Source organism: Bos taurus, chromosome 17, assembly GCF_002263795.3.
Source record: "Bos taurus isolate L1 Dominette 01449 registration number 42190680 breed Hereford chromosome 17, ARS-UCD2.0, whole genome shotgun sequence".
Taxonomy (NCBI): Eukaryota; Metazoa; Chordata; class Mammalia; order Artiodactyla; family Bovidae; genus Bos; species Bos taurus.
This window is the reverse complement of record NC_037344.1, coordinates 58,608,562-59,185,277: the sequence shown is the minus strand read 5'-3', so window position 1 is coordinate 59,185,277 and position 576,716 is coordinate 58,608,562. Positions and strand designations below refer to the sequence as shown.

General features: G+C 41.1%; 1 protein-coding gene, 3 long non-coding RNA genes and 1 other non-coding gene across 7 annotated transcripts; 3 read left to right on the top strand and 2 right to left on the bottom strand.

The window, feature by feature from the left end:
* The first annotated feature begins 82,247 nt into the window (after positions 1 to 82,247).
* On the top strand, positions 82,248 to 96,052 carry LOC132342626 (uncharacterized). The gene is made up of 2 exons (XR_009491083.1): positions 82,248 to 82,625; positions 94,101 to 96,052. It is a non-coding gene; the product is annotated as an uncharacterized lncRNA (long non-coding RNA).
* Positions 96,053 to 210,440: 114,388 nt separating this feature from the next.
* Positions 210,441 to 217,685, bottom strand: LOC104974661 (uncharacterized). Its single transcript, XR_003030037.2, has 3 exons — positions 217,326 to 217,685; positions 213,251 to 213,457; positions 210,441 to 212,700 (listed from the first exon to the last, which is right to left on the bottom strand). It is a non-coding gene; the product is annotated as an uncharacterized lncRNA (long non-coding RNA).
* A 73,587-nt stretch (positions 217,686 to 291,272) lies between these two features.
* Positions 291,273 to 574,250, bottom strand: MED13L (mediator complex subunit 13L). Of its 3 annotated transcripts, none has more exons than NM_001192468.2 (31): positions 574,073 to 574,250; positions 542,128 to 542,365; positions 430,809 to 430,893; positions 417,775 to 417,858; positions 357,777 to 357,922; positions 355,087 to 355,281; positions 354,511 to 354,699; positions 350,174 to 350,339; positions 347,952 to 348,056; positions 343,864 to 344,592; positions 342,845 to 343,070; positions 341,780 to 341,882; positions 341,352 to 341,476; positions 334,708 to 334,807; positions 329,747 to 329,967; positions 329,045 to 329,250; positions 324,296 to 325,233; positions 320,385 to 320,564; positions 319,558 to 319,781; positions 317,561 to 317,753; positions 316,417 to 316,843; positions 315,444 to 315,663; positions 314,199 to 314,387; positions 308,852 to 309,075; positions 308,521 to 308,663; positions 305,542 to 305,700; positions 304,576 to 304,752; positions 303,276 to 303,433; positions 300,462 to 300,623; positions 298,703 to 298,815; positions 294,905 to 297,736 (listed from the first exon to the last, which is right to left on the bottom strand). In NM_001192468.2, the coding sequence occupies exons 1-31, from the start codon at positions 574,142 to 574,144 to the stop codon at positions 297,604 to 297,606; spliced, it is 6,630 nt and encodes a 2,209-aa protein (NP_001179397.1). In that variant the 5' UTR covers positions 574,145 to 574,250; the 3' UTR covers positions 294,905 to 297,603. The 3 variants fall into 3 exon arrangements, with proteins under 3 accessions (XP_059731986.1, NP_001179397.1, NP_001356847.1); NM_001369918.1 differs by having other exon boundaries at positions 329,747 to 329,964; XM_059876003.1 differs by lacking the exons at positions 430,809 to 430,893; positions 574,073 to 574,250 and having other exon boundaries at positions 291,273 to 297,736; positions 542,128 to 542,217.
* Positions 392,802 to 392,873, top strand: TRNAV-UAC (transfer RNA valine (anticodon UAC)). Its single transcript has one exon. It is a non-coding gene; the product is annotated as a tRNA-Val (tRNA).
* LOC132342625 (uncharacterized) lies at positions 452,306 to 469,210 on the top strand. The gene is made up of 3 exons (XR_009491082.1): positions 452,306 to 452,476; positions 458,505 to 458,579; positions 468,900 to 469,210. It is a non-coding gene; the product is annotated as an uncharacterized lncRNA (long non-coding RNA).
* Positions 574,251 to 576,716: the final 2,466 nt, after the last annotated feature.

Genomic DNA, 576,716 nt, shown 5'->3' with positions numbered 1-576,716 from the left:
CCCTTGGTGTCCATACATTTGTTCTCTATACCAGTGTCTCTATTTCTGCTTTGCAAATAGATCCATCTGTACCATTTTCTAGATTCCACATAGGTGCGTTCATATACGATATTTGTTTTCCTCTTTCTGACTTCACTCTGACTGTAAGCTTATCCACAGCAGATGCTATTGATGCCTGGCCTCTAGTCCTTCACCCCTCAAGCTTTCCATGTTTGCCAAAGACCTCTTCCTGCAAGCCGGGGTCAGGCCAGGGAGGAGAATAAGGCTGACCTTCCACTCCCATAACCTAAGAGTACACACCTCCCTAAACTTTGTAGCCTAAATGCCTCGCTCCCCTTGCCTTAGTCCCAGAGTTTCAAGCACCTGTGTCCTCTGGCCTGGAGCTTTTTCTACCTGAAGGAGCAGGTTCAGCCTTGAGCCAGGCAGGCTAGCACCACCAGGGAGTTGATCAGCCTGGCAGGAGCTCCAACCAGTGATAAATATGAGCTAGAGGATAGATGTTCCTGCTTCCTCATTCCTCAGGTGGGACAGCGCTAAAGCCCTAACACCAGTGCTCCGCAACCTCTGGCATCTAATGCCTGATGATCTGAGGCAGAGCTGATGTTAATACCAAAAGGAATAAAGGCCACAATAAATGTAATGCTCTTGAATCATCCCCAAACCATCCCCCACCCCAGGGGGGTCAAAAAGTTATCTTTTTGTTCCTGGGGCCAAAAAGCTTGGGATTGCTGCTCCACGCCATTTTTCAGAAATCCCAAGTGTAGGGCTGCCAGATTAAGCAAATACAACAAGCCCAGTTAACTTTGAGGTGAATGATGAAAAAGAGCATAGATAGGGCCCATATACTATTTGGGACATAAATGTAAAAATTACCACCCTGAGAAAACCACAACTGGAAAAGACACATACCCCGCGGTGTTCACTACAGCACAATTTACAACAGCCAGGACCTGGAAGCAACCTAGATGTCTGTCAACAGATGAATGGATAAAGAAGTTGTGGCACACATGTACAATGGAACATTATTCAGCCATAAGAAGGAACGAATTTGAGTCGGTTCTGGTGAGGTGGATGAACCTAGAGCCTGTTACACAGAGTGATATAAGTCAGAAAGAGAACAATATCACATATTAACACACCCATATGGAATCTAGAAAGGTGGTGCTGATGAACCTATTTGCAGGGCAGAAATAGAGACTCAGACATAGAGAACAGACTTACGGACACAGCGAGGGAAAGAAAGGGTGGGATGAATTGAGACAGTAGTACTGAAACATACACATTACCATATGTAAAACAGACAGCTAATGGGAAGTTGCTATGAAACACAGGGAGCTCAGCCTTGCACTCTGTGACAACTTAGAGGGGAAGAATGGGGGGGGGGAGGTGGGAGGGGGGTTCAAGAGTGAGGGAACATATGTATACCTATGACTGATTTATGTTGATGTATGGAAGAAACCAACACAACAGTGCAAAGCAATCATCCTCCAAGTAAAAATAAATTTTTTAAATAATAAAAATTACCTGTTATTCACCTGAAATTCAGATTTAACTGGGTGTCTTTTATCTGGCAACCCTCTCTCATGATTGTAACTTGCTTACTAATACATTCTTTTCACTTCCTTACTTCTTTCCACGTGCTCCCTAGAATCACTTCTCAATTAAATGATCTGTCCTCAAATCCTAGTTAATTCTGGAAAAACCCAACCAAAGACAGAGACTTTAAGCCACTAAGGATAGAAGTGTGGAAGTTTCTCCATCAAAAGCCCTCTGCAGCTTATCTGGGCAAGAGCTAAACACATCACAGATCCCTAAAGTGGATGTCACTCCAACTTCACCCTTTCAACCAACATTGAAATTCTGCTCTCTGAAAAGTGAGAAAAAAAAAAGACTCCGTGAGAAAAAAAAAAGACTCCTATCAGTCTCCCCAGTGGACCGCGGATGTAGAAAATGAGCTTGCAATGGAGGCTGAGGTATGTAATAAGCGGAAACCCTAGAATTCCACTGCAGTCTCTGAATGATGTTTCGTGACGGCCAAGACTATAAGCTTGGGCTCTGGGCTATAAGATGGGGTGTGAGGCTTCATGGGCCACTTCCTGTGTGTAGTCACATATGTGACCTGAACAAGGGGGCTCCGCCTGGCTGAGCCTCTGTTTCCCCATCTGTCCAACAAGGATAATAATAGCTGCCACACTGGGTACCCAGGGGCATCCAGTGACATGATATAAACAAGATCTCTATGATGATGATGTTACTGTCTTGTTGGATTTGTTCAGCACAACCCTAGGGTGTCACAGCTTAAAGGTTTTGCTTCCAAGACAGAAATTGGAGCAGTGCCCATAGGACGTCCATGGGGTTTAAGTCTCTTCTGGTATGAGGCCCTGGCTCTGAACAGTTGGCATAGAATGAGTCCCACAGCCAAGAGAAAGAGTGGACACCTTCTGGCAAGTCAACTCACAGTATGTACTGAGACTGTGTATGAGCAGTGGGTATCTTTTCAAATAGGGCTTCCCTGGTGGCTCAGAGGGTAAAAAAAAAAAAATCTGCCTGCAATGCAGAAGATGCAAGAGTCATGGGTTCAGTCCCTGGGTTGTAAAGATCCCCAGAGAAGGAAATGGCAACCCACTCCAGTATTCTTGCCTGGGAAATCCCATGGACAGAGGAGCCTGGTGGGCTACAATCCATGGGGTCACAAAGAGTCAGACATGACTGAGTGACTAATCATATATATATATATATATATATATATATATATATATATTATATATACTGAACTGAGGTGTTAGAGAAGACTCTTGAGAGTCCTTGGACTGCAAGGAAATCAAACCAGTCAATCCTAAAGGAAATCAGCCCTGAATATTCATTGGAAGGACTGATGCTAGTGGGTATCTTTTCAAATAGGGCTTCCCTGGTGGCTCAGAGGGTAAAAAAAAAAAATCTGCCTGCAATGCAGAAGATGCAAGAGTCATGGGTTCAGTCCCTGGGTTGTAAAGATCCCCAGAGGAGGAAATGGCAACCCACTCCAGTATTCTTGCCTGGGAAATCCCATGGACAGAGGAGCCTGGTGGGCTACAATCCATGGGGTCACAACGAGTCAGACATGACTGAGTGACTAATCATATATATATATATATATATATATATATATATATATTATATATACTGAACTGAGGTGTTAAGAGAAGACTCTTGAGAGTCCTTGGACTGCAAGGAAATCAAACCAGTCAATCCTAAAGGAAATCAGCCCTGAATATTCATTGGAAGGACTGATGCTGAAGCTGAAGCTCCAATACTTAGGCCACCTGATGTGAAGAACTGACTCATGGGAAAATGAGTTGCCACCCTGATGCTGGGAAAGAGTGAAGGCAGGAGGAGAAGGGGACGACAGAGAATGAGATGGTTGGAGGGCATCACCGACTTGATGGACTTGAGTTTGAGCAAGCTCCGGGAGTTCGTGGTGGACAGGGAAGCCTGGCATGATGCAGTCCATGGGGTCACAAAGAGTCAGACATGACTAAGCCTCTGAACTGAACTGATGTATCTTTTTAGAAGGAACTTAAGTTCTTTACCAATTAGTGCTAGACCCGACTAATTCACCCATTCTCACACCTGCCTGTCCTCTGTGGGCATTTGACTTTGTGACTTCTGATCTAATGTTGTTGTTGTTCAGTCGCTAATTCGTGTCCAGCTCTTTTGCAACCCCATGTACTGTAGCCCATGTCCGCAGGATTTCTCAGGCAGGAATACTGGAGTGGGTTGCCATTTCCTTCTCCGGGGATCTTTCTGACCCAGGGATTGAACCTGTGTCTCCTGCATCGGCAGGTAGATTCTTTACTGACTGAACCACCAGGGAAGCCCCTCTGATTTAATACTGTTCTGTTGTGTTTTTTTTTCCCCCACATCTTTTAAGTGTGTGCTTTCTCCCTAAATCCTTGAATAATGTACATGGATAATGTTTCATGGTCTCATCAGGCCCTGGCATCTTATATGTACCCAATGGGGTCCATGTACTGTAGTTTGAAGGCGCAAAGGAGATTTCTGTGTGCATGTTTGGTCCTGATAAGGGATAAATTGCACTCCTCCTTCTAGCAAATAAAAGAGAATTCAAATTTTTGAACAACAGAAAAGAATTCTAGGATCTGTCTTTTCCCAGGTCTCTGCAAGAAAAGAGTTTTAAAACTGTGAAGATAATCCTTACATGAATAATCTCCAATCAGGTGTTTTCTTTTAAACTTGCTCTAAAATTGTATCAACTCGTTAGTATCAGGCCACTCTTGAATGATGACAAAGTAAGACTTTCAACTCCTAATGGCTTTTTGTTTTCAATTTTTGTTTTGTTTTTTTGTTTTTACCCAAATCACATCTTGCATGACAAAGACTTTTTTTATTTTTTTATTTTCTTGATTCATAGGTCCTTAATGAAAGCAAAATTCAACCTTACACTAGTCTTGTATGAATTAGGGACCGTGTAAACAGTACTTAACAGTTCTAATTGAAGGTCAGTAAATCCCCAAGAGATTAAACGAATCCTGCAGGGAGCCGTGTAAATCTCCTTTCCTTCTATAGCAGACCAGCCAAGCCCCCAGCCTGCTTTGTGCAAGGCTTAATAAGCATGGCATGCATCTAATCAAAACCATTTTGCACCCAAAGAGGTTAGGGGCGTAAATCACAATTACTCTTGGCACTAAACCCTTGGCCTGAAGAGGCCCAGTGTTGCCAAAACTCATCAGGAGCTGACTTCTAGAACTTAGCTGTCTGGTACAGGTTTCCACGTCTGAGTGTCCAGCCTGCTTCTCAGCAGGAGAATCTAGATGAGGGTATAAAATCTGAAAAGAAGAGCAATTTCTAATGACCCCCTGGCGCCCTCTGCTTTCTACATTCCTTGCCAGCTATTGCCTGATACAAAACAAACAAACAAAATTATCTTCATCTTGATCTTCAGATGCAGCCCAAACACCATCCTTGACATTCCTGAGTTAAATTTCACTCTTTGCTTCAGGGTTACTTATAGTGTCAATGCCTAGATCTGTCCTGGAAGTGCCATGAATTCATTTATTGTGTCCAAATATGCACCATCTTAAAAGAAAATGGTGTAACGTCCCAAGAATTTGGCAGAAAGGAATCCAAGCCAGGAATGTTCAGGAAGGTGCCTTTGGACCTGCCTCTGAATGTCAAGATGAAGACCGTATTATTACCCCTGATGCCTGCGTGCTCAGTCATGTCCGACTTTGCAACCCCATGGACTGTAGCCCACCAGGCTCGTCTGTCCATGGGATTTCCCGGGCAAGAACACTGGAGTGGGTTGCCATTCCCTTCTTTGGGGGATCTTCCCCATCCAGGGATGGAACCCTAGTCTCTTGGATCTCCTGCATTGGCAAGGTGGATTCTTTACCACTGGCGACACCTGGACTCCCCTGCTACTCCCCCTGTAGCACTGTAAGCTGTAGTTGTGAACAAGCAAATGAACAAATAAAATGAGAAGAATGAAAGGTGGTCTGTGATCTTCAGGACCAGAGTAATCTGAGTGAAAACCTTTTCAAGATTTCAAAATGCAAAGTGAGCAGCAGCCTAGATCTGTTGTATCTATTAAATCTGGTCCTTGGATCATGCATTTCAAGTAAATATTATTCTCTTTATTTCACACATGGGGAAATTGAGGCTCAGAGACTGGAATCCGTATCTTGGGGTCACCTCGTTGGCTGAGTGAGGAACCTGGGGTTCAAATCCCAGCTTCAGATACAATCCTCTGTCTTTTGACATACCACTTCTTAGAGGAACAGGACAAGGAAGATACTCAGACCCCCTCCAGAAAGATTCACACAAAAGGGAAGTGACACCCAAACTGCTAAGGAATAGTTCTTCAAAGACAGCCAGTAAAACTAAGAAAGAACATCCTGAAATAGGACTCAGTAGCCCAGGGATCTCAACTCATTGGGATTCTGAATGCTTCTCAAGGTTTGCTCCATGGACCACTACATATCACAGTGCCCTTGGAAGGACACCTACACACCATCCCAGATATTGCCATCAACTGGATGCTCTTTTCCAATATGGCGAATGGTTGCCCCATTCATGGTCTTCCTGGCCATGCAGAGTAGGAGTTCTCTGCACTCCCTCTTGATGTCTAGCCTGCAAGCTTTGTAAGATGTTCTAGGATGACCCTGATTTTCCTCTGAAGTGGCTGCTGACAAGTTAAAGCCATGTCTTCTTTCCATCACACAAATTGTCCTGAATGATCTCGGAAGTCACTGGCAATAGCGTCTTCTCTCAATATTCTGGAGACTCACTATGGCCACATCTCTGCTTTTTCACTCTTTATTTTCTTCCTCCTTCAGCTCTTTTGGAGCATCTGGCCTTAAGTCTCTGGACACCTTAAGGCAAAGGGAGCTTATTGTGAGTACGTAGAATTTTTAGGATTGTCAATGGAAACCTATCAGAACTCTAATTTTATTCAGGTATCCACTCCTTCCCCATCTGTACATGTGGGAGCAGCTAAGTCTAAATCAGCAAGCATCTTTTATTAGTCTGGTGGGGAGTGCATGTTATCTAAACTACTCCAATGTAACGAATTAGAAGGACCTTTTTTTGCATGTGAGTGTAAAATGCCTTCTTCTCTCTCAGTTTCCACTGGCAGGTATGACCAGGGAAGCCATGGTTGGTCATGGCTGGTCACCATGTTGTGACAATGAGTGGAACCAGCCAGCCTGAGGATAAAGCCACAAATGGAGATGTTAAGAGTGAAAAACCAGTAAGGTAGGGATGGACTGGGAGTTTGGGACTGATGCACGTATGCTGCTACTGCGTAAAGTAGAAAATATTGTTTAATTCCACTTACACAAGGTACCTAGAACAGTCAAATCAAATTCATAGAGTCAGAAAGTACATCAGTAGATGCCAGGGACTGTAGGATGAGAGGGGTCAGGAGGAGGAACAGGTATCATAGTTAGTGTTTGATGGTGACAGTTTCAGTTTATCAGGAGATGGATAATGGTGAGAGTTATACAACAATGTGAATGTACTTAGTGCTACCAAACTGCAGAGTTAAATATGATTAAAATAGTATGTTTTATATTATATGACTTTTACCAAAATAAAAACTTTCTTTAGAGAGGAAGACATAAGTGTAACAAAGGTAGGAGGGAGACTTCATTTTATGCCTTTTGTACCATCTGAAATTTTCGATGTTAACCATTCAAAAATAAATGCATGTAAAATGGTCTAAAAAATTTGTCAAGTTGCAGAAACAAAAAAAAAAGTGAAGAATAACTGAGTCATTGAATCATTAGAGACACTGCTGAGCTCCTCACCCATCCCTGCCTGAGTCCACCCTCACTCTGGATTTCCATGAAATGATGATGCAGATTTAATCACTGTCTAAGTCTGGGTTTTGTTACTCCCAGCCCAAAGCAGCGTGACGTGTAACAATACTTACATTCAGAACTGAGAACCGAAAGTGATCACGCAGCTTGAGAGCCGACATCCTCTCTGCCTTTTCCTCCCTCAGAACCTCCCTACTCCATTCTCTTCCCTTCCTCAACTACCCACATCCTCCCCCACCCACAATCACCATCCATAGTTAGTCTGTGATGGGTCGCGGTTGCTGCCGGTCACTTCATCAGTCCCAGTCAGCCTCGGGTCAGATGACCATCAGATGAGCATCTGAGAAAGACAGTCAGTTACGCCTCCAGAGCCACTTTTCCACCCCTTCTTTAGTAATAGAACCCATAAAGTTTGGTCACGTGTAGTGATGTGGATGAACCTACAGTCCGTCACACTGAGTGAAGTAAATCAGAAAGAGAAAAACATCCTGTATTCACACATATAGGCTTCCCAGGCGGCGCTAGTGGTAAAGAACCCACCTGCCACTGAAGGAGACATGAAGAGATGTGAGTTCAACCCCTGGGTCAGGAAGATCCCCTGGAGGAGGGCATGGCAACCCCCTCCACCATTCTTGCCTGGAAAATCCCATGGACAGAGGAGCCTGGCGGGCTACAGTCCATGGGGTCACAGAGTCAGACGTGACTGAAGCGACTTAGCACACGCACCCAATGTATATATGTGGAGTCTAGAAAAATGGTTCTGATGAACCTATTTGCAGAAGTAGAGATGCAGATGTAGCGAAAAGACTTGCGGACACATTGGGGCAAAAAGAAGGTGGGACGAACTGAGAAAGTAGCATATGGACATATGCACACCGCTGTGTGTAAAACAGACAGCTAGCAGGAAGCCTCTGTGCAGCACAGGCTCAGCTCGGTGCTCTCTGATGACCTAGAGAGGTGGGGTGGGGTGGGGAGGGAGGGAGGTGCAAGAGGAAGGGGATACATGTATACATATAGCTGATTCATTTCATTGTACAACAGAAGTTAACACAACATTGCAAAGCATTTATCCTCCAATTAAAAATGAATAAATAAATAAATAATTTTTTTTAAAGTTTAACTGGACACATGGCTGCCTTAGATAAAGACTATTTTTCAACTTCCTTTCAATCTCAGTCATGGCCATGTGACTAAGTTCTGGCCAATAGGAAGTCTACAGAAGTGGTGGATCATAGCCTTAAAAGGAAGATGATGTCTTTTGTGTCCCCTTCTTCCCATCCCACTAAACAGAATACAGACTTTATGGCAGAAACTGGAGCAATCACCTTCGATCCCAAATGCTAACACAGAGAAATGAGATAGAAGGAGTCAGAGACAGGGATTCCATCCCTGTGGGATAACCATGCCAAACGCACTGCTTATGCTTGGACTATTGCAAAAGAAATACGGCAGTTTTCTTGGATTATTATTATTTTGCTCTTTGTTATAGCTGGAAGGATCTTAACCTAATTAACACACACCCCTGAGCTAGTAAGTGCCAATGTCTGTGCAAAGAGCAGCCTCTCTATACTCACCCCACAGGGAGTGGCAGACAAGGCAGTTTTAATGATGGAAGAATATCGGGCATGTTGGCAATCTGGCTGAAATGTCCAACACTATGACAAGTATGTCTTTTCACTCTAATTTCGTCCTTTTCCTCCTAAATTCCATTTGACTCTTCTCCAAGTCACAGGGATATATCTTCTTTTTTTCTACACCTCTTTTTCATTCATAGTTATCTTTTCTTCCTTCACTTTTATTTACCCCCTTTCCATTAAGTAATACTTGTAACCCAGTCTCCCATACAGTCCAGTCTCTAAAGTTAGAAAACAAAGTATTCTTGGGAACTTCCCTGGTGGTCCAGAGGCCAAGGCTCCACGCTCCCAATGCTTGGGGCCTGAGTTCGATCCCTGGTCAGGGAAGCCAGATCCCACAGGTCAGAACTAAGAGCTTGCATGCCACAACTAAGCCCTGGTGCAGCCAAATAAATTAATTTTTTAAATTTATTCTCAGTCCTGTCTCCATCAGCATCCTCCATTTAGATGTCAGTTGTACCTGGAAATATCACCTCTTCCTCTCCCCCTTTAAAATATCCATCTCTGAAACTCCATCGTCACAGATTTTCTAGCTTTCTCCCCTCTCCCTTAACTCTGGGAATTTTTATATGCAGATACAAAATCCTCTGTGATTTCTTTCCTTTTTTCTTTTTTTTTTGCTCTGTTTCACCCATTACCCAGATTCTCCACGACAAAGGAGGGCCCAGGGTTTAATCTAGTAAGACTCCTTCCCTTGTAGAACTTGGAAGGTGGGATGGACACTATAAATGGCCATATACTAACAATTTTTGTCACTGTAAGGCATTTGTCTGAGACGGGGTTTTCTGAGACAGAGATCTATAGTCAGGGGCTTCACTGGGGATTGCTCACAGGAACAATACCTTTCAGGAAGCAAAAGAAGCAGGACTGGGGCTTCCCTGGTGCCTCAGTGATAAAGAATCTGCCTGCCCATGCAGGAGGCTTGGGTCTGATCACTGGTCCAGGAAGATCCCACTTGCCATGGAGCAACTAAGCCTGCACGCCACAACTATAGAGCCTGTACCCTAGAGCCCGGGAGCCTCAACTGCAGAGCCCAGACGCCACAGCTACTGAAGCCTGAGTGCCCTAGAGTCCGTGCTCCGTAACAAGAGAAGCCACTGCAATGAGAAGCCAGCACACCACAACTAGAGAGTAACCCTCACCTGCTGCAACCAGAGAAAAGCCCTTGAAGCAATGAAGACCCAGCACAGCCAGAAATAAATAGATAAGTAAAAAGAAGCAGCAGCAGCAGGACTGGGCAGAGGAAGAACATGGGCTGTGATGCGGGTGATTCAGTCAGTTCTACAGGGAACTCAGCAGACAAGATGGTTTATCAGAGCTGGTTTAAGTCAACACAAGGGTGCTGGACCTTTCTACAGCAGATCCATGAGTCACTGGGTGTAGGCTTCCCCCGGAGAGTCCTGCAGGTCCTGCAGAGGGACTCAGCTGTGAGCCAGAAACATCTAACATCTCTGGAGCTAGAGGAATGAGTCCCTTGGTTCTGAAGATGGGGGCATCTAGATGGCACACCACAGCATCCACTGCAGTTTCATGGTCAACACAGACCTACTGCAGACCTACTCTGTGGCAGAAAATGGGCACCTTTTCCCAACTCACCCTCTGCTCGTCAACCCTCTTTTGGCTGTTCTTCCTCCGTCCATCTCCCTCTCCAACCCCCACAGTTCGCCTGGAGCCAGAGCTTCAAGAATTGGCTGGCGCCTTAATTGCTTCTCTCTCCTCCATGACATCGATTGGAGGTGACATTTCCCGGGCACGGAGCTGCATCCCTGTGGCTGCATATTCCCCCTGTCACAGGAGATCATCGGAGCTGTCACCAGTGGAAAGCTAGAAGCCATCGGAGGAGCAGGGGTGGGCGGGGGCACAGAGATCCCGGGCAGCATTCAAAGGGTTGGTGAGACACACTTCCCAGAGCGGGTTCCAGAGGCACTTTCTGCCCCGCTGGTCTCTGCCTCCAGAGAGCTGACAGGATCTGACATTTCAGGGGGTTACCCGACTGAGCTCCACCGACCTGGTCTCTCACCCAAAGCGAGAGGGAAAAGGCTGGATCCTGGGTGGCAAGCCAGTCCCTGAGGATGGAATGGAGCCATGTGAACAAGGAGAGAAAGAAATTCATGAACAGAGAGGATTCCGAATGGCCTCTAGGGGAGAACAGACTTGGTTGAAATTCCAGCTCTGACCTTTGGAGATGGCTCAGTGGGCCCAGTCATAGAATGGGGATAATAATACCCACCTTTCCAAGGGTGGTTGTGAGGATTAAATATGAAAATCCATTGGACCAAACAAGGCAAAAACACAGGGGTGCTTCTGATTCCTCTCTTTTGATTCCTCCAGCTTCCCTGTTCGCCTGTAGCCAATCCATCACAAATTTCCAAAAGGTGCCCTAAAGATGACCCCTTGCTCCGTCTCCTCTGCTAGCAAGCCATTATCATCTCCGGCCTGGACAACTTCAACGGGCTCCTGCCTGGTCCCTCTGCTCCCACACTTGCTGCTCCAAGGAACGGTCAAGGTTGTCTTTGTCAAACATATATCAGATCACCTCATCCCCCTGCTTAACACCTTTCAGGAGGCTCTCACTGTGCTCAGAAAGAAAAGACCCTCCAGGCTCCAACCCTGACACCTGCCCAATTTCTCCCTTGCCCACTAGGCTTCAGCCCTCCACTGCCCCTCTTCCGAGAACATGTCAACTTAATTCCTACCTTGTTGTCTTTGAACTTGCTGCTCCCTGTACCTGGAATGCCCTTCCCCTTACCTCCCCTGATTGATGTCTTGGCCACTTTAGATCTCTGCTCGGAAGTCATCTTCTCAAGGTGGTCACCTGGGACTGCCTAACGTCAAGTATAACCTTTAGTTTGCATGCTCTCTTGCTCTGTGTGTGTGTATGTGTGTGTGTGTGTCCCTCTCCCTCTCTCTCTCACACACATACACACCCACACACTTAGTTTCATCATTTCACTCTGCAAGCATTCTCTAGTTCATTGTGGTACCCATCTGAGCTCCGTGTCAGCCTCAAATCTTCCCACTTTATTCACCACCATCTCCCAACCCTCTAGCATGGTGTCTGAGACTTGATACATACTTGCTATGTGATGAAGGATGCACATACTGAGCCCCTGGTAAATAGACTCTAACCATCGCAAAGAGCCAACTCATTAGAAAAGACCCTAATGCTGGGAAAGATGGAGGGCAGAAGGAGAAGGGGTCAACAGAGGACGAGACGGTTGGATGGCATCACTGACTCAATGGACATGAGCAAACTCCAGGAGATACTGAAGGACAGGGAAGCCTGGCACGCTGCAGTCCACGGGGTTGCAAAGAGTCAGGCATGACTGAGAGACTGAACAACAACAAATTCATGACTATCCCTACTAATAAGGGAAGCCTTCTAACCCGATACCAAAGCTAAAGGCACATTCAGTGGGTGGTGCTGGCACCACCCACAATCACAGTGGTGAAACCTGCAGCTGGAAAAGGTCTCGCTCCACCCTCACCAGCTTCTAGAGCTGTAATTTCAATTATTATTCTGGCCAACAAAGGCTAAACAGGTACGGCAAAATGTTGCCAATCCATCTCAATTTCAGTTTGTCACCCAAGATTCATGGGCTAGCCGAGCTTAAAGGACCCCAGAGACTGTCCAGAACAGCCCTCTCATTTTTCAGGTGGGAATATTGACGCCCTGAGAAGTTAATCGCATCACTGGTTCTTTGACACAGGCGCTCCTGTCCTGGATGTGTCGTCCTCGGCAGGGCTCTGGTTCTTGTGTACATGCTCTTTGCCTAACTGGCTTCTGCACGTCCTTCTGCTGAGAGCTTAAGTGGCATTCCCACTGGGACTGATGCTTTGACCCCTCCCATACATCTTCCACAAACCCTGTTCTATTGCATCTTTTTCACACATTGAGGAATCACTCATCTAATTATCCGCCCTCCCCTCCCGGGGACTCAAGTCCATGATGGCAGGAAGGCATCTCCCATATGTGCTCCTGTATCCTCAGTCCCCTGGCGGTGATGGGCACATCATGTATGTGTGTGTGCCAAGTCACTTCAGTCTGACTCTTTGCCACCCCATGGACTGTAGCCTGCCAGGCTCCTCTGTCCATGAGGATTCTCCAGGCAACAATACTGGAGTGGGTTGCCATGCCATCTTCCAGGGGATCTTCCCAACACAAGGATCAAACCTGAGTCTCCTGCATCACATCATAAATGCTCCCTTAAGCACAGGCATGGGTGAAAACAAACAGAAACCTGCCTTTCTGATGGAAAATGTTGAATTCTCAAACCGTCTGCTTATGGGTGCAAGGCCAGTCTTCATCCATTTTCCAGCCTTTCCTTCTCCCATGCCACATTTCCTTAGCACTTCTAGTATCAGCTGGATTTTATTAATAATAATAAAAACAGCCTATGATTTATGGGGCACCATGGGGCCCAGGCTGACTAGGGGGCTTAAGCTTTGCACATAAAAATCAAGCCTGCTACCTGAAACCCAGCAGCTCGGTAAGGAGGGGGGAAATGAATGATCAGGCCCTTCTGGACCAAAGCACTTGGGTTTCTTCTTCCAGGGTTCCCGCCCAGGTCTAAATGGATGAGCCCACATTCTCCCACCACACTGCTCCCATCCTCCCTGGCCTACTCTCCTGAGTTTGTCAAGGTCAGGGCTCTGGAAGCCACGGGTATTCCTGTAAGTCAGAGAATCAGAGCATCAGAGGCTGGAAGGAGACCTTGAAGATCAACTAGATTAGAGGTCATTTTTGGCTTGCAGAATTGCTTTACTTGGCCCGTGTCATGCTTGTAAGAAACGTAAATAAACTACAAACATTCAAAAATCAGATTTTACATAAAAAGCTGGATATCTCTCTTCTCTTGAAAAATAAGAAGTTCTGGCGACATTACGCCGGCATTCCTGTCTGGCAACAATTAGCAGGAGCTGAATGATGGGTGCATCCTTCAAAGGGTTAAGGGCCCCCAAGTTGACCCAGTCACCCTTTCTCCCTAGTACGCTGCTACCCAGGCTCGCTTCACCTACGTTCATAAACTGTCTGGCCCCTGGAGTAGGAAACGGCAACCCACTGCAGTATTCTTGCCTGAAAGATTCCATGGATGGAGGAGCCTGGCGGACTACAGTCCAGGGGTCGCAAAGCGTCAGACATGACTGAGCAAGGGAGCGCACATACAAGAAGACTTTCCCACCCAAGAATCAGCCGACTCTCCATTTTACAGATGAAGACACTAAAGTCCAGGGAGGAAAACTGCGTTCTCTAAGGTCACCCAGAAGTGAAAACAGACCCAAGCCTAGACACCAGTCGCCTGGCTTTCAATCCAGGCTCCTTTTCCCAGTTCGCATTTTTAGCACTGTTGCTGGTGAGGCTGCTGTGCTAATTTTCTGGGGCTGATGTAACAAATGGCCACAAACTTGGAGGCTTAAAACAATAGGGCTGGGACTTCCCTGGTGGTCCCGTGGCTGAGACAAGGCACTCCCAATGCGGGGGGCCCTGGTTTAAATCCCTGGTCAGAGAACTAGGTTCGTCATGCCACAACCAAGCGTTTGCATGCTGCAATTTAAAAAGATCCCGCATGCCACAACTAAAACCTTGCACTGCCAAATAAATAAATAAATATTAAAAAAAAAAAAAAACAACTCAGGACTTTAATGCTCTTAGCTCTGGAGGCCAGAAGTCCAAAATCAAGGCGGTGGCAGGGACAGGCTCTCCCTCTGAAGGTTCTTAGAGAGAATCACTGCCCACCTGTTTCAGCTTCTGGAGTTCCCAGCATTCCTTGGCTTGTGAGAGCATCACCCCATCTCTCCCTCTGTCTTCACATGGCCTCCTCCTCTGTGTCTCTGTATCTTCCCCATTCATCTGTCTAATCTCCGTCTGCCTCATTTTTATAAGGATTCCTTTTGTCAAATTTAGGTCCCACCCAGGTAATCCAGAATGATCTCACGTAGAGACATTCTTTTTGGAGATAGCCATTCAACCCACCGTAGCCACTAAGCCACAGGAGTTCCCTATAATACTCCAGCTCCTTAGTTATCTATTTATAACTATAGCTGATTCACTTTGCTGTAGAGTAGAAACCAATATTTCATCGTAAAGCAACTCTACTCTGATAAACATTAATTAAAAAAATACCCCAGCCCCATGGCCAAGGCATCAGCCTAGAATGAGTATTAAATGCTGGCAGTGCCAGTGCAGGCTGGCCCGAGACCCTAGGATGCATCGGAAGCTGCAGGAAAAATGCAGATTTTTCCAGAATGTTCCTCACAGGTGACCCCCACAAAGACAACACAATAACTGTAATCATTTATATTACCAATAAAAATTATGGTCATCATGACAATAATAACAACAACAACAAGAATAGCCAAGCATAGACATTGCTTCATGTAAGCCTCCATAAGAAAAATGGTATCATTATACTCAGTATAATGATGAGAAAATTGGATCCACAGAGGAATTAAAGTCACTTCACCAAAGTCACACAGAAAGCAAGTGGTAGAGCCAGGATCTGTCTCAGGTCTGTCTGGCTCTAAACCCAAGAGCACCTGACTTAAGTTTGGGCATCTGTGGGGAGTGGAGAAAGATGCCCAACTGTGCACAAGCAGACTCAAATAGTCTGTTGCTTTTTCATGCAAAAGAAGGAAAAGAAAGAAAAGAAAAACTCCAACCAGGAAAAAACCAGGCCTGTGCTGATCTTCAAGATACTTTAAAATCCAGAAAGATGTGAATGTTGTCATTACAAAGGAAATAATGTCTCTTATCACAGACCGACTCTTCATAAACGCTCATCCACATGAAGCCTAGTGAGGCTGGTATAGAGATGGTGCAGCAGCCCCTGGCATCAGAGTGAGACCGGTTCTGGATTCAAATCCTGCCTCAGTCATTTACAAACGGTGCAACCTTGAGCCAACAATGTCTTCTCTCTAGGTCTTAGCTCTTCACAGGCATCCGTGAGGATAATACCTGTCCCTTATCTTTGAGTGTTGGTAAGAAGATCAAATGAGATACACAGCGGGTGACTACATAGTTAATACTGTCTAAACCAGGGCATGTTGAAGAATGAATGCTATTATTGATCTGGGACAACAGATGTAAATGGTGAATGTCTTGGGAAAACCTGGATATAAAGTCACCCCAGACCTCAAGTTCTCTAGCTCAGCTGTACTTGGAATCACTTGGGTAGTTCTAGTAATGCTGTTGCCTGGATCCCACCTCCAGACTGGGCATTGTGAAATTTAAAACTCTCTGGGTATTTCTGATCTGTAGCCCTGGTTGAGAACCACATGCCCCTAATCTATTTTGAGGGACCATCACTGCTAAGTATCATTACTCTCACTATTACATCATTATTGTTATTATTAGAGAGAGCGACACATATAATGCTGAGTCCACTGTAATGATACTGGTGAGTAGCATTATAATTAATAATCATTATTGACAAAGAGAACATTCCAAAGAGTAACATCTCGCTAATTACCACGAGCCTGACTTAAAACAGTGGGTCTCAACAGGGGACCATTTTGCACCCCGCCCCAAATTTATATGGTAACATCCAAAGACATTTTTGGTTGCCACAACCCAGAGGCAGAGGGGGAGGGCAGAATGCTACTGACATCAAAAGGGTACAGACCAAGGATGCTGCTAACAGCCCACAATGCATGGGACGGACTCCCACAGTGAAGAATTATCTGGTTCAAAATATCAGTCACGCCAAGGATAACAAACACATTTAGAAGCTGGGATGGGGAGAGACTCTTGAAGTGGAAAGTCACGTCAGGAACTCAGGAGCAGCCTTTGTAGTCCGGCCTTCACACTGCAGCTGTGAAAGGAGAGGAGAGCCCTGGGGCTGGCCCTGGATTGCACAGTCGGAACCTCACTTAACCCTCCCTCTGGATTCAGATCAGCACACACCAGGTATGCACTCGAGATTGCCTTTCGACTTGGAGGAGCCGTTCAAAAGTCTTGGCGTCTGCCAGTGCTGGAAGTGTTTATAAGAGACTTCCTTGGGAAAGAAAGGTCATCAGGGAAAACCAGAAACAGATTCCTTTTCTTTCTCTGGCTCACTTCTGTCAGGCACCTCCAAGAAGTTTACTAACACCTAAATCGTGGACATGGAACTTTTAGAAGAAGAGATGGGAGAAGCCGTTGATGGCATTGCAAGTAGGCCTGTGCCGAGGGTCAGTCCAGGCTGTGGTCTGGAGCAGAAGGCACAACTGAGGAAGGAAGGAAAGAAGGGAGAAAGGATAGAAGGGAGGGGGAGGGGAAATGAAAGAAGAGAGGGAGAAATGGGTGGATAGACAGATGTGTGAAAGGATAAAATAGCGGCAGGGTAGATGGACAAAAGAATAGGGTTGAGGGGTAAGTGGACATATGGATGGGTTTGTAAACAGGCAGATAAATGAATGGATGACTACAGGGTTGGATGGATGGATAGATAAATGGGTGGGTAGATGGATGAATGGTGGGTTGATGGATGAGTGGATGGATGAATGAGTGGGTGGATGGATGGATACATGAATGGGTGGGTGGATGGACGGATGGATGGGTGGATGGACAGATGAGCGGGTGGATGAATGGATGAGCGGGTGGATGGATGGATGGGTGGGTAGGTGAAAAGAAAGAAGGAAGGATAGAAGAATGGAAGAATAGATGTTTGGGAGGGTGAATGGTGGGGGGATGTGTGGGCAGGCAGATGGCAGATGGGTGAGAGTGGATGGATAGATTGATCCATCTCAAAGATTTATCTTTATGTAAGGTTGTAAATGGGTGGTTCCCTTGCTGAGTATGGCAGCCAGCATGTCTTATTTGCTCACTCCATGCCCTTAAAGAGTGGCTCTCAATCTTAGCGATGCACTAGAATCAACTGTAGAACAGATTAAAATCTGTTGTTAGGGTACCATCACCCACACCAACTATGTCACAGTCTCTGGGCATGAAACCTGACGTCACTACTTTTTTGAATCCTCACATGATTCAAATGGCAGTCACACTAGAGAACCAACATAAATTCAAAAGGCAAAGCAACAGGCTAATGTTATGCTTGATCAAAATGCATGCAATTCTTTACCTCTTGTCTTATGCCAGTTCCAGTAGAGTTACTTGCCTGGCCTTGGTAAATACCTGAATGTGTAGCCAAACTTTGGTGCAAAACTCAAGTTAATATCCTCCCCTATATCAAGAGACTGTGTGACTTCAGTCCAATGGCTTAGATGCTCTGTGCCTCTGGTTTGCCATCTGCAAAGTTGGAGCCCATGAAAAATAAACATCCTGTAGTGTTTTGCAAGGAGCAAAGGACATAATGTCTTGCATATTGTAAGCACTTGATCAATGATGACTATTATGATTACTATTGTGAATATAATGTGAATACAATATCTCCTAATTCATAGATATGGATAATTGTCATGGACAACATGTATGAGTCATGTCCTTTATGCCAGGTGTTGTCCTAAGACCTTTACATCTGATATGTATTTTTTTTAGATTTTTTTTTAATGTGGACCATTTTTAAAGTCTTTATTGAATTTGTTACAATATTGTTTCTGTTTTATGCTTTGGTTTTTGGCCGCAAGGTATGTGGGTTCTTAGCTCCCTGACCAGGGATCGAACCTGCACCCCCTGCATTGGAAGGTGAAGTCTTAACCACGGGACTGCCAGGCAAGTCCCTAGATTTGATATGTGTTAACTAACTGAATCCTTGTAAAATATCCTTGAGTCATGTACTACAATTATGCTCATTTTCCAGATGGGGAAACGGAAGCACAGAAAGGCTGAGTCACTTGCACATGAGACACGCAGCTCACCCTGGTGAAGTTGTGACCTGAGCCCAGGAAATGTGTTCCATCCTTCATGGCACCAATCTGCCTAACTTAGAACCCATACAGTCCACCCCTTGTTTCTCTAGATGGGACAGAAGCTTATAGAGAAGAAATGACTTCCCAAATTCTCACAGCTCATTATTGAGGAAGACGGCCATTGGAATAGCACCAAATCCTCCTCTCTTGCCTGCCTGTGCTCTGTCAATACCCCTTAAAGTGGGACCTGGGGCCCTTAAGTCATTAGGGACTTTTTTGAGTCTCAGAGCTTTCATTAAAATACAAATACTTCTAAGGGGTGGTCCCTGGTAGAAGGACATTTATGTGCTCGTTCATTAATGCAATGAACATTTATTAAGCGCCTACTCTTGTGCCAGAAATGGTGCTGGGTACCAAGGACACAGTGGGAGTGAAAACATACACATCTCTGACCTTAAAGGAGGTCGCTGGTGGCTTAGCATTTCTCAGCAGCCATCGAAAGGGCTGAGGCCTGGGTTGGGGGGTAGGAGGTGGAAGGAGGGGGTGCACTCAGAGCAGAGAAGTAGTCCCTTAGAACACCTGTCTTTTGAGGCTCCTCTGTGGTCCAGTGGCTAAGGCGCCCAGGTTCCATCCCTGGTGAGGGAACTAGACCCCACGTGCCGCAACTAAAGATTCCGCATGCTGCAACCCCGATAGCAGATCCTTCGTGCTGCAATTAAGACCTGCTGCAGCCAAACAGATAAAATATTTTTTAAAATAAAATGAATCAGAGCTCAAAAAAATTTTTTTAATAAATAAAACACCAGACTAATGATCTTGATCAAAGTAGCTTCCCCCTTTCAGAGTTTCACCAGCCCCCACCTCGGCCTCAGGTCCAACTCACTAGCAGAGGGAAAGAAAGCGTTCTCTTGAATCTCTATTTTTCTTTTGTAAAATGTATAGTATTTTCTTGATGACTTTGTCAAAACAGCATAAAAGAAAATAATGAGGGAAATCAGCCCCTTAATTGCACCACCAAACTGCACTGGGGGGTTGCTCCCTGCCAACCTGTGTAGTCATGCCGCTGGGGAAGTATCAGACCCACCAGATCTCCGATTTTGACTTGTGATGTATTTTCTGTATTGATTTAGCAACATTACCTTCCTCTTGTTTCTCACCTGCAGAATGGGGCCAATTTTCTCTTCCTAACCCTGCAGGATTGTTTGCTAGAGGGTATGAAGTAAATATGTATCTGTCCAGTGCCTGGGACGTGGCCAACATACTCCACATTATTCCAATTACTCCTACTTTCAGAGGTTTAGAGCAGGGGTCCCCAACTTCTACAATCTAATGCCTGATGATCCGAGGTGGAGCTGATTAACAATAATAGAAATATACTGCACAATAAACATAATGCACTCGAATCATCCCCAAACCATTCCCCAGCCCTGGTCTGTGGAAAAAATTGTCTTCCATGAAACTAGTCCCTCATGCCAAAAAGGTTGGGGACCGCTGGTTTAGAGGAAAGCAGAACCATACCCTGGGTCCTGGTCCTAAGGTCCCCTACTTACTAACCATGAGACATTAGACGCTTAACTTCCCTGAGCCCCAAATTCCTGGGGGTGAGGATGCTTGTCTCAAGATCATTAAAGAATAAAATGAGGAAAACCTGGTAAGCAGCGAAAGTGTGAAAGTGATAGAGCTAGTCACTCAGTCATGTCTGACTCTTTGTGACCCCATGGACCGTAGCCTGCCAGGCTCTTCAGTTCAAGGAATTCTCTAGACAAGAAAACTTAGCCATTCCCTTCTCCAGGGATCCTGGCCCAGGGATCGAACCCAGGTCTCTTGCATTTCAGGCAGATTCTTGATCATCTGAGCCATCAGGGAAGCTGGTAAGCAGTAGGTACTCTAACAGTAATAGTACCTATTATGATGGTTGTTAATGTTACTATTATCATGATTTTATTCAATATTTAAATCTTTCCCTTTACTTCCAGCCAAAGAATCATATGTAAGTCAAATCGCCACCAGTAGGGACAGATCCAGGTCCGGGGGTGGCGAGCTGGGGGTGGCGCCTGTAGTTCACTAAGTGAGGGAATTTCTAAGAGAAAGCATGCAAAAATATCTGGCTTTGCCAATTTTATAAGAATCCCTGACCCGGGAAAATTTTGCCAGGCCACACTCAAGGTCAGAAAAGAGGTTCTTACAAAAGGTAGGATCCGGATACATCAGCTTTGTGAGTTTCACTGAAGCCTACTTCTGACCCAGATTTGGGGGGCTGTGGGCAGTGTTGCAGGGTTCAGGGAGAAAAGAGCCCCCCCACCCCCATGACCACCCCCTGACACGCACAGTCTTTCCTTTAGAACTTGGCCAGCCTGTTATTAAACAGCCGGTCAAGAGCTCCTCACATCCTCACCACTAGAGTTCTCACTGATGTCCGGCAAGCGGTACCCACCCTGCCTCCTCCTGCTTCTCACCTCCCCTCCGCCCCCCTCTTCCATTCCCAGAGACTCGGCTGGCTCCGAAAGGTTCCAGACAGAGGGGCTAAACACATTAGCCGACAGACTCGCAAGACACAAAAGGCGGCAGGAATCAAATAAAAGGAAAACGCAGCAGTCACAGGTCAGTCCTGTATAAATATTTATGCTGGAGGAAAAGTTGGTGCCTGAGTAATGGCCTTGTGGCTGGTATTAATAGAGATAATGTGTATGTCTAGAACATGCCGCCAGAAAGAGAAAGGGGGCGAGGATGGGGAAGGGGGGCGAGACCAAGAGCGGGGAGGTTATAAATCTTCGTGCCAAGATGAAGCCCCCCGCTGACCTTTATACCTTTCTCTCTCGTCCCCTCCAGCGACCCCCCTCCCCCGTCTGCATCTTCAAATCTATTTTCTCTCCTCTTGGCCATCTTGTCTCCACATAAGCGCTCACTCGTGCATTAGGCATCTCGAGGCTGATGTCTGTTATCCCAGCTGGTACACAGTTGGTGTTTAATAAAGGTTCAGGGCAGTGAGTTGACTGAGTCATGCATGGAGCCCAGCCTCTGCTGCTGATTACCGGCCCCCAGTATGGGGCCGATTTTCTCTTTTGATGGTTTCCCTGTCCTGATCTCCCTTCTCCAATCTGCTGCAGCTCAGGGGAAGTTTCCAAATGTGAATCTGACACACTCTCTCATCTGCCCAAGTTCTCTCAGTAGCTCCTGTGTCTTAACGTCAAATCCAAACTCCTTAACCAGCTCCTTACAGACCTTTCCAGCTTCATTTCTTAAATTCCCCATCCCTTGAGGGCTCCCCTCCCTAGCAATACTAAACTGCTTACCAAACACTAAACAGGCATCCCTCCTTTTATTGTGCTTCGCTTTACTGTTTCTCAGATATTTCAATTTTTAAAAAATTTTGGTCACATCGCACGGATCTTAGCTCCAACCAGGGATGAAACCTGCACCCCTTGCATTGAAAGGCAGAGTCTTAACCACTGGACCACAGGGGAAGCCATCCTTTTTAAATTTATATTGTTTTTTTTTTTTTTTAAACAGACTGAAGGTTTGTGACAACCCCACATGGAGCAAATCTATCGTTGCCATTTTTCTAACGGCACATCCTCACTTTGAGTCCTCATGTCACGTTTTAGTAAGCCTCACGATCCTTCCAACCCTCCACCAGTAAAAAGATTACCACTCACAGGCTCAGAGGACGTTAGCACAATTAAACAATAAGTCATTTTTAATTAAGAACGTATGTTGTTGTTCGGTCACTAAGTCATGTCCAACTCTTCGTGACCCCATGGACTGCAGCATGCCAGGCTTCCCTGTCCTTCACTATCTCCCAGAGCTTGCTCAAACGCATGTCCACTGAGTTGGTGGTGCCACCCAACCATCTCATTCTCTGTTGCCCTCTTTTCCTCCTGCCCTCAACCCTTCCCTGTTTTTTTAAGACATAATGCTATTGCACACTTCATAGAATATACATGCTGGAGAAGACTCCTGAGAGTCCCTTGGAGTGCAAGGAGATCAAACCAGTCAATCTTAAGTGAAATCAACCCTGAATATTCACTGGAAGGACTGATGCTGAAGCTGAAACTCCAGTATTTTGGACATGTAAACAGCTGACTCATTGGAAAAGTCCCTGATGCTGGGAAAGATTGAGGGCAGAAGGAGAAGAGGGCATCAGAGGATGAGATGGCTGGATCGCATCACCAATGCAATGGACGTGAACTTGGGCAAACTTCAGGAGATGGTGAGGGACAGGGAGGTCTGGCATGCTGCAGTCCATGGGATTGCAAAGAATCAGACGTGACTGGGAGACTGACCAACAATATATGTATATAGTGGGCTGACAACAGCAAATTTTGCCTAGTTTATAAACAAAGTTATCACTGAAAATATTCTCTGTGGCAACTTTGGATGAGCAGCCAAGCTGAAGACCTGTGTGTTTTTTCCATCATCATTGTTATCCAAGCCATTATAGTACATATCTATACCGAGTATTTCTACCTTTGTTGTTGTTTAAAAATAATCACTTTCAATGAATATAGTATAGCATAAACATAACTTTATGTGCACTGGGACACAGAATTCACAGGACTTTCTCTATTGTGATACTCACTTTACGGAGGTGGTCTGGAACCCAATCCACGATACCTCCCAGGTTGCCTATAATTTCCGAGAAGCGGTGATCCTTTTTTCATCCAGGTCTTTACACATTCTGTCCCTTCCACCTGCATGTCTTCCCTGCACTTCTTTTTTGTTTTTTAATTGTTATTTAATTTCTATTTTTGACTGCACCAGTCAGCATGGGGGACATTAGTTCTCCGAGCAGGAATCCAACACATGGCCCCTGCATTGGGAGCACATATTGCCAACCCCTGGAGTGCCAGGGAAGTCCTCCCGCCCTTCTTAATTTGGCTACTTCATCCTCATCCTGTACACTTCTCCCAGATCATATGGCCTCTTCCAGGAAGCCTTCCCTGCATTCGATGACTCTTTTATCTGGTGCCATTGCCTGTCACTGTTACATCACTTATCCCATTGAAGAGTCATTGTCACGGTTAACTCATCTCCCTCATTTCTACAAGACCCTGAGTGCCATGAGGGCAACCGACATCACTACATGCACACACACAGCAATGTAAAGCCTGGCACATAGTAGGTGCTCAGGACATGTTTGTCTCATGAACCACAGGGACAGGGCCACACCTTATTCTCTGCTTGAAAAATGAAGCAGGCTCAGACTCCCCCAACAGGAATGCAGGAAAGTAGAGGAAAAACCACCCACTTCATCGAGGGCACGGAAACTCAAGACTCTCTCCCTCCTTATCTGCTGGAGGGAGATTATAATAACGTTGAGTAGGAGAGAACCCCCTCTTTCTGTGCGCCAAATAAAGGAAAGAGAGCAAAACAGAGAAAGATCAGCTCTGCTCAAAAGGCAGCATTCCAACCCAAATATGCCGACACCAAGATCTGAACATCGAGATCAAGAAGAAGGTTGTTCAAGCCACAGATTTTTGGAAGCCCACAGGCTCGCCTGAGCCAGGAGCCACAGAGCAAGCCATTCCTGGAGAAAACAGGAGGTCTGAAGGCACCGCACACTCTGCCCCTGTTTGAAGCAAACCCCACTTTCAGACTTTAATACTTCTGTACCTGAAATGTAACAAAGGAACCATTTGAACTCTTGGGTCTTCATGGTCCTGGGCTGTTTAAGGTCTGTGCTACATAAGGAAAGAAGGAGCTAAGAATCCTCCAATGCCCCTGGGTACCTAACCCTTAGCATGGGCTGTTTTCTTTCATCTGCAACATGGCCCTGGAGCATAGGAAGCATCATCCTCATTTTCCAGATGGGATGACTGAGGCTGGTAACGGCCTCAATTTGACCTCAGATTGTGTAATGCCAAGTCTAAGCTCTTTCTGCTACAGACTCCTTCTCTGATGCCTAGAATTCACCTGCCCTGTTGGGGACCACCTCTGACTTACCTGACTGGTAGAAAAGACCATGTTTTTTCCTTATTCTGTCTCCCCTGTCTCACCCACCTTAGAATCAGTTACTAAGGTGATGGGCAATTCTTGTTGTTCCCTTAGATATGACTGAGCCAACTTTATCACAGGCTAAAAGGACAAAGCCAGAGGCAGCTGAGTGAATCCGAGACAAAGGATGCTCGCCCATCCTGGGAGCTTTGAAATATTTCACTGGAGAAGACAACAAAGGCAGGAAGAGATACTTAAACAAAAATGTTCACAGCAGCATTACTCACAATAGCCAAGCAACCCAAATGTCCATCAACAGATGGATGGATAAACAGATAATGGTGTATTCACACAATGGAATATTATTCAACCTTCAAAAGGGTGACATTCTGTCACATGAGACAATATAGATGAACTCTGAAAACCTTATGACCCAAAGAGAAAAAAAGTGGAGAATTCACTCTCTCTCTTTCAGACTGTTTAAACTGAGACATTCTTCTTCTCCTGCTCTCAGACCAGAACATACCCCATCAGCTCTACTGGCTTTCCTGTTGGCCAAGTGCAGCTTACAAGACTTCTTAGTCTTCTTAACTGCATGAGCCAACTCCTTATACTAAATTATATATATATATATATATATATATATATATATGTATGTATGTATGCATGCATGCATACTGTCACTCGTTATGGATAACTTTTTGCAACCCCAGGACTGTAGCCTGCCAGGATCCTCTGTCCATGGAATTTTCCAGGCAAGAATACTGGAGAGGGTTGCCATTTTCTACCCAGGGGATCTTTGAAACCCAGGGATTGAACCTGCATCTCTCATGTCTCCCACATTGGCATGAGGGGCTCTTTACCACTAGTGCCACCTGGGAAGTCCAAGCCCATATGTATGGATGTATGTGTGCTGCTGCTGCTAAGTCGCTTCAGTCGTGTCCGACTCTGTGCGACCCCATGGACTGCAGCCTACCAGGCTTCTCTGTCCATGGGATTCTCCAGGCAAGAACACTGGAGTTGGTTGCCATTTCCTTATCCAATGCATGAAAGTGGAAAGTGAAAGTGAAGTCGCTCAGTCATGTCTGACTCTTAGCGACCCCATGGACTGCAGCCTACCAGGCTCCTCCATCCATGGGATTTTCTGCACAACAGTACTGGAGTGGGGTGCCATTGCCTTCTCCCATGGATGTATGTATACATGTATATATATGTATATAGACACATAAATCTTAGTGACTAAACAACAATCATATATACAATTAAGCCTTATAAATAACTGTATATATAATATTAATATACACTAATATATAATGTATGGGACTTCCCTGGTGGCTCAGATGGTAAAGAGTCTGCTGCAATACAGGAGACCAGGTTCGATCCCTGGGTCGGGAAGATCTCCTAGAGAAGGGAATAGCCACCCACTCCAGCATTCTTGCCTGGAGAATTCCATGGACAGAGGAGGCTGGCGAGGTAGTCCATGGGGTCACAAAGAGTCATACACAACTGAGCGACTAACATATAATGTATATATAATACACAATACGAGGGACAGGGAGGCCTGGCATGCTGCAGTCCATGGGGTTGCAAAGAGTCGGACACGACTTGGCAACTGAACAATATATATAATAATTTATATAATTTATACATATATGTATATATGTATGTGTGTGTGTGTGTATATATATATATATATATATATATATATATATATATATATATATATATATATAGGTGGGGGGCTTCCCAGGTGGCACCAGTGGTAAAGAACCCACCTGCCAATGCAGGAGATGTGGGTTCAATCCCTGGGTCAGGAGATCCCCTGGAGGAGGGCATGGCAACATACTCCAGTACTTTTGCCTGGAGAATCCCCATGGACAGAGGAGCCTGGTGGGCTACAGTCCACAGGGTCACACCGAGTCAGACATGACTGATGTGACTTAGCACACAGCACACACCTATGTATGTGTGTATATATATATGTGATATTTTATATATACTATTGGTTCTGTATCTCTGGAAAATCCTGACTACAAAAGCCAGTCACAAAAAGACAAATATGACATGATATCGTTTATAGGCAGTTCCTAGAGGAGTCAAATCCATAGAGACAGAAAGCACGATGGTGGTTGCCAGGGACTGGGGGGAGGGAAGGGTGGGGAGTTAGTGTGTTTACTGGATACCAAGCTCTAGTTTCGCTGATGACAAGTTCTAGGGATGAATGGTAGCAATAATTGCACAATGATGTGAATGTACTTAATGCCATTGAAGCATCATTTAAAAATGGTTACAATGATCAATCTTATGTGGGTCTTTATCATTTTTTTAAAAGGCGGAGAGACTGGGAGGGAAAAGAATAAAGCAAACTAGAAGAAAAGAAAAAGAGAAGCAGGTGGGAAATGGAGTTTGGAAGAAGGAAGGCTGCTGCTGCTGCTAAGTCGCTTCAGTCGTGTCCGACTCTGTGCGACCCCATAGACAGCAGCCCATCAGGCTCCCTCGTCCCTGGGAGTCTCCAGGCAAGAACACTGGAGTGGGTTGCCATTTCCTTCTCCAGTGCATGAAAGTGAAAAGTGAAAGTGAAGTCGCTCAGTCGTGTCCGACTCTTAGCGACCCCATGCACTGCAGCCTACCAGGCTCCTCCGTTCATGGGATTTTCCAGGCAAGAGTACTGGAGTGGGGTGCCATTGTCTTCTCCAAGAACGAAGGCTAGTCGGGAGAATACTGGGGGAGACCCGAGAGCTGGGCAACCTTGAGTGACTAGATCTTTTTGTCATCTCTAGAAGGGTGCAGAAGACAGGAGATCTTCCCTTCTCTCACATAACTGAAGTGGGAATTGCCTCACCACAAACACTCAAGAACACCTGCTCAATGACTGCTTCAAAAACCTCTACCATTTAGAGTTCAAAAAAAGGAAGAGATAAAAGGGGTCATTTGGTGGTTGCAAATGTGCTTTTTCTCCAAAAGAGCCTTTAAAAAGAACAAAAACCACAACAAACTTTTGCAAATTAAAAATTACCCACTTGTCCCTCATGTAAATTTATTTTCAGTGTTAATAAAATTCAAAGTGTCCAAGCATGCATTATTGAGATGTCACAGTTTCAACTCTCAGGATGTAAGGTTTTGGTGCCCCAAAGAGTTTGCAGTAGAAATCCTGACTCATGACCCTACCGTCAATTGCATGGAGCAGAATGAAGCCGACTCTCCCCGGTTACAGATTCACACAGAGTCTACCTAAGAACCACATTCCACCTGGCATCTCTCACAGTACCATCGTCTCAATTAGGGCTTTGCTGCCTCATGTAGATTTCGGGCACTGGCCTGGGGAGGTGTCTGATTCCAGGCATATGGTGGGTAACATGATCAGCAGTGACTCAGCTCCCAAGAAACATCCTCTGCACTGGTGTCATAGACAGGGGCCTCTGTAGACTTTTTTTTTTTTTTTTAATGCAACAAGAAGCTTTTCTTATTCTGAGATTTTTTTTTTTTTAAATCATGAACCAATATTTTTTAAAACTTTCTATTCTAAATTGGGGTATAGCCAATTAACACTGTTGCGATAGTTTCAGATGAAGAGTGAAGGGACTGAACCACAAATATACATATATCCATTCTCCCTCAAACTCCCCTCCCATCTGCTGCTGCTGCTGCTAAGTCACTTCAGTCGTGTCCGACCCTGTGCGACCCCACAGACGGCAGCCCACCAGGCTCCTCTGTCTCTGGGATTCTCCAGGCAAGAATACTGGAGTGGGTTGCCAAGTCCTTCTCCAATGCATGCATGCATGCTAAGTCGATTCAGTCGTGTCTGACTCAGTGTGACCCTATGGACAGCAACCCACCAGGCTCCTCTGTCCAAAGGATTCTCCAGGCAAGAATACCAGAGTGGGTTGCCATTTCCTTCTCCCCCCTCCCATCTAGGCTGTCACATAATATTGATCAGAGTTCCCTGTTCTCTGTGTTCCCAGATGGAGACAGAGAACAAAGGTATAGATCCCAAAGAAACAGGAGGTGGGGTGGGACTGGGAGATTAGGATCAACACATATACACTATTGCTACTATGTATAAAATAGATAACTTATGGGAACCTAGTGTATAGCAACTGCTACTACTACTGCTAAGTCACTTCAGTCGTGTCCAACTCTTAGTCGGCACGGGAACTCTATTTAATGCTCTGTGGTGACTTAAATGTGAGATAATTTCAAAAGGGAGGGGGTATATGTAAATGCATAGCTGATTCATTTTGCTATGCTGTAGAACCTAACACAACATCGTAAAGCAACTCTACTGCAGTAGGAAATTAATTTAAAAACATGTCATCTCCTCATTCCAGCTCCTCATCCAGCTGGGCTATCATGTGTGTGCCTCACTCATGCTCAGGGTGCTCACTTGAGCCTTCCAGGAGTTAAGTAGTTTATGGGGGGAGACCCACTAATCTTTAATCCTGGGATTCAAAAGACAAATTTTCCAAAAGGAAGAGAAAAGAAAGGATATTTTTCAAGGATCGAGTCCACGGCAGGTCCTTATGATATGGTGTCTCATTTCCTTTTTTGAATTTTTTTGTTTATTGTGGTAAAAGTCACATAATATAAAACATACTATTTTAACCGAGTTTAACTGTACAGTCTCATGGCAGTAACCACATTCATACTGTTTAGCATCTCTCACCATCATCCGTCTCCAGAACTGTTCACCTTCCTTAACTGAAACTTTGTCCCCATTAAACACCAAGTCCCCATTCCTCCTCCCCACGAACCCCACCCTCAGCCCCTGGTGCCTACCAGTGTGCTCTCTGACTCTATGAATGCGACTATTCTAGGTACCTCCCATAAGTGGAATCGAAGAGTATTTGTCTGCACCTACTGTATATCAGAATGTATTTTTAAGGTTAACTTAAAATATGTCCTACAAACAGATTTTGCCTTCTTTTTTTTTCCCCTGTGCTATACAATAAGTTCTCATCAGTCATCTCTTTTGTACACAGTAGTGTATATATGTCTATCCCAATCTCCCGATGCATCCCACCCCCCTTTCCCCACCTTGGGGTCCTTACATGGAGTCTCACTTGCTCTTCACGGCTTCATGAGAGAGTCGTTATGATTCCTGATTTTATGAGATGACACTAAGTGGAGACACTTAGGGTTCCGTCCACAGGCAGCCTGAGTCCATCCCTCTGATTTCCCCTCTGACCAGCGGGCTTAAAAGGATGCATCTTCGCTCCTCCTCCCACCCCCACTGGATGCTGCCTCTCCCCCTCCACCCTCTCGGCACTTCCTGGGACCATCAATACTTAATGTTTGTGCTGTCACATTTGTAGCTGTGAAGGATCCAATTGTGCGGTTGATCTATAATGTAAGGTTAATGCCTAATTAGCTCGTTTAACATTTCTTTCCCGGATAATTCACGATAGGTCATTAACAAAAGCCAGGGCAAACGGAGGGCCATGTGCGTGGCCATAAATCAGAGGCCTGAAAACATCATAGAAACAGGAAAATGCATGTATTATTCAGGTCAAACAAAGAGTGGGATCTCCATAAGTCTCCTCAATGCTCTTCTGACCCTGAGGTCAAGGGACCAAGTCCAGGCTGGAGAGATATTTGCTAAGAGCTGAAATGTGCTGCCCAGGACCTGGCAGGGATGCACCTTCTCCTGGTCATATGACAGCACATTTCACTGTTAAACTTTTCACTTTTCAGATGGAAAAGGCCCCTTTGACTACCAAATAATGCATGCCCACCATGTCAGTAAATAACCACCATTTATAGAGCATCTACAATGTGCCAAAGTACGTGTGTTTGTGTGTGTGTATGTGCGGGAATTCAACATATCAGTTAGCTACTGCTGTATAACAAACTATCCCAAAACTCAGTGGCGTTTTATGAGTCTGTGTCTCAGCTGGTGGACACTGCTGACCTAGGCCAAGCTCATCTGATCTCAGCTGGGTCCTCTCACATCTATGTTCAGCTGGTGGGGGCTGCCAGTGTCACATGAGTTCACTTATATGTCTGGCTATTGACATGCTGCTAGTTACAATGCCAGGGGTGTCTAGGATATGTGTCTTTCATAGTAATGTCAGGGTTTCAAGAGATAGGTTGGAAGCATGCAAGATCTCTTGAGACCCAGACTCAGAGCTGACGTGCAGTCATGTCTGCAGCATTTTACTGGCCCTAAATCACAATTCCAGCTTAGACTGATGAATATGGCCAGCAACACTACCTTCGGATGGAAGGAGCAGCAAAGGCTCTGCGAATGTACAGAAGGGTCGGAGAATTGTGGTCATTTTTGCAATTATTCTATCACAACCCATTTGTTCCTTATCACAAACCTTTTATCCATTCTCCTAACAAATATTTATTGACCCCTTTGTTATGTGCCAGACTCTGATCTAGGTGCTGAGGACACAAGTCATGAACAAAAGAAAATCTTATTCGCATGAACTGTAATTTCCATGGAAGTTGACGCAAACAGTAAGCAAGTGAATCAATACATATATAAGATACTTTTATATGGTGTTAAATGCTGTAAGGTAAATACAACAGAGGCAATTTTTGATAAGACAGTTAAGGAAGACCCCTCTGAGGAGGTGACATTTGACCCAAGACTTGAATGATGAGAGGAAACCAATCCATCCGGGACTAGGAGCAGAATGTTCTAGCAGGAGGAAGAGCAGATACAAAGTTCCCAAGTCATGTCTGGAGGACTATAAAGAAGGCCAGTGTGAGATACCTTACACAGATAAATATATAATTTTTAAAAAAAAAAAGATGCCAGATGAAGACCAAGAGGTAAGTCAATTCTTGGAGAGGGGTACAATTACTCTTAAGGAAAACAAAACTCAAAAATATCATGAAATAGCTAGAGAGTGGTAGAACCAGGATTTGGACCTGCAATCATCTGAATTCAAAGTCCACACTCTCTCTAATGTCCATTTCTGTCCACTGAGCCAAGTGCCAAGTGGGGACTTTTTCATGTAGGTGAACAAGACCTTAACCATCAGAAAGTCTAATGCAAGACACGATAGCCAGGGACTTCTCTGGTGGTCCAGTGGTTAAGATGCTTCTCTTCCTCTTCATGGGGTGCAAGTTCAATTCCTGGTCAGAGAACTAAGATCCCACATGACACACAGCATGGCCAAAGACACAATGACCACGGCTGGACCTTAACTGATTCTGCTTCATGCTATTCCTTCAGTACCTACCAGATAAGCCCCCACAGCCCAGATCCTCATGACAAGTTGACCAGCAGCAGCAGCAGCATCCCCAGCCCTCCATCTAGGGGTAACCACTTCTCCCTGCCTCCTTTTCCCCAAGTGGTTCCATTCTTCCGCCTATCTTGGGTCTTTCTTGAGGAGTATGTCCCTGCCTTCTACATCCTTACCAGGGATCTGTAAAGCCTTTGTGTAGAAGCACCACCCACAGCTGGGAAGGAAAGACAAGATGCACAGATATCTGCTGATAAACCCCGTACAAGATCAAAGACGTCAAGAATTTGATTGTCTTACTTGTTGGTCAAATCCAGGCAAGAGCCTGCATCGTTTAAAATAGGACATTCGTTTATGCCAAATATTTTAATGGAGCCCCTCCCACATGTCAGGGACTGGTCCAGATGCTGGGGGTTGAACAATAGGCTTGGCCCACATACTTTGCAGGGATAACCGATGATGAACTAATAAAAGGCACAACATGTGGTGATAGACGCTATGCAGAAAATGAAGCCAGGCAAAGAGGAAAGGATGGCGGGAGGGGTGAACAGGTGATGGGGAACACTGCGCAGATAATATGCTATTTGAGTAGAAACTTGCCAGTGAGGAAGAGATCCCGGCAGTTAATTAATCCCAGCTAAGAGGAGTGTTCTTCGAAACTTCTAGAGCCCTATGGAGACCAGTGTGGCTGAAACAGAGTGAGAGAGTGGGGCAGTGGCCAGAAATGAGTCTGGAGAGGTCATGGGGGCCAGATCTCAAGGAGCCTGGCAGGGCACTGAAAGAGCTTTGGCTTTCACTCGGGCTTAAATGGGAGCTCCTGGAAGGTTCTGAGCAGAAGAGGGACATAATAGAACTCATGTTTTCAAATAAAACATGATAAAATAGACAATTAATAAGAACCCACTGTATAGCACAGGGATCCCTACTCAGTACCCTGTAATGACCTATATGGAAATAGAATCTTACAAAAGAGAGTATGTATGTATATGTAAAATTGATTCACTTTGCTATCAGCAGAAACTAACACAACATTGTAAACCAACTACACTCCAATAGAAATTAATTAAAAAAAAAAAAAGAATCTCACTGGCTGCTGCACCAAGCAGAGACTACGAAGGTAGAGATGGGAGAAGCAGACAGACTTTCGAGAAACCTGCTGCATTTGCTCAGGTGAGAGGCAATGGCGGCTCTGATTTGGGGGTACAGGTGAGAAGTGATATTTGAGCGAGCAAGACAGGTTAATCAATACATAATTGCCCACTGAATAATCTAATTAAAATACAAAGAAGTATAGGATGCTGTAAGAATGTATAACAGGAGACTTCCCGCCAGTGGTTAAGACTCCACATTCCAAAGCAGAGGCCACTGGTTCCATTCCTGGTTGGAGAACTAAGGTCCCAGGTGCCATGTAACACTGCCAAAACATTTCTTTCTTTTTTTTTTTTATTGGTGGAAAATTGCTTTACAATGTTGTGTTGATTTCTGCTGCACAAAAACACGAATCAGTCATTAAGAAAAGAAATAAAAATCAAATAAGGAAATAAAACATTAAAAAAAATGTATTACAAGGAGATTGGTAGTCTGTTTCTTTGCAGGTGGAAGGGAGCTGATATCAGGCAGAGAAGGCTTCTCTGAAGGTGTGGCAGATGGGCTTCAAACTGATGGGCTCAGGTTAGCTCGATGAGGAGGAGAAGGTGGGCATCCAAGCAGAAAACGAGCATGAGCAAAGGTCCGGGGGCAGGAATGTGACGGACAAGTGTGGCACTGGATGCTCAGAAGAACACATTCTCCCTTTGTGATGTTGGCCCTGTTTAGTGGCCTCTGAAATAATTAATGACTCAGACACTTCACAGTAAGAGGCCCACACTGGCTCCACAGGCTATTACCACTACTTTTTTTCACTTCTATGAAGGCAGTTTAGGAAGACCTAGATCTTCCCACCTAGTAAGTGAATAATGAGGCTGGAGGAAACTGGCTAGGTTTGAGCAAGATGAATAATGATGGTATGACTCTGACCTGTCCAGAGTTGAGTGCCCCTTGTGGGGAAGGACCTAGGAAACGCTTCTTTGTCCCAAATCCCTGCCCCAGGAGGCAACTGTGCTGTTTTCCTGAACTAAGCAGGTGTGGGGGAGATGGCAGGATGGCCCCTCCAAGGGGCGGGGGTGGGGACTCAAGATTAAGCACATAAGCTGGCCTTTTAAAAGCTTAGCGAGCCTTTCCAATTGGATCTCAAATGGACCACACTTGAGAAATTAAATAAACAGCATTTGTCAAGGGCTTTTGTGGGCTCCCAGCTGTATTTATTTATAGGTTAGTCTGTTATTTATGGGCGCTCGCGTTCCGTATAAAAGCTTTGTCGGAGAGAAGTGGTAGGGAGGAGACCGAGTGCTTTAATGCTTACTGGGACACTTAAGTATTCGCTCCAAGGAGCTCAAACAATGAACAGTTGCTGCTTTTGCCCCACGGAAGCTGGGTGTTAGAACACAGCGGGACGGCATTCTTGGAAATGCTGGAATATTGGGTACCCCACTCTCAAGAGTCAGGGGTCCCCTCGGAGACCTTGGAGGGCCCAGTTCCCAGCAAAAAGCTGAAAACCTGAGATCAGCCATGTCTTTGATTCATTGCAACTTTGGGCTCATAGCTGAGAAGGCCCACTAGTTATGCCCTGAGAAAAATACCAGCAACTCCCTGAACTGTCTATTGAGTGAGGGCTCAATAGATGCTGAATGAATAATGAATGACTGTCTGCTGTCCCCATAGTTAGGGAACTGAAAGATTAGAGGGACCTCAACATGTCATGGGTTATGCAGTATCTTGGGGGGAAAAAATGGCCATTTATATCTGGAAACTTGAAATGTCCATAACTTGAACTCAGTAGGTTTCTTCTAAATATTCATCCAAAGAAGAATTCCAGGCGGTAAGAAAAGGGGGCAGGGCAGGGGAGGAGAGAAGGGGGAAAAAAAACTTCATGCAAAAAAACATGTTCATGGACACAGAGGGGGAAAGGGATGGTGGGACGAACTGGGAGCGTAGCACTGACATATATACTCTACCATGTGTAAAACGGACAGCTAGTGGAAAGCTGCTGTGAAACACAGGGAGCTCAGCTCAGTGCACTGTGATGACTTAGAAGGGCGGGATGGCAGGGGAGTTCAAGAGGGAGGGGATACATGTATACAATAGTCGATTCGCTTTGTAGTACAGCAGAAACTAACACAAGTATGCAAAGCAATTATACTCCAGTGGAAAAAGAAATGATGCTCATTGCCACGTTCTTTGTAATAGTGAAGTATTTCACTATTTATATTGATGTTATTTAGTTGATAAGCCATGTCCAACTCTTTTGTGACCCCAGGGACTGTAACCTGCCAGGCTCCTCTGTCCATGGAATCCTCCAGGCAAGAATACTGGAATGGGTTGCATTTCCTTCTCCAGGGGATCTTCCCGACCCAGGGATGGAACATACTTCTCCTGCACTGGCAAGAGGGTTCTTTACCATTGATCCACCAGGGAAGCCTCATTTATATTGATACTGATATAGAAACATAGAATAGCAACACTACAGGAGAGATTAACTCTAGTGCATCCCTACTTTGACCAGTTACTAAAAACTTGCTCATAGAAACATTTACTTGCTCATTTACAGTAATATAGAAATGTTTATGACAAAATAGGAAAGCCACAATTTTACCATTACAGTGTTATTAAAATTAGGTGATTCTTTTAAGTATTAGACAAAAAGCCTAAAATGAAAATACTAAAATTTAAGCACAGTTATGTTTGAATAGGAGAACTTTGAGCCATTTTTTAAATGTCTTCTATTTTTCTCAATTCCCAATGTTTTAAAAAAATATGAATCCATTTGATGAATAAAAATAATAGTCAATGCATCATTTAATAAATAAAAAGTATTCTCTTACTGCCAGGAAACTTTTGAAGGCATCCAAGGAAAGATACAGAGAAGGCAATGGCACCCCACTCCAGCACTCTTTCCCGGTAAATCCCGTGGACGGAGGAGCCTGGTGGGCTGCCGTCTATGGGGTTGCACAGAGTCGGACATGACTGAAGCAACTTAGCAGCAGCAGCAAGGAAAGATAACCCACCGGTACTGAGTGGCGTATCAGTACTATTTTAAAAAGTATTAAAATATTGCATATGTTTATAATCGTTTTATCATCATGGAAGTGAAATAAATGCCCTCCCAAAGGTAAAACAGCAGGATCACTAATTCACCATATTGGCTTCTTTTCAACACAACAGATACAAATATCTGCTGTCTTTCCAAGTGTTTCTTTTCTCCTTGCTCTTGTATACGTCACCCTCCCGGCCACACAGAATCTTCACACCCACACCCGCTACTTCATTTCTTCCGGAAATCGCGGTCTGTCTTTGTGCATCTGCCTCTTTCCTTGTGACCATGTCCCTATAACCTTTCCTTGTGACCATCAACCACCCACACCCTTAGTCCTTTCTGTATGAACTCAGATAAAATAACCGGGGGATGTAGGCACCACTAACTCAGAAGCACATGGGCCTGGATTCAAAACCCATCTCTGCCACTTCCTAGATGTGCAACCTTGGGCAAGTCCCTTAATTCCTCTGTGCTGACAGTTTCCAAGCTTAATAACAGACAAAAGATGATAAATCATAATAACAAAATAGGGACTTTCCTGGTGGTCCAGTGGTTAAGGATCTGCCTGCCAATGCAGGGGACGCAGGTTCGAACGCTAATCCAGGAAGATTCCACACACCGCAGAGCCACTAAGCCTGTGCCCCACAAGTACTGAGCCTGTGCTCTAGAACCTCACAGCTACTGAAGCCCACGTGCCCGAGAGCCCGTGCTTCACAACCAGAGGGGCCACGGCGACAAGAAGCCCACACACCACAACCAGAGAGCAGCCCGGGCTTCCCGCAGCTAGAGGAAGTGCACGCGCAGCCAAGAAGACCAGTGCAGCCAAAATAGACAAACAAACAAATAAACGTAAAATAATAACAACAAAGGAAGAGTGTTCAAGGTAATGATTAATGTATAATGAGCCCCTCGAGCGTGCCGGGCATTGTGCTGAGTGCATTACACTCATGAAGTCATTGAAACCTCAAGACAATCCAACAGAGCAGGTGCTATTCTCCCCAAATCTAGTGCATTTCACAGATGAGAAGGAACACCTGTATGTCACAGTACCCTTGGGTGGGATGCTGACTTTGCAGCTGGAACCTGGTCTTATTTCATCCAACTCCCCCAACTGGTCCGTTACTATACCCTTTTTCTGATAAGAAAACTGATGCTCAGAAGAGTAAAGAGTTGGATCAAGCTCACAGGGAGAGGCAAGACTCTCACTTAGCCCTCTCTCCCCACCACCCAAACTCAAAGTTATATAGGCACTTAGTAGACCCCTGATAAAGGGTGACATCTCTCCTTACAACCAGGGAGCACTGTCTGATACATCACCTGGCCGCGTATTACTGTCACATACAGGCATTCTCAACTGCCTCCAAGGAAGAGAAAGTCCCTTTAAGGGTACAGAGAATGACCTAGAGAAAGAACCAAAGTGTCTGCAGCTTGCATCATGATGACCCAGCCCTTCCCAGACCTGGGTGACCCCAGCTCTTGAAAATCACCCGACCACCAAGCCAGGGGTCTGGTGATAGGGAAAAGCTTTGAAGCAGAGCAAGCTCAAGGGATGGGGACACTGCTTTTTTTTCTGCCAGATCTCTAAAATAAAGGCTATTGTCTGACCTGATGTAGTCAACACAGTTCTGTCCTTCCCACATGGGTGGGAGAGCATAAAATAGAATCCCCAAGGTAGCAGAGAAAAGTTGGTACCCCAAATAGTAAGTGAGATGAAAAGGGTGCTTTTTTAATCTAGAACAAATAAAACATCATTCTTGTCCTTCCAGGCTTCAGTGAAGAAGAAAGTGTTGGGTATGAGGGGTGTGAGGTATGAGGGGTGTGAGGTGTGATCCTGGAAAATGGATTCCCCTGGGCTTCTGCCTGTCTCACCTAGACTCTGCAGCTGATAAAGGACAGAAGATGTTCTTATAGTCAGGGCAGAATCCTAGCAACCCAGTCCATTTCAGGAGAAAAGGAAAGTGGGGAGCCGGAGACACATCTGTGAGTCATTTGAGCTGAAATGAACACATTCTGCTGGGCATGGAAAGGGGAGGAGGGGCTGGGGCAGTTGGTTCCCATTAAGCTTGGTAGCTTGAGAATTCCTGGCGTGTGGATAGACGCTGGCCCCAGCTCCGTCCAGGAGGCCAGAGCTCTGGAGCCCCTGACGCAGCCTGAGAACTTTCCTCCTCCTCCGGCCACTGACACAGGGGACCCCTGTGTCTCCGGAGAGAGAAGTAGCCAGGAGGCCTCTGGAAGCCAAGCCCTCCATCCGCCCCATTCTCCAAGGCCCCTAATTAGGTATTTACATGACAGACCAATTATGGTCCTGAAAGAGTGGTTACAGGCCAGCGGGTAATTAGTGACATTTTTAAAATACATTTTCAACCACACAAAACCATGTTTACATAATGTTAAGGAACTGGCTGGAGACCACAGAAGCGAAAAGAACTTTGCAAAGGCAGAAAAAGTCTCCCCTGGAACACAAAGGGCAGTTGTGTGCTCTCTGATGCCCAGCCATGAGTGCGGGTTGATGGTCAGCTTTTCTGACTCCTGAAATCAGATCTCCTACTACGTACCAGCCACTGTCACCAGAGTTGGGGATATGAGATGGACCTCAAGTCAGTCTCCTGACCTGAGGAACTCACCATTTTCCACCCCACCATGGCAGTTTTTGCCTGGCTGTCTTCATTCATGCTTCCCAGGTGGCGCGGTGGTAAAGAATCCGCCTGCCAAAGCTGGAGACGCGGATTTGATCCCTGGGTTGGGAAGATCCCCTGGAGGAGGGCATGGCAACCCACTCCAGTATTCTTGCCTGGAGAATTCCATGGACAGAGGAGAATAGCGGGCTATAGTCTATGGGGTCACAACAGAGTCAGACACAACTTAGCAAGTAAACAACAACCGTGTGACCATGTGAAGTCGCTCAGTCGTGTCCGACTCTTTGCGACCCCCTGCATTGTAACCTACCAGGCTCCTCTGTCCATGGGATTTTACAGGCAAGAGTACTGGAGTGGGTTGCCATTTCCTTCTCCAGGGGATCTTCCTGACCCAGGGATCGAACCCGGGTCTCCCGCATTGCAGGTAGATGCTTTACTGTCTGCGCCACCAGGGAAGCCAAATAACAGCAATAAACTTCAATCATGCAGACACTTAGTCATTCGTCTGACACACCGGAAGGGCACCTCCTATGTGAAAACAAAGACACCTTCTGGGAAGTTTGAAGTTCTCGATTATCCTGGGGTTCTTTTTGTTGTGAGCATCACCCTGTAGTCATGTGTACATTCAGGGAATGTACTGTTACTGGAGGCTGAGGAGACTAGATCCAGATCTTGAGCTTTCCCCAAGTTCACAGTTTTTGGGTGGCTTTGGGGGTCTTATGATCTTCAGTGCATTCAGGCATTCATTCATTCATTTGTTCGTAAACATGCTGAGCTGCTACGCTGTACCAGATGGAGGGTGAAGTACTGCAGACTCAGAAATAAACACATAAGGGGCGGTCTCTGCCCTGAGCCCAGAGAAAGATGTGTGCATCTGTGATGTCTGCAGAGTTGGTGAGTTCCATGTTTGGGGAGCCCCCCACCCCAGAAGGAATTCAGCTCTGCCTGGGAGGCAGCCCTGAGTAGGGCTAGGTCTCAAAGAGCGACTAGTAAGTGGCCAAGTATACAGCAAGGAAGGGTGACAGAGGCCCTGGGTAAAGAATGAGCAAGGGCACAGAGGCAAGAAAGGGCAAGGTGCGTGGAGAGACTGGGAAGTTTAGCAAGAAATGATTTATTTGGATTTATTTCTACATCTGTGACTCTATTTCTACTTTATAGATAAGATCAGTTGTACCATTTTTTATGATTCCACATATAAGTGATATCATGTGATGTTTGTCTTTCTTTGTCTGACAGACTGGGAGAATGGGGTTGACAAATACACACCACCATACATACAATAGATAACTCAAAGAACCTACTGTATAGCAAAGGGAACTCTTCTCAGTATTCTGTGATGGCTTATATAGTAGCATTAGTCGCTCAGCCATGTCTGACTCTTTGCGACACCATGGACTGTAGCCCGCCAGGCTCCTTTGTCCATGGGATTCTCCAGGCAAGAACACTGGAGCGGGTTGCCATTCTCTTCTCCAGGGGATCTTCCTGACCCAAGGATCAAACCGTGGTCTCCTGCATTGCAAGCAGATTCTTTGCCGTCTGATCTACAGGGAAGCCCTATATGGGAAAAGAATCTTTAAAAAGAGTGGATATATGTACATGTAAAATGGACACACTTTGCTATACTGCAGAAACTAATGCGACATTGTAAATCAACTATACTCTAATAAAATTTTTTTTTAAAAAATAGAAATGAGCTGGAAAGGTGAGCAGAGGTCAAATCATCAAGCGGTGACTACACACCATCTGTGTCCTCCTAGGGGTGGGAAGGGCTCGAGTTCTAGGTCATGACGTGACACAAAATGAGAGCAAAGTCAACTCAAACCCTCCGAATGGGATGAGGGTGGCACAGGGCATCACCAGCAAAGATGAAAAAGTCACTGGTCACAACTCAGACAAGAGAGGGTCTGGGCAAGATGGTCTGGGCAAATGTTGACCAGAGATGGTCGTACAGTGAGTTTAAACAAAACTCCATGAGGGGCAAGATCTGGAGCTGGGGGCAAAAATCTCTGCTCTGCCATTTAATAAACCCCAGGGCCTTGAGCAAACCACTGATTGCTTTAGCCCTAGATTTTCTCATCTGTAAAATGGAGGGGGGCTCATGCCCTACTCCCTAGACCTGTAATTATGATAGTGATAATGATACTACTCTATTCATGTGTGTAATTTTGTTAATATTAGCTATGATCAATAATACTTTTCAACTCTGTTTGTCTAGGTACTAGTCTGAGTTTTTACATATATTATTACTCATTTAATCAACTTTGCTGACAAAGGTCCATATAGTCAAAGCTATGGTTTTTACAGTAGTCACGTACAAATGTGAGAGCTGGACCATAAAGAAGGCTGAGTGCCAAAGAATTAATGCTTTCTGATTGTGGTGCTGGAGAAGACTCTTGGGCGTCCCTTGGACAGCAAGGAGATGAAACCAGTTTCATCCTAAAGGAAATCAACCCTGAATATTCACTGGAAGGACTGATGCTGAAGCTGCAATAATTCAGCTACCTGATGCAAAGAGTCAACTCATTGGAAAAAACTCTAATTCTGGGAAAGATTGAGGGCAGGAGAAAGGAGTGACAAAGGATGAGATGGTTGGATGGCATCACCGACTCAATGGGCATAAGTTTGAGCAAATTCTGGGAGATAGTGAAGGACAGGGAAGCCTGGTGTACTGCAGTTAGGAGCTCGCAAAGAGTCGGTCTTGACTTAGCATTTGAACAACAGCAATCTTTATATAACCTCTATAAGGTGTTATTCAGTCCTTAACCTCATTTTATAGATGGGAAAAGTGAGGCCCAGAGAAGGTAAGTAACTTGCCTATGATATAGATTTTTTATCATTTCATTTAATCTTCTTTTTAAACTGAAATATAGTTGATTTACAATGTTGTGTTAGTTTCAGGGGTACAGAAAAATTACTGTTGTGTGTGTGTGTGTGTGTGTGTGTGTGTGTGTGTGTGTGTTAGTCACTCAGTCTTGTCTGACTCTTTGCAACCCCATGGACTGTAGCTCGCCAGGTTCATCTGTACATCAAATTCTCCAGGCAAGAATACTGGAGTGGTTTGCCAGTCCCTTCTCCAGAGAATCTTGAAGTTCTAGTTCAAATATAGGTCCAGTTTTCCTACAGGAAAGCTCCCAGCACCCCCAGGTCCCTCCTCAGAACAGCAACAGCACTTAGTCTGTAAACCACACCTCGAATATTCCACACCACCTACGTCTGCTTTCTGGTGGTTATCTTATGTGCTCATATTTTACTTCCTTGCTTTGATTATATCTTCCCAAATCTTACAGGGAGTAAACCCTCCTTACTTATTGCACTCAGTTAATGAGTAGTTCCTGTATGTCCCATATCTTTTGGGTCACTATAAATCAGCTTTGTGAACAAGATATGCAAAGTGCTGGCTCTCAGTAAAGGGACCACATCATAAGCAAGTGAACAAATAAGAAAAGTTCACATAGTGAACAGGCCTAAAAAGGAGATGAGAGACTTCCCTGGTGGTCCAGTGGTTAAGACTTTGCCTTCCAAAGCAGGGGCTGCAGGTACAATCCTTGATCAGGGAGTTAAGATCCCACACGCTTTACAGCCAATAACACCAAAACATTTTTTCAAAAAAGAAGATGCTTTATTGTAACAAATTCAATAAAGTCTTTAAAATTGGTCCATATCAAAAAATCTTTTTAAAAAATTAAAAAGAAAGATGAATTGATTAACATAGTAGAGTGAATGGGATGAGGGGGAATCCTTAAATAAGGTGCTCAAGGAAGCCTCTCTGAGGAGGTGGAATAGGGGCTGAAGCCTTAAGCAATGAAAGGAATCAGCCATGAAAGGAACTTGAGAAAGGGAGTCCCAGGCAGAGGGAACCGCAGAGGCAAAGGCCCTGAGGTAGGAACAGATACAGCTCTTTAAGAAAAAGGAGGAGAGCAGATACGACTGCAGCATGGTAAGCCCAAGGAGGTAAAGTGGGAGACAGTCAGAGAGCTAGATGCAGACCACAGCACGAAGGCCCTGAACTGACCCTAAATTGTTCTGGGCCAACAGATCATTCCCCTGTGAGGAGCCCATGAACTGAGCTGCAGACAATTAACTGCAGGAGCAAGTTGGTCCTATCTCTGTGAGCATCACCCGCTCCTTCCCATCCTGTATCAATTAGACCATTGGTTCCATCGCTCCCGACTTCAAAGGGGGGAAAATGGTGGAGAATTTACAAAGACAATAAACCGAGTCCGCGGCAGGCTGCAAGCCCATAAAATTTTACCGACCCCTCAACTGCCTAGAAGACATCACTCCCTGCCTCAACACCAAAGCACTGCCTTTATCCACAGCCAGCACAAAAAAAAAAAAAAAAAAAGTTATAGAATCACATGCCATCTGGGGAATAAGATTTACTTCGATGAACCAATCTAATTTGGAATGAACAAGGCTATTACCGGGGATGCCTGGTTACAATGACAAGTTGCAAATTCAGCAGCACTCAAGCAGAACTTGATCACTGCTTCACTGTGTGACCCGGGGTAAGTCACTGTCCTCTCCAGTCTCAGCTTTCCCCCGTGTGAAAGGATGGGTTTGGGTCATCTAGAAGGACCTCTCTGTTCTACTTATCTAGAAGTAGGTAAGTACTTCTCAGGGCTTTCCTAGTGGCTCAGTGGTAAAGAACCCACCTGCCAATGCAGGAGACATGGGTTTGATACCTGGCTTGGGAAGATCCCCTGGAGAAGGAAATGGCAACCCACTCCAGTCTTTGCCTGGGAAATCCCATGGACAGAAGAGCCTGGCGGGCTACAGTCCCTGGGGTCTCAAAAGAGTCAGACGTGATTTAGCGACTAAACAGCAACAGCAACCAAGTACTTCTCAAGAATTCCGTAAGACCTCACTGTGTAAAATTGGTCCTTGGCAAATAAGCATATGGAGGAACAACATGGTCACACACTGCAGGGGGTCATGAATTAACACAGTTGGGCACCAATGCATCAAGAACCCTTACAAAGTACACACACTTGGATTCCAGAAATGATCACATCAGATTACAGAGATGTACGCCAATGGTCCTCAACTGGGAGTGCTTTTGTTCCTCCTACCCAAGGGATACTTGGCAATGTGGAGATATGTTTGGTTGTCACAACTGCGGGTGGGGATGCTACTGGCATCCAGTGTGCAGAAGCCATGGATGCTGATGAATATGCTACAATGCTCAGGCCCATACCCCCACCCCTGAGCCCCCACGACAAAGAATTATCCAGCCCCAAATGCTAAGACTGCTGATGTTGAGAAACTCTGATTTAGATAAAAGGATATCCATTCCGTTTTGTTTCTGGAGATGTAAAATCAAATCAAAACCAATGAAAACTACTTTAATGCCAAAAAAGGGAATGAGTTAAGTAAGGTGGGTTAAACCCACACCAAAGGATTCAGTGTAGTCATTCAAAGGTGAGTATTATTAGGGTCAAGAGGCTGGAGATAGACAGCTGCCTGTGTTCTAATCTCACCTCTACCACTTATTATATGAGTGACCTTGGGTGAGTCTCTTTACCTTCTTTTTTGGCCATACCGTATAGCCTTGACTGCTGGACCTCGAAGGAATTCAAATTCCCTTCCTTTACCTTCTTGAGTCTCAGCTTACTTGTCTGAAAATGGCAATGATATTCATTACTCCTAAACATCACATGGGGAGGGTCTGAGCACCCCACATTCAGTGAATTCCTGGCTCTCATATGCATTTGAGTTTGCAACCCCAGAAAAATAAACAGAAAAGAGCATTCCTGGTAAGATCAGCTGGCAGCCAGCCGAGCATCCCTTTAGACTCTGTCCTTGACATTTAACTACATTCCATGGGCAGGATTGCATTTAGGAATTTGATTTCACATTTCTTTCTCTTTTTTTGGCCACACCAGGAAGCATGTGGGATCTTAGTTCCCCAACAAGGGATCTAATTCACGCCCTCTGTCGTGGAAGCTCGGAGTCTTAACCACTGGATCACAGGTAAGTTCCAATTTCACATTTTCTTAGAGATGCTCTGTGTTGAGTGTCTTCTATGCATTACCTCATTTCAGCATCACAGCAATAGCTTCAAACATGATCCCTATTTGACAGAAAAAAAATTGAGGCCCATGAGACCAGGAACTTACCCAAGACCACTTGATGAGGAAGTAGTACAGATTCAGCACATTAAACAGAGACACCACTTTGCCGACAAAGGTCCATCTAGTCAAAGCTATGGTATTTCCAGTAGTCATGTATGGATGTGAGAGTTGGACCATAAAGAAAGCTGAACACTGAAGAATTGATGCTTTTGAACTGTGGTGTTGGAGAAGACTCTTGAGAGTCCCATGGTGCTGGAGAATACTCCTGAGAGTCCCTTGGACAGCAAGGAGATCAAACCAGCTAATCCTAGAGGAAATCAACCCTGAATATTCATTGGAAGGACTGATGCTGAAGCTGAAGCTCCAATACCATGGCCACTTGATTCAAAGAGTCAACTCATTGGAAAAGACCCCAATGCTGGGAAAGATTGAAGGCAGGAGGGGAAGATGATGACAGAGGATGAGACAGACAGAATCACCGACTCAATGGACACGAGTTTGAGCAAACTCCGGGAGTTAGTAAAGGACAGGAAGCCTGGCATGCTGCTATCCATGGGGTCACAAAGAGTCAGACATGACTAAAGGATTGAACAACAACACAGATGATGACATCTGCCTGATGCCAAAGCCCAGGTTCTCAGTCTGACTTTGGATGGCATTCTTGAAAGGCCTTCAATTCAGTTCAGACTCTTTCAAAGAGTCGGACATGGCTGAGCAACTGAACTGAACTGAATTGAAGGCCTTTCAAGAATGCCATCCAAAGTCAGACTGAGAACCTGGGCTTCCCTGTCCATCAACAACTCCTGGAGCTTGCTCAAACTCATGTCCATCAAGTCAGTGATACCATCCAATCATCTCGTCCTCTGTAGCCCCCTTAGCCTCCTGCCTTCAATCTTGCCCAGCATCAGGGTCTTTTCAAATGAGTCAGTTCTTCGCATCAGGTGTTAAAGGTATTGGAGTTTCAGCTTCACCATCAGTCCTTCCAGTGGATACTCAGGACTGATTTCCTTTAGGGTGGATTGGTTTGATCTCCTTGCAGTCCAAGGGACTCTCAAGAGTCTTCTCGAACACCACAGTTCAAAAGCGTCAATTCTTCAGTGCCCAGTTTTCTTTATGGCCCAACGTTCACATCTATACATGACTACTGGAAAAACCATAGCTTTAACTAGACGGACCTTTTTTGGTGAAGTAATGTCTCTGCTTTTTAATATGCTGTCTAGATTGGTCATAGCTTTTCTTCCAAGGAGCAGGCATCTTTTAATTTCCTGGCTGCAGTCACTCTCATCATCATGAAAGGCTTTAGATGACACAAACTTAAATAGATGTTATTTATGAGAGTTTACCAAGTCACATGGACACAGGGGCCCGGCCTGTCTCAGTCTTCTTGGAATTCCCCCAGTTTGTGCACTGGGAGTCACGCATTCTGGAAAGCTGCTCAGTCCTAGGCAAACCAGGATGGTTGTGCACCCTCCTTGGGGTCAAGGCTGTGTCTCTGCTTCCCTCCAGGCAGCCATGCCAGGGAGGGAGAGCCAAAGCCTGTGAAAATTCATTGCTCTGAAATAATGCCATTTGCAAAAATGGATGGACCTAGAGAGTGACACAGTGACTGAAGTCAGAGAGAGAAGGAGAAATATCATATGACAACCCTTACATGTGGAATCAGAAAGAAATGATACAAATGAACTTGCAAACAGAAAAAGACTCACAGACTTAGAGAATGAGCTTATGGATGCTGGGGGAAAGGGATAGTTAGGGAGTTTAGGATGGATATGTACACACTGCTATATTTAAAATGATAACCAACAAGGACCTACTGCACAGCACAGGGAACTCTGCTCAATGTTATAAGGCAGCCTGGATGGGAGGGGAGTTTGGCAGAGAATGGATACACGTGTATGTATGGCTGACTCCCTTCTCTGTTCACCTGAAAGTATCACAACATTGTTAATCAGCTATATGCCAATGTAAAGTAAAAAGATAAAAAATAATGAGTGTGAAAATTCAGTCTTCAAGGGCTTAGAAACTTCTCTAAAGCAACAGGGAGAGATGCAGGAACTCTGGCCAGTAAGTCAGAAGACCTGATTCTGCCACGAATTCATTGCTTAAAACTGGACCTTATGGATGCTTCCTCAATCACTGAAAATAGATGGGATTGGGTTAAACATCCCCCAAAGTCACCCATCCATCATCCCAGCGTCAAGTCTCCCCCGCACCCTTAGGACATCCTGGTTGGCTGGCCAGGCCTGAATACATACTTCAACACACTTATTGTGTTGTTGCTGTTGTTGTTCAGCCATTCAGTCGTGTCTGCCTCTTTGTAACCCCATGCCCTGCAGCACACCAGGCTTCCCTGGCCTTCACTATCTCCCGGAGTTTGCTTAAACTCATGTCCATTGAGTCAGTGATGCCATCCAACCACCTCATCTTCTGTCCCTCTCTTCTCCTCCTGCCCTACGTCTTTCCCAGCACCAGGGTCCTTCCCAGTGAGTCAGCACTTCAAATCAGGTGGCCAAAGTACTGAAGCTTCAGCCTCAGCATCAGTCCTTCTAGTGAATATTCAGGGTTGATTTCTTTTAGGATTGACTGGTTTGATCTCCTTGCTGTCCAAGGGACCCTCGGGAGTCTTCTCCAACACCACACTTACTGTGTGACCTTGGGTAAATCACCCACCTCTCTGAGCCTCAGTAAATCTCCTCATGTGTAAAATGTAGGAATGCATTGCACAATACATGGAAAGTATGTATCATGAGGCTTTGGCATCCCAGAAATTATTCTGTAAATATTATATAATATTCATTATGGATGCATTCATGTCATTCAGTAAATATTAACTGAACACAGTACACTCGACACAGAATCCTCACAGCTTTTTCCTCTCTCACATGAAAAAGCCCAGATTCTAAATCCAAATGAATTAATGACCAGCTCCTTCCCTTCTGAAGTCTAGATTAAAGAGAGGCAGAGAGGCAAAGAGAGGGAAAGAAGCTGTGCTCTCGCAAACACACAAGCCAAAACATACATCCCGCTTTGCGCAGCCAGCCATAAATCCATCAGTAGATGACGGTCCTTCCCAGCTGGCGTGAGGAGCGTTTGGGGCTCGGTACAGTATTCCTGTACAACTGGCTGTAATTACCAGCTGGATAATTATCAGGCCAACCCATTTCCCTCAAATAACTCTCAGCTCAGCAAGCAGGGAACAGCATAAGCAAAACAAACAAACAAACAAAAAAAAAACCTTTCTTCCTCCAACCCTATGAGCCTCCCAGGCTCCTCCCTGAGCCAACCTCAGGATGGTCCCTGCCAAAAACACTCCCTGAGGAATAAACTGCCTCGCCAGGCTGAGTGTGCCAATGCCTTAAATTGTTTTATGTTTTTTGTCTCTATGAATTAGAAGCCGTTAAGAGAAGGGCCACACAAGGAAACCAAGCACAAAATATATTTGGTTACAGATGGATGGGAGAGGTTTCTTCTCGCTTTTTTTTTTTTTGCCCCCCTAAGAAAGTAAGCATGAGCTTTCTTTTCCTTTTTTGAATCGCTGGTGCATTGGGAGCCAGGTTCTTGGAGCCTAAAGGGTGTAGGAAGCACACCCTCCTGGGTGTGGAAGAGATGTCCCCTCTATAAGCACCCCTGCCCAGACAGCAGGATTTGGCCCAGAATCTCCCTCACATACAGCTGGTCAAGGACAACCTCTGTAAGCATGCATGTGTGGGCCGGGCAGATCCTGATGCAGAAAGCTGACGCACCGGTCCATCTCCCTACATGACCACGGCTCTTCTCCCCAGCCCGCATATCATCCCAATTACTGACTGAGATAAGCATTCTGAAGTTCGTAACTTGAATACATATCCTGCATTACCCCCTCTCCACATGGGCAAACCCAGTGTTCCTCAGTTTTCTCACCTGTAAAATGGGAAGAATATGCGTACAAGCCCATGTGGTTGCTGTGATTAAATGAGATAATGCTCAGCACAGTTTTTGTTCAGTCTCTAAGTCATGTCTGGCTCTTTGTGACTCCCTGGACGGCAGCATGCTGCTAGGCCTCCCTGCCCCTCACTCCCAGAGTTTGCCCACGTATATGTCCATTGATCAGCACAGTACTTGGCACCCGCACGTGTCCAGTAAATGGTACCTATTTTACAGGTTGTGCTTTCTCTGGTGCTGCAGATGGTAAGGAATCTGCCTGCAATGTGAGAGACCTGGATTCGGTTCCTGGGTCAGGAAGATCCCCTGGAGGAGGAAATAGCAACCCACTCCAGTGTTCTTGCCTGGAGAATTCCACAGACAGAGGAGCCTGGTGAGCAACAGTCCATGAGGTCACAAAGAGTCAGACACGACTGAGCAGCTAAAACACATACATGCTATTACAAGTTACTTAGCTCCTCTTGTGCCTTAGGTTGTACAGCTGTAAAATGAGGCTCTTTAGGGGGAATTGTGATGATTAATTTAGTTACATTTTCTTTCTCAGAGAGTCATTGTTAAGTGTCTATTCTTTGCCTCAAAGTGTGCTGAACAGTTCACATACATTATCCTATTACTTACAATAATTCGGGAAACTCAAGATTTTTTTGAAAAATTAGTAAACTGAGGCTCAAAGAAGATAAAGCATTCGTTCAAATTCTGATCCTAAATCTGTCTCATGAGAAGATTGTCCTTTAAAGTGTGCCTCCCTCTAGGATGAGAATGTACAAGAGCTTATCGGGGGTTCAACTTGCTCTCCTTCCATGTTGCCTGACCAACTTTGAGTCTATCTTGGTTTCCCTCTTAGGAATCAGGAAGTCCATTACAGTAGAGCCTGAGTATGTGTCAAGAAAGAATAAATACACACCATCAATCACCCCAGTAGAGTCCAGTGTCTACCTTAGTCTTATGGAAATTTGGTGAAGATGTGTGACTTTCCTAGATTCTCATCACTTATGTTACACTGGTCAAGTCAATTCTCTGGAGTGTACTGACCTTACAGAACTGAAAGAGGAGAGTGAAAAAGTTGGCTTAAAGCTCAACATTCAGAAAACTAAAACCATGGCATCCGGTTCTGTCACTTCATAGCAGATAGATGGGGGAACAGTGGAAACAGTGGCTGACTTTATTTTTGAGGCTCCAAAATCACTGCAGATGGTGATTGCAGCCATGAAATTATAAGACACTTACTCCTTGGAAGGAAAGTTATGACCAACCTAGACAGCATATTAAAATGCAGAGACATTACTTTGCCAACAAAGGTCCGTCTAGTCAAGGCTATGGTTTTTCCAGTGGTCACGTATGGATGTGAGAATAAAGAAAGCTGAGAGCCGAAGAATTGATGCTTTTGAACTGTGGTGTTGGAGAAAACTCTTGAGAATCCCTTGGGCAGCAAGGAGATCCAACCAGTCCATCCTAAAGGAGATCAGTCCTAGGTGTTCATTAGAAGGACTGATGTTGAAGCTGAAACTCCAATACTTTGGCCACCTGATGCGAAGAGCTGACTCATTTGAAAAGACCCTGATGCTGGGAGGGATTGAGGGCAGGAGGAGAAGGGGATGACAGAGAATGAGATGGCTGGATGGCATCACCGACTCGATGGACGTGAGTCTGAGTGAACTCCGGGAGTTGGTGATGGACAGGGAGGCCTGGTGTGTTGCAGTTCATAGAGTCGCAAAGAGTTGGACACAACTGAGCAACTGAACTGAACTGCTACCACCATCACTATGAGCAGCAGCATGACCACCACCACCTCGGCTGCCATTGCCACCCCACCATCCCAACCACCATTGTCCCGATATCACCAGCACCATCACCACCATCAGCATCTTCTCCACCGTCACCACCATCAGCGTCACCATCCCACCAGCATCTCCACCGTCAGCGTCACCATCCCCACCGTCAGCTCTGGTGCCGTCCCCACCAGCATCTCCACTATCGGCATCCCAGGACCATGTCCACCACCAATCCACCATCACCGAGCCCAGCCCCATTAGCGCCACCACCACCATGACCTCCTTCCCTGCCCCCCCGACCCCTACTCCAGAAGACCTTATCTAAGCAAAATCCAAATTTTGGAGACAAGGAAGAATTGACTTAAGAAGTAAATCAATATATTGGGTACATTAGCAAAAGTCATGAAGATGAAACTGAAAATGTGACCCCATATATAATCCCCTGAAGAAGTAAGCTTCCCACCATACTCAATGCCAGTTCCCTTTATATCATCCGAGTCAGAGTTTCAGCCAAACCAGATATAAGTTGAAGACAAGAAGAGGGAACAGAGAGAGGCTCAGGAAGATGGCTGCAGCATGATGTCTGCAGGAAGCAGATGAGTCTTAGAATCAGGCCAGCATGGATATGGATCTGACTCTACCACCAGTCAAGCACCTACACCTGTCTGAACCTCAGTTTCCCCATCTGTAGGATGTGGGTAATGCTGCCTGTCTTACAGCTTTGTGGTTAGGGTGAATTGCAGTCACAAGAGGACAACAGCCAACACTGCTGGGCTCTCGGTAAATGCATTACCACATTACTAAACCCAAGACCAGTCTTCCCAGGGAGCTCAGTGGTCACGACTCCACCGGCAGTGCAGGAGATGTGGGTGCAATCCCAGGGTCAGGAAGATTCCCTGGAGAAGGAAATGGCAACCCACTCCCACTCCAGTATTCTTGGGCTTTCCTTGTGGCTCAGCTGGTAAAGAATCCGCCTGCAATGTGGGAGACCTGGGTTCGATCCCTGGGTTGGGAAGATCCCCAGGAGAAGGGAAAGGCTACCCACTCCAGTGTTCTGGCCTGGAGAATTCCATGGACTGTATAGTCCTTGGGGTCGCAAAGAGTCAGACACAACTGAGCAATTTTTGCCAGTATTCTTGCCTGGAGAATCCCATGGACAGAGAAGCCTGGTGGATTATAGTCCATGGGGTCATAAAAGAGTCAGACATGACTTAGTGACTGAACAAAAACCCAAGACCATTACAGAGGCATATTCTCTATACATTCACACCCAAAACAGTTTTGTCAGATGCAGAGTAGCAGCTCACTATCCCTGAGCCAGCACCGGAGACATTAATTCTGAACTTCAGACACTGGGGAAGTTTAAAATGAAGATCTTTAGGTTTCGTGTGGGGGGAAATGCTGTAAGTTCTGATGTGATCAGCTGTACAAAGCAGATGCCATCTCCCGCGAATACATTCTGTGTGGGGCACAGGATAACTGCATTCACAATGTAATTCAGATGAGTTGGCAACTCTGAGCAGGTACAAGTAAAAACTGTCTTAAATCTTCAGTCTTGAGTCTCGCTATGTTTCTTTTCAGTTTGTTTTTTCTTCTAGGGGTCACAAAGGAAGCCCCTGGTCAGAAAGGTGGACTTCTCATTTCCTTCAACAGTTCCCATGCAACACAGAGTTTATTTTCCCATCATCAGAGGGCTCAGCGCAGAGCTCCCAATGCGGGTGGATGAGGCAGGAAGAAGCTGGAGATAGAGGACTTCTCTGCTAGTCCAGTGCTAAGATTCCATGCTCCCAATGCAGGGGGCCCAAGTTTGATCCCTGGTCAGGGAACCAGATCCCACATACCGCAACTAAGAGTTCGCATGCTGCAACTGAAGACCCCGCAACCAACAGGGACCTACTGCACAGCACAGGGAACTCTGCACAATATTATGTGGCGACCTGGATGGGAGCAGAGTTTGAAGGAGAATGGATACATGTATATGTATGCCTGAGTCCTTTCACTGTCCACCTGAAACCATCACAGCACTGTTAATCGGCTCCACTCCAATATAAAATAAAAGGTTAAATAAATAGAATAAAGATTACACAGATATGTGCTGGGTCTTTTTTGTGGCATGTGTTCTATATATATATATATATATATATATATATATATATATATATATATATATATTTAAAAATAAGTTGGAGACAGAGTTTAAGGTCTGACTCCTTCTTCTCCATCCCCCTCAAAGGAGAAGATCATTTATTTGCTTGGAAAGGGCTTCGCTCACTGGGGATTCCGTGTACCTGGAAAGAGAGAGGCAACAACCACCCAGGGAAGATAAACAAGAGGGCCCCTAAGTGTCCATCCATCAGTGGCAAACTGAAAAGGAAGGAAAATATCACAAGTTGTTCCTACAAGTTAATGCATTCAATATCAGGGGCTGCCCTTTATTCTAAAATTCTGTTCTCTCCATATTTATTATGAAAAGATTCTCTCTTTTGCAATGGAACACAGGTGATTAGTGCCCACCAGCTAAAAGCATTCAGGTTATTACTGCTCAATGTCCTCCACTTCTGTGCCTCTAAAGGACTGGTCTGCATTTGAGGGACAATCAGAAAGGGTTAGGAGAGGGGTTTTCTGATGCTGGATCAGGGAAAGAAGAATGGAAAATGGAAAGGATGGTGGGAAGTCAGCCAGTCTGCATGGCACAGAGCTGGAGTGGGTGGGGAAGGAAAGGCGAGACCAGAGATGGGGAGAAAGTAAAAACTTTGCAGAAGGGGCTGAGAGTTTGGACTTGGACATCTTTAAAAGCAGATTCACTTCAGAACTGAAACTTTTTGAGGCCAGGGTTTTCACTGACTTATACATGTACAAACTGCTGGTAATTGTAGAGGGCAATTTTTAAAAATCTTACTCAGCAAAAGAAAAATAAGGGCACCCCTACGTCATTCTCCAAAGAGTTTCAGAATCACCTTGCTTGTGACTTTCCCAAGTTTGTGCCTCTTTGGCACACCACACTGATTTTTCTCCAAGGGCTGTCTCTTTTACTCTGGAAACAGTGAGGTCTCTTCCTAAGAAGAAAGTAGGAGGATAAGCTGCCTTCTGAATTTAATGAAAATCAACAATCTCAAAACTTTTTTTAAAAGCTGATTATTGACTTATGAAAGCCTATATGATCCCATGTTTGGGAGGTAATAGAAATGGAAACGAACATTTCATGTTTGGGAGTAACTTCCACAGGGCAGGCACAGGCTAATAATGTATATTGTGTGCCTTACTTAGGGGGTGGGGAACAAGGTAATAAGCCCTTTCATAAGGGAGAAATGGTGATTGATGGGGTGGAGAGGGATCAAAAATGACTCCCAGATTTTTTTCCTAAAACTACTGAATTGACTGTGGGGCATTTTGTAGCCTAAGAAACATCCAAGAACGAGAAAATGAAAGGAATAAGGGGAAAAAGGAAAAGTTGCATTTTAGACCTGAAAAATTCCCAGTGCCTAAGAGACAGTCAAGTGCCATCATGCAGGAAGTTTTAGGATAGATGGACTTGAAGTCCAAGAGATATATGCAACAAGAGACTTGGGTTTCAACACCACCCATGTAGATTGTCCCACAGGATATCTTTTAATTAATTTTTATTGGAATATAGTTGCTTTACAATGTTGCAGAACACTCAGTCTAGTCCTGTGCCACACAGTCTGTTCTCATAGCTATCTCTTTTACACATAGTATCGATATTTAACTGTACCCACCATCTCACAACCTTCATGTCTTGTCCAAGTTTGGAAGACATCCACCTTCAAAGATTTCCAGTGAAAGTGTAACACACCCCTGCACCCTGCCCACCCAGGGGAGCTACTTTTGATCTCTTGTTATTTAACTCCCAGCAGACAATCATGACAAAAATCATAATGAAAACCAATAGCCCTATAGGACCTATGGTTTTCAAAGCAGCTTTACATACTAGATCCCTCTTCTGTAATAGGATTCTTTGGGTTGCAAATGACAAGAGAGTCCATTCAAAGTAGCTTCAGCAACAAGGGAATGTTGTTGGTTGGTGTACTGATTCAACCCGTACAGGAAGCCAAAGCCAAAATAGATCTAGACAGTCATGAGATGCATTGGGGGCGATGCCAGCTAAGGATACAGGAAGGGGAGGCAAGAATTGACAAGGAGAGGCTTCAGATGGTGACACCTGGGAAAGGAAGAGGGAAGGATGGAGGAAAGGGTAGAAAGAGCCTCAAACCATAGTTCAGCCCAATCCAGCCTTAGTGAGGCCAATGGGAAGCCATGAAGTAAGGAGAAAAGGCCCTGCTCTGGCTCCCTCACCTTGCTCAGTCAAGGCAGGCAGCCCAGGGAGAGGGTAGCCCCAGAGTAAATGCGGCAGCAGAGCCAAAGTTACAGGTGCTGGAGGCTTCCATTTATGCCGCCCCCAGTGGCATGTCTCACTACACCTCACTGGTAACCCAGGTGGCCAAGAGAGAAGCTTCAGGCACAGCCAGATCCAAATTTCTATAAGACATCATTAGATTCCCCCTCCCCTCCTCCCCATCCTCCTTCTCTCTTTCTCTCTCATACACACACACACACACACACACACACACACACACACACCTCTCATCTCCCACCTCTTCTTTCCTATCTATTGGCTTCATGACTTTCTATTTCTTCTGGGATCAGCTGACACCAAACCAAAGATGGCTCTCAACATCAGGCTTAGATTAGTCCTAGAGAAGCTCAGAATGTCTAAGGGAGGGAAACCCACTCTATCCCAGGATCCACCCTGATCTCAACAACAGACTCACGTGTTTACCCGGAACTGATCTGCTACATCCACGGGGATGGCAGTGCCCTAGACAGCCAGGCTGATGAGTAGTAGGGGAGTTGAGAAAGGGACCCCTGATGTGAAGTCACAGCAGAACGACATGGAACAAAGAAGGGCAGTCCGAAAACAGGACAACGGATAAAAGTAACATGGGACTTCTATCACCACGAAAGCTGGTGGGAAATGCAAGGGAAAGTTGATCCTTTAGCTGGGAAGTGCATACACGGAGCAAACTGAGTGAGCACCATTTTATCTACTTATTTTTTTAAATTATTCTTTAATCTTTTATTTCCAGTATAAGCACCATAATATTTTTTAAATTTTTATTTATTTCTAATTGGAATATAATTTCTTTACAATGGTGTGTTAGTTTCTGCTGTACAGTGAAGTGAATCAGCTGTATGTTTGTATATATCCCCTACCTGGGTGGGATGGGAGGTGGCGGGAGGGAGATCTATTGATTTTATAGATCATTAGTTGAAGGTTAGTTTGGCCAGAATTACTACAGTTGGATTATGTCAGGCATTGGCTTAGGTATAAGGAGAACAATAAGATTCTCAAAATAAAACTAATTCTGTTTTCTTGTTAGAAAAATTAATAGATGTCAGTGCTAGGAATCTAAAAATTAAACTACAATGGTGGTAATTAACCACTTCCCAATGACATATATTTTCCACATTAAAGGCATATATTTTCCACATTAAAGGCTATGAAATGCTCATCTCAGCTCTAACTGCGTGGTCTTGGGTAATAACCTCCTGGATTCTCTATCTCAAAATGGGAGAGAGAGAAAAGGAAGCCTCTATTCTTATAATAAGGTCATTGCAAGAATGAGGGCTTCCCCAGTGGCTCAGTGGTAAAGAATCCACCTGCCAACGCAGAAGACACGGGTTTGAGCTCTGGTCCAGGAGGACACCATGTCCTGCGGAGCAACCAAACCTGTGTGCCACCACTACAGAGCCCGGACACCACAGCTACTGAGCCCACATGCTGCAAGGACTGAAGCCTGCACACTCTAGAGCCCCTGCTCCGCAGCAAGAGAAGCCGCCACAATGAGGAGCCCGTGTAGCGAGCCTAGAGAGTAGCCTTCGCTCTTAGCAACCAGAGAAAAGCCCACGCTGCAAGGAAAACTCGGCACAGCCATAAATAAGTAAATTTTTTATATATATATAAAGAATGAGTTATGATCATGAAACACCCTGGAGCTTAGTCAGTACTCAATACATTGGTATCTAATATTATTAAACCTGCGAGATGCCATGCACTTCAACTAGCATTGGCTTCCTGCCCTCTAATACCAGTCAGCCATGCCAGCAGGCCTGAAAAAGCCCTTTGCCTCATAATCCAATAATCCCATGGAGCCCTAAGAAGGGAAGGAAAAATGTTCCAAGCCCAACGGGCTATTTTTGGAGATGAAACATCATCCCATTATTTGCAGAAGAAAAAAGGGATGGGGCAGAGAGAAACTCTTCAAGCTATCCTGTGCCTACAGTTAATAGCGCCTTGGGGAAGGTTCCATTAGATGGAGAGAGAGGTTTCAACATCCTAGAACACAAAGCACCTTTACAATTGTCCTTGATTTATTACATCTCTGAGGCTGTCTTCTAGCTCTGACCACAATCCGTTTGGATCCGCCCAGGTTCCTGCTTCTGCAGATTCAAGGGCATGGCCGCAAGCCCGGAGTGGAAGAAGGGTCCTGGGGATTCTCCCATGCCCTGCTCGGAGCCTGGCCCCCCTCTGGAAGCCAGGGGAACCTCCACGTTCCTCCAGAGTCCTTCACAGCAGATTTTGTATCCCACATGTTTCAGAAGCTCATCTGGCTAACCGAGAAAGCATTTTAGGACAACAATTTCAGAAAAATAAAAAGCAATTATACGAAAATGCATTTCCTTGGAGGTCATGGTCTATGATACTCCAATTTGCAGGAGGTGATGAAGCATTGGTGCTCGCTGCAGTCTGATGAAATAAAGCAAATGGCAAAGAAGTGTTCCCTGAATAAATAATGGTGGAAGGAATCCACTGTTAACTTCGGTAGGTGGGCATTGAGTGCTATGCTTCAACTTTCCATGCAGAATCTATATGCAAAGATTCCTGGTGTACTCAACCCAAGTTCACCATGGCTGTACTAGGCACCAGAATGGTGAGGGTGGCTCTCCTCATGAGGAGAGGTTAGGGCAAGACAGCATTAAACATACAGAATGACAAAACGAGTGGGTGGTTATCATGTGTTAGACTGTCAACCTCATTAAATCCAAGTAGTTGAAACAGGGAAACTGAGACTGCTCCCAAAACAGAAGCAACATGGCCATCACTCCCAGCTATTTACCCAACCAAAGTGATGGCCCAGGTCGCAGGAACACAAGCACAGAATGTTCTCAGTGCCTTTATGTACAAGAGCCAAACACTCAGAATGGTATAAACACCTCCCAAGAAAGGAAGAGATGACCACCTGGGGCTGCAGCAGACACTGGAATACTATGTCGAAAATAAGAAATAAACCATTGCTACGCAACATGGATGAGTCTCACAGACACTATGCTGAGTGAAAGAAGCCACACCCACAAAAGAGGATGTTCTGTCTGATTCTGTTTATGTGAATTTCAAGGGCAAAATTTATCTGGGGAAGACAGAGTGGTGGTTGCCTCTCGATGGGCATGTAGATTGGGAAGCAGCATGAACGAATATTAAAGGGTGCTTTATCCCCATCTGAGCCGTGGTTACACACACACACACACACACACACACACAATGGATGATAGATAGATAGACAGGAAAATAAACAGAGTCAGAGACAGAGAGATGATAAATAGATCAATACAAGGGTAGATAGACGGATGGATGGATGGATGGATATCAATAATCACTTGGCATTTGTGTTTTTTGCACTTCACATTTTTGTGTTATACCTAAATAAATCTGGAAAGAAGAGAGGGAGGGGAGGAAGGAAGCAGAAGGACTTCAATTTCCTCAGCAAGTCAATAGCAAAAACTGGAATTTGACCCCAGAACTGCCTGGATTCTGAGTACACTTTACCTACTGGGCTATCCTGTCTCATAGCTGGGCTCATGCTGACTACTGAGTAAGCCTTTGTTGATGGATGGGTGTCTGTTTATGGAAACTTAGCTGCATTAGCTCACCGGCATTCAAGATTTAGATCCCAGTGAATTCCCTCTGACCTTTCCTATCACCCTTTTCAATATCTCTAGTGGTTCAACCAGGAAAATTTAGCTCCAGCAAGGCTATAATGAGCTTCCCCTGCAGGCTGAAGTTTCGTGGTGAATCTGGCCTCCTGTTCTTAGGCCATCATCAGGGGAATGTGGACAAGAAGAACAGAGATAGGTATTGATCCTTGTTCATTATTTAAATGCATATGGCGGCAGGCAGCTGTGCTCAATAAAGCTCTGACAGAGACGCCTCGGGCCTGAGTGATGGGCTCCTCAAGGGACCTGGGACTCAGTTTCCCCAACTAAAAAGAGGTGAGTGTTTTCAGACTCATCCATTCAAACTAGACGCTGGGGCGGCTGTTGTGGTTAACACTTGTGTGCAACGCATTCTTAGATGTTTCTGTATTCATAGAGCAGGGGCAGCATCCTGTAATTTTTCCCCTGCTAAGTTTAATATTCAAACAGAGTATCTAAGGGACTTCCCTCGTGGTCCAGTGGTTAAGACTTCACCCTCCAAGGTACAGGGTATAGGTTTGATCCCTGGTCGGGGAGCTAAGATCCTACATGCCTTGTGGCCAACAATACCAAAACATAAAACAGAAGCAATAGTATAATAAATTCAATAAAGACTTTAAAAATGGTCCACATCAAAAAAAAATAGTAAGGATATGGGAAGCAGCCAGAGAGACAGGACACACTGGAAGATAAATGGGAGATTAAGAAATTATTCAAACCAAGTGAAGAGGCTGTGTCAAGAAGAGAGACTGTTTCACTATACATATAAAAGAGATAACTAATGAGGACCTACTGTGAGCACAGGGTACTCAGTACTCTGTAATGGTCTACATGGGAAAAGAATCTGTAAGAGTGGGTATATGTATCATAGATTCACTTTGCTGGATACCCAAAACTAATACAACATTGTAAAGCAAGTATGCATGCGTGCATGTGAAGTCTCTTCAGTCGTGTCTGGCTCTTTCTGACCCCTTGGACTACAGCCCACCAGGCTCCCTTGTCCGTGGGATTCTCCAGGCAAGAATACTGGAGTGGATAGCCATTGTCTCCTCCTGGGGATCTTCCTGATCCAGTGTCTTAGTCTCCTGCATTGGGAGGCAGGTTCTTTACCATTAGCGCCACCTGAGAATCTCAAATCAACTACACCCAAATTTAAATTTTTAAAAAAAAATGTATTTAAAGGAAAAAGAGAAAAAGAAAAGGAGGGGAGAGTGTTTGATTGTGTCAAATGCTTTTGAGAAGTCACATACTATGAGGGAAAAAAAAAAATCCATTGGATGGTCAAGTAAAATAAGCACATCCTTTGGATTTAACAACATTATGGAGAACCTCAAGGTTCCCCCGTATGGATTCAGGTGTGGGCGGGGAGGCGGGGGTATAAACCAGACTGGAGAGGGTTAAGGGAGGAAACAGAAATAATGGGGAAATAGGCACAGTGCACATAGAGTATGCTTCCAACAGTTGCCGCTGAGAGTGACATCTACACCCTAGATTATACGGGTCTGAGGGAGTAGGCATAATGCTTCTATTATCCCACATGCAGTTCCCAAGAAGGAAAGAAATCAAGTCTCTCAATAGATCTTTCTATCTAACTCTGAGGCCTGAACTTCACCTTCTGATGAGTTCAAACTTAATGAAACGCAGAGCCTTGAAGGGGTAAATCTCAAGTGCTAACATCCACAGACACATTCACTCACACACACATGCACGAGCACACACACATTTTAAGAGGCTTATATACAAGCTCATAATTCTTCCTGGACATCAAATGGCTCTTTACAGGCTCCATTTTGATGACCTAAGTATCCTACAAATTAAATAGAAACATAAGGATTACATTTCCCTCGAAGTACCCCGGGCTTTGAGGAAAAATAAGAGGAAAGAAATGCCTGGATGATCACATTGTGGTTTCTTCCCTTTCCTTCATGACTCCAGACCTTTGCAAATTCACAGTCTTGGAGAGCATGCCAAACCCATGTGACATCAGCCACACATCCCACTAACACCCTACCCTGAAGCATCTTCTCGTGCTGTCCTCTGTGGTCGAGAAGGAAGTGGGCTGACAGATCCACGTTCTCATGTATAAACGAGAAGACGCAGAGCCTCACAGACCAGCCGGATTCTCAGAGGAAGAAACTCAGACACAACACTGTTTTCCTGTGAGAGTCCTGTATTCATGGTGAATGGGACGTGACCAAGATTGGATAAAAACAGGATCATCTCGTACTTTTCTAGCTCATTTGCATTACACCACGGTAACTGACCGCTGTTGTTCTAGCCTGGGGAGGACCCGTTTCCCCTTCGGTGGGGTGGACCGAGCTCTGCCCCATGGGGTTGTCCATACAGTTAAGACCCCTTGGTGCCGTGGAACATGTAGACACTGGCAATCAGAGCAAAGCATCCCAATGGACAGCAATCAGCTCACACAAGTGACAAGTAATAGACAATCAGAGAAGTAATCCCAGATCTTCTGCTGGAGTTATTGGGAAAAGAGGAGCTCCCCTTCTGGTGTACTTCAAGCTGTGTGTGCACGTATGTGCCAAGTTGCTTTAGTCGTGTCTGACTCTTTGCGATCCTAAGGAAGGTAAGCCCACCAGGCTCCTCTGTCCATGGGATTCTCCAGGCAAGAATATTGGAGTGGGTTGCCATGCCCTCCTTAAGCTGGGTGAACAGTATATAAATCTGGACCTGCCGCTGCCATCGTGTTGTGTTATCATGAAGGGTAAACCTGCCGGAGATTGGAGCTCACACAGAGGAAAGCAGGGATGAAGAGACAACAAAACTGTCCTTAATATGTCACTGGAGCCCTTGGGTGCAGCCACGCCTGAATTCAAATCTGCCTTTCACTTATCCCACGGAGTTGGGATTCTGTTGCTCTCAGCTGAGAATCCTGACTGAGTCAGCCTTATTTGAGGTTCCTGCGATATTATGAGCTATCATTATTTGTGAAAACTCTTTCCATCCTCACTTTGCCTGGGGATTAATGACAACAGGGATTCCACACAGCTGCGTAGTGCTCCGTGCTTTCCAGAATGCCTTCAGCAAGGGTGGACGGTCAGAGTGTCTGTCCTACTTGTTACAGCTAGCATCTGTCCAGTAGCTGCTCCAACTAGTCCATCCCCACGGTACACAGACTGATAAATATTTTGGATATCACCTTTGCTCGTACCCTTTGTTGTTGTTGTTGAGTCGCTATGTCTGACTCTCTGCACCTCCATGGACTGCAGTACGCCAGGCCTCCCTGACCTCCACTATCTTCTGAAGTTTACTCCAGTTCATGTCTATTAAGTCAGTGATGCTATCTAACCGTCTCACATTCTCTGTCTCCCTATTCTCCTTTTGCCTTCAATCTTTCCCAGCATCAGGGTCTTTCCCAATGAGCCAGCTCTTCGTATCAGGTGGCCAAAGTATTGGAGCTTCAGCTTTAGCATTCAGTCTTCCAGTGAATATTCAGGACTGATTTCCTTTCGGATTGACTGGTTTGATCTCCCCGCAGTCCAAGGAACTCTCAAGAGTCTTCTCCAGCACCACAATTCAAAAGTATCGATTCTTCAGCGCTCAGCCTTCTTTATGGTCCAACTTTCACATTTGTACATGACCACTGGAAAAATCATAGTTTTGACTATTCAGACCTACAGCATCCCGTTTATACCACAAACCAAAGTGGGAGGAGAACGTTCCCTGACGGTCCAGTGGTTCACATTTCCCTTCTAATGCAGGGGGGATAGGTTCTATCTCTACTTGGGGAGCTAAGATCCCACATGCCTTGTGGTGGAAAAACCAAACAAAAAACAGAAGCAATATTGTAACAAATTCAACAAAGACTTTAAAAATGGTCCACATCGAAAAGAAACTTTTTAAAGTGGGAGCAGAGACTAGGTGCATCTAGTCAAAGCTATGCTTTTTCCAGTAGTCATGTACAGATGTGAGCTGGACTATAAAGAAAGCTGAGCACTGAAGAATTGATGCTTTTGAACTGTGGTGTTGGAGAAGACTCTTAAGAGTCCCTTGGAGAACAAGGAGATCCAACCAGTCCATCCTAAAGGAAATCAGTCCTGAATATTCATTGGAAGGACTGATGCTGAAGCTGAAACTCCAATAGTTTGGCCACCTGATGAGAAGAACTGACTCACTGGAAAAGACCCTGATGCTGGGAAAGATTGAAGGCAGGAGGAGAAGGGAATGACAGAGGATGAAATCGTTGGATGGCATCGCCGACTCAACAGACATGAGTTAGAGTAAACTCCGGGAGTTGGTGATGGACAGGGAAGCCCGGCGTGCTGCAGTCCATGTGGTCACAAAGAGTTGGACATGACTTAGTGACTGAACTGAGACCAAAGAATGGACCTCACAGGTCATTTTATAAATGAACAAGATAAGACTCTGAAGTGACTTCTCCAAGCTAATCAGTAGCCAAACTTGGGGTGGAAATTGGAACTTACCTTTCAGGGTTCTTTGCATCTCACTGAGGTTTATAAAGAATATAAAGATACACTATATTTTCCCCTCACTATTTCTCAGAAACTAGACTAAGGGATTTATATGCATTGAATACTTAAAACAACCCTCAGGAAGTAGGTTTTATTACACTGTTCACTTTTCATTCAAGGAATCTGACATTCAGTGAGGTGAAGTTCATTTTAGGAAATGGCAAAGCCAGGATTTGAACTCAGATCTGGCTACTCTAAAAATCCATGTGGCTCCCACTCTCAAGAACCTAGATGTAAAGTCCAAATATATGAAAAGTTATTCATCATAGGCTTAAAAATACAGTTGATGTGATTATACTCAGATATAACATGGTTTGTAAGATCAGAACAAGGAAAGGTCAGTTGAGTTTGCATCATCAGAAAAAAACTATCATGTAGGATTTCGAATCAACTCAAGACTAGACTCAACTCAAGACTATAAAATCATTTCTGATTTTATAATACTACTGAGACTGCCTGTAGAAATTTGGTAAAAATGCATTCAATCCTGAATGATGAATGGCGCTTGGCTGGGCAGAGACAAAGGAATTCTGGGTCAAAGGGTCAGCACTTAAAAGCATATAAGTGTGGAACTTCCCTGAAGGTTCAGTGGTTAAGAATTCACCTGCCAAGGCAGGAGACACAGGTTGGATCCCTGATCCAGGAAGATTCTACAAACTGTGGAACAACTAAGCCCAAGAGCCACAACTATGGGGCTTGTTACCCTAGAGCCCGTGCTCCACAAGAGAAGCTGCTGCAGAGAAGCCCGTGCACCACAACCAGAGAGCAGCCCCCACTCTCTGCAACTAGAGAAGAGCCCACATGCAGCAACAAAGACCCAGCACAGCCAAAAATAATCAATAAAATTGAAAAAATAATAAGAGAAAGAGTGAAATGATTTTTTAAATAAAAAGAATGTAAGTATGGGGAAGTAAAGCCCCAGACAACCACGATGGTGGATCACTCACCTTAAGCCAGACATCCTGGAATGTGAAGTCAAGTGGGCCTTCGGAAGCATCACAATGAACAAAGCTAGTGGAGGTGATGGAATTCCAGTTGAGCTATTTCAAATCCTAAAAGATGATGCTGTGAAAGTGCTGCACTCAATATGCCAGCAAATTTGGAAAACTCAGCAGTGGCCACAGGACTGGAAAAGCTCAGTTTTTATTTCAATTCCAAAGAAAGGCAATGCCAAAGGATGTTCAAACTGCCTGCACAATTGCACTCACCTCACACACTAGTAAAGTAATGCTCAAAATTCTGCAAGCCAGGCTTCAGCAGTACGTGAACCGTGAACTTCCAGATGTTCAAGCTGGTTTTAGAAAAGGCAGAGGAACAAGAGATCAAGTTGCCAACATCCGTTGGATCATTGAAAAAGCAAGAGAGTTCCAGAAAAACATCTACTTCTCCTTTATTGACTATGCCAAAGCCTTTGACTGTGTGGATCACAACAAACTGTGGGAAATTCTTCAAGAGATGGGAATACCAGACCACCTGACCTGCCTCCTGAGAAGTCTGTATTCAGGTCAAGAAGCAACAGTTAAAACTGGACATGGAGCAACAGACTGGTTCCACATTGGGAAAGGAGTACGTCAAGGCTGTATATTGTCACCATGCTTATTTAACTTATATGCAGAGTACATCATGCAAAATGCCAGCTGGATGAAGTACAAGCTGGAATCAAGATTGAAAGGAGAAATATCAATAACCTCAGATACGCAGATGACACCATCTTTATGGCAGAAAGTAAAGAAGAACTAAAGAGCCGCTTGATGAAAGTGAAAGAAGAGAGTGAAAAAAGCTGGCTTAAAACTCAATGTTCAAAAAACAAAGATCATGGCATCTGGTCCCATCACTTCATGGCAAATAGATGGGGAAACAATGGAAACAGTGAGAGACTTTATTTTGGGGGGCTCAAAAATCACTGCAGATGGTGACTGCAGCCATGAAATTAAAGGACGAGGGCTCCTTGGAAGAAAAGCTATGACCAACCTAGGCAGCATATTAAAAAGTAGAGACATCATGGACCGACAAAGGTCCATCTAGTCAAAGCTACAGTTTTCCCAGTAGTCACGTATGGATGTGAGAGTTGGACTATAAAGAAAGCTGAACGCTGAAGAATTGATGCTTTTGAACTGTGATGTTGGAGAGGACTCTTGAGAGTCCCATGGACTGCAAGGAGATCAAACCAGTCAATCCTAAAAGAAATCAGTCCTGTATGTTCATTGGAAGGACTGATACTGAGGCTGAAACTCCAATACTTTGGTCACCAAAAAGAACTGACTCATTGGAAAAGACCCTGATGCTGGGAAAGACTGAAGGCAGAAGGTGAGGGGGACAACAGAGGATGAGATGGTTGGATGTCATCACTGACTCAATGGACATGAGTTGGAGCAAGCTACAGGAGGTGGTGATGGACAAGGAAGCCTGGCCTGCTGAAGTCCATGGGGTTGCAAAGAGTTGGACATGATTGAGCAACTGAACTGAACTGATAAGTATGGAGAAACTCTAGAATGTTCAAAATAAAAAGCCAGACTGCCTACATCAGGGGTGGTAAATCACACCATGCTTCATCAATTGAGAGTGGCTGCCTGCAGTACTGTTTTGAGAACAATGATGAAACTGGATATGAAGTCAAAGCAAAGATCACTTAGTGATGTCTGCCATGGAGACTAGATTAGATTAGAACTGGTAGCACAAGTACCACGTATCTGCCCTTATCAGACGCAGAATACAAAGTATATTGAAGAATGTGCAAGCAAGGACACTGAAGAGCTATCTTAGGGTGTATCACAGAGAGTTATTTTCTGTAATAATGGAGTTTGGGGTTTCACTTAATGGCTGTTAGTCACTCAAATTGTGTCTGACTCTTTGCAGCCCCATGGACTGTAGCCCACCAGGCTCCCCTGTCCATGGAATTCTCCAGATAAGAGTACTGGAGTGGGCTGTCATGCCCTTCTCCAGAGGATCTTTCCAACCCAGGGATCAAACCCAGGTCTCCTGCATTGCAGGCAGATTCTTTACCACCTGAGCTACCAGAGAAGCCCTGATTTAATGGCGAGAAGGAGCAATTTTGAGCTCCTGAAGTAAAAAGACTCCAAATAAAAATAGGATCCTGGTATATAGAATAACTAGATGACAGTTATATGAAAATTTGTTCCTGACCAGCCACAACAGCTTCTGAGCCTGATCTTCTTCTCATAGAGCTAGTTGTTAGGTATCAAAATGATGCTCTAAAAAGAAGAAATACATTATTTAGAAATTCACTCTTGGGTAAAAACTCACTTGGAAGTGAGCAAGCACCTGGCTTTCATTACACCTTAGAGACTGGCTAATAAAATCCCAAATATCACTTCCACAGCCCTGGCATCTCAGTGGTCACTGGGTCGTCCCAATTGCACTCTTGAATATGGTATTTCACTGAGGAAAAGTATAATACCAAAGACCAACGTCTGACTTGCTGTCATCATGAGTCACCATGAGACAGTTGATCTCATCACTAAGACTTATTGAGCATATACTACATGCTAGGATAAGCCTCACTTTACATTTTTGTCTCAGTTGATCCTCATGACAACCCTAAAAAGCACCAGTGTGCCCATTCTGCAAATGAACACACTGAGGCTTAGAGAGGGAATACAAACTCCCCAAGGTGGAACTGATACAGAAATTGAGGTCCATCCACTGCCAAGGCTGTGCCCTTCACTACTGTTGTCACTGGGGCCATGGCTCTGCACACAAGGACTCCATCAAGTCATATTCCCACTGCCATCACAGCATGCAAACCACAGACAAGCCTGGGGGACTGTGGATTCTGTCCTACTCTTCCCAGGAGACATCAACAACCAAGCCACAGGGACTTGGAAATTAATTTCTATGTTAACCACACCCCCAAAGTTCCTACTGTCAAGAAAGAGAAATAGGAGTGTCTCACCCCAAGCAGCATCATTTCCAGGACCAAGAGTGAATATGTCTGAAGCATTAGATACATTTCTGAAATTGGGAAAAATAAACTCATAGATCATGAAAGTGAAAGTGAACTCGCTCAGTCATGTCCAACTCATTGCGACCCCATGGACTGTAGCCTACTAGGCTCTTCCATCCATGGGATTGTCTACCAAGAGTACTAGAGTGGGTTGCCATTTCCTTCTCCAGGGAGAAGAAAGTCATAAATCATGACTGAGGTTAAACTCTTAGTGTCCCAAGATCTACACACCCTCCTGAAAGCCTAGGTCTTATTTCAATTTTCTGATATGTCTAACACCTCCAGTTTCTAAGTCTAGTTCTCTGCTCTTATGTGATCAGTTTAGAATGGTAACAAAAAAAAAAACAAAAACAAGACTCCACACAAACCTAATGCCATATTTTAAATACATCTTTGAAAGGTTGAATGGTTACTAGAAAACCTCCCATTTCTGGTCCCAAAAGCCCTTGTTTATTTAACTGATACATAATAAGCCCATTTGCTTTTACCTTTAACCTGCTAAAACGCTCTGTGGTTTTCATAGATTTCCTTTTCACATGTGCAGTGATACCCACTTCCATTTTCATTACATAGAAAAGCTTATACTTTTCATCAACCTTGCTTTTTTTTCCCAATAAGAATCCATTTCAGGGTATTTCAGAGCAATGTAGACTCTCTCTTTGAAAGTTAAAGAAGTTTTTTTCCCCTCTCTACATTTGGATCTGTACAATGGGATTACTGCACAATGCCATGGAAGTGTAAGGGCTTCCTAGGTGGCTCAGTGGGTAAAGAATCTGCCTGCAATGCAGAAGACCTGGGTTTGATCCCTGGGTCAGGAAGATCTCCTGGAGGAGGGCATGGCAACCCATTCCAGTATTCTTGCCTGGAGAATCCTATGGACAGAGGCGCCTAGAGGATTATAGTCCATAGAGTCGAAAAGAGTCAGACACGACTGAAGCAACTGAACATGCAGGCACGTCATGGAGGTGTGAACCTTTGAAATATTTATTTAAAGAACAAAAATTTCTGTGGTCCAGTTTCTAGTGCCCATCACTGTATCAGTCAGATAGGATGCCTTTTGTTGCAGTAACAACAATCCCCACTTTCAGGGTCTTGTAACAGTGAAGATCTATTTCTCATTCATGCTACACTGCTCTTGTAGGTCACCTGAGGGCTCGGCCCTATATCCTCACTCTGATACCAGGCTGACAGAGCATCCAACATCCAGATCCTTGCTGGTCACCATGGCAGAGAGAAAGATAGATGTGGTCAATTGCACACCAGCTCTTAAAACATCTACTCAAAAGTGACATATCACTTCCACTTAAATTTTTGGCCAAAGTAAATCATTTGGTCATGGCCATTCCTAACCCCAACCTTCAGAAAAGAGCAAACCCTCCAAAACAAGGTTAGTACTGGAGTGAGCAGCCATTTCCTTCTCCAGGGGATCTTCCCAACTCAGGGATCGAACCCATGTCTCCTGCACTGCAGGTGAATTCTTTATCACTGAGCCACCTGGGAAGCCCAATAATGATGAGCCTCATCTTTATTGACTGCCTCCTGTACACAGGGGTGAGTTTAAACACTCTACACATATTGTCTCATTAAACCTTTAGGACAGCTCTATGAGATCAACAGCCTTATCCCATTTTAAAGACATTGAAACTGAGGAATAGGAAGTGGAGTGGCTTGCCCAAGGCTAACTAGCTGGTAAAATGTTGGGCTGAGACTTGAACCCAAGTAGGTAGCCTGGCTCTAGATTTTGCTAAGAGAGTAGAATTGAAGTGCTCACACACACACACACACAAAAGACAAATGTATGAGGTGATAGGTGTGTTAATTAATTCAGTGGTGGGAATCCTTTCACAATATATACATATGTCATATCATCACATTATATACTTACACTCACAGTTTTGTCAATTACAGCTACATAATGCTGGGGGCAGGGGGAAAGACCATCATTCTTAAGTCAAAGTGTTTATACCCATCTTCTTGGTTAAGTGAAGTGAAAGTCACTTAATCATGTCTGACTCTTTTGCAACCCCATGGGCCCTGGAGAAGTACATGGAATTCTCCAGGCCAGAATACTGGAGTGGGTACCCATTTTTTTCTCCAGGGGATCTCCCCAACCCAGGGATTGAACCCAGGTCTCCCACATTGCAGGTGGATTCCTTACCAGCAGAGCCACCGGGGAAGCCCCTCTTCTTTATTAAAGTTCTACTTCTTAGTCTGTATTGGAATATAGATGATTAACAATGTTGTGATGGTTTCAGGTGGACAGCAAAGGGACTCAGCCATACATACACATGTATCCATTCTCCCCCAAACTCCCCTCCCATCCAGGCTGCCTCATAACACTAAGCAGAGTTCCCTGTGCTGTACAGTAGGTCCTTGTTGGTTTTCCATTTTAAATACAGCAGTGTGTACATGTCCAACCCAAATTCCCTAACTATCCCTTCCCCTCATCCTTCCCCCACCCGCAGCAACCATAAGTTCGTTCTCTGAGTCTGCAAGTCTGTTTTATAAATAAGTTCATTTATATCATGTCTTTTTAAGATTCTTTATATAAGGGATGCCATACAAAGTTTCTGCCTCTCTGTTTGACTTACTTCACTCAGTATGACAATCTCGAGGTTTAGGAATTCTTTTCGATACCTCCCTCTTCCTTATGCTCTACCCGCTCCATCACCAAATCTTTGCAACTTAAGCCTCATTTCTCATTCACTTCTTCCCAGCTTCGTATCTGCTTAGTCATAAGCCACCATGCTCTTCGGCCTGGACTATCACAATGTTCCCTTCCCCAAACTAACTTCCCAGCTCCCACTCTTGTCCAAGTCTTTTCTCCACCCTGCAGCCCAAGTGACCACAGCTGACCATGTCACACCATTAGTGTGATTATGTGACAACTGTTGTCTGAGCCGCTGGATCCAGAAATGCCTGAAGCCAGCTACCCTTAAAATGTTTCTGTTTCTTTTCTGTCCTTTGCACTGAATTCACCCCAGGCTATACTTACCTCTTTCCTCTACCATTCTGGATACCCTTTAGTTATCTGTGTACCCCCAAGTGGCTTATCCAATGCCCAACATCTATTGGACATTCTGTACATGTTTGCCAAACTGAGTCAATCTGGATGGTATTTAGTGTCCTGTTTTGGAAATGGGGCCTCAAAGGGAAAAGCCTTGGCTTTGTCCTTGAAAAACCCACAGAATGTCACTGCACCAAGACACAAAAGACAGATCTAATGGTTGACAAGCAAGTTGTGTCACCAGTCCTCTTCTCCATCCAGCGGTTTTAAGAATACTTTAGGGAGTTTTTCTCACTCCCTTAAATGTGGTTTTGCTTACTGACTCCCCAACCCCCAGGAAAGTCTCTCATCTCCAGGGCCTCTTTCGTTTTCCAAACTGGAAAAAAAAAAAATGTGTGTGTAGCAAATCCTATAATTACTGGATCTGATTTTCATTTGAACTTTTCCTCTCTGACATGACTGCAAGGTTCTTTGGTAGATGGCAGGCACCAAGGCTTCAAAGTGTGTGTGCAATAAAGAATATGCTGCTGGGGTGTGTGTGTGTGTGTGTGCGCGTGCGTGCGCAGGGCAGGAGAGTGTTTGTGTATGTACGTGTGTGTATGCACTAGTTGACTAGTGTTAGTCGTTCAGTCTTGTCTGGCTCTTTGCAATCCCATGGACTGTAGCCTGCCAGGCTCCTCTCTCCATGGGATTCTCCAGGAAAAATTACTGGAGTAGGTAGCCATTCCCTTATCCAGGGGATTTTCCCAACCCAGGGATCAAACCCAGGCCTCTTGCATTGCAGGCAGATTCTTTACTATCTGAGCTACAGGGAAGCACTTTGAATGAGTGTCTGAAGGAAAGTGGCAGATATGTTTGTACACGTTTGAGTGAGTATGTGAATAGCACATATGTGAGTGAATGTCCTTAGGATATATGTATGTATGTGTTGTGTGTGTAAGTGTGAGTGTATGCATGTCTACGGGCTTCCCCGGCGGCTCAGAGGTAAAGAATCTGCCTATGATGCAGGAGATGCGGGTTCAATCCCTGTGTTGGGAAGATCCCCTGGAGGAGGAAATGGCAATGCATCGCAGGCAGATTCTGACCCTTGTCTTACTTAGAATGTAACGATGAAGACTGGGAAGTTCCAAGCCGGGCTTCCCCAGCTTGAATTTGGTCTCTGCTGAATCATTGTGGGTAAAGTTAACTAACCTTTTCCTGCCTCAGTTTCACCTGCTCTGTAAAATGGAGAATATCCTAGAAGCTGTCTCATAGCGCTATTAAAGATGATGGTTGGGTGAGTTAATATATATAAAGAGCCTGGAATAATGTATGGCTATTTAAGTGTTCATTATTGTTATCATCTCAATCACCAGCAGCAGCACCTCCCCAGCATTAAGCAAATGCTGGCTATAAATGTAACAGGTATTGTATCTAAGTCTGCTGAGTGAATGAACGAGTTAATGAATGAATGAGGAAGTTCTACACTGATAAGCTAGACTTTCCTGCCTGAGGTCTTGACATGTATCACACCCTCTGCCAGGCACTAGCATTCATTTCCTGACTCCTTGCAGCCCTCCCTCAGCCTAACTACATTGTATCCATCCTCCTAGTCTCCCATGAAACTTCATTTGCTCCAGGGAGCTTGCCCCGACCTCCCCCATCCTCCTAGACATGTATGTCCAGAGGGATCCATGCACCCTTTCTTCCTCGGTAAGTATTTACTCAGTGCCTATCTTCATTATTTGGCTGGACGTCCATGAGGTTAGGAACTTCGTCTGTTTTGTTCCCTGCCGTAAAGCCAGTACCTGGTAAACAGAAAATGCTCCATGCGTCTCTGATGAATGGGTGAATGAGAGGTAGAGCAGTGGTCCTTGGGCTTTACTACGCACCTGAGTCAACTAGGAATTGTATGACATTGCAGAGTCAGGGAATCACGTTCAAATGCTGGACTCTGCGTTAGTAACTAGCTCCAGGTGATGCTGATGCTGCTGGTCCACAGGCTACACTTGAACAACACGGCCCCAGAGGATCTACTTGTTTGAGGGTTTAGAAAATGTAACTGCTTTTATGCCAAATAAACATGGATACATAGGGAATAAAACGCAAACTTCACATGAATTTATAAAATAAATCCCATGGTTCTGAGGGCTTCCCACGTGGCTCAGTGGTAAAGAATCTGCCTGACAATGCAGGAGACTTGGGTTTGATCCCTGGGTCAGGAAGATCCCTTTGAGAAGGGAAGGGCTACCCACTCCAGTATTCTTACCTGGAGAATCCCAAGGACAGAGGGGGCTGGCGGGCTACAGTCCAGGGGGTCGAAAAAGAATCAGACATGACTTAGTGACTAAAACAACAAGAAGGTTTTGAAGATGAACAGAAGTGCATCCCCAGGACTGATATGCATGGAGTTCCTTGAAAATAAGCATTTGAGAATTCCTGCACTTCTCAGTATCTCAGTCCTAGAACAAGCCACAGAGAGACAACCCAGGGCCAGTCTTAGAAATAGGTATGCCAGTCCACACCAGTGTTTCCTGGTTACCAAGAAGAGCCTACTTTCCCCAAAACATCTCCTTCAAGCCCAAATTCCTGCAGGGCTGACAGGTCCACATAAAAGGACACTGGCTCTTCCTGGTGGTCCAGTGGCTAAGACCCCACGTTCCCAATGCAGGGACTCGGGTTTGATCCCTGGTCAGGGAACTGGACCCCGTAGGCCACAACTAAGCGTTCACAAGCCACGACTAAAGATGTTGCATGAGGCCGCTAATAGATTCTGTGTGCCACAATGAAAACTGCAGATCCACGTGCCGCAACTAAGACCCAGCACAGCCAAATAAATAAACAGATAGGTAAATAAGTAGATAAATATTTTTTTAAAAATTGGATTTTGCTGCCCAGCCTCTGCCCTTGTTTCCCTTCCATGAACTGTCCCTGTGTATGTCCAGATAATACTCCTCTGCCCGTGGCTTCTCCTGGCTTGTTCCCTTTGTCCTCCCTCCAATCCTGTGAGCCTCTCTTTTGAACTCTCTTGGCCTGAGCAAGCCAGGGTTGGTTCTGTTGCTTCCAAGCAGTAAAGTCTAACCAATACTCTATCCTTGCTCTGGGCAAATACATCCATTCCAGTAAACAAAGCAAAACTGAAAAGAAAATCAACAAGCCTAAGTTACAAGCAACCTAATCATTTAGAATAATATAAGATCAGTGAAGTGAATTATGCAATATTTGTCAAATGGAGTATCATGTGCCCATTAAAATGAGTGGGGAAATCTCACCAACGTAATGCTAAGCAAAAGACTCTGGGTGACCCTGTATACAGGAGAACCCAGAAAAAACTAATCTATGGTGTCAAAATCAAGATGCAGCATTTTGTCAGGGTGACTGAGACTGGGAAATAGGCTGACATCTCCTGGTTCTTGATCTGGGTATGGTTTCCAAGGACGTGTTTACTTTTTGAAAATTCACTGAACTCAGCTTTTATGATATGTGCATTTCTTCTGTATGTATACTATAGACCAATGGAAAAAAAATGTTACTGATGAAAAAGAGTAGATTTAAAATTTTGTTTCATAGAGAGTCACATGGAATTCCTCAAAGACCACCACGTTAGAGAGAGGGGCTCCCAAAGCAAGAGAGTAGAGAGCAGAGGCCTGAACAAGACTCCGGGTTTCCAAGCACAGTGACGCCAGAGCGGTTCTATTCGTATGTCTTTTGATGCAGTAGGGAAGGAGGGAGGGGCCATTCAACTGTATGTGTAATGCTATGTTAAAAATAAGCATGTGTGAGAGAGAACAGATACCAAGATGCATTGGAGTTTTCTGCTTTAAACCATCACTCTCTCCCCATGCTCCTGGGAGTTGAAACCTCCATGACTGGGGCCAGAGTTGATCCCTATCCAGAATCTAGCACAGTGCTGGATCAGTAATTAATGCTAATGTGCTCACAGAGTAGCTAAGAGAACTAACATGGCAAAATCAGGTTCTTTGAAACATTGAGCTCCTGGATCAAGACTTGCCTGAAACTGTTCCTATCACTAAATTTTCAATTACATTAAATCCCCTTTTGTGTGAAACCCAGTCCCAGCTGGATCTACGGACACCTGAAAGATGACAGAGAGCTGCAGCCCCTTCATCTCCTTGTGCTTCAGTTTCCTCATCTGTCATCCTTGTAAGAGCACATAAGGAAGATGAGAGAATTGTTAAAAGCACAGACTTTGGAGTTGAGAGACTTAGATCCAAATTTGGACTCCATTACTAAGTAGCTGCAAGGGCTTGAGTGAGTTACTTTACTGCCCTGAGCCTCAGTTTCTTCATCTGTAAAGTGGGGACTGTGCCTACTTGCTGAAACTGGGAGACGTATTCAATGCATGTAGCATCAACACTCATTCCATGTTAACCGGACAAGAAGCTCATTGCCCCAGCCCACCTCATAAAGATTTCATACGTGTCAGATGAGTTAAGGCTCTAGGAAAGCACTTCCCCAACATTATAGATCATTATTATTATTAGCAAGGTAAATGGATTTACAGAAGCAGAGCAGAACAAAGGCCAAAGGGAAGCAAGACTGTTCTGGAAAACAAACCAGGGAAAGGAGGCAAACATAAGTGTTATTGGTCAGGGCAAAGAAAGGCTGGTGCAAAATGGATGAGAAGATGGGTATTTTCAAGCTTTAAATGAACTTGTTTGTCCCCAACTCCATTCAGAGAGGAAAGTGCAGGCGGATATAATCAAAGGCTGACAAACAGCAAGATGTTTGTTCTGGTAAACACACTCATCTCTCCAAACTCACCTGAAACATTTTCTGCTTTCGTAAAGAAGCTCTTATGAACTCAGAGCTGTAAAGAATCACCTGGTGAGGGGCTATGCCAAGCCAAGAAAAGGCCGCCCAGCCCTGGACAGTAGGAGCCCGAGGCACCTGGCTGGATGTCGTGAGGGTGAACTTCGATGGGCTTTGAATCAACTGCCACTTACTGTGCCATCAGGGTGGCACCACGCACGTCGTGAGCTACAGATGAGAATCCTCTGACCAAGAAAGGTGCAGCAAGGTGGCAGAGGGTGAACTGAGGCTTCTCTCCAAAAAGAGGAGGGACAGATGTTTGCTGCTGGTTTTTTCCATCGTTTTATGCCCAAGGGACCTGGAGCGTGTGAGGGTCTCTGTCAGCACCACTCAAAAGAAAAACAACACAAGACCCATTTGTAAGTTTCAATATTCTAGTAGCCACATTCAAAGGGAGGGAGCCCAGGAATGATCATTCTATCAAGCATCTCTTCCCAGGCGATTAAGATGCAAGTGGAGAACTGATGCTGTGTTGTTTGCTTTTTTTAACAGTGGTCTAAGGCAGCCCTTGCCCAATAGGAAGCCCATAGATTCCTCATCCATGCTAAAGACAGGCAGAGTCGTCTGTGACTTTCAATTTTCATGAATGCGTAAGTGGCCTTGGCCACTAAGGTAAGAGGACGACCTCCACTTTTAACTCCAGGAGCTTCTGTTTTTGTTTGATTTCTTTTGCAATGAGTATGAATTTACTTTTTAATAATTCCTTGATGTCCTTGGCCTTGATCGTAAGCAAAACTCACCCGCGTCAAGCTCTTTCCGTGGCTCAAACACTAAACGAAGCACTTGTCATGCGTTAGCTCACCTAATATTCACTCTCACCCTATAAGGTGGTCACTATTGTGATGACCATTATATGGATTGGGAGGCTGAGGCTGGCAAAGGCTAATAAGCAGTTGTTCAAGGTCACAGAGCTAAAAAAGAGAGGAGACTGGACCGGGGCTCATATTGGTCGGTCTCTAAAGACCCAGTTTTACCCTTTCTTTATTCATGTTTAGCAGTAAGAACATGTGACACAAAAGGTTCTCAATAAAGATCTGTCTCACACGTCAGCATACAAGCACCCATGGATACAAGAGCGGGAGGGGAGGGTGGGACGAACTGGGAGAGCAGGATTGGTATACAAACACCGCTATGTGCAGAACAGATGGCTGGTGGGGAGCTTCTGTATAACACTGGGGGCTCAGCTCAGGGTGGGGTGGTAGGAAAAGCGCGTAGGTGCAAAAGGGAGGGGAGATATGTGTATGTGAAAGATATATTCACTTTATTGTAGAGCAGAAACTAACATAACATTTAGTAAAACAATTATACTTCAATTTTAAAAATAAAAAAAAATATATAAGCTCCCATAGGAGCCTGGTTCATTACTGAAGATCCAATACCCACCACAGTGCCTAGCACAGAGGAATCCATCAAGCGTTTGTTAAATGAGCGAATGAATGAATGAATGAATGAAGTGTGCTCTCTGAGACTTGAGAGAGCCCAGGTATATAAAACACCCACTTGAGGCCAACATCTAAAGCATTCCTCCCAACTTCATCGGGGATGTATCTGAACAGCTCAGACATGCTTTCCAGTTGAAAACATTCATTTAATTAGCAGGCATTTTCCAAAACGGATGTGCCTTTCTCAATCACTGTGTCTGCGGCGGACATTTGCTGCAAAGGTGCCCCCTTCTCCCAGACATCAAAGCTTCTGCTCGCAGACCTTTCTTCCCCAATTACTTCCATCGGAGAAGGACAGCCAGGCGGACAAGAAATCGGCCACAACGTGCAAGATGTTTTGCCTTTGTAGAAAAGATGCTTGTGGGGTAAGGTCCTTTTTGGGGGGAGGGGAAAAATCTATACCTTGGTTTAATATGTGTCTTTAGAAACGTTTCATTGGCCAGCACGGGCTGCTCACTGTGACTGGCCCCAAATCATTTCTCTTTGAGATCTAGCTTCTCCTCCCCAAAATAATATCAAGAACAATCTATATTCCCTGGTGGCTCAGACGGTCAAAAGAATCTGCCTGCAATGCAGGAGACCTAGGTTTGATCCCTGGGTCGGAAAGATCCCCCAGAAAAGGGAATGGCAACCCCCTCTAGTATTCTTTCCTGGAGAATCCCATGGACATGGGAGTCTGGCGGGCTATCGTCTGTGGGGTTGCAAAGAGTCAACACTAACACTTTCATTGGATTTATTTCTTCCTAATTTTTGCAGCTACTTGGATATGCATTCTGACTCTTATATCAGCCTTGGTTTGACTGTTATAACTCAGCTTGAATAGGAACACTATACCTTCTTCGCTCTGGAGTCCCTGAATTCTAGAGCCTGTGGCACCGGGGGCTATGGCGTGGAGATGGCAACCATATTTGGGAAAGATGATGCTCCTTAAGAAAACACGACTCTCCAACCCACTGAGCTATTGCTGGAGTTGGTTGAATCAACCCCTTGCCCTAAACTTGTCCATAACTCCCCACTGCCACCTGGATAATGATCAGATGCCTCAGCATGACTCACAGACCTAGATTCAGACCTCAGTTCTGCCTACTCTTGAACCTCAACCCTGCCCCCCACCCCCCGGACCCCAGCCAGATAAGTTATTTGCAGTTTCCAGCATCCTGCTTCCCCACTTCCGCACCAGCCCTTTGGCCTACACTCTTCCTGCTCCCCAAAACATCCTCTCTGTCCCCCCTTAATCATGCTACTCAGAATCAGTCTTCAAATTTGATGTCACTTCCTCCAGGAAGTCTTCCTGATTATTCCTTCTACCCACCACTGGAAGAATTGAATCAAGCATGCTCCCCAGCAGTATCACATCTCACCCCTTCCAGCACTGATGGCTGTATTTAAATGCCTATTTATTTCCCTATCACGCTCACCGGACCTGAATTCCCTAAGTGCAAGTCTCAGAATCTGGAATATATTAAGCCCTCAATGAACAGCTATGTATAAATACATAAATGGGGGCAGGGCAAGGGAAGATGCATAGCATCCAGATAGAAAGAGGTTGAATCTTCCTCACTAAAATGGTGGAGTTACAGAGCACTGTGGGCGATCATGACGTTGGTCATCGTCCAATCCTCTCCCCCAACCCCGAGGGGCACAAACACTAAATCTCGCCTACCACAGACCCTAAGAGGAAACCAACTTGGACCTACAAGATCATTCCAGCCAAACAGGTCTGCTTATGGTTGTTCTCTGAGCAAGCTAACTTTGCCCCACAGCCTGACCCAGAGAATCTGGCTTCCCAGACAAGCCACTCGGAATGCACCTTCAAGGTCACAGGGAAGGTTGGTTGAGAAGAAAAGGCAAGGATGGGAAGACAGAGATACTTGAATAGGAATGCTGTCTCTGTTTGGCTTTGAAGTTCTGGATAATTTCCTGTCCAGCAATTGCCAAAAAGCCAGGGCTCAATAATAAAGCTACGGTAGCGACTTCCCTGACGGTCCCGTGATTAAGCCTTCACCTTCCAATGCAGGGGGTGCGGGTGTGATCCCGGATCGGGGAGCTAAGATTCTACATGCCTTGGAGCCAAAAATCCAAAACATAAAACAGAAGCAAGATTGTAACAAATTCAATAAAGACGTTTAAAAACATGGTCTACCTCAGAAAAGGTCTTTAAAATATATATAAAAAGTAAAAAAATACATAAAACTACAGTGGGAAATGGGTGTCAAAAAAAAAGATCTTAAAAACTGAAAGAGTCTTTTGCCTCCAAATTTTGGAGTCTTGTGAAAAACTCTGTTTTACCATTCGCTTGCTCTGTCCCTCACAGTGCCTTAGGAGGTGAGTGGACCCTAGTATTCTTCTGCTCTAACAGAATGGTGGTGCAAAGCTCACTGCTAAACAAGAATGACTGGTCTCTCTCAGCCTCCACTGACAACAGTCAGTTCACACTTCTGTTTCTCTGCACCTCCAATCTCTCTCTTCCCCAGGTCATCCCACTAAGGAAAGTACGAGAGGACTCCAGGTGCGGTGGGTTTTCCTCTTGAACAGAAGAAACCTTTCCTACTGCAAACTGTACGCTTGAGGATAACATGTGGCTATCCACTACCTTGTGGCTCAGATGGTAAAGCGTCTGTCTGCAATGCGGGAGACCTGGGTTCGATCCCTGGGTTGGGAAGATCGCCTGGAGAAGGCAATGGCACCCCACTCCAGGACTCCTGCCTGGAAAATCCCATGGATGGAGGATCCTGATAGGCTACAGTCCCTGTGGTCGCAAAGAGTCGGGCAAGACTGAGCGACTGCAGTTTCACTTTCATCCTAATCTGATGCTCGCTGGCTCGTGGGTGTTTGCACCCCATCTTTGCGCCTTTCAGGCTGTGTGATCTTCGGCAAGTGACCTAACCCCTCTGAGACTTGCCTGTAAAGTGGGATGAGAACAGAGCTCTCTCACAAATGTTTGTGAAGATGTAATGTGGCAGTAGAAAGACAGCACCAAGCGTGGCTCCTGGCTTCCACATAGCTCCTGCCACCAGCAGCTATTATTGCTGCATGGGGGTGCCCTCCTTTATTGAATGACAACATGCCTTAGACCACTGTTTTTTTCCAACTGCAATTCTGTAATCCTAACAAAGTACATCGAAGAAACAAAAATACATGTAGAACCTTGGAGGGCTTCCCTGGTGGCTCAGTGGTAAAGAATCTGCCTGCCAATGCAGGAGATGCATATTAGATCCCTGGTCTGGGAAGATTCCCCAGGACAAAATAGCAACCCACTCTAGTATTCTTGCCTGGGAAATCCCACAGACAGAGGAGCCTGGCGGGCTACAGTCCGTGGGGTCAGAGTCGGACACAACTTAGTGACTAAACAAGAGCCTCAGAAAATCCACACAAGACAAAGAGCTGGTGTGCTTTGACTCCAGGATGTATCATGAAGAAGTTTTGTTATTTCTGTTGTTAATACATTCCTAATAGCCACTTGTTTCCTGGATACTTGCCTCTTCGGCTCTGATTGGCCGAGTTCCAGTTTCTTGAGGTTTTTACTGCATTTGGAAGCTATGTTATGAAAACCTTGAAGCCTCCATGAAAATGAAAACTTCCTTTTCTTCTTCTTTCTCCCCAGAGTGTGGTGGCCAAACACCCCTCAGAGTTGGAGGATGGTCCAACTTCCAATGCTCTGTAGCAGTGATTCCATAACTATCAGTTGTACCAGAAATTACAGCATTTTGGCATCTAAAATGTAATTCCCTGCCTTGCCTCTCACACTGAGAAGTGGTCAAGAAAAATTCTTTGTTGGTTTTGAACATTCCCCATTTTAATTCAGATCATTTGATTCCATATCCATGATGTATCTTATTTTTTCCTTCATCCAACCATCCTTCCTCATCATCCAATCATTATATTCATCTGTCAATCGCCTTCCCCATTCTTAACAATGTCACACACACATACACAAATGTACATACACACAGACCCAAACTCCACGCATGGTCAGCTCCCTTCTCTTCCTCTACCACGGCCATTCCTATCACTGTAATTTATGGTCAACGAACATTTTGGTTAAAGGGTTTGAAAAAAAAACAAAAATGCCTTTCATTACCCGAGGGTATGTGAAGGTGTTGTAATTACACCGCCAACCAAAGAATCCATTTTTTCCTGAATACCTAAAGGGATTTGGATAATCCTACAAAGTCAGAGTCTTATTTTCTATTCAGTAGTGCCAGACCAAAATCCACCCACACCAAGACAAATGGGTCTTTTTTAGCTCCAGCAAGCTTCTCCGAACAAGATATCCCCACCATGTGCAAGTAGAACTCCTTGGCTTGGTCACTTTTCTCCTTCTCTTCATCTTTTGATGCCATTGTTGACTACCCAGAATCAGCCCCAAAGTGCCTGTCCACACTCTTGTCCCAAAAACCAAGAATAGCACCAAAATCAGGTCCAGGAGTAGTAACCAGGGGTGCAGTGCCATCTGCTGGCCATTTTTATAAGATAGCCTCTCAGCCCACACTAGGAAATGTTCCCCCGTTTCAAAGCTACTGAAAGAATCTGAAGGTCTGGTATGGGAACAAATGATTTTTACTGTATTAATATCCTATTATTGAGAATAGTCATTTAGAAATAAATGTCTTCTCTTTCACTACTTTTTTAGGTATGCAAAGGAAAAAATCAAAAATCTGGGAGAGATCGACTCGGCTTATAATTCCCTTTTTTATTGTTGTTGTTGTTAGTGTTATATTGGGGAATAATAATAATAAACTCTCAGAAAACTAAGTTTTACACACTCGTAATAAGGACCCTCTAAATCAGCATATCACGGTTTGCAAAGAGATTTATGGTCCACAGCAAGTTTACGAGACTTTAACACAACAAAGGCAAGAAAATAAAGGAGAAGAAGAAAAACAAAGCTGAAATGAATGATCCCGTTTCCAAAGGAGCAAGGCTACAGCTAATGAACATATATTTTTGTGATGAGGCTGATTTGTCTCAGATGTGGATAAGCATTTTTATTTAAAATCTGATGAGTTTATATCTTCCTTTCAGGCTACTATATTTGTGTAGTCTCCTAAAATTCAGAGAAAACACTTTTAAATAAGGTGCCTGTTCCAAGAGAGAAAACAGAAAATGCGTCAGTGTGCTTCTTTAGAGCTTACTGTGCTTCCAGTCTTTCTGCTTTCAAATTAGACAGTGAATTGACAAAATCGACCAAAGAGAAAGGAAGGGACGCCTTTCCTTAAAAGAACTTCTGACATGTTCTTATCTGTAATATTCACCAGGAAGAGTGTCAATAACATACAAAAGTCAGGCATTCTCTTTCCAGTTGCTCTCTATGGAAGTTTTCCTAAGCGATCATCTACATAAGTGTAGACAAAATATATGGAAAATAGTGCAAATTGCACACATGCACACACACATACAGGTCTGCCACGCTTGGAAATGCCCACTCTGAAGAAAGCTTGTCCTCTGGTTGAGTGCTTGTAAGTTTTCTACACCGAACAAGTCTTTGGGATCCTAAGCGTTCCTTTTGTTTGTTCTCTGCTCAGGCTTCCAGAGGCATCAACAAGCTACAGTCCTTACTGCGAGGGGAGGATTTGGTTAATAGTTCCTAGTATTTTCAGCCCTTTCGTTGATTTCCTTCCCTTCTAGTATTTTTAGTTCCTGAGATAAAACTCTCATTTATAATAAACTCAGAATCCCTGGAAAACATTTCGTCAATGAAACATTTGGCTTTGCTGTCCATTATTTTATTGAATGAAGGGGTTTCCCCCCCTCTCTTAAAACCTGGCAACCCAGTTCTGATTATTTAAAGGCAGACACAAAGGCAGAACTGGGTGGAGTTTTTAAATATTTAAGAAGTAAAAATCTTATTAAAAATGTTTACTCTTTGCCGTAAAATTGCCTTTCCAAAAGCACAGGTTTGCTAGGACCAAATCATTCACTTTAGGAACTAGGGTATGTCGGCACCAGATTCAGTTCTGGCAAATTCTAATTAAATGTATGTCTCAGCCTAAACTTGTTTTCGTGTGTTTGTTTTTTTTTTTCATTGTTATTCGCAGTCCCTGGCCTAAAATATTGAAATTTTGAGACACGACCAAATATTTTTAACTGAAACTAGTCCAATAAGAAGTTCTCTTTCTTTTCCTTTTTAAAGAAGTGTTATTTCTTTACAGGGTCCTTTCATTATTCCCCCAGAAATTTGGGGAGGTTTTTGCAATCATCATACATTTGAAATACCAGCTGCTAACTTCAACCCAATTTTCTGCCCTGTTTGAAAAGGATTTTTTGTTTGGATTTAGTGGGGTTAGGATTGAGAGTGTGTGCGCACGCACGTGTGTGCCCAGAAAGATAGAGGAAAAAAGACAGAAAAGCACACAAACAGTTTTGCTTTGAAGTTGCTACATAATTACTGTTAAGATCTACCAAAATGTACTGAGAGACAGCCCTGCTTACTCAAATCTGGTGATTGAGCAGGCAAGCAGCGTCTGGGAAGACTTAAGGATGGATGAAATGGAAGCATCGGAAGAATGCAACCAAGGTAGACGGAAAGATGTTTTCTGTTGTGTTCTTGTAGAGACGTATTAGGGAAAGAGAGGGCAAGGGGAGGAAGGGATACTGGGGAAAAATAGAAAAGAAAACATTTATGGAGAAAAGGCCAGAAAGATATAAGAATTGAGGGGGGGGCGGGGAGAGGGAAGGATGGAAAGAGGGAGGGAGGGGAGAGAGAGAAAGAAAGGTACTGAGCTGTTTTATCTTCCTGTGCTTCCCTATTCAAAGCCCTATGTCCTTGGTGGAGACATTAAACCTTACATATGGAATGCAGCAACAAAAAAGGGGGGGGGGGGCAATATAGTGAGTTTCCCTTGTTGATTTCCTTTGTTGGAATACTGACTTGGAACATCTGAAGAGAAAACGGTCGCAAAGTTGGAGAATTTCTTCTTTCAGCAGGCTCTTTCCGCAAAAGTTGTTTATGTCACAGTGCCCCCTGGAGTATGGTGGGGAAGGGACCCCTAATGTCCCCCCTCTAACTCCCTACTCTTGACTTGTTTTTCTTACCATGGGGAGGGGAGGAAGGGGGAGGAAGGATTGGAAATTTTTGAAACAATCTCAGAAGCTTTTGAAGAGCTGCCACTGGCCAGGGGAGAGGAGGATTTCGAGAAATGACTTCCGATTTATTTCGGATAGTTAGGGGAAAGGGGAAGGAGGGAATAAAACCCTTCCTTCTCTCTCTTTTTTTTTTTTTTTTTCCTTCCCCCTTACCCCCTTAATCCTATTTTAGTTGAGGTCTGACCTTGGAAATTTCCAAAAGACTTTAATCTCCTGTACTCCAAATTGCTAAAAGGAGCTCAAAGAGAGCGTGTGTGCGTGCGGGTGAAAGGCGGTTTTAAATTGTTTATTTATGAATGGGTTAGACTTTCCTGATAGTAAGAATGTTAACTAGTTCATTAGGTACTCTCGGTACATTTAAGTCTTTTTTAGTTTTTCTTTTTATTCCCTTCTCTCCCTCTTTCTCTCTCTCCTTTTTCAGACAAATACATTTAATCACCAAAACACAGCAGAGAAAAAAATGATCTTCAGTTCTGCCTTCTGCCTCTGGGCAGACCTGACCCACTTGAATGTTAATATTCTCAGATAACTAGGAAATGCCATTTAGTATTTTCTATAACTACATGGCTGTCCTCCACCCTCCAACTCTCCCAGAGAAAACAAATTACCTTCCTGTAGCAAGAGGGGTGGGGGTGGGGGGAGATGGGGGGGCTGGAGGTGGAAAACCCAAGAGAAGAATCATTTCCATACATAGCTCCCAGATATAAAGGAAATCCAGGCTCTATGCTGATCTCAAATTTGGGGAGGTACGAACTCATTGAAATCATTAAGCATTTCATTTTTCAGATGAAAGGCTCTCCTTTTGCATTACTGGGGAGAGTTCTGATGTAATCTGAAGTGTCACATTGGAGGGGTCTTGGTGATTAAGTCTTTTCCATTTCTTTCATTAAAGGGCCGATTTTCCTGAGGTGGGTTATAACTTCATTCCAATCTGAAATTTCACCCACCCACCCCGCAAAAAGGTCTATATGTTCGACCGATTTTTAGAAAGAATAACAAATCCAGTTGTATACTTATTTTTTAACTGCTTTTGATTTTATTGAACTACGAAACCACTTTGCTGTCATTCTCAAAGGTCCATTCTAAATCACGAGCTACGTCAAGGTATAATTACTCACATTTAAAACATTCCGTAATTATAGGAGGAAAGAATAGAAAAATGGCTTTAAAGAAAGGAATTGTTGGAAGCAATTGACTCTCAAGAAATGTCTGTCTTTCATAAAGTTCATAATTTCCCAGTAAATTCTTTTAAGTTAATAAACATATTAAACATAAAGAACCTTAAAAGCACTCCCCCCTCTACCATCTGCCACCACACATACACACACAGGGGAAAAAAAAAAAAACAAACCCTAAATTCTTTTAAAATGTGCATTTTTTTTAAAGACCTCAGAGACGGAAATATTTCTCAGGAAATGTCAAACATGAGCGTCTACATAATATCTACATGAAATAATAAATCAAACTCAGCTTTTTTTTATCTGACAAAACACAATAAAATGGGTTTGGAACATTATTTTTGCGCATGCTTTTTAGCTCTCAAAAAAAAAAAAAAAAAACTCCAATAATAGATAATGCCTTATTGGGAAAGATAACATGTTTTCTTATAACTTGGTGGGAAAAACTTTTTTTTATTTGCCCTTTGTAAAGGAAATTAGATATATATTTGGCGGGGGTGGGGGGTGCAGGCAGAATATAATGTTTCACTGTGATACAAGCCAACAAAAACCCAGGAAATTCAAAGTCCAACTGATGTTCAGCTAAAAATTCACACCATTGTACCCCTTTACTGACAACAGATTTAAGAGTCCAGAATGTCTGGGGGAACATTTCCTGACTTTCAGCCTCTCATGTCTAAACAGTAAATTGTTATTTAAACTTCAGTCAGTCTTAGAAGAACTGCTCCCTCCCACCTTTTTTTTTTTTTTTTGCTTCTTATATTTCTCCATGTATATTTTATATCTTTGCCGGTCCTTGTTTCACATCACCTGAAATGTATACATTATATTGCATTTTAATCCCAGTGATGGATAGGCTTTCTGGGGAAACTGAAATCTTTTTTCAATGAGAAGAGTATTTAACAAGAGAGGAGAAGAATCATAGCAGTGGGATTTCCAAGCTGAGAGAAACCAAGGATATAGAGCAAATAGAAAGGGAAGATAAATCAAAGGAAAAGGTTGGCGAATTGGGGGGTAGGGGGACCCCAGACTGTGTCCATGGCCTTGTTTGGGGCTATGCCTAGAAAAACGTTAACCATCAGGGACTCATGCCTTCGTGTAGGTTTGTTACAAAATCAAATTATAGAACTTAACACGCTGTCAGGAGCCCTTGCTAAATATTTAAACCCTCAAGTTCCACACCATTTGTGAATTCCAGATCATTAATTTACTACTGGATTGTTAATTACAACGGAGTAATGGAAAACCGGGCTTGTCGATTTTATGGACACCGCTCCCGTACAAGTGCCTGTGGTACTTTCAGAGGCTAAAAGCTTAAACTTTAACTACATTCTAAGTATTTGGGACTGGGGTGAAAGGGGGACCTGTGAGTAAATGCTTTGAGCAGGTAAGTAGTTAGTTATTAAAATGGGCTTTGAAGCCCTCTCTTGGTGTATGTCTGCATATTTTAAGGGTCCCAGCAAAAAAACAACTTTTTTTTAAATGCACCTAATTTAGATTTCATTGAATTTTCTGCACGCACTGATGTTAGGATATTTTGGTGAGTTTAATTCCCCCAACCCTTCTGTAAGAAAAGAAAAGAAACTCTTTCTCGAAGAGATTTAGCAAGGGAAGAGAAATCCTTTTTAAAAAGCTTAGAGAACAGGGAAGGGGTCGGGGAGTAAGTGGTAAGAAGGCTTTAATTTCTAAAGCTTTAATCCCAAAGGAGAAGGACTATCTACGGAAGAACTGAAACTAATTTACCTGAATTCCTTTGTCACTGCCTGACTCTCCACTATTAAATGATTCTTTTCACTAGCCAATAAAACCGAATCCAAAGCCTGTTTGGGATGGAGGGCTGGTACCAGACCTACCCACTCCCGCAAAATGGAAAGCCAGTTTTCTATGCTATTTGCTTTAGTTTCCCCAAAAGGATTTTCAGAGAGAGCTGGGAGTTCAGGCCACCCTACTTGGGTCTCACTTAGATAGGGAAACATGGGGGAACGCGTTGGCTCTTGTTCCCGGAACTGAACGCTTCCTAAGTGTATCCCAGAAAAGAAAGAGAAAGTACCTGCATCTTAGGTTGACAAACCGGTAGCTGTTTTGTCTTTGTTTCCCTCTCATGGGCTGTTTTAGGATCTCTGCCAAGGCAAAGGGTTGTGGAAGTGATTGCTGCTCTTCAGAAAACAGTGCAGACTTTTTGCAACTTCATATCTCCACCTTTGTAACAGATAGAGCTACTGCGACCATCTGGAAGATGTCACAGAAGATGTTTACAAAAGATTGGGGCGGGGGGGTCCTTAAAAGCAAGTAGCTGTATAAAAATACTGAGTTGTTTTTTTTTTAACATCACGACAGCGACTTTCATTCTATTCCTGACATCCCATCGGTCAGGATGGCAAAGAATATACGAGAGAAAGCATTAAAAGTGCCTAATCACGGCTACTAACAAGGAAAAGTACCCAGCACGGAGTAAACATTCAATAGTTGTTATTTAATTTTAATAGAAGTAATAGCCTTTCAAACTCTTTTGTCCCACCTTGAAACTAGAAAGGGCCCCTCCGCCTTTTATTACAGGAAATCAAGCCGAGGAAGAAATGAAGATAAGATAAAACGGCTCAGTAATCACCGTTCCTGGGTTTTCCAACCTCGAGTGAGGCCTTGATTCCAAGTCTCTTTGCCCAGACAATGACAAGCACCCAATTGAAAAATGGATGAACTAAAGCTTTTCGCTGTTCTCCTGTCCAAATTGGATTGGTTACCCAATTTGACTGAGTGCTTAGAAATTAGTCAATAAGGCAACTAATTAATAATTTGACTGGGTGGGGGGAATGGTGGAGGAGAAGTCAATTTCTCAGCTGTACACAGATGTAAGTCAGAGGAAACCTTGAGGCCCCTTACTACATAATTCTAGCAAAAGCCTGTTTTGAAAATCTTGTAAGCTGATTTAAAACAGGAATTCTGGGTTTAGTTTACTTTGTATTAAGCCTTTTCGTCTCAATGAAATAATATAGTGGAGAGAGATATCAATGAAATAATATAGTGGAGAGAGATGATATACAGAGGAAAAAAACAAAGCTGTGAGAGTTAATACAAGATACAGTAAACATATATTCTCTATAATATATATTTATAAACTATATTGTGTAATAATATAGTCATTATAATCATAGTGCAGAAAGTATTCATGTAGAAGGTATGTCCTAGGTATGTGCTGAGTAAGTACTTTGAAAATGTTATCTTATTTAATCCTATGAGGGAGGTGCTATGATACTATGACCCCCAATTTACAGGTAAGGTGACTGAAGCCCAGAGAGGTCAGCCATTTAAAAACCAGGATCATATAACAATAAAAAGAAACAGCAAGATTTTGAACCCAGAGCCACAGATTTCAAACGCCGCTTTCCTATTCCTCTCCTCTAAGACCATGGAGAAAATTAACCAGTGATCTTGTTGCCAACTTTCTTCCTGCTTAAGGGAAAACTAAATGACTTCAAAAACTGGCCCTAATTTGATGTTTGTCCATGAACAAGGCATGTTCCGCTGGACCTCAGTTTTCCCTGGACAAAGTCAGAGAGCTCCTCTAACAGCAGCTTCACAAAATCACCTTATCATTCCACACTCCAGGCTCTATCAAGAAACATGTTTTTATGTGCGTGGATTTAAATGCAAACTAGTACAGCCACTATGGAGAATAGTGTGGAGATTCCTTAAAAAACTGGAAATAGAACTGCCTTATGATCCAGCAATCCCACTGTTGGGCATACACACTGAGAAAACCAGAAGGGAAAGAGACACGTGTACCCCAATGTTCATCGCAGCACTGTTTATAATAGCCAGGACATGGAAGCAACCTAGATGTCCATCAGCAGATGAATGGATAAGCAAGCTGTGGTACATATACACAATGGAGTATTACTTAGCCATTAAAAAGAATTCATTTGAATCAGTTCTAATGAGGTGGATGAAACTGGAGCCTATTATACAGAGTGAAGTAAGCCAGAAGGAAAAACACCAATACAGTATACTAATGCATATATATGGAATTTAGAAAGATGAGAACAATAACCCTGTGTACGAGAGAGCAAAAGAGACACTGATGTATGGAACAGACTTATGGATTCTGTGGGAGAGGGAGAGGGTGGGAAAATTTGGGAGAATGGCATTGAAACATGTAAAATATCATGTATGAAACGAGATGCCAGTCCCGGTTCAATTCATGATACTGGATGCTTGGGGCTAGTGCACTGGGATAACCCAGAGGGATGGTATGGGGAGGGAGGAGGGAGGAGGGTTCAGGATGGGGAGCACATGTATACCTGTGAGGGATTCATTTTGATATTTGGCAAAACTAATACAATTATGTAAAGTTTAAAAATAAAATAAAATTTAAAAAAAGAAAAAAAAAAAGAAACATGTTTTCAAAAACTTATCAGATCTTCTGTCTGTACCCACAGATGGCAAAACTTGAAAAGATACTAGGAATTTTTGTTTGCTTGTCTCATTTAAAAAATTTTTATTTTATATTGGAGTATGGATGATTTACAATGATGTACAGTGAAGTAATTTAGTTATACATACATAAACATATATCTATTGTTTTCAGATTCTTTTCCATGTAGGTTATTAGAGAGTATTAAGTAGAGTTCCCCATGCTATACAACAGGTCCTTGTTGATTTTTTTTTTTTAATTTTTATATGGAACATAATTGATTTACAATGTTAGGTTCAAGTATACAGCAAAGTGATTCAGTTATACATATACATGGATCTATTCTTTTGACACTAGGGTTTTTCAATCTGGACTAGACCTTAAGAGATTGTTTAGAGACGCTTCATTAAGTTGTTAAGAACAAGAGTAGTCTGGGTTTAATTCATACTCTACCACCCACTAGGAAAGTGGGCCTCAGTGGTCTCACCTGTAAAACTAGAATAATGGGATTAATAACACAGACATAAATATATATCCCATAGGGTTGTGAGGGTTAGATAAGAAAATGCTTTATATAGTGAAGGACACAGAGCTAGGAACATTGGGGATGCTCGGTAGGCATTTTCTACAGTAAGGATGATGGCGGTGTTGGAGATGATGAAGACAGTGATGATGATGGTGGGTGACAATGGTGATGATGATGATGGTGGTGGTGGTGATGATGATAGTGGTGATGATGGTGATGTTGATAGTGGTGATGATGGTGGCGGTGATGATGGTGGTGGTGGTGATGATGGTGATGATGGTGGTGGTGGTGGTGATGATGATGATGCTGGTGGTGATGATGATGGTGGTGGTTATGATGGTGGCAGTGGTGATGATGGTGGTGGTGATGTTGGTGATTGATTATGGTGGTGGTGATGATGGTGATGATGATGGTGGTGGTGATGATGGTCATGATGATGGTGATGATGATGATGGTAATGATGATGGTGGTGGTGGTGGTGGTGGTGATGATGGGGATGGTGATGATGGTGGTGATGATGATGGTGGTGATGGTGGTGATGATGATAATGGTGATGGTGGTGATGATGATGATGGTGATGGCGATGGTGGTGGTGATGATGGTGATTGATTATGGTGATGGTGGTGGTGATGATGGTGGTGATGGTGATGATGGGGATGGTGATGATGATGGTGGTGGTGGTGATGATGGCGATAATGATGATGGTGATGGTGATGATGATGGTGGTGATGGTGGTGATGATGATGGTGGTGATGGTGGTGGTGGCGGTGATGGTGGTGATGGTGGTGATGATGGTGATGATGATGATGGTGATGGTAGTGATGATGATGGTGGTGATGGTGGTGATGATGGTGGTAGTGGTGGTGATGATGGTGGTGGTGATGATGGTGGTGATGATGATGGTGGTGGCAGTGATGATGGTGGTGACGATGGTGGTGGTATGGTAAAAACGGTGATGGAAATGATGATGTTGGTGACAGTTGTCATGCTGATGGTGATGATGGTGATATTAAGTCATTCAGTTAACAGCTGAGGAACCTGAGACCCTCCCCCCACCAAAATTATATGCTAATAACCAGCCTAGCCAAAACTAGAAATCCATCTCCCTGGAGCTGGCCCACTGCCTCATGCTAAAAATAAGTGGAGTAGGATTTGGCTGAAGGAAGCTGGGAATAGCAGGTCAGGTCGTGGCTGAGAATCAGCATGGTTTTGGCTTCTCCTCCACCCTGAGCTCATTTTACAATGTCAGAGAAATCACTCTGTCCTCACCAGACCTCGTTCATTGCCTTTTATGGATGATGACACCTCCTGATGTTTAACTGAGAGGTAGGGGAAGAAAGTGAGGTCTAGCAAGCTGCTTTTTAAACAGTAGCTCCCAGTGATCCTACTGCAGCTGGTCTCACACTGTATTCTGAGAAATTCTCCCACAGAATTGACTTACTTTCTGGTTTCAGCCCAAGAGACAAAATAACCTACTGAATTTGTCTATTTAATTTTCCAGATGGGGCTAAGTGGTCCCTCAAGGAGCTTGAGATCAAGTCAGTAAGAAATCAGATTTGAAAGAAAACAGGAGCATGAGAGAGGGGAGAAGTACATATATTTCATGCCAAGTAATAACAGAATTGATATTTTGGGTCAGCACACATCCCCAAAGAGCACTGAGTCTTCCCAATAAGGAGAGTAAAATTAGTTGTAAGATTTAAAGGAGCTCTATCTCAAGGAACAGACGCCCCAGGAATTCAAAGCTAATACACAGGAAGAATAGGTGATAATATTTCCCTTAAGGTACCCATGGCAGACATTACTAACAGATACTGGCATCTTCCACTAAGCCCAAAGCCGCCTCCCAAAGCTTCTCACAGAGCTCTAGGCAGCCATGAGCAATCGATCAGAGTGGACACGCAGATGAAAATGATTTTCCATTTAGCACATGGGAGCAAGACCCCGTAAATGATTCATAAGGTCTTGTGCTGCTGAAGAAACAATTAAGTGACTAGGTCAGGGGAGAGGTTACAGCCTTATTTAGACCTCCCAGTATAATCACATTCCAAACACTGTGGGTGATATTTCATTCATTCATTCACTCGTCCATTCATCCATTCACTCATCCACACATTCATCCATTCACTCATCCACACATTCATTCATTCATTCACTCACTCATTTATTCATTATTCATTCACTTTCTTATTTATTCCTTCACTCATTTTCCCAATCATTCATTCCCTCTGTCATTCATTCTTTAACCAATATTTACTTATTCTGCATTCTAAGTGCCAAACTGTCCCACATGCTGAAGGCTTAAAAGTGAACAAGACAGACTCAACCCTGTCTACAGAGAGATTATAGAAAGGCCGGCATGGGGTGAGGTGGAGAGGTGAGCAGGGGAAAAAAGTGTTGTTTTTTTTGGTCACAGAAAAAAAAAAAGTTACATGTAACAATTACATAATTCATTATTTCTTTTTAATTGTGGTCACTGAAACAAAGAGTAATACTGCATGCTCTGAGAGCAGAGAGCAGGGACTCAGCTTAGCCTGGTGGGGAAAGGTGAGGATGGGAATCCTTACCTCAAAAGTGTCCCAGAGGAATAAACATTTGAGGTGAACACTGAAGGATGAGGAGATAACTAGACATAGAGGGGAAAGGGTTTCCAGGCAGAAGGAATGGCTTCTGTAGAAGCCTGGAAGGATGGAAGCATTTTCATCACTGAAAATGAGAGAAGATCAGAGGGACCAGAGCCCAGGGAAGGCCGGAAGGCGTGATGCTAGATGACACTACGAAGGTGAGCAAGGGGCAGTGTTCCCTCCCAAACACGAGTCCCAGTGTGACCCTCACCTGCTAAGAACCCTTCAGTGACTGGCCCCTGCCCTCACAACAAACTCCAAACCCCTCACCACGTTATGGCTCCAATCACCTCTCCACCTCGCCCCATGCCAGCCTTTTCACTGAAGACACTGAACCCAGATTAAACATCCAGTTTCCAGGATGGGAAACACTGCACTGTAAGCCCCATAGGAGCAGAGACAACGTGTGTGTTGTTTCCTGCTGTATCCCCAGTGCCCAGGGTCCTGGCACCATGCCAGACATAGAGATGAACTTGAGAAATACTGTAAATGTACGAATGAGTGATCCTTTGACCTCACCCTTGGCATAGTGCCACGCACAACGCACTGAAGGTTTAAACGTTAGACAAGAGCAGAGAAAGGGGAACAGAGGGAGGGTGGGGAGGGAAGGAAGGAAGAAGGAAAGGAGGGAATGAAGACAGGATGGAGGGAGGAGGGGGGAAAAGGAAGGAAGGAGAAGGAAGGAGGCAAGAAGGAATGGGGGGTGGAAGGAAGGAGGAAGCGAAACATCTTATGTGAGTATTGGGAAAAGGTCATGCCATAACCAAGCTTTTCAAAGCTCTAATTCTCATCCTAAAAGACAGTGAATCTAAATATTTCAGAACAAATGATTGTTTAAAAAAAAAAAGATTCAGACTCACCAACCTGGCAACACAGGGTCCAGTAGGGAGAAGGAGGACCGACTGTAAGCAAGATGGGTGGGGCCCATTTGGAAGCTTCCAGCCAAAAAGCATTTTTGTGGCCTCGTAATTTCTGAAAGCTCTTGGCGAGGCTAACTGACTCCAGGCTCAGTCTCCTGCAGAGATCTCATCCCTGCCATCCCCTCAGTTCACCAACACGTAACCTAACCCAGGCCAGGCTGTTGGCTGGGCCTCAGTTTCCCTGCCTGTAAAAAGAAATCCTTGGGTTAGATCATCTCTAATCCAGCCCTAACACTGTGAGTCTCTCAGGTTCTCTTCCTGGAATCCCTTCCTATCCATCCACCTCAGCTCTGAAAATACTAACAATCCTAATTACTATAATAATAGTGATTACACTAGCTACCACTTACTGAAGCACTTTGTTTTTCATCTTTGCAACTGTCACATGAGGTTGATCTATGATCTCATTTTACACAGGAGGAAACAAATTCAGAGAGGTTATGTGCCTTGCCCAAAGTAACACAGCCAGGTAAGGGAAATGCAGGAATCTGATCTCAGACATGTTTAAACCCAAAGCCCATCCACCCCTTCCTTTATCCACAAATCTAACAGGTCCCAGCAGGACAGATGTTTACTGAACACAGACATAGAGTCCCTAGTTAGCTTGTGAGGCAGGGGGAAAAACAGGCAAAGGAATATGTATGGTAATGGCACCCCACTTCAGTACTCTTGCCTGGAAAATCCCATGGATGGAGGAGCCTGGTAGGCTGTAGTTCATGGGGTCGCTAAGAGTCGGACCAGACTGAGCGACTTTACTTTCATTTTTCACTTTCCTGCATTGGAGAAGGAAATGGCAACCCACTCCAGTGTTCTTGCCTGGAGAATCCCAGGGACGCGGGAGCCTGGTGGGCTGCCGTCTATGGGATCGCACAGAGTCAGACACAACTGAAGTGACTTAGCTTAGCAATGTTATTATTGTTTGCCCAGCCTCTCTTTTTCCTTTCTTTCTGGGGCAAGGGATAAAATTGTCTTTCATATATATACAGATTATGGAGTTTTAGGGGCTATCACCTCTGCCATCCTTTTAGTTCTAATGGAACCACCAAGCACACACAACCCTCCCAATGGCAGCAGTCACGTGGGGCCTAGGTCACATGACCCATCCTGCGCAATTATAGTACAATATTAACCATCACCCGGTCATGATGATTGGTGATTGGTTCAATACTGAACATGTGACTCAAAACAGCCAGTAACAGCCCTCCCCTGCTCCTAAGTTCTGAAGGAAGGCTTTCTCTTTTCTCTAGAACCGCTATGCTGATGCGGAGAAGGCAATGGAAACCCACTCCAGTACTCTTGCCTGGAAAATCCCATTGATGGAGGAGCCTGGTAGGCTGCAGTCCATGGGATCACGAAGAGTCGGACATGACTGACGCGACGTAGCAGCAGCCATGCTGATGTGATAGAAGCTTCAAGTTTCCTGTGACCTTGCCCCCATGGCCACCCCACGCACAAATGCCATGAAAGGGAAGCCCCACCCCGTTATAGAGAAGAATGCGGCCAACAGAGAAGCTGAAATGAGAGTCAAGGAGAAAGGAACCCTCACGCCATAAATGGGCTGCTGAAACCAACTCCACACTTGTCCTTCCCAGTTACTGAGCCAGTAAGGGCCTGAGATGTGATTCAGCCACTTGCAATCAGTAGAGTCTTAAGAGAATTTTTGACCAGCATTGCATAGTTGTGGTGATATCCCACCACATACACGAACACAGTATGTCTGCTACCTAGAATTGTGCAGAAAGACTTGGTAAAGGGCATTGAGGAGAAAAAGAGGCAAGGAAGAAATATAGACAGAAAAGAAAAATTGCCAAACCGCCATTTCCTTCCCATCTAGTCTTGGCTCAATCTCTGACCCATGCTCATGCATTCATATCATCTGGGCTTCAGTTTCCCCAGAAAATCATGTCTTCTCTTTACCAAACAGCTTTTTTTCTGTTACCTCATTTATTCCTCACTAAAACCTGCAAAATAGAAAAGTTATATCCATTCTGCAGAGGAGAAACTTAGCCATAGAACAATTAAATTACCACATAATTAAGTGGCAGAGCCTAGACTTTTGAACCAAGATCGTGTAACTTAAAATCCATCCCTTTAAAACAAAACGACAAAACTACTTCCAACAGTCTCCCCCATCAATGACACATTGGTTTGGATGCCAGCACTTTCAATGGAGTTCTCCTTCTCTTTCTGCTCTGATATGTCAAGGGTTGCCTGTGCCTGAAGATCTGAAATTAACCAGGCACATCCTGACACAAGAGGATGTTTCTTTTCAGCAGTACAAGAGCTTACAGGTAGTTTGATCCTAAGAGGAAATATCCCCAGGACAGTGGCTGACAGCAAGCAGTAGGCTCCCTCCACTTCCAGAAATCAGTGCCTGTGTGTGTGGAAGGCAATTAGGACAGCCCACTTGTTAATACAGAGGTGAAGATATGAACATGAGGATGTCTAGTGGGTATTGAATAAAGCCGGACAGAGGCCTTTGGAAGCAGACAAGAGGAGGAACGTGATGTATAATATTGTCACTTACACTGCTTTGAACCCCCAAGCCAGAAGACCTTTTACATCTATACTCAGTGTTACTTTTCATCCTAGGGAAGAAAGAAAGGGTCTGATGACCCATAGCAATCTGTACCTAGACTCTCTACTCAACCAGAACTTATTGAGCACCTACTATATGCCAGCTACTGTTCTAGTTACTGAGGACACAGGGATGAACAAGACAGCTTTCCAGCTGTCCTCAAACCCGCTTTCTGAATCATAGATCTGATCGTGGCATACTCCCTGCCTAAAACCATCGATGGCTCCCCATTGCCCACAGAATCAAGTTCAAAGCCGTCAATATGGTGTACAAAGCATTTCATTGTCCAGCCTCTTCAATTTCATCTCTTTCACATGCTCACCATCCCCAATCCTCCCGATTCATGCTGTGGCTATACTAAAATATTTTCAGTGCCCCCTGACTCCCAGGTTTTCAGACTTTCCTGTCCATCTCCCTTGGGGCACTGTTCTAACGCCACCAGGTCCTCTTGCCCACTCCATGGTTGTCCCACTCTTACTTATCCCTCAGTATACAGGTCACCTCTTCAGGAAGTTTTCTTGATCCCTTTTCCACACCAATGTTAAGCATCATTTTTTTTTAATTTAACTTTACATACATTATTGGTTTTATACATAAAACAAATAAAAAAGCAAAACTCCAGTGCTTTGTCACAACTTAAATTTTTTTACTACTATTACATTTTGCTAGAGTAGAACTTATATTTTACTGGTGGTAGAATGTATTCATTAAAAACTCCAAACTCCATATATATCAAAATGTAAAGCCCTTAGCTATCTTTCTGTTATTTTTTATCAATTATTTTCACTATTAAATTTTATCATATAAAATCTTCCCTTAAGTTTGTTGCACTTTCTATATCAGCAGAATAATTTTATTTCATATGCTATTCAACAAATGAATAAATGCTAACATCAGTCATCAGATTTCTGGACCTTAAGGTCAAAAATGAGATTATGTTCTCTGGTATGAATCTTTCTTCTGTAAAGTTTTTTTAACTTTTTATTTTATAGTGGAGTATAGCTCATGAGGGCTTCCCTGGTGGCTCAGCAGTAAAGAATCTGCCTGCAGTGCAGGAGACACAGAAGATCGGGTTCAATTCCTGGCTCAGAAAGTTCCCCTGGAGAAAGTCATGGCAACCCACTCCAGTATTCTTGCCTGGAGAATCCCATGGACAGAGGAGCCTGGTGAGCTACAGTCCATGGGGTCACAAAGAGGTGGGCACAGCTGAAACTACTTAGCACTCATGCACACATAGGCAATTAACAATGCAGTGATACCTCCAGGTGGACAGCAAGGGGCTCAGCCGTATGTATATATGTGTCCATTCTCCCCCAAACTTCCCTCCAGCCAGGAGTGTTAAGCATCTTTAAATGATAGTGTTGTTTTGTTAGCCTCCCAACTCTCTCTTCCTTCTCTAGTAACAGAAAATCCTTCCTCCTATGGAGAATGCGTTCGAAGGCATTCAGTGGGCTATCCCATGCTCTTATCTTAGCCACAGATGACTTGAGCCAGGAATATCACCAAGCTATCACTGAGACCCCACTAAACACTAAATGCCACAACAGAAGGACAGACCTATATATGTGTAATTATGGCTCTTTTGCTTCCCAGGTGGCGCTAGTGGTAAAGAACCCACCTGCCAATGCAGGACAGTAAGAGACACAGGTTCAGTCCCTGGGTTGGGAAGATCCCCTGGAGGAGGGCATGGCAACCCACTCCAGAATTCTTGCCTAGAGAATCCCATGGACAGAGGAGCCTGGTGGGCTACAGTCCATGGGGTCACAAAGAGTGAGACACAACTGAAGCAACTCAGCACGCACAGGAGAAAACAACACAATATTGTAAAGCAATTTTCCTCCAATTAAAAAGCAAATTAAAGAGAGAGAAAAGGACAGATTTGTTTGCTTTGCTGTCCTGACCTCAGCACCTAACATGGGTGGAGAATCCACAGGTAGGTTATCAATAAATATATTTGAATAGACAAAGGGAGAAAACTTAATTTGCTTTTACATTTGATCAAGCTAAAAACAACTGAGGTTTTCTACCACCAAAACTTCATATTTTAGGTCACGGAGAACCAAATTTCAGTTTAAAAGACCTGGGTTCAAATCCTAAATTTGCCATCTAAGAACTCAGTGGCATTGGGCAGGTGGTTTACCCTCTTCAAGATTCAGTTTTCTTGCTTATAAAATGGGGCTTTAAATGAACTTGCTGGGACTTCCCTGCTGCTCCAGTGGCTAAGACTCCGTGCTTCAATGAAGGGGACCTGGGTGCAATCCCTCGTCAGGGAACTAGATCCCACGTCCCACAAATAAAGATCCCGTGTGCCACAAGGAAGATCAAAGATCTCTCACCCTGCAACTAAGACCTCATACACCCAAATAAGTAAATAAAAATATTTTAAATAAAAATTTTAAAAAATAAAATGAGCCTGCTTCATTGGGATATGATGAGAGATAAACAAGACTGTATTTGCAAAATTCTTAGGGCAGGCGTTGGTACTCGGTAGGAATCAGTGAACAGTAGTAGTCTCTGAGATTGTATTTAAACTAAGGACTCTAAGCTGTATATAAACTAAGCTCCAAGCATTCGCACTTCCTGTTCAGAAGAGTTGTCATCTGTTGACATCAGAAAGATCCATCCACACTGTCCCCTGACCAAGCAGATCTGCATTGGGAACTACATAGTCAACAAAAGGCACATTTTGCAGCCTCAACTAGTCAGGAGTTTCCCATGATGCCTTAAGGAGCATCAATTTGCCACATTCTCTACCCTTGTCTGCACCTCGCATCAACCTGGATTGAAACGGCTACAATAAAAGACAGAGAAATGCCTGCTAATTATTTCCATTTCATGGGCTTTGGAATGCTTATCTTTGCCATATTTTTCTCACGGGATTTGATTTAGTGATGTGTTTTAATTACCTAGAAACTCTGAAACGTTGATGGCGTTTCATTGGGTAAGCATGGTTGTTCCTGAAAGGGATGACTAAAACTAAGGCTATTTTTAGGAGAGAAAACGGGCTCATTTCCTCTCTGTCAAATCCAATTAGCTTCTTTCACCTACCAAAACGTAGCACTGAATGTACCAGAACACCGTTGCTTGGTGCCCAACTGTGGTCTGAAGCCCTGTTGGTAGCACTGCCTTGTGGGTGAAAGCACGAACTCTAGAAGCAGAAGGACAAGTGGAGTGACCTTGGGGAAGTTAGCTGAATTCACAGAGTTAGTTTTCAAATAGGGGAAACGGAGAGCCATAGTTGTGCTGGTTGGATGTCCCAGTTTCAGCTGCCATTCTCCCAAGAGCAGACCCTACATCATGTACTTGTGTGGCGGTAACTTATTCAGAACATGATCTCAAAAAGTAGGAGTGAACTAATGAGGAAGGAAAAGGGATCTTTTTTAAAGTACATTATCAAGGTCTGTGATATAGACAACAGAGTCTTGATTTTGCACAGAGTATTTATTCAACAGTCCATGGTTGGGTCCCTGCACTTCTAGACAGAACTTGGGTGCCACCTAGCAGGCTCTTGGAGCACCAGAGAAGGTACTGGAACAGAAATACAGAAATCCAGAGAATAGGTCCTTCAGACTGCCAACTGAGGTATGTCTGAGTTCCCAGGGAACTGTCTACCACTGCTGAGGCTGAAATCAGAATTGATTGGAGGAGATGCAGAACAGGGGAGCCACAGCACCTGGGACCTCTACCTAGAACTCTTCAACAAAAAATAAAATAGATGAACATGGATTCTGGCAGATAATAAGCAACTCAGTGCACTCAATAAGAGCTGCAAGTAGGTGTATTGAGTAACTTGGTAACTCCACAGGTACTACGTGGTCAACTCAAAATCACAGGTGAGTTTCCTCTTATGTGCCAACTCTGATCAAGTGGGAGTGGCTGCCTTAAGCCATGTTGAGGCAAGGCTCCTGAGATACCATCTGAGCTCAGTGGGAAGGAATGTGGTGATGGATTATTGATATCTGCCGTGAAAATGGGGTACGTATACTGCTAATCTTGTACGGCCAATACTTAAGGTATATTGATTGTTTCTGTCTTCAGGCGTTCCATTTCACACTTAGAGGTTAAGTGTCCAACCCATGTAAAATAAGGACAATACCTGTGCTTGACCTTCTTGACTCACAGGAAGACTTCGAAGTGGTATATTTGAAAGTGCTTCAGAAACACACAGGATGCACATAAACGTGAGAACTTCCCAGCCAGCTCTCTCCTCCCCACTTCATGGGAAGGAACCCTTGGAAATAAGGAGGCTCTCTGAGAAGATATTATTGACTATGCCAAAGCCTTTGACTGTGTGGATCACAATAAACTGTGGAAAATTCTTCAAGAGATGGGAATACCAGACCACCTGACCTGTCTCTTGAGAAACCTATATGCAGGTCAGGAAGCAACAGTTCAAACTTGACATGAAACAACAGACTGGTTCCAAATAGGAAAAGGAGTATGTCGAGGCTGTATATTGTCCCCCTGCTTATTTAACTTCTATGCAGAGTACATCATGAGAAACTCTGGACTGGAAGAAGCACAAGCTGGAATCAAGATTGCTGGGAGAAATATCAATAACCTCAGATATGCAGATGACACCACCCTTATGGCAGAAAGTGAAGAGGAACTAAAAAGCCTCTTGATGAAAGTGAAAGTGGAGAGTGAAAAAGTTGGGCTTAAAGCTCAACATTCAGAAAACTAAGATTATGGCATCTGGTCCCATCACTTCATGGGAAATAGATGGGGAAACAGTGGAAATAGTGTCAGACTTTATTTTTGGGGGCTCCAAAATCACTGCAGATGGTGATTGCAGCCATGAAATTAAAAGATGCTCACTCCTTGGAAGGAAAGTTTTGAGCAACCTAAATAGCATATTCAAAAGCAGAAATATTACTTTGCCAACAAAGGTCCATCTAGTCAAGGCTATGGTTTTTCCAGTAGTCATGTATGGATGTGAGAGTTGGACTGTGAAGAAAGCTGAGCGCCGAAGAATTGATGTTTTTGAACTGTGGTGTTGGAGAAGACTCTTGAGAGTCCCTTGGACTGCAAGGAGGTCCAACCAGTCCATTCTAAAGGAGATCAGTCCTGGGTGTTCATTGGAAGGACTGATGCTAAAGCTGAAACTCCAATACTTTGGCCACCTCATGCGAAGAGTTGACTCATTGGAAAAGATTCTGATGCTGGGAGGGATTGGGGGCAGGAGGAGAAGGGGACAACAGAGGATGAGATGGCTGGATGGCATCACCGACTCAATGGACGTGAGTCTGAGTGAACTCCAGGAGTTGGTGATGGACAGGGAGGCCTGGTGTGCTGCGATTCACGGGGTCGCAAAGAGTTGGACACGACTGAGAGACTGAACTGAACTGAGAAGATAAACCTGGTTCTCTTCTTACTACTTAAACACACTACATGGGAGTGACTGATGGTTAGGAAACACTTGTTTGCACCCCAGTGTTCACAGCAGCACTGTTCACAACAGCCAAGTTATGGAAGCAACCTAAATGTCCATCAGCAGATGAATGGATAAAGAAGATTCATATTTTATTACTCAGAGAAAAGAATGAAGCAATACCATTTACAGCCCCACAGATGGACATGGAGAGTGTCATAATCAGGTGAAGTAGGTCAGACTGAGAAAAACAAGTAGCGTATGATAACACATATATGTGGACTCTTAAAAATGCTACAAAAGAACTTACTTACAAAACAGAAATAAACTCACAGGCATAGGAAACAAGCTTATGGTTACCAAAGGGGAAAGGTGGGGAGGAATAAATTAGAAGTTTGGGGTAAACAGATACATACCACTATATATATAAAATAGATAACCAACAATGACCTACTGTTTAACACAGGAAACTATCAGTATCTTTTTCTAAAACTTTATTTTATATTTGAGTACAGCCAGTTAACAATACTGTAATAGTTTCAGGTGGGCAGCAAAGGGACTCAGTTGTACATATACATGTATCCATTCTCACCCAGTACTCAGTATCTTTTAATAACCTATAATGGAAAAGAATCAGAAAAAGAATATATATGTGTGTGTGTGTGTGTGTGTGTGTGTGTGTGTGTGTATACATATATATACATATGTACATACACACACATTTTAAATTAATAAAACATTGTAAATCAACTATACTTCAGTAAAAAAAATTTTTTTAATTATATTACTTGCCTCATACCTCAAAGAAGGGCTAAGCTCCACAGCTATTTCTCAGTACTTTCTCTGTTGCTCTAGCTGTAAGTAGGTGCTAACCCTTGCTACCTAATTACCCTTCGGTCCGATCATCTTTCCCCCAGAATTCCTATTCACCATCTCCCAGTGAAGAGTGAAATACGGTGGCCCTGTCTCTGGAATTTAGACTTATGAATTCTCCCATTTCCTCCCTGATCCTCTAAAATTCCCACCTCCTTCCCTATTCTGGGTCTTCAGTCCCTATAGAGGGCTCTGCCAGGGATTCCCAAGGGAGCAGTGGTCCCCTACATTCAGGAGCCCAACCCAAGCAGACCAGAACACTTCCTGCCAGGAGATTACCCAGAGAGACCCAGCCCTTCATCTTTGCTCTGAGTTCACAGTCAGCAGAAAGCACCTGCAATTCTTCAGCTTCTCTTACACGTATATTCCTTCGCATTGGCTGGGCTCACAGCTCCAGCTGATGGAAGCAAATCAGGGACTTGATAAGTTAGGAGACACAGGTGGAAACCCCCACTGCCAGGGGAAGCAGAGGGGAGGGCTGACTTCACTTATTCCTAGCAGTCTCATGCCTGTTGTTCAAAAAAAAGGTGGGGCACATCTTTATTTTCCCCCATAATATATCTGATGGATGTTCAAATTCCGATATAGGCAAAGTAAAAACGTTTCTTTGATCTCCTTCCCACAGGTATCTATAGTTAGCAGTTTAATGTGTCCTTCCAGACTTTAAAGACTTTTTCTTAGATAAAAAGATTATACTACATATATCATCTTATAATTTATGTTTTTCACTTAAATGTAAGACATTAAGATTGTTTCCCATTTTTAATTGGTAATCTGTCCAAAAATGTAATTAATACTGAAAATTACCAGATGAATGTTCATTTCGAATAATGGTAACACACACTGTAGTCAAGGTTTCCTTTTTTTCCTGCATTTTTTTCTCTCAATATAAAAACCATTTTATTGTCTCAAAAAAATAAAATTAAGAATATTTTAAAAGTTTCCAAATTTTCAATATTATAAACAACATAGCAATGGATATCTTCATTCATACATCTTCCACACTATTCCTGTTTGTTTGTTTGTTTTTAAGTCATTTCCTGGAAATGTGATTTCTTGGTCAAAGGGACTCATTTGTTTAACACTCTTGATTCACATTTCTCAGTCCTCTAAGTCTATTTCTCAATTTGTCAACCCACCAGCAGGATGTGAAAATGCCAGGTTTTCTACATCCTTGGCTTACAAATAAAGATACAGCATCAGGATTATTTTTAACTTTTTATTTTTAAATAACTGCAGCCTTACAGAAAAGCTGTAAAATTGGCAGAGAGTTCTCATAGGCCCTTCACCCAACTTTAAATGTTAACATCTTATATAACCAAAGTACGATGAGCCAAGCCAGGAAATAATACTGTTGCAATGCCATCAACTAATGCACAAACTTTATTTAGATTTTTACCAGTTTTTCACCAATGTCTTTTCTCTGTTCCAGAGTCCCATCTGGGAATCGCACATTACATTTAGTTGTCATAGCTCTTCAGTCCTGTCCAATATGTACGAATTCCACTGTCTTTCTTTGCTTTTCATCACACTTTTAAAGCAGTCTGGTCACTTACTGGGTAGAAAGTCCTTTGGTTGGGATTTGTTGATTTCTCCCGTGATCGCATGGAGGTTCTGCATTAGAGGTAAGAAGGCTACAGAGACAATAGTGCGTCCTTCTCAGGACATTGTGTCAAGTGATTTAAGATGCTGTGATGTCTAACTTACTGGTAATATGAAAGAAAGTGAAGTCGCTCAGTCACGTCTGACTCTTTGCGACCCCATGGACTATAGCCTACCAGGCTCCTCTGTCCATGGGATTTTCCAGGCAACAGTACTGGAGTAGGTTGCCATTTCCTTCTCCAGGGGATCTTCCCAACCCAAGGGTCGAACCCATGTCTCCCACATTGCAGGCAGACGCTTTACTGTCTGAGCCACCGAACCTGGTTCATTTGGTTAATATGGGTGTCTGCCAGCTTTCTCTGCTGTAAAGTTACTATTCATCCCTTTGTGATTAATAATGTCTTGGAGGAGATAATGTCGTTGAGATTAGGCAAATATCCTCCTCAAACTTTGGCCCACTTGTCTTAGTACCCATCTGTGTGTCTTGTCAGATGCAGCATCTTTTAAAATAAAACTTAAAAGTAGACAAAGCATTCCTGATTAAATAAGCAGTAGCTAGTGAGATTGGTAAATTAACTTGGAATCTATACCAGAGGGGTGGGTATAAGCATGTGTACCCACCCTAGAGGATGTTTTCTTTATGATGAGCACTGCAGCATGACCTACCACAGGTGGACCAGTAATCTGCCAGTCTCATGCATGTGGGACTTCCTTGGTGACTCAGTGGTAAAGAATCTGCCTGCCAATGCAGCAGACAAGGGTTCAACCCCTGGGTCAGGAAGATCCCCTAGAGAAGGAAATTGCAACCCACGCCAGTATTCTCACCTGGGAAATCCCATGGACAGAGGAGCTCAGCAGGCTACAATACATGGGGTCACAGAGTCAGACATGACTGAGCAACTAAACAACCCATGCACGTGGAAAATGGCTTGGAAGACAAAGCATTCCACAGTCTCTCTCTCTCTCTTTTACTCACTCTCTTTTGCTCTCTCTTTCCCTTTCTTCCATTTGTTAGCAGGGTCACCCTAGGCAAATTACTTTCGCCTGCTCAGTGCCTCAGTCTCACTATCTGTAAAATAGGAATGGTAGCAGTACCTACCTCATAGGGCTGTTGGTAGGATTCAATGAGCTAATGACTGTATCATCTGGCACAGAATTAGTACTGAATGCACAATAGCGACCATTAGTATTGTGTAGCTTATCTGGTTGTTCCTGGCTGCTCTTAAGGAATTTCTCCTCTGCCTTCTGGGTGTCTCTGTCATATTAGCGACCATCCAGCAAAACCCTCTTGTATCACAGAAGCAGAAACTGCTATTCCAAGAAGGTGAGTGATCGTGGGGAGATGATTAAAGGTGTAGGTTTCCTGGTTCACATGTCATTACCTTTTCCAGTGATGAATACCAAATAGCAACACAATTCAAACGAGACACTTCACAGACCCCCACCTTCCATCTGCCCTAGTTAGGACTGTTTTTGTGGGATTGACAGAGGCCCAACTCAACAAGCTTAAGCAAAAAGGGAGAAGGCTCAATTTACTGAAACAATCTATAGGCATGCAAGCTTCAGGCATGGTTAGATCCAGAGGCTAAAGTGAAATAATTAGAGCTTGAGATCTTTCTTTTATATAGGATCTCTAACCTTACTTCTTCCCAGATACAACTTCAGCAGACAGAGAGAACATCTTTGCCACAGCCCAATAAGTCCAGGAATGAAATCTGGGTAACCTGGCATGATAAGCTATGACCAGACCTGCCTGCTGACAAGTCCCAAATGAAAATCTCCTAGGTCTACAGCAAAGATGCAGATAAGAGGATATTGCCCCAGGCTGAGTTCAAGGCCTAGAACCTCAGAGCTTGACCATGTGGTTTCTGAGTCAGAGAAGCTGCCTCATATATAATCAATATTGTGCCTAGGTGCTGACATGATGGAATATAAAAGACACAATTCAAACAAGATACTTCAAAAAGACAATGACTCTCTATTCTTCCCACCTTTGACATAGCAGACATCCGACTGTGCTGAGACAACCAAAGGTCACAGAGACCTCAATGAGATAATGACTCACATTCACCACCTACAGGCCTCTAGCCTTTATATCCTTCATATTGTTTATCCACTGCTTTAGTAGTAAAACATAAAAAGTAAAAGCCACCAAGTCCAAAGGACTTGCCCATCTTCAAACCTGGACTAAACTTTGTGGTCCAGTCTAACACACCTAGGTCATTTGCTGTCTGCTGAACCAGCTAGTGAGGCCAGAGGGATGGAGTGCTCTGCTAATCCCCTGGACTAGGGAGATGGTGTCCATCCTATTTGAACCACTAGAACTAAGAGTGGGGTTTTCCCAAAGAAAACAAGGATGATGGATGCTGGAACAACAAAAAATGACAGATTACAGCATTCCATTTGTGCTAAAAGAACCAATTTGGGGGGCTCATTCCTGTCTCCAATTCCACACTCAAGGAGGTTGTCTCTCTCAAAAGATCCTAATTATCATCCTCATTACCATTTCCAATACTTACCTTGTAGGGGCATTCAGCTGGGTTGCTCAGAAACACATCTGCCAGACAGATCCTCTGGCACTCAGGAGATCTGGACTGAGGCCAACTGTGCTGATGCAGACCAAACTAATTCTGATCAGTTGTTGATGATCTCTAGTGCTGTGTATCCAGATCTGAGCTCAGAGTGGAAGAGTGTCATAGTTGATTAGTGATGTCTGTCCTGGACATGAGCAAGAAGGATAGGAACATGTTTGCAATGTGTATCTTATCATAAAATATCTCAATGATACTGTCCTGCTTGCATATGCTAAAATCCAGGTCAAGGCAATAAACTTTGGAGCACACATTGTACATACAAAATAAAGCTTTGAATACAAGCTTTGTCCTATCGAGATTACTTCTAACTGGGAAGACTGGACATTTAGGAAAGCATTTGGACGTCATAGACTCTCAGCCTCAGATATTCCCAGTGACTCCTGCCCACTTCTCCCAGGTCTTCAGTTGCAAGGAACATCTACAGCCCCGATTGAGAAGATATCTCTGCTCTTGTCTATGGACTCGGGATCCCTTTATTGAGTGGCCCCCAACCTTTTTGGTACCAGGGACCAGTTTCATGGAAGACAGTTTTTCCACATACTGGGTGGGGAGGGGTATGGGATGTTTCAAGTGCATTACATTTATCGTGCACTTTGTTTCTCTTATTATTACACCAGCTTTCCCTCAGATCATCAGGTAGTAAATCCCGGAAGCTGGGGACCCCACTTTATAAGGCATGCTGTGTGTGTGCTAAATCGCTTCAGTAGTGTCTGACTCTTTGCGAACCTATGGACTGTAGCCCGTGAGGCATTAAGCCTTACAAAGCCTCAGATAGACTCCCTTCTTGATGTAATCAGAAGACAGAAGAGCACTGACAAAGAGAGAACACTGCGCATCCAGAACACAGGCCCCTTTGTGAATAAACCTTTAGGACGGGCACATTGAGTGCCTCCGTTGTTCATGCCAATGCCCAGAACAGGAGCTACTCATGGAGAAAGCCTCCTGAATGGTACCAACACATGCACACCAGTGGAGAAGAGCTTGTTGGGTACCACTGATGATCCCATGATGCACAGGAGTCATCTGGGGATCTTGTTCAACTGCTGAGCCTCATTCAAGAGATAGGCAGCGGGGCCAGAGATGCTGCAGGTCTAAGAGGTTTCCAGTGGTCTTGGCTCCAGAGGTTTCCAGAGGATGCCAATGGTCTTGGCTCACTTTGGAGAGCAAGGGTCTGGGTAGTGGGAATGCTATGGGAAGACAGAGAAGAGGGCTAGGGAGACGAGAAAGCACACTGTGTAGAACAAGAGTAGGAAAGGAAATGAGTGATGTTCTAAACATCTGCATGAAAGCACCAGCCTAAAGCCTGATACGTGGTTAAAAATTAAATTAAAAGTTCCCATCTTCCTTCTCCCTTTAATCCTTCTACTTTAGAAGTAAGGTAGAATTTTTGTTTCCACCCACTCCAGTATTCCTGCCAGGAGAGTTCCATGGACAGAAGAGCCTGGTGGGCTACAGTCCATAGGGGCGCAAAGAATCAAACACGACTGAGCGACTGACACTTTCACTTTTCACCTCCCACCCAACCCAACCCACACACACAGACACTTTCAAATGGGGAAACTGAAAGATAAGTAACTGGTCACAAGTTACACTCTGGGTAAAGATTCAAGCCAGAAACCCAGACACCAGCCCCTGCCTGCCTATACCCACTCCTCCGCATTGCAACATGGAACCCAGAAAGGGACCTCGAGAAGACTTGGGGGTGTGTGCAGAACCAGCTTAAGGGCCCTCGTCCAAAGGCCTCCAGTTTCTCAAATAATAAGGCCAGTTGGAAGCTGTTAACACAGACGGGAACCAGCCAACAGCAGGTGAAAGGCCGCCCAACCCAGCAGTGCTGTTCTAAGCCACAGCGCACTGCTGGCTTCCTCTCTCCAATTTCCAGGCCCGATCCCCAGATGCACCTGCCAGCAAACAAGCAGCAGCCACAGGGGAGACCCAGGTCTGCCCCACTCTGCTCCGGCTTCCATGTTCTCCCGTTTCCTGGAGCCTCTTGGGAGCACAGTTTCTCCAGGTTAATATATGGTGCTAACGAGGGGGAGCCGGCGGGGAAAGGCAAGGTCTATTTGATCCGGGGCTTGGAATGAAGCCAGGGTCCCTCTGGCCATAGAGTCTCTCTCCTTCCAGGTTAGTGGGAGATTAAGATGTATAGTCTGCAAATGGACTAACCTTTTCCAGGCCTCTTTAATGAGGCTTCCCATAATAGGGCCATTCCTCTTTCTTGCGTATGTGTACACATTCACACACACATACACATACACATTCCTTAACATAACCCATATGGAAATAAAAAATCTCTCCCTGGCTCTAGTTTTTAAGTGGATGCTATAATGGGCAACACTTTTTTTTTTCTTCAAATGAAAACTCATGGTTCAACAACACGCCTTTCCAGTGACTTAAGACGGTAGTTTCAGCCAACTGGCTAGGCCCCTCTTAGAGCTCAGCTTTATGGATAGTGCGCAATTGACTAGTCCAACAGTTGCAATACTTTGGATACCTGATGTGAAAGAGCCGATCATTGGAAAAGACCCTGATGCTGGGAAAGAGTGAAGGCGGGAGGAGAAGGGGGTGACAGAGGATTAGATGGTTGGATGGCATCATTGACTCAATGGACACGAGTTTGAGCAAACTCCAGGAGGTAGCGGAGGACAGGGAAGCCTGGAGTGCTGCAGTCCATGGGGTCACAAAGAGTCGGACAATACTGAGCAACCGAACAACAACGACAGTTCCCCTGGGGCTAGGGGGAACCCAGCACAAAGTATGGTAAAGTTCCTGAGAAACATACTCAGTCCTGGGACTCTTTCTGGATGAAACACCATGAGCAGCTTCTAACCCTAGGTCCCTACAGTAAAGGAACATTATTATGTTCTCTATCATTCATTGAAGTTCCCCGATGGCTCTGGCAGTAAAGAATCCACCTGCAATGTGGGAGACCTGGGTTCAATCCCTGGGTTGGGAAGATCCCCCAGGGAAGGAATGGCAACCCACTCCAGTATTCTTGTCTGCAGAATCCCAAAGACGCTTGGCAGGCTAGAGTCCATGGGGTTGCAAAAGAGTCAGACATAACTTAGTGACTAAATAACACCAACTATTATCCACATCAGGGCTGCGGGCAGGAACTCTCTGGAGAGTTTCAATTCCATCTCAGATCAGAGGATCTTCTAACCTTAAACTTCTCAGCGAGCAGGGGCATTCTCAGGCCTGTCTCAGACACGTGAGCTTCTGAACTCAGATGTCAAAGTGAGCAGTGTCTCAAAGTTAAATTGTCTGACCACAGAGTAATAAAACTAGATATTACTTTATTTTTTAAAACTCTGGCCACTTAGAAATTTAAAGGCACATCCCAAACAGCTTGAGACAAAGAGGAAATCAAACCCAACAATTACAGCAAAGGAAATAACAATAATGAGAATACTGTGTATTTTAAAAATCACACGGGAAATACCCAAGGCTGTAATCAGAAGTGCAAGTCATAGTATTAAATGCTACTGTTATTGTATTTTAAAGGATACAAATAAATGAGCTGAGCATCAACTCAGGAAGTTAGAAAAGACAAAAGAACAATAGGGAAAAAATACAAATAATTATTAACAAAGAGAAAAGGAGAAATATGTGAGTTTAGATTTTTTTTAATCCAGAGCAAAGATACAAAACTCTGAGGGGCTAATCAAGAAAAATAAATAAGCAAGATACATATAATTAGGAGGAAGAGAGTTGGTGGAATAACCACAGTGATGGCAAAGATTAAAAATAGCAAAGCCTCTTAGTCATGTGCAAAAATGTTTGCAGCATGTGCAAGGTTCATGTTTTATTTATTAAAATAGTTATTAATATTCCTATATAAAGCATACTTGAAAATGAATTTTAAAGCTGTATGATAGAAAAATGAGCAAAGGGCATGAATAAGCAACTCAGAACAGAATGAATACATATAGGCAACGGACATACCAGAAAATGCCCAGCCACACTGTAAATCAAAGAAGGAAACATGCAAATGACTGTGATGCCATCTTTCCCGCTATCAAATTAGCAAAGTTTTGTTTCTGAGGTGGTTCCTACTGTAAACGGCTACATCAGTGAGAACAGAGATGAGCTGAGCCAGGTGGTCTCCCATCCAGGTAAGAGTAATGTAAATTACTGAAAGACTCCTCGGAAACATTCCAGGTAAGTGTTTGGCAATCTCCTTTAGATGGAAAGGTTTCAATCATAACTCTCCTTTACAACTGCTTACAAAACAAGACCTGATTCCTGCACATTTGGAGTTTCCAAGATACCAAAAGAGTCAAATTTATGGTGCCCAAGGATGAGATCAACAGTAAAGAACTCACCTGCCAATGCAGGAGACCTAAGAGATGCAAGTTTAAAGCCTGGGTCAGGAAGATCCCCTGAAGAAGAAAATGGTAACCCACTCCAGTATTCTTGTCTGGAGAATCCCATGGACAGAGGAGCCTGGCGGGCTATAGTCCCTGGGGTCGAGAAGAGTCAGACACAACTGAAGCGACTTAGCACGTGTGCACGAAAAAATGAGATCAAGCCAAGAGGAGAATGCCTGGCTCCGGGATCCTGTTCTGCCACCAGCAACCTAGATGACCTTGACAATTCTTTTAATTTCTCCCAAACTCTACTTTATCACCTGAGTAATGCAGGAGCTAAATTTGACCTCTAAAAGCTTTCCCTCCCCCAGTCAATGCTGACATATTGTTTCATTTTCTTCTCAGCACCAGGATCTTCTTGGTATGTTTAAGATGGGCATTTCTGCATAAGAGGCAAAAGAAAGAAAAATGGAATGAAAGTCAAGAAAAATGGACATAAGTAAATTTTGTTTAAAAATTAATATAATATCTATAAGGGAACTATTTTATTATCAGAGTAAATGATTGTTCAGAATCATAAAACACATTTAATCAATAAAACTTTAGTTCTATATGCATTTATAGAAAAAAGTTAAAAAAAATTGGAATTTTAAAATATTTCCTATATCAAATGTTTATAAAAGATTTGGTTACAAAGCTTAAATCTTTTAAATTTATGGGAGATGTAACTTACAGGCAAACAGAAATACAAAGTTGTCAAGCAGAAAAAAAAAAGAAAAATGGACTAACCATCCACAAAAGACAGTTTCTAACCTTTCCTCTGCTTCACTTCCTGCATTTCTTTTTTTTTTTTTTTTTCTTCCCATTTTATTTTATTTTTAAACTTTACATAATTGTATTAGTTTTGCCAAATATCAAAATGAATCCTCCACAGGTATACATGCGCTCCCCATCCCGAACCCTCCTCCCTCCTCCCTCCCCATACCATCCCTCTGGGCCGTCCCAGTGCACCAGCCCCAAGCATCCAGCATCATGCATCGAACCTGGACTGGCAACTCGTTTCCTACATGATATTTTATATGTTTCATTGCCATTCTCCCAAATCTTCCCACCCTCTCCCTCTCCCACAGAGTCCATAAGACTGTTCTATACATCAGTGTCTCTTTAGCTGTCTCGTACACCAGGTTATTGTTACCATCTTTCTAAATTCCATATATATGCGTTAGTATACTGTATTTATGTTTTTCCTTCTGGCTTACTTCACTCTGTACAATAGGCTCCAGTTTCATCCACCTCATTAGAACTGATTCAAATGTATTCTTTTTAATGGCTGAGTAATACTCCATTGTGTATATGTACCACAGCTTTCCTATCCATTCATCCGCTGATGGACATCTAGGTTGCTTCCATGTCTTGGCTATTATAAACAGTGCTGCGATGAACATTGGGGTACACGTGTCTCTTTCCCTTCTGGTTTCCTCAGTGTGTATGCCCAGCAGTGGGATTGCTGGATCATAAGGCAGACTTCAGGCTCTACTACAAAGCCACAGTTATCAAGACAGTATGGTACTGGCACAAAGACAGAAATATTGATCAATGGAATAAAATAGAAAGCCCAGAGATAAATCCACGCACATATGGACACCTCATCTTCGACAAAGGAGGCAAGAATATACAATGGATTAAAGACAATCTCTTTAACAAGTGGTGCTGGGAAATCTGGTCAACCACTTGTAAAAGAATGAAACTGGACCACTTTCTAACACCATACACAAAAATAAACTCAAAATGGATTAAAGATCTAAACGTAAGACCAGAAACTATAAAACTCCTAGAGGAGAACATAGGCAAAACACTCTCCGACACACTTCCTGCATTTCTTAAATGGGCTATAATGCTTTTGTATGTTAAAGCTCTCAATAAATATTTGCTGAATCCAAAGAATCAATAAATGATATAGAAAGCCTATTTCTGTAAGTTTTTTTTCTTACTGATCTCCAAATCACTGGAAGAATATAATAAAATTTATATTTTGTTGTTGTTTTTCAGTTGCTAAGTCGTCTCCAACTCTTCGCGACCCCATGGACTGCAGCACACCAGGCTTACCTGTCCTTTACTACTTCCTAGAGTTTGCTCCAACTCACGTCCATTGAGTCAGTGATGCTATCTAACCATCTCATCCTCTGCCGACCCCTTCGCCTTTTGCCTTCACTCTTTCCCAGCACCAGGGTTTTTTCCAATGAGCTGGCTCTTCGCATCAGGTGGCCAAAAAGTACTGGAGCTTCAGCTTCAGCATCAGTCCTTCCAATGAATATTCAGAGTTGATTTCCTTTAGGACTGACTGGTTTGATCTCCTTGCAGTCCAAGGGACTCTCAAGAGTCTTCTCCAACACCACAGATCAAAAACATCAATTCTTTGGCACTCAGCCTTCTTTACGTACATACTGATAAGTTGATGAGGGTCCCTCAGAAAGAAATTGTGAGTCAAGGAAGGATACACATGGACTCTATATCTTTGCTCTGTTACTTATCAGCGGCAAAAGCAGAAAAAAACACCAGTCAACGTGACCAGATAATCCAGAGCACCTAGTCATTCCAGAGGGGAGAAAATCTAGTCAAGCCAGTTGCAGGTGATTCTTCAAAGGTGAGAGTTACATGGCCAGTGCAGTCAGCCACGTGGACTCAACCGTGTCCATACACTCGTCCACTGTCGTTCTCGGCCCCTTGGTCAGGATGGGAGGAACTGGCGTGGGTAGAGCCACATTCTGGGTATAGCCACCACACCACGTGACTCTGTGAGAATATAGACTAAAGCCAAGTCACAAAGCAGGCCAGCTCAAGTTGGATTCAGCCGTCAGGACAACCCATCACATGCGTATCACAACTCTCCACGCTTCACCAACAACAGACATCATCAATCTTCCCTCCTGTGCCCAGAGGGGACCTCAGAATCCTTCACGGCACTGAAACTTCCAGCCCACCAGAACTACCTGAGGAGAGTCATCACACAGGAAAAAGTGTATCTGTGGTTTCCGGTTCAGCAAATACCTCATGTTTCAATAATGGGTACTATGAGCTGGGTTGTGTCCTCCAAAAATTCATACAGTGTTTTCTAAAGCCCCAGTGTGTCACCCCAGAATGCGACAGCATTTGAAGACAGAATCTTTGCACAGGTGGTTAGGGTAAAATGAGGTCACCTGGATGAGTCCTAATCTCATATGACTGAATCATCTTAAGAATAAATTAGGACACAGACATACACAGAAGGAAGACCATGTCCTCACACAGGGAGAAGACAGCCATCTACAAGCCAAGGAGAGAGGCCTCATAAGAAACCAACCCTGTTGTCATCTTGATCTTGGATTTTTGGCCTCCAGCACCATAAGAAATGAGATGGTTGGATGGCATCACCAATTCAATGGACATGAATTTGAGTAAACTCCGGGAGTTGATGGACAGGGAGGCCTGGCGTGCTGCAGTCCGTGGGGTCGCAAAGAGTCGTCGGACATGACTGAGGGATGGAAATGAACTGAACTGAACCATAAGAAAATTAATTTCTGTTGTTTAAGCCACCCAGTGGGTGGTATTTCGTCATGGCAGCCTCAACAAACTAATACAGTGGATGTGCTGATAATTTGTTAGGTGAAAAATTACGTTACAAAAGAGTACATAAAATATCAGTTTTATGTAATTAAAGGTACATCTGTGTGTATGCAAAAGAGAAAGTGTACACTCCAAAAGGAAAATGGAATGTTATAGACCAAAGAGTTCACAGTGATTCTTTCTAGATGGTGGTACTACAGGGGATTTGAGGGAGCAAAGATGTGATTTCTTGCTCCTGCTAACCAGTGCTGCCTTTTCAGTGGCCATGTATTAACTGTAGCTTCCCTGGCAGCTCAGCAGTAAAGAATCCGCCTGCAACGCAGGAGATGTGGGTTCAATCCCTGGGTTGGGAAGATCCCCAGGAGAAGGAAATGACAACTCACTCCAGTATTCTTGCCTGGGAAATCCCATGGACAGAGGAGACTGGCAGGCTACAGTCCATGGGGTCACAAAAGAGTCGGACACTACTTATTGACTAAACGACAACAATGAAATATTTATACCAGTGTACACATATCCAGCAGCAGCAGCAGCAACACATATCCAATAGTTATAAAAGCTAACCCAGAGGTGATACTGTGCATCAGGCACTTGCTGTTTTATTTGTTTGAATTCATTTATCCTCACAATCACCCCGACCAGGTAGGGACATTTTTTATCTCCATTTTCCAGATGAGGAAACTGAGGCACAGAGATTAAGTGACTGCCCAAGATGATAAAGTTGACACATGGCAGAGTTAGCCTTCAAACCAGGTGGTCTTGTTTCACATCTGAGCACCCCAGCCTCCCCATCACTGGCCAACTCACTGCTTTCCTGAGAGTTTATCTGAACACAGTTTTGTTTAGTACAGCATGATATGATACAAGCGTACATGAACACACACACACACACACACACACCAGTCAAGCACATTTAGCTGTGCTTCATGGCTCAGCAAATTACCTAAGTCCTTTCCATTTAAGGCACGCAATTCAGTTGGGTTCAAGACCCCACACCTGAGAGGGTACACCCTTCTTGTAAACCTCAGGAGGAAGACCGGAGAAGCCCCCTAAGTTCCAGGGTGGGGCGGTGACCCTTATGCTCTTGGACGGAAGGTAGGGTAAGCAACCTATTCATATTTTATAAGTTTGTTTAATGGAGCCTTATTTTGGAGGTTTATGTATTTTTAAAGACCATACAGCTTAGACTGATGGAGATGCGATGCTGATTCTCCTCTGAAAGCCAGAAAGCTAGAGAAAGCTTAGCTCTTCTGGGCCCAAGGAAGGACAGGGAATAGTCGCAAATGGATAAATGCCCATCAGAAGGAAACTGGTTAAATAAATTATGTTCATCCCCATAATGGAATGTATGCAGCTGTTAAAAAGAAAGAGCTCAGGCTATAGGTCCTGTCAAGGAAGGGTGTTCGTGATATACAGCTAAGGAAAAAGACAAGCCGCAAACCACTGGGGATAATATGACGCTATCTGGTGATAGGAAATTGTGATGGGTGTGTTGTGCTTGCGTAATAATCGCTAAGGATATGGACCCTGGTCGAATCAACTGGAATTTACATCCCAATTCTATTACTTCCTAGCTGTGTGACCCTCGATTTTCTTAACCTCTCTGAGCACCAGATCCTTCACCTGTAAAATAGAGAAATCGTACTACCCATCCAATCCATGATGTGGTGTGAGGGTGAAATGAGAGATGGATGGAAGGGATTTACATTGGCTTGGCACACGAAGCACTGAAAAAGTGCTTCTAAGATTATGATGATGATATTTAGAAGGTCCATAAGGAAACCTAGCAAATTTTTCATAGTGTTCACCCCTGGAAAACAGTATCGAATAGAGCAAGGCTCTTTCTTACTGTTTACATCGCACATTGTAATTCTATCATATTTGAATTTCTATCATGTATATATTTGACTTTCCTCATTAAAATACAATAAAGTGGAGTTTTGTTTATTAATGAATAAAGCTGATTGCTCTCCTGAAAGAAATCATAGGACTCCTGAAGTTTCCAATAGGCTCATTCCTGGTTAGCTGCTCATGTTACAGCTGCAGTCCTGGGACAAGTCTTCTCTGTGAGGTAGAGAATAAGAGTGAGTCTTCCTGAATTGCTTAGGTGGGAATCAACAAAGTCATTTGCAAACTCCCAAGACATACACGTTGGCAATAAAATCTGCCCTAACTTGATTGCTACAGTCCCCTTATTTCAGTTCAATTCAAGCGCTCTAAACAGATAAAGCTGAGCCAAGTGAGCAAACCTACCAAAGTGCAGGGGCTTTGAGAAGAAATCAAATAGCAGCAATAATTTCTCAAATCCTTAAAAGTGTCAGGCATGATGCTAGATACTTCTGTACCATCTCATGTCATCTCTCATAGAAACCCTTTATGGTAAGTACTGACTGATCCCCTGTTTTACAAATGACACAGTAAAGGCTCAGAGAGTTGAAGACACTTGCTCAAGGACACACATCTGAGAACATCAAAGCCAGAATTTAATTTGATGCCAACCTGGACACAAAAAGAAATGGCCTTCCCTGGTGGCTCAGACAGTAAAGCGTCTGTCTACAATGCGGGAAACCTGGGTTCAAGTCCTGGGTTGGGAAGATCCCCTGGAGAAGGAAATGGCAATCCACTCCAGTACTCTTGCCTGGAAAATCCCATGGACAGAGGCGCCTGGTAGGCTACAGTCTATGCGGTCGCAAAGAGTCAGACACGAACGACTGAGCAACTTCATTTTCACTTTTGGCCACAAAATCTAAGCCTTCCATGGTCCACAACCTGTGTACTCTGTCAGAGGGAAAATGGATGGACTCTTACATGGGCAGTTAAGACCTAGACACCCTCTACTATATAAATAATACCAAAGATGAGTATAAAATATTTCATGTTCACAAACTCTCTTGAAACTTTATGCCGGCTCAAATTCATTGATTCTGGGATCCCGTTCTGTTTTGTTTTGTGTCATGGTGATAAGTGTTTTGCAAGCAAAGAGTTTGAAGTTCTAGTGATTTTAGAAAGTTCTATTGGTTTTGTTGAGCACGTTTCCTTATTGCAAGACTTGTCGAAATCGTTGCTGTGCCAAGTATGTTTGATTACTTAAGAAGGCACGACTGAGTACAGTGCTACCCAGACTTACTGGTCACAGAACACTTGAAACCCTTTTCCTTACGAAGCATCTCCCAGAGCAGAATTCACTTTGGAAAATGCTATCCCAAACCAGACATGCCTTCTTTTTTTCTTGCTTGCTTTTCCAAGCATGTTAAAAACACAGAAAAGTTTTAAAACATTTAAATCTAAACCCCAAAGAAAAATGATACATGTCTCTCCTCATATCATCCCTGTGCCTTCAAAGATCCTGTGCCCAAGATCCTTAGACATACATCTGAATATAAGAGAACTCCAAATGTAATGTAACCCCACCTGTAAGATGAGCCTATGCTTCTCCCAACAGGAAAATCTAAAACTAATTTTTAATTATATTAAAATTTAATTATTAAATTTTTAATAATTAAAATTTAATTATACCTTTAACTTAATTGTATGTATTTGGGCTTATATATATACACACATAGGCTTCTCAGGTGGCTCATTGGTAAAGAATCCATGTACCAATGTAGGAGATGCAAGAGATGTGGGTTCAATCCCTGGGTCAGGAAGATCCCCTGAAGTAGGACATGGCAACCCACTCTAGTATTCTTGCCTATAAAGTCCCATCAACAGAGGAACCTGGCGGGCCATAATTCATGGAGTCGCAGAGTTGGACATGACTGAGAGATTGAGCATGCATACATGCACATTTATATATATATATATATAATTATATATAATATATATATATATAATTATATATAATATATATTATATATATAACATATATTATAGATTATATATGTTATATAATATATATATATATATATATATATATATATATGCTGCTTAGTTGCTTCAGTCGTGTCCAACTCTGTGTGACCCTATGGACTGTAGCCCACCAGGCTCCTCTGTCCATGGAATTCTCTAAGCAAGAATACTGGAGTGGGTTGCCTTGCCCTCCTCCAGGAGATCTTCCTGACCCAGGGATCAAAGCCAGGTATCCTGCATTGGCAGGCAGATTCTTTACCACTGAGCCACCAGGGAGGCCTATATATATATATATATATATATATATATACATACACACACACACAGACATAAACATATGTATATAACTTGACTTTACAACTTTTAAGGATTAGATGGAGTCAAACGTTCATACTTATCATATGTAATTATTGAGTTTGAGATATACTTTTTAATAACACGTAATGTCAAATAATGTTGATGTAGACAAGCTACTTTCTCCCACTCTCTCATACCATGAAACATTTTCATTCAAGCTCTTTGCCTGCATCTTTGTCTTAAGAAAGTCCCTTTTAGTGCTTCCCTGGTGGCCCAGTGGTAAAGAATCTGCCTGCCAATGCAGGAGACACAGGTTCGATCCCTGGTCTGGAGAGATCCCCCATGCAGCAGAGCAATTAAGCCCAGGCGCCACGCCTCCTGAGCCTGTGCTCTGGAGCCTGGGAGCCACAGCTACTGAGCCCGTGAGCCACGACTCCTGGAGCCCGCATGCCCTAGAGCCTGTGCTCTGCCACAAGAGAAGCCAAAGCCCCAAGAAGCCTAAACACCATGACTAGAGCCGCTTGCCGCAACCAGAGAAAAGCCTGTGCAGCAACAAAGACCCAGCACAGTAAAAAATAAACTTTTTTTTTTAAGTAACCATTCTCTTTTTAAAAAAATAAAAAAAAGCCCCTTCGTGTACCATCTCACACAGTGTTCAGCTAAATCACATTCACTTCAGCCCAAGTCATTTAGAATCGCAGCCACTTTAAACCTGTGCCACGTGCAATCCCTGGAAATGTTACTCCAGACCATAAGTACTGGTACAGATAACATGGCGACAGTCAGGACAGTTGTGTTTCACCCTCATTCATCTTGTAGGTGTCTCGACACGACCTCTATGATACCACTGCTTCCAGGGTTGTTTGTAAAGTCAGCTTTGGAATGCTGGTTTACACGGACATCAAACACTGGCATCCCTGAGTCATAGCTCCTGGAATTGCTGTTACATCTCTTTGGTTCTGACAGGTGAATGCTGGAATCTTCCAAAGACCCAGCTTTGGTGTCCAAGTCATTCGTAAACAGGGCTTTGCTAGTCTAAATAAAATCGCTGCAGGAGTGTCCCGTCATGTGACACACTTCGCAAGGACCTAAGTGTCTGCGGCATTTTCTCTGCTACAGTGTCGATATGGGAAGAACCTCTCATGTTATAGTTGGGCAGGTGCCGTGGATACAGAGGAAGTTGTTGTTTTAGTCACTAAGTTGTGTCTGACCCTTTGCAACTCCACGGACTTCGCCCGCCAGGCTCCTCTGTCCATTCTTGCCTCTGGGATTCCCCAGGCAAGAATACTGGAATGGGTTGCCATACCCTCCCCCAGGGGATCTTCCCAACCCAGGGACTGAACTTTCATCTGTTGCACTGGCAGGCAGATTCTTTACTGCTGAGGCACATGGGAAGCCCTGTATACAGGAAAGACCTCCCCTCTAAATGGAAGGCTATGCTGTGTCAGCAATGAGCGGCTTAAGCACAAGCTATGCACCCCAGCTTGAGAAGGAGTCAGGCCAGATCTGGCATGGGCCTCTTTCTGCCCAGGACCAGGAAGAGTGAGGGCAACAGAGGAAAAATTATTGACCTAGGGAGAGCATTCAATTGCAACCTCATGAGTAAATGGGCCATTTATCCCCCAGTCCGGAGCTCCTTGAAAAGGTGACCGTCCATCACTCCCTTGTCCGAGCTGCCCCTTGATGAGCTGTTCTATCAATGGGCTAATTTAGCTGATTACAGAGGAATTTGAGAGGAACGGGCCGCCAGAGCCTGGGTCTGGGCCAGCAGTGCATTAAGTCTGCCAGTGTCTCCATCAGCCCCCACTGGGGACCGATATGGGCGTCTTATTCCTGAAAACATGTCCCATCTGATGGGCTTTCTTTAAATTCAGCTCCAGCTTATCAGGTGCTAGGTGGAAACCCTGCTGCTACAGGGCATGGATTGTTCTGTCCTCCAAGTCCTTGATGGGGTAGGACAGCCTCTGGGACCAATGCCAGGCTATTCTCGGCTGCTGGTCAGCAGCGTGTCAACGCCCAGCTCCATAGGATGGGAGTGCAGGGAGAGATGCAGAGGCCCAGGCTGGACTGTCCTTGCTCCTTTATCCCTCTGACTTTTTACAGCACACAAGGTTTAGAAAATGCCCCCACCATCCTCCAACACAGGAGAAACTAAACTCACATACAGGAGGAACAGGGGCACAACCACACTGGGAATCTCTCCACTCCTTCCAAAAGGGATCACCTGCAATCGCCTCTAAAATTTCCTACCATTCCCATCTTTGAATTAAAGTATTGCCCCATCCAAATATTCCACTTAAAATATGGAGTTATTAGCCATTTACACTTTAGTATGATGTAGTCCCTTATAGTTTCCCTAATGGCTCAGTTGGTAAAGAATCTACCTGCAATGCAGGAGACCCCAGTTCGATTCCTGGGTTGGGAAGATCCGCTGGAGAAGGGATAGGCTACCCACTCCAGTATTCTTGGGCTTCCCTTATGGCTAAGCTGGTAAAGAATCTGCTTGCAATGTGGGAGACCTGGGTTTGACCCCTGGGTTGGGAAGATCCCCTGGAAAAGGGAAAGGCTGCCCACTCCAGTATTCTGACCTGGAGAATTCCATGGACTCTATAGTCCTTGGGGTCTCAAAGAGTCAGACACGACTGAGTGACTCACTACACTATGATTTAATCTGACCACTCTTATTTAAGGTTCAGAGAACAGGACATACAAGGATATATCCAGAAGATAGAAATCTTAGATAGTTGGAAATCTAGAAAGGAGGGCTGAGGGATGCTATATGGAAGAATATTAAGGCATTTAATTCTCTGCACAGTTGGGTCACAACAGGTTTCGATGGAGGGGGAAGTTCAGTCAGTTCTGTTCAGTCGCTCAGTTGTGCCTGACTCTTTGAGACCCCATGAATCGCAGCACGCCAGGCCTCCCTGTCCATCACCAACTCCCGGAGTTCACTCAAACTCACATCCATTGAGTCGGTGATGCCATCCAACCATCTCATCCTCTGTCGTCCCCTTCTCCTCCTGCCCCTAATCCCTCTCAGCATCAGGGTCTTTTCCATTGAGTCAACTCTTCGCATGAGGTGGCCAAAGTACTGGAGTTTCAGCTTTAGCATCATTCCTTCCAAAGAAATCCCAGGGCTGATCTCCTTCAGAATGGACTGGTTGGATCTCCTTGCAGTCCAAGGGACTCTCAAGAGTCTTCTCCAACACCACAGTTGAAAAGCATCAATTCTTCAGCACTCAGCTTTCTTCACAGTCCAACTCTCACATCCATACATGACCACTGGAAAAACAATAGCCTTGACTAGACGGACCTTTGTTGGCAAAGGGAGATACTAAAAGAGGAGGGAAAAAACACCCTAGCTCTTTGACTGAGAGGGATCCCAAATTCAGAACATCATGAACCTTCCTGCTCAAACTTCTATTTAAAGGAATAAGAGCACAGGCTCACAGAGGTAGCTATAACATGACTTGAGTATCATTCATTTCTATTAAGGAGGGTCTGAAATGACCCTCTCCCTTTTAATGGACCTTCCTATTAGGACTGTGTTGTTACACAAGTAATCACCCTTGTTTATTTCTCCAACTCAAAACCCAAGCCCTTTTGTATTATGCAGAAATCATTTGTGGCAAGTGACAGAAATATAATTGAAAAGTTCCAGTGTTAAGTAAGATGGTCAGGGTGAGTCTCACTGAGAAGGTGATACCTGAGCAAAGACTTGAAGAAGGTGGGTGAGGGGGTGAGGAGGTGGGGAGAATGGTGTTCCAGATGGGAGAAAGCAGCCAGCATCAACGTCCTGAGCAGGGAATGTGTCTGGTATAGTCAGACACGCCAAGGAATGCAGTGTGGCTGAAGAAGAGTAAGCAAGAAGCTGGACAGAGAAGAAACAAGGAATCAGATCCCATAGGAGCTTGTGACCATTCTAAGGACATAAGTGCGTGAAATGACTACCACAGCTTAGCCCAGAGAAGATTCCAAGAAGTGGAAGAGTGGGGACAAAGACAGCAATCAAGACGCTGGTGCTGATGGCAAAGATGCTAATGCTAATGGTGAAGATGCCGAGGTGGTGATGACGGCCGTGACGACCGTGACGTGATGTGATGTGGCACCCAGCCGCCCAGCGACAGCATCCTGGCTTCACACAGACATACTCTCACCTTTCTGAGCTGTGCTGAGGATTTCCAAATTAACACAGGCAATTTGCACTTTGAACCCATGCTGAGAAAACTGCTGTGTCAACACAGGGTGTTTTCTGCCACCACAAGTCTTTATCAAGTACCTGACACCATTATCACCGAGAGGTCACCAGGTGGCACCCATTAGCAGGGCTCACACTTGTTCTGCTCGCACCTCTCTGTTCTTCATTTCCTCCTGATATCGGCAGAAATTCCCTGAATCCAACTAACCGCCCCAGTGGATATCGTGTGTTCCTCACGCATGGCCTTTTGCCCAGACCAAGTGGATCATATCACTGGGTAATAATATGTGGTGTGTGGGTCCAAATTATCTGGATGTTATTAACAATCACTGACAAGGCTCCAGGCTATCGGTATTGACATCAACTAACTGAGCGCCTGCCTCACCCTGACTCTTGACTCCTGGAAGCCATTCCAAAGTGTAACTAATCCTTCTCAGACGCCCAGCGCCCCAGCAGAGTGGTACCACAGCACTGCTTGTTCAGAAAGGAGTTTTCCCAACATTTCCAGCGCGTGGACACACACGTGGGAGGTTGTTGAGCTATCCTTTGAGAACGTCTCCTCCCCTTACCTCTGACCTGGCTAAGGGTGCTCCTCCCTTCACCTACACTCGTTTCCCGGGGACTTCCCTGGCAGTCCAGTGGTTAAGCGTTCACCTCCCAAGGCAGAGGGTGTGGGTTCGACTCCTGGTCTGGGAGCTAAGAACCCACATGCCTCACAGCCAAATAAACCAAGTTATAAAGCAGAAACTATATAACAAATTCTAGAAAGACGTTAAAAATGGTCCACTTTTGGGGGGTGGTGGGAAGAACATATCTTAAAAAAAATTTTTTTAAGAAATTCATTTCCCAAATCCATTGTGGCAGAAAGTCCCTTTTTGAAATTTAAACATGGAATTATCAAACTATTCGGCTTCCCAGATGGCGCAAGTGGTAAAAAATCAGCCTGTCAATGCAGGAGATGCAGGAGACGTGAGTTGGATCCCTGGGTTGGGAAGATCCCCTGGAGGAGGAAATGGCAAACCACTCCAGTATTCTTGCCTAGGAAATCCCATGGCCAGAAGAGCCTGGCGGGCTACAGTCCATAGGGCTGCAAAGAGTCAGACATGACTGAGCACATACCTACATATCAAATTATTCAGCATGTTCCAAACGCCTTTAGGAAGGTCCAGACTCTTTAGAACACTGGCAAGGCTCCCCATGACTTGGCCTCTGCCTTCCTCTCCGGCTTCATCTCCCACCAGGCTGAGAATGCAAGAGCTTCGGTACATACACTTCCCCATTGTCCAGGCCATTCAGGTCTCACGAGTCCTCCTCCTCCACAAATCCTCTGCAGAACTCCTCAGCCTGGCAGAAGCCCCTGCCCTGTGCACCTGGGTAACCAGTCCAGAATCCCACTTCGGCTCTTCCCACCTGTCCTCCTGTGTTTGGAAGACACTTTCCCATCTGCCAGGCGTCCTGTCTCATTCACCCGTGGGTCTCCATCTCTGGGGAAGGGGTCTACTCGCAGCAGATGCTCTATAACTGCCTGTTGCTTGAACAGCAGAACCAGTCGTGTGTTTAGTCAATTCCATCCTCACCTTGCCTTCTGAAGCACATGCAGATGTACGGTCCACAGGACACAGTACCAGGCTGGTTCGGCAGACCTGGGTCCAGATCTCCACTCCATAACTTATCAGCCGTGACTTCGGGTAAGTCAACCTTTCTAGTCCCAGTTTTCCTGTCTCTAAAAGGGAAGGGTAACACTTCTTACAGCTACACAGAGGATTTTTTTTTAATTTATGAGTTTTATTTCTTTCTTTCTTTTTCGCGGTGCTTGGGTCTTCGTTACTGCATAGGCTTTTCTCTAGTTGCGGCAAGTAGGGAGTACTCTTCCTAGCGGTGCACAAGCTTCTCATTGCGGGGCCTTCTCTTGTGGCAGAGCACAAGCTCTAGGTTGCATGGGCTTCAGTAGTTGCAGTTCCCAGGCTCTAGAGCACAGGCTCAACCGTTGTGGTGTGTGGACTTAGTTGCTCCTCAGCATGTGGGATCTTCCCAGAACAGGGATCAAACCTGTGTCTCCTGCATTGGCAGGCAGATTCTTTACCACTGAGCCACCAGGGAAGCCCTACTGCTACTGCTACTGCTACTGCTAAGTCACTTCAGTTGTGTCCGACTCTGGGTGACCCCATAGATGGCAGCCCACCAGGCTCTGCCACCCCTGGGATCCTCCAGGCAAGAACACTGGAGTGGGTTGCCATTTCCTCCTCCAATGCATGAAAGTGAAAAGTGAAAGTGAAGTCGCTCAGTCGTGTCCGACTCTTAGCGACCCTTGGACTGCAGCCTACCAGGCTCTTCCGTCCATGGGATTTTCCAGGCAAGAGTACTGGAGTGGGGTGCCATTGCCTTCTCCGGGGAAGCCCTACACTGAGGATTAAGTAGGATATTCTACTGAGTATTCAAGAAGTGCTAATAATCACTATTATTATATTCTCCATAATCGATGAAGGGGGTCATCATATCCTCAAAGCTAGAGATTCTTGTCTATTTGTTCACTGATATACCCGAGGCACCTACCATGGTACCTGACACATAGTAGGTATTCAACAAAGATTAGTTGAATGAATAAACAAGCTAGTCTTGCTAGACTGAAGGAGAAATTCCCTGTATCCCTGTAATCTTTAGATTCACACATAGGATTCTCAGGGCTTCCCAAGTAGCTCAGTGGGTAAAGAAGCTGCCCGCAGTGCAGGAGATGCATTCGATCCCTGGGTTGGGAAAATCCCCTGGAGGAGGGCATGGCAACCCACTCCAATGTTCTTGCCTGGAGAATCCCAGGGACAGAGGAGCCTGTCAGGCTATGGTCCGTGGGGTCACAAAGAGTCAGACACAACTGAAATGACCGACAGGTACAATTAGGTGTAGAATTCTCAAGATGTCTTTTTCCTATTCCCAGAGGTTCTAGTTTGGCAGGGCATGGATGAAACCCGGAAACCCAAATTTGAATGGGTTCCTCATGATCACCCCATTCTTTATCAGTTCAGGAACCTCAGAGCTACATGATTTAAGTCTCCATCACCTCCCCCTCTTTCTCAGCTCATCCCCTGTTCCTTTCCAATTGCAGTCATCTGACAGTCCACTCTTAGTCGCAGTCATGATCATTGCGCTGGGGCTGATATTACTTGCGTCGGACACAGAGACCCAGCAGAGGCTTTTAAGTGAATACTTGGTAACAGAACAATCAAGTTAAAAGAGCAGTGTGACGCAGAGCATGAAATAGGAAAGTCTCGTGGCCAATTGATTTGGACCACACTTATGGGTTTGTGAAATGAATTTCATTTTCTGGACCAAATGGAAGCCCATCTTATAAATCACTGCCGCTCTTAGAGATTAATAAAGGAAACAGGCTTGATTAAGAATTCAGAGCATTGGTCCCATTACAGATTTATAGACCCAGAGGTCTTGCCACAGGGATTTCCCACCTGTTGTCATTTAGGAAGATTAACCCTAGGGCTTCAAGCTAAAACCTTCAGGCCCAAGCCCTCCTGGGACAGTAAAGGTCGATTCTAGGAAACGCATTTCTCCATGTACTTCCAACCCTTCCCAGAAATGAACTAGTTATGTGGCCTCTGACATAACGTTCTCTGGGATTTTTCCTAGATTCTGGACAGGTGGGGAATTTGATTTAAATGTCTTTCTGCATATCTGCTCAAACTTGGCAGAACAAGGTTGAGTCGAGATTTTAAAATAAAAGCAACAAGAGTAAAAGGTGTTTAGGGGAATCAACTAAATGCAAAATAATCTCCATTAGCCCCAGTGTTTGCACACCCTTCGTGTAGGAAGGTTTACAATGAGTGCTGAGGCATTTAGCATCCAAGATCATCTTTGGTATTCCTTATCTGTCAAAGCCTGTCTGTGCTGTGTGCTCAAGTCATGTCTGACACTCTGCGACCCCACGGACTGTAGCCTGCCAGGCTCCTCTGTCCATGGGGTTCTCCAGGGTTGCCATTTCCTTCTCCAGGGGATCTTCCCAACCCAGGGATCGAACCCATGTCCCCTGCATCGGCAGGCGAATTCTTTACCACTAGACCAAAAAGAGATGAACTCATGAAACTTGAGATGAACTCAAGACCAAAAAGAGATGAACTCATGAAACATGTAGGGGAGGGCACGGGACCACACTAACAAGCTTTTGGGGACAAAATCAACTCCTGTTATTCTAGCGAAATGTCCTGGTTTGGGAACCAGTACTTGTAATAAGTGTGCTCTGCACATAGGAAATCACGCTAGTTTGACATACATTTTACTCTTTAATATTTGGAGCCCTGGTGGTTTACCTTGCAGCAAAAGTTAGAAACCAGGAAGATGTCCATACCAGTGAAAAGGGAACACAAGAGAGGCTTTTGAGGTGCTGAGAGTGTTTCATTTCTTGATCTAGGTGTGTTCAGCTTGTGACTTTTTCTCAAGCTGTACACTTAAGATGTTCACTTTTCTGATATTTTTTATATTCAATAAAAAGCTAAACATTTAAAAAGTAGCACAAGGCTGTTGGAACCAAACGAGTATGTCTGATGCTCCTGCAGGGTTCTGACCGGTTTCTTAAGTCAAAACAGCAGTGAAGAAGCCTTCTGTATAATTTGTTTCATTCATTCACACATACTTGCACTCATTCATTCAATAGATGCTATATGCCTATTCTGTTTATTCAACATGATTCTGTTTTACCTTCTTCAGGAAATTTGTCATTATCAAAAATTATCTTATCATTTATTTGTTTCATTTACCGGTATACCATCTGTCTCTGCTCCAATAGAATGCAATCTTATGAGAGCAGGAACCCCAGAGCCTAGGAAGTGCCTGGCACATAGTAAACACTCAATGAATATTGGTCAGTTTCCCAAATGAGAGAATCAAAGTAGTGCCTTTAGCTCTGGAGTATCCAACTCAAATCTCTGTGGTAGCACTAAATCACATGGTTATTTTAAGCCAGTGAAAATCACTGCTCAGACCTCTCTGGCGGTCCCGAGGCCGGGAAGATCCCACAAGCCTCAGGGCAACTAAGCCCGTGCACCACAACTACTCAGCCCAATGCAGCCAAAATAACTTAATTGTTTTCCAAAAAGGAATATGTGTGTGTGTTAATTTTTAATAATTTTTTCTCGCTAAGTCGTGTTCAACTCTTTGGGACCTCATGAACTATAACCCACCAGGATCCTCTGTCCATGGAATTTTCCAGGCAAGAATACTGAAGTGGGTAGCCATTTCCTTCTCCAGGGGATCTTCCTGAACCAGGGATCGAACCCAAGTCTCCTGTGACTCCTGCATTGTAGGCAGATTCTTTACCACTAGCACCACCTGGGAAACCCCGTGTGTGTGTGTGTATGTGTGTGTGTGTGTTTCTTTAACAATTAAAAAAAAAAAAAAGACCACAACAAGATCTCACTTCATGGATGATAGGGTGAGTATTAACAAAAAGACAAGACTAGACAAATGCTAGTAAGGATGTGGAGAAAAAGGAATCCTTTTGCACAGTTGGTGGGAATGTAAACTGATGTAGACACTATAGAAGACAGTACAGAATTTCCTTAAAAAAATTAAAAATAGAACTACCAAATTCTGGGTATATATCCAAAGGAATTGAAATCAGGATCTCAAATAGATACCTGCATTCCTGTGTTGATTGCAGCATTATCCACAACAGCCAAGACACAGAAGAAATTAAATGTCCATCAGCAGATGACTGGATACAGAAAATATGACATAAACATGTTGTTGTGTGGTCACTAACTTGTGTCTGACTCTTGTGACCCCCATGGACTGTAGCCTGCCAGGCTCCTCTGTCGATGGGATTTTCCAGGCAAGAATACTGGAGTGGGTTGCCATTTCCTTCTCCAGGGGATCTTCCCAACCCAGGGATCAAACCTGCATCTCCTGCATTGACAGATGGATTCTTTACCACTGAGCCACCAGGGAAGTCCCAGCTTATTTAGACAATAGAATACTATCCAGCCTTTGAAAAGAAAGACATCCATTCTGCCATTTTCAACAACGTGGATGAACCCAGAGGACATTATGGAAAGTGAATTAAGCCAGACACAGAAGAACAAATACTGCCTGATCTCACTTATATGTAGAATCTGAAGTAGTCAGACTCAGAGAAACAATGATGCTGACCAAGGCTGGGGGAGGGGAAACAGAGAGGTGATGCTCAAATGGTACAAAGCTTCAGTGATTACAGTTAATGACACTGTATTGTATAATTCAAATTTTGCTAAGAGGATAGATCCTATGCTGAGTGTTTGAAACTTCTGAAGATGATGGATACGATTATAGCATTGATTATGGGGATGGCTCCATGGGTACCTAGTTATCTCCAGACTCATCAAGTTGTACAACAAAAATGTACAGCTTCATGTATGTTGATCAAACCTGAATACAGTGGTGGGGTTTCTTTGTTATTATTTTTTTATACTGTGCCTCTTGCCACGTGGGATCCTATCACCCCAACCCATGTCCCCTTCAGTGCAAGTGCAGAGTCTTACCCATTGGACTGCCAGGGAAGTCTCAAAGTAGTTTTAATAAAAGAAGTGAGATGGGAAAAAGTGGATGCTCACTGCATACGCTAGCTGTTACTTGGAAATTCCCAGCATGCCGCTTAAGTCTGGATGTTTGCTGGCCCAATTTGGGGATGTTTGTGCTGTTACTCTTCTCTATTATTTCTATTTCTCTTTTCTTCTAATGATTGTATATTGAAATTAAGTTAAATATTAAAATAAGATGAAATCATTGTTAACGCTTTGAAAAGAAAAACAGACAACTGACCTTCAGGGTAGAAGCTAGAATATAAAATCACAGACTAGCTTCTGAGGACCCTAGAGCCTCTTCCACCAAGAAGTCCTCCTGAATTCTCCTTATATTCCCAGAATAAGTCCTTTTATCTCACATTAGCCTAAGTCAGAATCTGTTCAAGCCAAGCGTTATTATCAACTGAATTTTGTCTCCCTGTCCCTCCCCCATTTCCTACTCAAAGCCTTAACCCTCAACTAAGGGAATTAGAAAGTGAAAGTGTTAGTCACTCAGTTGTGTCTGACTTTTTGTGACCCCATGGACTGTACCTCACCCCTGTCCATGGAATTCTCCAGGCAAGAATACTGGAATGGTATCCATTCCCTTTTCTGGTAGATCTACCCAACCCAGGGATCGAACCCAGGTCTCCTGCATTGCAGGCAGATTCTTTACTGTTTGAGCCACGAACTTTTAAGGAAGGAATTAAGACTAAATGAGATCATAAGTGTGGGGCCTTCACCCCATAGAGCTGCTGTCTTTACAAGAAAAGGAAGAGACTGCAGTGCTCTCTCTCTGGGTGCACACACAGGGAAAAGGCCCCGGGAGGACATAGCAGGCAGGTGCCACCTGCAAGCCAAGGAGAAGAGTCTCACTAGGAACCCACCCTGCTGCTCTGGGCTTTGATCGCAGGCTCAAGCCTCCAGAACTGTTTGAAAATAAATTTCTGTTTTGTAAGCCACCATATCCAGAGTATCTCGTTACAGCAGTCCAAGCAGGCTTACACACCAAGTGACTCTGGTTTTGTGGTTTTCAATTATGCATATTAGTTGAGACTCCACTAATACCGATGTACCACAAAAGGTCTTCATGGGAGCAGACTTTATTGGCCCTTTAAGAGTAATTCAGGGACCTCCCTGGTGGTCCCTCAGTTAAGAATCTGCCTGCCAGTTCAGGGGACATAGGTCCATCCCTGGTCCAAGAACTAAGGTCCCACATGCCATGGGGCAACTAAAGCCCACGCGCTACAATGACTAAGCCCATGAGCTCGGGAGCCCTTGTGCTGCAACTGCTGGTGCCCATGCTACAGCTAGAGAGTCCGTGAGCCTCAGCCAAAGATCTCACCCAACTTGACACAACTAAGATCTAATGCAGCAAATAAATATTTCTCAAAAAAAGAGTAATTCACCATCAGTATATTAGCAGATGTCCCATAATCCTGCTACGTGTGATCAGAGGGGGTTGCTAAAAGCAGCATAAGCATCATCCATATTTACTTTCCTCTGGATCATTCATTCATCCAACAAACATTTACTGAGCACCAACTGCATACCCAGGGGTTCCCTGATGGCTCAATGGTAAAGAAGGCGCCTGCAATGCAAGAGACATGGGTTCCATCCCTGGGTAGGGAAGATCCCCTGGACGAGGAAATGGCAAACCACTCCAGTATTCTTGCCTGAGAAATCCCATGGACAGAGGAGTCTGGTGGGCTACCATCCACGGGGTCACAAAGAGTCAGACGTGACTTAACAACTAAATAACACAACGTGACACAAAACTGCGTATCTAGCAGTGTGCTAGGCCTGGAGACGCAACAGTAAATGAGGCGTAGCAAATCCTGCTGCTGAGGGGCTGATGGTCCGGTGAACAGAGATAGAAAACAAACAAGTGAGTGAGACCATGTCCAGGAGTGATAAGGGCTCTGAAGGAAATAAAATAGCGTGGCTCACAATGAGCCTGAAAGAACTGTAGGGGCCAGTCAACAGGAAGACCTGAAGACAGAACGTTTCAAGAAGGCGGTACAGGGACTTACTGGAGGGTCCAGTGGCTAAGACTTCACACTCCCAACGCAGGGGACCTGAGTTCAATCCCTGGTCAGAGAACTAGATTCCAACCTCCTACTTCACATGCCGCAACTAAAGAAAGATCACACATGCCACAGCTAAGACCTAGTGCAGTCAAATAAATAAATATTAAAAAAAAAAAAAAAACAACAGTCTCCTTACTTTAAAAAAATGGGTGGGGGGTGAGTATAACTTCAAACACCCTGAGACAGAAATAAGGACATGTGAAACCTCTCGAGCCAAAACTTAAAATCATCACCGGGCTTGAAAAAAGAACTCAGTGCTCAGTACCTATTTGTTGCTTGAACAGAAGAACCATTCATCTGTTTAGTCCCATGCCATCCTTACTTTCCCCACCCAAGCCATTGAAAATATACCAGAAGTCCCTAGAGCACTGTAGCAGGCTGGTCCAGCAGACTTGGGTTTGAGATCCTACCCTTTCTTGAGTTTGCCTGGTGGCTCAGTGGTAAAGAATTTGCCTGCAATGCAGGAGACTCGGGTTTGATCCCTGGATCAGAAGATCCCCTGGAGAAGGGAATGACTACCCATTCCAGTATTCATGCCTGGAGAATCCCATGGACAGAGGAGCCTGGCAGGCTACAGTCCATGGGGTTGCAAAGAATTGGACACAACTGAGCAACTAACACTTTTGCTTTCACTTTTCCATTTCTTAGGGTCTAGTATACTTGCAAGAGTGGGGAGAACAATGTTTATCTAGATGGATGCTCTTTATTCAAAGCTTACCCAACCTTGATATTCAAAGTCCTCAGACCAGCAGCACCGGCATCATGTGGGAGTTTATTAAAAGTGTAGCCTCCCTGGTCCCACTCAGATGTACAGAGTCAGAACCTGCTTTTTTAAAACATCTGCGTGACCATTATAGGTTGAGACTCATTGCTCTATGAAACACTCTGTACCCATCATTTAATTCCATCCTTGGAAGAAAGACATTAAAAGATATGGACCCATAGGCAAAATATGACTACGTCATCCTCCCCCTCATCTTTGACTCATGGTAATTCTTTTAATAGCCCAGAGAAATATTAAATGACCATGTGGACTGCAGAAGCACAACTCAGGAGAAAGACATGGATCTGAAAAGGGCTTGGAAGGAAGGAAACTCAGAAATATTTGACCTTTGTTTTCTGTTCAGTTTATTCCTGAAATCAGAGTCAAAAGGGGACAATCAAAGGAAATTAGAGTCAAATTCCCCTGAGAACAGCCCAAACCAAACAGCCACACTGAGTCACGACTAGCATGGGTTACACACAGCTTCAGCATCTCCAGGCCTTCAGGAACAGAGGCCTGTCTTCCCCGAGGAATCAGGTTGGGATACCTGTGAGTCAGTGTTATCTTTGGTGGGGAGGAAGCCCTGGAATTTGATTAGATGCAGCTGGTGCAGCCAGGGGTCATTTACCTGGAAAATTAGGGCTGTCTTGCTTACACAGCCCTAAGTGGGGAAAGTGCAGGGTTGGTTGAAATGGCTTCAGCATCCATGGGACAAATTAAAAGGCAAAGAGAAGAATATAATCTATAATTCACGAGGCCAACCAGAGCAGGAGAACTATAACAGAAGGAAAAGTACCCGCACATGCAGGATGGGCTCCATCGCCCAAACATCTTTGGGGAAATGATTATGATTGTTCTGTACGGGAAGGAAAAATGTTTCCAAGAATCAGTGAAGATTCTTATTCAGAAATGTCCATAAGCTGGCATAAGAGATGGGACAGGAAGGATCTGAGTATTTATTTTACAGAGCATTTAAAGGTGGTGATGGCATGATCAATTACTCAGGCCATTTTCTAATTTGAAGAGCATCATGCACAAGGCAGATACTTCCATGCCCACCCCTCGATTCCCTCCTCCCAGGTCAATTGATTCTGCTCACCCTCCAGCAGCAGATCAGGAGACAAAGGGGGTGAACCCTGCCTTAGAGTTGCTCACAGAAGTTCAAAGGCCACCCTTGCCCACCCTCCCTCCCTGTCACTGCATTGAGATGGGAAGCCGTGAGGGAGGAACATACATACCCTACCCCCAAGGTCACAGGAGTGGAAAACCAAACCCTAAACAGTACAGATTCCCATACAGATTTAATTGAGAGTCCTCTAGACCAAGAGTCAGCAAACATTTTCTGTAAAGGCCCAGATAGTAAATATTTAAGACTGCAAATCATAAGGTCTCTGTAGCAACCACCCAACTCTGCTAAGGGTGGCATGAAAGCAGCTGTAAATGATGTTTTGAGAAATGAGTGTGGGTTATTCCAATAAAACTTTATTGACAAAAACAAGTAGTGGGCCAGACTGGACCCATGGGCCAGAGTTTACCAACCCATGATCTAGAACAATTTGGTCCTGTCTTCTCATTTTACAGATAGAAAAACCAAGGCTCAAGGGGGAAATGACTTACCCAAAGCCACACACCTAGATCAAGACAGAGCATAAGCTGAAAGCTTAAAATGTTGACTGCACCTTTTAAAACTCTCTCCACTGTACTAGATGGTCCCTTCCTCCCTTCCCTCCTGACTTCTTCCTTTTATTATGTGCAAAACAACTAGGGATACGGTATACAAACACACAGTACATGCATTCATGCCTCCAGCCTAGTGTTATACTGAGAAACCAGTTTAAAAATAAGCTTACTTTCAAAAGTAGCCTTAAGTGCATGCTGATTTGTAAATATTAATATTCTAAAGCCACTGCAATTAAAGTATTAGAATAGTGCTGACCTGGAGCATGCAAAGCGTCAAAGATGCTTGCACCTCAGAAGAAAAACTATGACCAACCTAGACAACATACTAAAAAGCAGAGACATTACTTCGCCAACAAAGGTCCATCTAGTCAAAGCTATGGTTTTTCCAGTAGTCATGTATGAATGTGAAAGCTGGACTATAAAGAAAGCTGAGCACCGAAGAATTGCAATGCTTTTGAACTGCGGTGTTGGAGAAGATGCTTGAGAGTCCCTTGGATGCAAGGAGATCAAACCAGTCCACCCTAAAGGAAATCAGTCCTGAATATTCATTGGAAGGACTGATGCTGAAGCTGAAACTCCAATAGTTTGGCCACCTGATGGGAAGATCTGACTCATTTGAAAAGACCCTGATGCTGGGAAAGATTGAAGGCAGGAGGGAAAGGGGACGACAGAGGATGAGATGGTTGGAGGGCATCACCAACTCGATGGACATGAGTTTGAGCAAGCTCCGGGAGTTGGTGATGGACAGGGAAGCCTGGAGGGCTGCAGTCCATGGGGTTACAAAGAGTTGGACACACTGAGAGACTGAACTGAACTGGAGTGTGCAATACTCTTAGAAATGTATTTTCTCTTTTCACAGGTATGTTTGCTGCTTAGAAACTAATCATGCTCATTGAAGGGGGAAAAAAAGCTCTTTAATGTAAATAACAGATGGAAGGAGAAATTGCCCATTATCTTGTTATTCACAGATAGCTACATTAGCAATTTGAGGTATATTTTACTTTTCTATATAGACATGGATATATATGTGTGTATATATGTATGAGGAGCTTCCCAGGTTTCACTAGTGAATCTGCCTGCGAAATGCAGGAGACATAAGCAACACAGGTTCAATCCCTGAGTTGGGAAGATCCTCTGGAGAAGGACGTGGCAATCCACTGTAGTATTCTTGCCTGGAGAATCCCATGGACAGAGGAGCCTGGCAGGCTACAATCCATAGGGTCACAAAGAGTCAGACACTACTGAAGTGACTTAGCACACAGGCACACACGCACACACACACACATATGTATACACACACACATATATATGTATATATACATATATATATGTATATATATATAAGTATATATATATGTCTCCTTCCATCTTATATATATACTTATATATATACGTATATATATAAGTCACTCAATCGTGTCCGACTCTTTGCCACCCCGTGGACTGTAGCCCACCAGGCTCCTCTGTCCATGGGATTCTCCAGGCAAGAATACTGGACTGAGTTGCCATTTCCTTCTCCAGGGGATCTTCCCAACCCAGGGATCTAACCCGGGTCTCCTGCATTGCAGGCAGACACTTTATCCTCTGAGCCACCAGGGAAGCCATATATATGTATACACACACACACATATATATATATACATACACACACATACCCACATATATATATGACGGGGGTTAGGAGGGTGGTAACAGAAATGAGATCTTTCTAAGGGTACCACTCTGCACAGGTATAATATTGCTTCTATGGTAAAATGCCTATTCATTTTCATCCACTGAGTTACCATAAATTTTTGAAACACAGCCCATTCGTGAGTTGGCATTTATCTGGATCTCTCAAGAGCTTCTGGGGCCTCAGATGGAATGGTGGTGATGGTGGTGGGTGGAAAGAAACAGGAAGACCCACGGAGATGCTCACCATCTTAGGAAAGGTGAAAGGTGAAGGTAGTCAGCTAATCCTTGAGTGTTTAATTTTTTAACAAGTTGCCTAATGACCTCACTGTTTAGGACGACTTTGATGGTCGAGAAATAAGCGTGCCACCATTACTAGAGGGTAAATTTTACAAAGATCCAGACCAAAGAGCATCTAAAGATAAACAATCCATGGCAGGGAAATATTTGGAATGGGCCTCCAGGGAATGTACCGAGGGTTTTTTGTTCTTTTTTTAACCTTCTCCATCTCAGATTTATGAATCTGACAAGCAAGTAAAACATGAGACCCTCTTAGTCTAGGGGACTCAGGGTTGTGACATATAAAACCCCATGAGCTCAGAGGTTCCCTCCTCTTTGAATGGTGCCTCAGGTCAACATAAATCATCCATGTCCTGACCCAATTCAAACACAACCATTTTCTGAAGCTGGTGAGGGGAGGGCTTCATGATCCACATTGATTAATTCCATTTATCTGTTTTGGAGCCCTGGCTCTACACAAGTAGAGTCATTTAGGGTTTTCTCAGTTGTAAATGTGCCTGCATGTTCAGTCATTAAGTCGTGTCTGACTCTTTGTGACCCCATGGACTGTAGCCCACCAAGCTCCTCTGTCTATGAGATTTCCCAGGGAAGAATACTAGAGTGGGTTGTCATTTACTTCTCCAGGGGATCTTCCTGACCCAGGAACTGAACCTGCATCTCCTGCATTGGCAGGCAGATTCTTTACCACTGAGCCACCAGGGAAGCCCTCAGCTGTAAGGAGCAGATGCCAACTCTGGATTCTGTAACCAAAGCAGTACCTTCTTAGAAGATTACTGGATATATCACAAAGCTTAAAGATAGGACTCAGCAAAGACAAGAAGCAGAGACTGTGTCCCAAAGCAGGAACTAATGATGACACTCTTCAAGGCATCACAGTTTGGATGAATCAGCTCCAACCATTTCTACTCCTTGCATCAATCTATTCAAGACTTCAATTTTCCAGACATCACAGCTGATCCTTCTTTCTGGTTCTCATGCTAACCCTGTGACTCAGGGAAGATGGAACTTTGATTGACATGCCCACCCATGGGAGAGGTGTAGCTTCCGCAAAGCAAAATCAGACAGATATTACTGGAGAGAAAGGTGAATGGATGCCAAGTCAATGGAATTCACAGATGTCTGCCCCTGTAGGGGATATGCCAGGGTTCACAGCTGAAATGGACAGCGTCAGAGGAGCTCACAGTGCACATGGTTGATTGTCCTTTCATATCCTAGTCTATGATAATGTGATCACTCACCTAGAGCCAGACATCCTGGAATGCAAAGTCAGATGGGCCTTAGGAAGCATCACTATGAACAAAGCTAGTGGAGGTGATGGAATCCCAGTGGAGCTATTTCAAATCCTAAAAGACGATGTTGTAAAAGTGCTGCACTCAATGTGCCAGCAAATTTGGAAAACTCAGCAGTGGCCACAGGACTGGAAAAGGTCAGTTTTCATTCCAATCCCAAAGAAAGGCAATGCCAAAGAATGTTCAAACTACTACACAATTGCCCTCATCTCACACGCTAGCAAAGTAATGCTCAAAATTCTCCAAGCCAGGCTTGAACAGTATGTGAACCGAGAACTTCCAGATGGTCAAGCTGGATTTAGAAAAGGCAGAGGAACCAGAGATCAAACTGCCAACATCTGTTGGATCATCAAAAAAGCAAGAACGTTCCAGAAAAATATCTATTTCTGCTTTATAGACTATGCCAAAGCCTTTGACTGTGTGGATCACAAACTGTGGAAAATTCTTGAAGAGATGGAAATACCAGACCACCTGACCTGCCTCCTGAGAAATCTGTATACAGGTCAAGAAGCAACAGTTAGAACTGGACATGGAACAATAGACTGGTTACAAATTGGGAAAGGAGTACATCAAGGCTGTATATTGTCACCCTACTTATTTAACTTATATGCAGAGTACACCATGTGAAATGCCAGGCTGGATGAAGCACAAGCTGGAATCAAGATTGCCAAGAGAAATATCAATAACCTCAGATACGCAGATGACATCACCCTTATGGCAAAAAGTGAAGAAGAACTAAAGAGCCTCTTGATGAAAGTGAAAGAGGAGAGTGAAAAAGCTGGCTTAAAACTCAACATTCAGAAAGCTAAGCTCATGGCATCTGGTCCCATCACTTCATGGCAAATAGATGGGGGAACAATGAAAACAGTGAGAGACTTTGTTTTGGGGGGCTCCAGAATCACTACAGATGGTGACTGCAGCCATGAAATTAAAAGATGCTTGCTCCTTGGAAGAAAAAGCTTCCAAACTAGACAGCATATTAAAAAGCAGAGACATTACTTTGCCAACAAAGGTCTGTCTAGTCAAAGCTATGGTTTTTCCAGGAGTCATGTAGGGATGCGAGAGTTGAACTATAAAGAAAGCTGAGTGCCGAAGAATTGATGCTTTTAAACTGTGGCGTTACTGAGAAGACCCTTGAGAGTCCCTTGGACTGCAAGGAGATCCAACCAGTCAATCCTAAAGGAAATCAGTCCTGATTATTCACTGGAAGGACTGATGCTAAAGCTGAAACTCCAATACCTTGGTCACCTGATGTGAAAAACTGACTCATTGGAAAAGACCCTGATGCTGGGAAAGATTGAGGGTGGGAGGAGAAAGGGACGACAGAGGATGAGATGGTTGGATGGCATCACCAACTCAATGGACATGAGTTTGAGTAGGCTCTGGGAGTTGGTGATGGACAGGGAAGCCTGGCGTGCTGCAGTCCATGGGGTCACAAAGAGCCAGACACGACTGAATGACTGAACCGAACGGAACTGAATCCTAGTCTACCCTTCTTCCTCAGGCACATGTTGCCTAGGGGTAGGAGGGGAGGGAATGACTTGAAAGTGGCCTTTTAAGTCCCAAGAGCAATTAAGGGACTTAATGGAGATCCAGTGGTTAAGAATCCATCTTCCAATGCAGGGGACATGGGTTCGATCCCTGGTCAGGGCACTAGATCCTGCATACTGCAACTAAGACCTGGCTGGGCCACATAAATGGATAAATAAAATATTTTTTTAAATGTCACTTAGAGACATTTTAAGACAGAAGACAGTCAGTCTTCTCTGATTACCCAGGCTAATTAGCTCCCCTACCTCTACCCTTATACTCATTGTACCCCCTGTTCAATGTAAAATGTACATTTTAAGACATTTAGGAGGTAGTCAGTCTTCTCTGATTCCCCAAACTATGTAGCCCCTCCACCCCCATACTCATTGTACATGTGCCTTCCCTCTGTAGCACTTCAAAGCTCAAATCGATGATTTGTTTTATATTTATCTCCCACCACCAGGTTAAGTCCCATGGTGTAGGGACTGTACCACCACCTTTATATATCATTTCTGGTGATCAGCACATATTACGACCTCCACCCATATTTGTCCAATGAATGAACCAGTCACAAACTAGTCACAAACAGTGTTGTATGAGGTTTACAGGCTCAGGTTTCAGAGGCAGACCCACGAGGTGTGAATCCCACCTCTACTCCTTCCCAGAGGAATGCTCTCAGTCTACGACTCAGTCTTCCCCTCTGTAAAATGGGAATAATAACATTACCTCCTTCCTCAGGGTGTCCAGCAAGTTAATGCACATGGAAAATGTACAACTTGCCCAGGGCAGGGCAATAACACAATAACATTAGTCCTTCGGCAGGAAACACCAAAATAAGCATAGGAATGATTTTTCAGAGACAAAAACCATGTTGCTTTTACTAAGTTTCAAGGCAGTGCTCTCTCACATCTCACAAGGTCTTGGGCCCCGGTCTCCTTTCATCCCTGCGTTTTGTATTTCTGGTTGGTTTGGCCAGGCTTCTCCCTGGAATGCAATTTCACACGGTGTGGGAAGAGATGATGTTCCTTGAAACTTCCGCCCTGTGGCTGTCCCGAGAGGACTCAGAGATACAAAGACAGATATGGCTCTGTTCAAAACCTGTTTTGAACATTCGTTGCACATACTTCAAAAACCCTGGTCCCTTGGACTTCTCACCCATTTACTCTTGGCAGAAAGCAGTTTCCTGCTTCTGCGACATTAAGGCTTTCAAGCTTAGGGCGAAAAGCTTTTTGGACAACAAACAGCCCTTTAAAAAACAATATTTTGATGAGTTAAGTGTAAATGAATCAGAAACACATGGATTAAGCTTCTCTTGATGTACACATGGGTTTAATAATTATCGGAGGTGGGGGAGAAGGGAAATGGGGCTGGAAAAGCCGTGTCTTGGGTTTTATCAAATCTAAAATGTTTGAGAAGTAATTCAAGACATTCTGCACACCCCCAAATGTAGCCAGATTTTCCGATTCCACTTCCAAGGAGCCACACCGGATCTTTCTAGTAATGATCTGAGTGTTCCAAAGCGCCAGGGTTTTGTGGCTCTGATTGGCCGGGCATGAAGCTATGATTTATGAGACCATGCAAAGATTTATATATTGCCATTATAAAAAAATCCCTTCCAAACTGAACGGTACCCAAATGCAGCTTTATAAATATCTTTCCTGTTAGACGCCTCCTTTCTATTCACAAAACTCTCCTTCTCTGCTTTTTTCCCCCTCCCCAGCCCCCCTTAAGCCACAGATTCCCCCATGAGGTCTCAGGCCAATGAAGAGAGAGGGAATTAATTTTACCACGGCTGAAACGTGTTTCGCTTTGGATTGAGTTTTAAATGACTTGGGTCCATATAAGCTGCGGGTCATAAGAAGGTTATAGCTAAAGGGCTCATAAGTTAGGTGAAGGGTGGAAGGGCTGGAATTTTATAAATGCTTATTGCTTTCATAAAAAGAAAAGCGAAGTTGTGTTCGTGACGAACACAGCCAAACACTCAATACATCAGGGCTCACCGTTTCCTAGAGGAAATGTCCTTCGCCGGTTTGGCCGGCTTCTGTCATCCTCCACTTCAATGACGTCATTAGCATTGGGTGAGTAACTTCTTCCACATGGCACCCTCCATGGGTCCTTCCCCCAAATAAATTTTGAGTTACTCATAGCTCGGAGGTACTCTGAATTGCATGGCTTAATGGGCAGCAGGGAGGTGGGTGAAAAGTGGTGGAGGGGAGGACTTTCTGGTTTTCTAATTCAGTATCCCATAGGTCTTGTTTCCAATGATGGGTTCACAAGCCCCCTCCACCATGGAGTACAGAAGTTATCAGGAAAAGAAGTAACAGAGTCAAATCAGCATGGGTTTCAGAGCCAGGTACGTGATTGCAAAGTTGGCAGAGTTGGCTGATTTATCAAATACAATTTCTAGGGGCCACTGACCCAATAGTGCTGCGTAGGAGAGCCGTAGCTCAAGAAACCTAAGTCATCTGTGTTAGTCAGCCATGCCACAGCAGTGCCGCATAACAAAATATCCCAAAATTCAGTAGATGGTAAGGACAATCAGGTATTCCTATGTTTTCAGATCAGTGAGTTGAAGACAATCAGCACAGATAATATAGACTTCAGCCTCCAGATTCTGACCATGGGCTCCAGGCAGTGAGGCCCTATATGCTTGGTCATGTCTGTCTCTTTGTGACCCCATGGACTGTAGGCCACCAGGCGCCTCTGTCCATGGGGTTCTCCAGGCAAGAATACTGAAGTGGATTGCCATTTCCTTCTCCAGGGGATCTTCCCAACCCAGGGATCAAACCTACATCTCCTGCATTGGCAGGTGGATTCTTTACCACTGAGCCATGAGCCTGTGAACTGAGGTCAAATCTGTTTCAAGTGTCTTTCATCTTCCTTGTACCAGTGGTCACTCAGATCATGTGGCTTTCACCACATGTCATATTCCAGAGCTCAGATCTGCAATTCATTCTCAGATATAATATTTTTCAGATATTCTTGTGTCTATAATTCATGGTTTTCCTCTTCTGTAAGACAGGGTAATTTGATCTCCCCTGCACACCTCAGATGGTTGTCACCTGAAGTCCAACTGACCAAACAGTTGGGAAAGCATGTATACTTCATGAAGGCAGATTTTTATTCTTTATTTATGCTGTATCTGCAATCCCTAGAACACAGCCTAACACATAGTAGATGTTAATACATATTTGTATAATAATAATGAAGTTGAAACCCAAGCCATGGCTTCTAGAATCCCACTGGAGTGGATTGATAGCCCCATCTACCTAATAATGGGGTGGATTGTACAAACTAAAATTTCCCTGAGGCTATAGTCATTAGATCTGCCTTATTAATAGACTATGCATTCAGGATAGGTCATTTCATAAATTGAGTCATGATGGTGATGGTGAGTGACAGTAATAGAATCATATCATCCTCTAGAAAGAATAGACACCCAACTCTAACTCCACCAAAAAGGGGTGGGGAAGATTGGGATTGACATACTTGCACTATTGATACTATGTATAAAATAGGTAACTAATGAGAACCTACTGGATAGCACAGGGAACTCTACTCAGTGCTCTGTGGTGACATAAATAGTAAGGAAACCCCAAAACGAGGTGATACTTGTATACGTATAGCTGATGCACTTTGCTGTACAGTAGAAACTAACACAACATTGCAAAGCAACTGTACTCCAATAAATGCTTTTGAATAAATGACTTTTTTTAATGAGATGAGGGATGTATTGTTCCACCTAACCAAAAATTCCACGTCAGGTCAGGCAAATTAAAACAAGGACCCAGGAATTAAAACAAGCACCCAGCTGCTCTCCATCTTTCCATTCTGTCTTGGAAAGTGACAGCTTAAGATGGTGTTAGTTCACTGCTGGACTTCTGAGCAAGACCCTGTGATGCTCAAAAAGCATGGTTGCCAATGGCTCATTCTGAGGAAGTAAGAGCGTCTCCACTGGGCACCCCTGCAGAAGGGGAAGAACCCTAATCTTCAGAAACCAATCAGATGACTTCCCGCACTTCACATGCTCTGATTGGTTAGATATTCAACCCTGAGTCAATGACTACAGTCTGGATAGAGATCTGCTCATTGCGCAAGTTGGACCTGGGAGCTGGGTGTCAGGGACATCCCACCTGTGCTCAGTCGCACAGTCATATCTGACTCTTTGTAACCCCACAGACTGTAGCCCACCAAGCTCCTCTGTCCATGGGATTTCCCAGGCAAGAATACTGGAGTGGGTTGCCATTTCCCTTTCCAGGGGATCTTCCTGACCCAGGGATCGAACTTGTGCCTCCTGCATCTCTGTATTGCAGGCAGATTCTTTACCATTTGAGCCATCAGAGAACCCCTCCCACCAAAGCCTTGTGGCTGAAAGGAATAAATACCTGCAGAGAGAAACTCTAGGTAGTGTTAGTGGGGAAAGAGTGGCCTGAGTCCTGGTATATTCCATAGATGTCACCACTTCACACTCAGGTTACCTTTTCACAATTTCAAAAGCTCTTTCCCACACATCGTCCCTATGGAACCCTACAGAGGCTCTATAAGGGACATAATAAAGTTATTTGGCTCTGGCATTTCCCACAACGCTCCCCAAGAGGGCATCCATCTCTTCTCAACTCTGCATTTGTCAACATAACATTGGGCGTCAGAATTAGCCATGGTGGGATATTTACCTGGAATGGGTAAAAGCTACAAATCATGACCTTTTTATTTTTTCATACCCACCAAGAGGATCAGAGAAGGATCTGTTTAGCATCCCCAGTCAATCCTCCACTCCACCTCCATAATAGACTTCAGAAGACACAAATCTGATTAAGGCATTCCATATCAATCCTTAGCTAATTTGCCTTCAAATAATCTTTCCAGATTCATTCCCTTATTTATCCTTTGAGCTCCAACCATAACAAGTCATTCCCTATTCCTTAAAATACCAGGTGCTCTCTCAGCTCTATGATTTTGCACGTTGCTCCCTCTGTCAGAACACCTTTGTCACCATTCTTCACCTGGTGGACTCCTACTCCCCCATCAAGACCCAACTCAAATACTCCCATACTTTGCAAGCTCCAAGCAGAGCTGGTGAATTATTCTCTGGAGTCCCATTTCACCTCTACTCCAAGACTTGTCATTGCAAACTTAATTACTCATTTACACATTTGTCACCCTCCTAAAAGACTATTTTGGTTCACTGTTGTCTTCCAAAGTCTTGCACAGAGCCTCACATACAGTAGGTCATTCCAAAATAATCCTCAAATTAACAATAGATAAATGGCAAAACCAATACAATATTGTAAAGTAAAATTAATTAATTAATTACACATACGTATTTATCAGCCATTATGTGTCAGACTCTAGACTTTGTGACGGTGACCAAACATGGTCCCTGACCTCAAAAAGCTCAGATGAGGCAAATAAGCAAAGATAGAGACCTAGCCTAATCATCATGACATCCCTCCCACCTAGCCTCTATTATGTGCTGAACATCTGTTTGTGGTAAGAATGACAAGTCAAACTCTTTTTTTTGGCTGATTGGAGCCAGTGGGAGAGCATTCTTGACTCAGCTGTCATTTGTAATACACCAGCGTCGCCCAACACTATTAAGCATCCTTGCAGTATAAATACAAAACAGGTTACAGACACACAGACCTTGATGTCTGGGAGCCAGCATGAAATGAATGACATCAACCCTCAGCAAATAGGAAAGAACAAACAAGCAGAGAAAGAGCTGCATGCTTCTTGGGGAGAACAGAATGGGTGGCACCGACTCGTCATGGGATCAGAGTACAGGGACACAGAGTACCAGGAACTCCGGCCAGCTGCCCTATTGGGGTGGGAGGAACAGCATGAGTCACCACCTCAGTCACACTCGAAACTCTAAGGAGTGTCTGGGGTAAGAGGTGTGTAAGGCACAGAGATGATAATTAGCCACAGCCAACATTTTTCTTCTGGAGCACCGTTGTATGCACCAGGCATTGTTCTGAGCATTCTCTCTACCAGGTCACTGAATACCCACAGTTAGCTTAATGTGAACATTCACTTGATACAGATTAAAAAGTTGAGCCTCAGAAGAGTTAAGTCACATGCCTAAGATTGCCCAGCCAGTAAACTAGAGGACTGGGTTTCCAACTCAGATTCTGTTGATTACTGAACCTGATTTTTCGCCATAGCTTCACACTAATTCAGAGAAGTTAGCCAAGAATATGGAGAAGGCAATGGCACCCCCTCTAGTACTCTTGTTTGGAAAATCCCATGGATGGAGGTGCCTGGTAGGCTGTAGTCCATGGGGTCGTGAAGAGTCGGACATGACTGAGAGGCTTCACTTTCACTTTTCACCTTCATGCATCGGAGAAGGAAATGGCAACCCCCTCCAGTGTTCTTGCCTGGAGAATCCCAGGGACGGGGGAGCCTGGTGGGTTGCCGTCTTTGGGGTCGCACAGCGTCAGACACGACTGAAGCGACATAGTAGCAGTAGCAGCAGCCAAAAATACAAGACAAGAGTTGACCCTCTTCTTCCAACAGTGATCAAGTCTGGGCCAAGTGTGTGTAAAAGTTTGTGAATTAGTCAACCTTCAGTTTATTCTTGACTCTGAAGACCCTTTGCTTGGTCTTTCACATGCTCCTGTTCCTCGTCCTCACTGATGTTTTTTTCTCCTTTATTTCTGGGCTCTTAAGGGGGTAGATACAAGAAAAGATTCTAAGATCCTAAAGGAAGAAAAATCTACAATATAAATCCATAGCCTGAACAGATGGCCGGGGTAGACTATCTTGTCTGCCTCTTTGTTCAGGATCGTTTGGGGAGTGACCTTTATTGTATGGCAGAGTCCTGGAAAGACAGAAATGACCCCCTCCATCTGAGTTGCTGAGAGGGTTATTTACAAAGGTTTAGCAGATCAGGGAGAATCTATGAGGGACAATGTAGTACCCAGGAGCTGAGCACAGCTGGGAAGCATTCCTACCCTGGTTCTCAAGAGGGAAGGGGGAAAATGGTTACTAGAACCTGAAAGAAAACTGTAGATGAGGCAGCCTTGATTAAGAACAGAGCGTTGGTGGAGGGCCATGATCAACCTGGCAGGAGGAACCTGGATTATAAACACTCTGAGCTCCACCTCTCCAAAACCAACACACACCTCATGCTGGTTACTCCCAACAGCTGAATTCAGTCCAGAATGCAGATAACCGTACTGACCCAGTCCAGTTGGAATAGCTTCCCAGAAAGAGAATGTGGATCTGGAAGGACTAACGGGGAAAAAAAAAAAAAGGCACACCCGATTTATGAAATCAGTCTCCCAGAGGTGGAGCCCAAAACTCACTTCCCCAGCTTCCCTTGCAGCTAGAACCTGATCATGTGGCCCAGCCTTTCAATCAGATGTGTTCAGGTGTGATTTCCATGGGGCTGAAAGGGGATGGCCTGGAATGCGTTCTGACATTGTGGCCTCCAGAGGGACCAGTGACAACTGTCTTTGTGGTGGTGTTCTCAGTATTGTTAGTGGGGCACGTTGCCCAGGTCTAGTGTAGCAACCCAGGAGTACGATACAAATGGTACAGGTTTTAAGCTTTATTTTCTGTCCTGGAAATTCAGTGAAATTTCTGATATGCTCAACACAATCCTTTTCTGCCTAAACTAACTAAAGTGGATGCTGTTGCTGACAACCATGAGCTCAGACTGATGCACTTCTCTTCTCCAGAATATTCTATGGCTCCCTCTTGCCCTTGAAGTGCTAAACCCCTTCACAGGATTCTCCAGAACTCAGATCAAATCCAACTTATGTTACAAGCCTGAATAAAATCTTCTCTACAATCCCACCTTCCCCTCAAGTGCCTCTCCTATCACAAGCTCTTTATCACCTTGGTGCCTCCATAAAGGGTCACTCCCTCCCTGCCTGCCTAAATCACCATTTTCCCTCCTCCTTATTTAAAAAATTCAGTCTTTGAGAATGCAGCACAGTCACCTCCTCCATGAAGCCTTCCCATCCAGCCTCTAGGAAGATTTTGTGATCCTTTCTCTGTGCTCCTTCAGGGCTGGACTGACATGTCTACTGACATTCTTATTAAACTTTCATGTGTCAATCTGCTCCCAGTGAGGATGGGAAAAGGGTCTGTGTCTTAGAGTCTGTCATAATTTCCCAGGGCTGTCAAAACAGATTACCACAAACTGGGTGACGTAACAGAAACCAGATAGTCTCTCACAGTTCTAGAGGCCAGAAGGCAGAAATCAAGGTGTCTACAGGGTCTGTTCCTTCCAGAGGCTCAGTAAATGCTTCTCTCTCTCTTTAGTCTCTAAGTCGTGTCCAACTCTTGTGACCCCATGGACTGTAGCCTGCCAGGATCCTCTGTCCATGGGATTCTCCAGGCAAGAATACTGGAGTGGGTTGCCATGTCCTTCCTCAGGGGATGGGGTGGCGGCAAGAACATTGGAGTGGGTTCCATTCCCTTCTCCAGGAGATCTTCCCGACCCAGGGATTGAACCCAGGTCTCCCGCATTGTAGGCAGACGCTTTACCATCTGAGCCACCAGGGAAGTTCAGTAAATGCTTAGACAGGGTAAATGAGGGAATGGAGTAGATGGAAATTTTCCTTGTGGATCAAAACTCAGTGTCTCCTACCAACATTCCCTTTCCTTCATCCATGCCCTTGTCCCACTTCTCCACCAGGGGCCAGTCAAGTGTATAGAGCATCTGTCAGGAGAGAAGGCAGCTGCATGTCTATTTCTCCTGACCCCACCTCCAAGAGCCCCCACCAACTTTTTTTATATTGTTACTATTGTTCAGTAGCTCAGTCATGTCCAACTCTTTGCAACTCCATGGACTGCAGCAGGCCAGGCTTCCTTGTCCTTCACCATCTCCTGGAGCTTGCTCAAACTCACATCCATTGAGTCGATGATGCCATCCAGCCATCTCATCCTCTGTCATCCCCTTCTCCTCCTGCCTTCAGTCTTTCCCAGCATCAGGGTCTCTTCCAATGAATCGGTTCTTCACATCAAGTGGCCAAAGTATTGGAGCTTCAGCATCAGTCCTTCCAACGAATATTCAGGGTTGATTTCCTTTAGCCTTGACTGGTTTGATCTCCTTGCTGTCCAAGGGACTCTCAAGGGTTAACTTTATTTCTTTTTTAATTTATTTTTGACAGCACTGGGTCCTCGTTGCTGCGCATGGGCGTTCTCTAGTGGCGACGAGTAGGGGCTACTCTCTAGTTGGTGCATGGACTTCTTACTACAGTGGCTTCTCTTGCTGCGGAGCACAGGCTCTAGGGTGTGCCGGCTTCTGTAGCTGAGGCTCCCAGGCTCTAGAGTGCAGTCTCAGTAGCTGTGGTACTCTGGCTTAGTCACCCCTTGGCATGTGGGATCTTACTGGACCAGGGATCAAACTAGTGTCCTCGGCATTGGCAGAAAGATTCTTAACCATTGAACCACCAGGGAAGTCCCCCTTCACCAGCTCTTGAAGTCGAATGTTTTTATCATTGATGAATCCAGCCAGGCAAACAGGGTTGGCAGAAATTTCCCTTTCATTCCTAGACTATCTAATTTCCATGTTTCCCAGGTTTACTGAGGCATAATTGACACATAAAAATTGTATATATTTAAGGTGTAAAATATGATGTTTAGATACATGATATGTTATGAAATAATCACCATAGATACATGTGTATGTTATGAAATAATCACCACAATTAAGATATCCATCACTTTACTCACCTAGTTACTAATTTCTTTCACTTCTGTGTTGTGTGATGAGCACACTCAGGATCTACAGATTTATTCTCTTAGCAAATTTCAAGTATACAGTACAGTCCTGTCAATTCTAATCATCAGGTGGTACATTAGGTCTTCAGAACATATTCATCTTGCATAACTGAAATTTTGGAGTGGGAGAAAGGATTTGCAAACCATCTATCTGATAAGGGGTTAGTATCCAAAATGTATATAAGAAATACATACAACCCCAAAACAAACACACACACACACACACACAAATCATCATTACCTGATTAAAGAAACAGGCAAAGAGATGGAATAGATGTTTCCCCAAACAAGAAGTGCACATGGCCAACAAGTACATGGTAAGGTGCTCAACATCACTTACCATCAGGAAAATGCAAATCAAACCACATTATTATGTGAGACATTATCTCACATCTGTTAGGATGGCTACTATCAAAAAGACAGGAGATAAGAGTTGGTGAGGGCGTGGAGAAAGGGAACCCTTGTGCACCGCTGGCGGGAATGTGAAGTGGTGCAACTCCATGGAGAGCAGTATGGCAGTTCCTCTGATTTCTTTCGCACTTCTGGGCAAGCGATTGCCTTGGTATAAATAGAACGTTCTCACGAGAGGTAACCTCAGCACTTCCCTTCACCACCCTTCTGTTCCAGCCGAAAATGCCCCCCTGGTGTCCATCTGGGAGAGGAAGTAAGAAAGAAGGAGGCAGCTGGGGATGTGAAGGAAGTTAGAGTGTGGAGACAGCAGCAGCTCAGACACGCACCTAGTGAATGACTGGACCAGGGTGTAAGGTAAGGACCAGAGAAAGAATGAATCTAAATGCAAAGTCAAGTTTCTTCTCTCTCGCTCAAAAATTAAGAATCTATGCTTGACACAGACAACTTCATGCAAAAAAGAGAAGTCAAAAGCAAGCCAGAGGCCCCAGGTCTCTGGTAAAGGAAGCTCACTACCACTCTGAGCTTTCTAAGGAACAATCCTTGTAGCACGTGTCAGTTAAATGCATGGGCTTTGGAGTTAGTCCCATCTGGTGGTGATTCTCTGCTCCAGCACTTGGCAGAGATGTTGTATTGGGTTAAATACCAGTGTCTCCAAATCTATGTCTACTTGGAACCCCAGAATGTAATTTTGTTTGCAATAAGGATCATTGTAGAGGTAATTAAGGTAAGGATAGCAAGATAAAACCATCCTGAATCTGGGTGAACCATCTATCCAATGAAGGGTGCCCTTATACAGGAAAGAAAAGAGAAGACACACAGAGGAACCCAGAGGAGAAGGCCGGCTGAAGACAGAGGTGGAAGTGGGTGTGATGAGTCTTCAGCTCAGAGAATGCCAGGCATCACTAGAAACCAGAGAGACAAGGAAGGATCTTCCCCACAGCCCACAGAGGGAACTGCAACTCTGCTGACCCCTTGACTTTGAACTTTTCACCTTCAGAATTTAAACAATTTCTGCTGTGGTAAGCCACCAAGTTTGGTGATCCGAAAATCCAATAACAGATGTGATGCCAGGCAAGCCATTTTATTTCTCCTCCCTAAGCATCTGTTTTCTCATCTTTAAAATGGGTACAACAGAAGACCTCCCTCGTGGTCCAGTGTTTAAGGCTTGGCCTTCCAATGCAGAGGGTGCAGGTTCAATCTCTGCTTGGGAAACTAAGGTCCCACATGCCTCCCGGCCAAAAAACCAAAACATAAAACAGAAGCAATCTTGTAACAAATTCAGTAAAGACTTTAAAATGGTCCATGTCAAAAAAAAAAAAAAAAATCTATAACAAAAAGGAAAAAATAGAAACCAAGAACAGTGTTTAAAAAAATAAAATGGATACAATAGTAACATGAGGCTGTCTTCAGGGACAAGGTCTTTAAAATTCTTACAAGCTCATCAACTACAGAGGGGAAACCCATGAACAGAGTATCCCCACACCTTGAGACAATTGTCTAGCACAGATATAGAGAAGAAGAGAGAGCAATGTATGTATCATTTTTGTGGATCAGTTCCAGACATCAGAGGGGAGAGCTGGAAAGGGCAGAATAAAAGCAGAGAAGACCTCAGATGATGTGGAGAGAAAAGGGACCCCAGAGATAGGCAGGAGAAAAAAAAAAAGATCATGCTCCTTCTGGTGCTTCTAAGAGGGCCTAAGATACAGTACTTCATCTCTCTGAGCCTGTTTGTTTTTCCATAAAATGGGGATAATAATAGAATCCCTCTTGCAATATTTTTCTGAGGATAAAATGACAGTTGGTATAGCAAGTCCTTAAGACAATGCCTGGTATTCATTCATTCATTCATTCCACGCATAACTGTTGGACCCAGGTTTGGGCCAGGCACCAGGCAAGTAAGAAGCACCCAGTAAATTCTATCTGTTGTTGTTATTATTGTTATTGGGTGAACTGGGAACATCTGTGTTGGTCAAGGGCTTCCCTGACTGTGGAAGAAGGATGCGAAGGGACTAGCCATTTTCCTCTGCCTCAATCCCAATCAGCCTCCAAATGTTCTCCTCGGCACCCTGCTGAAGTACCATCCATCAGCAAAGATTTTTCAGGACCACAGAGGACTGGGGGTAAAATCGTCCCACCCCTGCACATGGACATCTGCCCTGAGGACACAGCCCTCACCTCCCAGAAATGCAACGGGAGTGATGGAACAGCCATAAATCTCACGCGTGACTTCAAGTTAATCAGTCACGCCACTCAGCTGAGAAACAGGACGCAGGGACTTCACAAGTTCCCTTGTGCCCTCAGACCCATGAAGAAAAGATCACTTCATTTGTTCATTCATTCATTCCTTCTTTCGATAAATAGTTATTGAGCATCTCTATGTGTTGGGAACTGTTCCAGATTCTGAGATGATAAAAGGGAAAAAATAAACAATGTCCCTCCCATCATGGAATTACCAGCTCTGTGTACTATACAGATAAGTATGTTATTTCAAACCATAGACAAGAAGTTATCCATTGTGATGAGAACATTTATAGAGGGATCTGACCATGGGGTCAGGAGAGGGGACTGATGAAGGCCAAGAGCTGAAGAATAATATGTAGGAGTTAAGCAGGCCAGGAGGGAAGTGGGAAAGTGTTCCAGGCAGTGGGAATAGCTGGTGCAAAGCCCTGTGGTTACAGGGAGGATTGCTGGAGGGTAGAGAAGGAGGAGGGCTATAGAGAGGAATAAGATAGGACTGGAAGGAGGCAGCAGGCTTGTAAAGTTAATGCTATATCTCAGCTCCATTTCACAGGTAAGAATCCAGATGTCCTTGACCTGTATTAACTTAGGACTTTTGGTTTTTTCTTTGCTTGCTTCCATAATCAAAGGGAAGATAAGGAGAGATCTTGGAAAGGAGATTGGAATAAGGTAGGGGTAAGGGATGGACATGCATGGCTTAAGCACATCTCCCCTCCTCCATCCCAGACAAGCTGATAGGCCAGAATATTATTATCACTTTGCCTTTACACAGCACTTCTGCTTTTCTTTTTTGTTTATTTTGTTTTAGGGTGTTTTGGGTTTTTGGTTTTTTTTGGTGGTGGGCAGGGAGGGTTTTCTGCTCCGCCCAGCATGTGAGATCTTAGGTCCCCTACCAGGGATCAAACAGAGCCTTAACCCTCTGGAGCACCGGGGAAGTGCCACACTTATGCTTTTCTATCTGTGATTTCCTTCAATTGTCAAAGTAAGAATTATTATCCCCATTTTCCTGGAAGGGAAACTGAAGCAATGAAAAGTGAAATGTCTTGCTCTGAAGCAGAGGGCCCCTGGGGCTGAAGCCAGGGTTGAACTCCACTTTTCTGACTCCTAATCCAGCGGCCTCCAGCTGCTCCTCTGGGGCAGCCATCTGTCTTTTCCCCACTTGTCTCATGCCAGACACCATCCCGTGCTAAGACTGTTCTCACAAACACATGGGTGACCCTGGAAGAGAACATCTTCATTCGGAGCCTAATTAACTCTAATCTGATTCCTTTTCAAGTGGCAAAGGTTAAAAAATGAATACATAATTGGCAGGAATTTCATTTTCAAGTACCTCTCTGTGGATCACGATGCGTATTTTCATCCTCATTCCCATACTTTTCACACCTGTAATGTTAGCCAAGTTTAGCCTTATGTCGCTGAGCCTCCTTTTGTAAAAAGACCACTCGTCTGAGAATCACATGAAAAACAAGTGGAGACCTGGATGCAACCCCTGGTGAATAGACTATGGTCTGCAGAGTTAGACTTTACTGTTGCTCTGAGGATGATTAGAACCATAAATGAGATTTCCTGAAGAATGTCCCTCATAAAGAGTCAAGGGCAAAGATTTCGCTGGTAGTCCAGCAGTTGAGAATCTGCCTTGCAATGCAAGGGCCATGGGTATGATTCCCAATCCAGTAACTGAGATTCCACATGCTGATGGGATCTGTAGAGAGATCAGCTAAGCCCAGTTGCCTCATAGGTTCCAAATGAAGATGTTCTTTTCCAGGGTCACCCATGTGTTCGTGAGAACAGTCTTAGCACGGGATGGTGTCTGGCATGAGACAAGTGGGGAAAAGACAGATGGCTGCCCCAAAGGAGCAATTGGAGGCCACTCTGGATTAGGAGTCAGAAAAGTGGAGTTCAACCCTGGCTTCAGCCCCAGGAGCCCTCTGCTTCAGAGCAAGACATTTCACTTTTCATTGCTTCAGTTTCCCTTCCAGGAAAATGGGGAGGCAAGTGAGCCTGCGAGCTCTGGAACCCATGAGCCACAACTGGAGAGTGTGCAAGCCAAAATGAAAGATCTCATGTGCTGCAAGCAACAAAGACCTGACACAGCCAAATAAATAAACAATTAAAAAAAATAATCAAGTGTCAAAAAGACTCAAGTCACAAGGCAAGGCACCGGGCCATTTTGGAAAGACCCTTAGCAAACAAGCTTTGGGAAAACAACCACAGAAAATCAATTATCTGCTTTGGAAAAACAACCACAGAAAATCAATTATCTGATGAACCATTGATTAATCACGGGGGAAGATATATACGAACTTAAATTATCTGGGAGTGTTCTGCTCAAACGGCTTCTAAGTGAGCAGACAGACAGATGTCTGCTGAAATATTCCATGTGGCCACATCTTCCCTGTGATCATACTTCAAGGATGCTGTGTTTCCATCAGACACCTCAGCTCTCCTGGCTATGAAAAGAAAAATGGAGTTAACAACTCCCTTTTATTGAGCACTTATTCTTCCCAGATACCATGCTGGCGGTTACACGTTGCATTGGCAAAAAAGTTCATTCGAGATCCATACCATCTTGCAGAAAAACTCAAACGAACTTTTCAGTCAACCCAACACTTTAACATGTTACATCTCACATAAGCATCGTGTCAATCCTCTGTAGCATATATTCCTACTACCCGCACTTTACAGATAAGAACACTGAGGTTGGTTAAGCCATTCGCCCAAGTGGCAGAGGCAGGTTTGGAACCTTGGGCTATTTGGTCCTATATTCTTAGAACATTTTGCTCAATAGCCCCACGGATTGACATCCAAGCCCTTTCCAGATCTCAGAATTTCTGAGTTCTCAGGTGTAACCCCACCCTTATCCTTGCTTCCTGGAAACCCTCTCATACACATTATTCTTTCATAGGTCAGTCTTGGCAGCCCCAGGCAGGGTCAGGGGACAGGCAGGTCAGGAAAGTTGAGTTACTCGGCTATAAATTCTCATCTCTGACACACCCCTTAACAGCTTATCTTTGGAAAACATGACCTGGGATAAGCCTAGGGGATGGCAACCCAAGTCATAAAGCAGATGGCCGGGGACACTGGGTGTCTGGGCGATGCTCCTGAAATTCTAGCCAGGTGATAGCAGCAGAGCAGCCCACTCTCCCCTCCCCCTGCCAAATGACCTGACCCAGAGAGATGCCACAGGGAAGTCACCAGAGATCTTCTCTCATCTGTCCCCATTCTTGCCAGATCCCCTCTGAGCCCTTACCTCGTTGTGTCTGTCCTTCACCCTCTGATGTGTTTCAGATGTGTGAATATGATATGAGAGCTCCGATTTCAAAGCCTGTGTGTACTGAGGCTCCAGCCTCTTGGGCCCCAGGCTCTTCATTAAGATCCTTTCCCATGGATGGATGGATGGATGGAACCATCACATATCATGGCAGTTGGGCCATCTTCCCAAAGGTCTCCATCATTCTGACAGAAAGGGCACCAGAAACCCCTCTCTTCAGAGTAAGGCTGGTGGAAGAAAGCTGGGGAAAAGATTAACCTCCAGCTAAACCCAGGAATGGGGCTTCCCTGGTGACTCGGTAGGAAAGAATCCACCTGCCAAGGCAGGAGATGCAGGTTCGATCCCTGAGTCAGGAAAATCCCCTGAAGAAGGAAATGGCAACCCACTCCAGTATTGCTGCCTGAAAAAAATCCCGTGGACAGAGGAGCCTGGCGGGCTACAGTCCATCAGGTCACGAAAGAGTCGGACACGGCTTGGCGACTAAACAACAGCAACCACCCAGGGATGAGCAACCAGAAAGCTCAGATGGCCACACACTGGGGTGAGGTGTGGGAAGAGTGCCCAGGGAGCCTATAATCACTGGAGACTGCTTTCCAACAGCAGTATCTTGGGAAGGACTCCTCAGACTCAGTTGTGCACCATCAACATGTGGGAAGAGCTTCTTAAATATCGTTGCTTGGATCAACCCTGGTGACTCTGGTTCAACTGGCCAAAAGTTGGACTTGGATGTTAGCAGTTGTAATTGTGTTTTTTCTCTAAGTTACTTAGGAGACTGTGTTAATTCTCTGTTGCTGTATAACAAATTATCACAAATGTAGGGACTCAAGAAATACACATGCGTTGTCTCTTAGTTTCTGTGGGTCAGGAATCTGAGCATGACTCAGCTGGAGCCTCTGCTTCAGTATCTCTCAGGAGGCAACCAGGAGTGTGGTCTCATCTGAAGGCTCGACTGGGGAAGGATCCATTCTCAAGCTCCTGTGCCATGGGCAGGATCCAATTTCTGGCAGGTTGTAGGACTGATAATCTCAGTTCCTTACTGGCAGGTGGGACCAGTCAAACCTGTATTTCTCATGCTTTAAAAAAGCATATAAATCTCCCAGAGACCTTGCGAAAATTTAGATACTAGCTGGTGCCTGGAACTCTGCATTTCTTTCAAAGTCCCATGTGATAGGCATGCTGCTGGTCCTCAGATATTTAGAAGCAGCAAGGATTCAAGGAGTGCCATAGGCCCAAGCAGATGTTTTTAAGGTCCAATTCCTACCTCATCTTTGGCATCATTAGAGTTAAGGTGCCATACCCAGATATTGTAAAGCTTAAAGCTGAATCCCCTAGCACATTGGATTAACCAGAATCTCATATTCAGTAATGCATCATTGAACACATCTCCTATTTCCAGTCAACTGAGGTAGTCCCCAGACCCTAATGGTTTGGCTTTTGAGATTTCACTTTATAGATTAAAAGAGTTAATACATATAAATACATACACAGAATGTATTACACAGTGGAACTCCAATGATGTTACAGAAACATAACTTTTACTCTCAACCACCTAGAAGTGAAAAAAGACAAAACTTGGAAATAAAGAGAACAAACGTTGAGTTCCCACTACAGATTCTTTCAATTAAAAACACCCAGTGCATGTGTGCATGCTAAGTCGCATCAGTCGTGCACAGTGTGATGGACAGGAGCCCCCCAGGCTCCTCTGTCCATGGGATTCTCCAGGCAAGAATACTGGAGTGGTTGCCATGCCCTCCTCCAGGGGATCTTCCCAACCCGGGAACTGAATCTGGGTCTCTTACATCTCCTGCATTGGCAGGCAGGTTGTTTACCACTAGTGCCACCTGGGAAGCTCTAAAAACCATCCAGTACCCTTAAATTGAAAAAAGAAATTAAACTTGTTTTTTTTTTTTAATTAAAAAAAGAAAGAGACTTCCCTGGTGGTCCAGTGGTTGAGACTCTAAGCTTCCAATGCGGTGTCATGGGTTCAGTTCCTGGTTGGGGAAGTAAGATCTCACATGCCATAAAGTATGGCCAAAAAAATTTTTTTTAATTAAAAAAAAATAGATAAAAACATTCAGTGCCCTATTTCCTTGATTCTGAAAAAAAAAATTCTGAAATCCAAATATGCATTAAAACTGATGTGTACAGTTGATACAGTGATGTTTTTGTTTCCCTAAAACATGGCTAAAACTTGATTATATTATGATTGCAATCATCTCAGAAGTCTCCCTGCCTCCACATTTGCACCCTTCCATCCATCCACTCAGTGCTTTCTTGGTGGCTCAGTGGTAGAGAATCTGCTTCAATGCAGGGGACCCAGGTTCAATCCTGGGTTGGGAAGAGCTCCTGGAGGAGGGCATGACAACCCACTCCAGTGTTCTTACCTGGAGAATCCCATGGACAGAGGAGCCTGGCGGGCTACAGTCCATAGAGTTGCACAGACTCAGACATGACTGAAGTGACTTAGCAGCAGCAACAGCAGTCTATCCATTCAGCAAAGCCACCAGAGTGGGCCTCATCCTTTATAAGGATGAGGTAAGTCGGATCAGGCCCCTCCTCTAAGCAAATCCCTGCCATAGGCCCTGTCTCACTCAGAGTAGAATGCAGAGTCCTTACTGCTGTCTACTATGTAACCAGGTCCCTCGACCTCTGACTTTGTCTTCCTGCCCGCCTCCCGTCACTCACTCTGCTCCAGCCTTGCGGATCTCCTGGCTGTTCCCTGAATATGCCGAGCACAGCCCACCCCAGTGCCTTTGCACTTTTTGCATTTGCACTTCCTTCTGCCTGGAACACCCTAGTCCAATATTTGCATGTCTCACTTTCCTCACTTCCTCCACATCTCCACCCAAATGGCACCTTATCAGAGAGGTCTTCTGGGACTACCCTGCTTATGAAGACCCAGTATCCTACCTTAATTGACTAGATAGTATTGGGTTGGTCAGAAAGTTTCTTCAGGTTTTACCACGAGATGTTACAGAGAAACCCAAACAAACTTTTTGGAAAATCAGATACTATCCTTTGTTTCTCATCTGACTCCCCAAAGCAGAAGGTAGATCCCCCAAGATGAGGGCCTTTGCTTACTGCTGTGTCCTCTCCATCTAAATCCTGCCTGGACAATATTTGGAAGTCAAATACTTTTAGAAGAAATGATATGATAAATATGATCTTTAAAAAAAAAAAAAAACTTCTCTATGACATAGTTAAGCAAAAATTGCTAACAGTGACAGATTTTATTTTCTTGGGCTCCAAAATCACTGTGGACAGTGACTGCAGCCACGAAATTAAAAGACACTTGCTCCTCAGAAGAAAAGCTATGACAAACCTAATAGGTATATTAAAAAGCAGACATCACTTTGCCAACAAAGGTCTGTCTAGTCAAAGCCATGGTTTTTCCAGTAGTCATGTACGGATGAGAGAGTTGGACCATAAAGAAGGCTAAGCACCAAAGAATTGATGCTTTCAAATTGTGGTGCTGGAGAAGACTCTTGAGAGTCCCTTGGACCACAAGGAGATCAAACCAGTCAATCCTAAAGAAAATCAACCCTGAATATTCATTGGAAGGAATGATGCTGAAGCTGAAGCTCCAATACTTTGGCCACCCAATGGGAAGTGCCAACTCATTGGAAAAGACCCTGATACTGGGCAAGATTGAGGGCAGGAGGAGAAGAGGGCAACAGAGGATGAGATGGTTGGATGGAGTTTCTGACTCAATGGACATGAGTTTGAGCAAACCCCAGGAGATGGTGAAGGACAGGGAAGCCTGGCGTGCTACAGTTCATGAGGTCACAAAGAGTCAGACACAACTAAGTGACTGAACAACAAATGAATAAAAGCTATTTATGACTACAAAGAGGAGAAATAGTATCATTTCAACATGCAATCAAGTGAAAAATAATAGAGATTTTACACGTTATATCATTCATGAGTCACATGCATTGCACTTAGCCCACCTCAGTTCAGACCACCCACACATTATGTGCTTGATGGCCACGTATGGCTGGTGGATGCTGTATTGGACAACACAGGTTGTCCTGGATGCAAATTCTCCTGCACGACTGTCATCTGAGATCAAGATAATTCTCAACCCGGCAATCCCTTCCCTCTCCCCACGGAAAGCTCCCATGTGTCCAGCTCCCTGTAGCTTTGTAGAACCACAGAAGAGTCTCTCCTGGCATTCCACCTGGGATAGGACAAGCTGAGCCCAGCCCAAGCATGCAGAAGGAGACAATGAGAGCATGGGTACCATGAGGTCAGCACCCTCTGCCAGCTCTGCTCCCAGGAAGCCTGCCCTGCCCTGCATTCTGTGCCCTTCCTTATGTCTGTCTTCTTCCTCTGGGTCAACATGAAGTGAGGAACACAGACCAGCAAAGAAAGCGTTGAGTATAAATATATAGGTGTGTACAGCGGAGTGGTGGGGACTGTGGCTAACTAGAGCCGCATGCCCCGTCTGAAAGGGCTGCCTCTGCTCACCTTCCACCAATCTTGCTGGCAATCAGGACATGAGCCCAGAGTGCCTAGATTGCCCATCTTTTTAGGCTGAGAGGTTAAGATTATTAAATGTGATCTGATATTTAGTGTTGGATCAATAGATCTTTTTTGAGCAGACTTCATTTTTTAGAACAGCTTTTTAAATAATTTTTTTTTAATATTTCTGTACTGGCTGTGCTGGGTCTTCGTTGCTGCGTGGGCTTTTCTCTCGTTGCGGTGCACGGGTTTCTCATTGTGCTGGTGTTTCCTTGCGCTGGCTTCTCTCGCTGCTGAGCACAGGCTCCAGGGCAGGCAGACTCCAGCAGCAGTCGTGGCACACGGGCTGAGTTGTCCTGCTGCATTTGGGAACTTGCTGGACCAGGGATCAAACCCGTGTCTCCTGCATTGACAGGCGGATTCTTTACCACTGAGCCACCAGGAAAGCCCTTTCAGAGCAGTTTTAACAACTTGTTCACCGGAGACATATTAATACATCTTTTGTTACTGAATGTTATTAACCAGAGACGTTTCGATATTCACTTACTTAACAAATCACTAAGGCCACAGGCGTTAGTTTCTGCAGAAATCCCCTGGCCAATAATGTGTTATGTTCACAGCAAAGGTAAGCAGAAGGCACAGAGGCTTCCTATATAACCCCCCTAACTCCCTCACACACACAGCCTCACGCATTCCCAACATCCCCACCAGAGGGGGACATTTGTTACAAGCCATGAAATACACTGACTCACCATCATCACCCAAGTCCACAGTAGACACACTGTGGGTTTGGACAAATGTATAATGACAGGTATCCACTATGATAGGATCATACAGAGTAGTTTTGCTGCCCTAAAAATCCTCCTTGCTCCACCTGCTCATCCCTGATCAAAAGACTTAACACACCAAATTTAACTATGTCATCTCTAAAATCTGTCAACTGTGCCCTTGACTGTTGCTGGACCTCTTTTGAGTCATTCATGTACCAAGTATTTATGGAGTGTCTACTCTGAGCTTGGTCTGTATGCAGGCGATCTGGGTAATATTTCAGCTCCTGCCTTCCAGCAACTTATAGGTTGTCAGAAGAGCCAGGCTAGAAAAACCATAATGACAATTGTGAAACAATCTTGGGATCTTGATGACAGGCTGAACAAGACTTGGGGGTCAGGAAGGCTGCCTGAAGGAAGTGACATCTAAGGTTAGAACTGAGGATGCATGGAAAGAAGGGGATTGCAGGGGGAGGAAACAGATGTGAAAAGTCCTGGAGCAGAAGGGGAGAGGGATTAAGTAAACATAGGGCTGAACGAGACAGAGAAATTAGTGGGACCGTCCTGCTGGTCCAGGGGTGAAGAATCCTCCTGCCAATGCAGGGGACACGGGTTCGATTCCCGGTCCACATGCCACACAGGGCGGCTAAGCCCGTGAGCCGCACATACTGAGCCCACACTCTACCGCCCATGCTCGGCAACAAGAGAAGCCACTGCAACGAGAAGCCTGCATGCTGCAACGAGAGGAGCCCTCACTTGCCGCAACTAGAGAAAAGTCAGCATGCAGCAACGAAAAACCCAGCACAGCCAAAAATAAACAAATAAATCAATAAATAAAATAAAAAAGAAACTGATGGCATAGAGCATCATTTCTAGCACGTATCCTGCTAGGAAGCCCCCACTGCTGCCTGCTGTGATGAGGAAAGCCATAGACATTCTGCCGGTGCCTAAACTGTCCCTGACACTTCCAAATGCAGGGGGCTCTTTCTGCTTTAATCCACAGAATTAGCTTCTGGCCCCACCAGTGCCATTCCCTGAATTGCTGGAGGGCAAAGGTCAATGCATTAAGCAGGGCCGATTAATACCCAGCCGTAAATCCCACGAGCACCATTTAAGCAACAGTAATATTTCACATGGGATTGCTCCAGACATCGATCAGCCCATCTTCGGGAGGGTGCGTGTTGTGTCCTGGGCTGGCCGTGTTTACGAGGCTCGCCAAGCCCTCCTGGGCAGCGCCCCCCACACATCACCCTTTGATCAGAGAAATCCAATAGCTGAGGTCTGGGCTTTATGGGCAAGCAAGTCTAGATTAAGGGAATTAACCACAGTTGATCACAATTAATAAAACGGTGCCTGGGCCCCACCACAGCGTGGCCCTGGGGGACAGGTTGGGGGGGGGGGGGCGAGTGCAATAACCACCTGGGATCCCACCCAAAGGCCACCACTTCTAGCCTCCTCCCAGAGCTGCCCATACAAGGACACTGAGAGAGAGAGTGTGTGTATGCACGTATGTGTGTATTTCACCCAAACACTTCCGTATATTTTATTTTCCTATTCTCAACTTCCTCGCACCAACTTCAGTCTGAAATTTCCTGGAGAAACGGACCCCAAGACAATCAATTCATTCATTTCTCCATACAGTCATTCCTTCATCAAGTATTTAGGATGAATAGATGTAGCTGGCACTGTTGTGAGCTGAATTATGTCCCCCAAAGGATATGTCTAAATCCTAACCCCATTTACCTGTGAATGTGAGTTAATTTAGAAATAGGGGGAGCTCTGTTCCCTGGAGGTCCAGTGTGTAAGACTCTGCACTCCCAATTCAGGAGGCATGGGTTCAATCCCTGATCAAGGAACTAAGATCCCACATGCCACACAGTGGCAAAAAAAAAAAAAAATAGAAATGGGTTCTTTGCAGATGTCATCAGGTTAAGATGAAGGAATACTGGATCAGGGTGAGCCCTAAATCCGATGACTGCTGCCCTTCGAGGAAGACGGACACCCAGGGGTGAGGCCACGGGACAACGGAGGCAGAGACTGGAGTGATGCAGCCACAAACCAAGAAAGGCGAAGCATCACTGGTGACACTGGCTGCTGGGTCAGAAGCAATGGACTGATTCTTCCTCGGAGGTCACCAGAGGGAACCAGCCTTGATGACACCCTGGTTTAGATGCCTGACTTGCTGCGTCATGAGAGAATACATCTCTGCGTTTCAGTTTGTGGTGACTTGTTACAGCGGCCCCAGGACACAAGAACAGGCATCATGGTCTTAGCGATGAGTCAACCAGACCCAGCCTCTGCCCACAGGAGCCTCCAGTGTCCCTGGGAGACAGATAAAGATGAGGCCATTAAAACGCAATGTGGTGAGTTCTGGGAAAGAGAAAGCCCAGAGCTATCTGGTGGGCAGAGGAGGGGCACTGAGCATGGAGGAACCTGGGCACCCTCTCACATGTGCACTGTGTTCAGCCTCTAGGTTGTGTCCAACTCCTGGCAACCCCATGGACTGGAGCCCACTGGGCTCCTCTGTCCATGGGATTCCCGAGGCAAGACTACTAGAGTGGGTGGTCATTTCCTTCTCCAGGGGATTCTCCTGACCCACGGATCAAACCAGCGTCTCCTGAATTGGCAGGCAGATTCTTTACCACTGAGCTATCTGTGAAGCCCTTAAAGTGCACGAAGACAAGTCAAACACATCATCCAGTCTGCAATCACGGAGCACAGACCTCCCTGGAATAACACAGAGTATGGTCATGTCCAGAACAGGGTAGGGACACCCAGAAGGAAGTCCCGATTGAGGAGGTAAATTTTGAGCTGGGGCGTGAAGCAGGTAATTTCAAAAACACAAAAGCAGTAATCGCAAGACTGAACATTTACTGAGTGCCCACTGTATGCAGCAATCACCATGCAGAGGGCTTTCAAATGGCTCGCTCTTTTTTCCCTAACTTTTTATTTTATATTGGAATATAGCCGATTAAGAATGTTGTGATGGTTTCAGGTGGACAGCAAAGGGACTCAGCCATACATACACATGTGTCCATTCTCCCCCAAACTCCCCTCCCATCCAGGCTGCCACATAACATTGAGCAGAGTTCCCTGTGCTATACAGTAGGTCCTTATTGGTTATCCATTTTAACTATAACAGTGTCTGCATGCTGATTCCACACTCCCTATCTCATCACCCTTTTTCCTCCCTCCAACCCCCACCATTTGACCATAAGTCAAATGGCTACCTCTTTTAATCCACCCGACAGGCTGTGGGTGGTCCTGCCACACCCAATGGCCAGATGAGGAGTCTGGGCTGAAGGTAGGTGACCTCATAAGGTCACACAGCTCTTCAGTGGCACAGCTGGGCTAAAAGCTCAGTTATGTCTTAACCTGAAGTCCATGCATTTAATCACCCACGCCATGCCCTGCATCCTCTTCTTTTTCCTGAGTTTTGAACCAGAGGGTGAGGGAGGGAGAATCTAGGAAAAGAAATGCAAATCAGGCAGCAGTTAAGCCTCTGTTTAATTAAGGAGGATAGTGGGGAGAAGGGAACCCTGACCTCACACCACCGTGATATGATAGCATCCCAGTATCTCCCATGAAAGAGGTACCAAGCTCATCTATCAGCACCAGGTAGACCAGGTGGGAAAATAAACCCCAGCCATCAATTCATATGGGCTTCCCTGGTGGCTCAGACAATAAAGAATCTGCCTGCAGTGCAGGAGAACTGGGTTCAATCTTTGGGTCCGGAAGATCTCCTGAAGAAGGGCATGGCAACTTACTCCAGTATTCTCACCTGAAGAATCCCCATGGACAGAGGAGCCTGGTGTGGTTCATGGGGGTCAGAAAGAGCCGGGCATGACGGAATGACTAACACCACCCATCAATTCATGTGTCCCATCCTCTTTAAAGGAGATCCATTCTGGGGTCTGAGAAGCAGGAGAGACATCAACTCTTCAAGACCAGTCTGATGCTTTGGAAACAACCCCAATATTCTAGAATGATCAATGGAGGAGGGTCTGCCCACCATGGGCCCTTGCCCCTCCCCTCCTTCTCTGTTCCTACTGCACACATCATGACTGCAGGTTTATTTGAAAGTGAAAGTGTTAGTTGCTCAGTCGTGTCCAACTCATTGCGACCCCATGGACTGTAGCCCACCAGGCTCCTCTGTCCATGGAATTTTATAGACAAAAATACTGGAGTGGTTTGCCATTCACTTCTCCAGGAGATCTTCCGGACCCAGGGATCGAACCTGGGTCTCCTACATTGCAGGCAGTTTCTTTACTGTCTGAGCCACCAGGGAAGCCATAAGGAAGTTAGTGAGGTGTAGTAAGCATCCCTAAAGATGGCCACATCTTAATTCCTTGGACCTGTGACTCTGCTATGCTTCCGTGGCAAGGGGGGATTCGGGTACTGGGTAGAATTATGGCTGTTGCCCAACTGATGGTAACATACCCTGGCTTATCCAGGTGGACCCAGTGTAATCAGGGGATGTAAAGGGAGGTGAGCAGGAGGAAGAAGAGTCAGTTTCAGAGTGATATGATATAAAAGGCTCAACCAGCCAGTGTTGCTTTGAACATGGAAGGGGCCACGAGATAAGGAATGAGGGCAGCCTCAGGCAACTAGAGAAGGCAAACAAATGAATCCTTTCCTAGAGCTTCCAGAAGGACCACAGCCCTGTTGACACCTTGATTTTATTTATTTTAAAATCTACTTATTTTTATTTATTTATTTGGCTGCACCAGGTCTTCATTGCAGCATGCGGGGTCTTTAGTTGCAGCATTCAGACTCTTAGTTGCAGCATGTGGGGTCCAGTTCCCTGACCAGGGATTGAACCCAGGTCCCCCACATTGGGAGCTCAGAGTCTTAGCCACTAGACCACCAGGGAAGTCCCTGATACCTTGATTTCAGCTCAGAGAGACCACGTCTGACCTCCAGAGCCGCACATCCTGAGAACCCGGAGCAGTGCTTCGGGCATAGAAGCTGCTCAGTAATGACCTGTGAGTCACTTAGACCCCTCTTTCTTCCCATCTTGCTAAATATTACCACTTTCTGCACCAGCACTTATGCTAGAAACCAGGTCTTCACGAGCGTCCCCTGCTCAGTGCTGTCAAGGTCCCCACCTCAGCAGTGCTTCTGTTCATCCCCTCCTCTACATTTTCCCTGCCCGTATGCTAGCTAAGACTCTCAGCACATCTTGTCTGGAGTACTGCAATGGCCTCATGGTTAATTTCATGTGTCAACACGGCTAGACTATGATACCCAGATATTTGGTCAAACGTATGTCAGTTCATATGTCACCATAAAGGCATCTTAAAAAAAATGAGATTACCATTTAAATCTAGATGTAGAGAATGGATTTGTGAACATACCAGGGGAAAGAGAGGGTGGAATGAACTGAGAGAGTAGCAATGATATACATATAAACACTACCACGTGTAAAATAGCTAGCTAGTGAAGACTTGCTATATAGCACATAGAGCTCAGCTCGGTGCTCTGTGACAAGCTAGAGAGGTGGAATGGGGGGTGATAGGAGAGAGCTGTATGCGTATATACATATGGCTGATTCACATCGTTGTACAGCAGAAACTAATACAACATTGTAAAGCAAGTATCTGCCAATTAAAAAAGTAAAAGAAGAATTTAAATATGAAATTACCATATGATCCAGCAACTCCACCTCTAGATATAGACCCAAAAGAATTGAAAACAGGAACTCGAACAGATATTTGTACATCCTCGTTTCTACAGGCATTATTCATAATAGCCACAAGGTGGAAACAACCCAAATGCTCATCAGATGATGAAAAAACATGAACAAAATGTGGTATCTATTAATACATACCATGCAGCATTATTCAACCTTTCAAAGGAAGGAAATCCCACCGCATGCTGCCACATGGATGTACCTTGAAGACATTATGCTGAATGAAACGAGCCAGACACCAAAGGACAAGCATTGCACAATCCCACTCATATGACCCCAAATAGTCAAATTTATGGAGACTAGTGGTGGCTGCCAGGGACTGGGGGAGAGGGGAATGGGGAGTTACTGTTTTCAGAGTATGGAGTTACAGTTTGAGATGACAGACGGTGATGATGGTTGGACAACATTGTGAATGCACTCCATGTTACTTAACTACATATTGAAACTCGTTAAAGTGTTCAATTTTATGGTACGTATATTTTAGCAGAAAAATTAAAAAAAAAAAAAAGAAATACAGTTGTATCTAATTTCCTTACCATTTCAGCCACTGGAAAGGCCCTAGTCTCCATGTCAAGGCAGAAGAATAAGTTTGCCAGAGGACACATAAAGAAGAAATCGTTCCAGGCAGAAGTGAGGCAAGGAAGAAAAACCACTCTGCCCAAGTCATGGAGCAATTTTCATTTTCTTCTTTTGTTGCCACTCATGTTTTCAATTTTCTTAAATTGCTACATCTCTGGATTTTCAAATGTCAGAGGCAGAAGTTTTCTCCCCATGCAGAATCTCCCAGAACCCTGTCGTCAAATTATACACTGGACAATAATGCCGCTAACATTCATCTATGTCACCGATGAACAACATGTTTTATAGCAACTAGTCTTTTTTCAAAAATGCAACTTTAGGCCAAAGGACATAGACTTGGCCAAGGGACTGGAAAAAGAAGCAAGCAGAAAGGGAAATGTTTTTCAAGAGCTTTAAAGATGGGGAGAAAGAGATATTGGTGAGAAAACGTGAATTCTGTGGGAGGAAAACAGTGTAGTTTAAAGAACAGTATGGATTTATCCACTGTCGTAGGCAAAGGGGAGAAGGGCTGGGGATACACTTTGCAGGATTTAGCACAGTCATACAAGTGAAAAACTGACTACCATTACATAGACTTAGGGCTTCCCCTGGAGCTTAGCGGTAAAATATCTGCCTGCAATGCAGGAGACACAGGAGACTCAGGTTCGATCCCTGGGTTGGGAAGATCCCCTGGAGGAGGGCATGGCAACCCACTTCAGTGTTCTTGCCTGGAGAATCCCACAGGCAGAGGAGCCTGGTGGACGGGATCTGGTCCATGGGATCCCAAAGAGTCGAACACGACTGAAGCAACTGAGTACACACAGACTTAGGTAGTACGTAGTTTTTTGACTCTTCCTCTTTATGCTTCCAAATCAAGGAGCCAATGTGATCCAAGTTGTGATACGAAACAGCAGGAATCTCATCAATGAGGGCTCCACCCTCTTGACCTCATCACCTCCCAAGGGCCTCATTTCATCATACCATCACCTATGGGTGGAGGCAATAAGTTCCAATATGGGAATTTGGAGAGGGACACAAACATTCAGACCATAGCAGAGGGAAAGACAGCCAATACATAGAAGAACTTCCCTGGTGGTTCAGTGACTGAGACTCCACACTCCCAGTGCAGGGGACCAGGGTTCCATCCCTGGTCAGGGAACTAGATCCCACATGCCACAACCAAGAGTAAAACAGGCTACAACAAAAGATCCCAAATGCTGCAACTAAGATCCAGGGCAGCAATAATAAAATTTGAAAAGCACATTATATGGGATGCAACATCTTAATAGACAGGAATTTTGTTTGGAGATAATGAGAATGTTTTGGAACTAAAAAGAGGTTGGGCCACCGAATCATTCAGTTTAAAATGGGTAATTTATGTTATACGAATTTTGTCTCATTTTTGAAGCAAATGATCAAACCAACCACACTGTGGATAATTTAATCTCTTAATTATTTAAACTCAGTGCAGAACTTAATCTTGCTAGAGAAACTTGAGCTCCACATACATCAGTTATCTCCCCCATGCAGTGAGGGACCTGGGGCATTAATTTTCAGTCCAGGGTTGAGAACACTCCCTCTCGGGGATGTTATTTCCTTTTTTATTTTTCTTAATTAAATTTTTTTTAAATTTTATATTGGCATATAGCCAATTAACAATGTGATAGTTTCGGCGACAGCACAGGGACTCAACCATACATGTATCCATTCTCCCCCAAACTCCCCTCCCACCCAGGCTGCCACATAACATGGAACAGAGTTCCCTGTGCTGTACAGTGGGTCCTCGTTGGTTATCCACTTTAAATATAGCAGTTCTAGCCGGCAATGGGAATAGCAAAATAAGAGGGCTCCAGCTGGTGGCGCTGAAGATAACAAAGCGCAGGGTCATGGGTGGAACAGGTGCCCACAGTGTCACCTGGGCCAAAGGTGTTCCCATCAACATCCTTGATTTTTTTTTTTTTTTCCCTCTGTATTACATTTCATTGTTTGCAAACACCTCACGCCTTTCAGCCACTCTATCACCCACGGGCACTTAGTTTGTTTCTAGCCATTATTGTAAACAGTAGCTGAGAACATTCTTATTGCTCCTGGACATCCCTGCAGGAGAAAAATTACTAGGTCAGGGGATTATGAATTTTCAATGTGAGATGATGACATGAAGCTGTTTTTCAAAGCACTTGCACTGATTTGCATTCCCTCTGCACCTCACATCCTTTCTAACCCTGACTTGTCAGATTTTTTCAAATATTTTACCAAACAGATGAATGTAAAATACTATCTCATTCTGGTCTTGATGTGCCTGACAATTAATTGTTGTACAATCTCTCTTCATGTATTTATTAGCCACATATATCCTTCATTTGAAATATCTGTGTATTTTGCCCATTTTTCTATTGGGTTGTTGAGCTATACTCATTGATTTCTAAAAAATTCTTTACATATGCTTGATAATACTCTGCTTTGTGAGTTGTGTGTATTGCATTTTCTCCCAGTTGGTAATGTATCTTTCACCTTTTAACCTTTTAAAGTGTCTGTTGAGAGCAAAATTCTTGATTTTAACAGTGAAATTTATTAATCTTTTTAAAAAAAAAAAAAAAACTAAATATCTGACAACAGGGAACTGATAAGTAAAATATGGTATGCCCATGCAACGGGATATTGTATAGCTAGGAAAAATTATTTTGTTGAAAAATATTTTTTGAAACAGAAAGATGTTTGCAATTTAATATTAAATCAAAAAGCAGTATGTATAACAAGATCTCACAGTATGTTTTTGTTAAGTTTGATAATTTACCATGTTGACAAACTTGTGAGCTGATAAGCTGTCTCATTCATTACTGATGCATGGTGTACATTGATACAATATCTAGGAAATGCAACTTGGCAATGTCTATCTAAAATTTTAATGTATGTATAATTTTTAATATTCATTTTCATTAATTTATTTGGCTGTGCTGGTCTTAGTTGTGACTTGTGGAATCTTCAGTTGCAGCATGTGGGATCTAGTTCCAGGGATTGAACCCAGACCTCCTGTACTGGGAGCCCAGAGTCTTAGCCACTGGACCACCAGGGAAGTCCCAAAGATGGTATCTATCATACCCAATTTAGAGAAAACTGAGGCTCAGATAAGGTTAAGTCCATCAGGGCTCCTCACCCAGCTTTGCAGAGCATACATGGGGGCTTCCTGGAGGCAGCAGTGCCTGACCACAGGTTCTGTCACCAAATGAAATGAGATCAAATCCTGGCTCTGCATCGTTCTCTGTAGGAGCAAGTTGCTCAGGCTCTCTGTGCCTCAGTGTCTGCGTCTATAAAATAGGAGCAATGAAAGTACTGCCTCCTAGAATTATGAAGATGAGATACGCTCAGATGTGTTCATTGCTGCAGCCAGTGAGCCTTTTAAAAACATATATCAGATCACATCACTCTTCCACTCAAAGCCTTTCATAGGCTCCTATCTCATTTGGAATAAAAGCCAAAATCCTTACAATGAAGGGCCAGTTATCTCCCTCTGTGGTCTCATCCTTTAACTCACTCATCACTTTAACTCAGTCAACCAGCTTCCTGGTGGTGCCTCTGACACATCCAACTCCTCCCTGCCTGCAGGCCCTTGGACACTTTTTTCCCTCTGCCAGAAGGACTCTTCCCATAATACCCACTTCGGATCTTACTCAAGTGTCCCTTTTCGAGCCCATCCTTCCTGACCCTCTACCTCTTTATCCTGCTGGGTTCTCTCTCCCTGGCACTTGTCACCACCACATATCTGTTCATTGGTGTCTCGTCCTTAAAGATAAACCTGATGGAGGCAGGTATGTCCTCTGTTTCATTCATCACTGCATCTCGGACACTTAGAACAGGATCTCTCATCCTTGGGGCGCCTGGTAAAGAATAGTTCTCGCAAAAGGTGGGAGGGAAGGGTGTTTCAGGCAAAGGGGCAAAGCTTGCACAAAAGCAAGACCATGGGGGACAGTGCATGACCTCAGCAGGGAGACATGGACGGTTCCTTTAACGTGGCTCCACCACCTTGAAATGGAAAACGGCCTCTGAGCACCAGCAGCAGCTCAGATGTGTTGATCTCTTAGAATGCAAATCCTTCTTTCGTTCTTTCCTGGGGCTGCTGCTGCCTTAGTCTCCAGCCCCCAAGGCTAGAGGTATAGCCGGTACTCCCAACCAGCAGCATAGGGGATCTTGGGAGGACCTGTAGCTAACAGAATGAGAGGGAGACATTGGGGGATGAGGGAGGCCTCCCTGGAGCAAAGCCTCCTGGTGGAATATTGTCAGCTCATAGCAAGTACACAGAAAAAAAAAAAAATATATATATATATAGGATGGCCAAGTTCATTCGGGTTTGTCAGTACAATGTTGCACAAAATCCAGATGACCTTTTTGGCCAACCTATTATATATATATATATAATATATATATATATATATATATGGAAAAGACCTGCATCTCTTCTACCCCTTTAAGAAAGACACCTCTGGACTCAGGCTGGAGGTCTCAGCAGGAAGCCAACACACACAGAAGGGCGGTCCAGCCAGATAAATAGACATTTATTAAGGTACTTGTCTCTGCAGCAGGAAACCAGCATGGGGGTCGGAGCCTTCCCTCCCTAAAAGAGCAGGCATCTTGAAGAGAGAGCTGGGAAGAAAGCTTGATTTGAAACACTTGTCTCCAGATGGGACCAGTAAAAACAGCGGCCCTCAACCTGGATTCAAACCTCGCAGGAAAAGGAAGTGCAATGAATGGTTTCCTAGAACCTCCCAGGGCAGAAAAGGCCTTCTCCAGGCCACCAGGCTGGGTACACAGCCTGAGCCTCCACCAGACGTGTCCCCACACAGCTTCCTCTGACTTTCTGGCTGGGCTAAAATGATAGCCCTGCAGCACACTTTGTTTCTGCAAAGGGAGGTTGTCTGTGGAATGGAGCCAAGACGAGGTCTGAACAGGGAATTCCTGGCCCCAGTACATCCAGGAGGGGACCTCTCCAAGAGCCAGGTTGCCTCGCGCACTGGTGCTTACCTATCTTGAAAGCTGCATGCTCTCTCCTTCCACAGAGCCAGGCAGACTTATCTCATTTCGTCTGGAACATTCTCAATATTCTCTCCTGACCACCCCCACTACCTCCACCACCACGACCTCATCTTTTAGACCTCAGTCCACCAGGGAAGCCTCCTCTGATCACTGTGACAATTCAGATACTGTGTAATGGGCTCTACTGTACATGCCCTGTCTCCACAATGTACACTGTCCATGCTTATCACAGCGGGCATTTCACACCTGATTCAGGTGTGACCGTTAATTGCCATGCTCACCATGAGGGCCATAGTGCCTGACACATAGTAGGCCCTCAACTAATATCTGTTTGATGAATAAATAAATGGACCCTGGAGGGAAAAAAATGTGAGTATACCTTAGGTAAGTGTCCAAACCCTTGATTGTATGCCTCAATGAGCAAATGAAAGAATGAATGAATGAGAAATGACTAAGAGAATGAATGAGTGAATGAGTGGATGGATGAGAGAATGAATGAGCCAAAGAATGCATGACAGATGAATGAATGAGTGAATGAGAATGAATGGGTGTATGAATGAATGAATGAGTGACTAAATGAGTGAATGAGTACATAAAAGACTGAGAAGGAATAGTGATGGTTCCCTCAGGGATCGCCCAAGGGTTCCCATGTTTTTTTCTGTCTTTCCTTTAGGTAGTAGAGTTTGGGATGAATATGACTCTAACCAAAACCTCTAAGAGAAGGAGGTCATTTCCCCAAGGGGCACCTGGTTGGGGGGCTTCCAGGCAGAAGCTGATCCCCAAGGGGCAGCTCTGTCCCTGACCCTTTTCACCTTCCCTTGTTCTGATCTTTATGGGGCCGTCTGCCTTTTAGCATCAAAGGAGACAGCAGGCCCCGTGATTTGTCCCACAACCGCTCTATAAAAATGTAATTACCCAATAACCCGCTGTCTGCAAAACAAACCATCTTCCTGTTTCTTCTCCCATAAAAAGCATTTGACAGCCCTGTTCTATCAGCTTATAAAACCTGGAGAGAGTTGACTTAGCCCTCTCTGGAATGAAAACCCTCAAGGCGGGGGAGTGTCCAAAGTGGGGAGAAACAACACCTCTGATCTCCTAGGCAGTCGGCTGCAAAGTCTCTTGGAGGCTTCTAGGGAAGGCAAGGGAAGGAAGTCATTGTGACCTGATCTGGGACTGGACAGTGCCAGACTCACCTAGAAAGGATGGGGGGTGGGGCTCGGAAATGCTAAGAACCCAGGCCTGCCACAAGCAGCACCCTCAGAGCTTTCTGGAAGGTCATGCTTCCATTCAATCACTCCACAAACACGGCTCAGGAGCCTACTACACACTGAGCAATAGGTGGGACCCTGAGGGTTCAGTACACCATGTCATTCAAGAAACTCATATCTATAAATATGTATTTATCTATGGAGCACTTTGATCTGAATGGATTGACATGCAAAAGGTGGGTAGAGTCCAGCATTACATGGATGAGGCAGGTTATAAAACAGTAAGGAGGGGACTTCCCTGGTGGTCCAGTAGTTAAGAATCCGCCTTGCAATACAGGAGACATGGGTTTGATCCTCGGTCAGGGAACTAAGATCCCACATGCCGTGGGGCAACTAGAGAGACTGCATGTCGCAAAAGAGCCCAATGCTCAGCAACTAGAGAAAGCCTGCGTGCCAAAACAAATACCAAGTGCAGTGTGGCTCCATCTGGATTATCTGTGTGTTAGTCACTCAGTTGTGTCCAGTCTTTTGCAACCTATGGACTAGAGTCTGCCAGGCTCGTCTGTCCATGGGATGTCCGAGGCAAGAATACTGGAGTGGGTGCCCATTCCCTTCTCCAGGAAAGCTTCTCTACCCAGGGATCAAACCTGGGTCTCCTGCATTGCAGACAGATCCTTTACCATCTGAGCCATCAGGGGAAATAATGGAATCTGAGGAAAGGGTTGATAGAATTGTTCTTTATCTTGATTGGGGGAGCTATGCCACAGATTGAATTGCATCCCCTGAAAGACATGTCCAAGTCCTAGCCCACAGTACCTGTGACTATGATCTTATTTGGAAATAGAGTCTTTACAGATGTAATTAAGACAAGGATCAAGAAAGATCATCCTGGATTAGGGATGGTCCTAAATCCAATAAGCATGTCCTCAGAAGAGGACGGGAAAGGAGATTTGACACAGACAAAAGAGGCCATGGGAAGACAGAGGCAGATATTGGAGGGATGCAGCCACAAACCAAGAAACACCCAGAGCTGGAAGAGGAAGGAAGGATCCTCCCTGGAGCTTCAGAGAGCACTCATGCTTGTTTGCATGCTCCCATGTGCTCAATTGTTTCCAACTCTTTGCGACCTCATGAACCGCATCACACCAGGCTTTCCCATCCTTCACTATTCTATCTCCTGAAGCTTGCTCAAACTCATGTCCATTGAGTCAGTGATGCCATCCCACCATCTTATCCTCTGTCGCCCTTTTCTCCTCCTGACCTCAGTCTTTCCCAGCATCAGGTCTTTTCCGTAGTCAAGGGAAATGCAAATCAAAATCACAGTGAGATACCACTTCACACCTACTAGGATGGCTATTACCAAAAGGAAAACAAAATAACAAGTAAAAATGGTAAAAATGCAGAGAAATCAGAGCCCCCATGCATTAATAGTGAGAATATTAAATGGTGCAGCCATTGTGAAAAAATAGTTTGGTTGTTCCTCCAAGAGTTAAACATAGAATTACTATATAATCAAGCAGCTCCACTCCTAAATATATGCATGATAGAACTGAAAACAGAGGCCCAAACAGATACTTGTACATCAACGTTTACAGTAGCATTGTTCACAATAGTCAAAAGGTGGAAACAACCCAAGTGTCCATCAACAGATGAATGGATAAACTCACCTACAATGAAATATTATCCAGCCTTAAAAACAAGTGACGTTTTGACACCTTACTCCTTGGAAGGAAAGTTGTGACCAACCTAGACAGCATATTCAAAAGCAGAGACATTACTTTGCCAACAAAGGTCCATCTAGTCAAGGCTATGGTTTTTCCTGTGGTCATGTATGGATGTGAGAGCTGGACTGTGAAGAAGGCTGAGCACCGAAGAATTGATGCTTTTGAACTGTGGTGTTGGAGAAGACTCTTGAGAGTCCCTTGGACTGCAAGGAGATCCAACCAGTCCATTCTGAAGGAGATCAGCCCTGGGATTTCTTTGGAGGGAATGATGCTGAAGCTGAAACTCCAGTACTTTGGCCACCTCATGCGAAGAGTTGACTCATTGGAAAAGACTCTGATGCTGAGAGGGATTGGGGGCAAGAGGAGAAGGGGACGACAGAGGATGAGATGGCTGGATGGGATCACGGACTCAATGGACGTGAGTCTGAGTGAACTCCGGGAGTTGGTGATGGACAGGGAGGCCTGGCATGCTGTGATTCATGGGGTCACAAAGAGTCGGACACGACTGAGCGACTGATCTGATTTAACCACATAGAGGAACTTGAAAATATGATGACTAATAAAAGAGGTGAAACACAAAAGGACAAATATTATATGATTCGGCTTATACAAATTATCCAGAACAGAAAAATTCATAAAGATAGAGGTTGCCAGGAGTTGGGGGGAATAAGAGTTAGTGCTTAATAGGTATAGAGTTTCTGTTTGGGATGATGAAAAAGTTCTGAAAACTGATAGTGGTAATGGTTGTACAATATTTTAAATGTACTTAATGTCACTGAATTGTATACTTAAAATGATAAATTTTATGTTATCTATCTTATATATGTATATATAATATTTCTTTTAAAAAAATAGGAGAGATGCCTAGATGCTACTGAGGACTGGAGTGGTTTTTCTTTTCTTTCTTTTTTTTTTGCTTTCTTCTTTATACTTTATGGTATTTTCAATACTTGGTTTACATGAATATATATTATATGAAGAATTCACAGTCTGGTTGGGAAATAGATTAGGAAATCAGCTATTATGGTACATGGTCATATACACACAGAGTTGGGGCATATGAATCAGATTGTGGGAATGCCATGGAAGAGTCTCCAGAGAGAGGGCAATAAGCAGGAATGAGCCAGGCAAAGAAGGGTAGTGGAGAAGAGAGGGTGTTCCAGTGGAAAACTGATATTGGAAATGCAAAAGACTGCCTAGTTTGATTCTTGGCCTGGCTACCTACTTGCTGTGTGTCATTGGGTCAGTTAATTAATGTCTCTGTGCTTCAGTTTCCTCTTCTGTAAAACAAGGCTCAATCATTGTACTTACCTCATATGGTGTGGTGAGAATTGAATTAATACATGTAAAGCAATTATAACAGAATCCAGCATATGGTAAAGACAATGTAAGCATTAGACTTTTTTTTTAATGACTGTAAAGGACAGGAAATTTCTGAAAATAGTATAAAAGAGAAATGGAATGGCTAAAGGAGCCTGGGAAAAATGCAATGTAAGAATTATCTTCAGTGAAATGTAAAGCAAATAAAGCCTTGGGGGAAAAGAAACAAAGGGAAATCACAAATCTGAAAATAAAGTATCTCATGATGATGGGATTACATTTTGGACCAAGATATTTATAGCTAAGAAAATTGAGTTAAAATGGGTTTGGGCTACGTGAAAAGATGCTGAAAATGTATAAAGGAGTCAGGCTTGAAAGGCTGAATATAAGTCAGCCTCTTTGTTAGAGAAAGCTCCACTGTATTCAACATTTGGAATTGATGACTTGGTGGTTTCCTTTGGGGGAGAAAACATCTAGACATTTCCTGGTAAGTCTTCCTTCCTACCCTCCCTTGCTCTCAACGACCTTCTCTGTCAGCATAATGTCCCAGCTTGAGCATTGATGGGTGTGCGTATGTTGATGATATACAGGATATTAACAGTTTGGAGGCTCAGATCAGTGTCTGCCATCTTCATGAAGAGGCAAGCAATTCTACTGCCTAAGGACCCCTTACAGTCACAAATCACCATTCAATGAATTCCAGGATTTCAAAGCTGTGGCATAAATTTCCAAGCCAGAAGAGCAGTGTGGAAGCTTTAAGTGCTGGGTTTCAACCCTCCAGACTCCCTGGAACCACTGTCTGGGGTTCTGGCAGCATCAATGTGGCCCTTTCATCCTTCCAGGGGATATGGATAGTGTGTTAAGCCAATGAGAGACAGACAGCACGTGGTCGGTGAGTGGAAGCCACATCATGTACTTCAAGGCTCTTGGACTCTCTTTGAAATTCTGAATGGCAAATCTCTGCCCCTCACTCCTCTGCATGATCATCTTTTAGATGGGTACAGCAGTGTTTTATTCTGGCACAGAATGAAAGGTCTTAAAGTCTTTGAGGGAAGGAGGACTGGGTCAGTTTAAGTTCATAAATATTGGGACTTCATTTCACATTTAAGGGAAAGGGTTGGGAACATCCCTTTATCCATTAGCAATACATTCAGCTTCAAGTCATAGAATATTTCACCACAGTGCCTTAAATTAATAGGCATTCATTTTTCTTACACAACAAGAATTCGGGGGAAATCGGTGACATACTCTGATTCAGCAGCTCAATCAATGTTTTGACAGAAGAGCTGCCACAGCTCCAGCCACCACATCTAAATTTAAGACAGAAAAAAAAGAAGAAGAAGAGAGGGAAGGCACCACATGTGCCCCCTTTTTCTAGGAGAATAAGGTTTTCCCCAGACTCTCTTGCAACAGACCTTTTGGGCAAAACTGGGCCACATTCCCTCCAGCTATAAAGAAAACTGGGAAAGAAGGAACAGAACTTAGAATGATTATGATCCAGAGCCTGGGTCTGAACTCACTAGTCATCATTGTACTGCCTTCACAGGCTGGTAGAGAGAATGAAATGAAACAATCTATAATAATAATATACAATGATCTACTGGCGCTGTGCTTGGCACACAGTGTATTAAACAACTGATAACTAGTACTCAAATTCTGAATTTCTGAGGTTCATTTCATGTCTTCTTTAAGTCTTCTTGGCCCAGGCTGTCTTTGGACCCAGCCATGCCAACTAAACAATCTCTAATAGGCGCTTTGAGATGTCCAAGATCAAAGTATGCCAGAGGTCTGTTCCTTCTTCTTTTTCCTTTCTACACAAATCAGGGAGTACCTAGACTAACATCTAACAACCTGTACATGAAGAAATACATAAAAGAGTGATGAGAAGTTTAATTCAAAATAGAGAAAGACAATGCACCCCCCAGATCTCTTAAAAACCATGGCTGTCGGGGACACCTTGAAATTAGACTCCGAGACTTTCTGCCTGGTTTGAACTATACATTTCTCAGGTGATGGAATTGGGAACATGTGTCTTGGTTCATCATCTGGGGCTTTGCAACCTCCTTGAGCCAAGTCTGGCATGCTGCAGTCCATGGGGTGGCAAAGCGATGGACACAACTGAGCAACTGAACTGAACTGGGCCAAGTCGATAAGAGGAGTTATTTAAGTGACTTTGTATTCCATACCTAGGAGAGAGACAGAGGAACAGAGGAGGAGGAGAAGAAAAAGGAGGAGAAGGAGAAGAAGGAGGAGAAGGAAGATAAGGAGAAGAAAAAGGAGGAGGAACAGGAGGAGAAAGAGAGATTGAGCACATGTGTGGGGGAGGGGGGATGAGCAAGCAGAAATGGACCTTTGCCTAGAACCCGTGGTAGGCGTGGGGGTGTGTCTGGTATCTAATTTCTGTTGACATGTGCAGGAGAAGCACATGTGTGACCTGTCCTAGGAGGAGGTCAGAATGACCCACAAACAGCTGAACATTCCTGATCATTCCATTTCCAATCCAGGGGTTGTTTCCAGGAGCTCAGTAACTTCTGCCCTGCTCCACAGTGCCCCCCCACCCCCAACAGTCATGACCTCCTATGCACCCACCCCCAGTACCTCTCCCTGCCCATGGAAGAGCTCACTCAGACGTCAAGAGGTGGTCCAAAGGACCAGGAGGTGGGGGCGGGGGTGTAACACTGCAGGACTCAGAAGGTGACACTAGATGGCTTACTCAGAAGAAATGGAATCTGTCCTCCCAGGGACAGGCACCACTCACTCAGAGGCCATGAGCCACCGGGTATAATTAGACTAAAGCCCCAGCAACAGGCTGCGTGCCCTGTTCATGTCAGGACCCTGTTCCTGGCATGTGCTTCTGGTGCATATGTATTTCTGGCGTTATCTGGTCACTGATCCAGGGCACCCTCCCAGCAGAGAAGGGGTTGGCAGTGTGCTTTTTGGCAGTTTTTTTCTTGGCCATGGGCATGGCCATAACCATAATTCTAGGAAACCTAATAACAACAAATAGTTCATAATAACAATTGATGAGGAGAATAGAAATAATGATATTATAATCATAATGATCACCTTTGGAGGAGAGATTTTGTGACAGGTACTTGGCAAGGTATAGGTACTCAGTCGCTCGGTGGTGTCTGACTTTTTGCAACCCCATGGACTGTTGACTGCCAGTCTCCTCTGTCCATGGGATTCTCCAGGCAAGAATACTAGAGTGGGTTGCCATTTCCTCTTCCAGGGGATCTTCCCAACACAGGGATCGAACCTGTGTCTCTTGTGTCTCCTGTACTGGCAAGTGGATTCTTTACCATTGAGTCACCTGGGAAGCTCTGGCAAGGTATCAGGTTGGCCAAGAAGTTCGTTTGAGTTTTTCCATACAAACATACATAAAAATCCAAACGAATTTTGGCCAACCCAATATTTAATGCATGTCGTCTCATTGAACCCACCCAAAAAACCCCCTGAGGAAGGTAATATCCTCATTTTCCAGATGATGATAGAGAGGCAGGAATTGAACTCAGATTTTCTGGACTTACAAGCACAGATTCTTTTTTTTTTTTTAATTAATTTTTATTGGAGTATAGCTGTTGATTTACAATGCTGTCCTAGTTTCTGCTATACAGCAAAGTGACTCAGTTACACATAACATATATCCATTCTTTTTAAAATTCTTTTCCCATATAGATCATTACAGAATATTGAGTAGAGTACCCGTGCTGTGTAGTAGGTTATTTATTTTTAATTGTAGGCTAAATACTTTACAATGTTGTGGTGGTTTTTGCCATCAGTCAGTTCAGTTCAGTTGCCCAGTCATGTCCGACTCTTTGCAAACCCATGAACAGCAGCAGCACAACAGGCCTCCCTGTCCATCACTAATTCCTGGAGTCCACCCAAACCCATGTCCATCGAGTCGATGATGCCATCCAACCATCTCATCCTCTGTCGTCCTCTTCTCCTCCTGCCCTCAATCTTTGCCAGCATCAGGGTCTTTTCCAATGAGTCAGCTCTTCGCATCAGGTGGCCAAAGTATTGGAGTTTCAGCCTCAACATCGGACCTTCCAATGAACACCCAGGACTGATCTCCTTTAGGATGGACTGGTTGGATTTCCTTGCAGTCCAAGGGACTCTCAAGAGTCTTCTCCAACACCATGAATCAGCCATAGGTGTACATGTGTTCCCCATCCTGACCCTCCCTCCCACCTCCCTCCCCATCCTATCCCTCAGGGTCATCCCAGTGCACCAGCCCTGAGCACCCTGTCTCATGCATCGAACCTGAACTGGCAATCTATTTCACATATGATAATGGACATGGTTCAAAGCTATTCTCTCAAATCATACCACCCTTGCCTTCTCCCACAGAGTCCAACAGTCTGTTCTTTACATCTGTGTCTCTTTTGCTATCTTGCATATAGGGTCATCATTACCATCTTTCTAAATTCCATATATATGCATTAATACACTGTATTGGTGTTTTTCTTTCTGACTTACTTCACTCTGTATAATAGGCTCCAGTTTCATCCACCTCATTAGAACTGATTCAAATGCATTCTTTTTAATAGCTGAGTAATATTGCATTGTGTAAATGTACCACAAGTTTCTTATCCACTCGTCTGCTGATGGACATCTAGGTTGCTTCCACGTCCTGGCTATTATAAACAGCAAGCACAGATTCTTAACTGCTATGTTCTATTGACAGATGACGGCTTTCAAAATATGCTGCTATTCTTCCAGCTTGAGAGTGTGTTCCAAATTCCAACCTAGGATTCTGAGAACTGGCTTTGCTGGATTCTAACCGAAAATTACTAGCCTTTTATCCTCTGCTTGGAGGCAGCCTTGCATACATGGTGGTAAGTAGTAGGAGAAAGTTTAAAAGGAAAATTGGGCCCTTTGGGGGCCAAAATTGGGGCAAAAATTGGAAGGCATTAAATAAGGTGCGTGGTAAAGACCCTCAAACAAACTGAGCTGGTTTCTCTTTTTATGTATGTATTCTGAACATCCTTCTCCGAGTCCAATTTTTGTAACAAGCCTCATATGCAAGTACTGGGACCCACGGAGTATTTACTAAGTCCTTGTTGGACACGGTGGACTTCTCGGGTGGCCCAATGGTGAAGAATTCACCTGCCAATGCAGGAGACGCAAGAGACGCAGGTTCAATCCCTAGGTCAGGAGGATCCTCATGGAGCAAGAAATGGCGACCCAGTCCAGTATTCTTGCCCAGAAAGTCCCATGGACAGAGGAGCCTGGCAGGCTACAATCCATTGGGTTGCAAAAAGTCAGACTCGACTGAGCACACGCTGGACACGCCAGGTGCTATAAGCACTCTATAAAATGCAGGCAGAGTCCAAGGAATGACTGTCTAGGATGGTCGAATCATCGTGACGGTGCAAAGATGCTCATCACTGCCTGCACTCCTTTTTTAATTTTTTTGGCCACACTGCATAGCACATGGTAACCTAGTTGCCCTACCAGGGATCAAACCCCTGTCCCCTGCAGTAGAAGCAAGGCGTCCCAACCACTGGACCACCAAGGAAGCCCCTGCACTTCTAATAGCTACAAATCGCTGTTTCGTAGTGCCTGAAGCAAGGCAGGTGAGTGGAAAAAGCAGATAATCTCATCTCTCAGGGTTTAGCATCCACAACCTTCCCACCTGTTCACGAAACAAACTTTCTCTGCATCTTCTTCCTGCTCTGAATGCATATTCTTAAGGTGAGAATGAACTGCCCTCCCCCATAACTTCAGAACCATCAGTGTCACTGGGGGCAGAGGTGCGCATGGAGCCTGACAGTCTTCTCCGATGGGACCCAGCCCAATCCCTCTTATGTCAGAATGCCTTGTTTACCCATTAGTGGAGCATTGGACACCAGCAGCAGACAGGCTGGCTCCAGGGCATTTAAAAGGTCACGGATTGAGAGCCCAGGAAGGCAATCAGCTGGGATTCTGATCAACAGAGCTTCCAGAGATGAGCATCATTTCCTAAATGCACCAATGATGTGCTTTGTCCTAGAGCAGAAGGGGACCCATCAGTCAGAGGTGAGCCTCTCTAGGAAATTATCTTTCTTGCCAGCCCTCCTTGGCTAATAACCCAGGGGCGCCTGAATCACTTTGACCTTGGGGAAACTGAGATAATGGCCTTGGGGGAATTTTCTTGGTAAAACCACTGCCTTGGAGAAACTGAGGCAGTAAAACTAAGTGGGACTCGTAATCCTCATACAGCTAGCAAGAACCTGCTATAGAGCACATGGAGCTCAGCTCAACACTCTGTGATGACCAAGAGGGGAGGAAAGGGCAGGGGTGGGAGGGAGGCTCAAGAGGGAGGGGATATGTACACTTGTGCCTGATTCATGGTGTTGTACAGCACAAACTAACACAACATTGTAAAGCAATTATATTCCAATTTTTAAAAAAGAATAATCTCTAATCCCAAACAGTTGAAATAATAAGGACTTAGACATAACAAGCACAGCTCTTATAAATCACTTGCAAGCATGGACCTAGTGGTAAAGAACCCACCTGCCAATGCCGTAGACATAAGAGTTTGATCCCTGGGTTGGGAAGATCCCCTGGAGGGGGTCATGGCAACCCACTCCAGTATTCTTGCCTGGAGAATCCCACAGACAAAGGAGCCTGGCAGGCTACAGTCCATAGAGTTGCAGAGTCAGACACAACTGAAGTGACTTAGCATGCATGCACCAAACGTTCTTGCTGAGCTCTCTGGGTATATTCTCTCATTTAATATAAAAGCCCTAAGAGGCACTTACTTTTATTGCTATGTTATAGGTAATGCTAGAGAGGTTAAGTGACTCACCCAAAGTTAGCCAGCTAGTTAGCTGGTGGAGCTGGAATTTGAACCCAGGTCTCTAAATCTAGGTTGGCCTCATCCAACCTAGAAGGGAGAAAATGGATGGAATCTAGCAGATAGGAATTATAAAGTGTTAGGACAGAGAGCTTTGTTGTTTTAGACGCTAAGTCATCTCCGACTCTTTCGTGACCCCAGGGACTATAGTCCACCAGGCTTCTCTGTCCATAGGATTTTCCAAGCAAGAATACTGAAGAGAGTTGCCATGTCCTTCTCCAGGGGATCTTCCCCACCCAGGGATCAAACCTGTGTCTCCTGCACTGGCAGGCGGATTCTTTACCGCTGAGCCACCTGGGGAGCCCAGCACAGAGAGCTTGGTGAGGCCCAAATTGGAAAGAAATAGTATTTTTGTTCATTGTTTGTTTTTCCCAGCACAGTTCAGGTCAGAAAGTGCCCTGACAGGCTGAACTGGTCAGACTGAGGGTAATGGTATGATGGACATAGAAGATAAATGCTGATTCACCACTTGAATGTTTTATAGCTGGTAGAAAACACAAGGTGGGAAACTTGCTGGCTAGTATCTTAGAAGAAACTCTTCTTATTTCATATGAATAGATGTGGAAACTGAGACACAGGTGGAAATTGTCCTGACTTAGACGGAGCCTGGGATTATTGACTTTCTGGTTGCTAGAACACTCCTATTTCAAATAACAACAGTAATAGCCATAATAACAATAAAAACAGCCCACAATTTTCTGTGTGCTTCGCATGTGTCGGGCTCTGTGCTAAGCATTTTATATGCCTATAAATACAGCATTGTGCAAACTTCATCACAGCCTCACAAGTAAGTTCTAAGGCTCAGAGAGGTTGAGTCAACTGCCCAAATCACACAGTTAGTAAATGGCAGAAATAAGATTTTAAAATGTAGACAGCCTGACTCCAGAATCTGAGGTGTTTTCTGTCTTGTTTTGTTTTGTTTTTTAATTGTTTGGTCACACCATGCAAAATGTAGGATCTTAGTTCCCCAACTAGGGATCAAACCTGTTCCCCCTGCATTGGAAGCACAGAGTCTTAACTACTGAACCACCAAGAAAGTCCCCAGAATCTGAATTTGTTTAAACTCTTTGACTCTGTTTCTTTATAAAATAGCATTCATCAACAAATATTGATGGAGCCCCCATAGGATTCTGGATGAGTGACAGGTTCTGTCTCTCCTCCATGAACTCATCACTTCATCAGAGAAACAGATTCATATGTAGAGAATTGAATACAGTATAAAATGCTTCAGTGAGGGGACTTCCCGGGAAGTCCAGTGGTTACGGCTCCACACTACAATGCAGGAAGCACGTTTGAGCACCGGTCAGGGAACTAAGCACATGCACAGGGGTCTAAGGCCCCACATGCCGCGTAGTACTGTCAAGAAAAAGAAAAAAGAAACAGAAACGGTGGGCAGGTATAGGAGTTACCCTTGAGAGCACACTTCCCGCATGCATGACATCTTGTTACTAAGGCCAGGCTCGCTCTGCTCATCACACAAGAGACCAGTGAATCCGAGAGATGAGGGGTTGAGGCAAGGAATATGCAGAAAGCTTAGCATAAGAAGCTTGGACTAAGAAGATGGCAGACTAATGTCTCAAAATAACCGTCTTGTTGGGGTCTTGACACCAGGTTCTTTTATGGATCAGAGATGGGGGTTATGTGAAAAAACAAAGTAAAAAGGCCATTTAATCTTGCAAATATCTCCTAGAACGGCAAGCTTCAGGCAGGGGGATGTGTTAATTTCTTCATTCCTGCCATCTACAGGTGGAAAGGCTTCTCAACAAAGCCTCTTTAGTTAACAGTCAGGCAGAGGGGCAAGATTCTCTGAGGCAGGCCATTATGTATGATTATAATAACAAAAGCAGTTTTAAAAAAGGGGGGGTTAAAATCAAAGAAACAGATCTAGCATGGAAGAGTCAAAATTGACTCTTCCCTGTTACAATCTCTTGATCCTCACAACACATCCTGAGGAAGCTATCTCCATAGAAGGACATATGATTTGCTCAAAGTCACCCAACTGGTAATGCAAGGAGCCAAGATTCAAACTTGGGATAACTGACCCCAGTGCTAAGGAAAGTTCCTGACCACCATGCCATAAGAGTGCACAGGATCCCTCCAGGAAAGCATTCATCAAGGTAAGGCAGACTTTCCACTGGCCCATAGCTTTGTTGTCCAAAAGTTATGGTCAACTCGGAGAAGGCAATGGCAACCCGCTCCAGTACTCTTGCCTGGAAAATTCCATGGACGGAGGAGCCTAGTAGGCTGCAGTCCATGGGGTCGCTAGGAGTCAGGCACGACAGAGTGACTTCACTTTCAATTTTCACTTTCATGCATTGGAGAAGGAAATGGCAACCCACTCCAGTGTTCTTGCCTGGAGAATCCCAGGGATGGGGGAGCCTGGTGGGCTGCCGTCTATGGGGTTGCACAGAGTCAGACACGACTGAAGCGACTTAGCAGAGAGCAGCATGGTCAACTACTTCCTCTCAGAATGCAGTTCAAATCAACAAAACCCTAGGCTTCAGGAAACACTCCGTTTTATAGGACAGACCCTGTCCTTTAAAGGACAACTTCCCTTCCAGGTGTTTATAAATTCAAGGCCATTTTTGGACTCATGCATTTGAGGAAACCCTGGTGGCTCAGATGGTAAAGAGTACCTTCAATGCAGAAGATGCAGGAGACACAGATTTAATCCCTGGGTCAGGAAGATCCCCTGGAGGAGGGGATGGCAACCCACTCCAATATTCTTGCCTGGAGAATCTCATGGACAGAGGAGCCTGGTGGGCTACAGCGCATAGAGTTGTAAAAAGTTGGACATGACTGAAGTGACTTAGCCCAGCACAGCACATATCATGAAGGGGTTTCACAAGACCAAGTTTAAACTTGGTTCTCAAAATAGATTCACCTCTCCAATAAACCAATTCAGAATTATAACCAGTCTTGTTTAGGTAGCAGCAACCTGCATTTGTCCTGAAGACACAGTTTTTCCATATATTTTCCATATATTCACTCAAACGTTTTATTAATTGCTGGCAATGTGCTAGGCATTGTGATAGGCACTGGTGAACACAAGTTTTTAAAAGATAGAACTTAAAGTATCAGCAAAACAAGGGTTTCAAAAAATTAAGAGGAAAAATTTTTGAGTATTTCATATTTTATATCCCCCCCAAAAAACCATACAAGTAATCATAATAGCAAAAATTGAATTTAAGGCAATCATAATGTTTTCAGTACTCTAGGTCTCCAACTGCTTCCAAGAAAAAGACATTAGTCCCTAGTCTTTATGGAGCTGGATGAAATATATGTAGAAAATGTTTGAGCATGGTCATTTTTGAGTCAGACAGGACTTGGTTCAAATCCCATTTCTGCTACTTTCCAACTATATGATTTTGGACACGATCCTTAAATCATGAGTCTTGTTTTCTTCATCTATAAAATGTGAATAGTAACAACTTGCTCTTAGAGTTGTTATATGGATTTCATAAAGTGATGTCAATAAAGTGTATAGTCTAAATCAATATAAATGGAACCTCTTTTATGAGACCTTTCTTATCCATGGTTCTATTAGGTATCTATTTGTGCATAACAAATCATCATAAATTTAGTGTCTTAAAACAATGCACACTTATTACCTCACAGTGTCTGCACATCAGGAATTCAGGCATAATTTACCTAGGTTCCCTCTTTTCCAATCTCTCACAAGCTTGAAATCTAAGTACTGGCCAAGGTTGGAGTCCCATCTGAAAGCTCAACTGGAGAAGGTTTTTCTTCCAAGCTCACTTATGTTGCTGTTGTCAGGATTTAGTTCCTTCTGGGCTATTGGGCTGAGAGCGTCAGTTCCCAGCTGGCTGTTAACCAGAAGACACCCTCAGTTCCTTGTTACACGGATCTCCCCAACATCAAAGCCAGCCAGGGAGAGAGTCTGAGCAGGACAGAATTTACAATCTTAAATAATACAATCATGGAAGTTACATCCCATCATGTTTCCTATTTTACCTTGGTTAGAAGCAAGTCATAGGTCTTGCCCATCCTCCAGGGGAGGGAATTACACAAGAGGTGAGAGTTCAGGCCGGGGGAGGGGTGGAGGGCAGAAGCGGGGTGGGGAGGGGGTGGGTGGGGCAGTGGGAACCTTTTAGAAACTGTCTGCCACACCAGCTGACATTTCTCTCACCTTCAGCAGAGGTTTCTACTACTGGTGTCCTGCTTGAAATTAGGTGGTGTCAAATGGAACTCAGGACACCTTTGAACCCAAGTTATATTTATTCACCTAGCAAATATTTACTGAATATCTACTTATTCAACTCTACTGGTCTAGACATTGGATATACTGTTTAAAAAAACTGTTTAAAAAATAAAAAACAGGTAAAATCTCTGTCTTCATGAAACATACCATATTGGCAGAACAGGGAGGAGGGTTACAGAACACTCTCTGCACTATCAATAATTTATCATATGTGACTCAAGTGTAAAGTTTAAACATAAAATTTGAAATCCATGGTTTATTTCCAGAGAATTGCTTAAAATGTTTATTGACAATTGCAGTAACCACTGCCTCAGTGGAACAAGGTCTCTCCAAAAAGAAATTAATTTTTAAATAACTGGAAGTCTTAACTCATGCTAATTACATGAGTACATACATTTGTTACAGCTCATTGAAATGCCACAGCTAGAATGTGCGCATGTTATTGCATGTAAATTATAGCCCATTAAATAAATAAATAAAAATTCGTTTCAGAAAAAACTACCTAAGAAGTGCCTTGCCTGATGAAAGATTTTTCTAAATTGGCAGGATCATCAATAGACCACAAATTATCAGAAAATATTGATTATAACCTATAATTCATCATTTTCCTGAAATGAAAGTAAGAAAATACATTTTTTACATTACAAATATAGAGCAATTTGTAATTATATATATCTTTATTTTACAGCTCATTCAACATCATCTACCCATTAATAGAGGACCAAGTCTTCCATGATTGTAATTAAATTCAGTCATCTTTGCTATTTTGCTGACTTTTCAGTTATTAAAAAACATATCACATACAAAATTTTTTATTTTGTTGTTATGAGTTGTATATGTCAAGATGGGACCCCATGGTGGGGGGGCGGATAAATTGAAAGACTGGGAATCACATATAAAATATACAACTAATAAGGGCATACTGTATAGCACTCTACTCAATATTCTGTAATGGCCTATCTGGGAAAGAATCTTAAAACAAGTTGGCTATATGTGTACATATAACTGATTCAATTTGCTGAACACCTGAAACTAACACAACATTGTATTGGGTTGGCCAAAAAGTTCGTTTGGTTAGTGAATATGTTGTTCAATAAAGTTCTTGGTGAATATGAAAAATATGTCTTTTATTTTTACTTAAAACCAAACAAACGTTTTGATCAACCCAATAAATAAACTATACTCCAATAAAAAAAAAATTTTTTTTTAAGAAGGGACCCCAGAACATATTTTATTTTAACAGTTTTTTAAAGTACATTACAACATGTAAATTTTAGCCTTTTGGGTATGTGGGTCTCCCCATGTCCTCTTGCCCTGGGTCTCAGAAATGTCCAGGGCAAGCCTGCCAAGGGGCTCAGCTTCCAACTCTGAAGGTCACACCAGAGCGATGGTTGAAAGTGAAACCAGAAGAATCACTACACGAAATCCAGCCATGCCCCTACACAGCTGTGTGACCTGGGCAAGGCCCCCACCACTCAGAGCCTCAGTTTCTTTACCTGTACAATGGGGCTAACAACAAAACAATCTAGTAGAGATGGTGGGAGAGGTAAATGAGATAATGGTTTGTAAACCAGTTCAGCACTGGACCTGGTGAAAATGAGAAAGCCCTTGGCCTTTCCTTAAAAAAAAAAAAAAATCCTTTTGGGGGTTTGTGGTAGGGCAAATCTGGGAGGCAAAGAGTTTAGAGAAGTGGGAATGATTATGGGATAATATTCCCAGATGGTGCAGTGGTAAAAAGTCCACTTTTTCGATCCCTGGGTTCGATCCCTGGGTCGGAAAGATCCCCTGGAGAAGGAAATGGCAACCTGCTTCAGTGTTCTTGCTTGGAGAATTCCATGGACAGAGGAGCCTGGCAGGTGATAGTCCATGCGGTTGCAAAGGATCGAACATGACATTCAAGGCAGAGGTAAGAAGTCTTTAGTGAGAACTAAGAAATAATTGGGGCTTAGCTCTACCCATGGTTCAGAGAATGACTCAACATGAGTGTGATTCCCATGGGGCCCAGGCCCACCTGGGGACTCAGGAAAACTGCATCACACACACTGGTGGCCACTAGCCCCTCCTAGGAAGCTTACCAAAATGCTGATTCCCAGGGCCCACCCCCCAAAAGTCTGATTTAGTAGGTCCTTGGGATGGGGTCCCAAGACTGATTTTTTTTTTTTTTTTTACAAGCATCTGCTTGTAAAATTACAAGCATTGTTTTCAGGGCAATTGCAAGAATCCCTGCCCTTCTCAGGTTCTAAGTGAGCCTTATTCATGTCACCCTTTAAAAATATGCATACTTGGTAATCAGAACGCCCGCACCCCTCAGACTCCTGCATCTACCCAAGAGGGGCAGGAAGCCACAGGAGATAGCTTCTCCACCTCTGCTAAGATCAAGCTGCATATCAGACCAGTGCATTGGAACCACCAGCCTTGGCAATCATGGTACATAGAAGAGCAAGAGATGAAAGCAAGCTGAGAACACAGGGCCTGGAGTAGGGGGAGCAAACTTCTGTAAAGAACCAAACAGTATACAAGTTCCCTGGTGGTCCAGAGGTTAGAGCTCCATGCTTCCAATGCAGGAGTCATAGGTTTGATCCCTGGTTGGGGAACTAAGATCCCACCTGTGGCATGGTGCAGTCAAAAGGGGGGAAAAAACGACCAAACAGTATGTATTTCAGCTCCACAGGCCGGACAGTCACAAAGGCGATGCACAAGCAGCCACAGGCCACACACATACAAATGGGTGTGGCCAGTTTCCAATAAAACTTTATTTACAAAAACAGGCAGTGGGCCAGATTTGGCCCATGGGCCATAAGCTTACCAACCCAGGATCCAGATTCAAATGGAATATCTGTGAAATCCCAGCTGCGCTGTGCTGTGTGTTCTTGTATAAGTTACCTAACTTCTCTGAGCCTCGGTCTCCCCATATGAAATTCAGCAGAATAAGAATACCAGATCCACAGTGTTGGTGTGAGAATCCTCACATTTTAAATACAAAGTATTTCACATCATTCTGGGAACTCAGTATACCAGGATAAAAGTCAGCTGTTAACTACTGTCTGGTCTAGAATGAGTGAGGCTCCATCCCTTCCCAGCTGGGTGACCTCACGCAGGTGATATAACCTCTCTGTGCCTGAGTTTCCTGGATATAAAATATGAATAAAAGCAGTTGTGAGAATTAAATGAGACAATTAATGCAAAATGCTTAGAAGAATGCCTGTAAAAAAAAAGCACACTGGAAAGTTAGCTTATTATTGTGTTATGATAAATTATAAATTATTATTTTGTTATTATGTTTCTTACAGAGAAGAGATTGAATCAACAGAGTAAGGGGAAAAGTTCCTTTATAGCAAAGAAAAGAGCACCAAGATTCTTGCCTTTCCCAAAAGCTATTAAGACTTGAGCCTTTAGCCAAAGACACTGAGTGTAAAAATGTCTTTCTTTGCACCCACAGGTCAGCCAGGAGACAGCCACACTGAAACCAGCAGATTGGAAGCTGAATTGTATCCACCACACTTAGCTTTGCCTCTAAATTCCTACTAAAGATGAAACACAATATCTAGAACCTTCGTGGGAGCTTTGAGACAAAGCTATGGGATGAGATGGGAGGGGTATTTTAATGAATACCCCCCAGATTGTTTTTACCTGGTTTTAATCTTAGTTTCACATTTCTTCTATCCTTTATTTAGTCTCTAGAATTTGCCATCAGCTTGTCAAAGACCAGTGACGCCTCTTCAAATATATTCTCTTTTGTAATTTATATATCGAATATATGAAGGTCTCTTTGGCTGGGGGTTTTCCCAACACACACAGAAGCCAACTCAATTAACTTTCCTTAAGGAAATTCCATCGCCTTTGAGAAAAACAGTTCTTGATCCTCTCCTCTGGGCTGCTGCTCCAACACACACACACACACACACACACACACACACAAACACACAAACGCAAGTCCAAACAGCACTAAAGTAATTAAAGCAGCTGGGATTGATTGGGGTTCTGAGTGACCTTTTGGTAACTTACCTACGCCTGCCATTTAGAGAAAGAATAATTTATGATGCAAGTCGAAGTGCAGAAAACCAAGGCAGACAGAAAGAGAATTCTGATTAGCCAAGAGGGGTGAACTGTCAGGAAGGGGCCCCAGAGCCCCTTGTCAAAACAGGGAACAAAAGCAGTAAATGTCCAGGTTCGCCCAGACACAGACGCCTGCGGTTCCCAGGGTGAGTCTGCTCCTCTGGTTTGGAGAATCCAAGAAGTTCAGGGTTGGGAAGGTCTTAAAGGTCTCACTCAGCCCACTCATTTGACAAATGAGGAAACTGAGGCTCAGGGTAGAGGCTGACTCACTCCAGATTTGACTGTAGGTCATCTGCCTGTCGGATGCTACAAGTTTCCCACTTTATCTGGACCAGTGTATTCAAACCAGAGGGATCTTCAAATTCCAAAATGCCCTTTACTTGTAAATTATAAATAAGTTCGCGATTCAGATTACAAATTAAAATCGCAGAAAGCAAGCTCGACAACACATGGATTATTTTCTGCTTTGTTCTCTACTGTACCCAGAACCTAGATTAACAGCTGCCATGAGGTAAATAATGCATTTCTCTAGAATGAGCTTTCAGGAGCCACCTTTCCTGGATTCAACAGATGAACATAGGGCTGGGGCAGCTCTGTATCCAAAGTGCTACCCATTTGAGGGTCAGGAAAACAGAAGATCTAGATGCCACAGTATTGCAGCTGCATTAAGACTATTCCATTGCCTCTCCACCAGCAGTCCCACAGGCAGGAATGGCCACTGATGAAATCTGTGCCGCTACAAGAATAGATCAAACGGCTGAGACTCTCCTTAATGAATTCCCACCAGTGCCCCGCCTTGGCTTCGGCTGTTACTGTTACCTGGGAAATGCTTCACTGGCCTCTGAGTCTTCACATCTCACCCACACTTTAAAATCTAGCTTGTAGGACTTCCCTGGTGGTCCAGTGGGTAAGACTTCGTGCTTTCAATCCAGGGGGTGTGGGTTTGATCCCTGGTCCAGGACATAAGAGCCTCCATGCCATGCAGCATGGTCAAAAAGTAAAAAAGTAAAATTAAACCCAGCTCACGTGCTACCTCCTCCAGGAAGCTTTCTTTTCTTTTTCCTACACAGAAGCAATCCTTCCCTCTTTTGAGCTAACTTCCACACATCTTTTGGGACTTTGTTTAAATGTTACTTTGTCAGGGGAACCTTCTCTGACTTTCTGGATAAGGTTAGATTTTCCTACTTCTTATACTTTTACTATCACAGCACTGATTGTGCTTTCTTTATTATCTGTCTTTCCCCTTTGGATAGTAAGTGTCTTGAGAAGAGAGATCATTTCTGCTCTCTTCCACCATGTGAATTCCTAGAACCTAGCACAGTGCCTTAACCACAGGAGGCATGAACAAACTGAAGGACGGATGGATGGATCGATGAATGGTTGAATGAATCAATTAATGAATTAACCAATGAATGAATCAATATATGAATCACTTACATATTATTATCCAACCTCTAGCATGCTGTTGAATTTACTTCTCAAAGACAGAAGAATGCAGTGGTTAAAAGCGTGGTTTCCAACAGGCTCATAAACACAGAGAACAGACCTGTGGTGGCCAAGGGGACGAGGGTAGGAGAGGAATGGAGCAGGAGTGTGGATTAGCAGAGGCCAACTATTATTACAGAATGGATTAACAAGGTCCTATGGTATAGCACAGGGAACCACATTCAATATCCGGTGATCAACCATAATGGAAATGAATATGAAAAAGAATGTAAATATGCATAGCTGAATCACTTGGCTGTACAGTAGAAATTAGCACAGCACTGTAAGTCAACTGGAGAAGGCAATGGCACCCCACTCCAGTACTCTTGCCTGGAAAATCCCATGGACGGAGGAGCCTGGTGGGCAGCAGTCCATGGGGTCGCTAAGAGTCGGACATGACTGAGCGACTTCACTTTCACTTTTCACTTCCATGCATTGGAGAAGGAAATGGCAACCCAGTCCAGTGTTCTTGCCTGGAGAATCCCAGGAACGGGGGAGCCTGGTGGGCTGCCGTCTATGGGGTCGCACAGAGTCGGACACGACTGAAGTGACTTAGCAGCAGCAGTAAGTCAACTATACTTCAATAAAATTTTAAAAATTGTGCTTTCTAGAGTGAGGCTGCCTGAGACAAAATTTTAACTCCATTTACCACCTGCATGGTGTGGAAGAAGCTCCTTCACACTTCTGAGCCTCAGTTTCCCCATCTCTAAAGGAGAACCATCGTACTGCCCACACATCACAGGACTGTTGTGGGTTTAAATGAGATCATGCATGTGAAGTGCTTGGCACATCACAAGTACTCAGGAAACGTTAGCTTTATTGTTCTGATAACTCTTTTGGCAAGAGTTGTCAAATTCATCTTTGTAAGGCCCAGTACCTGGCAGATACACACGTTTGGGTCTCAAAAAGACTGAACACTTACATGGATATTGTAAACCTCTCTGCCAGGACACTTCAAAACTCTGAGAATGTCAAATATGTCAGCTACATGGAAGGAAGCTAAAGGGAAATGACAGCTAAATGTAATCCCTGACCCTGGACTGGGTCCTAAAAGAATGCTGTAAAGAACATCCTTGGATCCACTGACAGAGCTGATCTACAGATGAAGACGAGCTGAAGGTGCTGTGTAAATGCTAAAGTCTCTGAAGTCGCCAACTGTAATATGCTTACATGAGGCTATCCACATATTACACGCTGAAATATTTAGGGGTAAAAGACCTTCATATATGCACCTTACTCTTACATGGTTCAGAAAAATGATACTCATAGAGAGAAAAGGAAAAAGCAGAGTAAAATACAAGTGACTCCAGCTCAAGGAAGGATATACTTCATGCTACTTTTGTTCTTGAAATTTTTCAACAAGTTTGAAATTATTTCCAGATGGAAAGAGTTTTGCAAATTATGGAATGAATCTGGAACCACCAGATTACAGTTCTGGATTTTCAAATAATATTATAGTTACATCTGAAAAACAATCTAGTAAATTAATAATCTCCAGGCTTCCCAGGTAGTACTAATGGTAAAGAATCTGCCTGCCATTGCAGGGGGAGATATGAGAGATCTGGATTTTCGATCCCTGGGTCGGGAAGATCCCCTGGAGGAGGGGATGGCAACCCACTCCAGTATTCTTGCCTGGAGAATCCCATGGACAGAGGAGCCTCATGGGCTACAGTCCACAGAGTTGCAAAGAGTCGGACATGACTGAAGTGACTTAGCACGCGACTCAAACTAATCTCAGCAGATAAGCCTGCAGAGGAGGCAAACACTCGACTCCCCAACCCTTTCTCAGGGCAGACATTACTAATCAAGATGGCATCCTTAATTAGGAAATCCAGACACAACCTCTGAATCCTCAACACAGCTACTACCAAGCAAATAAAACAACTCCCTGGATGGAATAACCATGGACTTGACCTCCTTCCTCGAGCTTTCTGTTCTAATCAGGGACTCATCAGACTTCAAAGCCTTTCTAGTGGGGGCACCATAGCCCCTGGAACATCTAGATGGATGATCTACAAAGTACCACTCAAAGTCTTCTATACATTATTCCCATTGAAACTTAGGACTGATTTTACTTTGGTAAATTTACTAAGGTTCTATGTGGTCGGAAGATTCTAGCAGTCAGATTTCTTTGTCTGAATAGCATCTCTTCAAGGCCTTCCCAGGTGGCACTACCAGTGGTAAAGAACCCACCTGCCAATTCAGGAGACATAAGAGATGTGGGTTTGATCCTCGGGTTGGGAAGATCCCCTAGAGGAGGGCATGACAACCCACTCCAGCATTCTTGCCTGAAGAATCCCATGGACAGAGGAGCCTGGTGGGCTACAGTCAAAGGGTCACAAAGAGTCAGATATGACTGAAACGACTTAGCACACATGCACACCATCTCTTCAAACACACCTTCCAACTTGACAAGTCACTTTAACCTTCATGAACCTCAGTCTCCCCATCTACAAAAAGGAACATACAATAACCCTCCAGACTGTTATGAGGACTGGCCAAGGTAATGATCGTGAACATCTTATACCCTTTACAGCTAAATTATATGATTATAGTGATGGTGATTAACCACATCATCATCCTTCCATCTTTTTCTGCTCTCCAATCACCGCCCCCCTCCCCCCCCCCCGCCCCGCCCAGTTAATGGAGTCCTATTTCTCTTTAGAAGGTAGGAAACAGCCTCTTCCCCAAACATCTCCAGCCTGGGTTCTTCAACAACCCATGGAGCTCTCCTGCCTTGAACCTGAACCATGCCTGAGTTTCAAGAGAGCAGTTATGTGTCCATTTTCTTCGATTATCAGTGAAAGGTTAAGTGCCCCCGGCCTCAGCTCCCAGATATCCATCTAGGCTTTCCATTATGAGCGGAGGTAGATCAACCGGGTCTGTGAGTTTCATTCTCTGGCCCTGGGCTCTCCAGCTAATAGAACCTCAGCCACTCTCTTGAAGGTAAAGCTTTATCTCCGGGCAAAGCCAACCAATTTAAATGGCACTCACAGCTCAGGCCCGCATGTTCATGGGCTCTGAGTACTCCAAGGAGCCAGAGCAATAAAATCTATTAGGTCTCCTTTGTCCCATCTTGTTGTGAACTTATAAGAAAAAGCCACTAAGAGGATCAGTACCCAGAAAAACCTTCATAATTGTGGCTTCTATGCAGCGAATGAGGACAATTACCAAGGCAACCGGCCAATCATTCTGGTTAAGGGCAGAGGGAGTTTATTCCAGAAGAGGCTGTTTCGAACCTCTATGGCACTGTAATCAGAGAGTAACCAACATTTTAAAAGGCCCTTGTGTAAAAACAGGAGGAACAGCAGGGGAGGAAAAGAGGAGAGGGGGGGAAGAAATTAATTTCCTCTTATTTCCTGCCTGCCTCATTGATTGCAGTCCAAAGGCAAAATGATGCACTCGCCCTGGTGCACCTGGGGCCATGGGGGCTGACAGCCAAGCCGGCGATGTTGTCTGATTTTATGCATGCATTTGTTTACTTCTTTTCCCCTCTGGATCTGGCACTTGCAGTATTGATCTCAAGACAGGTGCAGCCAGGGCGTCAGTAAGAATCACCAAAAAAGGTATGGAGCTTCTTTCAGTACCTTCTGGTCCCGTGAAAATAAAAACAGTAGCCCATCCTTCCTGACCCTGCCTCCATCACCTCAGTTGCTGATTTTGGCAGATCATTTTGTGATGAAAGTTGTTTTGCTCAGCAGAGTGTCTCCTATGAGTTTATGTTGGAAATCAGGGGAAACTGGGAAAACTCTAGATGCTTTTCCATCTTGGGGACTCTGGAGATTTTAGCTGATACTGAATTGGGGACTGACTTTTCCTGCTGGGCCATGAGAGGCTCCTGGGATGGTTGAGGACATGGGTGAGAATATATCTTTGGTCTACAGTCTCTGTGTTCTCAGCTCTGTGTCCCCATGATTCCTCCCTGCCTCCAACCCTCCCAGCCATGGGCAGTGACACACTAGATAACCTGCCCCGTGTTTGCTCATCTTCCTGGTAGGACTAGCAAAGCCATCCAGGGAAACAAGAGGCTGTCTTTTCCATTAGTGAGCCCCCATGATGTGAGGTGTGAAAGAGAGGTGTGCCCCATTGAAAAAAGTCCCTGATTCACTCGATAAACACAGGCCAGGCACTATTCTCTTAGCACCGTGTAGGAAATCATTTCCTTGTTTCTCCCCAACTAGCAGAGTCTATCATTCTAGTTAAACTGAGATAACAGTAATGAAAACAACAGGAGTATAATAATATGACCCCAGCAACAGGTGAATTGAACATTTGCCCTTATGTCACGATCTCCCTTAAGCCTCTAGGATATTATGGCATCAGTCAGGGTCCCAGCAGGAAATAAGTGGCACATTCAAAGGGTTTAACTGATGAGGGTTTAATAAAGGGTCTCTCTTTTTTGTAGATGGACAGCCATGTTTTTCCCCCCAGCTTTATTGAGATGCAATTGACGTGTGCGTGTGTGTGTATGCTCAGTCGCTGAGTGTGACTCTTTGTGATCCTATGCACTGTAGCCCTCCAGGCTCCTCCGTCCGTGGGATTCTCCAGGCAAGAATACTGGAGTGGGTGGCCATGCCCTCCTCCAGGAGATCTTCCTGACCCAGGGATTGAGCCTGTGTCACCTGCATTGCAGGCACATTCTTCACCCACTGAGCCACCTGGGAGCCCAAATGACATGTAACATTGAATAAATTTAAGGTGTACAAAGTGTTGATTTGAGACATTTATATATGGCAGTAGGATCACCACCACTACCGGCTTCCCCAACAGCTCCTTCACGTCACATACTAACCATTTCCTTTCTGTGGTGAGAACACGTAAGATCTCCTCTCTTAGCAAATTACAAGTACATAATACAGTGTTGATAAGTTATGGTACTCTAATAAAGAGGTCTATTTTCACAGGTGTGAACAGGGTTCAAGGAGTCAGCAAAGGATATTTAAATTCCTGGGGTCAGCCTTGGGTGGGGAGATGTTACCACCTGCAGCCAAATGAAGGGGCATAGGGCTCCCAGGCGAAGGACATGGAAGAGAGGCCACCCAAGAGGAGCTGGAGAAACAGAACAGCCCAGTCATTCCCTCCCTCCTGACCTCCAGCCTTTCTCCAGTGATTCTCACTGGCCAATCAATTGAGGTTGAATCAATCACCAATGGCCAGTAAGTTAATCAATCATGACTATTTAGTGAAGCCTTCATAAAAGTCCAAAAAGGAAGGGGTTGAGAGCTTCCTCGATGGGGAACCAAAACACATCCACGTGCCGTTTGTGCTCAGCTCCAAGTCCCAGGAGGCCAGAAGCCTCTTTTTCAGTATCTTGCCCTATGAATCTTTTCCATTAGGCTGTTCCTGAGTTGTTTTATAATAAACTAGAATCATAAACTGTACAGTCAAAGCTATGGTTTTTCCAGTAGTCATGTACGGATATGAGAGCTGGACCATTAAGAAGGCTGAGCGATGAAGAATTGATGCTTTTAAACTGTGGTGCTGGAGAAGACTCTTGAGAGTCCCTTGGACTGCAAGATCAAACCAGTCAATTCTAAAAGAAATCAACCCTGAATAGGGTTGAAATCAAGTCCTTCATTGGAAGGACTGGTGCTGAAGCTGAAGCCCCAATACTTTGGCCACCTGATGTGAAGAACCAACTCATTGCAAAAGACCCTGCTGCTAGAGAAGACTGAAGGCAAGAGGAGAAGTGGGGGGTGACAGAGGATGAGATGGTTAGATGGCATCACCAACTCAATGGACATGAGTTTGAGCCAACTCTGGAAGATAGAGAAGGAAAGGGAAACCTGGCTTGCTGCGGTCCATGGGGTCACAAAGAGTTGGACATGACTTAGTGATTAAACAACATTAATAAACTGGTAATCTAGTGAATTCATGGATTTCTTGAGTTCTGTAAGCTATTCTAGCAAATTAATTGAACCCAAGAAATGGGTCACTGGAACCTTCCATTTGTAGCCAGTGGGTCAGAAGGACTTCTGAACCTGGGCTTGCAATTGGATTGGTGTATGAAGTCTTGCATGACTGAGCCTTTGTTTCTTTTTTAATATTTATGTATTGATTTAGCTGTGCCGGGACTTAGTTTCAGTTGCAGCATGTGGGATCTAGTTCCCTGACCAGAGATCGAACCCTGGCCTCCTGCACTGGGAACACGGAGTCTTAGCCACTGGACCACCAGGGAAATCCTAGGACTGAGCTCTTTACCTGTGAAATCTGATTCTATCTCCACAAAGTTAGTGTCAGGATTGAGCTGACACCCTGCTGGTGTCTGAGAATTGCTTATTGGTGCAGGAAAGCTGAATTTGGGTCCAGAAACCTAATCTAGTTGGGATACTATTAGATGATGCTATGGCCAGAGGATTCAGGAATATTGGAACCCTGTCCCAGACCATATGAGGTCCCGAGGCAATTCCATGCGAGGGATGGACACATGGAAGGTGAATTTGGAGACTGACACTAAATTCTCATGCATAACTCAAATTATCCCAGGGGGTCATGGAAAGACCCATTGGTAACAACAGCCCTGGAGCTTCCCTAGTGGCTCAGTGGTAAAGAAACCACCTGCCAATGTAGGAGACACAGGTTTAATCCCTGGGTTGGGAAGATCCCCTGGAGAAGGAAAGGGCAACCCACTCCAATATTCTTGCATGGGAAATCCCATAGAGGAGCCTGGAGGGCTGCAGTCCATGGGGTTGCAAAAAAGTTGGACATGACTTAGTGACTAAACAACCACCACAATAGCCTTAGAACAAAAGCAGACCAGAGCTTTTTTTCATTTATTTCATTCCCTACATTTAAACTTACATTTCAGCATCACCAGTTTTTTTAACTGAAGGATGATTGCTTTACAATGTTGTGTTAATTTTTGCTGAACAACGTGAATCAGCTACATGTATATATTTCTCCCCTCCCTCTTGAGCCTCCCTCCCACCCACCCCCCGCCCCAATCAGTCATCACAGAGCACCGAGCTGAGCTCCCTAAGCACCTCCACTTTTTATGCAGGAATTCACCTTTTATTTCCCACCTGGATGATCACAACAGTCTTCTAATTGGGCTTCCTGTGCATTTTCCCTGAACTTTCTCTAATGTTGTTTACTAATGCTTTCTTGACATCTTCATTGAGGTACTGACAAATAAAGATGGTATATGGTATATGATTTGATGTCTGATATATGAATAATTATGAAAATAACTGCCACAATCAAGCTAATTAACATACTTCTGGTTGTGTGTGTGTGTTGAGAACATTTAAAGATCTACCACTTGGCAAATTTTAAGCATACTATACATTTTTATAATTGGAGGATAATTGCTGTACATCATGGCATTCTTTCTTTTGTACAACAACATGAATCAGCTATAAATATACGTATGTCCCTTCCTTCTTGAGCTTTCTACCACCCCCATCCCATCCCTCTAGGTCATCAGAGAAAACTGGGCTGAGCTCCCTGTGTTATATAGCACCTTCCCACTAGCTGTCTATTTTACACATGGTCGTGTATGTACATCAATGCTACTCTCTCAATTCATCCCCCCCTCTCCTTCCCCCACTGTGTCTATAAGTCCATTCTCTACCTCTGCATCTCTATTCCTGCCCTACAAATAGGTTAATCAGTACCATTTTTCTTGATTCCAAGTGCACGGATTAATACATGGTATCAATATTATTAACCGAAGTCATCCTGCTGTACATTAGATCTCTAGAACTTACTCATCTTGCATAATTGGAACTTTGTACCCCTAGACCATTGACCACATTTTTTCCTCCCCCACCCCTGGTAACTACCATCTTTTACTATTTCCATGAGTTTGACTATTTTAGGTTCCACATGTGAGTTCATGGCTTATTACCCTTAGCATAATGTCCTCATGACCTGCTTTGCCTAATAGAAAATGGTTAGGAGTGACATTTGGGGGTCCAGCTTCCACATTCATCCCCTGGGGACCCAGCACCATGCGGCAAAGATGCTGGTCCAGAATGCTGGAGGGAGAGAACACACAGAGAACCGAGACCCCCGTCTAAGAGCTACACCAATGGCCAGTTGTGTAAATGAAGTCCCCTCGGACATTCCGGCCCCAGCCGCATTCTCAGCAGATTGCAGCCGTATGAATGACCCTAGCCCACAACCCCACAGAGAAGAGGTGTGCAGTCCTAGCACAGCCCTGGGAAAATCACAAAATTGTGAGCTAATAAACAGTTGCTGTTTAAGCCACTATCTCTTGTTTACAGCGAGAGATAACTGAAATAGTGCCTTTTAAACATCCATCCCCCAAGAAAGAGTTCTCCAGTCCAGTGGACTGGAACCTGAATTATGCAAATCAGTGATGCCCATTCCTGAGGTGGAGTAAAGGGGATGGCAGGGTGGGTGGGAGAACCCTTCTTATAGAAAGGAACAGAAGGACCAAACCTTTCATCCTTCAAAGTCCTGATATGTGTGTGCGGTTGTCCTGCAAGCCAGTAAAAGCAGTTCACATGAGCTGTTGAGTTTTTTATTGTATCAAAATACACATAACATAAAATTTACCCTTCTAACCATTTCAAGGTGTACATTTCAGCAACGTTAGGCACATTCACCATGCTGTGTGACCATCACCACTACTCACTGCCCCAACAGAAACCCCACAGTTATTAAGCAATCACTCCTCATTCTCTCTTCCCCTCAACCCAAGATAACTACTTACCTACTTTCTGTCTGTATGGATTTGCCCATTTGGGACATTTCATATAAATGGAAATATGCAATATAATGATCTTTTTTGTGTCTGGCTTCTGTCACTTAGAATGATGTTTTCAAGATTCAGCCATGTTGTAGCATGTATCATTACATCATTCCTTTTTATGGCTGTATAATACTCCTTTGCATGGATAGGCCACATTTTATTTATCTTTTCATCCGTTGATGGACATTTGGGTTGTTTCCACCTTTTAGCTTTATCATACAAATTTTGAACTAATTCAGTAGCTGTCAACCAAGGGTCCTTGTGATCCACCCTCAAGGGGACATTTGGTCCCGTGTGGAGACACTCCTGATTGTCAAAAATGAGGCAAGGTGCTACTAACATCTACTGAACAGAAGCCAGAGATACTGGTCAATGTCCCACGATTCACAGGAGAGCCCCACAAGAATGCTGCTGCTGTGACTATTCAGTTGCTCATTCCTGTCTGACTCTCCATGATCCTAAGGACTGTAGCCCACCAGGCTTTTCTGTCCATGAGATTTTCCAGGCAAGAATACCAGAGTGGGTTGCCAATTTCCTCCTCAAGGGGATCTTCCCAGTCCAGGGACTGAACCCACATCAACTGCATTGCAGGTGGATTCTTTACTGCTGAGCCATCAGGGAAGCCCTCACCACAAGAATACTCAAGACACAAATGTCCCCAGTGCTGTGGTAGAGAGACCCTGCTCTAATCCAACCTCTCCCAGCCACCATGGAGGTATGGGGACTATGCCACACTTTCCATTTAGTGTGGATTCTTTCAAAGCCCCCCTCCAATAAATGATCAACCTTCTCTCCTTCCCATCCCAGAATTCACAGCCTGGTGACCAGTTTAGAAATGTGAGATTCTTTTTTAACACCCACTATTTCCAAGAGGGAAATCAAAACAGAACCCTTGAAATCAATTTGCAGGAAAAAAAAAAATAAAAGGATATTTCTGATGTTTTTCTAAGCTTTTCATCCTTTTTAAAAACAGGGGGGTCAAGTGGCAAGTGAAGAATAAAAGCAAGTGTTCAAAAGCACGAGCGACCAAAAGTCCACAGAAAATCAAAACAAACCCAGCTCTCAGTGTGCGTAATTACGGGTACAACCCAGTAATGAAAGCTTTATTGGTTTAATGTGATTCCATCAAGTACCAAAAAGCGGGAAGGAGTGGGAGAAAGAAAGAAAATGGATATGAAAGAGCAGAGGGAGGGAGGAGACATGAAAGAGGAATACGAGAGAGCAGAGAGGGTGAAACCAGGAGACACTGGTAATTAAGCTGCACGTTCCGGGTGTTGGACCAGTGTTTATTCAAAGGAGCAGCAGGAACAGACCTGAACACCTTCTCCAAAATGTGCACCTCTTCATTCAACCAACAGATCACCTGCCAGTGCTGTGTGCTTGACCCTGGTTTTGGTAGGGGGGATCCAGCAATGAATAAATTAGACAAAAATCCTGCTGCTTCCCCCTGGAGCTGACATTCAAGCAGGGAAAACAGCCATTCAATGAAATAGTAGGTGTGGGCCTCCCTGGCAGTTCAGTGGTTAGGACTGTGCTCTTCCACTGCTGGGGGCCCAGGTTTGATCCCTGATCAGGGAACTAAGATCCTAAAAGCCACATGGTATGGTCAAAAAAAAAAAAAAAAACACAAAGAAAAGTAAAATACATTGTACCTTTGCAGAAAAAAAAAAAAAAAAGCAGGGGGAGGGGACAGGAAGCACCAGGGATGGGGGAGATGCTAGAATTTTAGAGCAGGTGGCCAAGGAGGGGGTGATAATCTTTTTTTGACCATGCCACATGGCATGTGGAATCTAGTTGTCTGATTAGGGATCAAACTCATAACCCCTGCAGTGGAAGCACAGGGTCTTAACCCCTGGACCACCAGGGAAGTCCCAGGAAGGGGTGATAGATCGCAAAGATCTGAAGGAAGTGAAGGAGTAAGCCAAGGACAGATTTAGGGAAAGATCATTCCAGGTGGGGGGAAAGGATGTGCAAATGTCCTGGAGTGGGATGTGCCTGTGGAGGAAGAGTGAAGGGGTTAGTGTTGGGACAGAGCAGCGGGGAGGCCTGTGGGAGATGGGTCAGAGCCCAGGAGACCTCACTGGGCACAGGAAGGTCTTTGTTTTTCCCCTGAGTGAGAAGTGGGCCCTGGGTGGGGGCAGGGGGTTAGACATAAGATTACTCTCATAGGAATTAGTGTGAGGCACCAAGGGAGGCACCAAGGGAGTGGCTGGTCCTGGGAGGGTCAGTTCCTCCAGGGTCAGTAAGAGCCCAGATATCATAGCATCAGGAAATAAAAACATGCTTAATACAGGGTGACCCACATCCAAGGACTGATCCACGCAGGAGTGTGGAGGTCTGGGTCTCCCATTTTCATTGCTGTATAGTATTCCTTAGCACAAATGTACCCAAATTCCCATTCTTCTTTAATGGATTTTGAGTCAATAGGCTTGTAGCAAAAATAATTTCTCCAAATGGCTAATAAACACATGAAATATTCTCAATATCATTAGTTTCCAGGGAAATTCTAGTTAAAACCAAAATGGGATACTGCTGCTGCTGCTAAGTCGCTTCAGTCACGTCCAACTCTATGCGACCCCACAGATGGCAGCCCACCAGGCTCCCCCATCCCTGGGATCCTCCAGGCAAGAATACTGGAGTGGGTTGCCATTTCCTTCTCCAACCCATGAAAGTTAAAAGTGAAAGTGAAGTCACTCAGTCGTGTCCACCTTCTAGCAACCTCATAGACTGCAGCCTTCCAGGCTCCTCCGTCCATGGGATTTTCCAGGCAAGAGTACTAGAGTGGGTTGCCATTGCCTTCTCCGAAAATGAGATACTAATATATACCAACCAGAATGGCTAATAGTAAAAGTTGGAAAATACCAAGTGTTGGTGAGGATGTGGTCCCACAGTATTCCTCTTTCATCAAACCAAGCTGTGTGGTAACTGGGTTCCTGGATGAGAAAGTAACTGTGTTCCCCAAAACCAGAGGAAACCAAGAACCACAGCAATTGAGTACAGATTTTAAATCAACCAATTAGCTCTTCAGTATAAACACAGACAGCAGGCAAATTCACCAGCCCTCCCTCCTAAGCCCCTCATCCAGCCTGCTGTTCCCTGTTAAGGCTATAAACCCAACCATAGTTGAATGTTGTTGTTGTTGTTAAGTTGCTAAGTTGTGTCGGACTCTCTGTGACCCCATGGACTCCAGCACACCCATCTCCCATAGTTCACTAAATTCATGTGCATTGCGTCAGTGGTGCTCTCTAACCATCTCATCCTCTGTTGCCTCCTTCTCCTCCTGCTCTCAATCTTTCCCAACATCAGGGTCTTTTGCACTGAGTCATCAGCTCTTTGCATCAGGTGGCCAAAGTCTTGGAGCTTCAGCTTCACCATCAGTCCTTTCAATGAATATTCAGGATTGGTTTCCTTTAGGATCGACTGGTTTGATCTCCTTGCAGGCCAAGGGACTCTGAAGTGTTTTCTCCAGCACAATTCAAAACCATTAATTCTTCAGCACTCAGCCTTCTTCATGATCCAACTCTCACATCCATACATGACTACTGGGAAAACTATAACTTTGACTAGACAGACCTTTTTGGCAAAGTGATGCCTCTGTGTTTGAATGTGCTGTCTAGGTTTGTCATAGCTTTCCTTTCAAGGAGCAAGTGTCTTTTAATTTCGTGGCTGCAGTCACCATCTGCAGTGATTTGGGAGCCCAAGAAAATAAAATATGTCACTTCTCCTTTTTCCCTTCTATTTGCCATGAAGTGATAGAACCAGATGCCATGATCTTAGTGTTCTTCATGTTGAGTTTTAAGCCAGCTTTTTCATTCTCCTCTTCCACCCTCATCAAGAGGCTCTCAACACCAAACCAAAGGGGCAAAGATGGATATGCCATCTCTGACATAACTGTATGCTTGAACCTTGAGGCTGGAGAGCCAGCGGGCATGTGGATAGTCATCTCTCTTTGACATATTGCCTGAATGCAGGTCTGGTTGTTTTGATAGGCTTTCAAAAAATAAAAATTATAATCTAAAAGGTTACAGTGATGGATATTGAAATCCAAACCCTAAAAGCCTTCTGACTATGGTGTTCCAGGTGGCTCCAAGATATTTTTTTTTTCCTTCTTTTTAATCTAAATCATGTTCTCAGACAGCACAGAGCCTGGTATAAATTCTCTTCTGCACTAATCTTTTATATACTTTTATGCTTGTCTGAGATGATTGAACATGACTCATTCATGGTTCTGTTTTCCACCACCGCTGGTCTCTTCCAGTCGGCAACATCTGGTTTTTTGCAGTAAAAGTTTCCCTTAGTCTGTCACATAACTCTGCGGTGTTCTGAGGAGAAGAGGAGTCTACACCAGGGGCTGGTCAAGTGCCAGGAACTGCCATGGACGATAGCAGGGCCGGGATCATCTCTACTATTTATCGATGGTGATATGAAACTGAAAGTCGGCTGAATAAAAACTGTCAGCTCTACAGTGTAGACTGATAGATTTCAACCTTTTATGTATATATATAGAGAGAGTTTTTGCTGCAAATCCTTTTTTTCAAACAAAATTTCAATAAAATTGTGAAGAGTTCCTGTTCTAGGGGAGACACACCCTCCCCTTCACTCTCAAGACAAGTCATGAAGCCCCTTCTCTGAGACGCCAGTGCTCCCAAGAGATTCTCAAAAGCCACTGTGCAAAGCAGGTTCATACCATAGTTCTGGTTACCATAGGTTATCGCCAGGTGATCTTGATTTTTCCCCCCTGCTTTTTCTATATTTTAAATGCTCTACAATGAACATTTATAACTCCATCATCATAAAATAAATTGGAACATCTTAAAGAAAACTGGTATCGTTTGATACTCCTTAAACATACCCCATAAAGCATCAAGTCAGTCTCTGGCAATCAGTCTTTAAGTATAATAACCAAGTGGTAAATACATGCCAGGTACTGTTCTTGGCATAGAAGATACAGTGGTGAATACTGAGAGAGCAGCTGACTTCAAAGGTCTGACAGTTTAACAGCAGGAAGACAGATGCAGGAGGCTTCTGCCCAGCATCACTCCCCAGCAACTCACTTGAAGAATTCCCTGTGAGTTGGAATCCTCTGGGTCTAGAGACCCTAGTACTCAGAGAGAGGCTCAGTAATAATCCCAGGACTCAACAGTAATCCCACTCAACTCAAATCTATGGCTGCTTCCTGGTCACTTTGTGGAATTCACACCAGTCCTCCAGAAGGCAGAGCAATCAGCATGCTGGCATGGGTCACTGACCTTGATCATCATCAGGAGACTGGGCTGTAGCACAATGGAATTTTTATGTTTTTTGTTTTTGTTTTTTATTCACTAAGTTGTATCCAATTCTTGTGACCCCATGGACAGTATAACCCGTCAGGCTCTTCTGTCAATGTGATTCTCCAGGCCAACAATACTGGAGGAGGTTGCCACTTCCTCCTCCAAGGGATCTTCTAGACACAGGGATTGAACCCATGCCTCCTGCATTGGCAGGTGGATTCTTTTATCTCTGAGCCACTGGGGAAGCCCAACACAATGGAGATAGGGAGGTAATTGCTTGTGTTTGGCAGTTTGCTAGGGCATCTCCTGTTGTCCCCATGCCTAGGAGTAACTGAACATGGATAATACAGCCACCCCGGCCTGATAAGGATGGGGTCACCGTGGGCTCAGACTCCTCCAGGATGAGGATCTGAGTCACCCCACCAGGCCAGTTGCTCAGACCAGAAGAGGGAGAGGGGAACCCGGAATGAATAGTGAGTGGGAGGAAGATGATGAGTGTTTGACATGGAAATACTCATGCATGTGATGGTTGATGACATAGAAACACTTGTCCATGGGATGGTTGATAACATGAAACCATCTGCAACAGTGGGGGCTCTCATCCAGCCCACTTCCCCTCCTCTTAGAAATGTCTTCAGGAATTGGTGACCAGAGTCCTGGAGATACTCCACCTAGATGAAATGAATGTATGTGAGAAGCAAATGGCTCTAAAGGGTGGATTGTAGCAGACAATGTTGGTGTCCTATCTGAACCCTCCTAGCTGGACTGTGCACCCATTCCCCCAGCTGCACTGCTGTTGGCTGAATATAACTCAGAGCTGACTCATTCTCCATATAATTGGCCAAAATGGAACCGCCTCTTCCAGGAGGCTAAGCTATCCTTCTGTAGGGGAGGCTGGCATGGTGGTACAAAAGCCCATAATGGGGTACCAATTCCATAGAGCAACTTACGTTCCAGATCATGAACTCCTTATTGCAAAATTCAGAGTTAAATTGAAGAAAGTAGGGAAAACCACTAGGCCATCCAGGTATGACCTAAATCAAAACCCTGATGATTATACAGTGAAAGTGACAAATAGATTCAAGGGATTAGATCCGATAGAGTGCCTGAAGAACTATGGACAGAGGTTCGTAACATTGTACAGGACAGTGATCAAGATCATCCCCAAGAAGAAGAAATGCAAAAAAGCAAAATGGTTTTCTGAGAAGACCTTACAAATAGCTGAGAAAAGAAGAGAAGCTAAAGGCAAAGGAACAAAGGAAAGATATACCCATCTGAATGCAGAGCTCCAAAGAATAGCAAGGAGAGATAAGAAAGGCTTCCTCAGTGATCAATGTAAAGAAGTAGAGGAAAACAATAGAATGAAAAAGACTAGAGATCTCTGCAAGAAAATGAGAGATAACAAGGGAGCATTTCATGCAAAGATGGACACAATAAAGAATACAATACACAACAAAGAAGAGAAACAGAACGGACCTAACAAAAGCAGAAGCAATTAAGAAGAGGTCCAAGAACACACAGAAAAACTACACAGAACAGATCTTATTGACCCAGGTAACCACAATAGTGTGATCACTCACCTAGAGTCACACATCCTGGAGTGCGCAGTGAAGTGGGCCTCAGGAACTATCACTACAAGCAAAGCTAGTGGAAGTGATGGAACTTCAGCTGAGCTATTCAAATCCTAAAAGATGATGCTGTGAAAGTGCTGCACTCAAAATGCCAGCAAATATGGAAAACTCAGCAGTGGCCACAGGACTGGAAAAGGTCAGTTTTCATTCTAATCTCAAAGAAGGGCAATGCCAAAGAATGTTCAAACTACCGCACAATTACACTCATTTTACATGCTAGCAAAGTAATGCTCAAAATTCTCCAAGCTAGGCTTCAACAGTACTTGAACTGAGAACTTCCAGATGTTCAAGTTGGATTTAGAAAAGGGAGATGAACCAGAGATCAAATATCCAATATCTGTTGGATCATAGAAAAAGCAAGAGAATTCCAGAAAAACATCTATTTCTGCTTCATTGACTATGTTAAAGCCTTTGATTGTGTGAATCTCAACAAACTGTGAAAAATTCTTAAAGAAATGGGAATATCAGACCACCTTACCTGCCTTCTGAGAAACCTGTATGCAGGTCAAGAAGCAACAGTTAGAACTGGACATGGAACAATGAAATGGTCCAAAATTGGGAAAGGATTACATCAAGGCTGTATATTGTAACCCTGCTTATTTAATTTATATGAAGAGTACATCATGCGAAATGCCAGGCTGGATGAAGCTGAAATCAAGATTGCCAGGAGAAATATCAATAACCTCAGATATGCAGATGACACCACCCTTACGGTAGAAAGCGAAGAGGAACTAAAGAGCCTTGTGATAAAAGTAAAAGAGGAGAGTGAAAAAGATGGCTTAAAACTCAACATTCAAAAAGCTAAGATCAAAGCATCCAGTCCTATCACTTCATGACAAGTAGATGGGGGAAAAATGGAAACAGTGACAAGAGTTTATTTTCTTGGGCTCCAAAATCACTGCAGATGGGTGACTGCAGCCATGAAACTAAAAGACGCTTGCTCCTTGGAAGAAAAGCTATGACAAACCTAGACTGCATATTAAAAAGCAGAGACGTTACTTTGCCAACAAAGATTCATCTAGTCAAAGCTATGGTTTTTCCAGTAGTCATCTATGGATGTGAGAGTTGAACCATCAAGAAGAATGATTGCCAAAGAACTGATGCTTTTGAACTGTGCTGCTAGAGAAGACTCGAGAGTCCCTTGGAATGCAAGGAGATCAAACCAGTCAATCCTAAAGGAAATCAGTCCTGAATATTCATTGGAAGGATTGATCTGAAGCTCCAATATTTTCGCCACTTGATGTGAAGAACCGACTCATTGAAAAAGACCCTGATGATGAGAAAGATTGAAGGCAGGAGGAGAAGGGAATGACAGAGGACAAGATGGTTTTAGACAGAGGACAAGATGGTTTTATGGCATCACCAACTCAATGGACATGAGTTGAGCAAGCTCCAGGAGATGATGAAGGACAGGGAGCCTGGTGTGCTGCAGTCCATGGGGTTGCAAAGAGTCGGATACGACTGAGTGACTGAACAACAATTGAGGTTTCTTTTTTCAAACATTTAACCAGTTGAAAAGACTTTCCTTTCCTAATGGAATTGGGGCATTTGCTAAAAATTGTGTCTGTGTGAACTTGGCTTCTGTTGCATTGATCTATTTGTCTATCCCTGAGGTCATACTCTTGCTTAGATTTTTTTTCCCCTGACTTACCATCTTTCCCTCATGCCTCATCTCCTAAGAGAACTCTCTTAATAAATTGGTTGGCTAACATTCCCATCACAGGCTCCATTTTCAGGGAACTAGATTTAAGATTGCAACAGACATGCAGGTTAATTGTTAAATGAGATACTTCCAGGTGCTAATCAGTACTAGGAATAAGTTAAATATGGTAATACTGCAGTAAAGGACTGGCTTGCCTGTGGAAAGCTAGTTTAGCAAAGGTGTCTCTGAGAAAGTGACATTTAAGTCAAGTCCTGAGTCATGACAACATAAGTAGATGGTTGAAAGGCAAGGAAAATAATCACTAGAGCCAAGATGGTCTAGGAACTGAGAGGGAAGAGTGTTGAATGTTGATCTTCAATGTCATGACTGAAGCCAGAAGCATGATGGTCAGAGAAATGGTAGAAACTGGGGCAGAGAAGAAGTTGCCAAGCCAGGAAAGAGTTTATTGAAAATCCCTTCATATTAGCTGGGAGTTTTGATGAGGGAAGGAGTAGAGATCATTTCAAAGTGTCAGTTGTGTGGGAGGGAGGCTCAAGAGGGAGGAGATTTATGTATACATATAGCTAATTCACATTGTACAACAGACAACACAACATTGTAAAGCAATTATCCTCCAACTAAAAAAAAACTTTTTTTAATGTTTTTAAGTGTCAGTGGAAAGCAAAGAGTACACCCACCACATCTGCAGGTACTGAGTTCTTCAGGAGCTGGGAGAAACCCACAATCTCCCTGAAGAGGGCTGTAGGGGAAGGTGTCCTTAGGGACAAGATATACAGCCAAGATGCATATGGAGAAAGAATATGATCAGAATTTGAACTTGAACATGTAGCAAAATCAAATGGAGGACTTGTTAAAACACAGATTTCTAGGTCCCACCCCAGGGTTTCTGATTCAGAAGGCTTGAGGTAGGGACCCAAGAATGTGTATTTCTAATAAGTTCCCAGGTGACACTGATGATGGGAGACCAGGGACCACTCTTTGAGACCCACTGGCTCAGACAATACCACGTCAGGAGACAGACAGTGGCTCAGCATTGGCAAGACCATGGACTGCTTTTGTTAATAAAGTTTTATTGGCACACAGCCATGCCCATTTGCTCACATGTCATCTGCAGCTGCTTTCCGGGTTCAGGGGCCGAGATGAGTAGTTGCAACAGAGGCTGTGTGACCTGCAGAGCCAAATATATTTATTAATACAACTCTGGCTCTTCATAGAAAAAGTTGGCTGATCTCCATTCTGTTTTATCACTAGACTTCTGGAGTTTCTTGATGGTGTGCCTAGGGGAGTTCAAGGCGACAAAGTACCCCAGATAAGGGTCATGATCTTTCGTAACCTAGTCTTTCCTGTTCTCTTCGAAACGGTAGGTCTGTGCTCTTAAAGATTATTTAACTATCTTTTTTAGCGACCTTCCAGTTAGAACTGGGGGCTTCTCTGGTTGGCTCAGTTGGTAAAGAATCTGCCTGCAATGCAGGAGACCAGGGCTCAATCCCTGGGTCATGAAGATCCCCTGGAGCAGGAAATGGCAGCCCACTCTAGTATGCTTGCCTGAGAGATCCCATAGATAAAGGAGCCTGGCAGGCTCCAGTCCATGGAGTCGCAAGAGTTGAACAAAACTGAGCGACTAACACTCACTCACTCAGTTGGAACTGAGATATTTGTTTTCGATCCACCAAGGTAATGATGTGGATTTTTAATAGAAGTATCTATGGGCCCATCAGACATGAGTCTTTACAAAACTCTAAGATGTAAAGAAATGCCTCTACAGAGAGAGTTGAACACATCGAGGTGGGGGGCTTCCCTCTTGACCCACTCTGGACCACCATCTGAACTGCTATCAATTCATAATGAAGACTTTAGGTGCCTGGAGCAAAATGAGAAGAGAAAGAAAATTTTTCTTTTTAAAATGAAGCTAACCATGCTTATTGTCCTTTCTTCTGAAAGCTTTTTCCAAATTTTTTGGTGTTAAAAATGTACTTTCTTAAAAAAAAAAAAATGAACAAATGGTGATTTTTAAACAGCAGCTATTTTTAAATTTTTCTAGTACCTGCCAAACAGAGAAGGCAATGGCACCCCACTCCAGTACTCTTTCCTGGAAAATCCCATGGACAGAGGAGCCTGGAAGGCTGCAGTCCATGGGGTCGCTGAGGGTCGGACATGACTGAGCGATTTCACTTTCACTTTTCACTTTCATGCATTGGAGAAGGAAATGGCAACCCACTCCAGTGTTCTTGCCTGGAGAATCCCAGGGACGGGGGAGCCTGGCGGGCTGCCGTCTATGGGGTTACACAGAGTCGGACACAACTGAAGTGACTTAGCAGCAGCAGTACCTGCCAAAACAAAGAGTGGACACCTAACACTAGTCCAGGGCTCAGATGGCAAAGAATCTGCATGCAAGGCAGGAGACCCAGGTTCAATTCCTAGGTTAGGAAGAGCCCCTGGAGAAAGGAATGGCTACCCACTCCAGTATTCTTGCCTGGAGAACCCAAGGATAGCGGAGCCTGGTGTGCTACAGTCCATGGGGTCACAAAGAGTCAGACACTATTGAGTAAGGGACACTTTCACATTAGTGCATCTGATTTTTCAGAAATTCCACTGATCTGTAAAATACCAAAGCGTGGGAAACAGTGTACTAAGATACTATAGCAGAACTGCAGTGCGTGTCACCTCCTTTGCCCACACCCTAGAACATTACATTGAGTGGGATTCTACGGTCTGTCTGATCTCACAGGAAAGTGTGCAATGATCGATTGATTAGTGCTGTCTGCACAGGTGCAGGAAGTCAGCGTGAAGCCTGGGCTGCCTTCACCTGCCACCTTTAAACGAACACCATTATCAGCAAAAACACATTTCTAGATCTGATCTTGAGACCCAAGAGGTTCCATGAGCACAAAGCGTACAGCTTGCTGCTCATAAATATGCCCTAAGACAGTAAGAGGGAAATTGGGTGTAGGCACTAATACCCCCCACAGCTCATTTAAAGACCCCAGAGATGGCCTCAAAAAATAGAAGCAATTGAGTTATCATAAAGTAGATCCCACTTCCCCAGAGGAACAATGTTATACTTGGTGCACCCAGCCAATGACTGGGTCCCAAGCAAACCAGAACAGGACACAAAGTGGAACCATACATACACGATGATAACGGAAATAACATCTAAGATCTTTTTAACTCCCACCCTCACTGCTCTGCCAAAGAACCAAGTTTTGCCCCATTAGGAATGATGTTGCCCTCTTTCCATGAGCATGCACAGACTAGACTAGGTCACGAGCAATTTATAAGAATCTGCCTCCTTCAGGGAGAGACACGGATGACTGAGAGTCAGGGAAGGGAGGGAGATTCACTTTATTTATCTTTGGAGCCCTTTAAACACTCTACATATATTGTCTATTCACTAATAAGTTTCCAAAACTTAAAACCATCACCACTGTCATTTCATAAGAGAAAGAATGTTTTCTAACCATGAAAAATAAAAGGACACCATCACAGAATATAAGATCATCTTTTTCCACAAAGAAGGGGTGGCAACTTAACACGGACTAAGAAATAAAACATGCAGTACAGTTTCATGTTTTGTCCAAATACAAAAATAGAAACTTTCATTTTGCAATATACATTACATATAATTGTCTTAATAGAAGGTTGTTTTATGGGGGGAACACTTTGGTGATATATTTTGAAGTTAAACTCACCTAATTTCTTCCAGCCAATTATTTTCATATTGTTGACTGAAAAGCTGCTTTCCCCTATGAATGTAGAAAACACCCACAGCACCTTCACTGATCTTTCAGATCTTAACTATTTTGGGCAAAGCCAGAAAAATTCAGGAACCAGGCCTATAGGTTTCTGGCTATTTCTCCTGACTTCTCACTGCAGTCATTTAGAAAAAACAGCGGCTACAGGTGTGAGTCGGAGAAGGCAATGGCACCCCACTCCAGTACTCTTGCCTGGAAAATCCCATGGATGGAGGAGCCTGGTAGGCTATAGTCCATGGGGTTGCTAAGAGCTGGGCACAACTGAAGCGACTTAGCAGCAGCAGCACAGGTGTGAGTTCCAACCAGCAAGTGTTACAAATGAATACACAATTTTTCAACTAAATAGTCTATTAAAAAAAAAAAACAAAACTAACCTACTAGCAGGCACTTTAAAGCCTATGAAAGTCTAAAAAGAGCCACATGAAGTACATCCTATTGGACCCACTTCCCAAAGGAGACAATGAAAGCTCAGAGCAGTTAAGTGACTTGCCCAGGAACACACAGCATGAAAGCAATAAAGAAAAATTCAAACCCCGCTCAGCCAGACAGCCAGGCTTACTCACTCAGAATGCATGTAGCTGGTGTTCACTCATGGCTGGCTCCCTTCTTGAACTTCTACTCCCAGTGGGTTCTGCCAGGAGTCTGCCAACTGAGGGAGAGAGCAGTCAAGACACACAGGCCTGGAACTGTTGGGGCTGGGAGTAGGGTTGGACACTGGCCCTCGGACTTGGCACTGCTTCCAGCACATGGCCGGAGTCCAGTTGGGCTTCTCCATAAATACAATCCCCAGTCAGGCCCCGTGGTCCAGGTACAAGTGAACTTCAACCTAAAGGAACGACTTGGGAGACACCAGGCCCCACGGGCTTGAAGAGCAGAAAAGGCCTCTGAGGATACATGCCTTCAAAACCCACTAGGCCAGGCCCCGTGTACCACTCCCTCCTCCCAGCCCCAAGCCTGGAAACCATTTCTTAAATATTCAAACATGGCCTCTAAGCTGGGAGATTAACCGAGACGCAGCCTTCTTATCGCAGGTAGGACTTTCAGAGGCCCTCCTGGTAGAACCGTAACAGGATCCCTCCAGGAGGGGAACTAATCACCCTGAAAGCTTCTGAGAGTGGAGGGGAGGCAGGAGCAGAGAGTCTGCCCAACCCGGGCCAGCCTCATCCCCGCGGTGACCCACATACAGGGAAGAAACCTACCTGCTGCAAGACTGGGCCCCAGCCTCCCCGAACGTGCAGAACCCAGAGCTGTGGACATGAGACACAAGCGATAGCCAGACCCATTTCATAGATGGGGTTCGTCGAGTCACACTCAGAAAGCCCTCCAGGGCCCAGGACACCCAGGGTCCTCTTGCAGTTGTCCTAACCAGCATAGCCGGCCCATCTGAAGGATGCTCCAGGTGCATGCTGGAAGCAGAAGGTTACAGTCAGGAGTTCTGTGAGTCAGTAGCTTGAATTCAGCCTCAGCAATTGTTCTCCTGGTGGTTTTTTGTTGTTTTTTTTTTTTTTAACAGCCCAGATTGTGGGCATTCTTTGAAAGCCCACATGCTTGGGATATCATGCAATGCAGGTAACTGAAAGAATTTGAACTTTAGAACCCCAAAGACCTGGGGCAGGGTCTCAGCGCCTTAGGAACTGACTAGCTTCAGGTGCTTGATTAAGTCACGTGACTGCTTGGCCCCTATCCTCATCTCCTGAGTTAAAGTGAGAAAGGACCCCTACCAACGAGGCTGCTCCAAGGATTAAAAGAAACAAACAATTGTAAATCAAATGCATGGCCTTGCTGAAGGGCAGGGTGGCTGATGAAACTGACACAGGGGTCATTTTCAGGCAGGTCCCCTCTACCGGATTGTGAGTCCTGCTAAGGCAAGGTCTGGTGCTCAGTGAATTCTAATTGAAGGAAATCAACACAGAGGTATTTACAACTGCCTTTCTCATCTTCTGTTGCCAACAGCAGAATAAACATTCTCTTCAGGGGAGCCAGGAGAATAGATACTCACCCGGGCGTTGCCCTTCAGAAGCCAGTGGCATCATGGAACCTAAGCTGCTATTCTAATCAATACCTCTTTTTTTTTTTTTTAACTCAAAAGATCTAAAGCCTGTATTTTTCCTATGTCCGTCTTCTTTAAAAGTTCTTTTTAGTTGCAGGATAATTACAATATTGTGTTGGTCTCTGCCATACATCAACAAGGATCAGCCATAGGTATACATATGTCCCCTCCCTCCCACCTCATCCCACCCCTCTAAGTTGTCACAGAGCCCTGGTTTGAATTCCTTGAGTCATACAGCAAATTCCCGCTGGCCATCTATTTTACAAATGCTAGTGTATATGTTCGGAGAAGGCAATGGCACCCCACTCCAGTACTTTTGCCTAGAAAATCCCATGGACAGAGGAGCCTGGTAGGCTGCAGTCCATGGGGTCGCTAGAGTCGGACACGACTGAGCGACTTCACTTTCAATTTTCACTTTCATGCACTGGAGAAGGAAATGGCAACCCACTCCAGTGTTCTTGCCTGGAGAATCCCAGGGACGGGGAAGCCTAGTGGGCTGCCATCTATGAGGTCGCACAGAGTCGGACACGACTGAAGCGACCTAGCAGCAGCAGCAGCAGCAGCAGTGTATATGTTTCCATGCTACTCTCTCCATTTGTACCACCCTCTCCTTCCTTGGGCTTCCCTGGTGGCTCAGCTGGTAAAGAATCCACCTGCAATGAGGGAGACGTGGGTTTGATCCCTGGGTTGGGAAGATCCCCTGGAGAAGGGAAAGGTACCCACTCCAGCATTCTGGCCTGGAGAATTCCACGGACTGTATAGTCCACGGGGTCGCAAAGAGTCAGACACGACTGAGCGACTTTCACTTTTTCCTTCCTAAGCAACCCCCGCTGTGTCCGTAAGTCTGTTCTCTATGTCTGCGTCTCCATTGCATCTTTTTTTAACTTTTTATTTTGTATTGGGGTATAGCCAATTTAAAATGTGATTGTCTCAATTAAACAGCAAAGGGACTCAGCCATACATACACATATATGCATTCTGCCCCAAACTCCCCTCCCATAATCAATACCTTCTATCACAAGAGGTACACAGGGGCCATGTGGCCTGGTTTTTTCCATAATAATCCCCAATTTCCCAATGAAACAGACACTGTGTCATCTCCACGAGTTTGCCCAAGCCCTCTCCTGCTCTGGGAGTCTAGCCCATCCTTCCAGACTCAGTTCAGGTGCTTCCTGTCCAGTGAAGCCTCCCTACAGAGGAGGGAACCTCCCTCTGGCTCCGGACATGCTGACCTTCTCTGCTCTGGGCTGAGACACAAGTTCCAGACACACAGACCTGGTTCCCATCTGCTCTGGGTGACTGGGCAAACCACTTGATGTCCCAGAGGCTTGAGATTCCTGAAAAAATTCCCTAGAGCTACTGTAGACCTTAAACAAAAATATGTAAAGCACAAGACCTGGTACCTTAGGTACTCCTTCGATTAATGGGAGTTGTTCTTTTTACTGTGGACAAGGCCCATTTTCTCCAACTAAACACCCACCCCCCAACAGACACACACAGGTGCACCCCTCTAAACACAGGGGGTGCTCTGCTTGCCCTGGTTGGTAAATGGCTGGTGATGTAAGACAGCAGACAATGAATATCACATGCTCTCTCTCTCAAGAACCTACTATGTGCAAGAATCACACAAGGAGAAAAACAGGAATAAAGGAATGGGTTGGGGTCTGGACATGAGGGAGGCCGATTTGCAGGGAGAACAGGATTTGTCAGCTTCAGGGAACAGGACCAAGCTCTGAATCACCAATCTACAGAACTTCCTTGAGTCCCAGGCTTCCTCATTTGTAAGCATGTTCTAGGATCCACACCGTGTGAGCATTAAACATCCCGCATAAAGATCTAACACAGAGAAAATGTAAAAAATGTTAGTATTTATAAATGTGCTTGTTATTAGTGGTAATAAACCCCGGGAGGTATTATCACTGTGTACCTTTAAGTCAAGGGAGGAAAAAAGTGATGAAAGGAACCCGGGGCTTTGGGCTGTCCTTCTGTCTTCAAACAGAGCAAGGACCTGGGCTGGGAAGAGTTGTGTGTGCTCAGTTAGGGTGTGCTCAACTGCAGGTCACAGACTAGATCGCCTTAAACAACCAAGTACAGTTTCCCACCTAACAAGCCCAGAGCAGACTGCCGGGGTTCGCGAGCTCAGGGAGGCCAAAGTTCTGGATCAATATCACTGCAACTCTCTAGTCCTCCATTCCTAGACTCAGCTCCATGGTAGCCCTCGTCTGCCAGCCTCCAAAGCATTGGGCGGTGGGGGGGGGGGGGGGGAGGAAGGGACATTTCCCGGAACCCCTCACAGTCCCAGAGCTGCCATCAGGTCCCGCTGACCAGAGGTGGGTCACGTCGGTACCCAGAAGCCAAGGATACCTAGGCAACGGGACTGGGTTTACCGTGACTACGCAGAGTCTCGAGATGTTTCATCCCTGGGGCTGGGCCCAGCTTCCCTGCAAACTTGACACGCCCCTTTTTTTCCCGCAAGTGATGAGGTTCTGTTAGCAGGAGCATCAAGGAAGAGGCTGGCAGTGCCCAACACCTGGATGTACACATGGAAAGAGCAAAAGGCGGGGGCAGAGAGGATCCTGTCCCCAGTGCCCCCAGGAACTAAAGGTCAGTCAGAGCCTCAGGTGAGACTTATAAGATGCTTACTGTGTTCCAGGTCCACATGCCTGACACAGTCGAGGGTACAGGAAACCTGACTCCTGCCCGTAAAAGGACAATAAGGTCAAGTCACAGCTACAAGACACACACACAGCTGTCTAAAGAGTGGACGCTTCGATGGCTCCAGGCTGGTTGATTCTGTAGGCCTCAGTGTCCCGGGTCTGCAGAGTAAGGCCAGGGTGCCAGAAGAGGCAAGGGGGTCAGCCAGTGCCAGTGCAGAGAGGGTCAGTGAGCCCAGCCAAGAACCTGTTCCCTACACTTAGAACACTTACTTCTATGAAATGTCAGGGTTTGCCCCGAATGCTGGGCACAGAGGGAGGAGCCCTCGGCCCTGTCCTTCATGAGCTCACAGCCTTCCTGCACCTCACTCATTTCTGTACCCCAAGTACATAAAACAGCAACAGTAAATGTGTATCATTTGCTGTAAACCAAGCCCCACTTTGAGCACTTCACAGTGCTCAAATCTCAGTTGGTATAATCTCAGTTGGTCAGACAACCACCCTATGAGGAGGCACAGTTAAGGTCCACATGTAATAAATGAGGAAACTGAGGCAGAAGACATTACATACCTAGAAAAGCAGTGGGATGAGAGCGGTGTGAGTGAGAAGCAGGAATGCTAGTTCCAGTCTTGGCTCAGCCACAGACGTTCTGTGTGAGCCAGGAAAGCTCTCTCTGGACCTCAGCTTTCCTGCCTGTAAAAGGAATGATGCTCCATGAGCCAGAAGGTTCTGAGCAGGGGTTCTTGAACTTTGCTGCCCAGTAGAAACACCTGGGATCTTCCAAAACTCTGATACCCTCATCAGATCACAGGTCAATTAAGTCAGGAAGTCTGGGCATGAGAGCCAGGAATCTGCGATTTCTTGTTTTGCTTCATTTTTAAGTCATCAGGTGATTCCTACTTGCAGCCAAGTCTGGGGACAAGGATGATGATTTCCTGGCATCCTGTGAGAGTGCACAAGGATGGCCTGGTACAGAATGAAGACTGAGCCACAATTAAATATCCAGAATGGTCAAATCCATAGAGACAGAAAGCAGATTAGTTGCTGCTGGGGGCTGGGAGGAGGGGGAATAGACTGTTCACTGGGTCCGAGTTTCTAAAAGGAAATGGAAATGTTCCGGCCCTAGATCCAGGTGGTGGTTGCACAGCATTGTGAAGGTACTAAATGCCACTGAATTGCACACTTCAAAATGCTAAATTTTGTAATGTATATTTTACCACACACACACACAAAAAGGTTGAAAATGAATACAAATTCAATTGAAAATATGGTGTGTCTCTCAGAAGGTCAGAACTTTGTGCGCAAGCAAGGGAAGGAACAAGGTCAGAGCTGTCTCTGCAGGCAGACCTGAGTTCAAATCCCTAGTCTGCGACTTGCTAAGTGGATGCTGTGTGACCCTGAACAAGTGACCTCACCTCTCTGATGCTCTTTCTGGCCTCCTCTATAAAATGGAGGTAAGAAAACTACTGACCTCAGAGAGCTATGCTGAGGCTGGAATGGGACATGTACACAACATATTGCTTAATGAATGAAAATTATTATTACTCAGAATCACAGGAAAGCACTTCAGGGATTTGGCAAAGACAGAGAATGCTGGGGCCCAGAGAGGGAAGGGACTTGAGCAGAGTCACCCAGTGGGGATGAGAGCCAAGGAGCACGAACATCCGGGTGCCAGCCTGGCCACCTCCCTCCACCCGCGGGGCCAGGGAGCCTGACTCACCTGGTCCCCAGGCGCTGGGCGGGGCTGCCAGCTCTCACCTGGCGCTGCAGGCGGCCCCCACCCGCCACCCGCCTTTCATCTCCCCTCCTCGTGGCTCCGGGCGCCGCTTTCCCAATTGCCCAGGTGACGCCAGAGCCCGGGCTCTTGGCTTCCGCGGGGGGCGGGGCGGGCAGGTGAGGCCGCCACCAGGTGAGGCCGCCCCGCGGGAGGCCCTCCCACCGCACCGCCTCGCCTCCTCCCGGTCTGTGGCGACATCTGCTGGCCGTCTCCGGAGGGACACAACCTCTGCTCTGATTTCTGCTTCAATTCAGACTCAGTTCAGTTCAGTCTCTCAGTCTTGTCCGACTCCTCGCGACCCCATGAATGGCAGCACTCCAGGCCTCCCTGTCCATCACCAACTCCCGAAGTTCACCCAAACTCCTGCATCGAGTCGGTGATGCCATCCAGCCATCTCATCCTCTGTTGTCCCCTTCTCCTCCTGCCCACAATCCCTCCAAGCATCAGGGTCTTTTCCAATGAATCAGCTCTTCACATGAGGTGGCCAAAGTATTGGAGTTTCAGCCTCAGCATCAGTCCTTCCAATTAACACCCAGGACTGATCTCCTTTAGAATGGACTGGTTGAATCTCCTTACCATCCAAGGGACTCTCAAGAGTCTTCTCCAACACCATAGTTCAAAAGCATCGATTCTTCAGTGCTCAGCTTTCTTCACAGTAATCCCCATTAATCCCTGAGCACCTCCTAGGGGCCCCGTACCGTGTTAGGTGTCTGGGATTCGCACCATCCCATGTCTCCAGGAATCTCAGACTACCTGAAAGCTCAGATGCAGAGAAGACAAAGAAAAACTTGCAAGTTGCAATCATTCTTTGCTCAGATACAGAATAACATTAGTTGGGGAGGTACCAGCCCATCCTCTCTGAGGAGATGTCCGTGGAAAGACTTAAAAGAAACCCAGAAAATCTCAGGGAAAGGAAGTCAAAGTAGTCCAGGCATAGGAAGACACCTGGCCTTTTACAGGTGAAAAGCCCAGAGGCTGGAACACCATGGCTGTGGTATGAAGTAGGCAGAGATCAGATGAGACCTTCTATCTATACTCTGTGTTCCCATGGGAAAACTAGGACCCGGGAAAAGGACTTTCCCTCTTAACAGAGTGAGGCAGTGACAGCCAAGCCTGGAGGACTCTTAGGCTCCACCACCCTCTCCAGCCTAGACTGCTATTGGTATCCAAGGATCCATTCAAACATTTCTTGAGCAGTTATTTGTGTGCCAAAGACTGTGCTAAGCATTAAGAACAAAGTAGTAAATGAGACATATTCCTTGAGATCCTCCTAATCTAGTGAGGGCATCAAATCTGTCTAGGATGGTTAGACAAGGTTCTCCGTCCCCCACAACATACAAACCCAAAGGAATGAATCTCTAATGGTAGAAATCTGGGACAAGTAGAGGCCAGTAGAGGAGGTATCTCGGCACTCTCTAAAGCATACCATAGGAACAAATCATTTTAATCAGTCCCTAGCCCCAGGTTTTTTGTTTGACTGTTTTTGGCTGAAGGGATAGGTCAGAGGGATGGAGTCAGGATACACAGCTGGACCTCTTCTGAGATCAAAATCCTTGTGGTAGATTCAGCTCAGGGAATGTGTTAGTAATAGGAGTTCACCCCCAGGTTCCCAGAGGAGAGAACTTGTGCTCAGAATTCTGTGAGAGGGTCCTTATTATATACCGGGTGGTCAGGCTGATGGGCTAGGGTGATCCACGCCCTCCTCCTCTTCATTGTCATCGTCTGGAATGATCATCATTGGCACTGTTGAGAATTTACTCCCAACCAGCTTCCAGTCCTTGGTTTATTAAACCAAAGAAGGTTTATTAATCACCATTGCTGTCCCAGCATTCATTTGGGGTTGGGACAGACTCAGAAAGGTGAAAGCCACCTTTCAACAGCTCACAGAAGAGGCAGGTTGGTGTTTAAGCAAATTATTTCAACCTGGTGTGATAAAGTGATTACAACAGTGGTAATTTCCACTTGGGAGGAAGGACGGAAGGCCGTGGATTCACTCTGCCTGGAGAGGTTTTAAGAGGGAAGTCCTACTGAACCTTGAAAACCTTTATCTGAATCTCTAGTCCCGTGGTTCTCAGACTGTGGTCCTGAAGCAGCAGCATTTTCACCACTCAGGCACTTTGTTAAAACTTCAGATTCTGAATCTGGAACTCTGGGGTGGGTCCCAGTGATCTGTGTTTTAGCAGCCCTGAAGCTGATTTTGATGCTCCCTGAAGACAGAACCTCTTCGTGAGGCAGAAGGACACAGCATGCCTGCGTACTCAGTTGCTTCAGTTATGTCCGACTCTTTGCAACCCTATGGACTGTAGCCTACCAGGCTCCTCTGTCCATGGGATTCTCCAAGCAAGAAAGAATACTGGAGTTGGTTGCCATGCCCTCCTCCAGGCACTCTTCCCGACCCGGGGATCAAACTCACATCTTCCTGTGTCTTCTGCATTGCAGACAAATTCTTTACCCACTGAGCCACCTGGGAAGCCCAAAAAGAGGCAGAGGAGCCTATAAATTGGTGTCTTCAACAGGGAACACTACTAAAGTTGAAATTACTAATTATTTTCACCCAGCTTTTACATTCCTTTTTATTTCTTTTGTCTCAGAATATTGTCTCATCTTAATTCTACATGTGTATCTGTTCTCATAGACTGTCAGGACCACACCAAAAAAGAACAAGTGTGGTCAAATAGGGGACTGAATGACCAGTCATTAACTTGGGACACTCCTGTTACAGCACTGAAATTATCACATCCCATAAGACCTTTAAGTCATGGGCAAACCAGGACAGTTGGTCATCTTAAGTAGGAATTTATAGTTGTGCCTTACTGTGACTAAATATCAAACAACCCAAACACTGAGAGTATTGAATTATAATGTTGGCAACCTTTTTACGCCAGTCCTAATCCCAAGTTCAATTTGGTAATCTTCATCATAATCATCTTCATGGCTTCTGATCCACTTTAATAAAACTCATAGGCAAAATGTTACACACTTCATTTTTATGACTCAGGAGTATCCTTAAAACTTGACCGTAAGGTCAAAAATGTACATTCTACGGTAGAGCGATCCTGCTTTTAGGAGAAACTTCTAGAGAAATTAGGTGGAAGAAAAGTTAATTGGTATATTGGTAGTTAATGTCTTGAGAGATCCTTTTGCACTGAGATATGGAAACAATGTAAGTTATCATCAGAAGAATGGACCATCACATGGTACCAAAAAAACAAATAAATCAAAGCTATAAGTATTTTGATTCAGCAGAACCCTAGGGGGCAATCCCGGGACAGACCCCTCCCCCAAATCCTCTGCTTTCAGCTCCTCTCTTAAGTACCTACATAACAGTACCTGATGCATATTTCCTGGGTAGTTTTTCATCTAAAACCCGCCACCAAATGGAAGAAATTAAGGACTTGAAGATCACGAGCACGGAGCCCTAGACCTTCTGGCCCTTCAGGATTGGTCACCATCAACCAATCAGAGAATTGTCGGGAGCTGATCAGGTACCCTGGGACGCCCCCCCTCACCTGGTCTTTTTTAAATGATTTGCTGGAAGCCTGGAGCTCAAGGAGCTCGAGGAGCTCGGGGGCGGGGGTGGGGTGGGGGCGGGTTTAGCACGAGCCACCTGTCCTCCTTGCATAAAGCTATACTTTCCTTCACTACAACGAGATGTCAACAGCTTGGCTTTTACTGCGCATGAGCGAGGAATCCGTGGAGGCCTGTCTCGCGTGGATTCCTCGCGCGTGGACGCCTTGCCTGTGGCATGTCAGAACCCGCAGCGGCGGCGGCATCTCCCGGGACCTAGCCAGCGGCTGCCTGAGAACCTTTGCCTCCAAGTCACCCCCAGAACTGGCCGGCGGGCGTCCCTGGCCCTTGACACTTCGGAGTTTAGAGGTGATGCAGATGAGGCTCTCATAGTGGCCGACCGAGACGTCTTTGGTGAGTAATGGCGCTCGAGTGTGATGACGCCTGGGTACCCAGCTCCATAACGTTGGTCTTGCCTGAGGTAGAACTTTACTTGGGTCTTTCCCCCCTTGAACCCACCTTGGGCTTTCCTTCAGCCTCATCTCTGATGGGACTGAGGTTCTACCTCTCTGGGGCTAGGAAACTTTGACCCTGAGAGACAGACCTTTTGGCATTGCGGTAGATTTCACAACACCTGCGGTGAAGAGTTAATTATGGGTATTCAGATCTCTGTTTTCCATCTTAAAATCCCCCTACGGGTGAATTTTGCGAAACTGGGAGAACTTCAGCTATGCTATCAGAAATGAAAGAAAGTGATGTTTTTGTTGTCAGCACTGTGGGTCTCAGTTCTCCTTGAGATCTGGAGAACAGAGGCTTCAGCGGTTCTGCTACCATATCAAAGTGAGCATTTTCCATAGCTTTGGCTTTTATTAATATCTCGGGGGGAGAGGGGGTGTGTGTTTCCATACCTAAGTCCAAATCCTGTTCTCTCTTCCTGGTTTTGCTGAAATTGAGGCATGTGATTCTGAGCAAATGATAGATATATTCTTTTCTATAACTGTTGTTTGTTTCAACTGAATTTGGTGTTTGGAAACTGGGGGAACGTTTCTGAAAATGGTCAAGGTGGCCGGACAGTTTGCAAGGAGGAAGCTGCATTTCTCTTGTGTCTTTCAGATGAATATATCGGCCTGGAACCTCAGGAACTTACCTAGTAATCTGTGTTCCTGAGGCTGAGGAAAAATATATATTTTAAACTCAAGCAGAAAAATTGAAATCCCTGGTTCTGTCTTTATGTATTTGTAAAAATTAACTTGTAAAAATGCTCTATTTGAGTTAAAAGTAAGTGCTTACAAAATACTTCTAAGTATAAAAGATGCTAGCCAGAAAAATTGCAGTTTCACTTGGTCTAGGAAATATGTAATATCTAATTAGTATCTGGTATTGTCACTTCTTGGCCTTTTGGCTAAGATCTAGTGTAATATCTGGTATTGAAGCCAGTATAAGTTTGGTAGAATCAATACAGACATATATTTTGTTCTACCAAAATCCCATGGACGGAGGAGCCTGGTGGGAGGCCTTCTCTGGGGTCGCACAGAGTCGGACACAACTGAATTGACTTAGCAGTAGCAGCAGGTTACTGAAGATAGATAAATTTGTTACTTTTGTTGCAATTTGTCAGCGGAAAGAAACATTTAATTACCTTGTATGATGAAATTCTTATATGTAAATTACATGCAAATAAAACAACAGCTTTTGGGTGAACTTTTTACAAATAATTGTTTTAGGAATGTCTACTTAAAAATGATTTCTCTAGATAATGTGGTAACTTGAAATTTCAGAGTTGTGCTAAATTAAGTTAAATAATGGAAGTTTATTTTATAGTTAAGTCATTAGCAAGCAAAATTAATGAAACATTAATAACTGGATGGCTTCCCTTTACAGAGAAACTAAATGTGTTTAGGACTATTACTAAATGGTGCCACTGAGATGTTTTCTATTAAAAGCACATGTTTTTAGAAATTATTATTGGTATTTGTTTGACAAACTACAGAATGCTAATGTAAACGTTTATAAATACTTCTTGGTTTTCACTAGAGATTAAGGCTCTTAAGAGTTGAAGATTCCAATTTAAATATGTAATTAAAGCAGTTAGACTAATAAAGGAAACACTTCAGTATACAGTAGGAAAATAGGATATATGTTTTAAGTAAAAGAAGGTATGAGGAAAGGAATTGCATCTTGTTAAGAAAAAGAAAGGGATTTGGTTCTGGAGCTGTTTGTTTCTAGATCGGGAAAAAAATAAAGGACAAAGCTAAGATGGATACAGAAAGCTGTGGAAGGTTTGTGGAAAGGGAGTCCTGAAAAAGGAGTTTTATGAATGGTCAGGCTGAGATTATATTAAACTAAGTAAATGGATTTTATTAAAAGTAGGCTGGTACAGGACTAGATTTTGTTCCTCTCTTGAGAGAATATGTTTACTTAGAATGCTAATTTTGATAACAGATTGTGTGAATTTCCTTGCCTTTAAGTGATCTGTATTTGCTTTTTTTAAATTGAAGAATAGTTGATTTACAATGTTGTGTTAGTTTCTGGTGTACAGCAAAGTAATTGTTTTGTGTATATATATACACACACACACATATACACATATATCTTTTTCATAGTCTTTTCCAACGGTTTGTTACAGGATATTGAATTTAATTCCTTGGGCTATACAGTAGGACCTTATTGTTTATATACTAGTATCTGTTTATATGTAGTTTGTATTTGCTAATCTCAAACTCCTAATTTATCCCTCCCCTCACCCCCTTCCCCCTTTGGTATCCATAAATTTGTTTTCTATGTCTGAGTCTGTTTTGGTGGTAAATAAGTGCATTTGTATCATATTTTAGATTCCACATATAAGTGATATGGTATTTGTCTTTTTCTGACTTCAGTCGCTCAGTCATGTCCGACTCTTTGCAACCCCATGAATTGCAGCACGTCAGGCCTCCCTGTCTATCACCAACTCCCGGAGTTCACTCAGACTCACATCCATCAAGTCAGTGATGCCATCCAGCCATCTCATCCTCTGTCGTCCCCTTCTCCTCCTGCCCCTAATCCCTCCCAGCATCAGAGTCTTTTCCAATGAGTCAACTCTTTGCATGAGGTGGCCAAAGTACTGGAGTTTCAGCTTTAGCATCAGTCCTTCCAATGAACACCCAGGACTGCTCTCCTTTAGGATGGACTGGTTGGATCTCCTTGCAGTCCAAGGGACTCTCGAGTCTTCTCCAACACCACAGTTCAAAAGCATCAATTCTTCAGCACTCAGCTTTCTTCACAGTCCAACTCTCACATCCATACATGACCACTGGAAAAACCATAGCCTGGACTAGACGGACCTTTGCTGGCAAAGTAATGTTTCTGCTTTTGAATATGCTATCTAGGTTGGTCATAACTTTCCTTCCAAGGAGTAAGCATCTTTTAATTTCAGGGCTGCAGTCACCATCTGCAGTGACTTCACTTAGGTCCATTCATGTTGCTACAAATGGCATTATTTCATTTTTAGGGCTGAGCAGTACCCTTATATATATATAATATATATTATATATATACACACATCACAGCCCCTTTATCCATTAAATTGTTAATGGACTTTTAGATGTCTTCCTTGCCTTGGCTATTGTAAATAGTGCTGCTGTGAACATTGCAGTACCTGTATTTTTTTGAATTAGAGTTTTCTCTGGGTATCTACACAGGCATGGGATTGCAGGATCATATGGTATTTCTATTTTTAGTTTTTAAAGGAACCTCTATACTGTTTTCCATAATGAATCAATTTTTCACTCCCAACAATGTATGAGGATTCCTTTTGCTATATATACCCTCTCCAGCATTTGTTATTTGTAAACTTTTTAATGATGGCCATTCTGACCAGTGTGACATAATAACCTCATGATAGTTTCAATTTGCATTTCTCTCAGTGATGTTGAGCGTCTTTGCATGTTCCTATTGGCTATGTCTTCTTTGAAGAAATATCTATTCAGTTTTATGCCCATTTTTTATTGGGTTGTTTGCTTCTTGTTATGGAGTTATATGAGCTATTTCTGTATTTTAGAAGTTAAGCCCTTGTCAGTTGCATTATTTGCAAATATTTTCTCCCGTCCCATAGACTATTTCATTTTGTTTAGGGTTTCCTTTGCTGTTCAAAACCTTAAAAGTTCGATCAGGTCCCATTTGTTTTTGTTTGCTTCTCTTTCTGTTGCCTTAGAGACTGACATAAGGAAACATTGCTGCAGTTTCTGTCACTGTTTTGCCTGTGTTCTCTCCTAGGAGTTCCGTGGTGTCATGTCTTTCAAGCCATTTGGAGTTTATTTTTGGGCTCGGTGTGAGGTTGTGTTCTAACTTCATTGATTTACATGTGACTGTCCAGCTTTCCCATCACCACTTGCTGAAGAGACTGTCTTTTCTCTGTTGTATATTGTTGCCCTTTATTGAAGATTAATTGACCATAGATGTGCTGACTTATTTCTGGGCTCTCTATTCCATTCTATTGAGCTACATGTCTGTTTTTGTGCCCAAAATACCATGTTGTTTTGATTACTGTTGCTCTGTAGTATTGTCTGAAGTCTGGGAGAGTTATGCCTACAACTTTGTTCTTTTTCCTGAGTATTGGTTTGGCACTTCTGGGTCTTTTACAGTTCCATATAAATTTTAGGATTATTCTACCTAGAGCCAGACATCCTGGAATGTGAAGTCAAGTGGGCCTTAGAAAGCATCACTACGAACAAAGCTAGTGGAGGTGATAGAATTCCAGTTGAGCTATTCCAAATCCTGAAAGATGATGCTGTGAAAGTGCTGCACTCAATATGCTGGCAAATTTGGAAAACTCAGCAGTGGCCACAGGACTGGAAAAGGTCAGTTTTCATTCCAATCCCAAAGAAAGGCAATGCCAAAGAATGCTCAAACTACCACACAATTGCACCCATCTCACACGCTAGTAAAGTGATGCTCAAAATTCTCCAAGCCAGGCTTCAGCAATATGTGAACCATGAACTTCCTGATGTCCAAGCTGGTTTTAGAAAAGGCAGAGGAACCAGAGATCAAATTGCCAACATCCACTGGATCATGGAAAAAGAAAGAGAGTTTCAGAAAAGCATCTATTTCTGCTTTATTGACTATGCCAAAGCCTTTGACTGTGTGGATCACAATAAACTGTGGAAAATTCTGAAAGAGATGGGAATACCAGACCACCTGACCTGCCTCTTGAGAAATTTGTATGCAGGTCAGGAAGCAACAGTTAGAACTGGACATGGAACAACAGACTGCTTCCAAATAGGAAAAGGAGTTCGTCAAGGCTGTATATTGTCACCCTGTTTGTTTAACTTATATGCAGAGTACATCATGAGAAACGCTGGACTGGAAGAAGCACAAGCTGGAATCAAGATTGCCGGGAGAAATATCAATAACCTCAGACATGCAGATGACACCACCCTTATGGCAGAAAGTGAAGAGGAACTAAAGAGCCTCTTGATAAAAGTGAAAGAGGAGAGTGAAAAAGTTGGCTTAAAGCTCAGCATTCAGAAAACGAAGATCATGGCATCCGGTCCCATCACTTCATGGGAAATAGATGGGAAAACAGTGGAAACAGTGTCAGACTTTATTTTTCTGGGCTCCAAAATCGCTGCAGATGGTGATTGCAGCCATGAAATTAAAAGACGCTTACTCCTTGGAAGGAAAGTTATGACCAACCTAGATAGCATATTCAAAAGCAGAGACATTACTTTGCCAACAAAGGTCCATCTAGTCAAGGGTATGGTTTTTCCTGTGGTCATGTATGGATGTGAGAGTTGGACTGTGAAGAAGGCAGAGCGCTGAAGAATTGATGCTTTTGAACTGTGGTATTGGAGAAGACTCTTGAGAGTCCCTTGGACTGCAAGGAGATCCAACCAGTCCATTCTGAAGGAGATCAGCCCTGGGATTTCTTGGGAAGGAATGATGCTGAAGCTGAAACTCCAGTACTTTGGCCACCTCATGCGAAGAGTTGACTCATTGGAAAAGACTCTGATGCTGGAGGGGATTGGGAGCAAGAGGAGAAGGGGACAACAGAGGATGAGATGGCTGGATGGCATCACTGACTAGATGGACATGAGTCTCAGTGAACTCCGGGAGTTGGTGATGGACAGGGAGGCCTGACGTGCTGCAATTCATGGGGTCACAAAGAGTCGGACATGACTGAACGACTGATCTGATCTGATTTCTGTGAAAAATCTCATGGGGAATTTAATAGGGATTGCATTAAGTCTGTAGTTTTATTTGGGTTGTGTGGCCATTTCAGTAACGTTAATTTTTCTAGTCCAAGAGCACGGGATACCTTTCCATTTCTTTGCATCATCTTCAGTTTCCTTTATCAGTGTTTTTCTTCTAATTATCGGCATGTAAGTCTTTCACCTCCTTGGTCAGGTTTATTCCTAAGTATTTTTATGCAATTTTAAAAAGAATTTTTTTTAATTGGCTTATGGTTGCTTTACAATGTTGTGTTAGTTTCTGCTGTACAGCAAAGTGAATCGGCTATATATATATATCCCCCTTTCTTGACTTCCTTCCCATTTAGGTCGTGACAGTGCATTTAAAGGTCCCTGTGCTATACAGTAGGTTCTTACTTGTTATCTATTTTATACATGGTTGTGTATATATGTCAGTCCCAATCTCCCAATTCATCCCACCTGCCTTTCCCCCTTGAGAGCCATACATTTGCTTTATACATCTGTTTCTACTCTGCTTTGTAAATAAGATCGTCTATACCAATTTTTTTCAGATTCCACATATATGCAGTAATACGATACTTGTTTTTCTCTTTCTGACTTCACCCTGTATGACAGTCTGTCTATATCTCTACAAATGACCCAATTTCATTCCTTTTTATGGCTGAGTAATAATATCCCATTTTATATATATATATATATATATACGCACCACATCTTCTTTCTCCGTTCCTCTGTTGATGGACATTTAGGCTGTTTCCATGTTCTAGTTATTGTAAATAGTGTTGCAGTGAACATTGGGGTGCATATCTTTTTGAATTAATGGTTTTCTGTCAGTATATGCCTAGTAATGGGATTGCTGGGTCAGATGATAGTTCTATTTTTAGTTTTTTAAGGAACCTCCATATTCTTCTCCATGATGGCTGTATCAAATTACATTCCCACCAACAGTGCGAGAGGGCTCCCTTTTCTCCAGGCCCTCTCCAGCATTTATTGTCTGTAGATTTTGTGATTATGGCCAATCTGACCAGTGTGAGGTGATACCTCACTGTAGTTTTGTTTTGCATTTCTCTAGTAATTAGTAATGTTGAGCTTCTTTTCATGTGTTTTTTGGCCATCTGTATGTCTTCTTTGGGAAAATGTCTATTTGGGTCTTCCACCCAGTTTTTGATTGAGTTGTGTTTTTTTTATATTGAGCTGTTTGTATATTTTGGAGATTAACCCTGTTTCAGTTGCTTCGTTTTCAAGTATTTTCTCCCATTCTGCATGTTCTCTTTTTGTTGATGATTTCCCTTGCTGTTCAAAAAGCTTTTAATTTTAGTTAGGTCCCATTTGTTTGTTTTTATTTTTATTCTCATTACTCTAGGATTGCAGTCCCCAGCCTTTTGGCACCAGGGACTGGTGTCATGGAAGACAATTTTTCCGTGGACTGGGGAGGAGGGTTCTAGTTTCACCTGCCATTCAACTCCTGCAGCCCAGGTCCCCTAACACCCGGTGTTGGGTACCCCTCCTGTAGGAGATGAGCCAAAGAAGAGCTTGCTGAAATTTATGTCAAAGTGTGTTCTGCCTGTTTTCCTCTAAGACTTTTATAGGGTCTGGCCTTACATTTAGGTCTTTAATCCATTTTGAGTTTACTTTTGTGTATGGTGTGAGTGTTTTAATTTCATTCTTTTACATGTAGCTATCTAATTTCCCAGCACCACTTATTGAAGAGACTGTCTTTTCTCCATTGTGTATTCCGGCCTCCTTTGTCATAGATTAGGTGATCGTAGGCTTGTGGGTTTATTTCTGGATTTTGTTTCCTGTTCCATTGATCCATATTTCTGTTTTTATACAGAAATATAGTACAGGCTGAAGTCAGGGAATATAGTCTGAGGTCAGGGAGCCTGATTCCTGCAGCTCCATTTTTTTGTTTTTTTTTTCTCAAGATTGCTTTTGCTATTTGAGGTTTTTTTGTGTTCCATACAAATAGTAAAATTTTTTGTTCTAGTACTGTGAAAAAATGCCATTAGTAATTTGACAAGGGGGCTTCCTAGGTGGCTCGGTGGTAAAGAATCCGCCTTCCAATGCAGTAGACTTGGATTCAATCCCTGGGTCAGAAAGATCCCCTGGAAAAGGAAACGGTAACTCACTCCAGCATTCTCGCCTGGGAAAGCCCATGGACAGAGGAGCCTGATGGGCTACAATCCATAGGGTCGCAAAGAGTCGGACACAACTTTTTAGCGACTAGATGACAATAACAATTTGATATGGATTGCATTGAATCTGTAAATTGCTTTTGGTAGTATAGTCATTTTCACAATATTGATATCTATTTGTATTGTCTTTGATTTCTCTCGTCATATCTTAGTTTTCTGTGTACAGGTCTTTTGCCTCTTTAGGTTTATTCCTAGGTATTTTATTCCAATGGTAAATGGGATGGTTTTCTTAATTTCTCTTTCTGATCTTTCATTATTAGTGTATAGGAATGCAAGAGATTTCTGTGTATTAATTTTGTATCCTGAGACTTTACTAAATTCATTGATTATCTCTAGTAGTTTTCTGATGGCATCTTTAGGATTTTCTATTAGGTTGATATAAAAGTAATTGCAGTTTCAGACCATAAATTTTAAGTCATTGTAACTAGGCCCAAACACATCTTTATTAATCAAGATAGGAACCATTACAATCAACACATTTTTGCCAACAAGAAATAAGACTTCTCATTCCTGTAGCATAAAAGTCCATGCTTCGGGATTCGATGAACTCTTGGTTGGTTGTGGAAGCATTTTCCCTGAAAAAAGTTGTCAAGATTCTTGTAGAAGTGGTAATCGGTTGGTGAGAGGTCAGGTGATAGATGATATGATAGATGAGGGAAAACGTCATAGCCTAATTTGTTCAACTTTTGAAAAGTTGTTGCGTGACGTGTGGTCAGGTGTGGTGGTGGAGAAGAACTGAGCCCTTTCTGTTGACCAGTGTTGCCTGCAGGCCTTGCGGGGTTTCAGTGCCTATCATTGATTTGCTGAGTATACTGCTATCAGATGTAATGGTTTCACTGGGATTTAGAAAACTGTAGGATCAGACTGCCGGTGACCATGACCTTTTTTTGGTGCAAGCTTGGCTTTGGGAAGTGCTTTGGAGCTTACTGTCAGTCCAGCTACTGAGCTGGTCATTGCTGGTTGTGATATAAAACCCACTTTTCATCACAGTCCAATCAAGAAATGGTTCGTTGTTGCATAGAATAAGAGAAGATGATATTTCAAAATGATGATTTTTTTTTGAATAGCATTTGGCTCCTGAGATACTCACTTATCAAGCTTTTTCAACTTTCCAGTTTGCTTCAGATGCTGAACAATCATAGAATGGTCGATGTTGATTTCTTTGGCAACTTCTCGTGTAGTTGTAGGAGAATCAGCTTCCATGATTGCTTTCAGTTGGTCATTGTCACCTTCCATGGCCAGCCACTATGCTGCTCACCTTCAAGGCTCTTGTCTCCCTTGCAGAACTTCTTGAACCACCACTGCGCTGTATGTTCATTAGCAGTTCTGGGCCAAATGCCTTGTTGATGTTGCGAGTTGTCTCTGCTGCTTTACAACCCATTATGAACTAAATAAGAAAATTGATTTTTATCTAACATCATTTCCATAGTCTAAAATAAATATGAAATAAACAGCAAGTAGTAAGTCTTTAGCAAAAAAACATAAAGCAAGAAATGTGCATTAAAATCATATGTAACATAACCATATTTATTGAGAATGTGTCCCAACATCAAGAGCAAATTTCAACAAAAACCATAGTTATGTTTGCACCAACCTACTATGTGTAGTATCATGTTATCTGCACTTCTTCAGGGCGAGTTTGGATTCCTTTTATTTCTGTTTCTTCTCAGATCGCCATGGCAAGGACTTCCAAAACTACGGTGAATAATAGTGGCTAGAGTGGGCATCTTTGTCTTTTTTCTGATTTTACAGGAAATGCTTTCAATTTTTCACCATTGAGAATAATGTGTGTTGTGGGTTTGTCATATATGGCCTTTATTATGTTGAGGTAATTTCCCTCTATGCCCACTTTCTAGACTTTTTTTTTTTATCATAAATCAGTGAATTTTGTTGAAAAGCTTTTTATGCATCTATTGAGGTGATCATATGGTTTTTATTCTCCAGTTTGTTAATAGGGTGTATGACATTGCTATTGTGTATACTGAAGAATCCTTGCATCCCTGGGATAAATCCCACTTGATATATGATTCTTTTACTGTGTTGGTGGATTCTGTTTGCTAGTATTTTCATGAGGATTTTTGCATCTCTTTCCGTCAGTGGTACTGACCTGAAATTTTCTTTGTAATATCTTTGTCTGGTTTTGGTATCAGGGTAATGGTGGCTTCGTATGAGTTTGAGAGTGTTCCTCCCTCTGCAATTCTTTGGAAGAGTTTGAGAAGGACAGGTGTTAGCTCTTCTCTAAATGTTTGATAGAATTTTCCTGTGAAACCATCTGGTCCTGGACTTTTGTTTGTTGGAAGATTTTTAATCACAATTTCCATTTCATTACTTGTGATTGATCTGTTCATGTTTTCTGTTTCTTTCTGATTCAGTCTTAGAAGGTTGTACCTTTCTAAGAGTTTGTCCATTTCTTCCAGGTTGTCCATTTTATTGGCATACAGTTGCTTCTGGTAGTCTCTTATCCTGTGTAAAGTGGATTTTTTTTAACTTTTATTTTCTGATATTTTATTGTTAGTGTAAAGGAATGCAAAAGATTTCTTTATGTTAATCTTGTGTCCTGCTGCTTTGCTGAATTCATTTATTCTAGAAGTTTTGTGTGGAGTCTTTAGGGTTTTCTGTATATAGTATTGCCTTATCTGCATATGATGACAGTTTTACCTCTTCCATTCCAATTTGCAGTCCTTTTTGTTTCTTCTTGTCTGATTACTGTGCCTAGGACTTCCAATACTATGTTGAATAGAAGTGGTGAGAGTGTGCATACTAGTCTTTTTCCAGATTTTATCAGGAAGGCTTTAAGCTTTTCACTGTTGAGCATGTGGGTTTGTCATAAAAATTGATCATGTTGAGATATGTTCCCTCATTACTCATTTTTGGTAAGAGTTTTTATCATGAATGGATGTTGAATTTTGTCAAATGCTTTTTCTGCTTTTTCTGCATCTGAGATGATCAAGTGGTTTTTGTCTTTTCCTTTGTTCGTGTGGTTTATCACATTGATTTGCACATGTTGAACAATCCTTGTGACCTTGGGATGAATCTAACTTGATTGTATGACTTTTAATTTTATGTATTGTTGGATGTGGTTTGCTAATACTTGAGATTTTTGCATCTATATTCATCAAAGATATTGGCCTGTAATTTTCTATTTGGGTAATATCTTTGGCATTAGTATCAGGATGATGGTGGCTTCATACAATGACTTGCGGAGTGTTCCCTCCTCTTTAATCTTTTGGAAAAGTTTGAAAGGATCAGTATAAATTTTTATATGTTTGGTAGAATTCCCCAGTAAAGCCATCTGGTCCTGGACGTTTCTTTAACAGATCCTCTTTCACTTCTAGTAATTGGTCTGTTCAAATTATCTGTTTTCCTTCTTTCAGTTTTTGGTTGTATGTTTCTAAGAAATATTTCCATTTCTTCTAGGTTGTCCAGTTTGTCCTCATATACTTGCTCACAGTGTGGTACTTGTTATTTCTCATCTTTCATTTCTTATTTTGCTTCTTAGGCTCCTCTTGCCTCTCTTCTTGGTGAGTCTGGGCAAGGATTGTTGATTTTGTTTATCCTTTCAAAGAACTAGCTGTTGGGTTTATTTCCTTTTTTTTTTTTTTTTTTTCAGTCTTGATTTTATTTCTTCTCTGATATTTAGTATTTCCTTCCTTCTGCTGACTTTGGGTTTTGTTTATTCTTTTTCCAGTTCTTTTAAGTGGTAGTTTAGGTTTTTTGAGATTTTTCTTGTTTGCTGAGAAAGGCCCATATGGGTATGAATATCCTCTAAGGACTGCTGCTGCCAATAAATTTTGTATGGTAGTGTTTTCATTGTCAAATTTATCTCAAGGTATTTTTAAATTTTCATCTTTTACTCCCTCATTGACCCATAAAACTCTTCATTTTATAGATGAGAAAGCTGTGTCTCAGGGTGAAAGGCTTTAGCTCAGACCAGGTGCTAATACTACACTGGGAACATCATGCTGATTGATTCTGCTAAAATCTCTTGCCTAAGGTGAGAGACAACTTACTGCACCTCCCACCTGCTGCCACCCAAAGCCAGATGCCGTGTATTGCGGGTCCCTCTGAGATTCTGGAGGCAACAAGAACACGTCTGAGTGAGCTCCTTATCCACCTACAGAGCCACTCAGAAGGCTTCCAGCTTCAGTGGGAACCAGAGCAGAGAAAGGCTCTGCAGAGCATCTGGGCTACAGCATGAGCTGCTGACAACCCAGGTCCATGGTCTGGTGGACACACCAGTGCAGCAGAGGTTGCACAGAAGAGGGAAAGGAGAACACTCCCTGGATATTGTGGACTCCTTATACCACTGAACTGGCAAAGGAAACAAGTTAATTTACTGACAGAGGTTGATCCCTATTAGCAAGTGAAAATTAATAGGGATCAGTTTGAAGTGGGTGGCTTCAGTTCAGTGAGAGTAAGGAAGATGGTGTAACAAGGGTTTGGGTCACAACCACCAAATAAAGAACCCCCAGCAGCTGGCTAAGAGTGGAGGAAACACAGAATGAGGGGTGGGAGGATGGCAGCCTCACGACCACAATTCAGAAACAAGGATATAAGGACTTCGTATATTTTCTTTAGCTATGTTATAGGGATGTGTTTATTTTTATATACTAACAATTATATTTTCCTCCTTCCCATTATTTTACACATGACTGTTGGAAATTTATGATTTAGCCATTAGGGATTAGAATATTCAGCAGCACTGTGACTGAATTTCAGGGGTAATTTGTATATTATTAATCAGCATAGATTCAGTGACTCTTGAAACTGTGCATCCTGTCAATTTGGAGAAAAGAGTGAGAATTTATTTGTAAGAAGCATGGCTGTATCTTTTTTCAGATAAGAACATGAAGTTAATCAATTGTATATAAAATTGTATATATGGAAGCTGAATCGTGGAAGGAAGAGACTATGTTTTCAATTTATTGCCTCTAGTTCTAAATGCACCCTTTTTTGCCTGCTCTGTGGAGAGGAATCTGAGCTTCTAAACCTTGTTTTCCTTTCCCACATGGCACAATGTTACATGTTGCCAGCAGAGGGCGCTAGAGAGACACTGCAGGAGGAAGGTGGTTCTAGTGCTGATGGGTTGTTTACCAGGTTTCTCCTGCGCGCCCTCCAGTGGCCGACTGCTGCCGTGCGCAGCAGTCAGCAGCATCTAGGCTCCCTTCACCTCCAACCTGATCGCAGGGCACTTTCTGAATGGAGTGCCTCCAGGGAGACCCCACCCTATAATCGCTTTCCGTGACACCCTGGGAGGGGCGTCCACTGTGTCCCACCAGCATGGCACCCCAGCACTTCTGCCAGCTGGTGAACCACAGCCGTGTCCTCCCAACAAAGCCTGGATCTCAGCCCTGTTGGGGGATCTGGGTGTGGGAGTCTCTTGGGCGGTCTACCTCCGCCCTAGGGGGAGGAACTGCTCCTTAGGGCTGCTCTTCCTGGAACTTTAGATGTCTGTACTTCTTATTCAGTTCACGCTAAGAACTTAGGACAAATTCAGACTGCCTGTGAGGAAGGGGGACTACCCAGCGCCTCTCGGGACTGTCCCCCCTCCCCTTCCCCCTCCTGTTTTCTTTGCCTCTGACTATCCCCCCACCACCGTTTCTCATCTGTTCCTCTCTGTCCCCTTCTCCTTCCTCCTCTTCCTTGTCTTATCACCACCCACCCTCCCTCTTTGAAAAGTAAGCAGCTCAGATTTTTGTGCACTTGAGATGCCTATTGCTTCAGAGCCTGGCAGAGGGCTCCTCTCTTTCCCTGTGATGACCCACCAAGAAGGGGTGGGCAGAGGCACAGGGCAGTCACAAAGGGCTGCATGGTCACTGCCCCAGCCAAGAGGCCCACACAGCACTGGCCTCCCTTCAGGCGCTTCCTGACACCTGCCTCTGCAGAACTCCTTCAGTGAATGTGGATTGAAAAATCTACACAGAAAAATCTGAGATCTCCAACCTGAAACCTGAAAGTATGAAATGCACAACCAGACTTAAGACTGGCTAAATCCCCTCTCCAGGCCTCAGTTTTCACATATGTAAAATGGGGAGGACTTTCTTTTCTTCACATAATTTTATCTTTATATTAAATATTTATTTATTTGGCTGTGCCAGGTCTTAGTTGCAGCATGTGGGATCTAGTTCCTCACCAGGGACCAAACCCAGGTCCTCTGATTGGGAGCGCGGTGTCTTAGCCACTGGACCACCAGGGAAGTCACCTTCAGATAGTTTTACCTATTTGAAAGGTTTGTAGAAACAGTTTCTCTGTTCCAGATACCATTCTAAGCACTGTATATTGATGCTGCTGCTGCTGCTAAGTTGCTTCAGTCGTGTCCGACTCTGTGCAACCCCAGAGACGGCAGCCCATCAGGCTCCCCTGTCCCTGGGATTCTCCAGGCAAGAACACTGGAGTGGTTTGCCATTCCTTCTCCAATGCATGAAAGTGAAAGTGAAGTCGCTCAATCGTGCCCGACCCTCAGCGACCCCATGGACTGCAGCCTTCCAGGCTCCTCCATCCATGGGATTTTCCAGGCAAGAGTACTGGAGTGGGGTGCCATTTCCTTCTCCACTGTATATTGATACATATTAATTGAATCAATATAACAAGCCAACACAGACAAGGCAATGGCACCCCACTGCAGTACTGTTGCCCGGAAAATCCCATGGATGGAGGAGCCTGGTGGGCTGCAGTCCATGGGGTCGCTAAGAGTCAGACATGACTGAGCGACTTCACTTTCCCTTTCCACTTTCATGCATTGGAGAAGGAAATGGCAACCCACTCCAGTGTTCTTGCCTGGAGAATCCCAGGGACGGGGGAGCCTAGTGGGCTGCCGTCTATGGGGTCGCACAGAGTCTGACATGACTAAAGCGACTTAGCAGCAGCAACAAGCCAACAAGGGAGGGACTATTCTTCCCATTTTATAAGCATGTCTATGACACATTAATGAAACAAAACCAGTGTTTAAAAGTGTATGTGAACATGACATTTACTATTAAACCTGAAAGGGTTAAGCCCCACCTTGTTAAAAATCATAATCTCAAGGATGAAGGTGTTGAGGAATGCAAACACCGTCACTTTCAACCTAGGCTCTGGTGATGTTTGACTATAATGTGCATACAAGCATTTTGCAATAAAACAGATATTTCCAATCTGAATAATGAATGCATGAAATGCACAAACAGACTTAAGGCTGGCCAGGTCCTCTCTCCAGGCCTCAGTATTCCCATCTGTAAAATGGAAATGGCCTCTTCTTCGTGTTTTATGTATTTAACAAAGATTTGTAGAAACAGTGTCTTTGTGCCAGGTGCCATTCTAAACACTTTGATTCAGTTAATATGTATAATCCTTACAACAAGCTAATGAAAGAGGGGCAATTATTCTTCCCATTTTATAGATGGAGGAACTGAGGCACAGAGAGATTGAGTGACTTGGCCAAGCTTACCTAGCTAATAAATGCCAGAGCTAGGATTTGAACTCAAGCAGTCAGGCTCCAGAGCCTTGCTGTCATACAGTGTAGCAAAGAGTCAGTGAGAATGTATGTGAAATGCTTTTCATGTAATGTGTCACCCAATATTTGTGGAAGGTAAGAGGTGCTTCTCAGACTCTGCCTGCAGCGTGTGCTCCCCACAGCCCCCTAGAGTAGTCCCTGGCCCATAAAAGCCTCAGAACCCAACTGCTGGGTTAATGAATGTGCAAATGAACAAATCCACAGATGCCTGGACCATCACCTTACTTCTCTAAGCATATTTTGCATGGCAGCATCTAGCCCAGGAGCTAGCACATATTAAGGCTAAGGGATAAAGGGGTGGAGAGAGCATTTGGGACACAAGTAGGGCATCAGGAAATGACTGGCTTACAGCAAGATGGTTATTCTTCTGTTTCCTTAAAGCCACACTCTGACTCTTCTGGGAGCTCCAAGCAGGCAGGGACCTTAGCCCAGGGCGTGGCACACAGTAGGTGCTCAGGAATGGGTGAAGAACAAATGGCTGAGAGTGGGGCCTGAGGGAACAGAGGGAATCGGAGCTGGGTTGAGCCTCTGTCCTGAGAGCTCAGGCAGGATGACCCCAAGGTGCCAGCCTGCAGCCTCTGTGGGCAGCTCAGCATGGTGCCTGGCCATGCGTGACCTGGGAGAGAGGAGGCAGGATCTGCTCTGTGGGGGGAGGAATGTGAAGAGGAAGGAGCCGAGGGGGTGGCGAGAGCCCAAGCCCAGGCAGGGCTGGGAGGAAGCCTGCTGGCTGTCAGCTGTGGGTCTGCGGCCAAGAAGAACTTCCCTCACATTGTCTTCATGGGGCCCCTCCTAGGCTCCTGAAAGAACATACATGCAGCACCCCCAGAATCCTCCTTCCACACCCATAGCCCCAACATCCACCCTGTAAGGTCAGTGCACCCTAGGAAGAATCTCTCCCTTCCTGAAGCCCCCAGAGACAGAATTAAAATCAAGCCTTCCTTCTCCCTGTTCACCAGAACCTGTCCACTTCCCCTCCCCTCATGGAACCAGGTCCCTTTCAGCCTCCCTCCACCTCCTGCCCTCCTGGAGAGCAGGCTCCCATTACTCATTCTCACTAACATCCCCATGCTGCCAAGAACATGAGTCTCTAATTGTGCGGTTCTAGGCATGTCCATTAGAGCTGGGCTGTTAATTGTGCTGTTCCAATGTCTTCTGTGTTCTTACTTATTACCCAGCTGTCAACTGCTGAGAGGCCTGTGAAAATCTTCCACTGTTACTGTGCACTGGGGCCGTGTGACGTGCACCCAAGTTGGAAATGATGATAGCTTCCAGTGAATTGAGTCTTAACATTACATTGTAAGCCTCTTCTTTTCTGACAGTGCTCTTTGCCATAAAGGCTATTTGGCTGGATATGAATATAGTCATATAAGATTGCTAGTATTTGCCAGGCGTGTGTGTATTATGTACATTATCCTTGAACTTTGACGTGCCTTGTAGGTTTAGCTGCATCTTCTATCAACAGTTTATAGCTGACTTTTATTTTTGTTTTTCATCCAATAAGCTATGGCTTCTTATTGTTATTCCTAATATACTTAGATTTATTGTAACTGCTGGTATATTTTAATCTATATCTACCATCTTCTGTTTGCACTTTTTTCTGTTTTTCCTATGCACTTCTTTTTTTATTTTTCTGTCTTCAACTTGATTGACAGTTTTCTGTTTCTTTTACTTTTCATGTTGGAGGCTGTACATTCTGGCCCTTTACTGTTGATTTTTAATTTTTCTCCATGGCTTCTAGCTAATTGTGGGTAGCTGAGTTAATATGTATATCTTCCTCTCTAGCAATACAAAGATTTAGATCACTTTTATTCAGATTATCCTGGGGTAGGTTTTATTTCCAAATGGTTTTATAACCTCAAAATACTCTGTTGTTGTTTTTTTTATAACTTGTACATTTTGATTTACCCATATGTATGGATTTCTCTTCACCTCTTCTTGCTATGGTCCATGCTTCCTCCTGCATTTGTTTTCCTTCTTCCTAAAGGATGTGCCTCAGTATTTCTATGTCTCAGGTAATGTTTAAAGCTGTTCTTTTGTCTGTTTGAAAATATCTACTTCAGCTCTCATTCTTCACTTGATAGTTTCCCTGGGTATAGAGTTCTGGGTTGTCAGTTACTACGTTCTCAGCAGTTTGCAAACGACTTTTATCCTCTGTTGTTGCTATTGAGACATGTGATGTCAGGACTTCCTTGCCAATCTTTTGTTTCAATTAAGGTTGTTTCTTTTGCTCTGTGTTCTGCAGTTGTATTATGATGTGGATTTATTTTTATGTATCCTTCTTGGTTTTTATATATGATCGAAAATTTCTAGGTATTTTGTAAACAGGGGGTTTTGGGGTTTGGTAGTTCAGAGTCTAGTGGGGGTGGATCCAGAATCACTCTTGGGGGAGCCCGTGTGTCCCCAGCACTGCCTGGCTCAGAGCACACAGGCAGCTTGGGCAGGACAGGGTGCAGTCAGAAAGATCCCAGCCTCAGCTTTCAAGGGAGCCAGGCCTTCAGTTAACGCCTTGGGAGCAGGACATCAGGGTGGGAATAACTGACACAAGTAAGTAAGATCACTTGATAGACACTCAGTGATGCTCCCTCTGGAAGGGGATTCTCCTGACTGAGAGCAGAGAGGGGGAAGAACTCCTGCCTGAGGTGCTGAGAGAACAGGGATGGATTAGGGGAGGACCCCCTTGGGGAGCACACAGTCCAACAAGGCAGGGCTGCTCTATGTAACCGGGAAGACAAGGCTCCCAAGTGCCTGCCCCCTGCGGTTTTAGCAAACATGCACCCTAGTGGTAGGTGGTGCCTAGGCTGGTTCTCAGCAGCAGCAACACACTGATGAAACACTCTTCATAGCTACAAATTGATTTCATCCTCACAACAGGCTACTGAGCCCCCCATTTAAACATGGAGAAACTGAGGCTCAGAGGGCAAATAGTGTAACTTCTTGTGCCTTAGTTTCTTCTTCTGTCATGTGGGATAATGGTAACAACCTCTATGGGCTGGTGTGAGAATGAAATGAGTTGAAGTCTATGAAGTGTGTTCTGTAGAGCAGGAGAAGATAATAGGTGTTAGTGATGAATATTATCCACCTCACCCCAGAATCCAGCCTTCTCTTGGCCCCTCCCCACCCTCCACACAATGTCCTGCATCACTGTCTTCATAACATTTATCCCTGTATGAAATTACACATTCACTTGTGTGCCTGTTTACTGTGTCTTCCCCATAGATTCCTTGTGCCATGGGGACAGAGCCTCATGTTCGTTCACTCTGTCCCTGACAAGGTGGCACTCCATAGATGTTTCTGAGTCTGAGAGTAACTAAGCAACTGCTGGAGTCTGGATTTCAAGGAATCCCCAGTTAACCTAGATCCATGGGCCAGCCACTCACTCTGACCCATAGAAAGTAGCCTCTGAAATGCACATCCCTGGTCAGCCACAGCCACACTGAGAGTCACTGTTAACCCATGCAGCTCTCTCTCCTCCAAGGGCATCCTCATCCCTGGGCTACATTTATTTTCCGCTCCTGGTACTCTCTGTTTGGAGCTCTTTATAATACCTGTTGGCAATTATTGATTCCCTGCACAGCTGGGGAAGGTTCTCATAGGCAGAAACCAAATCAGTCATCTCTGAGTCTCTAGCACGTGCCAGGTATCTAGAAGGTATTGGAATGAAGGACAGAATATTGGATGACACCAGGAAAGGGTCACCAGATATAAGACACCAAGTTAAAACTGACTTCCCTGGGGGCTCAGTGGTTAGGACTCCATGCTTCTGCTCCAGGGGGCGTAGAAGGGAACTAAGATCGTGGGTGTCATGTGTCACAGTTTAAAAAAGCAAAGCGAATTCTGATGGATATTTTTAGTATTAGTATGGCCCAAGTATGGCATGGGATATACTTAAATGGAAAACCATTTTTTTGGTTCTCTGAAATTCAAATTTAACTTGATAGCCTGTACTTCCATTTGCAAATTGTAGCAATCTTATAGGAGAGGTACATGCAAGGGACAGGAAGGGGAGACAAGTCAAACGTGGCTGTGGGGCTGGGCTTGCTGGGGAGGTGGGCAGAGCTGGCAATGCAGCTGCAAGATCAGTGGATTCTAAAGTGTGACCTCCAAGTATCTGATCAAGAAAGGTGGCAAGGGCTTCCTTTCAACCCCTCTGCCTCTGGCCTTGTGAAGGGACAGTCAGGGCTACTCAGGGAGTGTGGCTGGGGAAGAGAAGTGGGATGTCAGGAGGATCACTCTGGAGAAGGGGGATGCTCTCGTTTCGTCGTCTGGACCTCTCAGCGGGCCATATCCCAGGTCCTCAGGAAAGGCGTGTCAGCTGAAAATACACACCCCCTAAGGCCAGCTCCACCCTGCCTTCCCCAAAGTAACCACACGCTTCAGTCATCAGCAGGGGTGTGACACATTGCATTCATAATGAGGAAACCTCCACACCTTACACAATTCAAAAACAAATACTCTCATACATTTCTACATATTTGGACAGATTTTCAAATTTAACTTCATTAGGTACTTTTCAAACATGCATGAAAGTAGACAGAAGAATGTAACAGTCACCCATGTATTTGTCACATGATTTCACAATTATCAAAATTTTGCCACCCTCCTTATACTGATATTTATACCCTCACCCTTCCCCCACAAGCACACACTTACTTCCTTTGTGAGTTTTCTTAAAGCAGGTCTCAGACATCATATCATTTTATCCAGTTTACAATTCTAAGGGGTTTACAAAAACACCACAGTTTATCATGAGTGTTGTAATCCCATTTTACACATGTGCAAACTGAGGCCTAGAAAGCTGAAGTTCTTGTCCAAAGTGACAAGGAAATGGTGGGGTTGGCACCAAGCCATCAAGACCCCCGAACCTGAGACTCCCCTTCCTCCATGAGGCCCCTCAACCAGCCCTCCTCCTTTCCCCCATGGCAGGGCTCCCAAGTCAGACTTTGATCTCTGCCAGGGCCAAATTCCAGGCAGAGGTCTGGCCAGCCAGCTCAGGCAAGGCGATTGATGGGGTGCTGATGATGTCAGGGTTTACAGACAAGAGCCGGGCTGGCCCAGGACAGGCTGCTGAGGGCCAATTGTCAACCGTGATGGGAACCAGACACCTCAGCCCCCTGGGGCCTGGAGGAGAAGGTGCGGGGCCAGGAGGGGGCCTGGGGGTTTCTCACCCTGCAGCAGCCACAGACTAAAGAGTACACGTCAGGTGGGATCAGATGGTCTCAGTTCCTCAAGGAGCCTGAGGGTGTCAGGGGTGTCCTGAACCTCCTCCACGTGGGATCTAGCAGGAAGGGCTCTCGACTGAGTCCAGTGTTGGTGGACTGGTGTTTTCGCCCAGCCTTGGACACATACAGGCTAATGGAAAAGTAAGAAATACTGATACGAAAAGAACCCTGGCCCAGTCACGGGCCTTCATCCCTTGGGGCCTGGACCAGAGAATCTCCTGGGGAAGCAGCTCTGCTGCTGACCTAGAACCAGTCATCTGCAAGGCTCTCCGTCTGAGATGGGGGAGCACCGAGGTTTTTCCTCTTGGCGGGAAGCAGGCAAGGCTGTCACCCCAGCCACTTGCCCTGATGTCCCCGATGGCCACCGGCTCAGCCTTGGAGGCGTGTCCCTCTGCACCGGCTCTCCAGGAAGGCCCACATTGCTCTGGTCCATCATCGTTTTCCTGGCTGGCACAGAAGGGGCCATGTTGCCAGCCTATGGGTGTTTCATTGCCAACTGTCTGAAAGGCAACATCTAGCCAAGATGTGCAACTCTAGAAGAGCTGTGAGAGGCAGAAGACCATGGGCAGAGACTTGGGGCTAGGCTGGGATGGGGGTGTTTAGCTTGAGGCCTATTGGTCTGGGAGCCATAAAAAATGCTAATTAATCTTCCCGCTGGTCTCAGGGGATAAAGTTAGAGCCAGAAATGAGTCTGGCACTGTGAAGACTTCAGAAAGATACACAGAAGCTCTGCCCGTGTGAACTGAGGAGAAAACAAGACACCTGCCATCTCCCTCCAGAGCCATCCAGTGGGGTCTGTCTTCTCAGCCACCTTTGAAAATCAGGCTTACTGAGGTATCATTAATTTTTAAAAATACACCCACTTTGGTGCAGCTGCTGTAGAAAACAGAAGGGAGCTTCCCTAAAAAACTATAAACAAAATGACCATGCCAGTTAGAAATCTCACTTCTGGGTATGAACCCCCAAAACTGAAAGCAGGGTGTCAAAGGGACACTCATGGCCATGTTCAAAGCCACATTATTCACAGTAGCCAAAGGTGGAAGCACCCCACCTGCCCATGAATGGACCAGCAGAGTATGGTCTATTCCAACAATGGAATGTTCAGATCAGTCAGTTCAGTGGCTCAGTTGTGTCCGACTCTTTGCAACCCCATGGACCACAGCACGTCAGACCTCCCTGGCCATCACCAACTTCCAGAGTTTACTCAAACTCATGTCCATCGAGTCAGTGATGCCATCCAACCCTCTCATCCTCTGTCTTCCCCCTCTCCTCCTACCTTCAATCTTTTCCAGCATCAGAGTCTTTTCCAATGAGTCAACTCTTTGCATGAGGTGGCCAAAGTACTGGAGTTTCAGCTTCAGCATCAGTCCTTCCCATGAATATTCAGGACTGATCTCCTTTAGGATGGACTGGTTGGATCTCCTTGCAGTCCAAGGGACTCTCAAGAGTCTTCTCCAACACCACAGTTGAAAAGCATCGATTCTTTGGCGCTCAGCTTTCTTTGTAGTCCAAGTCTCACATCCATACATGACTATGGAAAAACCATAGCTTTGACTAGTCGGACCTCTGTTGGCAAAGTAATATCTCTGTTTTTTAATATGCTGTCTAAAATAGAGTGTTACCCAACCTTAAAAAGGTTTTAAGGTTACTCAAACCTTAAAAGGAAGGAGATCCTGACATATGTACCACCTGGACAGACTTTGAGGACATCGTGCTCAGTGACTTAAGCCAGACAGACAAATACTGTACAACTCCACGTGTATGAGGTTCCTAGAGGAGTTGGATTCATAGAGACAGAAAGTCAATGGTGGTGACCAGAGGCAGGAGGGGGAGGGAGAGTGGGGAAGTGTTGGTTCATGGGGGCAGAGTTTCCACTTGCAAAATAGAAAAGGTCTGGAGATCAGTTGTTAGCAAACTGTGAATGTAATGCTGCTGCTGCTGCTAAGTCGCTTCAGTCGTGTCCGACTCTGTGTGACCCCATAGACGGCAGCCCACCAGGCTCCCTCGTCCCTGGGATTCTCCAGGCAAGAACACTGGAATGGGTTGCCATTTCCTTCTCCAATGCATGAAAGTGAAAAGTGAAAGTGAAGTCGCTCAGTCGTGTCCGACTCCTAGCGACCCCATGGACCGCAGCCTACCTGGCTCCTCTGTCCATGGGATTTGCCAGGCAAGAGTGCTGGAATGGGGTGCCATTGTCTTCTCCGTGAATACACTGAGCCCTACTTAAAAGTGGTAAGGTGATAAGTTTTATGTTGTGCCTTTTTTTCCCTACAATTAAACTTTAGCATTTTAAATGACGCACCCATTTCATGTGTACGGTTCCTTGGGCCTCACTGTAGTCTAAGGTGGTTTTAAACTTTTTGCTGAATGAAAGTCTAATTTAAAGGAAATGATTCCCCCCATCCCCTAGATCTGGGCCAAGTCTAACCCTCTGTGGCTACAAGGAGCTGCTCCTACCTAGACTTCTAATCTGTCTGTGGGAGGGGACAGGAGGGAGCCAGGGAAAGACATTTACTTTGGCTTCTTGATTTCTAATCAGCTGCCCAGGGATTGAAAGTAGCAGTATGAACCATTGGGTCGACAGGCACACCCAGACAAACACAGCTCCCAAATACACCCACACCCAGACACACACCCCCCCAGACACACACCCACACACCCCCCAGACACATACCCACACACCCCAGACACACATGCCCCCCAGACACAGCAACCCCCCTTGGCAGCTGCCCAGCCTGAGCACACTCCCCCATGTGCTGTAAATTTGCCAGATAGGAGCCAGGCTGCTCTTGAAAACCACCCCACACTTGTCCTTGGGTGTTGCCGGGAGTTTGTCCCCTGGGGCTGTTCACCCCAGTGAGAACTTCCCTGGAGAGTGAACTCAGATCAGCCTCCTTGACTTCTCCCTTCATACCCTCCTCCCACCTAGCCTTGAAGACCTTTGACTTTTGCCAGTAAAGAGTGGTCTATAAATGTCGCCCCCTAGTGGCACATCTGGGACATCACAAAAATATGTTGGTGCTTTTGTGTTTCATTGAATTCATTTAATTCCAAATATTTGAGGGGGGGAAATCATGACAGTGGAGAAAGCCAGAAGACACCTTAACCAAGTGATCAGATTCACGTCACCTTCCAGTGGACAGGGGGACAGCATGTACCCCCGACTATGGCTGTCTCAAGTATCCTTACCCCTCAAATCCCATTACTTTTGCAACTTCTTCATGATCCTAAATTATTTAAAATTTATTTCAAAATTTCAAAGTTATTTCAACATAAAATAACACCAGCTTCCCTGGTGGCTCAGTGGTTAAGAAATCCACCTACTGTTGCAGGAGACACGGGTTTGATCACTGGTCCCGGAAGATCCCACATGATGCAGAGCAACGAAGCCTGTGCCCCACAATTATTTTTTTTTAATTGAAGGATAACTGCTTTATAGTGTTGCGTTGGTTTCTGCCATACATCAACATCAATCAGCCGTAGGTACAGAACTACTGAGCCTGTGCTCCAGAGCCTGGGAACTGCAGCTGCTGAGCTCATGCACCACAACGGCTGAGGCTCACACACCCTAGAGCCCTGCTCTAGAGCGAGAGAAGCCACCAGCACGAGAAGCCGCACAGGGCAACGCGGGGCGGTCCTTGCTTGCTGCACCGAGAGACCGAAGACCCAGCACAGCCAAAATAAATGAGATACAATTATCTTTTAAAAATAGCGTGTTTGTGGGCCTTCTTGCTTATGTGGAAGGCACTGATCTTTAAACTGGGGATATCTGCCTTCGTGGAACTTATGTTTTCATAGGAGAGAAAACACACACACAAACCCAGCAGTTGCCTCTGTGTCAAATGAAAGGGCTGGAAAGCAAAGTAAGGAAAGACAAAAGGTTGGGGGGAGCTGGTGGCTGGGGGTCAGGGGTGAGCTTTCCGTGGAGATACTCAGTTTCAGGGCCCCAAGTGGCTTAGGCGAGGCCCCATAAACTCCTTCACTAGTGGGCACTGTCGTGTGTTAGATCGCATGAGGGCCGTGGATGAGAAGGGGGTGCGTGTGTTTTTTAAGGGCTTCCCTGGAAGCTCAGCTGGTAAAGAATTCGCCTGCAATGCAGGAGACCCTGGTTTGATTCCTGGGTCGGGAAGATCCCCTGGAGAAGGAATAGGCTACCCACTCAGGTATTCTTGGGCTTCCCTGGTGGTCAGATGGTAAAGAATCTACCTGTAATATGGGAGACCTGGGTTTGAGCCCTGGTTTGGGAAGATCCCCTGGAGGAGGGCATGGCAACTCACTCCAGTATTCTTGCCTGGAGAATCCCCGGCGGGCTGCAGCCCACGGGGTCGCAAAGAGTCAGACACGACTGAGCAACTAAGCACAGGGCTCTTTAAACAGCTGGTGTGTGACACAGGCCTTACTAGGCAAGTGGTGGGTGAGCAGAGGCCTGCAGGGAAAGGTCTGAGTTTCTGGTGCCAGGAACAGGATGCGCAAAGGTCCAGCAGTGGGCTTCTCACTCACAACACTGAGCACAACGGGACACTCAGTGTTACCCACGGACTTAACTTCTTTCTCTGCCCTCCTACAAGGGACACAAAAGTCGGCTTACTGCTGTGTCCTCAGCTGCCTGGCACATAGTGAGCTCGGGGATGATAATCTGCTGAATTAATGAATGTGTTTATGGGAGAGCTCACCCCGACCCTTCACCCCTAACCCTTGTCCTTGCTGTTTTTGCTTTCCGGTTCTTACTGTTGACATAGATGCGACTACTGGGCGGGTATGTGTGTGTGCTCTCCTTTAAGAACGTAAGTTCCATGAAGGCAGGTATCTCCAGTTTAAAGATCAGTGCCTTCCACACATGGAGAAGGTCTCACAAACACTGTAATATTTATTTTGAAATACTTTTGTATCTTGGAAAATTTTTTGAAATAATTTAGGGTCACAGAAAAGTTGCAAAAAGTAGGGATTCAAGCATTAAGGATACCTGAGAAAGGAGGTACTCTACTCAGTGTATCACGTCGGAGATACATGACGTCCCCCTGTCCTCTGGAAGGTGATGTGGACCTGATCACTTGGTTAAGGTGTCTTCCAGCTTTCTCCACTGTCATGATTTCCCCCCTCAGATACTTGGAATTAAATGAATTCAATGAAATACGAAGGCACCAACATATTTTTGTTATGTCCCAAATATTCCACCAGGGGGCGAAGTTCAGCTACCAAAGTTCACAAGCAGAAGGCAGGGAGTTTGAGAACTAAAGGTCAAGGCTGGGGGCGGGGGCCAGGGCGGTTGGTGAGTGGAGGGTTAGTTAGCTCACCGAGGCTAGCCTGAGTTTGCTTTCCCAGGGGAGCCCTCACGGGTGAACAGCCCCAAGGGACACACTACCGGCTACACGCTAGGGCCAGTTGGAATAGTTGGGGTGGCTTTCAAGAACAGGCTGGCTCCTACTTGGCAAATTTATAGCACACAGAGGAGTGAGCCCAGGCTGGACAGCTGCCCTGGGGGTTGATGTGTCTGGATGTTGTGTGTGGGGGTGTATGTGTGTGTGCCTGGGTGGGTATGCGTGTGTCTGTCGAGCCAGTGGTTCATGCTGCGACTTTCAATCCCTTTGCAGCTGATTAGAAGTTAAGAAGCCGAAGTAAACGTCTCTCCCTGGCTCCCTCCTATTCCCTCCCACAGACAGAAGTCCAGGTAGGAGCAGCTCCTTGCAGCCACAGAGTTAGACTTGGCGAAGATCCTGGGCAGGGGTGGGGAGAAGATAATTTCCTTTAAATTAGACTTTCATTCGGCAAAAAGTTTAAAACCACCTTAGACTGCAGTGAGTAAGGCACAAGGGGCTTTATGAATGAGGGCGTGCCCAAGGAGCTGCACACATGAAATGAGTGCATCGTTTAAAATGTTGAAGTTTAACTGTAGGGAAAAAGGCACAACGTAGAACTCACCACCTTACCACTGTCACGTAGTGCTCAGTGTCTTCACGGTTTGCTAACAGCACATCTCCGGAACTTTTCCATTTTGCAAGTGGAAACTCTGCCCCCATGAAACAACACCTCCCCACCCTCCCTCCCCCTCCTGCCCCTGGTCCCCACCATCTTACTTTCTGTCTCTATGAATCCACCTCGTCTAGGAACCTCGTATATGTGGACTCATACAGTATTTGTCTTTCTGTGTCTGGCTTAAGTCACTGCGCATAATGTCCTCAAGGTCTGTCCGGGTGGTGTGTTTGTCAGGATCTCCTCCTTTTTTAAGGCTGAGCAACATTCCGTTGTTAGAACGGACAGTACTCTGTTAATCCATTCATGGGCACGTGGGGCGCTTCCACCTTTGGCCACTGTGCATAAATGCGGCTTTGAACTTGGCCATGAGTGTCTCTTGACTCTGCTTTCAGTTCTTGAGGGTCAATACCCAGATATGGGATTACTTGTCATTCTCCTCATAGTTTTTTAGGGAAGCTCCCTCCTGTTTTCCACAGCAGCCACACCAAAATGGGTGTATTTTTTAAAATAAATGATACCTCAGTAAACCTGATTTTCAAAGGCAGCTGAGAAGACAGACCCCACTGGATGACTCTGGAGGGGAGATGGCAGGTGTCTTGTTTTCTCCTCAGGTCACACAGGCAGAGCTTCTGTGTATCTTTCCCAGGTCTGCATAGCTCCAGACTCATTTCTGGCTCTTATTTTATTCCCTGAGACCAGTGGGAAGAATAATCAGCATTTTTTATGGCTCCTAGGCCTGTAGGCTCCACTCCCCACTCCAAAAAATAAACATCTCCATCCCGGCCAAGCTCCAAGTCTCTGCCCATGGTCCCCTGCCTCTCACAGCTCTTCTAGAGTTGCATGTCTTGGCTGGATGTTGCCTTTGAGACAGTTGGCAACGAGACACCAATAGGCTGGCAACATGGCCCCTTTTGTGCCAGCCAGGAAAATGGCAATGGACCAGAGCAATGTGGGCCTTCTTGGGGAGCCAGCACAGAGAGACACACCTCCAAGGCTGAGCTGGTGGCCATCAGGGATGTCAGGGCAAGTGGCCGGGGGTGACAGCCTTGCCTGCTTCCCGCCAAGAGAAACCTCGGTGCTCCCCCGTCTCAGACAGAGAGCCTCGCAGATGACTGGTTCTAGGCCAGCAGCAGAGCTGCTTCCCAGGGAGATTCTCTGGTCCAGGCCCCAAGGGATGAAGGCCCATGACTGAGGCCAGGTTCTTCTTTATCAGCGTTCCTAACTTTCCCTTTGGCCTGTTGATGTCCAAGGTGGGCAAAAACACCAGTCCACCAAAGTGAGCCCCCAAAACGGTCTCTGTGCTTCTGCAAACACTAACCCGGTGTCTGCAGTAGGTGGGGAGGTGGGGGGAGGATCTGAAAGAAGGGCAGAGTTTGCAGAGGGTGGCCCTTTGGCCAAAGACAGCACGTGGCCAGTGTGATGGGATTATGGCCACCCTATGTTCCTTACAAGTTTGAGTTTGTAACCAACCTTTCAAACTGGGGCAACTCACATTTTTTAACAAGCAGATTTCCAGCGTGTTTTGAATAATCACTTATATTTGGTATCCACTTGGTATAAATTGGCCGAAGCAGGGAGTACCCAGGCCATCTCTTCTAGTCAGGGCACAGCCTGACTAGTTTCCCTGCAGTCCTCACCACTCCCTAATGCCTTCTACTGGCTTTGCTTCATCCACAGGATCTGCGCTGTGAGCCCCATTCTGACTTGCACATTTTGCAGAGTTCAAATCACCTTTAGTGATTGGCTACTCCACAGGTTAACCAACTACAGCTGGAGAGCAAATGTGGCCCTTTACCTCTTTTTGTAAATAAAGCTTTATTGGAACACAGCCATGCCCACTCCAGTAGATCTCATCTCTGGCAGTTTTCAGGCTATAGTGGCAGAACCTGGTAGCTACAGTAAAGGCTGTGTGGCTCCTAAAGCTGAAGTATTTGGCCCTTTATGGGAAACGTGTGCTGACCCCTGATCTAGTCTCAGCTTCTTTTGTTATTGGTGAGCAGACTGAGGCCCAGAGAGGGAAAGAGGGTCTGAGGTCATTTTCAGAGGCCAACACTGGACTCTGAGTCAAGAGCCCTTCCCGCTAGATCCCACATGGAGGAGGTTCACGACACCCCTGACACCCCCAGGGCCTCCCTGAGCTCCTTGAGGAACCGAGACCATCTGATCCCACCTGACATGTACTCTTCAGTCTGTGGCTGCTGCAGGGTGAGAAACCCCCAGGCCCCCTCCTGGCCCCGCACCTTCTCCTCCAGGCCCCAGGGGGCTGAGGTGTCTGGTTCCCATCACGGTTGACAATCGGCCTTCAGCAGCCTGTCCTGGGCCAGCCCGGCTCTTGTCTGTAAACCCTGACATCATCAGCACCCCATCAATCGCCTTGCCTGAGCTGGCTGGCCAGACCTCTGCCTGGAATTTGGCCCTGGCAGAGATCAAAGTCTGACTTGGGAGCCCTGCCATGGAGGAAAGGAGGAGGGCTAGCGGGGGCCTCATGGAGGAAGGGGAGTCTCAGGTTCGGGGGTCTTGATGGCTTGGTGCCAGCCTACTGTGCCCCTCTCACTTTGGACAAGAACTTCAGCTCTCTAGGCCTCAGTTTGCACATGTGTAAATAGGAATTACAGCACCCATGAAACTGGGGGGTCTGTAAACCCCTTAGAATGTAAAGCTGGATAAGACAATGTCTCAGATTTAAGAATACTCAAAGGGGAATTAAATGTGTGCTGTGGGGAAGTGGAGAGGGCATAAATAAAATGAGGTTGGCAAAACAATAATCACTAAATCTAAGTGAAGACTATGTGAGTGATCATTACACTTTTCTGTTTTGTGGATGTTTGAAAATTTCCTAAAGAGTTCAATTTAAAAATTCTGTATAGGGCTTCCCTGGTGACTCAGTGATAAAGAATCCACCTGCCAGTGCAGGAGTCAAGGGTTCGATCCCTGGGTCGGGAAGATCCTGCGTGATGCAGAGCAGCTAAGCCTCTGTGCACCACAGCTATTGAGTCTGTGCTCTAGAGCCCAGGAGCCGCAACTACTGAAGGCTGCATGGACCCTAGAATCTGTGCTCTGCAACAGGAGAAGCCACCACACCGCAACTAGAGAGGAGCCCCAACTTCGCCACAACCAGAGGAAAGTCCATGCATAACAGTGAAGACCCAGCACAGCCATAAATAAATAAAATTATTTTTAAAAATCTGTATAAATCTGTAGAAATGTATGAGATAGTTTTTTGTTTGTTTTTGAGTTGGGGGAAGTAGCAGGGTTCCCTGATGATAAAATGTCTTACACCCCTGCTGATGTCTGAAGCCCGTGGTTAGCGTGGGGAAGGCAGAGTGGAGCCGGCCTTGGAGGTGTGTGTTTTCCCCTGATGCACGTTTGTTAAGGACCTGGTATATACTAGAGGCTGAGAGTGCCAGGTGATGAGATGAGAGCACCCACCTTCTCCAGAGTGATCTGCCCAACACTCCCTGAGCCACCCTTCCTAAACATGCCCTGACTGTCCCTCATGAGACCAGAGGCGGGGGGTCAGCCCAGGCCCGTGGCCACCTTCCATGGGCCGATATTACGAGGCCACACTTTAGAACCATCTTGCTGCCGCACTGCCAGCTGTGCCCACCTCCCCAGCAAGCCCAGCCCTGCAGGCACGTTTGACCTCTGTCACCCCTTCCTGTCCTTTGCAGGTGATTCTGCTATAAAATTGCTAGCTTTAGCAAATGGAAACACAGGATGTCCAATTAAATTTGAATTTCAGAGAACCAATAGATGATTTTTAGTGTAAGCATATCCCATACCATATTTTATTGTTGTTCAGTCTCTCAGTCGTGTCTGATTCTTTGTGACCCCATGGACTGCAGCACACCAGAGACTTCACCATCCTGCCCTTCACCATCTCCTGGAGTTTGCTCCAAACTCATGTCCATTGAGTCGGTGATGCCATACAACCATCTCATCCTCTGTTGCCCCCTTCTCCTCCTGCTCTCAATCTTTCCTAGCATCAGGGTCTTTTTCCAATGAGTTGACTCTTCACATCAGGTGGCCAAAGAATTGGAGCTTCAGCTTGAGCATTAGTCCTTCCAATGAATATTCAGGACTGATTTCCTTTAGGATTGACTGGTTTGATCTCCTTGCTGTCCAAGGGACTCTCAAGAGTCTTCTCCAGCACCACAGTTTGAAAGCATCAATTCTTCGGTGCTCAGCCTTCTTTATGGCCCAAATCTCACATCCATATGTGACTATTGGAAAAACCATAGCTTTGAATATACGGACTTTTGTCAACAGAGTGATGTCTCTGTTTTTTAACATGCTACCTAGATTTGTCATAACTTTTCTTCCAAGGAGCAAGCATCTTTTAATTTCATGTCTGCAGTCACCGTCCACAGTGATTTTGGAGCTAAGAAAATAAAGTCTATCACTGTTTCCATTTTCCACATCTATTTGCCATGAAGTGATGGAACCAGACGCCATGATCTTCATTTTTGTAATGTTGAGTTTTAAGCCACCTTTTTCACTGTTCTCTTTCAGTTTCATCAAGAGGCTCTCTAGTTCCTCTTTACTTTTGGCTATTAGGATTGTTATCACATGCATATCTGAGGTTATTGATCTTTCTCCCAGCAATCTTGATTCCAGCTTGTGATTCATCCAGCCTGGCCTTTTACATGATGTGCTTTGCATATAAGTTAAATAAGCAGGGTGACAATATACAGCCTTGACGTACTCCTTTCCCAATTTTGAACCGGTTTGTTGTTTCCAAACAACCGGTTTGCTGTTTGTCCAATTCTGTTTCTTCTTGACCTGCATACAGGTTTCTCAGGAGACAGGTAAGGTAGTCTGGTATTCCCATCTCTTTAAGAATTTTCCACAGTTGTTGTGATCCACATAGTCAAAGGCTTTAACATAGTCAGTGAAGCAGAAGTAGATGTTTTTCTTGAAGTCTCTTCCTTTTTCTATGATCTCACAGATGTTGGCAATTTGATCTCTGGTTCCTCTGCCTTTTCTGAATCCAGCTTGTATATCTGGAAGTTCTCTGTTCACACACTTGAAGCCTAGCTTAAAGGAGTTTGAGCATTACTCTGCTAGCATGTGAAATGACTGCAATTGTACAATGGTTTGAATATTCTTTGGCATTGTCTTTCTTTGAGATTAGAATGCAAACTGACTTTTCCAGTCCTGTGGCCACTGCTGAGTTTTCCAAACTTGCTGGCATATTGAGTGCAGGACTTGAACAGCATGATCTTTCAGGATTTTAAAAAGTCCAATTGGAATTCCATTACCTCCATTAGCTTTGTTCATAATAATGCTTCCTAAGGCCCATTTGATTTCACACTCTGGGATGTCCAGCTTTAGGTGAGTGGCCACACCGCTATGGTTACCTAAGTCATTAAGACCTTTTTTCTGTACAGTTTTTCTGTATATTCTTGCCACCTCTTCTTAATCTCTTCTTCTGTTAGTTGCTTATAATTTCTGTCCTTTATTGTTCCCATCCTTGCATGAAATATTTTCTTGATATCTCCAGTTTTCTTGAAGAGATCTCTAGTCTTTCCCATTCCATTGTTTTGCTCTATTTCTTTGCATTGTTCACTTAAGAAGGCTTTCTTATCTCCCCTTGCTATTCTTTGGAATTCAGCATTCAGTTGGGTATATCTTATCCTTTCTCCTTTGCCTTTCACTTCTCTTCTTTTCTCAACTATTTGTAAGGCTGCTTCAGACAACCATTTTGCCTTCTTGCATTTCTTTTTCTTTGGGATGATATTATTCACCACCTCCTGTACGATGTTACGAACCTCTGTCCATAGTTCTTCAGCCACTCTATTATATCTAATCCCTTGAATCTATTTGTCACTTCCACTGTATGATCATAAGGGTTTTGACTTATGGCCTAGTGCTTTTCCCTACTTTTTTCAGTTGAAGTCTGAATTTTGCAATAAGGAGCTCATGATATGAGACACAGTTAACTCCAGGTCTTGTTTTTGCTGACTGTTTAGAGCTTTTCCATCTTCATCTGCAAAGAATATAATCAATCTGATTTCGGACATGCTTATACTAAAAAATATCCATCATTTATCTGAAATTCAATTTTTTTCCATACCACGTGACATATGGGATCATAGTTCCCTTTCATGTCCCCTGCAGTGGAAGCATGGAGTCTCAAGCACTGAGCGCCCAGGGAAGTCAGTTTTAACTAGGGGTATTATATCTGGTGTCCCTTTCCTGGTGTCATCCAATAATCTGTCCTTCCTTCCAACACCATCCAGATACCTGACATGTGCCAGAGACTCAGAGATTACTGACTTAGTTCCTGCCTATGAGAACCTTCTCTGGCTGTACAGGGAATCAATAATTGCCAACAAGTGTTTAAAATAGAGGTCTAAGCAGAGAGTATTAGAAGCAAAAAATGAAAGTAGCCCGGGGATGAGGATGCCCTTGGAGGAGACAGAGCTGCATGGGGTGACATTGACTCTAGATGGAGCTGTAGTTGACCAGGGATATGCATTTCACAGGCTGCTTTCTGTGGGTCAGAGTGAGTGGCTGGCCTGTGGATGTAGGTTAATCAGCAGTTCCTTGAAATCCAGGCTCCATCAATTGCTTAGTTACTCTGAGCCTCAGAAACAACTATGGAGTGCCATCTTGTCAGGGACACTGAGTGAATGAACAGGTGAGGTCTTGTCCCCATGGCACAAGGGATCAAGGGGAAAGACACAGAACACAGGCATATAGGTAAATGAATGTGGGATTTCACGCAAGATAAGTGCTATGAAGAAAATGATACAGGACACTGTGGTGGAAGGTGTTGAGGGTCTGAGGGGAGGGCTGGATTCTGGGGTGAAGTGGATAATATTCATCACTAACATTTTAACATTCCTTTTACTATTTCCTCCTGTATTCCTGCCTGGAAAATCCCATGGATGGAGGAGCCTGGTAGACTATGGTCCATGGGGTCACAAAGAGTCGGACACAACTGAGTGACTTCACTTTCACTTTTCCTACTCCTCCGAATGCTCTTCATAGATGAACTCATTTCATTCTTACACCAGCCCAAAGAGGTTGTAACCATTATTATCCCATATGGCAGATGAAGAAACGGAGGCACAGAGAAATTACACTATTTGCCCTCTGAACCTCAGCTTCCCCATCTTTAATGGGAGGCTCAGTAGACTGCTGTGAGGATGAAATCAATTTGTAACTATGAAGAGTGCTTCATGGGTGCATCAGTGTTGCTGAGAACCAGCCTATGCACCAAGCATCTATCACGTGGATACATATTTGCTAACAATTGGGGGAAAAGTGAAAGTGAAGTCACTCAGTCGTGTCCCACTCTTTGTGACCCCATGGACTATAGCCTACCAGGCTCCTCCATCCATGGGATTTTCCAGGCAAGAGTACAGGAGGAAATAGTAAAAGGAATGTTTAAAATGTTAGTGATGAATATTATCCACTTCACCCCAGAACCAGCCCTCCCCTCAGACCCTCAGCACCTTCCACCAACAGGCTTCCACTTGGGAGCCTCCTTGGCTTCCCTGTTACATTAGAGCAGCCTGCCTTGTTGGACTGTGAACTCCCAAAAGGGTGTCCTCACTTCATCTATCCCTGTTCCCTCAGCATCTGGACCAGCACAGGCATGTTGCAGGAATTCTTCCCTCTCTCTGGTTTCAGTCATGGAGAATCCCCTTCCAAGAAGCATCACTGAGTGTCTATCAAGTGATCTTACTTATTTGTGTCAGTTATTCCCACCCTGATGTCCTGCTCCCAGGGCACTAACTGAACATAAGGCTCCCTTGAGAGCTGAGGCTGGGATCTTTCTGATTCCACCCTGTCCTGACCAAGCTGCCTGCGGGCTCTGAGCCAGGCAGTGCTGGGGACACACAGGCTCCTCCAAGAGAGATTCTGGCTTCCCCTCCCTCTGCTATCCCAGAGAAGGGAATGTCAACCCACTCCAGTATTCTTGCCTGGAGAATGACAGAGGAGCCTTGTGAGTTATAGTCCATGGGGTTGCAAAGAGTTGGACATGACTGAGTCACTCACACACACACCACACTGTACTGTGGACTATCAAACCAAAACCCCCTGTATTTACAAAATACCTAAAAATTTTGCATCATATATAAAAACCAAGCAGGATAAATAAAAATAAATCCACATCGTAATACAACTGTAGAACACAGAGCCAAAGAAACAACCTTAATCAATGGAAAGATCACCAAGAAAGGACTGACATCACACATCTCAGCAGCAACAACAGAGAATAAAAGTCACCATCTGCAAAATGCTGAGAACACAGTAACTGACAGCCCCAAATTCTATACCCAGTGAGACTATCATGTGAAGACGGAGAACTGAAGTACATGTTTTTGTTTTCAAATAGACAAAAGAGATGCTTTAATCATCACCTGAAATGCTGAAATAACTGCTGGGGCATATCCTTTAGGAAGAAGGACAACAAATGCAGGAGGAAACATGGACCATAGGAAGAAGAGGTGACGAGAAAGCAGTAAATATACGGGCAAATCAAAATGCACAAATTAGAGAAAATAGCGACAGTGTGCTGAGGTTGTAAAACCATGCAGAAGTAAACCCTTCATGGGATTATCTGAATTAAAGTGTTCTAAATCTTTGTATTGCTGGACATATGTATTGATATTGACGAACTTAGTTACCCATAGTTATCTTGAAGCCAGGGGGAAAAATTCTTAATTTCAGTGTCAACATTAAAATAATTGAGCAAAATACACAGCTTCAGTACTCTTGCCTGGAAAACCCCATGGACGGAGGAGCCTGGTAGGCTGCAGTCCATGGGATCGCTAGAGTCGGACACAACTGAGTGACTTCCCTTTCACTTTTCACTTTCATGCATTGGAGAAGTAAATGGCAACCCACTCCAGCGTTCTTGCCTGGAGAATCCCAGGGATGGGGATTCCGTCTCTGGGATCACACAGAGTCGGACACGACTGAAGTGACTTAGCAGCAGCAGCAGCAAAGGAAAGAAAGAGGACATAGAGAAAACTCAGTCAATCCAGTAGAGGGAAGAAAAAAGAAATATATAGAAAAGACATAAAAGCACAAAAAGATGGTAGATATAGATTCAGTTATATCAGCAGTCACAGTACATCTAAGTTTATCAGTAACAGCAATAAGAAACCATGTCTTATTGGGTGAAGAACAAAAATAATAGTCAACTGTTCATTGTTTATAGAAGATGCAGCTACAACTATAAGGGCACAAAAAGATTAGAAATGCAAGGACTAATCTGGCAAACACTAAGAGCAAACTTGCATGACTATATTCATATCCAGCCAAAAAGACTTTATCTCAAAGAGCACTGTCAGAAATGAGGCTTACAATGTAATGTTAAGACTTAATTCACTGGAAGCTATAATTATTTCAAACTTGAGTGCACTTAACATCCCCAATCCACAATGACAGTGGAAGATTTTCACAGGCCTCTCAGCAGTTGACAGCTGTGTAATAAGGAAGTAAGAAAACAGAAGACATTGGAACAACACAGTTAACAGCCCAGCTCTAATGGACGTGTCTCAAGCCACACAATTACAGACTCAAGTTCTTGGCAGCACAGGGACATTTGTGAAAATGAATGATGAAACTCTGCTCTCCAGGTGGGCAGAAGGTGGAAGGAGGCTGAAAGGGATCCAGTTCCAGGAGAGGAGGGGAGGTGGGCAGAGCCTGGGCAAACAGGGAGAAGGAAGGCTGGATTGTTTTTCTTAAAATATATATTTTATTGAAGTACAGTTGATTACAGTGTTTCACGTGCACAGCAAGGTGATTCAGTTTTTATATACATACATATATTATTTCTGAAATTATTTTCCATTATAGGTTATTACAAGATATTGACTGTATTTCCTTGTGCTATACAGTAAACCTTTGTTGCTTGATGCATACCTATTTTTTTTAATTAGAAATCGAGCATTCTATTTATATCAAGTCAACAAGTGGCATCAAAATGTCATACATTTTTTAGTTTGGCAAAAATTCATAGTTTTTCTAAAATATATATTATACATATTACTTAGTTCAGTTCAGTTGAGTCACTCAGTCATGTCTGACTCTTTGCGACCCCATGAATCACAGCACGCCAGACCTCCCTGTCCATCACCAACTCTTGGAGTTCACTCAAACTCATGTTCATCGAGTCGGTGATGCCATCCAGCCATCTCATCCTCTGTCGTCCCCTTCTCCTCCTGCCCCCAATCCCTCCCAGCATCAGGGTCTTTTCCAATGAGTCAACTCTTTGCATGAGGTGGCCAATGTATTGGAGTTTCAGCTTCAGCATCAGTCCTTCCAATGAACACCCAGGACTGGTCGCCTTTAGGATGGACTGGTTGGATCTCCTTGCAGTCCAAGGGACCCACAAGAGTCTTCTCCAACACCACAGTTCAAAAGCATCAATTCTTCAGTGCTCAGCCTTCTTCACAGTCCAACTCTCACATCCATACATGACCACTAAAAAAACCATAGCTTTGACTAGATGGACCTTTGTTGGCAAAGTAATATCTCTGCTTTTCAATTACTACCTAGGTTGGTCATAACTGTCCTTCCAAGGAGTAAGCGTCTTTTAATTTCATGGCTTCAATCACCATCTGCAGTGATTCTGGAACTCAAAAAAATAAAGTCTGACACTTTCCACCGTTTCCCCATCTATTTGCCATGAAGTGATGGGACCAGATGCCATGATCTTTGTTTTCTGAATGTTGAGCTTTAAGCCAACTTTTTCACTCTCCCCTTTCACTTTCATCAAGAGGCTTTTTAGTTCCTCTTCACTTTCTGCCATAAGAGTGGTGTCATCTGCATATCTGAGGTTATTGATATTTCTCCCAGCAATCTTGATCCCAGCTTGTGCTTCTTCCAGCCCAGCGTTTCTCATGATGTACTCTGCATATACGTTAAATAAGCAGGGTGACAATATACAGCCTTGACGTACTCCTTTTCCTTTTTGGAACCAGGCTGTTGTTCCATGTCCAGTTTGAACCGTTGCTTCCTGACCTGCATATAGGTTTCTCAAGAGGCAGGTCAGGTGGTCTGGTATTCTCATCTCTTTCAGAATTTTCCACAGTTTATTGTGATCCACATAGTCAAAGGCTTTGGCATAGTCAATGAAGCAGAAATAGATGTTTTTCTAGGACTCTCTTGCTTTTTCAGTGATCCAGCGGATGTTGGAAATTTGATCTCTGGTTCCTCTGCCTTTTTAAAACCATTGTGAACATCTGGAATTTCACGGTTCACATACTGCTGAAGCCTGGCTTGGAGAATTTTGAGCATCACTTTACTAGCATGTGAGATGAGTGCAATTGTGCGGTAGTTTGAGCATTCTTTGGCATTGCCTTTCTTTGGGATTGGAATGAAAACTGACCTTTTCCAGTCCTGTGGCCACTGCTGAGTTTTCAAAATGTGCTGGCATATTGAGTGCAGCACTTTCACAGCATCATCTTTCAGGATTTGCAATAGCTCAACTGGAATTCCATCACCTCCACTAGCTTTGTTCGTAGTGATGCTTTCTAAGGTCCACTTGACTTTACATTCCAGGATGTTTAGCTCTAGGTGAGTGATCACACCATTGTGATTATCTGGGTTGTGAAGCTCTTTTCTGTACAGTTCCTCTGTGTATTCTTGCCACCTCTTCTTAATATCTTCTGCTTCTGTTAGGTCCATACCACTTCTGTCCTTTATCGAGCCCATCTTTGCATGAAATGTTCCCTTGGTATCTCTAATTTTCTTGAAGAGATCTCTAGTCTTTCCCATTCTATTGTTTTCCTCTGTTTCTTTGCACTGATCACTGAGGAAGGCTTTCTTATCAGTACTTGGATGCAATCTCAAAAACAACAGAATGATCTCTGTTCCTTTCTAAGGCAAACCATTCAATATCACAGTAATCCAAGCCTATACCCCAACCAGTAACGCTGAAGAAGCTGAAGTTGAACGGTTCTATGAAGACCTACAAGACGTTTTAGAACTAACACCCAAAAAAGATGTCCTTTTCATTATAGGGGACTGGAATGCAAAAGTAGGAAGTCAAGAAACACCTGGAGTAAGAGGCAAATTTGGCCTTGGAGTATGGAATGAAGCAGGGCAAAGGCTAATAGAGTTTTGCCAAGAGAACGCACTGGTCATAATAAACACTCTCTTCCAACAACACAAGAGAAGACTCTACACATGGACATCACCAGATGGTCAACACCAAAATAAGATCGATTATATTCTTTACAGCCAAAGATGGAGAAGCTCTATACAGTCAGCAAAAACAAGACCGGGAGCTGACTATGGCTCAGATCATGAAATCCTTATTGCCAAATTCAGACTTAAATTGAAGAAAGTGGGGAAAACGACTAGATCATTCAGGTATGACCTAAATCAAATCCCTTATGATTATACAGTGGAAGTGAGAAATAGATTTAAGGGACTAGATCTGATAGACGGAGTGTCTGATGAACTATGGATGGAGGTTCATGACATTGTACAGGAGACAGGGATCAGGACCATCCCCAAGGAAAAGAGATGCAAACAAGCAAAATGGCTGTCTGAGGAGGCCTTACAAATAGCTGTGAAAAGAAGAGAAGCAAAAAGCAAAGGAGAAAAGAAAAGATATAAGTATTACTTATATATATGTATGCAAAAATTTTCTATGTTTGATAAAGGCTTGAGAGAGAACATAATAAGAAGAGATGTAGAAATTGGAAAACATAAACTAAATGAAATGGGAGCACCGAATATGAAATAGAAAAAGTGAAACAAACTAGATAAAAGTAAAAGATCATCATGTAGTGCAGTTGTTTTTAAACATGACTTGCTCATTAGAAACATATCTGGAGCTCTGGAGGAAAAAAGGCAATGCCTGGGCATTTGAATATTTCAAAAAAAATTCAAGATAATTCTGATATGCATCTGGATTTTAAAAAGTGATTACAGGTTTTTCTATTAAATCCTAGTTTTGACAATACAGAGTTCTATTTTTCTGTTGACTTATCATGATACAATGGTATTAAATGAGTAATAGTTAATCACAATAGTAAAAGATGTTATCAGTTTTCACAGTCAATAGCCAGACAAAAAATAAAAGATAATTACTATTGTAAGCCATAATGGGAACATGATTAACTTAACAATATAAAATAATTACATACAATTTGGGGGATCAAGCAGAGTGATGTGGTAAGTGGAAGTGTATACAAGAACATGTTTTGATCAGACTGCTCAGCTAGTCTCTGTCTTTTGGTTGGTGCATTTAATCCACTTACATTTAAGGTAATTATCAATATGTATGATCCTATTACCATTTTAATTGTTTTGGATTTATTTTTTGTAGGTCTTTTCCTTCTCTTATGTTTCCTGTCTAGAAAAGTTCCTTTAGCACTTGTAAAGCTGGTTTGGTGGTGCTGAATTCTTTTGCTTGTCTGGAAAGCTTTTGATTTCTCCATCAAATCTGAATCAGAGTTTTGCTATGTAGTGTTCTTGGTTATAGGGCTTCTCTGATAGCTCAGTTGGTAAGGGATCTGCCTGCAATGTGGGAGACCTGGGTTTGATCCCTGGGTTGGGAAGATCCCCTGAAGAAGGGAAAGGCTACCCACTCCAGTATTCTGGGCCTGGGGAGTTCCATGGGATCGCAGAGAGTCAGACATGACTCAGCGACTTTCACTTCACTTCATTCTTGGCTGTAGATTCTTCCTTTTCATCATTTTAAATATAGTATGCCATTCCCTTCTGGCTTATAGAGTTTCTGTTGAGAAATCAGCTGATAGCCGGACAGAATTTTCCTTATATGTTATTTATCATTTCCCCCTTGTTGCTTTTAATATTTTTCTTTGTCTTCAATTTTTGTCAGTTTGATGTGTTCCTCCTTGGGTTTACCCCATCTGGGACTCTGTGCTTTCTGGATGTGGTTGACTATTTCCTTTCCCATATTAGGGAAGTTTTCATCTTTTATCTCTTCAAATATTTTCTCAGGTCCTTTCTCTCTCTCCTCCTTCTGGGACTCCTGTAATGCAAATGTTGGTGCACTTAATGTTGTCCCAGAGGTCTCTTAGGCTGTCTTCATTTCTTTTCATTCTTTTTTCTGTATTCTGTCCTGCAGTGATTTCTAACATTCTGTCCTGCGGGTCATTTATCTATTCTTGTTGTTGTTCAGTTGCTCAGTTGTGTCTGACTCTCTGCAACCCCATGGACTGTAGCATGTCAGGCTTTTCTGTCCTTCACCATCCCCCAAAGTTTGCTCAAACTCCTGTCCACTGAGTAGGTGATGCCATCTAACCATCTCATCCTGTCATCCCCTTCTCCTCCTCCTCTCAGTCTTTCCCAGCGTGAGGGTCTTTTCCAGTCAGTCAGCTCTTCACATCAGGTGGCCAAAGTATTGGAGCTTCAGCAGCAATCCTTCCATTGACTATTCAGGGTTGATTTCCTTTAGGATTGACTGGTTTGATCTCCTTGCTGTCCAGGGGACTGTCAAGAGTCTTCTCTAGCACCATAGTTCGAAGGCACCAATTCTTCAGTGCTCAGCTTTTTTTATGGTCCAACTCTCACATCCATACATGACTATTGGAAAAACCATAGCTTTGACTATGTGGACCTTTGTTGCCAAAGTAATGTCTCTGCTTTTTAATACACTGTCTAGGTTTGTCATTGCTTTTCTTCCAAGGAGCAAGCATCCTTTAATTTCATGGCTGCAGTCACCATCTGCAGTGATTTTGGAGCCCAAGAAAATAAAGTCTGTCACTGTTTTCACTGTTCCTCCATCTATTTGCCATGAGGTGATGGGACCAGATGCCATGATTTTCATTTTTTGAATGTTGAGTTTTAAGCCAGCTTTTTCACTCTCCTCTTTTACTTTCACAAGAGGCTCTTTAGTTCCTCTTTGCTTTCTGCCATAAGGGTGGTGTCATCTGCATATCTGAGGTTATTGATATTTCTCCTGGCAGTCTTGATTCCAGCTTGTGATTTATCCAGCCCGTATGTACTCTGTATGTTAGTTATATAAGCAGAGTGACAATATACAGCCTTGATGTACTCCTTCCCCAGTTTTGAACCAGTTTGTTGTTCTGTGTCCAGTTCTAACTGTTGCTTCTTGGTCTACTTACAGATCTCTCAGGAGACCGGTAAGAAAGTAAGGTGGTCTGGTATTCCCATGTCTTTAGGAACTTTCCATACTTTGTTGTGATATGCACAGTCAAAGGCTTTAGCATAGTCAATGAAGCAGAAGTAGATGTTTTTCTGGAATTCTCTTGCTTTTTCTATGATCCAGCAGATGTTGGCAATTTGATCTTTGGTTCCTCTGCCTGTTCTTCTGCCTCACTAGTCTCACTTATGCTGTTGATTCCTTCTCGTGTATTATTCATCTCTGTTTGCTTGTTCTTTAGTTCTTATAGCTCTTTGGTAAACATTTCTTTCATCTTCTCCACTGTTTTGTCTAGATCCCAGATCATCTTCACTGAAGAAGTGAAGTGAAGTTGCTCAGTTGTGTCCGACTCTTTGCAACCCCATGGACTGTAGCCTACCAGGCTCCTCTGTTCACAGAATTCTCCAGGCAAGAATACTGGAGTGGGTTGCCATTTCCTTCCCCAAAAAATATTTCTTTGAGCCCCCTTTTTTTTTGCGGGGGTGGGGGGGGGGCAAGAATACTGGAGTGGGTTGCTATTCCCTTCTCCAGGAGCGCTTCCTGACCCAATAATTGAACCCGGGTCTCCCCCACTGTAGGCAGACGCTTTACCGTCTGAGCCACCAAGGAAGTCGAAAGTTGCTTATCTCCACTTCATTTAGTTGTTTTTCTGGGGTTTTATCTTGTCCCTTCATCTGGAACATAACTGTGCTTTTTCATAGTGAGTAACTTTCTGTAATATGGTTATTGTTTTAGCTGTTGTGGGATAGTGGTTCTTTCTTATTCTGTCTGCCCTCTGATCAGTGAGGCTAAAAGGCTTGTGTAAGCTTCCTGATGGAGGTGACTGGCTATGGGAGAAACTGGATCTTGCTCTGGTGGGTAGGGCCTTGCTCAGTAAAGCTTTAATCCAGTTATCTGCTGATGGGTAGGGTTGCACTCCCTCCCCTGAGGCAATCTGCTTTATGGTAGGTGGTGAACTCCAAAGGGGACCTTCCCAGCCTGCTGCTGCCAGTGCCCCTGCCGACCCAGGAGGCCCTCCAGCATCAGCAGGTAGTTTTGGTTCAGTCTCCTGTGGGGTCACGGCTCCTTTCCTCTGGATCTTGGTGCATGCAAGATTTTGTTTGTGCCCCCCCAAGGGTAGGATCTCTGTTTCTCCCAGTCCTGTGGAAGTCCTGTCATCAAATCCCACTGGCCTGTGTCGACTGAAACAAAGATGTACAACTTGAGAGTTGTGAGTTAAGTTTTATTTGGGGCAAAATGAGAACTGCAGCCGGGAGGCAGCATCTCAGATAGCTTGGAGAGACTGCTCCAGAGCCGCAGTGGGGGAAAGTCAATATATAAGGTTTTGATGAAAGGGGAATTCAATACCATGAAGCACTCATTTTACAAAAGGTTTCTGTTAGTCATGAGACTCTGATGTCACCATGAAGGGATTTAGTGCTTCTCTAGATATGAGGAGATGCAAGGATTGAGATCATAAAATCTGTTCCTAAAAACATCCAACTATCTAAAACCAGTCCCACCAGATTCCCTGGAGCACAGAGTGCCTCACTCCACCCTGAACCCTCAGGGGTTGTTGGAGGTCAGCAGCTATAATAGCAGCATGGGGTTCAGTCTCCATAGAGGTGGATGGCAAATGCCTTTGTTGTTCAATTGTTGGCAATGCTCTTGTAAGTGCCCATTTGTAGTTGACACCTGCAAGGCCAGATTGCCTGGGGATTCCTGTCCCTGTGTTGGATCCGCAGGCTGAGAAGCCCAACACGGGGTTCAGAACCTTCACAACGATGGGAGAACTTATTTGGTATTATTGTTCTCAGTTTGTTACCATACCACCCAGTGGGTATGGAATTTCAGTTTATTATGATTGTGCCCCTCCTACCCTCTCACTGTGGCTGCTGCTTTGTGTTTGGACATGGATATCTATTTTTTTGGTGGGTTCCAGCATCCAGCATCCTCCATGGAAAAGAAATGCAAAAAAGCAAAATGGCTGTCTGAGGAGGCCTTACAAATAGCTGTGAAAAGAAGAGAAGCAAAAAGCAAAGGAGAAAAGGAAAGAGAGAAGCATCTGAATGCAGAGTTCCAAAGAATAGCAAGGAGAAATAAGAAAGCCTTCCTCAACAGTCAATGCAAAGAAAGAGGAAAACAACAGAATGGGAAAGACTAGAGATCTCTTCAAGAAAATTAGAGATACCAAGGGAACATTTCATGCAAAGATGGGCTCGATAAAGGACAGAAATGGTATGGACCTAACAGAAGCAGAAATTAAGAAGAGGTGGCAAGAATACACAGAGGAACTGTACAGAAAAGAGCTTCACAACCCAGATAATCACAATGGTGTGATTACTCACCTAGAGCTAGACATCCTGGAATGTAAAGTCAAGTGGGCCTTAGAAAACATCACTATGAACAAAGCTAGTGGAGGTGATAGAATTCCAGTTGAACTATTTCAAATCCTGAAAGATGATGCTGTGAAAGTGCTGCACTCAATATGCCAGCACATTTTGAAAACTCAGCAGTGGCCACAGGACTGGAAAAGGTCAGTTTTCATTCCAATCCCAAAGAAAGGCAATGCCAAAGAATGCTCAAACTACTGCACAATTGCATTCATCTCACATGCTAGTAAAGTGATACTCAAAATTCTCTAAGCCAGGCTTCAGCAGTATGTGAACCGTGAAATTCCAGATGTTCATGCTGGTTTTAAAAAGGCAGAGGAACCAAAGATCAAATTTCCAACATCCGCTGAATCATCGAAAAAGCAAGAGAATTCCAGAAAAACATCTATTTCTGCTTTATTGACTATGCCAAAGCCTTTGACTGTGTGGATCACAATAAACTGTGGAAAATTCTGAAAGAGATGGGAATACCAGCCCACCTGACCTGCCTCTTGAGAAACCTATATGCAGGTCAGGAAGCAATGGTTCGAACTGGACATGAAACAACAGACTGGTTCCAAATAGGAAACAGAGTATGTCAAGGCTGTATATTGTTACCCTGCTTATTTAACGTACATGCAGAGTACATCATGAGAAACGCTGGGCTGGAAGAAGCGCAAGCTGGGATCAAGATTGCCGGGAGAAATATCAGATATGCAGATGACACCACTCTTATGGCAGAAAGTGAAGAGGAACTAAAAAGCCTCTTGATGAAAGTGAAAGGGGAGAGTGAAAAAGTTGGCTTAAAGCTCAACATTCAGAAAACAAAGATCATGGCATCCGGTCCCATCACTTCATGGCAAATAGATGGGGAAACGGTGGAGACAGTGTCAGACTTTATTTTTCTGGGCTCCAAAATCACTACAGATGGTGATTGCAGCCATGAAATTAAAAGACGCTTACTCCTTGGAAGGAAAGTTATGACCAACCTAGATAGTATATTGAAAAGCAGAGATATTACTTTGCCAACAAAGGTCCGTCTAGTCAAGGCTATGGTTTTTTCCAGTGGTCATGTATGGATGTGAGAGTTGGACTGTGAAGAAAGCTGAGCACCGAAGAATTGATGCTTTTGAACTGTGGTGTTGGAGAAGACTCTTGTGGGTCCCTTGGACTGCAAGGAGATCCAACCAGTCCATCCTAAAGGCGACCAGTCCTGGGTGTTCATTGGAAGGACTGATGCTGAAGCTGAAACTCCAATACTTTAGCCACCTTATGCAAAGAGTTGACTCATTGGAAAAGACCCTGATGCTGGGAGGGGTTGGGGGCAGGAGGAGAAGGGGACGACAGAGGATGAGATGGCTGGATGGCATCACTGACTCAATGGACATGAGTTTGAGTGAACTCCGAGAGTTGGTGATGGACAGGGAGCCCTGGTGCGTTGATTCATGGGGTCGCAAAGAGTTGGACATGACTGAGCAACTGAACTGAGCATCCTCCTATTGATGGTTGTTCAACAGCTAGTTGCAGTTTTGGTGCTCTCATACGAGGAGATGAGTGCACGTCCTTCTACTGTTCCATCTTGGAAGGCTGGGTTTTTAATTCTGCCTCTGGGGGCTTCAGGCAGGGAGAGACTCTCTCTGGGGTGCAGATACTTGTAGGGTGGGTGTTGGAGTTTTCTTGGGGAAGGAGGACTTTGGGTGGGAGCCTGCATGTATTTTCCTCCAGAAACCTTTTCCTTGAGGTCAGGAATCTGTTTTCTGGAGGAAACTGGGAGGAGGTCCCCCCAAAAGACATGGTGGGGGAAGTTCTTGGCCTCAGTCCCACAGGTGACAGCCAGCAGGCTTCTTCTCCAGCCACCCCCTCAGCTCCTTCCCCTAGGGCTGAGGTAGACCCCCACACACCCAGGCCCCCCAACAGGGCTGAGGTCCAGACTTTGTTTTCTGAAGGGCATGGTCATAGTTCACCAGATGGCAGAGAAGTGCTAGGGTGCCATGCTGGTGAAACATGCCAGAAACCTGCCCCTCCCAGGGTGCCAGGGGTCTTCCTGGAGGCGCTCTGTAAGCGGAAGCTGCCCTGCGGAGAGGGCTGTTGGTGGAGGGAGCCTCTGGGTGCTGCTGACTGCCCTGCACTGCAGCAGCCGGCCACTGGAGGGCGCACGGGGGAAGCCTGGTGAGCAACCCATCGGCCCCAGGAAGAGCCCTGTCCTCCTGCAGTGTCTCCAGCGCCCTCTGCTGGCAACATTGAACATTGTGCCATGTGGGTGGCTCACTGGGTAAACAGTTTGCCTGCAGTGTAGGAGACATGGGTTCAATCCCTGTGTCAGGAAGATCCCCTGGAGAAGGAAATGGCAACCCACTCTGGTATTCTTGCCTGGAAGATTCCATGGACAGAGGAGCGTGGTGGGCTACAGTCCACAGGGTCACAGAGAGTCAGACCCAACTGAAGTGCCTAACACTTTCACTTCATGTGGGAAAGGAAAATAATTAAGAAGCTCAGATTCCTCTCCATAGTGCAGGCAAAATTGGGTGCATTTAGAACTAGAAGAAATAAATTGAAAACAGCACAGTCTCTTCCTTCCATGATTCAGCTTCCACAGGTACCCTGCCTCCACATTGTAATTTTATATACAACAAACAACTTTATGTTCCTGTCTGACAAGATACAGCCATGCTTCTTACAAATAAATTCTTGCTCTTCAAAATGAGGAGATGCACAGTTTCAAAGGTCAGTGAATCTATACAGACTAATCACATACACATCACCCTGAAATTCAGCCACAGTGTCACTGAATATTCTAGTCCCTAAAGGCTAAAGTTTAAACTTATCGGCCAACAATCATGTGTAAAATAATAGGAAGAAAGAAAAAGATGACGGTTAGCACATAAAAACACACACATCCCTATAACACAGCAATAGAAAACATACCAAGTCCTTACAGCCTTGTTTCTGCAGTCGTGGTTGTGAGGCTCAGTGATCCATACAGCTTCACCCTTCCTCCTCTCATTTTCTCTTTCCCCCACTCTCAGCCAGAACTCCAGCTGTTGGAGGTTCTTTACTTGGTGGTTGTGACCCAAACCTTCGTTTCTGAGTTTTTTGAGTCCTCAACCACCCTGACATTGTCGGCTGCCGTGTTTCTCCACCCACCTTCACTGTCTGGCATGGAAATGCTGGGGTCCACAGTACCCAGGGGGTGGCCTCCTTTCCCACTTCTGTGCAACCACCGCTGCACTGGTGTGTCCACCAGATCATGGACCCTGGTTGTCAGCAGCTTGTGCTGTAGCCTGGACGCTCTGCAGAGCCTTCCCATGCTCTGGTCCCCACTGAAGCTGGCAGCCCTCGGGTGGCTCTGGACGTGGGTAAGGAGCTCACTCAGACATTGCCTGCAGAATCTAACAGGGCCCGCCACACATGGCATCTAGCTTTGGGTGGTAGAGGGTGGGAGGTGCAGTAACTCAACTTTGACCTTGGGGGAGGGGTCTCCACACATTCCAGATCACTGTGCCCCAGACTCCTTACCGAGTAGGGGTCCCCGAATGTTTGTGGTGGTTGTCTTCTCTCTCTCCTGTTTGTATGACTTTTGAAAGCATCTCAGACCTTGCTACTTCCTGCTCAGTAGAGCCGATCAGCGTGATGTTCTCAATGTCGTGAACCAGGAGTATCAAGGTCTCTGTATTAGGGCAGAGAACTGGAGAATTGGGGCATAAAAGGTTGAAGACATTGCAACTGGAAAATTTTTCTCAGCATTTTGTGTTGTTATTTAATCACAATTCAGTTGCTCAGTCGTGTCTGACTCTCTGTGACCCCATGGACTGAAGCATGCCAGGCTTCCCTGTCCATCACCAACTCCTGGAGCTTACTCAAACTCATGTCCATAGTGTCAGTGATGCCATCCAACCATCTTATCCTCTGTCGTCCCCTTCTCCTCCTGCCTTCAATCTTTCCCAGCATCAGGGTCTTTTATAGGGAGTCAGTTCTTTGTATCAGGTGGCCAAAGTATTGGAGTTTCATCTTCAGCATTGGTCCTTCCAATGAATATTCAGGACTGATCTCCTTTAGGATGGACCAGTTGGATCTCCTTCTAGTCCAAGGGACTCTCAAGAGTCTTCTTCAATGCCACAGTTCAAAAGCATCAGTTCTTCAGTGCTCAGCTTTCTTTATAGTCCAACTCTCACATCCATACATGACTACTGGAAAAACCATAGCTTTGACTAGACAGACCTTTGTTGGCAAAGTAATGTCTCTGCTTTTCAATATGCTGTCTAGGTTTGTCATAGCTTTTCTTCCAAAGACCAAGTCACAGTAAAGCACATATATAAATGCCTGCTAATGATGACTATCCTGGTTTGCCCAAAACTTAAAGGTGTTCTAGAACATGGGCCTTTTACTGTTAAAACAGGACTGTCCCAGGCAACTCAATGGTTAGTCACTTTATCCCCTGTTTGACTACTCTTGTTCTTTTTGGTGTGGTCCTGACAGTCTGTGAGAACAAATGCACTCGTAGAAGTAAAAGGGAATGTAAAAGCTGGGTGAAAAGAAAAATCAGGAGTTTCAACTTCAGTACTGTTCCCAGACCCTGGGGTCATGGGAAATTGTCTTGATGCTTAATGAAAACACCTATTTAGAGACTTCTTTGGTCTTTCTGCCTCACGCAGAGGTTCTGTCTTCAGGGCACATCAGAATCACCTGCAGGGCTGTTAAAACGCAGATCACTGGGACCCACCCCAGAGTTGCAGGTTCAGAATCTGCAGTTGTAACAAAGTCCCTGAGTGGTGGAAATGCTGCTGCTTCGGACCACACTCTGAGAACCGCGGGACTGGAGATTCAGATGAAGGTTTTCAAGGTTCGGTAGGACTTCCCTCTTAAGACCTCTCCAGGCAGAGTGAATCCATGGCCTTCTGTGTCCTCCCAAGTGGAAATTACCGCCTTTGCAACACTTTTGTGACACTGCGTTAAAATGATTTGCTTCAGTATTAACATGCGTCTTCTGTGAGCTGTTCAAGGGTGGCTTTCACCCTTCTGAGCCTGTCCCAACCTCAAATGAATGCTGGGACAGCTGGAAGCTGGTTGGGAGTAAATTCTCAATAGTGCCAATGATGATCATTCCAGACGATGACGATGAAGAGGTGGCGGCCGTGGGTCACACTAGCCCATCAGCCTGACTGCCCTGTATGTAATAAGGACCCTCTCGCAGAATTCTGAGCACAAGTTCTCTCCTCTGGGAACCTGGGGGTGAACTTCTATAACTAACACATTCCCTGAGCTGAATCGACCACAGTGATTTTGGTATCTCAGAGGAGATTCAGCTGTGTAACCTGACTCCATCCCTCTCTGATCTAATGTTTCAATTCTGTGAAAACCTGGGACTAAGGATTGATTAAAATGATTTGTTCCTATGGTATGCTTTCAAGAGTGCTGAGATACCTCCTCTACTGGCCTCTCCTTGTCCCAGATTTCTACTATTAGAGATTCATTCCTTTGGATTTGTCTCTTGTGGGGGAGGGAGAACCTTGTCTAACCATCCTAGACAGGTTTGATGCCCACACTAGATTAGGAGGATCTCAAGGAATGTGTCTCATTTACCACTATGTTCTTAATGCTTAGCACAGTCTTTGACACATAAATAACTGCTCAAGAAGTGTTTGTTGAATGAATGAATGGATCCTTGGATACCAATAGCAATGGAGACTGGAGAGAGTGGTGGAGCCTGGAGAGAGCTCTGGGCTGAGTCCTCCAGGCTTGGCTGTCACTGCCTCACTCTGTTAAGAGGGAAAGTCCTTTTCCTGGGTCCTAGTTTTCCCGTGGGAACACTGAGAGTATAGATAGAAGGTCTCATCTGATCTCTGCCTACTTCATACCACAGCCATGGTGTTCCAGCCTCTGGGCTTTTCACCTGTAAAAGGCCAGGTGTCTTCCTATGCCTGGACTACTTTCACTTCCCTTCCCTGAGATTTTCTGGGTTTCTTTTAAGTCTTTCCACGGACATCTCCTCAGAGAGGATGGGCTGGTACCTCCCCAACTAATATTATTCTGTATCTGAGCAAAGAATGATTGCAACTTGCATCTTTTTCTTTGTCTTCTCTGCATCTGAGCTTTCAGGTAGTCTGAGATTCCTGGAGACATGGGATGGTGCGAATCCCAGACACCTAACACCGTGCGGGGCCCCTAGGAGGTGCTCAGGGATTAATGGGGATTAATCTGAACTGAAGCAGAAATCAGAGCAGAGGTTGTGTCCCTCCGGGGATGGCCAGCAGATGTCGCCACAGACCGGGAGGAGGCGAGGCGGTGCGGTGGGCGGGCCTCCCGCAGGGCGGCCTCACCTGGTGGCGGCCTCACCTGCCCGCCCCACCCCCCGCGGAAGCCAAGAGCCTGGGCTCTGGCGTCACCTGGGCAATTGGGAAAGCGGTGCCCGGAGCCACGAGGAGGGGAGATGAAAGGCGGGTGGCGGGTGGGGGCCGCCTGCAGCGCCAGGTGAGAGCCGGCAGCCCCGCCCAGCGCCTGGGGACCAGGTGGGTCAGGCTCCCTGGCCCCTCGGGTGGAGGGAGGTGGCCAGGCTGGCACCCGGATGCCAGTGCTCCTTGGCTCTCTTCCCCATTGGGTGACTCTGCTCAAGTCCCTTCCCTGTCTGGGCACCCCGTTCTTGGTCTTGTCAGGTCCCTGAGGTGCGTTCCTGTGGTTCCGCGTAATAATGACTTTGACTCATTAAGCAGTGTGTGGCGTGCATTTCCCATTTGAGCTTCAACACAACTCTCTCCACCTGGGTTCCATCCCTGGGTTGGGAAGATCCCCTGGAGAAGGGAACGACCACCCACTCCAGTGTTCTGGCCTGGAGAATTTCATGGACTATACAGTCCATGGGGTTGCAAGGAGTAGGACAGGACTGAGCAACTTTCACTTTCCGTAACTCTCTGAGCTTGGTAGTTTTCTTATGTCCATTTTACAGAGGCCAGAGAGAGGATCAGAGGTGAGGTCGCTTGCTCAGGGTCGCACAGCATCCACTTAGCAAGTTGCAGACTAGAAATTTGAGCCCAGAGTCTGAGTTCTGGTGCTGTTCCTCCCCTTGCTTGCTCACCCTGTGAGAGAGACACCCTATTTTATTTTCACAATTCTATATCAATGTATCTCAAGAAAAAAATTTTTTTTACATATCCACTCTTTTAAAAATTCTTTTCTGGGACTTCCCTGGTGATCCAGTTGTTAAGAATCCACATGTCCATGCAGGGGACACAGGTTCAGTCCTTGGTCAGGGAATTAAGATCTCACAAGCTTCGGGGCAACTAAGCCTGAGTGCTCTTGAGCTCATGCTTTGCAACAAGAGAAGCTACCACAGCGAGAAGCCTGAGCACCACCACTAGAGGGCAGCCCTGCTCGCTACCACTGGAGAAGGACTGCGCCGCGCAAACACCCGGCACAGCCGAAACAAGCAAACGGGAGAAAATGCTTTTCCATGCGGGTCATTACAGAGTATGGAGAAGAGTTCCCTGTGCTCTACATTTTCCCTGGTGGCTCAGACAATAAAGAATCAGCCTGCAATGCAGGACATCTGGGTTAGATCCCTGGGCTAGGAAGATGCCCTGGAAAGGGGAATGCCTTCCCACTCCAGTATTCTTGCCTCGAGAGTTCCACGGACAGAGGAGCCTGGCAGGCTACAGTCCATGGGGTCGCAAAGAGTCAGACTTAACTGAGCAATGAATACTTTAAACTTTTTCACCTTCAGTGTGTATATGTCGATCCTAATCTCCAAATGTTTACCTCCCCTTCCATTCCCCTTTCCCCCGGAACCATAAGATTTTTTCCCTACATCTGTGACACTATTTCTGTTTCGTAAATAATTTCATTTGTACCGTTTTTTTTAAGATTCCGCATAACACCCTATTTTGGTTGAATTACTTTTTATTTACTCTCAATGCCCTCGCCTCTCCCACCCCCTCACTGCTTTTGGGGGCTGGCAGGCAAGGGCCACCTCGGAGCTGAGTCCAGGAATTGAAGTCTAGAGAGATGCAGTGATATTGATCCAGAACCTTGGCCTCCCTGAGCTCACAAACAACCCTGGACTGGACTTGTGAGGTGGGAAATTACTACTGACTTGGTTGTTTAAGGCCGGCTAGTCTATGACCTGCCGCTGGGCACATCCTAACTGAGAGAACTCTTCCCGGAAGGAGAGCACAAGGGCCAGCGTTCCCTTCATCCCTTTTCTCACCCTTCACGTCACAGCACCCAGTGCTGCGCCTTCTGGGGCTGAGAGCCACTATTTAGAGCCTGTTGAGGGTGTTCATTGGAGGGACTGATGCTAAGGCTGAAACTCCAGTACTTTGGCCACCTCATGTGAAGAGTTGACTTGGAAAAAACTCTGATGCTGGGAGGGATTGGGGGCAGGAGGAGAAGGGGACGACAGAGGATGAGATGGCTGGATGGCATCACTGACTTGATGGACGTGAGTTTGAGTGAACTCCGGGAGTTGGTGATGGACAGGGAGGCCTGGCGTGCTGCGATTCATGGGGTTGCAAGGAGTCGGACACGACTGAGCAACTGAACTGAACATTTTTTTAACACTTTCTCTGTGTTAATACTTTATGTGGAAAAAAAAAATACTTTATGTGGGTTGGGTTTTTTATTGGACAATTATTGCTGTACAGTATTATGTTGGTTTCTGCTGTACATCAGCATGAATCAGCCACAGGTATACACAGCGATTGTTTCATCTATTGATCACAGAATCCCACGACGTGAATCCTGGAACTTGTTTACAGATGAGGAAGCCTGGGACTCGGGAAAGACCTGCAGCTTGATAGTTGAGAGCTTGGTCCCGTTTCCCTTGCAAATCCTCAGTCTCCCTCACGTCCAGACACCCCAGCTCATCCCTCTATCCCCATGTTTCTCATTGTGCAATTCTTGCTCAGAGTATATGCTTGATAGAGGCAACGTGGGGTTCTAAAGTTCAAATTCTTTGTTATCTCATTCTGCCTTTAGGGTGATAACCCAGGCATGTGGGCTTCCAAAGGATGCCTGTGCTCTGAGCAAAAAATGCCAGGAGGATTGCCCTGGTTGAGTTCAAGCTACCGACAGTTCAACTACTGACTCACAAAACCCCTGACTCTCTAACCATCCTTGTCCAGCACGCACCTGGAGCATCCTTCAGATGGGACGGTAGGCCAGCCATGCTGGATTGGACAACTGCAAGAGGACCCTGGGCATCCCAGGCTTTGGAGGGCTTACTGAGCATGATTTGATGAACCCCATCTATGAAATGGGTCTGGCTATCGCTTGTGTCTCATGTCTTCAGCTCTGGGTTCTGCACGTTCGGGGAGGCTGGGGCCCAGTCTTGCAGCAGGTAGGTTTCTTCCCTGTACGTGGGTCACTGCGGGAATGAGGCTGGCCCGGGTGGGGCAGACTCTCTGCTCCTGCCTCCCCTCCACGCTCAGAAGCTTTCAGGGTGATTAGTTCCCCTCCTGGAGGGATCCTGTTACGGTTCTACCAGGAGGGCCTCTGAAAGTCCTACCTGCAATAAGAATGCTGCGTCTTGGTTAATCTCCCAGCTTAGAGGCCATGTTTGAATATTTAAGAAATGGTTTCCAGGCTTGGGGCTGGGAGGAGGGAGTGGTACATGAGGCCTAGCGTAGTGGGTTTTGAAGGCATGTATCCTCAGAGGCCTTTTCTGCTCTTCAAGCTCGTGGGGCCTGGTGTCTCCCGAGTTGTTTCTTTAGATTGACATTCACTTGTAGCTGGACTAGGGGGCCTGACAGGGGCTATATTTACGAGAAGCTCAGCTGGACGCGGGCCATGTGCTGGAAGCAGCGCCAAGTCTGAGTACGGGCCAGTGTCCGATCCTGTTCCCAGCCTGAACGCGCCCAGGCCTGTGTATCTTGACTGTCTCTTCTCTCCCTCAGCTGGCAGACTCCTGGCAGGACCCACTGGGAGTAGAAATTTGAAGGGAGTCAGCCCTGAGTGAGCTGACCATATGCATGCATTCTGAGTATGCCTGGCCATCTGGCTGACCGGGGTTTGAGTTTGTTTTTACTCCTGTCCTGCTATGTGATCCTGGTCAAGTCACTTAATTGCTCTGAGTTTTAATTGTCTCCTTTGTGAAGTGGATTCTGTATTATGTACTTCACATGGCAGTTTTCAAACCTTAGGTTGTTTAAGTGCCTGGAATATGTTAGTTTCGTTTTTTTAATAAATTAGTTGAAGAAATATATATTCACCATCTTGCTGATGGGAACTCACACCTGTAGCCACTCTTTTTCTTTTTCTTTTCAAGTCCCCAAAGTGATACGGCATAATAGCCAGAGACTGGATGAGAACAGGCTGAGTTTCTGAATTTTTCTAGCTTTGTCCTGAATAGTTAAATTTATGAAAGATCAGTGAAGACACTGTGGGTGTTTCCCACATTCATAGGGGAAAGCAGATTTTCAGTCAATGATATCAAAATAATTGGCGAGAGTAAATTACATGAGTTTTACTTCTGTACCTAACCACTCTTGGATCTGCTCACCCGTGAGCAGTAAATCCCATCTACTGACACCTGGTGGTCGTGACGGCAAGTGCAGCTTTAGTGTAAAGGTGCCGATAGAAGGCAGGCAGGTGGCCCTCTAAACCCTGAGCTCCCTGAAGGCTTTCAGCAAAGCCCTTTAGGAGGTGAGGTGAGGTGAGGGAGGGGCTTCCCGGGTCTGTGATCAAGTCGTGCACAATTCTGTTACTGGTTGAGGTGAACAGTCCTTAGACACCAGAAGGTCAAGGACTATATGCTCATGATCATAAAGTCGTTAAATTCTTCCATTTGGTGGTTTTAAGAGCTGAAAAATAACTCAGGAGATATGCATCAGATACTGTTATCCAGGCACTTCACAGAGGAGCTAAAGCAGAAGATATGGGGGAGGGGTCTGTCCCCAGGAAGGCCCCATAGGGTCCTTCTGAGTTAAAATACGTATAGCTTTGGTTCATTTAGTTTTGGGTACCACGTGATGATCCCGTCTCCTGTTGACAACTTACGTGTTTTCCTAATTTACCTCCCCACTCGCGCTATCCGCTTTGGTAACCATCAGTTTGTTTTCTGTGTCTGTGAGTCTGTTTCTGTTTGATAAATAAGTGCACTTGTATCATTTTTTTCAGACTCCACATATGAGTGATATCGTGTGATATTTGTCTTCCTCTCTGTGACTTCCTTTGCTTAGTATGACAGTCTCCAGGTCCATCCATGTTGTTGCAAATGGCATTATTTCATTCTTTTTTATGGCTGGGTAATATTTTATTGTTTATTGTGATCCACACAGTCAAAGGCTTTGGCATAGTCAAAGCAGAAATAGATGTTTTTCTGGAACTCTCTTGCTTTTTCCATGATCCAGCAGATGTTGGCAATGTGATCTCTGGTTCCTCTGCTTTTTCTAAAACCAGCTTGAACACGTGGAAGTACGTGGTTCACATATTGCTGAAGCCTGGCTTGGAGAATTTTGAGCATTACTTTGCTAGCATGTGAGATGAGTGCAATTGTGCGGTAGTTTGAGCATTTTTTGGCATTGCCTTTCTTTGGGATTGGAATGAAAACTGACCTTTTCCAGTCCTGTGGCTACTGCTGAGTTTTCCAAATGTGCTGGCATATTGAGTGCAACACTTTCACAGCATCATCTTTCAGGATTTGAAATAGCTCAACTGGAATTCCATCACTTCCACTAGCTTTGTTCGTAGTGATGCTTTCTAAGGCCCACTTGACTTCACATTCCAGGATGACCTGGCCTCTTGAGAAATCTGTATGCAGGTCAGGAAGCAACAGTTAGAACTGGACATGGAACAACAGACTGGTTCCAAATAGGAAACGGAGTATGTCAAGGCTGTATATTGTCACCCTGCTTATTTAACTTATATGCAGAGTACATCATGAGAAACGCTGGGCTGGAAGAAGCACAAGCTGGGATCAAGACTGCCGGGAGAAATATCAATAACCTCAGATATGCAGATGACACCACCCTTATGGCAGAAAGTGAAGAGGAACTAAAGAGCCTCTTGATGAAAGTGAAAGAGGAGAGTGAAAAAGTTGGCTTAAAGCTCAACATTCAGAAAACAAAGATCATGGCATCCGGTCCCATCACTTCATAGGAAATAGATGGGAAAACAGTGGAAACAGTGTCAGACTTTATTTTTCTGGGCTCCAAAATCACTGCAGATGGTGACTTCAGCCATGAAATTAAAAGATGCTTACTCTTTGGAAGGAAAGTTATGACCAACCTAGATAGCATATTCAAAAGCAGAGATATTACTTTGCCAACAAAGGTCCGTCTAGTCAAGGCTATGGTTTTTCCTGTGGTCATGTATGGATGTGAGAGTTGGACTGTGAAGAAGGCTGAGCGCTGAAGAATTGATGCTTTTGAACTGTGGTGTTGGAGAAGACTCTTGTGGGTCCCTTGGACTGCAAGGAGATCCAACCAGTCCATTCTGAAGGAGGTCAGCCCTGGGATTTCTTTGGAAGGAATGATGCTAAAGCTGAAACTCCAATACTTTGGCCACCTCATGCGAAGAGTTGACTCATTGGGAAAGACTCTGATGCTGGGAGGGATTGGGGGCAGGAGGAGAAGGGGACGACAGAGGATGAGATGGCTGGATGGCATCACTGACTCGATGGACGTGAGTCTCAGTGAACTCCTGGAGTTGGTGATGGACAGGGAGGCCTGGCGTGCTGCGATTCACGGGGTCCCAAAGAGTCGGACACAACTGAGCGACTGAACTGAACTGAACTGGAGTATTGTATCCATGCTGCTGCTGCTGCTAAGTTGCTTCAGTCGTGTTCAACTCTGTGAGACCCCATAGACAGCAGCCCACCAGGCTCCCCCGTCCCTGGGATTCTCCAGGCAAGAATACTGGAGTGGGTTGCCATTTCCTCCTCCAATGCATGAACGTGAAAAGTGAAAGTGAAGTCGCTCAGTCGTTTCCGACTCTTCGCGACCCCATGGACTGCAGCCTACCAGGCTCCTCCGCCTAGGGGATTTTCCAGGCAAGAGGACTGGAGTGGGGTGCCATTGCCTTCTCCATTGTACCCATACCACATCTTATTGATCCATTCATCTCCTGATGGACATTCAGGTTGCTTCCATGTCTTGGCTAGTGTAAATAGTGCTGTGATGAATATCGAGGTGCGTGTATCTTTTCAAATTACAGTTTTATTCAGATATATGCCCAGGAGTGTGATTGCTGGATCATGTGTCAACTCTTATTTTTAGTGTTTTAAAGAACCTCCACATATTTTCCATAGTGCTGCACCAATTTGTATTACCACCAGCTGTATAGGAGGGTTCCCTTTTCTGCACACCCTCTTCAGCATGTATGATTTGGAGACATTTTGAAGACGGCCATTCTGGCTGGTCTGAGGTGATGCCTCATTGTGGTTTTGATTTGCGTTTCTCTAATAATCAGCAGTGGTGAGTGTCTTTTCACGTGCTTGTTGTCCATCTGTATGTCTTCTTTGGAGAGATATCTACCTAGGTCTTCTGCTCAATTTTATTAGGTTCTTTGTTTCTGCTTTTTTTTTTATTAGGCTGTATGAGCTGTTTGTATATTTTGGAAATTAATGCCTTGTCAGTAGCATCATTTTCCAACGATGCTTGGTCTGTAGGTTGTCATTTCATTTTGTTAATGGTTCCTTTGCTGTGCAAAAGTTTTTAAGTTTAATTAGGTCCCATTTGTTTATTTTTTGTCTTTGCTTCCATTACTGTAGGAGATGGGTCCCCCAAAATATTGCTGTGTTCTATGTCAGTGTTCTGCTTACGTTTTCCTCTAGGAGTTTGATCGTATCCGGTCTTACCTTTGGGTCTTTAATCCACGTGAGCTTATCTTGTGTATGGCGCTAGAGGCCGTCCTGGTTTTATTATTTCACAGGCAGCTGCCCAGTGTTCCCAGCACCAGTTATTGAGGAGACTGTCTTTCCTCCACGTGTATCTGTGCCTGCTTTGTTGTGGATTAATCGATCACAGTGTGTGAGCTTATTTCTGGGCTTTCTGTCATTCCATTGATCTATGTCTGTTTTTGTGCCAGAACCACACTCCTTTGATTACTGTAGATTTGTAGTATGCTCGAAGTCAGGGAGAGTGATTCCTCCAGCTCTGTTCTTCTTTCTCAAATTTGTTTTTGGTTTTCAGGGTCTTTTCTGTTTCCATACAGATTAAAATTTTGTTTTAGTCCTGTGAAAAATGCGATTGGTTATCTGGTAGGGATTGCCTTGAATCTGTGGATTGTTTTGGGTAGTATGAACATTTTTACAACATTGAGTCTTCCAATCCAAGAAATTAAGGGATTCTCCAGTCCCTTTATTTTCTGATATTCTGTTGATAGTGTATAGAAATGTAACAGATTTCTGAACATGAAGTTTGTATGCAGCAACTTTACTGCATTTATTGATGAGCTCTATTAGTTTTCGGTTGTATCTTGAGGATGTCCTACGTATAGCATCATTTCATCTGCGAACAGTGACAGTTTCACTTCTTTTCCAGTTTAGATCCCCTTTCTTTTCTTCTGATTGCTGTGAGTAGGACTTCCAAATCTGTGTTGAATAAAAGTGGTGAGGGCAGGTATCTTTGATTTGTTTATGATCTTAGAGGAAAACCTTTCAGCTTTTCACCATTAAGAATGATGTTAGCTGTGGGTTTGTCATATATGGCTTTTATTCTGTTGAGGTTGATTCCCTTTATGCCCAATTCCTGAAGAAATTTTATCATAAATGGATGTTGAATTTTGCTTTTTCTGCATCTATTGAGATGACCTTACAGCTTTTATTCTTCAGGTTGTTGATGTGGTATAACACATAGATTTTAAGAATATTGAAAAATCTTTGCATCTCTGGGATAAATCCCACTTGATCATGGTGTATGATCTTTTTAATGTATTGCTAGAGTAAGTTTGTTAGTATCTTGTTGAGAATTTTTGCATCTATCTTCATCAGTGATATTGCCTGTAATTTGCTTTTTTGTGTGATATATCTTTGTCTGGTTTTGGTATCAGGGTGGCCTCATAAAATGAATTCAGAAATATTTCTTCCTCTGTAATTTTTTTGGAATAGTTTCAGAAGCAGAAGTATTAACTTTTTCTGTAAATGTTGGGTAGAATTCAACTGTCAAGACCACTGGTCCTGGACTTTGGCTTGTTGGGAGTTTTTAAATTACTAATTCCATTTCAGTACTGGTAATTGGTCTGCTCGTATTTTCTACTTCTTCCTGGGTCAGTCTTGGGAGATTATACCCGCCTGTGAGCTTGTCCATTTCTTCCGGGTCGTGCACTTATCGGCGCACGGTTGCCTGTGGTCGTCTCTTACCCTTTGTTTCTGCGGTGTCAGTCGTTACTTCTACTTGCTCATCTCTGGTTTTATTGGTTTGGGCCCTCTCCCTTTTCCCCCTGATGAGTCTGGCTAAAGGTTTATCAATTTTCTTTATCTTTTCAAAGAACCATCCCTTAGTTCCATTGATTCCTTTTTTTTTTAAATCTCTATTTCTCTTATTTCTGCTCTGATATTTATGATTTCTTCCTTCTATTAACTCTGGATTCTGTTTGTTCTTTCTGTAGCTGCTTTCGGTGTAAGATTAGGTGCTAAGTTGAGATTCACCTTGTTTCCTGAGGAAAACATGTCGCTATGAACTTTGCTCTTACAACTGCTTTTGCTGTAGCCTAGAGGTTTTAGACCGCCAGGTTTTCGTTTGTGTTTGTCTCTAGATACTTTCCGATTTGCTCTTTGCTTCCTTCAGTGATCCCTGGTTGTGTAGTAGCCTGTGGTTTAGCAGCCTTGGTGTGTGTGTGTGTTTTTTCTTGCTGTTGTTTTCTTTGTAGACGTCTAGCCTCATAGAGTTGTGGTTGTAAGAGGTGCTTGATGTGATTTCAGTTTTCTTAAATGTACCAAGGCTTGCTTTGTGGCCCAGAGTTTGATCTGTCATAGAGAGTGTTCCGTGTGCATTTTAAAAGAATATATATTCTGTTGCTTTTAGATGGAATGCTCTATAAATATCAGTTCAACTGTTCTGATATCATTTAATGCCTGTGTTTCCTTTTTGCTTTTCTGTCTGGCTGAACTGCCCATTGATAGAAGTGTGTTGTTAAAGTCCCCACTATTATTGTTACTGTCATTTTCTCCTTTTATGTCTGTTAACATTCACCTTATATATTGAGATGATCCTATGTTGGGTACATATATATTTATAATTGTTATATTTTCTTCTTGGGTTGATTCTTTAATCATTGTGTAATGATTCTTTAACCACTGCCTCTTGTAATAGTCTTTATTTTAAAGTCTATTTTGTCTGATTAAATATTACATCTCTGGCTTTCTTTTGATTTCCATTTGCACAGACTATCTTTTTCCATCCCCTCACTTGCAGTCTATATGTGTCTCTAGATCTAAAGGGAGTCTCTTGTAGGCAGCAAATATGACTCTTATTTTTGTATCCATTCAGCTAGTCTGTCTTTTGGTTGGAGCATTTAGACTATTTACATTTAAGGTAATTGTTGATATGTGTGTTCCTATTGCCATTTTGTTAATTGTTTTGGATTTTTTGATGTGGACCATTTTAAAAGTCTTTATAGAATTTGTTACAATATTGTTTGTTTTCTGTTTTGGTTTTTGGCTGCAAGATACATGGGATCTTACTCTCTGAACAGGGATTGAACCCATACCCCCTGCATCAGAAGGTAGAGTCTTAACCACTGGACCACCAGGGAGGCCCCTGGATTTGCTTTCATAGGTCTTTCCCCCCACTTCCTTTGTTCTCTTCTCATTTGATGACAATTTTTAGTGTTATCTGTGGATTCCTTTTGCTTTTGTCTGTGTTTTTTGTTTTGTAGTTACCATGTGCTTTTTGTATAGGAGACTTTATTTAGATGTGCTTGTTTTAAGTTGATAATCTCTTAATTTCAGGCACATTTTAGATACACTGCATTTGTAATCTCCTCTCATGATTACTGTTTTTGTTTTTGTATTTTACATCTAATCATTTTCTGTATCCCTTAACTGCTTGTTTGTGGACACAAATGACTTTACCCCTTGTGTCTTTTAACCTCCCCACTAGCTTTGTGCCCGGATGACCTCCTACCTTTATTGTAAGTTTGCCTTTCCTGGTGAGCCTTTCTATTTTGCAATTTTCTTGTTTCTAGTTCTGGCCTTTTCTTTTCTGCCTAGAAAATTCCTTTGGCATTTGCTGTAAAGCTGGTTTAGTGATGCTGACTGTTTTTGGCTTTGCTCATCTGTAAAGCTTTTGATTTCTCCATCAAGTATGACTAGATCCTTGCTGAGTGGAGTATTCTTAGTTGTATGTGGTTTTTTTCTCTTTCATCACTCTAAAAGCCTTATGGGAATTCCCTCACCCAGAAGTGTTCCAGGCACCTCCTTCACCCCGCAGCTCAGAGACAGATCTGAGGGCTTCAACTCCAACGACTGACGAGCAGACCCTGCCCCCGACAAGGGCTGTGACAACCCCAAAACAAAGAGGAGGCCTTGCCGACACCCGGTGCAGGCTCTGGTCCCCACACCACCAGCCACACCCCCTTCAAGGGGATAATGCCCAGCACACACTGAGGACGCACACGGACACTAAAAACAGCCTTTGCACCAAAACTATTAGACTCCCACAGCTGCACGGGGATGACCCACAGGAAGAGCAGCCCTTCAAGACCACTGTAGATGGCTGTCTCTTCTAAACCCAAAGAAATATAAGGAAAATGAAGAAATAAACCCATACACATATGATCAACTCATCTTTGACAAAAGTGGCAGTATATACAAGGGCTTCCCTGGTGGCTCTGATGGTAGAGAATCTGCCTGCAATGCAGGAGACCCAGGTTCCATCCCTGGGTTGGGAAGATCCCTGGAGAAGAGAATGGCAACCCACTCCAGTATTCTTGCCTGGAGAATCCTATGGACAGAGGAGCCTGGTGGGCTACAGTCCACGGGGTCACAAAGAGTCAGACACGACTGAGTGACTAACACTTGCATGTTCGTACACAATGGAGAAAAGATAATCCCTTCAGCGAGTGATGTTGGGAAAGCTAGATCTACAGTGATACTCATTTCTCTAGTTCAGCCATTTTACCTGTGGTTTAATTATTCCAAATGTAGCCAGTACTTTGAAATAGCACAGCATTTGGGAGGTCACTTAGATTTTTTTGCTTTAATGTGGACCAATTTTTTTGTCTTTATTGAATTTTTTCAGTATGGCTTTTGTCCTATGTTTTGGTTCTCTGGCCACAAGTCATGTGGAATCTTAGTTCGCTGACCAGGGATTGAACCCCCACCCCCTTTGCTGGAAGGTGAAGTCTTAACCACTGGACCACTGGCAAAGTCCCTGGGAGGTCACTTTAAAACAGTTTTATTTTTGTTTTCCCCTGACCCCTTATTCTACAGTTACAGTTATTCCCTCGCTCCTAGATAGAATTTAGGGGAGGCCTCATAACTTCTCTGGTCACTCTTACGTAATGGTAAGTGTTCTGGTCCCTTTAAGTTACAAAACATAGGGACTTCCCTGGCAGTCCAGGGGTTACAACTCCACGCTGTCAGTATAGGGGGTGCAGGTTTGATCCCTGGTCAGGGAATTGAGATCCCACTTGCCTCATGGCATGGCCAAAAAAAAAAAACCAGTAACAAAACACACTCTCAGCAGGCATTTGAATCTCACTGTCATGGAATGCTTCTGTGAGTTCTTTGGAGACTTGCCAGCCCATAATGGAGGTCCCTCCCTGGGTTTCTCTGATATGGCAAAAGTATCGTTCACAAAGCTGGATAGCTGCATGCCCACAAATGAAGTTAGAACCCACCCTAGCACCATACACAAAAACAGTTTCAAAAGGGCTTAAAGACATAAATATAAGACATGACACCATAAAACTCCTGACACCATGACACCATAAAACAGAGAACATAGGCAAAAATTCTCTGACTGGTACCATAAATCATACCACTGTTTTCGTAGGTCAGTCTCTTAAGGCAATAGAAAAAAAAGCAAAAATAAATGGGATCTAATTAAACTTCTAGGCTTTTGCACAGCAAAGGAAACCATACCCAAAATGAAAAGACAGATGACCGAAAGGGAGAAAATATTTGCAAATGATGCAACTGACAAGAGCTTAACTTCCAAACGATACATACAGTTGATGTAACTCAGTAACAGAAACCCAAAGGATTCAGTCAAAAAAGAAGGCAGAAGACCTAAATAGATATTTCTCCAAAGCAGACAGATAGATGGCCAACAGCACATGAAAAGATGTTCAACATCACTAATTATGAGAAATGCAAATCAAAACTACAGTCAGGTATCACAGCACCGACTCAATGGACATGAGTTTGAGCAAGCTCCAGGAGCTGCTGATGGACAGGGAAGCCTGGCGTGCCGCAGTCTACGGGGTTGCAGAACTGGACATGACTGAGTGACTGAACTGAACTGATCACCTCATACCAGTTAGTGCCCATCGTTAAAAAGTCTACAAATGACAAATGCTGGGGAGGACGTGGAGGAACGAGAAGCCCTCCTACACTGTTGGTAGGAATGTAAATGGGTATAGCCACCATGGAAAACAGTACGGAGGTGCTTTAAGAACTAAAAATAGAATTATCATATGATCTTGCAATCCCAGTCCTGGGTATATATCTAGAGAACACTGTAGTTTGAAAATGTACATGTACCTCCATGTTCATGGGCTTCCCTGGTAGCTCAGATGGTAAAGAATCTGCCTGCATTGCACAGACCTGGGTTCAATCCTTGGGTTGGGAAGATCCCCTTGAGGAGGGCTTGGCAACTCCCATATTCTTGCCTGGAGAATCCCCATGGGCAGAGGAGCCTGGTGGGCTACAGTTCATGGGCTTGCACAGTCGGACACAACTGAGTGACTAGGCACACCATGTCATAGCAGCACGGTTTACATTAGCCAAGACATGTTGTTCAGTCAGTCAGTTACGGCCTACTCTTTGGGACCCCGTGGACTATAGCACGCCAGGCTTTCCTGACCTTCACTATCTCCTGGAGTTCTCTCAAACTCGTGTCTGTTGTGTTGATGATGCCATCCAGCCGTCTCATCCTCTGTCGCCCCCTTCTCCTCCTGCCTTTAATCTTTCCCAGCGTCAGGGTCTTTTCCAGTGAGTCAGCTCTGGACATCAGGTGGCCAGAGTATTGGAGCTTCAGCATCAGTCCTTCCAATGAACAGTCAGGGTTGATCTCCTTTAGGGTAGACTGGTTTGATCTTGCAGTCCAAGGGACTCTCAAGAGTTTTCTCCAGCACCAGTTTGAAATCATCAGTTCTTCAGTGCTCAGCTTTCTTTATGGTCCAACTCTCACATCTGTATGTGACCACTGGAAAAACCATAGCTTTGACTAAATGGACCTTTGTTGGCAAAGTGACGTCTCTGCTTTTGAATACACTGTGCAGTTTGTCCTGACTTTTATTCTAAGGAGCAGGTGCCTTTTAATTTCATGGCTGCAGTCATCGTCTGCAGTGATTTTGGAGCCCAAGAAAATAAAGTCTCTCATTGTTTCAATTGTTTCCCCATCTATTTTCCATGAAGTGATGGAACCAGATGCCACGATCTTAGTTTTTTGAAGGTTGAGTTTTAAGCCAGCTTTTTCATTCTCTTCTTTCACCGTCATCAACAGGTTCTTTAGTTCTTCTTCACTTTCTGCCCGTAAGGTTGGTGTCATTTGCCTATCTGTGGTTACTGACATTTTCCCCAGCAATCTTGATTCCAGCTTGAGCTTCATCTATCCCAGCATTCTGCATGATGTACCCTGCATATAAATTAATAAGCAGGGTGACAATATACAGCCTTGACATACTCTTTCCCAATTTGGAACCAGTCTGTTGTTCTATGTCCAGTTCTAACTGTTGTTTCTTGACCTGCATACAGATTTCTCAGGAGGCAGGTCAGGTGGTTTGGTATTCCCATCTCTTTAAAAATTTCCCACAGTTTGTTGTGATCCACACAGTCAAGGCCTAGTCAATGAAGCAAAAGTAGATGTTTTTCTGGAGTTCCCTTGCTTTTCCTATGATCCAAGAAATGTTGGCAATTTGATCTCTGGTTCCTCTGCCTTTTTAAAATTCAGCTTGTACATCTGTAATTTCTTAGTTCACATACTGTTGAAGCCTAGCTTGAAGGATTTTGAGCATTAACTTACTGGCATGTTTTGAAATGAGTGCAATTGTGTGGTAGTATGAACATTCTGTGGCATTGTCTGTCTTTGGGATTGGAATGAAAACTGACTTTTCCAGTCCTGTGGCCACTACTGAGTTTTCCAAATTTGCTGGCATATTGAGTGCAGCATTTTAACAGCATCTTCTTTCAGGATTTTAAAAAGTCCAGTTGGAATTCCATCACCTTCACTAGCTTTGTTCATAGTAATGCTTCCTAAGGCCCACTTCACTTTGCATTCCAGGATGTCTGGCTCTAGGTGAGTGGCCACACCACTGTGGTTTCCTAAGTCATTAAGTCCTTTTTCTGTACTATTTTTCTGTGTATTCTTGCCATTATTTCTTAGTATCTTCTCCTTCTGTTGGGTCCTTACCATTTCTGTCCTTTATTGTGCCCATCCTTGCATGAAATGTTCCCTTGGTGTCTCTAGTTTTCTTGGGGAGATCTGTAATCTTTCTCTTTCTATTGTTTTCCTCTAATATTTTTGCATTGTTCACTTAGGAAGGCTTTCTTATCTCTCCTTGATATTCTTTGGAACTGTGCATTCATATGGGTGTGTTTTTCCTTTTCTCCTTTGCCTTTCGCTTCTCTTCTTTTCTCAACTGGTTGTAAGCCCTCCTCAGACAACCATTTTGGAAGAAACCTAAATATCCATCAACACAATTAAGTAATACTCAGCTATTAAAAAGAACAAAATAATGCCATTTGCAGCAACATGGATGGACCTAGAGATTATCACACTAAGTGAAGTTAGAGAAAGACACATATCATGTGGTATCACTTAATCACTTACATGTGAAATCTAAAATACGATACAAGTGAACCATTTACGAAACAGACTCACAGACTTAGAAAAGAAACTCTGGTTGTCAAAGGGGAAAGTGGAAGGAAGAGAGATAAATTAGGGGTTTGGGATTAACATATACACATTACAAGATATAAAATAAACAATAAGGACTTACTGTGTGGAACAGGGAACTATGTTCAATATCCAGTAATAAACCATAATGGAAAGAACATACACACACACACACGTGTATGTATACACATATATGGAGCTTCCTAGGTAGCGCTGGTGGTAAAGAATCCACCTGCCAATGCAGGAGACACGAGAGACACGGGTTCAGTGGCTGGGTCAGGAAGATCCCAGAGGAGGAAATGGCAACCTGCTCCAGTATTCTTGCCTGGAAAATTCTATGGACATATAATATGTAACTGAATCACTCTGCTATATACCAGAAACTGAACATTGTAAATTACATATCCTTTGTTTAAAGAAGATTCCAAACTGGAGACAGGAATGGGTTTGCCCATTGCCCGGGCTGGTTTGGGGAGTGCATTTCTCTGCGGGGCTCTTTTAGAGGCTGGTTCACTCTGTGTCACAGATGCTGGCCTCCTCGGTCCTTAGGATATGGGAGCGCGGGGGTTATCTCTTCACCCCCTAGCACAGGGCCTGGCACCTGAGAGGCACAGAGTATCTGTTGACAGAATCCTCAAATTCCTTCTGCAGATGTGTTACCGTTCTGTGAAGTGGCTTCTGCCTTTGCTATGGAGAGAAGCGTGTAACTAAGGGAGCTGCTCAAACCTGCAGGGCAGTATCCAGGGGAAAGGGGGACAAAGACGGACAAAAATTCTGCTCTGATTCACAGGTCTCCACAGGGCCTGGGAGATGCATACAGCTGCGTGAGTCTTGAGAGAACAGGATGGAGGTGGAGTTAGGACTCGTGGTTAAGGAAGGATTTTTTTTTAGATGTGTACATGTAGATAAGTGCATTGTGAATGTTTGTGGATTGTTGTAAGGCAGTCACTAACTGAAAACTAAGGTTTCTCTTCAGAAAGAGAAGGTTTCTCTTCTCTTTTATCTTTGAAAGATAAAAACAATTGAGTTCATACACAAAAAGGTTAAACAGAAAAGAGAAAGGAAGCAAACAAATCATATGTGCATTTTTAAGAACTGGTTGACAGGTCAAAGGGCAACACAGAACAGGAAACGCAAATGGTAGAAATGGCGCTGTCGAAAGAGATTGTAATTCTATGAAGCAATGAGACGCCATGACTTGTATGAAGAGCAACTAACACAGAAAGACAAAGGTTGGAAATAAATGGTCGGTCAAAGATAGAACCAGAATTCCAACTAAAGGAAATAGGGTTGGTAATATTCATATCAAAGGATAATTTAAAGCGAAAAATCTATGCAGAATTCATTATAAATTATATAACAGATACATCATAAACCTTTATGCAGCAATAATGTAGGGTAGAGGGAAAAAAGGACAGCCAAATTGCAGTGGGACATTTAACTCCTACTATCTGGATGTCAGCTGAGGTCCAGACAGAAGATATAGAAAATATATTGATACTTGAGACAATTAATCCATCTCAAATCTTATATTCTGGCACTGTACTGTCCAGTGGGATAGTTAAGTGTGTGACTTGGAAATGTGAACATGGCTGAGGGGACTAATTTTTAAATTTTATTTTATTTTCATTAAAATTTAAAACCTGAAGCAGCATACAATTTTTTGGTTAAATTCAGCCTGTTTTGATACAATTGTATTTTACTTTAACCACTGAAAATTTAGCATCCAAATTAGATACACTGTAAACAAAATATTGAATTTTGAAGACTTAACTGCAAAAATAAGAATGCTAAATATCTGATAACTTTTATTTCACATTGAAATATAAAAATTTAGCTATATGGAGTTAAAGAAAAATATTATTCAAAGTAATATCCCCTGTTGTCTTCACTTTGTAAATGTGGCTACTAGAAATTATAAAACTACATTTATGTGGCTCACGTTATATTTCTGTTGTGTTAGTTACTCAGTCTTTTCCAACTCTTTGTAATCCCGTGGATTGTAGCCCACCAGACTTCTCTGTCCATGGAATTCTTTTTTTTAATTACTTAAATTGGAGGACAATTACAATGTTGTGATGATTTCTGCTGTACATCAGTGTGTATCGGCCACAGGTATACACTTGTCCCTGCATCCTGAACCCCCTCCCACCCTATCCCTCCAGGCTGTCATGGAGCATCGGCCTTGGGTGCCCTGCGCCATACATTAAACTCCCACAGGCTATCTGCTTTACATATAGTAACATATGTGTGTGTGTTAGTCACTCAGTCGTGTCCGACTCTTTGCGACCCCATGGACTGTAGCCGGCCAGGCTCCTCTGTCCCTGGGATTCTCCAGGCAAGAACACTGGAGTGGCTTGCCATTCCCTTCTCCAGGGGATCTTCCCAACCCAGGGATCAAACCTGGGTCTCCCAGATTGCAGGCAGAGTCTTTACGATCTGAGCCAACAGGGAAGCCCAGTAATGTGTATGTTTCATTGCTATTCTCTCAAGTCATCTCACCCTCTCCTCCTTCCACTGAGTCTAAAAATCTGTTCTTTGTCCATGTAATTCTCCAGGCAAGAATACTGGCATGGGCAGCCATTCCTTCTCCAGGGGCTCTGAGGGACAGAGCTGAATAGGACACACCTTGTTTTGAAGGTTTTGGAGACTGTTTGCAAAACCCAGTCATTATTAGATTATGTGTAGTAAGAGAAAATTACAGTCCAAGAGACTTGAAATCCAAAGAGAACTTTCCTTTATTTAAAAAAAAGCAGATCCAAAAAGAAAGAAAACACCCGAGTCTAAAAATAAAAATGAAAACATTAAACATCAAAACCTGTAGGATGCAGTCAGCTTTAACATAGTCCCAGAGCAGTCATTTTTATCCCTTTAAGGATCAGATACCACTGAGAATCTGATACAATAGATCCCCGCCCTAGAAAAAATGCAAACACAAAGAATTTTGCTTGTAACTCCAGGAGGCCCACACACATCCAGAAGCCCCTAGGCTATAAGTGCCTGTATCATCAAAACGGAAAATAAATTAACTAAGCAGGCAATTAAGATTCAAGGAAAATAAAACCCTCAAGGAAACTAGGAAAGGGAACAAGATTAAAAGCCAGGATAAATAACAGCAGAATTGTTAAATCCATGAGCTATTTCTTTGGAAAAAATCAAAACTAAAAAACAGCAACTGCTAGAATAATCCATCAAGAAAGGAAAAAGAAAAAAATGCATAAACAGAAATGAGAAGGACCATACATTACCAAAAACAGCAGGTTCAAAATTAAGGGAATACTGTGCACAATTGCATAGTAGTAATATGTTGGAAAACTCAATTTTTTCCCTGTAAAAATTCAAATTTCCAAAATTGGCATAAGAAATAGAAAACCTAAATCAATAACAGAAAAATAAAAGGAGTTCTTCTATTTTCTAGTATATAAAATATATATTTTCTGCTCCTCCAAAAAGCAGCAGCAGGTGGTGAATTTGCTGGTAAATTTCAGTTTTGATGTGTATTCATTCCACCCTTTCAACAAACGTTTCCCGTGTGCCTACTCACAGCATTAGTATATAGTCAGCCCAATCTGAGGTCGTTTTTGTCATTTTAAGTAAACTCTCCTGTTCACAGAAATGACTGGAAAGTCATTAGTTCATCCCATGAGAAAAAAAATGACCTTGATTCCTAGACCTGATAGGGAGATAAATTCCTAAGTTTTGTAGTGATAAGAGGTCAACAGGAAAAAAAAAACAAAACCTGGTGTGTGCACATAGATAGAACTACATAAACATTCTCTTCTACAATTAAAAATCACACACTTAAAGGAGGCAGATAGTAAATAATTTTATATATTAAATAACATAAATTAGTAAGAGCTCCATCAAGCCTCTAAGTAAACAAAGTAAGATTTAAATAAGAGAAGCTAACTTGTAAATGCTTTCTGAAAAGTGTTGGGAGCTCAAATTAATTAAGACAAGGACCATCTTACATGTTAAATGGATGACCCTTCCACAGCAAACATTTCCAAGTCAGCCCTCTCACTTTAGCTCTGGCAGGGCCAGTTCTCCTGAATATCATGTGGTTTTATGAAACAGGTAAATTGAAACCTGCTTAATTTGCAAGCAAGGAGACAAAGACATAAAATAGGGAGCACTGGCCAGAGAGATGCTGAAAGGGGCTGTTATAATTTCAGCGTGTCTGCCTGTTCTGAGGTGTGGGTGATTTTAAACGCACCGCGACACACCTGCTTAGACTCCAACCTGAGCAGAGCACCAAGTTGCAGCCCGGACAAACGCTGTTTCTAGATAACTAAAACATTCTTTCCACACCTCCCTGCTTGCCTTAAAAAGAAAAAAGTGAGACTGACCCAGTGTCTGTCTGCATCTGCATCTTCCTTGGTAACTAATGTTCACTGAGGAAAATAACCTTAACAGAGAAAAATCAGGACTTCAGTCTTGCCAAGCTTTCTTCCTCAACTTTTATTCTTACCTGCTTTATTACTTTGTTCTGACTAGAAGCAGTTAAGTGCCAAAAAAAAAATCTTTTTTAAAGTTGACCTGAGAATTTCAAGTGAAGTGGTGGGACTTGGTAAATCTGGTTCCAAGCAGAGTAAGATGCCCAGGGCAACTGTTGCAACCCTGTAATTACCAGACAAAACAGAATTTTATGATGGTGTCTCATTAGGTATTAATGACATGAACTAATTCCTGGTAGAGTGACCTTTCCTTTTTGTCAAGGGGATATAAACAAACTAATCATAATCATGTATTACAAGATAATGTAATACATGAAAATCGCATCTTGTTAGGACTGTAGCAAGTGATACATTCAAAAGGGAAAGAAATCTTTATAGAACGGTTGGTGGTGTGTAGATGACAAGGAACAAAATCTGTTTCCAGTATGTCTCACACACACAGACACCAAGTCTTATGACAAATCTGTCCTTAAGAACTATTGACAAACTGCACTTTTTTATAAAGATTTTTCATGAGCTCTTTGATACCAGTTGGGAACAAATTCCTGGCCCCAGAACAGGGGCCAGGACATAAAACTATTGGATGGCATGGTTTGGGGGGAATGAACTGGTTTAAGCAGAATCTGAGCAGAGCAAATGCCTGGAGGCCGATGGCTGGAATGACAGGTCAGACTTACCTACACGGAATCTGCAAAATGAATGAATTTGATAGTTTTTTCTGTCTTAGAGATTTCGCTACTGTTGATGTTGGTATGACTAATAATGTTATGAAAACAGAGTTCATAGTATAAATAAAGTCAACATTCATTGGTTGTTGGATTAAGTGCCATCAGATGTATGAGCACAGAACCCAAGAAAATGAATTGGTTGGAAAAATACCACCTAGTTCTGATTTTTACAGGGACACAGGAACAGTTGGACTGACCCGAATTCACAGAATCTACGAAGTGCGCAGTTGTCGGTGCTTTTTGGCCAGGGGCGTGTCCAAGAGGGCTGGGAACTAGGTATAAAGCAGTGGTAACTGGATAAGACAGAGATGAACATTATCTGTTAACCGAAATGGTCTCACTTTTCTCAGCCTTCTTCAATAGTACAACTATAGTAACATGGACACAGCTTTTGTGCTGGCGTGGAACTGCCCTCAACTCAACTGCAGAGGAAATAACTGAGGCTGAACAGTGGCAACAGTTTTATCTGTAGGTTCAGAGTTAGAACAGTGTATATTGCCCATGAGCTGGAGGAAGATTAAAGGCAAGGTCTTTCAGCTTACTCAGATTTTGACAGTAGGCTCTGCCAAGTCCTGGTGTTAAAACTACTTTAGCGAGTGCTTCTGCCCCGATGGTGGTTTCTCCTACGGAAAGGATCCAAGGAGAGCATGAGGCAGTGGGGCCATGCAGTCAGTGAGTGTCTTGTTTGTATGTGTGCTGGGTGGCACACAACTGTCATCAGCCCGTGTGCTGGGAAAACAGTAGAGTTGCAACTGTTGTTTCTAAGGAACAACAAAAGGGAACTGGCTGAGCCCATGAAGAGACAGGAGCAGAAAACAGACTTGTAGTCTAGGACTGACTGCAGCCTTAAGAGCTGGAAGACAGTAGATCATTGTTGGAGCGATCCACTCAAAACAGTGAAGGAAAAACACCAGAGCTCCAATTCCAAAGCTGTGTATGTGTGCTCATTCTAAACCTTGATCCATGAATGCACTTGTATCTTGGAGTATGTGAAACCTATAACAGCTATCAGATGTAGTGATCAGGGGAGTAAAACTTTACTCTGGAAGGCAGAGCCTGGCTCCCGGTCAAGGGCTGTTCAATCCATAGTGCATAACACCTTTTGAATAGGCGTAATCATTTTTACTACAAAAGCAGGATGGAAGGGGGAAAAAAAGCCACTCAATGTTTCAGTAATTCAATAATTTATTCCTCTAAAAAAGTGTGTAAAAGTATATAGCTCTCATTCACAAGGTATATATGAATGACATTTAAAATGGAGGCTTTTTAGTATTGTTTCTTTTATCAAAGTCTTTTAGTGTACTGTACCAGCGCTATACTGTAGTTTTTTTAAATGAACTTCACATATTTTTGTATTCTTTCAAATTGTTTGCTATATATAAAAGAAGCTCACTGCAAAATGCTTGAAGGAAAAAGGAAACAAAAGAAATTCAGAACTTCCCAGAAATGTACAGCTTTTACATTTAAAAAAGGTTCTGAAATATACATACAAGCATGCTGGACAAACCCACCCCTCCCCTCCCCATGTCCCCTCTTTAGTTCAAACCAAGGTAAGAGTTTTGATTTCTGCAGAATTTCCAAAATTAAAAATAAAAAAAAAATAAAATAAGTTCTCACTCTGTAGCAAATCCAGGGCTTGTACATTTCAGATTAATTCAGTAAAAAACTCACAAGTAAAATAATGCATATTTAAGGGAAATATTATACAGACTTTTTCACACAGAAGTACATAATAAGATTTTTTTAAAATCTATTGCCATTCATTTATTTTTGCACAAAAACGTATAAATATGTCACCAGCTTTTTCTTAACTTAAAAAACTTAAATAAAAGACACCAGATGAAAACTACCCTTTGCTGCCTTTTTTTTTTTTTTAAAGTTTTTGTAGGGGTTTTTTAGTTTTTTGTGTTTTTTTCTTTTTTTGCTGAGAATTGGGTTTCTAGAGAAGAAAAGCCCCTGCATTAAAAACAGCCCATTAAAAAAAAAATTCAAAGTTCTGATGAATTCTGGGAAAAAAAGCAACCCCAAAGTGGTAAAAGATTACAAATATCTACTTTACAATTTGTCTTCTCACCAAGATAATTTTATACAAGTTTACAATCTTCATCATCTTATGCTCTTCAAAAGGCCTTGAGAATTTTTCCTTTCTGATTAAGAAAAAATAGCACTGCAATATTTTTAAAGTCAATTTTACACTGTACACATTAGATACAAATGGTTCGATATATCAGATTTTTTAACCTATACATTGCGAAAGTCAACCCCTCCCCCTCAATTGGTGGTACAGAGAACAAAATTATCCATTTACAAGTGATTTCTCTGCTTTCACATTCCCACCACACATTTTTTTTTAATGTTTTAAACGTTAGATTATTTCAAGAAAAATACTTTTACAAAATCATCAGTTATTACATTTTTTCTTTTTTTTTTTTTTTTGTTAATAACCAGAATATGGAAGTTTCTTGGAAGAACTTTTAAAATCTGCATGATTCTCTCTACAGATGACTAGAACTCTACAGCCTGACCAGAGTGGCTCACGGGAGGCAAGCCCACACCCACTGCCCTCAGATAGAAACGCACAGCAAGGTAGGGGGTAGAGACGGGGTCTTCAGGACAAGCCGCTCAGGCCTGGGGTGAGGAGTCATAAAATACTTCAGTTAGCCTTAATGCTTTAAAAAGGCATGTTTGTTTGTTTTTAAAAAGTTCCACCACAAAGGCTCAACTTCAAGTACTAATTTAATGGTTAAGTTGTAATATTTCTTTGAAATAATATTCCTATGGTCCAGAAAAAATTCACCATATTTATAACTGATGTTATGAACGAACACTTTTGATTGTGATATGTACATGAGTCCCTTTTGATCTAATGAGAGGAGAGACCTGGCTTTCAGTAAGAATTCACTAGAAAATATGTTTCCACTGTGACTATATAAAACTAACGAAGGTACTTGCCTCCATGGCTCTGGGGGGAGCCTGACTGCCTTCTGTGTAAAAATGTCCTTCATGAAACGCTGGCCACTTCTAATAAGGAACATGGCAGAGCGTTTACTCAGTTTGTTCTCGACAAAACCTACTGCTGGGTGGTTTGAATATATTATTACTTTGTAGGCATGATCCTCCCCAATTTGTATTCACTCCTTTTCCGGCTTCTAGGACAGAGGTATGTAGTCAAAGAATCCTATGGTGGATCTGAGTTGGGTTTTAGCTACTGTACCTGGTCCTCGCGAATTAAAAAAATAAAAATAAAAGAAGTCACATGACAGACAACCTAAAATAAATAAACAAAACGAAGACGTCTCCAGACCGCTTGTATCCACACACAGGTATAAAGTCAACCAAAGCACTCACGCCAGTCTAGATGGGAGCACGAGAGAGACAGAAACCCTATGATGAAATCATGTCCTTGAGCTGGTTCTTATTTTTCAAAAGTCCCAGATTATGGAGTTCAGGTAACCCACAGGCCATACACCAGGAACTGGAGGGTTTCCTCGAGGGCTACACTGCCCATGTTAAACACAGACTGAAAACACAGACTCTTGTGCAAAAGGACAAGTCTCTTCTATTTCCCTCTTAAAAACCAACAGAAAAACTTCCTGTGGCCCAGTGGTTGGGGCCGCACACACTGTAACACTGGCTGAAAGTCACTGCTCGTGGAAGCTTCCAGGTCCATGAGAGGAGTGTCAGCGAGTCACTCTGGTACTGAACACCGCAGAAATGACATGTGCCTGTTGAGAAGGAATCACAGTGCGGGACTGTGCAGAGTGGTCTCCAAAGGAGGAAGTGGGGTATTTCAGAGTGTCGCAGGTTTCTTGGACTGAGGTTGCAGGGAGAAGGAACTGAGCCAGAGAGAACAAGTGCTTTTCCAATTAGAGTATATTCATGATGGCATTGTACAACTGAGTGAGCACCACAAAGTGGACGGGAAGGCAGGAGGTACGGTCCTGGGTGGCCGGATTGCACGTGAGCCACGACAGAGCGTTGTACTGCTCCAAAACAAACCTGCCGGAGAGAACACACAGGTCAGGGTGCCTGGCGGCCGCAGGACAAAGGCATGACCTCATTCTGTAAGTGGTCCCGCGCCCTAGCCCGGAGCCTGTCCTGACTCCCCTTCCTTCCAGACCTGCACTGTCGGATACGGCAGCCACTGCCCCTCATCAACTCAGACATGGTATATGTAGAGAACGGGCTCAGGGGTTTCAGGGACTGAGTATTTCAAAAAAGAGAAAATAGCTCATGACTATTTGTACATTGATTACCATTCAAATGATACTATTTATATGATCACTATCATATATTTTTATATATTACTAAAATTTCAAAATTTTTCTAGTAGCCATATTAAGATGGTAATTATGTGACTCACTTCTACTGGATGGTGTTGCTCTAGAGGCTCTGGAAGCCAAAATCATGTAGATTAGGTTCTTGCTTTAATTATAATTTTCAAATCATTTAAGAGTTAGGAAACATTAGAAAAAGCTTACATATCTTCTCAAGGTATATGAAGCATGTTTATAGCTTGCTAAAGTGCAAGAGAATTCTGAGAGGTATTTCCCAACCATGGAATTTGTTTTACTTTATTTATATAATCTATTTCAGGGAGGGTAGAAAATGTGTTCAAAGTCAAGTGCTTTAAGCTTCAGACGTGGTTTTCTACCTATCCACGCCTAATCTGATCTACTTTCATCACCATGACTGCCGCTTGGGAACAGGAAGTGACAGCAGCGGTGCTCATGCCCAACTACCGGTGTGACGACGTCTGCTGCCCTGTCTGTCTGTCTGTCCGTCCGTCCAAGGCATGCGTTGGAGGGATGTGGTTTCTCACTGGCTAATTCGACAGTGCTCCACTGCACAAAAGGTAACATCTCTTCCACAAACACCACATTTTACTCTTGTTTTTCCAAGGTGTTTTTCATTAAAACATATAATTTCAAACTGTACTGCTATGTTGTCTAGGTCTGAATCTACCTTAAAACATCAGACGTGGTTTTGGAGTCAAGAGGATGTGGAACCCGCTGAGAATTCCTGGCAGGGAGAAGTTCGTCCGTCTGTGCTACAGAAATGTGGTGATGCAGCGAAGCCTGGTAAAAGAACAGAGAATGTTACTGTTCGGGCCTAGTCAACTTGGGAAGGAAGCCCACGTCTGCCAGCAGCAGATACTATCTAAAGTCCCTTAGGAGTCAGGGCTTCTGTAAGTCCCTGGATTCAAGCTGCTCAGTAACCCCAAGGTGATTCCAAATAACTCCATATCCTAGAATAGAGAGAGGGAAAAAGCTATTTTTGCAAATGCCCTACAAATAATTAGTGTCCCTCCACAGGTTTTAATCTGCAGAGGCCCACAGTCTGGGTGTGGCTGACGGTGTCACCGTGATCCTCTCTCCTGACCTCCGTGCTCCGTCACTGGCGTACTGCCCTTCCAGCGTCAGTCCAGAGGCACGCGCTATCCCACCTGAAGCACCATGCCAGAGCCCTGGGTTCAGCAGGTACCAGCATGTTCTATCAACTATGAAGTTCCCCATCAATCTTTAACATAAGGGTTTTAGCATAGTTTTACTTTATTAATTTTGAAATATTTAAAGCAGAGGCCACATAAATGTTTGATTCTCCTTCAAAAGGTGACTTATTTTAAATGTTTTCTTTTCCAGCACAACTATGAACCCATAGACTTAGCATTAGCAGTCTGTTGCCACCACTGATCACTTAAATGACCAAATGACTGATCCCATCCCTGGGCAATGGGAACCCCTCCAAGTTGGCTGTTGGTTCTTAGAAAAGACTCTAATAATCTTTGGTAACTTCCATGCTTTTAGGCATGAAAAGATGTCTCAGGACATCATGAATTTCTTACTTTGGTCCTGGAATCAGTCATTCCTTAGAGAACTCTTATTCTTTGAATGGTAAGTGGTGTTGAGAAATCATACATGTGTCAAGAAAGGTGTTTATTGCTACTAAGCTATCATCTGTAAGTCTTTTCAGTAAACAGAGCTTAAAAATGTATATTTTTTTAAGAGAGGAGAAGATAATAATTCTGACGGTAAAGATTATGGATTTTTAATATAAATTCTTTGATTTCATAATACTGTGTTAAAGTCATCAGGAAAAGAAAACTGTTTTGGTTTTAACCATCCAGGTGTATGTGTGTGTATCACGTGGATTCCTCTGTGGTGGGACTTCTGCATCAGAAGGGGTATGCCACAGTCCTGCCGAAAGAGTATGATACTCAACATCTGCATTTTTGCCAATCTATGGATTTCTTCTAGGTTCTTTCACCCAAAGTGAAGTGAGAGATCTTTTGCTTTTAACTTTAATTTGGAGTAAAAGAAATATACAGGAAAGGCATGCATAAACATAGGGTTTTTAGCTCACTCCTGCCCTACTTCTAAAAAGAACACTGGCCCCCATGAAGGGGAGGAGGAGGACAAGCAGTCATTACTGACCTCTCCCTCCCCAGGCGTAACTTCCCTGACGGCAGTAATCCTACACAGAACCACAGGGTGACCTGAGGTCTCCTCCCTGGGGAAATGTCATTCCTCTGTGACATGGTTTTGGGTTCCTCTCCTAAATTCTGCTCTCTGCCTCTAGCTGTAAGTAAAACAGCCTCAGATTTCAAGTAGACACGAGAGAATCAGGGAACAAATTCTCACCAAATTTTGAGTTTTAAGTCATTCATTCCGCCGTGCCTCCCCCCACCCCCCCGCCAAAACTTCAAACATGACACCAAACCAACCTTTAGGAAGAGGGGACACTGGTTCTGAGCCTGGGGACATGATGACCAAAACCACTGGGGGAGATTCTCGGCTTTGGCGGTTGACACAAAATACCCAAGGGCTAGAGGCTGCTGTTTCAGCTCCTCGGGTGCTTCCCTAGAAAGAAGACGCTCACCCTGGCTCTGAAAGACAAAGTCCCAAAGCATGATCAGCATTTATCACCAAAGAAAGCTTTCTGTAAAATCTTTTCAAAAGAAATCCATATAACTGCCATGCACACATGACGGCTCTAATTGTGGGAAATCATCACGTAAGTGTAGTGAACATCCCCATACACAGAGCTGAATGGTTTTTATTTTGATGAGAACTTTAAAAAAAAATCTACGCGTAGCAACTATCAAATATACAATATGGTGTTTTTAAATGATTTCTTTCTGGCTGTGCTGGGTCTCTGTTGCGGCGCGTGGGCTGTGGAGCACAGGCCGAGCTGTCCCGCGGCACGTCCTCCTGGACCAGGGATGGACTCTGTGCCCTGTATTGGCAAGCGGATTCTTAACCACTGGACCACCAGGGAAGTCCCTACAATATGGTATTAACTATGCATTATTACATCTGCAGACACTTCTTGTGTAACTGGAAGTTCGTCCTCTCTGACACCGTCACCCAGGTTTCATCAGTTCACCGTGCACACTGTAGTGACCAGGCTGGTAGCACCTCACACAGATGAACTGATGGAGAAAGGGCGGCAGGGGAGGCAGTGTCTGCCACATCAGCCGAGTAAACAGACTTATTTTCTCTGCTTCCTTTTCTGCAGAACATAAAATCTGCTCCATGGCATTATTAGATAACAAACTAAAAATGGAAGGAGTGGACTCTGACAGCTGAAGGCGCCGCACCACCACACCCATCTGCTCTTTCCCCTGCAGTCACCCAAAAACACACGCCTGACTGTCCACTGTCAACAGGTCGTAACAACTCAAGGGTCTCTAACCTGCCAGCAGTGGGAAGTCTTGTTTCAATTTACAGCAATCCCAGGAGTAAGAGATTTTTGTGAGAGCCTTACTGGGCGTTTTTTTTTTTTTTAATTGACATTTTCCTCATCTTTGACTCTCTTAGCTAGCCTCAAGAGTTGAAAATGTACCTTTTATGCAAGCAATAATAAGTAATTCATTTGTTCTCAAAAGCCTTCTGTTTCAAAGAAAAAAAAAAACCCTCAACTACTACACCAAGTTGTAGCAATTCTGAGTTGCTTAAGAAAAACTAACTGCAACTTTGAATGCTTTCTCCTGTTGTAGCCTCTTAACTGAATATCAAAGAAGGGTTAATGGTTCAGAAGGAGGAAATGCTGAAAGCCCGTCAGAGTTACCCGGCTGCAGGCGTTCAGGAGTGGAAAAGGCCACCTGACCAGCTTCAGCACAGAACTGTTTCAAGTGTGACATTCAATGGCTTGAGGCGCCAACCAAGGGAGAAAAGACAGCACACCTCTGCTTCTCACAAAACTAACATACTTCAGTTACCAATTCTTTGTTAGTGGACAGGCTGAATTACAACCACCAGTACTGGTAGATAGTTGCTAGTATTTCCATTTCACAGTTAAGGTAACTATGGCTGAGAAAAGTAGAGTAAACTTGTCCAAGATCGCACAAGCTAGTGAGCTGTAACTCAGAGCTGTGTTTACCAACCTCCAGGGCACACATTCCTCGCTGCAGCGCTACTGGCCTCCAGAATCACGGTAATCCTAAATTCAACCACTCAATGCAAAAGTTGTGTTCTTGGTCCCCATCACAATCTCCAGTGAGCCAATAAATTGTCATTAACGGGCAAATGCTTGAGGAGGAAGTCAAGACACGTACAATCTCTTCCTCCAGAAGGGAAAATTAGGGGGCAGGCAGTAACATGAAGGCAGACTACTGAGTTGCCGTTCCTTGGTCTCATCTGCTCTGTAACTCAAGTTTTCCATCTTCTCTTCTCTTGATTGTCCTTCAGTGAACTCAGGGCTGGCAATAAAAGTCCCACCTGACAGAAACCTAAGTCCTTTAAGAACATCTTTGTGTCTAAACGAGGGTAAACAGATTGCTTTTACTTGTCCAGTTTAAGATATTGGACAGCTATTTTTCTGTGTCCAAGCCCTCAGTCTCTTAGTATTTTAAGTATAAGACCAGGATAAGGCATGCATCACCTAGCTTTATGGCAGAACCTTTAATGCTTCAATCTTCTGCTAGTTCACCTCTAATATCCCTAGGATATTTAAAGATGAAACTAGTTGTAAGCTCTGTTTTGTCCCTTAATACTCTGGCATTAACATGGACACGTCTCCAAAATCAGCCACCTGTGGGCTCTTCCATTCCTGCAGGCTGGCTACACAGGAGGTCGGACTGCCTAAAAAGGTGGAAAACACAGACCAAGACAAGGGAGGCCTCTTTCCGAATAACCATCAACAGTGTGTTCTTCAGTTAACACAGTTATTCTGCATGTTGAATAAGCAGGATTATTGAACTAGTCTCTGAAAAGCTGCTGTTTTGGCAAAAATATTACAATTAACTGGGAAACGGCAAGCAACCAAAATTAATTTTTGCTCAGAAAACAATTGCAAAAAACTCTGACAGCTGTAATGGACTATTCTTCTGATTAAACACAGTCATCAGGAATGGTAATACATTTCTTTAGAATTCCTGCCTTTGCTCAAAATGAAACAACAGAGCCACACTGACTTCACTTGTATCAGGACCACCGGGAGGAAAGGCGGATGTGGTAACGGAGGTCAGCACCTCTAGGGGCCTTCCCTCAAGGCTGCGGTGGGTTTAAACGTGCCAAGTTTCCCAAGTCATGCTTACCCGACTGTGCTGAAAGTGAGAGCCCACGCCGATTCCAGACGGAGAGCCTGGGGAGGGGACTGGGGAGGAGTTAGGAGAGGAATGGAGATTCCCAGTCATTAATATGCCAATATCATTGTCCATATCATCTGGGAATGGAAGGTCAACAAACATGTCATCTAGAGGGGAGAGAGAAAAACACAAAAATTAAAAAGCTCATCCACAGCCCCGACTTAAAGCAAAACACAGTCTGCTGGCCTAGGGCTGTTCTAGGTATGCATCATTAACCACTTAGACTTAACGTGTGCCCTTTGGGTTCAAGGTGCTGCAAATAAGCCTTTCATTGTGTCCTGTCTCTAGTGATCTCCTAGTGTGAAGTATGCACAGAATGGAGAAGTAACATAAAACTCCAGCCTCCAAAGGCACATAAAACATGGCAAAACAGCTAAAGAAGCAATTTAATTATTAAACAAAATTAAAACTGACGCCATCCAAGAAAACAGCACACTCCATCTACATATCCAATTAGCATCTAAAAACACTTAAGGCTGAATTAATGCATGCTAATAGGTGTGAACTTGGCCTGAAACTGGAGGCCTCTTACACCAGCAGATCAAAGCACAGTGATTTCCCTAGGAAATTCTCTCCTGTATCATAGAAGTAAGGCACACACACAGCAGAGAACCTGGAAGGTATAAAATGGGAAGCCTCGTCACCAAGAACAGTCCCGCTGGTTCTGGTTCTGTATTATGACCCCACGATCATGCTACACATCTAACCTGTGTGCACACACGCAGGGTGATGGCCTTTCACCCTCCCCCTTTAACGGGAGCAAATGCTGCTAAAAACCCCTCAAAAAACACTGTAAATGGCTGCATAATATTGAGCATTTTACAGTTTATATTCAGTTAACAAATGCTTTAAGATATTCAAACCAAGAATATCTATTAAGAATCATCAACTAAGGAGTTGTTTCAGAGCGAATTAGATGCTGTCTGACTACTGCCCAGTAGTCTTCACCCATTTCAAACCAGCTAAGAAATATTCATTGAAAGAGTGACATCACAGCACACAGACACTTTCTGCCTTTCATTTCATGAAAAACAGGAGAACGTTAATTACCCAAGAGAGGACAGTGTTTATATGGCCTTGGCAATGGTATAAATGAAATCCTCAAGACCGAAAAGATGCTTAGCCCTCCAGTTCCCTCATGCTCTATAAGCTGTTCATTACAACACAGAAGAACCTGCCGCAGCGCAGTGACTCCTTGCTGTAGCACGGCATTTTGGTGAAGGAGTCGAGCTGCACTGTGCCCACTCACCATTGTTGGGGCTAAACCCATCTTCATTGGGATAGTTGGCTGGAGCCACCTGGATGGTTGACGACGTCGGGAACACCAAGATGTGTGTACAGGAAGCATCTTGAGGGGTGTTAAGCTGAGATGACTGCATGTTCAGTGCAGTACTTCGACCAAAAACAGAGCCCATTGTGACAGCATCTTAAAAGGCAGGGAAAAGGTATTCACTCCTTTTGTGTAGCAGTGAACAACTCCAGAAATACATTTTAAGAGGACCTGAGCTGGACTGATATGAGTCTGACACAAGTGCCATGATGGACACACATTTAAAGTTGAGCCCATTTGTTTAAATATTTTCAAGAAACTGACTCAGAGCATTTACCTATGATAGCCCAAGCCAGATTTCACATTAGGAAAGTTAAGATAAAATTGGACTGAGCCAACCAAGTATGATTTAATTAAGTATTTCTAAAAATAAAACCTTCTGTTCTCCTGTGATTGCTAATAATTTATAAAGGACTGTTCTCCCAACAGTGCAATTCTGTAGAAATGATACCATTCAACTAAAAATTGTTAAAATGCATATTCATTGAATGCATACTATATGCTAGATTCTATACTAAATCTTTACTCATCTCATTCAATCATCAAAGCCAACATCATGAGGTAAGAACTACTACCCCATGTCATAAGGAGGACAGAGCACAAAGAAATGATGTAACCCGCCCCACAGGCCGGGGTCAGGCAAATAATTCGCCATGACTCCAAGAGCTCTCGATCACACTCAGGACTCAGGCTCTCTCCCAAGTGATGGTTAACAGATAATAAAGTCACAAACCACTCCCTTGGAAGAGACCAAACGGTTTCCACTTTTGAGCCTTGAGTACAACTGTTTTTCATAAGGATACAATCTATATTTGTGTGTGAACTTCAGAATAAATGGACTGAAGTACTCTGATACCTAATTAAGAAAACTGACAAGAGAGTTACCTGGCATCACTACAAAGGAGCCCTGGGGCTCCATGGCAACCAGGCAGGCACTGAGGATAGAAGGCGAGTCTGCGGCAGAGATTCCACACATCCGGCACACGTCCTTGAGCCGTTTACTGATTGTCTGTAGTGAACATTCTCCGAGGAGGATACTCCAATCTGGAATCAAATACCACAGTCTCACACAGTCTTTGAAATGCATACTGATGTGAGCTTTGAGTGTTTTACCAGTTCTGCCTGATAATTGAATTTCCAGGATTGGGCCCTAAAGGGAATATGTCTTTATACAGGTTCCCCTCCTTGCTACAAAGAAAATGTCACTTGACCTCGATTACACTTCATTAACAAGGGAACAAAGGCCCACCATTATGGAGACTGAGGTTACGTGGGGGCCCAGCACAGACGCAGGCACATGTGCGCATACTTTCTGTTGGGGATGCCAGTCTATTCTGCCCTTTCTCCTTCTCCAGGCCTGGTTCTTTCACACCCTCATGGATACTTTTCCTCAGAAGAGAGCACAGCTGGGGGCGAACCTCAGTTTGGTTTACTGCTCTAGGTTGGTGGTTTCATCAAAGGCGAGCAGCAGAAGGAACCAAGGGGACCCTTTCCTGGCATGCCCCGAACAGCTGGTAAGCAATGGGTCCAAGTAACATGCTCCAGATAACGCTACATTAGCTGTTCAGATTAAAAAGGTGGCACAAATTTTCTATTGTTTGTTTCTTGCCCCCAAACAAAGGCAGGATATCTCATCACAGAACCGCAGAGGGTAATGTTACTCTGGGAATTGAAGAGCACTCGGCCCTCCCTTTATTCTGACCCTGGACACACAGGAGCCCATCAGTGTGACATGGGTGCAGCTGTGCACTGTCACACCTGAGGCAACACCACGCCACCTGTCCACCGCCACATGCTGCTCTCCCTTAAAAAGTTTAAAAAACCCCAAAACTTTCACGAAAATTTCATATTCCCAATGAACAGTGAACAGAAGTGGCTGAAATAAAAAGGGTCAAGGAACACGGAGGAGGGTGTATGTTGAAAAAACCACAGAAAAACCCGAGAGATGTGAATTCAGTATTTAAGAACCAAATAAGAAAGAAAAGCCAGTATGATTCTTTTTATCACAAACACTGTGGTGATAAAGAACAGAGATTCACAAAACCGAAATCTGTGGACCCGTATCTGCTACTGCCCCACAGAAATGCAAGGTGGTGCAGAGCTCGGTTCCCCAAAGGAAGAAGCTCGTGTCCTGGACACTAGGCTGTTTCCTGTGTTTACTCCTTGAAGGCACGTTTTCTCTCAGTCTTCTGATGGAGCCCTTGGTCACACTTGTGTCCCTTCTAAAAAATCATACAAGGGAGGGCAACAGCTCTAATAATTTTCCAAAACACCAAATAACTAGACTACTAGGCTATATTTTCATCTCCTCTACTTCTTTTCTATCATATTCTAACTTTTCCCAAGGGTTAAGAGTAGCTTAAAGCCTTTAAGAAATAAGATTGACTAAAAGGTATACTATGAGAGAAGATAGGAATTCTGACAGAAATGAAATGATGAATCCCCTAATGAATTAGACCTCCAGGCTACTGATACAGACTCATTATAAGTATAATATTCTTTTAAAAATGAAAAGGGTGATATTTTTCTCTTGGCCTAGAGTATGATTTAATAATAAAAAAAACTCTGTGTATAAGAAGATTCCTAAACAAACACTTAATACATATTATATATTTGTATAAACTGCTGTTAAACCCTAATAATTAACCCCTCTGGGCACTTGATACAAGACGAGTTATCTCCATATCAGGGGGTTTATTTCAGGGTTTCCCCAAATACCTGATATAAATTTCACGTAAGAAATACTATGCACACTCCAATACAAGGGTCCACAAGGCCAGGTCGTGCCCACCACCTGATGTCAGCAAGGTCTCTGAGAACACAGCCATGCCCACTCAAGGGGGTACTGTCTGTGGCTATTGTGACATACAATAGAACAGCTGGGTTGCTCAACATGACCAGCTAGCCTGCACAGTCCAAAATATTTACTATCTGGCCCTTTACAAAGAAAGTTTGCCAACTCTGCCCTAATATACACATGAAACATGAAAACTACCAGGCTAATTTGTGACACATGCTTGCTTTTGCACACACCTTAGAAAAAATTCACATCTATATGCGTATACTGGACTTCTTATAGATACGCCATTGACAGGCCTTAAAAAAAGATAATCTAGGCCTGTTCAAATAAAACTGTACAAGTAGCTCCACGAGGATAATGAATGAGCTGGGCTCAACATCAGCCAAGGCGGCTGCCAGTGGTCAGTGGTGTTACACGGCACTTATTTTTATTCCTTTGTTGTATTTCTTATAAGGAATATAAGTTGGGGGATTCAACTTTAAAAAAAAAAACAAAACACCTGTTCTCTTAAATTTCCAGACCACAGACTATCAGACAGTGGTGATGTTTTATAAAGATGGTTCAAATTTGCAACTACTTGTCCTTGTCAACAAGGACTATCTTGTTATCACGCCACTGAAACAATACAGTCTCCTCACCATCAACCATCAAAAACAAACAAGCAAATGCAAGTAAAGGCTGTATATGACGTTTACGATCATCCATAATCTGATATAAAATTTTCCAGGTAAAACTGACTTGTTTAAAAAAAAACAACAAAAACCACTTGTTCTTCTCACTGACTCAATACACAAATGTTAGAAATTCTAATTTAGTGTCCCTTTTATAGATTAATATAAAGAATTATTTTTCTGCTAGGTTCAATATTTAAAATTTTCTTTGTAAATGATTCTGTTGCTAATAGAAAGTCTAAAAATCACAAGTTTACCCCGTACATTTAGAAGAATCAGAAAATATAACGTGCTCTATCTACTCTTACTCCCAACTTTACTGTTTTCTCCCTCAGCTTAGTTAATGACGTTAGCTCAGCCCTCTTCCTTTCCTTTGCTTCAGGAATTTCTCACCTTTGAGTTCCCCGTGGCCTAGACGCCCGAGTCGCCCGATCACAACTCTCCAGGGCAGAGATGTCATCTGGACAATACCGACGCACCATTCCCACAACTTCTGCAGTCCGATCTTACGTGCAGATACTTTACTCCTCCGTGACCTCAAATAAATGGAAAAGGGTCCCCAAATGAGTCAGAGCTATTACTCAGTACGACAAAACCAAGAAAATTCCAAAGAACCCACCCACATGGTACCCAGTGCATTTAGGTGGGAGAGTTAGAAATATCCATGAGCTGAGAAAAGGCACAGTGTCAGTCTCCATGCACCACGAACACCAAGGCTCCTCACCTGTTTGGTAAAGCAATATTTACAATACAAGTTTCTAATAATTCTCCATGGAGATCAGTGCAGGAAGCCAAAAGCCAGCGCTGGTCGTGAGACAGACAATAGCCCACAAAGAGCACGTTGTATTTCTGGCTCGCTTCACCGAGCGTCTCTCCCGGCTCTGTCTGCTTGTCTTTGATTGGGGCCAATATAAAAGGAGGGGAGTAAAGCTGGATCGGGCTGGGCCGCTGAAATAAGAATCAAAATCAGAATCAGTAACAACACAGAGCAACTCAATTTGGTGTTCACAACAAACCCCATATAGCACTGAGGGAAACCAACAGGGAGAAATGACAACAGACTGCACCCCGACTAGTCCTATAAATAAATAATGATACAAAAAGACTGTATAAGTCACATGAGCTGGGGAACTCAAGCCAGTATTTCTTTATGAAAATAAATAATTGGCCCAACTTAGTCATTAGGAAAGTCATTAGGATTAAAACCACTATATACCCACCAGAATGTCTGAAATACAAAAGACAGACAACATCAAGTACTCATGAGAACAGGGTGACTAGAACTCTCTCTCACTGCTGGTATATGATGTGCTTTGGGAAAGTATTGACAACAGCCTTAAAAGCTGAACAAACATGTACCCTCTGATCCCCACCCCACAAACGCACATATATGCTGACAAAGGACAGGTATAAGCATGTTCCTAACAGTATCCATTTTAATAGCTCAGAAAAAAGCACACAAAACTAACAAGCCATGTGGGATGTGTTACTTCTACCTTCTGATCAGCAAGATGTTTGTGGAAGCAGGAAAAAAGAATTCCAAAAAGAAATGGAGCAACCAGAAAAAAGATGAGTTAATGTTTGCAAATGCAGAAGAAGAATTTTTCTACAAGAAGACAATCCTGAAATTCAACTACTCGGTGCAGGAGGAGAGTGACACATGTCTGGGAGGCCGATGGTCCTTTGATGATGTACCAATGAAGCCCCTGCAAACTGTGATGTTAATTCCAAGCAACAAAATGAATTAAATTATGGAAAAACTGAAAGAACATCTGTCTGTCTAACCCATCTCCCATGGACCATGGTGGGCTTGCTTCTGTTCAATTACCAGAAGACTTGGTGGAGGCTTACTTAAAAACTCATGATTTTATTCAGATGAATGTCCTCTTAGAAAAAGTAGGGTTCTGTCACCCGTGTGTGCGACACATTTACAAAATATCTTTGCTTTTTAAAATTTTGGTCAAGTTAAGAATGGCTGCTTAAAAACTTTTCTAGTAATAAGAAAAATATGGAGTAGCAATTTAAAGAACTCAATAAAAACTTCTACTTTTAGTTTTTAAATTAAAAAAAAAAAAAGCTCAGAAGAGAAAACAACCTAAATAACCATCAACAGTAACATGGATGCTAAGCTGTGATAAAATTACACAAGCAGGGCATCAAATGGCCAAGAGAATGAAAAAACCATCACAGGCGACAAAATGGGTAATTCTCAGCACTGAATCAAAGTCACACAAAAGACTGTAAACCATTTACATAAAAGCCAAAAAATGGGCAAAATTACACTGTTACAAGTCAAAATAGTGATTACCACTGGAGTGACTAGAAGGGATGTTGGAGATGGATGCTTGTTATGCTTTATTTCTGGCTCTTAGTTACTTAATATTTTTACTTATAGAAATTCAGCAAGCAGTACACTTATTGACTATGCCAAAGCCTTTGACTGTGTGGATTACAATAAACTGTGGAAAATTCTGAAAGAGATGGGAATACCAGACCACCTGACCTGCCTCTTGAGAAACCTGTATGCAGGTCAGGAAGCAACAGTTAGAACTGGACATGGAACAACAGACTGGTTCCAAATAGGAAAAGGAGTACATCAAGGCTGTATATTGTCACCCTGCTTATTTAACTTACATGCAGAGTACATCATGAGAAACGCTGGGCTGGAGGAAGCACAAGCTGGAATCAAGATTGCCGGGAGAAATATCAATAACCTCAGATATGCAGATGACACCACCCTAATGGCAGAAGGTGAAGAGGAACTAAAGAGCCTCTTGATGAAAGTGAAAGAGGAGAGTGAAAAAGTGGGCTTAAAGCTCAACATTCAGAAAACGAGATCATGGCATCCGGTCCCATCACTTCATGGCAAATGGATGGGGAAACAGTGACTGACTTTATTTTCCTGGGCTCCAATATCACTGCGGATGGTGATTACAGTGATGAAATTAAAAGATGCTTACTCCTTGGCAGGAAAGTTATGACCAACCTAGATAGCATATTAAAAAGCAGAGACATTACTTTGTCCAGAAAGGTTGTCAAGGCTATGGTTTTTCCAGTGGTCATGTATGGATGTGAGAGTTGGACTGTGAAGAAAGCTGAGCGCCTAAGAATTGATGCTTTTGAATTGTGGTGTTGGAGAAGACTCTTCAGAGTCCCTTGCACTGCAAGGAGATCCAACCAGTCCATTCTGAAGGAGAGCAGTCCTGGGTGTTCATTGGAAGGACTGATGTTAAAGCTGAAACTCCAATACTTTGGCCACCTCATGCGAAGAGTTGGCTCATTGGAAAAGACTCTGATGCTGGGAGGGATTGGGGGCAGGAGGAGAAGGGGACGGCAGAGGATGAGATGGCTGGATGGCATCACTGACTCGATGGATGTGGGTCTGGGTGAACTCCGGAAGTCTGTGATGGATGGAGGCCTGGCGTGCTGCGGTTCATGGGGTCGCAAAGAGTCAGACACAACTGAGCAACTGAACTGAACACTTAAGACTGGGCACTTTTCAGTATGTATATTATACCTTACTATGTGTATGTGTGTGCAATTTAAGAAATCAAAGCATTAGCTGTTACCGAAGACAAATATTTTAGATAAACTGTGATGAAATTTAACCTTTTTGTTTACAGCTATTACATACATATCGGTATTTAGTAGACTACAGCAGGGGTCAGCAAACTTCTATAAAGGACCGGACAGCAAACACTTTAGGCCTTGAGAGTCTCTTTCACATAATCCTCTCTTTGTAAAACTGTAACTATCACTCCCATCTGACTGCTAATACACATGCAGGCTGCAGGCTGGGTTTAGCCCACAGTCAGAGTTGCCAGCCCATGAACTACAGCATAAGAAACAGTAATAATGCAATTACAGAATTTTGAAGTTAAAGGAGACTTTAGAGATAATTTAACCGAATTCCTTTATTTCAGGGATACAAAGATATTCAACAATTTGTTCAAGTTTTAAACCTAACCTTATCACTGATCCACTCTCCACAGACCTGGAAATTTCACACCAGAAAAACCAAAAACACATAGCCACATAAAAACTCATACACGACTATTTAGAGCAGCATTAGTCAAGGAAATGGCAACCCACTCCAGTGTTCTTGCCTGGAGAATCCCAGGGACGGGGGAGCCTGGTGGGCTGCCGTCTATGGGGTCCCACAGAGAAGGACACGACTGAATCGACTTAGCAGTAGCAGTCACAACAGTCAGAAAGTGGAAAAGTCCACACGTCCATCCACTAATGGGATAAACAAGTTGTGGTCCATCCATATAATGGAGCATTATTTAGCCACGGAAGAAGTGCCATATGTGCTATGACATGGAGGTACCTTGAAAACATGATGTTAAGTGCAAGAAGCCACACATAAAAGCTTACATGTGGGATGATTTCATTTACATAAAACACCCAGAACAGGCAACCCTACAGAGACAGCAAGTGGGATCGTGGCTCCAGGAGCTTGCATGAGGCTGTGCCACTGCAGAAACTGCGAATCCCTGGAAGCAGAGGACTTGCATCTCGCTCACCGCTGCATAGTCGACACCTAACACAGAGTCTGGGAGCAGACACTCAGCTCCAGCCACTGAGTGAAAGTGAAATTCTACCCGCAGACTGAGGGAGAGGCCGCGCCTAGAGGTGAGCCAGGACCCTCACGCAAGGGAAGACTCAAGAGACCTCAGCAAGTATTCATGATGTTTGGTTCTTAGGTTTTTAATTAAGTCAAACAATTGATTTCTCTCTTCCTGTTCCAAAGCAAAAGGAAAAAAAGCATATTTTTGCAATTTATTTTCATCTGAGCCTCACTTTGTCTCATGAACTCTCACGGTGTTCTGCCAGTACGTTATATAATCTTTTAAAACATTACATAATGCCTTGGGATATCTTAATATAGGCAGTCAGCCTTTACCTACTCCTATGCAAATGCAGACTGCTATTAGCTGTCACTTGAAATTGTGATAGCTTCTTATGAAAGCATAAGGAATGACTGCATCTGAATTGTACAATAACCACAAGAGGTAAAGAACTAAAAGATTTAAAACGCATACAGAAAGGACAAACTCATGATTTCCAGACACAAGTAAGAAGCAGAAACGGATTTATTACAATTCTAGAAAAAGCTAGTAGAGAAAATAGATGACTTGCTCACCAAAGTAAAAAAAACACAAACTCAACAAACTAACCTAGAATTGCCAAAGACAGAACTTTTCTATAACCCCAGGGTGGATGTGAGCTGTCAGCTAAGCAGTTCCTTTCCCTGGGACCAAGCTGACTTGAACCAGGTTACAACAAATGCGGTATAAGTAGTACGTCATTTTTTTTTTTTTTTTTTTAGTTTTCCAGAAAAACATTACCGACTAAAATTAGCTATTTGGGTATTAAGTTCTCTAACAGTAAAGCACTGTTTGCTGGCTCTTATTAATGGGTAATTTTTCATGCAAAAGTTGTGGAATTGATTTTTGAAGGCTTTGAAAGTCCTCAACACTGCCCTGTACATCTATCTTCAGGAAAAGATGATTTAGTAAAACAACAGCAGTATACAACTCTTGTTTAAGGCATGTTTGCCTTGGTGTTTTGGAGGTACACATCTGTAGAAGATAGGGTTAGGAAGACGGAGAGAAAACACATCCATCCACACACACAAGCACAGAGACCAGGGGAGGAGAAAGCATCAGAAGGTGAGGGGTCCGTGCGGAGTGAACACATACAACAGCTGCTCCAGGAGGAAAGAGCTGGGGGAGGTGGAGGTAGAGAGTGATTCGAGACACAGATCAGCTTCCAAAACTAATGAGCAAAATAAACATAGGAAAGCTGAACATTAGTAAGTAAAGTAAAAAGGGTAAGTGTATTGTTGCCTTAGATGTTACATCAAGAAAAAAGCAGGAGTTTGCTTGCCTCCTTTCTCAAAAAATTATACAAGTTCAGAGAAGTTATCTCCTCTATTTCAACTTAAGGATTAGAGAAATCTACCACTCTTATATAAAGGCAGAAGACAGAACAAGCAAGTAACTCTCCTGGCTTGCATCTTTAGTATAAAAGCAGTCTTTGCCAATTTCTGCCCTGCTGCTGCCTACCTCCGGGTTCTTGAGAGTCATCTCAATGCTGGCGGCAGGCCCGAATCCTGTGAGGGATTTAATGTGGATCTGTGTAGGCAGAGGTCGCCTGCACTGGCAGTACACTGAAAATGCCATGGACTTCAAGTACTGGATGTAGAAAACTTGCTCATCCTTCATTGTCTGCAGCATGTACTGGCAAGGCACAATCTACAGACACAAATACAAACAAGACTGGAAACAGATCTAACATGCTAACAGGCAGCTGGAAAATGAAACGGCATGCATTCTTTATTTGAATGGGGGAGGCAACTTTAGTCTTAAAATACAGAAATGCCAAACAATATAATTCAATCTTAATTCCTTTCAGTGACACAAAGTCTTACATTACAACTAACAGCAGTTTAAGAAGGGGTGTCACTCTGCTAGGCAAGTTACACTGTCACTTAGAAATTACCCTGTTCCCATTTTAAGGATAAATTCTCAATTTATTGTTGCTATGCCCTCAAATTTTAAAACTTGCTTTAAAATATACTTCTCAGTTCTTACACTTAATATGCACGGCATCACTGGAATTATTGTCTAATCATGTGAGATACAAACTTCGATGAAAAACTATCAACAGACTACACCAGGAGCTTTAAATTAATTCTATAGAAATGACTTGAGTTAAAAGGGACAGTAATACAAAAATCTAAACACCCATCAATTTTCACCTATTAAATTATAAACTTAAAAAATTATTACACTATGAAGTTGGCAAAGGTGCAGTGAAAATGAGCATGCTCATCCACTCCTGAGAGAACTGTAAGTAACTGTAACCTTTTGGGAAAGGAATCTGGCATTATTTATCAGTATCTTTATCTAAGAATCCACTTTAAGAAATACTTGAAATATAAAAGAGAGATTACACATAAAGATGTTTATTCTGGCAGTATTCATTTATTTACTGGTCACACTATGCAGTTTTCGGGACCCTAGTTCCCCAACCAGGGGCTGAACCTGGCCCCGGCATTGGAAGCACAGAATCCCAACCACTAGCCTGCCAAAACAGTGAAATGGTAGAAAAAATTACATGAAAATATGATCTCAATTGTGTAAATAAACACAGAAAAGAGGTTAGAGAAACAGCAAAATACTAATAATGTCTGAATCTAAAAGGTTGAATTAAGAATATTTTTTTTTCTGTTTTCATATACATACAGTTAAAAAAAATGTATTCACATTCATAAAAACAACAAAGTAAATAAACTTGCAGTTAGTTACCTGGAGAATGAAAGAATTTCTCATATGCTCAGGTAAATTATCCAGCATTTCTGTGTAGCAGCGCATCAAACTCAACAGCCAAAAGTTTCCGGAAGTGGAGTCTTCCTCCGCAGTGTACGTGAAGGGGTCCACCATGTAGATGACGACAGCCGGAGGGTAGGCTTGGCTGTCTGCAGAGTCAGGCTCCGTGGGAATGCCTATTCTCTCCCTTTCTGTAACACTGCACACAGAGCCACTTATGAGATGTGCAACATAAATTATAAAAAATACATCAACTCCAGAGCAGACCGACTCCCTGGACAGAGATTACAGAGTAAATGCAACATCAACAGGGAACAAAATGAAGGCAAACCCAGTCAGTCAGCACCAAGATAGATGGAAAATGACAACGTGCTTCTCTAAAATGGGAGATCTCTTTTCACCGCCATGGTTTCCTTCTACAAAGATGTTTTATAATGCTGTTATGTTAATACGAAGAGGTTGAAAGTCAAAATGTTAGTCACTCAGTCGTGTCGGACTCTTTGTCCAACTGTAGCCCACCAGGCTCCTCTGTCCATGGGATTCTCCAGGCAAGAATACTGGAGGGGTTGCCATTCCCTTCTCCAGGGCATCATCCCAACCCAGGGATCGAACCTGGGTCTCCTGCGTTGCAGGCAGATTCTGTACCATTTGAGCCACCAGAGAAATATTATTCATATAGTATTAATAGTAATATTAATTACACTAAGTATATTAATTAGTAAGTACATACTATTATACTAGTAATACAATAATTACTAGTAAGTTTGTAAGAAGTTCTCAAATTTCTTAACACTGAACTATAGACTGACAGGTGTTACCTTCTTTGGGGAAGAACAGAAATACAGTGCTTCACTAGGTTTAGAGACGCATGAAGTTGAGGGGGCTGGGGCACAGAGGAAGGGTAGCCCAGGGGTCCAAGCCGAGGCCACTCGGCTCGGTCAGAGCACTGTACCTTTCCTGTCCATCCTGGGAGGGCTGCGAGGAGCTCTGCCCAGGCTCGGTGTCTCCAGCGCAGCCCAGGCTCCCTTGCGTTCTCTCTGCAGTGCTGGCCCCAGTGCTGGGGTTCTGCCCCCCGACACTACCGCTGAATCCTGAGGAAGAGGTAGTGCTGATCTGGTTGATGATGGGAGCAGAGGCCGATGTGGAGACTGGGGGACCGGTGGAGCCAGAGGCCGAACTGCTTGCAGCCGGGTTCAGAGAACTGCCGTTGGAGGTGGGATTAAACGCACTGCCCGCCGAGGGCGCGGCCGAGCCTGGATTTGAAGCTAAAGGCCCAGCGCTCCCAGGTGGCACTTGCGCCTGTGCTGCTGCTGGTGGGGTCTGGTACTTAGGTGGTATCAACAGGCTGCTGTCGAGCTGCAGAGTGGCCAGATAAGGTGCTGAAAGAGGACACACAGAGAAGTGACTTCAGGGACGTCCTGCAGGTCTGGCTGATGCAGACACTCAGAACAGTCACTTTCTAAAGAGCTATGCTTCCAGGCTGCAATACTCTGGTTCTGACACCCAAAATGCTATCTCCACACTGAAACACAAGCTTGTAGATAAACAGGGAATAAACATGGGGCCACTTGTTATAAATTCTGGAAGAGCCTTCTTTGGAGAACAGAAGAAAAAGGACAAAACCAATCATTTCGTTTTCAAGAAAACCAATCATTTTCCTTTCAGACCAATTCCACACACCTTCACTAAAAACTGAGAGGCCATGTATTCTCAGACATCATGGTATATTATGCTCCTATGTGTTTAACGCCTTGTAAGCTAGGTCTAAGATTCTCTTGATAATCTGGGTTAAAATTAACCAGTTAATACCAAATCATGCTGCTACATTTTTGAAACGTGGAGTAAATTAGATATGACTTCTTTAGGCTACTTTAAATAGCTTTTCAAGAATATACATGCACATGAAAACTAACATTTAACTACTTAGAACAAAAAGATTGTGCACTCAGCCGCGAACGATTCTTTGCGACCCTATGGACGGTAGCCCGTCAGGCTCCTCTGTCCATGGGATTTTTTCAGGTAAGAATGGGGGAGGGGGGAAACAATCTGATAGTCTACATCTCAAATTTGACTTTGTCACGTAAATCTCCATTTACCTAGGTGATGGCGGCAAACTTGCGCATAAAGTTTGAGTCTGGAATGATTGTCACTCTCCTCGCTGCCCCACGGCTGGCTGAACCACTCGCTCACGAGCTCTTCCGTCAGCTTCTGCGCCACAGTCCTCCCCACACGCATGATTCCGTCGCGCAGCACTTTGCAGATGGGCTTGTGCTGCCCGAGTCGGCACATCTGACAGAACACAGTAGACCCCACTCAGAACAGGGACCCTCCCTCCTCAGAGTGCACCGTCAGCCGCTGAGATGCCTGACACACACATGGAGGCATCTTCCTTCTTCACTCAGCGTTTCCACGTGCAACCAGACCAGTAAGGTATTTGAATCTGCTCTCCTGTCTTTCCAAACCCTGGACCAGCCTCTCTAAGGAAAAATGTTCTTTCTGAAGAAAAAAATAAATGCTTGTTCACCCCAAGCACCTCCTCCCCAGCAAGGGAACACTGCTGAGCGCTACCTGACTGCTAATGGTCAAATAAAGAGCCGGATTCCTGCCTACGAAGGCTGACGGAGACATATGTCCACTGAAATCTCTTAAGTAATCCCTACTCTGGATGTTCTCCCATAGGATAACACTAACATTTTATGGGCCATCTGCTACACTGCTACATTTGGAGATCCCCAAGAGCAGAGGCCACTAAAGCAGTGGACATGCTGACTACTTTTTAAAAGTAAATAGTTGTTTTAGCACAATGAGATCCTATTATTAACCTCCAGAACATTAAAGGGGTGCTTATGGTAAAGAATGAATACAATATGTCTGCAAAAAGTAAGCTACTTAACTACATGCTCACTGGCAGGAGAGCCCATATAACTAGCCCATATTAGAGCTGATGAACAGAAGGCTTACCAAACCCCTAAAAAATCCTCTAGTGTACACTCCTCTGAAGCAGGTATACATTACTGCCAAAAGAGCAATTCTGAAGTGATCGGGTAATCCTTTTATGTTCTGTAACTTACGCTGAGAGCTTCATTTAAAAGAATGACTGGGCTTTAAAATTGCTTAGACAAGTTTTCTGCATTAGGGTAATTGTGATTCAGTATTATTATGCATCATGGACCAGGCACAGTTTAGAAATTACTGTTTCCAAGGATTTCCTTTGGTGGCTTAATTGATGCCATTATTTCAGACATAAGCGCCTTCTCTTTTCTCTGAAGCAACATGTAAATTTACTATTTCATGTGTACTCATACATTTATAGATGGTCAATTTCTGTTATGGAATACTTTTGAAATTCAACTTGGCATCTTATTTAATAAACATTTTGGTAATGCTTATGTCACAGCTCCAAACACTTTATAAACATTAATTTCATTTACTCTCATCAAATATGAAGATTAATTAGGAGGATAAGGTACAGAAACTTTAGTGTATATGTACTTTAGCAGAAGAAATACACACTAACTCTTTAAAGACAGGTATGATTCTAATTTTTCAAAAGTAACAGGACTTTATACACTAAATATACAAAATTATCTAACATTACTAGGGTTATTACATTATTAATCTGTACCAAAACTGAGTTTAAGATGTTTAAATAAAACATAACAGGGACATGAGTCACTAAACTTCTATGTGATTCAGGAATTTTCCAGCTAAACACTTTTATACTGTTTTCAGGAACTCCCCCCACCCCCAAGAGTAGATGTATTTTCTTTTTGTGAAGTTCTTCTTCTGAACAACCACTAACCCCCGGTGAGTAGTCCTTTTAAACTCAAGCACATAAACGGGGGGAAAAAACAGCTAGTAAGACTGGTAGAGGAAAATCTTTTCAATCTAATAAAATATAAAGCTATGATGGGAAAACAATGTACTTCCTGAAAAACTTGCCAACTTATCCTTTTCTTCGTCCTCCAACTATGTGCAAATTTTCCTGGAGATCTATTTTGAAGCTATTTATCCTTTAAAATTTAGCCACAACTAGAAACAGTCCGAGGCCCTGCATCATACAGACGACTTTCACCTCTCGTGTCTCTCTCACCTCATATACAGCGCTCAAGTCCCTGAAGAAAGTTTTGGCTCCTTCGAGCAAGGCCTCGTTTTCTGGACACACCACAATATAGGCAACATCACGGTGGCCCCCGTATGGGTCCAACAACAGCCTCTCCCAAAACGGCAAGGAGAACGGCGAGATGGTGAGGAAGTCCTTGTCGTAGCCTACCAGCAGGGTGGGGATGGGCAGCGGCTCAGGAGACTCTTCAGAACCTAAAACAAGACTGCAGCTTAGGAAAGCTCTTGCGAGTCCGTTTCCCGCTACCTCCACCACTGCGCATTCTCTAGCGATTTGTCTTAATTCTGGCATCGGACATTTTATTGTAGGCTGACATGATACTCTTAGTCTTCAAATCCTCTAATTAAATGGCCCCTGATGAAGGACTTTAATTAAATGAGTCCGAACATGCTTATAAAGGTTCAGTGAGTGCAGAGCAGAGCAGGTTAGTGTTAGTTCTCTGAACAAAACGATCTACCTGCCTCTAAGACAGGCACTCTGGTCCTGACTACAAAGAAGCTGTCAGAACTAGTTCAGAGGTTCACCCAGATGAAACGGCAGTGAGCACTGGGAAGACGAGATTCTAACAAATAGTCTAGTTAGGCATTGTTTGCCCCATTGACCTTGATTATGCCAAAGACATTAAGAAATAAGTTATCTCCGAAACTGACTATTGGAAAACAAGGAGATTATAACTGTAGTAGTCAGGAGGGAAAAGATTCTATTTTGTCAGCAAAGGAAGACTTGACAGTAACTAAAGCTGCTCTTTTCACAGAAGAAAAAAATCTGAAAGAACGTCAACAGGGAGAAAGGTCTACCGTAGGTTCCCCGTCCTGCCATCTTGTGGAACTGCTGCCAGGTGAGTGGTCCCTGCACGTGCTGGATGTTCTCCCAGGTCCTGCCCGTGCGCTTCTTCTGGATGGCGTCCTGGAGAAAGGGCTGCAGGGACAGCAGCGTACGGACCACGTCCTGGGAGGACAGCATGCTGATGTCTAGCACTGCAAAGGAAAACGACAGAACAGGACCCGTCAAGGCGGGCTGGCGCAGCCTCAGCAACAGGCCCTGACAGAGACGTCACTAGCAGTAGAGACTCTAAAATACTTAGTAATAAATTTTATTATTATTGGAAATAATAAAAGGGGAAATAAAGTTATTCTATATAATCAAGGCTAACTATAGAACTGCCTAAAAGTGGAAAGGTAAATAAGTCTGACTTTTTAAAACCATACAGACCTGTTTCCAAGGGTATTCACAAGAAAAGAGAGCTGCAAAAATTTCTTAATGATTGCTTCATAATTACTTTTAGTTTCTTAATTACTTTTCAAAAAATTATCTATTTCTGTATGGCTATGCTGGGTCTCTGTCGCTGTGTGCAGGCTTCTGGTTGCAGTGAACAGGAGGCTGCTCTCCAGTTGCAGTGGGGGCTTCTCACTGCAGTGGCTTCTCCTGTGGCGGCGTGCAGGCTCCGAGTACAGGCTCAGCAGCTGTGGCGCACCGGCCTAGTGGCCCCATGGCAGGTAGGATCTTCCTGGACTAGGGTCAAACCCGAGTCCCTGCACTGGTAGGTGGATTCTTAATCACTAGATCACCAGGGAAGTCCAGTTAATTACTTTTGTTTACAAGTATCAATGTTTATCTGATTATATGATGAGTGGGAAAAGGAATTTAAAAAGAAGCTTAGAACAGCTGGAGAGTCACGGTTTCAGAACACACATTCTTCCTGCTAGCAGGAGGACTCCTTAACCTCGAACATGAAAACCTCTGAAACTCTCCCCAAACTGCACGTGCATGCGTGAACACAGGTGTATTTTTTTCCCAGGGGGGAGAGGGTCCATACTGCTCACCAAATTCCCTAAAAGATCTGAAGGAAGAAGCACTGAAGTTGGAGGTGGTCAGCTATGCGCCTGCAGAGCGGGGGCCTCGAGACCTTTCCTTGCTCTCACTTCCCCGGCTGGCGAGGACGGCGGCACAGACGGAAACCTGTGACCTATTTACCAACCGAGCCCGGGACACACGGTGTGAAGAGTCTGGAGACATTCTCAGGTGCGCCCTCAAATCAAACACAGGCTGCAAACCCAGGGCACAGAGGTTTTGTTTTCATTTCTCAATCTGAAACGGACTTCTCAGGAAATTTCATATACAAATCTGGATTTCCAGCTTCTCTTGAAAAACTGGAAAACGATCTGACAACCCTGGGGCTGAGACCACCACACTGCTAGAGGACCACCATCTAGAGTCGAGGAGCTGCCTCTTTCAGGCAGTTTTTGACACCCCTGCTCTGCTGCCTGCCTGAGACTGAAGCAGAATTAACCTCCTTTATCTTCAAGCCTGTGCTTCTTTTCTTCTTACAGTAAAGAAAAAAGTAAAGTACTTCTTGTACTCATGGTTCTATCCAATGTAGGAAAATGACAGACTAAGAGAGTTACAGGTTAAAGAAAAATAAAAGCAGAGGCAATTCTTTGTGAACTCTATTCCTATGCATGCAAAATAGGATATTGTGGAAGGACACTGCTGTTTTGCAAAGCTGGCTCTCCACATCATTTGTTTACACAATCTGTCTGGTACTTTCAGCATCTGAATTTAGAACCCACATCTCATCTGCAATAAAACATGCTATTCTTCATATCCAAAGATGACACTACTCATCCACCCACCCAGACTGCTTTTCTATCTGAAGGCCACTATCTAATAAAAGAAACCACGTAAGATAATCACCCATAATTCTTTAGGGCAAAGACTAATTCATAAATTCATGCAGCAGCCATTAATCCAAGGCTTGCCAAGTATAAGGCATTGTACTTAAACCTTAAGGAGTTATAAAAATGAGTATAACCCTTGAAATATTTTCTCAGGCGTCTCTACCTCCCAGAAGTCTCCTTGCTTATATAACCTTCTCCTCTGCAAGACTGAGGATGATTCCAAAAGTAGGGTCCATGTTTCTTCCATTCATAGAATCCCTCCAGCTTGGCCTCTGCTCCCACAAACAGCTCTCACTGTGGTCAAAAGACCTGTTTAATACTTATCTTAGAAGCCTGACTTACTGAATGCCTGCTGACCACTCTCTTTGTGGAGCTTGGTTACACAGCAGAATGCAGTAAAGCTCTAAGTCAGGCCCTCCTCTGGCTCCACACCTGCTTCCTCCTCAGTGAGGCCTCCTCCTTCACCACGCCCTGACCTGGGCTACCATCCCTGTGCCGTCCACTCCCCTTCCCCTGAGCTCCACGCCATCAAGTCCCAAGTGTCCACCTGGACATCTCAAAGGAGATCTTTAAAACTTACTTCCCAAACTCAATTATGACCTTTAGACCCAGTCTTTCCCCAGAACACTCATTTTTGACCAACATGCCACCATCTGTCCAGGTGTACAAGTCACAAACCTGGGTGTTTTCCTTAATCTCTCTCTCTCTCTCTGATCCCCAAAACCCAACGCATTACCAAGTCCTGCCATAATACCTCCCAAACGGCCCCTGACTGTTCCCACTTCTTGTCCATCTCCTGTGCTGGGACACTAAGCCAAGCTACTGGTTCTTCATCTGCGGCAGGAACTTCTCAGTGTCCTTCAACCCCCTCTTGCCGTTTTCTAATCCTCAGTCCGCATTCCAGTCAGAGTCCACTGTTTCTGAGTACACAAATCTGATGGCAGTGTCTCTTCATAACCCATCAAGGACTTGTTAAAACTGAAGACCCAGGGCCCAGCGTGTTCCCAAAGGCTCTTGATAATCTAGCCCTGCTGGCCTCTGGGCTCGTCTGAAGGCCCCGCACCCTACTTAACTGTGGCCCTCCACACTCGCCACTCCTGCCCTCAGTTAACCTGTACCCAGCGTTGCAATCTCAAATATCACTGCTTCTTCAAGAAGTGTCCTCTGACACCCCATGCTTTCATCACTTATAATGGTTTGCAGTTATATGCTTATTTGTTAGTTGTGTGATTCATGTCATTTTCCAAAATAGATTAGAAAGTCCCTGAGGGCAGGTACCTTGTCTCTTTCATTCACCACTTTCTCCCCCAGGACACATCACAGCACAGATAGAGAGTGAATAAAGAAAAGGAACAGTCAGGTGCTCAGCACTCTTAGAGCCAAACTCCAAAAACGTTTATCACCTGGAGTTTTTAAGACAGTGACATCCCCAGGAGCCCCAACATAAAGTAAAACGTGATTACTGTTACCAGAGACATAAAATACTGGAAAATCAGAGGAAAGAGAAAGTACTCTGTAAATGGACAGAAGGCTTCCTGGAAGAAGTATCATGGAAACTTGACCCAGAAGGGTGTGCAGATTATCAGTCTGTATAATCTAGATCAGGGCTCCCCAATCCCTGGGCCACAGACAAGTACCAGTCCGCGGCCTGTTAGGAACTGGGCTGCACAGCAGGTGAGCTGGGCAAGCGAGTGAAGCTTCATCTGTATTTAGTCACTCCCCATCACTTATATCCTCCTGGTCGGTGGAAAAATTGTCTCCCATGAAACCGGTCCCAGGTGTCAAAAAGGATAGGGACCGTTGATCCCGATGACTTTTATCCCACAACGTAATTACTCTTCTCCAAATGTGTTTCACATGAAACATTTCCCCATCCTTAAATTTCGAATTTCAAGATAGCTCTCACTTCAGTTGTGTCTATTTTTTAAGAAATAAAACTTAAAATTTTGTCACATAAAGTAAGGCAAGTGTGGGAGTTATCGTCATGCCGAGACAGTTCTCAAAGTAAATCTGTACTCCGGGAAACCTACCATTGCTGTGAGGCCAGGAGTGCACAGTGGCGCTTCTCACCAGGGCTTCATCCACTTTGCCACCCGTGGGATTATCCACATACTGCCGACCCTGCTCCAAGGCATTAAAGCATTCCGTCCAGTAATCATTATTATCTGCCTGCACCCGGTCGTAACTCCAGCTCACGCAGGGAAGGGTCTGGCGGCTGCTGGAGGAAATGTAGTCTAGGAAACTCAGTGAAGCAAAAGGCTGTGTGTGTTGGTTCTGCAAGAGGAGGAGAAGGCTTATCGGTGGCTCCTGGGGTTTTCTGGCTCCTTCCATCTGAGGAAGGAAGGTGGTCTGACACATCATTAGGCGCCTTTCAGCAGCCTGACCAATGTCAGAATTCTTCCCAAAAATATCCAACTCATCTTCCAGGAAGAGTCCTGAATTGTAACCAAGTTTGCGATTCATGATCGCACTAAACCCACAGGTGCAGCGGTACTGGTCCTCGTTGGAAGAATCAGGGATGTAGAGCCCGACATCTGCCCCTTTGATGTTCATGTTGCAGGCACAGATGCAACAGCTGTCAAAGTTTCTGTCTTTAAAGATATTCATCACAGAATCCGAAAGAATCAGGGTGACATAGAGACTGTGGGCTTCGGGGATTGGCTGCATGGTGGCAGGCTCCACAGAATTGAGAGGCCGAGTGGTAGAGGGGGTAGAGGCTGGTGAGCCCTGGTCGGTGCTGTCATACTTCACAGAGCCCTGACCACTGGCAGTGCCCCCTCCTCTGGGAGTTCTTGGTGTCCTGGGGGTTCGTGGTGTGGGGACAGAGAAGCGAGGGGTTGCTGGGGATGGTAAAACTCCTGCTCCACTGTTGCTGGCTGGGGCAGCGCTGTTGAGCGTCACCGGCGTGTTCATCTGTGGCGTGTTCAGATAATCTGGATCTGCCAGGCTCCCGACACTAGGCACATTGCTGCAAGAGAGATGGCACCTCGTGAGAACAGGGGGCAGGACACGGGTGCCAGACACACGCCTCAGCACCCCAGCCCGGCTGGGCCATTTCTTATTTACACGTGCTATTGCTTGGTTTATTTGGTTTTCTTTTCTTTTTTTTTTTTAAGGATTCAAAGGAGTCAGTGCAGTGTGTGGAAAACCAAGCAGCAAGGTATGAAGAGTAATTCAATACAGCAGTGCCCGTCCACTTAGTCCACACTTCAGCAAGCCTCCTCTTCATCTTTTGAGGAAACTTTGGCTATTTTTAACAAGAAAACATGATACTGCGTTTGGACAAAGTAGTTCTGAAAAACTCTAACTACTAAATAGAACTTTAACACATGAGTTCAGATGCCAAATTAGCTAGAAGACCATAGATGAAATTCCCATCTAATTTGCAATTACAATTTTGTCCTTTTTTGAGACTGAAAGTCTGCCAGTGTACTTGTTCTCTGAGGCTATAATCTACATGTGATTCTATAGTAGTTATAATCAAACGCACATGAAAATTTAACATTTTTTTAGTTTCCAAAAAATGCAGTCCTATCTAGCTTGCATTTTTATTGTAATGAGTGACCATGAGGGAATTCTATTTGAGGAACCCATTGGCCAGTCATATATTACAATTAATACAAATGTTACACATGCTGCCAAGAGGACTTGGTCTTAATTAGGTCTGTGCACGTAAGTATACATGCCACATCAAAGTGTCCCAACTGCTAACAGGCTTCTGCGGTAGGCAACTGCAGTTCATTTTCTATTTTCCATACGCCATGCAAAACAGCACCATGATTTTGAATTCCCAGAGACAATCACACTGTGCTGTTTTCTCATAAGCAGTGACTTCTGTCTGGAACAGCCACAAAGAAAACAAAACAGTGTCCATGATTTTGTAATAAAAGTTCTTATTGTAATAAAATGTTCTTGATATACATTATTAGAGGTACCCGTAAAACAGATTGGGATCACTCTTTCCAATTGGAAGGTATCAAAAGAAATAATATTTTTTAAATGCTTAAAATTCTTCTATTAATACTGTGCTTAAACTAATGTTCCTCCAATAAAGTACATATTCATTCACTTATAATTTGAAAGAAGAATGTCATAAAGTAATGGCTCTTTGAATCATTTTCTTTTGATTTTTAATTAGCTATGCCTAACCTACCAACCTGAAAATCCAAATCAGGCTCTGCAAAGAAATGTTCAATCTGAGGCACAGCGGTGTCTTTGAGTGCAGATAACGAGTGACCCAGAAACCCTGATCAGCAATCACTGCTATCTCAGAGAGCAAAATAGTAAGTGTGTAATAATGATCTTTACTCTAATTGGACTCCTTTCAAATTTTCCTGTTCAACAAAACTCTAAAATGATTATGCAGTTCAGATAAGAAAAGGAACTACAACGATTAACTGAAAACCTAAATAATTAAATTGCTCCCGAGGCAGTAAAATGGTTTATTGTGTATAGGAACCTGACTTTTCCCATTCAAGAAAAATGAACTGAGGACCAACCAACCCCATGCTAGTTGCTGGGTATGCAACAGTGAAAAAAAAAAAAAAAAGAGGAAGGAAAGTCAGTGCATGGCAAGTATGAGAGGCATCAAGAGAGTGTTGGTGTGTTCTGTAATAAAGCGGGAGGACTTCCCTGCAGCTCAAACAGTAAAGAATCCGCCTGTGATGCAGGAGACCAGGGCTCAATCCCTGGGTCAGGAAGAGGCTCTGGAGAAGGGAATGGCAACCCACTCCAGTATTCTTGCTTGGAGAAGTCCATGGACAGAGAAGCCTGGCAGGCTACAGTTCGTGGGGTTGCAAAGAGACATGACTGGGCAACTAATACACACACACACACACAGACACAATGACACACCCACACACACACAGAGTGAAGGAGACCACAGCAGGACGACTTCCCACAGTCCACAACTGTGCAGTCCAGGAAGTAAGGGAACCACCAGCCCCATGTGCTGCACTTAAATGCAGTCTCGGTCTCAACGAGCCACACGCACAGCTACAACACGAGGGTGGTGGGCGCCACAGTGGAAGGTGCAGGGACGCTTATTTCATTCCAGAGGGTTCTGTTAACAGCGCCAGTTTTGAATACCAAGAATCTCTGGGGTGGCAGACAACAGATTTAATAGATCTAAACAATTATCTAAATTATCTGTTACAGAAACTATCATGCAGCAAAGGGTTGTGTGTTGCTGTTTTGAGGAGCTTGTGTGTATAAGAGGCTAGGTGGTGGAATGGCTTCTGAAGCAGCTGCGCTGCTTGTGCTCAGCACGCTAACCCCTGGGGTGCTAGTTGCTGCAGCCGTGCGGGCCAGTCTGAGGTGAAACAAGCTGGGACACAACTGGAGAACGGCAGCCGAAAATAAGCCAGGCCCTGCCCTACAGCGTGCTTCTGGGCACACACTTTCATACTGCTGGTGGCATGTTGCTTCCACAACCATTAGTTCTCAGAGCGTTTCAAAAATCTTGTGCCTGAAACTCCATTTTAAACAGGAGAAGACCTAGATAGAAGGATCCCTTAAGGTCATACAGAGACTAAACAAAAAAGGCAGGAATTCGAGTCCTGTGACTCCATGTACTTCTCCAAGTCTAAGGTTCTTTTAAAGTACTTCGCTGTCACAGTTTCTCGTTCCAATACAGACTTTACACAAACATAGGCTTTATAAAGCCTGCTTATAAAATTAAAGTTGATTTCATTAAGATGATTTCTATACAAGGTCACAAAAGTAGCCCACAAACTGGACTACAGCATAAATTTGTCTTGGCTTTTAGAATGTAACTCTGAATTAACTGTCAACAACTTTTTCTTTGGCGGGGGGAGGTGGGCCACATGTCTTGCAGGATTTTAGTTCCCTGACCAGGGATTGAACCCAGGCCATTCACAGTGAAAGTGCCGGTTCCTAACCACTGGACTGCCAGGGAATTCCCAACTATCAACATTTCAAAAAGGAAATGTACATTAAAATCTCTCACATTCCTGCCTGAACAACTCCCTAAGGTTGAATAGCAAAAAGAAAAGCAAAAAGAAAAAAATAAAAGTCCCTTTAAAGGGGGCAATACATACTCTCAAACAGTTTACTGTTGGCCCCACTGGCCCCACTGCCCTCCCAGTGACACTGGGTGTCAGGAGTGGCTAGTATTTTGCTCTGCCCAGTCCACTCCATCCACATACTGCTTACTTGGTCCTGACAGACATTTGAGTTTGTGGCCTTTTACTTTAAAGCATTTACATTATGTCATTAAGAAATTATCAATCAAAGGGAAAACTAATTCTGCAGTGTTGAAGTCAGAATGACAGGATGAACTACGTACAAGCTATGATAAATACTTCCTTTTCCCTCCCCCGTGTCATGGCACTGTTCTATTGCTGCTTTCTTGTATGACAAAGGGTCAGCAACAGAAATTAGCATATGAATACTTAACCTTAAAGTGCCTTAAGTAAACACATCTGAAATCATCAAAGTGCGTATTAAGGAGTACTTACCACCGTCACCCTAAAAATATTACCCACTCCAATCTACTGCTTGGTTCTGTGACAGACACTGATTTGACACTGAATGACCATAAACACCATGGTTCTCTATACAAATAACCTCAATTTTCCCATATATATGAAATTTAGTTTAGAAAATAATATTTTCAACACAAAAGAATATGCACAAAAACATGAATGGCCGATAAAGTTTCAAATGAAATGTTGTCATCATGTAAACTAAATACTTAGGTTAAATGATAGAAATCCTATTAAATATGGCAGCCGACTTGACAGAATCCCAGCACATACTTGTAGCCATCTCTAATGAAAGTGGCCGCAGGTGGCATGGGCAGTTGTTCAATTTTAGGAGGGATTGCCCATGAAGGCCGAAACAGACAGGCATCAGGAATCTTCAGAGGTAGCAGGCACTGGCTCGGCAACATCTTCAGTGGAGCAAACATGGAGGATCCCACAAAAGGCTGAAAAGTTGGAACTTTGTGCACGTACGAAAAGTCCTGTGACAACAAAGTGGGGCTGGTGATCAAGCTGGTAAACAACTCGAGGACATACCGTAATAGCAACAAAAATGACTGAATTCACTATTTCTCTTATCTGATCAATGGAAAAATGTGAATGCCAACATTTAAATTAATCAAAAGACACTAATTAATACGCCAAGTGATATACCACATGATCTAATCCAGAGAACCCTTAGGAACGTATGTATATATTGCATACAGACAGTACTATTTTAAAGAAGTTGTAGAAAAATGTGCTTTAAAATCACCGTCTTTGTATGGGCTTCCCAGGTGGCGTGAGTGGTAAAGAGTCCGTCTGCTAATGCAGGAGATGTGAGGGATGTGGGTTCGATCCCTGGGTATTCCTGCCTGGAGAATCTCATGGACAGAGGAGCCTGATGGGCTGTGGTTTATGGGGCTGCACAGAGTTGGACACGACTGAAGAGTCTGAGCATGCATGCCTGTCTGTGTACAGTAATATCCCGGCAATTACCTTTATTTCCTCTGGCTTGGGACTTCCTAATCCATCTTCCACTTCCATCTTGAATTCAGTGAGCTGTGTTGAAACCATACTGACCATGGGGCTTTCCATCATGCCTAATGCTGTCACTGTCTCTGAGCTGATCCCATCTTTATAATTCATCACAGGAGAAAATGCAGGGTGCTGTTCCAAAGAAGGAGGGGTGGGGAACATCCTCTGCAGGTCTGCAACTGCTAAAAATAAATAAATAAATAAGTAAAATTTTTAACGGGCCTGACTTCTTTAAAAAAAAAAATCCCAGTTCATAATCAGGCCCCCTAGTTGGCATCAGAAATAATGTTAACTGAATGGGCATATCTGTTACATAATAGAATACTAATAACGGAAGTTCCTAAGAAGGCCATCAGCAGAAAATTAGCCTTTGCTGAATCTTTACCACTGTCCTCTTGACGCTTTATAATTTGGCTTCACGTTAATTATGTGAACAAAGTCTACATAAACATAATTTTTCCCCCCTTCTAACAACTGATACCCTGAAAAATCTAAGGAAACGAAACTTCATAGTCAGGATTAATAATCATACCTAGAACAAAAGACAATTTATTGAAAATCAACTGGGGAAAAAATTGTCTTTTAAGTAATATTTAGAACAGTGATTCTCAACCTTTTAAAAAAAAATCATTGTTATATACCTGAGGTTAACCATCATTTCCAGTGTCTCTTTAAGGCACTGATTCTTAGAGTAGTAGTGTATGGAATGAAACGCAAGTTGTGGTTATGAAATCTGGCCACTAGGGGGTGTCACGTACAGCAAATGTATTTGCATATTTGGAGGCACAAGTTTAAACCAGTGATCTGGAAACATATCTAACTCCCCAGTTCTCAACCACACTGCTCTTTCTAGCAACTTCAACATTTAAACAGTAACTACTGTCTATAGTAGTGTAATTTACTATAACTACTGAACAGATGTTAACACGACTTACAGCACTGAATCAGAACTTAATAAAGAATAGCTGCCCTGTGCTCGCGCCTGAGGCAGAGCTGTACAGAGGAGCGGCAGTGGGCTGGCCCCCCACTCAGGTGGTCCCACCACAGCGCTGCTGTGTCCTGGGCACTTCCTCCCTCCGGGCCTAGCTCCTTCATCTAGAAGGAAAGGCTTGACTAGGAGTGTGGTTCTTATTAGGCTTGCTTTCTTCCCTTTGTTTATGGAGGGAGGGGAAAGCCTCCACCCAATGGAGCAGAGAAGGGTAAGAAGCTCTGGATTAAATGATTTTTACCATGTTTCCTAGTTAATTATATAATCCTGAATAATTTACCCTCTCTTGGCCTCAGGGACCAACAAGGGGAGAAAAAGGCCAATAGGCAGGGTTTCAGACCTCAACTTTTACTTCCATTAGAGAAGCTCCACTTCTATTTAACTTTTATAATAGAATTCTGTATAAGATTTCATTTGACAAAACAGTACCTGCTGCTGCTATGGCAAAAAAGTTAAAAAGAGAGAAAAGAAGAAGAAAACCTATTGTAAAACTCCCAAGATGATCTTCAAGTTACTTTCTTGCTGTAATAGTATTTGACCCGAAGATCATATAACAATTCACAGTATTAGGGATACAAGCCAAGCCAGAAACTATCATAGAACCACCGGAGAGATTATATAGTTGATAAGTCCTGCAGCTGAAAAACAGGTCTTCAGATGCAGCAGCAACCAAATCAATACACTTTTTAAAAATAAGACTAAATACTTTAATACAGAAAAATAGGTTATTCTTGAAATATATACATCACCTTTAATTTTTGGTCCCTATTCCTTTTCCCAAGCCAAGGAGCAGCTACTGTTCAATGTAAATATAAAATTAATTTGTAAGCAGAGTGTTTTAAAACACGTGTCTGCTTCATCAAATCTTCAAACTCCTATTATATTACAGAACTTAATTAACAAAGCAGATATTTGGAAAATAATGAGACTATATAAATTCACTTTGAGTTAAAATGACAATGAACTTAAACACAGCCCTTTCCTAACTTATTAAATATTCAAGCTATGGTACAAAATGTTATCCCAAAATTATTCAATTTGTTTTCAAATTTTCTCTGAGAAATGTGAAAAAGGCATTTGCCATTTAGGGCTCCTCAATTTTTTCGATGCTACCGAACAGTTATATATCTCAGTTTTCAAAGCCTCAGCCACCTTGATCGTTTTTGTCAAAGGTTAAGAGAGAACACAGACCAAAAGTATGGATAAAATGATTTTTCATTTGCCAGAGATTTATGTTAGAAAGCAGTCTTCACCATTCTCATTATGAGCTATTCATCAGGAAGGCTCATAACCTCTCTATAGCTTTAATTTCCTCATCTACAAAATGGGAATAGTATCTCCCTCATATTTTCTGTGCACGTTAAATGAGATAAGGTATGCACAGAAATGAACAGTTTGCCAGGTCCATCTAAATACTCAGAAAGTAGTGAGAGTCAGTAATAATTAGTCCTCCCTGCTAATTTTGGTTTGATTAGAAAAAGATGGAAAAGGCTATTCAATCACAGGAAATTCCTGAAATGACCCTAGAAAGTTTTGAGATGAAAAACAGGGAACTGGACTCAAAGTAGGTAAGGCAGAAAGAAAACAGAAACCTACAGAAACATTCTGGTCCTCTAAAATAGAAAAATATTGCCTGTAGTAGAACTGCCTGTTCAATTTTCTTCCCATAAAATGACTAGAGTGAGTGTGAGAACAGCTACCAGGGCGGACTGGAGTTTACGAGTCTTGCCCACAAAGCTCCACTTACTCATCCCTGCCTGTCCTCAAGACCTGCTGCACCTCAGCAAGAACTCACCAGTCAGGGCACTCTCCATTTCCTACCCTGTATATCAAGTATTTATGCAGAAGACCGAAGCCTTCCGACAGAAGCATCATCACTAAGATTAATTTCTCAGTATTTGTCCCTTACAAATAGTAAGCACTCTTGTGGAATAAAAAGCCAATTCAAAAGTCTGACTCTTTCATTCTGCCTCCTCAAAGTCTCATACTTCAAACTGACATGCTTTCCAAGATAATTCATAACTGACTGGTTTATAATAAAACCTAAGAGAAATGTTTCATTTTAATTAATGTAACAATACTTACTTAACACAGACTTGATGCTAAATTAACTCTCACTGTTACTATAAGTTGATTTCTTCATTATTACATATGCAAATGAGTAATTATGGACCTATGCTGTGCAAGGCAGGACCCACTAGCCACATGGCCATGGAGCATTCAAAAGGGGGCCCCATCCATCCTGAGATACGCTTGTGTGTAAAAGGTACCTTGGATTCCACAGAGTTAATACAAAAATGGAATGTAAAAATCTCAGTATTTTTATGCTGATGACATAAAAATGACATATTGGATACACTGAGTTAAATAAAATATACTATTAAAATTAACTTCACAGTAAAAAAAACTTCTTTTTACTCTTGAATGCAACTAACAGAAAATTTAAAATCACCTTGTGTGGCTCTCATTTGTGGCTTCCCTCGTACTTGTGTTGGATGGCGCTGCTATTCTAGACATTAAGTGCTATGTCTTTCCACTTCAATGTACAATAAGCTACTGTAGAAATTAAGAGCTTTTTGCCATGCTATTTTCATTGTCTCATCTTTGAAGGAAATACTATGTATATGTCCCCCCCACACATGCACACATACTCTGACATGTTCATCAGGTCCTCTGACTCTTATTTATCTATGTTTTCCTGATGCCAATATTTTTGCAATATTTCAAATTTATTAATTCTTATATCCTGTACTTTATCATAAAATTCTGAGTAGCTTCTTATTGAAGCAATTCCTTTTGGAACAGAAATGAGAGAAAAAAGAGAGAGCACACCATATTCTTTACTGGCAATGACACTAACCAGCAGGTTGGTTTGTGAGTGAATGATCTTGGACAAGTTTTCAGACATTTTAACATCTAACATGATTACATATTAGAGTGTCAAAAAAAGCACAGCAACTGGTTAAATGCAAGCGAAGAATTCATTCATCTGCCTTACTCCAGATGAATCTACTTTAATAATGTTTCTTTTAATCTGTGAGTTTCATGTTTGTAAAATTCTGCAGTGCAGAGTAATAAAAAAAGAAAAATGTTTAATTAAAAAAACTACAGCAACTGGCTGGCTATCATTATTCATTTTCATACATGTCATGCTTGAGAAAGCTTTGCATATTTTAAAAAGCTATGGATCCACTAAAGCTGTCAAAATCCAATCTCTGTATACTTCACACTTCTACATTTGAGTAAATCAGCAGTACATTTATAGGTTCATAAAACTTTTTGACTCATCCCTATGACATGGTGGTTTTTCCCCTCAATTTGTTCTCATTACCAGCTGAAGTTAATGAGAAGGTATTAAAGAATGATTTGCAATGGAATTGTGTTTCGGTTCCAGAGTACCCATATAAGCAACCTTGACTTTCTTCTCTCTTGTAGAATAATGTTTCTTAGGAAAAAAAGGAAGTTTCTTGTCCGCATACATAATAAAACTAGTTGATATCTTTAACGAAACACAAAATCTTCAATATCAATCAGAAAAAGGACCATAGAAAACAAATATTCATTACCCTTGTATGAATTAAATTTATGAACATGGAAACATTCTACACAAGCCCTTACGCCAGAATGTTGCTCTGAAAACCACTGAGCAGCATCTACCCTGCTGGGAGAGGACCAGGAGAAAAACAAACCGAAACACGTGTTTCATAGTTTAAACCATGAAAGTTAATTTGAAAACAAAAGAATTTAAATTTAAATGGGTCTCTTAGCTACCTGCCACCCTAGGAATACCAATATATACAAGTTTTAATTTATTTTCAGTATTCTGTTAGAATGAGAAAAAAAAAGGAGGGGACTCAGATGAGGCACCACTGAGGATGAGAACATTATGTATGTATCACGAGCAGTGAGCTGAAGCTACATCTCCTTTCCTTACTCGGTGGATAAGGAACAGCAGCTCTTCCGTCCTTCCCAAGAGGTCGGTCTTCTGTCCCAACTGCAGGCATTTTTGATGAGCGCAGTGCAGGTGACACAGCCTAAGAAGAGATTAGTAATTATTAAAACCGAGCAGCACATTTGTATATAAGCAGGGCGGTAGTTAGCTATTGCTTAGAGTGTATGGCTATTGATATTTTAAAAACACACTTCCTTACAAATTTTCACCAGGTGAACGTCTAGAAATACTAGCAGACAGTGACACAGAAGAGATGACGACAACCTTATCAAGTATGAGAAACGAACTGACTGGGTCTTCTTGTCACGGGTCAGGGGAGGGCAGACTGCCAGCTCAGCAGAGGTCCCAGACCTTGGGCCAATTCCCTCTCCATGAGGGAAGCAGTTTCAGGGACACAATAATCACATCAAGCGGGTGCCTCCAAGCAGTAACTGGTCATCAGTCTGGTTTTCCTTCTGTTTGGAAGCAGGCAGCTAAAAGAGATGACCTCAAGCCCTCCCAAGCTATTACTCTTATTTTTCACCACACACACACATACACATGAAAGATACTTCCTATTCCTATTTCTTGGGCTTCCAAGGTGGCTCAAGTGGTAAAGAATCCACCTGCCAGGTAAAGAATCCACCTGCCATTGTGGGAGATGCAAGAGATGCGGGTTCAACCTCTCGGTTGGGAAGATTCCCCTGGAGAAGGAAATGGCAACCCATTCCAGCATTCTTGCCTGGGAAATTCCATGAACAGAGGAGCCTGGTGGGCTAGACTCTGTGGGGTCACAAAGAGTGACAAAACTTAGTGCTCAGTCACAAAACTTAGTGACTGAGCACACACATTCCTACTTCTACAATTACTATTCACCTTCAGGGAAAAAAACCCCTTACCTCATAAAATTATTGAAATGTATATTCAATACATTTGAAGAAGGTTTTTCCTTGATTTGCTAAGTTCAGTTCAGTCGCTCAGTCATGTCCGACTCTTTCTGACCCCATGAACCACAGGACACCAGGCCTCCCTGTCCATCACCAATACCTGGAGTTTACTCAAACTCATGTCCATTGAGTCGCTGATGCCATCCAACTATCTCATCCTCTGTCGTTCCTTTCTCCTCCTGCCCTCAATCTTTCCCAGCATCAGGGTCTTTTCAAATGAGTCAGCTCTTCGCATCAGGTGGCCAAAGGATTGGAGTTTCAGCTTCAATATCAGTCCTTCCAATGAACACTCAGGACTGATTTTCTTTAGGATGGACCGGTTGGATCTTTCTGCAGTCCAAGGGCCTTTCAAAAGTCTTCTCCAACACCACAGTTCAAAAGCAACAATTCTTCGGCACTCAGCTTTCTTTATAGTCCAACTCTCATATCCATACATAACTACTGGAAAAACCATAGCCTTAGCTAGATGGACCTTTGTTGGCAAAATAATGTCTCTGCTTTTTAATATGCTATTTAACTTTTAGTCATAACTTTCCTTCCAAGGAGTAAGCATCTTTTAATTTCATGGTTGCAGTCATCATCTGCAGTGATGTTGGAGCCCCCAAAAATAGTCTGCCACTGTTTTCTCGTCTACGTGCCGTGAAGTGATGGGAACCGGATGCCATGATCTTAGTTTTCTGAATGTTGAGCTTTAAGCCAACTTTTTCACTCTCCTCTTTCACCTTCATCAGGAGGCTCTTTAGTTCTTCACTTTCTGCCATAAGGGTGTGTCATCTGAGTATTTGAGGTTATTGATATTTCTCCCAGCAATCCTGATTCCAGTTTGTGCTTCATCCAGTCCAGCATTTCTCATGATGTACGCTGCACAGAAGTTAAATAAGCAGGGTGACAATATACAGCCTTGACGTACTCTGTTTCCTATTTGGAACCAGTCTGTTGTTCCATGTCCAGTTCGAACTGTTGCTTCCTGACCTGCATACAGATTTCTCAGTGGGCAGGTCAGGTGGTCTGGTATTTCCATCTCTTTCAGAATTTTCCACAGTTTATTGTGAGGCACACAGTCAAAGGCTTTGGCATGGTCAATAAAGCAAAAATAGATGTCTTTCTGGAACTCTCTTGCTTTTTTGATGATCCAGCGGATGTTGGAAATTTGATCTCTGGTTCCCCTGCCTTTTCTAAAACCAGCTTGAACGTCTGGAAGTTCACGGTTCACGCATTGCTGAAGCCTGGCTTGGAGAATTTTGAGCATTACTTTACTAGACTGTGAGATGAGTGCAATTGTGCAGTAGTTTGAGCATTCTTTGGCATCGTCTTTCTTTGCGATTAGAACAAAAACGGACCTTTTCCAGTCCTGTGGCCACTGCTGAGTTTTCCAAATGTGCTGGCATATTGAGCACAGCACTTTCACAGCATTATCTTTTAGGATTTGAAATAGCTCAACTGGAATTCGATCACCTCCACTAGCTTTGTTCGTAGTGATGCTTCCTAAGGCCCACTTGACTTCATATTCCAGGATGTCTGGCTCTAGGTGAGTGATCACATCATCATGATTATCTGGGTTGTGAAGATCTCTTTTGTACAGTTCTGTGTATTCTTGCCGCCTTTCCTTAATATCTTGTGCTTCTGTTAGGTCCATACCATTTCTGTCCTTTATCGAGCCCATCTTTGCATGAAACATTCCCTTGGTATCTCTAATTTTCTGGAAGAGACCTCGAGTCGTTCCCATTCAATTGTTTTCCTCTATTTCTTTGCACTGATCACTGAGGAAGGCTTTCTTAGCTCTCCTTGCTATTCTTTGGAACTCTGCATTCAAATGGGTATATCTTTCCTTTTCTCCTTTGCTTTTTGCTTCTCTTCTTTTCATAGCTATTTGTAAGGCCTCCTCAGACAGCCATTTTGCTTTTTTGCATTTCTTTTTCTTGGGGATGGTCTTGATTCCTGTCTCCTGTACAATGTCACAAACCTCTGTCATAGTTCATCAGGCACTCTGTCTATCAGATCTGGTCCCTTAAATCTATTTCTCACTTTCACTGTATAACTGTAAGCGATTTGATTTAGGTCATACCTGAATGGTCTAGTGGTTTTCCCTACTTTCTTCAATTTAAGTCTGAATTTGGCAATAAGGAGTTCATGATCTGAGCCACAGTCAGCTCCCAAATCAAGTCCCTTAATAGGCAAAATTATCTTTAAGAATGCAAATGAACTGAATGCAAGATAAAGCAAAAAAAAAAAATCTCACAAATAGAAGGCCTTTTATTTATGTTCACTTACTCAATGGAGAATCCCCATGGACAGAGGAGCTTGGAAGGCTACAGTCCATGAGGTCTCAAAGAGTTGGACATGACTGAGCCACTAAACACACATTCAATGTTATAGAGTTGAAATGTGAAACTGAAGTCTGTGAGGTGAAAACCCAGACAACAGTTTATCAATTCCAGTTACTAATAAGATGAATTAGCAAAATGATCCTAAGGTAAACTGTTCCTTTGATTAAATGTCAGGCCAGAAGTCAGAGTAGAAACAACTGTTCCAGAGAAATGAAAATCAGATTAAAAACTGTCCAATTCTCCTTTGTATATTAACACTACTAAAATATATTCAAAAAAACAGAGTACACATCTCTTCATTTAGTCAGTAATTCATAATTTATACAGAGAGTAAGGATGATGGTTCAGAGCAGAGACGAAATTCACTAGGGATGCTGGCTATGAACAGAAACTGGGCAACTGTACAAAGCTTAGTTTTTTCTTTCCTTCTATCTCTCTTTCTACTTCTTTTTAATTCCTTTACTTTTCACACTTTCTTCTCACCACCACCAAACCAAAGCATCTGAACTAACCCTCAATGAAACCACTCCTAGATAATATATGGCTTTACAGACACAATTAGGAACAAAATGGATCTCCAATGCCTGGGTCAAAGAATAAGGACGCGTCATTTCTTCTAACAGTGTTTTTCACATTGCCACGTCCTTTTCTTCATGCAGCTACTCCCTGAATTTAGGTCCTCGTTTTTCAATCCAACAAGTTACCACATAGTACTCTTGCTTTCCATGTATCAGACTGATGTAAAACAGTACCCACTTCTACCAGGTCAGCTCCCCACTCAGCAGCCTTCAGAAGAGCACATTACCGTAAAGTCTGAGGTCCAAAGCTCGAAGTGTGGCCAAGTACCTCCCCAGCCCCAGCAATCTTTACCCCCAACTCAGGAAACAGATCAATGTGCTCACTATCCCACAAGGCCCCAGCTAGTTCATTCTCTTTGCTGAACCAAGACTCCTTCCAGGCTCAAACACACATCCCTCCCCTGCCTCTCACTAACCAAGTCTTTCCACATTCCAAGTCAATTTCATTTTTTGAGGTCACGACTATTCCATCTTCTAAGTACTTGGGTTTCTCAGGTGGCACTAATGGTAAAGAACCAACCTGCCAATGCAGGATCAAGACGAGGGTTCAATCCCTGGTCACAAAGATCCTCTGGAGGAGGGCATGGCAACCCACTCCAGTATTCTTGCATGGAGAATCCCACGGACAGAGGAGCCTCACGGGTTACAGTCCATGGAGTCAGAAAGAAGTACTTAGAATACTACTGGTGTACAGTGTCTGTTAACCAGATATATTTTATTTTAAAGTAAGAATGGGCTTTAGAAACCTGATTCCTATTTAACCTCCAAGCCTTTACTTAAACACTGCTTGCCTGTTGCTTCATACGTGAACAGGTAGCAACTTTAGATTCAGATAAATTACTGCACTCACAAGGCTAAGTATATTTTAAACTTTATTTATATGCTATTTCTCCTAAAGTCTGTGAGCACCTCAAGCTTAAGACTGGTAATTTAATTTTATCTATAAACCTAGAGAACCTGCCACAAAGGAACTGATCATTAAATAATTAACAAATATCACGTCAACTGGATGGATGGGAAAGTAAATATATAAATGAAAGAAAGTGGACTAATACTTTGACTTCATTGAAGAGCAGACCTATCTTACTCATCTCTAGGTCCCCCAGAGATAACAGGGGCACTTCTGTTTACACAAAGATACAGGCTTAGTTAGGATGATGACAGCACACGTTTCCTGACTCAGCTCAGCTGTTCTCCAGAGAATTATAAATTCTTATCTGTCACTTTAATCATATGATGTGCTGTGCTGTGCTTAGTCGCTCAGTCATGTCTGACTCTTTGCAACCCCATGGATTGTAGACCACCAGGCTCCTCTGTCCAATGGGCACTCTGCAGGCAAGAATACTGGAGTGGGTTGCCATGCCCTCCTCCAGGGGATCTTCCCAACCCAGGGATCAAACCTAGGTCTCCTGCACTGCAGGCGGATTCTTCACCATCTGAGCTACCAGGAAAGCCCAAGAATACTACAGTGGGTATCCTATCCCTTCTCCAGGGGGTCTTCCTGAGCCAGGAATCAAACCAGGGTCTCCCACATCATAGGTGGATTCTTTACCAGCTGAGCTATCAGGGAAGTCCAATCACATGATACCTTGTATTATTTAATGTCTACGTGTATAAATTCTATTTCCTGACTATGATGTCATAATCCTAGAAAGTATAAATCATATTTGTAATTATCTCTCTAAATGCTGACTATTCTATGACATAAAGTTCAATATCGTAAAATTCAAAAAGTTCAGTATGCCCCACTCAGTTCAGTCGCTCAGTCGTGTCCGACTCCTTGAGACCCCATGAATCGCAGCATGCCAGGCCTCCCTGTCCATCACCAACTCCCGGAGTTCACTCAGACTCACGTCCATCGAGTCGGTGATGCCATCCAGCCATCTCATCCTCTGTCGTCCCCTTCTCCTCCTGCCCCCAATCCCTCCCAGCATCAGAGTCTTTTCCAATGAGTCAACTCTTTGCATGAGGTGGCCAAAGTACTGGAGTTTCAGCTTTAGCATCATTCCTTCCAAAGAAATCCCAGGGCTGATCTCCTTCAGAATGGACTAGTTGGATCTCTGTAGTCCAAGGGACGCTTAAGAGTCTTCTCCAACACCACAGTTCAAAAGCATCAATTCTTCAGCGCTCAGCCTTCTTCACAATCCAACTCTCACATCCATACATGACCACAGGAAAAACCATAGCCTTGACTAGACAGACCTTTGTTGGCAAAGTAATGTCTCTGTTTTTCAATATGCTATCTAGGTTGGTCATAACTTTTCTTCCAAGGAGTAAGTGTCTTTTAATTTCATGGCTGTAGTGACCATCTGCAGTGATTTTGGAGCCCCCCAAAATAAAGTCTGACACTGTTTCCACTGTTTCCCCATCCATTTCCCATTAAGTGATGGGACCAGATACCATGATCTTCGTTTTGTGAATGTTGAGCTTTTAGCCAACTTTCATGCCCCACTACATGGCTATTATTTTTAAAACCTAAGCTAAAGGGACTACATAATACATTCCTGTTAGTCTCATATTGAGGAGTATAAAAAAAAAAAAAGAAAGATTTTAATATTTACAACAGTAATAACACTAATGGAAAAAAGCCATCAACAAACAAAACCCAAGGGTTATTATTAGAGAGTATACTAACAAGTTCAGAATCCTTTCAAGGTACACAAACATTTTTGAAGAATATTTAGAACCTGAAATATGAGCTCCCAATTCAGTAGACCAAACTATAAAGAAATACTGAAACACTAAGTCCAGCCACTGAAGTGCATTTTTTGTGTGTGTAGCTACTGCAGACTCACCCCAAGTTCGTCGTCATCAGAATTATCAAAGATGTTGTCTAAGTCATGAAGGGAAGGTGCCAAATCTGTCACCTGTGTGAGGCTACTGGAGCCTGCCCTGCCAGCAGCGTTGTCCTGCCGGACATCTGTGGGAAGGAGGCAAAAGGCACCGAATGAGCAGCTTCCTCAAAGGAGAAGGGGTGAGGAGAGGGCAGTGAGCAAGCCCTGCCTGCCAAATGCTTCCTTACGCTGTCAGTCAAATCGAGATACAACTAGTGCCAAATACACTTATCAGTTTTGAAAGAACTGAAAAACAAACTATGAAAATATATTACAGATGAGGTCAAATCACTGCTATTACAATCAGCACATAATGTTAAATAGAGAAGCATCTTCCTCGCATTTATTTTAGCAACAGTCCAAGTGAGGCAAATAATCAGTGTACACACCTGTTTTAGTAGAACTGAAAAGGGACATGGCATTTTTCCCTTCAGGCACCGGCGTGGAATGACCTGGTGTAGTGACATCCTTGGTACCAAATCCATCCTCTGACTGTGTAATAAATTCAGCCAAACAAAACACATGAACAGCAACCCAAAGTGTGGAATATGAGGGAGAACACAAAGAATTAGAGGGCAGAATGGAACTTGTTATGAGCACAAGTGTGATAAACCATGGTCTATGCAACCAAAGGAAATAAAAGATATGTCCTCGTCCCTGATTTTAAACTGAAACCAAAAACTCCCACACTTGCCCCTCAATCTGAGTCAATCAGGATTTTATGCCTCAACAGTACTGGTGGGGTTTGATCACAGACCTGCCATGGTGTTAAAAGCTGCCTTTAACATATTTTGAAGGCTGAATTATGCTTCAAGCTTTCTGGATCTAGATAGGTGTAAGAAGTATTCTCTTGAACTATACTGGTCTCCTTTCATTCTCTTATTTACTCTGTTCTTAAGAATATTTCTTTAAATGGCCCAGTATTTTAGAATGTTTTAAAATTTAAGGCTAAAGACAGCAGACACCCCCAGTACTCATTTTTGAGATAATGAAACCAGTAAAATTATACTGACACAGTCTTGGAGTAGTGATGATATTAATTCAGAGAAATTAGAGGTAAAGCGCTTAACACAGTAAACAGTGAGCGCCTGATAAATGGTAGATACTGTCACCAATATTCTTCCTTACATTTTGGAATAATAATTAAAAAGAAATAAGCAGGGAGCATAGGCCAACAAGAATTAGCATATGAGAGGAAACATGCACTGTACAAGCTATAGCCTGGAAGCTGTGAGGCTTCATTTATGTTCGGCTGACTTTTGAACAAAGGTGAGCCATGACATAAAGAGGAACAATACGCTGTTCGATACAGTAGTACCAAGAGCATGAATATGGGGACAGAGCAATCAGGCAAGACTATCTCAAACATTCTGCCTCGAAGTCTTCCCACACGTGTTGTACTGACATAGACTGAAAACCACTCCTGGCTGGCCTCTCTCTCTCTTATGCGGTACCTTATTCTTTTTCAGGGAGTCTTTTTCTGTCCCTTGTTTGCATTTCTTGTTCGCAGTAAAGATGTATTTTATGTCGCCATCCTCGAAAGTATACGGGTCGTTGACTTCTCCCAAACTGTCTCCAGGTTGTTGTGACAGAGGCAATGGGTCAAGAAAGTGGAGGGGCTGCATCTGGGGCTGCTTGTCTTGCCAGACTTTAAACCGTTTGTTAGGTTGTGCTAAGAGTCTGGAAGGGGAAATGAATAACGATTTAAGCAAGAAATTGTAAAAAGACCAGACTTTTTTTTAAAGCAACATTTGTGATTTAAAAGCATTTGGAAGCTTAAACTTTAACAACAACAAAACTAAAAAATTCACCTTCAAGTGACTCTGAGAGACTATATTCACAGTTAAATAAATCTTAGTAACCTTTGTCACGGCCATATACTTTTGTCTCTGATTTCACTGATTTCACTTAACAGCAGAGATGGGCTCTGGGGACAGACTGTCTGGGCACAAATTCCATCCATGTCATTTACTAACTGCATGACCCCAGTTTCTTTCTCAGCTATGACATTAAAGGTGGCAATATGGCTGTGGTGAAGATGACATGAGATAATCTGTATAAACTGTTTAGAGTAACAGGTTGCTCAATAACACTCTGAAGTATTACTACTAGATGCATGATATACACATGAAAGCATGCAAAGCCTTCTAAGTGTCAACACACAAAGAAGGCACTGACTGCAATATGGAAAGTCCCATAAAGCTATATTCTTTGATTAACAAACACCAGACCAAAAATGAATTAATTCTAGTTAAGGAAATCTTACAACGAAACCTTTACAGGCCAGCATTTAAATAATGACACATATGATAAATATCACGTTGGATAAAGCATTTGACTTTTAAACCCTTTCCAGATGCAGAGTCTAGAATGGTGAAGAAAGAGCTCTTCAATTTTGGATCTGAAGGCCCTGATTCCTGGGAACCTTGGCCTTCTGTGGGTGGTCAGGGGGTGGGGTGGAGGATCGCCTTACCTTTGCAATGCAGTGCTCTCTGAGGTTACCTCCGTTTTGGCATCGCACCTCTCACCCTGGAGCTCTGGAGGCCGGAACTCAGCATCATCAACAGATGGTAGATGGTAACTGTGCCACCACTTATCTGATGACTCTGGGTTCGAGGGCCTGATCCCACAATATAAGGCGGTCTCACTGACCTCTGCCGTGAGAGGCACTCTTTGGCCTACGAGGACGGTCCGGTCATCCAGAGCAGACAACTGCTGGAGTTCGAGCCCATTTCCATAGAGGGCTGGATTCACAGGGACAGAGGGTGGGTCCAAACTCTCTGCTTCCTGACCTCGAGGCTGAGGGCTGAGTGTTGGCGGCAGAGGGGAAATAGGGGAGTGAGGTGAATCCATAGGATTCAGATTCATTTGCTTGCTTGTATTTCTGGAAGGCACGGCCATTTGCTTATCATACTTCCTACTGCTAGCCACCTCTAAGGAGGAGTCTATCCCTGCCAAGCCTAGCTTCTGTCCCGGTGGATCTTGTTCCATGCATAACTCTTCGGCCACAGACGGCCTGTGATGAAATGGTATCAAGGGTCTCTTTTGTAGCTTGTCTCCCTTGTCCTGTCTTTCTGTTGTTTTGTGCTTAGAAGAAGCAGGAGGTGGTAAAGATGAAGATGATGATGGTCCTGCACTGAACCCTGGTTGTGATATTGTGGGAGGTCGACTGGGGCCTACTGTACGTTTTAAAAGTTTATGCCTGAAATGAGAATGAAAATGAAGTAAGTAAATACACAGGTGAATATAACTATACCATTCTAATACTACAGAAGAGATGCCTCTGACCAGGTTACACCTTTTCAAGAACATGTTATACACACTAATACATCCAAATGGACTCTAGGTGTTAAATATATTAATAATGACTAAAAACTGCAACACACTCTGATAAGAAATAATGAACCAATTGCATGCAAGTAGATAAGAGTTGAACCTTAAGAAATATTCGTTAAAATGCCTCTAACCACTACAAAAATACTAATTTGAAAATTCCCAAATCTTCCAAATTTGGTGAGGGCCTCAGACAATCTATTCACATGGTAGTTTAAAACTGAGACCATTTGTCAAGAAAGGCAGCAAAATAAAGCTTCCAATCTCTATTTTACAACACCCAACTAACTCCAACAGAGAATGGTTTATAAAAGCTTAGAGTGCTGTAAATCAGGAACAAGATAACTACGCAATTCTCCCACAAAGTGTGAAACTAAGGGTCAGTTTTAAGAATATTTAATAGGATAAATATACTAAGAGCCTTATATGCTACTATTATTCAAGAAAGAAGGGATAAAAGACAACTTTAGATCTTACAGAAATGTGCTAAAATGAGACAGAAGTAAAAAGGTTGTGAGTGAATATGAAAACAAGACACACATATACAAATGCATCTGTCCCATCTAAGTAGGAGCAGCAAGTCTGCTCACAACCTAACACACTTCTTGGCAGGCATGGGTGTGAGAAACTGCTCAGTAAGGGCCTACTAGATAATGCTAAGGTTTAATCTGCACAAAAAAGTTATACAGCAGGTCAGCCAGTTCCTCCCAATATATAAATCATTCCCAGGAAAAACGTAAGCTCTCCTGCCAGTGTATCAGTAACTCTCTGAGGCCACTAGGGTGGCATTAAATTACTGTTGCATTGCACTAAACGATGCCCTAGTGGGCAGTAAAATGGATTTGTGTGGCATAATGGGATGGTTTAGTGGGACAGCAGGATGGCCACCCTGCCCCATAAGACCATTAAATAGTGTGAGGAGTGGACCATCCCATAATGGGTTCGGTAATCCTGCAGTAGATAATCTGAAAACACTCTTAGAGCCCAAGTCTTAGCTACTCTTAAAAAAAATCCTGACTTTGAAGAAGTCAGTAGCTTAAAGCTACTGTCAAAACGGCAAAAACTGGACTTTAAATCTCCAGTACCACACTGAGAGATGAATGTCTCACCTGAAAATATCTCAATTATATCTTCCAAGGGTGCTTATTTTAAGACCTAAGCTCTGAAAGTCTTTTACATAAAACTTTTTGATGTGGATTTTCTCCAAGACCATTTAACCACACTGATCTTTTGAGATAGATATTTTATAGTAGCCTTTTCAAAGTAAGGACTTTGTGCAAAGTGGATAATCTTATAAAGTCATTTTCTTCTACTACATTTAGCAACTTAGCTACGTTGTGGAACCTTCAGAATAAGGGATACACCAGTAAGGAACAGACCATTACTGCACATCTGTGAGTGGGTATGGGACCTCCCTGAAGCCGGCAGCAGGACCATCAGGCTCACAAGGCTAACTATGTGGCAGAAGCTGGGCCAAGAGTGTAGAAACATATGGTGACTAAATGAATAAGGAAAGCAGAATGACTGTAACAGACATTTCAAAGGAAGTCAGTGTGAAACGCAATGATAAAACTGATCTAGAAAACTAAGGAAAATAAATGATAGTTCTAGGCCGAGGAGGAGAAAACTGACAGAAATGACTGCAACAGGGTACCTGGTTTGACGTCAATATTAAGGGTATATCTTAAAAGCACTTTGCAAAATACAAGACTTGAGTACATGTGAGAAGTCAGGTGTAGAGATAAATATTTAGAAGTCAATGGAATGGAATGCATTTTTACAAATAAGATCTGAAGGGTATAAGAATTTGGTGAGGAGACAGAACAGTACCTCCAGAGGACAAAAGAAAAAGAGTTATTTATTTACACTTTAGGTAAAAATAATTCAAAGTACTGAATAAAAATGTGATAGAAATCAGTAAAAGGGTTATTTTAAAAAGTGAATAAATCTAGATTAAGAAAAAAGGCAGGAAAATATAAGAGGAATGCACAAGTGAAGTTAAATACACTAAAATTTTTATCCTATGTACTTTCTAAAGGTGGACCATAACCTGGCTGTAAGCTGTTCAGAAGTCAATGTTATTAGGAAAATACCTTTTTTCCCGAATAATCACATGATTAACAATGGCCTAGAGATGAAAGCAGACCAGGCATTCAGCTGGTATACCATTCCTATCCTGGGACTAAAGAGATTCTCATCAGCTCAGAGAAAGCACCCTTAATGAGCAAAGAATATCACCGAAAACATCCTCCTTGAAAAATCAATCAAGGGTTTCAGTAGGTAATTAAAACAGCATCTCTCAACAAAAAGCTGACTACCAAGGCAGGGCTTGATAAAAGAGAATCAACTTATAGGAAAGAGGAGCGGGGACAGGAAGAACCTGTTAAAACTTTTGCCAATGTGTATAAACAAACATGTGCACTCACATGTATATGCTCGCAGAGATTCCTGGGCATCGTGACCTCCCCCCCACCCGGAAGCCAATTCATATATGCCACATTAAGAACCCCGTGGTCTCAACTAGAGAAATAGATAGCCAACTTCCAAGTACACTTATCTCAACTGACCTTTGTATAAGCATTGAGCAGTATCAAATGGAAGCAAAGCCACTCTAAGTTGCTAAGAGAATATTCAGAAAATAATTTGGGTTTCTACTCAAATATCTAAACGAATGAGCAACAATTCTTTCCTCAGAATATCTGAGGAAATATTATTTCCTCAATAATATCTGAGGCTTTCCTCAGGTATTATTACCACATATCTACTTCAGTCATCAAAAAACACCAGCACCAACAAGAAAAATTTTCTCTGGAAGGTCTATTTAATCCAAGTTCTATTAATTCAAGCCAACTTGCTTGATATTTATCTCAACTTTATAATTAAGAGTAACTAAATAAACTCATTTAAATGGCAAAAGATTGTCTTGTTAAACTGATGCCTTTAGTTCTAAAGAAGTTATCCTGAAGAAATCTGTGGGAGCTATTTGTTAACAGAGTCAATTGTCTAAAAAGGCCCAATAATAAAACTGTATCCTTTACATAGAAACAAAACAAAAAAAAAAAACAACAGCAAGCTTTTTTTCTAGCACTGGAAGTAGAAGGTTTATAAAGAAAACAAAGCAAAATGACGTGGAAGAAGTGGTCTGAGAGACCAGGAGACAACGAACAAAATGTACTATGATTCTGTCCAATTCTATCCGATTACTGCTCTGCCTCGGCCCCTACCTACCTAGAGCAAGAACAGCTGACTCTTTGGGTTGGATCCACAAAATCCCAAGTAGCAGGATTGTTAGCAGGCTCTTCTTCAAGAGTTGGAGTGGACATTTGGCTCCTCCTAAAAAAAGGTTAAAATATGTGGTTTGTATAAACATGAGATAATATTCATACCCCTGGGGAGGAAAAGGATGTTAGAAAGACATGAATACATCTTACACAGTAACAGTATCCTGCCGATAGACAGTTAAGAGCAACCCAAGGTGTAGGGTTGGGCGGCAGAGGGGAAGTCAACTACTCTGTCTGTGCACCAGAAGGAAAATCAGATTCAAAATATTTTTATTTAAGATTAATATACATTTTAACATGGGTGGCACAGATAGCAATGAAAACACTATCTGGCACTATTAGCAGCTATTTTTTAAAAAGTCACCTAAATTCTGGAGAGACAACCTAAATCTTTAAAAATTATCTTTTCATAGCATCTATGAATCATATACCCTCAGACAGATTATTTTTTGGTTCTGTTTGTTTTGCTTTATTTCTTTGTTAGACTGTTTAAATCACTCTGAAAACATCTACATTTACTAGCATTTAAGGGCAGCACTCCATGTATATAATGTGAACCAAAATACAAGAATCAAAGATGTCTCCTACATAATAACTGGCAGCTAAAAGACATCTATTGCTGCATAAATAGGAACGCTGGGCAGTCCCCCTGCACTGTGGATCCTACTACAGCTGATGCTGCAGCTCACTGATGGCTCTGCAGGGACTTTGCTTGCTCTCCACCCTCCCCTGCCTTTCTGGGCATCTCACTTCCCCGTGCAGTGCTGCTGATAGAAGGGCTCTGATCTGTTAAGAGTGGAAAGGTTAGTGGTGATAAAAATCAAAGATGCTAAATGAAAGAAAAAGAAAATGTTAACGTGGAAATTGTTGAGGCATTGCAGACAGAAATGAAAATATCTGTACCAATAATTTTAAAAGAAAGGACCATTTTTAAGCAAACAAAGCTACCTTTTAAATTCTAGAACATGACATGATTTCCAACTGCAATTATTTTAGATTCTTTTCTACTAAATCTTTAGTAGCCTATTCTATATGTGTTAGTTGCTCAGTCGTGTCTGACTCTTTGCAACTCCATGGACTGCAGCCCGCCAGACTCCTCTGTCCATGGAATTCTCCAGGCAAGAATACTGGAGTGGGTTGCCATTCCCTTCTCCAGGGATCTTCCCAACTCAGGGATCGAGCCTTGGTCTCCTACATGACAGGCAGATTCTTTACCGTCTGAGCTACCATTCTAGAGCCACTAACTGGGAGATAAATATATAGTGTGAATTTGTTAAAAACTAGGTCCGAGGTCAGAAGGACAGCTCTTAAATGTGTATATATAAAGCTTTGAAGAGTAGTCACTTAAGAAACACTGACTTAACTTCTAAATGAGTCCTTTGGAATTACTGACAAAAATGTCCATATTTGTTCTGCTCCAGAGAATCAAGACTCATTGTTTACTTGTATCAGTCAAAAAGGTGGACATCTCAGTCATATCAAAACATGTGAAAATATGCTGAATACGTTTACAAATTCTTGATAGGTGAAAAAGTGTTTACTGACTACTGTTTGACATTATCATCCATACAATTAAAATAATATCTCGTCTTAGAATCAATTCCTACTCTTTTCCAAAAATATGTTAAGGAAGGAGGGAAGGAGGTCAGAAGGGATAGACAGGAGGGAGGTGGACAAGAAAGGGAAGCTGGGTAGAGGAAGAAGAGAATTTCCCTGAATCAAGAAACAGAAGCACAGCAGCTACTAAACACTTCTCTAACTCTCATCCGTTTAGTTGAGAAATACACTGTCAATTAAAACATGGCAATGAAGGTCATTTTCCTTTGTAAATAGTGAACACTCATTAGTAGGTATACAGGGAAAAACCATACCCACAACTATTCTCCTGATATTCAGGGTGAATCTCCAAGTCAGCTGTGCTAAAAAATGTCAGATGAATACCATGACAATCTTAAGATGATAAAGAACTTCACAATTTTCCTGGACCAGCAAATTATTCTAACATCTTTGCTTTGAATTTTACCCTATTATGATCAGAAAGATGAGCTAACAATGCAACGACCCCCTCAGGGTCTGGTCACGCAACGGAGCCGTATGACTGATCTTCTTCATGTAGTAATAAAAGGCATGTCAGGTAAACCACCACCCAGACAGAAGGGAAGCACATACTTGGACTGGGTTCTGTTGAGGATGCATTCCTTCCAGACTCGATGGACCATGTGATTGTGGAGTTTTGGAGGAATCTTCCCCGATCTCTTTGGACTGTGCATAGTTAGCATCCCCCCGTCCTGGGCGCCCAGGTGGCTGACAGCACTCTGTGCACCTCCACTCTCACCTGGGAAGGAAAAGACAGTTTGGAAGGTCAGAAGTTTCTGAAAAGGCCTCCTTGTGCACAGACTGCTCAGGGGATCTTCCCGACCCAGGGATCAAACCTGGGTCTCTGGCATTGTAGCCAGGTTCTTTACCGTCTGAGCCACCAGGGCAGCCCCTCATTCATTTAACATAGACATCTGACTGCTGAAACTGATCACGGCAGCTTTGCTGCTATCCCTGACAATAACGCTGTCCACAGCTATGAGTAGATCTGCGTCAGTATAGCTTTCAGTCACGTCAATACCCACACTCACATACCCGCAATGGCATATCCATCAGAAGGCATTCCTACTCAGAGGTTTTGGAGATGACTTACACAGGAGGACTCAAACATGACACCGTTAAAGATATAAACATGCATGGATTGTCTGAGTTTTTAAATCTCAATGCAGTAAATGAGTTTCAAGACAGAAGAAAACAGTAGAGGGAGCTTTATGCTCAAGCAGCTAAAAGGCTGCAAAGCAACTGCACACAGTGCCTGGGTAGGAGAGAAAAATCCTTAACAAGGTCAAATTTCAAATCTGCATGTGGAACTGTTCATCCTTGTGCCTGACACCACCTATGCAAGCTAATACTAAAAAAAAGAGAGACTGACTCAACATTTTATATCAGAGGATTAGAAATTCACTGGTTTCTAATATTTCCACTTAGAGTTTCCAACTGTACTTGGTATGCGATACATTTTCAGTGCCATGCATGCTAAGTCGCTGTCACGTCCCACTCTTGGCGATCCGATGGACTGCAGCCCACCAGGCTCCCTTGTCCACGGGATTCTCCAGGCAAGAACACTGGAGTGGGCTGCCACTTCCTCCTTCAGGGCCATTTTCTATGATGCCTACTCTAACTGTTGATAAGATTAGTTATTGGTTGTAAATATTTTACTACTTTCATCTCATACAAGACAAATAATGAAGTCAATTTTCAGTATTAAATTCTGATTCGATTACTTTTATCTATTTGATTTCATAAACATATTGAGGGTTTTATTCCTGATAGAATTATGATGCAAAATATCTCAAATGAAATAATTTTAAAGTGCTCTGAAATCCTTCACTTTCATGTGAAAAAGAAAGAAGCAACCTAATATTACAAACTAATATTTCTTGGTATCAATGCAAAACCACCATTGTATGGAATTAACTGGTTAGTCTCAGTTCCACTTTTTTAATAAAGCAAACCCCAATGCTTACATTCTTAGGAACTGAAGCTTTCTTGTTCCCCAGAAAAGTACTGTTATAATATAAATGAGATAAATTAACAGAGACAAGAAATTTGATCTTTCACTGCTATCTTTTAATCTTAAAAGTTCTCTAACTTGGCTCACAGGACAAAATATTTCATTCTGACTTTACAATGGATTTTCAAATGCCTATTATAAAACTAGGCAAAGTAGCACAACAAACAGAAGTAGAGAGCATAGCCCTTTGACCCCAAACACTCAACAGTATAGCCAAACAGACCATCAGTCCATGGTATCATAAGGGAATTATTTATGACCAAAACAGGAGAGGTTGTGGGGAAAGCCAGCCAGACTCTTTTCTGATTGAAGGTAGGTTAATAGTTTTTCAGTAGCTTTTAATGATTTAACTAAAATGTGGGTGGTATCTTACATGGAATTAAATGAGACTTGTATTACATGTTGTTAAATGCATATTCAATGCTTCTCAAATTATCTCCATAAACAGAAGAGGCAAGCTGATCTATCTATTCACACAAGTCAGAACTCTGGCCCTCCCAGGTCCCGTGCCAATCTAGGAGACTCTTGGCCATTTTAAGAGGCAAAGTAACCCTCTTTGTCCTATGCCCAGGAAAGCATGGCAGTGTTCAACATCATTCAAGTGCAGAGTGACGAGGCTGAGCAGGATTCTCACAGATGGAGCATTAGGGGTCCTAAGCTGTAATTCGATGTTATGATGTATAAAGCTGGACAAATTAATTTTATGACAAATACATCAGTCACTCTCATTCAGTGTTTCTGTTTTAGGAAATAAGGAGACATCAAGAGATTTATTTACCCAGGGTGTAGCACAATGATATACACAGAGTAGAAATCTAAAGATCTATAGTTGTAAAAGTACACACCTGAAATCCACCAGAATAAAACATTTTTTTCTGAATTATGAATTTAAGAGTTCTGAACTAATCAAAGGTCAAGGCATCATGCCCAGAGCAGGCCTTCAATTTTAAGCTGAACACAAATTTTACTAAATACCAGGCAAAACAGTAACAAATGTAAACAAAAACTGATGACTTCTGTAGTTTGTTAAAAATCCAAACTTCCATATGAAATATGGTTAACATTTTTCAAAATACTGACAATTCTAGACTTATTAATATGTCTTCTCTATGGTGTTATTATAATTATAAAAAGACTATACAAGCGTTTTTCTGCTTTTTCAGTTTAAAAGTAGTTTTAATAAAAATCAACTGATGGCAAATCCTTTCACAAGGGATCGTCCAAATTCTCTGCTCTACTGTATTCAGAGCTGGATGTAGTACATTTTTTCACCATCTTAGCAACTACAAGGCTCTTAAAAACAAAGGCTAGGAATTTCCTGGCAGTCCAATGGTTAGGACTCTGTGCTTCCACTGCAAGGGGCACAGGTTCAATCCCTGGTGGCAGAACTAAGATTCTGTAAGCCGTGTAGGCCAGCCTAAACAACCCACCAAAACCCTAAACCCCTAAGGTTACAAGTTCATTTCTATGTCCCTCACACAATATCTGAGTTATTCCTTCCAGATAACTTAATGTGTGTGCTATGTTGCTTCAGCTGTGTCGGACTCTTTGTGACCCTACGGACTTAGCCCACCAGGCTCCCCTGTCCGCGGGATTCTCCAGGCAAAAACACTGGAGTGGGTTGCCATGCCCTCCTTCAGGGGATCTTCCCAACCCAGAGATCGAACCCACGTCTCTTACATCCCCCGGCATTGGCAGGCGGATTCTTTGCTACTAGCACCGCCTGGGAAGCTGATAACAATACTGTGTGTTAAAACTGGAGTTCTGAGCACTTCTTTGAATTCTTGTACTACTGTTTGTATATTGCTTTACTGTTTATCAAACACTGTCAGGTACATGATCTAACATGTATAACAGTCCTGGAAACTATATAGAACTTAACAGAGAAGGAAACTGGTGTTCAAAACAAGTAAGAGAATTAAATAAGGTCACTCACGTAGTAAAAACTAAAGCTAGGTTTTAAAAGGTGTGTTCAATCACAAAGTCTATACTTTCCCCCAATATGTCATTTAACCATGCACATTTACTGAATGTCACTACATGTCAAGCACTATGGCAGCAATTTTTAAATACTGCCTTATTTCATTCTCATGAAAATTACCACATGATGAACATGTATCATGCTTGATAGTATGTTTTCAAAGTTTAGAGGACAAGACTTCGTTTACTGATGTTCCTGCCAATATGGCCCACATTAAATACCTATAAATAATCTTACTTCAGCTCAAGTGTGATGATTATCCTTTTCTTAGTGACCATATTTTCAATTAAAACGAAGTCAACTATAACAACAACAAAGTTAATATAGAATATATACTACTCGACAAAGGAAACATCTTCCCAATTTAAATAATTTCTGAATTTTCTCAAGAAGGAAGAATCTTGAAATGGGCAAATTTTTCAAGTTAATTAATATCTGTCATTAGTGTAGACAGATTATTGAAAGGACAAAGTATTTATTCAGAGCTCTTGGATGTCAGACTATCTTTATAACAAGAAAAGAGAATTCACCCAAGACTTGTCCCTGTCTAGCAACAGCCAAGTGGACAAGCACATCAACTATTCTCTGATTTAGTATTTTTCGCCACATCTCGTCTCCTGATTGCATGTGTGTGCACGCATGCACATCAGTGTAAAAGGGTAGATGCATGTGTAGAACTGAAGAGAAACAACGAAGGTGTTTAATTGGAGTAAAGACGAATAGACACAATTAAAATTCTGAAGCACATCAATTGTTTACAATTTTCCTTCTCTATTTTGTAAAATCCCACATTAGTCTATTTCCATCTCTTCCACCAGGAATTTCTCCGTGTGTTTTCTCATCTGTTCCGTGGCAGGGGTGCTACATGACTTTCTGGGATCTCTTCCCCCCAGGATGTTCCTGGATCGTACTCACCCATGATAGCCTGTTCTGGAGAAGTGGGAGGGGTGAGAGGCATCCCGCAGTTACTTGGGTCCTTCACGCTCCCAAGCCCCTGCTGCCCAACAGTAATATGGCCCCCGGTACTGGCCACACTCTGAGGAACTGGGATGTCATTCTGAGAGATCAGCACAAAAGCTGAAGGATAAACCATCCGAACACCACCTGTGAGGAGAGCGAGCGAGAGAACAGGCCTGAGGAAAAAGGTCATGCCAGACTGCCAAATTTATTATTCCAGTGGTCAGAGTCAAAGCTCACTGGTGAAAATGAGACTCTCATTAGGTACTGTCAAAAGTGATAGGTTCCATCCTTTCATAAGTTAATAGCTATTTAAACATGTGTTCCAACATTATCATAATAGCATTTGGAATACAGGGACCATTGGTGCTTCAGGCAAGATAACTACTCAGCAAATACCACTGTGTCAAGAGAATTCAAAAAGATGGGGAAATTATGGAGATTATTTTTGATGAATCTGAATGATTATCTTTTTAAATTAAGCAAGATGAAGAAGATAGAATTAAGTTCTTCAGGCAAAACATTTTCTCTTACCAACAATTACTTCTACTGCCACAGGGAAATCATCATCATATCCCAACTCTTCCTCTTCTTTCATTTCTTCTTTCTTTTTCAGCACCATTGGGTAGAAATACTGCCATTCCTCTATCAACTTACGGGTGGCTGGGTCTGACATCTTGTATGCTTGGCCTGTTAGCGTGCCGTTTAAGCCATAAGGACTTACCAGTACTGAAGCAGACAGGAGAAACATGTGTTACACATCAGAGTAATAATTCCTACTTAAGTGTAATGCTACATACACGGTAGTTTTAGGGTGAGGCATATTATCATTTGATGTATACTGCTCTTTATTTCCTAACTCCTTTTTAAGTGTAATTTTAAAAAATTTCTAATTTTAGTACTTTTTATATGCCTCTCAACTCAAATCAATTTTTGAAGGAAATCAAATGGGAGGAGATATAATTAACACCATCAGACAAGTACATCAACACACAATATATAAGCTATCTATACATAAGCTATCTACATATTACCTATCTATACATTAAAGCATATAAACATCAATTTGGTAATAGCTCATACAGTGTGAATACTGAATCTTCCATGACAGAAGACCATTCAATACATATATCCTGAAACCAGCCTGGGACTTGAATGCTCTCCCTATGATTTCCTGAGACTTCCTAATATTTGAGGTAATTTAAAAATAATACATAAATAAAACGTCTATTGGCAGAAAAGTCTTAATGTACCAAATCTGAAACATAATGTTATGTATAATTTCGGTTACAACTATTTTAGAGGTCTGCTGATTAAACAACTCTAAAATAAAATTTATTTTACGTAAAGTAAAGGACTTAAAAAGTCCTTTTCTCTTACTCTTTCACCGTTTGACCTTGATGTCATTTTCACTGAGCTAGACACAAAAATGCAGTTAACATAACACTGTATAACTCAGTTCTTATTCTCACAGTGAGTATTTCGACATTTCAAATAACACTTTTCTAGGGATAAAAGTCACTTTTCCTTAATTCTGATTTATAAAAACAAATCTCAGCATAAGCATTAACTGGGAGGTCCTTTTGGGAGACAGTTTTTTTGTTAACTGCTGGATGATATGTCACATCAATCAAGACAGAGATGGTTAAAGACATCACATATTTCGTGTTGCCTTCTGCTACTCTGTATGGATACAAATGGAGAAATACTGATCTAAGCAACACAGCTAATCAAGGGCAATTTTCCTGTTTTAACACTTCTAAGAAATCCCCACATCAATATGATTAATTATGTTCACTATAATTGTCTATATACCAACACCTGCCCTAAGAATGTAACTTCTCTACACCAATAATGGGAAATAAGCAGGATAATGCCCCACAAAGTCTTCCATGATTCGAGATATTAGTAACAAACCAGTAATATTTAAAGTAAGTAGTCTACAGGGACCAAGTATGGCCAATATTATCTTTCCCAACTTAGAAGCTTAGTCATCTTTTCTCATGACTAGTAATTCCTTTTGTTACTTAAAGTAAATGCTTTTATTTTGCTCCACAAAATCTAAAGTCAGATGATCCTCAGCACTTTCAGAGTCAAGGAAACATAGTGTTTAAATAATCCTGACAATCCACAAAATGAGCATATTGTACAACTCAAGTGTACAGTTTGAGAACTAGGCTGTTTTGAATAATATAGCAGTTCATACATAAAACATCCAAAAAACTACAGAATAATAAAGTACACAGTTTAAAATGTGTTGCTAGATGGAGGAAAATGCAGCCAATAATCAGGACAAAATTACATGAGGTTCAATGTTCTTTTTTACCTTAAAAAAAAAAAAAAGGCTTAACAATCTTTAGGGCAAGAAAAAGCTGATTTCATCGAATTAACTTACAATCATTTGTATAAGACCAAAAACCAATATACATAATATGGAGGCTAAACACTCATTTGACTATTATATAAATACTTTAGTCAATTTTATTAAAAATATTTTTTAAATTACATTTTGTGATATACTAAGGCTATTTCAACCAGGCATCTCTAGAATTGATAAGATTAAACTAAAAAAAAAGTTTCTATATGGTTCAATTTAATATTATAACATTTAAAAACAGTTATTTATAGAAAATTATGAATTCCAAAGACAAAACCAAAGCTTTAGAATATATAGCTAGAAAAAAAGAAACATGTTATTTTGGTGATATCTAGGTAATTAGTTGAGCATTCATGAATACATGAATGTAAGTTAAATGACAACCAAATATCTACAACCAACGCAGTCTAAAATTAAAAGAAAATAAGGTATTAATAAAGAAACTACAGACTATACAACTCCAGGAATTTGATTTTGGTTAGAATTTCAAAGAGTACAAAGCTTAATAGTAACTCTCTGTTAGTCATTACAGTCCTAAAACCATAGGACAAAGAAAACAAGGAAAACCTTTAACTTATAAGATTTTTGATCTTCAGGAAATCCTCCACACTTTATTCTTCAACACACTTAAGACCATGTTGTAGCTGAGGGAAGCTTTCAGTAAAAAAATGAGCAAGCTATCATCACTTACTTGTGGTCTTCCCTTTCTTCTTCAGAAACTAACCCTTCCTGCTTAGCTCAACACGTCCATTTGAGATACTACCTCATTCCATGAAACTTCACTGGGCAAGGTGGCTATCCACCAGGTAGGGAGTGGTGGAGAGGAGGAACATCATTGTTTACTTACCTTGAAATGGTGCAGGTGAAGACTGAGCCATGTGGATATGCTCCTCATTGATCAAATAAATTGGCTGGTGTTGGGCAATCTCCACACTTGTGCATACATTACTTTCCCCGTGAAGAAAGAATGTGAACGCACAGGACAAATGCTCACTAGAAAAAGACAAAATGAGAAACTCAGCTCTACATTTTGGTGGGAAATAAATAGGTGCTAGACACAGAAACACAGATGGGACACAGCTTTACTTTATCGAGCCTGCCCTAGATGGTATTAACAAGCACAAACTTTCCATTGCTGTCGACAAATAACAACGGTAATTAAAGATGCCAGATAAATAGAAAGTTAGGTCTCACTGCAAAACTGGAAATGACTGTGTAGAACGCTTTCTGCTTCCTTTGCACAGATTCTCCAACTATAAGCTCCCAAGGACAGGAAAAGAACACGTTTTTCTACCTTCTTGTGTGTTACTATCTGAACTGGCTTTTAAGTGACTAGGAACGATGACAAAGTAGTTTTGCTTGTGTTTGGTATGACATAACAGTAAGATCAAGTTTACAATCTTATACCATTACAATAAGGTTATTAAACTTATTGATCTAAAGATAGCAATTAAGAACACTACTATATGTAAATTTCCAATATACAACTGCTAAGATAATATGTTTCTAAATGGACTGGTGATTGATTATATTTAATTTTCACAATTTACCTCTGATCACAAAATTTTATTAAAGCATTCCACTTCTCCATTTTCCACACAATTTGCTAAAAATTGAAAAAAATGATGTGTCTTGGAGAAAAATAATTTCAAAATTACTATAGTGGCACATTCTTTCAAAGTCGTTAATTTTGGCCTTAAGTCACCCATAACATCTCCATTTCTCAAGACAGCTTATAAGAACATTTGCCTGATGAACCAAAATCACTATATTCTAAGCAACCACCATTTGAAAACTCATCTTCCAAGATTTCCTTTTTTTCAAAAGTTCTCTAAAATATTATAAAGTATATTTTGAGTACCACTCATAAAATTAAAATTTAAGTATAAAATTATAAAATTTAAGTATACAATTATAATGATTTTGGAAAACTGAAATAAAAATGACAACACTTTCACTCTATTCCTACAGGGAAGCATATATTAATATAGTCTTCCTTGACAAGTACGTTGCAATGATCTGAGAAAATTTTGTGTTTTACTCAAATGTGCAGCTTCCTCAATAGGACAGACACACCTAGACTTGATATTTGGGTATTTAGCACAACAGAGTAATCGTAAGATAATAAACTGAAACTTCTCCTTGGCACCTTATGTCTAAGTTTCAAGTTCACAAAGAGGAAACAATGCATGTAATTTAAATGTATACAAATATACAGGAGTGTCAACATGTGCTGTCCTTCATTTATGGAAACGACACTGAACACATAGCATCCCCCAAGCACAACATTATTCCAGGCATGTAAAACACTAACATACGCATCAACTGACTGTGGACTGGTCGTTTTCGTTTGTAAAATCCAGTAGAGAAGGAGGATCTGACATATCCCTCTCATGCTTATTAACCCAAGCAGTCATCCGAATAGTAATAAGGCCACTGGTGAGAGTTACAGATTCTGAGTACAGCCCAGAGCGCACTTGCTCTTCTACCAAATCCCAACTGTGCATGAACACAAACACAACCTACCTTTGTCTATCAATCAGGAAGTCAGAATGGTACAAGAAGTCTGAATAGTGACAATGAATAAAATATGGTTCATGTCCTCAAGGGGTGTATAAACTAAGGCTGACATAAATGCTTATCAGTACAATAAAGTCAAGTACAGAAACAGAAAACCAAAATGCCATGGGAAGGCTAAAGTGTACTGATTTTTTCAATTTCGAAGTCCAAATGCTTCAAAGAAGATGAAATCAGATGAAAGTTTGATTTCAGTATAGAGAAAAGAAAAAGTAAGAGAGGCAAGGAATAGATGTAGTTAAGAACAGGATATAGCTTAGAAATTCTAAAAGGAGGAGAGACAGGACGTGATGGGAAAGGAAAAAGAAGTCTGAAAAAAGAAGTCAGAGGTTACCCTTGAGACAACCAAAAGTCTTCCCATGTGAAAAATAGCGGGGAGCCAATTTAAGGTTTGGTTTTTAAAAGTTGGCTCAATCTAAAGAATCGAGATAAAAACCTCAAAATAGAATTCAATTTGAATTTGATATGTTCCAAAAGAGGCTCAGAGGTTAAAGAGTCTGCCTGCAATGCAGGAGACCTGGGTTCGATCCCTGGGCCAGGAAGATCCCCTGGAGAAGGAAATAGCAACCCACTCCAGTGTTCTTGCCTGGAGAATCCCATGGATGGGGGAGCCTTGTGGGCTACAGTCCACGGGGTCACAAAGAGTCAGACATGACTGAGTGACTTCACTTCATTTCACAAAAGACACAGAGAAACACAAATGAAAACAGTAGGAAGTCAATCAGTGACCTATTTTCTATATTGATAACTTTTAAAAACAAAACTTTTTTTTTTCTAAACAGACAAAACTACACAAGAAAAACAACAAGTTATGGGGGAAATAGAACAGAAGCCACCAGTAACTACATAATGTTTGGTAAGTTACTTTACTGTTCTGATGACAGCTTCCTCATATGTCAAATCAGATGCTGGCACAAATCGCTGCCCCTTCACCCCGAGAAATTCTCATTCAGAAGGTCTAGAATGAGCCCCAAGAATCTGCATTTCCATCCTATTCTCAGTGCTGCTGCTGCTACTCCTAGCTCAAGGTTCATGCTTCAAGAATCACTGAACTTTATGGCAAATAAATCCTTTTCAGCTATAAAATTCTTTTTTTTCCCCTAAGATTACAAGAAACAAGAGGGCAAGGAGGACAATACTGATGACCTAAGGAGGCTTTTGCCACTTCTAAGACTACACAGATAACACTTACAGCATTGCCTGTAATAGTTAACAACTACAGACAGACAAAATGCCCATTTGTAAAGGACTGGTTAACCAAACTATGATACATCCCTACAAAATAATACTGTGTAACCACTTAAAAGAAAATACTGATACATAAAAACCTACCACATAAACCCATAAAAGATGAGGAAAAAAACAAGGTACAAAATTGCTGTGAATCATATACACCCATCTGTATAAAAATGCGAGAGTGGGGAGAAAAATATATGCACACACAATCTGCTTACCCTGGCATAAAATTTCTCTGGAAGGATTCACTTTAAAAACCTAATAATTTTGGCTGCCTTTGGGGAATGCAGTGGTATGACTAGGGAATAAAGAAAGGATTCTCAATACTCTTTTCTACTTTTTGAATGTGGGGCCAGGGGTCACACAGAAGGTAATGGAGGCAGGATCTGAAGGAAGCCCCCGCCTCCCGTCCTGTGCAGTGCCTGCTGGCCCAACTAGAGGAACCCAGTCTTTCATCTCACCACATTTGGCTCTTAGTTGAAGCCTGCTGAGATCATCTTTGATTCTGACTCTGTTATCTAACATGCTGGATATTTAATCAGCAAGCATCAATATCTTTATCCATGTCAGTGCTAAAAATGGTGAATGAGACTATACTGAGGAAAGAATCCTGAGTCACTTTATCAGGTAATTTTCCAGTTACAAATGCTCCCAAGTGCTGCCATTCATGTACAGTTTCTTGTCTACAAAGGACACTCTGAAAGATTACTATGTCAAATGTCTTTATACAATACAGACACATAACAACTACCATATTGCCCTGATCTACAAACCTGCCTAAAAGCCAAATTCAGGTTGTCTGATATAAAAGTCAACTCTCCTCATTTTACAGATGAGAAGATAAGGATAAAAAGTATGGCCTGCAAATGCCATTCTTAGAAGCATAGCTGGAATTAGACTTGAAATTTAGGGATCCTTCCTCTCCTTTTCACCATACACCTGTCTGCTGCTGCACTCACCTCACTCTCCCCCAGAACGCTAGAGGACTACAGCTTTCCTTTTCTCTGTGAAGGGACTCCCATACTCTCTGCCACTCAGGAGTAGTCTTGATTTCCACAGCTTTACCTGCTCTTCACTACAGCACGCTACTCTGTTAGGGCTCCCTTATCTTTCTCCCTCTATTGACTAAGGTCAAATAATCAACATGTAAATAAAATGATTAGTATAATAGTAGCATTACTACTGATATCACTAAATAACCAATCTATAAATAACTCTGGTGTTATGAAGACGACAACTGTAAGGTGAATTTGGAAATACAGGTATAATTTATTCACTATCAAAAAGATAAAGATCATCTGAATGGCTGAAAAATACTAAATCCATCTACGTAATACTTACACCAGACATGCAAAATTAAACCACACCCATGGACCTCACCAGATGGTCAACACCAAAATCAGACTGATTATAGTCTTTGCAGCCAAAGATGGAGAAGCTCTATATAGTCAGCAAAAACAAGACCGGGAGCTGACTGTGGCTCAGATCATGAACTCCTTATTGCCAAATTCAGACTTAAATTGAAGAAAGTGGGGAAAACCACTAGACCATTCAGGTATGACCTAAATCAAATCCCTTCTGATTATACAGTGGAAGTGAGAAATAGATTTAAGGGACTAGATCTGATGATAGAGAGAGTGCCTGATGAACTATGGACAGAGGTTCGTGACACTGTACAGGAGACAGAGATCAAGACCATCCCTAAGAAAAAGAAACGCAAAAAAGCAAAATGGCTGTCTGAGGAGGCCTTACAAATAGCTGTGAAAAGAAGAGAAGCAAAAAGCAAAGGAGAAAAGGAAAGATATACCTGTTTGAATGCAGAGTTCCAAAGAATAGCAAGGAGAGATAAGAAAGCCTTCCTCAGTGATCAATGCAAAGAATACAGGAAAACAATAGAATGGGAAAGACTAGAGATTTCTTCCAGAAAATGAGATACCAAGGGAACATTTCATGAAAAGATGGGCTCGCTCAATAAAGGACAGAAATGGTACGGACCTAACAGAAGCAGAAGATAGTAAGGAGGGGTGGCAAGAATACACAGAAGAACTGTACAAAAAAGATCTTCACGACCCAGATAATCACGATGGTGTGATCACTCACCTAGAGCCAGACATCCTGGAATACGAAGTCAAGTGGGCCTTAGGATGCATCACTATGAACAAAGTTAGTGGAAGTGGTGGAATTCCAGTTGAGCTATTTCAAATCCTAAAAGATGATGCTGTGAAAGTGTTGCACTCAATATGCCAGCAAAGTTGGAAAACTCAGCAGTGGCCACAGGACTGGAAAAGGTCAGTTTTCACTCCAATCTCAAAGAAAGGCAACGCCAAAGAATGCTCAAACTACCACACAATTGCACTCATCTCACAGTCTAGTAAAGTAATGCTCAAAATTCTCCAAGCCAGGCTTCAGCAATGCGTGAACCGTGAACTTCCAGACGTTCAAGCTGGTTTTAGAAAAGGCAGAGGAACCAGAGATCAAACTGCCAACATCTGCTGGATCATCGAAAAAGCCAGAGAGTTCCAGAAAAACATCTATTTCTGCTTTATTGACTATGCCAAAGCCTTGGACTGTGTGGATCACAATAAACTGTGGAAAATTCTGAAAGAGATGGGAATACCAGACCACCTGATCTGCCTCTTGAGAAACCTGTATGCAGGTCAGGAAGCAACAGTTAGAACTGGACATGGAACAACAGACTGGTTCCAAAAAGGAAAAGGAGTACATCAAGGCTGTATATTGTCACCCTGCTTATTTAACTTCTATGCAGAGTACATCAAGAGAAACGCTGGGCTGGAAGAAGCACAAGCTGGAATCAAGATTGCTGGGAGAAATATCAATAACCTCAGATATTCAGATGACACCACCCTTATGGCAGAAAGTGAAGAAGATCTAAAGAGCCTCCTGATGAAAGTGAAAGAGGAGAGTGAAAAGCTGGCTTAAAGCTCAACATTCAAAAAACGAAGATTATGGCATCCAGTCCTGTCACTTCATGGCAAATAGATGGGGAAACAGTGGAAACAGTGGCTGACTTTATGTTTTTGGGCTCCAAAATCACTGCAGATGGTGATTACAGCCATGAAATTAAAAGACACTTACTCCTTGGAAGGAAAGTCATGACTACCCTAGACAGCATGTTAAAAAGCAGAGACATTACTTTGCCAAAAAAGGTCTGTCTAATCAAGGCTATCGTTTTTCCAGTAGTCATGTATGGATGTGAGAATAAAGAAAGCTGAGAGCCGAAGAATTGATGCTTTTGAACTGTGGTGTTGGAGAAGACTCTTGAGAGTCCCTCGGACTGCAAGGAGATCCAACCAGTCCATCCTAAAGGAGATCAGTCCTGGGTGTTCACCGGAAGGACTGATGCTGAAGCTGATACTCCAATACTTTGGCCACCTGATGCAAAGAGCTGACTCATTTGAAAAGACCCTGATGCTGGGAAAGATTGAGGGCAGGAGGAGAAGGGGACAACAGAGGATGAGATGCTTGGATGGCATCACTGACTCAATGGAGCTGAGTTTGGGTAAACTCCAGGAGTTGGTGATGGACAGGGAAGCCTGGTGTGCTGTGGTTCATGGGGTCGCAAAGAGTTGGACACAACTGAGCAACTGAACTGAACAAAAAAAAGTAGAAAATGATATTGCAGGTGAATACAAATAAAAACAAAGCTGGTATAGAGATAGTAATAAACAGTACATTTTAAAAACTTAGGTTCATCATTACAGAATAATGAACAGAGAAATTCACTAAGAAATTTAAACAATCTTGAGTGTGCATGTACACAGCCATATGGTACACAATATAACTTAGAAATATATAAAGAAAAAATGGCAGAATTACAAGGAGAAACTGACATATCTTTAATTGATAAGTATTTCAATATACTTTTTTTCAGTATTTAATAAGCAAATTACTTAGAATACCAAAAAAAAGACAAAAATATATAAACAAGTATGTATGTTGGCTTTTAAGAAATAAATAATCTGTTCTTTTCCAGGGACACACAGAAGATGTACAAAAAAGGACTGGGAAGTAGGACATAAGACAAATCCAAAGTTTCAAAGAATTTATATCACACAGACTATACATTCTTTAATCATAGTGCAATTTAGTTAGAAATCAACAGTTTTTGCTTTTTTTTTTTTTAAGGTTAAAATAAAATCCCTTTGTTTGGAAACTTGAATACGCACTCCCTAAATAAATCATGGGTTACAGAGGAAATCACAATGGAAATCACAAAATGTTTAAAACTGAATGACAGCAAAAGTAATACATGTCAAAATCAGAGAGATACAGTGCTTAGAGAGTAATTTATATCCTCAGATGCCTAAAAGAGGGTCTTAAAATAAATGAGATAAGCCTTCAAATCAAGAAGTTGAAAGGGGCAACAACAAAAAACAAGTCAACTCAATGAAACCAGAAGGCTGAAAATAATGACAAAAACACAAAAACTAGAGGTGGGGGGAGAAGAGAGGTAACAGAAATGATTAACAAAATGAAACTTGTTCTGTGAGCACATTAAAAGAAGACAAACCACTAAGCCAACTGATTTGAGGAAGGGAAGTGGACAGATGCCTATGCAGCAAAGAGGGAGGGGTACCATCACACAGTCCTGAAAACCACAAGGAGGAAGCACCACTGAGGCATTGACCACGCGGCGTCAAGACTAGACGCTTACTGCAAAGGCTCTGCTGCTTCCTACACCTCTGCTGCTGTGCATGCTTTTCTTTCGTCTAGAATAAACTTCTCCCATCCTTCATCACCTAATTCCTTCTCATCTTTTCCAAGAAATCATCTTTAAAAGTTCCAGAATTGGCAAAATGCACCCAAACTACTCTGTATATATCTTGGCCAAAGCTTCTCAATGCTCGTTAAGTTTTACGTCTAGTGCACCTGACTAACTTTTGTGAGGACAAAAGTCAAGTTCTATCAATCATTTTGTATTCCCACGCTTAACATGGTGCTTAGAATGGGAAGATGCTGCATTAATCACTTGCGTTTGTGATACTTTGTACCTTTCCTCTAAAATTTTCTGGCATTTTATTTGGCGAGTCTGAAATAACCATGGAATTCTGAGTCATGAGACAGAGAAGAACAAGAGGGAAAGGGGGAAAGGGAAAAAAAAAACACAAAAAATCTGTGATTTTCCAGTCAAGAATACATTACGGGAAACCTACCCCTGGTCTTGAGAATCTCTGACAATCTCTCCATCTGGTCTTCTAAAGGGAACCTGCTTGGGGGTATCACCGACAGCTGTGGAGTATAACATGGTATGACTCTCACTGGGACCCAAGACTGTATATTTTGCACACCTCACCTACATTTCTGTAATTCCACATTATTTCCTACTCTGTCACTCTCCTTAAATCCCATCTTTCAGAGTCCAATATCACTTCTACTTTTTCCATATAAGTTCTTTTACATGGCCTTCTACAAAGGCCTACCCACTCCAGTGTTCTTGCCTGGAGAATCCCAGGGACGGGGGAGCCTGGTGGCTGCCGTCTGTGGGATCACACAGAGTCGGACACGACTGAAGTGACTTAGCAGCAGCAGCATACAAAGGCCTTCTCATATAAGCTCTTTTCACAGAGACCTCTTTATTCTCTGCCACTAAGAGTATTTACCTCTTGTTTGGCACCCATATTATCAAAAGAACTCACTTAATTAACAAGGATTTACTAAGCACATCTATCTATCTTGTATCAAACACTATGCTGGACTTAGCCATGTAGAAATAAGACCTGAATCAGCCCTTGGGTTATTTTATGTTCTTTTATGCAAAGCACCAAAAAACTTTAAAAGGGAATAGAAATTTGAAGACTAAGAAATTCTGGTAGGATGCCCTCAGTTAAAATTGTGTACTTGAATGTTAGAGTTCTCAAGAAAGGGCCAGCATCATTACATGATGCTTCAGGCAAGAATTCTGGAGTGAGATGCCATTCCCTCCTTCAGAGGATCTTCTAGACCCAGGGATCAAGCCCATGTCTCCTGCACTACAGGCGATTCTTTACTGCTAAGCCACTGGGGAAACCCATCCAATGATTCCATCATCCACCTTATTTCTTTCACAAGACTTTGTCGTAATTTGCAATTGGTTATTTTGATGGTCTCCCTCATCATAAAATAAGGTCCCCAAAAGGAGGAACCATGTCTTTCCCACTGTCCTCTGAATCCTCAGCACCTAGACATATAAGACTTAGTAGTCACTGCACGGCTAAATGCAGTTTTAGTCATAACCAAAGAGTACTTTTCTTTTAGCAAGTTCCATCATGAGGAGAACAAGAAAAACTGATGTGCACAATGAATATTTTTTAAGTGGGAAGATTAATTATTATTAATAGGAGGGGAATGTAATTTCCAATGACAGGAAAACAAGTAACTTTAAAAACTGTTTACTTGGCAAATATAAGGGATTGGTGTAGGTTGCATCTGTGTTGTTGAGAAAAGACTTGCAAAAATGCAAAAAAGGAAGAACTATTTTCCAGATCATTTTACTCTTAGAATATTCTAAATCTTAAGAACAATTTTTTTTTTTCACTTCTTACACTGAGTTTTCAGAATGCAAGTATTACATGTGCTTTCAAAATGCATTATGAATATTAATAAACTCCTGTTCTTTTCAGGGTGTAAAAGTGTTTTGATAACAGATTCACAATGCAGAATGCATTTAGATAATTTCACCTAAATGCTTTTTGTGTTATGAACTTATTATCTTAAAATTTTCCAAGTTGTCATTAACCAAATCTCTTGCAAGAGGTAATTTGCCTCACTCTATAGATCCTCATTTGGGAATAGTTTGCTAATGTTACTTTATCATTTTCTTTTCTTAAAAATATACCATTTACTTTGTCAGCCTTCACAAAGACTATGGTGAATCCTTTGCTCATTGGCATACTGACCTTTCTCTTATTGAACAGTTTTTAACTTTCATCTCCTTTTTACAAGATGGTGACACTATAATATTCAAATAAGAGTTGATCAAATTATTTTATAAAATCCTGAGATCCTTTCACCATTTCATGTATCTTCCCTTCAAATTAGAAGTTAAACCTGATTACAAAGGCAATGAAAATGTCCTGAAAAGTTAATGGCACATAATTTAAATAACAAAAAACAGGAGTACTTGCATTATAACTGTTAAATTATCAAGTACAACATTATGAATAATCACCCTGCTAAAAAAGTTAATCAATTAAATTGTTTGAATACAAAATTGCCCTCAATGAACAATTTTTCTTCACAAAGGTATATACATTTGTGATGCACAGGTATATATATGCATGTAATACATACACATGTGCATAAATTTATAAACATACACACATGCACATGAGAAATTAAATCAGTGAGCTCTATGACCATTCCCTTCTACCCTGCCAAACCTCAAAGCCCAGTTGGTCCTTGGCAGTAAATTCAGCACGGGAGTGGTGCAGTAATTCTTCCCCATCACAAGGTACTGCTCCTGGTCTTGCAGTGGTAACAGAGCAGCAGCACCTCTTGCACTGATGCAAAAACAGTGGCCCAGTGGTCTACAAGACTGAATGTTCCTCCCTGGGTGCCTCACTAGGAGCAAATGACAGTGTGCAGGCTCTGACTCAGTATGTCTTTGATCCAAAGGCAGGAAGAGTGTGACAGGTTCTCATCCTGATGGTACAAACTAGATAAGGTAATTTTCAAGATGCCAAAATTGACATAACAGTTACTCTAGTCAGTGAAGTGTGCTTGAAGAAGCTGGTATACACCATATTTGAGGAGACTTACGAAAGCTGTCTTATTTAAACTCTCTCTTGAGGTTACTAAACTAAGCCAGATTATCTAGTCTCAATCGCTGGACAACCCTTGGAAAATTCAATGGGAGTGTGCCTGGCAGAGAATACAGATGAAAGTGACATTTATACTAGGGAACTCATAACTACTACAGCACTTTTACTGCTCACTTTAAGACACGCTTGGATTCTTTTCTGTTTTATTAAGTATAAAACAAAACCTTTAATCCATTTTTTCATTACTTTAAAAGACAGTAACAAAGTGGGGGAAGGGGGGAAGGTAGAGTAATGGAAAGGTATAGGGAACCATAGAGATTTTCTACCATTTTTCTCATTAAATATTGATACCAATTAGGCATTATATATTGCTAAGAAAAAGGCTGAACTGACACTAAAATAGCTAAGACATACATATATATATATATATATCTGAGATCATAAACCAGCCTTTCTCTGTTGCTCCTTACTGCTAAACTGAAATGCTATTTCTTCCCAAAGTACAAAATACATGTGAATGGTACCTCTTAAAATCAGTGACTGTTTGCTTATATTTTACACAAACGTCCAACCACTATGACAGATTCTGCTGCTGGAGGAGAAGCCTGAGTGGCAGACATGGTGGAGTTCTTGCCAGCTTGAAAGAAACATAGGGACAGACCTCTGACATCTGTCTAGATTCCCACAAGCAGCTCACAGTGGGAGAAACGACCTGCCAGAAAGCATAAAGCAGATGGGAATTCCACTATGCCATTCATCAGGTGAACAACAGCAAGTACGACTTTACCTATGTGATCAAACAAAAAAACCAAAAAAAAAGAGAGAGAGAGGATAAAAATAGAAAGAAAATTATTAATGAATAAGTGCTAGGCAAACAGGGCTTCCCAGGTGGCTCAGTGGTAAAGAATCTGCCTGCCAAGCAGGAGACTCGGATTTGGCCCCTGGGTCAGGAAGATCCCCTGGAGAAGGAAATGACAAGCCTCTCCAGTATTCTTGCCTGGGAAAGTCAATGGACAGAGGAGCCTGGTGGGCTACAGTCCCTGGGGTCACAAAAAGTCTGACATGACTTAGCGACTCAACAGCAACAGCAGCAGCCAGGTATACAGCCTTTCTGCTGTCACAGAGTGTCATTTTTCCATACTCCATTACTACACTTTTCATCACTTACGAGTATCAACCCTCACTAGTTTTTCCTGCCTCATTACAATGATCATATGCAAACTACCTTAAATACTTCCAGAACAAGATGAGGCAGGTAAAAGAGACAAGGATCCACGTTGAGATTTTGCTTCTCTCTCATACCCCAATTCTATTTAAGGAACTGATAGTACTACAGAGTTAAGTTATAGTATGTATGCAACAGGAGCTAATACATAAAGAAACAGTATGATGAAATTATTTTATGTCTCTACTTACAATGACAGTTTTAGTCATATTTTAAAGACATTGTCTACGATAAATAAAACAAGAGAAACATCTAACTTCTTATATCGCTCTAATTCACGTCTAGCAGCTGACACTCAGTGTGGCTTGGCAAGTTCTTTAAAGGCTTTCCAACATTTGGCATTAACCAACCAGAGAGCAGAGTCTTTTATAATCAGCACTGCTGCAAAATGTCTCACTCACCAGTACTCAAAGGAGGTCACAGATTTCCCAGCTAAAGGAAAATAAAATTGGAGCTGACACTTACTTGGTAGAATGCTGTTATCAGCAAGAATTTATCCTCCATACTCTTCCCATGCCACAGGCCTACACCAGAAGCTACGTTTTCCTTTTCTTTAATCAAAACATAGTGCAGCCTTTAATCACCAGCACTGCTTGCCATCCCAACTCCCCTATCCCTAACACAAGAAAAATAAATCTGCTGGCTAGAACCAACAAAAATAAACATAAGATGCTTCTACATTTTTCTTTCAATCTAGTTAAGACTATGAAGTCAAAGAGAGCTACAAGTTGTGTGATATGTTTAACAAATTCCAAACAGAATTAACCTTGATTCTTAACAGTTGAAAACAATTTCTCCTAAAAATTCAGCAGTGATGATATACAAAGAAAAGTCGTTAGTTGCTGTAAATAAGGATGACATTAGCATCTCACTTAAGAGCAACAGAAAACACAAGATCCTTCAGGTGATGGATGGAGCACCTAAAAAGTTAGTGTATACTCCAGACACCCAGTAGTATTCATTCTTCAAACTAGTCTACTATATACAGTAGCTACATAAGCAGTTATTTAATGACAGTGATATACATTCAGTATCTGGTCATCATCAAAAATCTGAATGCTTAAAATTATGGATGTTTCTTCCTTTTTTTTTTTAGAGTACCAATTTGCAAAAGGTTTAGGGGAAAAAAAAATTCTGATACAGAATCACCTTTCATTATCAAGAATCATTTGCTCAGGCAACTTTTGGTTTATTTGTTAATTCTACAAATACACAAGCATTGCTCAAAAATGCCAGGTGTACCACAGTGAAGAAGGCCTATAGTCCTGACTCCCACAGAGCTGAAATCCTAGAAGCTAGGGCAATCAGAGAGTTTACAAGTTTTTTTAAAAGATAATTTTGAGACAAAAAGCCACAAAGAAAACAAAATAAGATGGCTGTGTTTAACAGTGGCAGTGGACTGAGGAAGGGGAGAAGCGACGACGCGTTAGATGGGAGGCAGCAGTGGGTAAGGGAGGGGTCTCCTTTGAAGAAAGGCAAATGAGAAGTCAGCCCTGGTGAGACAAGAGAGAGAGAACTTTAAGTAGATGGTCATACAAAAGCCAGAAGTACAGAAACAAGCTTACTGTATTCGGGGAACAGAATGGCTTGCTGTGTGCTAAGTCACTTCAGTCGGGTCCGACACTCTTTGTGACCCTACGGACTGTAGCCTGTCAGGCTCCTCTGTCCATGGAATCCTCCAGGCAAGAATACTGGAGTGGGTTGCTATGCTCTCCTCCAGGGGATCTTCCCAACTCAGGGATCAAACCTGCATTTCTTACATCTCCTGCATTGGCAGGGTTCTTTACCACCACCTTGGAGGTAAGTACAAAATGAGATCAAATAGGTGAGCAGGGGCTGGATCATGTAAAGCTTTCAATACTGAGAAGGGGCATGGATTTTATTCTAAATACACTGATAAACCCTGCAGGATTTTAAGCAAAGGAATTACCATGGTCTCATTTATATTTCGAAAGGATCACTTTTAGTTACTTTCTTGATAATTGGTTATGAAGGAGATACAGGAAGACCAGCTGAAGGCTGGTTTAGAGAAAGGCATGGTTGAGAGTAGGTTGGCAGCAGTGAAGACTTAGGGGGACATGGATTTAAAATCTATTTCAAAAATGCGGCCAACAGCACATGTAGACAGGCACACTATGAAGGAAGGTGGATGCATCAATAAGGAAGGAGGTAAGATCGAGATATCACATGTGAAAGATGTTCCTTAACGACAGCAGTTAAAGCCAAGGGGATGAGTGGAAGCACACAGGTCTGAGTTTGAAAGAGTCCAGATACAGAAGAAGTAACGCAAGTCAACTTCTATTCTGACATCCTCAGGTTCTTTCATGGGGGGGTGGGAGGAGTGGGGGAAAGGCTACCGTGTTTTTAGTAAGACAGTATGTGAGGCATGTTTTAATGATCTTTCTCCAAACAATAGGTGAAGAGAAAATAGAAAGCTATAGTGTACTTTTCTTAATTTTTGTTTGTTTTGATGAGAGAAGCTCCCCCATACTCCGCCTGCACATACTCACTCCAATTTAGGGTTTAATGAATTTAACTGAATCAAACTAATCCATTTAAATTTTCTCCTTTCAAAATCACCTTTAAAAAAAGATTACTAGGTTTAGTAATAAAATTAACTGAAAACAAATAATGAAGTTATAAAATAATATTTGATTCAAATTATCATCTGAATATCAAGTTTTTCTATTTAGTAATCACACCTAGAATCTAACATCACGATATTAAGTAACAATAAATGAAGTAATCACACAACCTATTTTACATTAAATTTGGAGATTTCCACTGAAAGTAATTTTCCCCTTTCATTATGCTAATAAAGGTGAGGGAGAAATGTGTTATCGTTTTTCTATAGATCAGGCAGGGTCACCCACTCAAAACACAAGACTCCATCACATCTAGCACTCTCTCACTGAATGACTTTGACACAGTATTCTTTACTGACTTTAAACATATATCAGGACTGGAAACTACCTAAACTCCCATCAAGAATAGAAGAGATAAATCAACCCGGGCACAGTCACACAATGGAGTACTCTACGGCAATCAGAATAAGTGATCTACGACTGCACATACAACCTGAATAACTAAAACAACGGTGACCAAGAGAAGACAGAAACAAAAAGATACCTACGTAGGATTCTATTTATATGAAATGTGAAGACACACTAAACCGCTGGAACAAATGCTCATGCTTGGAGGGGAGAGGCAGTGCCTGGAAAGGAGAATGAGGGAGGTTTTCCGGCTGCTAGTAACATCTATTTCTTGTGCAGGAACAGGGGTGTGTGTGTGTGCGTGTGTGCGCGTGCACACGTGCGCGCATGTGTGTTAGGTGCTCAGTCATGTCCGACTCTTTGCAACCCCATGGACTGTATGAACTCAATTTGGAAAGACTCATTGAGCTTTATACACTTACGATATATGTACTTTTTGTACTGTATATTATATACATCAATAAAAAGTTATACACATGAAATATGAAAGATATATAGCAAAATGTTAACATTCTGGACCTCATCAGGTTAAATGAGTTGTAAAAGCATGAGTATTTATCTTATTGACTATGATAAATAGAATAATGATTTCCCAAATATGCTTATGTTCTAATCTCCAGTACCTGTGACTATGTTATGCTATACAGCCAGGGGGAATTAAGGCTACAGATGATTAAGGTTACTAATCAAATAACCTTAAAATAGGGAGATTATCTGGGATTATCCAGTGGACCCAATGTAATTAAAAGAGTCTTTAATTTATTGTTCAAAGAGGCAGAAGAGTCAAGGTCAGAAAGACCCAACAAGCCACCGCTGGTTTGGACAGCAGAAGGGACTCACAAACCAAGGAATGTGGGCAGCCTCTGAGGCTGGAAAATGCAAAGAAACAGATTTGCCCCGAAGGCAAATCAAAAAGGAATTCAACCATGCCAACATCTTGGTTTTAGTCTAGTGAGACCTGTTTCAGACTGCTGATTTCCAGAACTGAAAATATAATAAATCTGTAAATAGAATGTTCAGTTTAATTCTGGATGCCACATTTTAAAAGAATATTAAGTAACCGGAGCACACTCAAAAGAGAATAACCAAAAGCACTTAAAACCACCCAACATAACAATAATTGAAGGAAATGGAGATATTTAACAAATAGATAAGACAACCTAAGGAAGAGATACAATGAAACACAAGCCACAGTTAAGCATAAAATGTTATGAAACCTATTTTGTTTAATATGATATTTTATAATGATTGCTGCAACAGTATGTGCTATCCTCAATTGTGGCAAATATCAATTTCACACACTGGTCAAAATTTCATGGTATACCAGAGAACTCAGGTACAGTGGTCAAGCACCATTGATAAAGACTACAGAAAAATAGATTTCAATTCAATATGAAGACTTTCTAACTGGGTTTTTTAAATAAAAAATGGCTTACAAGAAGGGTAATATGTTTGCTTCCCTGGTGGCTCAGATGGTGAAGAATCTGCCTTCAATGCAGGAGACCTGGGTTCGATCCCTGGGTTGGGAAGATCCCCTGGAGAAGGGAAAGGGTACCCACTCCAGTATTCTGGCCTGGAAAATTCCACGGACTATTCTATAGGGTTGCAAAGAGTCGGACACAACTGAGCGACTTTCACCATTATGTCTGCTATACCTAAGGGTGTGGTGGAGGAAATTCAAGCATATTGAAAAGGGAAAGGATGATCTTCAATGGTGCCTTCAATCCTCAGATTCTGATAATTCTACAATTTGATTCTCAGGTAAGTTGTGCCTATTTTAAAATATCCCATATGGGATGATTACTCAGAAGCAGAATACCGAAAGGCAAAGTACATCAAATTATAAGAGAAACATGTATTGAGACAGGGTAAAGAGAAGTATCTCGAAGACACCATTCCTGAAGCTTGAAATGTATACTGCTAGTGAAGTCATAAATACAAACTTTAAAGAAAAATTTTTTAACTCAAGTATAGTTGATTTACAATGTTGTGTTAGTTTTAGGTATACAGCAAAGTGGTCCAGCTACATATGTTTCTTTTTCAAATTCTTTTCCATTATAGGCTATTACAAGATCCTGAATACAGTACAGTTCCCTGTGCTAGACAGTAGGCCCTTGTTGTTTATGTATTTTATATATAGTGGTATGTACATGTTAACGCCAAACCCCTATGAATTCTCAATCCAGTCAGCCAAACCAAACTGTTCTGCTCTCCTTTTGTTACCAGGATTACTTTTTGAAAGCAGAGCTTACATGAATACCTATTAAAGAAGCATTATAACAGAGGTGAATAAACACAGATTTATTCTCCCTGGAAAGGAGACATGAGGCTGATGCGATAACCTTCAAGAACAGCATCCTGTCAGACTGAAGTATCAGCTTGTGAGTCAGAATGAGAAAAATCAATATCAGTTGAATAGAAAGTTATACAAAATAAGGAAAACTTTCACTGGCGATAGTGCCATTACACTGCTTACCCTCAAAAGCTGACATCTCAGTTCAATTCTCCCCAAGGATAAAGGGTTGTATTTACCCTGTTGCAGGTGTGTTAGTCGCTCGGTCATGTCCAACTCTGTGACCCCATAGACTGTAGCTCGCCAGGCTCCTCTGTCCACGGAATTCTCTAGGCAAGAACACTGGAGTGGGCTGCCATTTCCTTCTCCAGGGGATCTTTTCAACCCAGGGATCAAACCCTGGTCTCCTAAATTGCAGACAGATTCTTTACCATCTGAGCTACCAGGGAAGCTCATTTACCCTGTTAGCCAAAGTCCATCTTGAACAATGTACTCACAGAAAGTAAACTTTTAAATTTCTTATTCAGTAACAACTCCTATGCCTGGGGTTATCACTGGTAAGAGTTCTTAGAAATAGTCTTTCCCTGGAGATACTTTCAGTGACCCTGGAAGAATTACCACCTTAAAACTCAATGGATGGTTCCATCCCTCTCCCCTTTTAATCATTATACGCTGAATCCCCTATGCATCAATTAAGCACACAATAGAGTACAGTACATAAAACCACAATAAGCAATACAGAAAAAAGGATTAAAGCCATGAAAAATGTATTAATTTATTCTATGCAATGCACTTGTAATTCTCCCACTTTCAGTCAAGATCACAGTACAGTTTAATAGTCTGGTTCAGGGACCAATTAATCCTTTTATATTTAAATCAATCACTGACTCCTCTCCGAATAATTTAGCTTCTACATGCTGCCTCCCATTTGATGTCTTTGGGGAAAGAGCACAGTTAACACTATGTGGCACATTAATCATGTTTGGTAATAGAAAGAGAAATGCATTACCAGAGAAATCTCTTACGGAAAGTAGAACATGCTCTAAAACATGTTAGCATAATCAGTGTAAGTGTCATCATTTTCTTAATTAAAGCAGGCAAGTTAAACCTGGAGCCAAGAATGCACCCTTCAGCTGCCTTTTCAAGGTATGTGTAATGCATGTATCTGTTTATTTTGATTATGTATAAAATCTATATCCAGACACAAAACCACTCTATACAGCCCCTCCCCCAACTGCTATCAGACTGCTCTCTTCCCTTCCAACCAAAATCAGAATGACCTGATGATGCTCAGTGGGAAAGGGGAGAAGTAAAAGAAAAGCATGTACCTTATTCAAACTGGTCTGTGTTTGGCACCATGCCACAAAGCTCTGTTTTCTTCCTTGAGTAACTCTGAAGCCTAATTAACAGGGTTAATCCAATGCCATAGTCATGTGTTGCCTAAATTCCTTACCACTGTATGTAAAGAAGCTGTCCATATTTAAGAATATTTTCTCTAAATAAATGCGTCAAGAAAGCATTAAGAGTTCATGTGACTTAGAATTCTACTTACTTTGACCAACAGCAAGAGAAGGAAGTGCGCCTTTTCTTTCCTGGATCTTCCTTGCCACAAGAATAATTTTGTATTCTAGTGGCCACACCATGCATTGCAAGCAAATGCAGGGTTTAGTTTCAGAAGTTCCAAAGCAAACATAAGTACTTTTCAAAGGGTCCATAAGTGAGTATTTTCAAAAAAATTTAACCGATTAACTTTGGATATAGATCCAGAAGTGAAAACCAGTGGAGTCTGTATCTTGGCATAATCTAAACGCAGTGCTGACTCAGGAGCTCTGCCAGTTCAAACAGCTCCCAAGAGAGGAAAGCACACAGTCAGTGTTAGCTCTGTGTTCACTTCACACCAGCACAGAGAAATCAAATGGTAAAAGTTTAAGGTCAGGTCTATAATACTAGTAGGAGGAATAATTTTAAAAGGGGCCATGATATACGTGGTAATCTGAACTTGAAGAGCACACACCATCTACAGAAAGAAATTCAAAAGCCTGGCTACATTAACTGTCACATTGAAGACTTACTTCGCTGGCTATGTGAACCGTGACAACCTCTGAGACTTTGTTTGACAACTATGACCTACAAATAATCATCAGGTGGAAAAAGAATGATTGTCATTACTCTCTAATCCCTAGAATAGTCACATCAAAGAAACATTTATTAATAGAAAGAACACAAGTCCTTTGTCTGTTTTTCATCTAGGAATGGAACAGAGCACTACTAATCAAGATTAAACAAGTGAACCAAAGCTCATCATCAAAAACCATCATCTTGGCCCTAGAATATGAAGTCACACCAGCCAACAAGCTACCATCAGCAGGACGTGTCTGTCTTAGTTTGAGTTCATGGTGGCTGGGATTCACTCACAGTCCTCTCTGTCTAGTTTCCTCTTGCTAAGCAAGAATTGAATTCCTCTCTCTTGTGCCACAGACAGAGAGGTTATAAGAGACCCTCCAGATTACTTAAAAAAGGAAATCCCAGCAGTTAAATTCAAGGGAGAAAAACCTTCTGTATGTGTTTCGGCAAAATGCACTCTTATTCTATTTCAGTGACTCTCAGATGGTGAATCTCAACAGGTAAAATGCTACATGCTTTCTGGATTCAGTTCAGGAGACTGTTCGAAAGAAGATCATAAAATGCTAGACAGTCTTTTTGAACACTGATGTACCTTTCTTTTCTCTTCTCTATTTTTAATCTAGCTGTCCTAATTCTGGGCCTAAATAGCACTGATACCCTCTGGCTGAGACAGCAAGTGAAAACCTTACCACATCCCCAGAGGGCTCCTTTGTCAGGTCAGGCCCCATCCGAGCTGCTCTGGACAATTCCCTCCCATCATCCTGGCAGCAGAGGTTGCACAGCTCCTACATGGGGATCACAGGTACTTCTTAAGAGCCCCAGGTATGAAAGCTTCTCTCCCTTTACCAGGCTGTGCAGACTTAGGACTATGGACAGTCATTATTGAAATCTACAGTGTGACACAAAGAATGAGGCACTGCATATTTGGTGTTCTTCTATAAATCTTATACTGAACATCATTTGATTAAAATCAAGATACCAGAATGTCAAATAAATAACCCAGAAAGTATTATGACTACCAAAGAGGATTCAAGTTGAAAGTTACTATTATACCAGCAGTCATCTTTAGGCAAGTTACCAGTAAAAATGGAAAAGCAGCATATTAATGCAACAAAACTATTAATGCAGAAACAAGCTTTTAACCAGTCTTTCAAAATCACCAATAACAAGACGTAATAGGTAATCAATAAAAATTAGGTGACTGAATGGTGATATTTCTAAGTCAATATACTATAAAATCTACTCTGGAAGAGACTTTCGCAGGTTTATAAAACATCTTAGTTGTAAAACTAATATTAAAATTCAACCATTTTACTCTGTTTATTCTCTAACATACCATGTCTAAATCAAATATGATAGGCTGGTTTATAGTTCTCACACAAGGAAAAGAATTCCTGATTCTTCTCTTATTTTCAGAAGTTGAATCAGTTAATTTTAAATAGTCATTGTTAAATACACACACACCACACACACACACACACACACATTGAGTATCTATATGAAAGGCCTTGAATTCTCCTCCACTGACTCATTTAAAAAAAAAAAAAAAACACACACACACACAAGAAATTGTTAACACTGTGATGCAAAATCCAAGCCAACGGCAAATAATTCTACCTCCCAAAGTAACAGCTGGAATGGCCATTTAAAAGACACTTAATATCTGTAATGCATTTATCTTATATTCCATTATCTTCTCTGATAAATGAATCTGAATAATTCAACAAATACAACTCCAATAGTACTTCATATATGACTATTTTAACAGTATGTATGGAATAACACATGAAAATGTAATGAAATATACCTGTTCATAAGGAAATTTTTAGTTTTTTAGGAATCTGTACTATTTATTTATTTTTTATTTTTAAAGGTTTATTGAAGTATACTTCCATGTGTGGCTTACAATGCTGTGTTACAACAAGGTGACTCAGTTATACATACATATATATATGTATGTGTGTGTGTATACACACTCTCATATTCTTTTGATATATACACTCTCATATTCTTTTCTATTATGGTTTATCATAGATATTGAATATAGATCCCTATGCTATACAGTAGGACCTCGTTATTCATCCATCCTATATACACTAGTTTGCATCTGCTAATCTCAAATTCCCAACCCTTTCCTCCCAACCCCCAATCCTCTTTGGCAATCACATGTCCGTTCTCTACATCTGTGAGCCTGTTTCTGTTTCATAGGTATGTTCATTTGTGCTATATTTTAGACTCCACGTATAAGTGATATCATATGGTGTCTTTCTCTTTCATAAGGAAATTTTTAATAGCAGAGAAAATCAGTATAATATTTCTCTTCTGTTTCCATCTGTGTACAGTGAATTAAATTTTCTTTTTAAAAAGAAAACTGAAAATGCATTACTTTCCTCAGACACAAGGAGGACAAGCACCCTACTGACAAGGACATAAAAAAATTAAAGATAAAATTATTGAGCTAGCTGCTTTACAAATTTATAGAAAAATATTGAAGGGGGGGCGGAAATCTGCTGCTTTCATTTTATTCAGTAAGTGGATTTCCTTTAGTCAACATATCTGCCTAGCTTAGCTACATGGAACAAGTGATATGTTCTTGATAATCAATATAAATTAAGTTAAAATAATGTCAGTGATTAAAAACACAAAATTAAAGGAACTAGATTAAGATAATGGGGAGCGAGACGCTGACAGCAGTAACACCATGCAGAGACAGCTCAAGGATGTTCTCTCCAGGGTCTCTGAGCCAGTTCTAGAGATCTCACTAGTAGCTCCTGTCCCACTTTTTCCTCTAGCAAAGTCTTCCTGATCAAACCCCAGGGCTCAATACTAGAACTCTTACCCTGTCCTTCTATCTGAATAACCTTCACATTTTATCTGAGAGACTCGACGGTTAGAAGCAGGGTTCTGTTCTCCCTTCTTGCTTTCTCTTTCAACAGTATAGAAAGGCTACACGGTATTAAGGAAAAGGGAAGCTTAACTCTAACATTTATGGAATGTGTTTTTATTCAGGTTAGTTTTTACTTGGTTTTATGAGAAACCTGCAGAACACCTGTATTTGCAAAGATGCGTTACTTCTACTTGTTCCACTTAAAACCTCATTTACTACCATCTAAAAAATCTGGGGACAGAAACTTGGCAGAGAATAAAAAAATCCCTGACTAGCACTAGTTATAACGGTGGACAGGGAATCAAGGGTAGAAACAGTCATGAGGGCAGCTCTCCAGAAACCACTGTACATCATCCTGGGCTGAGTGTGGGCTGGGTACCCAGCTCAGCCTTGCCAATCCAGTTTCCTTCCTAACACCTGAAACTGCGATAGAGCGAGTTCTCATCTCTCCATTGGATCGCACCTATTAGAACTGGTAGCGCCGGGATTTGTATGTGAGCATTTCAGGGTAGGGGTGTGAGTAAGGTACAGGAAAAGGATAGGAAATCAAAGTATCAAAAGTTAATGCAGGATCTCAGAGTGAAGTGATGAAAACTTAAGATCAGAATATGACAGTGAAAATCAAAAGGAAATAGATTTTATAGGGAGACAAACCAAGAAGTCTGTGAGACCATAATGGTCACATTCTTCTATTGGTAATGTTTAAGACATAAACCAATTTATAAATCAGAAAGAATCTTCGTCTTTTTAAATATCCAGGAAAATTAGTTTTCTGCAGAAAAATGAGCTGAGTTATCCACATCTTACTTGCAGTCTTTTCTTACGCCTTCTAACTGGGAGGTGGGACAGGGCATCAAGTTACAGACAGCCATTACTATTAGAGATTTCTATTTTTAAAATTGCTGTTTTCTAATAACTTTTTTTTTTAAAGACAATGATACTTACATCATCTCTACTTAACCTTGTTCCCAAGGAAACAGCTAACTCTCAAAATCAGACCCTGCATAATTATTGACTACAAAGAAAGTATGTTACAATGAGACACTGCACTTTGGCAGAATAAAAATGACCAGCTTGGTTTTGCCTTCATATCAAACAAGTCTCTGATTTTCATACAGAGAGCAAAACTTTCTACCAGGCATATGCTAACAGGACCAGGTTACATTACTTAACATGTTCTCAAGTGTGGAATGCTACTATTTTCAGTGGCATTCTATTCTAGATTAAAACAAAGATGTAACTGAAACCACTTTTATTTTTAGATACTAGCGACTGACTCTTTTGGAAGAAACTCAGCTTTGAAGTCATTCTATTAAAGTGTAAGTAGAGATAACTGCTCATAAACCATCACAGATGAACATATTTCCCATGACCAAAAGCTCAAAATTAAAATGACTTGAATTTTAAAAAGTTTATACAATTTAAATTAGTAAAAGAACCTAACATCAACAAAGCATAAATCTTCTTGAATAGACTACATAATTTCTAATAATATAACTGCGAATCTCCTACCTTTTATAACTAGCCCTTTTCTAGAGAAAGCATTTAAAATGTTGATGTATCCAAAGAAAGAGAGATACATGAATCATTTGCAGATTTATGTGGGGCTTTTTTTGGTTAAAGATTTAGAAATATTTAAACTAGGCAGGTCTACTAAGTCACTTCAGTCGTTGAATCTAAAAATATAACATGCATGGACATTTTGCCCAAAATATGCAAATAGTAAAGGAAAGCTGGTTAATTAAAAACTCAGCCTCATTTACCACTATATGGAACAAACTAAAATACACATTAAGAAAAGACCTGGGAGACAGAACCTTACTGAAAGTGCATGCATCCAGGGCCCTTCCATATGGGGAGAAATGGTTCTGAGAGAACAATGAAAGGACTGATGACAGCATTTCAGATGTGACAACTGAGATTCATGACGATGGCCCCACATCCTCCGGGAACTATTAAATATATTCTGGATATTCTGATTACAAAGAGAATTAGGGAACATATTTGAGATTTCTTCAAAGAAGAAAATGAACAAGGAATTTCAAGAGAGAAAGAAAGGGAAAGTGAAAGAAAAAAGGGGAGAGCAGAAAAAAGAAATAAAAAAGGAAATCCCTGGAGAATAAAATTCTAGCACAGGATTTTTCAAACAGTAAGGGTCATGAAACCAATTTCTTCATGTTGTTCAATGGCTAAGTCATATCCGACTCTTTGTGATCCCATCAACTGCAGCATGCCAGGCTTCCCTGTCCTTCACTATCTCCCTGAGTTTGCTCAAACTCATGTCCATTGAGTCAAGTGATACCATCCAACCATCTCATCCTCTTGTCTAAATTGAAACCAATTTAGTGGATTTCAATCAAAATCTTTTTAACTAAATATAACAGAATAGAAAGTGTAATAGAATTTCAGACTTGTTTTAAGAAAGGGAGAGACACAAACACATACATGCTGACTGCAATATAAGATTCATTTCTCTGAACGTAGTTAAGAATAATTAAAAAGTTTCCTGAAAGATCAAATATTATGGTAAACCTCAACAGAACATCCAAATAACATGAAGATTTTTCATTATATTGGCCTTTGAAAGAGAATGCTGTTAAAGCCCCAAAGGATAATTCACAACTAGATTCTTCTAGGTCTAATTATCCTTGAAAGTTAAAATTTTGACTCTGGGAGTTCAATAACTCCTTTATGATACAAGAGACAGCACTGCTTTCCTAATGCTGGTATCCCAGCATGCCAGGACAATATATGCACTTAGAAAATAACTGTGAAGATGCACAAAATCTGAAAATAGTATAACAATTTCATTAAAAATTTATCAGACAAGTCTGCACATGCTATAAAACTTCTCTGTGTAAACACAGAATAGGCACATCAAGACAAAAACTCTCTATAAACTAAATGTATCTACTGATGGGAAATCAAGAACCAACATCACTGAGACATTCTAATACATCGGTGGCAAGAAGCCAAGCCTGGTTAATACAAAAGCAGTAAATTTAAAGACTTCTCTCTCTGAATTAAAAGCACATCGTAGTTAGAAGATGGCAATTCTTTTTTTTCCCATTAAATAGTTATGCAAGCTCCATTTATATATATCCAAATTCACTTGTTCTAAACTTATAGTTCAAGAAATATTCATTCTTAAAACTTAATAAAATACTAACTTTTAAAATACTTAACAGTATAGTTTAAAAATTCTGCACAAAACTGTTTGCATGAAAAACACACATAAAAGTACCTAAATCAGGAAACCAATGTTTTAAAGTCTAATCCCAAAAGATAGGTTATTTGTGATTCTTCAACATCATAAGCAATTCCCACAGAATAAAAATTATGAAAAAATATTATATAATACCAGGAAACAGAACACATATTTTGCTAAGATAAAATAGTAGAATCCAATTAGTATTGCATTTAAATAATTTTTTAAATCCAGAAATACAGTTTTACTCTCCCAGTAAGGGGAATAAATCATCTGTATGATCTCTATGATTCTAAAATCATAATTGAAAAATTAATTCTAATTAATCTAGATATTAACTCTGTCATTAAGGAGTAAAAGCTGGCTATACGGTCACATGCAAAGAGTAATGATAAATGGCAACAAATTTTATCAAGAGATAATCCCTAAGGAGCCATGATAATTGACATGAAGGCAAGAAACAAGGTGAACCACAGCCATACTTGTAGCATCTAAAGAGGTATATGCTGAGAAATCACTTGCCAAAAAACCAGAATCAAATGACAGCCTGCCGCTCAATTTAACAGCAGCAGTCAACTGGTTTTCTGTTATTGAAGTCTAAAAGTATATTATGTGCTTAACTAACTTTCAAAAGCACACTTCATATGGCTGAGAAGCAGACTGACTGTTTCTTGGGGTAAATGTCTTTCATAGTGTGAAGGAGTCATTAGGGGGCAAGGATTAGAATTCAAAGCCTTGAGTGACTTGTCTTTTGTGAGCTCAAAGAGAAGACCTGATACACAGGAGAGAGAAACAAAAAGGTCAGGCTGAAAGGATGATGAAAGAGTTTAGAAATACAAAGGTTGAGAGTGAGGAGTGTTGTTAGGTCCAATATTGCAGGTACTGGGTCTTATTAGGACAAAACCTCGATTTTGGATGCGTAAAGCCATCTGCTTGGTTCTGCAAGAGACAGAGCCTTCAAGTATTTAATAAATGGGAAAACTACTCCAAGATTTTACTGAGTTTTGATGAAAAAATTAATTCTTCATTATCCATTGAGAAAAATGCTTTGGTGTCATTCTAAAATAGTATTAAATCAATTGTGATCTTTGTAGGGAAAAAAGCTGGAAAGCATCATTCACTCTTAAAGCTACCCAGTTAATAACAAAAATTACTAGTCGTGTGCTGGACTCTGGTTTGCATTATATGATTTTGACAAATTACTCCAATCTTATTTTGCTTTATCTAATATTAAAACCTGGCTATACGTTCCATCTCTAAGACATATTTAGAGACTGGGAAGAGAGAGCAGAGGGAAATGGTTTGGAGTGCAGAGGAGAAGCAAAACAAGTAGGAAAAATTAACAAGAAAGAATTTTCAAGAATAATTGATATATGAATAATTGAGAGTTTAATGTCTTTTAATTAAATGAGGAACTCAAACATATTTCAACAAAGCAATGGGCAATGTAATGAATAATGTTAGGTAAAACCTCATCTTTAGTATCTTACAAAAGCAACAGAAAAACCTAAGGAATTTTCTACAATCCATTATTCCACTTATTAGGCAAATACCTATCTTCAAGAAAGGTTTACAGAAAAGTTCTCCATGTGTCATGCAGTATGTAAAACAAAACTACAGTACTAGAGTTTCTTAAAGAGTAAAAATCATTTTTTATTGGGTGACTTGTAAATTCTTAGAAAGGAACACAACTAGGGAGTTAAAAATATGAGTAAAACAATCTCTATCCTTAAGCAAATTATACTCTAGGAGAAATTTAAGTATAATAGATGGTACAGATAAATACCAGAGGACAAGTATAGGTTTCTCTAAAGCACCAAAAACAATTCTTCTACCTGTGGGAATCCAGAGGTGATGTAGAGGACTTAGGACTAAGGCTGAGCCCAAAGAATTTTCAGTGAGATAATGTGAGACTGAAAGCTTAGGAAGGAAGTCACTGCAGGAAAGGAAATACTAATAAATAGCTAATGTTTACTGAGTGCTCACTTTGGCAAGCACTATTCTAAGGGCTTTATTATCTCCTTAAAATCTCACAGTTAATTCTGAGACAGGCATTATGTTATTATCCCTATTTTGAAGTGATAAGAAAACAGAGATATAGAGTTAGGGTAACTTGCCCATGGTCACATCATTTGTCAAGAGTAGGGCCATCTTTCAAATTCAAATCTGACTTCACCAAAGCACTGTACTCTCAAAAGCATTGAACTTTACAACCTTAACTGAAATGGCATGACAAAAAGTAGCTTTCATACATATCTTAATAGCTAGACATGTCAATATATATTCTGTCAAGTTGAAATTCTTTTAAAATAACACAACTATCAGTAAAAAGTTCACAGACACCAAAATGGTTAAAAGAGACAATTCCAAGTGCTGACAGATGCAGAGAAACAGAAAATTTCATACCCTACAGATGGGACTCTATATTGCCGAAGTCACTTTTGGGAAACTACTCGACAGTATCTATTAATATTAAAGGTAAACATCTGTAGGTCCTCAGTTAACACACCGTTAAGTGTAAGGATCAGTTCCACCTACTGCTGGTGATGATAAACTCAAAGTCTAATAACTACATTTGTTTTCTATGAATTCCCCACATAGCAATGACATAAAGAAGAGAATCATTATGAGATTCTCTAAGATTCTTTAAGAAATTACATTCTATCTCATCATAAATGATTGCATAATTAAAAGATAAAATTAATATCTTGGGTACTAATTCAAATTGCACCTAATGATCCTAGAGAAATGAATTACTAGAGATAAAAGATAAATCTTGCTTGGGTTTCTGATCTTTATTTCTATCCTTAAAAATTAACAGACCTCTTTAATTTGTCTTTCTAACTTGGCAGATTTACTAAAATCAGGAGTATGCTGCAGTTACTTACATGTATTTGGTTACTGTATTTCCTCCACAACTAACACAAATAGTAAAAGAGCAAACAGTTCTGGTAAAGCAATAAAAATAGTCTTTTTTTTTTTTTTTTTTACTGTTTCTGACAATTAAATATATAACTGTAAAACAAAGTTAACCTAGAAGCAGAAGTGACCATCAGGAGAATCTCTGGAGAAAAGTAATGAGTGATTTAACAGAAAATGAAGCTGGCTAACACCTGAAGGATTAATGGCAGTAGATTATTCCAAGTTGCTCAGACACACAGCGTATAAAATAAAGCCCTACGAGGCAGTCAAGAGTCCCAAAGAGATTACATTTAATAATCCTCCTGAAATGGCAGAGGAACATTCTACACAGAAGTGTGGTGTCTGTGATGTCAAGGATGACAAAGACAGTAGCAGTAAACCCGAGAAGCCAAATCTCCAGCACCCAAACTCCAAAGTTCTCTCTGCCTTTATTTTGTGCAGCAGAGATAATTAGCTGCCTTAAATGAGTATTCAGTATTCACATGCTATCCAGAGTTGCACACCATCTCTGCCATCAGCCTTGTCATCAGCACTTAAATTCTAGGTAGTGACCTAATAAAAGAAGATGTAGCATTCTATTTATGAGATATTGGTGACTTCTCTTCTGCCACTGGATAAGCTTAGTGTATCCTACACTCAGACTAATGGCCCTTATTACAATCTCTGAAACAGTTTACACATGGAGATAGTCCAAAAGTAAATTTCAATACTTTTACATTCACCTGGCAAAATATGATCACTTTCGTCAACTATTAAAGATAACTCTGAGTTCAAAATATGCCCTGCTTTTCAAAAATTTGATATTCAAAGTATCTAAATTTAGGAAGGAGACTTCGGTTTTGTTTTTAAAAAGCTCTGATGGTTACAAAAGGAAACTTTACAGGCGTATTTTAAATCACTCAGCTATCTATATCTAGCACATTTATAAATAGGATTCAGTTCATTAAAATGTATTTTTTTAAATGTATTATTGCATATGTTTCTTGATCCAATGTCTTAACGCATACTGAAACAACTATCATTTAGTCAAGGACTCATCTAGAACTTCACTAATTTTTCTTATCTCTGGCAAGATACATAACAGAAAAGTTTTTAAGCCTTTTAAATTACTAAAATAAGTCAATTATAGCCACTCAAAAGACATACATTATATTTCCTCCCGACTAAGAATTCAGCTAGCACCCTTACCCTGAAAAGTGGCAATTATTTCCTACTGGACAAGTTCTAAAGAAAAGGCATCAGCTTCTGATTTGAGGCCCACATTCTTCTCAGCTGATCTGATTTCTCATTTTAAGAAGTGAACAAGGACATAAAGAAAATATACCTTCATTTGTTTACTTTCAACCTAAGCAATGTTAAACTTCTAAAATTCAAAAATACTATTTCCCTCATATATATCCTGGAGATAGGTCTATATAATTATTGTGCTCACATGTCTGCATAAGTAGCAAAATTAAAACAAACGTTGAGATTATTGAAAGTACAAAAGAAGTTTATACAATAGCGTGAATTGGCAATAAGACCTTTCACTTTTTCATGTCTACAATGGAAAAGAAACAGACCACAGGTTAAGGTGGTATCTTGTTGGCCATCTATATAGCTATTTTTAACTCCCCCAATATTTTTAAGGTCATCAAAAGAAATAGAAATCTTTCTTTCAGAAGTTGCTAATAACTGTTTTTAATCAGTGTTGCTAGAAAAAGAATACCATCCTATAGGGAAAGCTGAACTAAAAACAATGTAGCCTACTATAAGACGACAGCACAGTAAAGTACATAGTGGTTTATGGACTTCCAAATTTAACATTTATGTATTCTCAAATATTATTATATTCCTCCATTCCCCCTCAGTAACATTCTAAAACATCAGTAGTTTTTCATCCCTTTTAGTAGAATGACTTACAGCCACAAATGTAAAATACAAATACATTAAAGATCTTAATATGGTAAAAGTATATACAGTTGTTTCTAACAAGAAGCTGTTATGCTTATAAAGACATGTGAAATAATCATTTTCACTTACAAGTTTATGTTAAATAGAAATGTGCTATTATTTTTACCATAAAAAAGTTGTTATAGAAGTCATCAATGTCATAATTATCACCTTAAACAAAATATCTGAAAAGTCTTTGTCTTTTCTCAACTGTGAGGCAAAATAACCCCTGCAAATACTATATAATTCCTCATATGAAATTCATATATTTTGAGAGAAAAGTAAAGTAAGTTCAAGATATTTCCTATCGATTCCCCAGGAAACAGTCCAGGATCACCCTCTTTCAACTTGGAGCACGTATCTATCTGTGTATCATTAACGGTATCTGGAATTGTGCCAAATAGGCAAATTTCTAATAAGCCTCAAATTTTAAAAAATTGTTTTATTTTGAAAAATTTAAAAGAAAACAGGTAGAAGGATAGCAATCAAGTACATTTTTTTTCAGATCGGATTAAGTGGCCAAGAAGTGTCACTTTGTATTAAATATACTTAGTATTTAAAAATCTGAGAAATATTTTAAGGTCTGAGATATTAAAAAGCAACCATATATACACCAATATTTTGATAATTTAACTACAAAATACATTTATTAGATTGCACTGGGGGAAAAGATTCTAGATTAAACCATATCTTAAGTATACACACATCAACACAAATGACACTGGTTTTATGGAGCTTTGACTTTTGCAGAATTATTAATTCACTGAAGATAAACAGCAGGGAAAGCACAGAGACGAGAAGAAAGTTAAAGTGTCGTCTTTAGGATGAGGAAGTGGAAGCTGAGGACAGGGGCGTAAGAGCATCTGTGTCTCCTGTTGTTCTCCACTGTGCGCTTTCCTTCCTGTTCCATCTCTGAGGCTCAGCTAACATTCACAAGCATGCTAGCCACTAACTCAAAGCCTTTTTGTCACAAAAAGAATATAAGTAACTTTTTTCATCTTCAATTTAAAAAATTATAATTTTAAAGAAATTTGGGGGAAAGGTTTCTTTCTTTCCATTTTAAGTCATGAGACACCTATTTCTAAAACTTTCATTTTTGTTCTAAATTAAAATTCCACCTTCTAAAGTTGTCCACATCAATATTTTTGGCCCAGATGCATTTTTTTTTATTTTAACATACCCTGTAGTTAAACATAACATGTCTATTTAAATGCAAGGCTATATACAATCAATTCTCAATTGTTCAGCACTAAGAAAGGCAATGTCAGAGTGTCTCACAATTGGGCAGGACCGGGTTCAAATGTGATCCATTATTAACTGTCTCAAGTTAATTAACCTCTCTATTTCAGTTTTCAATGTTTTAAAATAGAGATGATAAAGCACAGCTCACAGAGATACAAACATTAAACAAGATGTGATCACACTCTGGATATAATAGTTATTGACTAGAAAGGAAAATCCACTCCAGAATCCAAGTAACAAGGTATTACACAAGCCACATCCAAACACTGATACCTTAAATCAATTCTGTGCCACTGGTTTTTTAAACTCTTCTGAGCAATACTGGGGCTTCCCTGGTGGCTGAGAGGTTAAAGCGTCTGCCTGCAATGCGGGAGACCAGGGTTCGATCCCTGGGTCGGGAAGATCTCCTGGAGAAGGAAACGGCAACCCACTCCGGTATTCTTGCCTAGAGAATCCCATGGATGGAGGAGCCTGGTGGGCTACAGTCCACGGGGTCCCAAAGAGTTGGACACGACTGAGCGACTTCACTTTCATTTTCACTTTCTGAGCAATACTGCCTTCCTTTCATACCAAATGTTACAGCGCATTCTGATCTACTTCAAAAAGCAAAGACCAGAGTGGCCTAGGCTGCACTGAAGGCTATTTTCACTCAGATGGCCTCACAGTCCTGCATACCACACAAAGTCCCAGAGCTCTTCAGACTCTCTACCAGAGAACTGCTCCCTCTATGGCAGTCAAGCCTGTGTACACGATGTCCCATATATAGAAAGCAGACACACTTTGTGCCTTTCCTGCCTTCTTGCAAAATACTGGCTCCTCCACTTTATTATCTACTTTATTCCTCAAAATAAGCTCAAGATTGTTCCACAGGCTCTATAAGACAGTCCAGAACAAAACCCTCTCTCTGAACATGAACTATTCTTCCTGTCCATTCTTCTAGATGAGGGTCCACTCATCTCGGAGCAGCACTTTGTTTGGTATTACTTAACTTGGGGCACCTGTCTTCTCTGCAGACCTAGTCGCACTCACAAGGTATGTGTGAGCCCCTGACAGTCCTGAAGAGAGCCCTGCAGATCACTTTTTTGTATTACTAAAAGGCAGAGTGTGCTCTGAGAAATGGCGGGGTGGGAAGAGTCATTTCAATTATGCAATGTTTGGGATTATTTAAGCTACAGACTCTGACTTAGATAAATTAACATCAGTAGAGCCCAAGATTAATCAGGCAAAAGCCTTTTTTAACTGCTACCATTAAAAAAAACTGACTGGAATATACCCATTTAAAACTGTACTACACACATACACACACTTAGTGCTGTTAACTGTGGTACTGCTATGTTATTAACACAAACATACAAATAGCAGTATTTACTTCTTATGGAGAGAGGTTAATTTGATTAAACTTCTCTGCTCTTAAAATCTTTGGAATTTGGTGCCCCGGATGTCTGGAGCATGAGTGCCTGGGGAAGAGAGCGTGACTGAGAAAGAGGATCGACAGCTTAGTTACGTCTTAGACTGAGAAGGGCGTTCCCAGGGTCTCTCTAGTACTCAGCTTGTCTAACAGAGGGCTGCTTCGGCGAAGGCAGACAAGGAAGACTGCTTAAACACACAACAAAGCAACTGAGCCTTCCACAGCACTAAGGTGCCAAGAGAGCAGATTCCTCTCCTCACAGCTCCTCCATCTGACAGTGCTTCAGCACTGAGACTCACCACACCAGTGCACGGTCAAGCTCTGCTTTACACGGCGCTGTTCAATTATAAACAGCGTGAGGACAGGGGCCACATCAGTTGCCCACATTGTTAAAAGCCCTCGCATCCATCATAATGTGTGGCATACAGCAGGCTCTTTAAAAAGGGGGGTTTGGGATGGGAATCTATGTATATGTACACATATATGCTGAGTATAATAAATGGATGGCAAGAATAAAGAAAAGCGCTTTCATGCTCACCATCACATCATACTGATTTTTTTTTAACAATATGACCTGAAGATGGAGTTTTAAAATTATGTTAAATGTAAGATATCACATTAATAAATTTCCTGCAAGGCAGGATGACATGCAGAATATTTAATATTATTTCTGACCAGGTCTAAGCTTTACTTATAAACAGTTTTTAAGAGTCTGAAGAAAACATGATTGCAATACAGTAGAATCTTCTGCATTCTGGCAGCACATCAAAAACCTGTCCCAACAGGCCTAATGCTGCATGGTCAGCGAAGAGGAAAAGTGAAAGGAGTCTTCTACTTTGCTGCTTCTCTGAAAAGGGAATCACATTAGGCCATTAAGTAGTCAGATACATTATTTTATTGCTTTGCAAAACCCCTGGGTAATAAAGAATGAGTACAAATTGCCACAGGCAGTTTTGGAGGAAAAACAGAACTGTGCAAAACAATGACAGCTGCTCCCCGCAGCACTGGAGGACTGCAGTAAAGAAAACAGGGCATCGGCTGCAGTCTTTCTGCTCAAGTGGAGCGCGCGGCCATGTGCAAGAAGGGGCTACATGAGCACCTGATTCTGCAGGAGCCGGGTGCACGGCACAGGGAAGAGAAGGGTGGGAAGAGGCAGATGTAGTTTGTAAAAGCAACCACAAGTCAGAGTCAGTCACACACATACATTTTCATTCTCTTCTCAGTAAGACGACCGTGGGCAGCCACCATGAAAAAAAAGCACATGCCCCTGGGAAACACATAAGTAAAAAGGTCAATACTTTTTATTGAGGGGAACATTAATATTTTCCCATGGAAATACTAAGACATAAAAATAAAGAAGGATATTTCTTCAACATGGTCTATGATCTAAGGAAATAATTTCCAGGCAAAGAAAACCAATTTGTGTCAGATCTCGTATGGGGAAATAGCAAGAATGAGTGATTTATTTTCATGGGGTTCAGAGACTAAAACTGGACTCGTATCTTCAACCTTGCTTAAAAGATGTTATAAAATATCAGATTTATTTCTAAAAACCACTGCTTTACTTAACCTCTTTATTGTGCTATTTTTAAGTACTGTGTGAGACCTTTATTTTACACACTACTATACTATCAAACTTTTAGAAAAAATTACAAGAACTCTTCAGTATTATAGTAATAAAAATGCAAGAGCTTTGCTTTTAATTATAGAATCTCATTACAAAATCATGGAAGAATTTTATCTGTAACACAATAGAGAAAACCCTTATTTATGAATTTTCAATTTTCAAATTTTCACTGAAAAGAAGAAAAATCTCTAGTGCAAAGGAATCAACTATACCAGTGACCAACAGATGGCACAGGTGGTCACAAGCGGCCACTTTAGTATCTGCTCTTTCAACTGAGCAGGTTCATGCTCAGTGTCACGAAGTTTTGATAAGATGACTAACCCTATGATGTTTAATAGGCAAAAGAGCAGCAAAAAGAAAAAATGCGTGGTCAACAGAAATGAAACCCAAGATCATTTCTAAATCTAAAAGCGATGAGGAAATGATAAGGTCAGGACTTCCCTGGTGGTCCAGTGGTAGGACTCAGCACTTACACTGCTGGGGGCCTGGGTTTGATCCCTAGTCAGGGAAACTAAGATTCTGCAAGGCTGTGTCATGTGGCCAACACAACACTGAAATGTGTGCTAGAAAACAAATCCACACAATACTGAAATGAGTGCTACAACAACATAGTTCTCTATGATACCTATTTTGATCATCCAATCACAGTTTACCTGCTTCAACAATTCTACAACGGTCCATATTAGTGCACTTTGGGAAAAGACTCTTGGATAGCACTTATACTGCCAACAGGCACCTGGTAACACTGGCAGGAAATTGCAGGAGAGGGAAAATTCGAATAAACCATTTTGACTACATACTCCTATCAGCTAAATAAATAAATAAATGAGCAGACATCACCAATATGGAGCTATTCATTTACTTTCTAATTTTCCACACTTAACTGTATTTCATTGAATGTAAGATATGATAAATTGTAGATACTGTTATCTTACTAACGCTAAGGAATAAAAAGCACTAATTACAATTATTAAGTAAGAAATACCACAATTTGAGATGTTAAGATGGTGGTGAGGGGGAGGAGATGCATTTTAGAGCCAAAGAAGTGTAGGGAGTGACTAGCACTTGATGTGTTGTGTAAGATCTAAAAACTCCAGGAAATACTGAAGCAAAGTTAAGACTGGCATATTGCAGTCCACGGGGTCACAAAGAGTCAGACATGACTGAACAACAACAAAATATCCACTAAGGTGGAATTTTTAATAGAAAGGGAGAAAAGACACGAAGTAACATTTTTATCCATGCACTTTAACAGATTTGTCTTCTGTTTGGAGATCCTTATCAGAATACAGGATGAAAGGACACTGGCAGAAGATGAGGTGAGATCTCAACAAATGGTTACTGAATGAAGAAGCAAATGTTTTATCTCCTCTACTGGGTTTATTACACATCACATGAACACGATCTGTGATGAACTCAACAAGAAGAAAGGAGAAAAAGCAGACCACAAATATTTCTCGTGAATTACCACCCCTCTTAACTTCTTCATTCAGTTCAGTTGCTCAGTGGTGTCCAATCTCTTCATTAGAGTAATATAACTGTAGGGGTAAAGAGCACAGACTTCAGAGCCGAACAACTCTGGTTTTGCAGCATGACTATCTGTGCCACTCATTATGAAAATCACTACAGACACTTCAGTGATCTCACCTATAAAATGAAGATAACAGTTCTTATATCACAGGATTAAAATGGGGGATTAAATGAGAAAATGCACACAAAGCTTTTAGCAAATTCTCAGAACTCAGCAAGACTCAATGTATGGCAACATAGGGATCATTTATTCAAATTAATTTCATCTTTTAAATTACTTTAGATTATCTGAGGTGAGAGATGCAAAGATGGTATCTGAAAGTATTTGACTTAAACATCAGTCTTATTCACCAAGACCATGTTTAGATGTCCCTCTAACACAAATATTCACGGGATGAATCCTGAAATCAAAATCCATTTTTACCTATAAATCTGAGGGAAAATCAAATTAGGGAATGGCACCAAAAATCACATACTGCCTTCTTATTTAACACCAGGACAGCACTGAGGAGTGCTCTGGGCCTCAGATGTGTCTGACAACTGACAACAGTAATGGGAACAGCAAAGAACTCTCTCAACAACACAAAGCCAGAAGAATCTCCCCAAAACGTCAAGGCTCATTTTAACAAGATCTGGTTTTCTTAACAAGTGCCTTTGACACAAATACTAGTTTAAGTAAGAATGTATTGATAACCTGCCCTATAAGAATATATTCTACTGATGACCAATTTTCAAACATTAACATTGTCAAATATAAACACTCCTGACACATGGTTTAGAATTTCCTAAATGGTCAACTAAAGAGTTCCACCTTGGCATAAACCCAAAGGTGGATGGCAAAATACTGACACTGTTTGTGGTAAGCAGGAATCACTGGCCTATAAATTTGCTTCCTGACTCCCACTGCCTCTGTTTATTACCTTAGGACTGGCAATAGCTTTTCTCAGAGTAAGAAATCCGAGTTCTACGTACAAACTTGAATTGACTTTCCACATATGCTTTTCAGAATGTCAGTGCTTTGGATTCAAACTCTGAAACGTTACATTTTAAGGACACTCAGTCTGTGCCCTCGCTAGGACTGTGAGGATTCTAACCTGAAATAATACCTATCACTGCTACGCACAACCATATATATGCTAGCACGGGCATCACCTTTAATGTACTCATGGTAGCCCACATTAAAAAAAAAAAAGCATACGTTTCCAAGATATAAAAATCTAATAGGGAGGAAAAAGACAGGCCCTCAATTTGAAGTTCACAACCAAAGAGCTCTGGGTGTAACAAGGGAACCTGGGCACAAGAGCCAAGGTACTCAAGAGAATGCAGCACTCATGACCTGGTCCATGCGAATGACAAAGATGCTGCTTCCAAAAGTGACTGAGAAAAACTCAAGGTCCAAGGGATATGGAGGGTCTACTTTATTTGAAGATCTGACATCTTCCCATTGCAACAGTTCATCAAGTGGACACCTCTTAACAGTCAGAAACTTAGTGGCAGAAATGAATAACACCAAAGGAATCCAGAACAGCTCTATTAAAGCTGATACTTGGAACCAAGACTTGTTGGCCAAACACATCCCTCATTTAAAACAAGCCTAACCTTTGTCTTTTTTCCTGAAAGATGATATCCACCCTGGCTTCCTTCACTCAAGTCCTGACAAGTTTTTCCTTCTTTTGGCCTGGGCTCCTCATTTCCAACCTGCAGGTGAACTGCCTAGTCCAATGGTAAAACCCTGCCTGTCCCAAATTCTTGCTCTGGCTACCCAGTCTTAACACAGAATCCACCAAAGTCAAAGGCACTGAGGTAAGAGCAGAGATATGGGAGAGCAGGAAGTATGAAGGCAGGCTGAAAGCCCAGCCCCTTTAACTTGCTGGCTGTCCAACTTTGAGTAGGTTACTTAACCTTACTGCACCTTAGGTTTTTACATCCATAAACCAAGGGTAATTATTACCTAATAGGATTATTATCAGAATTAAGTAATCTTTGAAAAAATGCTTATAAAAGCAGTATACAGTACTACTTTAACCAGTAAGTGCTAAGATATTATTTCCATTTATATATTTTACATAACAAGAGGTTCACTGGGGGTAAAAATACTGCAAGAATAGCATGTGTTTCTTATTCAGCCAGCTTTACAAAAAATAAAAACTAGTTAATATCAATTGTATCTCAATAAAACTGGGAGAAAATTTAAAGAAATAAAAACTATAACAGGATCATTCATTGATTTTTCTATCCACCTATCATCCACTGACTTATAGAAATCCTGAACAAAAGACTGGACCCTGTGCTTAACTCACTAGTCATCAGTCAGCCAAGTATAAGTCAAATACCATCAAACAGGGATGGAAGGGGCGAGGGGGGACTTCCTGGCCACAAAAAATAACTTTGAGAATCCATCGCCTCTTGCTATCTTTGGTTCACAGGCTTCACAGAATCTGTGCCAGGTATCATTTTGTCTCACACCTTCATTTACAGATAAAGAAATTGGTACCCACCAAGATTTGTATAGGACTTTTATCATTATTAATAAGTTATTTTATATGAATGCAAGCATCATACACATTTGGTATTCTTGATTACTTAGAAGCACATGTTAAATACTATAAGAAATCTCAATGTGAGTGAAAATATAAATCCATATTCAAACAAATATTTTTGCTGAGTTATTGAAAATTAGGGGAGGTCCCACTTATTGGTCAAACATAAATAATACAACTAGAAACAACAATGGAAAAAAAATTTTCCCGTAACACCATTTGCCAGAAATGTTATTACTAGGTGAAAGGTAACATGAATTTTACAGTTCTTGTTTTGCAGTACAATATCACTATCTAGAAAGACTGGATTCATTAACATTTTTTTTAAAGCGTTGCAGTAAATAAGTGTGGAGGCAACCCTTAAGTGTCACCAGCCTTGGTTTTGTCCATTTTATTTTTGCTTCATTAATATATATGAATGTATACTTCCCATTTATTTCCATCTGCATTTATTTGGGGGCTTCCCTGGTGGCTCAGCAGTAAAGATCTGCTTGCAATGCAAGAGATGCAGGTTCCATTCCTGGGTCAGAGAGATCCCTGGCAGGCTGCATGCAGTCCATGGGGTTGCAAGAGTGTTTTAATAGGATGGGTGAACAAAACACTTCTCTTGCAAACTTTGCCTTCAAGATTATTGTAAAGACTGACTGAAACTGAGTCTTTGTTTCATAAAAAATGGCTGTTTTTTTAATCTATTAACCATTTGCAAAGAGAAGGGTCTAATTAATGTGTTCATTTTCAGTATTTCCTAGATATTATACTTGATATATTTATCATGATCAGACTGTTGCTATTATTTTTATTAGTAATGCTGGTTTTCAAGTACTTTTTGAAAAATTTTTAATGTAACTACCAAAATACAGATAAATTATTATTGGTTCAACAGGATTTCTTTTAAGCTTCATTTTAAAGTACAGCCAAGATAAATAAGTTTTTTTGGTGTATTTATGCTTAATGAGCATGTTTCATTTCACATTTGACTTCAGTGCCTATATTTTGATTAGCAGTTTCAGGTTTTTTCCATATTAACATACACACCTTTCTCAGTTTATTATGTTTATCTTCTCAATAATTTTATTTCACTCAAACAAGTACTTGTTAAATTCATATACAGCCGACTCTATTCTAAACTATGTATCTTACGTTTTTTAGGGAGGGTGGGTGGGTAGGAGAGTAGTTGATGGGTACTAAGTATCATAAAATTTAAACAACCGTTACTTTTTTCATGACTTAGAAACAGGTAATACAATCCCCCATATGCCCTTTTTACCCATTAGAATCAGGCCTGATTATTTTTTCACGCATACTTGACTATAATTACGTCAAGTTTTACATAGCATAAGCATCAGTCACTTTTGATAGGATGCATTAAAGGCTAAACTAGATAAAAATCACTGCCAGGGGACGTGTCCAAATGCAAGGGCTATTATAAAACAGGTACTTATAATTCCAACGCACATTTTTGGACAGCCCAGAATTTAAATCTCAGAGCCACAATCACTAGTTGTGTGACCTTAGGCAAAGCACATAATCTCTCTGAGCTTTACTCTTCACATCTGCAAGATAATCATCTCTCTGTAAAGGTTATTATGAGGATTAAATGAACATTCATTTGACGAGTAAATAAATGTTAGGCACACTTCTAAGCACTTTGTAAGTATTAACTCATTTAATTTTCGTAACAATCCTGTGGTGTAGGAACAACAATTACCTTTCTTTTATAGATAAACTGGAAAAAGAGATATTAAGTAACTTTACTTACCTAAGGTCACACCACTGGTGAGCAGGAAACCTAGGGTTTGAATCCAGGCAGTCTGACCTCAAAGTCGACACTCAAGTACCGCACTAAAGTGCCCCTCAAAACACTGAAAGCACTTGCCCGGCACCCAGCATAATGGTCAGAACGATGATAAAGCACACAGTGCAAGGCTGGGCACAGAGCGCACAGTCCCCCAGAGGCCCAAAGATGGCTGAGGGCCACAGTGTTAAGACGACATATAAAATACACAAGTACTCCAAGATTAAACTTATACCCAGTACAGAAATCTCTAAAAATACAAATTAGTAACACTGCTCTAAGAACGTAAAAAGTAGTGAACTGTATTAGAAATCACTCTCCGCCACTGAGAGCCTAGTTTTTTCTCTTAACATTGTTAAATGAATCTTACAAATAACTAGCAGTTGAAACTTGGTATGTGTGTGTGTGTATACATATATATATATATAGCGGGTTATATAATGAGTAGCCATTTCTTTCTCCAGGGTATCTTCCCAATCCAGGGATAGAACCTGTGTCTCTTGCACTGCAGGCGGATTCTTCACCTGCTGAGCCACTGGGGAACCCCCAAGAAATACAAGGGTAGGAAGAAGAAAACAACAATCACTAGTACTTCAATATCATCATATACAGTTTGAGATAAATATTTAATTTTCCGATGATGACAGCTATAATACTTTCTTTCAATTCTGAAAACAGATGAAATTTCATGAACTCAACTAATGTCAAGGTGCTTCAAGACAGAAATGTTCTTCAATTGAGAAAGAAGCATTAACTCCACTTACAATTGTTTTATATAAAGAATGCTTTCTCCACTCTTTATGCTTAACGTAAATTAAGTTCAGTCAACAGACATGATTGACTGAATCCAACTAACTAAAATGGTTTCTAAAACCATTTAAATAAGTTTCTATAAAATCTGAGTCACATGTTGAGAAAGTGATTACTAATTAATGACAAACATTGGAAATAAAACTCATCCTCTTTCATTGTATAGATGACACCAAATCACTCACTTGGCGTTGCTCTAGCGTAGTATGTTTCAGCTTGGTTCCATATATGCTAACGAATTAGAAGAAAAAAGGAACTTCTGTTCTTCTAAATTGGGTACCCTGTGAAAAACAACTTTCAGGCAGAGCCAATACTATTCAGATGGATACCTATTCAAAAGGCATTTATTTACACTTTCAGTATACTAACATCAACAGTCCTCATAAGCGAGCCTTCAAATTCCAAGCCCTGTACTAGCTAGCAAAGGGCAAGAAAAGTAGTGTTGAAAAATATTCAAGTAAACTGCCCTTTCCCTGCCATACTCAGAACAATACTTTTATACAAATCAAACAAAACTCTTACACAATCTTTCTGGGTTTTCTACCATAATAACGGCTTAATGTGATATGATTTTTTTCTTACTCTAATTTACAGGACAAGTAAGACTCTTAACGTATCTTTCAATTCTCCAAACTAGTAATAATTAAGTTTTAATATTTAAAATAATCTTTTTAAGTATCTTTTGTTGCCATTTTAAATCTGTATACCAAATCAGTGAGCTCAAATAAATCCAATTAGTTAAAGGCACTCCAACTGTGGTAAATCAGCATTCACATCAGTTTTGGGAAGCAATTCCTTATATTTCAGGAAACTTAAAACTTTTAGGTTTTCAGCTTTTATATCTCATTTGATTTAACATTAAGCTAGCGCTGGTTTTTATTATATGTTCAAATAGGTTTCTCAGCAAGCTATTGATCTGCTATTTGAAGAATAAGCAGGCTTGCCATCCTGCAGATACTTTTGTTGACTGAGATACTTTTGATACATCCTGCAGTCGTGTCCAACTCTTTGCGACCCCATGGACTGCAGCCAATCAGGCTCCTCCGTCCATGGGATTTTCCAGGCAAGAGTGCTGGAGCGGATTGCCATTTCCTTCTCCAGGGGATCTTTCCAACCCAGGAATCGAACCTGGGTCTCCCACACTGCAGGCAGACACTTTACCGTCTGAGCCACCAGGAAGATCAAGATACTTTTGTTAACAAGCCTTAATGCCCTGTTTTTAACTGTACTTGTTTAAACACAAGGAATATTTTCGTTATATTTCATATACAGTGACAAAACAAGGCAAGGATTCTTCATATAAATGAATTTTATAAAACTGTAGAGTTCCCTCAAACTTCACATGTGTTTACATACCCATGGCTGATTGCACACTATTTCATATTATACTATGTCAAGGTAACTGGCAGATATGATTCCTGCCAAATCTTGCCCAGTAAGCACTATTTCACACGGGCCATGCTCTGTCCCCTGACACTACACCACCAGCAGCACCACCACTTAAATTCCAATCAGTTTCCTGCCTCAAACTTCATACTCCAATTTCCAGCCATACCCCTCCCCCTGCCCCGGGTATGAGGGGGACTATTGGCTCATAAAATTAGCTCACTCAAGTATGCAGAACAGAGCTGTAATCTGATCTGAAATGTGTGGGAACCTGGTTCCATCTTGCAACATAACATAATTTTAAAATTTCCCTTTAACTGGAGGAAACGGATTAATAGGAAATTTGGCACTTGAGTGGACCAAACATTGCAGGAGGCCCAAGTAGATTCTTGTCTGCTGGGAAAGGTGGTCAGGACCAACACAATAGCTTTTGAGTACGAAGAAAAACAACTTGATTCTCTGAGAGCAGAATGAAACTAAAATTAAAATCATACGCATTTACTATGGAAAAGTTCTTAAAAATAACAACCCCCTCACTTTTTTAATGAACTGTAATGAAAAATTACTTTATTTAAACCCAAATATTCAAGTATCTGTTGCGTGCCAGGTGGTTGATGGATTGGATTTTTTAAAGCAACTCCTTTAGAACACATATGAAACACACCTGCTATGATACACAGTTCACTTTTAAGCCTATAAAATGAATTGAGAGGCAGTGGGAAGAACAGAAATCTAAAGGTTGGAACCACTTACTGGAATTAAACACTATGGAGCTCTGTGCAAATCACTTAACCTCTTATTTAAAAAGCTAAGGGGACTTTCTTACCTCACAGGTTCTTCCAACTCCAGTCACATAACAAACCAGATTCTTTTATTAAAAGTAGCATTAAGTAGTTTGAAAGTCCACACTTGGAAGCTAGGAAACTGGATTAAAATGTAAAGTGTTTTAATTTTTCTTAATTTTATGGTAAATTAAATAAAAATTACTAATACAGAGATACAATATTAGAGTCCTCTGAATAAAATTCTGAAAGAATACCTAAGAGACCATTCACAGGGACTACCTCTTACGAGTCTGGGAGCAAAACAGCTGAAGAGGGAGGTTTTTGTTGCCTTCTAAACTACCTACTTTTTCCTAGAGCATTTATTACTTTTATAATTTTTTTGAACCTCCAATTTTTAAAAAACTCAGGAGCACGTAAATCATCGCAGGCTATGTAACACAGCAGAAAGCACAAGGGACTACGGACGGGGAGAAAAGGTGACTAGTCTGCCTCTGTCTGGCTCTGTGAGCTTGGGAAATACATTTGAGGTACAACATTATAGCTTTCTTATGAAAACAAGAATGAGACTGCTCAGTGTGTTACTATCCCACTGGACTCAATTTTATATTAACTGGTCTTAGGTTACTTTTCTCTCATTTAGCCATTAAGTGTGTCCATCAAACGGTGAAATAACAGCAGGACCTAAACAAAAGACAGAGTGCAAATTAACTTCCCTATAATAAAAATAATTAACAGCCCCCGCCCAAATCTAACCGAGTTCTGAAAATGTTTCATTTGCGGAAAAGAAAAGAAGGTATAAAAGAGATACTTGGTGAAAACCTGAAATCTATTACTGACAAAGGTGAATAAATATACACTTGGACCTAGACCTGAATGTTTTATTAGAATGCTTTCCAAACATATGCTAGAAAAGTAATTAAATTTAAAAATTATTATCAATCACATAAATTACAACTCTGCTGGAGTTAGGATATTGTCTTGTTTCTGAATTGACTGATGGTCATACTTTCTGTCTCTAAATATTAACCCCATTATGGATTTCCCTAAAGATGGATCTGAATGCATGAAATTATTCTTTGTAGTTTAACATTCGCCCTCTTAACAGACAAAACTAAGGTTTGTTATTTTATTGACCTTCTCAGCTTCATGTGACCAATACAAGGGTTAGGTGGTTATCAGGCAGCTTTCTCAAAACTTCCTACTAACATGCATCTCTTTATTGTACTTTTTCCCCGTTTCACACCTCTTGAATAAAACATATTGTTAAATATTAAAACTTAAAGTTTTCTTAAGCATTTAACCTATGTTCAATTTTTAAGCTTTGAAAGAATGCTTTTTCTCACACCTCATCTAATACATAAATGAATAAATGACGGGATGGTAATAATTTTCTCCTCCAAAATTCTAAATTTGGCTAAATGCCACAAATAAAGTGTATTCTTAAATTACTATTAAGCACCAGTCGCTGAATATTTAGGCAAAACTTCAAAAGACGGGTAGAAACTCACCTCTCTGTACCCCTGATCTCTATTCCTTTGACCCGAGGATTCAAAGTGATACCTAGAAAGACTTCCAGTTTGACAGTGCTAGGGGAAGAAGCAAACCAGGTGATGACCACAAGGGAGCCCTCAACTGAGCAGCTTGCACCTTAGACCCTTAGGCCAAGTGCCCAACCAATGCCCAAGGCCTGGAAACTCTTTCTTCCTTCTAAACATGCATTTACATGTCCTACTTGGGCTTTATAGTGCAAGCAAGGTCTGTTAAAAGAAAAGCAAGATTAGGAATCTCCTTCAAACCTTGAACACTGCCATCTCTGTCTTTTCTTGTGTCCCTTCTCCACAAAATAGTTTTCCATTGTCTGCAGTTAGCCCAGGAGGTAAAAAGCGAAATCATTTGTTTTTTGTTTGTTCTTTATGACGTCACACCTAATAGTAAGCCTGTACTTTTTATCTTTCTCTAACTTTTTTCATTTTTTGGAGAAAGACAGTACTTATTCTTCGTTTGTTGAAATCATGGGTAAGAGCCCTGGGAGAACAGAAATCCCGCTGTGCCCTGGTCGCAGTCTAGTCTCACTCACCACCACTCCTTACAGGCTGAGGAATGCTGGTGTTGTTTAGTCACTAAGTCGTCTCCGACTCTGTGTGACCCTATGGACCATAGCCCACTAGGATCCTCTGTCCATGGGATTCTCCAGGCAAGAATACTGGAGGGGTTGCCATTTCCTTCTCTAGGGGATCTTTCTGACCCAGGGATCGAACCTGTGTCTCCTGCTTGGCAGGCGAGTTCTTTACCACTGAGCCACAATAATAAGACATAAGGACCCAGCAAGCAGTTTGCAGAAAGGTCTTGCCCTTCTCCTGGAAAATGCATTCTTAGCTCTGGCACTTTTTAACTCTGTTACTAAAATTCTCTAGGTCTCCACGATCTCATCTGTAAAACCAAGGTAAATGACACAAAGCTCGAAGTATGTAATGAAGACTGGAAATAATTTATGTACAACATTTAGCACAGTATCTCAATTAATAATATTCCTAACTTACAAATATTAGCTCCCTTTCCTTCCAACTTGAAGTTTTGCTACTGAATATCTCTATCTTAGTTGGCTTTTTATTCTACCATTTCAATTTGACTGTGAGAACACATCCAAGCCTATACTGCGGACTCTGGGAAGCATGACTGCCTTTCTGCTGATGCCTTCTCTTTGAGTCTGAAGTAGATGCCAATTGATTAAACCCACACAGAGAGGCCAAAGTGGCACCAGGGAGCGCTATAAAGAAATCCCTGTTAATTCTATAATAAGGCTTAGATGCCTCTCAATTGCAATAATGTGAGACATTGATAGGTTCAAAAAAAATTTATCATGAGCAGTAAGAGCCTGCAGGTTGTAAATGCTAAAATCCTTGGCAAGAGAGAAAATAAGACAATACAAAAGGCACTAACTAAAAACAGTCCCAGACTATGTTAATAAAATCTGCAGAAGCAAGGAGTCAAGAGCAAGAGGGAAAAGTTATAGATGAATCTCCACAACTCAGTGGCCAGTTTGGACTGAGCCATCAAAAGAAGTTTGGTATTTCTGTTTAAGATCTTTAATTCTCAGGACAATGTTTACTGGTGGCTCTTTTGCAATTCTTAAATTCTAACAACTACTCTAATTATTTAGACATTACTAAAATAGCGTTTAAGTGTCTTATCTGTACTCACGAACTATTACAAGTAATCAAAGCTTCATTAATGTAGAAATCTGTCATGGTTTTAAACTTGCTATTTTGATGTTATGCTCTTTCAAAGAACATATCCTTAGCCCACATTCATTTACCAAAATAAATAAAAATCCCAAATCTATCATTGTGGCTTAAGGACAGAACAGTGTCTACAGGCAAAATTCATTTGTGGCTCAGCTCTCTACCAAAAATGAACACCTAGACAGTTTCTTAGTACAAGCACATAAATTCAGTGATACACAGGTCCTGCAAAGCAATTCATCATCTTTCGTACATCTTGGGCCCACAACAGAGAAATGTCATAAAAGAACTTCTATGTAACTGTCGAGATCACTTGAGGTCTCCTATTAGAAACTATCTCTCATCTTCCACCGTACCTTCCTCTTGAGATGTCAAGTCTTTGCTTAAGACACCACTGGGATATGTCTCCTTGCTATTTTCCTCTCCACGATTGTACCCCAAGTCACCCAAACCTCAGATCCGACAAAATACAGTTAATTTCATGAATCTTTTCTCTCCACTAGAACCCACATCAACATCTTACAATTTTCCCCTTTAGTGCTTAATATTTCACAAACCAAGACACTAATTATATATAGTGTCTTATCTCTAATTGCTTTAAGTGTTTATATCTTGCCTTCCTGACAATAGTAAGATCTTTGGAAGGACTTTGTCAAGTTATTTTATCCATGTTGACCAAATACCAAAACAAAACCATTAAAACAACAACAACAAACTGTTAGAAAAGCTGTTCATAGAACACAGATAACAAAGTAAACAAATCCTGAAGCTAGTAAACTTCCTATATAGTCCCATAGGTACATACTTGGATTGATCTTCAATACATCATTACTATAAAGTGAAATAAAGCAATGGAACGATGGGTAGGATGCGTGCACCATGTGGTATACTATGTGCACAGAAAAGGGAAATATACACACTGCGTATCTGCATAAACTCATCTCTGGAAAGACACAAAGAACCTGGGGGCTTCCCTGGTGGCTCAGATGGTAAAGAACCTGTCTCCAATGCAGGAGACCATGGTTTGACCCCTGGGTTGGGAAGATCCTCTGGAGAAGGGAATGGCAACGCACTCCAGTATTCTTGCCTGGAGAATTGCATGGACAGAGGAACCTGGTGGGCTACAGTCCCTGGGGTTACAAAGAGTCAGACACAACTGAGCAACCAACATTTTCATGTTTTTCCAGGTTCAACATGATTTAACACTAGGAGAAAAACTGACTGGGCAGTAAGTGGAGGAGATATTTTCACCTATGTAATTTTGTGCTGTTTAAATTTTACACTATATACATTTATTTCCCATTCTACACAATAATTTGAATAGGATAAAATAGCTTTTCGGTTAAAGAGAAAACACTGCCAGATATGTACATTTTAGTGAATTATCATGAAAATTAAAATGCTATGCTGTGCATGAGATTTACTATGATAAAGACACATACAAAATCATCTCTTGGGTATCCATGGAGATTCTAAATTCTAGCCCCTATATTAACTCTGTAATTAGATAAATATTTACCTCAAAAAATTTATTTACAATCAATGATCACTCCTACATTAAAGGTATAATCATTAACCTTACTAGTGAAGTCAGCATGAAAAACTGAGGAAAAATAATGGTTGTGAAACTAGAAATGCCTAGACCTGAATCCTCGACTTTCTAGCTATGTGGCTTCCCAGCCAATCACTTTAGCCTATCCAGACGGCAAATTTCCTTTTAAGGGCAGAGGTCTTCAAATTTAGGTACCAGGGCCAACTACATCCCATTGTAACTGAGAGTGGGGGTTCAGCTGCTTGCCTCTGGAAAGTCAATAAAGAGGCCAGTTGGTGAAAAGAAGAGTTTGCTTTATTTCAGAGGGTGGCAACCAGCAGGAGAGCAGACTCCTGTCCAACGGCTAACTCCCCACCACTGACAATCGGTGGGCAAGAGCTTTTACAGACAGAGCGAGGCGGCAACATGTAGAAACAGCACCATTAGCTCTGACAGTCATCTTGAAATTGGTTTCTTTGAGGCCATTTCTTGGAATTAGGGTAGCTTATGTCTTGACCAGAGTCTGGTCATCATGTAAACTTCCACCTAGTGGGGATTTTAATATTTATAAGACAGCTCAAAGGACATGGCTTAGAATATTATCCATAACCCCTGAGGTCCTTGACTTTGCTCATTAGGTCTCCTTTGATGATTTTTGTTTCTCCATTTTCTCACTTCTTGGATTAAACATATTCTTTGGATAAATTTTTCCACAGACAAAAGGCAAGCTGGGGATATGAGTGGGGTGAAGGTAGGGGAGGACCATTAGGTCCTGCTCCACTTCATGGTCACCTATTTTCTTGTAAATAAAGTTTTACTGGAACAGTCTATTGCCTATTTGCTAACATATTGTCTATGGCTGCTTTTCCAGTGCAGTGTGGGATGTGACTAGTTTTGACAGAAACCATATGCCCTTCAAAGCTGAAAATATTTACTATGTGCAGGAAAAGTTTACCTGCCCCAGCCTAAGAATAAAATGCAGACAAACCACATCTTTGTTGAAATTTTTTTAAAGTGCAGGAATGCTAAGCAGGCAGCAGGTCAAAACTACTTTCAAAATAACTTGAAGACATTATCCTTTTCACTCTGATCTTCTCCAAGTGCACAATGGAGTTTTCCAGAGACTACACGGTGTTTTATGTCACAACAAACTATAAGCAGAAGCAGACACAAGAATACAGCTGTTTTCCCTTAAGCCAGACTTTAAAGACAGTCACAAAAACAGTGCCACTCTTCTAACTAAATATTTTCATCTTTTAAAAAGTGTTATTTTAGTTTAAAAAAGAGTTATTTGTGTTAACATATAATGGCCTTGTTACTGTTATTTTTAAAATTTATAAACATTTTAACTTTTCCAGTTTTATTTCTTTAAATACTGAAAAGTATAAGCCAATAAACAAAAGCTCTATTGGGTGTTCAATAACGTTCACAGGTGTTGTGAAGTCAAAAAGTTCAAGAAACTGCTATACTATAGCTCAAATGTATCACAGCGCCATGATTAACTGGCCTACTAGAACAGTCTATACACTGGGCACGGACTGAGGATAAACATGAGGTAGTTTATTAATCATGGACAGTACCAGGAAAATCAATGGCACTACCACCATTCTGTGCAAGTTGTTTCTGAAAGAAAATTTGACAATTTGCATTAGATACTCCTTGGAGTACTTTTTAAAGAAATTTATTCAAAATTCTGAAATAAGGTCAATGGAAGACAGGCTGTCCTTACAATACTGTATTGGGAAAACAGCTAATCCAAGGATTAGCTAGTGTCTCAGTTCTTCGACTATGTACCCAACACCTCAGAACACTGCAGTAAATTCACACGGATGTGCCGGGATATTTTAGATTGGCAAGGCCAGGGGAATAAAGTGACATCTGTTGGACTCTACACAAACCACTAGCTCAAGGCAGTCTACAGTCTCAATATTACACTATACTGCATTCACGGCAATAAAGTCAGATCAGTAGGGACAGGAAATAAGAGCAGTGACAGCCAACCGGACTCCAAGGTCTGGGAAGCTGCGGTGCTCAACAGACACGTGTCCTATTTATAAGCAGTTCGAGGTAAGAAAAAAAATAAATTTTATTCTTTCAATTTATGTACAATATTTGTTCAAATAGCTACTAAGTTGTAGGTGCATAAATACCAATTAATTTTCTAGAAAAAGCTAGCTACTCAAATGATCTCTGAATTGGTTTTCACATGTTACTTGTTCTTTCACTAATTAATGAGTTGATTAAAATATATGGCATTTATTCATTTTATATTTGCAGTAGAGTCCAAATTTTACCTATCATTCTTCACTCCATGTCAAATATTCTTATCTAGATCATTCTTCTCACTTCAAGCTACATAAGTGATAAATGTGTTTAAGAAGGAAAAAGAATAGAAAACAACTGTCCCCTTTCTGGCACCCTTATGAGGAACAATTGGGAAAAAAGCGAAGTAAAAAGCAAGTGCAAAAATATGTTTCTAGAAGGTCTGACAGATGCCTATTCAAGCAAGAGGAAAATTCGGGAAGTATCTACTACTTTTAATTCATGCTTTATATAAATAATACAACTTTGATATATATGTGCTTAGTTGCTCAGTAGTGTCCAACTCTTTGCAACCCCACAGACTGTAGCCCACCAGGTTCCTCTGTCCATGGGTATTCTCCAGGCAAGAATACTGGAGTAGGTTGCCATGCCGTTCTCCAAGGGATCTTCCCAACCCAGGGATCAAACTCAGGTCTCCCACATTGCATGTGGATTCTTTACCATCTGAGCTACTAGGGAAGCCTTCTGATGTATCAGTTCAGTCGCCCAGTTGTGTCCGACTCTTTGCGACCCCATGAATCCCAGCACGCCAGACCTCCCTGTCCATCACCAACTCCCGGAGTTTACTCAAACTCACATCCATCCAGTCAGTGATGCCATCCAGCCATCTCATCCTCTGTCGTCCCCTTCTCCTCCTGCCCCCAATCCCTCCCAGCATCAGAGTCTTTTCCAATGACTCAACTATTCGCACCAGGTGGCCAAAGTACTGGAGTTTCAGCTTTAGCATCATTCCTTCCAAAGAACACCCAGGGCTGATCTCCTTCAGAATGGACTGGTTGGATCTCCTTGCAGTCTAAGGGACTCTCAAGAGTCTTCTCCACCACCACAGTTCAAAAGCATCAATTCTTCAGCGCTCAGCTTTCTTCACAGTCCAACTCTCACATCCATACATGACTACTGGAAAAATCACAGCCTTGACTAGACGGACCTTTGTTGGCAAAGTAATGTCTCTGCTTTTGAATATGCTATCTAGGTTGGTCATAACTTTCCTTCCAAGGATACAAATAATATTAAATAATCTGAAAATGGAAAAATAAAGTGACACACAATGCTATTCCTGAATTATGATCATTTAATTCTGAAAAGCTGAAAGGTTTCATTCATAATACAGTGAAGAGTATATAAAGTGCTATAAGAATCTAGGAAACTTATGAAATAGATTTTAAATAACCTGTCAATCCATTCATTAAGTATCTCCCACTTAATCCCCAAAACAACCAATATATAGACATCAATATACCCTTATTATTATTCCTACTCAGAGTTTAGGGGGGCAAAAAATAGGAACCGAAACACAGGATACAGCAAGTGGATCATTTTGACTATGTACACTAACAGCATAACCAGGAGTCATAACACAGTCCTAAACTTCTGTCATTTATGTCCAAAGGAGCAGTCTGTTGGATGGTAGATGCAGGCCCATCAGTAACACTTATAATAATGTATATATTTGTGCATCCAATTCCTGAAAAAAAAATCACAGGTACACGAAGTTCTAATTCCTGAACTCAATACTGATGAATCTGAATCCTTACATGGTAGGTCAGGATGACTGGTCCTTACTCAGCTGCTTCATCCTGTCTGATGTCATCCTCACATCAACTCCAACCTGGCAGCTCAGGGACTTCAGCTGCTTCTGAAAATATCTTATGTGTTCAAAGGAGTTACAGGAGCACTACATGAATCCTTAAAAGAGATCAGATATACAATGTGCCAATGGCCCAACTGAAGGCTTCTTCTCTATGATATATATACTTGGAGGAATTAAAAGAGCTCTGAAACTTAGGAAGCTTAGTTTACAGTAAATCAAAGCACAAATACAGAATGCTTTGTTCCACAGCAGCTACAGAACATACCCTGTATTGTACTTCAAACAGAATCAAATGATACTTCGACTGAAGCATCCTCTGGTTTGAAATGCACTTAGCAAGTACTTTATTGAGTCTTTCCTGGGTATTTTTAACTGCATATATTTCTAAGGGTTGGGGTAAAGGGAGGCCTTGTCATTATTAGGGTCCTTTATTAGTAATTTATCTTTTTGAACCTACAAAACATGCACAAAGTGATCAAGGTTAATGCAAGAGAGTACATGTTTAATTTAGCACATGAACATAATCATGTGTCTCAAACCAGTAAAGTTTTTAGAGACCAGGTAAAGGAAAAGCTACAGGGATAAAGTCAAAAAGTAAAAGCATATAATCCCATTTTTTCTATTTTCACAAACTGGGTATTTAAGGGCTATCACAATGTCTTATTTCTTTCCTAAAAAACTCTAGTTGAAATCAAGGCCTAGAAATAGTCAAGGATCCAATAAATCATTAGGAGAAGAAAGTGGTCATTTCAGGGATGTGAACCATACACTGATATAAAGCTTAACTTTTAGATCTTGAAATTATAAATAAGAAACAAAGGAGGGGAGGTGGCATGCTTGCACTGAAATTGATGTAATACTTTAAAGTCCACTGAGACAAACCTCAAAATTCTCCAGCTAACAGTCCAATTTTCTCCTTCAGTGAAACGTACCTTCTACAGTCTTTTTTTTTTTTAACAATTCACCTAACAGAGAAATACTTTAGTCAACTGTCTTCAATTATACATACTAAGATGAGATGTTTCTTTGTTTTCTTACATTTTCAGTACCAGATAAACTCAGCAAACAACACTGGGTCAATTTCAGTGGTACATAATAATGCTTCAAATGTTCCCCAACAAGGTTCTTTCTAGGCTCTTCTGTGTGCAACCAATTAGAAAAGCCTCCTTTTTTCTATGAGGTCTGTTAAGAACTCAAAACATGTTAAGTCTGTTTCCACTAGCAGAATTGCAACTCACAGGCCAGCAACAGGTGGCAAAGTCCAACAGGGTAAAGTCTGCTTTCTACTTATGGAATACTTAAACTAAAGTAACCATCATAAAGAGAGCCCAACTGCTCAAACCTGAAACAGGAACAAATCACTAAATAATATTGAGAAAAGACTCATGCAAAACTGACAATTATAAGAAACAAATGTTTTAACCCATTTATAAAAGGTAATAGTTGAAAATGGGAATGTAATCTTAAAAACTTTGATATTTTGTTTTACATTAAATCAATTTTAAGACATCATTTTTTAATGGATTCTCATCTTAGTACAAATTCAAGAGAAAAATAAAAAATTTTAAATAAAACACACACACACACACACACACACACCAAGAATAGTAAAAACATACTATTGATAAATATTGAGGTAAAATGTCAGGGAAAAAAACAGCTAGAAAAGTTGCCTCAGGGGAGCAGCTCAAAGACGAGAGATCAAAGTTAACTTGAGTTGCCAGAGAAGACAGAAGCAGGGTGGCAGGGTGGGGGAAGAACGGGAACAAAAGAGAAAAGGAGTTGAAACCATACTACTAGGAACTGGGAAGGGCAACTCTGTCTGGACAAAAGGCTTCTTCTGGGGAACAAGAATGCCAGATAAAATTCGGGTAACACCCTAAACACTGACACCACATTATGGTCTTATACAGGAGAGCGCCTCACCAAAAGCAGTCGAACAGAAGGATACAAAGGGTATTTGAAACACGAGCAGCTTGAAGTCAGAAGATCCAGACAGGCAGAAGACTGTAACAACAGACCAGACCTGAACAGTCGAACGGAAGCTTCACAGTTAACATAATTTAAGATTTCATCTGAACACTCACAGCTTCCATATTCTTTAGCCATAAATATTGAGTTATAATACCTCAAACTTACACAACTATTAAGGAAACCCTACATGAGAAATAATTGTCACATTCTGTCAGGTTCTCAGATAGAAACCTAACACCTTTGAAGAACCACACTTAATAAAAGCTTCATTTTTATAATGCCCTATGTCCTCTAACAGTCCAAATACATCAAAGAAGTAAACCAACTACTTATAAATCCCACTGGTACCTAAAATTTCTTCTCCCCTCTTGCTAATCTCATTATGAACATTATTACTGAAACTAACACAATCCCTTTCTCTAGACACATTCTTGAAAACTTTCAGACCTTTTGGAACAGTAATCAAATCCCTTGAATTGGTAAATAAAGGAGTTACTTTCTGCTTACAGCCAAAACAGAAACACAATGAAAACAGTATGTTTCTGGTGGTAGACAAAGAAGGCAGAAAAGATATATATGCGTGTGTGTGTGTGTGTGTGTGTGTGTGTGTGTGTGTGTACATACACCGAGGACTTGTCCAGATTCTACAATTTCCCTGGAAACATTTTAGAAATAATAAATGCTAAAACTAAAGTCCACAGGATTCAGTAAGTCCCACAAGGTCAGATAGTTAATGGGAGACCATCCATATTTCTGGATGGAGCAGTGATCAAGGATAGCTCTGTTTCCAGCTTAGTTTCGGTCCTCTAGCAGGAATTAAAACAATGCTATTCACAAAACCTCTTCAATGTATATATATGTTCAACTATATAGGTATATGTTTACAGATATATAGGTACATTTTTAAGGAAAAATCCACCTGCAATGCAGGAGACATGGGTTCAATCCCTGAGTCAGGAAGATCCCTTGGAGAAGGGCATGGTGACCCACTCCAGTATTATTGCCTGGAGAATCCCATGGACAGAGGAGCCTGGTGGCTACGGTCCACAGGGTTGCAAAGAGTTGGACATGACTGAAGAGACTTAGCACAACACATCTCTTACTGTAGGGTGTTTAAAATCCATTTTGAAACTGGACAGTATATATTTAAACTGTGAAAATCCATTACTGATATTCAGGATATAAGTCTTTATTGTGTACTTTTTAGACTACTAATAGGACAAAATCCAAAAACCAACATTGATGATTGCCTTTTGGTTATTTTTAAAAAAAGGAAAGTAATTTTTAAAAAGTGAACAAGCTACTTCTGGTTGAGCCAGTCTTTCAATTTAACACTCTAAGCATCACGTCTGTGAAAGTACAAAGCAGAGTGCGTGGTATATGAAGGATACTTTTAAGAAGGATAGACAGTATCACTAAGACTCATCAGAGGCTCTTATTAAATGTCTCCTGCCTTCCTAGTAATAGATCCAACAGTTTACCACTGTGCAGATACCTGTGACAAAATATAGCAAGAAGTCTACATTCCTATCTTCATTTCAACTCCCATTTATAACTTAGGCTACCACGACCTGAAATTCACTTCAACGAAACTGCTCATGTCATGTCCATCATGACTGCCTAACTACCTTTTAGAATGTATTTTACATGTCCTCACTGGTAGAGACAGCTGATTACTCTTGACACTTTAGAAATTCATGGCTTTGGTGATACCAAACCCCTTGGGTCTGTCTCCTTTCTCACTGACCTTCCCTAGCCTCCTTTATGTATCCCTTTTCTCTACCCATCCTGTAAATGCAGATGCTCCCCAGGACTCTAACCTCATCTTCTCACTTTTCATACAATTCTCAAATTCAAGAGACAGATACATAGTACCTTCTGATATATCTTCCATCAGATAAGCTAGCAGAAAATGACTACATATTTTATAGATCCACCAAAAGCAAACAAAAAATATGGTAAAATTATTATGTATGATTAATACATCCAAATTGTCCCATTACTCTTCTAAATTAATTTCCCATCATAAATTCTTATAGGCACCATACACGTGCAAATTAAATTTATATGGAAAATTACAAGGCTATCACTAATGACCTTATTTTTCTGGACACCAATAAGAGATTCTCATTACTTTTCATAATGAAGTGCCTGTTTAAATATCTGCTTACCCTCTAGTGAGATCCCTTTCCCTGAATTTTTATCTCTGCATCTCAAGAGGGAAACACAGATGACTGGGGCTATAAGGAAAGTACAGGAAAGAGGAAGATGGAAAGGAAAACAAGAAGAGGTGAAGAGACAGGGGAGGGTGAGGAAAGAGAGGGAAGGAAAGTTTTAAAGTGCTAGAGAATACTGGTACCTCAAAACATTCCATCCTGTTACACAGAAACTAAAATCAAAGGACAAGTACATCTCTTGCACATTAGGTAGTATAAGAACATAAAAAGGAAGTTACAGAAATAATTCCAGGCTTAAGGGTCAAGACAATATCCAGATGAGACGGCACAAAAGCACTCAGCGTAATACACTTCCCACTGTGTACGTGCATGTGCGTCCGCTGACAGCACACACAAGAGTAATGAAAAGATCTGAAAACACGTGAGGCTACTTGGAGCATTACCCAAGAGCAGGGCAGGTTTGCCGATGAGGAAGAGATGGCAAATTAATTCAAAAAATGCACTGGCAAGTTCGTATTTGTGTTAACTCAGCTACCATAAATTTGATACCAGGAAAGATCAAAGAGCCAAACTGCTATTGGGGACAATCAATTATTCTGTTAAAAACGGCATTCAAAGACTAAGGAATATAAACTTCAAATTCTGTGGCAGTCAAATGTGGGCTGAAACTAGACTAAAGTAGAAGATTGACATCTTTCCAATAGAAAGAACCTCCCCCACTGGATAATTTTTACGTTATCTTAAAAGAATATTTTTTTACTGGTTTGTTTTTAAGAATACTCTGGAAGTATTCTTTTTCAAGTTCAACATACCTTAGAAATCAGAAATTTTATTTGTTTGATGTCAGCTGTCACAACTTTTTAGGACAAAGCCAAGTTCTCTTTCCTACTGATTATATTTCCAAGAATGAGTAACAAGAGACACACTACTATAGCAAAAACAAAAAATGATATAAATTTCTTTTATCTTCCTGGACCTGCCTGGTCAAATCTGTGTGTGTAAATTTATACACATATATAATTTTTCTTTAATTATCCTGAACATCATCTCATATCAAACTTTGAGAACTCTAATTTCAGAGTCCTTTAACAAATAACTTATTTTTACTATCAATACAGAGAGAAATGATAGCTCAAAAAATAATATATTATTAATCAAACTCATGAAACCTAATCATCAATATATTCTTTTGTCGCCACTATTAAGAGTTATTTTAGCTTACTTAAAATATGCAGTGTGTTAAGTGGTGCTTTTGATCTAAAGTATCTATATGCTAGTATCAGTTTACTTTATATTTAGAATATTATTGTTTACAGTATGTTCTTTTTATTTGGGTCTAATGATATCAAATTAGGGAATTCCTAAAAATATTAATTTGTACATACAATGCATTTAGCATTTGCAGCAAATTTTCCTCTCCATTGGTATTAAACTGGTATGTACAAAAAAAAAAAAAGGAAAAACAACAAGAAGCTTAAAGAAGATTAATTTGTTCTTATTTCTCAACTAAATTATAAACTAGTCATATAAATTAACTCATTTAATCTTCACAATAATCCTCTAAGATATCATTATCAATTTAATAACAGCAAAAAATATAAGTTCAACTCAGAAAAACAAAACAACTTTTATAAAAGCAAATAACTTGTAAAAAGAGGTGTAGGATGTGATACTAACTCTTCTAATCCTAAATGACCTCCCCTACAGCACTACCCTATCCACCCAAAATGACTTAAACACTGAGATTCTATTCAACATCCGACAAGATACTCTATTTTCCACTCAGAGAACAAGAGTGAAAAAGTCATTACCCCTAATAAAGTTTTATTATACCATATGCCAAATTTTTTAATAGAATCTTTGCTTTAAAATGTTTTCTAATCGTTAACACCTTCCAAAATAGCTTTTTAAAAGTATCAATATTTCTACATGAAAAGTTGCACAAGATTCAACTACAACTATAAAGTCTTAAAAATAATAAAATAATTTACACAACTCAGAAATCAATAGCCTCCCAGGTACACAAAATCAAATATCCAAACATATTACATGTATTATTTACATCTGGTTTGCTCAAGTTAGGAAGACTCTGAGTACCTAAATAAAGTGTAAAGATATACAAGCTATAAAAGAAGTACATCTGACTGTTAAACATTATTTTTTATATTAAAATAGTAATTGCTACTCCTTCAACTACTCCTATTTCTACATTTAGCTACAATAGCTACTCCTATTTCTACATTTCCTCTTCATCCACAAATTCCTCACAAATCATCACACAAATATCTGTACCTTTTGGTCAAAACTTTCAGGACTGGCTCAGTTAATTCATCAGAGACCAGTTGTGAGAATGCACACTGAGCATGGAGAGGCGCGCTAAGGATGGCAAAGGAGAACCCTACACTAAAGCAAGACCATGCATCACCATTCAGACTCTCCAACAATAAAAGCCCAAACTTTAACCAGCAGGAAAGTTAAGACCTCTATAAATTTAAAGAAAATGCTAAGATGAATTATGTCCATGAAACATTCATCAGTTAGACGAAATCAGTAAAAATAAAAGGAAAAAGAAGTTCCTCTCCATCATTCAAAGCATCTGTAAACAGAATCACACCCAGACACATTAGTACCTTTTTTCTAAAAATCATTATCCTTTTTCAGGCAAACTTTGATACCCACAATACCTACTACCTACTTAAACACAATTTTAAATAAATGCTAAGTGTACTAAAAGGGGAGAAATATTTCAAGGAAGTTAATGATGATTTGGAAAAAGAAAAAGAAAAGTCAATCCCTAATTTATCTGATTTGAAAAATCCCAATTTTCATAAATTAGGTTTAGTTAATACGGAGATTCCACAACCATTTAAATCAAAGCTTTATGACATACAGATTGGAGAGAAGGCTGGTATTATCAGAAGATGAGTCAGAGTAGCCAACTGAAATTCTGGCCAACTAACCAAACTGAACCTTCCACAAGGGCTTCAAGAGCTCTCATCTACAGCCACTAGCTGGTACCCTTAGCTTAGGACGACTTCACAGATAGTAAAATAGAATCAAGACTGTGTCCTCAGTTCTATAAAAAATGAAATAATCACCAACTTCCCATTAAACTCACACTGTGTTCAAAGGAAAGTGAGATAAATATTAGATTTTGATGGTTTTGGATTTTGATTCTGGCTTGATTGATCTAAAATTCCACATTTGTTTAGTATCAAAGACTGCCTTTAAAGCCTTGCATATGATACATGATGGTAAAAAGTTTAGGACTGTTTAGATAAGTAATTCCCAGTCCTGGTCTGGCAACTATCAAGAACGTGTTGACCAACTTTTAAGGGAATCAAACAATTCTATAAAAACTGTTACCATTTTAATTCACTTGACTATTGATGTAAAGTTATGCCACATAACACTTTAAGGAATAAAGATAAATTAGAATAATGAGAATAACAAAATAGAGTAATTCAATTCCAAAGAGTGTGGCTATAAGGAAATCAGACATGCGTTACCAATAATTCTTCTAGCTGAATTTAATATTTCACAAAAACTTAGTAATAGAGTATTTAATAAAATGTGATCCAGGAATCTGTTTCAAACATCAAACTATTTCAAACTATTAACATTATTGGAAAGTAAATAAAAGCTGCTTCCTCCATTCATCTCTTCTCCAAAGATAGTTGCAGTCAAGCAAAAGAAACCAAAAGACCAAAAGCAATGCAAAGACTCACCTTTTGTTGACTGGCTTTTCATCTTTTTCATAGGGTCGGACAAACCATTTCCCAATCCTAACGAAGTTCTTATCCATTAGGCACCTACAATAATTATATCAAGAATACAGTTTTAATAACGAATTAGCAAGTCACTGAATCAATAATCAGATAAGATCCACAACTGAAAATAAAACCATTACCAATTAAATTGGCAAAATGTTTTCTCATCACTTAAAATTTTTACACTATACTAAACTGAAAGAACTTTCTGACTTTGGGCACAGACTTCCATTATATATTATTCTTACACATTAAAAAAAAAAAGAATTAAGTTGAAAAATTCCTGAAGCATTTTACACTTCTGAATTACTTCAAGTTCAATCACACCTCTGTGTGACTTTAATTCTTCTGTGATCAAGAATGTTGGGAATACATACAACATTTCCTATGAATACCTCAGAGAAATTCTTCCAAGTGTCTGATGCCCTTTTTTGCAAGTTTTAATGCTGGACTTGCTTGGTGTGTGGCAGTCAATTCTTTAGCAGGGATTTTGGTAACAAAAGCATACCAGAGCCTCTTTTTTTTTAATTTATTTTAATTAGAGGCTAATTACTTTACAATATTGTATTGGTTTTGCCATACATCAACATGAATCCGCCACAGGTGTACACGTGTTCTCTTCAACTAGGTACTTTCCTTTTGTAGATATGGTAAAGCATTTCATTATGGCTTTGCCAAAACAAACAAACAAACAAACAAACAGAGGAACTGCAGTCATTTCTTCACTAATGAATATTTGCTTTCTTCATATCTAAATTGTGCCCTGCTTCAGTTTTCACACCACTTTATGTACATTATTTTCCCATGTCAAGTCACAGGGTACTCCTTCTGAATACATGTTAATGGCAACTGAACTCAACTGATATAATACCAAAAATGCATACAATTCAACTGAAGTGACAACAATACAGATGGCTATGACCAAGTTCACTGGAATACAGGCAGATGACAACTATATCATAACTTCCACCCAGTCAATTGTGAGCTGCCATCATTTGTAAAGAATATCACTGATTTTGAAAATATAAAAATGTGGGAGAGAATGTGCATTTTGAAATTGATGAAATACAGTAATCTCTAACACTATTCAATGAAATCATACATATTTTGTAAGAAAACCTGTCAGAAAGGTAGATGTAATTCTTCTACACAAGGTTGTACCCACCAGCAAAAGAGCTGCACAGCAGTTCTTTATTGAATATTCAGGCAATTCTGCACGTGGCTTTTGCCTCTGTAATTCCCACTCCATCAAGGAGGATGGAAACAATTCAAACCTTCACCCAACTCATTACAGATTAGATGCCTTAGTAAATGGCAATAGTTTCTGTTGGCCACAATGTAACTCCCTGTGGGCAGAGCCAATTTAAAACAGTGTTGCATCAAAAAGCCACTGGCTTCAACTAGCTTTATTTTGAAAACTATTTCTACAACAAACTTCCTTAATTTACAATGAAAAAAAAATCATTTTCAAAGTAACCAGACTGTTCTAAAATTATAAATAAACTTGCTTTTTAGGATTAAAGACTGTATGACTCCATTAAAGTTAGAATAGAAAATAAGGAAAACCCATAAGATGGAAGTGCTCAAGAAGCAAAACTAAAAAATAAAATTAACAGTTTATTCTCTAGTTAAGGGACTTAATTGCATTTTTTAGGTAGATGACATATATGCTGTCACATCCATGCAATTCTTTATTCATTTTTAAAGTCCAAGTTTATCTTGTAATTGATTAATGTTTCTTTATTCTCCAAAAGCTATTACTAAATTGAAGGTATATCTTAAAATCAATAATGGAAAGCAACAGGACATGTACAGAGTCACACCAAACATTAAACACTGTCTTCTACTGACACTCATCCTCACTTACTAAATACCATTTTTAAATAATGTATTCATTAGCTTATAAGTCTTAAAGGTCAGAATTCAAAAAACCCATTTGTTCAATAACAGAGAAAACATGAATTTACAGTTTATGGAAAGATAAAACTCCAAGGCTTTTGACAGTATAACATCTCTCATTAAAGAGGACAACGTGTAGTCTGTTTCAAAACCCCTGCCCTTCTATGAAGTAAAAGCAACAAATTCTATTCACAATTTTCATTCCAGCACAAATGAGGGACTGGAGTGGAGGAGCAGCAATGCACAGCCAAGGACAAAGGCAAAAGGCAAAAAGCTAATGAAAATGCTGAGGGTCTACTCTGTGCTAATACATCTCCTGGAGTTTCCACTACAGATCATATTTCTTTGTCAGGCAATGTCAACAAAAGGTTATTACCACTAATACACAAAACAGCTATGGAAACGACTGCTCCTTCAATCCAAAAACATCTGGTTCCAAATCAGAGTCATAAATGACTTTTGTGATTTTTCAACCAATAACCAGGGTCTACATGATCAGTGATTTTCCTCGCACTGGAAGGAAAACATGAGAATGCACAGTTGCACTGGATGAAGCCATGTTTTTAATACTGTTCTAGATCTGTGACTGCCTGCCTGCCTGACTTCTGCATAAGGGAGCTATCACAAGTAACCCTGTCACCAGTGATGTGACAGAACGTTAGCAAAGTCACCAAGTACCTCAGAGAAGGCTGGGACCAAATGAGTGAAGAGGCTGAATGTGCTCCCTCTCTATCCTCTGACTCCCAACTCAATAGAGAAGTACAGACATGCTGTTAGATGTAGAGATGGGTAAGAAGTTTCTTTTTAGTCAATGAACAGGTTAAAAGAACTCAGCAACTATCATTATTAATTTTTATACTCCGCAATCTCTTAAATCTCCACTATGGCTGACCCAAAAAAACAAACAATCTCTCTCTCACACACACACACACACTCTCTCTCTCTCTCTCATAAACACACACAGTGATACACATGAATCCTTCAAGACTAAGCAGTACAGAAAGTATTTCCGTCTGGAGTCTTGTGCTTTATGCTATGGGAGGAACTGTGAGAAGACATGTGGCTCTGCTAAGAAAGACAGTTCTGCCACCTGACTGATACCTGGAACTATGCTGGCTTAGTAGCAGATAATATATTGAGATACTAATAAGTCCTTGCTTCTCAATCATTTTGGGGTCATGATTCATGTAATATACTTCGTATATTTGGAGTCATGATATGCAATATGCTTTATGTTCTGCTCAAAAGTAATAGGTGCTCAATAAGTATGTCAGAAATGAATGCTATACGCTGAGTATTTTCCTATTCACAGTGTAATACTGAAACTCCTCTTGTTTGTAACCACTCATCAGGGGCAACCTCACATTGCTATTTGAATTTTCTTGTGTGTATGTGTTTGGGGCAAATATATATATTTCATTTCCTTACAGCCCATCACAACTCACTCCAGACTAAAATCATAGTGGATACTCAATATGTGGAAAATTAGATCAGATCAGTCGCTCAGTCATGTCCGACTCTTTGCGACCCCATGAATTGCAGCACGCCAGGCCTCCCTGTCCAGTGTTAACAAATGTTTAGGAATATTGGCACTAGTATTCCTATGCTTTAATTATACCTGAAGAACAAAATTAAGCTTTTTTTTTTTTTAAAGAGAGAGAATGCTGTGCTATGCTCAGCTGTGTCGGACTCTTTGCAACCCCATGGGCTGTAGCCCGCCAGGCTTCTCTGTCCATGGGACTTCCCAGGCAAGAATACTGGACAGGGTTGCCATTTCCTTCTCCAGGGGGTCCTCCCAACCCAGGGATCGAACCCTTGTCTGCTGCGTCTCCTGCACTGGCAGGTGGATTCTTTACCACTGGACCATCTGGGATATCCCAAAAGAGATAATGCTAAGATATAAAAACTACAGTATATCAGAAATACAATTTCCCTCTTTTATACCGTATTAACTTTTATTCTTTTTGAGAGACAAAATTTATATTTAAGTTGACAAATATGTAAACCTAGAGATATACCTCATCTGCCAAAAACTGCTTTAAATCAACGTTACAAATAGTGCTAAGAATTTCTATCAGTTAACCCTGGCTATCCACTCAGTAATCCCACTCATTATTGTTGAGATTTAAAAAATTGCCTTACTACTAAAATATGACAAAATTCTGTAAAGTAGTACAACAATGTCTTAGAAGATCACAATGTGCTTTCAGATTTATAAAGTGTTCTGTAAGTAATATTCTAGGTAAGTATTTCTTTTTGGAAATAATCCCAAGTCCCCTACTACCTCCCTAAAAATCACTATTTCAAGAAGAGAAGAAACAAGAGCCAAAAAATAAAAAAGAAATCCAGTTGTGTGTTTGTGGACACATGATTCTGCATCATGCCAAATGGTTCTAAATAATTAAGTTAATTGACTACAAGAACAACCTGACTCTGAAGTTGGCAAGCCCCAATCTCTAATCCCACAACAACAGGCAGACTTGACGTAAGATCACAAGAGCCACAGCAGTAACCACAGCATAAATCAGCAATCCATTTCCCAGGTAGGATAGCTGGGAGGTTTAGAAGGGAGCCAACACTGGCTGCGGCTCCTTCTGAGCCCTCATATTCCATAGGTACCATAGCTTTCCTAGATACAAAAGTCCAAGGACAGCATTCCTCCACCACATGCTCAACTCAACTGCCCCTTTGTGCAAGCATCTACTTACAGGGCTGTTCAAATACACCAAATTTTATGTAACTTCATACCTCACCAGCAGTAGTCTTCACCTCAGCAGCCCAATCTATATCAAACATGTATGCAAAGAAGTATTTTCCCAAGAAACTGCAGTGCTCCCAATTCCCAACTAAATAAAAGAAACCCCATTTTTGTGACTCCATGGACTGTAACCTGCCAGGCTCCTCCATCCATGAGATTTCCCAGGCAAGAATACTGGATGGGCACCTATTCCCTTCTCCAGGGGAGCTTCCCGACCCAGGGATTGAACCCAGATCTCCTGCATTGCAGGTGGATTCTTAACCATCCGAGCCACCAGAGAAGTCCAATTTAAGGTTAAAGACATCTTTTTCAACGGATCCCTTCTATCTTCAGTACTTCGGGTTCCTACTGTGCCCGAGTGGATGCTGTCTCTTCCAACCAAGTAATCCCTATTATTTCCATCCTCTCCAAAATCTCTGTAAGGCTAAGGCCTTTTGGAGGACTGGCCTAACCTGAAAAGCCCATTCTACAATAGTTTTGAACATTTAGTGTCTGATCCTACTCTCTAACCACACAAATAATAGTAATACATTTATATTTAAAATTTAAAGTCTTAATCCTTTCCCAGTCCTAAAAATATTAATAAATATTTTAGGTCTAAAGCCTTAGGTCTAAAGCCTCATCTTTCTAATTCTTTTAAAGAACTCTACACTGCAGCAATTCAATAAAATGAGAATTTATTAGTCATTTCCTGCTCTAATTACATTTATTACCCCAGGACCCTCAAGGTTGCAGTGTTACATCACCATTTCTTCAACTAAGGCTGCACTACTCACGATCCTCTACTGAATGTATTTATCATTTTGAACTACCACATACAAGGACCTTGCTCATCTGCCCTCTGATAATCACCTCTACTGGATCACAATACCATAGGGTATTGAAAGCTACTAACTTACAAATGCAATGTTATTGTTATCATATAATTCTAATCCTCTCCATGTTATTTTTAATGTCCTTTTCCAAACTGAGTATCTTCACTTAAAATACCAACTCTTGGCAAACTTAGAAGCTCCAGACCAAAGGCAATTTTACAGCTGTGTTATAAACTTCCATGGGGGGAATATGCCAACAATCCATTAAAAAAGCAGCACCAATGGATGACTCGGAAGAGCCATTATGTTTTACAAAAATCAAATACTCACAGATTAAAGTCTCCCTAAGTAAGCATGGGGACTTCCCAGGTGGCTCAGTAGCAAAGAATCCTCCTGCCCATGCAGGAGACTCAGCTTTGACCCCTTAGTCGGGAAGATCCCCTGGAGAAGGAAATGGCAACCCACTCCAGAGTTCTTGCCTGGACAGTTCCATGGACAGAGAAGCATGGTGGGCTGCAGGCCATGGGATCAAAAAAGAGTCGGATATGGTTTAGTGACTAAACACCACCAAGAAGTAAGCGTGGACTGGACAGAGCACAATGGCATCAAAAGACCCATGTAATCTTCCACTGTGTGCAAACCAATGATCTGCATTTTAGAGAAGGGAAGGGGGGGGATGGGGGGGAAGAGGGGAGAAAACCCAAAAAAAAACCCTTTCCATCAAAATCAGCTGTGTTTAATTCTAAAAGCTTAAGAAAATTAAAATTAAAGTATACTACCACATATACCCACACATAATTGCAATTTGACAGCATCATGGCAGGCATTTTAAGTATGTCTTCAAAGCTACAAAAGCAAGATTTTCCTAAGTCCCATATATGGTGCAAATCACTGAGGCAATAATAAAAACTCTGGGTGATATGAACTACACACATTTCCTGAATTTGTTTTAAAAGCTTTTCAATCAAATGTTTCATTTAAACAGTTACTTGGGAAGGTATGGTACATTATGGAAACTATACAAATTATAAGAGCAACAGCCATTATATCTGTAATATTAAAAATGCCAAAATGAAGAAACGTCTGAAAAAAGACTACAAGTTTTTGTTTTCCAAAATTTATTCACAGCTAAAGTACTTTAGTACTTTTCTATTAATGAGGAGTGAGAGACAACCTAAACCTAAAATACAAAGTGTAACCTTTGACAAGTTCATTAGAAATACATACAGAAACCCATATGAAGCTGCAAAGACTGATTAAGAACAGTTTGAAATAGAGCATTACTTTAAAAGAGAGTGAGCAGGCACAAAAAGGTGAGGTACGGTGGAGTCAAGTCAAACTGGCAGAGATTCTATAGGAATAAAAAAAAATTAATGGTATTTTATTATTCTAGTCATTTTGCCAAAAGGGATAACTGCACATTAAGAAAACAAGCAGCACCCTTTCTCAGAAAGGAGGAAAAATAACAATGATCGTATGATATAAAACTTAGAAGGCCTACATACTTTCAGGTACTGAAAATGACTCAGAAATCACAGGTGAAGAAAATACCGAAAGAAGCCAACATGGTCATAGGTTTTAAAAACATGTACACATACACCAATAGTTGTGTTTCAGAAACGTATCTGGTTTTAGTAATATAACTAGCACCTGTTTGGAAGATAATTCTTGGAGAAGAGCTTAATTAAGAGACATGGTAGACTGTATCCTTTTCCCAGTATGTGCTACCCCTTCCTTTCCACTGACATCAAGCTTGGCCGTGGGACTTTAATACCTCTCAGTGATAGTTAATACTTTCTCACTCACTGACTTTAAGCTTGGTGGTAAATGTCCTAGTCAATGAAATATAAGCAGATATGCCATGTACCACTTCTGAACAGAGGCTTCAATGGGCTATTACGTATTTTGCCATTGCTCTTTGCTCTTTACCAGGAGTCTTTGACAAGGGGTGCCCCAACCGTATAATTCCTGCCTGGAGGGAAGAGGATACAGAGAAGGGCTGCAGTAAACGACTCACAATGGACAAGAAGCGTGAGCAAAAAATGAACTTCAACTGTCAGAAGCCAGTATGGCTTTCAGATCTTTTGTTACTGCAGTGTAACTGAGTCTAACCTGACTGACTGAAGTTGTTGCTGCTGTTGTTCAGTTACTGAGTTATGTCTGACTCCGTGCAACCCCATGGACTGCAGCACACCAGGCTTCCCTGTCTTTCACCATCTCCTAGAGTTTTGCTCAGATTGACTAGAGAGGCCACTGCAATACTACATGAAACACCCATGAAGTCTTAAATTAGGCCAGTAGCAATAAAAAATGAAGAGAATTGGACTGACTAGAGGAAATCCTAAAAGGCTGAAGGAAAGGGTGAGGATATATATAGTAAAAATATATAAGGATATATAGTAAAGAACCACAAACAGAAAAAATAATTAACTCAGTGTGTGCAAGCTAAACTGCTTCAGTCACGTCTGACTCTTTGCGACCCTATGGAATGTAGCCTGCCAGGCTCCTCTGCCCATGGAATTCTCCAGGCAAGAATACTAGAGTGGGTTGCCATGCCCTCCTCCACGGGATCTTCCCGACTCAGGGGTTGAACCTGTGTGTCCTGTGATTCCTGCATCACAGGCGGATTCTTTACCACTGAGCCACTGGGGAAACTCCAAATTAACTCAGGGGACCAAGCTAGTGAACAGGCCGCTACAGGGAAGCTGGACTGATGAATTATATACAACCCCCAATGAACAGAATCAAGATCAAGAAAAGAAAATTACAGGGACACAGATTTCTACTCAGCATAAGAAACTTTGTAACAGTGAGTACTCAGAAGATAAAAAGAACTCCCTTGGGCAGCGAGGCTCACATAATCAGAAGTACTCAAGGAAAGGACAGATGACCACATTAACAAGGATATTATAGAATGGAATTCCATAATTAGCTGGGTAAACAGACTATTAATGTTGTGTCCAACTGTAGCAACAGTAACATCAATACTTCTGTTAGCTAATATTAATAGCAGTTAACCATTTATTGAGCTCTTTTAACAAGAAAGTTACTGTGCTGAGGAAACCAGCCCTTCACCCTTTTATAGGTAAGGAATAGGAATTCAGGTGACTTAAATCGTCTGCCCATGTCATATATAATTAGCAAAGCCAAGACCCAAAATATCTCTTGCCTCTGAAGACAGGCAAGAGATGGACTTTGAGAAATGGGTGCCACTGGAAAGACATATAAAATTTCAGATATGTTAGCTCCTGTCTGACACCTTGATGGAAAATGCTCTACAGTAAGCAGTAGTGAGGTGGGTTTTTTTTTTTTTTTTTCTTCTGTTTCTGTCTTTTTTAATACAGATGACACAAGCCAAATATATACGACATACTGTATGCAAATACAGAAAAGTTACGGGAGAAATGAGTAAATGAAAGATTTACTCAAGAGTAAATGAAAAATATTTGAAGTCAAATTACCTTAGAATTTAAAATCTAAGGAGTTCCCTGGTGGTCTAATGCTTAGGATTTAGTACTTTCACTATTGTGGCTGGATTCAATCCCTGGTAGGGTAAATGAGATCTCACAGACTGTGCAGCACAGCCCAATAAATCAAAAAAAAGATTAAGAAAATCTCTACACAGTATCACTATAGTATTATCTAAGCACTAATCAACAGTAACAGGGAATGAACTGATCTTACTCTATGTGAAGTTTACAATGGGACCTTAATTTCTATAATGAAATTATGTTTTATGCATCACTGCAGTGACCCATCATTCTGTACACACTAGCAACCATATAGAAGATCCATTTATATGACTACTGCTAAGCTGTGACAGCTTCTCAAAATAGTTAATGGAATTACTTTTTAATTAAACAGTTTTGTATGTTAAAAAAATTAAGAGAAGAAATAAATTGTAGGAGCTTTGTTAAAATGCAAACTGAAGGGAAAAAATGGTTCAGGAAGCACAAGTACCCTTCAAGTGATACATTCTTTGATGATGCATTTCAATAACCTCAGTTTTGGCTTTCATGCTAGAAACTCTAAACATATTCAACCTGGGAAACAAGTCAATCTTATCTCAATAGAAATGGAGAGATAATCTCATCAAAACAGAAAGTCAATCTTATCTAAATAGAAATGGAGCCCTGGTGGTCTAGTGGCTAGGACTCCATGTTCCCAATGCAGGGGGCCAGGGTTCAACCCAGATGCAGCAACTAAAGAGTTTTGTGTGCCTGCCGCAAAGACTTGTTGAATAAACAACTAAAAAAAAAAAAAAAAGATGTAACAGAAAATTGTTCAGAATAAGATAGTGAACTGTATTTCAACAAATTTAGGTTGTAAAGAGAGAAGTAAGTTACAGCAAGTGGTCTAAGCTATGAGAAGAACAAAAGGGCAAGTATGTATTGGCCAACCCAGCTTCTACTGACAATGAATAAAGACAGCTAAAAACAACCATGCAAAATGCTTCCCTGTCTCATGAGTAGGGTAATTTTCACTCACAGAGCACAGTTAAAGTTTGATGAAAAGAGAACATTATTTTAAAGGACAAAAAACTATTACAAATTTTCAAAAGAATCTCAACTCATCCATTCTAATAGTAGGAAGGGAGCCAAACAGCATAATTATTCATTATTTTCTCAAAGAAACACTGTTTTCTTTGCTTCAAAATAAACTTATATTAGGATCCAAATCAAAATATGCCAAATAATACTTTATGGGGAAAAGGAATTAAAAATTATTGAAAACAGGTCAAGTATTAAGTGGAAGGCATCATATACATTATCTAACAAAACGTCAAAATGCATAGTTCAGTTCAGTTCAGTCGCTCAGTCATGTCTGACTCTTTGCAACCCCATGAATTGCAGCACGTCAGGACTCCCTGTCCATCACCAACTCCTGGAGTTCACTCAGACTCACGTCCAGAGAGTCAGTGATGCCATCCAGCCATCTCATCCTCTGTCGTCCCCTTTTCCTCCTGCCCCCAATCCCTCCCAGCATCAGAGTCTTTCCCAAAGAGTCAACTCTTCGCATGAGGTGGCCAAAGTACTGGAGTTTCATCCTCTATTTAATTTAAAGGGAATTAACGAAGATTTAAGAGAGGTCAAGGCAACTGTCCAAGTAACAGACCCTGAAACCAAACCAAGATCTAACCCAAAGTTCTTCAGAACTCAAGCTTTATTACATGTCACACTGCATATGACACAATTAACTTTCTTATAAAATAAGGAAGTTATTTCAAACTGACCTAGACTACATTTTCTAAGCAGTTCTATTGTAGCACTATAACCCTAGATATAGCTGAGATAAAAACAAAGGTACTAAAACGCCCTTTCAGTTTTGATCACCTAAAAGAACTATATATAAACTCAGGGAAAGAAATACAAAGTTTTTCCCATAGAAATTCTTAAATAGCCCATTCTTTCTCTTAGCTCTCTCCCCTTAAAACACCATCCAGAGCCTGGGACATACTCTTACATGGAAGTAAAGAAGTGCTCAAATGAGGAGGACAGGTCAAAAAACCACAGGAGCCATCATGAAGGGACTTCCCCCAGACAAATCCAGAAGAACTTACACATCAAATTAAGTGATAATAATAAACTATAATTCATTGAATAACCAGGAACCCCTTTTTTTCCAAAATTATAAAGATAAAAAGATTAAGTGAGACAGATAAATGCATAAATCTATGGAAGAAACTGAAAATCTTTTCCTTACAAAAGAATGCCAACTAAATAAAAATAGAAGGAATGGTACATTTGAAAATTAACATCAAAGTCACATAGTAATAAATGATATACAAGAACCATCAATAGAAGCTTAAACAAGTGATTTAGATTTTGATAACAAAAAGGAACACTACACAATTGTATTTGATCACACGAAATGCTGGGATGGATGGTTCACAAGCTGGAATCAAGACCACCGGGATATATACCAACAACTTCAGATATGCACATGATACCATTTTAATGGCAGAAAGTTACAGGAGAGTGAAAAAGATGGCTTAAAACTCAAGATTAAAAAACAAAGATCACGGAATCTGGTCCCATCACTTCATGGCAAACAGATAGGGAAAAAGAGGAAACCAGGTCAGATTTCATTTTCTTGGGCTCAGAAATCACTGCAGACAATGACTGCAGCCATGAAATTAAAAGACTCTTGCTCCTTGGAAGAACAGCTAAGACAAACCTAGACAGTGTATTAAAAAGCAGACATCACTTTGCCGACAAAGATCTGTATAGTTCAAGCTGTGGTTTTTCCAGTAGCCATGTATGGATGTGAGAGTTGGACCATAAAGAAGACTGAATACCAAAGAATTGATGTTTTCAAACTGTGGTGCTGGAGAAGGCTCTTAAGAGTCCCTTGGACTGCAAGGAGATCCAACGAGTCAAACCTAAAGGAAATCAACCCTGAATATTCACTGGAAGGAATGGTGCTGAAGCTGAAACTCCAATACTTTGGCCACCTGATACGAAGAACCAACTCACTGGAGAAGAACGTAACAGTGGGAAAGACTGAGGGCAATGGGAGAAGGGGGCGGCAGAGGATGAGATGGTTGGATGGCATCACTGACTTGATGGACATGAGTCTGAGCAAACTCAAGGAGACAGTGAAGGACAGAGAATCCTAGCATGCTTTCAGGGGGTTGCAAATAGTCAGACACGACTTAGCAACTGAACAACAATAACATTGGATCTGGCCACAAATTACTTATTAATATCAAAGACAGAAATAAGGATCATAGTTAACAAGTCCTTTTCTATGGTGTCACTACTGAAAAAGTATACAGTACATCTAATCATGAGGGAAATATCTCAAATTGAGAGACATTATATAAAACATATGGCCTGAATCCATCCAAATGTCAATGATGACCCCAAGGGGAAAAAAAAAGGAAAAGTTAAGGAACTCTTCCAGATTTTAAAATGACCTCAGAACTAAATATAATGAATGATTAAGGGCTAATCTTGGGGGGGGAGCGGGGGGGAGGCATGCGGGAGAGAGGTTAAGCTAAAAAGAACATAACTGGGACAGATGATAACAGCTGAGTTGAACTACAGATTAGATAATGGTATTTTATCAATGTTATATTTCCTATGGGCTTACATGAGAGGATGTCCTTGTCCTTAGGAAATGTATGCCTAAATACTTTAGAGTTATAAAAAATGAATCTCAACTGTGCAAATGACGTTTCAGGGAATAAATCTGAATGCACTCATGTGCACGCACAACACACACTGAGTGCAAAGCTGGGGGTGGGTGAGAGGGTGAGGAATCACATGGAATATAAAGCAAATTGGGCAAAAGAGAAACTGTAAGTGAATCTATGTAAAAGGATATATGGAGTTCTTTGGGCTATTTCTAAAAATTCCGTAAGTCTGAAATTATATCAATATTAAAAAAAAAACGAGAAGTTTATATAAAATTTCATAAAGTTTTATGTGAAATGTTTTGAGAGCTACAGGAACCTTCTGAGTATCTAGCATTACACTAGGGTGTCAAAACCACCATGCTGCCGCTCCTTCTCTTACCTTTCTAACAGATTGTGGATCGCTTTGAAGAGCAGCGTCCGACATTCATAGGAAAGGCCATTTTCCCAGAGTCCTTCTTCCACAACTGAAAACAAAACAAAACAAAGCAAAACAAAAAAATGAACCAGTAAGCAGGGCATCCAAATAAAAATAAAAGAAACTTTAAAAATATTTTTCTAAAGCAAAGTTAATGAGTTAATTTAAGTAGATGAACTTACACTGAAACAGAAAATAAGTTCAATCCTTGCCCAAAGTCATAAAATACTTATGTACAGAGGGAATAATGTCTCAATTTTAAAGTTACTGAAACATGGGCATGGCACATCCCCCTCACACAAAGGTCTTACCAACCTGCCTCTGCAAAGTCTGAAACCATCCAAAAATCTCAAATTACTCTTTCTACCTAATAGTGCCTCAAAGATTAATTTTACTAAGGTTCTACTTAAAATAACAAAATGGCACAGATTAATACAAAGGTAATCATGCGTATTTTCAGAGAGAAAACCAAAAAAGAAAATCCAAAAAAAAAGGAACATTACACAAATTTCTCTAAATGTTTTGAAAGCAGGTATCTGAATAGGATTTTTAAAACATGGTTTTAGGGAGAATGTCAGAAAATTAAATCTTAATATAACATCAAATTCATTTCCTGAACTCATAATTTCATTAATGTTTAACATTTGGCAAAGTTTTAATATTTGTTTAATATTTGCCTTTGAAATATGCTGCAGCATCACTTGAAGAGCCGCAAGGAACTTTAACACCAGAGAATCCAACAGACCAACAATATACCTCATGCATTCCTAACATTCTTTTCATATGTAAAAACTATAAAATGCCTGAGAGAAGATAGCTAATTTTCTTCTAAATTACATTAGTTCATTTCAACACAGCAAAATATTCAAAGGATGCAGACAACATTTGCAGATGAAAATTTTCCTCTCCCTTTTTAACATGCTGTCTTGACAAAAGTACTCACCGGAGAAAATTGTAACAGAATTAAAACACATGTTAAATCCACAATGTACTTTTCATGCATTTACCGCACCAACTATCTTTCAAATTGCATCTCCTCATTCTCCAATTAGAATTTGAAAAAGTATACTTACATTTGGGGGTTTTTCTCTATACGAATTTTTTTTTTAAATGATAAAACTGTGTAAATATTTCTTTTCTTGGGATGTCAGGTAATTTTTTTATCTTCCTATGTGGCTTATCATGACCTACCAAATTTTTCCAAATTAACCTCTGACAAGAGACATTTTATACTATTTCTAACTAGATAAATGGAAATAAAAGTATAGCAAATAAACATTCCGGCTAGCAACAGACTATCTCTGCTCAGGACAAAACATCCAAACGTTTTCTACAGTCCTGTAAAGGCATCATGAATCTCTACTTTCACACATTTATCTTTGGGGTTGAGCTTTTCTGAGTGAGAAAGCAAGCTAATATATTTCAATGAAAGGAACACCCCATATTAATTTGCTCTTCTTTCCTAACATAAGCTAAAAATTCCTAAAACTTAATAACAAAGCCCAGCTCTTCTGAATTACTCTTCAAAACAGTCACTGGTTTCAGCTTTTTCTATAGTCTTTAGTGCCATAAAGAGTGTTGATGATGCAGTATTTATGAAAAAAGTATCCCATTCGTCCTTCCAAGATTTTCTTCCAAGTTGGTGGCACCTATTCTGCACATTAAAAACACAGGAACTTTTATAATTAAAACCTTCACACATACTTTAGTGTAGAATAATAGGCCTCAAATAAATTCCAACACCAAATTATCAACAGTGTCATTTGCTTCAACCACACTGCTTTCCTTTTTCTCTCTTTTTTCCTTGATATATTTTTGAAGCACACCCCACTCCAAAGTACTTCAGTATATATAAAATTTGAATCTAAACAAGGTCTATCAATTGCCTGTCAAGTTGTATCTCTTAAGACTCCTTAATCTCAACATCTCATCTCCTTTTTTCAAACATGGCATTTATTTATTAAAGAAACCAGGTTAGTTGTTTTATAGAATACCTTGCATTCACATCTGATTGTTTCCTCATCATATTCTTTAATGTTGGCACTACTTTGATCTTAACAGAAGATGTCAAAGGAAAGCTCTCAGACAACAAGCAGAGCTCTATTTCTTCCTCAAAAGATCCTCAAATACTTTGTTAACTGAAATGTGGAAGGGTTATAGCTATCTGGTCATGCACTGTGGAATACTAAACAAGTTTTAGCATGCACAGGTAATGCCAACTACATCACTGTGCTATGATGCACAGTGATCTTATCCTGATTTCAAGAATTTTTAAAATAGGCCTTAGAAATTTTTCTTTGAAAAAAATCTTAAAAGAGCAATTACAACACACCTACACCTAACATCATACTGTTAAAACACTGAATGTTTCTCCTAATATCAAAAACAAAGCAAGGCTGTCTGCTCTGATCAGTCTTCTTCCACTTTACAGTGGAGGTCTCAGCCAGTACAAGAGAGTAAGTACCAGGCATACTAACTGCAACAGAAGAAATGATCTTTATACAGATGACGTGACTATTAGAAAATCCTAAAGGATCAACAAAGAAGAGCTACTAGAACCAAAACTGAGTTTAAGTTAGTTAAGGTCAATAGACACAAAATAATCATATTTCTATACAATACAATGAATAATTAGAAATTTTTCACAATTTGAGTACTATTTACAATAGCACCAAATCCCATGAAATTCTTAGGTGTAAATCTTATAATTGGGAGACTAACACTACCTAACTTCCAGGTTAACTATAAAGCTAGAATAAATAAGACAATATGGTACTACAGAGAGGACAGATACACATACAGATCAACAGAACAGAAGTCAGTCCAGATATAGACCCACAAATATACTGTCAACTGATTTCCAACACAGCTTGCAAAAGCAGTTTTGTTAAGAAAACAGTCTTTTCAACAGATGATGCTAGGATTAATGAATATCCTGATACAAAAAAATTGAGCCTCAAACCGTACCTCCCACCATATAGAAAACCTCAAAATGGATCATAAAATAAAATGCAAAACCTAAAACTATAAAACTGTGAAAATATAGGAGAAACCTTTTATAAGTTTAGGTTAATCAAAGACTTCAAAGCTGACACCAAAAGCATGATTCATAAATAAAAATTGTTAAACAGAGCTTCATAATAACTTAGCTCTTTAAAAAACACAGAAAGTTATAGTAAGCTATAGAAAAGATAAGCCACAGATGGAGGGAAAACAATTACAAATCACATACCTGTCAAGGACATGTATTCAGAAAATGCTGTTGTTGAAAAAAAATCTCAAAACAACACAATTTTTAAAAAAAATTTTTAGAGAATGGAGAAACATTTGGACACTTCACCAAAAAGATACACGAATGGCAAATAAAAACATGAAAATATGCTCAAAATATCATTGGTCATTAAGGAAATGCAAATTAAAACCACAGTAAGATATCACCCATTAGAATGGCTTGAAAGAAAAACTGAAAATCCTAAGTGCTAGTGAGCATACAGGTAACTAGAACTGTCCTATACTGCTAACGGAAATGCAATATTAGTAAAGTCACTTTGGAAAAGCGGACTGGCAATTTTTCAGAAGTTAAACATATGCTTTATATACAGCTTAGCAATATCCCTCCTAAGTATATATGCAAGTGGAATAAGAACTTAGGTTTACATGAAAAACTGTAGCAATTTTTTTTTGCCCCCATAGTTGACAAAAACTAGAAACTACCCAAATGTCTCTTAACTGGGGAATGGTCAAACACTGGAAAATCCATACACCGAGATACCATTCAGAAATAAAATGAACTACTGATACACCTAAAACATGAACGAGTGTCATTCAAGTGTTAGTCGCTCAGTCGTGTCTGACTCTTTGCGACCCCATGGACTATAGCCCACCAGGCTCTTCTGTCCATGGAATTCTTCAGGCAAGAATACTGGAGTGGGTTGCCATTTCCTACTCCATCTGATACACCTAAAACATGAATGAATGTCATTAGGCTAAATGGAGAAAGTCACACTTAAAAGGCCACATGCCATATGATTTCACTGGGTGACATTCTTGCAAAGGCAAACTTGAGGTAACGTGAACCACTCAGTGGTTTCCAGGGATGGGGTGGTGAGAGGAGGGCTCATAACATAAAGACATGAGAAAATGGGGCAAGGGGCATGGAGGTTGGGTTGGGGGTGCTTCTGGAATATGCTTAAACTGATTTTTAAAATACATTTTTAGTGTTGAAAATGAGAACAGAGTGTGAATTATAAGAACTCCTACTCTAAATATGTATTCTAAACATAATTGTTTTTATTCAAAGGATTGTGTATATTTGATTAACCTAAATTATTAAAAGCAAAAAAACAGTTGTAAACAAAAAGAGACCACAGACCCAACCACAGTAGTCCTCCCAAACAACATAATATACTATTATCTATAGTATGTACTCTATGTTAATCACTATAAATAATACAAAGAGAGAGTCTCTTTCCTGGCTCACTCTGAAAAGAATCTGCCTGCAGTGTAGGAGACTTGGGTTTGATTCCTGGATCGTGAAGATCCTCTAGAGAAGGAAATGGCAACCCACTCCAGTATTCTTGCCTGGAGAATCCCATGGACAGAGAGGCCTGGCCGACTACAGTCCATGGGGAAGCAAGAGACAGACACAACTTAGCAACTAACCCACCATCATAACAAGAGATGAAAATAATTCAGAAAGATGTTTTTGCTTTTTAAATATTAAAAATATGAAAAAGTATCTTTATTAGTATTATTAATTAAATTCTCATGTCTCCCTATACAGTATAACAAAATTTAGGAACCAATGTAATAAAATAACAGGGAAGAAAGTAGTAACATGAAGTAAAACAGATTCCTCCACATTAAGCTCTTGTTTAAGAAAAGTATACTAAAGCTGAAACAATAATAGAAAATTATGAATTATCCTATAAGTTAACCAGTAAATTTTTAAATATAAGTCAGTAAAGGTAATTAAAAAGGATACAGTGTTTGAACTTCATATAAACATTTAAGTTTCATAAGTCATATGATTTATTGCAGATTTCAAAGCAGTCAATAATTTACTAGAAGTCAGCAACTGTGATCAAAGATTAACCACTGTAATAAAAACCATCAATATAAGCTATGGATTTAAGGATAATGCATTAATATACTAACCCTTTTAATTAACTATTTATATATACCCAATAAACTTGTAGAAAGGAACATTAAGTCAGAACATACTTTATTTCTATCAATTTCACATACAGAATTTTCAGAAATACAAGAGTGATCAATCTCTAAAATTCCAAAAGAAGCAAAATCTAGAATGACATTTTTGGAGTCTGGTAATAGATATTTGGCCAATAATCACTGGCCAACCGTTCTTGGCTATAAATCAGGAATGTTCTCAAAAATCAAACAGACTTTGAAAACCACTGTGAGGCAAAATTACTTTAAATACTTTTCAAATCTGCTATTGAATGCTGAAACTCTTTTCTTTTAAAACACTAATAGGAAAGCAAAATAACTTAAACAGTCAAGGTTAGTTTTCTCTTCAGGAATAAACAATCTTTCTCATTTAATTGAGGCTTCATGTACCCAGTGTGAACCAAGCACTCCATCAGTGCATGCAGATGCAGGGGAAGGGTCCTCTTTTCACAACACTCTGAGACAGAGTGAAAGGACATGCAGCATTCCTTTTTCTCACTCAATACCTGACTTCTCCCCAACACTGCAAGCTGCTTACTTCATGAACTCTGGCTGGGAACAAAGATGGTCAGTCACCCCTAACAGGAGACGAAAATGCTGATTCTCCTACAAGTGGGACAAGGATCCATAAGCTAAATGCTAGGTGCTCCTACACCATAATTTTGACCCTAGATCTTGGGACACAAAAGGGAGTGAACAGAGAGAACTTTCTGTCAGCACTAAAAACAGAGGCTGCAAGATTAAGTTTCCTGAGGTACTGTAGCATCAAGGGCTTGGTGGTGATAACATAGTTTTCTCAGACCACATATGTAGCACTGATCCTAAAAGACAATACGCAGTATTCTCTTACCCAACTCCTCTTCTTAGTTTGCAGCTAAAAACACTGACCAATATACTTTATTCTAATCTTCATTTGAGAAAACTAAGGCTTAAAAAATAAACTTCCTGATGGTCACATAATAAATTAAAAAATCTGGTGTTAAATGTAACTACACTCAACAGGACTTCCCTGGTGGCTCAGATGGTAAAGCGTCTGCAGGAGACCCGGATTCAATCCCTGGGACGGGAAGATGTCCTGGAGAAGGAAATGGTAACCCACTCCAGTATACTTGCCTGGAAAATCCCATGGACGGAGAAGCCTGGTGGGCTACAGACTGTGGGGTCACAAAGAGTCGGACACGACTGAGGGACTTCACTTTCACACTCAACAGCTAATGGGATCAAATCATTTTGTATCTACTTTTATAAACAATAAAGTATACAACTTAGTCCATTAATTAAACTCCTGAAGGGAAGCAATTTATTTCCATAACTGCACTGACTAGGACATCGCAGATACTCATAAACCTGTTTTAAATTGACTTGTTAGTATGTGTGTCCACATCTTTCAGATTTCATTGGAATTCGTTTCAATCTAAAATCTTCTTATATCTAACAAAGAGGATTAGCAGCAAAGATGGGATTCAAATCCAAGTTTTCTGACTAATGCCCAATGCTCTTTCTACTATTACACCATACTTCTCCGTAAGTTTTTGTTGTTAAACTGCCCCACCCCAGCTTTTATTCTCATGCCAAGTAGAAAGGCAAGCTTCACACTTAAATTTCCCCTTGGATTCATAATTTGCACCTTAAATTAATGTTTTCTAAATAACTGTAAAGTAACCTATTCAAAGGTTAAGTAAAACTGAAAGTGCTTCTGCAATCTATTTGTACAGATCCATGATAAAGTCAAAGAAAATCACAGATTTTTAAAATTAATATATCTGACACACCCCCCACCCAAGGTAAAATTTAAACCAGTACTTCATTTACTTTATATTGTGATTTTCCAAAAAGTATTCTTTTTTTGAGGGGGGGTGGTGGGGGGCTGGCAGACGGAGGAGTTAAAAAGTAGCTAGTCTAGGTTAAGATGCTATAAATGACATGAGGTGCATTTACTACTTAATTCTCTATCTCCCTTCCAATTGGACTGAGAAGAAAAGCCAACTGCCAAGAAGTTTTACAAGAAGGTAGGCAGATGCTAGGCCCTATCCTTAAGAAACCTACAATCTCCCCAGGGCACACTGTCTTCATCTTAAAAAAAAAAAAAAAAGCCTTTCTAATTCTTTTGATCTTTCAAGTTTCAACTTAAAATGCTTATTAACTCCTTAAGAATATAAATTATCAAGAAGACTGTCTCTGTAGAATACACTTACTGTATATAATGGAAAATTTTTTCTAAAACTTTGTTAACAGTCTCAGGAAATAAAAGCAACAAAAGAAGTAAAATGAATGCACCAAAAATGACTGGCAAAACTCAACCAAAATAAATTCCTAAATTAAAACATGCTCTTGATGTTTTGTGGTCGATTAAAGCCAGACTGAAACTGAAAAATAAAATTAAGTACAACCATAACTGCCTACTTACAAAGAAAAACAATTTTGGCACTAAAGTTATCTAACTTAAATTGCAAAAGCTATAATCAGAATTTGTTCAAATGGCTGTTATTTAACCTTTTTTAATATACTAATTCTCATAATCAAATATTTAAACTGTGAAACTATTACATAAATGTTTTTAGTGGAGAGACAGTGTTTTAGAAGCAAAAATTTAAATAGCAGTAATTACTGCTTAGTTCACAAATAATTTTTTTAAATCATCACAAATTGTACTACAAATTCTTTCAACTTTGCTAAACATGGTTCCTTGCAGAATTAATAAGCTTCTTTGAAAGAAAAATCATATAAAACGTTCAGGGGGAAAAAAAAGTCAATATGGCAAAATATCAAAGCAGCATATACTTCAATGATTTTGTGTTTCCCAGCAGAGATCACGGAAAGATATCTCTTCCAATTCGACAAATGAAACTGACATACTTTACTTGAAGGGGGAAAAAAGGGAGGAGGGAGAATGGAATAGGGTAAGGGAGGAGCATAAAAATTGTGAAACCTTCAAGAAATTCAAGCTCATGCTTTTAGAATTCAGGTCACCCTGCCTTACGCAGTTTAAAAGTAGAATTACTTTCAAAGAATACATATTTCCTCAGAGCTATGATACATATTTCCTTTTAATGTATCATATTGCGGCAACAGCTGAAATGAACGTCTAGACATCAAAAACACTTCTTACTCCCACCTACTGCTTTTTTACCTCAGGCATCAAAACTAATGAAACCTATTATCCAGAACATTGAGTTCAGTAACCACATTGGCCACTGCAAATACTGGAGGGGGGAGGGGCACTTTCCAGGGATGGCACTCCTGATTCAGCCATTAAAATTACTGAAAATCAAATTGTGTGCCAAACTCCAGAAATACACACAGATTAAAGCAAGGCACATGAAACAAGAAGATTATTTCTCAGTTAGATTTCAGAAGCAAAATGATAAAGATAATACAGCTCTGAATCCAGAATTTATAATTTTCCCACAGCCTTTGTGGTCAAACCTTTATCTGCAATATATAAAAAAGCCCACTAGATTTTTTTTTGTTTTTCTTTTTTTTAAATTAAATCTACTACCTAGGAATTATACTTAGCAAACATAATAATATTTAACAATTTATCATTTATCCATTTAATTTTAAGGGTTGCAATAAATATTTTCAAGATAAATAGATGGAGATTTTTGAAGTATCTGCTGTTTCTTTTTCTAAATTGGGGTATAGCTGATTTACAGTGTCTTCTTAAAATTGACTTATAAAAAAACTGAGTAACAAAGTAGCATAATGCTACATTAATTCTGAAATATAGCACAATACCCATAAAAAATCCAGTTACATACAACACTATTGATTGATCACAGTTATGCTGCCATCGATTTGCCTTGTAAGATCTATATTTGAAGTCATTAATAACTAAATGGACTGACTTATTACTTATATAAAATCAACCCACCTAGAGCTCTGATTTCCCTGAATTGTTCATGGATGTAGAATATTTGCTATCACTTAACAAATCTATGTTGAAATGGATTTTAACTTTCCCAATGTCAATTAATCAATCAAATAAGAATTTGAGATATAAGGTATATATCAAAATGGTCAATTTGTTTCGACCTATTTGCCACTTTACATGATGATGAACACTGACATTTATCAGACAGAAGCACAGCTGTAATTCAAAATTTTAACAGTATAATGTCTAACTAAGGAATCTCTAACAGCATGAGTTCTCTGCCAGTTGCAGGATAACCAGAATTTTAATGACGGTTTCTACACACCACTGAAGCAGTTGAGACATGACCTAAGTTAGCATTTCAATGGATCACAGGACTCCATGAAAAGCCACTGAACTTTAAACTGAAGGAGACCATAAAACTAAATTTCTAGATAAATTGAACAAGACTTTCAAAAAACAACTGCTACAGAAAACAGTCAGGCTGCTGTGCTACTTTAATAGCTACACAATGAAAAAAAATCTTGCACAATGGCTGTTACTGACTTCGAAGAACTAAACTTGCCCCCATTTTTTACTCCTTTCAAAGATTTTTAAGTAATTATTAATTTTTATCCTTTCAAGCTATTAATATGCTCTTAATTTTATAATACACATAAACAAACAAAGGCCTAGAGGAACAGCCACTGAAATTAATAGAATAATTATTATTTTCTTTTTTACCTCTTTGTATATGTTAGCGATCTTCTTTAACGAACATGTTACTTTTAAAAAGAGACATCATATCTGAAATAGATTTTTTAAATGTCTACTGTTGTTTATTAAAGAGCAGTATATTTAAAAAAAAAAAAAAAAAAGCTACGTGCTCATAAATTACAAGAAAGGTAACATCCTCAGGACAGGAATCGCCACAAGATAAATTAAATTTTGAAAAAGGAAAACCAGACATATGATTCCGTTAGAATATACATTTAAACCCATCAATACTGCAAAATGAACATTTTATAAACTTTCTCTAAGACAATGACTTTAATGAAGATGACTCAACTATTGATTTCAACATTGGCAAAACTGAGCAGTAAAAATTAAAAATATTTCCTTCCACTCTTCAGAAACAACCTGATTTGAAACACAAACACACACCCACCCCCACCAGACTGCATGAGCGCGCACACACACACCCACCCACCCACTCACCCACACACACACACACACACCAGGCTGCTACTAAAATTTTAACAGAGAAAGTCTCCAAATTGCCTTTTACACTAAAGCTCAAACAGTTGTCTGTCACTGCTATTACAGTGAGTAATCCTTGCAGCTGTAAGTGTTTGAAAGGCAGCTGTCTCATTGGCATTCTCTCCCCACCCCCACTCATCCAGCATTTCTGTTCTTGCTACAATAATCTTAAAGAGCATTTTACAGGAGGCTTAGCCCTGGCTGAGGGCACTCTACGGCGTGACCGAGAGAACATGGAAACACGATTCATTAGACACGCCTGGAGTGATAACAATGGTGCTGCTTCTTGCTGCCTTTCATTTCGTACATCAGGCTGAGACTAATGCATTCTCGTTACACAACAAGCACATTTATAGACAGGAAAAAACTGTAATCACCTTTGATTAAGAGACAGCATATTTTTCCTATATGAGCCGCCAGCCATACTGACAGAGTAATTATTTTTTAACTGACAGGTTAAAATAGCAAATGTAGCAAAAATAACATCTGCCCAAAAGAGACAGAGAGATGACTACTATAAAGACTTCATACACAAAGGTTTCTTAGACCAGGCTCAGTGCCATACCCTTGAGAACTGATGGGTACCTGGGCTTATATTTAAGCTACACAGTCTATGAGAAATAGAACAGGCCCTTTAAGCAATCTCAATCTATACACCCAATTCTTTATAGGTAAAAATTACAGAATTTCGTTGGTCACTTTATCTGTAATTATTACTGACCTCCTTTCTACTTCTTTCACCACAGTACTACAAAATTCAACAGTACTATTAATCTTCTTCTCATTTTCCATTATACAAAATAATTTATCCTTTTACATAAAATGCTAGCCCAAAACAGAAAATCTGCTTTCTATCCAACTGTAACATCAAAAAAGTGTAATTTTGATTAAAAACAGGGATATAGAATAATTATTTTCTATCACCCAGCTTCCTCAATCACTGCACCCAATAAAGGTTTGAATTGTACATATAAAAGAATATAAAAGACCTAATTTAAACTGAAAAAAGTCGTAAACCACATTACATTGACAATATGTAAAGCCAATTTTCTTACAGGATTTCTTACTTCTTCACATACCCATTCACTTGCAGCCTTTTGTGGTTCATGCATATATGTTGCTCACTTATTACTTATGGGGAGCTTGGTAGTTTAAATTATTAGCCAGAAACTAAAAGATTATACATTAGCCAAAAATATTGCAAAGTATTTTTTCAAGGTTAGCAGACTGCATAATTAAGCATTTTTTAAAAGATGTTTAGTTTCTCTTTTAAGCTTTCTATGATATACCTCTATTTTACACCGAGAATGTGCTACAAAACTACCAAAACATTTTGTACATGTGAACATTTGCTAAAACATTAAGGAACCAAAAGTGAGCAAATAACTGAAAAGGTCTGGTTCACGAAACTTTTGAGTTCTAAAAACAGCTTTAAAAAACAACAACAACAAAAAAAAAAAAACGGTTGTGTAGAGCAAATGAGTTTTTGTAAAGCAGTAAAATGTTTAAGTAATGTTTAGCTGCTGGATTATAGGTTTGCTGACCTGTGCCTCTACCACACCAAACTAGAAACTAGGAAATATGCTGTTCATCTTTGATGTGTCTGTAAGAGGACCGCTGAACGTCTAACATCTAAACACAGTGTGCTTTGAAGAGAAGTCTGATGTGCATCACAGTACATCAGAATTACATAAGTTTAAAAATTTTATCATCTGGAATAAAATAACATCTACTACAGAAGGTAACAATCATACAATTTCTATTCTACAGGTGCCCAAGTCTCGTCTCTCTTATTTTGGTCTCTCTTAATTATTTTAAAAAAATCAGTATAAATGAATTCTTACTTTAATAAATAACCTGCTGTTTTACATTGGAGAAGGCAATGGCACCCCACTCCAGTACTCTTGCCTGGAAAATCCCATGGACGGAGGGGCCTGGTGGGCTACAGTCCATGGGGTCGCTAGGAGTTGGACACGATTGAGCGATTTCACTTTCACTTTTCATTTTCATGCATTGGAGAAGGAAATGGCAACCCACTCCAGTGTTCTTGCCTGGAGAATCCCAGGGACGGGGGAGCCTGGTGGGCTGCCGTCTATGGGGTTGCACAGAGTCGGACACGACTGAAGCTACTTAGCAGCAGCAGCAGCAGCAGCTGTTTTACATATAAATTTCCATTATATTAATCTGGCTCTTAGAAGGATCTCAAATCATTATTTTCACTTTTAAAAGCAGGCCCGTGTAAGTCTGCCCTGAAGTCTTCAAAGTTAGTTTATGCTTTAAAAAAATTTTTTAAACAACCTATTAGAAAGCATTAAAAGCATCCCAAAACTTTCAATTCAAACATACACAGAAAGATGTTGCCTTTTCCCAAAACTTTTAACAAACTTTTAAACAGTTTCCAACTCATAAGCAAAAAATTTATAGATGATCTAAGCACTCCAACAGAGCCAACATTCTACTTCATGTAGGTGTTTCAACACTATAAGATTCCTTTACAGTAACAAGATTCAAATACAAAAACTTGCAAGCGCTTTGGGAAATGAAGATCAGTTATTTACCCAGCGGTGTGAGTGAGTTCAATCCTATTTTCTTTCTAAACTTGGCCAGAATGGCATTTGATTGGAGGGTAGGGCAACCCAGTAATTTTGGATCGGGCACAATCTGGAGCTGGGAAGGGCTGAGTAGGTTCAATAACACACGAGGCAGTGGTTTAGTCCCTGTGATCCTGGGAGGACGCTGTCCTACGGAAGAGCCCCAACAAGTCTCTAGTCTTTTCCATCTCCACATTAAAAAAGTAGTACGCCTAGAGTTTTATACAGATATAAATAATGGAGTTCTGCTACCGAGGATTCATTTGAAAACATAAATAAGTACAAAGAGTTTGCAAAGAGGACAGAACTTGCAAACCACTGGAAAAGGAAACGGAGTAAACAGGACCAGAAACCCACAAAGACTACTCTCTAGCACTACACTCCCCGGCGCCACAGCTTTTTTCACACTTATCTGCACTCTTTTTGAGTGTTTCCAGCCCTCCAACTCCATGATTCTAAGGATGAGTGCTAGCATATGAGGAAGCCTGCCAAGACAAAGTGTGAGGGCTTCAAATACAGAGTCCAAAACCCAGTATGCAACTGAACACTAAAGTTAAGCATTACTGGTTAATAGACTATACAGACTAGCCATAGAATTTATCAACCACTTAGGCTTTTCACAGGGGGGAAAAAAAAGTATGTTTCTCTCAAATTATTAACTTATAGATGGCCTTTCTGAAAACACAGTATTAATATTTACTTCGTCAATTGGTGTTTGTCCATGATGAATCTCCTTTCCAGTTTTTAAAACCTGCTATTATAAAGTACAATTAAAAGTTACCATAATGACCATTTATCACTGAAGGGAAAAGAAGAGAGTTTTGATAATGAAAAACAAACTCAAAAAGCTTCTGGAGTGCTGGTAAAATTTCTCAGGAGCTATATTTTAGATGTCTTTGTAGAATAATTCATTTATCTTGAATGTAAATCTCTATCATAGCTCACAATTTTAAAGTATGTGTTCAACTATGCTCCTAAAACATAAAAAATGTATATGGAATAAAGAAGATTAAATTTTAATTGCATATACACTATAATCACAACTTTTAAGAATGCATGTCTAAATATCTTAAAATGGAATAAAAAAACATAGTCATTGTTATAAATTTTAAATTTAAGTACACGCTTGCAGGCATGCTCAGTTGCGTCCAACTCTTTGTGACCCCAATCAGGCTCCTTTGTTCATGGGATTTCCCAGGCAAGAAACAGTACTGGAGCGGGTTGCCATTTCCCACTCCAGGGGATCTTCCCAGGCCAGGGATCCAACCCAAGTCTCTTGTGTCTCCTACGCTGGCAGACAGATTCTTTACCACTGCGCCACTTGGGAAGCCCAAGTACATGGATACGCTCCTTAAAATAAAAGTAAATGTCTTACCTAAAATATGCATTCCTAAAGGGCTTAGCAAATCAAATATTTATCAGATAATAAAGAAAATAGCCTAAAAATAAAATGCAGTAAACATGAAACAGATATCATCTGGACAAAACATAAACTAACACTTTGTTGGGCTTCCCAGGTGGCGCTACTGGTAAAGACCCTGCCTGCCAACGCAGGAGACCTAAGAGACTGGGCTTCCATCCCTGGGTCCCGAAGATCCCCTGGAGGAAGGCATGGCATATACTCTGTAAAGTACATGTATTGTTGTTACATTTCCTTTACAATACAGCTTCATCAAGAAGCAAAAACTTCTAAACCGCTCTCATTGTTTTCACTCTTGGTATTCTAAGCCCACTTTTCGTGAGGTGATCTTTCCAAAACTTAAATCACACCATTGCGTTCTTCTGTTTCAAACTCTACTCCAATGGCTTCACGTGACAGTAATAATCTATTTAAGCTCATTACCACAGCCTACAAAGTTCCATCTGATCTCATCTCTATCTCTTTCATCTCCCATGAGCTTACCAGTTTCAACAGCACTGACCTTCTGTTTCTGCAACAAGTGAGGTTGGAGGTTTTTGCCCTTACTTTCCCCTGGGATTGCATGTCTGGCTGGGTTCAGATCTCAAATCTCAACCCAAAATGTCATTTCCTCCCAGAAGCTTTTTGCTAAATAACCCCCTTACCTAAAGTATCCCTATCCTTTCCTAGTCACTCACTTTTTCACCATTTGCACTGTAACACATGATCATATGAAATTATTCATTCGTTTACTGTCTTTTATCCACACAGAACAATGCCACTTCCAAAATGCACAGGCGGAATGTCAATACTTGTGTACTTACGATATCATACACTGTGACCTCAAAAAAACCAAAACATTCAGAACTTCTCTGGTGGCGCAGTGCATAAGAATCCGCTTGCCGATGCAGGAACACAGGTTCAAACCCTGGTCTGGGAAGATCCCACATGCTGACGAGTAACTAAGTCCATGTGCCACAACTATTGAGACTGTGCCGTACAGCCCACAAGTCCCAACTTCTAAGCCTGCATGCCCCAACTACTAAAGCTCGAGCACCAAGAACATATGCTCTGCAGAGAGAAGCCACCACAATGAGAAGCTCACCAATGAGACCTCACACTTCAACGAAGAGTAGCCCCAGCTCACTTCAACTAGAGAAAGCCTACGTTAAGCAACAAAGACCCAGCCCAGCCCAAAATAAACAAATAAATAAAATTACTTTAAAAATAAAAACATTCAAAGTGGAACAAAAAGCAACCCATCACCCAAAGACAATTTAATGTCACTCAGCTTTTCAGACAAGGGAATTATATACAATATGGTAGCATGGTATAGCATGAGTCTAAGGTTTTTAACACTATGCATAACAGACACTTCATAGAAAGTGTCTTTATCTTTATTTCTACTGATGATTTAAGGCAAGTTGTACACATTCTCAGAGTTGTGGTTTTATACAGTTTCCATGGAAACCAAATAGGGTCATAATTAAAGCACAAAAACATTTCTAAAGAATCAAGTATAAATGAAAGATGTGATGCAAATAAGATTTTATATGAACCCATGATCATTAACAAGATTAGAATGACTAACGAGAAGCATTCTTGAGGGGAAAAATCAATTGAATTAAGTTAAATTACAATGCTTTAAAATAATGGCAATAAACTATCACAATTTAAAGCAGTTCATGTAAGGACGTGAGCCTATGTTTTTTTGTGCTAAAATAAGATAACTCTAAGTTATAAAACTTCTATCCCAATAAGGAACATTTAGAAACAAAACGAACTCATCATCTTTCCTCAGCATAACTGATGCTAGTAATCAACTATAGATGGTTGCTATTAGTATTATTATTATTAATAAGGACTCTGTCACTATAAATTTATAATGTCCTCTAATTTCTGACTATCAGTCATATTCATCAAATTTAGAAAATAAAGTTACACAATTATTTAGCAACCTTAAATTCACATTATATGTTGATATAACTATATATAAACGTGTTACTTGTTTCAGTCTATAAGGTACGAGTCAAAAGTCTCTCTATAGTTATCTGAAGCTACATCTATAAAGGCCACAGGAACATGTTTTTTTTTTGGGGGGGGGGTGTGGGAAGGAATGCAAAAAAAATTTTTTTGGAAGAAAAATACCAAATTTTTGGTATTTTGGTAGAATCCATTTCTATGTAAGTTTTGGCAATGTTATATGGTTTTCTGAAGTTACCATCAGTAGCATTATTCTCAACTTACCTCTGGTTTATTCACGGACCAAATTTTGTGATTCTCAAACAAAATTTTAACTAAATTTTTAAGTATAACTTAATCACTTTACCAATAGTAAATTCTCAATTTTAGAGATGATATTTAAAAGATTTCTTTTATCTATTTGAAGACAACTCAAATATTATACTTTGAGCTAGTTATTAAAAATCCCATTTTCCAGAGATGTTTACAAATGAAGGTACATAGAGAAGAAACTGAAACACAATGGCTCTTTTAAATTGACTAGACAACTATTCACTGTTCACATTCATTTTGTATCTTGCAGTCTGGAAAAGCTAAGGCTCCTTTTAACTTTCAATTAGTCATATGCTGTCCTGTTTAATTTTTTTCTCTGACCATTTTGCCCTTTTGAAGGTGAACTCAAATTAAGTCAAAAACATATAATACACTACAGTAATTTGGAAGTGGATTTCTGCCTCCCCAAACCAGACATTATGCCTTGCCAAGGGAAAAACTGTATAAATAAGACTATTCACAAGATAGGAAGCATAAGCAACATGCCCATTTACCTTCAGGGTAGTCACTGAAACTTCAAAGCACCATGAAAGGCAGCATCAATGCTTTTGTCTAAAAGATCTCAGAAAATGTAAGTTATCTTGGTTTCATAAATATCTAAGACTTTTCAGGAAACAAACAGGTTTCTTAAATTCATAAGAAACTGCCTAAACATCTCTTATTAGCAATGAAAACCACAACCTCTTTCCTTGAAGGTGATCATACTTACATAAGTTTAAGGGAAAAAAATTTTTTTGGCCACAATGGAATAACATAAAAATGTTTTTACACTTGCTTTACTTTAGTTCAGGTTAAAAACAACTATTTTAAAAATAAAACTCCAGATTGTGCAGTTTCAATTTTCCACTGCTCATTTTCTATGACAATCTGACCAAGAATTTCCCTGGTGAGGAAAGAAGATGATATCTGAAACCTTATTTTCAGAAAAATATCTGATTACATATCCAGTTTTTTCTGAAAACAGTAATGAAAAGGTAATGATATAATAAACTGAAAGTTGGTTTTAGAAATGAGCAAGTGAAGCTCATCTAAAGGCCAGAAAGGACTTTCTGGAAAGAATGATAAGCATCTTGGAATCTCACAACTCGCACACACTGAGCTCCAATCTGCAGCCATTTCCCTCTGAGCCAATGCACTTGATGGGTGTGATAACAGATGGATCACTATATCTGCCAACTTCCTGTGATGTACTGTATGGGGACTGATAATTTAGTGACTACAGAAGTCCTACAACAGACAATGCAAGCAATCCTGGCATTCGGTAAGTAGCTGCATGCAGTCCTTTGACAGTCTGTAGGTGTTGAATATATGCGGATCATTGTACAATGTAAGCTCTCTGCAAGTATCTATGCCATCTTGAAAAAAGGAAGAAATTAAACACTGGGCAAGCTAAGAACTAAATAGAACAAACAGGAAAGAACAAATATACTTAAAGTAACACTTTTTACTCAAAAAATATGAAAACCATATATTGCTCAAAAAGTTATTAGAGCCTCATGACCAGGTTAACTAGAAATATATGTATACACACTGTAGGCCTAATTTTCAGGTTTCACAACCAGGGTGATACTGAAGTTTGTGTCAAATAATTCCTTGCTGTAGGGAGCTGTCCTGTGCATTATCCCTGGTTAATGGATGGTTAACATCACCCCTGGCCTCTACCCAGTAAATAGCAACAGCACCCTACCCCCAGTGGTGACAACCAAAAATGTATCTAAACACCGCTAAATGTCCCCTGGGGGACAACACCACCACCTCGTTGAGAAGACAGTCTAGAACTGCTGCTGCTGCTACTGCTGCTAAGTCACTTCAGTCGTGTCCGATTCTGTGTGACCCCATAGACAGCAGCCCACCAGGCTCCCCCATCCCTGGGATTCTCCAGGCAAGAACACTGGAGTGGGTTGCCATTTCCTTCTCCAATGCATGAAAGTGAAAAGTGAAAGTGAAGTCGCTCAGTCGTGTCCGACCCTCAGCGACCCCATGGACCGCAGTCTTCCAGGCTCCTCCATCCATGGGATTTTCCAGGCAGGAGTACTGGAGTGGGGTTTCAATTCTAATGTTTACTTTGGAGTGGAGGGAGAGAATACAAGGAAAGTGGAGTGTTTATTAATGGAAAGCATACACAAAATACTCAAACATAATCTATATAGTGTGGATCTGCTAAGCACATATTACTATGAAGAGGAAAGGCCATCTAGAGATTTGGTGGCTAAATTGTTCACCAGGTTATGAAGGGAAATGAAAAGGCAACTTCCATTAACAAGCATGAAAAGTGAATTCTCTCTGCAAAACAGGAAGAAAATCATAGCTCTGCTACAACACTATATACAAATGATACTGACAGTACTTTTGTCACAAATCCTCCTCAAATAAATTCTTCATTATGTCAGGCAACGATTTACAGAATTGTCAACTTTAACAGATGCTCAGAGATGAAACTCTCCAGGTTTCACGTTCTGGTTAAAAAAGTCGTGTCTGTGCACACACACACAAATGTATGTGCATGTATATAGTCAAAATCCAAGTGTAGACACATTTGAAAAACATGGGTACTGAATTCAGTATGACCATCTTATTTTACTTGCACATCGCTGGAACCTGCCAAACGTACTCAAGTTATTTGGGAGAGGATTAGTTTGTCATTTTTGCAGCACCTCTAATGTAATGCTCTTCTCTAAGTCTAAAGCACAAAATCTCTTTTAAAATATTATTTTACAATACTACACAATATTAGCACTTGGAGTAAAGTCCTATAATCAAATTAAGGATGCTATTTGCACAAGGAAATGCAGTTTTCTTTCTCCTCATTTTCTGTCTGCCTACTCTTTCTGCAATTTCACTACTGAGCAAAAAAGGAGGACTAAAAGTGGGGGTGGGATAGAGGGATGATGAGAGGAACAGACTAACCAGGGGAAATGAACTCAACATTACTTACTGCTGCTGCTGCTAAGTCTCCTCAGTCGTGTCCGACTCTGTGCGACCCCATAGACGGCAGCCCACCAGGCTCCCCCGTCCCTGGGATTCTCAAGGCAATCACACTGGAGTGGGTTGCCATTTCCTTCTCCAATGCATGAAAGTAAAAAGTGAAAGTGAAGTCGCTCAGTCGTGTCCGACCCTCAGGGACCCCATGGACTGCAGCCCACCAGGCCCCTCCGTCCATGGGATTTTCCAGGCAAGAGTACTGGAGTGGGGTGCCATTGCCTTCTCTGACATTACTTACTACACAGTTGCAATTCTTTGATTAGGAAACGAATTTTTGAAACTAGAGATTTTTGAAAATGATGAGTAAGCTGGATTTACTAATGATAATACTGTCACAAAAAGAAAACTCATTGGTAATCTGAAAGGAGGACATGAGTGAAGGGGCAACTTTTCCCTCAACTAGCAGAGGCCATTAACAATAATGAACAAAACCAGAATTGATTTCTGGCAGGTCACTACACAAGCAGTCTTTGGTTTCAAATTCTTGAAGGGCATCCATAAAACATAGCACTTTATCCTGGAACACTCACCCTGCCAGTCAGCACTGCCTTAAAGTCCAACCCTCGGCTTCGCTCTACAAATGCAAAGGCTCAATCTAAGAGTAGAAACAGGAACTCCTAACAAGGTGGGAAACGCATAAGCATGGAGAAGCACTTGATCCAGGATGACTACAGACCAAGCTGGTAGTGAAACTCATGCTCCGCTCAAAACTGGCTTCAAGATCATGCGACCCTCAGATACAGACAGACAGGCCCTCAACACCACAGCTCACCCAGCCAGATACCATTTGTTTTCCAAAGATGGCTGACACAACATATTCCGTCCTGTGCTGTGCTTAGTCACTCAGCCATGTTCAACTCTTTGCAACCATGGACTGGTAGCCCACCAGGCTCCTCTATCCATGGGGATGCTCCAGGCAAGAATACTGGAGTGGGTTGCCAAGCCCTCCTCCAGGGGATCTTCCCAACCCAGGGATCGAACCCAGGTCTCCCACATTGCAGGTGGATTCTTTACCATCTGAGCCACCAGAAAAGCCCAAGAATATTGGAGTGGGTAGCCTATCCCTTCTCCAGCAGATCCTCCTGACCCAGGAATCGAACCAGGGGTCTCCCACATTACAGGCAGATTCTTTACCAGCTGAGCTGTTCTTTTTACATTGTGACACTGTCACTCTTCTCATCAAGGAATAGGGAGTATGTCACCTTCCCTGAATCTAGATGGCTCTCTGTGAGTGCCTCAACACACAAAATTTGGCCAGAGTGACACCATGCTAGTCTCCGGGTTCAAAGCTTCAAAAACTGGCAGTCTCCATGTTCTGCCTCTTGGAATGCTCATTTTTAGAATCCAACCACCTCGCTGTATGGAAACCCAGTCACATGGAGAAGCCGCAGGTGGTGGTTCTGGCTATCTTGGCTGAAGTTCTAGCCAATAGATAGCACCAGCCACCGGCTATGTAAGAAAGATATCCCCAGGGACTACCAGGTCCTTGCCACAGAGTCACTTTTAGTCTTGGAGTCATACTGGGAGTCCTCAGACATCCTGGAGTACAAACTAGTAGCCCCTGTTATGTCTGGAGTTCTGACCCATGGAGTCAATGGGTATAAAAAAATAGCTGGGTTTGTTTGTTTGTTTTTTGCCACTAAATAACTTATCCAGTGCAATCAGCATCCTAGGCAGAGTAGATTCAGTACTTCATTCACAAAAACAAAGCTCTTACAGTACTCACCCTAGTCTTGCTATATAACATGATCTGGATGATTTATTGCTGGGTGACAAATCATTAAGGTAGCATACTGACAGTGAAAATATTAGATTTTAAAGGTTCTGATTTCATTACCAAGTACAATATAAACAAAGATGTAGAGATTCAGTGAAACAAAATAGGAAATTTGTAATTTACAGTATTACATATAGGACATTTTTATGAGAAATATTATGATGTAATGGAACACTGGGGTGGTATTCAGACAGATGAGTAAAGACACAGCCAGGCAACTCTAGCACCCAGCCATTCAGGTGTTCCAGTTTTCCCAGCTGAGGCCCCAGACACCATGACTCAGAGGTAAAACCTACTATATGCCCTGCCCAAATTATTGATCAAAGAATGTGTGAGCATTTTAAAGTTAAAAAAAAAAAAAAAAGCTATTGTTTACACCACCAAGTAGAGGGTGGTTTGTTATGCAGCAGCAGATAACTGGAGCAAATGATAAGGGGAAGCCCACTGCAAGGAGGCAGCAGAGGTAGCATTTGTTATATGAGAAACAAATGCTATCAGGCAGGCAAGCTAATGAGGGTGTTAAGAAAAAGCTGTCCCAAAAGGGAGAACGAGTATTAAGTCCTAAAGCAGGAAGGAACCTGGAGGCATGAGAGACGTCAAGCACGTGGCAAAGGCTAGATGATGCAGAATTTTGTACGCCTTGATGAGTTACTGAGAAATTATCTTCACTGTACAAGGAAGTCACTGTAATGCTTTAAGTAGGACATTCTTTCAAAGATCCCTTTGGCTGCTGTGTTTCCTGATGTTAAATACGGAAACTAAACTAAACACCGTGATTCCTTTAGGTCTACCATGCATACACTCAGTGTGTCTCAAAACTGGGTCTCTAGATAACCCTTAAGTTCTCTACAAAATTAAATAATCTTTTAAAATTAATGTTGATTTGGGTCCACTGAATGCCACCACACAATTTCTGTGTGCATGCATTCACACCTGTAAGTCCTTCACTGAAGTCTAATGAGAAAAGTACAAGACTCAGTCTATGTATGTATACACTCACATACAAATGCGCTAGACGTAGTCACACCACATGAGGGCCTAATGAAGCTCCAGGAAACTGTGCAAAGGAAAGTTTTACATGAGTTCCAGCAGGAGGAAATGGTGGAAGAACTGAGTCATCACACCATTCACAAAATAGGCAAGTCAAAATTAACAGATCTCTTTCAAAACAGACAGTACCAAACTCTTACAGAAAGTTATATTCAGGTAAACATCAGGTAGCATAAAATGCTATGATGTTACTCTGTATTTTTACTGGTCATACAGTTTTGATGGTTACATTTAACCTGTAAAATTTTTACAGTTTAAGGTTTTATAATTATATATGCTATAAGGGATTTATTTTTCAATTAGTCACACTGTCTCTAAAATCATAATAAAATGCTGCCATACATAATGTATGAATGTATTATACATCTGTGACTTTCACATCATTCAGTAGACACATGTTATATGTTCATTTTCATCAACATTTTATTTTCCTGAATAAACTTAAGATCCCAGCTCATCTATGTCAATTATTTTAAGTTAGCATAAATAGAAGGGAACTGAGGCAAATCAATGGCAAATAACCAATAGTTATTTTGAAATAATTCTGTGTTTTAAGAAAATAGTCTTCTCCTTCCAATATGTCTTTACTTGACTAAATATTTTTCATTCTTCAAAGTCTAATTCAAGTACCACCTCTTTGTATAAACATCCCAGACCACTCCAGCACAAATACTTTTCAGTACCTCTAAACCCCCACATAATGTCTACACCCTACCTCGGCATGCTTCCTAACACTGTTAGCTATTCCATGCATTTGTCTCTTAAGATGGCTGATGAGGAGATGACAATGTTGCTACAGGTGCTATGATGATGATGACAATGGCAGCAGCTATCATTCACTAAGTGCTAATTTACATTCCAGGCACAAAATTCACTCTGTGGTCATCTCCATCTTACAGATAAGGAAACTGAGGTTAACAGTAATTATGTAATTGTCTCAAGGCCACAAGAACTAATGAAGGAACCAGAATTCAAAAATTCTGACTTGATTAACCAGAGTTAATCAAAGCATGGGCCTTTGAAATATCAGAGTCATAGGAGTGTGTGTGTTAGAAATTCTCAGGTACCCCAAATTACACTAACGTCTCAGGGAAATGGTCTTGAGAATCTAGTAACAAGCTTCCCAAGTACATTCTTATGTATGTTGAAGATTAAGAAACACAATGCACCCAAATAGCACTGGGTGCCTCCATTTAGACTATTTTTTGAGTCTACAAACAATCTGAAATAGCTCTCCTTTAAGTAAAGAATACAGACAAGAGTAAGCCATTAAATTTTTATAGCTGTTAAAGTCTAAAAAGATCTAGTTACAAAAGACACAGCTGCAATTATTAAATTTTATAAAACATAATCCCCATTCTATAGGTATGTATAGCCTACACTTAGAAAACAGTAATAATTTTCATGGTTTTCAAGTATTTTTTTTAAACATAAAGGTTTGCTGGTGGTGTTCGTATAAAGCCTGGAAGAGTTGAGTTCAGGATAGAGATTGGATGGCAATGACACAGAAGGCTGACAGGGAAAAGACTATAAAGAAAGGGAAAGAACCAAAGATTCCTTGAGTGGTTCCTGTTGTCTGTCAACCCCCTATTCTGCAGGAAAAGCAAAGGTCAAGCTAGAATGCTCCCAGAGCTACAGTGTCTTTTCAGAATTTTATGATTCAGTGAGGTGGTTGCTGAGTTAAACTACTGTCTTCCTATACCAAAGATCTGTCTTTGTCCATCAGGATGGATCTGGGGAAGGTCAACTTACACATGTCTGACCTTGGTCAAGTCGTATGTCTTCAAAATACATCTGCAATATTGTGACCTATCAGAAAGATGTGAAAGGTGTGAAATTTTTATTCTATAGTATTTCCTTCACTCTGTTCTGTTTAACCAATGATCTAAGGCACTACAGTTAAAGGTGTCTTAAGACAACTAAAATCTCTGCCTTAGGATGTTTTATTACGTAAGAAAAGAGGAAAGAACCAATATTTTCAAATCAAACTACCCTTAAATGCCTACTTTATTAGTAACTACTGAAAATTAGAGCAATTAATACATTTGATTAATGGAGGACACCACAAAACCATAATATAGTTGAGAAATATTTCTGATTCTCTGAATCTACCATTGCCACCTTAGTGTTAGGTCGAGAAATGAGTGGGCTACAGATGACAAACTGAGCTTTTGATATGCCAACCTCTCACGCTGTTTAACCAAGGGCCTTTGAACCAAGAAGATCATAGAGCGTATTTCTCAAATTTTAACCCAGCCAGCATTTCAAAGTTTGAAAACCAGGAACTTTATATAGTGTCCTATATTTTACCTATTTTATCTATTACATAAACTAAAAGATAAATCACAAGGTGATTCAATGATGGATTGGTGAAAACTTGGTAGGTTTTCCAAACTACACTCAGCAGGAAACAATGAATCATAATGCAGATTTTTTTTTTCAAATAAAGACATCATGATATCTAGAGAAAACACTGATTTTCAGCAGTCAGTATTATAATTCCACCAAGGGGTGCCAGTTCATAAGGGAAATAGTTTGTCATGTAAAGTCAAACCTAAAATTCTTTGTTATACCTACCCATTTTTTTTTAAAAGAAGCGATAAACGACTCTCCTACAAGTTACCATAATGTGTTGTTTTTTTAAAAAATATCTTTCCAATCTGGTTTTAAACTCCTTAAGGGTAGAGAATGTGTCTTCTATCTCCTTTGTTTCATAGAGTAGGTAGGACAAGGTAGGAGAAGGCAATGGCACCCCACTCCAGTACTCTTGCCTGGAAACTCCCATGGATAGAGGAGCCTGGTGGGCTGCAGTCCATGGGGTTGCCAAGAGTAGGACACGACTGAGCGACTTCACTTTCACTTTTCACTTTCCTGCATTGGAGAAGGAAATGGCACCCCACTCCAGTGTTCTTGCCTGGAGAATCCCAGGGACGGGGGAGCCTGGTGGGCTGCTGTCTGTGGGGTTGCACAGAGTCGGACACAACTGAAGTGACTTAGCAGCAGCAGGACAAGGTAATATGTGCTTGCTGAGTATTTACTAGATGAATCGCTGGATGTGAACTGTTCCAGTTTCCAAGTCAGATAGGACATTTAAGTGTACTTTCAATTTTAAGTGTACTTTCTTTTTATAACTTGCCTAGGAACAAAATTACCTGAAAAGGAAAATTTGCATAAAGTGAGCAAAAAGCATATCCTCCTTTTTTTCCCCAGCATACTCTGTCCTCATCTCGCTTTATCTTCCTCCAGAGCACTTACCACCATCTGACATGCTATATATTTACGTGGGTACATTGTCTGATTCCTTATCCCATCTCCTACTAGAATATAAGCTTAATGAAAGCAAAGATTTCTATGCTTTGTTTCAAAGCTATATCCCCAGGGCTCAGAACATTCCCTGGTATACTGTAAACATTCAATAAGTATCTGTCAAATCCATCTTCAGAGTTCCTTAATGGTGAATGAACTCTTTTTATTTCTTCCAGCAGCATCTTTAGAGCTCTGATTTGATACTAACAAATGAGTAAGTCTTTTGGATATGCTATATGCATGTAAACAAAAATTATTTCATCCCTTATGAAATACTGATATCTTTGAGGTGTTTTATGTATATATATATAGCAGGTACCTGAAGAAAGGCATATTTAAGATAGAAAGCCATCACATACTCATTTAATCACAAAAAATGATCCAGAAAAGCAGACAATTACTAAAATTGGTTTAAGACCATAGCCTTCAATTACAATTGGTCATCCCTCATGTTAAACATCTCTCATGCAGCAGCAAAAGCCTGATTCAGCCCTGACTTGAAGAGTATAACAGTACCAATACTATTCCTGTAACTCCTTAAATTATTTCAGTGGGGGGGTGGGGGTGGGGGTTCTAACTAACATTATTCCTAAGCAGCAAGAAAAATGTCTAGAATGACATAATCATAACATTTTATCTAATTAAATTTTAAATGTCTACTCGCTTTGCTTGACTGTTAAGCTGCAGGTACTACAGGTACTACAAGGTCTGTCTCCTTCAATCACGAATTATTTCATTATTTGCTTACTCAAAAGAACAAAAAACAAAATCTGTTCCCTGTCCAATAGAACATAATAATCATGACTGCAGAGAGATGACAGGGCTGAGCACAACAAATAAATATTTGTTCAACTGAATTCAATACAGAGATTAAGATGCCAATAAAACTAATCTTCAATCTACAACCTTATTTCTAGAGAATTCAATTATCATATTAAAGATCCATACCAGGAACTTAATAGGAAAGCAATTAAGTAAGCCTCAATTAATCTGTTAACATTGTTTCAAACCAATATTAAAGCTATGCATAACCAGTTATTGTAATTACATAAATGAAGGGCTATAAACATTAGGTGGCAGCAGCAGTACACTGTACTCTAATCCTGAAATTGATCTTTTTATACCCTCATATATAGAAATCTGATCCATAAATGGGGCTACACAAATAGACTCACAGATAAAATGTGCAAAAGGAACTGAAAACACTATAATAAAACACAGTATCTCTTAGTATCTAGATTCCTCAAATTATTCTTTAATGAAATAATTGAGCAATTTCAAAAAGCAATTTCCTATAAACATACTTAAATTTTTGTTTTATATTGGTTCTCTCATAATCTACATCCAACCAGCCAACTGCTACCTTCAAAACTGTATGTACAATATGACCACTTATCACCATACCAATCAAATCCAAGCTACCATCAGCATTCACCTAGATCATTACAACCACTTCCCTGCCTCTGCACTGTCCCTCCCCATCCCAGCCCCAACCAATCTGCTCTCCAGAGGGTAGCTAGAGGGATCCTTTAAAGGTCACCTCATGCCTCTGCTCAGAACCCTTCAATGGCTTCCCAACTCAGAGGAAAGCCCTACTTTGTCTTCAATACTCTATGTGGATGCACCCCACCCCCATGCACGCCCTACCCCAACTTCACCCCTACTCCTCTTCACACTCACTCGGCTCCAGGCACACTCATCCTTCATCAGGTCAACAAGCACTCTCCACCTCAAGAGCCTTTGCGTTTACTCTTCTCCCTTCCTGGTATGCTCTTCTGACAGTCATGCCCAGTTTTTCCCACACATCTCCGTCAGATGCCACTGTAATCAGTGAGACTTTCTCCTGATCACTCTATTTAAAATAGCAGCTATGTTTCTTACTGCTTCACTTTTCTCCCGGACACTAATCAGCATCTGACACACTTTATATTTTGTGTTCCTTTACTATCTCCTCTAGAAATTGAAAGCCACAACCATCAACATTTCAGTACGTTTTCTTCACTGTTTGGTCCAGAGCTGTAAACAGTACCAGGTACGTAAGTAGTGGCAGTCAACTATTTTCAACTATTTGACTCCTGCTGTCAAACAAGCTTATAGCAATAATTTTACAGCTGGTTCTTACTTAAGACGTACAACTGCCTGAAAATTTCAAGAGTGCTATTGGTTTATTTACTGTTTTTAAGTTCAAGTATGCATAATCCGAGTATGTGTATGTATAAAAATGAAGTGATATTTTTTAAATACATACATTTTTAAAGCAGTAAGAACTTGAGTCAAATGTGTTGCAGTGACCTAATGAATTATATTTTTATGTTAATATTTTCTTTAAAATACAATATACTGATAAGTTCAAATTATATATATATATCTTTTAAATAACTATTTTTAGTGTCTTCAAATATTAAGTTCTTCCACTCAAATCAAACAGGTGAATTCAAAATTGCCTGTTAAATTTTTAATCTTATCTACTGACAAGCTTTGTGGCTTCAGGCTCTGCTGGTTTCAGGGAGAGAAAGAATTACAGGTTTGCTCTCCACTAAATGACTCTATAATCGGTGCTGATTGCTTAATTCTGAACTACATCAGTAGCTAACCACTGATTATGAAATGCCTGGATCTAGTTTATTTTCTTTACTGTTTACATTCTGTAGAATAAACATTTGAGCAAGAGATGGAAATACTAAAGAACCTCAAGGAATTTTCTTTATACCTATAATATACCTTTAAAATTCTCACATGCCCTTTGTTAGGATGATCAGTATTAGAGCTAACCTCTTAAGTGGCTTTGAAAGCATCTCAACACATACGTGAGAGAGTCATCACTGTCACTTATTAATTGTAATACGTGGCAAGGGCTTTTTTCACAGAGCATACTTGTACATGTTCCAAAGAAAAGGTTACAAAATTGCCCAGAAAAGGTTCTTGTTTTTGTTTTGCTTTGTTGCTGTGCAGAGTAGGGAAGCAGGAGAGGAATGGTAACACAGAATGAATAGAAATCAGAAATTTAACAAATGTGGAATACTTTCTTCTTTCTGTGTCAAACTACAGGAGGCTACCTGCTCCTTTGCCATAACAATGTATGCAGAAAATTATCATGCCACAGTTTACCCACATAACAAGTAAAATGCAACACAAAATTATTTCTTGGTCATAAATTAACTAAAAAGAAACAAAAGATAACCAGAGCCATGGGAATTCAGGTATACCCATGACTGCTTGAGGAGAAGACAATGGCACTCCACTCCAGTACTCTTGCCTGGAAAATCCCATGGACGGAGGAGCCTGGTGGGCTGCAGTCCATGGGGTCGCTAGGAGTCGGACACGACTGAGCGACTTCACTTTCACTTTTCACTTTCATGCATTGGACAAGGCAATGGCAACCCACTCCAGTGTTCTTGCCTGGAGAATCCCAGGGACAGGGGAGCCTGGTGGGCTGCCGTCTATGGGGTCGCACAGAGTCGGACACGACTGAAGCAACTTAGCAGCAGCAGCAGCAGCATGACTGCTTGAAGGCTGGCTTAGAAAGATCTCAATTAATTACAAATAGGTTGTGTTCCAAAATGTAATTTGTAATTTCACTAACCTGGAATTCAAAACTGTTTTCTCATAAGAACAGTGTTAAATGTAGCAGTTAGGTTCCCAGTTTGTCCATAACAGCTGACACTACCTTAATTTACACTTCCTCTAAAGAGTTAATTCACCTCCATTACTCTTCTCAGGGACCCCTTACTTCTAAAAGGTTTTAATTGTACATTCATTGACTTTTGTAGTCTAAGCTAGACATCACCACTTTATATGCTTTCTATATATTCCTATGAAAACAAGAACACTGCAGGCCAAGGCAAAAAAAAAGAAGAGTGACTGACAATACTTTCTGTCCTTCGTGTATCTGGAAAGAGCTAGACCCTGATGAGTTTGTTCGCCTTCATCAACAGGATAGATTAATGTTACAAATCCTAAACCATGTAAAGTGAGTATACAAAACTTGTTTTCAAGCAAAAAGAAAATCACAGTACTTTCTACCTTTATAAAATCAGGTTATTGATTGGCTAAAAGAGACCACACACACACACACATACTTCCTTAAAATTCCCAATTATTTAGCCAATGCCATAGAACTTAATAAAAGCCAGGTGGTTAGACAGAACCACAGAAAAGGCACATATGCAGCTTATCTTTGCTTTGGCTTTCCCTCTACCCGTGGGTTCCACATGCCACACACTAGCAAGAATCCTGACTGAACTGAGAAATTCTTGCTATTGCACTGTCCCAAAGGCTTAACTTACCATTTGGAAGTACTCACTCCATGATTCCACGTAAAGTAATGCTTGAAAATCAGCGTTCTTCATTCCTAAATCAAACTTAGCAGCAACAAGGCCACATCCTCATCTAGGGTAAGGAAGCAAAGTTGCTGTCCAAGCATTCCCCCAAATTCCCCTATCTCCTGCTGTCCTGAAGGGCTTCCCTGGTGGCTCAGATGGTAAAGAATCTGCCTGCAATGCAGGAGACCTGGGTTCTATCCCTGGGTCAAGAAGATCCCCTGGAGAAGGGAATGGCAAACCACTCCAGCATTCTTGCCTGGAAAATTCCATGGACAGATGAGCCTACTGGGCTACAATCCATGGTGTCACAAAGAGTTGGATGCAACTGAGTGACTTTCACTTACTCCATTGTCCGGAAGAGCTTGGCTCCCCTACTGTCCAACTCTAAAGCAGATTTCAGATACCTTTTCTGAAATTCTGGGTGATTCTGACTTAGATCTGAGGATCTCTGTCCCAAATCTATTCTTCAATTAAAAAAGAAAAAAAATGTTCTTTTTTTTTTTTTTTCCTTTAATGAGAGAGCCTACCCCAAAACATGGAACTTTGGCTCAAAGCAGTCTCAATATAAATTCTTTGTACTAAAAATCAATTTGGCTAATATAACTAATAGCTCACCTACTGAACTTTTCATCATGAATTCATAGCCACTATGAATGTTCTCTAAAACTCCAACTACTTCATGGAGAGACTTTTTAAGGATTCAGTTCAGTTCAGTCACTCAGTCGTGTCTAACTCTTTGCGACGCCATGAACCGCAGCACGCCAGGCCTCCCTGTCCATCACCAACTCCTGGAGTTCACGCAAACCCATGTCCATCCAGTCAGTGATGCCATCGAACCATCTCATCTTCTGTCGTCCCCTTCTCCTCCTGCCCTCAATCTTTCCCAGCATCAGGGTCTTACTGAGATAATATCTAAAAGTACCTAAAACTGTCTCCAGCAGAGGGTAAATGTTCCATAAAAGATTATGGTAGTCTGTGCACGTAAGCTGTCTGACTGCTAAAGCTAATACATTCAACAGACTTAATTATTTGCTACCTAATAATCAACTACTATGCTACACTGCTTTCAAGCAGCAATTCATGGCATCACCAAAGCATTTCTGCCGTATGGTTGCTCCACTTAATTCACCCCATACCACTTACAAAGGTAATTACATGTGTCTATGTGCCTAACAAAATAGCAGTGCAGGGCACAAGATTGTTGTCAGTATACTAACTTCATATTATGATCCCATTACCTTCACATGGCCATTTAAATAAAACTGGCTTATCAAAATTATCCTCTTCAGATCAATAAATTACTGGTGTGGTTTTTTTTCTTTCCATAAGATGGCTCTAGTAGTGCTTAGTTCTCTAAAATCATTCAAAACAATTCCTGGATTGGATTGTGACAGCTGTCATACGTAAGTGTGCGTTTTAAAAAAAAAAAACTTTTCAAAACCGGGGAATTTTTGTGTTGAAAATTTTGTGAATTTCGTATTAAAGATGAAAAAAGCAATATTTTGGCATATTATGCTTTATTACTCCAAGAAAGGTAAAAAGGTAACTGAAATGCAAAAAAGATTTGGGCAGTGTATGGAGAAGGTGTTGTAACTGACTGAATGTGTCAAATGTAGTTTGCAAAGTTTCCTGCTGGAGGTTTCTCACTGGACAATGCTCCATGAACGTGTAGATCAGTTGACATTGACAGTGACCAAATCAAGACATTTATTGAGAACAATCAACGTTATACCATGTGGGAGATAGCCAACATACTCAAAATATCCAAATGAAGCACTGGAAATCATTTGCTCCAGTTCGGCTATGCTATTCATTTTCATATTTGGGTTCCAAATAAGTTGAGCAAAAAAAATCTTGACTGTATTTCCACATGTGATTCTTAACAAAAATGTTCCATTTTTAAAATAAATTGTGATGGGCAATGAAAAGGGGATACTGTACAATAATGTGGAATGGAAGAGATCGTGGGGCAAGCAAAATGAAACACCACCAACCACACCAAAAGCTGGTCTTCATCCAAAGAAGGTGAAGTTGTGCAGATGGTGGGATTGGAAGGGAGTCCTCTACTATGAGCTCCTTCTGGAAAACCAAACAACTAATTCCAACAAATACTGCTCCCGATGAGACCAACTGAAAGATGCACTCGACAAAAAATGTCCAGAATTAGTCAACAGAAAACGCATAATCTTCCATCAGTATAATGCAAGACCGCATGTTTCTTTGATGTCAGGCCAAAAACTGTTACTGTCTGGCTGGGAAATTGTGATTCATCCACTGTATTCAGCAGACATTGCACCACTGGATTTCCATTTTTTGGTCTTTAAAAAATTCTCTTAATGGAAAAAGTTTTAATTCTTTGCAAGACTGTATAATGCCCCTGGAGCAGTTCTTTGCTCAAAAAGATAAAAAGTTTTGGCGAGACAGAATTATAAAGTTGCCTAAAAAACGGCAGAAAGTATTGAAACAAAATGGTGAATACCTTGCTCAGTAAAGTTCTTGGTGAAAATTTAAGTTTCTTTTAGTTTTACTTAAAAACCAACCCAAGACTATCCATTTTGGCCAACCCCTACAATCCACCTCATACCAAATAGGGGAGACAAATTTCTGAAAGACAAAGTGCTCTTTAGAGGAGACAGAAGGAAGTTTAGTTATGCTGTGTCTCCTGGTACACTGTTTGATATGGCAATGCTAACGTTAACCAAACCAATGGTCTAAATGGCAGATGAAAACTGTCCAAAGGAATCCTGACACTTAATCTCTGTGGACATCAGTATGCTTCAGGAGTTCCTTATCATAGGCTGACAAACCACCAAGATGGATTTCTTAGAACAGAGTCTCAGGATAGCTGGATCTTTAAAGGCCCCTTCCAGTCCTGAAGTTCTAAGTTCTTTCCTATTACTATGTGGCTTTCAGAGTAAATAGCATGTAGTAGTTTCTGAGTAACTGTTGCAACTTTACCAATTAGCCTAAGCCTAGTGAGGGAAAATTTTTTTAATTCCCCATATAATAATGTTTTAATATCATGCTCCAGGTTATCTGCAATATCTAAACAAATCAACAAACAAGAAACATTGAATCCCTTCCTATCTGTGACAAGAAATATTTAAAAACTGTATTAACGACAATTAAGCAGTCCCTTGGAACATGCAGGTTCGCACCATCAACCCTTGATGCAGTGGAAAATCTGAACCCAGCGTTCCACATCCCTGAATTCCACCAAGAGTGCATTGTGTAGTAGTATTGCATCTACTCTGGGACCTATGGAGTTCAAACCCACATTCAAGTCAATTGTACTTTAAATTTTTAAGAAATCTTCTAAGTAGCCCCAACTCAAGAAGAGTGACAAAGGCACAGACCAAAATATCAAATGTACATCTATGACAACAAAGACAATCACCTGTCAAGTATCTGTGGTATGCAGTTTCCTGCAAGAAGGAACTACTGGAGCTGTAACGATAATTATACCCCTGGGCTCATGCCTGCAAAGATGACAGGAGACATATATTCACTTAACATTCAACAAATATATGTATCTTTGCTGATTATTATGTACCCTTGGCTGCGCAGCATGCAGGGACTTCTCCGACCCAGAGATAGAACTTGTGCCCCCTGAAGTGAAAGCAGAGTCCTAACCACTGGACTGCCAGGGAACTCCCACAACCAATATTCAGTATGCAAAAATCTGTGTTTAGTTAGAAATGCTGGGGGCGAAGGCGGTGGGGGGGGAGGTCCGCAGGGGTGCTAACCCACTGTATTAGTTTTTGCCGGGTTTTGCAAAGGAAAAAAAAAGGAAAGGAATGGACGGAGGGAGGGAAGGAGGGAGGGAGGAAGAAAAGAAAAAAAAGCAGGGAGCCAAATCAAAAACTTAACAGAAACTGTTTTGCTTTTCCTCTTACAATTTTAAGGACCAGCCATATTTCTGAAGCCCTGATATCTCTTACTATTCCACGTTCAAACAGCACCTCACTTCAGTATGTGCTAAGTCGCTTCAGTTGTGGCCAACTCTTTGCGACCCCACGGACTGCAGCCTGCCAGGCTCCTCTGTCCATGGGATTGTCCAGGCAAGAACACTGGAGTGGGCTGCCATGTCCTCCTCCAGGGGATCTTCCCCATCTAGGGATCAAACGCACATTCTTGTGTTTCTTGCACTAACAGGTGGGTTCTTTACCACTAGAGCCACTATAGTGTCCAATTTGACATTATATTGGATCAAAGCATCTAGTTTTCCTCACGGCCTGCGTAAACTGCTGATCGTGAAACTTAGAACTGCCAGAGAGCTCCATCTTATCAGACTCTTCACATCATGAGTAGTTGTTACCAGTATCAATAAAATATAAAACAGAATTGTTTTCCTGTGACTGCTATCCTGGCTGAACACAATCCCTGTAAAAGGTATGGGGAAATAAGTCCACACCTGGAAATCTTTACCAGACAACAGAGCCCTTTCTGACTGAAGAAGGCAATCTTGCACTGATGAATCTGCCTCAGAAGTCTTAATAGCAAGTTAAAATCACAGAATGCCAGTGGGGGGAGCAATTAAGATAAGCACAGATACGAAGATTTAGTCTTCTCCCACAAATTGGGAAAACAGGGCTTATAGGATAGCTTTTATAGGATGAAAAAGGATAATAAAATTGTCTTTTTTCCAGGGGGCGTGGGGGGGAGGTAACTCAGAGAGGTATGACATTTCCTTCATTTTGGTTTCTAACATATCCATAGTGACATAAAAAGATGCCCTTATCTCCCTTGAATTGTATAACATACCAATTAAGTATATACATTAAGCATATACATTTAATAAATGCACATATGGAGATATTTAGCTGTCAAAAAAATGGCTCAAACTGCAAAAATCTTTCAAAGACCTAATTGGAATCAGAGCTGACATTGAGATTGCTGCTATACCAGTACGGCCCTAAGCCAAACCTCTTGTTCTGGCTGACCATGCAGACTGTGTCACTGGACATTAACTTCACACAACACGCAACAACCACCAAGTGTAGCCCTCTTGTGTCTGCCTAAGGCCAGATTCTACCTTTCCTCACAGGAGAGTAGATTATCAACGTACTCAAAATACTACAACAAAGTCTTGGAAAGAAACCAGGAGGACAAAAAGTCACTTCTGTTCTTCTTAAAGTCTAGATATTGTCATCATTCAGTAAATCAAAGTTCTATAATGAGGTGAGAAAGCCTTAATTCGCCAGGCCAGCATTCCAAATCTCCCAAGCATCCATCTTGGTCCTGTCTTCCGCTTCCTGAATACACCTCTGTTCTCCAGCTTTTAAATTCCCCTACCTGCTCCCTAAACACGCTCCACTGACACGCAGAGTTATCTATTATTTCTGGAGTCTCCCACTGTACTCAAACACACTGCATTTCCTAACTTTTACTGTTATCTGTGTAGGATTCTAAAGCTGGGAAGATAGTGAAAACTTACTTTATTAATGGATACTTTAGAATAATGGAAAAAATATAAGCTTTGGAATTAGACAGGGCTTGATTTGAAACCCAGATCTGCTGCTTCTTGGTTATATAGTCTCAGGCAGATCATTTATTTCTCTCAGTAGGTTTCCTCTTCTGTAAATACAATCTATAAAATATCACTACCAGTTATTCAAAGAATTAGAGCTAGTGTATGTAAAGCATATGGCATTATACTAGGCACATAGTAAGGACCTAATACATGGCAGTTATTATTGTCATTCAATTTTGTACACCCCTTCACTCCATTCCCAAAGGTCCATCACATCGCCTTAATGTTTTTTTTAAAAATGAGAAAATTAAAATGACAGAGAATAAACTGGACCCACAATTTCATCTTAACCAGGCTTGATGCAACCAAAATCATGGGGAGGTGTGGGTGGGGTACTGTTTAATTCTAACACTCTGTTATTCAAAAGAAATGTGTCTAAGTGGTCTCCATGAAGATGCCAATTTTCATATAATTGGTTAAGAGATCAGACATGTCTTAAGCTACTATAGAAATGTCAGAAATGTTAAATGCTTTAAGTGAAAGTGTTTCTTTACGTTCTATCTTTAAATTGCTTCTTCGATGAAAAAGAAAATTATTTTAAAAGGTATCATGAAGAGACCACATTAAGCAGGGGGTGAGGACAGAGATTTAACAATAAACATATACAATGGAACTCCTCTGTTGCACTGCCTGTAGGAAAATACGGGAGTGCTGTATGTATCCCATGGAGAGGCCTGAACCTGAGCAACAGGAAGCCACATTACAACAGACCTCACTGCAGAAACAAACCTAGAGCAAGTTTTGGAAAACCAGAATTAACCATCATGTCAGTAAAATGATGCCTTCTATCAACAGTGGCTATGGAAATGGAGCAAATCAATGGATGTTGATTGTTAAGATTCCCAAAGATGATGATAAGTACAAAAACACAGGAAAGCAGAGGATAATGTAGCTCTCTAAGATATATCCTAAATCTAAAAATTAGATATTTCCTAAATTTGAAAGATACTCAATTCAAATACATCAATGCTCAACTTCTATTCCCTATGCTTTCTCACCTCTATACTTCCATTTATTTTCTTCAGTTTGTCCAAGATGTCTGAAAGATAAATTCTGCTTCTTTGGATCATTCAAAGACCATTTCTTCCCGCTCCCCACCACTACCACAATTTCTTCAGCATTTCACCTACCCGGATTTGTAGGACTTTCTTGCTGCCTATGACATGGAAATATCTTTTGTTTCACAGATTCTCTCTTCCCCACTGGATTATAAACTCATTGCGGTCAGAATGTTCTTATAAAGCTCCAAAGAGTTGTAAAAGAATAAATATTTTCAGAAAAAGTTTGTTGAATGAAAGGTATTAAAAGGTAATTTTTTCAAAGTCTGGAATTATTTTTAGCATAATCACGTTCTAGCAGATTTGCATTACTGTTTCCATATCTAAGCAAACTTAAATAATAATAATGGTTCCTATCGTGCTAATATAAAGTGAAAAAGTGAAAGTCAAAGTCACTTAGTCTGTTCCACTCTTTGGGACCCCATGGATATATACAGCCCATGGAATTCTCCAGGAAAGAATACTGGAGTGGGTAGCCTATCTCTTCCAGCAGATCTTCCTGACCCAGGAATTGAACCAGGATCTCCTGCTTTGCAGGCAGATTCTTTACCAACTGAGCTATCAGGAAAGCCCAAGGAGCTAATAAAAAGGTATTATTTTGTGGATTTGGCAGAGGGGCGAAAACAGATGATTTAAAGGGTCAAATTCTGTCTTCAGATAAAGTTGCTCTAACTTTTGGCATATGTCTACTACTCAAAGAAATGCAAGACACAATTTAATAACATTTTATACAACACCTTGGAGGCTTTCTATACATTTGCCCTCTCTGCTTCCCACTTCCTTTGCACTGGGGCCTCAGAAAGCAAAAGAGATCCTGAGTCGAACTTGGAGTCACAGGACCCAGTCTTTGCAAAACCCAAAGAAACAGAGAAACACGAGCAGGGGATAAAGGTTGAGAGCTGTTCAACAACTGAAAACAAATGTAAGAAAAATACTAAATGAAACATGTGAATACTGCAGTGTGGTTATAAGAAAATATTTTTTTTTAAAGAATCATAATGAAATAATATATAGAACTTGTTTTAAATTTTTCAACAAAAAAAATGATGAAGCAAATATGGCAAAACACTCTTTTGAGGTGTTCAGTATAATATTCTATCTAGCTTTTCATATATTTCAAATTCTTCATAATAAAAACTAAAAAGAATTTTAAAAACTTGAAAAAAATATTGAGCTGTGAAGTGTGGATTCTGGTCCCAGCTAGGTCATGTACTGATGGGCAAAGATAAGTAAAGTAAACCTCTGTGAGTCTTAGTTCTTCATCTGTCAATACTACTAAGCTTAAGAGTTATTTCAAGATTAAATGAGAATGTAACATAATGAGGGCAGTGCCATCACACAGTAATTACACCATATAGGTTAGCTACTATTATTGTTAGTATTCCTGCTGGAAAGTGCAATAACCTAGTTAAACAGTTTTATTTTCCCGCTGTATACAGAACTTACTGCTGATGGCAGCAGGGGTACCGGGAGGAAAAGATCAACTGTCTTTCTCTGGTCCAATATTTGTAAAGAAACTACAGTGGCAGCTAAAAGCCACAAAATTAAACAAAGAAAGGAGGAAGCTAAAGCACCACCTCCCTCAGCAAGAGAAGACCTAGAGCTTACTACGGTGACTGACAGCTGCCACAAATCCCCACTGCCACGAACTCCACCTCCACACACACAGAACTGGAAGCAATCAAGCTTTGTGAAACAGCAGTAATCTGACATGGCATTAACAATAAAAATCAGTTGCTATTCACACAATAAAAAATTAAAGGTAAGAGTTATGTATGCTTAAAAGGCCAAGAGCACATTAAATTCACTCTCCTAGAAGAAATGATGGTCAAGATTCCAATGGGATATGCACATGGGAAGCAAATGATTTCTCTCAAAAGAAAGAAAAGACACATCAGCTTCTACTTCAACCCATCCCCCTACTGCAGAAAAATTTTGTAAGCAAACAGAAAAACCTTCTAACTTAAATATGCAAAGGTTATGTTTAGCTTAATCCTTCCTTTTGTGCTTAGAATATACTTGCCCATGAGGACACTGAAGACTTACACCATGGCCTCACAGGTTCCTTTCTTCCCCAAACTGACAACATTCAGATAAAAAGAAACAATCCCTTCACTAAAAATAGAAAACAGAAAAGACCGTAATACATATCAATGTCAGTGAAAGGAAATTCAATGAAGAGTAGACCTAACACAGCAACAAGAAGAAAAGTCACTGCTGCCTGGAGCATTGTTCTTATAGCAATAGCAGAAATAGTGATGATGTTCACATTAACAGCTTATATTTAGTCTTCTAAGCTAAGTGCTGTGCTAAGTGATTTACTTGCATTAACTCATATAATCCTCAAATTCAACGAAGTATTATGACTTTAATTCCCCACTTTGCAAATGAAGATGAAATTTAGTGGTTTTGCCAAAGGTCATACAGCCAGAGATGGGATTTGAACCTGGGTCTATCACCAAAGCCCATGCTGTTAATTAATGAGACACAGGCTCTCTTGAATGGATTCCTACAGCTGCCATAAGCCTGGAGCTATGACTCTGGTATTGCCAAGGCCAATTAGAGGCACTGACAATGATAAACCACAGTCATCTTGCCGCCTTCCAATTTAAAAAAAAAAAAAAAAAAGATGTTAAAAACTAATTCTAGTAAGTATACTTTAAAAAGTTCTTTTTGTTTTTTTTACCATTAGTTCCATGCAAAACACTTACTTTTCCCATGTTGTGAGCTTAAATTCACCTTATTCAGAAACTTCGGTTTACAATGATTCATTTTCTTGTGCTTTCAGATAAGTAAAGCACTATTGTACTAAGAATGAAAATTGAGCCGATAATGATTAAAAGAGGTACCGGTAATTCAACAAAATAACATGAAAAGTATCAACATAGCATAAAATATACCCACTCCACTTTTACTTTGTAAAACCTATTAAAAGAGGTAGATATTTAACCCCATCCACAGAAAGTAAGTACCCAAATTTTAAAAGTCATATTTTTTTTAAAAATTACTTTTTCGGGCTCTGAATACTTCCAAATCCCAAATGTATTTTAAATTAATAAAATTTAATGAAGGAAGCCCAATGGGGTAGATAAAGCAAATGTACCACAGTTAAGTCACAATATGTATATCTCATGTTTGTTCATGAAAAATGTTCACAGCTGAAATACTGTGATCTTTTGATCACAGCCTATTAGTACTATGGACAGTGCTAGGATTCATTCCACCACTGGGAAAACATTTTACCAAACAATATCTTAAAACAAGTATCTGGTTCATACTTATCTATGACCACGATTTTAAAAACTAACTTGAAACTGCTGACATATTAAGTATTCTTATTGGTTCTATTCATAGAATTTTTTTTGTTCTTCAAAACACAAAACCATAAATATATTGCTCCTTGGTTCCAAGTATTCATTCTTTCATTTTAACAAAATAAAGATATATAACTATACGTATCAATTGTATGAATATACAGTATATATTTAAATGATTAAAATAGCAAGTTAACAAGCAGAATTTAACCATTTCCACTACTGTATATGTAAATTTATACTCCAATTAATTTTTTACTCAACTCAATAGAGGAAAAATATCTGCATGTCAATTATTTCCATGCTTCTACAGACAATTCATTCTAGAATGCTTTTTTCTTAAGTCTTTTATTCAGTATAAGAACTTTTCTCCATTCTGTTATTGTAAAACTGTCATGATCTCATTTCTCAAAAAAGAAAGTAATATCCGTTAAGTCTGTATTACTATTAGCCACGTTAAGGTTCAAGTTCACTGACTTTAGTTGTGTTTTTGCAATGGTCCTAAATATCTCTCCAACTATATGATGAACGTCCTCTAGCAAAAATAGTTTTAACTTTTCACTAAAGCATGTATTATACCTAATATTTGAGTACATCTATTAAGATCCCATTTTTTGTCTCCAAATTAACTAATGAAAGAATAGTGAATTAAAGGCAGTGTTAGTCGCTCAGCCATTCTGACTCTTTGCAGCCCCACAAACTGTAGCCTGGCAAGTTCCTCTGTCCATGGGATTCTCCAGGCAAGAATACTGGAGTGGGTTGCATTCCCTTCTCCAGAATTAAAGGCAGCAGAGAATAAATGCGAAGTGTATCCAATGCCTAAGAAAAAGCTTTAATAGTCCAAAATTAAATTCAATACATCTGAGGGGAGAAAAGTGATGCTCACTGCAAATCAAACAACACTGGTAAGTACACTGCAGGCCAGGTTTCCAAGCACCAGCCACCCCCTTATACACCAATACCAAAGTGTCAAAAGTATAAAGAACAAATATATGTGTATGTATGCAGAAGCAATAAGGAGAGGTAAGTCAGATTTAGTTATTTAAACCAATGCATGTTATTAACTTTGAGAATCTGAAAGAAAGAGAAATAGAGAATATATGTGACTCACTGTAAGAGAAAATTCTTAAAAAATTTAGCATTTGCAAATACAAAGAAATACTTAAAACAACAAAATGACAGACATAACTTAGAGATGAAGTGGAGTAAGAAGAAAAAGAAGAGATAAGAAACCAAATTATTGCTTATGTAATTAGCATTTTGATGACGTTGATAATGGCTAAAAGATACTGGACATTATCTTGTTTATTAATTTCCATAACCCTCAAGGTAATACTATTAATATCCCCATATTACAGATGGGGATACTGAGGCACATAAAGCTAAAGTAACATTTCCAAGATCACATGGTTAACAAGCGGTTCATTTGGATATAAATGTTTTCCTATTCTGTAACAAACCCAGAAATTTAGAAGAAATGGTTCATGTCAATCACCAAACAATAGTCTTTAACATCTCATTTCTCTTTGGAAACCAAAAAAAATAATTCAGTTTCACCTTCCTCTAACACAACTTTCTAGGAAATAATTTTCTTTATTGAGTTTTCTCTAAGTTTTAAAAGAAGGGCAGCGTTAAGAGTTAAAGGTCTATAGTGTTAAGCTTCTTAAAATAAATAAATTAATTCTTTTTCCTGCATCACTGAATACAACAGGGTCAAAATAGGGGCTCTGAGATTTTTATGTCCAACAAATGAAGGTCCCAGTCTCAAAGCTTACATAGACATTACAAAAAATGTTTCGGTGGTAAGCGTTTGTTTTAGTATTGGCTGTCTGCCCAGAGAATACCAGAGTACATTTTAACCAAGTAGACAGAAAATAAAGTGGGACAGATTTGAACTCTACTAAATCTACTAAGATCTATGTAACACCACAATATAATTTCCTCTCGTTACTTTTAATATATAGTTAGACTAGGGAGGTGACCAGGTAATTTTTTTAAGTTCAATAATTCATATCTGATCATTTTACCTTACAGTCCATGTTCTTCCATACTTCAAAGTTATATTTTAATTGAATTTCGGAGATTAAAGGAAAAAAAAGCACTAAACCAACAATGGTATCTTGTTTTGTAAGGTAACATCTGTGAAAAGGATATAACATTAAAAGAGCACACAGGTTTATTTAACTGTCTGCAAAGAATTAGAAAGGTTGCATTGTGTTTGTGAATACATATAAATATGTATAGTTATCTATAGATCTTATGTGCAGCATGTATACATTTAATTCCATAATACCAGCTTTTTTTGCTTTTAAAATTAAATCTTGAACTTTATGCTAACCAGTTCTCAAGAGGAAAGAATTATAAATGTGCCACATCCTGTTCTTTATTTCAAAGTGTCAGCGTGAAATAATAAAGAGCTAATGTGGTCCTAACGATTACTGTACATTTCATTAAAATTTCATCTCTTTGTCCCATTTAAGGACTCACGACATGCTTCTGGCCATATGGAGTCAGTTACACAGACTCTGATTTCGTCTCCATAAACATTATTTCACTACTTGCACAGGAACAAAAATAACATAAACTAAGAAATAATTTACACCATTTTTATAGCCAAATTTTCCAATGATTCCATTACAATTCAAATCATCAATGTATCATGAGGTCAAATTTCATTACAATGAAATCAACGGAAATTTCAAATATTTCCCAAAGGAATACAGAAATCCCAAATTCAGTATTCACTAGCTTACACTTTTTTAAGTAACAACTAATTTTTAGCTTTTTTAAAACTGTTATGACGTATGTGAACATACATTTTAATGTTGCTGAATGAAACAACTTGGTCAATACAGTTAATACGAACCATGAAAGCATCACAGTAGCGACCACACTTCCTCTCTGAAGGTTGGCAAGCGTTACAGCAGCCTCCAGAAGCACTGTGGCACAGCAGGTCACAGCGCAGAGCAAGAGCGCCGAGAGCCTGCCCCTACTCCTTTACATGGAACTGGACAAGCCATCTCCCTCCCTGGACCTTGGTTCTCACTGGTAGGAAGAAACGGAACTAGATACTTCATTCGCAAACTTTTAAAGCAGAATCCTGGCTACAATTATGCCACCAGAATAAAAGAGATAGAAGGAGACCTGCACCGAACTCTCTCCAGCAGCAACTCATGAGGCAGTGCCAAGCAAGCACCTAGGGCCTCAGCAGAGTGCAGTCAGACATCTGGGGCAGTTGAAAATACTTATTACTGCTCAAACACTTTCCAGCACTTAACTCCCAAATGCTTTGTGCTGAGATTAAACTAACACAACCACATGCATTGCTGCTCCCAAAAATATCAATCAGAAACTGGATAAAGCAATTACATTCAATAAATATTTACTGAATATCCACCAGGAGGTAGATCCTGAGGATTAGTGGCAAATAAGACATAGTCCCTCCCCGAAAAAGAGCCTTGCAAGCTATAGGAGAGACAGGTACAACCAACTATAATACAAACAGGCAAAATACTGTGGCAGCAGCAGAGCGCTACCAAGACACATAGGAGGTCAGTTTACGCAAACTGGAGATGTCAGGCAAGGACTGTCAGAAAAAACTGCATATAAGCTAACAAACCAAATGTATACATCATAAATGACAGTGTCCTAACTCCAGTGGATTCACTCACTTTTCTAACCACTCCTCCAAGTCTCCCCCTTACGCCCTACACGTTCCAACCTTCTCACCCTTACTCTGCTGTTCTCAGTAAAACTGACAATGGGTATGTCCATGTAAGCACTTCTTTTAAGGACAATAATATGCTTTCAAGACTGAGTGCTTTATGGAAACATCCACATGGGTGTGAGTTAACACAAGAGATGTGTGGAGGTGTAAGGTGCGTGGTTATTTTTATAAAATCGGTCCATGAATTTCTACTGAGGGTAAGGGCCATAACTTTATGCTTAATATATTAAGGTTCAAAGATATTCTGAAAGTTCCAATGTCATCACAGGTATTAATCTAACATAGAAGTTAATTAACCAATGTTTTGAAAAGATCTGAGTCAGTACTATATATAAACTATGAGATCTTTTTCAGAATCAATAAAATCACGTCTCCAAATAACCCTATTAGGGAAGTAATATAATTTGATTAATTTGCTATCTTGACCTTCAATTTTTGTATTTAATTCCTTACAAAGTATAGTTTGGGGCAAGTGTTTTCTTCCATTTTTCTCTTTTACAACATCTTAACATTTTAATTAATGAAAAAATTCAAGTTCAATTGGCCATTAAAGTCTTATGAAATCAATTCCTTTTAAATGCAAAATACAACATTTTACAACTCTCAGATAGTAACAAATATGAAAAAGCTGCTTAATACATACTTGCAAAAAAATTTTTTTAATTCATAAAGGTTTAAGTATAATAGAAGACACCCAAAGCAGGTATTTACTATCAATAAGCTAATTATAATCAGCTCAGTTCAGTCACTCAGTCGTGTCCAACTCTTTGGACCCCATGGACTGCAGCACACCAGGCCTCCCTGTCCACCACCAACTCTCCAAGCTTACTCAAACTCATGTCCATCAAGTCAGTGATGCCATCCAGCCATCTCATCCTCTGTCATCCCGTTCTCCTCCTGCCTTCAGTCTTTTCCAGCAACAGGGTCTTTTCCAATGAGTCAGTTCTTCACATCAGGTGGCCACAGTATTGGAGTTTCAGCTTCAACATCAGTCCTACCAATGAGTATTCAGGACTGATTTCCTTTAGGATGAACTGGTTGGATCTCCTTGCTGTCCAAGGGACTCTCAAGAGTCTTCTCAAACACTACAGTTCTAAAGCATCAATTCTTCAGTGCTCAGCTCTCTTTATGGTCCAACTCTCACATCCATACATGACTACTGGGAAAACCATAGCTTTGACTAGATGGACCTTTGTTGGCAAAGTAATGTCTCTGCTTTTTAATATGCTGACTAGGTTGGTCATAGCTTTTCTTCCAAGAAGCAAGCGTCTTTTAATTTCATGGCTGTAGTCACCATCTGCAGTGATTTTGGAGCCCAAAAAATAAAGTCTCTCACTGTTGCCATTGTTTCCCCATCTATTTGCTATGAACTGACAGGGCCAGATGCCATGATCTTCGTTTTGTGAATGTTGAGTTTTAAGCCAACTTTTTCACTCTCCTCTTTCACTTTCATCAAGAGGCTCTTGGGTTTTTCTTCGCTTTCTGCCATTAGGGTGGTATCATCTGTGTATCTGAGGTTATTGATATTTCTCCCAGCAATCTTGATTCCAGCTTGTGCTTCTTCCAGCCCAGCGTTTCTCTTGATGTACTCTGCATAGAAGTTAAATAAGCAGGGTGACAATATACAGCCTTGATGTACTCCTTTCCCAATTTGGAACCAATCTATTGTTCCATGTCTAGTTCTAACTGTTGCTTCTTGATCTGCATGCAGATTTCTCAGGAGGCAGGTCAGGTGGTCTGGTATTCCCATCTCTTTCAGAATTTTCCACAGTTTGTTGTTGTCCACACAGTCAAAGGCTTTGGCATAGTCAATAAAGCAGTAGTAGATGTTTTTCTGGGACTCTCTTGCTTTTTCGATGATCCAGCGGACGTTGGCTACTTGATCTCTGGTTCTTCTGCCTTTTCTAAATCCAGCTTGAACATCTGGAAGTTCACAGTTCACATACTGTGCCTGGCTTGGAGAATTTTGAGCATTACTTTGCTAGCGTGTGAGATGAGTACAACTGTGCAGTAGTTTGAGCATTCTTTGGCATTGCTTTCTTTGGGAGTGAAATGAAAACTGATCTTTCCAGTCCTGTGGCCACTGCTGAGTTTTCCAAATTTGCTGGCATATTGAGTGCAGCACTTTCACAGCATCATCTTTCAAGATTTGAAATAGCTCAACTGGAATTCCATCACCTCCACTAGCTTTGTTCGTAGTGATGCTTCCTAAGGCCCACTTGACTTCACATTCCAGGATGTCCGGCTCTAGGTGAGTGATCACACCATCGTGATTATCTTGGTCATGAAGATCTTTTCTGTACAGTTCTTCTGTGTATTCTTGCCACCTCTTCTTAATATCTTCTGCTTCTGTTAGGTCCATACCATTTCTGTCCTTTATTGTGCCCAACTTTGCATGAAATTTTCCCTTGGTATCTCTAACTTTTGTGAAGAGATCTCTAGTCTTTCCCATTCTGTTGCTTTCCTCTATTTCTTTGCATTGATCACTGAAGAATGCTTTCTTATCTCTCCTTGCTATTCTTTGGAACTCTGCATTCAAATGGGTATTTCTTTTCTTTTCTCCTTTGCCTTTAGCTTCTCTTCTTTTCTCAGCTACTAATTATAATATCACCCTTACTAATGAAAAATATATATTAAATCCAAAATATTCATTAACTACACCTCTCTTTATATAATAAATATTTGTGATAACTGCATTGTTTATAAGGTGAATAAATTTTAAATGTACATGGAAAGGGTTTTTACAAAGATTCACAATAAAGGTTTTCTAAATAAAAAAAGTACATACATATAACACACCATACTTGCTTAGAGGTGAATTAACCTGAAATTGTATTTTTAAAACTTTTATAAAACAGACTAATATAAACTGACTTTCCAGTAATATCTTCAAGTTGGCAGGCCTTGGCTTCCCTGGTGGCTCATAGGTTAAAGTGTCTTCCTGGAATGCCGGAGATCCAGGTTCGATCTCTGGGTTGGGAAGATCCCCTGGAGAAGGCAATGGCACCCCACTCCAGTACTCTTGCCTGGAGAATCCCATGGAGGGAGGAGCCTGGCGGGCTACAGTCCCATGGGGTCGCAGAGAGTCAGACACGACTGAGGGACTTCACTGGCAGGCCTTTAGCAGTAATGAGACACACAATAGCAATGCATTTTCAAAGCCTATAATATCACAAGAATAAAACAATGATTGTTTCAACCACAGAAGGCATCACATGATAAAAGAAGTAAAACTGAAACTCTTGGGGAAGGGGGAAAAACACTTTAAACTACAACGGCAAGTTGGCCTATGTAATACTGATCATAAAACTTCACATACTTAAAAAGATACACGTCCACTCACAGATTCCTAAATTATACTGGGTTCAAATATTGTGGGTGAGCTTACTTCATGGGGACCTACTTGCTGCTCCTTGTCCATGTCATTCTTCTCCTATCTGCACTATGTGCCAAGGCACATAACCATGTACATCAAGAAAAAGAATTAAATCATTTCTCCCACTCAGTTTTACCTTTATTACTTCAGAGATTGGCCCTCCAAAAAGTATTTAATATTCTCAGACCATTCACTCATGAGCTGAACCCACCTGTCGATAAACAATTCAACTTCCTCAATCAAAATTCTATGTACACAAAAGAAAACAAATTCAACAACAAAAAGAGACTTAGGAACAGAGCAGTAAAATATGAAGGAGAAACACTTTTTGTTTATTTAACTGCAACAGAAGCTGCTGCAGCTGCAAAGAGCCTCTTCTGACTGATGTGACATGAGTCCCTACATTTTAAAACAAGACACTTTGAACAGATGGCTATTTGGCTGAAGTCTTCAGGCATTATCTCCCACTCTCAGTCACATTTGCCAAAGAAGAGGGCAGTAGGTTTCTGCTACAGCTTCAGTATTTGTACACTGACAATTACACACAGGACCACAGCTTAGTGATAAATAACTGCTACCATAATTTACATCTGTAAGGGTGTAAACTAGTTTCAAAGACACAGCAAGAAGCAAAACAGTAAAGCCTAGGTAACGAATTCATTTAAGTGCCTTAAATGTAGGCTACAGCTAACACACAATTCAAAGACTATTCTGTACTAATAAGTGTTTCAACTTACGGTCACTTTTAGTCATTTGTTTATGTCAGAAGTTTACGCTGCCACAGTAATGACTAGCAAAATGTGTAGCTAGAATATAAACCAATTAAGGATCACCTTATACTCACACATTTTTAATCAGTCTCCCAAAAGCACATTACAATGCATGCTTACGAATACTAGCCTTCATATAGCTGCTTTCGGATTATATCTGTGTTAATAATCCAAAGAAACAAGCAGCCATCTGCACTGGTGCTGCAGGAAAACAGTGGGATAAATAACATCCAAGCTTCTAACGCAATAACGTGCTAGAAACTGCTTCAGAAAAGGGGCTTACAGCGATTTAAAAAAACCAACAACAACAAAAAAGGCATCATCACTTCCTTGGAAGACTATACAAGCTTCCTGAGCAGAATGTCCGTGCCTGCCCTCTTTTTGGTCACATCCTCTTCTATCCACCCTGCACACTGAATTCCGCCCCAAGTCACACCTTTCCTTTCTCAGTCCTCATCTGCACACATTCCCTCAGCGCCCCCACTCCCAATCCTTGCTTAAAATATGTAACACCGATTCTCCTAGTTCTTAGGATAAGTCCTTATCCTGTCTGGAGAGGCATCTGTAACCCAGCTGTGCCTGGTCTGCGCCCACTGACACTCAGATCTATCTCATCTGATAACACTCTCTCAGGCACTTTCTCTGCTAGAGCCACACTGGTCTTCCATTCCTGCAATACACAGAGCTTCCTGCTACCAAGGGCTACTGTCATATCTGCCACAGAAATACTGTTACTCCTCTCTTCATCCACTTCAAGTCTACTCTACTTTCACATTTCAGTTCAAACACCACTTTCTCAGACAAGTGATTTTCTTTTATTAAATCCCATACTATCTATATAGCACCATACAATCCAGTTTCTGTACTTATGGCAGTTGTGATTTTTTTTGTGTGTATTTATGTGACTTTACTAATGCCTACATCTCCCCAACGGTTTAAATTCAAAGACTGCAAAAGTTCAAGTGTGTTTGCATCCACCACTATATTCCCCAGTGCTTACAGCACAGTGACTGGTACAAACTGAGCAATTAATAACTGCTGAGTGAGTGAGTGAAAACAGGTGATTAAAAAATCAGTATACATCTTTCAGTAAGAAAATTTATTACCACATTTTTCAGTTGCAATCCCATAACAATTTACTTTCACTGAATTGGAAATTTGGCAAAACTCCTCTTTAGGGATCAAATTTTTCATCCTTTGACTTCGAGCATGAAGATAAAATTCTTCATATATAAACCCATGAATTTACATCATAAAAATAAGAAGCTATTCTAGAATTAAATCTTTAAAAACTAGACTGTGCTTCAGAGAGACAAAGGATTAAAGATGAATTTATAAAAATAAAGAAATGGATAGGAAAAGGGGTAGAAAAGAAAACTCAAAGTAAAGCAACTTCCTGAAGGGAATAAAATGGTTTATAGAATATATTTTAATTCACTAAGATAAGAAGTTAGATAAAAAGATACTAGGGTTGAAATTTTTGGCAAGAAAGGAATAATACCATTTTTCATACATAAAAGGATCCCCTTAAAAGAAGGCAGATTAAACAACTGATTTTTTTTTTTTTTTTTCATTTTAACTTGGGAAGCAGATTAGATGCCAGCCTGTTAAGGATGTAATACTTTAATATAAAAATGTCATAATCAACAGCCCAGCAGATACTGTATAATTCATTTTTCCTCATTGTAGTTATACTGATTTAGGATGTGGAGGTTTAATTTTTCCCCATAATATTTACACTTCTTAAAATCTTGTTCTCTAAGTAAGGGCCATCACTTACAAGTGCTTGTTTTATGTAGAGATTATTCTGAAGTGTCAAGAGATCAATTCATCATATTATGTGTATTCCCTTACAACACAATTTACTAGAGAGACTTGACTACACAATGTCAAATAGTAACCAATTTTAAACTTAGCTACCTTAAAAAACACTGTGTTACAGCCATGTAGACATTCCAGTGTGTTCCTTTCTCACCTATATTTTTATTTCCTTGACTTCCTTATTCATTATTGCTTCATTGCTAACATTTCCTTTTGATGTGTATTGATCACACTAATAGCTATAATACTGTTTTTTGTGCCTGGAACTGATGGACTGTATTTTATAAAAATCTATATGAATTGACCAACAAGCTTATTTAATGATGTTTATTCAAAGGAATGACATTTTCTAGACATTTTCACCACATTTAAAATATTCAAGATAAAATACATGTTAGCTTTTTAAATATATATATATATTATAAAACTTAGAAAATCTTCTAACACTGTAACAAATTCACCACATGTAAATTTTCATAGACCATCTAAGCTACATGTACCAAGTCTATCACCAATATCTATTAAGACAACCTGATCTTGTGCTACACACCTGTTGGAAGTATAAAATGAAGATCTTTATGTGAATGTAGTTCTTTAAGTTCAAAATGAAGACATTTTTATTCCTACATATAAAATCCTAAATGTGACTAAATTAGTTTTATCTAAAGATTTAACTAAATTAGTCATGAGGACAAATAAGAGTACTAAACAGAAGTAACACACCTCTTTAACTCCTAGAATAGTACCTGGTGCTTAAGAAACATTTTCTAAGTGAATGAACAAATAAACAGCACAAATCTTTGTGATGAGAAACTATTAGGCTCCTCCCCTCACGTATTTCCTGGCCTCCAATCAGAAGGAAGGTGAGAAAATTAAACCTGTCTTAAATGTGAGTAACCCCAAAGCCTATAGAATCCAACCAAGTCTACAAGAACAACTGTTTAATCCCGCAAGATACTCCTGGAAGTCTCGCTGTTTTATAAACCTCCAAGATGCAAACTAAAATTAGAATTTTCTTCTTCAACAAGCCTAAAAAGACAGTCATCTGTTTAAACAATTTCAACAATGGTTGTAGGAGGGAGTAAAAAAAAAAAAAAAAAAATTGCCAGGCCTAGGCCTGTAATACAGACTCTGAAATACTTTTTAAAAGAACATGATACAAATGGAAACCCACCAGATGCTACAGACAAGGTTGGGGGTGGAGGTGGGGCGGGGGAGCGGGGGGACACTCTCTGAAATGAAAGACAATAAGAAGCATAAGTTGCCTAAAGGAGTCTTCAAAATGTGACAGGACTAAGATGTCTGGTGAGCTGAATCAAAGTGATCAGAGTTTGGCCTTAGAAAAACATTACAGCACTGAATCAATTATGAGACGATGGGGTTTGGGGGAATATATATATATATTTATATAAATATATATATACGTATTTTAAGAATTTAAAAGGAGCCTGTCCAAAACAGAAACATGTAAACATAACAGACACTAGACAGCAGGGAGGTGCTCACTACTGCGCAGCAGGGACACAGGATAACATGTCCCAGAAAACAGTTAATTCCTTTGATCTCATGTTCACCAAGCAATCCTTTAACACTGCTAATTTAGTTTCCCAGGTACCAAGACACAATGGAAAAGCATGTTGGAGAGCAATGAGCTTTTCCAATTCACTCCACTGTCAATTAACTGACAAGCACTGAGGATTATAAATCAACTTCTTTCTGAAAGTGTCTCAGGTCCCCAGAGCTGGATCATACCTAGGCAAACTGATGAAAATATACAGCTGAAGTCATGCACCGAGAGTAATGGATCCCTTTACACTTATATATCATCACACAATATATTATTCATAGGAAAAATAACTATATTCACCAAAATTAGTTGAGTAAAGGGGTGCTGATTTTCATTATCGCTAACCACTTTTAAGTCTGCCTTAATAGAAGACAACTGAATTGTTGATCTGCTTCTAAATGCAATACATTGTAATATGCTGTCTTGGTTAAAGTTTACAAAAAAAATCCAACTCCATGCAAATAGGTACTTGGAGAAGAAAGGAACATTTTAATAATCTTTAGAATTAGCTGTGTTATACCAAAAGCTGATAAATGGTAGCTTCTAAACATTAGTACCATCTAAAAACCTGTATCAATGAACTTTCCATCATCTGTCACATTAAAACCCCACTGTTTGCCTTGCCCTCTAAATGGACCTGTTAACTCAATGCATGATTTTGTAATATCATGCACTGATTGTCTGGAAAATACTCGTTCTGAGTTATGCAGATCTTCTATCTGCTGACACATTTTACCATTAAGTGAAGTCACTCAGTCGTGTCTTAACTGTTTGTGACCCCATGGACTGTAGCCCACCAGGCTCCTCCATCCATGGGATTTTCCAGGCAAGAATACTGGAGTGGGTTACCATTACCATACAATATCCAAATATAAAATCACACTTACTGTTATCTCCAAAGATCTCATCAGAAAAATCTTTAGATATTGGGAACCTAAGAAAACACAGTAGCTGATAGAAGTTTTTAAACTATAATTTTCACACGAAATCATAAATTTTATAATAAGCAACAAATATGTCAGTCTTCCTTGACAAGCTCACTTCAAGTTCATTTCGGAGAAAACATCTGCCTAATACCCAGGTCTGAAACTATAGTTTGTCAGTTGCCTTTTGAAAACCAAGAAAGCAGCTTGTTTAACACAAAATTCAGATAACTGCACAAATGCTTCCCCCTGAGATAACCACCCTGAGCATAAGTGTCTGACGTATGTATATGCTTGTTAGTTTCCCTCATAGGATATTAAAAAGACACATACTCAAGGGTTAAGATTTAATACAGTTAATAATTTTTATGTCTTGATCAGTGACACTTAAACATAAGGTACTGTCTTCTTTGAATGTGTGGCAATGAAGAATAAAACAATGACAACTAATACAGTTTGATACCTCTGCCTTAATTTCATAAGGCACCTGCAGTTTGACACACCATTGCTTTTGCACCATCGGCACAAATTTCAACACAGTGAAAAAGGCAAATATTACAAAAATTGTTTTCAGTTCCTGAAAGAGACTAAAGGACTCCCTCTCACCCCCCCTGTGACTGCATACCACATTTGAAACTGATGGATTATAAATCGACTTCTATGGGCTGCTGAGTAAGCATCTAAAAAACTTGCACTGCAAAGGCTTGTTGTTGTCGTTCAGTCGCCAAGTGGTGGAAAGCCCTGTTAGAGATAGCCAAATGGCTTCTCTCCCAGAGATTTGTTTTTGCTGGGAAGATGGAGGCTCCCTACCTAATGAGACAATGGATTTATAATGACCTCTATTCTTATACTAAGTTAAATCTGTAGTCCTGTAACTTATATCCACTTCTTGGAAAATAATACAAAATAATTTTTTGTTTACAACAGAGACTATTTTATAAGTCTCTAAAAGTCCAACATGTGTTTTCTGTTTCCTCTTTAGGCTAAATATATCTAATTGCTATAACCATTCCTAGTATGACATGGTCCCCAGACTTAGCCCCATCCCAACCAACCCTTCTGTCCTGTCATGGCTCCAGTTTTCAAAGTCCTTAGAATGAAGCTTTCCAACATGAGCATCTAATTCCAGACATGGCTGATGAAGAGAGAGAGCAGTAAAACTACTCAAGTACCCTGACCTGAATACAATGCTTATATCAAGACAGACTAGGTATCATGTAAACTTCATTAGGCACAGACCAAAACATCTAGCTTCTTTTCTTTTACTCACAATACTGTCAAGCCCCAGCTCCTCCATCTATACCTGTCAATCTGCTTTTTTAAAACCTTAATGCAGGGTTTCACCTTTATCCTTATTACATTTTATCCTGTCAATCAGATATGCTGACCAAAGATAAACTTCTAAAAACTCTCAACTTTATTATTATTTTTTAAATCAGCTTTAAGCAGATTTTATAAATATGACTTTTCTCATTATCCAAAATTTCCGTTGTTTTTGTTTCTAAATTAACAAGTGCTTAATAAGACAAAAACCACAGGCAAAGTCCAGGTACATAAAACTGCAGAATCTCCTTCTGGGCCATGAAAGACTCAATCAAGACCCACTTGGGTATAAGTTCCCCAACACATATCCCTAATTTGCACAGAGGTTAAAATTGTGTGCAACTGCTTACCTCCAAGTCCATGACTCAAGAAAAGGACCAAAGAGTTCCTTTCTAAAATGAAAGAACCACGTTTTCAGATGTAAAAACTTCAGTCAGATACCAGTGATCTTCTCCCTTCACCTTCAATGAGAAACGTCGTAACAAAGTGCAACTGCAACTTGAGTAACTAGTGACATCACTACCAAAAAGATCCTTTTGCCATATATTCCAGACAAGTAAATATATCTGAAAGAACATCTTCTAATTTCTATTCTCTAGAAATGAGAAACCTCCAGCTTTCAATAAATGGCCACAGAAACTGAAAGTACATTTTACAGAATTTAGGTAATCTTCTACTCCCTACTAGATACTTTATCTGGAATACTAAGCATCTACCCCAAGGCAAAAAAGCATACTAAAAAAAAAGATCTGAAGTCAAAAACTTCTTGAGCCCTAGCTTCACCACCTTAAAACGGAGTGGTCATGAGCCTTCACTTCACATCTGTGTAATCCTGAATATGTACTGGAACTTCAGTAGACTCAGAACACTTCATACATCATAGCATAACTGTTAAGAATAATAATTGAGGTAACATACAGGAAGATGCCTCATAAACTGTCTAGCACAAAGGAAAATTTCAATATACATGAGTTTCCATCCCTCTTGACACAGTGTCTTCCAAGGAATAAGCATTCCCTCATTATGCTTCCTTCCAAATCATTTAAGGCAAAAAACAAGTGTTCTTCTGAGCTTGCACAGAAGACAACAGTTGTCTCTCCCAGTCCCAGAGCTAACAGCTTTTATAGACAGCATTACAGACTGTGATATGATTGATCAGAAAATATGCCTTGCTCATCTTTGGAGACAGGAGCATGGCACACTACAAGTAAAGAAAAAGAAAAAATAAGTTTGCCAAACTAGTGATCCTCAACCTAAGAAACTCTCACCCACAGAAAAAAGTACAGATTCAAACTGAATTTTTTTCAATCCAAAGCACCTATCATGTTTTTAAAAACATGAAATCTAAGACCTCAAAGTAAGAACTGCAATGGTTAAACGTAACTTGGCTAACCACGGCACTGTAGGTGTCCTTTCAATGTCATTATCTTCACATACAGCAATAAAACCACGACAAGCAGAGAGAACGACAAAGTCAAGAAACTATGTCACCATGATTCAGAAACAGACATAGGACTGTCTTATTTTAACATGGCAGGATACAGGGTAGTAAAAGAGGTATTTTAAATATAGTATGATAAAACACATATATGCTATAATAAAAAGTACACATCCTGTTTCATAGTTTGTCTCTGTCTTCCCTTGAAAGCATGGCAAGACAATTTAATCAGAGATGTTTAATATACTACATTTCCTTTCCTTGACTCCCTTACAGAGTGTTAGATATCAAGATAAGAGAAATGTGAGATGCAACGAAATTGCTAAATGTTTCTAAATATTGGCCCAATGACTAACAAAATATCACCCATACAACCAACTCTATTATCATTTCCACCTCACCAAATTAACAAAACCAAATATATCAGTATCACACAATTTGTATTACAGGAATCAAAAGGAAAAAGGACTATCTATATAAGGGGTCAACTGAGAGAATAATCCTATACAGGCTACCCACTCCAGTATTCTGGCCTGGAGAATTCCGTGGACTGTATAGTCCATGAGGTCGCAAAGAGTCAGACACAACTGAGCGGCCTTCACTTTCACACTATATATGAGAAAGAGGAAGAATGGCAAAGCTAGGATGACCCAGTGCAAACACTTACATTAAATGTGAGAACAATACTCCATATTCGCAGGTAAAGGTTAACCAAAGTTCTACACTACATAAATGGACAAGATAATAACCTGAAGAGATGAAGGTTTTTTACTGGCTAAGCAAAAACATTTCAGCTACAAGTATACAAATTAGAAACAATCACCACATAATATAAAACTTTTTACATAATTTACATCTACTTTTATAGTTATTCATCTGTATTCCCAATATGATTCTTATTTTCCCCGTGTCTAAGTACTTAGAAATAGTAGTTTGACTTAAATCTCAGACATTTCACATGAAAATTTCTCAAGTATAATTTTAAAATTTCATCTTATATTGACATTATTAATTTGGTACCCAACCACACTATTCTTACTATATTTAATAGGCCTCTTTCATTACTGATTATCTCCCTGCATAGTTAATTTTGTATTATTAAAAACACACCAAAATATAAACCTATCATATAAAAAAAAGTAGCACATTAAAAGAGTACATTATCACATTTAGAATTCAGTGTCCAAATATTTACTAACAGCAACTTGAATTTTACGACAACAATTATTTCACTGAAATGTCCAAAGCAAAATTCTTAACATAGATTACAGAATTTTCAGAGTTACCTCTACAGATTTGTGTTACATTTCTGATGGCCAGATGTTATACTCCTCTATGGTACACAACCAAATACTTTGATAACAGAGTATTTTGTACTGAAATATTTATACAATTTGACAAATGATCCTAATTTCACAGTTAGGAAGATCTAGAGTCTTAACGACTTGCAGAGCTAACTGTTCTTTGAGACTGACCTACAAAGCTATATGTAATAAATAATTCTGAAAATTAAAGTCAAAATTGGAGCTAAATTCAACTAGGTAACTATGGAAAGCTATGCAGTCATTTGAAAGAAAAAATATCAGTTTCCCTACTGTTAGAAGTATCCAATATACAAACTAAAGAACATGAATATATTTTTATTAATACCAAAATAACACTGTAATCCTGTGATACATTAATACCATTCTTAACCACCCCTTCGAAGAAGGCAATGGCAACCCACTCCAGTACTCTTGCCTGGAAAATCCAATGGACAGAGGAGTCTGGTAGGCTGCAGTCCATGGGGTCACGAGGGGTCGTGAAGAGTCGGACTGAGCGACTTCACTTTCACTTTTCACTTTCATGCATTGGAGAAGGAAATGGCAACCCACTCCAGTGTTCTTGCCTGGAGAATCCCGGGGATGGGGGAGCCAGGTGGGCTGCCATCTATGGGGTCGCACAGGGTTGGACACGACTGAAGCGACTTAGCAGCAGCACCAGCAGCAACCACCCCTTACCTTGTCTTCACCTCTTTTGTACAGAATAACGTCCTTCCTGATTGATCACCTACTGAGTCTCTCACCAAAGGTGTATCTTCATCAGCCTTGCAGTAGGCAGCACATATTAGGAATTCCAAACTTTGGGGGCTCAATCAAACTCAATATTCACTCCTAAGATATTCTGATTACTTAGCATTTGAAAGGGAGTGTGAAATGAGAAAACATCTAACATCTTTTTGTTAAGTGGGTTCTAAATTAATATAAAGAACTTATTGCAGACTATACAGTTTTGCTCTGTAAGCAAAGCAATCTATATCAGAATGAATTTTTGTGAAGTGAATTAATATTCTGCACTACCCATTTTAAAGTATACTTATTTTCTCCATGGAATATGCACTTTGAAAATACATGCATAAATTGTTTGTATAAAAGGGGAATACTGAAAGCAGAACAGTTATTCAAAGCGGAAAGGTAATGAGTAATTATGGTTTTGCTTCTTAGGTCCAAAATTGTTTAAGAAGTTCTTCCCATACAGGATGCTCGGGGCTGGTGCACTGGGATGACCCAGAGGGATGGTATGGGGAAGGAGGTGGGAGAGGGGTTCAGGATGGGGAAGGGAACACGTGTACACCCGTGGCGGATTCATGTTAATGTATGGCAAAACCAATACAATACTGTAAACTAATTAGCCTCCAATTAAAATAAATAAATTTATATTAAAAATAAATAAAAAATTAAAAAAGATTTAAAATCTTCAGTTACTTATGTGTGTATATATACATGATGTTTTTACAAAAGGGGAGCAGTTTCATGTCAAGAAGTAGTGGAGACTTTTTCTTAACTCATATTGTAAAATAGAATTTTAATATAAACTCATTCCGCCTATATTTAAACTCAGAGAAACTGTTGACGCAGATAAAAAATAATATTGTGTATATGGGTTAAGGATAAGTGGGAAGGTTTCTCAAGGTCCAACAGTCGTGTCAGTAGTGGGGACATTCATGTACCTGAGCAGGACACAAACTGCTTCTAAAATGTTACAGGAGAGTACAGTAGAAGAAAGAAAAGGGAGAAGGAAGGAGAAACCAAAAGATTCAGGGCAAAATCCTCAAGTACAGTACAGATGATATGGCTGTTCTCCATGGAACACTCACTCACTGCAGAATTAGTCGCTGCTTACCCGGCTACCACCAGCTGTATTTTGAATCTATATGCATAGCTATTGAAAAGATTTTAAGTAAGTACCTGAAAGGGTTGTTGTAGAAGATGCCAATAACACAACAGTAAGCACCAGCTAAAAGATGCTGGTCATATCTCATAACTGTCAACATTCTTTACTTGAGTATCTCTATAATCTAAGTGATTTCCTTCATGGCCCACTTCATTCCAAACTGCTAACTGGAACAACTTTTTAGGATTTCACCTCAGTCTCTGTGGCTTGACCACACTGCCTTGGTCATAAAAGTCCAACCTGGTGCAGTTTACAACAAAAGACTCTATTATTGCCTATCAGTGCAATGAAACTCAAGAAAGTGGAGAAGAATGCAAGCCAAGAAAGTGAGGCTCAACAGAATGCAAGGACAGAAATATTTTCTGAATAGAACAAATGGTTAGATGCGCCCAAAGTCAAATCAAAAAGAATGAGAACTTCATTTTTTAAATAAGTCGACTGGATATACATAGAAAAATATGACTTGTTGAATAAGTCTATAAAGATTACAGCTGACCATGTCAGGCTGAAGTGTTACTGGGATTGTATCTTGATCGATCAAGATAAATTTCTAAAATGCCAGTGTTGCAGTGTCAACCACCACAGAACAAAGACAAAACTACAGAAACAGCCACCTGCCTGCCATTTGTTCTTTCTCTCATGACTTGACTTTGCACTTCAATAGAGAAAGTAACTGGAAAATAATTTCCACAGATGCAGAACTCCACCTCTACCCAAATGCCAGAACCTCGGTCGCTCTTCTATTACCATAAATCACTGGTACTCAACCTGAGGCAATTCTGACCTCTAAGGTCAAAGTTTTTGATTGTCAAGACTGAGCAACTAGTGAATCAAGGCCCAAGGTGTGGCTAAACATCTTACAGTGCCCAGGACAGCCCTCTAAAGGAAGAATTATATAGCCCAAAACGTCGTCAGTGCCAAGGTTGAGAAAATGACTCAGATGGATTATCCACGCTGCTAACAAGTCCCTAAGAAGATGCCCTAGACCCCATCCCCCTCACCTACTGTAAGACACAGGTTCAGTAATTCTAAGTATCACTATTACATCAATTTGTGTGCAAGAAAAGGTGGAATCTTAATTAAGGGGATCCAAAAGATATTTATTTACAGTAATATATATTTTAAGCTGTCTTCAGCACTAATCAAACCTAAAGGGCTAATCAAAACTGTAGCAGTTCCTCCTTACCATATAATTACAATGTTTATATGTAGAAAACAACTTCTAAAAAAACTTGGAAAGGAGTTCCTTGTTAAATAGAAACATATCTTGAAATTTTATCTAAATATACCATTTATGAACATTTTCTTTTTTAAGGAAGAAAAAAAGGTATAATCTAACTTCTTAAAAAATTCTCATTCAAGCATTTGGTCCTCTGTTTGAGATTACACATGACAACACCTAAACCTAAAATTCCTTTGCACATCATCCAACTGGAATCTGGCACCAGAAATTTAGACAACAAGAATATAAAAATACTCATGTTATCACAAATTACACTGGAAAACAATAATTTCTTTAAAGGAAACCAAAGTTTTAACTAAAATAATGTTTGTGAGATGGAACAAAAAGTGGGGGGAATGTATTTCTACAGATTATGCCTTCAAAAAAATGGAATACTAGGAGAATCTCAAAATAAACTTTTTTTGGGGGGGGGGGGCGGGGCGGGGAGGCCATGGTTAACGCACCCTTACTACCTTCCCTGGTGGCTCAGAGGTTAAAGCGTCTGCCTGCAATGTGGGAGACCTGGGTTCAATCCCTGGGTTGGGAAGATTCCCTGGAGAAGGAAATGGCAACCCACTCTAGTATTCTTGCCTGGAGAATCCCATGGACGGAAGAGCCTGGTGGGCTGCAGTCCATGGGGTTGCAAAGAGTAGGACACGACTGAGCGACTTCACTTCACTTTCTTTACTACCAAGAGTAAGGCCTAAAATCATAATTCAAATTGGTATTACCACAGTGAACCTCAGGCAACTGGAAAACGGTGGAGTTCGTAACCCCCAGGTCGCACCACCTTTCTTGTCTCTCATTCTCATGCCTTCTCCTAGATAAAATTCCGTGGTCACTCATTATAGTCACTGTGCATGAACCTTCAACTGCCTTGGCCCTCTCTCATGTCCTTGTACACTCTGACACAACTCCAGTTAAATCCAACTCTCCACCTAATCAGTGCCTCAACCTACAGTTGAATGTGACTACATGAAACCCAAACCCACACAAACTGGTGATACTTTAAATTCAAAACCACAACTTAAGTGGGCTCCTGCCATCATGCAGAGAATTAAATCACTTTTCCAGAGGCCCTTCACTTTACTGCTCACGCAAGACTAACCCTTTTCTTCTTTGCCCTCTACAAGCCTGTGACATCTCTTCCTCTATCTTTGCTCTCAAGTGATGACCTTGCTTCTTTTTTCAATGATAGTTAAAAACCACTGAAGGAGAAATTCCACATTCCTCATCTACCACCTACTGCATCTGTATTCATCAATTCTTATCTCCTCTTTTATTACACAGATATGTCTTTGCTCTTATCTAAAGCCACCTCTCACTTCTGCACTTTCCCCCACTTCCTATGGCTTACTGAAGAACACTGCTCCAGCAAATTCTATCTATCCTCTCTGCTTATCCTCTATTCTACCTGTCAATTTCTCATTCTCTACTGTATTATTCCTGACAAACAAAGCAAATAAAAAACAGAAGGGAGAAACAGAGACACACAGATACCTTCTCATGAAATCCTGGTCAGTGTTCAAGGACTATCCCCTTTAGAAAGTGCCTTCTCCCTTAAAGTTCCAGCAGAGCACCATCAGAGCACTTTGATCACCCTGCTAACATGCTGCTCTTCAAGTACAAAGATATACGTTTGTTGCCCTTCTTGAGATTTCAAGTTCCCTGAGGTGTGTGAATGTTCAGCAAAGGAAGGAAGAAGGAATTTTTGCATATATTTCTTGCAGTTTACAAATCTGAAAAAACATTACCAAAAATCTGTTGAGAGAAAAGTTGATTTAAACCAATGTATTACAAGCACTTTAAAAAGGTCAGAGAAGGATTTGAACTTAATGGGACTCCACAAGTGACAACAGTTTGTAACATACCCGTTTGGGTGTAAGTATCAGGAAATGAGTTCACAGTGGTTAAGGTGGCTATGCAGATTTCGACTGTGCTAAAACCTGAGATTTTCACAAACCCTGCTGTGAACAATTAAATATTTTAATAAACTTCTTAAATGAAACATCACCTATGAGCGACTGTTCAGTTCACAGATACTTAAATATAGGACTGGTGGGCTAAATTTTTAAATGCACATTTTAAAATCTCAATCTGTAAAACTGAGTTAATGCATAAAGTGGTATCATAAAGCATACCAAATAAAATGACTAAATACCACCAAGGAGGACATTTGATTTTTAAAATACCAAATTTTAAATTTCTGAACACCACCTAATAAATTCCTTAACTGTCAATTCCTAGCATTTATAAACAAATATGCACTTTAGTACTAAGACCTTTAAGTTAATTCTATAATACAAGCAAAACAACCACTAAGGTGAAATGTCAATTTTCAACTATAAGATAAATACTCCAATATGTTCACAATCTCTGAAAGTTCACTTTATTTCTGTTTTAAAATTCATAGGAGTCAATGAAATTAAACAGCACTACTTTTTAGTGTGTGGGGAAAGGGAAATTAAGATCAGATTCTTTCTTAAATGGGTTATAAATTCTCCATGTGTTAAAAAAAACAACAAAAAAAGAAAGGTAAAAACAAAAAAAGAAAGGTGTGTGTGAAGAAGATGAACAACAACAACAAAACAACGGAGACCTTGGGAAATAGAACTTTCCTTGAGATAACTGGTTAGGACAAACTCCAAAGTTTGAACATTACACCAGGCAGAAACCAGAGAAGTTCTAAACACTTTACAAACCACCATTCCAACCACCCTTAAGCCTCATTTCAGGATTACTGCCGACAGTTTAACCTCACTGTTGCACTGCTTCAGTGATGAGTCCAAAGAAAAGACAAATATGGGGTTTCAGCAAATGTACTCTTCATGGGCTATAGAGAACACACTGGAGAAGTCTGCTCAACATTCAGAAAGTCAGAGCCCCTCTGGTAAGGTTGCCACAATCTTTAGTTAAACCTTAAACTTTTAGAATAATTACAATCAATCTGAGGTCAAATATGGTGAACAATATTCTCCTGCCTATTAAATAACAAAAACAAAAGTAAATTAACAATTACAGAATATGGATGGTATGCAAAACAGTTTTCAAAAGTGCACAAATGGAAACTGAATACTTTCAGGAAATGTGGAGTTTGTAAAACAAAGAAGAGAGGGATGTTTTCAGCGAAGTGGCAACTAGCCAACCTCTCATTTTGAATCAAATCTGTCACTGAAATGAGGTTTTCCAGGAAGCAATAAGAATAATAAAACTTTAGGCTTCAAAGAAACTCAGCTTAAGAAAAAACTATGTGGCAAATACTCAAAACATCAGTAAAGTAACAATAAATCATTTATTCAACTTGAAATCTGAACAATTTCTGGAAATGTCAATTAAACCAGATCTCTATTTAAGCAGCAAGTCTGAACTACTTTTCTGATGTCAAACATTCACACACACACACAAAATCAATAAAAATCATTATTTTAAATCACATATCTAAAAAACATGACTATTTATCACTTGGTTTTTCACTTGGCACTGTTGGTTTTTCAAAACAACTAAAAGTCACTATTATTAAAGTTTTAACACTGTGTAAAGTTTACTTGACAACCACTACCAAATATTTATGACCCATGCCTGTTAGAAACAGCACTGTACATGGCAATGGGATTTCACACCTTTAGGAATATCATCCTAGTTAGTGTCTATGCTGTTGAGGAATCACAAAAGGCCTGAGAGAAGCAAGCACACCCAAAAGATTTGTTTTGTATTATCAGCAGGAAATTTTATCACCAAGAAATTTGAACATACAAACATTTTTATTCTTGAAGTGTCTCATCTGATAAAAAACTGTTGAAGACTGGCATAATTTCAATCAAACTCTGAATAACTACACAATCTGTACTCTCTTACAAAGTAGTGAGCAGAAAGTAGTAAATTGCTCTGGGCACAATAAAGGACAGAAATGGTATGGACCTAACAGAAGCAGAAGATATTAAGAAGAGGTGGCAAGAATACAAAGAAGAACTATATAAAAAAGATCTTCACGACCAAGATAATCATGATGGTGTGATCACTCACCTAGAGCCAGATATCCTGTAGTGCGAAGTTAAGTGGGCCTTAGGAAGCATCACTACGAACAAAAGCTAGTGGAGGTGATGGAACTCCAGTTGAACTATTTCAAATCCTAAAAGATGGTGCTGTGAAAGTGCTGCACTCAATATGCCAGCAAAGTTGGAAAACTCAGCAGTGGCCACAGGACTGGAAAAGGTCAGTTTTCATTCCAATCCCAAAGAAAGGTGATGCCAAAGAATGTTCAAACTACTGCACAATTGCACTCATCTCACATATGGGGTCGCACATAGTCGGGACATGACTGAAGCGACTTAGCAGCAGCAGCAATGCACAAAATTCTCCAAGCCAGGCTTCAACAATACGTGAACCATGAACTTCAAAACGTTCAAGCTGGATTTAGAAAAGACAGAGGAACTAGAAATAAAATTGCCAACATCACCGAAAGAGCAGGAGAGTTCCAGAAAAACATCTATTTCTGCTTTCTTGACTACGCCAAAGCCTTTGACTGTGTGGATCACGATAACCTGTGGAAAATTTTCCAAGAGATGGGAATACCAGACCACCTTACCTGCCTCCTGAGACACCTGTATGCAGGTAAAGAAGCAACAGTTAGAACTGGGCGTGGACTGACAGACTGGTTCCAAATTGGGAAAGGAGTACGTCAAGGCTGTATATTGTCACCCTGCTTATTTAACTTGTACGCAGAGTACATCATGTGAAATACCGGGCTGGATGAAGCACAAACTGGAATCAAGATTGCTGGGAGAAATATCAATAACCTCAGATATACAGATGCTGCTGCTGCTGCTGCTGTTGCTAAGTCACTTCAGTTGTGTCCAACTCTGTGCAACCCCATAGATGGCAGCCCACTAGGCTCCTCTGTCCCTGGGATTTTCCAGGCAAGAGTACTGGAGTGGGTTGCCATTGCCTTCTCCAAGATATACAGATGACACCACCCTAATGGCAAAAAGTGAAGAAGAACTAAAGAGCCTCTAGATGAAAGTGAAAGAGGAGAGTGAAAAAGTTGCCTTAAAGCTCAGAAAACTAAGATCATGGCATCTGGCCCCATCACTTCATGGCAAACAGGTGGGAAAACGACGGAAACAGCGACAGACTTTATTTTCTTGGGCTCCAAAATCACTGCAGATGGTGACTGCAGCCATGAAATTAAAAGACACTTGCTCTTCAGAAGAAAAGCTATGACCAACCTAGTCAGCATATTAAACTTTGCCAACAAAGGTCCGTCTAGTTAAGGCTATGGTTTTTCCAGTAGTCATGTATGGATGTAAGAAAGCTGAGTGCCTTTGAACTGTGGTGTTGGAGAAGACTCTTGAGACTCTCTTGGACTGCAAGGAGATCCAACCAGTCAATCCTTAAAGGAAACGACTGAAGGACTGATGCTGAAGCTCCAATACTTTGGCCACCTGATGCGAAGAACTGGCTCATTGGGATGCTGGGAAAGATTGAAGGCAGGAGGAGAAGGGGATGACAGAGAATAAGATGGTTGGATGGCATCACCGACTCGATGCACATGAGTCTGAGTAAACTCCATGAGTTGGTGATGGACAGGGAAGCCTGGCGTGATGCAGTCAATAGGGTTGCAGGGAGTCGGACCCAACTGAGAAATTGAACTGAACAGAGTACCTTATGATACTCAACAGGACAGCTGATCTTGACATCTAACAACATTCAAGGTCTAAAGTTCTAAAGCATACCAAGCAAGCCTCTTGGTAATCTGGTCCCATCCCATCTTTTTGATCTATTTCCTATTATTTCTGGCCCAGATACTTATTACAAAAACACCAAATTTTGTGGCCACATGTTTTTCTTTCTCTATGCCTTTATTCATTGTATTCTCTTCCCCTGAAATAAATAAATTCTCTTCATTTCAGCATCACATCCCTCTTTCAGCACTTCCTCCTCCACAAAGCATTCCCACTTCTCCCAAGCAGCAATAATCTCTTCTGAATTACCATAGCCATAATTATTTCATAAGCATCATTTTTCATATACCATTATACTTAATATGTTTCTCTCCCCTACTTGACAGAGTGTCCTGTGACCAAATCACACCTGCTGAATAAAAACCATCAGGGTGCCATAGATCACAAAGCCAGAAGAGATCTGGTATCAAGTGAATAGAAAAAAGCAAAGTCTTCCCACTCACCTGTAGTTTAATTCCTGTTTAGCAGCTTTATTGCTTAGCAAATTGTTTTCTGAGGAAAAATTTATATGGGTCCAGTAAGTTAAAAGTTAGATTATCTCACTTGGTTGTCACAGAAATCCTAAATTAGTTATGTGAAACTAACCCATTATACAGCTGAGGAAATGAAAGCCTGTGATTAAGTAACCCATTTCAAGGTCATTACAGCAAGGAGGTGGAAAGCTGGTACTACAGTCCAAGCTTTGTGATACTTGGTTTACTGCTTTGTTTCATGACACTATCCCCGCTCTGGATAATCACAGCAAAGCTAAAATACAGAACTTAGCATAGAGGCAGACAGACTAAAGAGCCACTTTTATAGTTTTCTCTAGCTCTAAGAGTCCACATCCAAGGTATCTATGATAGATTTGGCTCCTGCTGTTCCTCTAAATGACTTTCCAGAAAATGCGTTTCCCAAATCCACACTTTGCCATTCAAAAGTCTAACCCTAACTAATCTGGCCCATGTTTTCTACCGCTCTCCCAAACAAACTTTCAGCTCCCCACAGCTGCTTACTGCTATGCCACATACAGCACATGTAAATACTCACTGCTTTGTGCTCAGGCTGCTATCACATTCCTATGTACACTTGTGCTAATCTTTTGTGTTCTCCAGGCAAACTGCCCTAATGACTCCAGCTCACAGATTTTAGCCTATTACTTATGAGATCACATTACACGTTTTATTATAAGTGCTCTCAGTTCTCTACAGAAGTCAGTATAAAGTGGTTAAAACCAAAGACCCAGAGCCAGATGCCCTCCTCTTCCACTTACGTGTCTTCTGGGAGTTCCTAACATCTCTATGCCTCAGTTTCCCCATGTATAAACAGGAAATCTTAGTATAGTCTCTACCACACAGTAATGATATGATAAAATGAGTTAATACAAAAAAAAAGTGCTTTGAACAACACCCAACATGGAGACAATGCTTCAAAGTTACTAGCTATCATTGCCATTTCTTCCAGTACCACAGTTAGTTTTATCTCCTCAGAATTATTTAACTATTCCACAATGCTAGACACATATTGTTTCATTTGTAAGTTATATTTTAATAACATGCTTTTACGTCTTTCCCCAAAAAAATCAATTTATATTTTCTGAGATCTCTTTCATTTTATAAGGCAAACCAGTACATGTGAAAAACTTATTTTTATAATATAGAAAATATAACTCTGGTAATCATAGGGGATTAATAGAGGTAAATATCCACTCCATTAAATCTGGAACTCTGTACTGATTCAACAGTTCCATTCATTTAATCAAACACTATGCAAACTATTAAGAGTTCCTTCTGACTTTAACAGCTAATTTCTCAGAGAAAAAGCAAGTGCCTGCTAAAAGATCTTAATAATCCACAGGGCCTGGAGAGTACTGCCTTTTTTTCTTTTTCTTTTTAAAGTTAAAAAAGGCTTTTCCTCTCAACAGAAATCAATGAAAAGCCTCTTGAACACAGCAAGAAGATAAGGTTGATTTTAGCTACAATGTAAGTCACTACAGAATTTCAGAGTGCCAATAATGGTGTCACTTTTCTCATTCACTGGACTTATTCCTATTTTTTCAGAACTACAAGAGTCTGTGCAACGTTATGAACTCCTCACCAGTGTTACATTTCACATAACATCATTAACAAATTATATATATATTAAAAAAAAATCACTGTCCTATCACAGCTGCTATTATTAGTCCTGAAAGGAAATCCTAAACATGAAGGGAAAAAAATTGTATTATGACCAATGAGGCCAATTTTACATCTCTAAAACCATATATTTTGAGTAGTTTGAGGATAGCTAAGTATTCATGTTTTTTAAAAAGAGGGGGGAAAATCTGTGCCCATATTATTCAAGGATCCTCAATTTTAAACAACCGTAAAAAGATGAAAATAGCTGTGGAAATAGATGATTTGAGTTTAAATTTTACATAGCCAGCAAGTGATACAGATGCCAAGCAGCTAAGTAAAACATAAAATAAGTGCCTATCGAGTGAAAGGGGAAACCATTCACTTATATTCATTTTTAATTAAGCATTTCACTTTGAGATAACTGTATATTCACATGCAGTTATAATAATAAAAAAAAAAAATACCAAAGATCTCATGTACCGTTTATCCAGGGTCCCCAATGCTAAGTGCTTACAAAACTATTACATAATATCACAATTAAGACACTGACATTGATACATCAAGATAGAGAACATTTCCACCACCACAGGATCCCTCATGCTCCCACTTTTATAGCACACTAGCTTTAGCCCTCTCCCACCCTGACCTAAACTCCTGGCAAATACTTATCTGTTCTCTACATCTACAGCTAAGTCAAGAATGCTAGATAAATGGAATCAGACAGTATGTATTAACTTCCAGGGTTAGCTTTTTCACTCAGCGTAATTTTCTGGAGATTCATCCAGGTGGTTGTATCAACAGTTTACTCCTCTAGATTAAACTGTAGTATTCCATTGTGGAATGGCTATATCACAGTTTAACCTTTTTTCCACATATTGAGGGATATCTGAGTTGTTTCCAATTTGGAACTTTTTATGAATAAAGCAGCTATTTGTTTACAGCTATACATGTAAAAACCTGTTTTTATGTGAACAGACATTTTCATATATCAGGGATAAATGCCCAAGAGTACAGTTCCTGAGTTGTACGGTACCTGTACATTTAGTTTAAGAAACCACCCTGACAGGATTAGAAAGGTGAACCACTCAGGAACTCTCTGCACAGTGGTGCAGAAGAGCAGACAATCAGTGCTGTGCTGGCATTAATCCCAGGACCCACTAGCAGCAGTGGGGCACCACCAATCTAATACGAGCACAGGTGCTTCGTGACGAATGTTACTAGCATGTTCAACTGCATAATGTTCTAGCACTGTATTCTGAAAGACATTAATTTATTAAATAAATTGTATATATTAAAAAAAAAAAAAGGTAACCATCCAGCTATTTTCTATAGTGGCTTTGTGTACTATTTCAAAATCCCACCAGAAACATGTAAGTAATCATTTCTTCACATCCTCCCCAGCATTTGATGTTGTCACTATTTTTCACTTCAGCCACTACGGTAGGTATGTAAGTAATGACTGATTATAATTTTAATCTGGATTTCCTTAATGGCTAATGATGCTGAAAAGCTTGTAATACACCTTGTATATTTGTCTCAACAAGTCTTTTGGCCATTTTCTTCTATATTAACTATTTGGTTTTTTACAACTGAGCTTTGAGAAATCTTTACATATTTGAGACTAGGCCTTTGTCGAATATAGTGTTTGCTAAGACTTTTCTCACATTTCAGCTTTTCATCCTCTCAAAGGGGTTTTCTGCAAAGCATAAGTTTTTAAAATAAATAATCAATTTGTTAATTTTTCCTTTTATAAACTGTGCTTTTGCTATTGGCTCTAAAAACTCCTAGATCATAGAAATTTTCATACTCATTGTTTTTTCCAAACATTCTATAGTTTTATATTCAATGCCTGTGATTCATGGAGTCTTTTTTTTTTTGGTATAAGGTATGAGACTTGGGTCAAGGTAATTTTTTTGGTTGTTTTTGGATGTTTAATTACTTCACTACCAATGGTTGAAAAGGTGTATGAATTTTCAGCATATGAGACCTATACACTTTTTGTTAAGATTTTGGGGGCAATTATAAATGGTCCTGGATTTTCAGTTTTGTTTTATCCACAGGTTCATTGCTAATATATAGAAATAAAAGTGATTTCTATATGTTTACCTTGTATCCTGTGACCTTGAACTCACTTATTTCTAGACTTACAGGTCTTTTTTCTTTTTTTGGTAGATTCCTTGGAATTTTTTACAAAAACCATTTTATCCACAAACAGGGACAGTTTTATTTCTTTCTGATCTGCCTCTTCTTTCTTTTTCTTGCCTTACTGTACTGGCTAGAACATCAACGTTAAAGTGAGTAAGAATGGTTAGACAACCTGGCCTTGTTCCTGGTCTTGGGGGAGGGGCAGAAGTATTCAGTGTTTCATTATTAAATATAATGTAAGCTGTTCGTTTATGTAGATGCTCTTTACAAAGTTGAGGAAATTCCCCCATTGCTGTTTTTCTAAGAGTTTTTATCATAAATGAATATTAATTTCTGGACTTGAGTTTGTCACAATTTTCAAAGGGAAATGATGAAGAAGTTGCTCTGAATTAATCCTCAACTGTTTGCTCTTTAAGTATGAAGTTTGTGAACAGAGAAGATTGCTCACTACATCAAGTCTGAATTAAACTGCATTTCTTTTTACTATATAAACGTATACCTTACATCAACAGCTTCAAGTCCTTCCCCCCCAACCCTAGGAAGCAATCCAAAAACATGATCATTTGGGCAACATGCAACAATCTAATACTTTTTGTTGAATTAATTCATTAAAACTAAGTACTGCTTTGCTTTCCATGTTCTTAAAAGTTCACTTTTTTTTTCAGCATAAAAAGTGATGTACTATTTTAAACATATGAAAACAACACAATTTGACCTTGTCAATGGAAATATGAGTGGTTTTCTTATCCTGGGATGTTTCTGCTGCTACCTTGAAAATCACAGCTTAGCTCAGTCAAGTAACAGTCATTCCCTGTCAAATACCTAAAACAAAATTCTATCCTCTAATCACTATTAATCTAGTGTTAAATGCAATGGTACTATGAAGGAGTACCACTCAAGGATTAGTGGTGAAACACTAATCAAACTCTGAATTTAAACATCCATTTGTTTTTAACTCAATTTTAAAACTTAGAATTTTAAGAGCATAGAAATCTACGTTTAATTTAAAGTTAAACTATAGCATCAGAATTTAAAAGCCCAATTATTTCAAATCACCAATGGACTATCAAAGGGAAGACAAAGGAGAGGCAAATACACCCAAAGTATTAATAATCTGCATCCTACCTAAAACTGTATTCATTTCCTTAGTCTTAATAAGGGCAATAAATAGAAAAAAGTAGTTAAAACAACTATGATAAAATAGTTTACATTCAAATGCTAGAAGAGCAGATACAATTATTAAGTTAAGGTATCTTAAAAGTTTTACATCCAAAGCCAAAAAGAATACTAAGCTTAGAGGGCTATGGAAGCATTGTGGCTATTGCCTTTGTAGAACCAGCCCCCTCCACATACCCCTCTTAGTGAAGACACCCCACTCATAATCTACCATAGCCAGGCACTTCTGCACTCCAAATGACAGAGCATAACAAAACGCCTTTTAAACCAAGTATACCAAAATTCCAAAATTGCTAGTATAGTTGGAGAAAATTTAACTCTCTAATTATCTATGTTAGTTATGTTTGCTTTAAAGATAAATGAAGTAAACAGGATCTCTACCTGCGTAATCTAAAAGAGTGAACAGAGGAAGCAGAAGAAGACAGAAATGCAAACGCAAAACAAAACTGAGAAAAACAGAAATGAAAATTAGTAGAATATACCACTAGTAAAAGGTTTTACTGTATATGATTTCATAGGACTTTTTCTGAAAATGCAGAACTGTTCTTAAGTCACATAAGACATCTTAAGTTACATAATATATATTGGGGACCTGAATACACCAGTGTTAAATTTGTATTACAAACCTACTCAGGAAGTGACTGGATAGTTCAATATTCTTCAATTTCCAGGACAGTGTGACAAGAACAAGTAAAGCAAACAAGAAAAACTAGTCTCTTTCTTTATACTTCACCACTAAATTAAACAAACCATGTAAAAACTAATTTCTTTTTAAAACAACCAGAAGTATTTTTCAACGTAAATATTAAAGTATGATATTGCCAGTATTTTCTCTTAGAACCTAAATTCCTAAACCTAAAATTTAAATAAGCATAAATATCAACTGAAATCTGTCTATATATTAATTTATCATTTTAAGAGTAACTTGAAATGTGAGCATCTCTCTCTTAAAAAAAAAACTCAAGTAGTATATAATTAAATACATTATGAAATCTAGTCAAGATGAAGACTTAGCATTAAATAGAAATCTCAGGAAAATCCAGCCCCTCTCAATCACCAATATACCCCCAAAAGACAGGCAAAAATTCCTAATTCCTCATAATCAGAGTCCCCAAATTAAAGGAAAAGGCACAAAGAAATGAAAATCACATGCATGCCTCAGAAGGAAAGCACCATGATACTAGCCAGTGACAATTAGAAACTGCCTCTAGTCCAAAGGAAAAATACAATCCAGGGAACTGATTACTTGACAGATGTATCAAAAATCGGAATATTAAAGGAGAGTTTGTTCTGTATTCTACTTTTTAACAGAGAGAGACATAAATGACAAGGTAGAAAGAAGGAAAAAGGAAGGGAAAGAGAAGGAAGAAAATCCTGTCTGTAGCCACACCTCTATTTTTTTAAAGTACAGGATGATTTCTAATTATTAGAGGGATAATAAAAATCATACATTTTAAGACTACTTCATCTACAAATTTTTAACCCATCTGATCAAATTCACTTTCACCACACTGATAAGTACTTCAAAAATATAAAGCCCACAAAGTAAAATAAATTTTGGCTGAACTACAGAAGGATAAAAATTTGTACCTTACAGAATACAAAAAGATTCAGAAGATTGTTTAAAAAAAAAATAAAAGGAGTATTAAATATAAAGTATGACTGGGAATGTAATAAACTAGAATCCATTCTAATTTTTCAATTAATTTAGTTATTCCTGAAGTAATAAATCTCAGGACTTTCAGTCAAGCAGACATCATAAATTGCTCTGAAAACCCATTCTGCTCCAAATATATAGCAATGATAAGATAAAATAGACAAATTTTAAAGGCATAAATACACTAAAAAAAAAAAAAAGACAAACACCATGACAAAGAAACACATAAGAGTAAGAGGGATTTAAGCTGTGAGCCTCCTGGGCTCTTGTTTTAGAAGGTATCAACAGAGGCCCAGATTTCAGATTCTATGAGCAAAGAAATAAAAATGGCCCACCCAAGACTAGAGCCTAGAGCTGAAATTGGGCTGAAAAAAAACTGCTGGTAATAGCTGCCCCGGGATAAGTAAGTTGTGTGCATGTAAGTGTGGCTTCTAGACTGAGTGCCTAGGAAAGTGAGACTATCCAACTTGACACATAGGACCTAAGCCACACCATCTAGTTGACTGGCTAATGGAACAAAGACAGACCGAGCATCAGGGGTGGGCAGTCATCGGTTTTGGATTGGGGGTTGGGGGAAGGGACAGTAGGAAGAACCAGTTAAGAACACCTGCAAAACCACTAGATAAGAAGAGTAAGAAAAGACAGGGGGCTGGGGGGGGGGTAGTGACTTCTTGACAGTCAAGTTGTACCATGACATATGAAGAAAACTAGTAAGAAAGACAGTCCACAAATACAGCAACTAAAGTACTTAATTCCTCCAAACAAAACAAAATCAGGAAATACACCTGAAAAATAGATGTTTGATAGTTCCTAAAAGATAAATATTAGAAAACATAAAATTTCTTTTATAAAAGGAAAAAAGTCAAAGACAAGCAAAACCTAAACAAGAACAGGTGGAAATGAGAGAATCAGGTAAAAACTTAAGTTTATAAGTTTTAAATAAGTAATGAAATTAAAAATTCAACAGACAAGAGAAAGTTTAAACTGGGAAAGCTGAAAAGGAATTCATGAACTAGATGATAATAATGAGGGATGTAACAGAGTTTTAAAAATATATACTATGAAGGACTCTGTGGGAGAGGGAGAGGGTGGGAAGATCTGGGAGAATGGCATTGAAACATGTAAAATATCATGTATAAAACAAGATCCCAGTCCAGGTTCGATGCACGATACTGGATGCTTGGGGCTAGTGCACTGGGACGACCCAGAGGGATGGTATGGGGAGGGAGGAGGGAGGAGGGTTTAGGATGGGGAACACATGTATACCTGTGGTGGATTCATTTTTATATTTGGCAAAACTAATACAATTATGTAAAGTTTAAAAATAAAATTAAATTAAAAAAAATCAAAATACCCAATAGAACTGAACACATTAAAGTTTTTAGAATATAAAAAAAATATATATATATATATACTATGAAGGATAGATACAGCGGTTTCAAAATGTATTTAATAGCAGTTTCAGAACAAGCAACGGTAAGAGATTAACCTATTTGTAGAAAAAAGAAAAATCACAATGAATCATACAGTATTCCAGACAGATGAATAGTTTTCATATAAAAAATATTCACAAAGGGTACATTTTAAACAGCAGGGGAAAAAATACTAACAACTCATCTGCTGCTGCTGCTAAGTCACTCCAGTCGTGTCCGACTCTGTGCGACCCCATAGACGGCAGCCCACCAGGCTCCCCAGTCCCTGGGATTCTCCAGGCAAGAACACTGGAGTGGGTTGCCATTGCCTTCTCCAATGCATGAAAGTGTAAAGTGAAAGTGAAGTCGCTCAGTCGTGTCCGACTCCTAGCGACCCCATGGACTGCAGCCTCCCAGTCTCCTCCAACTCATCTAACCTAATTTTAAAACTATATTTTGAAAGTTGACAAGATGTAATTAACAAAAAAGTTCCACTCACCCAGTCTTCATTTGCAACCCAATAGTCCTCCAAGTTCAGTTTCTACACTCAGAGAAATGAGGCACCATATCAGAGTGCTTTGCTTGTCAAAGTGCAGTAATAAAAATTGTGATTGGGATAGAAGAATAATAGAATAGTAGATTATGCAACTGAATAACAACTGATTTCCAACAAAAAAAGAAATTTTCTCGTTTACTAAAATCACATAAATCAACAAAAAGCAAAAACCAGTGCTATCAACAATAAATTATTCAAGCAAAAGTATCGATTAAATTTCCCCTCTAAGTTTAAAACAAGTTGTCAGAAAAACTGTAATGCTGACAATGGGGCCTGCATTTACACTCACGTTTTTGGTAGTTCAGCTATCTACAAGGCTGAAGAATTTGACAGTTTTACCTGAAAAGGTTAAGATACACAACTGGTTAAAGCTAAGATACACAACTGGTTAAAGCCTTGTGTGTTTTAGCAGGACGACTAGATTAATAAAAAGTGAATTAATTTTATCATTATACAGACATGGATTCAATCATCTACACTAATCACTTATTTTGATAGAAATATGTATTTAGAAATCATTCAGAGATAAACAGAGTAGTTGAAGACTACACAAGAAAGAAACACAAACTATAGATAGTACATCAGTGTCTTCATCAAGACAAAGCATATTCTTTGCTGGTGATAAACAGTTTATTCACGTCACTTTAGTCTAAAACTCCACCCAGGCGATCCATAAAACTACTCCAGTGGATAAAAATACAGCAGCAGATACGCAGCCTGACTGCAAACACGGAACTGTGTACGCAGCAGAGTGCCTGGCCTTGCTAACGAGAAAAGTTCAGGCACTTCTACGGTCTGACAGTAGAGAAACACTCCATGCGCTTTCTCAGTTATCTATAAATGTCAGTAGCCCTCTGGCTCACTGCCATAAGGAGCTCTTATCTCTGTTCTCTGCTTTATCTCTTTGTCCATTCTTCAGTCATTTAGCACAACCACTACTCTATTTTCATCAGTAAGATGTTCTTCTGCAACAAAAATGGGAGCTCCAACTGCTTCAAAAGCAGTTACTCACCAGCTGCTAGCTAAAATCATGAAAATTACAAAGCAACACTTTGTGGCTTTTTTAATCAAAGGAGCATCACATTTCAAACTGACATTTACCACCCAGCAATCCACCCTCTTTTATAGTAAGCCAAATATATATACACACACATATATGTATTAAAACGTTCACATAAAAGCAATCACTCTGATAAAAAGTTTATAGACGTAACACTTACTTAGAAAATGTCTATGAAATCACAAACTCATTAACAGTAAGAAATAACATCAACAGTGTTTATTTAAGTATGACAGATAACCAAAATACGAGCTGTTATTTATTACTTTCCTTCTACACACCAAAAACCCAATAATTTTTTACTGAATGTAAAAAAGAAAAAAAAAAGAAAGTATCTCAACCTTTCTTCTGCTTAGGTCTGAACTGTATCATCAATCTAACATTACATCCTGGCTTCATTCTGCCCTTTCCTCCCCGCTGACATAGAATTCTCTGTCGAGTGACCTAAGAGTATTCAATGTATCCTGTGTGTGTCCATATACTAAAAAAAAAAAGTAAATAGAAAAGATAAAAACATGCCTTTCTTACATTGTACCGTCTGCTTTGAGTAGCTTTTCCTTCCTCTTCTAAAGGATATTATTCTTTTTTTAAAGGCAGTAGCTCCATCCAGTTTTGCTAAGTTTTCATCAATAGGCAAAAAGAATAAACTGCTTTCTTCCTGTGATCCCATACAAAATTTTAGGCCTGCCTCTTTACATTGAGACTTGTCTGACAACTCTGCTCACCAGGTTGAGGGCAAGCAGAGTTTTGCAACTGGAAAAGACCCTGAGCAGCAGTTCCTGTTGTCATAAGTTAGAGCATGATAGCTACCTCTTTTTCGGCAGCAATCATTCTGCCTGACACCTCCTCTAGCTAAAAGCTTCTTCAAGGCAGGGCCTCAAGAAACGTCTCTTACCACATAGAGATTGTAGCTCTCCACATAACAACCATGCAAAAACTGCTTGGTGAATAATGAAAATTGAATCTATAAACACACTTTGAGAAAACTAGTACAATGAGTTACAGTTATTGTGTTAGATAAAGACACAGATGCTAAGCAATGTAAGATCTTACTAATACAATTACACAAAGTCACTGTCTCTACTAGTCTCTCTAAGCCTTATTACCCACCCTCTCTATCCCTAGGAACCATTAAAATGTAGATATTTACAGCCCAACACACTGATTCAGGACTGTAAGGTATGTACAGGTTGGTGTCTGATCCACTCAGAGAAGTTATGATCTTCTTCTCTGATGTTCCTTCTGTCTGCTCTAAGCATCTGATATCAGCCTCCTCCAGAATTCCCTTCCTTCTCCAGTCCCATATGCCTCTCCATCTCTTCTACCTTCTCTTACAGATCAACTTGTACATCAGAGGACTGACACATTTTATACAATGCTAGTCAGCCAGGGAAACACATTTTATTCCATGCAGTAAAGCAAGCTTTGATCTTTAAATAGACTTTATAAACATAATCTCAGGCATTTCTGCCTAAGAAAATGGAGAAGAGAGTTCACACAAAAGTGGTACGGGCTTCATGCATACTTTATTTTATGTCAAGTAGCTTCCTATAGCAATATCCTCATCTGCAGTAAACACTAAGGTCTTATTTAGGAGTGCTAAATTGTGTCACCCTTGAGGCTTACAGAAGCTCATCATCTGACTTTTAAACATTGTCTATTAGAAAAAAGTTTCATCCAACACCTAAATTTCTACTTTCACTAAGTGTAAAAACAATAGCACTAAAGCACTTTCAGGAAAACAGTTCCCATTTTGTTAAACAATCATCAAACTTTAAGACTGAGACTACAACAGTTCAGTTCAGTCCATTCACTCAGTCATGTCCGACTCTTTGCAACCCCATGGACTGCAGCACAGACCTCCCTGTCCGTCACCAACTTCTGGAGTTTACTCAAACTCACGTGCATTGAGTCGGTGATGCCATCCAACCATCTCATCCTCTGTTGTCCCCTTCTCCTTCTGCCTTCAATCTTTCCCAGCATCAGGGTCTTTTCCAATGAGTCAGCTCTTCGCATCAGGTGGCCAAAGTACTGAAGTTTCAGTTTCAGAATCAGTCCTTCCAATGAGTATTCAGGACTGATTTCCTTTAGGATGGACTGGTTGGCTCTCCTTGCAGTTCAAGGGACTCTTTAAGAGTCCTCTCTAACACCACAGTTCAAAAGCATCAATTCTTAGGTGATCACTTTTCTTTATAGTCCAACTCTCACATCCATACATGACTAATGGAAAAACCACAGCCTTGACTAGACGGACCTTTGTTGGCAAAATAATGTCTCTGCTTTTTAATAAGCTGTCTAGGTTGGTCATAGTTTTCCTTCCAAGGAATAAGCATCTTTTAATTGCATGGCTGAAGTCACCATCTGCAGTGATTTTGGAGCCCAAGAAAATAAAGACTGCCACTGTTTCCACATCTATGTGCCATGAAGTGATGGGACCAGATGCCATGATCTTCGTTTTCTGAATGTTGAGCTTTAAGCCAACTTTTTCACTCTCCCCTTTCACTTTCATCAAGAGGTTCTTTAAATCTTCTTCACTTTCTGCCATAAGGGTGGTGTCATCTGCATATCTGAGGTTATTGATACTTCTCCCAGCAATCTTGATTCCAGCTTCTGCTTTATCCAGCCCAACGTTTCACATGATGTACTCTGCATACAAGTTAAATAAGCAGGGTGACAATATACAGCCTTGACGTACTCCTTTTCCTATTTGGAACCAGTCTGTCAGTCCACGTCCAGTTCTAACTGTTGCTTCCTGATCTGTATACAGACTTCTCAAGAGGCAGGTCAGGTGGTCTGGTATTCCCATCTCTTGAAGAATTTTCCACAGTTTGTTGTGATCCACACAAAGGCTTTGGCATAATCAATAAAGCAGAAATAGATGTTTTTCTGGAATCTCTTGCTTTTTCGATGATCCAGTGATGTTGGCAATTTGATCTCTGGTTCCTCTGCCTTTTCTAAAACCAGCTTGAACATCTGGTCATAGTTCACGTATTACTGAAGCCTGGCTTGGAGAATTTTGAGCATTACTTTGCTAGCGTGTGAGATGAGTGCAATCGTGCGGTAGTTTGAACATTCTCTGGCATTGCCTTTCTTTGGAATTGGAATGAAAACTGACCTTTTCCAGTCCTGTGGCCACTGCTGAGTTTTCCAAATTTGCTGGCATATTGAGTGCAGCACTTTCACACACCATCTATTAGGATTTGAAAGAGCTCAACTGGAATTCCATCACCTCCACTAGCTTGTTTGTAGTGGTGCCTCCTAAGGCCCACTTGACTTTGCATTCCAGGATGTCTGGCTCTAGGTGAGTGATCACACCATCGAGACTACCTACTTACATTCTTTGGGGGTGGGGAAGGTGGGGAAATGTCAAACCTGCATCAAGAGAAATAATATTTTGATCCAGTATCAAATTCTACTCTTCTCCACATTCCCACAAAGAAAGAAATATATCTACCCTAACACCATACTTCTCACATTTAAGAAGCTAATCAACTAAAACTATTAACTTCATACAGTAATCAATAAAAAAGGCAAATTATCATCTCAAGAAAATAATTTCAAGTTCAAGCTTATAATATGAGCATTCTCTTGCCTTCTCTCTTTTTGGCCACACTGCACAGCTTGTGGGGTCTTAGCTCCCCAACCAGGGATTGAACCTGGGCCCCCAGCAATGAAAGCACTGAGTCCTAACCACTGGAGGGGCAGGGAATTCCCTACATGAGCATTTTCTATCCTAGATTGTTTCTTCTATGTAATATAACTTAAATCCGCAAAGAGCCAAAATTCTTTGTTACGGTTGAAATAAAGGAGGAAAAACAAACATATTTTAAGCAGCCTGTTTAAAAATTCATATATAATTAAAATCACTTACCAACATAAAAGTTTGTTTGATAAAATGACACCAATCCTCTGCCTTTTTAAACAGTCTTATTTCCTTCTTAGACCATGAAAAAAGGAATAATGGCCATGTGGTAGTCATTCAACATTTCCAAAGCACTTTTATACTTTCTACAATGTTAACAATTCAATATAATTTAGCCATCGTTCTTATCATAGGCTGCAAAAATGATGCTATTCCAAGACATCAATTATATTCACAATAAATTATCACATTTATTAGAACAACAGCATTTATAGTGCAAAATAATTTGAACCATCAAGAGAAACAAAGAAAATAATATTTCTCACCAAATCTAAATTTTAAAACTCTTGGGAATTCATTCAACTAAAAACTGTTCAACTACTGCTGAAATACTTAGTCAATACTATGCTAACAGTGTTCATAACATATATGGAGACTGCCCTCAATGAGTCTACAGTCCGCTGGGAGGGAGCATGAAACCCATGGTAACACAATGATACATATGAAGCATGCTTCAAAGACAGTACCCTCACTGAAACTCACCTTCCTATTAATGAATTTTAATTGTCTTAATGAGTAAATGTTATTGATAAAATTAAAGAACATTAGTCACCAAGTTGAAATTTTACAATAAAGGGCTGGAGGTAGATAACATCATATAAGTTCCTGTCACACAGTAGATACAATGGCTATTGTTCCTGTAACTTAAAAACAGAGTGAGGAACACACATAGGCCCAGCCTCTGAGTTTAAAAGAAATCCAATTCGGAGAGAAGGTTACAAAAGAAGAGCAGTCATTCTCAAGATAAATTAATAAACATTCAAGCTAGCCTTGAAGCACTGGCAAAATTCCAAACTGTAAACGAAAACTACACAAAGACTGCTGACTCCACCAAACACAACAGCACACATCCACTGGTTTGACGGACAAGCCCCTGTGGCTTGTCATATGAAGAGTATCTGACTCTACCTAAGTCTCAATTTTCTCTAAGGCATTCTATACCTACATTGAAAATATCATTTGGAAATATTACGCACAGAAAGTATCAAGGAAAGAACGTCACAAAATGAAATCAGATAAGCCCATTGTTAATACCATACAATCTATCATATGAACTTTCGTGATCAAATGTATCCAAATAACGGCTGTAAAAACCAAGAAACCCTGAGATGGATAGCTTTCCTTCTCTGGAAAAAAACTGGAAGAACAAGGAAAAATAATAAAAACAGATAATAAGGCAGGGAAAGAAAAATAATACATGTGTACATCAACATATTTTATGTAAAAGTGACTCAAATGTTCAATGAGTATAAAATCTGTATATAAAAAAGGTAACTTTGGTCCACAGTCAACAACATGATAAATGTACTTAATAACAGAGGTCAAACAAAGGACATCAACCAGGAAGCAATGTACTTCAGGGGATCTGCCCTAGGGAGCTCCACCTCCCACCAACTGTACAGTTTTAGAAGTATGTGCATAGGTGGTTTTCCTAGACCACCCAAAGCTTTCCGCAGATCTCAAATGCATAAATGACCTAAGAAAGCTAAGAGTTACTCATCTAAGACTGTAAGTTTCCAACATTCCCAATGTTAATTTTCCTTCACAATGAACAACAATAAGAAAACAAGCTAAACGCTTAATAAGGTTAAAACAAGCTATCATAAAACTCAGTGGAGAATTTTTTACAGCAAAAGAGAAATACACTGTTTTCTCTTTGTAAGTTGTAAATTTGGAAATTTAAAGTTTTATGACACTAAACTAGCTTCACAAAACAGATGTTGTTGCCTATGCCATTTAATCAATTCAAGTCACATTCCTAGAAGACAATATAGCCATCTGATGAGTTCGGCGTCAATGGAATGAGCCAAATCCACACAACAGCATTTTACAAAAATAATCAGTGGTTTAAAGCAGGGCATGTGCAAAATTTCTGAAATAACACATACATAATTCACTGCCAAACTCAGATCAATTCAAAATCTGCAAAGGCAAGAAGCATTATTACGGCTCTGAAACCCATATTCAGTAAGGCTGTGTTCAGAAAAGTTTCATTTCAATTTCAAGAAAGTAAATGACTAGAGAAGTTCAATAATGATTTTGGCAGATATCAGTATCCCTCGTTCAAAGCAGAAAAATTTTACACAGCTCAAGATTCTTTAAAAGATAAAGAAAAGCACCAATTTATAGAAACTGAGTCTGAATTTAGGGATGAAATGTCACTTACTTGAGAAATATAACACTGCATCCTCTCAAACATTACAGCCATCTAGACAACAGAAGCAAAAGAGCACAATGGAAAAGTACGGAGAAAGCACAGCCTTATTAGAGGTCAGGCTGTCATTCTGGCTCTGCCACCAGCAAACTGTAAGGCAAGTTAACTTTACCCCTTTATGCCCTGGTTTACTCAACAAAGTATTACCAAACTGAATCCAATACCACATAAAAAAAAAGATCACACACACGATCACGTGGCATTCATCCCAAGTTCACAAGGATGGTTCAACACATGCAAACCAATCAATGTGATACACCACATAAACAAAAGACAAAAACCACATGGTCATCTCAATAGGTGCAGGAAAAGCATGTGACAAAATTCAACATCCATTCATGATAAAAATTCTTGCCACAGTGGGTACGGAGGAAACGTATCTCAAAACAACAGAAGTTATTTATGACAAACCCACAGAGAATGCAATACCAGTGGTGAAGAGTAGAAAGTCTTTCTGCTAAAATCTGGAACAAAACAAGGATGCCCACTCTCATCACATCTCTTCAACATAGTATTATAAATCCTGCCACAGTAATCAGATAAGAAAAAGAACAAAAGGTATCCAGATTGAAAGGAAAGAGGTAAAACTGTCATTACATGCCAATGATACAATATGATATACAGAACACCCTAAGAACTCCGGGAGAGTTGGTGATGGACAGGGAGGCCTGGCATGCTGCAATTCATGGCGTCGCGAAGAGTCAGACACCACTGAGCAACTGAACTGAACTGAAAGACTCCATACAAAAACTACTAGAACTGATAAATGATGAATTCAACAGAGTGGCAGGACACAAGATTAATATACAGAAATTGGCCGCATTTCTTCACACCAGCAATGAAATATCAGAAAAGGAATGTTTAAAAAAAAAAAAAGTAACTTTTAAAATAACAGCCTCCAAAATAAAATACTTAGGAATAAACTTCATCAAGGAGGTAGAAGACTCATACACTGAGAACTGTAAAACATTAATTAAGGAAACTGAGGGGGTGTGCTCACTCAGTTGTGTCCAACTCTTTGCAACCCTCTGGACTGTAGCCCGCCAGGCTCCTCTGTCCATGAGATTCTCCCAGCAAGAATACTGGGATGGGTGCCATTTCCTCCTCCAGGGAATCTTCCTGACCCAGGGGCTGAACCTGCATCTCTCACATATTTTGCACTGGCAGGTAGATTCTTTACCATTAGTGCCACCTGGGAAGCCCAAGGAAACTGAAGTGATTCAAAGAAATGGAAAGATATCCCATGCTCTTGGACTGTAAGAATTAATATTGTCAAAGTGGCCATACCACCCAAAGCAGTCTACAGATTTACTGCAATCAATATCAAATTACCCATGACCTTTTACAAAGAACTAGAAGAAATAATCCTAAAATTCATATGGAACCATAAAAGACCCAGAATTGCCAAAGTAATCCTGAAAAAAAGAAAAAAGCAGGAGGTATAACCATCCCATGCTTCAGACAATACTATAAAGCTGTGAGAATCAAAACAGCATGATATTTATACAAAAACAGACAAATGGATCAATGCGACAGAATAGAGCCCAGAAATAAACCCACACAGTCAATTAATCTTTAACAACAGGGGCAGGAATATATAACGGGAAAGAGTCTCTTCAGCAAATGGGAGTTCTACACCGACATGTCAATCAATGAGGTGAGAACACACTCACCATACACAAAAATAAACTCAAAATGGCTTAAAGATCTCAACCTAAGACCTGACACTATAAAACTCCTAGAACAGAGGCCATTCTCTGACATAAATCACACCAATGTTTTCTTAACGTTAGTCTTCCAAGGCAACAGAAATAAAAACAAAAATAAACAAATGGGTAATCAAATTTACAACCTTTTTCACAACAAAGGAAACCATAAACAAAATGAAAGACAACCGACAGAATGGGAGAAAATACTTGCAAACAATGGCAACTACCAAGAGCTTAATTTCCCAAATACACAATACAAAGAGTTCATACAACTGGACAACAACAACAAAAATAACCTCATCAAAAAAGAAGACAGAAGACCTAAGTAGACATTTCTCCAAAAAAGAAATACAGATGGCCAATAGGCCCATGAAAAGATGCTCAACACTACTAATCATTAGAGAAATGCTAATCAAAACTACAATGAAGTATCACCTCACGCTGGCCGAAATGACCATAATTTTAAAATCTACAAATAACAAATGCTGGAGAGGGTGAGGAGAAAAAAGGAAACCCTCCTATACTCCTGGTGGAGATGTAAATTGGTGCATCCCCTATTGAAAACAGTATGGAGGTTCCTCAGAAAACTAAAAAGAGAATTATCATATGATCCAGCAATCCCACTCCTGATCATCATGTGTGTGCACTCTGTTGCATCTGACTCTGTGACCCCATGGCCTATAGATCACCAGGCTCCTCTGTCCATGGGATTTCCCAGGCAAGATTACTAGAATGGGTTGACCTTTCCTTCTCCAGAGGATCTTCCTGACCCAGGGATCAAACCTGCTTCTCCTCCACTGGCAGATGTGTTACCACTGAGCCACCATGGACTACTTCTCAGCCATAAAAAAGAATGAAATAATGCCATCTGCAGCAACCTGGATGCAGCTAGAGATTATTATACTAAGTGAAGCTAGAAAGAGACAAATATTATATGACATCACTTATGTGTGACACAAATGGAACCTAACGATGAAATAGAAACAGAATCAGGACACAGAAAATAGACTGTTAGTTGCCAATGGAGTGAGGTGTGGGAGAGGGACGGACTAAGAGTTTGGGACTAGCAGATGCAAACTAGTACACACAGGATTGATAAACAAGCTCCTACTGTACAGCACAGGGAACTAGATTCAATATCCTGTGATAAACCATACTGGAAAAGAATATGAAAAAGAATGTATATATAACTGAGTTGCTCTGCTGTACAGCAGAGACACAACACTGTAATTCAACTACACTTCAATAAAAACAAATTTAAAACAAATAAACTGCCTGAAGCTGTGATGCCCAAGGAACCTCTTAATCTCCCCTAACAACTACCAACCCTTAACCACCCCACAGGCTCAAGCTTTCCTTAAAAGACAATTTTAATGCTTTGCTGCTGCTAAGTCACTTCAGTCGTGTCCAACTCTGACTCCATAGACGGCAGCCCACCAGGCTCCCCCATCCCTGGGATTCTCCAGGCAAGAACACCGGAGCAGGCTGCCATTTCCTTCTCCAATGCGTGAAAGTGAAAAGTGAAAGTGAAGTCGCTCAGTCGTGTCCAACCCTCAGCGACCCCATGGACTGCAGCCCACCAGGCTCCTCCGTCCATGGGATTTTCCAGGCAAGAGTACTGGAGTGGGGTGCCATTGCCTTCTCCAATGCTTTAGGAAAATTTAAATTCCTTCTCACAAAAGGCATGGCAGTAAACACAAGAGTCTCAAAAATGTAAAAACATCTGGCAAAAGAAGGACAAAAGAAAGAAATTACAAAGGTTTACAAAAGCACTGCTGTTCAGGACCCAATGCTAAACATACCTGGAAACCAGAGCAATGAACTTTGCTAAAACTTTTCAGATCTGATTCATGACTGCTTTCCACAGAAATCTATGTAGAACCTGTAGCCTAAGTTTCCTCACCTGCCAAGTCGTATGTATGTCTAGGGGATGGGAGTGAGTATGCATTAAAATCAGCAGCTTTCAAAACATGTTCCTCTGAACTCTCAGGTCCTGTGAAAGTGCCTCACAGGTCTCGGGACAAATGTCTTCACACCACCTTCAAGCAGGCAACCGAGTTGTATTGCTTTATGTATGATCTGGTTTTACATTAAGGAAAAATCACGTAAGGATTCCATGTAAGATTCTTACAACTAAATTCTGGTTATAAATGTTGGCAAGTGATACACAAAATAAATGGTTCTTAAAGCTCTGACACTCTATGATTTGATGGCTATCATTTTGAAATGGAATTTAACAGTAAAATGGGATTTGCTTTATAGAAACTTGCTTGTGCTACAGATTCAATGACAGATTACATCTATTTAATACTATATTTATCCCCACCTCAGGACAAAGGTAACATCTAAAATGTTATCTTCATCAAGTTTTAGAGGGAAATACCAGAAAACTGACGAGAAAGTCAGATACAGAAATGCATGTGGTTTAATTCATCCATGTCTCTTGTAAGAACTTTAATGTGATTACAATCATAAATCCCTGCAATTCAATTATTGCTAAACTTAGTGTTAATTTACAAACGAGTTGCTTTGAATTTCTTCATAGAAAACCTACATATGAAAGGAAGAATATACAGAAATTCCCTGGCACTGACAGATTTAAAGTTTTTTTGTTTCAACTAGTCAAGAGGCAAAGGAAGGGCCACCGTCATGTAGTAAACTGCATTTTGCAAAGGCTAGACTGTGAACTGCTGGCACAGTGACACTGGTGAAAGGGAGCAGTCATTTCACTTGCAAACAAGCTTCACTAGTAGACTGTTTATGATTTTTTTGCTATTGTTTATTTCCTTCTACCTGTTGTCAGAAATACAGTAACTTTCCTGAAGCTATTGTTTTAAAAGTTGCTTTTTTGTTTTAATCAAAAATGGACACAAAAATAAAAACCAGCCAATTGCTAGAGCTGGTGGTAGATGTGAAGAGGTCCAAGGAATGACTAGTGTTAGCCAAAAATACAAGAGGAGGAAAGTCACTGGTGACCACTCAGACTTAGGAAGTGAACCAGTGACCCATAGGCTCAGTTAGAAATAAGAAAAAGCCATCTGCAGGAGTATTTTTGGTGAGTGGACCAGGCAGGACAAAAATTATATTTTATGGAGGAAAATTCTATGTCATAATGGTATATTTAAAAAAAAAAAAAAAAGTGGGACTTTTTTTTGAAGAAGACTTCAAGATGTACCTCTCTCAAATAGATTTTATAGACCACAATCTTAAAATCTGTCTACTTTGACAGAGAAGAGAACTTAACAGAAACTAACTCAGCATAAAACCCTAGTGATTTGGACCAGCTGCTCAAGAGTCACGAGCAGCCAGATGTAAAGTGAATTGCTGCACTCTGCTATCACCTGCGATAAGGACCTGAAAGGGCCTTCCTGATGAGGAAAGACTGCTGTCTCAGGAGCCATGCTGCAGACGGCTCAAACCAGCTCTCCTGGTAGACCTCTTTTTCAGTGTAGATGGATGTTCTGAGTCCCAAATGAAAACATGTAGCCAAAAACCTTGTCTCTAGTATGTGTCCTGGAGTCTGACTGCTGCCATAACTTTTAATATAGAACCTTGCTGCATTCCCCATTAAATGCTCTCCTAGTTACAACCCATTTCTTTCCATCTTACTTTCCACTATGTATATCTTCCTTTGGTCCACCCCTTCTTTGTTTTAACCCACTGTATTTCCTATACCTGGCTGCTGCTCTTAATCCCAAACTTCCCTCGTCTTGTGTGTGTGGATCCCAGCTTGCTATCTTACTTTCATAAACTAATCCAGTCAGGGTCCAAGACAAATTGGCAGCAGACAAGACATGATCCCTTTCGGAATATATGAAAGGGCTAAGATTAAAGAATAGGCATAATGTCATTGACAAGAGAAAGGAACGGTGTGCACTAATGTGGTGATCACAGCTGGCGCTCACTCACAAACACCAGTTCCTTGCCATCTCCTCTCATGGTGACCCTAGGACACTGTCCAGGATTGGAAAGGGACAGCCCTCACTCTCAACAGCATGTGGCCTCCAACAATAGCCCATTCACAAAAAGGACCCAGAAGCCATCTCGCACAGGCTTTTACTGACTGAAAATAAGACAAGCAACATCAAGAAGGATGACAACTGCAACTGACTGAAACAATCTGTTTAAATTCTTGAGTTAAAAACATTCAAAAATAAACACTCACAGGTCAGTTCCTGAAGAACAGTTGACTATCACTCCTTAAAGAATTTTCTTCAAATACTAGTCATATTACACCTGCTGTTTCAGTAATAACTCTAGTAAGATTTAAATGTTCTATTCATAGGGAAATGGAAGCAAAACTAATCTGCATACTCTGCATGAAGAGTAAAGCAACAGAAAAAAACATAAAGAAGAAATAGCATTATCTGGTCAAAGCCGTGATATAAAAGATGGAAATGTTAAACCCCTCTCCCTCCACAAGAGTCACAATGTGTATTTTATGCACCCCAATCAGCATTTTTGTATATATATGTCCTGACTTTTAAATCTATGCAAGAATCATCAATGATTGAGTAGAGTTCTGAGAATCTAATGGTTTTTTAAATTGCCAACACTTTAGGTACCTATTACCAGCGGACTTTAAATACTGCAAGGATACAGAGCGGACAAAACTTTGAAGTTTCTGATTCTAGAGGATAAATTACAAACCAAGGAGATAAACACTATGTTCAACATCATTTAAAAACTTCTATTTTGGACTAAACCAGAACCCTAAGGCCACACTGAGGAAATATTTTTAAACTGTCCCCAGAAAAATCACACAAGCTAGAGTTTATTCCTCTTGAACTTCATGGTTTTGCTTTAAAAAAAAAAAAAAAACTACTACAAAAACTGTGCCATATTATTGACCTCAGGACATTTCTGAAGCCTTGTCTTGCTACAACCAAGACCATCTCACACTTTTTTCAAACTGTGACTCAAAGGAAAAAAAAACCACTCTTTACTTAGTTTACATAACTGGAGTATGTAAATCCAACCATCCTCTACCATGCTTTCCTTCCTAAGTATTTGTCTTAATATTCCTCATTGCTTCCTATCAACTGCTGAGCGAGTAGTCAGATAACTATTAGGGCCAACCTCCTACCACAGTGAGGTTTGTTCCAGACCTACTTACATGGTCCCAAAGCCAAAATAAAACCAAGATAATACTTCCTCAAATGATACAGAGTCCTCCAACTGTGGTAAGCCCTGAAGATTTTCAAGCAGTTCTACTATAATCTGGGCTCTTAATGCTAATAACACTTTACCATGGAATAACCAAAATGATGGTTCTTCCTGAAATACTCTTCTAAAAAAACACTAGGAAAGTTAAAACAATTCTAAAAACTCTAAGAAAGTTAACTATTTTTCCCCTAAATTTCTCTAATGTTTTGGGCAGTCAACTGCCACAAACTACACTAAGCCAATTTGAGTGAAGAAAAATTCAACTGCTTTTCCTTCCCATTTCAACTTACATACTACATGAGATACAGCAGCTTGGGAGGGAGGGCAGGCAGGTTCAGACTAGAGAATAAGGCTTTTAAGTATGATGAGTTAGCAGAGGCACCTCAAAATGAATTCCAATCACCCCAAAAGCATACAGACATTCTCTAAAAGACACTCAAAGGATCAGAATCGTCAGCGAAATCATTTAAGGACAGAGTGAAATTGAGACTGCACATGGGGATCTTCAGCTACACAGAAGGACAGGAGACTGCTTTGAAATACTGCCACATTTACATTCTCAAGAAAGTCAGAAAAATCACAAAGCACACGGGATGAATAACATTCTTTCTTCTCCCAAAGCTCTGAGGGCATTTAATCAATGCTTTTTGAGTGAACTGCCTTATTTTATGCAAAAGCTGAAATAAGGTGGCCAACAGGGTGGCCACATAGGGCAACTAAGCACGTACCACAGCTCCTTAAACTTCTTTCTACCATTTCTCCAACACGGAATAAACATACCCAAATCAGTCTTAGAAGCTTACCAACATATACTCACGTAACATTTCTGTAACGGTATAGTTTAGCCCTAAAGTGTAACCACAGGTCTTTCCGGGAAAATGTGTACGTTCTGTACAGCACCTGATATTCTGTTCACAAAAGGACAACGAAAAAGCCACCAAGGATTCTAAAATCCGAAACTGGCACAATTGTATCCACCACATTTATATCTGCCCACAAGCAGAAATGCACAAAAATAAGCCTCCATAAATCATGCCTGGGTTTAGGAAAAATGTAAACTGGCAAGACCACAAAGAAAGAAACCTCTAACTACAGCTAATGCAAATGGAGAGGCATTTATAAATGAAAGCTCATCAGGAGATCAAGATAAATCATGCGAAAAGGAGATGCTGAAAAGCACTGTGAGGTTTACCACCTGAAGCTGTCAACTTGAAGAGCCTAGGAAAATCATCAAGAAAACTAATTCCCTGCATAGTAAATAAGCTCACCACCATTTCAAAAAGGAAGTAAGGGAAGAGAGAGAAGGACAGAAGTTTTCCTTAAGTCCTCCCAGGCCAAGGGACTTAGGGAAAACTTCCGGACACCCTTATTAAAGCTCCCAGTCAGATGAGGAAAAACTTTCTACCACATTCCTGCTCAATGGTCTTCTGTTAGAACACTTCAGTGCCTCCTCAAGGTGCTATTTCTGCCCTTTCCAACCATTGCTGGTTTTCCCCCATAGCAGAACTGCTAATCAAACCTTCCATAGAGATGAAAAGGTCTCCATTATCCAACAGGGTGGCCATGTAGGACAACTAAGCACCTGTAATGTGTCATGTGACAGAGGATCTGAGTTTTTCATTTTATTTAATATTAATTAATTTAAATTAAACAGTCACCAGTGAAGTGGCTGCCATGCCAAATAATGCAACTCCAGAGTCAAAGTAATTTGATACTTTATTGTTGAAAAAAGTTTTACTGATAAAAATGTACCTTTTAAGGTGGCTGATCGATTCAAAAAGGTGTATAAACTCAGGGGAAAAAAAAATTTTTTTTTCTTGAGTACATTCCTGTACATATCAGTTACACAGGGTCCTCTCTACTGAAAGGCAGGCATATTCCAAAACTGCTCTATTTATACTTTAAGACAGCCAAATTTTGGAGTTAGGAATAATTTTTATGACATGCACGAAAGGTAAGTAACAGAAGAAATACAGTACAAAAATAAACCTAGAAAGTTCCAAAATTTTTCTTAGTTTAACCTTTTTAAAAATAAAAGTAGCAGGAATTCCCTGACAGTCCAGTGGCTGGGACTCGACACTTCCTGCCTGGGGCGGGGGCGGGCAGGGTTTAATTCCAGGTGGGAAAACTAATATCCCCTAAGCCATGGTTCGGCCAAAAAAAAGTAGCTACTTATCACAGGTCCCAAACTACTAATCACTACATCCCTATTAAAAAGTTTCTTTCTCAATTACTACTGTATGATATTTTAATCTTACATGTATCATATTTTAACCTTTGATTACATTCAATTTTAAAACTTCGTTATACATGACTGTGTTAGGTAGCATTTCCTAAGAATAATGTGACATATTCTTATAAAGCAACATGAAAACAGGACTATAGTAGCTCAATAAATAATTACTGAAATAAGTTAAAATAATGAAAAACAGCCTTTTAAAATGCTTACTAAGTATATATGTACCATTTTCCCTGAGGAAGCCAAATCTACTAATCATATTATACCTCTGTAATTAAATCTTAAAGTTTGCAAATAACCTCCTCTTAGAAACCCATGAGATTAAGCTGCTAATTTTTTAATAATTATATTAAGTTAATTTTTATAAATTATTAAAATTGATACTATTATTACTTCCCTACTTGAACAAATATAACTCAAGAAGAATACATTTTGTCATGGGAAACCATCAAAACTTCTAAGAACCAGAGAACCTGACCCCACAATTTTCTGGTCTTTTCAGCAGAGTGTACTATGATGCTATTTCTCATAACTTGGTTTTTCTACTAGAAAGAGATTTTTTAAGCCAAACAATTACAGATAGTTAAAATTATTCCATAAATATAGTACATATGGAGCATGTTAAACAAAATCTAGTTTTCCAATTTAACATGGTATTCAAACTTCACTTCCTGCAGCTCATATAGCCAAAACAAACACACATACACACAACTTTAACCAGCCTAAGCAAAACACATGTACAGAAAACAAAATCAAATATGTTCTGCCCTAATCATCAAATTATACTTTTAAAAAAGGCTTTCTATAATATCAGGAAACTCAAGTGATTCCTAAAAATACATAGTTCTTATAGACAACGAAACTACTGCAGAAAGGACACTGAGAGAATTACAACATACATTATCACTTTCCTTTTGAAACTAAAAATCCCAATACAATCTCAGAAAGTCAAGAGTAACGCTCAAGGCAACTCCTTGACATGCTGCCATTAGATCAAGTAGACTATCTTCTGAGATGTTGCTATGGCAATCAGCGATGGCTATCCTAAAAAGAAAAAAGCAACTACCACTGTTAATTATAGTCTCAATACTAGCATCCAAAAACAAATCCAATACTGGAAGAAAAAGCATTTGTAAATGAAGCACAAAGCCCACTGTTCCCATCATTTGTGTGGCCTGATGAACTTTTACAGTTTAAATTTTACTTTTCAATAAACCAAGTAGGTTTTCTTCCCACCAATTAATTCCCCTTCACAAGGATGCAGAGACCAATGGACTGAGAGATGCACAGCAAAAGAAGACAAAAGGGAGACCTCCCAGCTATGTATAACAACCTCTGCTTCCAATCAAAGGCAAAAGCAAGTATGGGAGGCAAATATTTTAGAACTAAAAAATAAACACTAAAATTATTTGCAAGTTTCTCGTGGAGTACAGGTTATTTTCCCTAACATTTTGTAACTATTCTTCCAAATTCCTAAATTTGATGCTTCTGATTTATTTGTACATAATGATCACTACCAAACAAAAGATCCTTTATTTCAAAGGGTACTGGTGAAGACTAAATTTAGGTACAAGGTAGAAAAAGCCAAGAAAAGCTCATTGGCCCAGAATTTAAAGTTTGTATCTAGGAAACAAAGCATTACATCCATCCTGTACAGTCCCATCGGTTACCCCCTGCCCCACCTCAACACCCTTTAAGGGAAAACAAAAACAAAACCTGAGGTATCTTTTACGTCACAGAGTAAAATGTAGGATTCCTTAGTGATGTGAACAACTCTACTAGAGACAAAGTTCTGATTTCCCTGCCCCCCCAATCAACAGATCAGGTTAAATAACAACTACATAATATAATATCCTCCTGCCAGTATGTTGCAGTCATGGTAACAACACAACAGCAAAATACTAAGCTGTTTCTTTCCCATCTGACTCATCTTGTTATGTAATAACTCAATTCTGAGAGTCAAGAGCCATTTAATGAAACTGGAATTACTTATGAAGAAACCATCTATCTTCTCTTAAGACTGTCAAATGATCTTAAAAAAAAAAAAAAAAAAACAAGGGAAAAGGAAAAATAGCTTTGCAATATCTATTTCAAAGGTGTGAAGCTAGATCAAATATTTTCAAAATATTAACTAAAAACTGAATTAACCCCAAATCAAAATTTCAATATTTATATTCGTCCCAAATCTGGATTAAATATAAGTAACACTAAAATTCCCCCCTATTCAGGCATCCACAATATCTAAGGAAAACATGGTTTCCAGAAACAGTTTCTTTCTCTTGGTTTCCTATCAAACAACTTAAATAGGAGTAAGTAAAAATGGTTAGCTCAAATCACTTTATTCAATTTGTGAAAAAAGTAAATACAACAGCCCAGTTCACATTATATCTAAAAGCTTTGGAGGAAAAAAAAAAAAACCACACACAACTTTTAATCTAATTCATTGTGATTTCTATAAAGTGACCCCAAAGTATATTTGGTTAGCTTAGCTCTGCACTACTTTATCACCAAAAAATATCCTCATACATAATAATTTTTGCTGCCCAACAGGATAATGTCTTTATTGGACTGACCAACTATATTTAGGCTGCCTCATTTGAAAATGTATACCCACCAATCTAGCCTCATAAAACTATCAAATAGTGTATCCTAATATTTCAGGGGCACTCTTAATTTTACAAATTATCAAAATCTACATAAAAATTTCAAAGGGTATCATTATATATGTACAAACTGAATAATAGATTAATTTTTTAAGTGTTACAATAAAAACATTTCAGGGGCAGGGGGTGGTTTAAAATATTTTATTTTTCCTTTAGCTATGCTCAATAGTATATTATAATACAATCTTTGTTCTCTTTCACCCACAAATGATGTTGTCTATGAAAATCAATACTGCCTTTAAGTGAACATTCCCTAATACCATTCTTTCAGAAATGACAAAATCATGTTTACAGGCTCTTCTTCTCAGCAGTCTTAGAGAAATCTGTCACCTTGCATTCCATATAACTCCCAGTGGCTTTGTCCGATGTCTAAGAGATAAAGCCAAGGAAGCCTCGCACAATCTGATTCCTACCTACCTTTCCAGCCTCAACCACCCTCCCCTATCCAGTCACCTCTTCTACCACATATTCTACAAGCCCTGAACATTTGCAGTTAACTCAACCTCAATTCAACTTCTCCTGCCCTGTTAAAATACAAAAACCTAAAGAGTGCTGAGATCATATCTCACTTTTAGATCCACAATGTTTAACTAAGTATTTAGCAGAGAGGAACAAATCAACAAATTAAAACACAGATAAATTCAATATTAAGAAATCAAAAAGCCAGATTAAAATACACAAAAATGCTATTTAATGGCTCTCGGATTTCACCAAGGATGATGGAACAGACTCCTAATATTCTCCTTGCCACCAACTTCCTTGCTCCATTTTATGTAACGCATTGCAGTCAGATTAATCCTTCTAACTGCTCTGGATTCTGAAGAGATCCTGCTAATGGTCTACTGAATGGTGCTAATTGCCTTAACCCACTATTCAAGGTCCCCTATTATTTGAACTACCTTTCCAATCTTATTTCTTGCTCTTTTCCTTATCACTCCTTTCTCAATCAGTTCAGTTCAGTTCAGTCACTCAGTCGTGTCCGACTCTTTGTGACCCCATGGACTGTAGCACACCAGGCTTCCCTGTCCATCACCAACTCCTGGAGCTTGCTCAAACTCATGTCCATCAAATTGGTGATGCCATCCAAGCATCTTATCCTCTGTCGTCACCTTCTCCTCCTGCCCTCAATCTTTCCCAGCATCAGGGTCTTTTCCAGTCAGTTCTTCTCAACAGCCAAGCTGAAACTCCAGCTATGACCAAAACTTCTCTACTATGCTTTTGTCCTTGGTTAATCACTTTCACTAGATTAACTTCTCTTCTTCCAGCCCCTGAAAGTCACATGTCCAAAATCAACTTTCTAAAACGTTTTTTTTTTTTAAACTGGTCAATGTAAGAAGCACACAGCCATGAATCCATCCTCTTGCATTCCATACTCAACAAACATCCCATTCAATTTAAGAGAATTACAGCTGGTAGCTTGAGAGACGGTAACAGTAGCAAAGACCAACATGCTGTTTCTATATCTGATTTCACACTGAAAATCCCCAACAAAGATGTACCTAATTAGCAAGGACATATGGTATGTGGAATACATAAAAACATGTCATAAATAATGTATGACAGCAAAGTTGATAATAAGGACAGGAAACTTTCGGCAAAATCCCGTTTGTCTTCCACATGAAGAAAGTTTTAATATTCTGACACTTTTAACAAACCTAGCAACTTGGGAAGTCTTAACCTTTAGCTTTACAGAATATTCATTGAAGACACTCATTCAATTGACTTGAAATGTCTTCTCTCACCCTCTGAAAGTTGTCACAATCTAAAAAGACACTGCAACATATGAACAAGTCTAAGAAGCTGCTTGGGCACCCATCTATCTAGATAAAAATATAACAACCTATGTAGGAAAGAAGCAGGAACCCAGTGAGAGAAGTTGAGTTTTTACAACCTTCTGTCTTTTGCTATTAAATAAGCAACACAGAAAGACAATTTGGGGATGTAGGAGAAGATAAATAACTAAGCAACTTTTTAACTGCAAATCCAGCTGTCTTGAATCCTAACTACACATCTCTTGAGTTTCAAACATAAAATCAGTCAAGTTTTACCACCCTGCTCCCACAGGGAAAAAAAACTTCATGTCTAGCTTATCTTTCTATCATCTCAAGATAATGGCATCTTACAAAAGAAGTGCCTAAACATTTTTAACCGGAAGAAACAAATCCCTTATGTCACAAGAGGAACAGGACACTTTGAGGAGGAAAAGAGCTTGAACAGAGCAGAAGTACTACCCAGATCAGAGCATTTATAACACTGTACTGAGTACTTATCTAACTGTCCCACAAAGAATAAATCTGAGAGATCAAGAAGTGAGTTGTTCAACTTACCAGTGAATGCCGAATATCTAGCACATTATCTGGCCCATGTTCATACATGAAGATTGAACAAACAAAAAGCAAGAGTAAAGAAAACTCACTCAAACCTCATGAGTTCCTGAGAAATGTATCAAAGTAAGATGATCTAAACTCAAATTTTCATTAATTAAATTCTTGGAAAATGAACAACAAATTATGTATGTATGGAAGGCAATAACCATGTCATCCCCAGCACACAGGACAGTACCGAGCACTCAACAAATGTTTGTTGAAATGAATTCCATACTTTTCTCCTCCTCCTAGTATAAGAAATATAAAGAGATTTGCTAAAATAACTACCTAATTAGCCTTTTTCTAATTGAATCTTTGCTGGGTCATTTTAGGAGATACACAATTTTATTTTAATCCAGTGGCATATGGTGATCAAATTTACCTCAAATAACACTTTTTTTTAAAAGCTAAACGAATAAAAGATGGGATTTTACTTTTTTCCTAACTTTCCTTAATAGTGCCCTTGATCTTAACCTGAATCTATTCTATAAGCTAAAAAAGTCTCTTTAAATCTATTATTCAGTACATTGGGCAATTACTATCCACTCAATATTACTTCCCTGGTGGCTCAGACAGTAAAGCCACAATGTCTGCCTACAATGTGGGAGACGCCAGTTCTGTCCCTGGTTTAGGAAGATCCTCTGGAGAAGGAAATGGCAACCCACTCCAGTACTCTTGCCTGGAAAATCCCATGGACGGAGGAGCGTGGTAGGCTACAATCCATGGGGTCGCAAAGAGTTGGACACGACTGAGCTACTGAACTGAACTGAACTGAAATGAAATATAACCAAGTCAGGATTAGTTTTTACTCTGTTCAAAATATCAGGCACTTGAAGACAGACAACTCCTGCAATGCCAACAATTATAATCATGTCAACTAGCCAACATTTATAACAAAAACATGCTTTTTATATCCAACATGCCTTTATCCTAACTCTGGAATTCACAGTTTGGTACTCTGTGTACTTTTTGGCATTTTCCAGAAATTTAGTCTCCAGAAAACAGTTTCATACTTAACACACCAGGATTTTTTTTTATGACATTAACACCACACTTCTGAGAAAATAATGAAGTTGTTAAAGACTCTCTAATATCAAATTTCTTCTCTAAATAACCCAAGACAAAATTCAGTGGAGTACTTACCAACATTTTGCAAAGCAGTTAAGACTAGCAGTTAAATATTCTAATGCTGGTTTTAGCAAAGAACTGACTACATTTAGAATTCCACGGTAATTTTAATTCTCTTTACTACTTTCAGAAATCAAAAAGCCCACAAAGGATGACTTTAAAGACTTTCTCAATTATAAAAGGAACACAAATGAGTTGGATAGATAATTTTTAAATGATCGAAACAAATGTATACCTCGAGAATTTACATCATAGTTCTTATAAGTTAGAAAGAAAGTATCATTGGATACTTAAAGCACAATAGTTAATTCCATACATCATTTTAGTTAACTCAAAATATTCTGGAAGAATATTAATAATAAGAGATGGAATTTATTCTTTTCCTATATATAACTGTACTGGTTTTTAATTTATATTGAATTTTAAAAATATATAATCAAGGAAAATGAAATAAAACATTTAAACATGAAAATTTAAGTTATATTTATGTTAATGTAGTACATATTTCTGCCACATTATAAACTTAAGATAGATCAGCATTACAAATATATAAATGATGAAATAAATTTATTTCAGAAGAAAATAAATTCTACACCCAACTCATTCATTTCATGAACCTTTAAATGATCTTTAGCACTTCTTAAAGAGAAATATATAAATATGCAGATTGATTCATTTTTATGTTCATAATGTGACCCCAATTAAAATCCCAAGATAGCCAACAAACCAAACTTTCAAAAGCATTTATCTACTGTACATCAATTGTAGTTTAAATTCTGTAATTTCACATTTACATCATTTCCAAGGCAAAATAATTTTAAAAACAAAATGTTAACAGCAAAATTGAACCACAGTTATTCAAGAAATACTCAACCTTCTAAGGCCTAAAGATTGGATTCCAGAAAACTCTTGTTAAATTAAGTTCAGCTGCCAAACATCTTTTCATGTGAAACATCACAAATATCTGTAAAGCCACCTATGTAGACTAAAACTATAATATATGGATTAACTTTGCTGTGTTAGTGCTGTTATAAACTGATGAATCTTTTCACAAAACACATATTCAATAATCATAAAAATCTGAATTATTGTTCCAATGAATATTTTTCCAAACTCTATTTTCTTCTACTAGAGACTTTCAAGAGAAAACTACGAACTCATTATTTACAAGGGTGACTTCCATATTTCCCACTTCTTTCAGCAGGACACCTAAATACATACATTGATTAAAACAGACTATGACCAAAGGTTTTTTTGGTTTGATATACCTAGACTGCTGCTGCTGCTGCTGCTAAGTCAACTCAGTCATGTCCAACTCTATCCAACCTCACAGACGGGCTCCCCCGTCCCTGGGATTCTCCAGGCAAGAACACTGGAGTGGGTTGCCATTTCCTTCTCCAATGCATGAAAGTGAAAAGTAAAAGTGAAGTCGCTCAGTCGTGTCCGACTCTTCGCGACCCCATGGACTGCAGCCTACCAGGCTGGTCCGTCCATGGGATTTTCCAGACAAGAGGACTGGAGTGGGGTGCCATTGCCTTCTCTGATACCTAGACTGGCAGAGGTTAAATTTTATAGTCCATACACACAAGAGTTAATCAACCAAATAAGATGCCAGGTAAACTCTGGGGCACAACACTTAACCTTAGGAAAACTAAAAAGCTGGAAAAAGCTATGTGACTCTGCTATTTAAATAAACCATCTCAACTACTAAACAACGGAACTAAAAAATTCAGTGGTTAGTTCACAGTCCCTCTAGTGTTCAACTAGTTAAATTAACAGTCTCAAAATGGTAAAGATTGCTGTTTATTTCATAACTATTAAATCTGTTCCACATATTAAATAAAATTGAATTTAAAAAAAAAACAAGGTACAAAAACATATCAACAAACTCTGAAATCTTTCCCTTAAATCATTCAAGTTAAGATATAAAAAGAATGAATGAATTCAGAATCATCTTCCACTGCAAGATTGATAATCAAGCACCCAGCATGATGCCTGGCACATAACAAGTGAACTATAAATATTTGATTGTTGTCTGGTTCCTACTTTCAACATATAATTATTTCAAGCCATCATTTATTTTTGGTTTATTACTACTATAAAATTAGAAACAATAAGCATAAATAAAAACTACTCTGCAAATAAAAAAAACAAAATGTGGAAGAAAAATAGGCTTATTATGGCATGTAACATGAATCTGTAGTAATCCTTGTTAGTCAAATATTCCTGCCAATTGTCTATATGCAACAGTCAATAAAAAGTAGAAAACACTCTGGTCAATTAATAATTCACATACACCATACACTTACCATAATTTTCAAGGATCAGATCACCATCCCTATTTAGAATAATACAGAATACAATTTTAATTTTTTATTCTAAAATCCCTTCAGCACAGGCATAAGTATTATCAACCATCCTTGTACTGCCAAACCCAAAAAAACAATTATGAGACAACTTTTTGAAAAATCAAATGGCTACATGTTAATTTAACTAAGATGACACAGACAATGTCAGGTGAAAAAGAATTCAAATTTTATCTACAGGCAGAAATTATGACCAAAACTATGAATTATAAAATAAGTTCATAAAGATTTAAATATTTTCAAAGCAGAGTTCATTAAAGGAAAAGTATGACTATGAAAAGCATTGATTTACACAGCACTTAAAATCTATGAACTTTCCCTAGTTGCTTCATGTTGTATCATAAAGTAAAGCTGTAATTCCCATAGTATAGACAAGAATAAGTCAAAGCAAATTTAAATGACTTGTCTCTAACGAGACAAGTATCACAAGGAGAGACAAGTTGTGAAAATTCAAAATTTTTTTTAGTTTACTTATCATACTTACGGTCTCTACCTCTATAAAGATAAAAAATAATAAAAGAATGCTCAATTTCTTCCTGGCCTCTGCTACATTTTGGATATGTGAGAGTGAACAGGAGGGAGTAATTCACAACCCATGACCTATACTTCTGCTGAATGCCAGCTGAGCTAAGGCGACAAATGGAAACAGAGTTGTAATGGTTCCTAGCCAAGAGGTTGTGATTGCTGAAGATGGAAGGGTTCTTCAAGCATTCTCTGTGAGACAGGGCTGCATTTCATGTGTGGTCAAATGGAATTTCAATTAACACAGGAAATTCAAGTAACTGCCGGTATATATGCAAGTACATTTACAAGCATCTTTGGAGGGACAGATCAACTCTGTGAATAGTTTTCGAAAAATGCCATTTTAGAATTATAGAACTAATTAAGTAACAACTTGCTATCTCAAATGTTTAGAAATTAATAGAACCAAAAGGCTATCTTTCTAACAAAAGAACAAAAGATGTATATTGACACACACACAAAAAGTCTGTCAAGGATTTCACTGAAAATGTTTGCCTAATAGTATACTAACTCATTTTATCATGTAGTCTATAGACATGATATTTAAAGAGGTCAGTAATTAAGGATTTCGGAGTGAGAAAGCTCAGTGAAAGCTTTCAATCTGATTCTATAGGAAAATATGCAGTTTACCAGTGAGCATCTCAGCCAAGCAATCTTAGCTAATGATTTCTACATAGCAAATATGAACTCTAAGATTGGGCTGGCGATTTATAACATAGAGAGGACAGCCAAGGTCATTCAATCTGTGACATAGTTATAAGTTAACAAGGCTTCTGACACATAAATATCATTAAGCACTTTAATCCAATAAACAGTGCTCTTCCAAAGCCCCTGTTCTACATGACACAAGCTTTTTTCCCACTGCCCAATACTTGCTATCTACGAATGAATAAAATAATTTATGGAAAATAATTCAATTCAATTAAGTTTAATAAAACCTTTAAAATTAAACTATGAAAAGCAATAACTCCCCCCAAAAATGAAGAAAATTATACTACTATCTTCTTAATTTGGACTTAAAAGAGAAATCAATGCAGCAAGAAAATCTTTCAAATGTGGTCATATACTTTCTTTACAGGTCTTCTGTAAGAGCATGTTTTCCTATGCGATCCAGAATACTACAAGGACTTCATAGTGTGCAATGATGCTAAACTGATAATCTTCATACAAACTTTTCTTGCACTCATTCATTTACTAATTAACTTATCCTCTAAATATGTGCCAGGAATTATGTTGGTCCTGCAGTTACAACAATGGGCAAAGTCAGATGCAGGTCTTACCCCCAGCACATTTCACAGCCTACAGGGAGCTTCCCATCTCATCCTATCCAAAACTTCCCCAAATCCCCAACTACCTATTAAGTCCAAACTCCTCAGCCTAGTATTTAAGCTCCATCACCATCAGGCACAAGCACGCAGTTTCAATCAACTTATCTTTAACTCTTCCCCCACAGATACTGCAAACTTTCCTACTCTGTCTCTTTGCACGTGCAATTTCATATACCTGAAATGTTCTTGCCATGACACAGTCATATACCCAAATTCTACCCACTCTTTAAAGTTCAGCTTAAGAATCAATTGTTCCTCAAAGTGCTGCCTCTTTCCAAATAACTCCAATAAGACTGTGTGTGTTCCTCTCAGGACATTTGCAATAATGCTCTAGGTACATGTGTTGTGTCCCCTATTAAGAGTGTCTGTTTCTGAAGAACACAATATGTTTCTCATTCATTTCATATTCTGTACAGCACCTAAAATAATGCAGACTCAATAAATATCTGCTGGCTAAATACATGATGGTAACTCTAAATATTAAAGATCATTAAAGAGCAGTAATACTTTACAAAGCTGAAAGGATGCTTTAAAAACATCCTTTTGTACGTTATTTTACTGCTGTTACAAAATACTATAAATTGAAACATGGGGGCAATTGAGCTGAATCAGTATTCCAGGACATCTGAGGAAGATGTTCTTGCCCAAGTGTATTCTACCTCATTGCCCAACCATGCTGTGCATCAAATTGATATCTGTGCACATCAGGACTAATCACAGAGAGCGCTTCATTTAAGTCATTTAACCCTTTTATTGGTAAAATTTGCTTTGAAAAATTGTAAGTCACTCAGTCGTGTCCAACTCTTTGCGAGCCTATGGACTACAGCCCACCAGGCTCCTCTCTCAATGGGGATTCTCCAGGCCAGAAAACTGGAGTGGGTAGCCAGTCCCTTCTCCAAGGGATCTTCCCTACCCAAGGATTGAACCCAGGTCTCCCACACTGCAAGCGGATTCTTTACCATCTGAGTTACCAATGGCTTATGCTTATTAAGAATAGGTTTAAGGGCTCTGGCTATCTGAGTTCTGGTTAATGAAACCTTTTCTATAGCAACCAGGTATGTGTTCCAACCCCAGATGTGCTACTGGAATCAAGGGCTCCTCCTTGTTATACTCTTCATGAAACCAAGAAACGGCGTGATAAATGTCTCCATAAAAGTCACTGCCAACAAATGTTCCTTCCTTCCTAAACAGAGTTGCATGTAATTTGTCCAAGAATGCCAAGGCAGGCGCCCTTTCCATTATTAATATCTGCTAGGCTACTTTTAAAATAAGTTAAAAATACACTGCCTAAAACTGAACTGACAGTATCCAAATTTTTCTCCTTTAGACTAAATATATTTCAATGTGAATAATCTGCCCTCTTATAAATAGCAAACATCAAAGCTGCTTACATTTAAACAAGCCCAAGATTACCAGTAAGAAAAATAATCTTAATGAAGAGACCTCATCTTGATGATGTTCACACTTTCCTTCTTCAGGCAGTCACTCTACAAATATTTACTTATCTCCAACTGAAGGCATAGAATAAGCCTTCAAGAAGATGAGCAAAAAGTCTTACCTCCCCCTAAGGCTAGTAAAGCCATAAATAAAGCTAATGTTTTAATGAAATATATTTTCCATATGACATTATATTAAATATGAGGAAGGGGTTTTTCATGACAAATCTGTGAATGCGCTACCTTTCAACTTACCACTGTATACACACAATCCTTTTCAACACAAAAGCACTCTATCCAATTTTTAATCTTAATATTTGTTTTAAGTCAAGCCAGTTTTGCTGCATGATCAACTGCAAACCACAGGTATTATTCTACCACAACAGCCTGGCAGCTGGCTCATATTCAGTTACACTATCACAGCGCGCACACACACACACACACACACACACAAGACTAACTGTATGATCATGTGGCTACTGCAGAAGGCCTTCAAGCTCAATCCTAGGTGGGCCTCAAGAGGATAATGCTTATTCTGTTGAAGTCACAGACAAATCACAGTACCACAGAGCCAGGATCAAAACGAGACCCAACTATACCAAGAGTACATTTAATCAATATTGGGTTTATAAGAAATAGGTATGTGGCCCAGTACTTGTGGGAAATTGTACAGAAATATGTACACAGATGAAGCAGTAAAGAGAATTACTGAACACTTACTAGCCATAATGATATTCAATGAAAAACTCCTCAGGTAGCATCAGGACAATTTTAGGCATGAAATATTTAAAGCAACAGAATCCAATTTCATAATTCTCTAGTGCTTAAAACATTTCTAAACCTTTGAGATCTTTTGGGAGGAGGGAGGAAAGAAGCATATACTATGTGTTATTTCTGCCATTAAAACATTTTTTATACAGAACAAAAAATTCTAGCTCCTAACTGAATCATTTTGCTGTTCATCTGAAACACTGCAAATTAACTATATTCCAATATAAGATACAAATTCAATTTAATTTTTAAAAATACTAATAAATAAATAAAGTCAAAAAAACATAAGCCCTATGTCCAGAATTAAGCAAGTCAGTGCTCTATCTGTAAGTTCAGAAAATAGATTTTATTAGATACATAGATAATAGAACTCTAATAGTTTATTTTAAATGATATGGTAGAACTGAATTACTCTATGAGTAAATCACACAGTTTATGTTATATAGAGCTTTAGAGACAATAATGGTTTTAATTAAGGCATAAAGTATGGATCTGAGTTCCATTACAACTAGTGATATGACTAGGTCATGGACTTTTATAAGCATCCATTTCCTTGTGGGTGTGCTAACTCAAATGTATGAATGGACAGGACACTCAAGGAGTCCTCTCAATGATGAACCACCAAGATTCAGCCCACTTTCTTCCTTCCTTTAAAAAACCTAGTTTTATTTTAGAGACTTCTAATTTTATCTTCTATACAAAACACTTCAAACAGTAAGACTGACTGAATATGTCAGCAAAGGATTTTCTTGTAAAGTGTGTAGCAAAAAGTGTTTTGTTCTCTAATGTGTAATTTTATATCTATATCACTCAATTTTAATCTCCAAATACGTATTTTTTCTTGAATTAATTAGGCCTTTAAATTAACTTTTTCTCCAATTTAGCACATTTTAATTTCTTAGATCAATCTCTCTGAACAAGAGATAAAGAAATTGCTTTACTGGACAAAGAAATCTTTATAGTACTTTAATGCATAGGAACCTATTTTAAATCTTAAAAGTATTCTATTAAAATAGAACAAGATTTTGAACCGTGTTCATCACTAAAACTACTTACGTATCAAGCAAAAAGAAAAAAACAAAAGCTGGAATACACCGAGAAAGTTTACCTACTTTTAGGTTAATTTGCAACCCTACTTGTGGTGGTGACTTTAACACCTCATTACTGGGGAGTTTTATTCAGGTTTACTTTATAGAGTAGGTAATTTTATATATAATGCTTATACATACTTACCAAAACATAAATCTACACACACACACACATACCCTGCAAATCAAATGATTTAACTTTTCCCTAAAGCAACCATCTTTAAAGTATAATTTTTCTTACCGTTTAATTTTCATATCATTAGAACATAAGTCCTTTACATGCTATTTCACTACAATCTCTATATAAATGTCTCATTTTTCATAGAAAAAACTAATTACATGGTTCAGTAAGTTGCCTGTGGTAACACATCGATTTTATTTACATTCAAAAATTAGACTTCAGCTTATTCTCTCAATTTCAAGCACATTTAGCTTAATAATTCTATCTAATCCATTACATCTTTTCTTATTCTTCATATGAAAGAATTCTGAAATCTTAACCATCATTTTACAATATAAATTTACTGCTTACCAAAGTCTTAATAAGTATTTTACTTTCTCTTTTAAAAATAAAATGTATAATTTTCTATTAAATCTTTCAGTAATTACACACTAGAATCACTTGTATAATCATACAATGAAAACTATTACTATTTTATAGTTTTTTAGCAAGCTAATTCTTTCAAAACAAAACACAGTGAAAACAAGGAATACTTTATAACTACTCAGAACTAGCTACCATTTACCACTCGGTTCATGTTTTCCATCAAAGTGTTTGCTTCTTTTGAAACATAAATGTATTTTTCTATTATCCTCCACAAAGCAAATATGAAAATTAAAGTAACATTTACTTTTCAGATACACTGTGTTAACAATCTCAAGAATTATTAATGCCATGTAATGAAATCTCCATATAAATGTTGATACATAAAATATTAATATTAGAAATCTAGAATGTTGTAGAATGGTATAATTCACTTGTTTTCAAAAACATTAGATTTATACACTTGAAGAATAAATAAATGCAAACAATGTGAAAAAAGCTTTTTCAATCTAGCCAGAGATTAATTTTAATGAATCATAAATGAACTATCAATAATGACAAAACAGATATAAAAGCAGAGTGGAAAGTCAGGGATCAGAAGAAATTTCTTTAGAAGAAAAATTCAAACTAAATGACGTTTTACCTAATTTCATTCCTATTAATTTTATATGTAAAGGTGTCATTACGTTCAGAGAAAGCAATTCTTTTTCATTGCAACTGAGAATAAATCCATTTACAATGCTGACTAAAATTCATTTCATTTAGTCAAAGATAATCAGAAATCACCAAAACCCAACTGAAAAATCACACTGTTAAGATACACATACATGGTAATACATTCCTGTGTAGACATACTTCATTGTCTATGATTTTATGAAAACTCAATGCCAACACTTCTCTTTTTAGTATTCTAAGCAATAAGTGGCTATTAATTTTCAGAGTTTGGCTTGATCAACATAATCTGCCTTTGCGAGCTCTTGAATGTTTTTCATCCTTTCTTCTCTCCTCTGCCTGCCCCCCATCTTTCTCATGACTTCAGAACAATCTTCATTTGAACTTTTAACTGCTTTTGTAAAAGCAGATGATTGAAGAAGTACTCTGTCTTTAAACAGGTTCAGGTTCTTCCTCAAGCCAGAGTGAAAAGTTATGGGGGAAAATAACAATCACAGTCTCAAAGTTTTGCCCCAAACTTAACAGTTACAAAAGTAGGAGGGCATCTTTATACTGGATATTTACACCTCACTGAGAATCAAAAACAGAAATAATAATGCCTTAACTAGGTTTCAATCTTCTCACATCATCAAATAATTCAAAATTTCAAGTGTATTTATTATAAATCAACCTTATGAAAGGATAAACCATGCTATGTTAGAATCATTTAAGAGGTTTTTCATTCATTCATTCAATGAACGTTATTAAGCACATACACAACTAATCTGTGTAAGATACTTCTTCTGGACCAGGAGTTCTTTGGGTCAAGCCATCTCCAATCCCTAGAAGTCTGTGCTTGCTCTTTGTATGATTTTGGGACTCAAAGATTGCATGTCTTTCCCATTACTGACTAACAGGCAATGAAATAACCAAACAATTGTGTTTATAAAATGATTCTGTTTGGTAAATAAGAAGTCAATTTAGCATAATATATTATTCTCTAAAAATCAAACTGAAAAATGTGGCAAAGAATTTAGTCAAGCAAAAACAGCCCAGTTATAATAAAATAAAACGGGCAAAAACTATCAATATAAAGTTTAGTACATAGTCATTGGTATTTTTCAATTTAAATCTGTATCCTAAACTAAAAACATTTAATAACTCAATTCAGAATAAAATATTACAATATTATGGTCTTCCTGCCCATATTCAATATCTTATATATAATCTTTCTAATTATCTTTCTTGATCAGAAACCTGTAACAATTCCTCAAAATCTATCAGATTAAGTCCTTGCTTCAGTGAACTCCACACTATGGCCCACCTCCCCACTTTTTGTTTCCCCCAACTATCTCACTCATATCCCACGTTCTGGGCAAGCCTGCCTCTTCCACAGTTCATTCACTGCCTGAAGGCCCATTTACAGAGGCTACTTTCTCTGACTAGGGCAAATTCCATTGCAACCTATGTAACAGATGTATCCTGTAAGACACCGCAAGCCTCACAGCCTCTGGGCTTCACCCCTATCTCCCTATCTCTTTCCCTGAAGTCGCATCTGGTACTTCTGCGAGATCCCTAACTTAAACATTTGGAGCTTACTCCACTATATCATCATTATGGACTCATTTAGCTGCTTCCCCAGTAAGACTGTGAGCTCCTTAAAGATGAGGATTCATTTTTACACATCCAGGGCTGATCACAGCTCTTGCCTAATAGAGACTAAATAAACAGACCAGAAACCAAGGTTTCTCACTAGGACTTACAGTGTTCTTGTGAAAACTTTATAGAACACTTATTTATGCATTAGTCCTGGAATTGAGGGCTTCCCTGGTGGCTCAGACGGTAAAGAATCCGCCTGCAATGCAGGATAGCTGGGTTCAATCCCTCGGCTGGGAAGATCCCCTGGAGGAGGACATGGCAACCCACTCCAGTATTCTTGCCTGGAGAATCCCATGGACAGAAGAGCCTGGCGGGCTACAGTCCATGAGGTCGCAAAGAGTTGGACACGAATGAGCGACTCAGCACAGCACACACCTGGAACTGAATGTTTGCTAATGTGGAAAGCAGTCAATATACTGTATTTCTCTTATATACTTACAGTGTTCCCTGCATTATACATATTTGTGTGCCTGTCTTATATCCTTTTCAGACTATAATTTATCAAGGGTAGAGATTTCAAAACCCTATAATTGGACCTGCTGATACAGGTACTTAGAGATGGAAACAAGGAAGGAAATACTTGTATATTCAGTATTCAGCCAGTGTCCTTTGATACCTCTATGTGGAAAAGGCAGTAAAGTTACAAATCTACATTACAGGGATCCAACAGAGTCAAATCTTAAAGTTCTGACCTCTTTACAACATAATTTAAGGTCTGTTATGAAATTCTGTTTACAGACTCTATCTAGACAAATTTCCTATGAATAGGAACATCTTCACTGCTCTCAGTTTATTATTCTCAGTTATTCGACATTAACAAACTCAAAAATGATTACTTCAATCTAAAAGTATACTTTAAAAAACTAGTATTTGACAAACATCAGCAAATAGTGAATGTTATACCACATAGACCAACTGCCAAAATGTTTTCATTTTAACGTCTGAGTTAATTGCTGGTACTGAAGTAGCAGCAGTAGTCACAATTCTAGATTAGCTTGCTCTCTGTGCTTTTCTGAGTACTTAAACATTTTTTATTCTTGTAACCCAGTTTAGAGTGAGGAAACTGAAGCACGAATAAGGTAAATAACTAAACCAAAGATACAGAGCAAGCAAGTCAATAAGCAGGGATTCAAACCCAAACCTCTGAACCACTATGCTATACAATATAAACAACAACTCCCTGAACAAGAGCCCAAAAGTGTTCATCCAAGTGACAGAGACCAGTTATAAACGTATCTTAGTCTTCTCATAGACTATTTCATAGGTATTTTAAGCAATTGAACAAAAAATGTAATATAAAACTATGTGTATCCTACAGGATTGTTCTCCTTCTGCATATACTTAAATACAATGCTTTGTGACATTTCTTAGTAGAATGCTATTTGGGCTTAACTGTAAAAACAAAGGTAAATGCCTAATAGCATAACTAAAAAGCATTTTTTTAAAGGACAGTAAAATGTCCCTTAAAAATAGAGAATGCTACAAATAATGGTACCATTATCTTAATATTAAAGGACCCTGACAAAATTTACTTTAGTCAAAATGGAATCATTCTTACACATACTAGAGAATGAAACAGATCGAAAGTATCCTAAATCTGTGTGACTGCCATTACAATACTCCCCTGGTATCCTTTTTTCATGATTGCTCTACATGTCATATTCTCCCTCACTTGAAACAAAGCAGTCTTTATGTCACTCGTTTTTCTAATTAAGTTTCATATATTTCCTAATATTAGTTGAAACGTGAAACTACTCTTTGCAACCACTTTTACCTACAGAAAAGATCATTTGCCTTGATCTAATAACTTTCACACTTTCAACATGTTAAAAAGAGTAGATGTACTTAACAAAGTTATGATTGTTTCATCACGCTAATACTTCCCTGGTGACATACCAAAAAATAAACAGTTTACACTGTTTTCAGACTCAATAGGGAAGAAAATTAAAACGCAATCATTCTCAGGCGAAAACATTCATAAGACACCGTTAAGTGAAAAGGGCTGAGTTAAAAAACAGTATGATACCACTTTCATTTATACACAGAAACACCAAACATTAAAACTCTGCTTTAGACTTCGGGATTCTTGTTTTTTTTGTTTTCTTCCTTTGGCAGTTCTGTTTTCCTAACTTTCTAATTAAAGTGTAATATTTCTGTAATTTATAAAACGATCTAAAAGAATTTAATCTTAAATATGTACCACAAAAAACACTTAAAACATGAACAAATGTACATAGGCAATCTATAGCAACTATAAAATATTCAAACAGGCTACATCTTTTCGTTAACACAGTAACAAAATTCATGAGAAATAACACAGTAACTTAGCAAGTTATTTCTAAAAACACTGACCATGTGCCTTTTTGGTATGGATAAATAACTTTATACAACAACTAAATAAGCTTAAGTAATAGTTGGGCTTGGTTTCATCTTCATTATAAAATGATTATTTGTGTTGCTAACAGTAAAGACCAGACCAAAAAGTTAAAACATAAAGGATCAACAGGGAAAAAGAAAGAGAGTGAGACTGAGTCAGAAACAATCACAGAAAATGAAGGGGAAAGAAATGGAAAAAAAAAAAAAAGTTATATTCCTCTACCATGTGTGCAAAATACTGTGAAAGAAGAAAAAGATATGCTTTGATACTTAAATGGACAAATATAAATGCTATCTTTTAGGAGGTATTTTATTTTAAAAACTCTGATTAAACGGAAACCAGATGTTTAAAACTAATTTTACCTGAGTTCACTGCAAACTACATGTAATAAGCTTTGAGATGTACATAATTCTGAGATTTTGCTGACTAACCAGCTAGGTAAGCAATCTTACCCAGAATAGATTCTTATATATATATAAACCAAATACTCTAAAAAACTATGGGAGAAAGGTTTGAGCTGAACAAATGGACCATAAAGTAAACAGCTCAATTAGTCCACTGTGGTTTACTGCCCTCTGGCTGTTGTGGCAGGAGATATCACAGATAAAAAAAAGTGGCTGTAAAGAAAAGCCAGGAAGGTGTCAAGCAGAAGTTGGCGGGAAATCCTTTAGGGAAATTTAGATGCTTTAAAATAGATCCTCAGATACATTAAAATTAGTTTTACTCCTTCCTATAAAAAAAAATTAAATATACGCAGTAACAAAACATTCAAACACTAACCAAAATTTTTCAACCACAAATTAATAAGAGTAATTTAGCCATTATAACGGAGAAGGCAATGGCACCCCACTCCAGTACTCTTGCCTGGAAAATTCCATGGACGGAGGAGCCTGGTGGGCTGCAGTCCATGGGGTCGCTAAGAGTCGGACACGACTGAGCGACTTCACTTTCACTTTTCACTTTCATGCATTGGAGAAGGAAACGGCAATCCACTCCAGTGTTCTTGGCTGGAGAATCCCAGGCACGGGGGAGCCTGGTGGGCTACCATCTATGGGGTCGCACAGAGTCGGACATGACTGAAGCGACTTAGCAGCAGCAGCAGCAGACGTTATAAATGCTGGCTCTAGGAGACTAAGTCCAAAAGAGTTAATGACCTATCCGAACTAAAAATCAGAATTAGCCCTGATTTAGAAAAATTCTTTAGCATACTAGACGAAAACATTTAAGGAAAGAGGTAAAAAAGTTTTACTAGAAATTCAAAGAATATCAATAAAATTTCCTCTGGTTATAAATTGGTGGTAAATACAAAAAGTATTGATAGCTCAGAAAAATCAAAGTCTTATACTAATTCAAAATTTCCAGATATCAGAGGTAATCTGAAGTTAAACATTAGGCAGCATTAGAGCAAATAATTCCTGGAATCACCTACTTACATAAAAAGCAGGAACAAAACACAGGAAAACATGCTACATCAAAACCAGAGTAGATTCTTTACATAAATCTTTCTTTAAATATACTATGCAATGACACCTCATAGTTCTGTCCAATAAGGCTTGCACTAAGTTTCTATTATCACTTTACAATTTTCCACCAGAGCTCAGCTGGCAAAAACTATAACAGCACGAGTCCAAAAAGAAAAAAAAAATTCTTTTCATTTCACTGACTTGCTCTAATAACTCACATTTCACTATCATTTTAATACAGTAGATCTTAGCCTCAATTCCAACCCAAACACCCAGGGGACACTATACTTTAATAGAGTGGCTCTCAAGGTACTGAGTCCCAGTATGAATGGGAAAGAATCTGAAAAAAAAACAGGGGTGGAAAGAAGAGGGGTGAGAGTAAAGAGGTTCCTTTGACACAAATCCATTAAATACTTGGATTTTTCTTCTTAGCAAGTCTTAATAACCTTTTCAGAATTTACCACTATTCAAAACATATATAATGCAGATAGTTTTTAAGAAAAAACAAAAAACTTACCCTGTAGTTCATGATGTATTACACCCACTAGATTGGGTTCGTCTCCCCACCAGAATATCCATAACTCTTTGCAATCTGGTTTGACATCACGGCGCCATACACACAGCAAGTTGGCTTGGAGACAGCGGATGAAACTTAACAGGATTGGATCATCTTGGGCTGGGGCTGAAATTATGGGTCCACAGTCCCCGTGCCCTCCAAAATTGTACCTACGCCATTTGATTCCTGTGAGTTCAGCCTGGAAAAAGAAAATTACAATTTTGACTGTTTTCTTCACATAAAGAACACTAAAAACAGGCTTCAATACAGAAAAATAAATCTGCTAAAAATAATATTTACAAATTTCTGTCAATCCTTGATTTTTTTTAAGGGGGTAGAAAGTTCATTTCTTCCTATCAAGATTTCTAAATACATTATGTATCAAAATACAGCAAAAAAGTAATCATTTCCTGTTGAACCGTTTTTTATCTATTATTTACTATAAAGTCCCTATACATAAAACTTTCTATATTATTATTCCTTATTTAACTCATAAATTACATTTAGAAATCAAGAGTCTGTAGAACTGAAATAATTTCTTTCAAAGAATTTCCTCAATTTCATCCCATCCAGAAACTATAGTTTAAATCTTTTTTAATTGGGGAAATACAATGCAGTAACATAGTACTTCATTATGAAAGCCAAAATAACCTGCTAATAAACTAATGGAATGTTATCGGCAATTTATTCCTGCTATTTAGTGTGTGGCACACAGAAAACCTTTCCTTCTATAACAATTCCCTAGTGCAGTTTGGTCTTTTGTTTTTAAAACACATTTTGAAACATAGTAACTTTAAACCAGCTGAGAGCAGATCCTCTATCTTTGATCTGTCTTGAGAATTTGTATTCTAAAATTTCTTAAGTATTAAGTTTAAAAAGAACGAAGTTTCAAGGATGTTTCAACACAAACAAAAGCTGAATTCCTTACTTGACTAGGAACTACAACTATGCATTCAAAACTGATAGTAAAACTTATTCATAACATAATTCTGTACCAAAGAGTCCATGTATCCCTTGCATTTAACCCTTACTCACTCATATTGCCCCTCCTCACACCACTCCCAACCACCAAGTTAATAATTTTTGTCAAGTTGCTTTTTGAAAAACAAGAACCACAGGTGAGAAAAGTAACTGTTACCTTCTACTAGCATAACTAAAACAAGCTGAAGTCCTAAAACAATCACTATAAAGAACATCTCCAAGAAAAAATTATCAGTTTTCTTCAATCCCCAAAAAAGCATCACTAAAAGAAAATGATTCCAAAAATACAAACACCCAAACTAGAACTGTCTGAAATTCACTAATTTTTCCTTTCACAGTATGAGATGTGGAAATCTAATCTTTAATGAAAATTCTCAGTAAAACCTGGTCTTGGCATCATTTAGGCTTTCTCTTTGGACCACTTGGTTTTTCCTCCAACTAAATATACCTGGCCAAGGAAAAGGTTCAAACAAAAAAGTAAACTAATCACACAAGAAATAATTATTTTCCATTATCATATGAGAAATAATTATCAGCATACTTTCCTGTTTTTCTGTACCTAAACATTTTGAAGTTTACATGTTTTCATATCCTTTTTCATTTACTATAAATATTTTTTATATTACTAATTACCATTCAAAAATAATATTTTCATACTACTCACTGCTTGGAGAAAACAATTTATTCAATAACAACTGGACAATCTTCATTTTTCTCACTATTATAATTATTATAACTGGAGAACATCCTTGAACATTATTTTCCTCAATTATTTCCTTAGGAGAGATTGTTTGATGCAGAATTACCAAAGACTACAAATATTTTAGTCTTTGGTAAACTCACAAAAGAATGCTACCATATTGCTTTTCAGTAGTCTCATCAACACAAATAACCTCCTCCCAAACTGCCTATCTTTAAAAACTCCTATCAGTTTAATAAAATGGTATGTCCTTGTACTAACTGGTAGTCCTCATTCCACTTAGAGAAAATCATTATCATATATTTGATCTGATTTGAGCCAGTTTTCCTGGGTTTGACTTCCAGCTCTGTACTTATTAGCTGGAGGCAGAAGTATCCAGCAAATCATTTAATCTTGGTCTCTCAGTTCCCTTACAAGTAAAATGAGAATAATGGTATTCAGAACTGATCAAATGAGTTAGTATACACAGACAGTGCTTAGGACAGTGCCTGGCACAGGGCCAAAAACATAAATGATACTGCTGTCATTACTAGTATAGTTGTACTGCTTCCCTTCAGTTGTCTGTGTTTTCTATCATATAGATTTGTTTCTTCAAATAAAAGCAATATGTATGTATCTGTTTATGTTTTAATCAGAAAGCCAAAGATCAAGCTTTAAATATGTATCAAAGAAGGTATTAAATAAAAAGACTACGTGGGAGCAATTGAAATCAGAAAAGTAGAAGACTTGTTCAATCACTCAGTTGTGTCCAACTCTGTGACCCCATGGGCTGCAGCCAGCCAGGCTCCCCTGTCCATGGGATTTGGGGGTTGCCATTTCCTCTTCCAGGGGATCCTCCCAACCCAGTGACTGAACCTGCATCTCCTGCACTGCAGACAGATTCTTTCCCACTAGAAGACTAACTTTTCTTTCATCACGTAAACAAGCATTCTATGCCCAAGGATCCTGAGGAAGTGAGGGGAGAGGGAGGTAAGGGGGGGAATGAAAATATACCAATGAACGCGAACCACTCAGCAGTCCATCGGGTCACAAAGAGTCAGAAACAACTGACAGACTAACACTAATGTTTACACTAAATTTATTTAAAAGGTTAGAAAATTTAAATATATCAGATATTTAAACATCAGGTGAGTCAGTTCCCAAGAAAATCTATGAACCGCAATTTACTCACAAGAATACTTTCACCTGTAACATCCAATATGGCTCGGCAGACAAAAATACTTGGCTTTGATTCAGGAGAATGGTTTCCTAATCCTAGCACTTCCACTAACTTCCTATCAGTGCTTCTATGGTCTCAGTGGTAAAAGAAACCCGCTGCCACCTGCTCTCTATCTTTATGGAGTTCTTCTAGCAAGTGATATAATACAAATGCAAGTGACATTACTTCAAAGCTACAAACTTAATCTCTTTATAACTAATTCAGCCAGAAGTACTAAAAATGTCCAGTCATTTAAAAACAATTTACCCCTTTACCTTAAAGCTAAATATCACTATACCAATCTTCAACGGAAAATGTAACAATGAAACACCATTAAAGCCTAACATATATCTAAGTATAAAATGAATGTTCAAAGATTTAGCTTTACATTTTGAATTAGTGATGGACAGGGAGGCCTGGCGTGCTGCGATTCATGGGGTCGCAAAGAGTCGGACACGACTGAGCGACTGAACTGAACTGACTGAACTGAAGAGGAAAAATTATTGAAACACTTTGTCCATGAAAAAAAAATTTTATCATGGATATAGATTCAATTACACTATTAAAATGTCCTTACATGCCATGATCATGTTTATAGTTAAAAATCAATTCCACAAAAGGTCTGGTGACCCCATTTCTGACAAATGTATATCTCCAAGACTCAATATTCTTGAGGCAATCCTTTAAAATATTTCTAGATGCAAAATGTCCCCAAAATGAAACTATTTCTCACTGTCAAAGATAACCAATCCATATTTATACTTAAGATTGTTGTTGTTCAGTCGCTCAGTCGTGTCCAACTCTTGTGACCCATGGACTGTAGCCCACCAGGCTCCTCTGTCATTGGAATTCTCCAGGCAAGAGTACTGGTGTGGATTGCCATTTCCTTCTCCAGGGGATCTTCCCGACCCAGGGATCAAACCTGCATCTCCTGGGTTGGCAGGTGGATTCTTTACCACTGAGCCACCAGGGACTCCCTAAGCTTAAGATTACATAGTTTTAAAAATATAGAATCAAAAGTATAAATATATAAATATTTTTATTCATCACCTACTTAATACCAGGCACCACAGCAGGGTCTTCACATAGAATTTCTAATATGAGGCACCATACTAGGCTTCATATGTAATTTCTACATATGAGGCCTTCATATGTAATCTCTAATCTTGGCCAACAGCTAAAGAAATTAGAAGTCAGAAAAATTAAATAACTCTTCCATAACCACACAGGTAGCAACTGGCAAATCCCAAACATAACTGAATTTAAAGCATGAATTCTTTCTACTCTGCCATAATGTTTCATAGGGCTAATGGTAACAAGTAGCCCTAGAGGATTATAAAATAGTACAAAGAAACTGTCATCAACTCAAGTTAGCAATGACAAGACCTCATGGCCATACATTCCAATTTAAGAAAGTTCATGAATCTTTCTTCACTCTTCCTGAGTTATTAAGAAAACTAGTATAAGACTGCTCACTACACCATCCCATAAACAGAAGAGATTAATTTCACTCAGATAATTACATACTCCTGTACACATTACCACTGTAAGACCATAACCACACAAGCTAATTCTTAGGGTATGTATAACAAACCAAGAAAATAACTACTCCAATAGTAACAGAGACTGGAGGGAAGTTTTCTCAGCAATGGCTAGTATCAGCTGCTAAGGTAGTCAAGGTCCTTGGGGAATTGAACTTAACCAGAAGAGACTCTCCCAGCCAAAACAGTAGCTCAATTCAGAATGGTTCTAACTAAATTGCAACAGAATCAGGATAACTGCATTTTCTTATGACATGAATGTATTTAAAGAAAATTTATATTGAATCTTACCATCCTAATCTTTAGGTACTAATGTAAGAAGTGAGCTGATAAATTTTCCCACTGGAGGTCACTTATTTGCACTGACCCACTGCAATCAGATCCCTTGTGACCAACATACATCAATACTTGCAAAGTGGCTCTCCAAAGTTAACTGTATTCAGAGGCCATGGAATAGAGTAAAACTAATGTAACTTGACGGAGAAGGCAATGGCACCCCACTCCAGTACTCTTGCCTGGAAAATCCCATGGACGGAGGAGCCTGGAAGGCTGCAGTCCACTGGGTCGCTAAGGGTTGAACACGACTGAGTGACTTCACTTTCACTTTTCACTTTCATGCATTGGAGAAGGAAATGGCAACCCACTCCAGTGTTCTTGCCTGGAGAATCCCAGGGACGGGGGAGCCTGGTGGGCTGCCGTCTATGGGGTCTCACAGAGTCGGACACAAGTGAAGCGACTTAGCAAGCAAGCAGTGTAACTTGAGAAGAATGAACCCCGGGTATGTTATGGAAAGAACACTGGCTGCAGGTCAGGAGACCAAGGCTCTAGTACTAGTTTTTCAACTATTTAGCTAAATGGTATCAGGAAATCTCCATCTTAGGGCACCTTGGCAAGGTGATACGGCTGACCTAGATACTATAAAGAGCTCATGTCTTCTGACCCAAGCTAATTACATCCCACTCACAAACGTGACTTGTAAATGAAACTGACCCTCATTAGAGACATTTGAATTTTCAAGAAATAGGTGAAATAAAGATTTCTCAAACTACAGAACAAGCAGCTTAATATCAATCCTTGGCAGGATTCTAGGATGATCTGTAGAAAAGGCAGATGTGATCATCTGGGACTAACGTGAGTACATGAGGAAATTTCAAGTCTGCCTCACACCACTTCCTCCTGTGATAGGGTTACTACGCTAGCAGATCAGAAAAATATAGCTAACAAACATATTAAGTCACCTCTCAACGAGTCAAAGGAAAGAAAAAAGTTAGGATAACAGAAAACGTCTGTTAAAACATAACTAATCAGCTCCAGGTAAAGATGGCAGAACAAATACACACATCTGCTTTTGCTCGCTCTTAAATCCCTCAAAAAACCCAGTAAAGAAGTTTGTTTCTTTGTTTTGTTCCCTTAAATCAGAAAATCACAACAGTAGGTAGCAGAGATGAGAGCATCCAGATTTTTAAAGGTAAGTAGCCAACGCTCAAGAGGTCAGGAGCCTTATAGTACCTAAGAAAACTGAATCTGGGCTGTGGTGAAAGCAAAGCTACAACCCAGTTTACACAGAACGATAAACACAGGTACAGTCGTCCCTGAGTATCCATGGGGGATTGGTTCCAGGACACTCCACAAATTATCAAAATCTGTGGATGCTCAAGTAGTTTAAATAAATGGTGCATAATTTGCATTTAACCTATGCATATCATTTAACCTATGCATATAATTATCAAACAACTAAAAGGGCTCTTAGAAATTTTAAAACAATGATGCCAGAAACGATAAAACATCCAGAAAAGGGCTGGAAGATAAAGTTTCTCCCAGAAAGTAAAGCAAATAAAAATAAATAAATAAAAATAGGAGGGTGGGGGGAGATAAAACTAAAGGATCAGCCCAGCATGTTCAAAACCAAATAAAAGAGCTTTCAGAAAGGGAAAACACAGAAAATGAAAGAGGAAATGACCAATAAAATGATTCAAGAAAATTTTGAGGGGTGAAGAGGTAAGGGTGGGGACAAAAATGCAAATTTCCAGATTGAAAGGGACTCACAGAAACCATATTACTGTAAACTTTCAACACAATGCAGACAAAGACAAGCGCCTCAAAGCTCCCATATAGTAAAACGGGGTCAGGAATCAGAAGGATTTCTGACTTCTCAACAGTAATACTAGAAGCAAAAAGGCAATGGTGTAGTATCTCCAAAATTCTAAAGAAAAAGTATTCCAAACTAAACATCTATGCCGATCTAAATTATCTATGAAGTGTAAAAGCAGAATACATTTTAGAATATGCAATGTGTTTTTTAAAAAAATAAAAGGCACCCTTTCTTAGGAAGCTACTGGAGGCATACTCCATGAAAAGGAGGGAATAAACCGTAAGTAGCCATGAGATTTAGGAAATAGATTCAACATGGGAGGGAGCAAACGAAGCCCTAAGATTACAGGAAATAATCAGATGATCCCAGGTTGTGAACTGTGCACCAGTTAGAGGGCAACCAATCCAGATTATAAGAGGTCAGATGGCTCCAGGGAAGACCCTGTCACAAATCTGGAACTGACAGAACACCGGATATTTGAAAGTCTTTTAAATGGAGATTCAAATATTAGGCAAAAGGTTTGGTGATGAATTAGTAAAAAATACATAAAAAAGTAAACAGTCCAAAAGCAAGCAAACAAAATCCAGATAATTACCATCTTCAAGTTACACAGAAAAGAAAAAGTAATCAGAGTTTACTCGATGGCTCTGCCATATATTAACATAATCAAGTGAATGTTAACACTGAATACTGAGCTAACCAAAATTACAATACAGCTATTTTGGTGAAATGGAAGGATGGAAAAGGCATATTTGCTTAGTAGGCAGGAGACAGAATAAGCTAAATCTTGATTTTCAACAGTGGAAGGTTCAGAATTTTAAAATCTGAAAGTAATTATAAACTGTATTTAGAAACATTTAAAAATTAAGATAATGAACAAAAGTAGATGAACACGTATGTCTCTGGAGAGGGTAAAATAGGGGCCAGGAGTAAGGGAATGCTATTCACTAAACCTAGGAATTCCCTGGAGATCCAGTGGTTAGGACTGACTGTTATCACTGTCAGGCCTGGGTTCAAATCCTGGTTGGGACACTAAGACCTCACAAGCAGTGTGATGCAGTTAAAAGAACAATAAAAACCTTTTAGAACTATTTGATTCTTTAACTATGTCAGAGTACAATTCTGTTCTAAAATTTTAAAAAACACTAATCAAAATGTAGCAAAATATTTAATACATACAAAAAGTTAAAACTAATTTTGAGAACTCACTTATACATTTTTACAGACTGATTTTAGGCAAATTCTTAAGCTTCAGAACAACTTAATATCCCATAAATTGTGTTGCAAAGCCAGAAACTTATTTTACTGGGGGTTAAGATAACTGTTGTTATCTGTTTCTTCTCTCCATTTTTAGACTATTAAAACTCTAGGTGGGCAGAGACATGCTTCCAGCTGCATGCTCCCTCCCATCTAGCTCCGCTCAAACTCTTCCTGCTCCCAGACGAGAGGTTTGCCAGGGATCACCTCCACAGAGGCAAGGAGCACAACAGGGCACTGGGCCTCTCATCTGACTCTCATCCAACATGGTATTTTCATGTTGTGAGAAACGCAGTACGGTAACTCCTTCCATACAATAAGTTGTATGTCAAACATGCTTTCTAACACATACATACCTTTGCTGACTCATAATAACTTTTTCCCTCAACTGTAACTTTCTTCCCAGCCCTCAGTTTACCAACACTAATTCAAAAATATAAAGATTTTAAAAATGGAGTGTAGCATGAGTGGAAAGGGGTGTTTTATTTGACAATGACCTAAACACAAACAATGTGAAGTAACTTATTTTAAAAGTTACTGCCATCCTAAGCTACACTGATAAATGTATAGTATCTAGATCCTATATAACAGATTTTAAGAGTCACTAGTCAATCCTGCTTTCAACTCCTAGCTCCTTAGTTTGAGAAAAATCTAGATAAGGTGCAACAAATTAACAGATTAGGATGAGGAAATCTAAACATGTCATATGGCTAGAGGTTATATGGCCTCATGTTCCAATTCTTTCAATCGAATAAATAGCAGAAAGAAAATAAACCCACAGCTGAATTAAGTTGAATGAAGTTAAGAGGCTGAAGAAATTTGAAAAATCTTCAAATTTAATCACAAAGAAGACTGACATAGGAAAGATGAAATCAATTTGCTCAGAACTGACCCAAGTAGTAGCAGACAATCAAATGGAAAAAACTAAAACAACAATGAGAGCTCACTGAAGAAAACAGCCCTGACTGGCATCCCTGAGAATCATAGGTATGGGGGGTTAGCGAGAAGCTGGTCAATGCTAGACGTGGCTTCAAACATCAAAGAGCTGGTTAAACAGTGTGATTTATAAGGTTCCTTTCAAACATGAAATACGTATCTCCTCCCTTTCAAGCATACGACTTCGTAACTCTAATATCATTTGTATCTCAGTCAAGTAGCTCAGGGGGTAGCAAACTAGGGCCTGCAGGTAGGCCACTTATTTTGTAAATTAAGTTTTATTAGTACACAACCACACCACGTATTGTCTATGGCTGGTTCCACAATACAACCACGCTGTTTAACCTGAAGTAATGAACTCTCTGGTTCTCTAAGGAAAAGTCTGCTCATCCCTAAACTAGGATAATATACACAGGCAAATATGACACTTAAAATATAAAATAAGAAGCACCAGAATTATCCTCCCACCATAAACAATCAAAAAACCAGACCAAAAAAAAAAAAAAAAGGAAACTGGTTTCAGATACTGGACGGCAGACAACACAAAGGTAGAATCTCTGAGGTAAAGAAAACCAATGAAGCAGGTCCTATAGAGTCTACGGTAACTAGAATATATTAAAGTAGATCACCAGAAAAGACAGAGTTTATACAGAAAAAGAGCTCCAGAGATCTGACAGGGTCTCTTCCAAGGCTGTTCCTAAATACCAAGTTGCACATTTAAACAAAATTCAACAGGTGCCAGGCAACCAGGGAGTTCAGTGAACTCAGAGCAATATAAACCAAAAGAAAAAAGAAAATCAAAATATATACAATCAAACATCTGAAAACCTGAGATAAAAAGGAAAATCTTCTGCAATGACAGGCAGGTTCTTTACCACTAGTGCCACCTGGGAAGCCCCAAAAAGAAAAATCTTAAAAGCTGTCAAGAGGGGAAAAAAGAAACACATTACATAAGTAGAAGCAAACAATATTTACAACAGATTGCTCAAAAGAAAATATGCAAGCAGAAAATAATGGAACTTGGGACTTCCCCAGTAGTCCAGTACTTAATCTGCTCTTCCCATGGGTTCAATCCCTGGTTGGTTAACTGGGATCCCATATGCGACACTGTTAAAAAGCAAACAAACAAACAAAAAAAACCAACAACTGAACAAGCTGAAAGAAAAAAAATCTCCACTCCTATAACTCTAGATCAAGCACAAATCTTTCAAAAATGAAGGTAAAATACTTATTTTTTTTTTAGATCAACAGAAACCAATGGACTTGTACTTTAATAAATGTTAACTACAATAAATGCTTTTTAAAAAGTTCTTCTGTTACAAGGAAAATTTATCAGATGGAAACCTAGATCTACACAAAAGAATAACAAGCACCAGAAACAGTCAATATATAAATATAAATCATGTATTCTCATTTTGAAATTTCCTGAAAAGCTAATTAACTGTTATTGCAAAAATAATGGATCATGGACTGGATACTGGATATAGAAAAAAAATTTAAAACAACAGAACAAAGGCCAGAAGGAGAAAGTGGATATACATTGTTCCATTAACATAAATGAAAAAAATGCACTATTTAGAGGCAAACAGTAATAAGCTAAAGATGCACATTATAAACCCTTAACCAGTTCTTAAAAACTAAAGAAGCATATCTAATAATGAAGACAATATGGACTCATTCCCCAAAAAAAAAAAAAGTACTCAAAATAACCCAAAAGTGAAAGTGAAGTTGTACAGTTGTGTCCGACTCTTTGCGACCCCGACCCCGTGGACTGTAGCCCCCCAGGGCTCCTCCGTCCATGGGATTCTTCAGGCAAGAATACTGGAGTGGGTTGCCATTTCCTTCTCCAAGAAAATAACCCCAAAACAAGGAGAAAAAGACAAAAAAAGAAAGAAAATGGGTGCAACAGACAAGAAAAAAGCCAAAATAGCTGATTTAAACCCAATCATATCAATATAATTATACAATTAAAAGACACCAATTCTCAGAGTGGATAAAATATTTAACGGCCCAACTATATACTGCTCACAAGAAAAGCACTTAAAGAGTGAAATGACATAAAAAGGTGTATCAGGCAAGCATAACTTCTAAGAAAACCAAGTGACTACATTAATACCAAAGTTGACTCCAAAAGGACTATTACTAGGACGAGAGAAATTTTATAATGAGAAAATGGCAATTCTTCAAGAAGACATAAATCCCAAATGTGCAGGTATCTAATAACAAAACTTCAAAATATATGAACCACAATACAGATATATATATCTAAAAGGAGAAATTGACAAATCCAGAATTATAATTGGAGACTTCAACAGGCCTCCTCTCAGCAACTGATAAAACAAGTAGACAGAAAATCAATAAGGATATAGAAAAACATGAACACTATCAACCAACATAACCAAACTGACATTTATAAAACATTATAACTCAACAAAAGACTACACATTTTTTTTTCAAATGCACATGGAACATTCACCAAAAGAAACCATATGCTGGGCTATAAAATAAATATCAATGTATTTTCAAAAGCTGAAATCTCTGAACAGAATTAAATTAGAAATTAACGAAGTATCTTCAATGCTCCCCTACCCCACAAATAACTTTTAAATAATGCACAGGAACACCTCCTGCCAAAAAAAAACACAAGGGAAACTAGAAAATATTTTGAACTGATTATGACAACAAAATATACTGAAATATGAGGGCTACAAGTAAAACAGTGCTCAAAGAGAAATCTGTAGCATTATATATTCATAGCAGAAAGGAAGAAATGTACAGAATTGCTCTAAGCTTCTTCCTCCGGAAGTTAGAAAAGGTATAAATTAAATAAAATGCAAACTGACGGAAATAATAAAGCAAAGAAATAAATGAATTATAAAACAGACTAACAAGAGACAAATCCAATAAAATGAAAAGCTGGTTATTTTAAAAGATCAATAAGATTGACAAACTTCTCACTAGGTTAATCAAGAGAGGTAAAAAAAAGACAAATTACCATTATCGGGAATGAAAGATGAGAAATTACTCCACATCGTAATGACACTGTAAAGATAATGTAATTACTATAAACAACAGTATATCAATAGTTAAAACTACTTAAATGGACTTCTTTGCAACAATTACAAAAGTAACACACACACAAAGACCTACATAGCCCTTTATTAAGAAGTGGAATTCATAAATTAAAATCTTCCCTAAAAGAGTTCTCTAAGGCAAGATGGCTTCACTGGTAAATTCTATTCAAACATCTAAGGAAGCAATACCACCAATTCTACACAAACTTTAAAAAAACAGAGGGACTACTTATCAATTCATTTTTAGGAGACCAACATTACTAAGACCAAAGATGTTACAAGAAAAGAAATCTACATGTCAATATCTTTCATGATCATAGATTTAAAAATCAGTAACAAAATATTGGCAAATCAACTCTAACATTATATAAAAATGATAATACAGGAGTTTATTTTGGGTATTAAACTTAGTAGCATTAGTTTGAAAATCCATCAATGTAATTTCAGTCAAGTTTAGTTCAAAAACTCATCAATAAAATACCCCATATTAACAAAACTTGTGATCAACCCAACAGAGAAAACATTTTACAAAATTCAACACCAATTCATAGCAAAAAGATTAAGCAAACCAAGAATTAAAGGAAACTCTTGCAACTTGATGTACATTCTTAATACATTTCTATTCAACTTTGAACTATAGATCCCTCCCAATCAATGCAATAAATAAAGCAAGGAAAAGAAAAGGCATACAGATTAGAAAGGTGTAACACATCATTTTTATTCACAGACAACAGCATCATTTACATTTAAAAAGATAAAGGGACTTCAGAAGAGCTACTAAAATTAATACAGTTGACCTTCAACAAACACAGGTTTGAACTGTGCAAGTCTGCTAAAATGCAGAATTTTTTTAATACTACAGCACTACATGATTCATGGTTAGCTAAATCTGTGGATGCAGAACTGGGGATATGGAGGAACCATGGGTATGTTATAACTGACTATAAATTATATTCAGATTTTCAACTATGGGGATGGTTGCTTCCTATAACCTCCATATTGTTAAAGGCTCAACTGCAATTGAATTTAGGGAATTTACAGTGTGTGGGATAAATATTGGGCTTCCCAGGTGGCTCAATGACAAAGAACCCGCCTGCCAATGCAGGAGACATAAGAAACGCCAGTTCGATCCCTGGGTCTGGAAGATCCCCTGGAGAAGGGCATGGCATCCCATTCCAGTAGTCTTGCTTGAAGAACTCCACGGACAGAGAGAGAAGCCTGGCGGGTTACAGTCCATAGGGTCACAAAGAGTCGGACACGACTGAAGCGACTTAGCATGCATGCACAGGATAAATATACAAAAGTTAACTATATTCTATCAATACATACTGCTGCTGCTAAGTCGCTTCACTTGTGTCTGACTCTGTGCGACCCCATAGACGGCAGCCCACCAGGCTCCCCCGTCCCTGGGATTCTCCAGGCAAGGACACTGGAGTGGGTTGCCATTTCCTTCTCCAATGCATGAAAGTGAAAAGTCAAAGTGAAGTCGCTCAGTCGTGTCCAACTCTTCATGACCCCCTGGACTGCAGCCCACCAGGCTCCTCCATCCATGGGATTTTCCAGGCAAGAGTACTGGAGTGGGGTGCCACTGCCTTCTCCGATCAATACACACTAGCAGTGAACCGGAACTACACAGAACTACAACTTAGCACTAAAAAGGAATTATCTACTTAAACAATATGAAGCCACACAAAGGGGACTATATACTATGTGATTCCATTCATAAAATATCCTAGAAAAGGCAAAATGAGTCTACAGTAACAGAAGATCAGTGGTTGCCTGGAGGTGGGGGATAGTTTCACTGACTACACATTCATCAAAACTCATAAATCCGTACTGCTTAAGATGGGTAATATTTTACTGTATGTAAACTATACCTCAATAAAGATAATAAAAAATGTATTAAATTAAAGAACCTACTTTAAAAAATTTCTCAAAGGAAAAAAATCTATTTTTAATATAGCCAAAGTAACCATATTGTGTATCTCCAATATAAATGAATCTTTTACAAAGTATACAATATTTTCAAAAAATATTATTTTATAACAATAGTTATTATTATTTTCAATTATTATTATTAACATTTTCATATAGTTATTTTCATGGCCTAACTATATCAGGACACTGATTAATGATTTATATTTATTAAACTTAACTAAAAGAGAACTCTTATGAAATACCTGGGAACTATTTAATGAAGTTCATTAGTGACATTGGGATGATTTCTTATCCAACTGCCATAAGACTATAAATAAAAAATTTACATTACTTTCTCTGTATATCAGAGATTGTTAGCTCCCTACCCAAGCATGAATGGCTCCTTCCTCCACAGAAACACACTCCAGTGCTGGGGAAAACAATGTGCTCACTTGAAGAACTACATTTCCCAGCCTCCCTGAGGTTAAGTATGGCCAGATGCGTTATAAAGAACTTCCTAGAAGTTTCCTTTAAAAGGAGGGGTGTGGCCCTCCTACAGTTCCTTCTCCTTCCTATCTAGAATGTCACCAGGATGATTAGAGTTTGAGAAGCCATCTTGGACAATATGCTACTTGTGATAAACTAGAGATGATGGAATGAACAAGAAAGGACGAGCCTGGGTCCCTTGATGACTGAGAAAAGTAACCAAGCCAGTTCTAATGCTGCCTCCTGGTTGCATGTATGCAAAAAAGGAAACTTCTACCTTGTTTAAGCTATTTTTATTTTGAAATAAGCACATGATTATGTTACTATAATAAATCGTTTCTGATGAGCATTTCTGCAACTGGTTTTTCATTTTCAAAAAAATTTTTCGTGAGATGATGAGTTTTTTTGAGACTATACAGTTACCTAGGTTTTTATCTTGCCCAGTCATTGACCAAAACAATAAACCACCCTAATTTTTCAACTGATTTCTCTATTTGGAATAAAGTAGTCTAGGAGAAAAAAAAAAAAACCTGTCTATCTGTGGGAAGAAATTTTAAGCTGCGTTATTACTCCATTAATCTCTGATGAAACTTTTTAAAAATGTAAACTGTGTTATCACTCCATTAATCTCAGGCAAATCTATATGCTCCAGTGACTTCTACCTTCATGCTTATGCTAAATTATATGGTCTACACTGTTAATATTTAAAAGGCTCAGGAAAGAAAGAGACCAATAATGTCTGGAATAGCTAGGAAGAGCTTCACAAAAACTCTAAAAGGATTTAGACAAGAAACGAAAGGAGCACACAATACAACGCACCAGGTTAAGTGCTCAGGCTTTTAAGTCAGTGACTCAGCTCATGACTGGCTGGCTGTGTGACCTAAGGCAAGTCACTAGAATCTCCGCTTCAGTTTTCTTATCTGAAAAATGGGAACAGTAGTATCTATCTCATCAGCATCTTGATGAGAAAATTTATGTAGCTGGCAAGAAGTTAAGCAATTCCAGGCATTCAGTAAGCACTTTGAGAGCAAAAGCTCTGACATGAGAATGTGTGCAACATGTGAAGATCTAACCTGAAATAAAGATGCCTGTTAGTGAATGGTTGGAAATTTTAAATAGAAAAAGAAAACAGAAGGCTTTCTAGAGATTAAATGCTTTTGAAAAATAAGAAAATTCACAAAATATGTATACCCGTTTGTATAAAAGCATTCTCATAATCTCATTAGAAATAAAGAAACTGCAAATTTAAATACTGAGATATTTTCTGCTCAGAGTATAAAAATTTAAATAAGTTTCACAATAGGTGAGGATAGAGGAATTGGGCATTTACATTATTGCCCAAGGAAATATAAACTGACACATCTTTCTGGAGAATTTATGGTTTCAACTATCAAAAATGCATAACTACTTGTTACCGAAAAACTGAACTGTAATATTTCTCACAGTTGATGGTTAAATAAACTGTACATCCAATCCTGTGAAACATGATACAACCGCTTAAAAAAATAACAGTGAGGTATATCTAAATTTACCTGGCAGCAAAATATTTACTCGAAAATATTTTGAGACTTTGATTCTATGACTTTAATATTTTTTAAATGTTAAGTTGAAGTGTATGTTGCAGGGAAAATGGGAGAATTAGCCCCACCTGTAATTTTTTTAACTACAAATACGACCATCTTCAACAGAATGCATAAACTGTGGTACAAGAGTAAATGATAATTGCACATTGTTGGAACATAGTATTAAATAAAAAGGTAAGTTGCAAAGGAATATAGTTCATTCATAAAAAGTTCCAAAACCCAAAACTATATATATGTGTGTATATATATATCACACACTAAATTCACATGATTAAAACTTTGTTTAAAAACAGATGATAAAAATAAAATCCAGAATAGTTACCTCTGAAAGGATAGAAAAGAGAATGGAAAGCAATCACAGGACTTCACAAACGATAAGATGTTCTTTTTCTTACTCTGGGTATTAGGTACATGGGTGTTCAATGTATCATGATTGTTTGTACCTTACGTACAATTTATACATGCTATTATCTAATGGAAACAATTTTGAAACTGCAAGTTCATAAGCACACAAACATTTTTTAAAAACCTGGAATGATAAAAAGTAAACTAACCTGGAATGATAAAAATTAAACAACTGGTAGTTACCCCTACATGGGGAAGGGGAACCTCCTGTTACCAATATTGAATTATTAACTTATAAAATTAATTAAATTTATAAAATACTCCTCTCTTTCAAATTATAATTATGAAAATGGTAACCACATGGAAAATATGTTAGTGCATACAGCTGAATAAAGAACTGTATTTACCCTGTGATGATATCTGTTTTTCAAAAATTGCACGTTAACAAGAATAAAAAAGTTGTGTGTGTCTAACACACAGAGATCTAACGGTGTGTCTGGATTATGTAGGCACTTCATGCAGTTTAAATTTCTTGGAAGTTTTATTTCTTGGAAATATTTTGTATTTCATTAGTACGACCTCACTTGGAGAGAAATTACAGAAAAATGCAACTGCAAGAAAGCCAACTCTCCACCTCCAGGGTAGCCAAGTTAAAAATCTAGCGCATGGGAAAGCTGAATGAATTACAGCCAATTGACAATGGATAGCACATGCTGTGCCAGTAAGTGCACTCAAAACAACTGGAGAGGATCCCCACCACAGCAAGGAGATTACATCAAAAGGTTCTGAAGTGCATATGTACATTTTAGCGCTTAACTGAGAACTGGTGCTGCCAAGTAAAAGTGCAGCGGGTAGGGAAAGCTCCAGAGCACAGGGAGTCCAGGAATGTGCTGAAAAAGGAAAGGGGCAGGGAGGGATGGGCAGAAAGTGAGGGACGAAGGGAAAACTTTTCCCAACATGTGAGGTGGAAATCTGACATGGCGTAACAATGATACTCTTATCTACAAAAATATTGTCCAACCAGAAACCTAAGTGCTGAGGGAAGAACAGGATGATAGGAATGAAAATTTAAAGGAACCAAAAATCAGAATAAAGAAGAGGTGTCAAAGATACACGCTGTTTTCTGGTTTTTACAACTGTCCTCTTAGTTTATCCACTATGCCAGTTCCTAAAAACCCAGCAGCTTCCACAAAGGCAAGAAGAAAAACAGGCGTAAAGGTCTTTTTCATCCTCCTACCAATAATATCACTAATATGAAATTAATATAAAGAAAGCCTTTAAATCTTAATATAAATAAAACCTTTAAATAAAAAGACTAAGTGAAAACCACCCAGAGCAGATTCACAGAGGGAAAATGTAACCTGCTTTCTGAGCTCACCACTATTAAAAGCAGAAGCATCACGTAGCAAATGCTGGTAGAGCCACCGCTGTCGGGGTACACCCCACCTATTTCCTTTCTGTCAGAGTTTCTCCACACCCATTTCTGATCATAAACATTTCAAGAGCTCTTCCCCTACCAAAATATTCTTCATGACCACCTACAAACCACCACCATTCATCACCCACACCTCTCCACCCAGCCTACCAGCCTTGCCTTCTCCTTCCTTCCCCACCTTTTTAATTCACCCCTTCTTGCCCCTAAATCTTATTCTCTATTTAAGAGAAAACTCTTGTTCCCACTGCCTCAAGTCTTTTCTGAAAATAGGCAGGTTATAAAGGCTAATGTTTGTTTTTACTTTTTCCCCACTATCTCTTATCTTTCTGCCCCCAGCTCTTGTCCATAATTAATTTTAAAACTGTGACTTCCACGGGGCATAATTTAATAGCAAGAACTCAGACTCAGTGAATACTTTCACATACATATATGACTATGATCAAAGCATAGCTCTTTTTAACAACTATAGCTCATGGATGCCGCTAACAGTTCTTTGTTTTGTATAAACAAGGACACAAATGCTATAAAACCAAGAGTATCTGTTTGCCATTTGATTCCTCTCCTATGACAAAATTTGGTAACCAACTTCTGTCAATTCTACCTCCAAAATATTACTTGATACCATTTCTTTCTCTTCATTCCTACTGACCCTGCATAATTTCTCAGATCTAGACTATCCTAAGAGCCTTCTCTCTGCCTTTGGGGTTTCTCAGCTATTACAGCTGACACTACACAGAACCCACATGAGTTTTCTCTCTGAAACATAAATCTGGTCAGGTCATTATTCTCCTCAGTAGCCTTCAGGCACTCCCCTGTGCATACAGAATGAACTTCCAGCTCCTTCATGTCATCCAGTATAGCATCAAACATCATCTTTCAGGATTGTCTCCTATCTATTATAAGCATTAAATAAAAATAAGTAAACTCAACAAAAGAACAATTTCCAAGGGTATCTAGAAACAAACTCTTAATATATTATGTATGTAATTATTTATGTAACTGATAAATTTATTTATCTCAACCACATACTATTACCTCCAAACTCAACTTTTACAAAATAGCTAAAATAAAGTTCTATCCACCTAATGTGTTAAAACTGAATTTCACTATTTCAAATATTTTTTATTTTCAATTCCAATATTAAAATGTAAGGTGGACAACAAGGATTCTAAAATCAACAGTTATCTTTTAAATGAATGTTAACACATATCGACAGATTTCTCAGTTTTCTGGAATTTGTTAAAGTCAGCTCTTGGAGTTGTTAACAGCGTATCACATCTACCATATGAGAAAGTTTGACAACAAAGTTTAAGTCACTTTAGAAGAAAAGCACCTACCTTACTGAATCCCATTTGTTTTCCATCTAGACTATTTCTTGAATTCACCATATAAACTATCAAGCCAGGCTACTCATCTTAACACAGTTATTAGAAAAGTTTCCTAAAAACAAGTACTTCTTTTTCAAATCAAATTTATAAAATTTACTAAAAAAGACAGTTCATTAGCTTACACACAGCAAAGGCTGGGTTCTCATGAGAATCATTCTGCTGTGTAATTAAGTGTTGTAGGAGCTTGCAGACAGACTCAAGAACCGCACCATCTGTCTGGGTTGCAAAGCGCGGTTTTACCATGATATTACCAAACAGCAACAAAAAATCATTTTCATACATATCTCAAGTAATTTACAGACAACTAAAGAATTTGTCTATTTAGGATCACAACATTTGATTCAATCCATACCCATGATAACACTTTGTTATGTAAACCAATACTCTTTGAAAAATGTTTTTAGTAACTTAGACTTATATACTTAGTTTTTAGTAACTTAGAAGGTAAACATTTATGGTCTTCAGTAGCTACCATGTAGATTTATGCTCTGGTATAAATTCTAAATGTTAAACTGTTCAGGTGTTAAATACATCTGTAAAATTTAAAAGTGCCTGTTATTTGTTTAGAATAATATTTAAAATCTATCCCAAATATCTACAGATCTAGGATTACACTGCCACACTTTTTGACAGGATTTCAATTCTCATTTTTTAATGTGAGAAATATTTTTTAAAGAGAAATTATTATAAATAAAATCATCTATGTAACATGAAAACCATAGGAATACAGCTGATTGAGAAAACTCTCATGATATTCCTGAATTCAAAAGCAGAAAATAATCCTTGCCACTGCAACTCAATCTAAATAATACAAGCATACCTGCCACAGATCAAACATCCTCTGCACCACCTCCTCTAACACTGAATGTTAAGGCAGACCATGAGAAAGTAAAATCCTAAATACGCACGTAAGTGCTAATCTTTGCTGCCTCGTGTCCAGTTCTTTGTGACCCCATGGACTGTACCCCTACAAAGCTCCTCTGTCCATGGGATTCTCCAGGCAAGAATACTGGAGTGGGTGGCCATTTCCTTCTCCAGGGGATCTTCCCAACCCAGGGATCGAACGCAGGTCTCTCACATTACAGGCGGATTGTTTACCGTCTGAACCACCAAGGAAGCCCATAGTTGACTATGTGGGCAGCCTCAAATGAGTAAAGCAACACTCAGTGGACAAAGGTAAGTTACTTTGGTTTCACAGGCCAAACTTTCCGTTAAAACCTAAAGAAATTGTCTCAATGGGATACTTTATTTATCCTAAGGCTTTTCTTTACAATTACTTCCATTTAGCCAAAATTGAGGAGGCTGCCGACATGGCTCAGTGTTAAAGAATCTGCCTGCCAATGCAAGAGACACGGGTTCAAACCCCGGGTAAGGAAGAACCCCTGGGGAAGTAAATGGCAACCCACTCCAATATTCTTGCCTAAGAAATCCCATGGACAGAGGAGCCTGGTGGGTTACAGTCCATGCGATCTCAAAAGAGTCAGACACAACTTAGCGACTAAACAAGAAGCCAAAAATGAAGCTCAGGAGGATGCTGACGTTTGCTAGACAGACACAGACAGAGCACAACTTACAATTCTACTCCTCCTCTTCTGATAATCCGCCTTGATCCCCAGAGAGCAAAAATGGCACTCCCAATATGTAGTCCAATCAAGGGACCACTAAATCCACCTCCACTGAAACTGTACTGAAACAAACACACTGCAGCACCAGACAGAGAACCTGGAAGGCAACTGCACAAGCAAGGAAGGAGCTCTTGGCATACATGCATCATGTATGCAATCCAGTACAGCTGGCCTTGAACTGCCTGCCCTGAAGAGTGGAAAATTCACGTGTAACTTCAGTCAGCTCTCCTTATCCATGGAACTCAATCCATGGAGCAGGTCACATAATACTGTAGTATTTATTTATTGAAATACACCTAAATATAAATGGACCCATGCAGTTCAACCCCATGTTGTTCAAGGGTCAACTGTATAGCCAAAAGCAGAGTTCTTCCCAGGACTTCTGCTCAACACCAGTAAAACCCCCATCAGAAGGCACTAAATTACTGACATAAGCAATAATTTACAGCAAAAAGCAGAACCAAGAGAAGAGAAAAGACACTGACCAAAGAAGTATACTTTAAAATAAGACTTTTCAGGACAGCTGACTAAACTGTCTCTAAAAGAAATTCCAAAGGAAAAAGACCAAAAGATACTAGACAATGGCATCAATATCTGATCCATTTCAAAGGAAAAGCTTCTCATTTGGGCACATGTGTTCTAGTTCTAGTGTGACTAGCTCAAAATTAGTTTTGTAATTGTGAAGTGTACAACCAAAGGAAGTGACATTTGACCTACTTAAAACAACCATTAAAGGAAAATAAAAACAAAAATGGTTGATAGTAACAAGAACATCAAGTAAAATGCAAAATTTTTAACTAAAAAAATTTTTACATGTTTATTCAGGCTCAAGCTCAGTATCTTTTAGTCTTTGAACTTAAAAAGCACTCAAGCTGCAACTGAGATTGTCCCACTGCCTTCACACTTACTCATTTCTTACACCCTCACAGCTTTTATTTCTCAGGTGTCTTCCTCTTCTCCCAGTGCTAACCCCATCACCTGGGTTCTTAATACCATCCCCAGCCTGACTGTTTCATTGATTATCAACTACTCTCGTATCTTTCATTTTTCTTTCCATCTCTCTACTACAGTTGCTCCTAACCTACAAATACAAATGAGGCTCTGGCCTTCTGAAAAACTGCCTTCATCTACCTTTCAGTCTCTCACCCTTCCCACTCCCATATCACCGCTTGTTTCACAATCAAGTTTCTTCAACTGCGAAGTGTACCATTTATTCATTTTGCAAGCTGCTGTAATTCAGGTTCTACCCTCAATAAGCATAGTTAATGATTTCAACCAAGTACCAAGCTGCCCAAACAGGAAACTTCCTCATCTTCCTCTCCTTAACTCTTTCCTTCAAGGTCCACCACAACTGTCTTTGAAAATTACGATTATTCCTTCTTTATTATTTTTATATCAGATAAAGCAAATTATATTGTCTACTGAAAACACTTTAACATATATATTCATGACTTGAATGTCTAGGCTTCATGAGAAGTAATTCTAGACCAAAATCTAATTTGTTTTAAATGCACAAAATTTAAAGAACGATAGGTTACACGGCTCAACAATTCCAATTTGTCTATGTAAGAGAGCAATCCTAGAAAGGCTTTTAAACATATTATTAAATGTAATACCATTTAACACACTTGTTTTTCCTCAATTCATTTCTCATAATAGTTTCTATATCATCTTGGATTATCTCCCACTTTTAGTTTCATATCCCATCTGCTCATTTAAGATTCACGTCTGTCCAGTTTCTGAAATATTTGTCACTTTAGTCATTAGCATTTTGCGTAATATAGCACTGTTTTTTAAAGTTCAAAACTGAATTATTTTAGAAAACTGATTATTTTAACATCACCACTTCTTAACCTAAATCAGTCTGCCCACACTTCAAATTTTCCACCTAACAAAAAGCAGATTTCAGTAAGTTTTTTGTACTGTTTTTTTAAAGGGAACCAAGACCATAGATTAGAAGTGCTCTCCTATACACCACTTAGGAAATATTCTCAAGGACAGACAGAGTTGACAACTGAGCTTCCAAAGAATATGCAAGCTTTCCATCCCCCTCTAAGAAGCCATATCCATCGATTCCTTCAAGACCCAGTTTAAAATTCCCAAGTTTTTCTGGTTGAGTTACTATGCTCCCTGTTCACGTTGCTCTCCCTCTCCACTTACCATATACAATCTTATAGAAACTAAATATCAATAGTATATACATGCAGGTCTTTATCCTACATATCAAACCCTTTGTTTAGTAGCTAAGCCAGCTGTCTCGGACTCTTTTGCGACCCCATGGACTATAGACCGCCAGGCTCCTCTGTCCGTGGGATTTCCAAGGAAAGAAATCTGGAGTGGGTTGCCGTTTCGCTCCAGGGGATCTTCCTCCAGGGGATCTTCCAACTCACATCTCCTATATTACATGCATATTCTTTACTACTATTTTACTACTATTCCCTAGGGAAGCTCATTAGCCCTTCTGTAAACCCAAGCCAGATTTCAAGCATTTCTAATGTATGTACACTATTTGAAAAAAAATTATATACATCCTAAATTTCTCAAGCATCTGTTGTTCAGTTGCTTAGTCGTGTCCGACTCTTTGCAACATGGACTGCAGCACACCAGGCTTCCCAGTCCTTAACCGTTAACATTCAAAAAAATTGTCTAAATACTTTATTAGTTACCCCATCCAATCTCACCCCCAATTCCCTTTGCCCTTCACTGAGGCTCATAAGTGCTCATTTATCATATAAAATAGCAGGTAGAAAAGACTGTCTTTAAGGGTGAATGAAGGAAAAAAGAGAAGAGAAAAGCTAAAGCGCAAAGATGACATCACAGAACCTGTTACTACTCCCTACATTTTAGGGAGGATATCAGCAAACAGGAAGCAGCAGCAGATACCCTCGGAAAGGAAAGGGACTATCTGCTTAAATCCTTGTTCCAAAACTGTTCTTCCCATTGGGGAGAGGCCACCCTCACCTCTCCATGCCCTCTTCAAGACTCTGTTTCAGACAGCTATCCTCTCCTACCCTTCAAACATGCCCAGAGTCTGGGTGGGCCTCATTCTCACTGCCTGGAGCTAAGATGGGTTTTAGGGAGGGCCTGCTCTGACAGCCAGCACTATAATCAGAGGAAAGGTACTCCTAATACCCTAAACTTTCCCATAAAAATGCTCACATAAATATCATCTGAGTTCTATAATACAAGTAATTAAGTACAATACAATAGGCTTACTATCATTTGTAGCGACAGAATTAAGGGTAGGTTTTATTTAAAAGCAAACTTACGAACAAATTAACTTTTTCTAATATTTAGAATGCTGGAGACCACTACATGTAAAATTCTACACTTTGGATAAAAACTTAGGACACTGTTCATAATCAACATGACTAAAACTACAGACTGGGGCAGAGGGGCTTTCCTTCCTTCAACAAGGTCTAAATATTTTTAGATGTCACCACATTATTAAATGGAAAATAGAAACTGGCTGGCAGTTGAGGATATATACTTTGTTCAAAACAAAGTAAGGATTATGACATGTGTGTCACACTAAAATGTGATTTAGTCTTTAAAAAGAAAAAGATATTTATTAAGTACTATTTCTGACATTCCCTGAGACAAATCTCAAAATGTTAATAGAACTGCTATTTAAAGTTCAAAGAGCACTCTGGAGCTGCCAAGGAATTAATAGCTTAAACTACCAAATAAGAGTCACAGTTCAATCTCCAGTCTCAGCCAGTCAGAGCTCTGGGTTGGCACAGCAAAATCACCCAGCTTATTAAAGACACACTGTGCAACCTGAGAATCATATACACAAATGAAAAGCTGTGACATCTCAAGATGGCTCATTTATAAAGAAAGACACAAGAACAATTTAATCTTCTGCTCCCCTCAAAAAGCACAAATTCAACATAACTGCCATACTTAAAACAAGTAATTTTGCTGTTCCACTTCCTAGTTAACTGTCTAGGGTTACTCTATAACTTGAGTTGTAATTTGCCAGAAAACTCTTACTACTAAAAAACATTATCTAGTCGTCCAAAGTGCTTTCCTTAAAAGATACTCAAAATGATTTCTCACAAACTCCCGTATTTCCATCAAGTTTATAGGAGAAAATGAGGCACAGAACCATTATGTGACCAGATTTAGTCACTAGTTTAAAAAAAGGCGGGGGGGGGGCGGGTGTTGAATACCACTCAACTTTCCCTATTACCAGTTTACTACCGTTTTACTGAGCTCATAGAAAGTTATCTTATAACTGAAGATTAAGCAAAAGCCTTCTTACAGGATACCTCTTAGAGAATGAAAATGGAGGAATTTTGGATCAAACCTCAAATAAAATCTCCAACAGGTTCCAAAATCTATTAGATTGCTACCACCTTACACAAAATCTAAATAGGAACCAAATTCCTACTCCTTTGGGATATAAGCATGCATCTCTTGATCAGCTGGAAATTTTTAAGAAAGATTTTCTAGAACTCATCTAAAATATTACCAAGTAACAGTACATACAGCCTAAACAATGTATGTTCAGAACACACAGCTGAACAGCTAAATAAACCTCAAAAATAATAACAACATGGTGTGATCAGGGCCTAAATGGGTAATGAGAACTCCCTTACGAAACAAGGTGGGAAAGAGAATAGTTGTCCAGTCATTCATTCATTCAACCGAGTTAACAGTATTTAACTATGAAGGGAATGCAAAGATGGCTTAGACAGGGTCACTGCCCTACGGAAGTTCATATGACTATCAGAGGTAGACAGAGGAGGTAGATGGAAGGAGCAAGAGTGACAAGTTCGATCTGTGGGAGTCAAGGAAATCTTCACAGGGGGATGACATTTGACCTACTTAAAGATGAGGAGGACTGTGCCAAACATATATGTGTGCAATAGAACTAGGAGCTGGTTCCTGAGTTGGACATACGTATGTTTTTCCTTATTTCTCTTTAGAACATTATTACTCAATCCTGTGAACTGCCAACACAAAATGCTTTTTCACACCTATTTTACTCTTGTGAATACCTTACTTATTAGCTCTCAAATTAAGCACAGATGGACTGTGGGAACTTTATGTGTCATGCAAAAATACTTCCTCAGAAATACATCAATGATGGGAGTGAGGGGAAGGATCATGGTTTTCATGCAACTTAATATGTTTTATGTGAACAATCTTTGTAATTTCCACTAGTATTATAAAGAATTCTGTGCATAATTAATGATATATTTTATTTGAAACAAATCATTTCTTCAAATTTAATTTTAATACCAAATGTCTTAAATATATCCAATTAATGTAGTGATTTAATACAAATCAAGACAATTATTACAGTAAAGAGATCTAGCGAAGATTGAGAAAACATGTTTACCTGAGAATTTACCTAATTCTCTTTATCTTCCTTTTCATTTTTTAAATTACAAATTTAAACAATGTAAAATAAAGGCACAAGTGAAATTTTAAAAGAATCAATTCAGGATGTTCCTTTAACAGTAATGGAATTTCACTGTACTTGGAAAAAGTACAAAATGCAGAAAGCTGTCGACCAGGGCTCTGTACTATTTCACAGTAGTAGAAATACAGCTTTAATAAGACTACCACAATTTATCTAGAATGAGAAAATAAACATTCAGAAATATACATAATAAACTACAGAGTATGGAAATGCCAATGGCGTAAACATTCTCCCTTGGACACCATTGATTCTTCTAATTCTCATCTAGAAAGAACAACAACAAAAAAACCATCTTTCTTGACTAGAATCCAAATGTACTCTAAGACATTTTATTAGCTTAAAAAAGGAAAACAACTTTATTCCAACAAACATAACTAAAACATGTTAATACAAATGCAAGTAAAACAGGAGTTCCTAAAAGAAAACTATGATAGCCAATTTATGACAAGAGAATCCAATCTATAGTACAGATGATTTCAAAAATTAAGTACACAACAAAGTAGTGCGGTGAGGGAGCTGCCTCTAAAAGAAACACCAATCACATATTAAAAGCATTTAAAACTATTTTTGTGTAAACTAAAGCAAAGATAGAAAACCATGCTGATGTACATAAGTGACTTTATACTCAACAAAAATTGAGCACACATACATATTTCATTCATGCAAATGAACACGAATTTACAATTCCTCGTTTATGTTAATATTTACCAAGATTAATGGAAAATCATCTCCCCTATGTAATGAAGTGAATTCCCCCAACAGAACAAAGCTAACACCTTCAAATCTTTCGAATAAACAATGAAAGCACATACTATAAAAGGAAATTATCTGAACTGGATAGAAGTTAAATGACTCAAGAGAGAAGGAAAGTCCGAAATTCCAGTACACATTACAACCGTTGATTCATTAATTCCAAATCTCTAAACCAGTTCTATGAAACAAAAATGTGTGCCTGCAAATTTTTTAACTACCCCCCACAGCACATTTTTAGACTACCTACCTAATTACCTCATTTTGCAATGCACTAAATGCAATTTCTTGAAATAGCAATGTTTACACAATGACAAAATAGAAATTCTGGTAGCCACAACACACACTCTGTAAAGCAAGTTAGCACATAACACATTTTAAATAAAGGACAATAAAAGAAATGCCACAGAAACTCTTTTTCTCCATTTCTAATAAATGGCTGCAATGCATAGCTCAGTAGTAACATCTAATATTCAACCGTATTACTAATTCTCATAAACTTCGTCTAATCTCTTACAGTAGCTAACTTCTGTGAAATAAATATATCATCCACTTTCAAAACAACAATAAATCAGTACCTTCTACTACTATTTCAAAGGAGAAGATTATGCTTTTCCCCTACTGAAAACAAATTAAACCATTCAGAAAAATATCTAGTCTAGGAATTCCCAAGTGGTCCAGGGGTTAGCACTCTCTTCCAGTACATGGGTTTGATCCCTGGTCTGGGAACTAAGATCCAAGCCGCCAAAAAGAAAACAATCTAGTCTATCTCTGAATCAAACTTTGGGAAAAAGCTGAATTATTTCAAAAAATCCAGATAAATAACCTTAATACTATTTACACTGAATTTCACCTCAATTTTAAATAACTTAAACATTACTATAGAATATGCCTATCTTTTGTCAATATATAATACATAGACTATAGTATAAAGTGGGGACAGAGTATTTTTCTTATTAATCAGAGAAGACCTTTGAAAATGTTTGATGAATACAATTAATTCAGAATTAACTAGGCTAAATTAGCCCGTGAACAAAAAAGATAAATCTTTCCATGCCTAATTAATATAATCCACTACTATATTCCAAAGAATATAGTAGTGGATATAATATATAATCCAAAATATTCCAAAGAAAGTGCTAAACTACATAAGCACCTGGCATAAACTCAACACTCATTGTCGTAAGGCACCCTCTGCCTTTATTCTCACAAAGCAGCAGCCGCAACCTAACTTCCTCTCAATGAACTAACTCTTCAAGCAATAACACAGCAACATATTTTGTAGCATACAAGTCCTGCGTACATTATTTTCTCTTTAAAATTATGAACTCATCACACGTACAAATGGCTCTTTAAAACGGTCCAGTAAACTGCTATGCTATGCCTTAAATTGCTGTCTATTATGTACTTAAAAATATTTACTAGCAATTGGAGGTTAATACAGCAACTACTACCGGGTAAGCAATTATTGCTGTTAAAAATATATAAATATCATTAAACAAAATGAACCATCATGAAAAACAGACGCTTCACGTGTAAATACTAACACTGGAAACTCAGATAAAAAAATACTCTGTATCAAGTATTGGCATTTGAGAAAATTAATCATTCCTTCTTCCTCATTTTCAATTGATGGTCCTCCCCATCTGGTTCTAACTCAAAAGAACAAATCTCAAAGTTTCTACAACTATCTTCCCTCTCTGCAAAAAAATAAAAATAAATCTCAAGAAAAAAGAAAGCAGGTCAATGAGAGATTACTGTAAAATCTTCAAATATTGAATGAATGGTCCTTAATAGGAATTATGTACTAATGTGTATTTCAATTTAGGAAGGAAGAATTTGATACCATCCCCCAACTACCCCATAATTAGGAAGATTCTATGCAAATAAAACAATAAGAATGTGGGGCATACATAACTAAGAATTAAACTGCCCTGTGTCAAAGAGTATATATATATACTTTATGAAGGACATAAAACCACTTTTCTCTGTATCATCTTGAATAAGAAAACAGAAAGAAACAAAAGTAAAGATATACTTACATCAGGAAATTATAATATGTCTTTCCACAAGGGTGAGTTGACATCCCATACAGCATTTGTACACTCTCCAAAAGGGCAGATTTAACACACTTAACTGAATTATAACTGAGTGAATACATAACAAGAGTCTCCCGGAAATGTGATGGACAGCATGAGAAAACAGTTCTGAGTCACAAAGGCACAGTCAGGCAAGCATTTAATGCAGTAGCTACAAATCTCACAACTGCCAAGAATAACCCATATCATGTATGCACAATGGCATTTTTCACATGTTAGGAAAAGAAGCAGGGTTGACAAAGAATTTAGGAAATATGATGATGCCATGCAGTAGAATATCAGAAGACAAACTAAGTAAAGGACTAACAAAAATCTTTAAGGCATCTGACTGCCCAAATCAACTCCTGCTAAGCCAGGTGAACACCTTGAGGTAACAGAAAGTGGGTGGGTCGTTAATGTGGTACAGAACTTTATCAGCTCTAGCTTACATTTCAATCCACATTAATAAGAGTATTTAGGTAAATTCTCTATAAGCAATACTTTTCTCTGCTCAAAAAAACTACAGGTCAAAAAGAAAACTATATGCTAATATTATATACTAAGAGTTTTTATAATACATGCTTTATTTTGAACAGGTGATGATTTTATCTCCTTTGGAATTAATTATTCTATACAATGTATTTTAGGCAACATATTTTTGAAATTCCAGGTTGCTGCTGTATCTGATTTTCAAGAAAATGCTCAATTTGGAGCAAGAAAAATTTACAGTATCAGCAGCTCCTTAACGGATTTGTAATTTTTTAATAGCCAGCTATCCAACCTCCATCTATAAGAGAATACAGACATTCCACCGTCTTTCAAAAAAAAAAAAAAAAAAGCATTTCTGCATTTCAAAGTTGCTACCTAAAGAATAATTCTGTTTAAAAAAAAGTATACTCAAAAATCAATTCCTGGTTTAAGCACAAACCTTTAGAAAGTCAGAAAGCACAGAAGTATACAAATTGTTTCTCTCCTACAAATTGTACACTCTCCTACAAATAGTTTCTCCAAAACATTTAAACATCTTTAGAAACATTATAATTCTTACTTAAGCTTTAAAAAAAAAGGGATAAAAAAAGAAATGATATATACTAAAGACTGGCTACACATGTATTTTCATTCCTACATGAAAGGTACTGTATACAAAATAGCCACATATATACAAGACATTATCAGTCAGCATGATATATGGTAATTTGGGGGAATCTCTCCTCACTAACACTGATCTATTTGGTCATTTTAATTTCCTGATAAAGTGTCAATGCGGTCACCAGTCACCAAACAAAAACCATTTAAATACCCCTTAGTCAATGTCTGCTAACCTATGGAAGTCCCTGAGAATCTGAGTGATACTAAATGAGAGACTGAGAGAAGAAAAAAAGCAAGGGGAAGTTATCACAGGACTGAAAGGGAGAATCACAACTTGTAACTGAATTTTAAGATTAAATATCCAAAAAAAATGTGGGGAGGAAAAAAACTGACCTGCCATTACTACAGTAAAAGCACAGATACTATGTCACTCGGTCTCAGAAGGTAAAAATAGCTTGTCTTCATTTTTTTTAATCTGTATAATGAAATATATTTAATAAAGCTTCCATTTGAAAAGTTGGCAAGAATTTGTATTTCTCCACTAGTCTCTAAGGGAAAAAAAAAAAAGCATCTATGCTACCCATAATTAAATGTAACTAATTACAATTTGAACACTAAATTATGTATCCAGTGTAAACAAAGATTAAGAGGAAATAAAGCTCTATGTACAGGAGATGTTATGGAAAACAATTTCCAAAATGCATCTTCTCTAAAGGCAGTCCCCCAAAAAGGGTACACCACTTAAACAAAGTTAGGTTTTTTAAAGTCTAAATTAAACAAACCGTTCAGCCAATTTTCCAATTATATTCCACGCTTGAAACATAATTGCCTTACATCTGTTTACAAATCTTTGCTCAATATTTAAACAAATTCGTAGTCTCCCGGGCACATAGCTATACATACAGTTACTCATGCACAAAGCACATATTTAAAGACCACGCACTGCAATTATTAGTCTAAACGCCAGGTTTAACAACGTGAATGTTTTCAGAGCTAGGTAATACGACCCAATAAAAAAAAGCAAAGATGGCATTTACCACCAAATGTCACTGCCACCGCCAGGAAAGAGTTGCTGGAACCCTATACATTTTTAATTTCGATGAATCTAGACGCCGTCGTCGAATGCCAGGCTTCCAGGAGAACAATTGACACCCTAACTGCTTTAAGATTAAGGCAGGCGATTCAAATCCAAAGGAAAAGTTGTCAATTATTAGAGAGAGAGCGCGAGAGAGGCGAAGGCAGATAAAAGCGATGTTATCAAACCGCCCAGCTTGTTGCTTTGTGTGTGTGTGTGTGTGGATTCGTTGTGAGCAGAGAGAAAACAGTTTTTAAAAGACACAGGAGGAGAGAAAGAAAAAAAAGCTTTCTCCACCTTCCGTCGGCTCGGTGCAATGGCTTTAAGGCTCTCCAGCGTAGTAAGCCCCGAGAGGCAGGCGGCTGTCGATGTTTACAATCGCCGGAGCTTCGGGTGCAAGAGTCCTTTACTGACACAATCGCATTCAATCAACTGTTTTCGGGCGAAATTGCAGGTGTCATTATGGAATTTTTTAAAAAATTTAAAAGGCGGGCGGGCGGGCAGCCGATCCGACACAAGGGGGAAAAAAGCTGCTTATCGCAGGCGCGGGCAACACAAGGCAAAAGCCTTCCACATTTAGGAGGGGAAAAGAGGGGGAAAGGGAGGGGAAGGGGAGTGCGACTGCAACAGAGGGTGGGCGTTCGAAGTGCGACCCAGAATCCGCAGCTTTGAGACTTCCACATGCAAATTCCACGCCGAGCGCCGCGCTCACAAATGATTTTTAAAGAGCCAAATAAACACTGGATGGGATCCAAGGCGAGGGAGAGACGATCCAAAAGGGGGAGAATCGGCAAGAGAGAACGGCGGGGAGAGGCGAGGGAGGGGCGAAGTCCCGGCGGCGGGAGGAGAAAGTTGGTCGGCGGCGGAGGTCGACCCCCCCCACCCCACGGCACAGCCCCCTCCCCGCAGCCCGGCTACTCACCAGCGAGAAGAGGTTGGAGTGACAATCCTCCAGGCTCGCCCCGTTCGCCACCCAGTTCGCTGCCGCAGTCATGATCCTCCGCGAGCCCGGCCGCCAGAGCGGGGCATGTCGGAGCGAGGCGTCCGAGGCGAGGCCGGGCCGGGCGGCGGCGCCTCGCCGGGGAGCGTGGGGCGGCCCGGCCGCCGCCGCCGCCGGGGGAGGACGCGAGGGCCGGCGGGCGGGCGGGAGGCGCCGCGGCGACGCCGCGCCGGGGGCGGCGGGCCCGGGCCGGCGGGGGGGTCCGCGGCGGCCGCGCGGCTCCTTCCTGCTCGGGCGGCGGCGGCGGCTGCTCCCGCGGCGGCGGGGGGCGCTGTCCGCGCGGCCCGGCGCCCTCCCCGCCTCTCAGGGCCCCCGCTGCCTCCCGGGCCGGCGCTGCGGGCCGGCCGCCGCCTCCGCCTTCCCTGTTCCTCAGCCGCCGCCGCCGCTGCTGCCGCCGCCTTGTTTATCTCCAGCCACCGACTCCCCCTCAGCCCCCGCCGGCGCGTGAGGGGAGGCGAGCCCTGGAGTCGCCGCCGCCGCTTCGGAGCCGCCGCCGCCGCGGAGCGCGAACTCGCGAAGGGGGGGGTGCGGACGAAGCCAGCGGGCGACCCCGGCAGCCGAGCGACGTCCCCTCCTTCCTCTTCCTCCCCCACCCCCCCCTCCTCCCCAGTCAGCCTCGCTTCTCCTCCCTCCCCGGGCTCGCTCGCTCTGACAGCAATGGCGGCCGCCGACCGCGGCTCGGCCCGCCATTGGCTGGAGCCTTGTCACGTGACGGGCGCCGGCTGCTCGGGGGGGGAAATGGAGGGGGCGGGGGAGGGGCCGGAGCGGCGGCCGCGGCTGTTCGCTGGTGGCGCTGCTGAGCCGAGTGCGGCTGGATTCTCCGGCGGAGAGAGGGAGGGAGACGGAGACAGAGAGGGAGAGAAAGAAGTGCGGGCGGCGCGGCTCCGAGGCGGGCGGGCAGTCAGCCGCCGCGCCGGCCGCCCCGCGCCCCGCCCCCTCGGGTGCACGAATCTTTGCCGGGCGCGACCGCGAGCCCCGGGAACGCCCGTGGCCGTAGCTGTGGAGGGCTCGGGGCCCCTTGCCTGTGCCCTCGCTCGCCCCGGCCGACTGGGTGGCAGAGGCCCGCCATGGGCCAGACAGCAGATCCAAGTGCTTCGGAGTGTCTCCTTGAGGTGTCACTCCGTGGTCCGCGTTTTGCAGATGAGAAAACTGAAGCACAAAGAGCTTAAGACACTTACCCGAGGTCGCTCAGCTGGAAAGAGGAGGGGGTGGGATTCGAACCCCTGCGCTCAGGCACACAGCGAAGCGAAGCTCTTGCATTAAGATTTTAAAGCCTAGCCCAGGAAGTGCTTATTGTGTACCATGCACTATGCACTGAATCCAGAAATGCCTTTTAAGCCCTTACTCGTAGGCGCTGTGTGCATGCATGCATGCATTGCAGAAATGCTTTCTGACCTCTTGCTTTGTGCCAGGATATAAATATATGTGTTTTTTAAACTACCAGACACTTCTGGGGTGGATTTGGGGCAGACTTTCCCGCCTGGCTCCATTCAGTCAATAACCAACATTTCCCAAGCATAACAGCGTGGGAGTCCAGAGAAATAACAGTATGAGGAGGCTCTCTATCAGACCTCAGAGCTCATGCTCCCCGCGAAGGTGGGAAGGAGATAACTTCTTCATTAACAAGCCCGCAAACGTGGAAAAGCCAGGTGGATTGGATTAAAACAGGGACGAATGGAAAACAAGAAAGAAGCAATGTGATAAAAGGAGAACAGTATTAGATATATGAATTGAGCTTTGGAATTACCACAAATTACTGCTAAAGCAAAACTCAGGAGTAGCATGTTATAATGTGTATTATCATGACTGACACTACGGTATAACGAATGTACCTACATTATTTCACATAGTCCTCAGAACAACCGCATTAAGATACTGTTATTATCCTTAGACTGTAAGTCAAAGCTCAGAAGTGCAGTGACACCTCCAAGCTCTCCCGTTAGTGAGCGGCTCAAGCCCAGGTGTATCTGGCTTCAGAGCCCAAGCCTGAGTCCAGAAGGTTGTGTCAACAAGTGCCTATAGATGACTCTGGCACCTATGGTTGTATTACCTTGTCACAACAGTTTAACTCTCTGAGCCTCATGTCCCAGTCTGTCAGAAAGAGATCCCAGTTGCTGACCCGCTGACTTCAGAGCAATTTCATGCATTTCTATTAAGATGTATTGATGCAAATGGGGGGAAAAGAGCACTTTTTCAACATGCATGATGTTACTTGGGTCTGAGCAATCAGAGTGATGGTCTATCATATCCAGGTGTGTTTCTATGCCAGGAGGCTTTCATCTTACATAACTGGTCAACAAATTCTCATTCTTCAGTAAGTTGTTTTTTTTTAAGTCTCCCAAAGCAACCTAATTGAAAAATGATAAAAGGACATGGACAGTTTACAGAGTAGGAAAGACATATTGCTCTTAAATATATAAAAAGATGTTCAACCTCACTTGTTGCAATGGACAGAGTGTTTGTGTTTCCCTAGAATTAATCTGCTGAAACTTTCATCCCCAGTGTGATGGTATGTGGAGATAGAGCTTTTGGCAGGTAATTAGTTTACAAGGGTGTGGCCCTCATG

What these genes read in the sequence shown, in the direction of transcription:
- MED13L (NM_001192468.2), bottom strand. Translation starts at nt 574,144, where the DNA reads ATGACTGCGGCAGCGAACTGGGTGGCGAACGGGGCGAGCCTGGAGGAT. An exon ending in TCCAGAACAGGCTATCATGG is followed by an intron (nt 350,340 to 354,510) that starts GTGAGTACGATC and finishes TTTCCTTCCCAG; the next exon opens with GTGAGAGTGGAGGTGCACAG. An exon ending in CTCCTTTGTAGTGATGCCAG is followed by an intron (nt 304,753 to 305,541) that starts GTAACTCTCTTG and finishes CTGCCTTTTAAG; the next exon opens with ATGCTGTCACAATGGGCTCT.